Source organism: Passer domesticus, chromosome 1, assembly GCF_036417665.1.
Source record: "Passer domesticus isolate bPasDom1 chromosome 1, bPasDom1.hap1, whole genome shotgun sequence".
NCBI classification, from domain to species: domain Eukaryota; kingdom Metazoa; phylum Chordata; class Aves; order Passeriformes; family Passeridae; genus Passer; species Passer domesticus.
The window spans coordinates 78,053,609-78,603,856 of record NC_087474.1 but is presented as its reverse complement, the minus strand read 5'-3'; the positions used below and the strand labels follow the sequence as shown (position 1 = coordinate 78,603,856).

The following is a 550,248-nucleotide window of genomic DNA, read 5'->3' as shown; positions in this document are numbered from 1 at the left end:
GTTTGGCCACTCAAGAGACCTGGTGTACTTTTCTCCCTAATTTGTCACACTTGCACCACTGGCCTATTCAGTGTTGCCGTCTGGGAGCTGCACTTTAACCTTACGCCATCTAGGAGTTCATCGACTACCAAAACAGTCTGGAATCCGAATTCTTGTTTCCTGCAGAGTTAAATCAAACTTCAAGTGGGCTGGCTAGTGAAAAAATAAAGAGCGAGAGTAAAAATTGAGGAAAAGGTTACAGGGTAAAAAATCAGGAAGCAACCTCTGATGGACACCGGCCTATATTCAGTAAGCAGAAATTTTTCTGGAATTTTTCTGGCTGGTTTACCCACAGCTCTGGGTGCAGCACTTGAGACATGCACCATACTTGAGAAACAACTTTGGCTTCTTACACTGGAAGGTTCTCATTTAACACCAGCCTGTATTTGATAAACCTGAGGTTTGCAGGTGTAAGATTTAAGTGTACATCCTCCTGATGAAGCTGCAAGTTAAATCACCCAAAGGGTTCCACTCATTCCCCAGAGAGCCCAGTGCTCCTGGCTGATGTGAAACAAAGCCATCGCAATCCAGCTGGCAGAGCTTGGGGGCTGAAGGAATCAACAAGAGAACAATTTTACAGCAGCCAAGCACAGGACTTGCAGCTTTTACAGCTGCCCAAGGCAGCCCCAAGACCACCAGCCATTTCAACAGGAGCCCAGGCTGGCTGGTGAGCCCAGGCAAAACCTATGCTCCAGCATCTGTCCACAAAGGACCCGGGGGAGTTCAGTAGGTGTCTGAAAATCTTTCAGGGTGACAACCCAGGATGAGCTCCTATGCATGACAAGGCCTTACACCATTGCTCTTCATGTGCCTTTCTTGAAACTCGTTGCTGTGTTTTAGTTTACAGTGCCTTTGACCCTGGTGTAGGAGTTTTTGTCCAGAAAATATTAACATCTGTGCCTTAAAACCGATGAGGAAGACTTTGCTGTTGTACTTTGGTCCTCTCAACAGCTCCTGCTAAATGCATGCTGTTGGCAAAAATAAAATAAATGGGGCTCAGCTCCCTGTATGTGTCTGTAAAGCAGCTCAACACTTTAAAAATGCGTTCCCTAAGTTCATGTGGTTAAAAATATGTTGACTACAGGAAAAAAATTCAACAAGGGACGTTCATAATTCTTCATTAATTAATAGTCAACCCTTTTTCTCCCCCAATTATTTCAAACACCTGCTCACAGTAAATTTCCTTTGCAGTTTTTTAATGCTATTTTAATATTACCCAGAACTTGGAAACATACACTAAGCTTCTCTTATTTTTAATTATTTTCAAATTAATTTTAATTTTCTGAATATTTTCAGTGCTGCTCATTCATTCAATAAAACTGAATTTTAATTTTAATTTTTTTTTCTTTAAAGGCCTCCTAAACTTTCCAGAGAAACTTTATGGACTGTTTTAATGAAAGCTTTTGGAAAAGGGACTGGATATTTCAAAATTCCTCTCTTGAAGCCTCCTCATCCAAAAAGAAGTGGGAGGGGGGAAATCAGTTCATCTGGTGACTCACATCTCTTGCATGCAAGTAGGAATTCATCCAGGAGCAGAGCCATCTTGTATTCGGAGTGCAGGCTCTTCTGGGTGCAACAGCAGGGCCAGCACCCCCAGCAGCACCTCTCCTGTGCTGGGTGGGCTGTGTCTGTCCCCAGGCTTCCAGCTTGTGTCCATCTTCAGTGGCTGCACAGAGAACATCTGCGCTGCCACCACAGACGCCAGGCTCTCCCTGTGGCTCAACATACTGGGGGACACAGAGCTGTGACTGTGGCAGAGATGAGGAAGGGAGGGTGAAAGTTATTTTTTTCCAGAGCTACATGCATGTCCTCTCTTTGCTTTAGGTGCCCAGTCACTGTTCCATGAGCTCTGATCTTTGTCTATCTCCGTGACTTATGGAGCTGTGACATCTGACCGCTGTAAACAGATCAGGGCAAACAACCTTCAGGATGACCTTGGTCCTCCCATAACAGGAATACTCACATGGAGGGGGTACTGAGACACCCCTGCTCTGAACCTTGAATGTGTTCACCCCATTTCAGTCTGTGTGGTCTCAGGGGTCAGGGATAATTTAGAGACAGGTGGCAGGGTCTTGCCTGGCAAAAATGTGGTGGCCTCATTGTGTCAACTGAGCATTCCTGCTGCATCGCCGTGTCACCTGCTGCTTGTGCCCCTCCGCTTTGTCAGGCAGTCCATAATGGGTTTCTAATCCCTCACTGACAAAGCTCATGTCATGGGTAACACTGGGGAAACCAATCCACCAGATTGCTGAAAGGAGATATGTAACTAGCACTGACATTTGCTAAGTTTTTTCATTTTCCTTTTAGCTTTATTTTTTTGTTATGGTTCACTTGTGCAGACTTAAGAAATATCCATTGTAAGGAGCTTTCATCTACTCTGCTCTTAATCTCTGCAGATGCCCATGTTCTATGGACCAGAAGAAGCCTTCTAATATTAGGAATGTGTTGATTTTTTTAATCTTTTCCCCAGTGAAAGTGCCATCCCAGAGCTACTCAGATGGCCTGAAATGTTAGACTTAGTCACAGGCATTTGTAGTCAGAGCAAAAAGCAATAGCAGCTGCTGCAACAGCAGCAAGTTGTGTCGTGATCGTGGACACCTTCCTGAGCTGGGGCCAAAGCTGTCAGTCAGTCAGTCAGTCAGTCAGTCAGTCAGTCAGTCCCCCAGTACCACCGGGGGGAACCGGTACCACTGGGAGGGCGATGTCCCCGTAAGGGGAGCATTTCAGGGGGTGATGTGTGGGTCTGGTGCCCGTTCCCTCGGCAGCCCTGCCAGCCGGGGCTGGCGGTGCCGGGCTGGTGACCGGGCTGGTGACACCGCTGCAAAGGGCCGGCGCGGCCACCAGAGGCCAGCATTGCTGTTCGGGAGCTGCGACAGTGGCCCCTGCCTGGTCTCCGGAGGGATGCTTTGGGAAGGAGAGTTACACGCTGACTGCCGGCGCCGCTGCGTCATGCAGCACAGTGGCACTCCCAAATCCCACTCAGGGACCACCGTGCCAACCAACGCGTGTGGAGGCGGATGACCTTTAAAGTACCTCTGACTAATAAACCGCTATTTATTTGCAGGGAAAAACTGCACTAAATATAGCGTTTAACCACTCGCCATCCTTAGCGTGTCCTCAGCACACCAAGCAGAAGGACGCAGGGAAGTGCCTGAGGTGGGGTCTCGGAAAAAGGCTGGAGAGTTTGCACCATGTGAGGATGGCCGGGGCGACTGTGGCAAATGCACAGCGCAGCTGGGAGTGCTCCTTCCTTACTGCCACTTTATGTCATTCTCCCCTTGGCAATAGCACTGCTTCAGGTCGCCTGCAGAACACAAACAGAAAGTTGATGTGATTTGGGATTTGCCTGTAAATCAGCTGACAGGAGTAGAGAAACATGAAGAAACTTGCACGCTTCTGCTATAAATAGAAATTTACATAGGATATGGTTTGTATGTTGAAAAAGAAATCCTGTAAGAAGCTGAACACATCAAGTGAGACCACAGGTACTTCTCTGCTGGCTTGAATGGGGTGTGAGAGAATTAGGCTTGAATGGGGTGTGAGAGAACTACTAGGGTTAGTTCTCTGTGTACAAAAATATTAATTTCTTCTTTGGGCTGTGCACAGAAATCCTGTTTCTGTCTTGAAAAAGGAAGAATGGAGGTCCCAAGTTCCATAATGTTATCATTTCTTTATTGATATGGAAGCAGAAATATTATTCATTAATTAGAATGAGAAATTACATGCTCAGATATCTTTGTGATGGCTTCATCTGATTTTCAGTGACATAAGACCTCCCACAATAAATTTCTTCTTGCACTATGGCACATTAAAAAAAAAAAAAAAATCTGACTTCTTGTCTGATTTTGTTCACGTTCTAGCCATTGGTTCTTGCTTTACATTTGCCAGACTGAACAAATCCCTGCTAGCAGATGCCTACTCACCTAGGTACTTCTAGACTGACTGTCCAAGCCCTCATTCCACCTTCTCTTTACAAAATGTAGGGTTGCCTCTTTGTGTCTTTCACCAGAGAACATAAAATATGCTCTCACAAGTCTCTTTTTTATGTGGATGCTGGTTTTCCAAAATCATTTTTATTCTGTAGGCACTGTAATGCAACAAAGTCAACCAGAAACTGTCACCTCAGTGTCAGCTAAAATCATCTGACTTACTGGAAGCACATGATGCTGATGGGGGTATGAGCAAAGAACCCCGGTATCATGTTTGCCCTGAGAATTTAGTGGAATTTTTAGAAATAAGATCATAAAAGAACTGAGAACAAATTCATCTGCTGTCATTCGTTCTGGTCTTCCAAGCCATAGCTAAGACAGAATCCTTTGCCTATGCAGTTTATAATCCAAGTAGACAAACAAGCTAAAGGCAGCAGAAGAGCAGATGTGAAAACTTCTTGACCTGAGTGCACTCTTGCAGATTTGGTCACACATGTCCTCTCCAGTCCTCTCTCAACACGCTACATTCCCTGATGCTGACCACAACACAACCATACTGTCACAAACCCCTGGCAGTGTGCTGCTTCACCACCACTGCGAGAATTTCCCAGCCTTTTCTGAGCAGAACCTGATCTTGGGCCGTAGGTCACTGCCAACGCAGCTCATCCTGGCAGAGACCAGCATAAATCTGTGGCATGGGCAGGGAGTGAGGCCAGCTCCCTTTGAAAAAGGTGAACGTGAGCCCCAGCAACCCAGTGGGCCACGGATGAATCTGGTTGAAGATTAACAGGTAAAGGACAGCAAAAGGATGAAGATAGTTACAGATGTGCCAAACTAGATGCCGAAGGTGGAGGACACAGGTGATCCACTTACACTCTGCTTCCTGCCACAGTGATCACCACTGAAATTACAGCATCATTACTGGTGATTTGCCTCAACAGGGTCAGGGCCTTTGGCTGCATCCCTGGTTTGCAGGGGAGGATCTTACTCAGGGACAGTGAAAGATCATCCTTTGGCCTCGTTCACAGGAGAGGCCTGTGTTTGTGTCTTCCTATTTAAATGCTAAAACATCTCACACAGCATGGGCTTGCACCAGCTCTCTTGTATGTGGTGAGAGGCCATGCAAGTCTGACTAGCAAAGTTGCCAAAGCCAGCAAAGGTGAGATGGGCAGTGGTTTTTTCTCCTTGTTGCCACTTGCATCAAGAGAACACGGAACAAGTTGAAAGGGCTGGTGTAGCATATGGAATGAGTCTTTACTCCTAATTTCTTGAACAAATTTGTGCGTGGTGGCACACTCAATATAAAGGCAGCATTGTCAATTTTGAGCATCAAAGCATCACGCCTTCCAAAATCCTGAGAGTGGCTTAAAGATCCTGAGACTTCTTAAAAACAGCAAATGTCAATTTCCTTTTATTTTCCTTTGGGTTTTGGAGCCTTTTGGGGAGAATTTTCTTCCCCTTTGTTGTAAAAGTAAGGTTTACCTTCTGCTCTGAATGAATGCAAAGGGCCTTATGGACTCCCTTGGTTCCAGCTTCTGGGTCTTTAAGGGAAACACCAAAAGTCATTAAGATGTGCAATTAAATCACAACCGTGGCTAACACAGCAAATATAAATGCAAACCCTGCCCTAGAGAACAAAGACCTATTCATTCTGCTTAAATTGGTCTTGAGAGTTGCTTGCTGCTTCATTTTTTTTCCTTTTCCCCCCTGTCCATATTTCTTCAGAAGGAGGGGGAGCTTTCTTGGCTTATGCCACATCCTCAGAAAAGGCTGTGCTCAGCGGCCTGAGTCTGTCTTGCCTCCTGTCTGCAAACCCTCTAGAAAAGTGAGGTTACAGACAAGCATCAGCAATGAGTGAGCAGTAATAAAGAACCTAGATAACTGAGGTAAAGTGGCCATTATGCAACTAGGAATGATAGGTAGAAAAATAGGAGCCGGAAATGTTGAAAGGCAGCTGAGGTTACATTCCTCATTGGAAGTAAAAGGTGAAGGAAGATCAGTTGGCAGCAAGCGCTCCTGCTCTGTACATAGAGAGGGATTTGCCAGCAAAGGATATTAATGATCTGAGAGTGAATTGCAAGTCCACAAGGGAAATCTGAACTGAAAATGGAAAAGACAGAAAGCTAGGCAGGGGGATTTGTATCAGGTTAAAATGTCAACATTTGGAGATGGATGAATCAGTGGAGCTCAGACGAGGAGGAACAAAATAACCCACCCTGTCAACAAAGAAACCAAAGAAAACAGCAAAACATAACGCCAGTGGCTCCCTTTGTCCCAAAGTTAACACTCTGCCAGCCTGACCTTTTTTTGGATGGCCATATTTGTGCAAGAGGATTGGCTCAGAGGTGAAAAGTGGTGGTCTACAGAAGGGGGCAGGTTGCCTCTGCCAACTTTCAAAACCTGCGTTTTTTCCCTTTTCCCCCAGCCCTCTCCTTTTTAAACTGTCAAAAGGCACCTCTGTCTCTGTGGTATTCCGTGAGCTCTACCTGACCAAATCTCTGTTACCAGATGAAGGGCGCTCAGAAGCTAATCCATCTAAAGGGATTTTTGGCCAGGAAAGAGGAAAGGCCTACAGTGCAAGGTTTGGGGATTCGATTTTTTGGAGACCACAGTTTGTATTGGACTGCTCTGTTCTATAATCCTATCTCTGTTCCTGTCAAGAATATATTACAAGATGTGAAAAACATCTCCTATATTTTTTTACTCGGTGGAAGACCTCTTTTTAAACATGAGGACCACAAATTTGAAACTTTAAGTAAGTTCTGTGCTAGTGCTGCAATTTACAGGGTGGGTTGGGACTTTGATTGCATTTTTTCATTCCTTTTTAGGAGTCAGTTGAGCTTCAGGCATTTCCAGGGCTATTTATGCCTGTTAATCCCTTGAAACTGGCTGAGAGCCTTGGATTTGTCTTCCTCTGTCTGAAATGAGGCATGGTCCACTCGGGGTTGTAGCTTGCTAATGAAAAAAGTGGCAGGACATGAGCCAGGTGAGGGACTGGGGGGAGGACAGGGAGGTCTGTGCCCTCTCCCAATCTGCCCTAATGAGGGGCAGGTGACAGAAGAATCTCACCTGAAGAGACAATTAAATGTCAATCCAAAGAACAACATTAAATTGGCACAACATTCCTTTCAAACCACAGGATTTTTCAATCAAATATGAATTTCAGCAGCAAGATGTGATTTTTGGCTGCTCTTTAGGCTTAATTTATTAACAGTTTAATCAAAACTTTTGGGCAACTAGCCAAACTTGTTACTTTGTGTGGCCAAACTAGATATTAGGCCTTGTTTCATTGGAGAAAGAGATTCCTTGCAAGTTCCCCAGGATGTCTTGGTTTTGGATATCTGAAAAGCACAGATCCAGCAAAACCTACTCACCCACCGTGGTTTCACTCTCTCTTCTTCCACTTCTAAATGTAAAATATGCTGGTGTGTGAAAAACATTTACATGTGTTTCCCACACTTTCCCAAAGCCCAGCCTTTGTTCTAGGGGAACATATAAGCTAACTTTTCCACAAAGCCTTGGCGAAATAATATAAAAGAAGGAGCTAGGCTACTTCAGGGTCTCACAATGTGATGTTTTGATTGCCGATTTTCATATTAACTGGAAACTGCTCAAAACTTCCTTCACATTGCCTTCTTGGTGACACTTTCCCTTAAATCCTGGTGGTCTCCCAGATATATCGCCTCATGAGATTTTTCTGACAGTTTTCCTCATGTTGTGAATTACCTTATGGAGCTGGTAAAAAAATGTCTTACAGCATCAGGATTTTCAAGTGTTTAAAATAAAACAAAAAAGTTTTTACAAGGAGTAATAGTGTTCCGAAGTCCTCCTATTCATTTTTGTTGTGTTTAACCAAAAAGACTGATTAGATAAAGCACCTAAACCAGCTAGGATTGAACATGATCATTCCCTGGTTCTTACAAGAGAGGCTTAAGACATTAATAAGTCAGATCTACGATGAAGGCTCCCAGCTTTCATCACTTACCTACATGAACTGTCAATTAAATGTCCATGAACTGTCAATTAAATGTCCATGCACTGAAGGGACTCCCCTAATTGCTTATATTTTATGGCATAAAGTTAGCAGCCACTAGTGTTCCAGGAGACCCAACAAGACTGGCTCATTCTGGAGCATTTCTTCCCTCAGGACATGAGAAAGAACAGAATATTTGTGAAGGGCGGGATTCAAGAACAGGAAAATATTTATTAGCTGGCAACCACAGCAGAAGGCCAGAGGAGTGAGCAGGGAGAGGAGCTTGGCATACACTCTGAGGAAATTCACCTCTCCAATATTGCTGTGGATAACTCTGACATGGCTATTTTTTAAAATTTCCTTTTTTTTTTTTTTCATGTTGTTGCTGTTGCTGTTGTTGTTATTTAATCTGAATTCTAAAGAAGAATTGGACTTTCACTGGTCTAGAAACTGCCATGCACTAATTAAAATGCACCCAGGATTACTGGAGAGTAAATCCCAGGTTCTCACAGGCTTTGAGACATCTTGTTTAAAATGAAGTACCTGTGTATGCCTCCAGACCCGGCAGTGCAAGCCAGACATAGGAGCTGCTGCTTCTCACCAGGGACCAGACATCTCCTGCCAAAAAGTGAAGCCACACAGATGAACTTCACAGCAAATGAGAAGCCACAGGGCACAGCCAGGTGGGTAAACACTGGAACACCACACTCCTGAACTTGGAGTGAGAGTTACAAGGGAAGGAGCCCTTGCAAAGCACCTGACATAGAAGAGCCAGCAGAGCTACCACAAAAAACTGGGGCTGGCTCCTGACTTTTGGTGATACTGTCTGAGTCACTGCTGGCAAATGGTGTCCCAGGGAAGTCACTGAGACTGCCTCGTGTGAGTAATCACTTGTCAGCTCAGACCTCCCAGGCTCTCTCTCCTGTGCTCTTGGCAATGGTGCTCGGAGTGAAAACAAACAAATAATATAAAAAAAACCTCCCTCAACCCCCCCAGCAAGTGTTTTCCAACATGTTCGCAGCCTTTAACAAAACATTTGGAACCTATTTTCCAAAAAGTTCCAAAGGTTTTCCAAAGCCCAGATTTGTCTAGACTCTCCCATCCTCAGTGCAGGGAAACAGGGTGAATGGATAGGGTGTGATACGGATTTTTTTGAAAGTTTGTTTGGATTTCAGGAAGTGAACAAGATAAGCCAAATGGCCCTTTCCTGCTTTTGCTCTTTTAATACTTATTTTCCCTCAGTAAGTCCTGACAAGAAATGTTTGAACTAAAGGAAGTCAGATGAATTTGTTGAGATCCCCCTACCTCACCTCTCTGATGAAGACCCACCCATACCTGCGGGTGGGAGATAGCACCAAATCAGTCTTTACAACAGGAGCCCTTGGGCACGTGTGAGAGCTGCTCCCTTTGTCATTCCTGCAACATAGAAAACTGCTTTCCTTCTTTTTCCACCGCATTTAAAGCTTGTAGGAGGCAGCGGGAAATAATCCCTTGGGGACTTTGGGATGCACCAGAGGTACTGAGGGTCTGATCCATGGGGGAAGAAAAGAAATAATCCCCATTGCATTCAGAGCTGCAGGTGCTGATGTGTGAAAGAGGCCTTTGATGTCACATCAGTCTGGCTGCCAGAAAAGCCTGAGCACAGACAATTTGGAGAAACTGGTCTGCAACTGAGCCACACCACGCCTGGTGGAGGGGTTTGCATAATGACCAGAAATCACTTCTCCTCCTCACAGGTTTGTTCCTTAGTGCACTCCTTGGCATCAGGTCTGGTGAAGGAAGATTCCTGGTCCCTCCGTTTTTACACAGTTTGGTGTATTCATGTTTGCAAAGGTACCTGACCTGAACACAGCCCTTCATGTCTTAAGCCATACATATCTCTGAATTTTAGATGTAGGAAATCTGGATTTCATACTGACACACTTGTATCCACAAAGTGGTTTCTGTGAGCATCACCTTCTAGAATGGCACATTTGTAAGAAATAGAAAATCATGTGTCCCAATAAAAATTTCCTGACACCCAACTCCAGCACTAACATGCCACTCTCTTCCCAAGTCTCTAGCCTTGCTCCTGTACATTATTTAAAGAAAAAAAAAAGAAGAAAAAAAAGAAAACAAAAAAAGGCCCATCCAGCTTTGCAGAGAGAAGAGTTTTAATATTTAATAAGAAAAATCTTTGGAACCCTGAATATTATTGTAACTCTGAGGCTGGGGAAATAAATTCTGTTCCTCTGCTGGAACATACTGACCTTCCTACCCTGTTGTTTATTTGTATGATCTGAACTAATTTTTTGTTTGAAATCTACACTACCTACCAAAAAAGCATTTAGTAGAACTATTTTTTAAAGTAGCTTGCTAAACTGGCTCTAGATGTTGCTCAGTGGTTGCTTGGTATTTGAGAATCATTTATGTAGTAGAGACTTTCCCACCAGCAGATGCTACCACAGCATAACAGGAGGATGGAGAGTGACCACAATAGATGGGAGAATAGTGCAGCTAAAGGATGTAAAGGGTTAATGCACCAGCTGGATAACCTTTTAAAAGATACACAATAAATGGTCAGAACATTTTGAAATCTGCAGCAGCCGAGTGAGCAACTTGTTGCATAGCATCTGTAATGACAAGATGCTGTTCTGATACAGAGTTTCTCTTTGTGATGTCAGAAAATCTGTGCTATTCCTGCAAGAGTTTCTGAAGTGCTCATTTTTTACAGGTTACTAAGTCATTTGCAGGTAGTTGATGATCCCTTCTTTGAAGATACAACCCTGCTGAGAAAAATGTAAGCATTGGAAAAAATCTTAATAAAACACACATAGTATTATATACATCTGCTCTTCTGAGAGGTTTCATCTTGGTTTTGGAGGTCTCTAAAATGGAGAAGGGATACTTTATTTTCCAGTTTTCTTAAGTCCTTCCCTTTTCTAATGAGGCTGTCAGCAGTGAATTATGACAGGTGTTTATCTAGGCTCCAAAAAGACCCAGCCTTGTAGATGTCTGAGCACCTTACCACAGATGTTGGTAAGGTGCTCAGACCCAACCCTTTTATGCTAACCTGCCCCCAGTTCACCAGGTTTACTGGCTCTGAATCTCTTAACCTGAGAAAATTCCAAGTCTTTCAGGTAGAATGTGTGCTAGCCATGTGTTTTTCTCACAGGTCCCCACTGCATTCCGAGGTCCACTCCTCTGAGACTCTAACTGCATAGTTACAGACCCCTCTCTACACAGTGACTTAAAAAAAGGTTATGAGTGTGTTTCACCACTCATTCTGCTGCCAATGCTATTTTTGCCTTTTCCCTCATTTTGTTGCTTTCAACTATTCATTTGTCTCCCTGGCAGGCAGAGAGATGAGACACTAACATACAAAAACTGTAAATGGTCCCACTTCTAGGACATCTGGAACAATGACAGAGATGTTGTCATTTGGACAGATTGGTGTTGACTAAAGAAAGAAAGTCCCAAAGAAATTTCCACCAAATAGCCAAATGACTGCTGCTCCTGCCAGCTTATTAACATGTATTTTGGGCAGCCCAACTTCTAGTAGCATAGGCTTGGGTCAAAACTGTGATGATAAGTGCATAAACTACACGCACAGGATACCACAAAAGCATATTCCTTATACATTTGCATATCTCATTCTAAGTACCTCTTGCAAACAGACTATTTCTTTCAAGGTTTGACTGCTCCAACTGTACCTAAAACATCTGAGAGGCCAAGGTTGCTCTTTTCAGTGTGGGTGGCTACACAAGCCCCAAACCCTTCTGGCAGGAGTTATGCTGCAAGTCTCAATCTGTCTTGTCCAATTTCACCATTTATGGCAGCAATACATTATGTTTGGAGAGGGAGTATCAGCAGCATGCTGTGCATTAATCCAAAGGCTGCATTCCTTAATAGATTAAATAGCCTTCATCCCTGATAAGTGATTGCATTTCTGGTGCATGAATGGTGCTGGGAAGTACATAATGCTGCTAATAGCTGGGAAAGAGAACAGCATGAGAAAGCCCCTTTCCAGACTCACTTCCTCAGGATGTCGTTCGGACTCACAAATATCTGTGGGCTGCAAAGCTTCCACCCACGTTTCTAACTTCAATCTTTCCTGGATGCTTGGGTTCCCTTAGGACCAACATATCATGACATACCAAAAAACATTATATATAGCTTTGCCCTCTAGATCAGCAGTGCCCTCTGGAAGAACCCTTGGCTTTACTGGCAGCAGAAAATACATGTTTTCCAAAGCTGCAAGACCAGCAGAAATTAGGAGCTTTTCTCTTTGACAGCAGCTGTAGCTGTCTGGCCTAAAATACCTCAGATTAAAATGACACTTTACCACAAAATATTCCCATCCTGCTGAAGGAGCTTGCCCAAAACATGCCCTTTCTCTCTTTACCTTCCAATCTTGGCAATATGTGAAGGCTTATTTTCCAAGTCTATCACATAAAAAGCTCTTAAGAAAAGTTTCTTTCTCAGTCATTTCTGCTAACTCTGTAGCAGAAGGTTAAAATGCAGTGGGACAAAACTACAGAAACTACTATTTATCAAGGGAACGGGGCAAATATTGTTTCTACAACACAGAGGCAATAGAGAGCAGTCTATAACCAAAGCTTGAAGGCAAAGCTGCTTTTAGATCTGAGATAATCACCAAAATATTTAGCAGAACAGAATGCTATATTTTATGGCACGCTCTCTGCCTGAAAACTGTTACTTAATGCACTGGGGTGACAGTAAAAGAAAAGGCATGTTTCTAAGGATTTGGACAGCACAATTATACTCTGAAAAGTAAGACATGACTTTGTACACTGAAAGCTGAAATAAATGTGGAATTAAGTGTTTTGATGAACAAATAGGTAGCTAATTTGCTTTAGCTTCACCTTTAGATCTAAAAAAATCAAAGCAAGTTCTTGCTGGTTTCAGAGACACTATTGATAGAGCAGATTCTGAAAATCAAATTCTGCACTCTGTTTTCTGTTGCATCCTTCAATTCCAGAGATAACTGAAGGAGCAGTTTGGTCTTTTTGACTGAACGTGGAAATTCTGTTGGTGACGTAGGAACCAGAAGAGGTTCAGTAGGTCATGACCATAGGTCATTCTTCTGGAAGAGCATGAAATCTCAGGAATATTATCAGGAATAGAAGGTAGTTACGAATTATTGAAGACACATTAGATTAACTCTCTATGACCAAGAAGTTTAACAGCCTGTTACTGCTCATCCACAGTCTAATTTCCAGGACTCTGAACTGCCTCAGCAACATTAGGGTGCCGTTTTATCCATATATTTAACATAGGCACTCTCTTCAAGGATCTTGTGCTGGTATGAAGCCAGGAACGAAACCCTTTGCTTGCTCCTACATCTTGCTACACAGGAATGTGCTTCCATCTGGCAAATTTAGTCCCTGATACAACTTTGACTTCTGACTTTATGGATTGGTCCTGGAGGTTTGCTTGATCCTTTTTTTTCACCAACTGCAGTCTCTGGGATCATGCTCCTTGGAATTTGGTCTAAGATTTAGTTCTTTAGAGGGTGGCTAAGTAGATGAGGCTAAGTTCATGGAAAATGACCACACTTGCTGCTGCAGTCTTCTTGCTCTGAAGGTATCATAGCTAAACTAGAAGGAAATTAAGGATTCTGAGGTTGGAACTCACATCTGGTAATTAGCTCAGGGAAACCATGAACCTTTTCTGTTTGCTGAGAGCAACCTTACCAGGAACAGTGAACACAAAAGGAGCAAAAATTTTTAGGAGCAAAATTCCAAGTTAAACCCAATCCTTTAGATTTCAGTCTGTTGAAGTTCACTCAGGCTACCTTTTCCATGTGGGAATTTGTTTGTTATTTAGCATTCATCCATAAAATTATGCACAAAACATCCTTGACCTACAGGGTTTTCCTCATAATCAGGAAGCTCTATTTATATCTTCCTCTCACCAGGTGGTGCTGGATGCTCACACAAAATGGATGTGGCTGGATGTATCTACATGGGACACAATGAACTTTTGTGAGCACCTACCTGTGCATAGGCATGCACAGAAGTCCCAGACTGGGGTAACAGTGTCTCTGGGATCACACCCACAAAAGAGGAAAATTTGAAGAGGACCAGAAATGTGAATGGCTCCACCTTTCTACTTCTTCCTCTCCTATAAGAGGACCTTCCAGAAATTGTGTTTTCTTTTGTGGTCTTGGCACACCCAAAGGATCTTCCAGAAGATTTCCCTGCCATGGTGTTCAGCACAGTAAAATTTATATTTCATGCAGTCTAGAAAAGTCTGTTCCTCATGTTTGAGATTTGCAGGTGTGACCACAGCTGCCTGAGCCAGGATTTTGTTACAGCTGTAAGGGTGGCTGTACCTGCCTGCTTGCTGGGCAGTCAATGGCTGGTTACCCAGGCCATTTGTTACATGGTTTCTATGGACATACTTGAAAAAAGAAGTTGTGATCAGTGTCCCAGCCATGGTCTGGAGGTACAGATATCATCAATAAGGAGTACTGTGGGGTGTGCCAAATCTTAGATTAACTCATGCTTCTGTTTGAGGGGATCTGAATGTACCTCCCATGAAGGTGTATTTGAGTCATGAGCAGTGTCCCAGGCCCAGACTTTCCCACCAGTGAAGTTGTTTTGCTTTGTTGGTAATAACTCTTCACCAGACTGGAGAAGGTGAAGTCTAGAGGTCAGAGCATTTTTGTGGGAATACAGAGATCTGCATCATTCATCCCAAGGGGGGTCTTTGTGTGTGGCCTGTGACACTATCACTCACACTCCTTCTGGCACACTGGCTATTTATGCAGGTTCAAATTACTGCAGACAGAGGAAAGATCTGAACCAGGGACTCCCAGGTCTCCTCAGTGAGTGCTTTAACCTTTCAGCCCCTCGGGTAAGTTGGTGAAGAGGCATCACCTTCCCTGGTTGTGTTTTCTGTAGACACCAATCCAGTTGGATTGTCCAAGATCAACTTCACAAGTGGATCTTTGTGCTTGTGTGCACTTGGAGAAAGGCTGTTGTTCTGGCTAAGACGCCCACCTTTACTGGAGTGAGGGAATTTTCTGGCCATCTCTGCTGCAAGTGAAAGGAGGGGCTCCAGGCAATCCCATACCATAACGAACCTAAATCCCTGGATTAGCTTAGTCTGACCCTGGTTTCATTAGAGCCATTACCTAAGGATGATAGCTGAATAATATACAGGCCAGACAAAGAGCTCATAAGGCAGCATAGCAGGGAGCAGAAGCAGAAACAGTAAAGTATGTTTTTCCCTCCTGATGGAAACAGAGAAGGGCATTGGCTGAGGTCTGTCAGAAACTAATGTTGGTATTGAGGCTCCTGCTCTCCTGCAGAGTTTGGTGCTGGCCAAGGCATCTACTGGAGTCTGGCAAGGAGTGGTGCAAGGGAAGAGACTGAAAGGGAGTGATTATTTAGCACCAGTGGGTTTGTGAGTCTCTGTTTGCAGCAGAGGGTTAACATGTGATATGCCAGCATAATGCTGACAACTTTGGATTCAGTGAATTTTAGTTGCAGGAGTTATGCAAACATGGCTATAATCAGAGCTTTGCTGTAGCTATCTATAGAAGACCAAATTTCTCAGGGAAGCCCTGAGTGTCCCCAGTCATGGAAATGTTCTTTCTGAGTTAAAGGTCTTTGTGGGTTTTCCTTGGCAGTGGACTGTGCCATCTACAGCAAGATAGGTGGGCAGTCCCTCATCACATTCATCCCAGTGTGACTAAGCACCTCCATAAGTGACCATGAAAACTGGAATATAGCATCCACTCTGTTCTCATGTACGGAAATTCCCAGGGAAGGCAATGGGAGACTTTTGCCAAAGACTGAATTAGTACCCAAGCGTTTGGTTATTACAGCCTGTTTCTTATTTGCTCTAATAGTCTTTTCCACAGTTGTGATACCTCAAAAGAAGCTGGGACCCAGCTTATTTTGCATATGGCTGATCTATGGATATCATTCACACACACACACGTACACACACACACACACATATATATATCTATAGATATAAGTGTAAGATAAAAGATAGCATAAATGGGGATCTGTTCCTTTGCAAGTTTGGTTTTTTTTTTGTTTTTTTTTTTTTTTTTTTTTTTTTTTTTTTTTTTTTTTTCCATAGATTTAGTTAAGAAGACAGGAAAAAGAATATTCCTTCAGGGAAGTAAAAAATAATTTTAAGGGCGCTGAAGCTTTCTAAAAACATCCAAATATTAGTCAGCTCAGAAACTCAAAACTGAGATTCTGTTTAAGGAGAGAGGGCAAGATTCAAAGCAGGAATGCACAAGACAGCACGTATAAGCGCTAAATCCTGCAGGAACATAAGTGTGTCCTGCCTGGAAATGTGTAGACAGCAGACAAGCCCCATCCCGCCCCCAGCCACCACACTCTTCACTAAAGTCTCCCTGGGGAAAGTGGGAGAGGATGTGGGCAAAAGATTTAGACAGAGTTACTGAATCCCTGACCCCACTGCTGTCAGGGGACAAGACTGGACACTGGACACTCCTGTAGAACCAGATGATCCATTTATCTCCCTCTGCCCATATCCCACTCCGGGAGGAATCCCTGAACAGCAGGAACCTCCTCTGACAAGGCTGACTGAGATTGTGATGTCTTTTGCAGACAAAGGAGCAAGGCCCTGGAGGGCACAACCTTCTGGCTAGTTGGGCATGGCGGAGGAGAGCCCAGGCACCAGAGGAGGAGGTCGAGGGACGCGAGGTGGAGAGCCCAGCAGGGGCTAAGAGCCTGCAGGCTACACGAGGCAAAGGCTGAAACCCAGGGGAGAGGAGGTAGTGACGTGGGTAAGAAATGGCAGATGAGAAGGGCTGGCTCTGCAGAGCCTTCCTGCAGTCCCTGCTCCATCTGGATATTGTTAGGCCCCCTGCCCACCCACCCACCATGCCTGGAACGTGCAAGTACCTTATCTTGCATTTCTTGTAATGCAGAACACCAACTTCTTTTTATGGTTCTTGGCACAGTTTATGACCTTTTTACAACTCCTTCCCTGTCAGGATATAGGCCATAAAGATATTTTAAATGGCTTCTCTCGGTGGTGATCTATTAGTTGGAATAATGGCTCCATATGCAAAATATGAAGCCATAACCACTGTAAGCTAGCTCTCTACCTTCACATCGTTCAAATCTTGCTTAGAGAGCCACTTGTGCTTTGAAGCTATGAGAAAATATCCAGCAAATAATTAAGTAGAAGGACTGCTGAGCATAATTTATGTAACCTTTCACATTTTCAAACTGCAATTACCTGTGTAGGGACTGAATGAATAGTGGTTTTCAGTTCAGTTGCTGAACAGAATTATCAGAGAAAAAACATTTGGTTAAAACCAAAGCAGAATTTTTCAGATTTTCTTGAAATGTAAGACAGGAATTATTTATTTTCTGTTTCAAATTACTTAATCCCTTTAAAATGCTTTAGAAGCTGTAGATTGCCTGTGAAGTGAAAAACATCATTTCAGAGTGAAAAGTCATGGTGTCACTTCAGCCTTCAGAGAAGTTTAGCTGCTTTATAACACTATCAGGGCAAACTCCTTCATGAATTTAAAATCTTCCCATAAGCACATTATTTTTTTTTCCCCAGAAATGCATTTTTTTTACCCAAAATCTAGTTCAGACGAAGAAAGAAAAGACCAAAAATAGAGCACTGGGATTGCTGCCATCTATTACTCTGAACCCTCTGCCTCCTTGCTGTCTTTCTACCCTGCACCATCCACCCATTTACATCCTTTTGGGTCGTACTGGTTATGTCAGCCCAGAGCACACCCATCACTCCCTGGGTATTCCCACCACCAGTGTCTGAGCAGACAACTGTATTTCCACCAGATACTGGCACACAGCACCATGAGTCAAGACGTTACACCCATGTTCTGGGGAGGAAGAGCTGTCCTATGATATGTGGGGAGTGCACAGATAAATTAAACAAGCAGCAAGGCTTTGTGCATTCATCTGGATAACTTAATCAAACTGCAAGGAACATAAACTTGGTTGGTGTTTTTTTTTTTTTTTTTTGTTTTTTTTTTTTTTTTTTTTTTTTTTTTTACTGAATCCCTACAGTATTCTGAACTGCCAGGAGAAGAAAAGTGGCCTGACCTGGAGCCCTTTGGACAGCCCAGCATACCAGTGGTATTCTTGATCTCTCTGTTTCATCACATTTCTTCTCTGCTGCTCACATGCTTGATCTGTTGAGCACTGAACTGACTAGTGAAGAAAAGAAAACTCCAGAATATGAAAGACAAAAGCTATCAAAGGCCTATGGAACAGCCAGGGCAGAAAATGGTTGTTTCTTCAACCTTTTGTGTGTCTGACAATTAATTGCACTGCCATATTTTGGGGTGAAAGGATTTCTGCTCCTAACTGCTGCCCAAACACACTGCTACACACTCAGGAAAACAGACAATTGCAAACTGGTGTGTGTTTGTCTATATACATATACAGTGTGTGTGTGTTCATGTGTATGTGTTCAAAAATCAATACAAGAGGATTGCTCTGGGTTATCTACCTCAAAGTTCAATAAAGTGTTAAGTGTCAGACACTGATATTACATGAGAAATACCTGACAAAATCTCTCATGCACTTCAGTGGCACTGCTGAGAAAGTGAATGACTTTATAATGGGGTCAAAGACCCTTATTGCAAACAGTGGTTTGGCTGAGAAGGTATTTCAGGTATATCACACCATGGGCTGTGTTCACAGCAGATAAAATTGCTTACTAGTACAGGTATTTTAATTCACTTTGCACCAGCTCTCACCCAGTTGCCTCTAAAGTGTATGTGTCTATAAGCACGGCTCCAAAGCTGTTATTACAGTGATTTCTTCATGTGTTGAGAAACACAGAGATTACAAGATATCTTGTTCTGATAGCTGTCCATAAGGTGGGCTACATGCAGCCCTTCAGCAGCAGAGCAGTCCCTGGCAGCTGCAGTAGGGATGCAGGTTCTGCCTGAGGGGCAGGAGTGGGGGAATACCAGCAACACACAACACAAACGGCAACACATGCAGCAAAAATACACCACAACACAGAGCATCAGGAGTCCTGATGTCCTTTTGCCACCTTAAGGTGATGTTGTCATACAGCAGATTTGAGCAGGACAGAGTGATGCATGTCCAGGCACAGCCATTGTAGTGGACAATCCTAGATAGTAATTATGAATTTCCTCTGTGAGCTCATGAAATGCCTTTTATTGCTTCATTTTCAAACTCACTCCCATTGTAGGAATCCAGCCAACGTTAATGGCAGTCACATGCCTTGAACTCCTCTGTGCCTTGGAAGTTTATCTGGCAATTTGTTGGACTTCAACTGCTTACCTGGGAGATGAGGAGATGACTGGAGGGGCAGGAGTCTAAAATCAAAGACAATCTATGATGGCACATCAGGTCTCCATCACCTGCTGAACCTACCCTTACAGTATGTGGGATCCTGTGGGAATCTTGTGTCATTACAATCGGTGTCTCTTAGGAGCTACCTCCTTGCCCTCGGGGAAGCAGTTGGGAGGTTAAAATTGAAAAAGTGGTTCTCTGCAGCTAAAAAACGTGTGGTTTCACCCTAACCATAAAATATCTCAAATCATTGGGATTAGCCCTTTTCTGCTTTCCCGTGTGCCTTCAATTAGCCGCATGAAAGCGAACCCGCGGCTTTAGGACCGAAAATAGCTGGAGCGAAGTGACGCAGGCTTCGCCTGAGATGAAAGAGCGGCTTCCAGAAGCCTAATTAAAAGCAACTGAGAAACCAGTACTTGATACAGCCTCTACTCACCTGAAAAAATAAACGGAGAGCTGCAGCCAGGCTTCGGCGCGGCGTTGTGGGAAAGCGGCTGGAGGGTTTCGCCTGGGTCACGGGAAGGCCCAGCTCTGCTGGAGCACAAAATCTTTCTGTTTCTGCCTGCCCCGAGTCAGGGGGAGGTCAGCCAGCCTGCCGAGGCCACCGCAGCCCTGGCAGGCCTTCTCTGTACCTTGGGACAAACGACAGCCACATCTGCCACCGCGGCAGTCCCCAGTGCCCCTCTCCTTCCCGTGTGTCGCGCCTGCAGGTTAAGGGAGAAACAGAGCTTCAGGAAGGTTTTCCAAATTTTGCTGCAGGCTGTGCTTGCAAGCAACCTTATCAGCTCTGCAAAATGACCTATGGATATAGCTGTCATTTACAAAACAGCCAGGCAAGCTGACAGGTTACTAAAATCACCATTTCTCTTTTAAAATTCACTGTCATTGGTGTCAGCCCTGTAATGCCCTGCTCTGTCCCTCTGAGATGCCAGTGGCTTTGTAATTTTGTTCTTCAATTCAAAACATGTTTTCTTTCTTCTAATATTCCTCTTTCAACTCATAAGCACTAAAAATTATAGAGGCAGGAGTAGTGCAAAAAATCTTGCAGGATGGTTTAACCACAACTTAAAAGTACTTCTGTGTTCAAGTTCCACATCCTTGGTGTTCGGTCTGTTTCCTGATATTGGTAAAGGATCTTGACTGGGAAAAATCCAAAACCCTCTATAGAATACAAGTGAACTTTACAACACTGAATTGGCCCTCTTGAACTAAAACAGATCAATTTTTCTTTCAAAAATAAAACTATTTCACAATATATTTTACTGAAATTAAATTTCAATTGGAACAAGGCAATCCAGGAAACAAAATGCCTTGAATAAAATATTTGTTTCACAATAAATTTTTATCTTGATAAGGTGAAAAAAAACATTTTAAAATATTTTCAAAATAAGGTGAAAATGATGAAAGAAGTACCGTGTTATTACCAATGATCTGAAAAACAAAGAGCTTTATGGTTCCATGTTAATTAGGATTGCTGTATCTGAACTAACATAGGTATGAATCCAAAATTTATACCTTAATGTAAAGAAGTAAGCAGCTGTTGTAATATGCATTTATCACCCTGTGACACAGGCACAGGAATAGGACAGCATAATTTGAATAGACTTTAAATTCCAGGAGATAAAACTGGAAACAGCAGAAGAAAAAGGCTAAGACAAAACAGCATATTGTCACATGTGTTGTCACATTTTTTGCCATGAATTTTTTTCCTTCATAGATGGAGCATTCAGTTTCGGGCAGAAATGTTCATATTTTTTTGCTAATTTTCATCTTAAGGAAAAAGAGAGGCCAGCTGATCCCTACTGCATGCTTTCATGTGTTTCACAGGTAGCCTGAATGAGGAGCTCAGAAGCTGTCAGGAAATCCCACTTAGGAGCAGCAGTATGCAGCGAAGAAAAACAGGACTCATAACTTCAACCTGATTTAGACTCTGATAAAGTTGATAGAAGTCACTCCGAAGTCACAGCTGAGAGCCCTAAGACGAGCCCCAACTGCAATTAGAGATCATCATGCCCAGCACAGAGGTTTCTCAAATTATAGAGCAAGGTGAGACTTAAAGCCTTTTTATCTTGTTACTGGATAATTCAAACAGTTGGAACAAAACCTAAGCAGGCAATCGGCAGATTCTGTGGAAGGGATATTCTGTGGTGTTGCCTGTAAATGCTGCTTAAACTGTAAGTTAATGAAAAGGTACCTATTTCATTGGACTATTCTTGTTCATACCCATTGGGAACAGACGTGCATGATTTGTGACTATGGTGCCACTGATGGAACTGCAAATTCAAGCTCGAGAGAAACAGTAAATTTTTAAAAAAAACACAAACGCAAAAAGGCAAAAAAATCCCCAAACCAAGCAAAAACCAGAAAAGAAGTGTTGAGAGTTTTGAGAAACACTCTGGACGAAGATTGAGGGTGGAATAAGCAAGCACTGAAAACTCAGTAATAAAATCATAGGTACATATGTGTCTAGAGTGGCTGAAGAGACCAAAAAATACAGATAATTAATCCACACCAAAGGAAACACAGTCATATGGAGGCAAAACTTGACAGAAAGCACTGCTGTATTTTAAAGGACTCTGTGAGGAACACTTTTCCTTAGAAATCATTGGAGTAACATATTCTCCTTTCTTGAGTTTGCTGAAGTGTGAAACATTATCCTGAAAGCTGTTTATTTATGAGCCCTCCGCAAGGCACATGGAATTCTCAAGGACATAATCTCTCAATTTCTTGTAAAAATATTTGAAAAGCATTTCAGAGGCCTCACTGCACCTCTCAACCCACCACTACTGATTCGACAGCCACACTTAAGGGACAGAATCATTTTGGGGCTCCTTTGAAGACTCACACCGGAGATGAAAATTTTGCCTGCTTTTTTTCTGTGCAGCACACAACATAAAAAGGGCTCACCCTACACAGTGCAACCTTAAATTAGAAAAGAGCATTAGACGCTCAATTTTAAGGTGTAACTTTTGTGTTTACGGGTGTCATTTCTAGAAGCATGCCTAGGGAAAAAGTACAACTGGTCCTAAGTAGGACCAGACAAGGATGAGAAGCAGAAATATGAAGGAAAGTCTTAAAGATAACTCTTGAGGCAGTTACCTTTTCATCTTAGTAAAAAAAAATATATTTGCTCCTGAAAGATTTCATTTTTCAATTATTCAAACTTTAAAGAAATATTCTTTATAAAATACTAAATATCTCAGTTAGTACTCAGATGTGAAATAAGGTTTATATTTAAATGTGAATATATTAATTGCCTTTATTTCTAAAATATTAGAACATATAAATAACCAAATTTATTATATTCCTCAGCTGGAATTTTTTAAATGCTCTTTACTCTTGACATCAAGAAAAACCTGCTTTGTCATTGCTCTGTTCTCTATATCAATGTCTGAGTTACAAGTGAGGGGTTGCTTGTAGGAGACATGAGGTGTGAAAAGGAACATTTGTGTATTACTGAGAGTGAGGAAAAAATGGGTATGTGATGAGGCATATTTTAAAGGCAAAGTTTCTTAGGAAGACAAAATGGCTGGTAGTTCTGTAAGGCAGGCATTGAGAGTAGTCTTATTATTTTAAAAATATATGTAAATATTCAGCTAAGGAAAGAAGTGAATCATCTAAACTTTCTGAATTGCATTTAAAAAAATTATCATTGCCCAATCTATCATTATTACTCCAGTATTCTATTTACAAACTTGGAGAAAAATGTGTGCCTCATAGAATAATTGTCTCTTGCATGATTACTAATCCTTTGGTAGCAGTGCTAATAGAACCACATTACTTAGTTTCAGGTGCTAGTTTTATTGAGGTAATTGCAATTCTATAAGATATTTCAACAAAATTTTTTGGCACTTCAATCCTTCATCAGCTTTTTCTAAAGATGAATTTTCATTTGTTTATCATTGTATGTCTTGAAAAATAAAAATTAATATGGGAACAAAAGGTCCTATTCAATGTTGCTAACATTCTTGTGAAACAAATTTCATATTGACTTCAGCTGCCGTCAACAGATTTTTCTGTGAAAAGCACAAGGAATGGGATCTAAATTAGATCCAGAAAAGTAACTTATAACAGGATAAGTCCCCTTAAAACACTCTGTGAAAAGCAGATGGTTCTGCCGTTCTCTTGGCTAGCTCCCCCAGACCTCTGCTTGCCTCACTCAGACCCTGACTTTCAGAAACATTAAAACCCATCCACCACAGCAGAGATTAACATAAGATTTGGATGCTTCGCAGCATCTTGAGACTGGAAACTTCCAGGACATTGTGCAAAGTGAAATTTTTAACTTCAAATGACGACTGAGCAGGCCTGTCTAAAGGAACAGAATTTGTGCAAGGCTGCCCAGTTGCCTGTGGGATTTCTCTGTAGTGGTAGGGATATTGGGGGCAGGACTTCTCTGTTGGCTGCTGTGTGGAGGCTTGCTGGGGAGCTGGAAATTCCGAGAACACTGAAAGGGATGGAGGAGAGCATGTAAGGAGAGCAGGTGACAGGACCTAAAAGAAAAAGGTAAAGCTGAATAGCCCAAGGCAGCAAATTGATGTTATTCTGTATTTAGAGCTCATTGGTGTGACAGGGAGCAAGCAGATTTGCCTCTCCACCTGGACCTTCCCAGCCTCATCAGCTTCACAGGTGAAGCCAGGAAAGGGGGAAATGTGCTGCTTACGCCTCAGACTACCTAATTTAACCCTAGAAGAGTTCCAGGCTGCTGTGTTTCCCAAACTGGTAAGAGATAACCTTCACCACTTGTATTATTCCTCACAGCTTTCTTTGGGCACTAGAAGCCTGGTGGTAGCAGGAAGATCTTGCGCTTGATTACATGCTGGGGTGTCAAGATTACCCTGTATTTTTCTTAGCCTAGTCTTAATTCTATGAATTAGAGTCCAAAGATGAAAAGATTAATTTTTTTCAACTCATCTCTTACTTCCCTCCTCCATGGTGTCTTTTCCACTAAGGAGAAACGGGAAAGAAATTTACTCCTCCCAGGAGGCAACCTATTCATTACATGACTCAGCATGGGGGCAAAAACTGAAGTTAAAATTTAATTTTAATGTCACTAAATTAAGCCACCAAATTATCTTCTTAAAATGAGCCTGGTAATCCAAGAGGCAAAATCTCTCTCTCTGGGCTTAATTGGGAAAACAATTAGATCTAGATAAAGCCAGCTTTTGCCAGATGACACAGTCCAGAGCACACTGAAAGAAACCCAATCCGCAAAAGCAGAAGCAAGAGAAGATTGTTACAGAAAGGTGTCTTTTCCAGGTTTCTCTGGTATTTCTGTGGAACCTCTTGCAACTGCCATGTGGAGGTTCATGAAATGTGGATCAAATTGATGGTGCCTGTGCCACAGGCCAGGAGTTCCTGAGCAAAGCCCTGGGACAGAGGTGTCCCCTGTAGGCACTGTGCTCGCCCTGGCGTGCTGCCCACCAATCCATCCACTTCACTGGGGAAGGAGCTGGGCAGAGCAGGGAGACATTCCTATGTGGTGGTGTCTCCTAAAAATCAGTTTGAGGTCCCTCCTTTTCTGCTGGGGTCAGGATTGAGATTTGGTCCCCAGGTGTGCATGTCTTTTGGGCTATCTGAGAGTTGAAAGCGTTGAGTGAGGGCCACAGTGGAAAGCTAGTTGTGAGGCTTTTTTTTTTTTTTTTTTTTTTTTGCTAAAACCCTTCATTTATTCATGTTTCCTGTAGGTTTGCCTGGTGTTACCCAGTGGTGGAGCTCCCCAGGCCAGTCTGGGAGTGGGGAGTGTTGATCCAGCTGGGCCTGGCGGCCTGAGCAGCCATTCCCTGCAACAAGCCAGCGATTGTTCGGTGGCCCTGGGGCCCCGGGGAGCTTCTGTGCCCCGCAGGCAGGGGGTGGGTGGAGCAGGGCAGGGGGCTCCTGGAACCCCCCTTCCAAAGGCAGTGCCTTCAGTCACACCATGTTGCTGTCCTGCTTCCACTCACTTTGGTCATCCTTTTTTTTTTTTTTTCTGTTTCATCTGACAAAACTTTTTTTTTTTTAAACTTTGCATTTTGAAAACGATTTAGTTTTAATAAAATAGAATAAAATAGCAGTCTCCCTGTTTTCTTTCTGTTTATCTGTTTACTTTCTACAGCTGTAGAGACATCAGCAGGAAGTGCAGCTCCAGTGGGAATTTAATTCCCTTCTTTCTCTTTCAGTGACAAACAGAAGCATTGGTACCTTTTCGTGCAGATTTTATCTGATAAACTGGCAGCACAAAGTGTTTTTGTTGTTGTTCTTACTTTCCATACATCTCATATTTTTTGTGTGTGTGTCACTGTGATGAAGTCTTCTAGGAAACTGTGACTCCCCCCAGTCCCCTAAGAAAGTACTGCAACCAAGCAGCAACATGGCAATGATCGTTTTCTTAATGGATATGCGTGTGCAAGCGTGTGCTGGTGAGGCAGGCAGAATTTGGAGGGGATGGGGAGAGGACTAAATACCACACATGCCTACAGCAACAGGAGAGTTCTGTCTTAATGCACAGCTAGGATTTTTGGAGAACATAAGTCACTTAAATTTCAACGAAACAGAAAAATTTTGTTTACTTGCAGAGCAGATCACAAGCAGTACATGCAAGATGTCACATTGTTTATCCTTATGCTCACTAGTTAGGAAATTCTTCTTCCCAGGCTGAAGGAAGTGGTCTGCAGGGAATAAGAGACATCTCTTTCAAGCTATGCAAAGTCTAGTGCATTTTGCAAAAAAAGGTAGTTCTTCCAAAAACCACTTCATACTTTCTCACTGCTGCCTGCTGGAATGACTATCACATAGGCCAACTGGCAGCTATTCATCTGCATTCTTAATTCAGTGGAGAGTGAAACAAGGAAAACATTTTTACAAGACTGCTTAAAAATTATATGCAAGGGAAACAATTAAAAAAAATGTGCAGCCATTTTCTTGATGATGCAGAAATGCCATATCCAATGACCAATTTAAATGGGCTAATTTTTTCCAAGTGTGTTTATTGTGCAAAACCTGCCAGGCAGACAGAAAGCTAAATGGTGAAGTGTTCCATTTTAATATAACTTTAATTTAACAATAGTGCCAGAAATACCCAGACAGGTTTATAGTGCACAAATTATACCATTCCACCACTCCTCTACTGGCTGCCCCCAGATGACAGTCAGGTTTTTGTAGACTGGTTAGTTGGAATTTGGTTGGAACTGGTTTGGATTAAAAATCTACCAAACTTTCTTAGGACCCAAGTTTCCAACTTTAAACCCTCATCTGCTTTGATGTCACAGACTATTTTCACTATTGGTCTCTCTATGCTTGGATTTTGTAGCATTGCAAAAATAACAGTGTAAAGAGCTAAGAGCCATTAAAAAAAGCATCAGAAAGCATTTTTTTGTTTGAACACATAAATGGTAAGAAACTTCTCTATCTATAAATCTCTCCAGCCTGTACTGCACTTTACTCTGTGTAAGGACTTGTGAGAACAACAGCCTTTTCAATATGCTTAAATTTCTTCTGGAGGGGAGGGAGGAGTGTCCTAGGTACAATGAAAAAAAGTAGTTTCATTGTAATAACACTGCTGAATCAGGTTGTCCTGTAACATACACACAAGGTCAGGCTACAACGGCAGTGGTGCTCTGTCTGGCTTTAAATCTGGGATTTATAAATTTTCTTGTGCCCTGATTCTCAAAGTGGAGATGAGATTTTTAGACTGGAAGAGGCTGAATCCTCCATTCACCCTCTGCCTGGCATATGGAGGAGCTGCTGAAGAGCTACTGAACACTTTACAGCATGGTATTTTAAGGTAAACCCTCACCAATGCCACTTTGCCTTTCAGTGCCCCTCTAGAAATTGCATCAAGGGAGAGGTATGGTCATGCAAACATGAACCCACCCACAAACACAGGATGACAAAAACATTCTGAGATTATTTTGTTCTCACCTGCAACAGGCATACTAGCCCTACATTAATTAGAGTCCCAAGGTTGACCAGCAAAACCTTCAGATGTAGCTTACAGGGTAAATATGCAGGTTTCTCTGAATGACACACATTCCCTAATGTGGAAAAAATCTCTTACCAATACTTAGGAGCTTACTCCAGGTAAGCTGGGAGTCCTTCCAAAGAGGAAGCCTGGTTTTGGTTGGTGCTTTCATGGAATACTTCAGCACAGCTAGAATAGAGGGCATGCAAAGGACAGGGTAGGGAGAAAAATACAGACATATATATTTTTTAAATCAAAGCAACAGCAAGAATGGACTAAAGCAGGGGTCAGTGTTAGGAACTGGATAAAATTTGTCTATCTGTAGCACATCTTTTCAATGCCTTTCACAAAGAACATAGGTGAGGTTGGCATACTCTGGTTTGACTTTCACCTATGCTTCTCAGGTTGTTAAGGCTGCTCCCCTTTATGAGAAATAGTGATAAATAGTTCAGTATCTCACACAATAATTTCTGATTTAGTGTATTCTCATGGATCAATTAAATGCCTGAATAGTCTGAACAATTTTTTTACAGAGCTCTCCAGCAAAGTTAGCTATTTCTGAGCAAAAAACTAGGGGACCAAGGCTGCTAATTGGCAGTGCATCTTATCGAGTCAATGGCAAAAATCAAACATTTGTGAAAATCAGCTGGTTTGGATGAAAAAGGGATCTATACTAATAAAAGTCTCTAGAGGTGATAGGATGATATTTTCTACCGTAATCCATAAAAAAAGTACATACTGAATCACAGTCTGTGGTTATTTGAGGTCTAAGAAAATGAAATAAGAAATTAAATCAGCTGAAAGATTGTGAAATTCCTCGGACCACAAGATTGCACCATTCTTGAAGAAACAAACAAAATGCATTCTAAAATCTGTTTCTTTCCACCTTTTCTGCTCTGTTATACTTTAAAATTTGCTGACTTTTGAATAAGTGCTTTTTGTTGTAGCAGTGTTATCTAACTTAAAAATATGAAATTATTCATTGCCATTTTTCTATAGAAAGAGATGTATGGTAAACAAACAATCATATTCTGACTTTCTAGCTATCTAGTATTGTACAAAGAGATAATTTCTTCCCAAAACGCACTTCTGATTTACTTCATACCTTTTAAATATTATAAATTTCTTGAACACCAATTCTATTTCAAAAAGTAATTAAGTTTGTGTTTACCTTAAAGTTCTATTTAAAAAATGGAGTAAAATCACTGTGGAGATTTAAATTCTGTGGATTTCTGGTGATGGGGAGGGGAAAGGAATTTTTCTTAAAAAAAGGAAGTTTTTTCCACTTTGTGGAATTAAAACTACTCAAAAAACATCTTTGTAATACTACTGACATGGACTTCTCCATAGAATAAGCAAATATATTTTTCACTCTTTCTGCACTTATCATGTATCCTGCCATTTCCATTATCTTTCTGATGTTTTAAACCAGATCTTTTTCTTTTCCTGTTTTTGATTTTATTGAACAAAAAATGTGTACCTTGATTTTATTGAACAAAAAATAAAAAGTAATGTATATATATAATATATATATTCAAAATTGACAGAATTACGCACAAAAACTTGTGTGATCTATAAAAAGCAAAAGATAACAACACAATATTTTGTAGAGAGAAAACCTAGAAAACAGAACCACTAAAAAAATACTTTATTCCAACCTGTTTTGTTCAATTCTTTAGTTTTTAACATGTGTTTCTGCTGAAGTTTTTATGTACTTACTGCTTATAGGTCCTATTTGTGGATGTGATCTATTTCAACCAGTTTAAAAAAGTTGAGCTAGGGTTTTTTCCTCAGTCCTTTAAATATTTTGCCTTTGTTTTTAGACTGTGGCTGTTGGAAAATATTTGGTGGAAAGAAAGATGAGAAAAGTAATGAGGAAAAGCATACATCACTGTAAAACAGCTTACTGAAAAAACAGCAAAGTACTGAGATTTTGGTTTTTAAATGAATTCTGCCTTCTTATAAGTTAGCTGAGAAAACAGAAAGAGTTAGGAAAAATTGTTCTGAACTGATGTGAGCATTAGAATGAGAGAAGGCAGGTGACAAACAGTGGTTGGTGGAGTTGTGTCAGCTGCAGCACAAAGGCTGAATGAACCACCCCTTGTTACTCTGCTGCCGTGATCCCCAGATCCCGCAGGCGTAGGGGCACTGACTTGCTTGCAGAGCTTTATCCTTTCCTTGTCCCCTCAGCCTGCCCATGGTGACCGATGCTCTGATCTTCCCCCCAATGCTCTTCATCTGAGGACACTTGTAGCGGTGACTTGGAAGGCAAAAATCACCAAACTGGACGACTTTCCCTTTGCTCTGACTATTCCCTAAAGATCAAGCAGAGGGGCCAAGAAACACTGCTGATGCTAATTTGATGGTGACCTTGTGGTGAGCAGTCTTTGCTACCCTGTGTGAACTTTACCGGCTTAGAAAGGGCCTTGCTGTGAGCACAGCCACCTAAACAGGCCCAGTGTGGGTGGAGGGGAGCATCCCACCAGTAGAAATTAGGACTGTTTTCTTTTTTGATTTTTCCCATTCTTTTCTGTTATTCGCAGCCTAGAGAAACACCGCAAGAATGAGGAGAATTTCAATAGGTCGGGTGCAAAGGCAAGGCAGGATGTCAGAAGTGGGTGAAAGATAAGCTGCATTTGCTTAGAGTTTGGGAAAGCTGGACTGGAAGTCTGAGGAACAATTGGAAGGAGGTGTTCAGGGCAGCAAGTGTGGAGATCAGCAATCAGTTTTGTGCTATCAGTCACCAAGAATGCTGTCATGATTCTTGCCATCCTACAGATGGGAGTAAGGCCCATGCCTTACTTACTCCCGTCCACACTCCCATCCTTAGAAAATAGCATTTAGGAGGCTGAGGATCCCACAAAGATGTCAGAGTCTCCATTTGTCAAAAGCTACTGTAGGGAACCCCATAAATCCATGAAGACCACGAGAAGAGGATCTTCAGATGCTCTAAAGCACCCAAGGGGCCTAGAAGTGACTGAAGGAAACACAAATACTCCATGGCCTTCTGTCTACTTTGGCTTGCCTGGGAATATGACATTCACAGAAACAGTTCCCAAAAATAATTGGTTTGTATGGACAGAAATACTCTGGCTCTAGCATTTAGCTCCTCTGATTTCTGGCCAGTGTTCATGCCAGCATCCTTTGCTGGGAGGTCACTCACGCAGGTGGGAACAGTGAGAAATGCTCTCTCCACAGCAGCAGTCAGAACAGCAAGGTCTGATATCTACATTGCACAGCACTTCAAAAGTGAATTCCTCTCAGACCCTGAGTGCACAGATGGAGCCTGCAAATAGGGTGTTTCTTTTGGGAACCCCAAAGAGTACATTAGTGTGTTAAAAATTAGCTATTGAATATTGGAGGAAATGGGTAGTCATAGCTATTAACATTTTCTTGACCTTTCATATCAGAAAGCAGAGAGTTCCCTTATGTTATAGGTTTAGGAAAGGGGACATTCAGGTTTTTTTTCAACATGCTAACATATAGAACATTCTAAGGGAAATTCAGTAATTTTTTCCCTCAAGTAAGACACCCTTCTCTGTGAGAAAATATACAGATGCTTTATATTTTTATATTATTATAGTTTTGGAAAATATGGATAAATACTTATGAGAAATGCCAGCAGTATCCTTCTTTTATTAATTTTTTCAGACCTAGGTTAATGAGTTACTTTGATACAATTTAGGGGTAACTGTGTGAGGATTATTATTTTAGGCACTTGTTTGATTAATTTTGTTAAGGTAAGGCTATCTACCTTTAGATGGCATGACAAACATGAGTCACAAATGTAATTTGTTAATCTTCATGGCAGGTGAAACTTCTTATAAAATGAGACATAAGAGATGCCACTGCAAGGAAAAATGATTGGCAAAGCAAAGTACAACGAAAATGGAAAAAGGGGACCTGGAAAATAGATAGTAGACAAAAAAAGTGCTCAATGCTTTGTCCTAAAGGTTCCTCAAGTGGACCATAGATAAAAGCAAGGTGAAGAGTCACAGAGTGTGCTTTTATGGTGTTTTCTGCTCAGCGGGATTCCAGAGTGTTTTACAGAGCATCTCAGGTGAGCAGGAGACAGCACTGGAATGCCACAAATTTATGGGTAATAAAATGTGTTGCATGGTCAATTTAATATGTCACTGGTCTGTGTGAGGGGCCAGAAGCCTCTGAAATTTTTTCTTCTTTAGGTTTACCATAAGTCACAAAAGACACTGGCTGTGAGGATGTGATGAGGATGTACTGGGAAACAGTGTCAGAAGTGTGTGTTGTTTCAAACACATCCTGGGAGCTCATCACCCAAGTCCTGTCCTCTTGCTGGAAGTGACAGGAGGGGCAGGAGGACTCAGGATGCCCAGGTGCTGAAGAGCCATCTGTGGTTTCACTGCCTAGAAGCTGGCAAGCCTGGCATTACTACAAAGAGACGTGGAAATTATGAAAAGAGCAAAAGTAGTCTGGTTCCTCTTTCCCTCAAACAGTGACTTCAAGTGCTTTTCTAGGGAGGGTGATGGAGTTGAACAGCTCTTTGCAGCCAGGTCTTCTTGCCAGCCTGTGCTATGCCCAGGCAGAAAGGTGTGGAGAACAGGCAGCAGCCTCTCTCTGCAACTAATTTACAGGGACACAGGAGATATGTGACAAGAAGGGTTGAGAAGAGTTCACCTCCCCTCTTTCTTTCTCTTTTTTTTTTTCCTTTTTTTTTCTTTTTACATCAGAACACATGCAGAGAAATATCTGATTGCACTAATAGCTTTATTACTTTTAGCATGTACTCACTTAGCCAAACAGGTGAAACTGATTTGTGCCAGGTTTTTACGAGCCCAAGGGCCAAGCAAGCAAAACGGGAGTTTTGTGTGACAGGGCCCAGCTTCTTCTGGTTCTCATCCCAGTTTGAAATTTGTGAGAAAATTCAATTTGAGCAAAGCACCCTTTTCAACTCTGAGACAAGCTCGCGGCCACCTGAATCAAAACCAGATGTACTTATCAGGCCTAAAGATAACAAATAGCGGCTTGAAATCCTGTCAGCAGAGGACCACCAGAGCAAGGGCTACAAAACTCGCTTGCCTCATGAAATTCTAGCACGATGCATATTAATGCTCACCAGATCTGGAGTCAAGTCTCCTCAGCTCCTTTCTCCCCCCAACCCCCCCCACCTTTTAATAAATTCTGAAGAACATCGCTGCATTGTAAACTGGATATTTGAGACTGTTTAAGTAAAACCAAAAGCCCCCACATCCCTCTAATTCCTCCCCCTTCTCCCCCTCCCTTTCCCGCTTCCCCCCGGGCTGACAAAAGCAGGTCTTTTCAAGTATGCCCATAGCAGGAGATGGTTTGTTTTGGCAAGGGAGCAGGTGCCTTCCCCAGCTCGGAGATCTGGAGTGTCAGCAGTGACCCTGAGGTCTTGGGTGGCCAGCTTCACGCTTACACTTCCCCATGTCAGCCGATACACCTACCACCCACACTCTGAAAGCTTCCAGCAAGCTCAGAAATGCTTAAAAAGAGAGCTGACCTTTCCCTCCTCTCTTCCTCCCTCCTCCTCCTCCTCCTCCTCCCCAGTCCTCTTCTTCTGTCCCCTTGGAGCAGCCCAGGAACGTTATGAATGTCAGGCCCTACTTCCTATAAACAGCAAGGTAGGGGATCGTTTGAACGCTGGGATTGTGTAACCTTAGCTTCTTGTGGATGATTAAAATATGACCATGTAAACAAATGATGCCTTAAATCCCTGGAATATTCTGCCCCACTCTTATCTAAAAAGAAAGAGAAGACGGGAGGATTATGTGGATATTTTTCAGGGTAATTTTATTTGGTGCTCCTAAGCCCAGGGTGTCTGTTTCAGCACTAAGTAGACCAGTATTCTGTTACCTTTTAATTATTCTTTTCTATTTGCATCTTCCAAACAAAATCATTTTCCCACATGGTGCTTTAATGAGCTTTGGTAGTCTCCACCAAAATGCACCACTAAAAAGAAGTGTAAAGCATGACCTAAACCACTCCTTGGCTGCTCTACGCTGGCATGTAAGCAGACCCTGGAAAAGCTCTAGCTGCCCATGCTGAAGGGTTTCCTGCCCGTGCTGAGGGAATGCTATTAATTGAAAAGTACATTGACTGGAGCTGTCAATTTAACAGAAAAATCTCACTTTGGCATTCCAGCATTTAATAATACAACCATAAAATATGTCAATTATGAAAATACCATTTCATAATTTTCTCCTGACCTGTGGGACCCTGCACTGAAATGAATGTCAATAGCACTGTAAATTCTTTTTAAACACACACACAGACATAGACACACAATCCCTTGCCCAGAAATGTCTCTCTAGATAAGATTGTCTAGTTCAGGATATTTAGTGGTGATAGCACATCCCAGGACCACATTTTGCTCTCAGACAACCTTGCTGAAACCTTATCAGTGTCCAAGCAGCCATCCAGGGGAAAGAGAGGCACACTTTGACCCAATAAGGAGCTGTAAAATGGCTTTTTTTCAGGGGAAAGCCACCAAGGGCATGATGTATAAAGCAAGTTGATGTTCCTTGTATGTCCTCTCAATGCCAATTACACAAGCAGTATCAGACTAAGCTTGGTTCAGCAGTTTCCTTACCAGTTAGCTTTCCAGTTAATGCTACCAATGTGGTCACTGGAGCAGAGGCAACAAAGTTCCCATGATTATAATCAGGCCAAATAAGCCACTTCCTCTGCTAAGTGCTAATCAACATTTTCCTTTTGCCTTCCTAAGCAGTTGCAAGGGGAATATTGCCTCATCCATGCAGGCCAAAAGAATTAGGCAACTAAAATACAGCCTTACTAAAATTGGAGGTCTCCCTTGCCCTGGCCATGGCAGGCTGGATGTAACACCCAGGGTAACCTTCTGAAAAGGACCAGCGACCCTCAGGCTCCCACCAACTTCTGCTTTCTTTCTCCTATCACTCACCCTAATCAAGTCATGTCCTCCTTCCAACTGCCTATTGGTAGGGGGGGGTCACATTTCCAGAGGTTTTTGGGTCATCTGTCATGTCAAGGCTTTTCCTTTGTGTTTACATTTCCCAATTGGTTTTTATTCCCTGATGCTCCATGTGGGCTCAGTTCAGCATTGTCTACTTCTGTTTTTGCTGAAGATCTTGGAGCCTGGTGTTCCCTCTCCCTCTCCCTCTCCCTTTCCCTCTCCCTCTCCCTCTCCCTCTCCCTCTCCCTCTCCCTCTCCCTCTCCCTCTCCCTCTCCCTCTCCCTCTCCCTCTCCCTCTCCCTTTCCCTCTCCCTCTCCAAGCTCCTATTCTCATTACCTGCATCTCAACATTATTATTATTATTATTATTATTATTATTATTATTATTATTATTATTATTATTATTCCACAGCTACCTGAAAGAAGGTTGTAGCATGGAGGGGCTGATCTCTTCTCCCAGTCAGCTAGTGATGGGGTGAGAGGACAGAGATTCAAGCTGTACCAAGGGGGGTTCAGGCTGGACATCAGGAGGAATTCCTTCATGCAAAGGCTTCTTAAGCATCAGAGTGGGCTGCCCAAGGAGGTGATGGAGTCAGCATCCTTGGAGGTGTCCAAGAAATGACTGGACATGGTACTTAGTGCTGTTTCATTCACAGGGTGGTGATCTGTCATTGGACTCAATGATCTTGGAGGTCTTTTCCATCCTAAATGAATCTAAGTTTCTGTGGTTATTCAGATGTTTTTCAATAGTCCCCTGAATCGTAAATCCAACTACACCTTTAACTACAGGGTTAAAAAAAAGGTGGCTAGATTTGATTTTTCTATCTCAAGCCTATGACTACAGTAAAGAGTTGTGTTTCTTGTGTCATGTGGCACCTTCGTTTTCTAGACGAAGAAGCAGCCTTGGGCTCCCAGGAGTTTCTTTTTCCTCCTGCCCACAGTGACTTGTGCTGGCAGGACTTAGCCACAGGATGGCAATGTGTGTATGGAGTCAGACAGACATTCTGCTGTCCTGCTGGGAGGTTCAGGATGAGGGACGATGCTGGAAAAGCTAGACCCGGGAAGAGGGAGAGACCATAATTTTCCTGGGCTCTACTGTGTTTTGTAGTTGTTGTTTAAGTCAAGCACACTGTTGGCTGGAAAGTACCTCTCTCCAAGAAGAGACCCATATTTAGCTAATTATCCCAAACCAAGGCATATGTAATTACAGCTTCTGATTTCAAAGGCATTTGCCAGTTCGGGCCCGTTGCCATCTTGTGAATAATTCTTTGTCACACCAGCATGCTGGCAGGCTGATGCAAGTGGCTGCTATGCATTAAATTTGGGCTGTATGATTGGTCATATACTTTATAATGGGACATAACTCTTCTCTCTTTTAATGATGGTAATTCTTAAAAAGAACCTGTTGGAGAGGAAGAAAGACATGGTGATTAACACCCCCATATGGACTACGCGAGACCCAAGGTTCAAGACCTTGGACTGCTGTAGCCTTCCTATGCAATCTTTGGCAAACATTCAAATGATAGATCCAAAAGACTACCTAAGTGCCTGAAAGTCAACTGTGAAAAGCTCAGATTTTGGCAGAAATGAAGTCCAGAACAGTATATTAAGAACCAGTGTTACCAATCCAGTGTATGGGAACAGCATTGCCCTTTCAAACGAAGTTCATTGCCTCTTCCTCCTGCCCCCTGACAAGCAGGGCAATTCCTGTCCCTGGCTAGCAGGATCTGGGATGGAATGAGAACAGCCTTCAGCCCTGCTTCTTTCTCCTGGATGTTGGAGGTGCCTTATCTTTTCTTGGTGCTTCAGTTTGGAGCCTTCTCCTGAGGTAGGCACCATCAACATTTCTTTCTGAGTGATGCTGTTATTTCACGCTCTTATGTGGTCAAACTTGCCTCCACTGTCCTGTCTCTGGATTTTGCCGTCCATCTCCCTGTGTTTCTCTATTCTACTCTGCAACAGTATGTGGGAGTATTGTGTGAATGTTTCTCTTAAGGTTTATAGGGTTCGAGGCACTTTGGTAAGGTGGGATTGCATGAAGTCTTAAGTATTGACTGCTTTTGGAAATGCAGTTTAAACAAGTGCATAAGGCAGTGTAGAACTCTCAAGATGTCTGCTGTGCTTAAACAACTTACAGTGAGCTTTACACAAGTAAGAGATTCAAAACTGGATGCTCCAAGTGTGGGGGCAATAGTTATAGCTCCCAGAGGGAGCCCAGATCCAGGAATCAAATAAAAATACACCCAGAAGTGTTATTTCTCAGCAACCCCCCTATTAGAGACACCACTTTACAAGGAATTATTTCCATTGCTCCTGCAGTCAGGCCTTGTTCTCAGCTGGCAATCAGAGGCTGTTTTATTTTGGCTTTTGTCCTGACCTAACATAAGGGGTCTTAGGGCCTCCTGGGGAACTGGAGCCCTTCAAACAGCAGCTGAGGGGAAGGGGGAGCTGAGCAGTGTTTGGGAAAAGTGGGTTTGAGGGGCTGCGGCTCCCCTGCCCAGCTCTGTGTCCAGCTTTGGCTGCTGGGGTCTTGGGAGAGGGGCATTCACAGTTTTCCTGGGGTAAATGCCATGGGGCACCAGGGCAGCAGCAGCTGCTGTTGATCTGCTTGTCCCTCTGCTCCAACCAAGTGAAAGTTAGCTCAGCTTTAAATATTTGACACTCTGCATGGTTAGTGTGGGCATATAATTGTTGCTTGTAAATGTGACTATCACAGAAGAAAGTCTCAGTGTTTAGGGGTTTTCCCATCTTGGCTTCTCTCTAAGACTTTCCATTCTCATCAGCCAGTCATCTTCCAATGTTGAAATAATCCTCCTCTCCCCCCACCCCGCTTTTTTTCTTTTTTTTTCCCCTGAAGCCATCATTCTGTTATCACATGTCACTAGGATGGTTACAATTTTCCACCTGTTTTACTTGCTGATTCTGTGATTCCATGGGTCAGAGATGCTGGTGAAGACCAGGGTCCCTGAAGGGCTTATTGAGGATAGCCCCTGCTAGCCAGAAAATATCAGGGGAAAGAAGAGCAAAGGCTGCTGATAGGAATTAAAGGCTTCCTTGGCTTTGGAAACGAAGTATAAGTGTAACTTATTTTACTGCTTACATGTCCTGAAGGATAAATAAAACTTACATTTGAATTAATTCAGAACCTGGATTCCTTCCCAAAAGGGAAGGAGTGTGTGTGTGTGTGTGTGTGTAGGTGGACTAAAAGCTGTTTCTCAGCTGAAGAGAAAACACAGCAACTCCTCTAAAACATCACTACAACAAATATGACTACTTTTCTGTTGCTGTATTTTAAGCCATAAAATCTAAATGGGAGCTCTTTTCTCTGTTCCTCACAGGATAAGGCTCCTACACGTTTCTGTGGTCTTCCTAGGCACCAAGATCAATTGGTTATAGGCTCCTTTTATCTACAACTGTTGTCTGCCATGCCATTTGATATGCCCTACATGGTGATACTGGAGTGAAAAAATCCTAGAAATGCCGTCATGTTCAAATATTTATTTCTTGATCTAAATAACTTGCCAGGAGTATCATCTTTAGTGATAGTAGAAATACTTGCTGAGAATTACCAGTCAAATACCAGTCAAATTGATGAATTTCAGCCACCTTGTATTACCAAAGCACTGAAAATAACAGGTGTAGAATACAACAGTCCTACAAGATGTAAATTTGGCAGCTGTAATCCAAAACTTTGGGCAATATGTGCATGTTCATCATACTTGTGTGTCTTCATCTGAATGTAGTTTACAAGTTCTCCCTTAGATGACTTCCCTCAGACTGAGTAGTTGAGTCCTGAAGTCCTCTTGGACAAATCTGCATCAGAGTCAAAAGGTTTTAAGTCTGCACATACTGAAAGATTTAGTCCTGTGGAGAAAAAAAAGCGCCCATTTCAGGAAAGAAAGGCCCCTTTATATTTCTTCATCTCTTTCTCACTTCAGCTTTCACTGGTGACCTTTCTCTTCAGGAAGGGCTGAGTTTGCAGTGTCTCTGCCCATCCTGTCCTGGGGATGGGTGTTTCATGTGTGTGTCTATGTGCTTCCATGTGGTTTTCCCTTATTTTGAGCTAGTTCTTCATTAGTGACTTTTTCTGCTGCCATCCTGGTGATGCTGCCTTAGGGGAGATGCCAAACAGGAGTCTGAGGTCTGAGGAAGAAAAATTCCTTTGTGTAGGTCCTACAGCAATAGATACACAATACTAGCATGAGTTATGTGTCAGGCTATGTGTGGGTTGAAGTGAAGCCACTGAGGTTTATGAATTTAGGTCAGGATAGGGCTGAGGCTTTAAAATAAGTGTCTCTGCCTTCAGCTGCCCTATGGAGATGACTGGGCTTTGCCACCAACACAGAACAGCAGGTAAGTCTATCAGACAGGGAGAAGAAAAAGTGACATTTTAAAAAATTCTTGTTCCCATAAGACCCAAAATTAGGAAAATAAAGGATTGTGGTAAAAATTCCCATTTCTTAAGGAAAGGAGAGGAATTACATAAGAAATGCATATACATTATAAAGGAATAGACATGATCCTATTTTGAGGTATTTTTTTTCTTTTTTTTGTTTTCTTTTATTCCCCTACCCTGCACTTGGTAGGTCTGTTATGATGTAATTATAGCAATAGTTACAGCAAAATCTTTCTGCCTTTTGATGCAGCACTGCAGTGCCAATTTCTGGGATCTGGCTTTATAAGTTGAGGAATGAGTTGGGTGGGAAAAAGGTTGTATCACCTCAAAATCAGACTGTGCTCATATGTTGTGAGGTTAAAATGTTGTAAGACTTCTTCCTGATAACCAGCTTGTGTGACTCAGGATTCAATAATGTTGATGTTAAAAGGTCTGATAGGTCTGTTCTTCCAAATGAGATCTGGCTAGCCAGGCAGTCATCAGTTCGTTCCCAGTGTGTAACATAGTGACACAAAGACAAATAACTTGGTGAAGGAGCCCTGAGTGGCTGTGGAATTACCTAATTGTGGATAAATAGGAGTAAAGGTCATCACCATCCCAACTTTTACTAAATTTAGGTTGACTACTTAAGAAAGGAAATAGCTTTCAAGAAAATGTGGAGTGCTCGCCAAGGAGTTAGGTGACGGAAAAATCAAGGATCATAAATGGACTTTATATTCTGCAGAGCAAAGCTGAAGGATAGATGAAAACTTTTCTGATTGTGCAGTAGCAAATTGTTAGAATCCCTATTGTGCCACCAGAATATATGAATTTAGAGACTGAACAAAGACGTTTCTTGAAAATAGAAGTGTGAAAAATGCATATGTGCATGCCCTAAACAGAACAAGACACATAAAGTGAACAACATCTGCCTGGTTACAACTAGTTTAAAGTAGATCTTAAAAAAAAAAAAAAGAAAAAAAAAGAAATAATTTTAGAGAGAATAAATAGAATTCTTTAGAATCACATCTAAATGTTCCCCTCTCTTTTCCTTCCCACTGCTAGCACCCCTTCTTCCTTTTACCAACCTTCCCCAGACACTTTCTCCTTCCTTAGCATGTAGTCATTCAAACAACGGGCTTAACATTTGCTTCAGCTGAGAGGATGGAAGCTCTAGGGGCAAAAGAGTACGATGAGAAGGAAGACGATAAAATAAGCTGAAATAAAGGTTTGGAGGAAAAGAAACTCAAAAATGCATTAGCAACCAATTTGACATATTTCCTTACAGTAAGTCTGTTTTAAGAGACCTGACTCATTTCCTTAGGATCTTCTTGTGCAAAAGAAGAATGAAGTTGGACTCACAAGTACATGAACAACAATTCCTTTGCAGTGTAAAACAAATAATAATCCACTTATTTACTCTGATCCTGTCACATAAAGTGAGCAAAATCCACCACCTCAATAATAAGGCTGGGAAAATTTAAAGTTAAATAAATTCTATTGAATGCCATTTAGTGTTAATTTCTCTGTCACGTTGGTTCAGTGTTACATCTGGCTTTTTTTTTTTTTTTTTCAAATTGCTAAATAATTCTGTGATAAGTGGTGACTTCTCTGTTGAACAAATTGAGAAGTACCAGCCCACCTCCTGCACCATAATTAAAGGGCAGTAATTTGTGACAGACAGGAGGGCTTCCTATGCCAGTATGCATGTCTGGATAACACTTCTTGCTTACTGCAGGGACTTTGGGGTGGGTGTGTTGTGTAATTTGAGTGGTTTGAAGAGGGCTCCTTAATCCTCTGTCTCTCGTAAACAAGTGGCATAGGAAACAATGTCGAGGCCTACAGAAAATCACCAGTTTGGGGACATGTCAGTCACACCAAATTACAAACCCAGATGAGGATTTCAAGTTGCAAAAGAGATTTGATTCGGGGGAGTCAGGTTCCTCAGTGATATGTACAGAGCTGAAAAGGGTGGATTAATCTGCAGAGGTTCGAAGACAGATGGAGCTGGCAAGGCTTGTGCAAGATTAGCTTGAGAAGCACAGCAAAGCTTTGATTCAAATCCTGTTGAGAGTGTCAGTGGGAATGAACCCATGGATATTAAAGAGCTTTGGGTCAAGCTCCAGGTATGTACTGCAAATAAAGTTAGTTATTTAGTCCTAACTATGGGCCAACATGCCCAGACAATAAGAATACCTCCTGTGTGCTTAGGAATTGAAGGGTTTGGGTTTTGAGATCTGGGGTTTCTTGGGTTTCTTTGAGGTGTGGGATTTGTTTTTTCTCTTTAGTTGTTTCTGTCTGGGATTTTTTAGTTCCCAAGCATTATAGAGGCAGAATTTTGATCTTCAGCAGTCAATACCAGTATGCATTTGTATATGTGTGTTTGAGGAAACCTGAATCATAAGAGACAACATAAAGAGATGAATAAAAGAGAAAAAGAGAATTAAACTTCCAGTCAAACTTCAGCTGCTTTTTAATAACTAGCTTCTGGATGATCTGTTGTATAGCAATTTATTAAAATTTAAATTTGAAAGCAAGTATTTCACAGTCTGCTTTTCAATCAACTTTTTAAAAAATTTTTTTGAAACAGTGAGACAGTGTTGATGTGATTATGGCAATAAATTATAATGGGCTGAAACAAAAAAGGGAAGATTTACATTGCATTTTGAGAGCTGTGAATCTTACAGTAAATCTGTGGTTCCAATACCAGTAAATAGCTCTTATTATATTACAGAATAATCATTCTTTGTCTGGAGACTGAAAGCAGAAATTGAAAAATATGGTTCATATATATATAAAAAAATTTTAATGTCTCATAGGGTTATATTATGCAGTGAAACAGCTTAAACCAAAAAAAGCATTTGCAACCAACATATTCAGGGTGTGATGAGTGATGTGACAGAGCAAGCAGTATCAATGTATATTGCACCAAAACCAATGATATATGAACCAGGTGAATTCAGATCCATTGCTCCATGTGGGCTACATCACTGCCATGGCAGCAGGCCCTTGTTCATTGTAAAGCTTGGGATATGCAGCATGATCAATCCTTTAAGCTGTTACACACTGTTTTTTAGGTCTACTGAGACTTAGCAGCCATGTGCTTACTTTTGGCATCATGATGCCATTTACCATGCAGCCCAGGGTCTGGTCTCCAGGCTGTGCTGACTTGTCTCTCACTTAAACAGTTCTGTCTTGTGCTTGGACAGAGTGGTGATGAGTGCCTGGGAGGATCTAGCTCCAGTATTTCAGAGAACTGACTTTCCTCAGTGGTCAGGTGTTGGGACCATGGGGAAAGAGGTGGAAACGTTTACTGATCACTGGGTCATTTTAAGGACCTACTGAAGTACTGTTCGGGGCCTTAGAGATTGCTCAAGTGTTTGCAGGAGGGAGGTAAAGCTGGCTTGCAACCAGACTTCCTGCAGGTAATCATCCTCACCCTTGTGCAACGATGCTGCAAATGCAACCAATGCTGCAGTGCTCCACGAGTTCTCCAGGCTTGGATGTGACACTTGCCCGACAAGATCTTGGGTTTGATAAACCTTAGGCTTGGTGCCAGCCTTTTCTGGAAAGGCATAGGGAGGATGTGCTGAGGACATGGGCTTCGTGAGGAGGCAAGAGATGGATTAAGTCACTGCAGGGCACAACTAACATGGTGCTTGGCTGCCTTAGGATGGAAACTGCATGTGGGATTCAGCTCCATGAAAAAAACACAGCTTCAGGTTTCTGTATGTAGCTGTGTAAATGTGAGCTAATATCTAAAATCCTGTCATAGTGGAAAGTTCATCAATGCAGTCAGAGGAGTGTGGCTTATATAAGCTGGCTTATATGAGACAGGCACTTACTTCCTATATGAAGTGCTTTTGTGGCTCTATTGTTTGTATTCTTCATTCTGAAAAGCCTTCATCAAGGTGTCAACCCACTCTTGTGCATTAGTACAATCATCATTTGAAGTGCCTGGAATTCCAAAGGGGTATGTCACATCCTTAAAATAACTCAGCAGAGTAACCACCTGTTCCTCAGCTGAAGGAACTCTTGTAGTAAGACTGAAAGAGTGTGTAGTTACACCACTGAGGTTCTTAGATCACTGCCATTGGAAAAAGACCTGTCTGTGGTGGAGTCTGCTGAAAGAAGCTGCGTGCTGACCCTTCTAGAGGAAATATCTTATGATGAACTGCATGACTCCTGCTTGACTGGAAGGAGCTGGATTTATGTCCTTAGAAAAGAAGACTTTTTGTCTTGACAGAATGATGTGGCAGGTATGGTTGCGTATCTCTGAGAATGTTTCCACTATCATGGAAAATAAGTAGAGACTGATGCATTCTCTTCTGAAATGCCCATTGTTCCTAGTACCGTGTTCCTTTAGTGGATTTGCGCATCCTCTAGAGGTGTTTTACAGAAAGGAAGCCTTTCATAAACAGGCATCACTCTTTGTCTTGAGGAGTCACTTGAAAATGTTGCAAACACCTAAATGTTTTGAGTCTACAAAGGATGAATCACTGATAAAAGAAAATAATTCAATTTAATTTAATGTTTGGGTTTTTTTTTCTATTTAAGTCAGATTTGCATTTATTTTCCAATAGTGGTTCATCTTTTGATTAGTAGTGTAAAGTACTATGCACAGATTTGTCTCTCTGTTTAATATGTTATCTTTGTACATTGTAAGTATCTTGGTACATTAGCCTATTTAATTTAATTATAATAATTTAATAACTTAATTCTTCTTTAGTTTCCTTTTCTAACTCTTTAGGGGTGAAATTTTGGCTCTGCCAAGGTAAATATCAAAACTTGTGTTGACTAAAGTGGGATTCAAATCTCCAAGAAAATTTCACCCCTTAAGGTAAGGAGGTAGGATTAAAGGGCAGGGGAAGAGATATATTTCCAACTAAACACTTTCAGGGACAGTTTTTTCCCTGTGTGTATGGGTAATTTTAGGGTAGTTCAAATGTATAAAACAAGAAGTTTTACTTAAATATGTCTGAATAGTTTTGAAAAAAATTGCATGATGTTCATCACCTAATAATGTCTAGGGTAATGGCATCTAATAATGGCAGCCAGCCACGTAAGAAAACAATTAAATTCCTTACTGAATCAAGGCAATTATGTCTTTTGCATTGTCCTACACATTTGTGTTTAACCAGATCAGTCTCTGGAAGATGCTTAAAATACTATGTTGACAGGTCTTTCACTTTATTTTAATCCTGAAAGTTACAATTTGGTCTTAATTTCTAATATAAACTCTTGAGGGATGGACACTGGAATGTGGAAGAAGGAAAATGTTTTCAGTGAGAAACATAATACAGTTGAGGTACTGACATTGAAAAAGATGCAGAAGAGAATGGTGGCTTTCATGAGTCACATTATTCTTCTGTGATATTGTAGCAAGGAGATTAATAGAAATTGCTTCACATGAGGGATGGTTGCGAGCAAGTTGTGTTAAGAATTATTATTACCTGGTCTTTTACAGCAGCAAAATATCTGGATCACTTTATAACTTCTGACTTTCTAAATCACTTTCCCCAAAACTAAGGAATATTAGCCATGTATTTGGCATTTTGTCCCAAGGACAATCAAGTCCTTTGTCCCAAGGACAATCAATTGACGAGTTAGACAAGTCTAGAAAACAAAGAAATCTCAACAGCTATTATTCATCTAGTATTATTAGATTGAACAAGACTGAACAACAAGATTTATTATTGCCCAGATTATTTTGAGAAGTTTAATGCAAAATAACAAGAAATAACAGCAACCATGACTTAAATGGTACGGTGGAATGGAATTATGGCACTGCTAAGCAAAATCATCATTCACCAAGGTTTACACTGAGGTGGAAAGTGTATTACCATCATTAAAATACTTAAAGTATGTAGAAGTGTGAGGGAAAACCCCAAGTCCCTCACTGGAAGTATATGGTGCTAGTTTCAACCACATGAATCTAAAAATAAGGATTTGATAGCACACCTAAATTGAAATTACTGGATGTTGCGAATGTTTGGGGTTTTTCTTCTTCAAACTCGTTTTAAAATATTGCTATTTCATATAAATTATTTATTTAAAGTTACCTCCATTCTTGAGGTACTGCAGGACATGAAGTCTATGTGATGATATTTTTTTCATTTAAATACAAAAATAACAATGCCTGTCTTTTTCTTTTCAGTCATAGTCATCACAGCAATAAAGAATAGAGAGAAATCACCTGTTGGGTTGAAAACAGCTCAGCTGCTAACAAGAATTAATCAATAAAGTTAAAGTATTGTAAAGGGTTTGCTGTTGTTTAGTACCTTTTAATCTCCCTTGGAGAAACTTTAAAATGATTTTCCATCCCTGCATGGCTTTAAAAAATAGATTCTTTCAGCCTTCCAGGAGAATAGATATCCTTGCTTTCTTTAGTAATTTTAAATCTAGAGCCCAAACCTTTTTGTGTCCCCAGAGTATAGCACACTGTAGCTTTCTATGCTATGACTCCAGTCCAATGGACTCGAATGGAGCTACCTTGTCTTTTTTTTTCTTTCTGTAACTGCTGAGATTCTTCTTAATGGAACCTGAAGACCTTATGTGTTTATACAGAACATTTGTCAACCTGTGCACCTATTTGCAGCACTAATCAATGTTACCTCTCAAAAATCTTGTCTTGAGGAAAAGGAGCTCTTGGTTGTGGAGAAGTGTTTGTTTGGTTTTGAAGATGCATGACTACAAGTCTTTTCTAATATTCTTGGGTTTAGTGGCTGTCTTGCTGTTCTGCACTCCATGGTTCCTATTTCTGCTCTCCATCATATTACAATCCACATCATCAAGGGGAAAAGCTTTCCAGTGCTCTCTATTAATGTTTAACTGAAGGTAGAATGCTTAATAAATGTAGACATAACAGGGTCAAAATGTACAATTACACTTTCTTTTCTTAATTTTTAATACTTCTGTGGTAAAACCACTGCTTTGTCTATCCAAACAGTGCTCTTTAACCTTTTAAAGTGTAAAGAAGCCTTGGTAAAGGTACGGACCAAAGGTCAGAATTCCAGACTGGGAAGGATTCAAACATTTTTGTATTTCAAATAGTACCCACTTCTGACTTATTTTATTAACTGTTCAATTTCACTAGAGAAAAGGAAATGTACTCTAAGCAATTCTTCTGTTTTTCTATATTCCAGGCCAACATTTTCCATGTATTCAAGAAATGCCAAGGGGTAAAATGATGGGCATTTGGTATTAAAATCTATGTCCTATGAAAAATTTTGCTATGAATCAACTGTGTAAAATCCACATTTTTGTTCTATTATTAACTGCTATTTAGGCAGCTAGTCTGTGCACTTTTAATCTTGCTGTCATCAGTGATTGGATTTCACTACGGCAGTTTTTTGGACTGAAACTGAAAATTTCTGACAAGCTCCATAAAGACATGATTTTTGGCAAAAGGGACTTTCTTTGGCAATTGAAATATTTCTCTCTGGAATTGCCATCAGGGCCCAACTAGGGCAGACCTAGTCCATTTTTCTGTCTGACTTTTTTTTTTTAATTTAACATTCAGAGTAAAAGATCAATTATTCTGGTAAATGTTCCTCATGTGTTTAAAAAGGCATATATTTCATTGAAAGAAGAATGCCTTGCTGGAAATAAAAATGGCTCCAGGGGTAGATAAATTCATAACTGGTATAAAATCTCGTAGCTCCAGGGGATACCCTGTGATGGCTTAGCTACCTGCACTGTAATAGTGATTCCCTAATTAGGAGGCATATTCCTGGTGGTTAAGAGTGAGCTCATGAGTTTGACTGCAAAATCCAGCCTAATCCAGTGTTTATGCATTTGGTTAAACACAGATAATGTGCCAGGCTGTGATTTGGTTGCAGTGGCCAAACTCTTTGCTTCCCAGGACAGAGATGCTTTTCTGTGATGGACAAATACTTTAAACTTGACACCTCCCACTTTCACTTTCTTTCTCTCATGTTCTCAGAGCCTGAGGAACTTCTTAGATTGTGCTTTGCACAGTGCCTGCTGCTGTGAGATCAAGAGCTCTGACAGGCTTGTTTGGGTGATTCAGGGACTAGGTCACTCTAATAAGAAATGCAAAATGTGAGGCAGTGTTTCCTCAGCTGTGCTGCATAGTCAGTTTGCTCCATTCTGCAAAGGTCCCTCTTGGCCAACATTTAACACTGTGGCTGGCACAGCAGAAATTGCTCTGAAGCCTAGTTCACACACGCTTGCTCCATATGAACAGCTGGACTCCTCTTTTGTGCTGCTAATAAAAATTCTGCATGCTTAAATTGATCTTACTCTCAAAAATGATTTAAATGCTCCCTAATAAAGTGCCATTTGAAACTCATGGGGTTTTTAAATCTGCATTTATAGAGAGAGTGTGTGCAATAATGCACAGAATACCCAAAGGGAAATTTAGAGTGACATAGTTACAAGTATTTCTAGGGTTTTTCGTGATTTATGGTGTCAGTAAGACTCAGCTGTAATTATCCAGGTCTTCATACTTTACTTTTTTTTTTAAATTTACTTTGTCACATATTAATTTTGTTACAAATAAAAATTAATGAGAGTTGGCTATGGTCTAGAAGTTTGAACTTTAAATTAAGAATAAATGCTTCACATAAAGATTAACATTCTGTCTTGATATGTAAGGTTGTTTCTCACCCCTTGAAATTACGGGAGAAGAAGTGAGGTTTTGAAGTGGGACATCCCCTTCAGTTGCAGTATTGTTCCTTCTGGCTACATCCCTAGCCATTCTTCATGTTATGTTTATACATACATCTGCAGTACACATTCTGTTGTGAGCTCCTTAAGGTGCTGTTCAGTAGCCATATTCGAGGACAACCATCTGGTTGAAAACTTGCACAAGGTTGGTCCAGTAACCCTGAGAACAGTGCAGAATAAGAGCAATTATGGGGAGACACCCCAAAGTGTGAAAAGCTCTCCGTTATGAATTTGAAGTGTTGCTGCTCTCTTGTACAGGACAGCAGTGGAAAACAGTTCTCAAGGTGGGAGCTGAGGGACACCTTGGAAAGGAATCCCCTCTGGAGGTGACTGCTTACCTCCTAATGGAGAGCTTCAGGCAGGCAGCATCAGTGTGCAAATCTCTCTCCTGCAACACCTTTGTAAGTGTAGCCTTTTCCCCTGAAGTACAGTTATTTATATTAAATATTGCCTATCTTTTATTCTTGTTCTGGTGGGTTTTTTTGACTTTTTTTTTTTTTTGCAACAATTTTTTTATCTGTATTTTTTTTTCAGTCACCTGTGCATGTGGCTAAATGAATTTAAAAGGCTTTTTTTTTTTTCCATATCAGCTGTACTGAGCTATGTGCTTCTGTGCTTTGTTAAAATCTGACCCAAAACAGGCAGCACGCTGAACATTTTGGAGCAAGAGGAAAAAAAACTGGGTTGAATCAGATTTCTAAGGCACATTCTGAGTTTCAGAACAAGATAAAGAAAAATTCAGTCAAGGGTAATAAAGTAGAATGTCTCCAAGGATGCAAAACTACTTGTTCAACCATAACTGTACTATCCCTTTTACAAGAGCATATTTCCTCTTGGAGCTCTACACCCTTCTTAAATCACCTCAGAGGTCTGTCGCCAAGAATGAGAACAAAAACATGAAAAAAGCATTCTTCTATCTGCAACTGCCTGTTCTTGTCCTCTGCACCTCTTCTGTTCATCTACACATCTTCCTTCTATTTAAAAGCTGTCTTTGTAGGCTGTTCAAATGTAGCTATTATCATCAGTGAAGAGATTCCTTACCACCCTCTATGCACACTTCATTGTTCATTTCTTTTGATTCATCTTGATGATACAGCTTAATAAAGACCCAGACATATTTAAAGTGATTCCTGTTGTTTTGGAGAACCTTGGATCCAGTAAATACCTTGATTTTACATCCAAGTTTTCTTTTAAAATAATTTGGTAGAAATTTATTTCTACTCTAAGTTGTTGTCCTGAACTCTGTTTTATAAAGCATGGATGAAGATCAGTATATGAAGTGATCATGGGTGAAGGCAACAGTACAATCCCAAGAGAAGTATTGCTCACTCTGGCAGGACTCAGTGTTGGAGACAAGGAAAATATAAATAATTTGAGGTTTGAGGGGTTTGGTGTTCTGGCCAACTGGTGAAAAAGAAATAAATTATCTTGGGCTGACCTAAAAATGAATGCGCGTATTTGGAATTGTTGGCAAAACAGAAAGTGGTCTTTTGAGTGGTAATCTGTGTCCTACAGTGTGGACTATGGTTACTCATCAGGGAGTCAAGGGGAACAAAGACTATATGGTATATTTACCTGATTCAGAGCAGACATTCTTCCTTAAGGAATGCTGCATTTAATTCCAGTTTGCCTTTCCTTGTCTTGTCCTCTTGCAGCTTCTCCACATTATGAGAATTTAGATGGCTGAATCATAAAAAGAATGAGAACAGAGAACACATATTCTGGTTATGACTCTCACAATGGAGTGAGAGGGAGATGCTTTTTTCATCCAAATTGTAGTGTGTACTATAGTAAGATTTATTTATCTGTCTCTGCCTAGAAATTGTGTGTAGCCTATTTTGGTTTTGCGGCCTGTGCTGGAGTGCTTTTGGAATCCAGCTATGTTAGTTAAAGTATTTGAAAACTAGTAAAATAACATGTTAGCACTTCCAAACCCAGTTATTTTCTTCCTTATTTTTATCAATCTTCCAAGTACAACTAAGATTAAGTGGTTTTGAGTAGAGAGCCATCCTGGAAATACTAAAAATCTGCTGTCTTATCATGAGCTTTTTTGCACTAAAAAGAATTTAAGCAATGAGAAGTGAAGAAAGTTTCTCAATGTGTCCCACTGGTTTCATTGCGGCCAGAGCTGTGAGATGATTAAAGCACTACCATCCTTATGACAAATATTGCCCTCACTTTCAACCCATGCAAACTTACTGGAATTGAATGCTACAATACTTGGCCCTTTAAACCTGTCTGCTTCCTCTGCCTGCCTTTCTTTCTTACTCAAAGGAAAGAACTGAACTTGCCTGGAAAATTTGACTCTCCATGAGTTGATAACATTTTATTACCAGGAATTTTCATATGTATATATTATTTCCAAAGATTCCAAGAACATCACATGTGCCCACACTTGCAGGGGATTGGGTGCTGCTGCAATATTTCCACAAAAGCTCAACAGTAGCATGCAATAAAACCATGCAGCACTTCCATTAGCAGCACACAGCATGAAATACTTTTTCTCCTCAATAGGAGACCATGGAAAGTTGGAAGGCTCGGGTAACTGTCAGCGGATGGATCCATCGTGATTCACTTCATCACAAGAACTGGGTTCAAATCTTCTGAGAGTGGTCCCTCTGATCACCACACCAGATGTTGATTTGTAAAGCATCAGCTGAAGAAGTAGTACCATAAAAATTGGCTTTATTTCAAAATGGCCCCAGGGCATCTGCAGGAGTATCCACTGCACTGCTTTTCATTTCCTACCTCTCTTTGCTGGTAACGTGGGTAGGATTGGTATGAGCTATTGCTGAGAGGGCAATGCTAGGGCAGTACAGGCTCTCTGTGTTAGAGGAACTGGCTGAGACAGGAACAAGAAGGTAAGTAATAGATGCTTTAATAGATGCTTTAAAAGTTGGTGGTAAAAGACAGACTTTCTCAGGTGCTTTGAATGATGTGCGTCATCCAGACTTCTCCTGAGACCATTTAAAGTCATTATTTTCTGCCCCCAAATCCTCTAGAAACTATTACCTTATATGAAATGCAAAGCTACTAAATTCTTTCCTAATGACAGTCATTCAAAATGGATAGCTTAGAAGAGTTATAGCTAGCCTTATGCAGGGACTTTTTTCTAGTGAAATGAGACCTAAGTGGTACCTTTCCCAAGTATACCTTTCAATCAATGTAACAAAAACTGCCTCAGTCTAATGGGAGAGAGAACTACACAGGAGAAGGGTTATTATTTCCTTCTCTCTCTTTGCCTAGAGATGTCTATACTGACCATGCTTTGTTGAAGTAGAACAGGTTTGATACCTTTCATTTTAGTTAGAGTGGCATTTGTAATTAAATTTTTTGGGTTCTTGTCTAACTCCAACAAACTTGTGGTTAATTGATGACGCAAATCTCAATGATTGCACAAAGACTTCATTTGCATAAGTGTTTGGGCCACGACTTTTTAACTTAGGGTTGGTATGTTTGAAAAACTATTTTTGTCTGTTCACTAGTTTTTTCACTTGTTTCTTCCCTATGTTCCTGTTTAAATATGTCGACGGGACCAAACATGTTTAGTTATTCAGCAAGGAATCAGAAACATGATTATGGGGCCTAAGTGATGAATTACATAGCAGAAATGGTGCATGGAGAAAGTAGTTCCCTTGTGAACAACTTTCAAGCAAGAAATTGTTGACTCGCACTACCTGAATGCTTACAAGTAATTAATCCAGTCACAAACATCTGGATTAAGTTTTTAAAGTTGATGTAAATTTTACAACTGTTTAAGGCACCGTCCCTTTACAGATTTCTTCAGATTTATAAGGCTTTCCTCAATATGACACAGTTAACGGGAAATATGGTGTTAAACTCACAGCAGTTTGGCAGTGAGGTGGCTGCTTTTCAATACTAAAAGTTCTTATTCTGGAACCAGAGCAGGTGTCAGTTTGTCCCATTGCTGTGAGCTTATATGAGGAGACCATCCATTTCTGTGAAATGTATGTCAGGAGAGAAACCAAACTCTGATGACTTTAATTTGGGTATATATTCATGTGCAACAGAGTCCAGAAAGCCACACTGCCGGACATCCAAGATTTTGTCAGATGTCTCTGACTGGTTCATTTGCATAAAATGAAAGCTGAGGTACTTCGACAGCCAAACATAACACACACTGGTTAACAAGGATACCTATAACACACAGTTCAAAGTTTATTAGTGAACTTTTACTGAACAATCTCTGGCACTCAGATTTGTTTTCCATTGGTGGGGAAATGTGGAAGTTGCTGTCAGGCACAACTTTCACAAAACTGAATATTTCCAGGATGCTTTGCAAATAATCTCTGCATCTGGCCAAGTCCTTCTTGAGCAGCTTTGAGGCCTGAGCCTGAAACAGGCATAAGACTGGAGGGGTGAAGGCTACAAAAGTAGAGTACAGCCCCTGCATGCCCCAGAAGGTGTGCAGGTCAGCTATTTAATTCTCAAATGACTGTAAGGTGCTTCCTGTGTGTAAAGTTTGACACCATGTCTCTCATTACATTTCATGTGGGTTGTCCTAGAACTTCAAACATAGAAGAAAAGGTTTATGTTTCAATTGTTTAATCTCTCTCACTGGTAAGCAGACACAGTTGTAAGCTATCAGCCAGCCCTCCAATATGGCCAAACATATTTGCATGAAATTTGGTCACAGCAGATCTGCAGTTTTTAGAAGGTCCTAAAATGCCTGTGAATTACTCAAGGGCATGAGCTAATAGGAAAGGGTACATGGATAGGACCTATCAGTACGTGTCTCTTCTATAACTGGGGGATAGCAAAACCTCTGATAGCACAGTTGGGTGTGGAAGAAGATATATCATTTCTTGAGACATGCTGACATACTTGGTTTTCAGTGTGGGCTGATGTTGCAGCTAGAGCCCCCCAGGGTCTCCACAGGCTGATGAAATTCCACCTCTTGATTTGCGTGTTGAAATGAGTGTGTAGGGCTTCCTGCTCTTCTGAGGGCTGTGAAGAGGTGGTGTGTGCATGACTGCAACGCCAGGTAGTGAAGGCTGTGTACCACACCAGAGCAGCATTCTGGTACTGACCTGCAGCCAGACTACAGGCCAGAGCTAGCATCTTTTATTAGGCCAGATGTTTTTATTTTATGCACCTAAAATAAGGCATTACCTCTCCCTACTGGCCTTGTCTCACCTCACCTTTGATCCTAAGATTGCTGTGTTTTTAAAAAAATTACTGAAAACTCATTCCTTTCTCTACTCCTTCACAACCTTTGAAAGCAGTAGGAGTGATAAGAACCTTGAGGAACTATTGCCAGAGAGACATATATGCAGTATGTCCAAGCTTCCTCTAGCCAGCTGTGTCATTCAGCCTCATCTGCAGCAGACTTTGTTGTCAGAAGTCGATTTGAAATATATTGCAGATGATGATAAATTGTGGAGGCATTTCACAATCTGGGCCATTACTCACTGGACAATAGATTTAGAGAGCACTGAGCTCATTTATAGGTCGGATGAAATGGTAAGACATATTATCTCCACTGAGTTATGTACTGGTCTGCCAATAAATGCAGCTCAGTGATCCCTGTTAAGGTAATTGCAAGCAAGAAAAAATAAGCCAGCACAAAGCACTGATTTGACATGTCATGGTAACATAATTTATTGGCCCCTGGGATTCAGAATTACTCTATTTCTCTTCCCTTGGACAGACAGCTATGAAAAGGAGGATGGCCTTGTGGTTAAGGATTTGGATCCTAAAGATATGGTTTCAGTTTTCAGTCCTCTCTCAGGCTTCCTGTGTGGCCTCAAACAAGCCATTAATGCCTTTGTGTTTTTCTTCTCTGTCAGTGAGATGATGATTATACTAGCAGGAAAGATCTGAACTGGACTGAACCCAGTTTTTTCTTTTTCCCCTTTTTTTTTTGTCCCTTCTCATATCTGTAGTTTCCTTATAGCTTTATATTCTTTGGGTTTACACCAATTCATGGCTGACAAAGATGCCTAATCCTTTCAGTGTTTACAGAAGAACAATGGCATTTGATTTGGGTGTCTTTATTGAGTTCCTGAGGAATGTAGGCAGTCCAAACACCCTTTGAATTCAGTGCTGTGTGCCGAACTGCTCTGCATCAGAGCTTAGTATCGGTCTTGCCTTCTGGAAATGTGCACCTCTGCCTCTGCTGACTGCAGAGGGAGATCAGGATGACAGCTCTCAAAGTCTTGCTGGGAAGAATGCAAGCAACTGGCTTGTGGCTGCAGTGGACCTGCCAGGGAAGGGAGGCTCCCTTCCCTGTGAGTGCTATTGGTTTGAGATGTTTTGAGGAAAGGCTTGCTGCTCAGCAGATTTTTCTACAGCACTTTGCAACCATCTCACTATATAGAAGCACTCCAAGTGAAAGGAAAAAACATCACTAAAAGCCTGTTGAATAATCTGTTGAAAGACTTCTGTCGTGCTCTGTTTTTCTTCTCACCACAGCCTGTGGGATTTTCAGAGTTTTTGAATGGAACGTAGAACCAGCTTCCTAATAATAATTATCTTGGTTTTTTCATTATCCTATAAACAATAGTTTATTTTCTGTGCAGTATGTGAACTCAGCCCAAAGCCATAATTTTTCACAGTCCACATGAAAATTGCAAACCAGATCGGCATCTGAACTTTTTTTAGCCCCTAATTTGAGGAGCTGAACCCAGCTCTCCATCTGAAGACCCATGAACTCTGACAAGCTCAGTCTACGTCCAAGCTTTGTATTATCTCTCTGGTATCAATCAAATCAACTACAGGAACAGCTTCAAATATAAACCCTCTCTTCCCATGCCCCCTCTTCATTCTTGCAATGTCAAGGCAGTGTTAAAGATATTTTGATGTGCTGCCAGCTTTAAGACCATAAAGAATGGTTAACCCAGCCTGACTTTTGACCTCCTAACAGCAGACAAGCACTAGCCACAGAAGTGATGTGCAAGTGGTAGAGGTGGCAGCGTGCATTTATGGCCCCCCTGCCTCCTCCAAGCCTTTCCAGTCATTCTTCAGAGAGCAACTGCTTTAAAATGTGTTTTGATAACACAGAGAAGATCATGAAGAGGGCCAGGATTTTTCAGACAGCTGCTGTCTCCTAACTTCTCTTCCTTCACATGCACACACGTTTGCCTAAATACCTGCTTGCTGCACTAAGGTGCTGAAACTCCAAGCTGTTCCTGAAAGCCTTTCCTGAAGATTACAAAGATTATAAAGATGGACTTTATTTTTTCAGAATTCTTCTCTATTTCTTTTTCTTTCCCTCTTTTTTCCCCCCACATAGCAGGATGCCATCAGCTGGGTCTCCCTGTTGGCAGCAGCATGACAGATGGCCATGCACCTCGCGTTTGCAGCAAAGGCTGCTTTGGCTTGTGTCTGCCCAGAGAGCAAAACAGAGGGAGCTGCCAAAGGAACCAGTCCGGGGTATGAAAGTTAGCAGTTAGCAATAACTGCGGTGTGAAACATTCCCATGAAGTCCAGACATCAAGGATGCTGCTTGGAATTGCTTGAATGTCCTGCATTCTTTTCCAGTGAAAACAGCAGATATACACCAGCAGCGTGGGAGACAGCAGCCAAGGAGGAACACATGAGTCCCAGAGAACAGGCCATCAATTTTCTTGCTGTGGCTGACTGGAGGAAACTGAAATGTATATTGCAGCAGCTTCTGACGCCAGAATGCAAGCTGCCCTTCAAACTCAAAGCACGTTATCCTAAAAACTAAGCAAAAAAATCCCCAAGCCATTAATACAATTGCATAAAGGAATACCTTGTAGTTTTTAATCATGTACGTATGGAACCGAGAAAGCATGCATAAAATGTCAGTGTGGCTATTACACGGGTCACTGGAACAGGTTTATGTTAGCTAATATGCTGAAATAGTAGATTAGGAAGAGAGTAGTTTATAGTCTTTATTTCATTTGTTGACAGGAAGAATCAGGAGCAGATTTGTTTTATGCTTGATCCCATCACAGAACAGCTACGGACAGAGCAGAGCTCAAAATCCAGGCAACTGAAATGGGATAATGACTAGACTGTGTATACATTTTTTAGTGGGTGAATGAGATGCTTGAGAAGGGGAAGAGCTAATGAGATCACAACAATTAGCAGTGCAAAATGCTCTTGTGTGACCCGGTGAAGTGACTCAGCAAATTACTTGGCATCCTGTTGCAGATCTGGTATATAACCCAACCCCTCATGTTGCAGCACTAGAAGAGATTTCCCCAGGACCTGTAGAAAACAAGTTTATTCTTAGAAGAAAAAAGTGTTCTGTCCTATGTGGTTATACGGGTGTTCTAGCAGGTCACTAAAAATAGTGAGGACTTTAAAGCCACCCTGACACATCTGAAAACTTCATCACTTCATTCCATGCTGTGTTTGATTGCTGTGCACTGTAATTCCTGGCTCTTTGCTCCTGCCTGCTATTGCTCCTGTGTTTATTCTAGCTTTATGAGCAAGCTGTCTCTTTGTGAGAAACAGAGCATCTTTGAAAGATCCAGCCACATGTATCTACCAGGCTTTCTTAAATTTTAATCAGAACATCATGAGAATCAAATCAGTTGAGAAGACCTAGGTGACTTGTGACACAGATGTGTTGCTGAATGTAAAAAGTATTGCAAAACCTGTCAATAATTAGTCTCTTTCATCTTGTCTGGAGCCAGGCCAAAACTCAAGTCAAAATTCTCTCTGTAGTCATGACAGAGCAGACTGCAGCCTTCAAAGCCCAGCACAATGCGAGGCAGAATAGATGGGCAGTGCTCTGGCTTTTACCCATCTTACGGCACTGCCACATTTTCCTCCCATCTTCACATATATTTCGGCTTTGTGATAAATGCTGCCTGTTATTTTGGCTGTGCTGGCATCCTGTGAGCTGTGTGCAGCACTGTTTCAGGGAAGGCACCTGCAGCAGGGCTTTCCTGGTCCAGCTCAAGGAGCCAGAAGGGAACGGCTTTCTCCATTCAGCTCGGGAAGAACACCAGGCTTTTCTTTTTGTTGTGGGACATTGGAACAATTCTAAGACATCTCCAAATTGTTGGTTTTTCCCTCATATGTAGTCAAAGCTCTCAGCTCAAATTGTCAGCAAGCAAAAACAAAGGACAGTACTGGAGAGTATGGATGCTTCTGAGGAACAAACCCTGCAGTAGGACAGGTACAATTCTATACAATTCTGTGCCTAACCAAAGGCAAATTTTCTTTTTCCCCTGTCCTCCACCAAGTTTTATGTCTACTAATTTGATTTATTTCCAAACAATAGAAAGATTTCAGCTCCATCTTCAGGCTTGTATCTTGAAATCTGCCATCACCAATGAGAGTAGAACAGGGATTTGTAAAAAATTGAACCTACACTTGCATGCTTGTAACAATACATATGGATGGTAAAACATGGCATTCTGATCCACATCTTTCATAAAAATGGTGTCTATTCTGTTTTGTTCCTTTTTTTCTTTTCTTTGGAACCCAAACTTTCACAGAACTGGCAGGAGAGGAAAGTTTGCATCTAGTTTTTGTTGATTCATTTGAAAAAGGAAAACAATTAGTTTCAAATGTTTAATTTCTTTTATGATGTGATTGCTTTTCACCTCCAGCCTCAAAAAAAAACTTTCATGCATTTTACCACAGCTCAATTTCATATATATCTTCAGACCAAATTGTTTCTTTCCACATTACATCCTAATGGACTATACAGCTTGGTAATAATGCAATTCAGTCTCAGATCAGCATATCCAGCTTTCCAGCCTCAGTAAGGAGATGACAACTCAGTCCTTTCGTCTCACATTTCTTCAGTTAAGAGATTGTGACACTTTTCCCTACCACTTTCTTTTGCCTAATCTTACCCCTCATGTTGCTCATGTCTTGGTACTTTTTCTCTGCAGAAGAGCAAACATATTTTAATGACAAGCTGGGAATGGTGGCATATTCCTGAGAAACTTTGAGTTCAGGAATTTCGTTGAAGTGGGAAGGAAAGGGGAAAAGATATTTTATTTATATAACATTCTTCTCCTGCTCCTACTTTGTGTGCACTAAAACATCCTTGAAATGAACAAAATGTGAAGGGAAAAATATTTTCAATGTCTCTACATCTCAGATACAAAGTGCTCTGATAATTTGGAACTGGTTTTCCAAATAAATACTTTAATGATTCCTGCCACTTCTGCAGCAAATTTTCTGAAAACAGACCTCTTATCTTGTTCCATAATGCCGTGTAGACTGAACAAAGACCCAAAAAGTGGACCCAAAAGACAAAAAGTGACCCATCACTCTCCCTCCTGTCACTGTTAACGGCAGAGATGGAGTATACAAGGGTGTAGGCCATTTTGTCTGTAAAGCCCGAGAGATCTGCAGCCAAGGCTGTCCTTGAATGTTTTTTGTGATTCTGAAGCTAACAGTAGCTGGGACGACAGGATCTATTTTCAATAGTTCTGGATCAGAAATCTCTCACAAGTGATTTTGTTCCTGCTGAGTGGATTAGAGAGTTAATGCAACAGAGTTCTGTAGTGTGGCTGAGATTTCCAGCAGAAGGAGGCTGAGGGGGATGCTCAGTGCTCTCTCCAATGTCAGATATTTGGGCAGCTGAGCTGAACCTGGGGTGCTTCACTTCATCAGAACCAGTGAAAATGGGAAACCACACACTGGTTTTGAGGGAAGAAAGGTAATTACCTTTCTCTGCTCTTTCTAGATGGAGAAGACTCACTGAAATCAACTGAAAGAATAACTCCGTAGAGAATATGAGTAAAATGAAGAGATGTAATTTAATGATTTATTACTGCTTTTTCCAAGGAAGGTAGTGGAAAAAAGCAGTCAATGTCATGTATACTTACTAGGATGCTGCATCCTAATATTTTATTGAAAGTCTTTTCACAGTGATTACAAAAATTTCTCACTGGAGAGATTGTCTTATTTCTTTCTTGCGAAATTTTCTTCTTGTAAACCACCCAACCAACATAATTAAAGTGATAGTTTTAACTCAGGTTCTATATGACTTAGAGATGATACTTCTGTCCTACTGTAAGAATTAGGAAGAATTTTATTTTATTTTTTAGGTTTCATATTCAGGAACAGGAAGCTACAGACAGTATTTCATTCCTCTACTCTCAACCTTTAAGATAGTAAAATTTGTCAACAGAAGTATTTCTAATAGATAAGTGAGCTGTTTTATGTCTCCCTGTTCTGGGTGCTGGAAAGGGTAACCCTTCTTCCATCTTTCATATATGCTGTAATTCAAACCTGAAGCAGAACCACCAGTCCAAAAGAAAACAGGGACATTTCTGAGAGAGGTACATTTTAACTAGAGGAAGAAAAAAAGAACTATGGGGGAGGGAAAAAATCTGATTTTATGTTTCCAGCAGTCATTTCTCAAGGCATGCTTATGCATCTGCTATATATTTGGACTGTTTTACCAGCAGCTTTTTATTTAACCAGGTGAGCAACTTTACCTATGGAAGAGGAAAAGACAACAAAAGCCTATGGGGGGGCATTTCTTATGATGACAAAAATGAGAGTAAAAATAAAATTAGAGTATGAAACACTGTGGGTATTGTTAGAGACATCTCTCTTTGTTCCCCTTTTTATTGCAGAGCCCTGTGGTTTGGAGGTACTTGGCATTCTCTTAACTGGTTCTGTTCCCCTCCTACCAATTTCCCTCTAGGATTAGACAGCAGTACAAATATTATTGCACTCTGCAGGCTTTGCCTTCTGACCTACACTACAGAGACATATGTGATGGAGTCAGAGCTGCTGAATAGAAAATGTCTTTCTTAACTCTAGTGCTGGAGGGATGCCAAGGTCCAGTAGTTCATAAAGGAGATGGAGATGGCAGCATTCCTGAGGGAAGTCAGACTAAAGAAGGAGCCCCAGGTATTTAAGGAAAAGTGTCAGTTAAAAAAATAAAACATGGGGGAGGGGGAAGAGGAAGGGTTACAAAAGATGTGGGTGAGGAGAAGTTAAGGATGTTAGCTGGGGTGTCTGATCCCTTCAGGAGTGGGACGTGTGCTTCTGCAGGAGCTGTGTGATTGCAGCTCTCAGTGCACCCCGCTGGCCTTGCAGAGCAGTGATGTTAGCAGAGAGAGATTCATGAAGCACTGCTGTCTGTCTCTATGAGTGTGTTAAGTGTGTTTTGCAGGGAAAGTCTCCTTGGAAATGGGTTGGGTGAGTCAGAAGTGATAATAGGTGGGAGGGCTTTGCTGCCCAGTGCTCCTGGTTAGAGGGCATCACTCTGCACTGCCCAGCTCAGCTCCCAGCACTGGGGCCAGAACTTCCTCTGTACAAATTCCCTGTCCTTGTTAAAGGACTGGAGACCTATCTAGGAGGCCTTTGTCAAAATGCTTGTTTATGGTGAAATCTTCTGTGGCAGACTAACTGTAGTGGAAGGGAGGGGCTCACAGGCTTGCTCAAAACCAGGCAGAACATCACCTGGGACCGTGCCAGACTCCCACACAGCTCTGCTGACATGATGCCATCCTGACCAGCAGCAGCTCTGTTGCTTCAGCGCTGCAGGGAGGGGTCAAGGGCTCTCTGAACCCCTGACTTCCAAACTCACGTGGTGGAGGCTGTATTTGTGTGCATGCCAGTGGCGAGGAAAGAATTCCTCTGGGGAGTAGTTCTAGATCCTGCTGTCACTCTTTCTTTCTAACCTTGATGAGGGTTTGAGATACAGCTGCCAGGGGTGGAAATCTCTGCCAAGGCATTGGACTGTCCTGGTAGGTGTGTGTCCATGCTCTGCTGGAGACTGCAGATGCCAGGGAGGGCAATCAACCAAGGTAAAAATCAACGAGAATCTTCTCCACAAACACAACTGAATCCAAACTACTACTCATGAGTGCTGCTAAAGGCCTGTTGATCCTGCTTGGGTTTTGTTTAGTTTTTCTCAGTAACTCCTGTTACTCTCTAATCCCTGAGTCCATGAAGGGTCTGATGAAAAAATGCTAACATACCATGAGAGAAACTTGCCTGTTGTTTTATTGAGAGTCAAGAACATAGCAAAAGTAAATCTATCCAGGGTCTGGTCTGGTCCTTATCATTTTGTTAAAATTACAATTTATGTCTTTGGAAAAGGCTAGAAAAAATTTATTTCACATGTCATTGGAATCAGGAAGGACAAGAAATTTTCACAGGTGTTTGTTTTCTGTGCAATCTAATTTGTGCATCAAAATGAGTTAGTTCACTGAACAAATAATGAAATATAAGTTTTAGTCTTGTCATTGCTTAATTTTTTATGGCACTGCATTAAGTAAGGTTTTCAACTCCTCTTCAGTAGATATGGTATTTTTGGGAGGAATGTGTGGTTTATAAATGCTTTCTATTTTGCCCTGAGATAAGCAGTTGCAGTTGTCATAAGAGTCAAATCAGGTGCTGAGCGTTAACTGCCACCTTCCCAATGTGAAATCTGGATGGTAAACACTAGGAATATGTGGCTCATTCACACTGTAAACACAATGTATGCAACAAGAAAAGAATATACCTTGGGTTAAAAAAAGGGGATGATCCCATACAGCTAATTTGTACCCGTATTATTTTCAAGTTTCACAGTCAGTTTCAATTTGTAGGACATTTTGCAGACCTTAGTACCTCTTGCCATGGGGACTAACCTTTCTTTTTAATTATCAGACTTTAGGAGCTTTAGCTATAATTTTTGTGTTCGTGTTTATCTGTTGAAAGAAAAAAAAAAGGCACAGCTTATAAATCTTTCTTTTTCTAACACATTCAACAATAGTCTTTTGTGGTCTGAACTACTGTAGTTCACTGTACTTTAAGAAAAAAAGAATGCATAACTTGTGGCAAGCTTGATACCAAGCAGCAGCAGCAGCCTGAGTGGAAATTGCTCAGTGAGGTCCTGGCACAGCATAATGTATACATGAAGGACAGAGCACAGTCTAGTTGACACTGAGTGAAAAACTGCATCTCTAAAAAGCAGGGCTTCTGCTTCCCACATCAACAGACTTCATAGAGCCAATGATGGCACAGACATTCAGAAGCTTTACTGTTTTTGTTTTATTTTTTGCTTAGCTTGCCTGCTTGGTAAAAAGCTGCATTTTATTTACCATTAATATTATTTTACAGGCAAGGTTCCAATTTTATCAGTTTATAACTCTGACAAATGGGGCTCCTCATTTTCCTTCTGAGATTTCACAAGACCAGCTAACTTTCCTGGCAAGCTACATTTCCTATTGAATGCTCTCCTCTGCAGAGTTGGCTGGGCAAGTTTTTTCTGAAACTAAACAGGAACAAGCCAGGTCTGCTGAGGAATCACACAAAAGCCCTGATCCAAGGGTGTCTGTATCCAGTGCTGTGCCTGTGCTCCTGGCACAGATGATGGCTGTGGGATGTCACTGCAGCTCCACTCCTCTCACAGGGCACCCAGGCTCTGAGCACAGCTTTCGTTGCACCCAAATTTGCCTCTCACCGTGACAATTCAGTGCCCTTGTTAAAGCCTTTGTTGAGAACTCTTTTGTGAGCTGAGCTTGATAATCTCAGCGACAACTCTGATGACTCTGTGCTCTGTAATATCTCTGCTTTTCTCCTGGAACTGTGAGGAGAATGGAAAGAGGGTGGAGAAGGTGGCAGTGGAGCCAGCCTGGCAGGTTCACAGGGCCTCACCTTCCCCAACCTGGAAAACACTGCGGGATTTGATTGAAGCTCTCTCTTCATAAAAATGGATAAAAAAGCAATGCTTCAGCAGATATTTTTTAGGATTCTACAGCTTTTTTTTTATTTTCTGAAGACTCTCATGGCACTGTGATTAGGAACTCCAATGTGAATACATATGTAATAGTAGATAAAAGCTAAAGGCAGTAGAGGATAAGGAAGTGATGCCACTAAAACAAAGGTGTTGCAGTCTTGTGCATCATGAAAAAGCTTGTATCTGTTGCTTTCTGCCTGTCTTATTGCAGAAGCTGAGAAACCTCAACCTCTTAGGTTAAACTCTACATTTTAAACACTATGGCAAGAGTTAGACTGCCCTCCATTTCAGCAACTCACTTTGCTCTTGAAATATTAACCTTTAGAGCTTTGGGAGAAAAGGATGAGGGGTTAACAGGATCTAAGGGTATTTAGAGAAAAGAAAGGACTGGGTCAATTCACTGCCACCATTGTCATATGTAATTCCCCCCACCCCACACATGTCTGAAGGGTTGTAGCCAACTTGCCGTTCTCATTTCAGCTTTTAAACAATAACTGTTTGGCCTGGGACTTTAAATTTACATGGTTCCACTTTTTAGTGTGTCATCTTGAGGTGAATCCCTGTCTCTCCCAAGTCATGTTGGGGCACATCTGTCCATAGGCGAAGTTGAAGTGTGGAGGAAGAATGGCACTTTCTTAGGACATACACAAGAGAATATTGTTTCCAGCTTTGCCTGTAATTTCTGTTAGGCTGATCAAATTTGCAGTCTCTCCAACTGGGACTCAATATCCAATGGTAAGGAGGGGGTCCTTCTTTGAAGAATTGACATCAGATGCAAAGAACTTTTCACTTCATGGCCCTGGGCACAAAACACCAGCTTTAATTGACAGGACCCCAGGACTGCTAATTAGAAACTGGCAAACCTAGGACATCTGGACATCTTATCAGAGGTTTATCAAGATTACTGGTATGATCCATACAAAAGCTTAATGGGAATCAGCTGTCAAACAAGTGAAGTAATTTAGTGAAAGATTAAGACTTTTTTTGTTACAACTACAATGTGTTACAAACTGAGTTCTCAGTGGCTGTAATAACTGTGCAGATTCATAACCACTGTTTTTTTGCTCATTGTTTGATTTCCTAGCCAAAAAGTTTGGGTCAAATTCAGAAAGTGAGCGTGGCTCTAAAGAGGTCAGTGCACATCCCTGTGCCAACACTGCCTCTGAACTTGGCCTTCAGTTGAGAGGCTGTGCCCTTGGTCACTAAACCAGCTTCAAAAATCTTTTCCACAGCACTTTCAAGTATTGAGGATTCTGCCACATCATGTTGTCTGTATGTAGCCAGCTAAAAGGGTAATAAAAGGCCACAGGGAAAAGAAAGAAATAAATGGGTTTGAGATAGGTAAAACTGTGTCCTTGAAAAAGGTAAAACTGTATGATGCCACATTTTCCTCAGGAGAGATTGGAAAGAGCCTATGCTTCTTCAGATTTCACAAGCTGAGGTTTATGACCACTGTTGAGTCAATACCATTAGTTAAAGTGAAGGATAAAAGAAAGATGGCCTTGGGTCTTGCACTCTAGGAAGCCACGGGTGCTTTAATTCCACATACCCACACCTGGAGGTAGGCTGAAATCAAAATTCCCCTTTTTTATAATAATAGGGTTTTGAACCTGTGTTTCCTCTAAATCGCACTGCAGCCATAACCAAGGAAAGCAATCAGTGAAATGCGAAGAAATGGAGTTGATGTCTAACACTGGCCTGTAAACAACAGATTGGCCTGTAAACATGATCTCACCTCCTGTTAACTCTGGGATGTGCTGAGCCTAAAGAAAAGAGAAGTCTACTGTTGGGCAAAAGCGCTAAAAAGAGCTGTATCTGGAGCACAGCCTGGGTTCCTGACTACCCATTTTTGTACTTTAATCTGGTTTGAACCACTATTTTGAGGGAACTAGAAGTCAGTTTTAGCAGAAACTTGCCAGACATTATTTTTTTACATGCATCTTAAAGAAGGCTGACATTCAACTGAGCAAATCCAATCTCTCTGTGTATAAATCTTCAGACATAGTTTACATTATACAGTGATATGAATTTTTTTTCCTGGTAGCAAACTTTTCTTTTGTTACATTTTTCCAAGTGAATGATGGACGTATGAAATATTCCTCGAGACTGAAAAGCGAAAATTTCTTGTGTTGCTGAATGCCTGCTTTATTTTGGCAGGTGAGGAGGTACCTGGTGAATGAGGAGTTGGAAAGGACAACACTGAAACAACCAAGAGCTCTTCAGATCCATTGGCTGTGCATCGGGTCTCAGGTAAGACTGTTGAATCAATGGCTCCATGGGCATATCTGATCACCTGGCATCCTTTGGAAAGATGGGACACTTCATCTTGCCTTTGAAACATAATGAACAGACATGAACAAAATGCAGATGAGCTGCATTTTAAAAACTCACCTGATTCAACAATCTTCACTGGAGCAGGACTGGTACTTCAAATAGGTAGCATGTAGGAATTCCCAAGGGGCTCAGAATTATGGCACGACATGAAAAAAAAACAATTAAGTCAAAATCACTGGTCTTGACTTAGGTAGATGGGCCACATCTATTTATCTCAGGAAAGCAACATGTATAAATTATATGTGTTCAGTAAATAGACCACAGAAGAAAGCCTTTAATATGACCAGTTTAAGCTGTGCCTGCTTTCACATGCTCCATACATTTTTGGGATTTGTTGCTTTGTTTTCAGGGATTTTTTTGGTATTCTGCTTGTGATTTATTTTGGAATTTTTCTTCCTGCACATGGAAAACAAAAATCAACCCCACTTTTCTGCTTGGATTCACTTTTAGCTTCTAAAGAGACAGCATGGGAACAACAAAGGAGATAACAAGGTGTTTCTACAAGGCAGATCCACAGTGACCACCTGTAGGAGAGAAACTTGGTGAAACAATGCAGATATTACTTGATGGACAGATGTTTGCATTTCTGGAAGTTATAAAAACCATCTAAACAATTTCCCTAGAAATATCACCAGCCTAGAAGGCTTTCACACTGGTGCAAATGTTTTATTTAATTATCATATCCTTGTTGATCTTAGATTGGATCCTAATTAAATTTCAAATTTCAAAAACAATATTAGAAGAGAAAATAAATTCCCCAAAATAATCATAATACTTTCATACTTTGTAAAGCTGCTAAGTGATAACAGAAATTTAATGTATTTTTGTATATGTCCTTCTTTGTGAGCAAATCAACTGCACAAGGGTGGTTAAAACCACATCTCTACTTTAACAGTTGCCTGCAGGACCTTATAACCTACCAAAAGTCTCCAGTGCTTTGCAACCACCAGACTGCCTGTAGTTAATAGACAACCCTCACCAGTTACTTTCCTGTCTGAATAAATTCTGCAACCAATTTAAAGATTAATTTTCACATGGGGGGGATCTTCTTGCTTTAATGTAAAGGACTCTTCAACATAAGGAGCTGACCAGTATTGTCCAGATGGATACAGTTCTTGCAAACAGCTGAGTTATTCATTGATTCACACATGGATACCTCACTTTGTAAATTGTATTTTGATACATCTGCTTTGGGCAGAAATTTTAACATTGTGTGATGTTCAGAAAACTATGTCAAAATTCTTGTCTTCAGCAATAAAATAAGGCATGTTCCTATCAATGGATGGCTCCTGAAATGGGCCTCTCAGATGCCATTAATTCAATGTGTGGGAAGTCCAGGTTTGGAGATTTTCATCTAGTTCTGGCATTCAGTAAACAGTGCTTGATGCTAGTCCATGCAAGCTGACCTCAGCAGAGACATAAAACAAGCAGGACCTGCAATGTCTGAAAAGCTGCCTGAAAGAGGTAAACTTCCTTTCTATAATTTTCCTTTTCTCTTTTTTTTTTTTTTTAATTACCCTGCAGGGCTGTTACTGTCGTTAAGAGCTCTGATTTGAGCATAAATTAGAAGGAATGTCACATTACAGAGTATGCAGCAGTGGGGATTTGCTGATAGAGGAATGAGAACTACAGTTAGCTGATGTTTCGCTGACATTTCTTCTGCAGCTGTGAATGCCCTCAGTTTTACATTAAAACTGCAGGAATAAATAGTCATCTTTCTGCAATGCCAATCCCAGCTCCTAGAAATGTGCTGCTTCCTTCTGGTTTTCATATGGCTTTCATCATAAGTTATCAAGGACATATGTGGCAGTCATTTTTTCTCATGTTGACCTATCTGTTCAGATACTGCACATGTGTGTGGGTTTGCATAAACCCAGTCTACATGACCAAAATATTTAAATGCCAGGAAAAATTAGTCAACAATTCTGCTTGCTTTTTTTCATTGATACAAATAGTATTCTCATGGCACAGGCGCTTCCTACCCAAGCTAGAACTCGCAGCTCACCTTTCTTCAGTCTTCCCCAGATACTGAACCCATCATTTTGTAATTCAAATTATTGATAGAAGAGTGTTATGAATCATGGAAAATCAAGAAGAATGAGGAGGCTTGGAGGCAGTTCTGTATGTAAGCAGTTTTATAATAAAACTGTTTCAAATCTACTTTAAAACCAGAAAATAATTATATATTATAGGACAGCAGATGCCAGTGGAACACGGAATTTCTGCTGTCAAGATCGCCTGCCTTGCATTTTGTAATAACCTGTGTAGTAATCACTGTGTACCATGTGTGCCCACACTCAAGGGACCATAAATATGTAGGTAACTTGCTGTCTTCTCATAGGTTTTGGGCATTGCAGACCAGAAGAAGCATGGATTTAGTACAGGCTGGTGTGACCTATCCATATAGTTCAGGAATATCTCCTCATGCTTCCTCTAGTTCAAGGACTTCTCCCAGATTCCTCAAGTCGATGGAATGCTTCATTACTCCATTAAAATTAGCCTTAGGGCAGGAGCACCAGAGCTCATTGCTGTTACAAGTTAACATCTACCTACCAGCATGTCAGGTGCTCCCCTTTCAAGCCAATGTCTAAAAATGTTGATCCTGAGGGTGTGATGAAAAGAATAGCTCTCTAGAGAAGAGAAAAAAAAATAGGTCAAGTCATGGTGTTAATTTTTTGAGTATCTCTTTTAGGTTGTCCCAGGCAAAACAGTCTGAAAGGCTCCACACTTTCTGGAAACTGTCCTTCCAACAGACCTGTGTGAGAACTCAGTAAGGAAGGTGTCCAAATCACCAGCCAGCTGAGAAGTCTGGTTTGGGAAGGACCTCCTGAGGAGTCATCTTTGACACAGTCAGTGCAGGCAATCTTGTCACAAAATCCTTCCCATAAACAGTTCAAGTTTCACATTTCAACTGCTGCTACTGATTTACCAGAAGTTTTCTGCCCTTTCTGCTAGAAAATATGTCATAATTTCCAGTGGGAATGCATTCAGGGCCAGTCTATTGCTATTTGTTCTTCTGACAACATCTTCAGCTTAAATACCTTGTCGGCTGTCCTGGTGTCTATTGCCTTGATGTATTTATAGCAAGTGAACACATTTCAACCTTTTTTTTCCCAAACTAGACAAGACAGACTCTTTTCACCTTATCTGGAAAGATAGGGTTTTTCTTACCCAGAGCCTTAAGTCTTCCACAACTCTCCCAGTCTGAATAAACTAATTTTTAAATACGGGCAATCTGAGCTGGATAGCCTTGCCAAAAATCTTGCACAATGGCATTTTGAAAATTCAAGCCTAACCTGGGGTTTTCTCAGTTATGTATTTTGCTTTCTATGCAGCAGGAAGTACATTTTAGGTGAACAACTTATGTTTATGTGAAAAGCTTCTGGAATATTAAATAGGACACTTTTTTTTTTCCCTGACGTTTTTGAAAGAAGCCATGGGGAACTGTATTTCCTGCTTTCCATGGGAGTTTGACTCTCTTTGATGATTCCAGTGTTAATTACAAATAGGGCATATGATAGACACTTAGGCAGCAGTCCCGACATTTAAATAAAGAGCAAACAGTGTGTTTTGGTGCAGAGATGTCTTATTTCTCTTTGGTATCAGTAGTAACCTGACTCTGTCTCCACAGAAGCATGAACCAAGAGTCCCTTTCTCTTCAGATGGCACTGGTGCAAAGCAGCCATACCAAGCTGTGCATTGCTGCAGCTGAAGAGCCACCAGTCCCTAAAGCAGCCTCAGTGCCACGGCAGCATTCTCCAGTTTGCCACTGGCACAGGGCAAGCACGGCCTCACAAAAGCAAGTGGGGGAGGCACAGTGCTTCTTGGCTCTGCTGTCAGGTGTCCTTATGCATCCTTAGAAAGCACTTTTCCTGCTCCTGTCCTCGACCCAGACCTCACTCACTGTCCCTGAGGACTGAGTGACCATCCAGCTGTGCAAACAGACACAGCTGCATGTCCTGCATGTTTCCTTCGTGCATTTGCTGCAGCAGGGCTTTTCCTGGAAGGCTGTCACAGAGCTGCTACCCTGAGCACACGCCTGAGCTGCCACACACCTTGTCTCTTACCCTGCTTTGCAGGGCTGAAACTGTTTGCAGAGCCCTTCCCAAGGTCTGCAGGCGAAGCAATGGCTCATCAGTAAGATGTTGCTGGTATGACCCACCCAGAGACAAGAGGCCTCAAGCAAAGCATCCACACCCCAAAAAGGCTCACTGCTCTCCGCTTCTGGGAAAGGTTAGTACAGACATCCCAAACCCTTGGGATAACCCTCACTAATGTTACTTCATCTTCCTCATCCTTTTCTTTGTGCCCACTAGATGCCTCCTTCCTCGACTGCCACTTAAATCCCTGCTTTTACTGCTTCATGCTCTTGTCACCAGCTCCAGGGATGTGAATTTGGAAAAAAAAAAAAAGCCAAACAGCAAACCCATAAGTCAGGAAGACCTTCTTTACTTTCGGCTCTGCCCCCATTATCCAGATGGGGCAGCACAGAGACTTCTGCCTGTATTTCCCTGCTGCTGGTACTGGGAAGCCTCCCCAGTGAGAAAAGTCCGCCTTGCTGGGAACTGATGCTCTCTGCTGGAAGTCAGGAAACTTCTGAGGATGTTGAGGCCTGCCTGTAACATCTGTGTTATGCTCCCACTCCTTGGCAATGCGAACTGAGAAGCTGCTGAGGTACTCGCGGGTTTGCAGCATGCACAGCACAGGAATTGGAGTGTATGGCTGCAGTGCAGCAGAAATCACAACCAAAAGGAGAGCTTGCAGGTCTGACTGGAGGAGATAAGAGATGTTACTGAGAGTTGGAGGAGGAACCTGCTTTTTCCTCACTATATAAATAATTTCCATCCTTTCCCTCTTCTTCTAGGTATGCTGATCGTCTGTCACTCTCTTGCCCTCTTGTCCCATTTGCAAACATTTTTTGGTACATGCACCTCATTCCCTGCTTACAAGGTGTCTGTCTCCCAGTGACAACTGTTACACCAGGAAATGCTAATGGCCTACTTAACTCATTCATGAGTCTTTTAAGGAGAAGAAACATATGTGAAATAGAAAAAAATAAGGGGGGGGGGGGGTAGTATGTGAGGAGGGAAAAAACCCAACAACCAAATCTATTTTTACAGTACTTTTTCATCAAATATTCCTGCCACTGTTGTTCCAGAAAGGCCTCCCAACCTAGAAATAGTAGTTGTTGGTCATGTTTAATGTCCTGCATTTTTGACTGAAAGGAGCTGTGACTCATAAATGTGTATAACTCTCTGGCTATAAGCCACTCTAACTTAAGATGGCTGAGGTTTACTGTGAGAAAGCACATCTGACTTGTATTTCCTTCAGACTGAAAAAGTATCATCAAATAACAGTATAAGGGAAAAATTTTGACCATAAAGAATTTTACATTCTTTGGAATGATATCATAGTAGAATATACACAGTAGACTAATTAGAGTTTCATCTTTAATTTTACTCCAAAGTGGGTTGCATTTTTTGAAATATCATTCCCTTTTAGAATTTTTTTTTTTTATTTCAAAGGAATGGCGGCACTCCAATCACTTACTTACCATCATCTATATTAATTTGTGTTCTTCAAACAGCTGGATAATCTGTGGTAATTAGAATGATTTCCGCTGGCTGGGTTTTGTCATCTTGTCAGAGGGAATTAGCCGGGCAGGCTTCTCTCTACCCCGAGCAGGCAGTGGAGGGTGCTGTTGGATTGGAGGTGCTCCCTTGGCCGCTTTCACAGCGCCTTAACAGAGCTCGCAGGCACAGACTCCCACTTGTGCCTTCCCTGGGGTGACAGGGCATCCCTGCGAGGGAGCAAGACCCACAGAGAGAGCTCAGGACAAGCAGACATTGGGCTCATTTTGTTATTTGGGCACTGAAGGAAGAACAATATGGGATAACACAGGTTTGGATTTTGACTCCACGGCTGTGTGTTCCCTAGGAGTTTTACTGCCTCTTGTCCACAGATGATATCTTATACCAAATTCCTCAAGAGAAGGGGGAGGAGAGAGAAAAGAATCAGGGAAATCTGTTTTTTTGGCCAGAGGAGTTCAGACTTTGCCCATTAAGCACTTGCTTCTTTTCCAAAGTATGTTCTGAATTAGGCAGAGCACAGTATGTCTTATTCAATGTACTGGCCAGAAGTCATGAAGCTATGATAAATTCATGGATGGCAAGCCTTGCTCTCAAATTTGAGAGGTGTATTAGGACACCCAAAGTCGACACTTGTGCTCTTCATCTGAGTTTGCATTAGCCAAACATGATCTAAGAGCAGGAGCGAGCAAGTCAGTCAGCCTGCCTGCTCACAGTCTTGAACAGGATGCAGGGTACAGATATTGAATTTCCAATGCTGTATTTCACTGTCTTCAGGATACTGTGACTTTATTAGTGAATGTATCACTAACTATATGGCATATGGTCAAAGAATGTGTCATCTCAAAATCCAAGAAAATAGCACTGAATTACCAAACACACATCAAAGAAGCCCTCTGTGATTTGTAAGTATGACTTGATGCTACTGCTGTTTTGGCAGTTGTTTTCTCTTTATATTACTTTTCCTGTAAAAATTTCAAGTAGAAATTCTACTTGAGCTTCCCAGATCAAATAAAACTATTTGGTTTATGGATGAGTAACTGGAGTAGTTGAAGAAGTCAAATGATTTTCCCAGGATCCCAGAATTGAGAATGAAACAAGCCTGTGAATTAGATTCAGAAACTGAACTTCAGAATCAGCTGAAAGGGGCAGAGGCTGCAGCTCAAGATCCCTTTCCTTCCACGCTCAGCTTTTCCTCACACTCGAGACCATGGAGAAATTTTAGTTTTGCATTCTGAAGTGAATGTACTAAGCAGGAGCCCTGAAGGGTCCATGCTGCTCTTTGGGCTGCACAGCTCTTCCAACTCCTCTAACTGGCCAATATATCCTGATCATAATGTTTCCACATTGCTTTAAGACGAAAAGCAGTATGTATATCAATGATAGAAAATATTGTGCAATGTTATTTTTATCCCATAGGATGTAAACCAGCTCACTGAGGAAGTCACATGTGCTCTATAATTTCTTCTGTTCCAACCTCGAGAAGAAATTTCTCCCTAAAAACTAGTAAAAGTGTAACTGCAATAACTCCCTGGCCAATATAATTCTGATTGAAGCAAGAACTTTTCCAGAAACTGGCCCCTTTCTGAATAACCAGGATCAGAACACGGTTGAGTGCAAATAAATATGAAAAAACAGCTTTGTGCCACTCACATAGTCCTGTGGCCATGTTCCTTTCTGGTTAGTTTGCTGAGGACTGATTTGCTAAGAGGAAATGTTTCTGCCTATCTTGTGTTCTATTTACCTGGTTTTAATCATCCTAATTTGAATTAGTAAAGGAGAATATGTCTATGCCTATATTGGTAGATGGAACTAGAGATAGACCCCTTACTGGAGTACACAATGTTTATTTTATCCGAAAGTTTGTTTTCCTTTTTTCCCCTCCCACTGCAGTGTCACTGCTGCTGTATTTTATTAGACCTCTGGTTTTCATTATGCAAAAAGTCAAAACTGGAACATTGTAAATCTCCCCTCTCCTCCAAGCTTGCTGCTCTGAAGCCATTCAGTGCCTCACGGCTTCTCCTACCAAAGTGTGCTGTTTCCAGGGGCTTTGGGGAATAGGAGGTGAGAACAGGGAAAGCGGGGCAGGGGGGGACACCTCGCTCACCCAAGGCTTGTTAACCTGAGCGCACACTCTCTTTCTCAAATTTGTTTTCTCAGCTGGTGGCACAGTCGCTGCCCCAGCGCCACCAGCCCAGCAGAGAGCAGTTCCATTCGAGATCTGAAGGCAGATTTTAAAGAAGTAGTTGGGGCAGGAGGGGAGGCGAGCTTAATAGCAGCTTAGAGCCTGACTCCCTATGTTTTTTTAGTATATTGAAATATGAACTGTGTAAACACTCTGCATTCCACCTGCTCTAAAATCTGCCAGAAAGCTCACAAAAGTCCTTTGCTCCTTTGCTCTTTTTTACATCCTCCCATTTTCCTTGCCGTCCTCCCCACAAGGTCTCCCATATGACCTTGCTGTTCTGCCCCCTACAAACACATACCCTTTATTTCTGCCCTCTTTTTTTTCCTTTTTTTTTTTCCTACTGGAGACACGAATTTCCAAAGTTGCTTTGCACCTAACATGCTGTGCATTTTGACCCTCCTCTTTCAGAAAGCTGTTGACTCACTTTAGTTTCAAAGCATCACTGGTGATGCTTGTCAGGTTATTATTGTTCTTTGATATTATTTACCCTTATTGCACATAAATATGGCAGTAATCACCCAAGAGATGGAATATTTTCCACATCAAAACTCAGAACACACATGCTCTGCATTTTACCTGTCTTCCCCTGAACAGGGAGCAGTTTCCATCCAGATGGCAAACCATCAAGGGTTTTACACTTTTACACTCAGTAAAAATGCTGAACAAAGAAGTACATTTTCCATCATATTCTGAAAGAGAGCAGGCTGTGCTGGCTTCACTGTAAGAGCAGATTTCCCCTTGGCACCATCTTCTGCCAGCATGCAGGAGCAGGAGGAGGACAAGGACCAAGTTTTTGAGGCATGGTAACATTCCCAAAAGGAACTTGAAGGGAGAATCATGCCATGTGGGCAATTTAGAAATACCTGAGTAGCCTCTGGTAACCACTCCTCATTTCTCATGTCAGAGGTGATCATATCATCCCCTCATGGTGCACAGGATTTGGTGGTGTTCTTGGAAGTGAACAGGTAGTACTTGTTCAAGAACTTTGTATTTTTGATTTGGAGATTGAAAACAGCCTGCTTTTGACTGAAGCAGCCAGTAAGTTTTGCCACGATTGCATCAGACTGCAAAAGGCTGACCTAAAAATGAGTGGGGAACTCTGATTTATGTTTTAGACAAAACTGTTTTTATTTGACTGTGTAGGGAAGTCAGTGCCTCAGCTACCCAGGAATAGTGAGAGTGAGATTCAGCTGGGCTTTCTGCCGCTGCACAGCATTCAATGCACCAGAAAATGTAGTCAGCTGAGTCCTCTACCTCCATTTACATTTGATGAAGAAATGAGGGTGCTCTTCTGTCATCCCCTAGTGAGGCTGCTCTTTTACTAGCCTTTGCCCTCAAAATACTTCACACTACAAAGCATAGACCCCAGTGCTTGCATCTCAGCTCTGATTCCTTTTTGACTGTGAGTTCTGAGGGAAGTGGTTCTGCCTAGTTTGAAACGTGGTGAGGATAGGGTAGCCATGAGTCTGGAAAGGATTTGGCAGCCCTCTAACTGCGAAATGGGCTCTAGATTTCACCTCAGGGCAGCTGGTGTGAGCCCCACTGCTCCTTAGATTTTTCAGGATACATAGGTGTCTTTGCCATTCACTGGACTTTGTGGCATCAACATCTCCCTGGAGATTGGGGATTTTTCCTTTTGTTTTTCCCTGCCTTGAGCTTGGCTTCTGCCTGAAGCAGGAATCATGCAAACTATACTCACAATCCTTTCCAAGCACTTGGCATTAGAAACACCCTTCCCCTCTGCCTCTCCCAGCCAAGTGATCTGTACAGCAGAGCTGGGAGCAGGGAAGGGACGGGACAGGACGGGAAGGGAGGAGGAAGAGGAAGCCATTCACCCCACCCTTCCAACCAGAAGCAGGAGCCTGAAGCGGTCACTCCAATGGAAGAAGGTCAGGTTTAAAAGAAGGAGAAAAAAAAAAAAAAAGACAAAAGGTGTTCCCTCCCGCTGTTGGGATCATTGCAGCTGGGTGTAACCACACACAGACACCAGCCACCTTGGCCAGAAACACGGATGATGGCAGTGAAAAGCTGATATCACTGTGAGTGAAGCTGCAGTCCCTGACAGGCTCGTGGCTTGCTCTGGGAAGATGGTGTGATATCTTCCCCACTTAATTCAGTTTTCTTAAAATTGTCCCCCCCAGCTGTCAAAACTTTTATCTTCAGAAGGTAAATATAGAACTGAGTATTTCAGTTGGAACAAAGGTAATACAGTTAAAACAAAAGTTGTCCTGTTTCCAACTATTTTTGGAAGGTTATTGTGAAGGACTTGAGCAACACAAACGTGTATATTTGTTCCCTGAAAAGAGGAAGGATGACTAAATTGGAGCATCTAGTATTATTTTGAAAGAATTACATTACACCAGAAGAAGCCAGAAATAAGATATAATTTGTTAATTTTCTAATCCATTCAAAATATGTTGGGCAATTGAACTATTATTTGTAACTCTCTGTGATCTCTCTTTAGGGCGAGGAAACTATGTCCTATTGCAATAAGGTGTGGTGTGTTCTCAGAGCACATAAAGCTTTCAGCGACTTTCTCTGAGGCTGATTTGGACTTTAGGTAACAGCACATATTGAATCAGCTGGGGAAAGAAAGTCTCCAAGCAGAGGTCTACCAGTTTTAAATTATCTGGAATTTCAAATGATCAGCAGATATATTTATCATATTATCCCTGTATTTATGAATTTGTGTGTGGGAGGCCAGAGGGTGTCCAAATCTGCAAATTGTCAATTCACGTTCAATTCTTCAAACTGAGCCAAATCTGTCTCGCCTTTTATTTTAAACTGGACATAACTAGAGTAGTTGAAATGAAAGATTTTTCCTTGGATAATACTATATTGTACTGAGTACTCATGGTAAGAATAAGTTAACTGCCTTGTTCTCCATCATTACAGAAAACTAAAGAGAGGAAGTAAATGACCTGAGAAAATTATTCTTCTATTTTAATCTTATTAAACTTTTCTCCTCTGTTCCAGTTAAAACAAAAGAAAGAGCTTTGGAGACAGATTGACTGTGTAATAGAAAAGGCACAGTTTGGAGAAACTTTCAGTCTAAGACTATGCTTTGCCTGTTCTGCAGCTCTAAAATGAAAGCAGATTTCCTAGCTTTCAGCAGAATGATGCTGCATGCTGAAAATAAAAATGTGGTTCAGAAATGTATAATGAAGTTTCATTTAGGATGCTTTCTATAACACCTCATTGTCTGGCAGCAGAAATGGAAGCTAACAGCAGAAATTGTATTATAGTCATCTGATGTTACTAATTCAAGATAACAAATATTCTGACAGGGTTAAGTTTGCCTGAAAGGACAAAAAAGGATAAATAGCCTGAAAGGGAAGCAGCAACACAACTGTACACTTTTGCTGTACACAAAGCATGAACAACCAATGGTTAATATTTCTCATCTTGCTGGGAGTTCAAATTCTAAATTTAGAGCCCTAAAAAGGGGATCTGACATATGAGGAGCCTTATACTACCAATCACAGTCAATGGGACATGTTAATACCTCAGACCTTTTCAAATCAGGGCATTTAAGTTTAAAATACACAGTGAACATCCAGCTTTTACATCTTGGCTTTGGTTTCCCCACAGGGGAGGTGGGGCTGGTGGGGGACACTTGCTTACATCAAGGAATGAGCTCTCTCCATCAAAGCTGTGTCCCAGTCCTTCACTGGGTTCTTCTCATTGGGGGTCCCCATGCCTCTGCCAAGAACAATGGGCATCCATGAGGATTGGCTGAGTCCTCTGACAGAAACAGGCATGGACATCTACCCCAGGGAAACACATTTTTAGGCACTTACCTGAGAACAGTAATTGGTTTGCTCTTAGGGGAAAGACTGACTGTCTTCTGTTGAAATATTACTTCTGTCTAATGAGATGCCACTTTCCTGGATGACACATCTCCAGGCAAGAGGAATTCCTTCAGAAGTCAGTGACAGATTTTGTAGCAGAATTTTGTGACTGAGTGGAGAAATCAATAGAAGCAGCTGAACATGGGGTATAGGTACAGGCATATAGATACTGCTGCAAACCTGGGGCTGTCATCACCCCTCTGCCCCTGGCCAAGGCTGATAAGCACTGGAGATAGAACAGAATGAAGGAACACACAGGGACAGGATGAATCTCCACATCCATGGCTGTCCCACCACACATCCTACCCACTATCAGGCTGTGGCAGCTGTTCCTTAGTATGCTGTGCAGGGAAACAAAGCATTCTCTTTAAAATGGGATGTCAGCCTCTGCCTGTGCACAATGGAAATGAGACAGGGGAAACACAGAAGGCAGCCAATGCACCAGCAGGGCTGTGTGTCCCATTCTGTGGCACTCATGCACAGTCTAGTCTTTGCTCCTGTAATTCACAAAGCATCAGCAAGGGGAGGCAGCACCCAGAAACAGAGACATCCTCACCAGTAACAGCTCCATCCTAGAAGAGCTTCCCCAGAGCATGCAGGGAAAGAAGTACACCCCCATACACCCTTCATATTTAAAATGCAAAGAGTGATGTTAGCATCTTTCCTCCAGGTTTAATCTGGGCAGGTTCTGTCCAGCACAGCACCCTTCTGTGGCAAAGACTTCCCAGACACCTTGGTCTAGAGTGACTTATTTCCAACAAAACATTTACCTCAGGCTCTTACACTTCCCTTACAAGAGCTTCTGCAAATGACCAGCCTACTATGATTTACTCTGCCTCCCAGAGCAGCCTCTCAAAACACTTCCCTGAGAGAAAAGATTTGGAGCTTTCTTTACAAAAAAAAAAAATTTTTCTTTTATGGCAAATATGAATAAGGGGCAGAAAAATGGATTCACATTTTTTGCATTGCACTGCTTTTCCTGGTGCTTTGTTCTGCACTACAAGTCAGGTGCAATGTGGGATGACTCCATGCTATCACTTTGTGCTTGAAACTTCAGCATGTCACCATTTTTCTCTAGCAAGCTCATAACGAGAGGAAGCCCTGGGGCCTGTGGGGCAAGCAGTTTTGGAAGCAGTCAGCAGCAGCATCTCCTCTCCTCCTCAAAGCTGAGACTTCAGCAGGAACCAGAAGTCTCTGCCTCTCCTGGGAACAAGATAACTTCAACTGCCTGCAAAGGACAGGGCCATCTGAGGCACCTAGAACTGCATTCCCATTTTTTTCTCAAGGTGTACAATGATGACGATTTTCTGAATCATGGTATTTGCCAGTTTTTACCAATTGTCAGCTTGTTATGAATCCACTGCACATTTCCTAGGCTGTGTAGAAGAGAGGTAGGAAGCTCACAAACCTCAAGGAAACTGTAGCTGGAAGAAGAAGAACACTCTCTCTGCTCTCACACCTCACAATACAGCAGGGTAAACATTTGCTATTTACCCCTTGTTCATTTTCTGAACATTTTGTAATGACCAGTAGATAGCTGGTCAGTCAGCCTGTGCATTAACATGAACTAGCCACAATAAATGCTGTTCATCTCCAAATAGAGCTGTCACAAGAAGCTGATCACAATTTTGGGGTGATAGGCAGAAGAACAAAGACAATTCTGTAGGAGACAAGGCTTCACTAGTTCTGCCACTCGTGAAACAACTTGGTATTTTCTTAATTTTGAGCATCACCAAATGTTCAAAATACTTCTGTTCCCATTTGTACCAGAGCCTCATGGAAAAGGAAAATTATTCCAAAATGGGAATGAAAACCTGGTGTGTGTTTAAAAACTGTCAGGCAGGTGAGATAATTAAGAGCTGTGAGAATGTAATATCTAGGGGAAACAGAATAACTTTGATAGAGACATTTTGATTCCATATAAAAGGAAAATTATTTTCTCTTAAGTTTCTATGGTTTTCCTCCCCCATCTCTGCTCTTTTCAGTTATTTGCTCTAAAGGACTGGCTCTTTTTCAGGGACTAGAAATGGTCTAAGGAGTTCAAAGAGAGGGGGACATACTCAGGGCTTGAGGATAAGACTGTTACAAGTAACTTTCAAGGAAAATATTACAGCTTTAACGGCTATAAAGGGCAGACTTCCACTGTATCTAGGAGAGCGCCCTGGGATGTTGCCAGGAGCACGATGCTGATAATGGCTGCAAATATATCTGTTAATGAAATGTTAAGCTCCTTGGCAGAGTTTTTGGGTTTTCAAAGTGACAGTTTTCCATTAAAATTTATGTCATAAGAATTTGAGGTGGGGCAAAATTGGAACCATTTGTTGACTGAATCGGCAACTGGTTGAAAAAGAGCACAGGACCAAAGACTCCTTGCTTACAAATTGCAGCATTAAAATCCAACTAACTGTCATCTAATCCAACTGCAACTGGAACAAAATGTCTGGCCATGAGGATCTCCTTGTAGACTCAAAGTTTGCAAAACCACAGCGGTGGCCCCTCATGCCTGTATCTCTCAGGAACAAAACTGTATAATAGAGTACTTTGAAATAAATAAAATTCAAAAATCTAATTTGCACCAGAAGGGACAGAAATTAGACCAAAGAAAATCTTTGCTTTGCTTCCCAGGTTATGGGAATTTACCCTCTATCCCACAACCTCTTTCATCCATGTGGCCTACTGCCTTGGCTGCCAAGTCATCTGTACAGGGAAGAGAGAGGGGGAGAGGAAGGTAGGCTAAGGAGAATTACTAAAATAAAAAGGAAAAAAAAAAAAAGAAAAGCAAAAAATATGGTTTGGCAAAGCTCCTGTTGATTTCAGTGTGTGTGGACTTCATCCTCTGTTTCAGGTGCTCTCTGAAGAGCCCAGCAGGTCTGTGTGCAGACCTAAGGGTCTGGGGAGGTGTTATGAAGCTAATTGTACATGAGATAATTGTGAAAATAGCAGCTCCAGGAATTTTCCTGACCACAGCTTTGCTCATTCCCACCAAACAACTTTGTGGTCCCAAACCTGTGGAAGGCTACACACAAGGTTAACTTCAGGTTAACTTCTGTGTATAGTCTCATATCCACAAAGTCACTAGGCATGTGAATATTGGAGTAGTTGGGACTTTGGACAGTTTTGGTATCATGAATGGTGCTTGCTGCAAGATGTCTGTCTACCAGAAGGCTCTTTAGGTTCTCACTTTAAAGCAAAGATTTCAAATCACAGGCAAGGAAGACAGCAAAACTTATACTTCAGAGAACTAGGTGCATGAGAAGCTGGTCTCCTAAACTCAACTTTGCTTAGGTGTACACATTATGGCTTATTAAATACTCACACATTAAATGTGACTTCATCTTTAACAGCCTCCAAGTATTATGATTCCAAATGACAGCAACATATATATTTAACATCAGAAAGCAGCATAATACAGCTATTCTAAATGAAATCTACCTTTTATTGTAGGAGAGTTCGGCATTGCAGTTCAAATTAATGAAAATGAAAACACTCAGGCTTACCTGAAGGTTAGTGTAACTAAAACACGTGTGCATAAAATAAAACAAATATTTATGTGCTTTCCTGAATCAATATCAGAATGAATTGGTATTTCTGAATAAGCATAGAAGTACCACAAGTCTCCAAACAAATGAATTTTAACTATTTCCAGTAAATATTTTCATCTTACTTTGTGTATCTTTGTCAACTGTGATGGGCTGAAGCCAGATTCTTGCAGGTAAGAAAAATGAATGCACAACACAACTGGAAATTGATCTTTGCTGTGTTCTCTTTCCATTTGTGGTAATGAAAACAACTAAACAAGCATTTTGTCATTTTTATGTACAAAACCATGACCAGCATGTTAAAATATTATATTTTACATTTTTATACAAATTAGCAATTGAAAAGTTACACCTCAGCAGTTGTTTATGTCACATGACTGGAGTATCAATCATAATAATAATAATAAACCAGGCGATTTTTAAGCTAGCACACTTCTGAGTGTTCAACCAAACTGGAGAAAAATGGGGAAAACACATCATATATCTTAGGAGTAGTAATGTCCTGTTATTGTTAAAAAACTGCTGGGACCTCATTAGTGACTATGAAAACATCATCTGTGAATACCGTGAGGCAATAAATCTACAGTGTCCAAGGAAGAGGGGGGGAAGAGAGCAAGCACAACGTGTGTATTTGCCATTTTTTCTTACCCAGCTGTGAGTTAGTAATTTCCATCTCTGCTTGCCAAACAGCTTCCAGAAACTATTACTGATTATGTGAATTCAATAGGCTGCTAATGAACGATAAGATAATGGGTCTATGCTCAAGACTGCAGGAGACAAATAGTTGTTTACATGTCAAAAATTCCTTTTCCACTTGGGTAATTTTACACACACACACACACACACACACACACACACACACACACACACACACACAAAAGCTTTTTTATAGCACTGTAGCTCTAAGCCAGGGCTGATAATGCTGCAGGTATAGCCCTTTCATCTCCAAATGAAATACTAGTTTTTGTAGTATACCATTGATGATCAATTTTCCATAGCTTTTAGTAAAGCAAGCAGTGCTTTAAAAATAACGAATTATCAGTTTTTTTAGAGGGAAGAATGGACTGAATGAAGGACAAAAGGCAGATAACTTATGGATGGATTCTGAAATACATTTGTGCCAGTACCTGGTATTTTGAAAGACTTAGCATGAGACCCTTAAACAGACTTGTGATAGGACTTGCCTACCATAGCTACATCAGAAAAACCTTATAATGCTTTTCACCCCTGACAATTTTATCATCTGTCAGCCTCATACAGCCACAGTGCAACCAGGCACAAATCTGCTGCTGTCATAAATACATGCTCTCGTGTTGCCGTGGAATTTGGCTCTGTATTTGCAGAGCTCACGTCACCCGTCACTGAAATGTGGCTACTTCTACTGAGGAAAAACAGCACTGCCAGCAAGATTGTTTTTAGCAGGGGAAGCGAAGGGTAATACAGCCAACTAAAATCGCTGGAGAGCTTACGTAGGAAGAACACAAGGTAATGACCTTGGAGTCATTAACTGGAATTCCTTCAGGGCACTGGGTCTATCCACTCATACATGTCTGAGAAGTGATACCAGGTCCCTAATGGCCATAAGTACTGCAGGGACTGAACAAGTGGAAACTATTTGCTCCGTTGAAAATTATATATTGGTTTTTGCACAGAACCCCAAATTTTTTTGACTGTGAGCTTTCACTTTAGGCCCATTTTTTTGTGTTTGATCCCAGTGCAGAAGACCTTGGTAGGTGATAGTCTGCAACTGGATGCCTTGTTTGTACATTGCACTTTCAAAAGCACTGCGAAAGCAAACAGAAAGAGACTTACCTTCCAAGATATTGGATATCTTGTCTCTGTATGTGAAAATGAAGTGTTGGGAAGTAAATTTCACCAAAAAATCTAACATTCCCAATACCAGCCTCAGGAGTTGGCAAAGGCGGCGGCTGCCTAGCACAGTGCCCTGCCAAGGCAGTAAAACATCTGCTTGCAGTGGTTTGTTCATGCCAGGGCTTTGGACAGTGAGGCTTATGGATGTGAGACAGGCTGGGTTTATGTGATGTTGGATAACTCAAATCTCCCCCATGGTGGCAGGAAGAAAGGTAAGCCCATTCCCACACAACTATCTCCCAGGACTCCCCTTCTCAGCTCTACTTTTCTCATTTTCCAATGGAAGGAGCAGCCTGGAGACATGAGTCCTGATGTCTTGAACAGCTGAGTTTTGCTTAGTTTCAGAAAAGTCTTGAGCCAGGTCCCTGCAATCCCAGGATGAAAACTCAGAGATGGCTTGAAATACACAAATAGTTAGTTGCTGGGTTCAAAAGGCCCTTGCCTATTTGATGTAAGATATTAAATATCCTGGAACTCACTCACTATGAAACATAGTCTCCAGAGCCTGAGAACTTGTTAGACAAACTGTAAGTAACTTTCTGAAACTGATTTAATTAGGTTATTATTAGACAAATGAAAACAAAAGCAACCAACCAACCAACAACAAAAAGCCCTCAATAAATGCCCCAAACCAGAACAAGGTCAGTGTTCCCCTTGGTGTATCTGTGATGAGTCACTCTCTTGGGGTAAACATGGAGACCTTACACTCACAAGCACTCATTCTGTTTAATCCATGCATTAATAAAAAGGTTCTTATCATTATCACAACCCATAGTGGAATTCAGAATTCAGACACATTCAGTCTCTTTTCCACACTGTGTCTGCTTGTGACATTCACGAACACAGAACAATCCTTAGAGGCCTTATCACACAACGAATGTGAAGGCTTGTCTACCCAGTATTACAGTACTTCTTGGACTCTAAGGATTAGCTAAGACCTCTGCCTCTGACTACAGACTCTGAGATTTTAGAAAGTTATTTTGGGTTTGCATGCATACTATAGCAAACTAAATATATATAACAAACTATACTATAACAAACAAAATATGTCCATAGAGAAGAAAACTAGAATTGTGTACTTACTTCCAGAGAACTTGAGCACTAAGCAATGTGGGCAGAATATATGGGACTTCTGGAAGCTGGAAATCAGACAGAGTTGAAAAGCAAATGCTTGTATGGTTGGGTTGAGCCTTGTTTATCTGTTTTATCTGAAAATTACTTGCACTTTTTTCATTTGAGATGATACCCTTTTGCATAGCTTCACCTCTTGGAGGTGGGAACAGCAGCTTTTGAGGATCATGGAAGCATGAAAGAATGCATGCTCCACAGAAGCTGGCAGCAGTGTTGGCTCTTGCTCCAAACAGAGCCAACAGCAGCAGAAGTCAATCTAAACATCTGACCATGTCCAGCCAAAGGTAATCTCCACTACCACACCCCATTAGTCAAAAGTCAGAATGGGCCAGTCATGATTTACAGTAATCTGAAATAAAGCATCAGTGCTTGTCTTGGTGGGAGTTCCAGGCTTTGCAATGGATCTAGTAGAACTGTGTGTTAATGTGATCTCTATAAATTTATGTTTTCTAAATGCAAAAATGCTAATGGGAAAGCAATCAGTCCCTGCTGAGCTATATCTCTTGGAAGAAAAGTCTCAAAGGCAGTAGGGAAAAGAGCATATTGCTATTCATTGTAGCTACTTCCTTCCCCTGGGCCGGTGTGTGCACAACCACAAATGGTCACTTCAGGCATATACATGCATGTAAATTCAGCGATTTGCAACCTATTTGCATAGTACACAAGCAACAGACTTTCACAGACAAATTAATCTGGACCAAAGTTGGAATCACTAGGTGATATGTACATGTGGCCAGTCTTACAACAGGAATAAAACTTTGTGACAGAAATTTCTGTGCCCTGCACAGTGTGCGACTGCATGGAGAAATCTTGAAACATAATTTTTCAAAACTTTTGTCAAAGAAATAGCTTGTATTTTCACTCTGTCCATCCACTCTGTTTTCCTGGATGGAAAACATCCATCCAGTGATGTTTTCATCACTTGGATGAAAACATCCAAGTGATGTTTTCATTGACATCTTTGTCTACCCAAAATGGAAGAAATGGTAAATAGGGAAAAAATATATGCTGGTTCTGTGTCTCTGTATATTTATTTCAACATTTAATTTTTGATTGCCTAAATCAGAATCTTAAGTTTGGACTAGCTAGTATACAATTTGAGGTGAAAGAAGAATTTCTATGAAATTCAGAAGGACACCCCACCCCCCCACCCCCCCACCCCCAATTAGTGTTTTTGCTCCTCCTTCTTACCGACTGTATCTGTGTAGCACTACATTACCACATGAGCTGCTTGCCCTGTCCAGATAGCACAGTGCTTCGAGCAGGATTTTCAGTTCCACTGGGGGAAACTCAAACATTCAACTCTGAATAAAAGTCATAGGAATGTGCATGCACATCACTTAAGAAGCTTTTAAAAAATGCAGTTTTCTTATGTGATGTTCTGCAACAGAAGCATTAGATGAATGCATACCAGTACTAGACTTGGATTCAAATTTTCCCCTCTCCTGGCCTCACTAACTTAGTTTAATACATTGAAATTTCCTAATTGTACTTTCTGATTTCTCTTAATTATTGTTCTTTTCCTTTCACTGTCTTGAAGGTTTATTCTCTTCCCAGCACCCTGCTACTTTCAGTGCTTTATCAGCTGCTTTATTTGATTCCATCTCCTCCTTGCTGAGGAAGGAAGAGCTACCTGAGTGCTTCATACATTCTGCTGAAGTTCTGAACTGCACTGTCAGATAAGTAACTAATAGAAACTAATTTAGTAATTAATGGAGATAAAAAGAATTTATCTCTTTTTCAGATGAAATATATCTTAAATGTTGAAAATTTTTGCCAGAAGTCTGTTTGGAAAATGCAGAGTTCTGAGAGTGGAGCTAGCCCTATTCGTCCAGTAATAGGGCATATTGATTAGATCCTCATGCCAGTTAATTAATCCATCATTTATGGCTCTTGGAGTCTGGGAGCACTCCTGATTGCTGCCAGGGCTTGCAGTCCCCTCCCTGCTTACACATGGGTGCGTGCATTCTGCCAGACCTCTGACTCTGCCATTTTGGCCCCAGGTTCAAAGGCCTTCAGATGTGTCTGGCAGGTTATTCTTGGTTTATACCTCTGACAATGCTAATGGTAAGAGCAGATTTTGGCCGCACATTTTGCAAGTCAGATTCCTTTTTGCTGAAATTCATTCTAAAGGAGCAGAGGAAGGTCTGGGTGCAGGTTGATAGCCACTGTGGGAAGCCCAGATGAATTCCATGATCTCCACTCATTGCCAGAGGTGAAAAGATGGATTCACAAAAAGTGTTCATTTCCATGAATATTACCACTACAGAAACCGAAGACGTGACCCTTGAGAAATATGTGGTTTCTGTAGAGATGGGTGATAACTGTTTCCAAACCTCCTGAAAGAGCAATGTGAGCTACATTCGTAGCAGTGTGCCCTGAGCTGAAAGATTGGTGACTGCCATAACATTATTCCATACATCTCTTGTGTCTCTGGAGGTGAGGCAGTGCTTATCAGTGACTGAGATTTCATTTTATATTCTTCTCTGCCCAGGCAGCTTTGAGCTTGTGTGGAGTCTCATGCAGGCTTCTCCTCTCCTCCATCCCAGCATGAGGAGCAAGAGAGAGGCTGGCCACTGGCTACAAAGCAAAAAATATGTGCAATCCTTCAGGTTTTGACCACACTTCATTCAGTTCAAGACACTAATACAGACATGGGGGAACCCAGAGGTCAGTCATTTTTACCTATAATTAACCCCAAAGTCTTTCCTGTTGGGGGAGGCTATTCATGCTGAGCTGTGGAACATCAAACAGCATTGCCAGAGAGGAGGCAAAAGCTCCAAATAACAGGCTTAGGCATTCACATCACTAAAACTCAGGAAAATGGCATAAATACTATCCCTTTTCTATCTGCTCTCCAATTAATGTTTGCGAACATATTTGTCAGTAGAAAATTCATAGGAGGAAGGATCTCACATGAGTTTTCGGCACCATAATATGGATGCTTCAAATGCTTTTGGAAGGTCATTTTGGAAGCTCTGTGTTTGTTAGATTTAGGAGTTGTTTAACTGAATGCCTGAGCATTTCCATTAAAATGGAGTAACCATCAACGCTGTACAAACAGGTGTTTCCAAGCAGCACTCATCACAAGCAAGAAAAACATGTAGCTGCAACATATCTAATGATATCTCAAAAATTCTCAGCTCTAATTTTATCTATTATCCCCAAGTCCTCCAAATTTTACTGATGAGTATGTTATCAATAGTATCATTCTACAAACCTCAGAAAATTAAAATACTTAATGATTTCATTCTTTCTTTTCATCTCCCTCTTTGCACTACAGCAGAAGACACCTGACTGGGAGCTTACTATGAATTAATGCACTAAAGCATGGTGTGAACACTTGATATAAATTTTACAAAACTTTTCCACTTTCAGTTGCAATTCACTTTGCTCATCTAGAATGATTCATTGGTAGTTGAAGGATATGTCATTGGTCTAAGAGAACTGTATCACTATCACATAATGTACAAGTAATATTCTATTTTCTTCCTGTTTTCATTAAAAGTATACCAGCCGGGGAAAAAAAAAAAAAGCAAAATCAACCCAGTGATTTTCTCCCACTCATTTCCTGCACTCTATATTTCTGACTCAAAAAAACAGTGAAGCACCAATATGTAAAAGCACTAATATTAAGTTCATCTAAACATTTCCATTCTGAAGGCCCATTTTCAGTTATTTATTATTTTCATAAACTTTAGCCTTCTTGGCTGAACTTTTTCCAGAGTTGTTCTCTTTCCAAGCCTGACTATTTTAGGAAAGTTTGAGCATGAATCAAGCAAAACCAAAACTTAACAAAAAATACATTTTTCCCACCATTTCTCCCAAATCTTGCTGTTTCTTTGGAATAGGTATAATGGCCAGATCTTTTCAGACAAAAGGCTGGTATGTGGCAGACGACAGTCTGTAAATGACATCATACAGACAGGTACCTTCCAAAGGCCTCTTGAAAACAAATTGAGATTTACCCAAATCATACATCCTTAAAAGTTAATTTCCATTTACATGCAGCTGTCATGTGAACCTAAATATATTGTTCAGGTTTTTTTCATAAGTACTCAGAGGCAATTGTTATCATCTCTCTCCTTTTCTCAAATCAAGAAATTGAGACATGGAAGAGGGACTCAGTCTGGTTTCCTATGTCTCCCTTTGGTATTCCTTCCATTCAATTCTTCTCTAATTAGTATTATTTTCCATGATCTAAATTACATGCATTTCTTTTGGAGACAATGCTGTGCAAAGAAAAGAGAACAAGTGATGGTAAGACCCTGTACATGCAGTCTGGCTGTAAATGGAGCAACCATGCAGCAAACGCAGATATACTGGTAAAGAACAGCCACTTTACAGCCAAGTGAATACTCAAAGCGCTTGCACACAGGGGAATTTCCTTCTCTTTTAGTAAGTCATGGCAAATAAATGTCATGGCTTCCTCATTCGCTTAATAACATCAGATCTGAGCACTGAATCATAGCATACTCACATGGAATTGAAAATTCTCTCTTGGGCCTCAGCCCAGAGTTGCAGGGCTTTTTAAAAGAGTTTAGGAGTGAATTTGGGGACTCAGACGTCCAACTCCTGTTGGCTTGCAGTACAGTTCTCAGCCCTTCTCCATTGGGCTTCTTTGTCAGGAGGACAAGCCCAGGTGATGTAAGCATCATTAACTGTGAGAACCTAACAGTAACTCCACTGAAGCTTGGAGTTAAGTATGTACTTAGGTGCAATGTTGGGTGCATTCTGTTTACACTCCATAACACAAAAAAATCCAGAAGTGATAGGGAAAAAAACCAACAAAGTAGTCAACTTCCCAGCTATACTAAAATGCTTGACAAAAATATGCATATTTTCTAAAATATTTGGGAGACCAAGATGAAGATGGGAAAAAGGATTGCTTGACATGAATTCCCAATCCCTTTTAATGAAGGTGCTCAGAGCTTGGGTTTTGTGTAATCAGCTGTCTCTGATGCACTGTTTCAGAAAATTTGCCTTCCTTGTTTTTCATTCCGAAGACTTTGTGATGCAACACATTAAATGATTTTTGAACAGTCTTTGTCAGACACCACACATGTACATCAACTAAGACGTTGTCTTATAAGAGGCACTCACATGGAGAATTTTTTCCTCACTAAATTCCTCTCTCATTCTTTGCACAGGGTAACAAATAGCCCCAAATAAATACTCACTGTGCAGAAATGGAAACTTCAATTTCTGAATAAGATAGGGGTTATACCAAAGAATCAAAGACTTATTAAGGGCTGAAAAAGACCTCCAAGATCATTGAGTTCAGGGCAGGTAAAGGCTCAATCATAATCCATTCATGTGAGTTAGGGTGTGAGTGTAGGCTGCACAGAAATTTCCAATTGCTTCTTTTTAATTTCAAAAGTCAATAACATCCTTTTTGATGGTGGTGTGTGGGATAGATTTCCCCACACCTAACGGTAAGCTGTGGAAATGGCAAGCTGTAGTAGTTGTGAATAGAATCACTATGACAGGGCTGTGAGTTACTGTGATGTATGGCAGGGGTGGTGCTGCAGATCTGTATCCAAGGAGAATCTAACGGATTTTTCATGTGGGCTTCACAGATGTTTGCTGAGGAATGATCAGGAATCCTGTGTTCCAGCCAAGATTATTTAAAGATAGGATGCTTTAGAGGTCACAGCCCATTTCAGCATCTCATTCTTGTCTTTGCCTTTCCTCTAACCTCCTTTTCTAAAATCAAACTGCCTCTGGCCTGATCTTTCCAGGATGTTGCTCTTCCTGGACTTGCTTAAACAAAGGCAGAGATCTACTCAAGCCCATTTAAACTTCAAGGCTTCCAAAGACCAGACTTGCTGGCTGACTGCTTTGTCCCTTGATGAAACCCCTGTACCGACCTAAGCCCTGTTCTGCTTGGAGAAGATGTTTCACAAGATCCTCCCAGGACATCAAAGCTCTTAGCAAGAGCTCCACTGTTGCAGGTTAATCCATGTGTCACTTGGTACTTGTAGACCCCAGAAACTTCAGCCCCTGGGCAGTTTTGCGCTCGTTTGTGCCTAAAATATGGCCTGTCCTTTTCCAGTTTGTGCTCCTGTTGCTCCTTGATTCCTCTTAGCCACCACAGTCTCCTTGACAGGATTAATCAAAATGCTTTAGTCTTCTACAAAGAAAAAGGAGGGGTAATTTGTTGAACACATGCAGTGTTTTGCTTTTGGCATTGGCCACAGTTAGTGTTCTGTTGTTCTTTTTTTAGTGAAAGAAAACAAAAGGTCTGTGTATGAGGCAAACCATATACTCCTGGTCTAACCATACACAAAGATCAGATCAGTAGCCCAATGACCATAGAATCACGAAATCATAAGAATGCTTTGGGTTCAAAGGCAGCCTAAAGATCATCCGATTCCAACTCCCCTGGCATGGATAGGGACACCTTCCACTAGACCAGATTGCTCAGGGCACCATCCAACTTGACCTTGAACACTTCCAAGGATAGGGCATCCACAGTTTTTCTGGGCAACCTGTTCCTCACCCTCACAGTAGAGAATTTTTTTTCCGATATCTAACTAACTTGAACATACCCTCAGTTTGAAGCCATTCCTCCAGAGTCCTGTCCCTACACACTCATGTAAATAATTTCTGTTGCTGTTGTAAATAGTTTCTCTAATGATCTACTTACTACCATCAAAGTTGCCTTGTAAAAATTCTGGGGGAAGCTAGATGTGTTGAAAGGAATGGGGCGAGAATTAGCTTAGTGTTACTTAAATACTCTGTCAGACCACCTATCTAAGCCTGATCTGGATACACAGCTCCTGTGTCCATTCCTTCTATTCAGTGAAACTTTTTTTAGCTCAGCTCTCTCCAGGTTTGGTTGTGTAAAGTCTTGTCCAAAATATATATTCCCTCAGTGCAGGGCTTAGAAAGGAGAAAATTGGCACTTTCCATGCCACACCTGTTCAGCAGAGAGAGCACTTTGATCTCTGTGGCTACCCATCTAACAGCCCCACGGAGCAATAAACCCATACACTTTTTTTTCTTTTTTTTTTTCCTTTTTAATATCTCTGCCAAAAGAGGTGGAGGAAAAAGTGAAAGGAAAAAAGTAGCCATTCCAGGAAGGAGCTGAAGTCTATAAAGTGATCTTTCACTCTCTATTGCAAAGCTCTTGCTACTCAGCACCACCACAGATCTATCAGAATATTTTTGGCAACAAGCTTTTGAAAAGCTGAATTTAAAATAAGAAGTGGGAAGTGGGGAGGGAAGCAGGGGGGACTGTCTTCAAACCAAATGCCACGACTGCTCACAAGGCACTCTATAATTCAAAACTGGGTACCCTCAGGCATGCTATGCATACGTTTATATTTTCAAGAGAGCAGTCCCACAATGCAAACACTGTGAGTAGTTTTGCCTAAAGGATTCTGTAGGATTTATGCACATGGGGGCTCTTGTCACTTGTAAGTAGAGGTCAGGAACCTGCCTGGGTGGAGAAGGCAGAGTCAGTGCTTTCCTGAAATCCCTCCTTGTGCCAGGAAATAATTACCACACCCACAGCTACTACATTTGAGCCAAGGTGTTTCAGGGACACAGTCTGTCATATAGGGCACGCCCATGGAAAAAAGTTTTATAAACCATATTAAGTTTCTTTAATCTTCCATTCCTTGTTGCTGAAAGAAATTTTAAAAATAAATTTAAAAATCAAGGTAGTTGCTTCTGAGAGAAAAGAAAAAAAGAGTTTCTGTCCAATATCCAAAAGTAAAAGATCAAAAACAAACTTTGATTTTTCACATATTCCAGATTTCTCAAGACAGGCTTTATTTCCACTGGGTTAAATGGAAGGTAATGAAATTTTGACCACAGTGGAATAAATCAAATTTTTTGAGGGAGTGAAGGGGTAAGGAGGAGAAAAAAAAACAGGCAGAGGGGCTACAATAGCAAGTGTTTCTTGTAAAAATATAGAACTAAATTTGTTTCTGTTAGGCATCTTAATCTGTGATTTATTATCAATTCAAGAACTCCACAATTTTTTATTAGAGCTGAATGGATTTGAAACTACCATTGCTAAATAAAAAGGCTAATTGTGTTTTACCGCTCCATTTCAAGTACAATTCTCTCTTGGTGCCAAAGATCAGGCACCAAGAGAGAAAAAATGACACACTTTATTTAAAATAATTGCAGTGAAAAAATTGTGTGGTTTTCTTTTGGCTGTGGTAACTGAACATTTTATTATGAATGAAAATTCTAAATAGTTGTGTCTTGTCAATAGGACCTGTCTTGTACCATTTTGGCTAAAAAAATGTCCAGATTTGTTTTAGTTTATAGCTTATAAATTCTCCTGAATTTTTTGGACATCTTAATTTCATTTTGAAAACTCTGTCTGACAGTTTTTCATGCATGCCTAAACACGTCTCATTTCAAGTGGAGGCCAGTGATGTCTCAGAATGAGTAGGCAAAACAGACACACACAGAAGTCACCAGAGCCAGTGTGAAGCAGTGAGTGAAGAGCACACCAGCATTTCCCCAACTGCAAATGGCAAGAAAATTGACATGCTGCAACCAAAATTGTTCTCTAAAAAAACGCCCACAGGCATTTGATGAGCCAGTATATAGAACTGTGACTAGACCTTGGCTTTAAACGTATGGATTTTCCACTTTGTGCAGTGGCCACATGTGCCTGTGGGGGGCAAGAATGGGACATCTCTCATCCCCTCTACTACACAGCCATCAAGGAACAACACTGTTAATCACAGGAGCCAGTGGGCTGCACCTGGTCATGTCTAAAAAAGACTTGACCTGATAGGTCTTAGGTTCAGAGGACTAGAAGTCCTAGAGAAGCTTTGAAAAGAGACAATTTACTGTAGTGCATGGACACAATACAGATTGGCTTCCTGATGCTGGCTTTCTACTCCTGGGATCATGAGCAAACAAGGGGCATGTGAGTGTGAGTCTGGTGCTGGTTTGGGGGCACCAGAGAGCTGAGGAAGGAGGAGCTCCTGGTTTGCCAAAGGCAGAGCTGAGAAGACCTCTCAATGCTGTGGGGACAATAAAACAGATTCTGCAGCCTCTTGAGCATCAGAGCAGGGGTGCTCAACTTCCATATCGATGGGACCATGTTTTACAGATTGAGCTTATCCCAACCCCTTCCTCAGGTGCCAGGCAATGCAGCTTGAAATCTTTGCCTGGCTTTGTCCCATTGCCCTGCAGCTGTTTGTGATGCTGCTCTACAGTGCCTTACCCACAAGATATATAACCTGACAGTTACATTTAATTTCCTAAGCTGGAACAATGAAGGCTTTTATTCCAAAGCTGTCAGTCTCATAGATTTTTCTGGTAATTTTAAGGTGCTATGCACAAGCAGCTGTTTCTAGCTATAGTAGATGTCATCTGTAGTAATAGATTCTGTGAAAAGGGATACCATATAAGAAAAAGACAATAAGGCAATACCATTACAGACCCAATTTCTGGCTCTGCTTGTCAAACATGGCAAGTTGCTCAACAGAATTCACTTTCATTCTGTGGAGTGGAGGTAATAAGGGAGAATACTTCAACATCATTCTTATTTGTAAAATGTTTCAAGATCCCTGGATGACAAGATAATATATAAATAATGACATTTTACTTTAAAATGTGTTAGTTGAGATAGCAGGTTTTGTGGGTAACTTGTATTTTGCTCTGTCAAAATATAACTGTGCTAGATACCAGTAGTTTTTTAAAACAGTGCTGTAGCCATAATTCATTTATTTCTGCCTCCTTTCTTCTTGTAAAATTATGTAAGTATAGGTAAACAATGCCTTTCTTTTAAACAGATGGAAGCATTTGTCTTCTGGATAGATGCAACACTGACTATACAGTTATTCCTGGAACTAGGTAGCACCATTTCTAAGTTTTGTGAGAAATACAGTGTCGGAGCATTTGAACCTGTATCTGCAATGTTTGGTGTGAAGCACAGAGACAGCTCCAAAATCCATTTAACTTTATCTGAGTCCTTTCATTTTCTTCCCTTTCTATAGAATAAGACCTATAAAATTTAGTTTATTGTATACAGTACAATTTTAACATTTTCTGAGTTAACACTGATGGCAGTAATGGCAAACAGCTGAGGTAACTTCTCTTCTGGGGGAGCTGCTTTCCAGCTATTCCTTGAAAATAACTATCACCATTTTTCATCAGACTTTTTATGTGTATGAACAAAAGTGTTAGGGACACTTTATAGTGCCAGAATCTGGTGAACTAATTTTTTCAGGCACGGATACAGAAACATCATATGGTTTTATTTTAGTCAGTAATAAGATTATTTGGGTGAGTTAGTGTTTATGTCTTTGGCTTGCAAGATGCTGTCCATTTGACATGTCATATGAAGGAAACTAATTTGATGCTTTTCCTGTCTAAGATAATAATTTGGATGGGGGAGGGGATACATTAAAAAAAAAAAAAGGCAACAAAAACCAAAACAAATGCAACAAAACAAAAAAACTCCCCTGGTAATTACTTAGCAACTTTCTGATAAAAATCCATGCTCCTAAAATAAGGATTTGAAAATAGAGCAGTGCATGGCACACTGAAAATCCAACTTCTATAAAAGAACTGCTCCAGTTCAGACATTTCACTGCACTGTCACATTTTCCACAAGATTTATAACGAGCACTTTGTAAGACTCTGGCACCTGAGCTGAATACTGAGCTTTTACAAACTTGTCCCTGAGGATATTTTTGGTCAGCCTTAAGCGCCAGGAGTACATGAGGTCCAAACTGCAGTTCCCATGCCACAGTGAGCTCTGTGCATGGTGGCTGAACCTGAGCAGAACTGCAGTCATTGAAAAACGGGACTACAGAAATAAAACACAGGATAAAATGAAGCCTTGAATTTACAGTGCTGGCTTAAGGCTAGTTTTTTATTCTTTTCAGGATTGCACCTGTTCAGCTGTGTTGCCTTATGGAGTTACGTTGGTGCAGCCCAGATGAGATTTGGCCTTGTCTGACTATGACTTGAACTAAACTCTCACATCAGTTCCACAGGGCGGGTCCAGTGAAGTGGCAGAAATGAGGGATTATCTTGGCCACAGAGCAAAACTGCTGGATGTCTCCATATTTCAAATAGTGTTTTGCATCAGCTACACAGAATGTCTGTGCTGTGGCAAACCAATCTCCAGGAGGGTAGTGTCCCTCACCCCGACAGGGATGTTTCCAGCCAGTTCCCCACTACAATGCTAGAGATTCTACTAGCACTGCCTGAAATTAAAGCCAGATGAGATGCACAATTTATTCCACTCCTTAGGTGAGAAAAAAAATTAATGCTTAAACCTTTCAAGTTTCAGAGGCACTTGGGAGAAGGCTTAGGGTTTAGCATTATATAGACATATCAGCACATCCAGTTCAGCCAGTGTCGAATTCTGAATGAAAACAACTGTGCTCCTGCTCACAGCATGCATTAAGGACGATCCCTGACAAATTAAAAGTATTTAGCAGTCATTGCTTTCTTATGGCTCTTTTCCTAAGACTTAAAGGAATCATGGCTGGCATTGTTTTGAAGCCATCAGACTTTGAGGTGATCAAAAGCTTAGAGGAATAAAATCAGAAATACAGATAGATGAATAGTGGTCAAGCTTCTCTGCCCTGCTCTCAGACATTGCTTGGGTGAGGTAACACTAGTTCAATGTGTTAGCTTTTATAGGAGGCACCTGTCACTGCAGTGCTCTGGGCCACAGCTACTGCGTGGCACTGGCTTCCCACAGCCAGAAAACACGTGTGACATGCAGGTCGGCTGGAGACATGCAGACAGCTTCAAACACTGCAGAACCTGATGCTTTCCTTTACCACATAACCAGCTTCCTGAGTCCAAATCATTCTTCCAGGATCCAGGCAAAGTAGCTGGATTGCATTTTTGTAAGAGGTTGCCTGAGAGCACAATCTACCCTTTCTTGCCAAAAATCTGAATTAACATGGTTCAGTTAAAAGCACGATTAAAAGTACTCCTAATTTCTCTCTAACCAGGGAGTCAGTCAAACTTCTCTCATTAATTTCAGTGTGGGGTGGGTATATGCATAAAAATTTGTAGTATCTTGATTTTGGCTTCTGTCTTCTCTGGCAGAGGGGAAAAAATGAGAGAAAACTCACTGCATGCACTCGAGCCCATTTCTCTACAGAGTGAGTCAGAGCAGGAGCCTCTCTGAAATCTATGTGGCTGCCAGTGTCAGAGCTGCAACATATTTTTGCATACTCTAAGTGCAAATAAAAACTTGGTGTCTATATAATAGGACACAGCAAATTTACTATATTTGCTGTACTGGTTCTCTTTTCACATTTAGAGAGGGAAATAAATCTCACACTCAGGAGACAAAAAGCCATAGAGGTATGGAAACATTGGTTTGCTGGATGTTTAAGAGCTGAACTGCTATTCTTGTTTTTTAAAAATTGCCTGAAAAAAGCATTGCCTTGTAATATCTGGTTTTAGTAGAGACTGTTTGGTATCTTCTTAGATAAGAAAATGCTTTGTCTAACTAGTGGGAATTGCGTGAAATAACACGGCCATGATGACATGGGGTGCTATAATGCAGTTATTGATAAGAGTCTGGAACACATATCCTAATGACTCATAATGACCTTCCCAAAGACATGGGATGTGATAAGAAACAATGACTTAAACAAATGTACAAGTTAGGGGATATTCTTTGGGGGTGAGACATCTCATTTTATGCACAACCTTGCCCTGAATCTTGTGTTTCATGCTGTGTATGTGAACCACTTCAGTTGTGATGCCTCAGAGAGGCAGGATGTCTCCTGCCATTCCCTTGAGTGCAGTCCTTGGAGAAGACTCAAACAGGTCAGCTGACAGCATGCCTGGAAGGAAGCAAGACTGTATTCCTCCTTCCTCTCTGTTGTGCAGCTCAAGGAGTGCAGCCCAGGCATTCTTACAAACATGAGAAATGCACTTCTGCCCCATCCTGACATCAGCTGCTAAGTGTTGTCTGCCTGTGCCTCACTCCTGCTGGCCAAGGGCTTCACTCTGTGGCAAAGCTCCGTGCTCCACCTGAGACATTTCTACTTAAACATTTCCTCTTAAACTAGCACACATCTCGCAGGGCTTTGGCATTCTGTGTGCTAGCCTGTGCTATATCTCTTCAGATGGAGAACAGTTCAGACCTTCATTGCATTAATTAGGATTAGGTCTAGATGCAAACAGCAAAGATTAAATTTAAGTATTCATATTGCTATCAATAGTTATCTTTCATAATAGGGGCCCTTGTACTCAGGAACTTTCATGCTTGGTGCTGTCAAATATCTTTATACCAACTTCTGAGTAGCAGCCAGTCAAGCAGAAGAAATAACTCTTTCAATCAGTTTTTCACTTTTCGGCTAAGTAGCTATAGTAGGAGCTAAAAACTGAGAATGGGGTTTGGGTATCTCTATCAGGGGCTTAAGTACATGTATAAAGAATATTCAGTATTCTTTAAGCATGGTATTTTTCTCAGAGCTCTGTAAAAATGATATTTTCTTACTCAGTATTTTGTTCAAAGCATATCTTCAGTCACCCCTGGTCAACTTCCTACTGCTAAGAAAAAACACTTTTTTGTTCTGTGAGCTTTGATAGAGAAGGATTCATTTCCTTCTCTATCAAAGACACGTTGCCATATTTTGGTTCTGTTAATGTGAATTATATATAGACTTGATAGGTGACTTTTAGTCTTGCATTAAGGTGCTCTCTTTCTCTAAATAGAAATATGTATACCTCAGGACAAAAAGTCTTAATAAGGTTATTATTGTGGTTTTTACTGCCATTGTTCTGTGTCTCTGGAGTCCCCTGTGCTGCAAGGCACAGAACAGAGACTTGTCTGGACCAAAGGTATTCCAAGTTCTGCACTGATCAAAAGAAATTGGAAACAAAATAAGGGTGGGAGTGATAATGATTGGTTCATGAAATATGTGCACATTTATTACCTCAGGAAGGAGTCATTCACTTCTTGATAGAGGCTGAAAAGCAACAGCTACTTAAAACTGAGATTGCATTGGGTCAGAATTCCAAAAAAATACCTGGAACTTGCTTCATAAGTAAAAGTAGGAGGAGGTCATGTAGGAAGGAACTAAATAAAAATCTACCTTAAAAAATTACGTGAATAATGACAGAGAGCCTAAAAAGAACAAGGAGAAGTCTAATCAGCAGAGAATGCAGCATCTTAAGAGGTCAAAGTGCAGAAATTAAGTACAAATTGCCAAAAGTCAAGCTGTGTTAGATCTTTCAGAGGAAACTAAAAAAAAAAAAAAAAAAAAAAAACACAACAGAAAAAAAAATTGTCCATGTAACTTGGAATTGAGCACAAAAGAAGAATGAGACCAGCCATGCACTAGACCAGGGTGGAGATTAATAATGATTTTCCTAAAACTGACACACGGTGCCTTTTGTTTCCCTTTGTGCACAATGACACAGAAACTGGAGAGAGGCACACTATGCCCATAGGAAATTAGTCTTATGGTGCTAGAAATAGAATGCAAAGTGCCACATCAAACTTGCTTTGGAGGGGACAGGTTACTCTCCACTCTAGAAAGTTTGAGGAAACAGCACAAGAAATCATAAAATCCTTAGAAATTCCCCCTCTGGGACACTTGAGACAGAGGACATGGCTAAAGAACACCATGCCCAACTGTCAGAATGAAATAACTAGAGGAGAAGCTCATTTGGTAAGCATGGGGTCATTTATTTTTCAATCATATGCAAATCTGTAGAACAGATTTTGTAGAAAGAAGAGAGATAAGCCGGAAAATGGAAAACACCATTTTTAGTCTGGTTTGATCATAGTCTGGTCATGCCAGACTAACATAATAGCTTTCTTCAGGATGACTGCTTTTCCTAGACAAAGGAAATACAGTGTTCTGAATTCAGTAAAACAGTTGGTTTGGTGCCATGTGAGAAAGCGTCTGCATAGGTAAGGAAAAGGGGGATTAGGAGCGAAAATGTAAGATGGCTCAAAAACTGGTTAAAGAGATGACAGCACTTGTGTCAAGAGAGAAAGTACTGGGCTGGAGATAGGCTATTAATGGAGTTCCTCAAGGAGTGGTTTTGGCTCAAAATGTAGGAGTGGGCTTATGAAATATGTTGATGACACAAAGTTGGAAGGCACTGTCAATTCAGAGGAGGACTGGAATACCATGCACAGAAAGCCGGATAAGCATGAGGACAGAAGTAATAGAAATGGAATGAAAGTGAATAGCACTGCAAAATCCAGCCCTTCAGGATGAATAACCGTAATTTCTGTTGGAAACAAAGGAGAAGAGGGACGTGTGCCTGTACATTGAAATGTAGAATGATGATGATCCCCATGTTGGATGTAATTGTGATCTTAGGATGTAGCAGGTGAAATAATTTTATGGCAGTTGTAAGACAATTCCAAGGCTTCATCTGAAATGCAATATATGATTCTGATTACTTGTGTTCAAGAAAAAAGGTATTTAATCAGAAACAGGGTTTTGAAAATAGACAAAAAGCTAGAGGACCTATTTCAAAAGGATGATTGTGGACACAAACAAAAATTGTTGCAAAGTAGGTCACTAGGGCGACCTAGTTTGAGAACTGAAAGCTGTGCAGTCGCATCAATAGCATGCCCAGGCTGCTAGAATAAATTGTCAGAGCCAAATGAAACTTTATTTCTTCCAGGGCTTCAGCTAGTGGCGTTACGGTGTGGCTCTGCTGCTTAGAGGACATACCACCTTAATGACACTGATTTATTCAACCCAGTGACTCAAGTATGAGGATCAATTATATGACTTTTTTATTTGCATCAGTTAGTGGAAAACTAATGAGGGTAAAGAGACTAGCCACAAGAGACTGTGGAGATAAGATGGATATAACATCCATCAATTTACTCTGTAAATAAGGTTTCTGAGAACCAGGACAGTCAGACACTGAAGTAGCAGAAGGGGAAAAACACCCCACCTACCTATACATTCAGCCTGCTTCATAAATTGGTGAGACTGTGAAAGAGGAGCAGCAGAGTCTGGACTCACTCACCTGTAAGGATTTTCTCCATCCTGATCCCACCCAAAACAGTTCAGGCCAGAACATCATACAGCACAATTTTTTTGAAGCCAGTGGATCCATTCTACTCTACATTAACTGAGAATTTGCTTGTTTCTTTTCATGATTTAGTAGGATTTGTTATCTGGTGCTTCTCTGTGGATAAATAGTGGCACTACCAGATGAATAAACCCAAGTGTGGAATAAGCCCTCCAAACAGAAGAGGGGAAAAATTATGGGGAGATGTATCCAGCCCTTAGAAAAGCATACTAGGCTAGTAGCAAATTACAAACACAGCTAATGTAGCATAATTCACCAGGAGCATTTCTTCTGGGAGTCTGCTCTGAGACAGCCAAGGAACAGGTCACACTTCTGAGAAATCTGTCCACTCCCAGGACCTGCATCTTTCCCAAGGCATTTAGGGGGTCTCTTTCACCACAAAACCAAAATTCACTTCAAAGACCCACAATGCAAAGAGAAGGGGCTTGTGGAGAAGCGTCCACAAACTCCTGCTGCTGATACATCTCTTGGGTGCTGTTTCTTACAGATCATGTTGCTGCTATTCCTCTTGGCCACCTACCTGTTGAGGGAACTTCTAACTGGTTGGTCTTACTGAGGGGATGAACAGAGAATGGTTTCTAACAGATTCTGATTTGGCTCCCATCATCATGATAGATGGTGAAGAGGGTGATAGCCAGCAGCACCCTCAACAGCACTTAAAACATATTCATGTGCTCACTGTTGACTTTTGTGAAATCAGCTCGGCAGGGAGACTGGTCACTCCTCATTAGGGCCATCCTTTACTCAAGAATGATAAAGAGGTCAGAATCACACTCAGTGAATAGGTTAAACATGAGACAGCTCCTTCTGATCTGTATTTTTTAAATCATGACTTGAACCCTTAGACGCAAAAGGAAGGAACTGAAAGTGTTACTTTCATTGGATCTGGTGCTCATACCAGTTTTATAGGAGTGCTAGCTAGCAATCCTGCTGAATCGAAAGGTAAGAAAGTTCTGAAGAAAGGTAAGAAAGTTCTGGAAATGGCATCAGAGGACTTCAAAGTCTTCAAGATTCTTATCCACATGCCAGTGAGAAAGAAGAAAATGCCCCTTAGCAAATAAAATGAAGAAATTTTACTGATAAATGTCAAGAACAATTAAAACTCTGGGTCCAGCCTATTTATACAATCTCAAGGAGTGGGGAATTGAATCCAAGTCATGTGCTGACTGGTCCCACAGGATTATCCTTCACCCACCGAGGAAAGTTATTTCAATTTTTCTGTGAAAGCATTTCATTGTTCTCTGTGGCAAGATTCTTTCTTCACTCTACATCTGCACTGAAATCCCTGAATACAGGTTTTTCATGCCCAGTTATGTTCTCATGCTGTGACTTTAGTATAGCTTCCAAAGTGCAGCTCATGCTGGGAGAATTGGCACAAACCCCCTGCCTTTAGACAATAGGTGGATGTTAGAGTTTACAGTCAATTATACAGACTCTGTTCCATGTCTATCAATTAATGAAATGGTCACTTACAATTAAATAATGGTTGACATCAAATTACTGACCAATTATCCCAATGCTTCTTTAGATACAAGTATCTGAAATAACTAAACCAATGCATAGGGGCAGAGGAATCCCAGCTTCGGTCCACTTGAGACACAATCCTTGCTAGATAATTCAGGATCTTTCCAGAGAAATAATTATTGTTCTCTGGAGTTGTCCTAGCAATAGTTATCCAGAAGTGAGACTGTGAAGTTTGTCCTGTCATTCTATATAAATAGAAATTACAATTGTGGAAGCTCAATTCTACAAAGAAACTGGCAATCACCAGATCAGTAATGATCTGTACCTGGATTTCATGCCCTTCCTTGGAGCTCATGCCTCTATCTGATATAGATGTAGGTCTCACTTCATCTGTTTGGAAAGCAGCATTTTAGTCAGCCTAATAGTAGTACAACTGTGGTGCTACATGTCAAGACATAGAAAAAAAAGATTAAGAACTATGCAGAACCTGCAAGCCTCTAGCTGACACCTTGTTCCCATTACACAGTATTTATGTGTAGCATTTATGGTGGGAGACAGCATTTTGTCTTGGCAAAAAAACTAGGATTTGTGCCACAAAATAAATGTTTAGAGCTGATTTCCAGCTTGCCCTCTAAAATGGTGGAGATTTTACATATTGTGCACCTCTGGAGTTGTACAGTGAGTAATAGTGTTATAATATAATTTCAATTGTAAATCAACATGAGGTACATCCAAATGGCAAATGAAGTCCATTCAAAGCATTCAGACCTTGACCAGCCAGAAATTATCAGTCCAAGAAAATACCATACCACACCATATCCTCAATTTTACTTTTGTTTGGGCTGCAAATGCATGTTCTGCTTCTCATAACACTGCACTGACAGATCTTTTTTCACCTGTGTGGGTTTTCACAGAGCCTTGAGACATAGCAGGGAAAGCCATGTGCTCAACCTCTTTTCTGCCCAAGGTAAATTTCTTCAGACAGATGTCCCTTTCCTTTCAGGAGAACCTGGAGTCTAACAACAAAAGAAGGAGAAAATAAATGGGCAGGAAAAACTTAGTCTTTAGTTTAGCAATTCACTATGGACTGGTTGCATATGTAGGAAAATGAGCACTTAGTTTTAGCTGTAAAATATTTGCATATGGATGAAGTGTCAGTATGAAGAGGTTTGAATAACCTTGCTGGAGTGCTCCACTCCCCTGCCTCCTTGGCAGGGACAGGAGTCCCTTACAGTGGGGCTGTGTGGTCAGCTAGGCATTGCAGGATCTTAAATTGCCTCAGGTGCATTGACAAGAGATCTTGTCAGATTCATAGGGCAGCACTGCTGTACAAGGAACAGTGTCCCACTGAACGAAAGAGATATGACCTGTATCTTCTTATCTTGTACAAAATATCTATGCAGTATATATATAAAATTAACTTGGCAAGGAGGAAGATTTTCGCAAATCACTTTTTCTCCAGAATGTCCACTAGGCTCACTGTGTATCCCAACATAGTTCAGATGATATTTAAAGCTACCTTGGAGGTAACCTCACCCACTCATATGAACCCCATTTATAGACCCAGGAGATGAAAATCCACAAGAAGCAGCACCTTCCTCCCTGCTCCTGTCTAAGCAGAACAGCTTCCTAGAATTGTATCATTTTCAAATATGCCATTCTTGCAGCTCAAGGAGCTATGGAGATGGCTCTGTCATGTCTATCATATCTGAGGATTTCAACAATCCACCATTCTGCTTTTCGAATGTCTGCTGGAGGGGAAAACGTGGATTAAAAGAGAGGGATGCTTTGAGTGTGACAGCCAGTGAGTACAACTGATGTGAGTATAATACATATCAGTTGGTTTTATTGTGGGTCTAGTTTCTGAGCAACCCAAAGCTTGAAGGGTTTTAGGCAAGGACATTGGTTCTGATCATTCAAGCTATTGTGAAAGATTAATTTCCAAATCTGAAAACATATCATGAAAACAACCAGTGTAACCAATAAACTGAGGTGACTCTACCAATTGTTTAATTTGAAGGAAAACATTGAATTCAGGATGCCTGGGTCAGGATGAGCTTGGACTGAGGTTCAGATAAAACCAGGACTAGCATGGACACATCAGTGCTCCCTAGTCCACAGTTCATTGCAGGTGGGAAAGTTTGTTTGGATCCAAAGTCTCAGTTTCGACTGCTAAAGTAATTTATACAGTTCACAAAAACTAAGCTCAATTATTCATCACACAAGTCGCTCCAAGGTGCATTTTCCATTTTCCTCTTTGTTGTTTCATATCACCACAGAAAGTCCTTCCTTAACTGATAGGAAGGCTCTTAAAATTTGTGTGCTTTTTTCATAACCTACCATTGCTTGGTTTAATGAGTATATATTGTGGTACCGCAATATATTGCATTGTGACGTCCCTCCTGTGGAAATGGCCAAGGAGTTTGTCTCTGAAGACCATTAGCTGGTAATATATTATGAATAAATAAACATACAAACAGGTAGCTCTGCAGTTTCTCACCCTCAAAGTTGACTTTTTTAGCCTTCTTTTTCTTAAATGGCTCCTCTTAGCTGTTCCATGGGTGGGTAGACAGATGTTTGCAATTATGTCCATATATGTGGTCCACAGGTATGCCAGAGCTGAGGAATCTGGTGCTTTGTTAAATATTTTCAAGTAACCAGCTGCCGCATTTCTTCATGCAGCCAAACCACACCAAATGGAAATGTACTAAAAGAGATGGGTAAATTGAAGTACTTTTTTTAAAAGCAGAAAAATGACTCATGCTCATAAAATATAATTACTGTAGTAATTCTTTAAATATACTGACCAATGGCTGGGGGAAATTTCAATTGACCGTTCATTAGAGTAATTCCACCCCCATCCCCACCCCCTGCAAATTTCTATGCCAGTAATTGCTACAGCATACCAGAAGGCTGCAACTAGAAAGAAAGATGAAAAGGACCTTTACATCCATGAACGAGGAAAGGACAGCCTTCAGGTGCATTCTGCACATTGACACATCATGCACCAAGCTTGCCATCACTTTTGTGTAGCAGTAGACTGGGGTCAAACTCTCTTTCACTAAGTGCACCTCAGCAAGTGGTGGTGTTTGGTGTACAGTCATGAGATGCTCAGAAAGACAAATATGCCATGAAGTAAGAAAAGTGGAAATTCCCAGGTTTTATTAATGGCTACTAAGTATAAACTCATGACATGCTTTCAGTTTTGCTGGCATCACAGGAAGCTACATAATTTTTTTTCCAGTATCATGTAATGGTTCATAATTCCACAAGCTATTTTTGGGAAACTACCTCAGAAGACATGGGACATAAGTCCTGAATACTGAAATGTACCTCGGTTATTTTTTACTACGCTGGGCACCATTTGCCACTGCACTGTGCACTTTGCCTGCTCCATTTGCTTGAGTCCAGAGCACTGGAACAGGCCTCCTAGAGAGGTTGTGGAGACTCCTTCTCTGGAGATATTAAAAACTTGCCTGGACGTGGACCTGTGCAACCTGATCTACATGAACCTGCTTTAGCAGGCGGGTTAGACTGGATGCTCTCCAGAGTCCCTTCTAACCCCAACCACTCTGTGATTCTGTGATCCTGTGATAGAGCAGGTACAAAGCAAGTCAAGAAAATGCAATTAGGCAGAAATGCCAAGGAATGTAATGATGCAAGTGCAATCAATCAATAGAAGTTGGGATACTTTCATGTCTTGCATATGTGTACACATATATGAGCACACACAGGGCTGCCTGTGTTATGCCGGGCTTTTGAAAGAGCCCAGAGTCCAATAGCTGTTATTGAGCCTCCAGAGAGCAGTACATATGTGTTTGTGGTTGAAAAGAACTGCAGACAGTGTAGTGTGTGTATTTGTTATATTTCTTGCTATGAAAAAAAATGTATTTATAGAGGCCTGTCTACTCAACAAATAGTTCCAGAACCAAACTTGGCGGGCACTGGGTGGCAGATCTGTTTTCTAAGTTTTCAAAATATGTGCAGAGAAAGACATTAGGAAACTGTCTTGCTCCTGTGCTTTTAAAGTAATGCAAAGAATTTAATATCAAGAGAAGACAACCGAGAAAACAGTAGTGCCCAAGGTTGATATATCCAGATGAGGAAGACTAGTGTTCTGTACTTGGTTTCCTGTGCCTGTACACTTAGAGGCCAAGCACATAGGCATCCAGAAGACACAGCCTGCAGATTTGTACAGTCTGTACACCTAGCTGAAGCAAGATCCATTGATTTTTTTATTTCTTAAATTTTACTTAATGACTGATTTTAGTGAATGCCTAAGTTCCCAGTCCCAAGAGAAAGTTCCCTTGTTAAGCTAATTTTCATTCCTTTACTTCCATTCCCAAGCCATGACATTTTGTGTAGGGGGGTTTGAACTCTCTGTACCATGAGTGAGCTCTTTCAGGTGACTCTGAAGAGGGTCTGAGAATCAAAAGCCACCTTGTAGGAGTTTCCAAAGTGACATTCACAGCAGAGAGGATCCATTCCAATCCCACAATAGGATTTTCTCTTTTATGGCGAATAGGGTTTTGTAATTCGAGACCACATACAATGATGTTCATATTTAAATCTGGTAAGAGTATAAAGAAATCATCCAGATTTCCAAATATTTCTTATTTGAAATCTGCACCATAAATGAGCCATAGAGGGAAATAGCTAGTGAATTGATGTGTCCTCCAACCAACTCGATCTTCTGAGTAGGGAGGCAGAGTGCTCTCTTAAAATTGAGCCTTGTTACATTGTTTGGCCATTACCTGAAAATTGCTACTCTTTAAAAGCTGAGCCAAACATACCTCAACTAAAAATAAAAACCACAAGAATGATCTAATTTCTGAATGTAGGATAAATCTTTGTGAAGCAGCCTGCATTGCCTTTAAGTAATTAGTGTAATTACATAGGACATCTGAAAATGTTCGGGTTATAACAATGCAAAAATAATAGAATTATTTACTTTCAATTAAATCTTGGTAAAGTTAAAAACTCCCCCTGGATAATCCAGAATGTGCAGAAACCACATGTTTTAAATAGGACTTGAGGTAAAAGGCTTTGCAATAAAGCAATCTCAGAGTGCCAAACAACCCACCCGTGACACAGAAATATAATGAAATGACTTCACAGTGCATGCTGATGAAGACAAATTTTTGGTGCATAAGGAAAGCTTAATTCTATCCTCTCTGTTACCCTATTTTTTCTGTTGTTTGTTTGTATGTTGGGGAGAAGGTCTCTTTGGTTTTAATTTTTTTTTTCATAAACACAGAAGAACCAAGTAAAAACTACAGCTTTTTGAAAATTGCCTCAGGAAACTGGCACTGAGGTGTTACAAATACCCAGTAGACAGAGCCTGTTGTAGGATTTGCCATGTTTTCTGAGTAGTTACAAAATTGAACACATTTTGCTGCCTCTGGTAAGAACAGCCTTGCAGTCTAACATAAAAATCTCAGTGGTTTTGTCCCTTTTGGGGTTCCCTAATAAGCCTAAGCATTGACAACATTTCAACTGAAACATGAGATATATAACCAAATAACAAATAATTGCATTTTATTTTCATAATTTCATCTCCATTGATATTTTTTATAAGCTCTTAAACACACTCTGCCTAAAGCAAACAATCCAAACCTGAGTAACGGAAGCCTCATCAAAGAGTTATCCTCCAAAAGATTTCCAACTGGCAGTCCTTCTGAAAGCAGAATTGTTCTTATTTGTGGTAGTTTGAGCCTGGTTTTTCCCCACATACCATAAATGGTGCTTGAGGTTGCCTTGCTGTACTCACGTTACACCAGAGGGAAAGGTCTGATCCATGCACAACTTCTCTAAGACCAAGATGCTGTGACTAAATTTTCTTCAGCAGGTGAAATCTCTCTTTACACTGTCAAAGGCATGGGTGAATTTTGTAGAGAGGAGTTAATCACATCCCTTCCCTAGAGGCTCACTTGGGTGGAAGATCCTACTTTGGTTTTATGGGTTTCAGTTATCTCACAAAGGATCTTTCTTCTCCAGGTGGTTGCAGTAGGTGTGGGGTTTCAAACAACATTGCCTGCATATCAAGTTTTCACTTGCCTGTTTTCTTAAATGCTTGAGTCATCTGAGGGCAGCCATCTTAGAAAAAGATATTTTGTGTTGCCATTGTACATTGCAACTATACCATGGTACAGAGCAAATTCAGCTGCTGCAGTAATAAAGAAATAAAGTAGGAAGCGAATTTCAGACAGAGGGGGACAAATAAGGAGCCCAGAGACAGAGATGAGCAAAAGCCCAACTATTCAAAATTGAACCAGTGTGCTCTGTACTCTAGTCACTGCCTTTGGGAGCTGCTTACCTTCCTGGCAAATACCTCCCTGGGTGAGGAAAAACACATGCTAGGATGGTTGAGACCCCTTGCATGAGAAAAGGGGGAGGAAAACCCAAAAAACAACCAACCAACCTTCTTTTTGGACAGCTTTTTGGAAAGCCATAAAATCAAATGCAGCTCATAACACATGCTGTGTGATCAAGCAGACCTTTTCTTTGCCAGAACTCTGCCCAGGGACCAAGAGCTCTTTTAAAAACTGCCTGTGGTATTCTAATGTTTGCTTTCCTGTGCATTGAAATAGATTATTCTGAGGAAATATACCCGAAACATGAATGTATTTTAATGTATCATATTCCTGATTACTGATATTTACACTAGATTGCTAAGAATTTTCTCCTTCCTCTTTTATTTATCAGAAAATTTATGCAAAATCCTCTGCTTTTTCAATGACCCATTTCCTCAGCAAAACCTTGAAAGTCTCAAATGATTACAGCATCACAGCCTTCTCAAACAATGCTGCCTGCCAACACAGCAATTAATTAACCTTGTTGACCAGCCATGCCCTTTTTAATGTTTCTCCCATTCAAAAACTATCTTGTATATAACATAAATGGCTGATGACATATGGTGGAAATGGAAATTTGCATTATTGCCTGCTTGAGTCAGCAACTTGTAAGCCTTACTGCTTTACTCATTTGGCAAAGCTATAAAACAAATGTAAGCACATATGTAAATAAATCAATCTATCTTGTGCCTGCAAGGGAGGTAGTAGGAGTGAGGGTCAGTTGGACAACTAATTGACGCCTTTTCCACAAGGAGCACTTCCTCTGGTAGAACATCCTGTCCAGACAGCAAATACAATGGGGAAGCAGGACCACTGTCAAAGATGCAGAAGCTCAGGAAAACCAAAGCCTAATATGTTCAGGAACAAACACAGCTGACCTGTACAGGCCTGACAAGAAAGTGCTGTGATATATATAGGCCTCTCTGCTCTGGAGTCCACCAGCAATTATAATTCAGTCTGATCTATGATTGTTTACAGTGCACGTGAACCTGCTTGCTTGGGTGACCGACCTTGGAAGGCATCTCACTGTGACAGCCAGGGAAGGAGATTTAGGAGGTCATTAAAACCTTTTACACCTTCATCAAGTTGATGAATGAGCCCTTGCAGACACCCTCACGCATAAAACTTGACATATCCTGTCTAGAAATAATACCCACCATGTTTGTTTACTGAAAACTGATGTACATCCTTGTCAGATTCAAGACTAAACAATTTCATATGTGTCAGTTCCAGCAATTAACTTCAATGTCTCTAGTATTTTTTATTTAATTTTACATTTGTTAAAGAATATAGGCAGTGAAAGTTGCTGGGTTTAGAACTGACAGATTTAAAATAAAGAAAATTATTTTAAAATGCAGGGGATTTTCCCTCTAGGCTGCTTTAGCATTTCAATGGCAACTGACTTTCCAGCTCCAGATATCCATGGTAGTTATACCTATAATCCAAAAGGAAAAAACAGACATAATGATTTAGATTCACTGAAACCAAGAGAGATATGAAAATAAAAAATTCAGTCTTTAAAAATTGGTATATTTCATCTAAAACCACAACTGTAACAATTATTCCAAAAAGTCAATAAATACCTAACTTAAAGTTGTTTTGTGACCCATAACTGTGCATGCTTGTACTGTAAAGTCTGGATTTCCTTGAACCGGTAAAATTTTTCCTGGGTTTTGGCAGTTAAACGCAAAAAACCTTGTGGTTTCACTAAGAAAGGTTTGTGGTGGAATGTGCACATCCCAATATGTATTTCTTTTTCAAAGTACTGAGCTAAAAGCTTGCACAGCAGAAGAGTAGGGAAGCCAATTTTACAGCAACAGTCCATGCTCAGGGATTTTAATGTGCTTCTTTGAACAAGAGAACATTTCTTCTCTCTTTTGAAAAGGGCCAGGGATTCCCTTTCAATTGGGCCAGTACTACAGAAGTTCTGCACTGCATCAAAAACTAGTTGATGAAGCTGAGTCTCAAATTGGCATCAGGGCTAAGTTTGAAGGACATTTCTGGTTATGAAATATATATTTCCAGCAGCCTGTCTGGTTCAGAAGAAAAAGTGCTAGGAAATGAAATTGGATTGAAAGCATGACTGATTTCTCTTCATTTTCTTGCACAATAAATCCAAGTTTGGAATCAACCTTACCATGATAAATCTTGTATATATAAACATTGCTAACCAATATTTTATTAATACAGCTAGAAGGCTATCCAATTAAACAAAATATTTTGCCTTTAAGATACCTTTCATCCTGGAGCAACCCACATGCTATTCTGGTAACCTCCCTGCTCTTAGGCGGGTTCAGCAGATGTATCCCACGGCACCCAGTGAGGATGCAGAGTTGCACACACTTCACCCAAACTGGCAGACATAGACACCAATAGAGGCGAGGAAAAGTTTCTGCATGTTGAGAAGGTTGAACACTCTTATTTTGTGGGTTTTTTTTAAATGTAAATGCACGTTAGACAGTTTTGGTGGAACCATAGTACCACTTGTATTCGACCACTTAGACTGGAGCCCAAACAGAACAAAACTAATACTTCAGCAAGAAGAAGCCATGGCATCACATCATAGATGAGGGTGAGCTGATATCTCCTTTCTTGTAAAAGTGGAAATGAGAGGCTAAGTCCATGGGAGGCTGTGACATTGTACCTGCATGAGCATTGTCCCCAAAGGCACTTGCATTTTGACAAGGAGTGTGGGAGCCTGTGCACTCCTGAGAACTCCCTGCAGCATGTACGTGTCTTCAGTTCTACAGATGGCAGTGGGAAGCTAGGACGGATAGATGTCACATCCTGCTTGTAGTATTTATTCAGGACATTGGAAACAAACCCAGGACTTTGGAGGTGACATGAGCAAAGCAGCTTGCCTGTTCCATCCAATGAGTCAGTGCTGTTCCATGAGAAAAAGGTTAGAAAACGGTCATGACAAATTCCAAAGCACATCAGAAAAGCCCACACATAGTGAGTTTTAGACAGCATAGCCTGGTCAAAATATGGATCTTCACAATTCTACAGAGTTGAAGACAGCAATTAGTACAACCCCAAGGTAAAGGAGAAGGGAAGGTGTGCAGAAGCCCCACCAGCCTTTGACACTGGCTGTGAACCATGTTTATGATATGAAGGCCTTCTTTTTGCTTTTGAGGCCTTCTTTCCCAGTAAGAACCCCAGTCAGGTGATGAAAAGCACCAAGCTGCCTAAAGCTGCTGGATGAATATCCCAGGGGATTGAAACAGGGAGGCACTTCTGAAAACCCCGGTCAATGGTCTTTTGTGCATTTAGATGCTTAAATAACTTTGGAAATCTGGCTCTTAGGTGATTAATCCACCTTCCACAGGCACTTAAGTATTCTAAATGAAATAGTTTATTAAGCAGCAACAGTATGCTCTGGGTTCATGTTCATTAAGCAAAGTGTGGCTGGTTTCAGGCAAGTGGCTATTAAGGCCTCTGGAAATGTTCTTCTTGGCTGGGAGGGGAGAAGCACAGTCCAAAGGATCGGCTGTAAGTCTGAGTCGGAGCTGTGGGTTCGCTCGCTGGCTTGGCTCTGCTCACAGCACAAATCTGGGCAATCATTCCATTGCCATGTGCTTCCTGGTTGGAGCCCACAGGCACTAAGGGAACACAAATAATCATAGAGAGCCATTTATAGTAGTTACTTTTAAATTATAAACAAAAGAATAGGAGGGCTTTTTCAAATTGTGTTCCTGCTTCTCCTCTCACATTTCTAGCAATAATTTGTAATCTTTAAAGGGTTACAAAAAAGAGGAAATAAAAGAGTGAAAGCAATTTAAATACTTGGAGGGAAAATACCGTGTTTCCCTCTTGTATCTCATTACTTTTACTGCCTTTCAGACCAAAAGTGAAAAAAATCAAAATACAGAATTAATGTGTGTAACAAAAAAGAACTGTACCTAGAAAGGTGTGTGGGAGATATCCTGTATATGTTAGGATTACTTGGCAAAATTAATTTTTGCTGAGCTGAGTTTCTTTAATAAGAATTACTCATTGTCTTGCAGCTGTGACAACTGCACTAGCAAAACAGATGATTTTGAGGGAACTGGAGTAAATAATTTCCGTCTGTTCTGGGATCTTCAGTCTTTATAGCCCATATTTACATTTTCAAGTGTCTACTTGAACAAAAGAAAACAAAGTCACTGGTGGCCATTAAGTGGCCATTTAAGTAAATAAGATTGCATGCAGTCAGCATGCTGGCACTCTTTCTCAGGCAGGGTGTGCTGGTATAAGTTGTAAATGGTCCTCAGGAACAAATGAGAGTCATTGTGAAATTGTGAACCAAGAAACATAGGAATTCTAACTATCACCACATAATAATAAAAAAAAAATTCCCCACTGTTTACCTTACTTGCAGTGAGTGACAAGAGGGAGTTATTTCGAAAAAAATGATCCAAAAGGGGATTTTCATATTTTGAAGACATTGTCAGTTCTGCCTTATTACTTGTTCTATGAGAATGCAGTGATGGGATGTAAGCTGCTCCACTCACAGCAGCAAGGCATCCCAAGTTATCTCATAAGAGTAAAAAAAGAACAAATGTATCATTCTGAAGATGCATCTTTTCAACACTATGTCTTTGCTGGCACAGTTATTTCTATGTCAGTGAATCTGTAGATTCTCCAAAGGAAAACAGGAATTTCAATCTGAAAAGGGAAAGAAAAAGACGAAAAGAAATACAGAAGAGAAAAAAGAAAACAGACACAGAGAAAGGAAAAGAATCAGAAAGAAAAAGAGATAAAAAAAGGAACAAGAGAAAATTTTTAAAAGGTGAAAAAAGTGGGGAAAAGAGGAAAAAAAAGAGGAAAAAGTGGAAAAAGGATAAAACTTTCTTAGATGAAACCAGTAGGTGGGAGTGTTGACTTTTTCCCAGAGCACTCACAAACCTTAACATGAACTTTTCTTTTCTGTAAAAGGGTAATTCCCAAGAAATGAGAAAATTAATCTTATCTGTGTTTTGCTACTTTAAAAGATATACTCCTTTGTGTCACATACCAAAGTAAGCCTTCTTTCAGAAGTACTGTATTGTCCATATATTGATTTTGGCATCTTATCTTGTTTGGGAGATAGAAGGAAATTCTGATTTGTCAGGGTTTTGTTAAGCCAGCTTTGATACTCACCATTCCCAGAGATTCAGAGGAAACAACTGTTCACCCTGGCAAATGCCCTTTCTTTAAAAGAAATCAGAATGGTGGCAGAAAAAGGAAGAACATGAAAACACTTAAAAAAAGAAAGCTGGGGAGGAAAATCAGGAGCTTTAGAAGAAATTTTGAACATTAGAAATAACTATGTTCATATTGGTTTTGAGACTTAGGGACATTTCTGGAAGCTCGGGTCAATTTCAAACAAGGTAACATAATAAAACTGGGGAAGAAATATGGGAAGGAGAGCAATTTCTATTCTAGAATGAGAAAGTGGGTCTCAGTAATCTGTAATGTTAATGACTCTAGCTTGCCTTTCCTTTGGTTGCCAAGACATCTAGCACCAAGGTTTGCCACTGTGTCCATTAGTTTGTTTTGCCTCTGTATTTAGGGTGTCCATATTTAGGTAGCTGTGAGCTGCAGTGGGTTTATGTGAAAGCTGAATCCTGTGACTCTGCAAGCTGGAATTTAGCCATTACCCTGCTTTGGCAAAGCATGGCATCACCAAGCATATCCCAGCCTTGCCAAGATACCAACAGCCCTGACCAGCTCCTACCTAGGACCTGTGTACACACCCCTGCCTGTTGTACAGCACACCCATTTCTGCTCAGGTCTGTGCACCCAGATCCTGCCTGAGCAGCCTCATGGGTGTGTCAGGCTCTAATCCTCTTTCTGGATGTCTCTGGCTGCACCTCAGACTTTTGCTGTAGGCAGCTTTTCTTCTGGATGGGCCCCTCAGACCCCTGTTGTGTCTTGTCTCCAGCTCTGTCTCTGGCCCTGTCTCTTGCTGCTTTTGACTGAACCTGTATGACTGACCCAGGATCTGATCCTCTACTGCCCAATGAGATAATGTACACACCCACAGCTGCCATCACACCTTAGGATGCAGTACATACTGCCCCATGGGTGAAACCCAATTGTCACCCAATTGTCTGGTGACAATCTGAGGTTACGATCCTTCCTTTAACTGCTGAACTCCTGCTTGTCATAAATTTTAGCACTGGGCAAACCACCGCCCACAACAGAGAGGTCTGCACAAATCTGTCACATGTTGTGGCACCCCTTGAAGCTGAACAACAAAGAGAACTTCTTTCAATACCTGAGAACAACATCTCCTACGAACTCTGCATCTTTAGACAAAGAGGTACATATGTCACACCAAAGTATGAGGAGAGAGATCTTTTCTCCTGCCATGAACACAGCTCAGATGTTATCTCTGCAATGGGTCTACTTCCAAGAGCAAAGGGTCTACAGGTTGGCAGGATGGCAGCAATGAAACTCTAAACTTCTTATGTTTCCTATTTGCTGAGTGGGACATGTTCCTCCTTGGCAATTGCACTTTGCATTCTTGTCTTTCCCAGGGGTGGCAGTACCTGCAGGAGAGCAGAGAAAGATCAGAATTCCTGAAGAGCAAAAAGAGTATATTCTGTCTATTTTGCAATTTCAATGCAATTCAATTGAAATTCAATAATTTTCTAATGTTACTCTACTGGAAATTTTGAAATAACAAGATTTAGAGCGTAACATTTCCATTTGCACTAAAGGCATAAAAAGAAATAAATCCCAAGACTTGCGAGGCAAGAAGAGGAAGAGAGCACAGGGCTGAAATGAAAAGTTCTATGAGCAATGAACCATGGTGGCATTTTCTTACAGTAAACAACAGAAGCCATCAAAGGATTACCTTTTCCCTCTGCAAACCTCCCACTAGTAAGGACAAACCAGCTTCTATTTTAAATCTAACCCATCTGCCCCTTCAAAGAAGGAGATTTCAGCATTTTCACCAGGATTCAATGGTGCCAGACTTCCTAAAGAACCTGTGTATTTTATGCCCACCACCCACCACCTACCACAATTCCAAGGAAGTTGGGGGCTGGTAATACTTTTGCATACCATTAAAGAGCGACGGTTTATTCCTTAGAGCCTTGGGAAGAGAGTTGTAGGACTAGAAATCAACTCATATTCGCTTCATAAAACAGTTCAAGCCTTTATTACAAATCCCTTGAAAGAAAACATTACATATTCCACAGTCAGCCTGTCACTGTAATGGAAAGAAAATGAAGCTTGTAGTTCTTGTCTATCTTTACACAAGAATTTGTTCAGGCCTAAATCTATTTATGTTTTAAATAAGTATGCAGTGTTTTTTAAAAAGTATGTAAAAGTATGAGTTTTCCAAAAGTCATTTAGGGCTGTAAGACCACTAACTTTACAGCTGCTGGCCTCACAAGGAGCTATTTTACTGAAACACATTGAACATATGCTCCTAATTAATTTACACAATTTCAAAGATGCTTATACAAAATCCTTCTGTCTGGGGTAAGGCTTTATGCTACCTTGGTCACATCTCGGTACTTTCCAGTTTCACAGAAGTGGAGTCTTCAGATGAAGATCACCTATCCAGTCCAGCTGGACCATCCAGGGTATTTTCCAGTCTTCTTTCCAATGCAGCCTGCTTTGACTACTAAAAAAATTACTAATCCAATTTTTTATGCTTGCACCTTTGGTATTATTTCACCTTTCTGCACTATTCACTTTAACCTTTTAAAAACTATAAATGAAGGTTGTAAGGGCTGATATGGGCTGATATGGCTGGAAAATGTTTCTTAATATGCGGTGCGCATTGTGAGGAGAAAAATGTACTTACAAAGGCTTTAGTTTAACATTCTTCTGTAAGGAAATTCTGATTCAAATAGAATATATTGTCTCAGAAAAGGGCTATGCACAACAATTTATGAATTTTAAATTAAGGATAAAATGTGTTGCTACACATATATCAGAAGATATTTTGTAACATATATGGAAACTGCTACATATTTCTTCCAAATGTTATGAGTAAAAGTTTATTAAAGTTTAACAACACTGTGAGTTTGATTTTTAACAGAATATAGGTATTTTATTTTGGCTTTTTTTTTTTAGTCTCAGTTGTAATCTTGAAAATCATTTCCCTAGCTTACCCTCTGAGCTCTCTTAAAAATGAAATCATTAGTCACATGTTACTTATCCATATTGCAAATTACAGATGTATCATTTCTTGGAGACCAGTAACCCACAAACCTCAGTGATCCTCTGAGGATTCTCAAGAGCTCTGCCAAAGAACTACTGAAATTAAACTGCCACTCATTTAAATATTTAAAATATTATCAGTTGGCTTTGAAGACTGGGTATTGTCAGCAGTTTCTTGAAAATAAATACAAGTTGTGCTTCTGGAGTAAGACTGCAATTACAGTTGTCTCAAATATCTGTCAAAATTATCTGTAAAGGTAATCAGCACAGTACAAAAGGTTCACTAATAGAAAACCACACTTGGAGAGTAGTTTTCAGTGGCTATCAAAATTAGAAAGACATACTGAGTGGGTTTTGACAGAGATCCGCCCCAGAACCAGAGCTATTCAAGATGTTCCTAAGCAGTTTGTAAGATTAGAAAGTATGTTTTCAAGTGAAAGCAGTTTGGTGTCTGGGGAAGAAGATACATGCTGTTGGGGAGGCTGAATAATTCCAGCAAATGCCAGAAATGGTCTGGAAAAAATGGGATGATATTCAGGGGGTCAGGCGAAAGATGGGATATTATGCAGGGTCCATCAGACACATAGACACATACAGGATAAAGAGCAAATGACATGCTTTTCTGTAGAAAGGGGATGAAGACTACCCATGGATGATAAACCAAGTGAAAATCAACATTTTGTCCTATTGCAAAGCAGGAGAACATGGTGCTGGGTTGCAGAAATACAGGTACAATTTGTAATATGCAAAGAGCAATCTTTCTCTCTCTTTAGTGTTAAGAAAGCCTGGAGTGAGTTTCCTTTACAGTGTTAGCACATGACTACTGAGGTTGCTGCAAGGGAGACGGGAATAATCGCTTCTCTCCATCTATAGCAACTAGAAAGGGAAACACTGAGCTTAAACAGCAGCAAGGGCATTCCAGTTGGACATTAGAAACCCCTTCTCTTCTGACAGAGGCAGAGTAACACTGGAGAACACAGCACAGACCAGGATGCAAATCCTCTACATCAGGTGAGGTAGTCATGGCAGGAATGTTGTACCTGCCGTGGGCGAGGAAGATGGATTTAATGAACAATAAGAGCAGTACAGTTAAGACAGATTTTCTCACAAAGAATAGGAGGTTGGTAGTCACTTGAAAGGGGAACTGCAAAAGTAGCTATCCAACCCTGCGGGCAGACTGCAGAACAAAGCAAGTGCCTCATTCATGACATGGGAATGAGAATGCAGGAAGGGGGATGTGCCAGTTGCTGCCACAGAAGGAGGTACCAGTGCAAGAAGGAAGGAAAGATAGTCTGGAGATGAAAATTAGGGAATGGACGGATATTTCATACTTGCTGTTACTCAATATTAGCAATAAAGAAGATACTGAACTGCCTTGCACCCAGCTTTACACCCATGTAACTCAGTAATTGGTATGCTGCAGTGATGCCTTGAGAGGCTACCTAGAGCAGTGACAGTGTTAAAGTAATGAAGTAGGTATTTATTAAAAAGGCCTTCAAAGGGTATACCTTGGGCAGTACAAGAGCACAGCCATGACTCCACCCAGGATGGAAGACAGGTCATGAGTTTTCATACTTTAATAGCTTTACCTTTACATATTAGAGTTAATTGTCCAATTACAGCTTCAGCTTATGAAGTCCCATCCTCCCAGATTGCCCTGCTCAATTTGCTGTTGTTTGTACTTTTTGGGCCTGAAGCTGCAACAGTGTCCTTGGTTCTCAGGCTGGAAAAGGATTGTTTTGTCTAACTAAACTATGAGGAGAACTTGCTAACACCATGTATGAAGTTCAGAATTATATACTAATGCAGTACGGAATCTGGACAATAAGAAAGCTAAAAGTTAAGGCATCACAGTCAGGATGTAAATATCTATCCAGTCTACTAATTTTTGCAAATAGTAGAGATATCTAAGCTTCCCAAACCTCAGCCTTTCTTGTCAGCCATGGCTTCTAGTTCTTTTCCTCTATGACTTCATAGTATTACTCAGAACACTGAAAATTTTAGCGAGCCTTTAATAGTAAAAATTACAGCTGCCTTATCTCTCTGGTAGATCTTGGATGTTTTCCAATTACTCTTTTATTTCCACCTGAAACAAGGCAAGGAGCAAAGCATGATACTCTCTTTGAATCACAGGACTCAGTCCTGAAGGGAGTCCTGATAATTCTAGGGGAGATTTTTAAAACATGATCTGGCCTTGATTTTAGGATGAAGTCCACACTGAAGCAAGCACTAGGTTGCTTATGTCATCCTCAATATGCTATGGTAGTAGTTTTAACACTAAAGTTTTCAAAGTGGAGTATCCTGTAGAGACCATGTATTGGCACAAGTGGTGGATAACAAGTCTTCAAATATTTTCTTCACTTACTTGTTGCTAAGTAGGTGGAACTGCCATGAATGAACAGCCCCATAAATAAAGTATCCCATTAACTTCTGCAAAAGCTTTTTATCAGGCAAATTCTGCCTTATGGCCAAGTTAGATGCTTAATGTTTGTCACATAGTAAGTCCTTCTCAGCCCTTGAACAAAGTAATTGGAAATAAGCTTTCAAGACCTGACTAGACCCAGGTAAGATGCTGAATTCTGATGGCTGCTTAAAAATCCAAGTTCATTATTTCCAGGGTTTCTTTTCAGTCAGTTTGACCTGGAAGACACATTTGGAACTATGACAGTGTGTATTTCAATATCTGCTTTGATCTATTTCATGTTCTCTGTAGGGATCTTCTCTGTAATACCTCTCAGGTCTCACTCCTGAGTCAGCACATAAGCGATTAAGCAATTGCACAGCTGTCTGGCAAATGTTACTTGGAAATAATTATTAACTTTCTTGACTGGAGATATTGAGTCAGATTATTATACCAAAGAATTTCTGGATACATCTTGCATGTTCGTTATGTACTTTGCTCTTTGGTTATTGAATGACCCTGCAACCCTGCCCACAAAGCCAGGAATTCTGCAAGCTGAATCCTGGATTATATTTGTTTAAGCAAAAGGAAGGACAGGAAGTGGAAATTAATTCTGAGCCAATTTGTATTTGGACTGGATATCTAGCCACCTCAAAAATGAAGCCAAACACAATGCAGAAGGGCAGTCTTTTACCCAACGAAAATACAGCCATCCATCCACACCTACATGTGGCTGAAGCTAGATAGGCCCCTCCAGTCTCACCAATGCTCTAATTAAAGAGGGAAAAAAGCACCGCTTAAATTCCATTTAGGTTTGTGGAATTGGAAACCAAAAGGGACTAGATCACATGGTGTAACCTCTAAGTCACAGGCCATTAAATTTTACTTAGTTGCTCTGTTGAGCTCAATAACTTTTATTTGGCTAAAGCACAGTTTGTGTTTTGGCCTCCAGTAAGGCAAGTAATCTTTTTCTGAAAGATAAAGAGGGACAAAGCTGTTATTTTGATTTACACAATTGAGCGCATATATGTTCTTTTTTAGCACCTGGGAACTAGGTTTTAGCTTGGAGGATATGCTCAGGTGAGTGAGGAGGTAACCTGCCTAGTCACCCACTAGGCTCATATGATGATCCATATTTTACTGAGGAGAATGCACGGGGAAAGAGGAGGGAGGGGAATGCACACAGACACACCAGTCCTGGTTCAGCTCCACCTCATGCAGGCAGACTCCTTTCAAGGACTCCATTTAAAAACAAAGAAAACAGCTCTTTGTCATTAATCCCTTAATTTGCACAAATACCTCAGATGTGTAATGTTTTCCAAACCACAGTTTTAAGGGCCCACATAATTAACAGAGTAATATAAACCACTTCTATTCTAGCTGAAAAAAAGATGTGGCTGGTGTTAAAACAAGATTCAAACTCAACAGACTGAAAGAGTGAATCACTCACACTTAGACATTGTGCAAGTTGATTTGAATCCTTTGTGTTTTATTAATACAATAAATTATGTTACGTAATAATTTAACTAGAAATATATTACCTGCTGATATCCAGATTCAAAGTACAAACTTCTTTTTGGCAGGATAATTGAATGCTCTTTTAAAGAGATTTAAAATAAAGACACTCCTTTTAACAGAAATGGGATGCCTTATGCTTGATACTTTATACTTTGAATCTTTTTAGAGCTCCATCTTTAATTTGCTGTTTTAATAATATCTAATCTAGGATTCATTTTAATTTATTTTTTTTTTTAGAAATGCAGAACTTCCATGCAGAGTTACGAATCGGTACAACTGAACAGCCACTGGAGAGCAGTCTTCAAGCTACAGTGAAGCACACTGATCATACTTTGGCTATATACCGATGAGATTTTACCTTGCTGTGCTTCCATTGCCCATATTTATGTATTTTCTCCTGGTCTGGCCAGCTATTGTTTTCTAGTTTCCTTCCCCACAGTGTGGATAGACTAAAATAGCCTGCAGAACTTCTGGAGGAAATATTTTATAGTTCTATCCAGTAAAAGCTTGATACAAAGCCATTCAGCTTAGTGAATGTCTTTCCATTGACTGGAGTAGTTTGCTTCCAACCTTCTGGTTCACAGTCTCAGTGTTTAAATGACTGCACTGATGTTAGGGTTATGAAATAAAGTTACTTCTTACTTTTTATTCAGCCTGCCAAACAGTGTTTTGGTTACTGTAGCTTTCATTGATTACTCCTCTGATGAACTTAACAGAGAATCTGATTCAAAGCTCATGGAGCTCAGGAAGCGATAAATCTGGACCACTGTGTTTGCTGCTGCAGGTGGGATACGGAGTCCAGGCCTGCAATTCTTCCTCTAAGCATGTACAGCCACCAGAACCCAAAGAGCAAGCCTGGCTCTTCCAGCTGTGTTGAGGATTGAGACACTTGGAGAAGGAACCTAAAGGAAGACACCTTGCTGCCTTACAATGAAAAATATGATAAACATAACCTCATTATTTACAGCCAATAATTTGATTCCTATTTTTTAATGAGGTCTGTATTTCCCTGGGTGAAGGTTGCACCTGTCAGAAATTTGCTGAAAATAAAACATGGTAAAAAGGTGGGTGTGAAATCCTGTTTGGAAAAATGGAGACCACCAAAAAATCAAAATGGTCTTTTCTGAGTAGATCCTGTCCTTTACATTGTTACAATGTGCATTGCTAGCCATCTCATCCTAGTCAATGGGAAGTTTGGTTGGATATCATGATACGGACTTTGCTGGACAAGTAATGCAGGCTAGCACATAAAGTCCAACCACTTAGAAACACAGTAACAATTTGGTTAAAAGTTCCAGGAGTTTCCTACAGGCTTCAGACCTCTGTGGTTTCTGTTTGAAATTACAGCAGATTTTTTCCAGTGGAGCATAGCAGCCGAATGTGTGCCCCATGTGCAGAGTGGGAGGTTTCTCACATTCCCACCTTGCAGTCAAAAAGTTTTCTGGCAGCAAGAAGTGCTAATTTAACAAATATCTTTCCAGTGCCATTTTGCCAGCAGGCAACCAGAAACATCCCTAGGTGTTCAAAGCAGAGGTGGTGTTGGAAATGGAAAAAAACAAGATTTATCCAAAGAAGTTTGAGGCCACTCCTGAGGCTCTGTCCTGGGAGGCCCCACCCAATTCTGCAGAAAGCCACTACCTGACCTGATACACGTTTTATTTAAATAAATACTAGTTCAGTTGCCACCAGGGAGAATAAAGCCTGTTTGTAATTTTGGATGAGGTCCCTGTATGTGTGACAGAGAAGCCCCATCTTGGTTAATCAGTTTTCTCCTCTATATCTCTTCCTTTTCCTTCTTTCTGTCCCTCAGTTCTTGTTTTCCTAAAGCAAAAACAGTGCTCCTGAAGTGGTTACAGGAACTTTCTTGAGATCTGGTGAAATACCTTTCCTTGTTTGACTCAGTTTAAGAGCTTGGTTTGAAAGGCAAAGCATGCCTGCAAAAGCACACCCTTCTACCCCCAGCCATAGGGATTTCTGTACAATTGCTCTTTGCCTGGCCAGAAGAGACAGCTCTTCAGAAACACCCTGGAAGGAAGAGGGAACAGGCTGGATGATGAGCAGAGTGGTATTCAATGATTAACCACCAGAATAAAGCAGATGCTTCTATTAACCATCTGGCTCAGCCACACCAAGGGCTGATTTGATCCAGAAGGCAGAGACACTACCTCATAGCCCATAACACATGAGTCAGTGAAAGCAAGTAATTATAGTCTCCAAAATGGTCAGATTGGTTGGTAGAGTTGGAGGTGGGATGCAGCTGATGCTGTCACTTCCTCATACACACGGGCCAATCGTGTCACCAGGGCTATAGTCAAACACTTTAGCATGATGGCTCAAGTCCTGCCAAACAAATCTTCCCTCAATTAACCAAGAAAACCTTTTTGTAGTGACTGTAAAAAACAAATAAAATACTGAACATTTTGGGCCATATTCTTTGGGGGTCTTTTGCTGCTAGAGAGTCTGGTGGTCCTTTGCTGCTGGGCAAAGGGGCTGGTAAAATTATAAAAAGTTGTGACCACCTCAATTACACTCAGGGAGGTTATGGGCGTAGCACTGGCTTCTACAACACAGAAAATGTTTTGGAATGAGTATTGTTACTAGCAGATCTGGTCTCTTGAGCTTAGAGAAGCCAGAAATGAGGGTATCAGAAATATCACTGCTAATCTGCCCTATAAAAAACAAAACAAAACAAAACAAAATTAAACAAAAACAAATCAAAGCAAAACAAACAAGCAGACCACCAAACCAAACCAAACAACATACCCTCATTTCTTATGGCAACAGCCTTGAGAATATGAGCTGGTTAAAACTAGCCACTGAGGTTGAAAACATGTCTTGTTTTTTGGTTTTTTTTCCCTTGAACTGTGGCTTTATTGGCCTTTCTTTCATCAGTGCTTGGCTGTCCTTTAAAATGTAATATGGATCTGTCATTCTGAGTGGTGGGGAATTTGCTTTCTTGGTGCTGTGGCAAATGTTTTTGCCTGTATTGTAAAGGCACTGTCCTACCCAGCCTTTTGGTAGCTGGTCCCTGAGGCCAGCTCAGATCTGGTGCCCTTGCTTGGAACCTTGGAACTACACTGGGGAAGGAAATGGGTGAGAAAAAGCGGAGGAAGGAAGCATCTGGTCCCCTCAGCTTAGGAGGTCTGTACAAGCCAAGGCACTCACCCATGATCCCTGTGCCTGGCCATGTGCCTCACCAATTTGGACACTGGCTCTGGCTTGCAGACTTGATATTCTCGCTTGTCCTTGGCTTTGCCTCATTGCCACAGGCTTGTCTGGTGAACTAGACTTGACTAACCCTGGTTACTACCACAGGACCTGCTCTGCTCTTTGTTTCTGGGTGCTGTAGTACTGCATCCCTCATCAGGGAAATGGTTGCCCAGCCAGCCTGGCTATAGCCCTCGCCTCCCAGCCTCACCCGTGCTGCTCCCTCAAACTGGGGTTGTCACAAGTGTTTGTTCAGCTATCAAATTTATGGCTGAAAGAACAGCGTGATGTCAAGCAACAGGGAAGTTGCTTGATGACCTGTGTGAGAGAAGAGTAATCTATGGGACTCAGTCTCCCACTCTCTGATTGCCGCTCTGCTACATGTGTAACCCTGAAGAGTCCACTAAGAGCAGGAGAGCACAGTAAACCTTTGGCTGCTGTAGAATTAGCTAGTGCCATTTATGAGAGCCTGCCTGGATTTGAGGATTTGTGGAAATTCAATGGGATTCTTTGGTATTGACCCTGTGGAGCTCAAGATCCCATTCCTATCAAAATACTGTAAGGCATCCTTGAAGCATCAAGTAGAATGTCACTTGTCCAGGCCAGGGGCAACCATTGCAGGTCATTCCTGATTAATATTCATCTAGTCTGTTATCAGGGAACTAAATTTTGGAGCTGCCACAAGCTGCCTATGTGATCTATTCCAGTGTTGTAAATTCTTAACCTTAAAATTCTACTATATTTTGCCCTATCTGTGAAGAGGACAAAATAGATTACTCCCTAACTTTTTGTAGCAGCTTATGCATTTGAAGACTGTCTTGGTCCTTCCTTCCTTCCTTGACAGTATAATTCACTCCTATGTTAAAAGACCCCACTTTTTTCCCCAACTTTGCTTCCAAATTTTTTAGAATTTGGTGATTTTCATGGCTGCCCTCCATCTTCTGAACATCCTGCAACAAACACAATGCCCTGTTTGAAACCCTAACACTAAATCATGCATCAGTATTACTTCATCTACTTATAGATTATACCTAATGTCTGCACTGTGTTTTCTCATTTCAGTAACAATATGCTTTTGTTGTCTCCATTAAAAATTTTGTACTTATTTATGCATCACAGTTCCTTATTCTGTGTTTTTTAAACTGATTAGTTCCGCAACCCCCTCACCAAAATGTGCTATTTTGAATTAGTACCTGTTGAATTAATATGATTTTTCCCACAGATCATTTTATTGGAGATAATTTTTATTTCTAAGCTAACTTATTTACATTCCCACTCAGCCTCACAGAAATCCTTCTATTCCATCTTCTAGACTGTTAAAGATAACACCACCTTGGATAGACCCATTCCTTTACAATGGATCTTAACTGTCAGTCACATTTCAGCAAAAAGACATTAAATAAGCTGTCTTTCAGTGTCATTTGCTAATAATTACTCTTCCATTGAATAGTTAATTAACTGTTTTTTCCTATTATTAATGCACTGACAGAAGGATTTCACAAGCAATAGTTACCAGGACTATCATCTCACTGGCCTATCTGGTATTGCTCTTGTGTGCTGTTGAAAATAATCTTTAGTACTGTGATACAGTTTCTACTTTCTGTATAATTTCCTCCCATGTTAGGGATCAAAGGGATATAACCAAGTTGGTCACTTACTCTGCTTCCTGACCATTGCCTGCACCTGGAAAGTTTGCAGTTGCACGTTTAATATAATTTCTTTCATGGTACATGATTTCTTTTTCAAATTCCCTTTTTTCCTTAGATCAGCCTTCCAGGAAATGTTACCTAACGACTCTCTGGATAACTAAAATCTGTCCTCCTGAAATCCTGTTGACTTTTACTGTAGTGTTGCCTCTTTCTAGTCCCAAGGAAATGTGAATTCTGTCATTTCCCTGTCATTGGCACCCACATTCCTATTTGACCAGCTCCAGCACATTCTGTTTGTTGGTTCAGAGCCAGCACAGTTTGTGACAAACCAAAAGAAGGGCTACCAGAGTCTGACTCTGTCAACACCTAGCAAACAGTTAATGCATTCTAATGGGGTAATAAGGAAGTAATTTTGCATATAATTCTTCTGGGTTTGGTCACAACTAATCAGAGAACAATTCATCCCAGGCACACAAGGCTATGGGACAGCTTTTACCCACTTGAAATACGCATAACAACAGCATTAATTCTTACCTTACACTTAGCCACAAATAAAATGCAAAACGATACATAAAAAGTGTGAATAGCATATATCTAGCCAAATACATATGCTGTTACAAAACAACACAGTTCCAGAAAAGCAGAGTCCTCTCTGGTCCGTATCTTGTATCTCTCACGTTCTACTTGTGTGTTCTATGAGTGAGGAGACAATTTGGAAAAGCAACCACAGGTATTTTGACCCACCTTCAAAAAAAATTATCCAGACTACAGGACAGTTATTTCTTTTCATTTTCCTGCTAAAAATTTTTATAACTCACTTCTTTCTTTGCTCTCTGCTATAGCCCTGAGTTCAGTGACAAGGAACAGATGCTGACTTACCACCCCATTTAAGTTAATTCATTGAATAGCTAACATTTGCTTAATGGGAACTCTCTTAACAGACACCATACCACTCTGTGAGTGCATTGTTTTTTTCCCAAGGTGGTCTTTTTTATAGTGTGAGAAATACGGAGTTGTTGTTTTCTTTTCTGATTAGAAGTATTTTGGACAAGATTTATGTAAGGATTTGGGTGTATATATTAGACTATATTTAGGGATGGCCAAGAAAAGAAAGAACATGTGTAAGAAAGAACTCTTTTACTGCATTCTGATGTCTTTCCAGAGCAGCAGTCCCTGATGTCCTCATTCACATTAGTGAGTGGACTAAAGAATTCCAATGGGATTACAAACTCCCATTGGAATTCTTTAGTCCAGTCACCAATGTGAATGAGTTGAAACTTACTCCCTGTAAAGAAAATATCTGTAATAGAAAGATGAATCTTGGTACACATCAGGGCAGTGGATGGAGATACACGGGTTTGTCTGTGTATGTATATGAGTTGTGGCATTTGGGAAAAACCTGGCCTTCCAGTAGTTTCTCTTTTCTCTTTCTTTGGGCAGACTTTCAAGGCTTATCATAGAACTTGTAGTTCCTTCTCTGATACTCTGTTCAGGAAAAAAAGAAACAAAGTAAAACAAATAAGATTTTAATCAGTCACATTTTTATATTGATGGTTCTCATTCTCATCAGGCCCAGTGATTTCTGGTGGTAGCATTCATTCCGTATGGTGTATTTTCATATCACTGCCATCCTTCTGGAAGCACTGCATGTGAAGACCACCATAGGGAGGAGTTGGATATTTGGGATTCAGATTCCCTCTTTGTAAGCTTCTCTAAAATATGCAAACTTGCTTGCCAGGTCTAGCAAAATTATGCTTTTATAGTTTTCTGAACTTCAACCACTAGACTTCTCAAAGAGCTGCCAACCCTTAAAGGTTTCATTACTCCTAGTACATACTGAAATAATCATATTGGGCAAAAGTGTTTCTAATCAGTCATGCACGGAGAATTCTCCTTTTCCTTCCAGTTACAAACCTGTTTCTTCTCTCAGGTGTTTTAACTCCAGTGGCTGCATTCCAGTTAGCATCAGTTCACAAAGCTGCAAGGGACAATAGCATATGCTAACACATCACTGGGCCTGATGCTTTTTGTATTCATGACTCTTTACTCCCTGCTGGGAATGAAAAGGGACATTTATTTGGTGTTTCTTACAGAAACAATGTCCATAATTAGGTACCTCCAGTGTTGGCTGAGATACAAAGGAACATTTGTTAATTATTTCCGTGTGCTTGAGGAACACATTGCACCAAGGGCTGACTTGCTCAGGGACCACAAGCAGGGAGGTACTAGAGTGTCATTGCCATGCTCCTTTTGAACAAAACAGTATTTATTTTAGAGTCAGGGCTTGGCTTGGATCCCTGGCTGCTCTATCCAAACCCCACAGGTATCCACAGCCCTGGCTGTCCCTGCCTGCCAACAGGTTCCTCCACCTCTGCTCATGGCCCAGAATCCCATATCATCAGCCTCTGCCCAGAGATGCTACAGAAGGGCCAGGCTCCAGCTAACCATAGCCCTGCCCATGTGCCTGAGGCACCAAACATAGCCCACCATGCTGCCTAAAGCTCTGCCAGCATTCCCATTTCTTCACACCCATGCTGTTCTTGCACCAAGCACAGGAGGGACTGAGACTCGCATGCTTGGTCATGGTGCTGTTCCAGACTTGAGTGTCCCAGGCACAAACTTTTAGGATGGATATAAACAGTGGCACCAAGCTCAGCCTGGATCCTGCTCTTCCATCTGTTTTACTGAAGGGTAGCACAATTTCTCAGTAGTGCTGGAGATTGATGTGAGAGAGCAACATGGCACTGGCACTGCTTCTGCCTTTGAAACACCAGGCTGTGCAGAGTGCTGTAAAAATCACATCATGACAGCACCAGCAGAAATTGGGTCTCTGCCTTTCAAAGGATGAATCTTTGCCAAGAATTTAGCAAATCTGACCACTTACCCACTCCTTCAAAAGCAAGCAGGCAAGCCTTTGTGAAGAGGAAAAGGAGGCTGTTAGTACTTTGTGGGCTGGGCACAGGCCACAAGTGCTGAACACAAAGAGCTCCAGCTGGGAGTCAGTACCGCCAGGAATTCCCCCCCACCCTCTGAACTTTCTCCCTGACTGCAGAGTCAAAGTACTGATGACTCAACTTCATTTTCCACTGAGAAGGTCCTCTTGGGAAGAAATTCAGCCTGTTGGGAAGAAGTGCAAGATTTGTCAGGCCCAAAAGATCCACCTGAGGAGCAAGTGGTTCCCAAGTGCTGCTTATCTCCAGGCCCTGGCCTTGAGGCTCACTTTCCAGAACCATCCTTGAACCCTACTATTTCAGCTCCACCTACAAAGTCACCATGTCAGAGCACTGAAGCTGTGGATCACTCCACATGCCCTCAAATCTTAAGATAACTGTTAGAAAAACAATTATGAGACTCTCCCTCCATTCATCCTCTTGTGTCTGCCCACTCTTCACTTCTTATTTCCTCATGAGATCTGGTGCTCTTTCCCCTCACGCCAACATCTGCACTTTCTTTCACACTGTGATGGATCTCCCCTGGACTCACCCTTCCCTCCTTTTACACATGTTTTCCACAGCTCCTAGCTCTGTGAAGTCAATGAATACAACTATTTGCTGCCATTACTTTAAAACAACAAATCAGAAAAAGAAGTTATTTCTACAGCACCTTATCCTGGGCCTACCTTGCTTGCCTGCCTGTATACACCAAAAGCTCCTCAGAAAGCACAGTGCACTTGGATGAGCTACCCATCCTCCACTGGCTCCTTTTCTGCACTCCCCAGCCAGTCCTGGTGGGTTTTGAACAACCCCTAGATGCCACATGGACTTCACAGCTGGGGACAGGATCCAAAGCATTTGGTAGTTGTAGATAAGCAAAGTAAAATGCGTTGGAGTCAGCATTCTTCTGTGATCCATGGACACTGATTTAATGGAGTTCACAGCACCATAATGCACAAGCTGTTTAAACTATTGGATGAGGATAATTCAGAAAAACCCCAGAAAAAAACAAAACCAGTCAGTTTTCCCCTTTGCTGCACTGAATAATGCAGAGAAAGAGTGCTCCACTCAGTCCAATGACAATATCTAACTGCTGTTAAAAATAGGATGCAGTGGTATCGTGTCAACTTTTACCACAGCTCTAGCACGAGCGATGCTATTATTGTAATAAAATTAGGGATACCTTTGTCCTACAGTGAATAGAGCCAGCATTTAAAATCAGCTATTTCTACTCCTGAAGTAAGGCTACTTATTTCCTGCAAGAACTTAAAACTGATTCATAAGACATCTTAAATCACACATAGTTACTTTCCAAATTTCAAAAGCAATGTGGTCACATCCCCATTTAACCACTGAGATCATCAGGACTGCAATATATGTGGTATTCAAGTGTAATAAGATTTCAGTGTATAGATGTTCTCCCCCGTTTTCACTTTTCCTTAATATTTAAGCTGTTATTTTTTGCAATCTAACACACTTCAGTCCTTTTCTCCTACTACCCCTTTCTTCCTTACTCTGAATGACATTTATTTCCTCTCCAGTTTTCCCTCTCTGCTTCTTCTTTGCTCATTTTATATTATTTCCTGCCTTAGCCAGCTCAACTTCAATTAGCTGTGCTCTCCACCCTTCTTTCCCTGAGATACCTGTTTTTATCCACCAGTACCAAGTAAATTTCTTCACATCTGTCCTACCTCTTTCCCTCCAATTCTTGGTGTGGCAGCTTTTAAGGTAATGCTGCACATTCCCCCCAGATCTTGGAGTGGCACATTTAAAGGTAATGCTGTTCTTTGTGTCTCCTGAGACTTTGTCAGATCATTTACTCACTGGGCATAAAACTTTTACTGGACACCCATGCTCACACAAGCATCTTCCAGGGATCCAAGGGGGCTGGAGGTGCAGATGTGCATCAGCCTGCTGTCTCCTCTTTCCATGGGGCCTTGCCAATTTTAGAAGCCAGAGCTGGGTCCACACGGACGTGTGAGAAAGTGATTATGGGGTGGGCAGACAAAGCTCTAAGTAAGGTAGCACATGCCATGGTACAGGTGCTGGAGGCAGCAAGGAGACATCGCTGCAGCCTAGCACTCAGAGTGAATATTAATCCTGGAGTCCCTGGGGGCTGCTGGTCCAGTTTTCAGCTGCAGTCTGACATAAATTGCTGTCAACACCAGAGCAACTTAGGTAAAATCTAGTACCTGGGCCATAGTTGAGCCTTCAGTCTCTTCTGTAAATGTACTTTGGAAGACTTTGGTGACAGAACAGTCTTTGTGCATTAAACCTGGAATGTGTCTGTGCATGCCAGGGGCAGACCTAGCAGGATTATGGTAGCTGGCTAACTGTGTCTGTAACTCCTACTGCCAGACTTATAAATGGGACAGAAATTTAAACAAGTCAAAGGGGGCTTTTTTGATTTTTTTTTCCCTTTTTTTTTTCTTCTTTTTAGCTTCAGTCAGCTGGAACCTGAACTGGGCTACACCCTGTCTGATTTCACTTGCCTGTTTCTAGTATTACTAGTGACCAAAAATACAAGCATGAACCCTGGTAAAGTGTTCTCAGCTAAGCCTGGCTGGGATGCCCCCCTTACAGAAGTGACAGAGATTGCAGACTCCGCTGCTCTGAATCACTCAGGAGTTCAGCAGGAAGGAGATCTACTGGTCTGAATAGAGGAAGAGCAGGAGGTGGCTCTCACCTGGGAGTAAAGCCAAAGCTAAAGGTCATCGGTCAACTGATGCACTCGATTAATCAGGCAATTTTATGGATGGTGTGAACCAGCTTCCCCCCTCAGTGGAGTGTTTTTGGGAAAAATAGTCCAGGAAAATGCCATATGTGAAAAACAGTTCTTGTGGGACACTGGATAACTGGGGTAGGAAAAACACTGTTTGGAGAAAGTAACCAAAAAAAGGCTCTTAACTGCACACGTAGGCCCCAGGGATGGAGGCTCCTCTATTACAGCTTCAGGACTCACACTGTCAGCCTGAATCACCAGTTTTTTGAGCAGAACAAGAAAAAAGATAAGCCAATGAATGGACTGCCAAAGAAAGCTAGAAATGACACACTTATCTGGCCACACAAAGGACAATTTTTAAGGCTGTAGCTTATACACTGTACTAGGCACCTCAGACCTAACAGGAGAGTGAACAATGTACGTAAATAAGTAAAGAAAGGAAACTTGCTCCTAACTCCCTCTAATCTTTTCTAATAAGGGTTTGTGCCTTATTTCTGGTATACGGAATTCTGAAACTTTCTGAATTTTATATCCTTTTATTTTCCTGTATGATTTTAAAACTGAGAGGGCTGTGCTCATGTGTGATGCCCCTACTCTCTGAATCTGAGACTGTACATCCATAAAGCAAGCACTTAGTGGGATGAAGTCATTTTGCACAAGTAGTAGCTGATGTTGCCAACTTGAAAAAACTGCATGTCCTTGTCGATAAAAGGCTTCAGAAACAGGAAGCAGAAATGGTACAACTGGGATGACATCCTGCAACTGAGTAACCGTGATGTAATGCAAATTCTCCATGGCACCACAGACCCTCTGGCTGCAAGAAGGGAATTTAAACCAAGGGAGTGGGGAGCAGCATGCAAGAAAGTGTTGACAATTTGAGAATACAGTTCCATTTGAAGGGCAGCATGCTCCTAGACTCAAGTGGGGTTTTTTGGGTTTGCTGTTGTTTGTTGCTGTGTTTTCGTTTTGTTTTGTTTTAATAATACTTCGGGTTATCAATGACATTTGAAATTTTTTGATCATGTAGCACAATAATAGAAAAATTAGCAGCGCAACGGTCATCTGCATACGCAGAGGCCCCATCATCCAAGCATGCACTGACGGAACGGATGTGCAATCCTTCATGGAATAACAGCAAATCATGGGCAAGCACCTTCTTCCTGGTATGTACAGCGACCAGCTTGCTGCCTTGGTAAAAACCGTGCTGGTCCAGTGCCTTATCAGAAGAAGCACTTGCTGTAAACCCCTTTTTCCAGAAGCCTTTGCTCCGTTCATAACCAGGAGTGGGAAGGCCCGGCACGTCCCGCGGTGACTCCTCCGCGCCGCGGGGGGCGCTGTGCGCCCGGCCCCGCTCGCCTCACGCAGCACCGCCGGCGCATCCTGCGGCCCGACACGCGGTCAGGAAGTCGGACGACCTCACTCCCCCTCCTCTCCTTCCTCCTCCTCTTCTTCCTCCTTCTCCGTCTCCTCCTCCGGCCACGCCCCTCCCCGCCCGCTCTCAGCCAATCACCGCGCCAGCTTTCGGCCCCGGCGCATCTCCCGCCCCTTTAGGGGAGCGCCGGGGCTCCTGATTGGCTGCGGGGTCGGGCCGCGCGGCGGGAGCGGCGCCGAGCGCGGGGCGCGCTCCCGGGCAGCGCGGCGGGAGCGCGCCTGCGGGGGGCTGCACCTGCGGCCGCCGCGGGGCGGGGGCGGGCGGCGAGCGCGGAAATGCCGCGGCCGGGGCAGCGCAGGTAACCCGGGTGCCGGCAGGCATCCTCCCCTCCGTGCCCGCCCCCAGCGAGGGAGCCTCGCCCCGGCGGCCGCGCCTCCGCTCCGGGATACGTCCGCACCTGGGACGCGCCCGCCGCCAGGAGGATGGCACAGCCCGCGGTGGAGGAGACGAGTGGCTGCGCCGCTGCTGCTGCTGCTGCTGCTGCACCGGGAGACGACGGCGAGGAGATGAACGGCAGGAAGGTGGCTCTGATCACCGGCATCACCGGGCAGGTAACGGCGGGGGCTCTCCTCGTTCGCGTGCCCTGCCGGCGGCGCAGGGAGAGGGGATGGGATGGGGTGGGAAGGAGCCCGAGGCGCCCGCGGGCAGCCGTGGCTGGGGCCGTGGGGGGCTCGGCGTGGGTCTGCCCGGCGCCTTCGCTCCCGGGCCCCGGGGCACATCCCCGCGGGTGCCTTCCCAGCCCGGCGCCCGCTTCCCTTCCCCGCTGGTGCCGCCGGTTCCGCGCCCGGCTGGAGCTCCGTCCGCCAGCCCCCGGCTGGGTCAGAGGCGGCCAGACCACCTCGTGGGTAGGACTTGTCTGCCCCGCGGGTCTGTAGTGCTCTTCAGCTGGTGTGAGCGAGATGGGGTGCAGTGCTTTTTTTTGTCTCGTGTCTGGACTGTCTTGTAGTAGTCTGTAGCAGGAATTCATGAGAAGTCAGCTAAACCTGAGCAGGGATGAGGTGTGAAGTGAGCATCGCTGAAAAAGGAGCAGCACCTAGGAAAGACAGCACAAGGACCCAGTGCTGGGACTCTTCATCCCGACAATCTGCAGTGGGGAAGGTACCAGAGCAGGCCGGTGTTGGTTGCATCCTGATCAGGCTTGTCACTCACAAGGGGTGCTTGTCACTTGCCACTGTGACACACTGGGCAGCCATGCATTTACAGTCAGTACCTGCTTCTGTGTGTGTGTGATTCATACTGAAGCCTGAATGGATGACAAAAGCGTTTCCCCAGGCCACCTGTTTTGTATTTGTGTACGTTCATTGCAATCTCCAATTTTTTTGGCTATATTACTCATAGGGATAATGATCCTCTCAGAGTCCTGGTGCTTTGAGCAGAAGGTGCAGGAGAAAGATGGCATGGAAAGAGAAAGAAATCACAATCTCCCTTGGAGCAACTTCTCCATGATGAAAAAAGATATGATGGTGGTGAGTTTTAACCTGGTGAGGTGTGCAGGAGGGTTGATATGTGCACTTTGTGGCTTGTGCTGCTGCACTTCCAGTAGGCAGCTGGGATAGTTTGATGGACTGTTTGTGCACACAGAGATCTGCATTGCTCTGTCTTTGCTGGCAAGTGGGTGCTAAATGAAAAGTTGTCCTGGACATGCTTACTCATATTTGAGGAACATCTTATTTGCAATGTAGATACCTCCCACTACCTGGAAAAATTTGCTCTCCTTCCGCATTGCTTATCTCCAGGAACATGCTGGTACTGAATGACTTCTGCTTGGAGGGTGTATCTCCTGTGATTGGTATAATTTGTTAAGTAAGTAATGTACAGTAGCCATTAAGGCTCATTTTAGAATCCCAGTGGAACAGCATTTTTTCTTTATGGCTTGCATTTAGTCAGTGACAGCTTCATACATGGAAGAACTTCTTCCCCTTCAACTGTGACTTGTTCTGGTGTATTTGCAGATCCCCTGTGAGGTGCTGGTGTGGATTGCTGAGAAGTCCATGAGCACTGTGAAAAAGTACATGTCAAAACAAACATGTTGCTCTTTTACCCTGAGACAGTCAATGCTGTCTCTCTTTTTATTTTATAGTGGAAGAACCAGTGGGCTCTTTGGGAGGGAGTAAATCCAGAGACTAGCTTTTCGTCTGCAGTCTGGGAGAACCTGCACTGTGCTTTGAACATTCACCTGCTACTTGTGTTTCACCTCATTATGCCTGGTCATGTGTGTTCTTGCCACACTTTTTGGTCCACACTCTTCTCATGGGTTAGCAGCTGTCTGCCAAGAGCAGGTTGGGGAGAACCCTCCAAGGAGCTGTCTGACAAGGAGATGTAACTATGTCTGAGAAAGGCAAAAACTAGTGATCTCTGTGTACTAACATTTTTGCTTGATGTTTATTTCTAGCAAGGGCACAGTCAGAGCTTTCCCAAGGACTCCTTTGGTGCTGTGTGAAAAGTCTTCCAGGTTGTTGGCAGAAGTGCATTTCTCTTCATCAATGATAGTAAGTTAGAGGCCTGTAGCTACAATACCACAATTCTTTCAGTACTGTGTTGTCTATATTACTTTGTTTGTTTTCAAAGCAGCTCATCCTTCTTAGCTTAACTTTTGACAGGCATATTATTTATCATTGGAACATGTGGAGAACCAGAGCTAGGAAAGGCCTTTGTAGTTCTCCATAATTCTGAGACCTGCTGCCAGGATTTCTGGGCCATCTATTTTCTTAGATAAAGTTTAAAGAAAGTAATGTACTACTTGTTCCTTACCCCTCTTTGAAGAGGCTCACCCAGAAATGGGAGATTTGGATTTTGTTTCCTGTGTGAGAAAGGGAGACTTGCATCTCCCTGTCCTTGAAGAAACAGTGCTATGTGTTTTTAAACTTAGTTACCATGTGTGAAATGTACAAATATGCTGAAGTGGAAGCTGGAGCTCAGGCTTTGTCTCTCCCGGGCAATTATTTTAACAACTGTACTAAAGAGTATTGGCCTGTTTCAAATTCTTCCTTTAACTGGTGCTCTTTCAAGGTGGGAGATCAAGGCTTGGATCTCTTCAGACTGAAGGTGGTACAGAATGGAATTGGATGGCAAACTCCCCTTATTGAAACTGTGCCCTTTCTGCTACAGCAAAAAGCGAGCTGGCGCAGTTGCATTGTATAAGGAACCTGCTTTTGTTTGTGTGTGGCCACTGTACTCTGAGAGTGTTTGCTGAAGTAATGCCCTGTAGGGCCTGGCACATAAGGATAGGTGAAAGATAAGTATTGAGCTCGATGCGGACCACGACAGTTTTGGGCATGTTTTGGGAATTTGTGGGGTAGGGCTTTTGTTGTTAGAGTACAAATGGGCCAAGTGAGGTGCTGCTTGAACTGGAACAGCCCTTCCTGAGTTGAGATGATGCCACAGCAAGTGTGCTTAATCATATCAAACAGCTCATTATTTTTCAGAACTTCTGTGTAACCATGAACATGTGGATTGTTCACCTTTTCCACTGACAAAAGCTGGGGTTTTCTTTCTAGGATGGAGAAAGAGTTGAGCTCGGACAGTTATACGTTGATAATGGAGCAATTGACTGATGATGCAGCTTTTAACTGAAACATAACATAGAGATATGGCACAACTGAAACTTCTGATTAATGGACTTTTAGTGGGGTTCATGAGACTTTACAGCATGCCAGAGAAGGATGGGCTGTCTGCACAAGTTCTTCTGTTTAGTGAGACACTGGAGGCACATGCCATTTGCCAGCTTAACTTCACCTGTTAATGAAATCAGTTCAGGTGACTTGCATTTCTTCTAGATAGAAGACGTTAGAGGACAGGTAGGTGCAAGGGTGAATGTGTTACTGATAAGGAGGTGAGTTTGACCTCTGGCCAAATAACAGGAGGAATTTGCTGCATGCATGGTGAAGCCACAAAGGAGAGCACATTTCATAATTCCATGATCAGGACTTAAATGGCATTCTGGCTCCAAGGGCTGAGCCTTAGTTTCTATTAAATCAAAGCAGATGTATCAACCTCTACAAATTCTGCATTCACCCTTGGAGTTATAGTGAAATCAGTATCATTCTAGCACTTGCATTGCTGATAAGAGACTCTAAGCACGTAGGCAGTAGTGTTATATACTCCTTTTGCAGTATTGAGATTTCTCTTATCTTTCTCACACCACAGCAGTGGGACGAACCACATTTCACTGTTTTGCTAAAATGACTTCCAGAGTGAGGCAGTTGGTGTGGTTAGATGGATGAAACATTTCTGAAGTGTCATGTGGGTATTGGTCTGCTGGTAGACTACTTGTGAGTAATGCATAGCACTTTTTTCTTCATTTAAAGAGAAGTATTTTAAATGAAACAGGTCTCTTGTATATAAGTGAAAATACTTCTTTTTTTAAAAAAAATCTCAAACAGCTTGAATTTAACAGTGTTTTCACAATGCAAAATAAACGTGTTGGACTTTTCAAACCTTGGTAACTTGAAGAGTTACTCTGTAAAAATGGAAGTTTTGAATCAAATACTAGTATTGCTAACAACATAATTCTAGTTAAGCAAACGTGGCTTGTTGCTTATACCAGGAAGCTACCAAAACAGTACACTTTTAAAGCATTGTTTCCTGGAGCTTGTTACTAAATATCTGTTAAAATTGCACTTAAATATATATTCAGAATGTCTGATTGTACTGAAGTCAGTCTGATTGTCTTTCTTATACTGATACTTGTGGAAGTATTTAGATATTTGACTTCTTGGAAAAGTACCAAGAAATCATCTGTCTGAGCCTAACTATGAGGTTATATGTTGATGTTCTACGTTTCCCAATTTGCCCCTGGATTTTGAGCATCAAATTATATTTATCTTCACCTGGTGCTTTTCTAGGAGAGGCAGCAAGGTAGACCAAGGTAGTTCAGCGGGCACTTCAAAGCTCGGTTTAGTATGAAGCAATGCATTGGAGCTCAGTGTCAGTACATGCCCTGAGGCTATTGCAAACGGCGGATGAAGGGAGCAGTGGTGTCTGCCTTGTGAGAGTTCTTACAGCAGCAGTACTAGCCTCAGCCTCTGCCTTCCTTTGCCTGCAGTTCTGTCAAATACATTTGCTTCTATTTGGCAAAACTTAAGGCAGCAACCTCAGAGCTTTCAACCAAGCCTGAGGAGAGCTTAAAGAGTTGGGTCTGCCTCTGTCCTTTGTCTCGGAAGTTCAGTTGCTTAGAGCCTTTGCTGTTCCCCTAACACACCCAACCCTTACACATGTGTACTGCAAGTTTCATGCCACAGTTACAGTTCACAGTTGGAGAAAGATTAACTGTATCAAGAGGGGGAAAAAAAAGAAGATACTGAGAAAGCAAGATTTGCTGTTGTAAATTGAGGTCAAGTTGTTTGGTTTTTAAAAAATTTGTCTGTTGAGGTGAAACTGAGCAAGACAGACTCAGTGGGGCAAAGTACAGTAATAACAAAATATGAGTCATTGCTTAGTATTAAAAAAAACTGAAATGAGTAGCTGGTTTGTAGTCATATACTATAAAACTCTTTGGTACTCTGTGGCTAAAATAAAATAAATGTTACTTGGAGAAGAGGAAACAGTTAAACAATATTTATGAAAGCTTCTTTCAGTATTGTGATCAAACTGTGAAGTGGGAATCTGTGTCACTGGAGAACATGTATATACTTGAAAAACACAGGTAGAGAAACATTATAGCCTGTTGTACCAGAGACAGGATGTTGGTTTGCCAGGAGAAGGATAAAATCAGAGGGATTGGTTTTTCACAATGAAATAGGAGGAGAATCTTTGCTGAAACTGGCTAAAGGTAAATATTAGCATTGCTGCCATTTCATTAAAACAAATAGTCTTAGTTTCTGAGTAAAGCTAAATATTAGTATTGCTTCCTGTTCATTTAAACAAATATTGTCTTGTTTGAAGCCAAGTACTCAATTTCAGTTTCTAAGCAGTCAAGGGATGTCTTGAGTGAGGAGTTCATGTGCATTGAACATCCTTATCATAGTTTGAGGATGCAGAGATATAGGAACACTGAATTTGGCCACAAACTTAAATGAAAGAAACTCATTTTAAACATGGGAGGGTGTGTGGATTTTTTGGAGTGGCTTTTATTTGACTGGTTTATTTTAAATGATGTGGGTGTCAAGCGCAGAAGAAACTGACTATAGAAGGTGAGTGTCTGTCCCTGGAGGTACCCAAACCAAATTGGACATGTTGCACTTGTTGACCCTGTCTTCAGCAGGGATCTTGAACTGCACAGAGGTCCCTTTCAATATAAGGTTGTATGATATTATGACCACTACACAGGATTGGAAGTGGAACCACCTGCAGTTTGTGACAAGATGGCATAAGGGGCTTATTGAAAATAATTTGCAGCAAATGAGTAGCGGCTCTGGCAGGAAACTAAACTTTCCTAAAATATAATTCCAGGTATTTTCCCTTTACAGGATATAAATGAGAAGTGCTGCTATTGATTGTCACGCAAAACTCTTGAGAAAAAGGTATTTTTCTGAGTAATGTAGTATAACAAATACTGAAATGGCAGACTAGAATATTTTCTGAAAACAGAGACCCTATTTATGCAAAGATGCCTGACTTTTGATTGCCTTGACTCCCTTTTGGAAAGAGGAGGGCTATTAGATAGACTAACTCAAATTCTGCATTGATAGCCATCTGTAAATACACAGTTAAATGCTTTACTCTTTCATACGGTTTATACTCTACACCAGTATGTGCAGATTGACAGGGCTTTTGTCTTCTTCTAGGACTGGGAGTCCAGGACTTTGGTTCCTCTCTGTGCCTGCCTGGGGGTAGCCCATCTCTATTCCATTGCCTTTCAGAATAATGCAGTTAGTGATGGCATTTGAACATAAGTTACCTGGAAGATATTCACAACAAAAACTATTACTGGTACAGGATTAGTTCATGTGTGCCTTTATTTATTAACTTCCTTTTTTTTCTTTCCACCTTTGCACAGCTTTGCTCAGTGTTTGTGACTGCCAGTGAAGTCTGTTGTTTAGCTGCTTACAGGAGAGGGAAGTTCTGGTAGCCTGGCTCAGCCAGCAGACTTTCAATTCAAGGACCAGTGCAGGCAGTCCGATTCCTTGTGTTTGAACATTATGTATGCAGGATGTGGATCGAAAAAGATTGAGAACAACCAGTGAATCATAAGGTACTGTATGCTGTGATGTGTACCTGCTGTGAACATGTTCCAGGAAAAAGAAAATACTGAAGTTCATGTTGATGGTGCTGAGGTATGAAACAGATCTACTCATGGTGACCAAATAGGGTTTGGGAAGATGAGTTCTGCCAGGCAACATTTCTCATGACATCTGATGCTGTGGTTAGAGGGCTATTTGACATTACTGCCTGGACAGTCCAGGGGAACAGAATACCCCATTGCCAGCAGCATGCAGCTTGTTTAATCTTTAATTGTTTTGGGATTTTTAAATTTAATTTAGACTGGTGATTGCCGGCATAGACAGAACCTTTAGTTCTTTATTTTCTAAAGTTTTAAAGAGCTAGAGCCTCCTCTTCTCCATGTACCTACAGCCAATCCAATCTGAATAGTGAACTCTTGTAAAAATCTTTTCTATGTGACTTGATCTTCTACCACTAAATTTTGGTCTTTTTTTTTTCCCCTCTGATTATCTCTTTCAGATCCTTTTGTCTGTTGAGCTTTCTGCACAAGGGAGTTGCTTTCTTAGAAAATAGATAGCTATGCAGAAGGGCAAGGAAAAATGGAGTACTTGAACCTGCTGATGGCCTATGTGAGAAACACATCAAAAGCTACCACTGTGATCCCTCTAAATAATAAATAAAAGGTTGAATAAAAGGCTTTTCAGTGCAGTTGTGATACTGGTGTTCATCGTAGTGGTGCTTCCTGTTGCTCAAAACAGGACACCTTGTCTTTGACGAGTACCAAGTCTGGGTTTCTTTGGACTTGCCTATGCTTTCATTCAGTCTGGGAGGCAGGAAGTACTTTCTTTCTCTTGGCAATTCCTAGCAACCTTATCCCAACTTCTTCAGACTTCTGGGTCTGGAGTAGAGTCCTGATTAAGTGACTGTTCTTACAAGCTTGTCAGCTCGGTTTCTCCTACACTGTCGCAGCACAATTCAGGCTTATTTTGGAAAGCACCGCTTCCTTGAAGCACTGAGTGGATGACGGCACAAGAGCAAGGCGGCAGCGTGGTCGATGTCCAGCTTCCTCTTCCACAGGTGTATGTTCTCTCTTGCTCTAAATCTCTTCTTGCTACTTTGGTTGCTTTGTAGCCAAGGAAGCAAAATAAAAAGATTTTCTTTCCCTTTAATATTTTTGTCACCTCCTGCCTCTTTCATATGAATGCACTGGTTGTTTTTTCAGAACCTCAGCTAAGGAATTCCTTTGGGTCGTATGTGTGTGATCTGGAGGATGCAGTTATGTCCAAATCTTTCAGTTAAGCAAAACCATAGAAGGTGAGGTGAAAGAGTGGAATTCTCTCCAGTTTCCTGTTCCTATTACTGGCTTGTTCCTTTTGAGGGTGTTCACAGGCTTTACAACCTAAATCCACAATGAAGCTTTTGTAAAGCCTGCCAAACAAATTGATCTGAACTGGCTTATCTTTTGTCACCTGTGCTTTTCACATGTGTTAAGCAACTGAACTTCCTCATATGCAACTTGAATGTTGTAACACTTTTAATTTAGTCACAAATACCCACAAATCAGTATACCCAAGGCAGGCTTCCTTCTTCAGGAGTATTTCTTGTTAGTTTGTTTTTTTTTCTTAACGGGAAATATGATTTTTTCCTTGTAACTCAGTGTCATTTGACAGTAAGCAAAGTAAGTGTAAAAACACATCCATTGACTTTTATATGGCTGTTGTTAGTTCAGTGATAAGTGCCATTGAAGGCATTAGATACTGTGTACCCTGAGACAACTCCAGTTTGATGAATAATTTTCATAGTGCAGTCAAAGTTACTTGTGATATTATCAGCTGCTTCATTGCAATGCTCAGCTGAGCACACTGGTCCAACAGGCATGTCAGCTACAAAGAGATGCTTGCCTTGGATGTGGAATGCCATGCATCTTGAACTATTGCAAGGAGTATCCAAGTAGATAAACCAGCTTGTGCTGCATTTGCTGAGCTTGAACACCTTTGAAATAACAGGAAAATTTATGCTTGTTCTAGAAAAATCTGGCTAACCACTAAGTGTAGCAAGATATAGTAAAATTTTCTGCAGGGCTTTGCTTCAGGTGCCATTTGACCAATTTACTGCTGCTTGGAAATTCTTCTCAAAGAAGAGTTCCTGCAGCCTGTGTGGTGAATTCTAATGCAGAAGGAAAAAATTATACCATGTTAGTGTCTAGGTGAGCACTTTTGCTGTAATGAGAAGATGCCTTGTTTCTGCTGCATATCTGACACTTGCACAGCTGTTGAAGAGGTGCCTCCTGGCTCTTGATAAATGGTAACTGGCTCTCTCAGGTAAATGGTAACTGTTTCTTTGTATTCAGAGGCAGTCTGAGATAGCATGTCACCAAACTGCAAAGGAAGCCTTAAACCACCCAACCCAGAAAAAGGTAGATAGTTTTTTTTATTTGTATCCTAGGATGTCTGAAGCTGTGCCAGAAGTACACTGAAGACATTTACCACTTTATGAATGGAAATAAGCCTTTCCCAAGGTGTATAGATTGTGTTTTATTTTCTGCAAGACATATATACCAAAGTCAAGAAGGAAATACTTCTGACTGCTCCTATACATTTTTTTTTCCTTTTTTTTTCTGAGTTTTATGTTTCTGACTTGATATGCTGCAGTCCCTTCTGTTTTACTCTAAGTCTTTCTATAAACTTCTGCTGGTGCTATTCTGGAACTGGGTAGCAATATCTGACTGTTTAGGTTGCAATTTGTCAAATTATAGGCATGCTGTCAGGAATGTAGTTATTTTGTTTATTTTTTTTTCCCTAGCATTTGCTTGGTCCATGAAGAATCTCTTCAGATGCATTAGCAATGGGTGGCTTCATCAGTGATGCTGGTGATGACCCATAGCTTCCTCTAAATTGAGATTCCTCTGTTGAAAGGATAAGAAACAGACACCATATCTTTGGCTGCTGATTGTTGTCCTTGCTTTTTTTAGCACTGATACCCTCTCTAAGAGCATAAACATTACTGTGGAGCATGTTTGGTTTTGAAAGATGAAATTTCTGGGTATACTGTCTGGATTTCATACAACTAAATAATTGTGGTTTTGATGTCAGTGTAATTCTTTCCATGATTACACAGTAATAGTCTGTCAATGTATTCCTGGCAAAACTTAGCATGCTGTTTGCCTCTGAAGTTAAATACTATTAAAATACTACAAGATAAACAGTACGAAAGGGATACAGAACTCCTCAAGCCTGCATGCAAAATACTGTACTCTTCCATCTTTTAGGTATCTCTGGTGTTTTAGGTATCCATCTGCTCCATGGGAATGCTTAAAAAGGTGCAGCTGAGAAGCTTGTTTGTGGCTGTTACTGGTCAAGCATTGCCCTGCTGGAGTCCAAGCCTGGTCTTTGTGAGCAGAACTTCACAGCCTCTTGTCTGAAAAGTGGTTTTGAAATTATAATGGAAGCCGATCCAGAATCTCGCTGGTCTTTGAAAAAGCAGTGGGGACTCTGTGGCTGTAGATCTGCAGGCTCAGTAAAATATGTAATTTTATTTTTGAAGGCAAAATAAAGCTGGAGAATTATTCTGATATGTGAAGGCAAGAAAGTTATAAAGACTAAGAGCTAAACTTTGCTTTATGCCCTTGCTAGTCCATTTTAGGAAAACAGTCATATTTGCAGCTGATCTGAGACTGAAAAATTATAACTGTGTGGTTTTGCTTCATGTTTTTTATTTCTTGTGGTCATCTGGTATACATTCTATGTTCTTATTGCAGCACTTGATATAGTTGAATATATAGTGTAACTGTGTAAGTTCTTTTTCTGCATTTTTCAGTGAGATTTTTTTTTTTACTAATTTGAGAGATTTTCATTATTCAAGAATAAAATAAGAATCTTAAGACTGACTGAAAATACACTGGCTGTATTTTCATTGGTATTATCATTGTGTTTTCACACAATTGATGCTGGATCACTGTTTAATAATGTATAGAAGCCATCTTTGTAGAAATGCATTATTATGCTGCTATTTTTGATTTGTGAAGTCTGGCTGGAATTTCAAATAATTTCATTGCCTGTAGCTTTACTGGTTTAAACATTAGGAGAGATGAGATTATTCTTAAAATTAGAGAGTAACTCAAATGGGAAAATATTGATCGGTAATTCCTTTTAGAGTACAATTCCGCTTTGTCACGTGCATACTCTTGGTTTTCCTCATATTAAAGGATCTCACATCTGTCTGCTGTCTTGATCAGCTGAAAACAGGTGCCACATAGACTTGGCAAATTGAAAGCAAATTCAAGACTGCAGAAATTCCCTAATGATGCCATGGTTTTGATTTTGATAAGAGAACTGCAAAATGATGGTTTCAGTTATTTTTAGAAGACATGAAGGTGTGTAAAGCAGGAAATAAGAGTGTGCACATGCATTTGAAATACATTAACTGACGGGGAAGCTGTGTAACAAGTACCTGCAGTGGTGGACAAAGAGCTTACTCTTGATACTGGTTATGTAGGCTGAGTTTCTCAGAATTACTTAGTGTGACTTCAAAATGTGACAGTGAACTTCCACTAATTAGTCGAATCCAATTAATTTCCTTTATATATGCAGGTGTTGCTGGTGACGGATTCTGTCATCTTAGCTGGGAACCTTCTTGCTTAACTGTTTCAACACCTGAGCAGGTTGTCTAGGCAGCTGTTTCAGTGAGTGAGAGCCCAGACTTGTTTAAGCAAATGCAGGTGCCTACTTAGGCTTATAGCCAATACAATTCACAGCACCTGGCTTCCCTAGCTGCTCTCGTGAGTGTGAAAGGTGCTTAGGGTGGCTACCTGATGGGACTTACACTTTTATTGTCCTGAGTAGCACCTCATCTTGCAATGAGGAAGCATTTATTTTATACAAAGCACTTTGCAGGATAAACAAAGGCGATGGAATTTGGTTACTGAAATTGTTTTTTTCTAGTAAAAAAATCATATTGCACAGTAAATGTGTTTATATGCAATTAAAGATGTGGAGTCTAAGTACTTTTACAGGTACTGTAAGGTAGCTGCTTTGGAGTTAATCTGAAGAGGAACAGTGCTTCCAAACCCGTTTGCCTCCTGAGCATTCTCTGGACAGCCTCTCTATTTCTGATCCTCTTTGTGTTTTCAGGGATTGACCAGTGTGTTTAATTTTTCACTTTGCCTGATATCACTAATGTCTTATGTTGCTTTCATGTGTGTACCATGGCTTTGATGTTAAACCAAGTTTCTAGGCAGACATTGAGTGGTTTTGCTTCCAAAAAGTTTTGGAGAGTTGGTTATTGGCTCATGGAGAGTGTGGTACTTGGCTGTGTAAGTGACTGTCCATCTTCCCCTTGTAAAACCTCCCTGTGTTTACTCACAAATGTTGGCAGCTGCTGTATTGTCTCTGTGTGTTGAAGGGCAGGAGAGGGCCAGCTCATAGCCCTGGATGGTAAGACCACAGAAAGTGATTCTTTTGAAGGAAGTAAAAGCCCACAATCCTAGTGAGGGTCTGTGATCTTGTGAGCCATTCAGTAAGCTGAGTGAAATGTCCCCTGTTTCATCCAGACCAGTTCTTGACATTTCAGTGCTGGTGGCTTTGAAGATTTATTTTTTTTTTAGTTGCTTTCACTAAGAAATAATACTCTCACTTATGAAAGTGGCATTTGCTAGTTATTTGACTTTGTGTGTATGTGTGTTCAGCTTTCCCTCTCATATGTTCGAGATTGAGAGAAAGATGAAGAAGGGGAAAGTTTATAAATCTACACAATTTATCTTTAAGTGTTTCAAGTTCCACGTGTTCTTCTGATTGTCTCAATAAGGAGGCTTTGTTTTAATGTGGGGAAAAAGAGAAAAAAATGTAGGAAAGGTCAGGATGAAAACAACTTTGTTTCTATCTTTACAGCAGGACTGTGTTGCCTTTGTCTTTATGCTGATGGAGGAAACATAGCTCATAGTTTGTATATGAATGTGTGTGGGAATCAGACTGTTAAAATTCAGTGTTTAATTAAATTATTTTATTATTGCAATTAAGAGATATTACTACTTTTCCATACTGAGGCAGTCAAGGGTGTTAGCCTTCTAAGTTAATCTGTAATGTTTTTTTTGTAATTTAAACTTAATAGCAAAATAGAATAAAATTTGGAGTGCTGGCAGTGCCTGAAGCATCAAAACACAGTGTGAAGAAGTTTCTTTTGGGTTATGGTCACATTCTGTTTAGGGTTTAACTCTGTTTTTGTTTAAAAGAAGGTTTTATTTTATTGCAGGGCTTTGAGTAGTACATACCCTAAGATATGTTTGAAATACTGCATTTTTCCTGCTTGTTTGGGTCAGATGTGGGTCTTGTGTCAGCATAAGTGGGGCTTTTAATTTCGTGCATACACAGGGCTAATCACTGCTTATTTGGTTATGGATTGCTTGCTTGAAGAATCTCAAATGGTGCCTTTTGAAACATAAATCTGTTAATGTCATTCTGTGTTTAAGCAAAAGGTGGCCAAGTTACAAAGATCTATAGCTATGAAATGTGCATTAGCAGGCAGTTTCTTTGGAATACCTCTAATTCTTGAAGAATGTATGCCAAAACAGAACATCACAAATTCTTATTTCTCTGTTGCTTGTGCTCTACCAACTTTCTGTCTTGCAGTATTTATCAAACTGTCTTTCAAGGTGTAGTCCTGTTTGGCTGTGATTGTTTCCCAAAACAATTTGCAGATTCTGGATCTTACTATTTGAAGATCATGTATTAAAACATAGTTGACTCTTGTGTTTCACCCAGGGAAAGCAGAAACCTTGCTCTTGTGGATAGTGGTGCAATGAGCTTGTCTCTGCTGAAGGCCGTTTTTACAGCTGGGTGTTAAATTCATGAAAACCAAACTGCTGACACAGCCTTAATCACAGGGCCACAAGTAGCACTTCTTTGTTTTTGTGTGACAGTTTCATTGGTACTAATAATAGCTGGCTCCTTACAGGTGTTCGTTTATAATAATTCATTCAAGACAACACTTGGTAAGTTTTCAAGTCAATCACATTAATTCCAGGATTAATTTTTGAAGAGAGACCTTTGGACTCTTTTTCCTTTTGAGGTTTTTGGTCATAAAAATCCATATGTTGGAAATGTTCAATATTTTTGATTTTTCAAGTGCAGCCCTGTGTTTGGGAGAAAAGCAGGAAGAAACTGGCTTGCCTGTGACAGGGGACAGCCCCACTTTATCTGATGTTGTCAGTCTTGGGAAAAACATGGATCTCTGTTTTGCTGCTCTGCCCTTGCTGCTGGGCTGGCAGGACAGTGCAGGAGGTGTAGCTGCAGCGTTGCTGTCTTTGGAGAAATACCAGGTGTAGCAAAATTGTGAAGAAAAACTGGTATGTTTCTGTTTGAGACCCCAACCAGGGAAACTATGTATGGTAGTAAAGTCTTTTCCCTGTTCTTGCTGGGTGTGCATGGGGATATTGTGTGCTCTTAGCAGAGCAGATGATGGAAGACAGAATTCCCCTTGCAGGGCTTTCTGTTGCTCCCCTTTGGGTCTGGTGTGTGAGGTGGGGATGGGAGGACAAAGGAGTGACTGTACAGAAGGTGAATCTGGAACAGCTTGGGTGGCTATAGTCACTCTTCTGACAGCTTGGAGAAACACCCTTTGTGGAATGAACTGCAAAAGCTGTTGTTCCCTCGTACGGTTATCACTGAGTCTCATTTTAAAGCAGCTGAGGGCTGGCATGCTGCCTCTACCAGGTAGTGCTGGTGAATGCAATAATACACCAGGACATAATTATCTTGACCTCTGGAGAAACTGAACTGAGAGTAATTTGTTTCAGAAGTGAGCAATTTTCTGTGTGTGGCTCCTGGCGTCTATAAAGCAAACAAGTCAGTGTTCAACTCCAGTTATAACCTCTCTGGGACTGCTGTTGAAACATGGCTAGCAGACGTGGTGTGGTACTGATACACTTCTTTCTCCCTGGCCTCTACCTGAGCTTGCTGACATTTGGAAAATGCATATGAAGTTTATGTGCAATTGATAATGCTTTGATACGGATTTCAAATTTATATCGGATACTGTGTGCATGTGTATATAGCTGCATCTTTAAATGGTTTAGGTAGTGAAGAACCTGATCTGGATCTAGCTGGAAGTTCTTATTTGGTTTTTAAGAGATTTTGTAGGAGAAATGGCTTAATTAGCAAGGAGATCAGCCTTGCAGAACTAACACTCCTAATGTTGCTATCTTGTTAGTACATTTAGACACAGTTTGTTAGTTATGAGGTAAAAGGCTGACTAATCTGGTGGAAATGTTGGGGAGGTGGTGGGGGGACTGGAGACTGAGGAGGAGAAATTATAAAGGTAAAGGCTTCTGGTTCTCCTACCTCTAGTTTTGTTTGTTTCAATGGTCTGCTAGCATTGCTGCTGTCAAGTGCAACCAAATGAAATCCTCAGCTCATGAGAGGTGGTTTTGCATCATCTATGTCTAGGGCAGGAGATGGAAGATTATATGTGTTCAATGCTGAAGGTTGCTAATGAACGAAGATCTAAGAAAAGATGAGGACTCCTAAAACTTGCTCCAGCTGAAAACCTTTCAGGGCTTTTTGTTTGGCCTTCAGCTGTAGGTAACCTTGGTTGACCATGCAGGTGTACTGAGGAAAACAGCAGGAATAGATGGAATGGGTGGTGGGAGTGGAGGATAAAGGTAGGATGGCCCTTTTCAGTGGTAGAATGCGAGAGTGAAACTGTGTGTTGTTTATGAACAAAAAAAGTATTGTTCAGGAAAGCTTGTTTACAGGTTGAAGTAAGTGAATTGCTTTGTCTGGGTGTTTGCAGTATGCTGTGTATAAATTTGATACTCCTGAAGTAATGGTGAAAGGTGAAACATGACAAGCTGCCTTAAGGTAAATATTGCTGCTCTGCATCAGCAGTTCTGAATTGGTGTAATTAAATTCTGACTTGATTCCTTAGTTGCTTTGTTACCATGATTTGATCATGATTCTCAGTACCTCAGCTGTACCTGGCTGTTTTTAGGATTCCACTTTTAAGCTGTTTCCTGTGAATTCCTTGTGACAAAGTATGAACACTGGTGGCTGAGCTTTGTAGTGAGTGTTTTAGTAAGTAATGAGGTTTTGTATAGACAGAAGGTGCTTTATGTCACTTCCTTAACCACTTGCAAGAAGAGCTGGTGTGCCAGACAGCTGTGAGAGGACCTTGTTGGGTGTCCAGACCTCTTGAGAATGGAGTTTGAAGTGGAGTAAGTCAGGTCCATGCTCTTTCCTCCTTCACTGAAACTCTTAAATGCAGTGAACCATGAGATGGGCACGGAAACTTTTGTCAGTTTTCTTTGTGATGGGAAAATAAACTGTGTGTGTGAAGAATTAAGTGAGAAATTGTCATCAATGGAGAAGGCCTAATGGCATTGGGAAAAGAAGAAATTCCCAAATCTGCATGCAGAGCACTGTTTGGAACAGGACTGGGCCACAGTTTCCCATCTTTTCCTGCCAGGGACAGGAGGCTCATGACCCAAAATTCCATAATGGCTGTTTTCCATTTATTAATCTTTATTTCATGTTGGTGTGAAAATTAGCAGGGAGTACTCTCCATTTTTCTATCCTGATATTTTTTTTCCTGCAGCGTGATGCAGCACAGACACTCAGTGGAGGTTATGCTCCTGTTCCCTATAAGGCTGATGGTGCAGTAGCACTGTACTGCTCTCCCCCTTCCCCACCTGCATGCAGGGCTGTGCTGCAGTGGCACAGCAAACTTTTCTGCCTGGAGGATGGAGACAGTGGGTCTGGCTGGACCGCCCTGAAAAGGAAGATGAGCCCTTTGTGTGAAGGAGATATCAAAGGGGAAGGTTATTTTAATAAGGGAGGAAAATCTAGTAGTAACTTGATAACTTTCTTGGTGCTTTGTATCCAATAAAGCCCTAACCTTTCCTAGTCCTTAAGAGAGGATGCCATATACACAAACTCGGTCCTAACAGTCCTTATCTTTTTCTGTGACTTGAAAGAAGTCACTTGCCTAGAGTCACAGTCTTTGCTTCATTCATTCCTTGGTTTGAAAGAAGGCTTTTAAAGAGTGACTGCACACCTTAGTCTGGCTGAAGACAAGACCTGAATAAGTGCACTTCCCAACATGCTGCAAATGCATGGCTGTGCTTGCAGGAAAGATCTGGTCGTGTCTAGACCCGAACTTTTATCACGTGTGGAAGGTTGTATTTTTAAGCAACAAGAAATGTTGTCCCTCCAGTATATACGCCTTCTCCTCCTTTTTCCTTAGATCTTTTCTCCCACTGTCTTTTCTAATTTGGACCTTGTCTGGTTTTTTTGAAAATTAGCTGCCCACCTCATGTTCTGTTAGGTTTTGGTTATTAGGGAACCTGTTCCTGGAAGCACTGTCACTGAGCAGTTGTAGCTGCCACCATTTCCCTGCTCCCCCTTTCCCAATCTCTCAGAGAAACTGATGGCTAACTTCACAGCTGATGTCAGCTTTTCAGTTGAGTGGGAAGGGATGAAAACTCCTCAATGGGCAATCTTCTCTCCAGATATGAAGTTGTGAAGTGTGTGTCTTTCTAGACAGAGTTCCACTGTTTCACAGCTGGAGTGCTATGCAGTGATGTAGTGCTGGGCAATAAGCAAAGCAATTAATGATATTTCTATCTGTCCTACTCTGAGACCTGTGAAGTTGCCAGCTTATTCCCAGACTTGACTTTTTTGCGTGCTTAAAAAAGACACAAAGTTAGCCAGCAACAATTTGATTCTTTCTATTAACGATTTAGCATGTCCAGATGTGCAGAGATTTGCATACTTCTTCCACCCATGAGGAGCTGTGGGACTATTGCATCTGAGTGTAGTTTCAGGAAGTGATAAAGTTTCTGTTCCAGCAGAAAATTGTACTTATCTCCTGGAAAGAACATTTCAATGTGACCTATGTAACTTGTATATGTATCTTGTTCATTTGGATACAAAATAGGTTGTTGCAGAAGGTACTTTGGCATAATGGCAACCTTTTTAAAAGTCTTGGACTCTGATGAAGAATGGAAGCATTTCTGGTTTTTTGGCAGAAAGTATAGTTGCTGTGGTTATTGTAGAAAATGTGTTATAAATATTCAAGCTATGTTGTCTTGACAAAGAAAACCTAATTTCTTTGTTTTTTTGTTTGGTTTTTTTTTTTTTTTTTAAGAAGGAAATTATTGTGAGTAGGATGAAATCCTTGTGTTCTTACATATGCTTGGATGATTTTCAGTTTTCTTAGGTGTTCAATTTCTTCATGTTTTACAGCACTGGCATTTGGATTTTTAGATTCCTCATGTGAGATGAGCTACTTTTCTGTTCCTCCTCAGTTTCTCAGTGGGGAGGGTTTGCTTATGGATAACTGGCATGGAAACTGGGAGTGGAGAAAACAAAGTAGTATTTTATAATATGGATGGTCTAAAAGGAATGGTGGGACATCTGTGTTGTTTGTTGACAGGAGTTAATGCTTAGCTGTTGCTTTTGTGTATTCTGTTTGTTAAATACAGTTTTGCACTAAATCAGCTTGAATTGGCATTGGCTTTACACACTCTGTAAAGTATGTAGAGAAGCAAAAGGTAACTTTTGGTCTTTTAGAGGAAATTGACTGCAGGATACCGATTCTGGTATCAAAAGTGTGGAGTTTTATATTTGAAGTGAGTTAGGTTTTCTTGCAATTTGTATTTGACAGTATAAGGACACCTTGCTAGTTGTTAGTTCGAAAACAAGCCCCTCAGGTTCTGTGGATGGGTGGAATGTAGGAGAATAGAGATAGTGATGAAGGTAATCTCACCCCTAAGGAGTTGCAGCTGTGCTAATTACCAAGCATTAGGAACAGTCCTTGCCCTTAACAGGCCACAGCTGGATCTAGTTAGGATGGGTGCTATAAAAGAGCACGTTGGCTGCTTGAGCAGTTTGATGGCGTTTGTTGGCTGTGCTGTGAGGAAGAAGGAGTCAGTGCTGTGAGGAGCTGCCCGTGAGAAATCACCAAGAAGGTATGGAGTTTTTCCAATAAGATGGCAACAAAGTTCTATATAGCTTGTCACTGTGGAGACAGGTAAGTATGTCTCTATTAGGTGACTAGCCCATGTGTTTAAATTCATTCTTTAAAAATCTTTGATATGCTTGACTGACTGATGCTCTGTTTTGATTGAAATTTAAAATTGAACAGCATTCCTTCCATTAAGAAATTGCCTGGGCTGTTCTTATGACTTTTTAGTTTCTCAATAACAGCTTTGTGACAATTTTTTTAATTGTTAAAAAACAATTCCTTATTGCTATTTCTGAGCTATTTAAAAAATGAAACAGACCTTGTTTATCACAGTTCAACTATAAAGGCTCCACAAATACCACATGTGCTACAGTGGTGCTTCAGTTCTGTATAGGAGTATTGTGGTCTTTGTGCTGTACTACAATGACTGATATCTTGTATCATGGGGTTCTTAGTGCTAACCTTTTCAGTTTTGAACATAAACAGGTTGGAAATATTTGATTTCTTTTAATTGTAATAAATGGCTATTCTTTCTGAGTATCTTCTCTTGATACCTTTGAATTCTGAAATCACTGATTCTTACATAGAATTCTTGTAGACATGGAGGATAGCAAAAGTCTCAAGTCTTCAATCTGAAAGTGATTCTTAGAATGCTAGATAAGTAGAAACAGTGAGTGCCTGTTTATTAACTATTTAAAGCAACTTGTACATAATTATCAAAAGACAAATATTCTGTGCAAAATAGGATATCTATCAAGTACCTTATGCTTTATAGGCTGCTGCTTATGTGGTGTGTTAGCCAGATTCAGTCTTCTAATCACTGTCTACCCTTTGCACTAGTGAGAGAGGAAAAGGTGTCGAAGAACCACGTGAGAAGCAGGACCTGAAGCAGCCAGGAGTGCTTTGACTGTAGAGGGTGCTGGGGCCACTGTACTTGGTGCTAGTGTTGGATGAGGAGCTGAGAAGAGGACAGTGCAATTCCTATGCCTCCAAAATTTGAGGACCTATTTTCTGGTAGTCTCCAACTAAGGTACACTTCTTCCTCCGTAAGGTGGATGTTGAATCCAGCTGAGGCTTTCTCCCTCAGCTTGCCTGTCTTCATTCTCATTCACTCAGCAATGGATGAGAATACATCCATTCTCATCCATTAATGCATCTTGATCCATGCAAGATCCATTTATTATTTCTTTCATGTTTTGAATAAAGAGATTGTAGCCTTTGTCCATCTTCCTTGGAGAGCCTTGGTCAGTGAGAGTCCTGGTTTGGGGGCAGTGATCTACAGACTCTTTCTCCCTTACATGGTGTCTTCTGGGATCTGTTTCCTGTAAGGCTGTAGCATATGCTGTTATTTGGGTTGCAAGTACAATGTTTTGCTCCAGAGCACTATAAGACAAATGGCCCTCTCTGGAAACTCACCCTGACAGGAGTGGATGGAGCTGCCTTGCTCTGGGGCCAAGTGGGAGGATGGAGGGAAGCTGCAGGGATCAATCTCAATGACATGTGAGGTATGGCCCCACAAATATGTCCAACTTTCAGTTGAAGCATTGAGCTGACATCTTTGTAACAGAACAAAACCTACTTTTTTAGGTTAAAATTGACATTTGGGGTGGCCATTGCTTATTTTGCTGTAACTGTGTGCAGATGGAGATGGGGATTTGAACCCCTCTTGACAATCACTGCAAGCTGACAAATGTGAAATGGAGAACTCAAGCTAATCAAAAAGGTGTCAGTCAAAAATGATCTTATTTTAAATGGGTACAGATTTTAGCCACACAAATATTTGAGGCCTCTGGGCTGCTACAGGCATTTCTAATCTAAGTGAAATGAGGTGTGTGTGCAGGTGTCTAATCAGTTTTGATACTGTTCAGAAACTTCTTGTGGATTTATTATGTTGAACCAAGTGACTGCAATATGTTGAGTGTGAGTTAGACTTTCTGTAACCACAGAAAATGCCTTTGCTCTAAATCTTCATTCTCAGTTTAAGATTGAGATTGAAAACTCTCCACTGAACTAATAAACCTGAACAGCTTTTTCATAGGAAATGATCTCAGTGCTTTAATTGTAATTAAGATGACATCTTTAATACCAAAACTTATGCACATGTTAAAGTTACTGATTATTTTTCACTTTTAGTAGGAGTCAGAATTCTAACTATTTAGATTTATAGCAATTTTTTTTTTTTTTTTTGTGGGGTGGGAGCTTCATATAAAGGATTTCTTAATTCAGATCTTAAGTGATTCTTACACACATGGTATACACAGAATGAACTATGTATTACTTCTCCTTCAACAGTACTCCATTTTCCCCATCAATGTTACAGGATCCCTGTCAAAAGCTGATAAATGGATGAATCTGCTTAATGAACTGTGTGAAAACTCAGTTGAGTTAAAAAGGAATAAGAAGAGAAAATATTACCAAGTGGTTACCTTTTTTAATGGTAGCAATGTCTTTAGGCTAATGGAAAACCAGCTGTTTTCAGTTTCTTTCCAGTTTGAAAAACTAGTAGTTTCCAGCAGTTAAGTATGTTCCCGTTAGCATGATAACTTGCACCAGATATGCATGTGGTGCTCTAAGTACAAGAGCTCTTAGCAGAAGAGCTGCATCTGCAGTAAGGATTGTCCCTGGTCTTCCCTGACTTTCTTCAAAGTTCTTTGAACTTCTGTCTTTGTTTTGTTCTTTGCCCTTCTTTTACATCAGGTCATCTTCACTCTTCTCTTCCTTTCTTTTCTTCCATACTTCTTTGCCCCTCTCCCTTCTTTGCCCATTTTTTGCCCTTCTTTGTTCTTCTCTGCTCTTCTTCCCTGCTCTTTTCTGCCTTTTTTTTTTTGCAATATTGAGAGAATCATGAGTGTGGGTTGTTTGAGCTTTTGTGGGCTTATTTTTTTTTTTTTGCTTAACCAAGAAAGAATTCTGGCTTTATTAAAAACAACCAAAAAACTTTTAACCTTCTCTGGTGGACTTTTCTTCCAACTGTTGCTGAAACTGGCGTGCCCCCGGCTCGTTAGGCTGCTCAGCCGAGGCTGCCGCGCTCACTGGAAAGCAGGACATTTGTGATTGAGTTCCTGTTATTGACTGGCTCTAGAGAAAAATGCCAAATTCCATCAGACAATATAGTAGGTGCACTGTGGGAGACTTTTGTGAATGCTATTGTGATGCTTTTTCAGAATGGGATTTTTTTTTAATATTATTTTTTAGAGTTATTTTCTCAATTTTTTTTTTTTCCAGGCTCTTAAGCAAGTTTTGCAAGCAGTTCAGATAATGACCAGTTTTGTCTAGATGGGCCTGAGTAATGTAGCACAGGAAAAGCACTTGCAAATCTTTTTGCAACTGTATTTTGAATATGTCAGCTCTCATAGTTTTTTATGCACTGAAGATATGTGTGTCAGATGAATGGTTCTCAGTTGGTTGGGCTTGGTTTTGGTAATACTGGTGCACTTGTAAAAAGGGTGGTCTGCAGTGTAATCAAAATGGAGTGTAAAAGCAAAGTACATTTGCTGCAAGTTTGTGACATTAATTTGCTTGCCACAGTTTATAGGAATAATTTAAACACTTGAGGATGGGCAAAACCACACTTATATTAACTATAAAGATAAAATCTGTGGCTTTTCAGAAAGTGTTGAAGGCTTCCTTCACTCAAATACTTTCCCATCATGCACAGAGCATTTAATTTGTCTTTGAGCACTACTTTGGAATCCCTCGGAGCTGGAATTGTTCCTGACTGAACTAAAATATTGTTCATTCAAAGGTTTTCCATGTGAGAAAAATGTATAGTTGTGGTGAGCTAGGAGTCTTGTTATGGGCAACAGTGTCTCAGTTAATGGACATGCTTTCTTCCAAATATAAATGCAAACAGGTTTTCTGTGCTGTCTCTACCTTACTTTTTCCTTACCCACCCAGGAGTTATTTGGGAGATAAACTGGAATATCTGCTCCTTAAAACTGGGTTGCCAGGGACCCTTGGTTTTTAAGTCAGTCAACTTTTCTTGTTGGCTTCTGTTGGTATTTCTGTACACTTCAGTCCTTTAGGAAATAATTTAATTTTCAATACCTATACATTATGGAACATGCTGACTATTAAATATAGGTTAAACATATAGGTTGTGTGCACCTTTTGGTATTACTTCTCTTAACCAGGAGAACATTACTTTTTTTTGAAGTACATATATATACATATATGGTTTTATTTATTCTTCTTAGAATTGTGAATTAAGTCATTTGCTTATTTAATGCATGGTAATATTTTCCTGTGACTGGGGTCAACCTGTACTTGGTTAAAATGACTGAAGCACTAGCAGTTGGAAACCTTTCTACTTAAAGCAGTTTTAACTTTCCTGGGGGAGAGGAGTGAAGATGGGATTTTCAGCTTGGGAGCTGGGCTACAACCAAAAACAACAGAAGGGGAAGGTACCACCCATCAGGCAATCATCAGTGGTTTTAAATGAGATAAGCAGAGGCTTCTTTCATAGCTTGCTTCCTTTCGCTGCACCTTTTAAAGGTGTTCAGAGTGAAAACCTTCCTGCCATTAAGTGCAAGATTATCTCTAGTTATGTTTTATAGATGAGAAAGCTAATTTTTCTTCCAGAATTTCTATTTAGAGCTGCTTTCAGCGTTGTAAGAACTGTTATTCAATTTTACAAGTGGAATAAATTCAAGTGAAGTAAATATTCTCTGTGCACCTGCTGAAGAAGCTGCTGTTGTGGAAAGTTTCCAGTGAAATCCTAGATGACTAGCTAGCAGCTTCCTCCAGTTTTTTAGGATTCCTAGCCTTTCAAAGAATGTCCTGCTTTAATTTTTGTGAGCTTGAATCTTGTAATACAACTAATTTCCAAGGGATTTAATTACATGGAAGCACTTTGGTATATACATTTAAATTGCATTAAAATTACAATAGACAAAAAACCCCGCTAAAAATCTGTCTGCCTTGGCTAAAATGTGAGAAGTAGCACATAGGTTTTCTATTATTCAGAAATATTTTATTCTTATTCTTCTGAGAGCTAAAGTATGCATGTTTGAGGGGGAGGAATTAAGGCAGTAAATGATTTGTTTTTTCCTTTGTGCAGGTCAATTCATTTACCTTAACCAGACACTGCACTCTATTTAGCAGTGTCCTACAGCCAGCAGCAGGCAAGAGTTAGAGCAAGATAGTTATTCAAGCAGAGTAGTCTTCAAAGCGGGATATTCACACCAGAGCTGTTAAGAATATCTTTATAGGCAAAGAAGAGTATATTTGTATATTTCCCCCTCCCTTTTTTTTTTTTCTTTTTGCCCACCTCCCTTGGAAATAGTAATTTCTTACTCCTCAATAGAGGCAACCAAAACCTGGAGATAAGCTAGCCAAGTTTGAAGAGCTCCTGGTGGCATCACTACACTAACTCAAAATGAGTTTTTTTAATGGTGTCTGGTACTCTTAATGATGTTTTTGTTCTCAGTTTATTTTAATAGTTTCCAAATATGCAGCAAAGGGAAGCAAAATTAGGGCTTTGACCCCCTGTTCAGTCTTATGGGGACAGGCTGTAGGTTCAAGTGGTTGGGTAACGCTCTCCTCAAATAAGAAGAGAGGTTAAGTCATTATATTGAGCATATAATTTATAATGACACTAGTATTTTAGGGTAAAGGTTTTAATACAAATGTGCATATCTTTAAAAAAAAGTTTGCATAGCTTCTTTTTGCTTTTTTGGAAGACCTTTTTTAAATAAAAATGCTTTGATTTAAGGAACTACCTTGACTGAAGTGTTGAAAGTTACATTACCAAAACTGGGAATGTACAACACCCAAAGTTCAGTTTACTAGAGCTATGAAATCAGAAATATAATAGCAGGACTACTGAATTATTAATGACTTCACTCCCCTGGGGGAAAAAAAAGTCTGTTGAATTCCTGATTGTTATTTACAAACCTGAAAATTGTAATTGTTTTCCTAATCTTGCAATATTGCTAAAGGCAGAGAAACTTGGTATAGAAAATTTGTGAAATGTCCAGGAAAATGTCACCAATGCTAGAATGCATTTTTTAAAAAGTTAATTAAAAGTGATTTGAGGTTTGACTCTTACAGTCTTCATAAGAAGCTGGAGTTTGAAGACTTGCAAAGGTATATTTTAATGTAAATAATTATTAGTTTAGAAGTGGAAGTATTCTGAAATCTGTTCTGTTGTCTGAAATGAGCACACATTTAAAAATTAGACCTATTTCCACTTGAACCTATTGGTTTTGTCGTAGTAAAGGATTGGTGTAACAGAACAAGGGAATATTGATAAATACAGAGAAAAATATTGTTGTGTTAAAGTTGTCATAGGACACTAATAGTTTTGTTTCCCTTTGTGAGGTTCCTTGCCTCCCACAGTAGGGAACCTTTCCTGAGATTTGATTTGGGTCACAACCATTCATCAGCCTTTAATCTAGAGATTGGAAAGGGGGATTTGAGAACTTTGTTCTCTCCTTTTATTTGCTTTGATAGTAAGACTTATGAATAATTTAAGTAAGATAAAATATTATTTTTAATGGTATTAAAATAGAGCAGGTATGTAACTTGTTGGGTGTATTGTAAAGACTTGTAAATTACAGAAAGCTGGATCTAGAGAGTTAATTTAGCCACATATTTTCTGAAAGTGCTGGCTGTGTGGACTGATTTGTGAGTTGTTAGCAGGTGTTCATAGAGGAACTTCTAGTTAACTTCTAGGTGCAAAATGTATCTTATAAGAGCTCAAGAATATAACATGATGGATATTTAGAGTATGATCAAGCATCAGATGAGCAGTTTATGTTAGTTGCCTTGCCATTATTAACTTATTTTTCCAGCCTTACCTGGGGATGAAAGTCCTGCTATGCTGGTTACTGTTGCCTGATTGGTTTATATTATTATTGCTTGCAATTTATATCCTATGAATAGGTCAAGACAGCCCAGGCTGTAGCAGATAAATTCATTTATTGAAGAAGCTTTGGAGAAATGTAAATGGCAGGCTTTTAATTGGACAAAGCAGTGGATAGGATCTTAATGAATTCATACAAAATATACTTAAAAACTGGCTCAAATCTTGTAAGTTGAATTTTTTTTCTAATTTCAATTTCATACCATAATTGAGTACATCTTTGACTAGTTATGTTAGAAAGTCTTGAACCTCATTGCATAAGGTAATAAAACTAAATAAGTTTCTGTTTTATTCAAATAATATTGAATTCTTGTGTTGAAATCATGTCCTGAAAGGAGTTATTGATAGCATTTTTGTAAAATACAGTGCCGAAGGATAAAGGGTTTTGAAAAGCAGATGGTAGTTTCACAGTAAAGCTGACTTGTGTGTGTTAAAAGGAAAACAAACTTACAGAATGAAAAAGACTTCTACAGTGTAATGTTTTCTTACCATTTTTTGTATGCAAGATTTCTTTTGTGTTTGTCCCCTGATGTTTCTAACAAGTTGCATATTTTTCACTATAATGGGATGATAAATGGAGTGATGCTGCATTATTTGGTTTCTCACATCTTTTTTTCATTTTGCTTTATCCCAGAGGTCTGTTTTCAGCTTGGAAACACTTTATATTGAGTTGAGGACATACTGTGTGTACCATTTTCAGTTTTACAGATGTTGAAAGGTTCCAGTTAGCATGAAAAATGGTTGAGGGATAGAGGCTACCTTTGGAAATCCTAAAGCATCAGGTGTCTAGCCTTTTTCTTCTATGTTTTGTCTCTTCGCTTGCCTGTATGTGACAAATTATGGAATGACAACTCTGTCCTTTCCTAGTGGATGAGTCCTCTGAGCATCAGAACTGCCATGAGTGGTGAACAGCATAAGCAGTTCTCTGGATTTAACTCATTTCTTTATGTAGGTTATCACACCACTGTGTGGCATCACCTGCTTCATGCATCTTTGTGTAATAAATTGGTCTTTGAAATTCTGTCACAGTTTCAACTTTCTCTTTCACTCACTCAGTCTGGGAAAAATTAGGCATTGGGAGCATCTTCATTATCATCCTTAATTTGTTACCCTTCACAAAGCTCCACCAAAGGTGGGCGATATCTTGCTCTAAACAGTTACTGACTTGTTTAAAGCTATTTGCTCTTGTGAGTTACTAACTTGTTTAAAGCTATTTTTTTCTCTTGCTAACTGAGTAGCAGTTTCTGTGGTAACAGGTAGTCTAAAGTTAAAACAGTGAAAGTGGTGTTTTATCTTTCAAGTGTTTGAAGAGATTTGTGGTCTTTAAGTGAGAACACTTAGAATAAACCTATTGTAGTCAAATATTCTGTGCTTAACAGGCAAATGTGTTGTGATTAAAAAAAAGCTTTTTTCTCATCTGCAACAATTTTGTTTAATAGGCCTTGATCTTCAGCACTGTTACCACCTTCCATATGCTTACATTTACAGGCTTTTAAATAAAAGCTTAGCATAATAGTGGGTGTGAAAATCTAAGACTGCTGTTTATACTGTGCCTGTTGTGTTGAAAATGTGTGTTCAGCACCTTCGCTTGATTTGGCAGCATGTCCATGTGGGAATGCTTCTTCTATGAGCCTGGGAAATTCCTGTGAGCTATGGGAATGAAGAGCCTGTGTCAGGAAGGAATATTGAGGCTTCAAGTAGGTTGTGTTCCCTGGCTATCATCAGGAAGGAGGGAGCTTTTGCAAGTCTTCAAGGTCAATTTGTTCACAGATCTATGCCAAAGAAATGTATAATTACTTGAGAAGATCTGTACTGAAGGAATATAGAATTTATATTAGAGAGGCAGTACTGCAATAAATACTTTTTTTGGTGATAGTTGAGGTCTCTAGCTTGTAGTCTGAAAAGACAAGATCCTAGACCTGCATGAGTGCAGTTGTTCCATTTAGCCTTCAATTGCTGTCACAGCATCTTCCTCTGAGAACGTTCACCTAAAAAGTGCCCACCTTAAATCACAGCAATGTCTTTTAGAGTTTCTCATTAATCTGTAATTACATGTGAACTAGGGCTTGGGTTGAAACAGAGCATAACAGTTAAACCACAAAGAATGATGTGGGGAGTAGCATCCTCTCTATTTTTATGCCTAAATGTTCTTGCTTGTGTTGTGGTGTAACTTGTATGCAAAGTTAAATTTGTCAGCTTCTGGCTGCTGGAGTGGGGGCAACCCACTTTAAGGTAATGTAATCAACTTGACAGGAATAAGTTTTCTTTTTATATTTTTCCTTTATATTTCCTTTATTTTTCCTTCACAAGCATCTAAAATTGTAATGTATTTGCTTCTTGTCTGCTCAGTGAACCTTGCAATTTGGTCCTCATCTCTCTGACAAATGAATCTCTGAAACAAATTTTCAGTTAATCATCCAAATTGTTTTTCTTGCACTAGTTGCTCAGATTAAACAAGTAAATTTTGTGTTTACTGGTTGTCTGTAAAGACCATATACAAATGATCCCCCGAATTCTGGGAGTGGCTAACACCTAAAGCAAAAGCCCATGTGCTCAGCAAACCACGATGTTTGCCTTAGTAAAAATTCTTCCTGGTATATTTCCATGAAAAGTTTGATTTATCTGGAATTTTCCTTGTAAGAGCTTTTCTGAAAGTCCTAACTAGCTCAAGACTTAGGCTGTTTCTATGCCAAGTAATAATCACAGTAGTTTTAGAGAGACACCATGATGAATGGTAGTCTTTCACTGAATCAGGAGATAATTTTATAATTTTTAAAACAGGTTTCTTTTTCTGCAGGAATAGCCACTTAAACTAAATGATGGTCTCATGGTTAGAAGCTGTGGGCACTTTTGATGAAGAGAACTTTTTTGATGTGCAGTTATCTTTGTCAGAAAATGTAACTGTTTGTTGTTCTTACCTGATCTAGCTCCTATCAAATATAGGAAGTTGTTGGACAGACCTTTTTAACTGAATTTTCTAAACCGTTTTGTTGGGGGTTTTTCTGTTTTTGGTTTTTTTAACAGTAAAATGCTTCTGAAGTTAGACTATGAAAATGGCCATATTAAAAAGCACTTTTGAATAATATCTGATACATGCATGAGAACATAAACTCTGGCTAGTAAAAATAAATGCTAAAAATAAACAGAACAGGGAATAAAATAGAATAATTCTGTCTCCCATGCTGTGTAGGTGATTGATGTTCGTTGCAAGTTGAGTTTTTTGTTTATTGGTTGTATGTGAGGTTTGTTTTTTTCCTCTTGTTTTAGCTGGTTTATTGGCTTTATTTCTAGCAAAGAACATTTTAGACTGGAAGAGAAAATCTCTTCCAGAACAATCCAGATCTGTATCCAGAATTATGTTAGTCTTTGAGTATTATTTTTCATTCTTACCACAAAGATCCCCTGAAATTTGCCATTTTAACAATCCTTAGCACGTTTGTTGTGCTGTGTCTTAAAGAAACTCTTCTGGTAACCAGCAATGAAAAAGATACTGCATAATGTTTTACTCAAGTATGGTCTTAATATAAAATGGCTAGTTTACATGTCATATATAGTTTCAGAAACATTTAAGATGCTTTTAAAGTAGTTGCATTTTTTGACAGTTCCCTTATGGGTAGATTTCACTTTGCTAAAATGTATCCTGCCATTCATATTTTATAAAACAGCTTGTCTCTAGTTTGAGCTTTGTTTTATCAGATTTATTGGCAAAACAATTTTACAAAGACAAAACTGTTGTAATAAATGTGAATTACTTGCTCCTTAAATTTACCAACTTGGGACTGCACCACAGCTCCCTTGCTGAGTACTTATATGTCAGTTGTAGTTGGATAATCTGCTAAAGGGAAAACTCGTTTCTGGATTCCTGTATTCCTTACTGTAAAATAAAAATACTTTTCAGTGTTAATATGCTCCATTGAAAATAATGTGTATGCTTATAGCTGGCTTCTGGAAAATTACACTTGGAGAGCAGAAATTAAAATGTATTTCTTCTTTTCCATGAACTTTGCATGAATTCAGTAGGTACATTAAAATGAAAAATAAGTGATATAAAAAAGGAGCTTCTAAAAGCCATAATAAAATTTTCTGTGAAAGTTGATCTGCAATCATGTCATGATCTAGAACTGCTGGATTATCTTCTCTTTGATGGAGAAGTCAGTAAATTACTGTGGTTTTATAGTTAGTGTTATTTTTCTGAAGCATAAACTTGAAGCAAAAGTCGTGGTGTGTTATATTCTTACTTCTGTGCTTTCAGAAAAGCCCAAGCCACTAAATGCACAAACAGATGTGTAGCTTCCCCCTGCTCCCCTGAGTTTAGTGACTTGATTGTTCATATCTTGATGAAATTGCTTAATTTAGGGAATGCAATTATCATCTAGATTTCATTGCTGTGTGATTGTACACTTCAAGATAGTTTCAGACTGTAGGTTTCTTGTTTTTTAATTTCTGTAAAAAAGAAAAAAAAAATCTAAATTATTCTGACAATGTCAGTAGCTTTTATCTGTTAACTGTTAGCCTTGTGTTGCCTGTACTCCTCTGTGGCTTTGGAGAAGTTAGGGTTAAAAGCACAGCCATAGGAATTGCTGCTTTTCAGGTAATCCCTTGGCAAGCAATGCCTTCTTTTTTCCTTATTTAACCCTTCAAAGCTGAGAGTTCATTTTCTCAACCCAAGTGCAAATGCATGCTGGTATTAACATGTCAGCCTTGAGGTAACCCCAGCTGCTGCCAGCAGAGTGTTAAAATCCAGGCCTGTTTTAGCATTGCAGAGAATTGTCCAGTTTGAAATGCTCTTCATGAAACCATGACTTTCCATCAAAAGGGTTCTTGGAATAATCTCAGTTCTAGAACAAAATTAAAAATTTGAGACAATGTATATAAAACAGTTAACAACACACAATAAAGTTATTGGGATAAATATTTATATAACTGTGAACAGCTGAAGCCTACAATGCAGGGTTATGTCATGTTTTTACATGAAACAGGTCATTAAACTTGCTGTTGAAAGGAAAATAAATAGTTGGTTTGTACTTGCAGGTTTAGTTTCATGAGTAAACTACTGTGTGAGTTTCAAAAATTTTAGATAAAAGAAGTTTCTGGCATATGTGTTCTTTAATTGAAATCCAAAAAGCCTTCTCTCTTTTTAAATTGGCTGTCTAGACAGGGAAGGTGCATTTCCTTTTATTGAAGAGAGTTGGATATTTTCTAAATATAGATTAGGGATGTTTCAGGCAGTTGAGATTTGAATCAGCTGTTTTAGAAAAGTTTAACAGGCATTTTTGTGTTGCATACTTACTGGTGTGCAGAAACCCTGTGTGTGTATGAGCCTTTTCTTTCTGAGCAATAGTGCTAAGTTACAGATCATAAAAGAAATTTCTCACTTTGTGTGAAAGCAGCCTTCACAATGCCTGCCTGTGACTTGCTTTTTGGGAAGTGCTGATATATTTTGCATGAAGATGTTTAAACCTAATCCTATTTTTCGGTAATGGTTATATAGATGGGTGAGTATCTTTTATGGTTGTTAAGTCCTGCTCTGGGATTCAAAATCTGGCTGCTAAAGAGTTTTAATTTGGGCACTGTAGCAATGTTTCAGATTTTTTTTTGTTATTGAATATTTCTTATTTGTTTTGGCACAAGCCTCATTCAGTGCACTTCAGTGCATTATTTCAATAGTGAACTGAAGAACAGAGCATTGTTTTTAAAATGGTAATATTCTGATGATACAGTATTAGTTTAGAAAATAGTAACAGCCTAATGTTCTAACATTTTAACAATTTTTTTTTCTAAATATGTTCTATCAACATTCATTATTTTTTATTATTTTAGGAGCAATATCAATGTAGAATCCCATGCTGATATGCAGTGTTTACTTAAATTAACATGCATTGCCATTTAAAAAATATTCTTGGGTTACATAGATATAGTCTTAAATGTCAGCATAAAGCTCTTAAAGCTTTCTGCCTATGTGGGAAAAGTTAGCATATTCAGGTGGAGCTCAAACATTAAAATCCAAAGTTGACTAATCATTGTAATGCAATTTGCACCTCTGTAAAATTTGGATCTTAACAAGCATTCAACTTGTTTGCTGCTTAAAGTGTACAAATTCCTGTTTGTACAAATTTTGTGTTCTTAGCACTAAGGTTATTTAACATTTATTAAATGTGTGAAAATACTGTTATCAGCTGCAGTCTTTTTCCTGAATCACTGCAAGCAGGTAGAGATGTTTCATGGAATGCAGCAGACATTGTCTTTCAAGCCAAGTGATTGTGGTGATGTAAAATGTCAATGTTTTCTGCACAAACTCCAGAACACTTGAGGAAAGATAGAAGGGGAAGTTAATCTTAATTTCTTTTTCAAGGCTTTAGTTGTGTGGAAACTAATGGATCTTTGCTGCAAGGAAATGATGCGTCAGTTAGTGAATGTGTTAATGTTAGTGCTTGGGGAATAGATTTTTAAAACTGCACTGATTCAGGATGTTGATGGTAATGGGAATAGTCCAGACTGAAAATCTAGAAACATGTGTTTTCCAGCCGTAGGAAAAAGCAGTTCTTTAACATTGTAGTTAAAACCTGAATCCACAAACATAATACAGATGCTTTCCTCCTATTGAAACACAGCACAAAGTAGTTAAATAGCTTGGTGGTTTTTATAATGAGTGTTTTCATCCCAGGTTTCAGTATATGTATAGTAGGATGATTTGAATTTTCCAAATTAGTAACCTAAGTGAGATTTTGATGCAGAAAAGATTTTGAAGAATTCCACTAATGTTAATCAAGATTTCTGAAAGGCTTTTGGAAGCTATTGGGATAGGGCTGGATATTTTGAGATTGAAAGGTGTCTAGGACCACCCTCAAGCCCACTCAAAGACCTGTCCCTAGTTGCTGGGGTTTTTTTTAACTGTTCACTTAGCAGCTTTCAAGCCATCACTTGAGAGGAAAGCTTTTTTAGATTGAGCTGATTAAGCTGTTCTCTTCAGTTGTGGGCTTCAAGCCAATTTGTATTGCAAATTCCAATTGTGTCTTGTCTTGTTAGTACCAACCCTCATTACTTTTTGCTGCAGAAGTGGGGAAACCTGAAACTTAATAAGCTGTAGGAAGTTTTCTGGTAAGGGAGGGGAGGAAGTAGGCAAAATGAAGGTGGTGGTAGGAAACGGGTGGGAACCTGTGTTAGAGCATCTCTGTATTTGGTTATCTTCATTCCAGCTCTCTCAAGACTGTTAAGGGACTAGAAAGAAGATTAGTATTTGTGGTTTTGTGATTTCAGTAAAGGATAGAGTGGGAAACAATTAAGGCAGTAAGCAAATAAGTCACAATTTTCACTCTTCTATGAATTGCACTATGGGTGTTCCAGTGAAGTGTCTGGTGTGCCATATCCCAACAATGCTGCTTATTAGCATTTTCCTAATGTCTGTGAAAAGACTAGAAAGCTGTTTAAAGCCTTGTAAATCCTCTCCATTACTTTGAAACTTTTGGGACAGATGGAAAGACTATGGCTTCTCGGTACGGTTGTATTGTGTTGAGATTGCCTATATTATTTATATGTTTATAACTGGTGTGTTGTGTTCTGCCAGGGTCTTGTATGATGAGTTTTCCTGTGTTTTGAGGCTTGGAACTAATTTTTTTATGACTTTGTAGTTGGCATGTTGGTATTTCTTTATACCTTATATGTAGTATGTTTACAGAAACCTTTTATGGACAGTATGCCTAGTATATAGTGGTAAACAGGAATCTAAAAGGTCTTTAAGTGTGTGAGGTGTCGGGTTTGTTGTGGTTTGTTTGGGGATTGTTTAACTCTTAAACGCTACTGTCTTTCAGTAGTGCCAGAAGGGGGAGCAATGTAAAACTATAATTATTCCAAGAAGGATCTCTTGAAGTAATGGTTACAGTGGAGTGGTAAGAAGATTACATTACCACTGGTCACACAATGCTCATTTTGTATAAAAACCAGCTGTGTGTTTTGGTACTGTCTTAGGACGTAGATGTGGAAATAAATCACTGTTGAATGAAATGGGTTGTTACATGAGAGCTGAAAAAAAAGTGCAGTAAAAACTAGTGTTGCCCTGACAATATCTTTGCTAGTTATCCTGTGTGTGCAGGGAATTTGGAGAGTTCGTGTGTATGGATTCATGTCTAGGGGTCCTCTGCAGTAAAAATGCTTTTCTTTTTATCTGATGCTTCAGAAGACCCACACTTACTTTCTGTCTTTGATTCACTTAAGTTACAACAATTTAACAGTTTTGGAACAAACCTTGGGTTGTAGGACTTTGCTTTGAAGTTAGTGTGTGAAAGTGTACGAAAACTGTTGCATGTGAAAGCACTTTGCAGTCAGTCTTCAGAAAACATGCTCTTGTTCTACTTTTGGCGGGGGGGGGATGTTTCATATAGCTGAGTATTTTTTCAGCTGATATTATGGGCTACAATTGTCTCATCCATGAAGCATTACATGCGTACAGACCGAATGTGGCTTATAAGGACTTGCAAAACAGGTTGCTTTGTTGGTTGGAATAAGGCGGTGCTTAGAAAAGGGCGATTTCCAGGAGCACCTTGGACGGTCTTGTGTAGCTTACCCAGCAGAATTCACGTTTTCCTTGCTGAGGGAGAGCTGCTTCTCCCGGACGCTGCAGCTGCTGTAATGCAGTGGAGGTGCCAGCCCGGGTGCCGCTGTAATGCAGCGGAGGTGCCGCGAGGTGGCCCAGCAATACAACACCCGAGCCCTCCCGGGGAGCGCTCCCGGCTCCCGGCGGGCTTGGAACCGAGGGAAGCCCGGGTGCTTCCAGCCGCGCCGGGCTCCGAGCGACGCCCGCTTGCTTCAGAGCATCGCTGCACTGCTCGGGTGTGGAAACAGCAAGGTGCCCTGCACATATGCTCGGCTGGTGTTGTTATGGTGGATTTTGTACTTCAGTCAGGCTTTTTTGGAATTGATTCGTCTGGAGGTGATTTTTTTTTTAAACTCGCTTTTATGAAGCTTCATGCTTAAGCCCTTCAAAGTAGAGGCTGCCTTGCTCCTCGTAGGGAGACAAAGTGGAACTAATAGTATTTTTATTACACTGGAAAGTGAAGTCTTTCCAAAAAAATTAAAGTAGCCGTGCACCTGCAGAAAGAAACATGATACGTGGGATCCTTGTCTATTTAGTAAGCCTGGGACCAAAAAGTAACTATAGAAGTGTCACCTTGTTTTGAAATAAAAATGGGAAGTTCTCAGAGAATAAGATGATCCTTCAGCCCACACAATTTCCATTTTGACCTAGTAAAACTTATTATTAATTCTAGCTTAGATACCAGTAGGAATGCTAAACCTGAAGCGTCAGTGGTGCCCAAGCTAGAATGGAAGCAGATTTCATCCCCTGTTGGTAATAGCCAATGCTTCCTAATGCTGCTGGTGTGGGATGGGGGAGAAAGGAGTTTTATCACCAAGGCGGGTAAGAGAGGATTCTGAAGATTTGGGGAAAAAAATTAACATTTCCAGCACTGAAATTAAGATCTTATGGATCTTGTGAAAACAAACTCCCCTGTGGTGGGGAGTTCTGGGTATCATTATCTCTTCTGCTTCTTCATGTTGTGACCATATCTTGTCAGCACAGAAGTAGTAAGTGCATGATCATCTGACTTTCACCAGCTGCTGATATTTCTGGCACTGGCCATGCAGGCCAGAGCAAGCTGAAAAAGATGGGTATCGTACAATTACCCCCTAAATCTTGAACTGTTCTGATCTGTAGTTGGCTGTTTAGATTTCACAGCTGGTAGAAAATTAAAGTTTTTCAAGTAGCTGTGTAGAATGATGAACTGATTATAGCTTATATGGACCTAGCTTATAGTCCTTATATTAAGGACTAAACTCATGTGATTAAAATTGAGAAGAGACAAGGAACAGCAAAGGTGCCTTGGATATCAAAATGCTGTGCTGTTACTCTAGTATAAGAAGATGATGATCGCGTTTCATGAATCACACTGACATGGCATGGTCAGAAACAAGCACTTACTAATCTTTTTTAAATTCTGCTTCTGAATGCACATGGAGTATATATTTGGAGTTCATCCAGCAGTAATGAGTAGATTTTTAAAGAGAAGTCTTCCTGCTGTAGCCAGGATTTAAATATGATGACGTTCACCCAAATCTTCAGGTTTAATTTTGTGCCTCAAAATAAGTAATCCAATTTTAAAACTATGGAAATATTAATAAATACACAGCAGGCAGCAGAATTCATGCAGCCATGTACCAGCTTGCTGGCAGGACGCTGTGACACGTGCAACCTGGCAGCTCGGGGTGGGTCAGCACAGCAGTCCCTTGCAAGGTGTGGTCTTTTCTTCCATCGGTCCAGGACAGTGCCTGCACTGAAAGAATGGCTCTGGTGCCTCAGCTGAATGCAGGCTGTGCAAATTGCTTTGGCACTGGTGATGTTACAGTGGTCGAGGAACAATGGGGGCCTGAGAGGAGCTGGAAGCTGACAGCAGTTCAGTAGAGGTGGAGCTTGTTTGGTTACACATGGATGCTTGCCCTTGTAATAGACTAGTTACAAAGACCTCCTTTCTCAGGTCAGTGTTAAGGGCGGCTCTGGGGTGCTTAGTCTTACCATTTTAGGCATAGGGAAAGCTTCAGAAAGGGAAATCCGGTGAACACCAGGCTGTACCACAGCTGCTTTGTCCTGAGATCATCCTTTTTTGAACCAGCAGGGTTTTTTTTCTTTTACAGCAATGTGCTTTTTTAATCTCCTGACTAAAGGATCTTTGCTGGAAGCAGGACCATTGTAAGGGAAAGGGGAAATTCTGTGTCTAGACTAAACCACAGCTCTTCCTTCTCTGACGTGGCCAGTTCTACCCAACCCAAGCCTGTAATGAAGGTAGTGGTGGGACTGTTAAAGCTATTTTAGATGCCTACTCAAGATGCATGCAAGGAGGGTCAAGTCTCCTGCTTGCCTCAGTGTAACCATGTTTGTCCCACAGATGAATGGGTTTTGTGTGATTTACCCAGGCAAGGGAAAAATACAGCCTATAATAGGGAAGGTGACTCTCAATATAAGTTTACAAACTGGGCAAGGTGCTTCAGCTGAAACATACGAATGGTAAATAGTTTTATTTCCGAGTCTGATATGGAAGAAAGCATTTCCTTCCCCACCTTTCCAAAATGAAATCTCTTCAGCTGAAAATTGCTTGGCATTGGTAGTGCTTACACATCCAACAAGGTGACAAATATTTATTCCTTCCTGTTATAATACACAACAACAGACTCTAATATGGCTTTACTCCTTGTAACATAAGTGAAAAATTCATCCTTCTACTTCCTTCCCTCCATTTCCCACCCCCTTCTTGATTAGCAGCCACTATGACCTCTTTGTACTATCCTGTTGGTCAGGCTACCTGAAATTCATTACAGGATGGGATGAGAACGTTAATGATGTTAACGTGTCACTTCAATTTCCGCATTGGCAGTATGTCAATATATTCCTTAATCATTGCTTGGAGATTTTGGAACCAATAAAGAGACTGACTTGCTTTCAGTGAATCAGTTTTTCTAAGAAACAGTCACAGAATCAGAACCTAAAGCTTCAAACATCAAATAATTTAAAAATTCCTGACTTGTAAGCATGCCAGAATATATTTCTGAAGGCCTCTGGTATCTTCAGGAAAAAGGCAATATTGTTGTGGCAGCAGCAGACCACCACAACCAATGGAAAATAATACACCAATGAATAAATAATGACTGGAGATTTTTGTGCCATTTATAGAGAAATGCCCTGAATCTGTGAATACAGTGTTGATCTCCTTCAGTGCCTTTATTCATTGTGCTTTAATTATAAATGAAAACATGCTTTTATTCTCACATTTAAGCAAGGCACGCATCTATTTTTAGTACTACTATCAGTCTTCTTTGCGATAAGATATGTGAGTAAACGTTTGAGCATATATTTATGCATACACTATTTAACTTGCCTTTTTTAATGAAGCAAAAACTGGAATGTATTAGGGCCAGGAGGTGGTGGGGTTTATAAGGTGTGCCTAGTTTGTATGCCAACTCCTGGAATGAGAAAGGAAATGCTTGAAGTCGTCTGGCAAACGCTTTTAAATTACTTCATTTTTTTTTCCTCAGCCGCAGAGCCTTATACTTGAGTTCTGTGTTATAATTGCCTTTTTCTTTCTCTGTTTGGTAAGAGAAAAAAAAAATGCATCTCATGCACAGGCAACTGCTTAATCATACCTTCCTGCCTTGTTATGGAAACCTGAAATGTTTTGCCTCTGGTGAAATCACTTTTTTTTCCCTCCTTAGATTGAAGACCAAGAAAGGTGACAGGAATGGTTGGAATCTATTTTCTTCTAAAACTGAAATTGTTCTATTTTGGGTTTTAGTTTATTTTGTGTAAAATCTGACTGGTTTTTTGTAGCTAGAAGTTTTGATAGATTCGAATCTCATGTAAGTGTGGCATGTTTTTTTGCAACTATGTAGGAAAGAATATTTTCCAGCCTCTACTCTGTCTGCTAAAAGAAAACAAGTCTTTTGGCAAAAACAGAAAGGAAAAGCTGGCATTTAAAAGAGCCAGTATTAAAATTATGTGACTTGAAAGGATGCTGTAGGAAAAGCTGGAGTGTGGGGAGGGAATGGGGATTCCCCTTCCCCTCCTACAAGGAAACAGTCACTGTTTATTTAATGGTAAAGGTGCTTCTCATTTCAGATAAGCAGATTAACATTATAGCCCAGGTAGGAAAATTTGGCTGACTTCACATGTGTTGCTTCTGTTTTGTACAATATAAACTTGTATCACCACTATTATATGTCTATAGTCAAATAATTGATGCCTGTAATCATCTTGCTGGAGTACAAGGTTTCCCTCCAAACTAGCTTGTTTCCATGTTTCCTGAGCAGTATTTATCAGTTGATAAATATTTATGGTGTATCATCTGATATGGTAGAGTTGTGTTATATTATACCATCTTTTCCTAGCTAGATGGGTAGTGCTCTGAACTTGTGCTCTTTTGAGTGTTTAAAATACAGAAAATACTTCGCTGTTTCAAAATAATGATGCTGTAGGTGTGTAACCCTTACATAAAATATGTTTTGCTTTCCTATTAATGGTTGTAAGGTACCCAAAAAAATTAATATATGTCATGTACAGATTCCTGTGCCAAGAACAAAAGTAGCCAAACTTCAGGTTTGACAGGAGTGTGTTGGTTATCATTGTCTTGTGTTTGTTCTGGCTTGCTTTGGTTTTGGGTTTGTTTCCAGGGTTGTTTTTGTTGGTTTGTTTTTAATGAAATGTTTAAAATAACTTTTATCCATTTTCCTCCATACTCTGTGCTCACCAATTTAATTAAGCTTTGAGTCAGGCTTTACATGTTACCTGTGGTCCTGACAAATCTTGCCTGTGATACTCTACTCACAAGTACCATGTGTCTTGGAGAACAGACTCTTGGTGTTTGTGCTGTTTCATTGTGGGAAGAGAGGGTGAATAGTCTAACCTGCTTTGGGAGTAAAATATGGGAAATGCTACAGCTTTGACAGTTTACCTTGAGACCTGTAATGCTACTTGACTGACTTTAAGTAAAAAGGGAATTTTCATTTTCCAGATTTTAGGGGTTTTTTTGGTCAATGTGGACTTTGTTAGGATGATTTTTTTTGTGTGGTTGAGACATGAAACACTATCAAATGGGTTGATTTTGCTCTAAGCTGTTCCTCTACAAGGAATTCTCACATAGATATATATGTAGATAGATAGATAAACGGGTGGTTCTGGGGTCTGCTATTGATATCTGCTTAGAATTTTAAATATCCTGTACTCACACATGTTCTGACTAGGCAAGGATAGGAATTGCAGATGTGAGTGTCTGTAAAGTGGTCAAGAACACTTAGGCTTGTGGAAAGAAAGGCGAATCTTTGCTACAAATTGAGAAGTACTGTAATTACCTTTCTCTTGTGGGAACTGGATAATAGTCCTCTACCTTGCTTTAGCTAAAGCTGTAGGGAAAGGTTTTTTTTTATACTGCAGCTCAAGAGAATATTGTAATGTTGGGTGAAGTTTGATGATGCTATTTATTAACCTTGTAGCTGTCTGAAGCTGTGAATGAAGCATAAGAGTTGTGTGGATGCTTTGGAAACAAAGATGATGTTTTCCTTGCAATTGAGTTAGTGGACACCAAAGCAGATTTTTTAATTTTTTTTACAAGTTTTGTGGTCTGTGTTCTCTGGAATAAGCTGGAAGATTATTCATTCAACATTCCAAACATGGCCATAGTAATGTCAGTACTTTGTCTTACTGTCACAGGAAGAATTTGGGCAAATATATTCAGGTTAAGAACATGAGAAAATGAAAGGCAATGAGGGTTCAAGGCAGCTATTTTTATTTTTTTTTTAGGTAGGTATCAGTCTTTCCAGAGCTGGTGTTCATAATGCAATGAGCTGCAACTTGAGACAACTTGAATCTGTGACCTATGCAGCTTCTCCCATTCTTTTCATGCAGCAACATTGTTTCAGCTGCTTTGGAGCTCTCTCTTTTAGAGACAAAAATTCAGGGTGGCTTTCACTGACATTCCAAATTTCCAAGGACAGTCTTCTCCCAAAATTTTATTGCAATCGCCACCCATCTTTTGCTGGTTTCTGGCCACAATTGGCCAGCCTATGCCTTTTGGGTTTTTGACCTTTATTCTTCCCATTGCAAAGTGGGCTGGTTTCCTGGTGTTCCTCTGGATGCCCTCTGACTGTCTCAGCCCGTGCAGTTTTGTAGGGCCAACTCTTGGGCTGTGAATGCATGTGTTTTAACTCTTCTCAGAAGAAGCTTCACTTGCATTATGGCTTGCAGAAAAGAACCAACAGCACAGAATAAACTCAGCTGCTTCCATTCCTGCCAAGTGCCCACTCAGACTTTAAGATGTCTGTTTGTACCGTCACAGTTGTCTTTGCCCATTGGGGCTGGAGGAGAATTTGCAACTTTTTTAGTGTAATACCTTTGGTACACCTGTTCTTTGGAGGGGGGGGAATGTTCTTGTTTTCTAGTTTGAGTTGACAAATGTGTCTGATTCCTTCCCACCCCACCTCACCTCATTCTCTAAGGAAAAGCTAAATATTTACTTGCTGTCACAACACCGACCACCACCACTTGGGCTCCCTCTTTGCTGGTGGGTTTGAGCCTTCCCTTCATCCTGAACTGACTCATGCCCAGTCCTTATCACCCTGCAGTGTGCCACAGTGGAAACTGTCCCCTGAAAAATGAGGTGGAAAGGGTAAGCTACAGTAAAATTAAATACTGTGGAGGACTGGAAGTGGGTTTTTAAATACAGTGACTATTGTAAACCTGGTAATTAAGGCTGAGAGTAATACAGATGAATTCATGAAGTCTTTTTACCTGACAACCTTTCTGATGATTTGCTGTCTCACTTTTTAAAGCTTGTACTGATCTACCAAATCTGATACTAGTGGCTGTAAATCACTGAAGAATTGGTTGTTCCTCTTTTGGAGCATATTAATATGTTCTTGATGTTTCCTTAATCTCTGGTTGCTTAAAACTGAAGTGTTTCAGCTTTCATATTGAATATAAATACATTTAAAAGATGATCTTCATCTGCTTATGTTTTTGAGAATTGTAGTTCTGACATTACTGTTCTGTAAAGACTGTTATATAATTGTATATTCATTCTATTTTGCATTATAAGAGGGTTGTACTGTCTTCTCTCTAGCATATCCGCCTTGGTGAAAACTTAACTAGTAATATTTACATTAGTCTTTTATCAAGACATGGGATCAGTAGTTTCAGAAACAATCCCTTCCTTTGTCAAACGTGTTCTTTTATGTAGAGATAAAAAAAATTGATTTGGTACGTATGTTTCTTTAGTAAGACTTAAATTTCCTGGTTAAATGTATTTTTTTAGCCTTGCAAGACATAGCTGCATTTAAATTTCCTTCTAAAGCTGTGTCCACAATCAGAATTTAATCTTCTGGAAGCTATTTTCTGGAAGCTGCTGCTGAGTATTTTTGTTTTTAATATTCTTAGCACACACTTTCAAAGCAGTCTGATTATTTAAATAAATTTTATCAAGGCAAACTAGTAGTTTAGCAGATTGAGTTATGCCAGTGTTGGCTTCCACTTTTGATATTCAAACAATGGCTGCTATGTGAGCTGTACATTTTCTCTCCTCTCTTTTTATTCCAGTTTCAGTGGGGAGATATGCTTTATACCATTCATAGAATGGTTAGAATATTTAGTATTAGCAAGGTGGAAGTGATTTGCAAGCTTATGTTCTCAAGTGGTGCAATAGTAAATTCATTGGAAGAAAATTATTCTCATTTTGCTTTCTTCACAGGATAACTCAGCTTACTGCAGTAACTTAAAAGTGCTGAAAGTTTTGCTCTGATAAAAAAGCTTTGAAGCTGGCTGTGAAGCAAGTTCAAAAGAGGGGGGAAAAAACCACACCAGTTTTGTGAAACCTTTTGCATGGCAGCAGGCCTAAATTTATACAGAGTCTCTTTCTTGGAGTTAAACAGATACTATTAATTTCTAATGGTTAATAAATAATTATGCTAATTAGCTTTTCTCAACATCAATATTTTAGGATATATCAAGCTTTCTCTGAAGGGAAGAACAATATGGGGGAAAAAAATTGGACTGTGTGAGCAGCTTTATTATGTGAACCTTGGTATTTTGGGGAGCCTTGAAGGAAAAATAGTGAGAGATGCACTTCCTTTGGGGTGGAAGCTGAATCTCCTTTATAGGATGACTTGTGTGTGTGTTAGCTAAATTAATGCACCAGCCCAAAATCTTGTTCAGTAGACTACTCTTAATGGCCAGGAGCAGGTTGGTAAATTATAATAAATTCCTTGAGGAGGATGTGTTTTATATCCCAGGAGTAGCTGTTGCATCAGAGCATTATGCATGCTGCACTGTTGTGTGGCTAAGTCAAATCAATAATTTTTTTTTTCAAACACTGCCCAAATAAAGCAACTTTTGCCTAACAGATAAACCTTTTAGAACATATGCCTAGTAAAATCATTAGAAGTTGAGATTTAGTTGGTGTCTATAATAACAATACTAATTACTCTGAATGCAGGCTGTATTCTAAAGATGATAGTGCAGATGGTTGAAAGAACTTTAAATTTTCTTATAGGATATGAAAGAGGATGCTGCACTTTGGTGATTCTAATCAGTAATCTAAACAGAATGCTAAAAAAAAGGAGAAAAATAAGACCTGGCATCCCTAGCTTGCAGATTTCCAACTATTGTTGCCAAGAGATTGTGTGCTTGGCAACTTCTGTGTGCTAACCTTTAGTCTTATTTACAGTAAGATTAAATGGCATTATCATTATAACTACAACTTTTCCTTGGAAATTAAATCCCTAAATGCAGAAGTCTCTAATGATGCTATCTGAAGTCTATGGATGGAGACTTCTTTCATCCTGCTGCTGCTTTTTGCCTTTCCAAAGCCTGAAAGCTTTGTGGGATTAAAGTGGCTGCTGGTTTTGTGACTAGGGTGCCTGTGATGGGCTGGTCAGGGAGCTACTGACCCTGATTAACCACTCCTGCCATTGCTGCCTGTGAAAGTAAGCAGAGATCTCTACTGGAGCTTCTAGGTTGGGGAACAGGATTAGAAGTGAAATGTGGAAACGTGGAGGTTTCCTGCTTCATTGCTGTGCCTGTCTTCTGGGGAAAACTAAAAGTTTTTCAGGTATTCCTGGTACCTTAGTGTTAAAAAGGAGTAGCTGGAAATGGTTTTGGTGTCTGCTTGATTCATTTTCCGAGTTAGGATGATTATTTTGGAATTAATGATTTCAAACTACTACTGTGTTCTTCTGCACCATGTAGACTTGTTTTGAACCAAACATTGGGGAGTGGAAGTTGAAAATGTCAGAGCTTACTTGTGATTTACCTGTTGGTTTAAGAGGCCAGTGTTTGAAACCAGAGAACCCTGACATGTGAAATGATAAGAGCTTGCAAAGAAAAGGAAGATACTAGTGACTGGAGCCTGTCAGTGTTTGTCTGTCTCTTAAAAAATTACTTGTTTCCTTTAGAACTTATATTCCTGAAGTCTTAGATTCAAAGATTTTGAGACTTGATGAAACTTCTGTAAACACATCCATCTAACAAATGTCAGTGACAGTAAGGTGTGCAATTTTTGATTCCCCCTTTCCCTTCCTTTCCCTTTGTGATTTAAATCATACAGAATCTTGTTTGACTTTGTTTAAGGCTAGCAACAAAAACCCCTGAAGTACTCAGTGCGATTCAAATCTGATACAATAATAACAAGAATGCCTTTTTTTTATTGTGCTGACATACTCCACCAACACCTCATTTTTATGAAGTAAGGATTGTCCTCAATGTGGAATCTTAATTGAAAATCCAATGGTATTGCACTGGGTTTTCTTAATCAAAAAAAGCCAAGGAAACCTATGGAACAAAATTCCAAACCTGTTTACTGTCAGAGACCAGTCTCAGCTGTCAGGCTGGGTTCAGGTGGGTTGACATGTCTGTCAGTCTTCTGTAGGAATTGAGGGAACCATAGGCTTCCTTTTAAATGCTGATGAGTTGTTTGTCAGGAACATCCAGAAGGAGCTGTGGGTTCCTTCTCACTGGTTCATAACTCAAGACATCCATCCAGCTTTTAATTACTGTCAGCTACAAACTGTGCAAGTTCAGTTCTCTTTGGAATCAATAAAGTATATTTATTTCCTTGACTGATTGCCAAGTTAGTGAAAAGGTTTTGCACCAGGTTAGAGTTCCTTTGCTTCTCTGGTTTTCCTGTTCCATACTGTAATTGGAGCAGAACCATATCAACATTTTCAGACTTGCTTTTTGTGCAAGTTTGATTTCTTTATTTGTATATACATGCCAGCAGAAAAAAGTATTTAGAAAAGATACGAGTGTAATCACTTTACAGCAAAGTGACAGTGTGCAAGTTCTCCTGTAGAATCTCAATATTTCAGTTGTGGTGGGAGAGGGGGGAGTTAGTCTGGTTTCTCCAACATCTGCTGTGTATTTTATATTTGCAGGTGTGAGAAGATGTCTAAAAGAGAGTGGCTTAGCTGATGTCATTATTTTAAAGTTATTTTTTATTAAAGTGAGTGTTAATTTACAGCTGAACTTTGACCTGCTCGTTGTTTCTCTGTAATTTTGAACAGTGACTGAAAGATTGTTATATTGTGCCAAAACCAGAAGTGTCACATGAAGTTGTAGCCAAACATTTTCTGTTCTGAGGACACATTGGTGAAGAATAGCTGTTTCTCATGGTCTAGTGGTGCCTTTTCCAGCATGCAGTCTACCACTGATAAAGGAAAGAAGCTTTAAAAAAAATTATGAACTCCAAAAAAACTGAAGCAAACTAACACCCCCCAAACAACCACAGAAATGCTCTTCAGATGAGGTTATGAAAGAAGAGGTGAATGACTATCTGCAGATGAATCATCGTGTTGGTGAATTATTCAATTCATCCTGAGTATAAAGATGAGAATTAACTGTAGTACAGTATGAAGGTGACTGGTTAAATTGGAATTTTGGAGAAAGTTTCCCTGCTTTCAGAATGGAATAATGTTGCCTTCATATGCATCTTTAAAATGATAACACCTGTCTTTTAATGCAGTGGGTTATCTGGGAAGTGTTTTATAATTTCTGTGATCTGACATTGGTTCTTAAGTCTTTCTTAGTCTCCATGGTATGTGAGATAATTTTTGTCAAGTCTATTCAAGTTTTAAAACAGACTAATGACTTCAGGTGTCTTGATGAAAGCTTTGCAGGAAGGTACTTGCAGTCCCTGCTGCAGACCTGGTAAACTGTGCCATGCTCATCCCTGAATCTTGGTGATGGCCACGATAACCAAGGCTGGGCACTCGGGATGATGATATTTTACTTGTGGGTTATTTCAGAGGTGGTTCTTTGTGTCTCTATCAGTAATTTGACTTACTATGACACTGAAGGATTCAGTGTTATGCTAGCATCACATTATACATAGAAATACAAAGGAAAGACTTGATTACTTTGAAAAGATTTTTTTTTTTTTTGCTTTTACTATTAACCTCCTGTGACTAAGTCATAAGACTTCTGCTGATCTGAAGGATTGCATTCCCTTAGCTGGAAGGGAAAAGACACATATTAATTATGCTGAACTGAAATGTTTCTGAGGAAGTATTTAGTACTGTCCTTATGTTAACTATTATTGCTGGTGAGCATTAAAAAGTTACTTTTCTTTAGTCTGAACGATTGTAGTTATTATATTATACTGTGTAGCTCAAAGCTGTTCATGAGGTCTGGGGATAAAAGCCTTTTTTGTATGCTTTTAAAAAACAAAGCATAGTTCCCCTTCTTTTTGTGCAATGTATGTGAAGTAAAATTAAACTGAATAGTGGATGCCATAATATACTCCCGATGATCCACTATGGAGTATTTCCCCACTTTTTCTGTCCACACAAAATATGACACTCTGAAGCTTGAAGAATTAGAACAATTCTAAGAAGACATTCCTGTTCAGTGTCTGGCATACTTGTATTTCTCTGTTACTTGTCACCTTTTACTCATAACTTGCAGCCTTTCTATTTGTGATAAGCAAGGTCCTTAACAAATTTATTTTTACTGGCATAAGAAATGTAGTTCACCATAACATATATAGCTACAGAGATATATAAATTCTAGTTGCCTTATTTTTTTAAGTATTCCCAATTCATGGGCAAGTTGCTCAAAAGAGAGTTAAAAAGAACTTTCTTTTCTTAAGAAATAATGATGAAAACCCTCTGAAAATGTTGCAATATTTCTTTATTGGCTTGACCTCCAGATGGAGAAAAGACACGGGGAGGATTGCTTCAGACAGCAAGCTTAATTTTTTAGCCTAGTTATTGTGTGTCTGGTGATATCAAGAGGAAATAATTTTATAAGGGAGAAGGCCAGAAAAAGAAGTGATGAGATGCAATAGAATGTCTTGCCAGCTGTTCCACAATATACTTGATGATTGCTGACAGGGAAGCTGAAGGTTTCTTTTTGATCCTTTTAGCTACTATAGTACTGTTCCCTGAGTTGGTTACCCCATAGGTCTGTCTTTGTTTCCATCTCTCTCTCTATAAAGTGTTATTGATATCAGTAAAAAGTCATCCATTAAAATGATGAACTGGTTGAAAATGCTTCCACAAAGCACTGTCAAAGATCAGTTAACTGAATGAGCCATGGTCAGTGGATCTGATAGAGGCTGATGTTACCTTAATAGCTTCTCTGTTTTTCAGTCAAGCTTTTCTTCTAGATTGCAGCAAACCTTTTCAATTCAGAATGTCTTGGTGCAGCCTCCACACAGTTTCCAGTAATCTTAACATCAGTATGTTCATTCGTGTTCTGTAGAACCATATCTGAATATTCCATTTATCAATATTTCTGCAGTTCAAAAACCTTTCCCCTTTTTCTCCTTCTCACAATAGGGTAAGTTTGCATAAGAATTTTTGCTGGGACTTGTGCTTATCCATGTTTTAGTCAGTTTTCATGCCTGATATCTGTTTTCAGCACTGTTTAGATATGTTGCTATGGTGTTTTATAAGCAACATTATGCATAATCATTCATCTTATGCTTTGGCAAAAAAGGCTTCAAACCAAGTTCATGTGGATTGAGTGAGATCAAACAAAAATTATGCCAGAGGCAAAAGTCAAGGCCCCAAAGGACTGTTCTTTGCATGTTTTAAACTAGGAGGGACACTGCAACTAAACCTCTACCTCTTATAATATGGCATTTTTAGAGTTTTAGTCCTTTACTAAGGAGAATGACACAACACTTGTGGAAGCTACTTTTCACTTTAACTCCAAGCATCAATGAGAACAGTTTGTTTTATTCAGCCTTGCTATGCCTTATAGGGAAAGACAGGCAATTTCTTTCAGTGTCTTGCAGTACTAGTCTAGCTAGTTGTATTGTAGGATGCATTTTTATTAGGATTTTCCTCAAGCTGTGAATAAACACAGGCAAAGTAAAAAACTGCCTTATAGAGATGCTCTTAACCTTGTTATTAACTTCTATGACTTTACAAGAGCACAGATACATGGAGATGGAGAAGATTGTAAAATAGAGTGCATAAAACATAGATGTTCTGTTTGTTTTTCCTGTGGACAGTTGGGACAGCCGGTCCCTGTGTTCCTGGCCACCTTCTACAGAATGTCATTGGGATCATGAAGCTTCAACCTGGTGAACTTCTCCCAGTTTGATGTGAAAAGTTAAATATAATTGAAGTGAGTGTTTACAAATCACTAGCTTCCCTGAAAGGGGGAAGGAAGCAGCATGATGCTATGCAATCATTGTGATTCTATATCAATGAAGCATAGAACAATTAAGCCATCGAGGGCATGGGGTGAGCCAGTGAGGCCACACACTTTTTTCTGTATGTCCTTAAATCGTCATAGGTCTGAAAGATATTTGAGTTCACACATGAAATGTTTGCACTCAAATGATTCCAGATGCTATTCAAGAGCTAATGGTGAGCCTAGCTACTGCTTTTATCTTTAAAAAAATACTAAGAAGACTGTTTTTTGCAAGGTGACATAAAATGCTCTTTACTTGATGAGATATGGCCATCTTCAATGTACCATATATATGTTAGCAAGGGTGCATGGAGAGGAAAAGTAAAGCTTGACATTCTTGTAGTATGAAATTCATTTAAAATAGATAAAATAGGTAAATAGGTATCTGACACCTGCATCTTTGGCGAAATAGTTTTGAAAAGAGTTGTGGGAAGACAGCATTCATTATCTGAATAGCTCAGCACAACAACTTTGACTACAACTGATAATTTTGCCTTTCCTGCATGCCACCGGGAGGGTAACAAGCTCAGTCTTCTGGTCCCATCCCAGCAATTTTTGAGAAATTTTTGTTACACTTCAGCAGGATGAGTACCTCTCCATTCACTCCCTCCCTGGGACCCCTGCTGATCACCTTCTGGTATAAACTTCAGTCACTTGATGGCTGAATGGCAGATTGAGGTTGTTCTACAGAAGTACGTGAGAAAACTCAGAAGTGTTTTCTTTGGAGTTGAACATTCCTTCATGTAAACCTTTGTCTTGAGTAAAACAAATATCTGGAGGTGCGGGTGGGGGGCGGGGGAATGGAATGTTCTCCACTTGTATATAAAACTGTTGTATGGTTTAGAAACAAACTTTCTAGGATATCTAGAAAAGTTTGTTTCCCTCACAGGTCATCCAGATACATGTGGAAAGTTTGAATTACAGTGAGTGGGTATCTGCTAAAAGGAGCAGCTTTGCACTAGCAAGCATCCTTTGAGCCGATTGGTTTGCCAGGTTCTTGGAGAAACAAAGCAATATTGACAAACAAGATGTGTAAACATGAAGCCACAGTTTTTCTTTGGAAGTTTGCCATGAGAGCAGTGTGTGTGTGGCTGGAAAACTGCCTGTGCCCGTGGATGGTCTGTAGACAGCAGATGGCACAGATTATCACAGCTCTGAGTGAATGGGACATAGTGCTGTGTGTCAGCCAGCACGACTGACCTCTGGGAGACAGGGAGAGAAGGGATGTACCTATGATGCCTTAGACCATACAGGGGGAGTGGGTTTGCCATTATCTCAAAGCAGTTTGTTGTAGACTTCTTTGTGGGTGGCGATAAGTCACATAGCTTCCTCCAAGGTGCCTCCTGGTGCGATGTCATCTGGGCAGTTTTCTGTGAGGATAGAGTAGAGTAGTTAAGCTTTTGGTTGTATGCATCTACTGCTTGCCAACATGTTGGCTAGTACAAACAGGCATACTTTGGAGGCCTTGTTCAGTGCATTTTCTGATGCCCCAAATAAATGCATTCAGTTGCTGAAGAGTAAAGATGCTCATTTGTACTGTATAGTTTGATCAGGGCACATGTTTTAAAATCAGGTAACAAAAGTCCTGTTATGATGCCTCTTCAAGCTTTCTAATTAGCAGATAACCCTTAAGGGGAAGAACGTGAGGGAAATAGATGATGCCTCTTCTCTTGGAGTGAGGCAGAGGGACAAGACAAATGGTTTGGTGCAGAGTAGCTTACTTGGTGATACAGAACTCCTTAAGCACTGCTCAAATATAATATAATCCAGTATGGAATCTTCTTTTTCTGTTGACTTGGAGCATATTGTTAGTGATTCAGTGATAAGCAGGAAAGAAGATTGATATGGTATCAGATGCCATTTGTTGTCCTTATTTGATGGAGGTGTTGCCTCACTCAGGCGAAAGCCAGATGGGAGGTGTTTCCTCACTCAGGCAAAAGCCAGATGGGAGGTGCAGATATGAAACCTGAAGCTGTATGATGGTGTTGGTTTGCATTTCTTAACAGCATTAAAAGGAGGACCTGTGTACTTAGTGGTAAGGAAATTGATTATGTATTTACATCTGATCTTCTCCTAGTGTGTTCTTCAAAGAAATGGGATGGTTTGGGTCCCTGTGTTTCTGAAAATGAGCCCCCCCCCCTACATTTTGATGTCATGTTTACGTGCCACTTTTAAGCAAAATCAAGACTTCTCTTACTGTGCCCAGTATGAAAATTTTAAGTGTTTCTTAAAAAAAGATAGGGTGTTGCCGTTTTAAGTGGTAGTGACTTTGTAAATAAAAAAATTAAATACTATTTTCCTCACATTGGCCTTTTTTGCAAAACCTGCCATATTTGTTCAGTTAAAACGTATCCTTATGTCCCTTGGCAATTAAAGAATTTATGATTTTCAAAGAAGTAACACTGTGATCCTGTGGTGTTTGGCTTTTGGTAAGAGTAAATGTAACAGAGCAGTTTACAAAGTTAGTAAGACAGGGAGGTTTCCCTAGAGTTTCCTGTAGTTCCTAGGGTGCAAAGCCATTCAAATGAACTGCAAGGAAACCTTGCGATTAGAGGAAATCACTATGAATACAGACAAAAATTATTAAAATGTGTCCCATGTACTCCACTTCTCCACAGTCTGCAAAGATAGTTAAATTTAACTAGGATTTTTTGTGCAATAGTGAAATAAAAGAAGCTTGTTTGTGTCAAGGTCTTGAAAATAATCTGTTTAGATGCTTCTTGAAAGCTCCTTCATGAAGTTTTAAATAGTTTTTTTCTTTTTGGAGATCTCTGCAAAACTTTATAATTCATTGGAACAAGACTGATGTGGAAATATTTAAACTATTGTGTAAAATGTGGAAATGTTTAAACTATTTAAAGAGTTGCTTTACCTTGATCTTGCTCTATCCTTACCTTAATTAGGAAGCTGTTCATGAAAACTACCTTGATGAAAGAATTCTTTTGATTACTGCACTTGAAGATGATGCAAAGGGTTTTTGCTAACTCAGTCTGCAGGTGATTTTTAATACTGTATGAATTGAAGGAATTGGTATTTTTCTGATGGTTTCGTGGTAGTTGTCTATTCCAAATCCTGCTCCTGACAGATGGGATAAGCAAATGTGATTGCTTACTTTCCCTTTTCTAGTTCCCTTAGACAAGAACTTTGGCAATTAATGAAACTGGGTGGTTTTTTTCCCCCTTTTGAAGCTGATAAGGGAAAGCTGTGAAGTTGGGTACACAAGGCATTGTATGGTATCTGTCAATATAAGGACGACCTTCTGCAACCTTCTCTGAAAAAACACTGCATCCTTTTGCTATCGCCCAGATAATCCTTATCCTGCTTGGCTTCTCGCCACCAGGAAGCTCAGTCCATGTGGCATCAGAGCCCTTGATTAGCAAGAGCAGCCATGTGGAACAGAGGTATCAGGTCTGCTGTCGAATTTGTCAATTTATATTTCAGTGTTTTGAACATGAGTGCAGCTTTTACATAGTTAAACATCTTCACTAAGAGTTCTCTTTGCTTAGAGAGGAAGGCAGTCACTATCTGAATAAATACTTCTGTTAATTTAAGGATGTTTTACTACAGAGTTAGTGTTTATTTACAGTTGTAGTATAGAATATACATCGTGTATGAAACAAAACCTCAAAACCCAAGTAATTTGTAAACTGTAAAAAACCCAAACCCCCAAAAACTTAGAAGTATATTTACTCTTGCTTAAAAATATCCAACAAATATGAAACTGCTCCTTGGCATAATAAAAAGATTTTGCAAAACACGGAATTCTGGCAAATGTTACCTTCGGGAAAAAAAAGTATTCAAATCTTTATAGACCATGTGCCTTTGACTTCCTAATCATTTTTCTACATGTATTTTTTTGGTAGAACAATGCTTTGGAAGGCATAAGAAGAACTTGTTGTCTTAAGAGTCTTATAATTTTTATTTTTGCCTTTTTTTTCAGTGAACTAAAGTGTGGATTTATGTAAGGAGGACTCAAAATGCATAACATTCCTTTTGTGAGGGGGAAGTGCATGTGGGCACAGTAAACTCTGGGGAACAACTATTAAGGGGAGAAATTTAGCAGGAGAACTCTTTTACTGTTTCTTCCATTTCTCCTGAACAAAATGTGTTACAAATAGTTAAGTAATGCTAGTAAATGAATATGTAGCATTTTGGTCCAAATATTTATCCTTTTCACAAGAATCTAGCTTTGGCATTTCTGTAGGGTTTTTCTTGTCTGTTTGTTTTGAAATATCAATCACATTTTCCCCTTCCTATTCTGTTGAAGAACTATTAGGAACTTTACTGCTGTGATAGCTCTTTGGGTTCTTTTGGTTCTTATTTTATCCCTGCTGGTGTAAAGAGAAATCTGAACTGCCCAGAGCTCAGGGTGCTGATGACCACAATTAGGCTGTCTGGTCTCTTGTCCACTCTGAATCCACAACTCTGAAAAGTATTAGAGGCTATCTTTTAAAGAGCTCTGTTGAAAATTGGGAAGTTTGGGAAGCTTCAAGTAAAAAAGTGGAAATTGCATAAACAGAGTTCCTGAAAAAATTTATTTATGCTTCAGAAGATGGCAGAACTGTAAAAACTGGGCTCAGGCCATGCAGAATGGGAGAGGCAATACCAAAGAGAGTTATGACCAACTGTAAGGCAAGCTGTTTACTCCTAGAACTTGAAATCTCCAGAAACAGAGTATTTGCTCCCAAGATTTGCAGATCATATCACTTCAGGATCAGCACCTTTCTTCCACCCAAGCAAATACTGCAATTCTGAGAGCTGTTGAACTTATAACAAACAGGCCTTCCTGTCTGGATTTTCAAATTTCTCACTATGCAAACTTCTAAGAAAATAAGAGTTGGGTTACTGTGCACTGCTCCTCTCCTCCAACTGGAATATGATTTCTTGTTTTGTGTTTTCCTGTAAATAAACCATATTTCAGGCAAAACTATGGTATCCATCTGTAAAACGGAGTACAGAATAATTAATTAAAAACATTTTCCTGGTCTACGCTCAATTACCTCTCCTTTATTAGGCTTTGATCTCATGCAAACAAAATAGCAAGTGAGGTATTTATTTTGTTTTGTCTCAAATAACTGACCTTGCACTCTGTCAGGAAACATCTTGGGCTAAACTTAAGGTAACAAACTCAGGAGGTGAGCAGGAGTGGATAAAGCCTGCTTGATCCATCAGCCTGAGAGGCTGGTGCTACAATGCTGAAAACAGCTTTAACCTCAGCAGCTGCATTAGGCTGCTGCAGAAAGAATAAAAAGAGAGAAAGAAAAAAAAAAGTGGCTCTGTCTAGAAGTGAGATGAGTCCAATATTTCTGGTAGGATGTGTGTTGAGCTGTGGTCATAAGTTCAGGTGACCTCCCCAAATTACAGAGACAGCCATGTTACTGCTGCTGTTATTGGTTTTCCACTGTAGGATGTTAAAGGTGGCATGCCAAGATGTCATATTTTTTCTCCTGGTGTCACTTCACAGAGTTACTAATTTCCTTTAAACATAAAAGGCACAGAATTCCTTCTGAACCCAAAATTTCAGGACTATGGATTTTTGCTGTGACAATTTTGAATTTTGATGTCAAAGTTATTCTTTTGAGGGCATAGCCTGCAGCTTAGTCTTGGGTTTCTTGGTCTCTTTGCCCTCTGCAGGAGGTTTTGTGTGTTCGGGTTTCCACTGGGTAGTGTTTGGGATGAGTTTGCATTTTTTGCATATTGAGGGATTTCCCCCTGAGTCAATTAATGGGGCTGTTGTCTTAGTGTGGGTACTCCAGGATAAGGCGGGTCAAAAAAACTCATAGCTGCTTCTCATTGGAGCTGCTCTTGCTCTTTTGGAAAGGTGAAAGACCATCTGATACCAGTACCTTTCTGAAAGCAGGAGGAAATGGGGATAGGCAAGACAACAATCCTGTGGCTTTTAAAACTGTTACGGGTTTCCCATTACATACACTAGAAATAGAAATTTTAATTTTGAACTGGAGTGTTGCCCATATGATTTGCATTTCCATGTTTATAGACACAATCTTCTAATCCCTGTGCTTTCACTAGTGAGACAGAAAAGTACAACTAGTTTTCTTTCAAATTCAGGGTTCCTACTTGGTTTGGTTTATATTAGTGTACTAATATATTAGTATACAATTCTAGACATTCATATTTGAAGAAAAAAAAGTTTTATGGCTCATAACTTTTGTAAGCTTTAGAAGGCTCTCTACTGAGATGACTCTTCTTTTTAGTAATAATTCTTTGGATGGGTATGAGAGCTAGCAGTTATTTTGAGTACTGTGATGCCTGAAAGTTTAGGGGCATGATTTTTAGGTTTTTTTCTAAAAAGCTTTCAAGCACCTGACTGTCATGACTGGGGAATTTGCGTGCTTGGAAATAACACACTATGGGCCACAGGTTCCTGCAATCAGGATAAAAACTTATATGCTCAGTTTGTTGGTGTAATTTGTTTTTCCCAAGATGAGATGTTGGAGGAAGATTTGTGTGATAGATACACAAAGCTGTTTGATTATTGTAGAATATCATATGGGTTTAGACTAGAGGTTTTACGTATTTAAATACCAACACTTAAAAAAAACTCAGCAACATTTAGCTTGCTGTTGTTAAGTTAAACTGAGCGGGTTGGTACAGAGCAAATTTGAATTACAGAGGTTTATTCTGTTCATGTCAGCCTTAGAGTGGTGCAAGGATTGCTCTTTAAATGAGGAGTCTGTGTTGAGGTTCACAGTAGAATAGCTGTAAATATTGATGATGTGAATAGTGTTGCTTTAGATAAAGACAACTGGAGGGAGGGAGAGAGGAAGAGTGTGTTGATCTTTTCTGCAACTTCAGTTGCAACTCTTAATATAACTTAATAGTTTACCAGTGGAATAGTGTGTGAGGTCAGATGGAGCCCAGACTAGGAAATAACACAGTGATTCATTTTGGCAAAGCAACTTTGCTTTTCTTTTGCCTTTAAACAAATCTTAATTGAAAAAGAAAAGAGTAGTGTAAGTAGAATGCTTTCCTTGCTGCTAACTTTTTCTCCTACTTAATTTTTTTTTGTTGCACTGCAGTCAATGAATTAGAAAAACCTTTGATTAAGTGGGCAATCTTTTAAAAAACAAAGATTATTTTTTTACATGTACTGCCTTTTGACTTTTTATTTTGACAGTAGGAACAAAAGGACACTTGTTTTTATATTCTTACTTGGCCAGAATGCAAATCAAAATAGTAAAATAACTACTGCATTTAGAGGGTGGCAGCTTTAATAAATCAGTTAAATACTTCAGAGTTCATAGTTCTTCCTGTTTTCAGTATGGGGAATTTTTTATGGATGCTTTAATGCTTTACCTCGATTATCTCCTTGAAGATTTGAGAAAAAGTGTAGCACTGTTCTTTTTATAGTATCTGCAAAAAATTACAGATTTCCTCTGTAAATCACTGGAAATTATTATAACTATGCATTTTTCAACAAAAATAACTTTTCACTTTATTACTCTCATTGATTTTTCATTTTTAAGGAAGACTGCTCTAGAGTGCTATGAACAAATGAATAGTTGTTACTGACTACTATTAAAATTAGTTGGATGTTGCTTTAGAGTGGTGTGTATCTCCTGCCCCAAAGGATCTGTCACCATACTCCAGTTCAATAAGTCTCTGAAATAGCATTAGCTTCTAGCTGTGCAAAAGTTTAAAAGTTGATGAACCAACAATTTATTGTGCAAGGCCACCAGTGGCACTGCTGGTGTAGATTTTAATGGGGAGATGGATTATTCATTCCAACAAGGCTAGATAAAAATGGCGACTCTGCATTGTTGCTTGTATTGTTGCAGAAAGATGCTTTTCAGAAATAAACCCCATGTCCTATGTATGAAAGTATGCCTTCTTTTTCCATGCACTTTCCCACAAATTAATTAATTGAGATTAATTGAACCCACAAAAATTTAACTTCAGCAGAGCACAACTATAGCCTGTAGCTCAAAAGGAGTTGAGAACTGCTAAGAATGGCCTTGATAATTGACATTTAGTTTGAACTTCCACAAACTCATCTTTGTAGTTATTCCTAAGAGCATGGCACTAGCCTCAATTAATTTTGAATTGTATAAATATGAGAATCTTTGATCTCGTCTGTGGTATGTGGAAAACCATTACACTTTTTTTTTCAAAGGTGTAATGAAATCTGAATACTTGATACACTGCGGGGTATTTATTTTCAAATGTTTATATTTATCCCCCCCAGCTGAGAGCCCTTCCTTCTCAATGATACGGTCATAATACACTTGCATCATTTATGTTAGGTCTTAAATTCTTTTTCCCTCCATATACTTCTCCTGGAACTCTAGGAGTAGTAGTAAAAGAACTTCATACCTCCTCCTCCTCTTGATCTTTTTCCCTTGATCTCTTTTCCCTTGTTTCTTCATCTACCTAGTATTTCCACTCCTCTTTGTTAGCAGAGAGGAGCTGTGGAGAAGAGAGAGTCCTCTGGATTAAGAATGCTCAGGCAGGGCATTATCTAATTCTTGAATCCAGGAGCTCTGTGGAAGGGTGCTGGAACTGGCCAAATCAGAGAAAGAGGATGGTGATGGCTTGCATGTCAGGGTGCTTCTACAGCTTTCCCTGGATGTGTCATTATAAATCCCAGATTACTTCATTGCAAATGGAACTTGCCTGTGTAAAACAGTGCAAAATAAAGGAGGTCAGATTGCTAAACAGACTATTGAGTTACACTTGTTTTCAGTTTTCTGTATAAATTATCCAGTTATTTGCTCATGGATCAAGTCAAACTTGATACTGTTTTTATTCCAGATGATTTTGGCAAAGCACTGTCTAACTCGTTTGTCTCAATTTCTACACCATGTTTTTCTTTGATAGTGTGTCAAAGCTTATTGAAGTTTTTGACATTAACTACTGTATTAAATATAAAATATTGTATCCTAAAGTTGTCTCATGCTAGTTTATATGGCTGTTTTCTTTTGTCTGGGAATTTTACAGACATGTTGTAAGGCAGCTGCAGTTGGAAACCTGCTGCTGTGTCTTGGAAGTCTGCTGAAGTATCATTCTTTGTATGAGCTTTCAAACTAGTATTTGGCTGAAGACAGCACAGAAATTCATGTCTGAAGTGCCAGAGTATGCTGATGAGGAACTGTTTTAACTGAGGTGGTTTATTTAGTCAGTCTTGTTAAACTGTTTTGATTGTTCAAGCTGGCCTGACATATCTGTACGGAGCCAGGCCTCATTGTAATCCTACTTAAAGGCAGCCTGTAGGCAATTTTCTTTCAAAACTGTTTGTCCACAGACAGAGACCTGCTTCTGTCTTCTGATATTTTGTTGATTTGTTATAAACTGAATATCATTAGCTGGGTACTTTACATTAGCAAAGCCAAGCTCTCAAATGAAGTATAATAGCACCTATATTATATAATAATTTAACACCTAGTTTCTTTAATATCCCTTTTCTGGCTTAGGGATTCCTGTATCTTGAAGACTGCAGTATAAATGCAAATCAATAGCTTTGTTTATAGAATTTATACATGCAATATAAGTGTCTCCTATGGCTAAAGGTTTAAATCATTTTAGAAACCTTACTTATTATTTGCTCCCTGACCTCATTAGGAGAAGATGGAAACTGTGCTGTCCTTACCAGCTGCAAACTCTTTGAGGCTTTGATGGCTGTTGTGATTGCCATTCCCACTGACAGGCTGCTGCACTGAAAAGAAAAGGAAGGGAAACGTGACCCCTGGGGCCGCGTGCGATAGGGTATCGCAGCGCGGGACAGCGCGGATCTGCGCTCTGTGCGATTACCCGACACGAAATCAGCTGTGCTGTGCCAGAGCCACAAAGCAGGAGCTTTCACACTTGCTGCCTGTTTCCCACTCATTGTAAAGCCCTGCCCTATCACTTGATAGACCTGGAAAGGAAGTGCAGAGGAAGCAAGTGCCACTGCTGGTTCAAAATGTTCCAGGGTGACTGGAAACTTTGAGCAATGGCCTGGGTGAGAAGAACAAGACCTTATTGACAGGGTTCAATCCTAGTTAAGTCTGTTTCCCATCAACTTCCTAAGTAATCACAGCCTTTCTTTTTGCTCTTCTTTGCACTCTCTGGGTCCCCCACTTTCACCTCCTTTTTTTATTTATAATTTTATGTTGTAGTGGACTGAGCAGCCAAGGAGAACTTGGAAGTTTTACCCTCTCTGCTAAATGCTGGAGGAATTGCTAATGAAAAAGATGACAAAAGCATTAAAGGTAGCTGTCATCTCCCCCTTTGCACCCATGTTTTTTTTCAGATTTTCCATCAAATATTCTTTGAATTTCTCCTTTCAGTAGGGCCTTGTTCTTATCATTTGATGTACATATTTTTCCAGTGAAGCCATGGCACGTGTGGTTTGTTATTTTCCTGATTAACTGGTGTCACAGACTGCTATTACAGGGCTCTAGCCCTGTGAAGATCTGTGCACACACATGTACGTGTAGTGCGAGGAAGATGGAAGCTGAAACTTTCTTGGTTTCAAGGCCTTTTAGACTGTGGAAGACTTTATGAAGCATTTATACCATGAAGCAATTCCTTTTCTAATGCTGCACTTTTCAACACAGAGCAATGTGCCCCTTGTGCACTGTACTGTGCCATTTTGCCATCAATACAGTAAGCAATTTCCCTTGGCAGTCCTGCTCCTGTAGGGCCTCCTAGTGTATCTAAAATTTCTTACTTTAGTGTGTTATTCTTCTTAGGCTCTCTATGAGGCAAAAAAAAAAAAAATCACTTAATATGAAGTAAAAAGAAGGTTTTTCTCTGGAGCAACATGTTTTTAAAGGATGATCAGAAAGAGATGTCTGTTTAGTTTTGCCCTTAAATGTCTCTGGCCATGATTATGACAGAGCAGATCCACATGACAGAGTTGAAACCTGTAAGCATAGGTGTCATCTCATTGTTTTTATGGTCTTTTTGTAGTACTACCCAAGTAGTTTGGGTCTGCTGAAATGCATTCATATATTGAAGGAACAAGCAATTCAAGAAGTGAGTGAAAGCTGCAGACTTTGAGCATGGGTAATCATTGAATTTGTTAGTGAGAACGCTTTTGGAGGGGTAAACTTTGCTGGATATGTGATGGTGTGTACACATTTATAAAGGTGACATGACTTACTGGTTTTGGAAATCATGACAATATCCATGCCAGGAGAATCTCCTTATTTCAGGAAAATGTGTGCTAGCACACGTTTTAAAGTATTTGCTTTTCAGGAATTTAATAATTTAAGTTTGACAAGGATTTCACAGGAGAAAAAAGATAAAGAAAAACCACTGAAATTAAATGACCCAAATTCTCAACCTTCAATGATATATATATAAGATCTGAAAATGGCTTTTATTGTGTAGTTTAAATATAAGGAGTGCTAGGGATTTTTTTGAAAACTCTGTAGGTCAGGCAAGGCAGAATTATTGCTGCCTTCAGAAGCCTTGACGAAAGAGTGTCTGGGCAAGGGAGACGCCAGTGTGACAAGGTGCTATAGAGGCATGTTAGTTTGCAGAGAATGCCAAGCTTGTACTATTTTTTTACGTGTTTTTCCTTCCCTATCTCCAAAATAGTTCAAATTAAATGACCGTGGTTAGGATATTTTAGAAAGATAGTCCCCAGGCACTTCATAATGGAACTTGGGAAGAGATTCAAGAGATGGGAATTCTCAACCAGCGTTTGTAAGCAAGTAATCTTAAAATATAATGTTTCGTAGTCTAAAATTAACTAAAGAGAGACTGTGGTATTTTTAGGTCTGTGTATGAATCTGGAGAAATCAAAGTATAGGCTTGTTACCCGGTCTACTCGCTGCAAGTTTTTTTCTTCCCTCTTTTGAGATCTTAACCAGTCCAAATCTCCCAGGCCTATTCACCGTGTTTCTAACATTTTCCTATATCTTGCTCTTCCCAGGATGGATCGTACTTGGCTGAGTTCCTGTTGGAAAAAGGCTATGAGGTGAGTGACTCGGTGACGGGCTGCAGGCTGATGGAGTCATTTGGATGCTGCAGCTCCAGCCCGCTTCCTCTGCTTCTGTCCTTCTCTGTGTATGTTTTCCACTCCAGTCCTAGATAACAAATCAAAACTCCGGAGGGGAATGTGCAACATGGCCTGTAATCATGCCAGGTTATTGTACTATTTATCATCTAATGTCCACTGGTGGATTCCCTCTTGTCCTCGGGGTATAGCTGATTTGCATGTTTCCCGCCAGCTCAGATAAGCAGTGACCTGTGTGAGCCAAAACTGTAAGGAATTAGGGAATAATTTATGATGCAATGTACCACATAAAGGAATAAGATTCTCTTGTTTGTTCTCTTTCCCCACCTCTCTCTCCACAGTAAAGGCCCCTTTTTTGGCAGCTATATTTCAGCAATTTTGCTTTCTCTGTTCAAAAAGGAAAAAAACAAACCCTAAAACAAATTCCAAACAACAAACCCCAAACAAGTTGTACTTTTGTACAGTTACTTTCTAAACCTTTTCTCTTGGATTAATTAGTTATTGCTTAGCATGTGATTTTTCTTTTCCTTGAAATAAAGGGAGTCTGATTCCTTCTTGCATAATTTTCCCTGGCAAAAATCACATTTCTTGTGGTCCAGCAAAGCAGCAATCACATTGTTGCTATTGTTATGGTATGATTTGAGGGGTTTGAACTGATGTGGGCATAAATGTAAGAAAATTTGCCTTCTTGATCATACAAAATGCTTCTAAAATGTATGATAATGGAAGGAAATGGGATGATCAAATTAATCTCCCCATAATGTAGTATTTTTTGGGGTTTAATAAAAGTTAGTGCTTGTTTTAATATTGAATTTTATTACTTCAGTTGTAATACTGCTTCATAGCTTAGTCAAAAGTCTCTTCTCAGCCAGTCTGTGCTTCCCATACTTTTGTACCAGTACAGGTTAATCTTGTCTTGCTTATTCTGTATTTTCTTTTGCTTTGTTGATTGATTTGGTTATTGAAGTTGGGTTTTAAGTGTTGTAAATTCATTGTTTTTTACTATTTCTCCATTCCATTTGGGGATGAGGGATGTGGTTTCTTTTGCTACTTTGAAGGCAAAAACACATATTCTCTCACAGCCCACAATGAAGTGACAACAGCAAATGAAACATAAACCTTTCAACAATACAAACGTTGCTATAGTTGGGTAGAGTTCTTTCCTTCTGTTCTTCAGCTCTCCATCAATTTTTTGGACTTCTTTCCTGTGCTCCCATTTAGAAACCTCTGTTCCTAAATAACTGAATGCAAGCATGCATATGACAACTGATTGCCTCCCTAATTGAGATGCTTCATTCAACTTCCTTTTCTTTTTAAAATTTCAGTGTATTTGAAGATCTGGTTCTTTTGAGAAAAATCCACTGATACATTCTTAACTAGATTAACCAGTCTGCACACATTTTGGCCTGTCACAGAGTTTGCATTTCACTTGCAATTCTCTGTCCCATGCAGACAAAGGTACCTTTCATCTGTTTTCTTACGGTAATGTTGCTGTCACGGATTAAGCATTTGGCAGGTTTTCTTGCTCTTGTATGTGCATACCAGAATAAGGAGTGGGAGAAAAAGAAAAAAAAAGAAAGAAAGCAACAAAAAAAGCAGGGTTCACATGTGTGTTTTTGTTATCACTGGATGTAAGAGGCTCTCTGGGTTTGTCTGTTTATTGACTCTTTGAAGTCCTGGGGTGGGTGCATTTAGCACATCTCGTTGGTCAAAGGTTTATATCACAGTCATGGGCAGACACAAAGCTCTTACAAGCCCAGTCTTTCATCAAGCTTTTGAGCTGGCAAGATTTGACTTATTGGTCAACCGTTCAGATGAACATGAATTTCAGCATGACTTAATTCAGAGATAGATAACTGAATGCTCGAGAAGTCTCTCATCAGAACTTTAAGACAAAATATTTAATTTTGCTACAAAAATCACAGAATAATTCAGGTTGGAAATGACCTCCAAGATCATCCAGTCCAATGGTTAACCCAACACTGCCAAGTCCACCACTAAACTATCTTCCTAAATTCTAGATCTACTTGTCTCTTAAATGCCTACAGGATGGGTGACAACCACTTCTCTGGGCAGCCTGTTCCAGTTCTTGACAACCCTTTCTGTGTATAATTTTTTCCCTAATATTTAATCTAAACCTCCTCTGTTGTTGAGCTCCTCAATTTGCTTCCTTCAGAATAATTAGTTACATTAAAACTGAAAAGTCCAATATTTTACTCAACAAAGTAATAGTTTGAGTACTCAAAATATTTTCACTATCATTTGTGAAAGTGAAGTCATTGTGAAAGTGAAGTTATTATGAAGGTGTCTTTTTTTTAAAGTGTATCTCTGTAAACTTGATGTGCCTATAAATTATTCACACAATCTATAAAGAATTCTTTTGGTAGGGCTTTTAATTACATGTTTTTTATAATGTATCTTCATAAAACCATCATTTGATGGAAAGTTCTTTTAGGGGGCACATTTCTCAGTGCCTCATTGATCCTGAAAGTGCAAATGTTTTATTCCGTTGTGGAAAGTTTAGTTTGAGTTGTAGAACATGGTATGTTGTGAGCAATATGACAAGACTCACAAGTGATTTTCTGCAAGGAAATTGGCATAATAAATTTGGCCTGTAATTGTAAAAATGAGATAACTGAGCTGTTTTAAATCTTGCCCCCAAAATGTCATTCTTAAATCAGCAAACTGATCTCAATCTGCAGTTGTGTGCACTTCTTTACTTGGTTAAATTTTGGACTTAAGATGAAATTAAAAACATTTTCTTTGTCAATAACCATAGCTTGTGTTATATGTAAAACAAAACTCCCCAGACTAAACCAAAACTCTTAACTCTTAACACTCCTACTTCTATATTCTTGCAAGTTAACATCAAGTGGAAGAGTAAAGAGATGGCCTCAACAAATCGAGTCTAGGATGCCTCAAAGTCCAAGGGATCACTTTCAGAAATAAAAGTCAGGGAGAGGTGGAAGACAGGCAGATGCTTAAGCTTGATTTCACTTTGCAAGCACAACTTCTGTAGCTGGTAACCAAAGCTAACATGAATTTTGGCAGCAGGCATCATGGGGCAGTCTTACAGGACAGGAGGAAACAGGGTCAATGTTTGAAAAATTTCTGTAATGTATTAGTCACAAAGGGTCTTTTCTTAGTGTTACTAAGAACCAGTGTAGCTTTTTCTTCACCAGCTTATTTATCGTGGCAGGTTAAAGGAAATTCCCAACCTGGGTTTCAGCTTTAGGCTTGTCTGTGTCTCTTGCAACCCACTGGAGAACAGTGACTCATGAGGTCTACAAAAGAGCACTGACTGTTCTGGCTGTTCTTCCAGCACCTCAGAAAGTGAATGACAGCTCATTTTTAAAATACATTTGGGCCTTGCAGCTGCTGCTCCTCCTCTCCCCTTGTCTCTCCCTTCTTTCTCCCCTTCTCTCCTCTCTGCTCACTGTCTTTTCCATGGCCCTATCTCCTACTGTTGCTTTTTCTATGCCAGTCTCTGCCTCCAGAAAGACTTCTGTGCAACCAAGGAACAATGGTTTTCTTGGCATTCACATATTGCTTCTCCAACTCCAGTCATGTTGTCAAGTCTCACTCACTAGGAGATGGTGCTCTGGGGCAATTCAGTGTCTTCTGTACTGTGTGTGGTGTTTGGGCTGCTAGTGGTGTCAGCAAGGGAGAAGGAGAAACCACTTGATGGTGCTAAAGTAAATATGACAGCACCTGACCTCGTCTCCCAGTATCATGTTTGGGAATCAGATAACTGTCCATCTTTAGGAGCAGAGACGAGCTCTGATTACCTGATGAAAGGGTTATTCTGAATTCTCACATACATGAGAATTCTGAATGATGGTAATGAACTCTTTCCACTTAATGCTTACCACTTTTCCATTTTCCCTTGTTCAATCCCCAGGTGCATGGCATCGTTCGTCGGTCCAGTTCTTTTAATACAGGCCGGATTGAACATCTCTATAAGAACCCACAGGCTCACATTGAAGGAAGTAAGGCTTTGTTTTTATATTTAAGGTTGTATATTTTATATTTAATCTGGGCTGTTTGTTTGGTGGAGAAGATCCCTGGATACAGTAAGGGAATTGAGTTTTCTTTTGCTAGTGTTAGCTTGCTGCTCTGTCTCAGAAAGAAAATTGACCATTTTTCTCTGAAGATGATGTGGCGTGAAATATGGGTACTCTTGTGTGTGTGAGTTTTTAAAAATGGAAATTATAAGAGGGACCCAGGAAAGCACTTTATGTTGTGTAGAAATGCTGCAATGGTTCAGAAATAGCTGGCACTAGCAGTTAGCATTTTCCAGGTCCAGCCATTTTCTATGTGAGGTTAAAAATATGAGATTTCAGAATAGTTAAACATGAGGGTTTTTTCAGGTAGTAGTCTTAAGTACTCCACTTGTGTTTCCTCATGAGTTACATAGTGTCTGATGGAGGTGAAGGTTTGGCAACAGCCTGTATGAGAGAGTGAATAAGATATGATCAGTTCTTACTGATAAGAAGAATGAATCTTTGGACCTCTGAATTTCTGCACCCAAGGAAGGGAGTATCTGCTTTACCAGAAGGAAAGGCATTGCTCTTGGAAATGTGCTGACAATTTACTGTATTCTATTATCAATGATAATCTGGAAAGTTGAAATTATTGCCTTTAGTGTACACATGGCAAAAAAATTGTTTTACCTCAAAGGAAGTTAACTTATCTCTTAATGAGAAACAGCTCAAATGTTGGGTGACTCCAGTTCAGCAGAAGGATTGAGTACTTTAACAAGGACAGTTCTCCATGCTGTGTCTATTTTGTAGAGTTGTGAAAGCTTTCCTAATATTCCAGGATAGTATTGTCCAGTTTAAGGTATTGTTAACAACCAGTATCTCCATGGTGTAAAAAAATCACATCTTTGAAGTTTGTTTCACACCACAGTTAAACACAGCCTAATTTTGTCAGGTTTAATATATAATGCAACTTACAGATTTCCTTTGGTCTTTGCTTGTAATTTTTATTTTAAAAATGCTTTATTTTTGACATGGTATTGCCCCTGATTAGTTGCTACTTACTGTGCACTGCTCATTAAAGTATCTTATTAAGAGATGGGTAGAATGGAACAAAATATCTTTATGAAAAATACTGAAGCCTATTTTTCTGTCAAGAATAGTATAAGAACTGTTTCCCGTGACTTGCTTTCTTGGCTCACAAGATAGAATGAAGAAAATAAATTAGACTGTATGTTGAGAGGATCATCTTTGTGAAAAGTGATTTGAGAAGACAATGTAGATCACAATAAATATATATACATAAACATTTAAGGAAAGGGATGGAAGGAAGAAAAAAGAAAGTAGATGTTAATTTTTCCCCCACTTATCTCATTTTCCTTTAACTGAAGAATGTAGCCATATGAATGGGAGGAGGAGGAATTGGACTTGGAATCTCAGGAAAGGCTGCTCCATGGAAACTGTTTGAAAACAATGGGTTTCCAGGCAGTACTGGAGGAAGCAAAGAAGCAATAGTGGTTGATGTGAGCAAATCCTAATTTTATTTTTGCCATGTGTGTTTTTCCTGTGAGGAATCAATTGCATGGTGCAAGATGGTGCTCTTCATAGACAGTGAACCTCTTTGCATAAAAAAAGTAGAGAGCAAAGGAAGGAAGACAAGGTGCATCCTAGAGCAACCCCTCCAGCTGTTGCTTGCCAGGGCGGTTTTTAGATTGGATAATATTACTAAAGCCCAACGGTTCTGACATTTGATCTGTGTTTATGAATCTGCACACCAAATAAACTCCATTTCTAGTAAGTCTTTCCGCTTAGCCTTTCACTCTTGAAAGACCCTCTTTTTTTATGGGTCAGGAGGGAGCATAGCTTCGTTCCCTGCTCTCCTTCCGAAAGGCCTTTAGACCAGATGCTTTGAAGGCTTGATGGTGGACCAAAATAAGCACTCTCCTTGAAAGCATTAAATGTTTGGTAATAGAGGGTTGGTGTCCCTGTTTCCTGGGTCAGCCCAGCTGGCAGCCCACCTTCCCCTGGGAAGCTCTGAAGCTGCTCTCTGGCCTAGGGGTTATGGCAGGACTGCATGTCTTTGGTGTAGGAAGAGGAGCACAGGCTCTGGCATCTCTTTCCTGCCTAGCATTAGCTGTTAGCCACAGCTTCAGCTGGGTCTGAAGCCTCTTCAGGATGTCCTTTTCAACTGATGTTGATGTGAAAACAAATTTCAAGAATGTACCATGGCTGTATTACTTTATCAACCTGAAGAAACTCATGCACATGTTAAATATGAATGTACAGGGCTGAACATCTGAGAACCGTGTGATCTGTTAACTTCCTTGCTGTTTTATATTGTTTAAAAGAAAAAAAAAAAAGAAAAAAAAAGCCTAAACCAGCACAAATAATAACAAAGTTCACATATCTCAACAGCAGTTAAAAATGGACTGTGGATTCACATCTCTTGTAATAAGCCTGGTATCTCAGGACTAAAAAAAAAAAATTAATTAAAAATATTAAACAAAAATCTGTATAAATATGGCAAGTAAACATAAACAGCTAATTCATCAATACTTACAGTTTTTTATTGGAAAGATCTGTGAATAGCAGTGTGGTTGTTTGATTTTTCAGTTTTGTTTTAAATAAGAGAAAAAAGATTATTTGTTTTGTGAATTTCACTTTTGCAATATCTTGTTGACAGGTCAGGGTCTGAAAACAAGGACAACTTGATAAACCGTTGCAACTTGCACTTTAAATTTTGACAGGAGGTGGTTTCATGCTCTTATGTTCTTTCTTACACACAAATTAGAAACTGAAGTCTGGAAAGGATAAATAACATCTGTATCTAAGCAATTTTCAGATTTTGGCATATAGCATCACAAACCATGTTTTGTTGACAGTTAAATTGTTCTCTTAAATTCCCTTCCAGTGTGCATCTGTATTTTTGTAATGGAAAAACAATATTAACAAATACAGCAGGTTGTACTGAAATGTTGTCTAGATGTTCACCTAGTAGATACCTTACACTTTTTGTTCTGTTGTGGAATTACAGTGAGAAACTAAAACATGTGCAACATTTTGGGAAGGAGAGAAAAGCCACTGATGGATGCTTAAGAAGTTATTAAGACATTTTTGAGTGAAAGATTGGAAGCCCAAACTAAAAATTGCCCTATTTTTGTGACGGAATTTCTGTATCTGACATGGAACTTATTAATACAACCTGGGAAAATTAAGCATAAGCTACTAAGCAAATGATATAAATGTTGATAGATAAATAAGATTATTGAAAAAAAAATGAAATGCTATTCATGACTCCTGTGTGGAAATGTATTTTGTGGTTAAGCAGGGGAGAAAAAAAACAAGCAAAACCAAGTTTAGCTGGTCATCTCTTTTGACTTTTTCCAGTAAATGTTTACTCAGACCTTAACCTGAAATAGGATGTGGACCGAAAATGCATTATTGTTCAGAGATGAAAGTGTATTAACTCTGTATTCTTAAACTCTGAAGACATGAAGCTGCACTATGGGGATCTCACAGACAGCACCTGCCTGGTGAAGATCATTAATGAAGTCAAACCCTCTGAGATTTACAACCTGGGGGCTCAGAGCCATGTCAAGGTGAGTAACCTTCTCTAGCACTGAGAATTGTGAATGTGTGGTGGTGGTGTCGGTATATTACCTTGATTACTTTAGACTGCAGCATTTATAGCAGTTGTAACAACTGTTAATTTCATCAGGTAAACACTGCCTTCAGTCAAGGCAGTCATGTTTGCTGTGGTGCTAAATTACTGCATGAGTTTGCTACTCAGTATATATTAAGATGTTAGAGTTTAAATTGTCATTGTCAACAAAATCTGCATGTTTAAAAATCTGTTTTTTTCTGCCACGTGAAACAACTTTTGCTGTAGACCTTGCTGCTGATCAGTCCTAGCTGAGAAATTAAACAGTGTACTTAGGCCAAGCAGTACTTAAAACAATATTATTTGGTTTTTAAAAAATCAATACATATATCAGAATGCATCACTTCTATAAAGGCTTCTCCTATACCAGTCTTCACACAGGTGATACTCTTTGAAATATTGATCTACAAACAGTAGGTTACTATCTGCAGTATTACAACATTTTTTTTCACAAAAATTCAAGTTAGAGAAAGTGGAATAAAAGGAGTAATTAAAAACTAGTAGTTTGACCCTGGCAAGTACTGCTGCAGCAAAAGGATGGAAAATTAATAGCAGAGGCAATAACTTTGTGGTTTACATTTATTAAGCTACACTGCCATAAAAGCTCAGTTTACTAACAAGTGACCACTATTTACTTGCAAAATCCTCATTGATACTTCACAATTACAAACTGAAGCTGGTGTCCAGGTAGAAAGTTGTCACTAAAATAAATTGTGCTTCAGTCATAAGTCCTCTCCCTATTGTGTGCAATGTGTAAGCATTCTAAAGTAATATTTCCTGGCTTCTCTTGAGGCGAGAAGTGAAGGAGTATTTAAGCAACCTGAAAATCAGTTTGGCTTTAATTTTCTGAGTAAGCCTTCCCACAAGAAGCAATGTGTTGTTCCTATCACTGTAAGCCTTGAAACGCAGCAAGAGGAAATCACACGGAAAGACTGCAGTTATTGACAACACACACAGCAGAATATGTTATGAAATGAGAATAAATCTGCTTTTAATTTGCTTGCATGATTGAATTAACTGTGTTAACATGGGTCTGGTTTATTAACTCACGTACAGCAGGGCTGTATTAGTCCAAGGGCAGAAGATGGCCCAGAAGATAACTGAACTGCTGCTTTGCAGGGTGAAATCTGAGCCAGCAAATTATGCTGGTTATTTGCAGTCCACAGCTAGGTGTCCCAGCATCCCTTCTCTTGAACTGGTTCACTGTATAGCAGTCTCTGTGGGAATTACCTGTCCCATTTAATTTGTGACTAGAATGCTAGTACCATGCTAACATCTACTCCATGAGCCTGTTGCAGCTACAACAGTTTGGTCACAGCACTGGGAGGGCACAAAGGGTGGTGTGGTAATAGTGGTGCTTGTGCTGCTGCTATAGGTTCGTGGATGATTCTGTCATGGGTTATGGGAAGGATTATTCTGCAAATGTCTCACTGCATGATTATCTCAGTTAGTTAGAGCATGGGGCTAATAATGCCAAGATTGTGGGTTTCATTCCCATATGGGCCATTCACTAAAGAGTTGGACTTGATGATCCTTCTAGGTTACTTCCAGCTCAGACTATTCTGTGACTCTGAGCCAAGGCAGATCTGGCGCTGACTCTTGGCTTTTGGGCGTCTAATGTCCTATGTCCTGGAGGACAATGAAAATGGTTCTATTAGAAACTGACCTGGGTACAGCAGGCTGATACTTAGGCAATGTTAGTGGTCCTATGGGAAGTGTAGATGAACTTCTTCAAGGTGTGCTTGCTTCCTAGCATCTCCAGTAGTACTTCTAGTATTGCACTTAAGGAGAGAAGATAAGCACCCCGAGTCTGTTGACTGAGGTGTTCGGGAGAACTTGACTCAGTTATTGGTAGGAGTTAAAAACAGTCCAACAGTGTTTAGCATTTTAAAACAATTCCCAGTGTTGAGAGGGGGAGTAGAACTTGGCCATATTTTCAGGTGAATGTCTTCACTAAACAGCTGTTAGCATTAGGCTGTGGTTGTATGAACTTAAAGGGCTTGCTTGTATGCATCATGTTTGGGGAAGGAGGCAAAAGAACTTCTAATCTTAGCTTGCTTCACATTCTGGTCACTTTGAACCAGTGACGTCTTCAGGATTTTTTTGGTGGTGTTTGTATTGGCTTGTGTTTATGCAGAATAAAGTTTTCTATCACTCTCACTTCCAGTTAGTTTATGTGAGCCATGCTGAAATGAAGGAAAATAAAATCATAGGAAGTTGGTCTGGTTTCCTGTAGGAAACCAATGAAGATGAAATTGGTTCTTGGAATGAACCCACAGTAGTCTGGGAAATACTGTCAGAGAAGACGTTTTTCTGAATCATAAATAGTGAGGACTGTGACTCATAAAGTAGGTCACCAGGAGGCTGATCTGATCTTGTACATGGGAGAAAGTGAGAGAAGACTGAAATTTGTTCCTTATTAAAAACAGTAAACTCCACAGAATGATATCATCAGTAGGAACAAATTATCCAGTGTGCATTACTGTCTGTTTTGGTGAGAAACAGGGATTAGCTCTCTGTACTGTGGCTTCACCATGGGATGTTCAGAAAACAGTAGCACATTCACTTCATGGCTACTAATTAAACAGCTTGGCCTCATTTTCTCTATCCAGTCTTTATATGTCCTCCTGCTTTGAATTGTAGTTCTTTGGGAATCTGGTGAACTGACCATGTTTTTCATTTAATTTGTTTTATTTGAGTTTACAATATATTTATTCTAAATAATTATCTGTTACTGGGTGTAGTAGCATGCAGATGGCTTAATCTAAATTCTGTTATCCATAACTCCATATTCCTCTGTTGAATGCCTTCAAAATCAATTATCCAAATGTAGGTTGTCTAAAGTGATGTAAATGTCTCTTTTTGCACATCTTTCAGAGGAGGCACACACACAGATATCAAGTTGTAACTATTTTTCTTGAAGAACAAATGACCACATCAGTGTTTGACTGCACAGTAAAATTTTGTTTGCTTTGAGCTGTACTGAACTAGTGAAGCTGACAAGTATTTTTTAACAAATTTCTGAATCCAAAAGGTAGTGTAACCTCAGTAAAAGCTATCTTGCTTTTAGCACTTGAAACTTTTTCAGTGTATCTGAGCAGTTAAATGTGGGCTGGTTTCATGGCTTGCTGTCCCAGTAGTATTAAATAGCCTGGTCAGCGCATAGGTCTTCAGAGGCCAGGGAGGAAAATCCCAACTTACGCAAAAGTCTGTGCTCACCCACGTCTCTTACTGCATCCTGAATCTGTAGTTGGATGCTGATTGGTGGGAAAGTGGGATATCCACAGAGCGGGGAAACTCGAAGTACACATGCAAAAGTTTGCATCATATGATTTCAACAGAGTTGCAGAATGGCTGAAGGTTGGAAGGGACCTCTGGAGACAACCCAGTCCAGCCCCTTTACTCAAAGGGCAGTTATCTAGAGCAGGTTACAAAGAACTTTTTCCTGTCAAGTGTGTAGTAGGATGGAGACTCCACAACCTCCCTGAGCAACCTGTTTCCTCACCTGTTCAGTTCCTTCACTCTTACAGTAAAAAATTAGCACACACCACCACAAATTTTCTTATTTTTAAATGGCATGTTCCCTGTACTTCAATTTCTGACCATTGCCTCACGTCCTGTCGCTGTATACTGCTGAGAGGAGTCTGTCTCAGTCATCCTTTCCCATCATTGGGGAGATCACCCTCTGAGCCTTCTCCAGGCTAAACAAACCCAGCTCTTTCAGCTTCTCCTCATATGACAGATGCTCCAGTCCTTCAGCCTTTTGTAGGCTAAGGCTATCCTGACCAGTTCTTCCTTGACTGTAAGAATTGTCTGTTCATAGCATTTGCCCTTGCGAGCTGTTCAGTCACCCACGTCAGGTTATCAATGCCCTCCAGAAACCTTCTGGCTTGTGCCTGCTCTGTTGTCCCCGTAACAGATATCAGGATGGTAAAAATCACCCATGAGTACCAGAATATATGGAGGATGAACTTTCTTAGCATACCTGAAGAGAGCCTTATCTACTACTACATCACATCCTAAAGCCTGTTTGCATCCCCAGACTCCTTGTGGTCAGAGGAATGTGAACCATATGGGAAACAGAACATCTTTTTCATTTCCTATCAGTCTTTTATGGGATGCTTCTTCTTGCAGTTGTAATTGTGGTTGTGATAATTACTGGGGGGATATGGTGCTATGCAACTTTATAGTGAAGGAGGTAGTGTTCGGGTCATGGCATGGAAGCTGGCATCCTCCTGTTTAGTACACAAGTGAATCTGATAATTAAAACTATATATAGCTGGCTTTCTCCTGCAGGTTTTATCAGTGATGTTGTAGGGCAGTACTCTTCCCCCATGCAGTTAGTAGAGCTGAAAATCACCTATGACAAAGTCTGTGTCACAGAGGATGGTGTCACTCTGAGGCAGTCTCACACGAGGAAGGCACTTCCATGGCACATCCACAGTTAGCTGTGAGGAAGGTCAAGGCACTAAATAACTTAGCATGGAGCTAAGTACTGAAGTCTCCTGATTGCAGAGTTCTGGCAATGTTTCAAAGTCTCATGCTGCTCAATAGCCAGGTTTGGGAATGTGCCCTCCTTACAGAGGAGCTCTATTCAAGCTCCTTATGTTGGAAACTCTTCAGTTTGGTTTGTCTTAGTTTTAAATATCTCAGTAACACTGAACAAAATGGCTCTTTCTGATTGCTGTCATTGTCTATTTGATGGATTAATTCTGAAAATAATTTTTTTGCACTGGAGATGTGTTTTTGTAGTATGGTTCATTAAACAGGAATACTCTCTAATTTGTTGGGTGATTTTTTTAATCACACATAAATATCATTAACACGTAAATCTTAATGATGCTACTTCTGTTTTTATGTGCTAACTGTACGTACACAGTTTAGTTCTGATCCTGTAATGCTTTCTCATGGCAAAAAATAGTTTGTTGTTGTTGGGCACTTGGACTTTTAGAATTTCTTTTTTCATTAATACAATAATACTTATATTAAACTGTTAATTAAAATAATTAATTAATTGTAAAACTTAGCCAGTATTTCATTACTAGCAAGGCTAGTAATTGTTTATAATTCCTTCATTCAGGGTTTATGTACTGTACCTTGTGGTTCTTATCATTCAGTATGCTGTTTTATTATTGCATGGGTTTTAAGCTTCTTATGAAGGTCACAGAAGCTCACAGCTTCTGAGAAAATGAATGAATTTTTTGTATGTTTTATAGAAGAAAAATGTTGGCTGTTCAGTGTAACAAGATCTAGTCTAGTTAATTTTAAAGAATATTAGCAATACTCTGTAGAGATGTAGTACAACTTATTCACAGGAAAAAATATGCTTAACCTTAATTTTATGTCGTTAGGGAATTTTATAGCTGTGCTGTATAGAATATGTTATCTCAATATAATATCAAATTCCCTCTAGCACGTGTGGCTGTTCAATTTGTTAGCCAAAAGCTGAGTTTCCAAATCTGATTTATGCTATCAGGCTGTGAATATAGAGCCTTCTGCCCTAGGGGTATCTCTGATTAGTGTAGGACCCCTGTGTGGGGCTGACAGGTACCTGCCAGTCTCCTGTCATCTGTTTACTGGTGGTGGCAGCTTGTAACACCAGCCTTGGGAACACAACCTTGCTGGAAAATAATTGTGTTAACCAGCAAACACTGTGTTTGCACAGAGCTTTAGATGGTGTGGTCTTGGTCCTTAGCCAGGACAATTGGGCTCTCTGCTGTAAATACAAAGGAATAAAAACTAGCTGGGTTACCTTCTATCCTGCAGAGTGTCTTAGTGCTTTTGCTCATGCTGGTATTACCCAGGGTGTGATCTTGCAGGGTGCTGAACTATCTTAATTTAGTTCAGCACACCCTTTAAACTGCTTTAACTTCAGACTGTTGCAGGTGTTTGGATGCTCTCCTGAGTTTTGTGCGGGATGCTGTGTCCTTGTGGGATGGAGTGCACCAGAGGGCAGAGTAAGCCTCTCAAGTGATTCTTTGAAATGCAACAATGTGTTGTTTTGCTGCGTACCTTAAATTCTTTAAGTAATCTAATTCCTTTTGAGTGGTCAGAGTTTAGGTAGCTTTACACTTGAAATATTTTAGGCAATGCTTTTAGTGTAAAATGTGCAGTACCTGTTCAAACAGATTCTGTGCAGCCTGGAAGGAAAGGTAATTCCAGTAATAGTTAACAATTGGAATTATATGTCTCTTCACTTGGTTCACTAAGTATTTATGGCAACTTTACACAATCCTGTAATTGCAGCTTATGTTGTCAGACTAAATAGATTTAAACCCAAGTGTTAGCAAAGAACTTAGTGCAACTATTAATTTTATTAAACAGATTAACTTTAATAGTTAACTATACGTGTTATAGCTGTAAATGCTATGAATACATAAAAAGAACAATGGAATAATGCACTCAGTGGTACTAGTATTTATTAACAAATACAAGCTTTAACAAATTGCTCCCCAAACCAAGTACTATTTATGTTAATACCAATTAGAAAATTAAGGCATTATGTTTATGGGTATATTTTAACTACGAAAGAGCTTTCATGACCTCTGCTGCAGGCTGGTATTGCCTCTGTGCCCTCCTATTCCACATCTCTCATTTTCTCCTTACCTGCACCCTCCAGCAGAGCTCCTCCTTTTCTCCCTACTCTTGCTCTGAACTAAGGTGTTCTTTCCCTTTCTGTAGAAGAATACGCAAGAGTTCAAATGCTTTTTGTATCACAGTGGCATTATTTATAATTCTGCTAAAAGCTTGCACTTTTCTAGTCTTTCATTTTGCTGTTTTATCTTATGAATCATTTCCAGGGTAGACGCTGAAGCACATTCCTACAAATATGTTACTTAAGTGTATTGGGAAAGCAGCCATGTAAAAAAAAAGTAGTACTTAATCAGGGATGCAAAAAGGACCAGACTGAGCCCTGAGACAGGACTTTTCCATATGGTATAGTAATTAAAGGGCAGAATGTACTGCTGTCGTGGATCTGTAACTGAAGATTAGAAATTCCTTCAAGAGTTTTTTTGCGGCTTCAGTGGGTGTCTCTCGCATGATATTTTACAAATGCAAGATGGGGACTTGTTTCAGCTGCTGTTCTTGTTTTGTGCAGTCACATACAAAGCAGGCTGAATGCTGTGATGAATGAAGTGGTGTTTATCTTTGTGACCCTGATGACGGGTAAAGTACCACCTCCTTCATCTCGTGCTTTGTGTGTGGTTTCTACTTGGAGGCTCTGTGATTTGACTTCCTAACTGACTTCTGAATTTTAAGTCTGGTGTAGTGAAGGGGGACAGCTGGTGAATCCATGTTTGTTCAGTGCTGTGGCCCCAGTTATGTCTGGATACCTGCTGAAATCAAACCCTCAATGAGCTCTGCTACTGCATAATGAAATTGCAAATTTTAAAATAATTGCTTTAAAGCATATTTTATGTAGAGCTGGCTGATGAATAGAAGTTTAACTTGGATTCCCTTTTCAGAAAAGAGTGGTATATCATATAATTCTACTTTTGTTTGCAGTAATCATATCTCTGCAGTTACTGTAGCTATTTTTTTTTTTACTACAAAAGTAATTGCTGAAGTGGTTTCTGCTTCTGGGCATGAGCAGGGAGGAGTGATCAAAAACGTCCCTGAGAGTTTTCTTCTAACAGCTGCTGCAGGGGAAGAGAAAGGTGGGGGAAAGGGAAGGCAAAACCAGCTGTGGCGTTCACAGCGTTGTATTTCTTGTGTCAAATAGATGGCAGCAGAGCGTTGTACACAATGGAGCAGCTCCATCCTGGAATGGGAATGGGGGGGAATGACACTTCAAGCTGACTTATATCAACTGCAGCCTTGAAAGACTTGTCGTTTGGCATAAAATAGGGAAGAAAGCTACTATTGATAGTGCAGGCGCATAGAGGATGAAGAAGGGTATGAGATGCTAAAAGTACTGAATTTCTGGAGTAGTCCCAGGTGGCAAAACTTAATCTTTTAAGGTATGTCATCCACTGATGCAACATGATTGAAATCGGCTAACATAATATGCATGTCAAAATAAAGAGACAGAAAGAAAAAGAAAGTATTCACAAGTTGCAACTGAAAGTGATATACAGCTGCCTTGGGGTACTGTAGGAGTTGGCCAGAAAGCCTATATTTTATTTAAGTGAGTTAGAGAAAGGAAATGTCAGTCCTCAATCAGGCAAGCATTCTTTGGTAAGGTTTACTTAAATGTCAGCATTCTTAGGAAAAGAGCTGCAGTCTGTTCTGCTCTGATCCCCAAAATTAGATTTGCTATTAAAATGGGTCAAGCTGCAGATCTGTCTCTAGAAGTGTTTGATTAATAAAACTAGTCCAGGGTTTGGCTTAGTATTTATTAAGCACAAAATTAATGGCTGCAAAATAGCTGCAGTCATCGTAGGCATTAACATATTTTGTTTTATGCTCATCTACATCTAAAATTTTGGAGTAGGGCGATCCCAAAATAAAAGGTGGAATTGAAGGCTTTGATGTCAATGATTGCTCAAGCCCTTAGATTTTAAGGTATCGTGGTAGAAAGATGTAAAAGAAGCTGAGAAATTATTATTAGTAGTATAGCATGAAGGGTCAAGAATTTGTGTCAAGGCTAGAAAATTCAATATGGGGTGCTATTTTATTTTGTAATATATTTTATTTCTCTTACAGCTCTGAATGCAACCATCCTGGCTGAGCATTAGCTTTAGTGGTTATATTTCTGATAGACCTCTTTATGCGTTTACTTTGTGTAAATATGCTTTTTAACCCAGCTGCCTGAAAAACTGTTGGAGCAGCTTGGGGATATCTGGCAGGTTTCTATTTTGATAAGAATTTTTTCTCATATAATTATGTTTCTTTTCCTCTGTTTTGATATTTCAGTGATCCATCCACCCTCTTCATCAAGCTATTAAGAAACCCAAACCACTATGTAATTTATTTTTTACAGGTATAAAGAAAATTATCTTTGACTCACTTTGAAGTGTTGCAAATTGTGCTAGCTGCTGCAGTTTACTGGGATTGGAGGGTAACACAGGTCTGCCAGGGTGTAGGTGATTTTCAGTATTGTTCATCATACCCCATGGAAAGTGTTAATATAATGGCTCTGACTTTTGGAGCTTTTTCATTGTGCTTAAATTACTGCTCGTGCAGAAGAAGGAACATGTCTCTGTGTGTTTTGGTTTTTATTATTTTGCTTATTTTATTATTTAATTTCTTAAAGTGGCAGTTTTAAGAAAAATCTGGGCATAACAATTATATACAATATCTGCTATATGAATATGGGTCAAGCTATGAAACTAAGGAAATGCTTGTGATTTTTTTGGATGAGTAATAATTTGAAGCTATTTTAATACTTTTTTTCTTTTGCTAAATGTTAAGTCTGTTATATCATTTAAATGTTGTTTTTTTTTTTCACTGTGTTTCTGAATACACTTCCATAAGAGACGTATTAAAGTTCTTGGAAGAAATAACATAGTTGTGTTTTCATATTTTTACAAACCATTTACTAAATTGCTATTCTGAACATTACAAATGGAAGCTATGAAAAATCTGTGACTATGCAATAATACATGCATTGCACTGATTGTCTTGATGAACTAGGTTGGCAGAAAAAATGCAAACTTTTTAAAATAAGCAGTTCCAAAACTCTCTTGGTAATTCTTCTTGAGGCTAAATGCTACAGACTGCTATTGAAGCCAAACCTCATTGAAATATTTGCGAGGGGGTTGCTGGGGAGGGAGGGTTGTTGTTGTCTGTTGCCACTTTTCCATTGAGGCAAGGATATTAGCTTGAATGACATCATTTAATTTTCTCAATTTTGAAATTGTGCATTTGCATAACAAAGCAGTATTTCTTTTTTTCCTTCAGTTTCATTAGAACTGTCGGGTGTGTGTGTGTGTGCATGTTTCCAGTCTTCTTGCTGAGTAACGCTACATTTGTTCTTTGTTCTGTGTAAGTTTGGCTTTGTGGTTTATGCAACTTTAAAAATGTATGTATATCCTCTCAACTTCCTTCATCTGTGGATGAAATAGACTGTGTGTCTTAAAGCTTCTTGGTGTTTTACAGGCATGCAAAACAAGAGAAATGAAGTATTTTCTGCGGTAAAAAATGGTTTAATTTATTTTCTTAGTGCATAAAACAGCATTGAGAAAACCTAAATCACATAAAACATTTCTGTAAAAGAACTGTTGCAGTGAGTTGTGCACAGTCAAACTCACCCCTATGATTTAGAATGGCTGTGTGGACAGGAGTGACAGAACAGAGATAAATTCCACTGTTACAAAAAGCCATGGACACAAGTTTCTATTTTTCCTTGAGCATTTTAGCAATTGAAGGAAGAGGAAACATTATTTGTTTATAAGTTCCAGAACTGCGTTGAGACTCTTTGTTTTTTGGCTACTTCATTATTGTCAATGAATGTAGCTGTTAGGAAAAAGTGAAAGTTGTCGTTTTGGGATGTTTAGGATCTCTTGATGTGGTGTCCATTTTTGTTTTTGCAGTAAAAATCATAAGAGAATCTGTACAGAATATTGTATCTGAGTGTCTTTTGTGAATGAGATTATTGTTTGCTCTATAAACAGTGTACATCTGGTATTTATTGATAATCCATCAGAATTAGGAATCAGAATGGTTTAAATTTTGCTGCTGCAGTTTAATCTTATTGTGATGATGCTGTGCTACATTTTATTAGGTAAAAAGCAGCTATTCAGGAAATTTCTTCATTTTCTATAGATATTAAAGAACTGTAACATAGGAACTTTGCCCTGCTTGTGCAAAACACTCAGGTCTGGAGAGAAAGAACATCTTGATATGTGTTTGTGCTCTAACATGCAACTTGTTTCGTAGAGGTTAGGTATGTTTTATGTGATAGCTGATTATTTGGAAAAAGCTCAATTAAAAAAAAATCTAATACAGTGGTTTTTTACATTAAGAACTCCCCAATTTCAACTTATTTTTATCACTCCAACTTTTTGAAATGGAGCTGTACTAAGCATCTTTGGTGATAGACTTGGACTCCGTAAGACTGGCTAGAGCAACAGGATTAGTCTAGTGGTTTATTTTCCTATACAACTGTGCATACTAGCTTTCCATTACCCTATTTTTCATTAAGTATTTACCAAATATATTGGCTAGCATAATTGAATTGTGAATGTCTGAACTGCATTTTTCCTGTAAGTATGTGATGCTGAGAAATAGCATTTTAATTTTAGCCAGACATTCTTGCATAATGTTGCTTCATGGTGATGCAATTTCACTGGCATAGCATCAGAACAAAGACTACAGCATCAAACAAGGATGTAAAACAAATTAAAGGATGCTAGAAGCTTTAAGCACTGCTTTAAAGATTTTAATATGCTTAATATTCCTGAATTTTTTCAGCTCTGTGTGTGTTTGTGTAACAAGCTGTGAGTTCTGTGGAGCTTTTCTAATTTTATATTGGTGTAATATTTTTCCTTTGACTTGTTTCTAAAACTCCACTGTGGCAAAGAACATCCACCAGAAATGATGTATTTTAATTACAAGGCATATGCAACCTATGTATTTAGTTAGCTGGGCAGTAAAATTTAATTGCAAGGCTCTAAAAAATGCTCCTGAAAACATTGCATACATTCAGCATAGCTAAGTCTTTGGAGCTAGTAAAAGATTCAGTTAGTTTACTAAATCTACATTATCTAAAATCCCAATTCCACTGGAATAAAAAAGTAAAATAAAATTTGCATTGAGTAAAGGATTATATAAGATGCTTTTTTTATGATACTGATCTATACTGTTATCTCTTCCACGTCTAAACTTGAATTACGTAGCAGTCTTTGCAAATTTACCTGAAATAAAAAGGCATATAATTCTTTCTGCAGATTCCAAAAGTTACAACTTAATTGAAACACTGCAGTATGTATATAGCTGATAAATGAGAATTATTTTCAGAAGTACTATGCAAGGAGTTCTGTAAAATATTTCATGTGTGTTTTGTTTGGTTTTGGTTTTTGTTTGTTTGTTTGTTTTTTGGGTTTTTTTGAGTGTACTAGATGTTCCTAAAAATGGTTGCAATACTTTGCTGAAAAAAAAAACCAAAACCATGAGACTGATTGACTTGTCATGAGGAGTGATCTGAAGGTGAGACACATCACTGGCAGAGATTCTTTATAGTGCTTGGGAGCATTTCATGCTTGCAGGTTTTTGTTACTGGCTATCAGTATCTCTAGGTGTTGTTCATTTTCATTTTGTCACATTTAGATGTACCATCACTGAATGCTGCAAATTCCAGGGAATGGCTGCATTTCACAATGCTACTGTACGTGTTTCTGCATTATATATATTTTAATAGCTTATAATGATAAGGAATACCTATTAGAAATTTGGACTGTAAGTGCTGAATGCTAATTAGGTTTTAAAAGAACATCATACAAGTCATTTGAAGACAAACTTCAGGTGGTTTTTGGAGAATTGCATACTATTAAATGTGTTTAAATTGTGTAAAGTAGTTTATTTCTTATAATTCACTGCTTTGGATTTGTGGTTAAGGTACTGAACTAGAACTCCTCTATAAATATTAGTGCAGGGTATTCTTTATTTTTACTGAATAAGTCAAAGCCAATGATTTGAACTTTCTCTCCAATGCTTCAGTTTAAAAGAAATAATTGAAAATCTGACAATTAGCATCAAGTCATACTGAAGTCAAAATTTCCCAGCAATGACATGCAACTGATCAATAGAAATTATTTTTGATAGTATCAGTGTAGATTTAGCAATCTATGAACAGTAATACTGTTGCAATTTAATGGTTGAAAAATCCATGTAATGGTATCTAGTATGAAAAACTGTCCTCATTCACAGGGAAGTTTTTCCATTGCTTCGATGGTTTCCTTAATAAAACTGAAACATTTTTAATCCATGAATAGTTTGCCTTAAAACAAAAGAGTAGGGGGGAGAGGAAGCAAAAGAAAGTTTAATATAATAAGACCCATTGATAAAACAGAATTGCCTGCAATATATTATCCTTTCTGTCAGCAAGTATAGATTAAAGTTGACTTTTATTTTGTAAGCAAATGCTAATATTTTTATAGGAGAGGTATCTTTCTTAATGATATGTTACATATGCATATTTACTGTTAGATGTTAACATATTTACAAAGTGCAGTGTTAACAAAGTGAAACGCGAGTTCCATGGCTCCAAATGTGCCATGGAGTGTAAATTATTTGAAGATTTAAAGGTTGCAAGGACAATATATTGAAATTCAATTACATTTCAAGGCAAGGAAGCAATTGAAACTTAATTAAATGTAGTTTAACTTTTAATTTATGGTTAGATTTATATTATTTTATATAAGCCGGCACTTTTGGTTTTGTGGGGTGTGGAAAGATGAACACTTTGCCTTTAATATTTGAAGAGGAACTTTTTCCATAGTGTCATTAAATGTTATAAATAAAAACGTCACAAGTAATTTTTAATCTTTTTGAAGTAGCTTTCGTTCATATGCTTATGAGTTTGAAAAGAGCATCCCAAAGTGCACATGGATGTGAGTAAATTTGGCTGTCACTGCACACCTTTGCTGAGGTTCCCTTGGGTTTGTTTGTGTGTTAATCTCTACCTGCTGTGTTGGGTATGTGGCAGCACCTGCAGCACAGAGGATGCTTCTCCACGTATATTCCAAACCCCAAGTGGGCTCTGCTGTGGTTGTAGCACCTCTTCTGGGTGGCAGTATCATGCTGTAATGTCAGACCATAGCTTAAATGAAGCAGTTGAATGGAAATACATATTTGATTCACTTCCACTAATACACAGTTAGGGGCCTTACTTCAGACTAAGCATTCTGATGTGCTTTTTCTTGGCTTTAATTGGACTCGTATTTGCAAAGTAATGGTGGTGGCTCATATAGGTTCTTGATCTTTATTAATTAGTGCTCATTTTTCTTTAGCTTTTAGCCTACATGATGTGATCTGTACAACCTGATTAGATTTGCATAAAATCAGAAAATGCATACTCACTTAATTAAATCTTATCATCTAAAATATAATTTTTGTCAATATATTATAAGATTGTAGTTTAAAATGTTTGCTATAAATGATGGTGGATTAATTCTAAGAACTTAAGCGTGGATGAGGTTTTTTTTGTAAGCATAGCCTATAAATAAAGGAAAGGTTTTTTCCTTATTGTCTAGCGTTTTTTCTCCAGACAGTCTGTGGTGGCCTGTTCACATTTTCTTCCCTTTACTGAAATTGTTATTACTACATTTATTACTGTATTTGAACATCCTTTCACATAACTAGAGCTAGTTTTAAAAACCTTTGCTTTAGAAACTGTGGTTGAAAATAAGAGGGCAATAAGGAAATAGTTATTTTTGGCAATGACTGTAATTTAAAGAATCTTCATGAAATGGTAATTATCCCACAGATTTCCAATTATTGTATTTCTCTTAACTTGGAAACATATAGTAATCATTTTTAAAATGCTGTGTTTTAAAAGAAAAATTGCTTGCCTGACAGGCGATGAGACCTGGAGGCGACTACATGATCTGCACTCTTGTTTTTTACTATTAATCACATGTATTTTACCTACTAATTTTTTTGTTTTTCTTTTGCCTGGTTTGTTCCCTTATAGCACCGTGTGAGAAACTGTTATACAAAAGATGTGACAAATTATTAGAGGGAGAATAACAGAAAAGAGTGCTCTGTTAACTGTTTATTAAATTGTTATTATTAGATACCACATTTCATTCATGTTGAACTGCATCATTATAAGACTTCGTTGCACTGTGTGGCAACAGATTAATTACTTGGAATATCATCAAAGGTATTATCTGTATGTTAGTAATGCTAAAGATTTTCACTATTTGTCATGTCATGTGCTAAATGTAATGATAATAATACAACTGCAGTAGATTGGGTGTTTTATTACGTACTAAAACTTACCAAATTGAAGTATAAAAGCCAGACCAAAGGAATTAATCTGTTCCCTTTTTTTTCTCCTTTTCTGTCACTTTTTGATTTTTATTTTTATTTTTCGGATGGGTGGTAAGCATGGGGAGTGTGTGAAAATATTACACTTTGGAACTGATTTAAAGGGCTTTGACTAGAACCATCTGTTCCCACCTCCTAATCTTCAAGTTGCTCTTGAAAACTAGGCCAAACCTTATCCCAGGGGGGCTAGTGGATAGAACTATCTACAACAATAATAAGATGTAGAAATACAAAATATAGAGATACTGAAAGCTTAGTGATCTGCAGCAACTCTTGCTTCTGAATAGTTTTGCAGGTCCTTAAATTGTGGGTCAACTGAATTCCTTAGTGGGAAGGGGGATACAAGATACACATGGAAAAGAAGTCACCTCTTTAATGTGTAACAGTATAAAGCCAGTAGGATGGCATTTGGAATCTTCATTATCCCTGTCCATAGGTGGGGGGTTTGGAACTAGGTGACCTACAACGTTCCTTCCATCCCAAACCATTTTGTGTTTCTACTTTGACAGAGAGATGTTCTACGTATTCCCTGCTCTCAGAGCAAGTTAGGAAAGCATTCCATTATCTCATGTTTGCATATAAGAGCGGGCATCTGAACATCAAATTTTTTAAAAATAAAAAGTAATAAATGCTCTTCAAGCATCAAAACAAGACTCAGTGTAGGGATAAGGCTTTCTGAGAGGCGGTTTCATGCACAAACCCCCCATCAATATCCGATACACCTTTTCCATGATATGTCTGATCACTAAATAACTCTGTTGCCAACAAGGTGATTTTAACTGTAAATGGAGGCTTCTTGGAGCCAATGTTTTGTGTCAATCTCCTTGAATCGAGCAGTACTTTAACTGCCATAGGTACTTGTATGTACAGTCCTCCACAGCTTAGATTTCTGTATTTGTCATTTGGAATCCTTCTGAATATAGTTACAGGGACCAATGAGATAATGCAGGTAGAAACACTAGCCCATATCCAAAAAAACCCCAAAACACCACCAAATGTAAAAAAAAAAAAAAAAACCCAAACCAAAACAATGACATTAAGTCCCAACAAAAACACTACCAAATAATAAGGGCAAATGTAAACAGCACCATTCTGCAGGTTTATCTGTGTTGTCAACATCGGCTTTCAGATAAAGCAGTTGGCAGGATCAGTGTAGTTAAAAGATGATGGAGAATGGAAAATACTTTTCCAGGGTGTTTGTCTTCTGTTAGATATCTTAAAAAAACTGAAGTTGCATCAGAAAATTGTGCAGCATGTCAGAGTTGCATACTCTGTTACTGTGGTTTGCAACCTCAACTCACAATAACTATGCAAGCACAGAATATGTAAAAGCTGAAGCTGCCATAATTTTCACAGCTATGTGAAGAGCTTCTTCACCCTGAACTAGATATTCTTTTTTTTGTGCCAAGTCAACTCTGAGAGTATTTGTGTTGTTTACTAAAGGCATTTCTGGGCTTCATCCCAGGAGAGATGTGATCCACAGATCATCAGTGCAGAGCTACAGTACTTAGGAAGAGACAAATCCTGGGCTCTATTTGCTCCTGGGAGGTAAAAATTATCCAGGCAACTTTGAGAAAAAAAAAATTAATTAAATTCAATTTTTAAAATGAAAAAACACGCACATCTCTGTCAAACTGAAGTACAGGCTAGCTGTAGGCTTATATAGTCTCCTGGTCAGCAATGTTCAATTGTATTTGTATGTATGTAGATATGAGGGGAAGAAAACCATGGAGATGCTGATGGTTGTGTATTAAATAAAATTATGGAATCAGAGTAGTTTGGGTTGGACCTTTACATATCATCCAGTCCAACCCCTCTGCAATAAGCAGGATGTTCTTCAAATACTCCAGATTTGGCTAAATACTACAAGTGCCACAAGATTTTTTTTTTCTGCATGTCTGCTTACTGTCACAGAAGATTGTGGAATTATTTTTTCCTGTGTGTTTCTCAGGTGTTGCTCAGAAGAGAAAGATCCCAAGCATGCAGAAACTTGTGTGCTGTGCAACTGGTGTTGGTACCCAAGCAAAGTATTGTTTCAGCTCCTTCTTACAGCTTTTAACATAGCCTGTTTGCTGTAATGCTGCTATAATTTTGGCTTTCTGTTTAAAACAAACCAAAACAGAAACTGCAACCTCCTGTGCAATAATACAGGAATTATACTATTCTCATTAGGCTTTTGTTTGGTAGGTTGTTTTGTTTGGGGTTTGTTGTTTTTGGTGGTGTTTAGGTTTTTTAAATAAAAAGTTACATGTAAAGTTAGTATTCTTCATTTTTTCATTGTTTTAAATTTGATTCTAAAGTTTTGTATTTAACTTGATAGTAATATTTGTAAATGGGAAGATCTACTGCACTGGATTTGGAGTTGCTTTCCCCCTTGCTCTTCATTATTTGCCTATAAATTATAAAAATTTTAATTTAAGGAAAAAAGTTACAGTATGTTTCTCAAAGCTGAAAACAAAGCTGGATGTAATTTGTTGACTTGCCCTCAGGCTGTTTCACCGCCTAGTTAACCAGCATCCTGCTTCACTGTGATGACATAAGATCTTTAGTGAGCAGCTGACAGTGGGTACAAACTACTTTTCTACTCCTTTACACCAACCGAGGAGTGTCTTTGCACATAATATTTAAAACCAAAACCTCCGCTCTTCTCATGTAAATGTCTAATATTTTTCAAATCCCTCCTGTAGAGACCCACAGTTCTGAGGCATGTTCCAACATATCTATTGCTAAAAGGCTGCTCTTCCCTGAGCTAGCTCATTGGAAACAAACTTGTGCAGAGCAGAGCATCCACCTGTTTCTAAGAAATGGCTTTGTTTCATAGTGAAAAGCATCAGCATTTAACTGCATCACCAAGGTAGGATGATGTGTTGCTGTGGCCCGTTGGGCTGTGCTGATAGCACAGATCTGTTGTTCCATGTGACAAGAGCTGTAGCTCCTCCGTGTCACTTTTGCTGCCTTTCCTGTGAGATCTGTTGTTGTGGTATCCGAGGTGGATTTTGTCAAGACTTTTCATCTTGTATGTGAAGTGAAGAAAGCAACAACTTCCATTTATGGTTTCCTACTTCAAAGCATAAGCTACAATGAAGAGGTTCAAAGGTAGGCTGGGCTCAGAAGTGCATATGCTTCCCTACCAGAATATGTGTGCTACTGCCTCTTAGTCTTCAAAGGTATTGCATGGGTCACTTTAGAAAGTATGCTTGCATATTCTAATGACTAGGTTATGTTTTTAAAACTGTTCTGGAAAAACAAATGCTTTAGACTTTTTGAGTGTTGAATTCTGTGGGAATAATTCAGACTTTGCAATGTGATAACTGTTTTTACTGTGTCAGACACTATTAATAGCATGTTCGTGATGTGGTTGTACCCCAAGCTCAAGGGATTGATTTTTTTTTTTTTATTTTTTTTTTTTTGTTCTTCAAAAGGAGCCCTGGTTTAGTTTTTATTGCTTTGACTTCTACATTGAGGTACTTGTTTTGGTTGTTTTTTTTTCCTTGGGAGAATAGTGCACATCTGGGTTTGTGCTACAGGTTTGATGCATGCAGTACTTGCTGCATCGGGTTAGATCCATGCTCTACTTGGTGTGTTCCTGATCATGGTCAAAGTCTAATCCATTCAAAGGAGGAAAGAAGGATGGTTTCTCCCTCCTCTTCTTGCAGCAGCGTCAGTAGGAGATCTGGTATTTTCCTCTTGAAGAGTAAGCAAATCAATTGTTGTTTTATTAGGTGGTGACATGGTTTTGTTTAATGTACCAGTAGTAATTGCTAATTCAAGCAGTCAAGATGATAGTGACTCTTCTCAGAAGCACAGACATAAAAATAACACTTTTGCTGTAACCATCTCTAGTGCAGAGTGAGCATGAGCTTGTTTAAGTCCTCTTGGCACAGAGAGCTGTCATTTCCATTTTACTTTTGAGTAATGTGCAAATACTTTGTTATGGTTTGTGTTTTGATTATTGGCTGTTTGTGAATCACGCATGTCAAACCCACAAGTTACTGCCATTAAGGCTTTGTTGGTTGTTGTTTTTGTATAACATTGATATGGCAAACCTTTTGAGTTGATATATTGTTAAGAAGCTCATCTAGTAGACTGTGCTAGGGTGCAGGAAGCCTCTGTTGCTCAGTTTATCACAATTAAACTTGGAGTTTTAATGCATTTCTGTTTCTTATTTGATGTATGAATAGAGAAATTTTAAAACCAAAATTATCATTTTAATATAACTTCATTTAAATAAATTAACGTGCTCTTTATGATATCCAGTTAGAGAAATAGTCCCTTTTCCAGAGGGAAAATTGTGCAAGTGTTAATAAAGTATTGTTGTATTCTAGCCAAGGCTGCAGAGTAGTTCTTGCAAACTGAAATTTAAAAGGTACCTTCTGAATTAAGTGGCACTACCCTTTCTTAAGTCAGCAAAGCATTTGATAACCATAAAAACATAAATTTGAGGTTCTTACTATGAAAATGAAGCAACTCTAATAGCTCCTAATTCTTTAATATTAATAAAAATTTAGGCATAAAATTTAGGTGTAAAAACAAAGTATTTGGGGACTTTTTGTGACCCTATGGACTTCCTACAGTAAAACAACAACAGATATATTAGATGCCTTAGGTAATTTGATCAGTATGCATTAAAAGCAGATAGTGGCTGCTAAACTTTTCTTGGTCTTCTGTACAATAAAACAGGAAACAATTTGGTTGGCGACATAGAGGTGGAATGCAGTACAAAAATGAAATAAGATAAAACTCCCTGTGGAGAAGCAGTCTGCATGTTACACCCTGAAGGGATGAATGCTGATACTGTGCACGAAAGGCTTCTTTAGAGAGTCTTGGAATTTCTAAATATTTATTATGGCACTATATAATGGTTGTATTACATAATGTGTTGCTGTTTCCTGCTTTCTATATCCTGAAAATACTTGATAATTCAACCTTAAGTACTCCTTGTAGTTTCATTAGAGTTCTGCAGATAGGAGCCTTGGAGCAATCAACATTATTGAAAAAAGTATTTAGGAACAAAAAGGAGATTAGTAAAGAACATATTCTAATGGCTAAAATACTAGACTTAAAAGTAGCAGTCCTGAGTTTTAACCCTTCCCTTGCCATTGTCTGTTGGGAGCTGAAAACCAGCTGAAGTTCTGATACTCACTGTAGTGCAATGCTCACTTGTTAAGATATTTGAAATTCATTGTATAAAGTCCTGTCTTTCTGTTAGGATTTTTTTTCACTGATTTTTGATGTATACAAATAGACTGAAAATTATTTTCATTGGCTCTTATGTTTGCAATATGCAACCAATTCCTGTACATCTGCAAAAGCTGATTCAGACTTTGAAGAGCAATTCCTCTGATTTTCAGGTTTTTAAAACTTTGTTTCTCATAACATCTCTTAAGAGGAGATTATTGGAGAATCTTTGTATGTTCCTTTCCTTGTTATTTGTCAGTAGGAATGGCATGGTAAAATACACATGGTGAGCTATTAATAATAGAACAACATGTAGGCAGCTCTTGGTTTATGAAAGCAATATATTATGCTGGTCTTACCTAAATGTTAACATGCTTTCTTAAACCTTAAAATATTTTGGAGGTGATTTTATCATCAGAAAATAAAGGAAAAAAATATCCTTTTTCATTAATAATGAGGGTTCTCCTGAATAATTAAAGGAGAAAACCAAACCTTGATGATTGTTCCTAGAGTTGGAAAAGCTGTCACTTCCTAAAGATATGCACTGACAGATAAAAAATGTTGGAGGTGTTGTTTAAAATAAGCTGTTTTTTTCATTCATAGTTTTCATGAGTCCAGTCCATGCCATCTTGAAGTGCAAGGAGTGTTTCTGAAGTTCCTGGATATGCTTACTATGTCATTCCAGCTGCGTGAGAGAAGACGTAGCTGAGGCAGGAGTTGTGCCACCTCTGCACTCACTACTGATCTGGCAAAGAACAAACTTATCTTTAGCAAGGCCTAACTTGGTTTCTTGGTGTGCCACTGCCACCAAAACTCCCTTTGTCCTCCTGTTGGAAGTTCTAAAGCCATGAGAGCAAAAGTGTTTTAGGAACCTTCTCTCAGCCCATCGGGGACTTAGAGGATTTTCCTGAGAAGATGCTGTCTGCTGTTGCTGCTGCTGTTGTTATTCCTGTGGGGAGTGTAGAGAGCAGTGTGACTGTGGGCTGAGGTTTGGAATAGGTAGCTGCCAAATGCCGTGACTGAATTCAACAAATGTATAGAAAAATACATGCATAGATCCCACAGGAGGACTGACCAAGCAGGATAAGGGAGTCTGGTTTCCATTCTTCTACCCTCCAGAGAAGCTACTGTGACATCAAGCTTCCACAGATTAATTAACACATTTTGATTAATACTTTGGAAGGACCATAGCTAAGTGGAAAGTCTGTGGCTAGAAAAACCCTTGAATACACTTCTGGTTGTAGGATTTGTCTTGTTTTGTCTAGTAATAAGATTCTTATTGCTCAAAAGATCAGTAGAACAGTTTGGCACTTGGAAGCTCATTGCCTGGAACCTTAAGGAAGAAAACTCAAATTTCTTTTAAATGTAAAGACAGATTTTAATTGAGCAATAGAGAGCTTTGCAGGATTACAATAGGGAATTGCAGGATTACAGAGTTATAGTACTGTAGGAGCGTTCCTTTGCTTTTGTGGGTTTTGGAAATGTGTTGGTTTATTTTTAAGTGATGAAAAGAAAAGCTTAACTCCTGCAAAAAATCACAGCTCCTGATTTACTCAATTTACCCTTGTTCTAGCTACTCATAGGAAACTGGACTGCATCTTCACTATCTGGTCCAGTGACAATTCTGTCTTTCTGTGGACTTTCAAAAGAATGAGTTGTTGTTCCATGATGTTGATCTCCATGAATGAGGAGGAGTTTGTTAAAGGTTTTCCCTGGGTATTACACCAAGGTAAAGGTCTGTGAACACAGCAGAGAAAATGTTCCTAAACAAGTCATCTGAGATGGATTTAGTAAAACGATGAACAAGCATTTTTCTATTTTATATCTGTGTGGGCAAACTGTTTTAAATTAATACCCTAAATCCCTTGGGTATGTTCTTATTCAAAAAACTTATGATGAACTGTCAGCTGGAGCTTGCTGGATGGTGATTCATTTTTCTCTGATTGAATGTTGGTGTGCTTGCTGCAAAGCAAGCCTGAGGGACTGGGACTTTCTCTAAGTGGGCATCCTTAGTCTCGTGAGCTGTTTTTGTGGAGTCTAGTAATGAACAGAACAACTTTTCCCACATACTTGGCTTGTTACTGATCCCACCTTCCACTGGACCTGAAGAATCATTGACAGTGTCCAATGATTATGAGACAATTGTCTGTTACTATTATTAAGGTGGTTTGGAAAAGCAGTTTCTAGATATCTGCTATAAAGCCCAACCCTTCCTTGAAGTTCATGTGACTGAGATCCTGATGCCGGTCTACCTGGTGAAATTTGTACTCGTATTTATTTTTCCATGGAACCCTTTGATGTCATGCTGAGAGTGGTTCCCGTGGTGGTTGTACCAATGCGCACTGTTTACCCTTTGCCTATTCCTTGTGTATTTCTGCTGTTCTGTGTATTTCTGCTGAGCTTCTCATTAAAAACACTTAAATGAGATCTGGTCCTGTAGACCATTAGCTTTGAGCTTGTGGATCATCAGAGGCCTATAAACCAGGGTGTGAAAATCAAAGTGCTAAAGAATTAGTTCAATATAGCCAAGCAACTAGATATAATAAGCAGCAGCAACGGCTTTGTCACTTGGCTTCATTTCATGAAGATGTAATTAGGAGCTTTTTCCACCCCACTGATCCCTCTTTTAACTGTAACACACTCATATTATATGGCTATCTGAAATGCAAAGCATTAAAACTTACATTTTTCACTACTAAATGTGAAAGCTTAATTAAAAATTTTGTATAGTCCTTTGTCTTCAATCAAGTATAATGATCTGTTATAATCCCTTAAGATATAAACTACCAATTAATTTTGATTATATAAATTAGGACTTCAATTCCTCCCCTGAGCTTTCTATTTTGGCAGAAGCAATTAATACAGTTCACTCAGCTGCAAAAATCAAAACAAAGCATTACTTACTGTTTAAGGAGTTGGTATGAATAAAATGGTTCTGTGGGAGTAGATGAGCACCTTCCTTTCATTAGAAAAATGCTTTTTTTAGGTCTTCTGATATTACTCAGTTTGTGAGGTTACTTTTTTCCCCCTACAAAAAATCAGTAAGTTTGTAACAGTATTAATGATCTGCTCCACAATTTACTTGAATGTTTGGAGATTTTAGTAAAACCACAACAGATGCATGGGAAAAGTAAAAACCAACCAGCCAACCAAAAAAATAAAAAAATCCAAACAAACACTCCCCTCCCTCTCTTGCCAAATTATATATATGAGAAGAGGGAGTAAAGAGAACCTCTGTGTATATAAAGGGAGATGTGGGAAATTTAAAACAATTTTATGCTTGTGATTTAAAAACAAAACATCACCTTGAAATGTACTGGCGAGTTCATTCATGAAAAAATATGGCCAAGAGAAGAAGAAAAGTTTCTGGCAGGTATTTTGGATCGTGGCAGATGAACAAGCACATATAAACTTAACAGGACAAAATGATACAGAGGCATCAGCCAAAACTGTTGTGTTTAGACAAGCATGATTTTACTATTAATACAGCGGATGGAATGCTGCATTAAAGCTGCCTTTAATGTGCAAAGTGAAAGTTATACGTGTTTAAAGATATTGTAAAGAGATTTCCATTTTAACATCTGGCAAAGAGTAAATTTGCCATATGACAAAGTGTGTTTCTTGATGGTGCTTGGAAGGAGCTGTCATCCTGCCTCAGCCATACAAGCACAATTAATGCTCATCTGATTAGGTAAATATGGTGCTCCACATGATATCTCCTCACTGCACGGATGAGTGACTATTTCATTCCCTTGCCTGTCTTTACTTTTCCCCTAAGCAGTAACTTCTCTTAGCAATAATTTTCTTCCTTTTCCATGCCTTTTGTTTGGGAGGATAGAGGGTATAGAACAGGGCACAGCAAGGAGAAAACCAACGTTTTCATAGCATTTATATGGTCCTAGCCTGTCACTCCAGTTCACATCTCATTGAGATAGAATAAGAATGTTGAAGCACATATTTAGATGGTACTAAAATGTGTGGGACGAGGTGGATTCCACTTTGCGGTATCCATAGGCTGTAGCCTCAAGGATGGTTAAAAGGTGTCAGTGCCATATCTGCAGAACAGCTACAAAATAGGCAGTTACCTATTCTGGGGTGTTACATTTTCAGGAGGTGTTCTGTCCACTGCAGAAAAGAAGCTTTCTGCCTGAGAACATGGGTTAGCATCAGTTAAATGCAATGCAAGATATTTCCATGTTTTAGAGGTATTTTTTATATATCCATTCAGGTGCACACTGCCTGCTAGCATACACATCTTGCTCCTGCCATGCTTGGGTGGCACTGCTTGTGCTGCAGGAGTCTTTCCCCATACCACACTTTCTTTAAAATGGAAAATATAATGAACAGTGTTTTTCTAAGCCAGTGTTCACATCAGGGAAGTGTCCCAATTCTGCTTTATAAGTACTCTTGCTGGGGCTGCTAGAATTCAGCCTGTTATGCATACTTTGAACTAGCCTTTCTGGTATTAGCAATCCAGCTACTCAAATTCATGTGGTTTTAGCCATTGTTGTGTTTTGTCTTTTGGTATTTAAGACCTTATTGTGTGTTGTGTTCTTTCTTAGAAAGCCTCTCTGCATTCTTGATGGGTAGATGTGAAATTTTTTCTGTTTTTTTAAAAATAGGATTCCAAGCATAGGGTGTTTAAAAAGCTATAATCTGTCTCTCAGTTCTCATGCATTTATCCCCTTATTTACTCAAGTGAGTTTTTTTTATGTCATGCACTAATATTGAGTAAGGATGACAAATGGTCTTCTTGTTCTGAGGTGCTTCAGTAATGCTCTTCTGAAGACTATCATAGATAACTCCCCTGTTTTTTGCCAGATTGAGGTGATATTCTGCTCACTGTAATGTTAGGGAGAAATAATGTTTTGGAATGATCTGCTAAACTCTTAACAGTTGCTCTGCATACAGTATAACTCATTTCTCTGCTTACCGGAGCACATTTTTTTCCCATACATTATTGTACCATCTTTTAAATTTGCTGCCCTGTTCACAGGTACATGGTGAGTATGTTTAATTTGTTGCCAAAAATGCTAAGAATTACATTTTAATCTCTTGAGGTATGTTTTTCTTACCTTTTCTATGCAAAGAACACCTGTCAAGTTTCTGAAAAAAAGCTGAGACCGACTGAAAAGGTGTGTCCTTGTCAGAAAAATTTTGAGAGCTTTTATTGACATGAAAACATTACCTGTAGTGGCAGCTGTAGTCCTAATTAAACTTTATCAAACAGCAATTTGTATTACAAGTAAAGTAACTTTTAAAAAAATGAATTTTCATTTGACTGTATTAAGATATGCCTGTCAGCTGACTTCCATTAGCTTGCTCAGATTGTTGTTTGAGTTTTCCAGTTATAAATTTAATCCTACATGCACAGTGTGAACGAGTGTGCAGTCTCAGAATCCTGACATAGGGAGCATTAACCAAGGGGAAAAAAAGACAGACATGTACTTGTTCTGACAGTCACAGCCACTAAGTCATGAAATTCTTTATTTAATGAAAATAGATGCCTTGACATCTTCAATGTTATAATACGTGTTTAACTGAAACATGTTTCATTTTTCTTAATTCACTTTCAAGGAAGAAAGCAAGATAACTTAATAGAAAAGTTACATAAAACTTGTCATGGACTGGTTAGCTGCTTCCATTTTCTGATCCTTTATACAAGTTAGCCTTTAAGTGTTTGGACACTATGGACAGTCTCATGCAGTTGAATATTATGAATCTGACTTAAAAATCAAATACAAACTTTGAACATACAAGATTGGGGGTCGTGAGAGAAATCATAACTATAACTGACTAGGACTTTGAAGAATCTTAGCAGTTGTTCTAATGAGTTTTTTGGATCTCTGCCATAAATTGTAATTTTAAGAAAAGGCATAAAACTCAGGGGGATCTGATAGTATATAACTCTTCCTGAGTTAATAAATAGAATGATGTTCAGAAACCAGGTAAGATCAGTCTCATCTGTTCCTGTTGTAATATAAATGTTCCTGAATTTTTTTGGGACCTTTGATTGCCTCTGAGGACTTAAAGGTAAATTGTCCTACCATAGATAGTGCAAAATTTCTGCATGGTGTAGCAGAAATTAATTTATTGACACAGATAGGAATGGGAGATGGCTTTCTCTCTTGCTGGAGCCAGGAAAGGCTGCTGCCTGATCCAGAGCTCTCCCTTCTGGACTGTAGCAACCCCCTTGGCTCTCCAGCCACCTGACAACATGTATGTGCATGGATACCCTCATGGAGAGATTTTTTTTTTGCTACTCCCCACCAATCTGCAACTTTAGACTGCTGCTGCCTGTGCCTAAAGCCAGCACTGTTTCTGCCCCACTGGGATACCACAGAGGCTGAATGTAGCTGGAGATGTTTGGAGAGAGGCCTCCCAGGGAACCCAGGGATGCAGCAGAGGTTTTTTTCACGAATCCTGAGCACGTGTGCCATGTGCATAAGTTAATAGCAGGAGCTGCAGGTGGGAGCTGTATTCATTTTCTTTGTGCACTGACAGCCTAGTATAAACATTGTGGTGTAAAACCACAACTGTTAGCTTGTATTCCAAGATCAGTGAGCCTCTGATAGTAAAAGTATATGAAGAGAACCAATAAAAACTTGGAAAGGCTCATATAAAATATTAAAAAGACAGCTAGTGAACAGTTTGGTTTTTCACCTACATGAGGTAGTTTGGTGTTCACTTGCCAGCATTTCTCATTGTCTTGTAGAGGTTCTTTGTGAGATGAGGGAAAGTAGATTCAACTTGGTGGTGAGAGAGAAGCAAAGTGAAAATTCTGTTCTCTTCAGCAATTTTTTCCCAGATATTTCAATCTGTTTTCATTTGCAAAATCCTGATGGAATGATCTTGAAAGAATTATGCCTGTTGTTCTTGGCATTTTGCAATCTTTACTCCATGCGGTGTGAAGAACCTGCTGCTTCTCCCAAAAAATACGAAATAGAATGGAGATTTATCTTGGATGTGTTCCAGTGTCATTCCTTAAACCTAACATTTTATGAGCTCTCCCATTTTCCCTCTGATTTCTCTCCCTTCCCTCCCACCATGCTCCTTTGCAACAACCTTTCCAGGGCCAGGGATTTCACTTTCTCACTCCTTTCTGCATGCAGTGAATATGTGACTGTATAGATATAGAAAGATTAACATGCTTCAAAATGGCAGTTCAAAAGTATTTTTACGCTATACTAGCAACTACTCTGCTTTTGACTCAGCCAGAAGTCTCAGTGTGTTATTGCTATTTGGGGTTTTGTTTGTCTTTTTTTGAGAAGTATGGTCTCCTGTGTTGAAACAATTTGGTTCTATTAGGATCCTTCTAATTAATGAGCATGTGCTTACATAAGATAAAGTATACATATAAATATTTGACAGCTTATTAAAAATCCCAATTTTTTACCCAATTTGAATGTGTATTATCATAGAAGTTTCTTCTGATTTGAGGTCTCAGTTGCAGAGCAGTCAACTATCCTTCTGGTTGAGACCTGATGTGAGATTAATTTCACAGAGGCTGCCCTTCTGGACATGAAGTACGTTTTTTATCAGTCTGTCATATGTTCTAAATCTTTGCAGTTTTCTTTTGGAATAGCATATATATTTTGACTCCCCTTATGAGACAATTGATGATCTCTTTCATTCCTAACACCTTTCATCTAGTTCTGTGGTATGAATTAGTTACCTATTAACCTTAAATAACAATAATAAAAAAATTAAACAGCTACAAGTTTTACTGCTATGGAGCAACGACAAAGAGCTTTGGCTTTGCTTTTGAGCCTGACTTCTCAATTAATTAATGTAGAGCATTTTTTTACCCCTTAAAATAGATAAAAGCATCTTGAATAACCATTTGGTGGCTGCCAGTGTCGCTGTCTTCTTGACTTCCCCATGCCTCCTTTTCATGGGAAATAAAGTCATACCAGGTATTTGTTGCTGAATTGTTTCCGTAAGTGCTTCTATGGTCACCAATATTCTGAAAATATTCTAGGCAAAACATCCAGCTTAAAGATGGATACGTAATCTACTGTGTAATATCATGCTTCTTGCATGATATTATATAGTAGATTATGAGTTGTGTTTCACAGTTTCCAGTGTCCACATATAGCTGCTTTAAGAACTTGCCAAAGCTGCATCCAATTACTTTGCAAGGTGTGAGAATTGTTTTGTATTTCTCTTCAGTTGACATTTTTCTGGGGGTGGCTATTTTCTCAGTTAGAGGACCTAGCATTCTGTCGTCTTTTAATGCATTTTTGTCTAGAACAGGGAATTTGAGGCAATATTAAATGCTGTCTTTTCTCAGTTTTCTGTTGACTGAAGTCAGTACCCCACAATTAATTTTTTAGGGATTTTTAATGTTTTGATTTCCACAATTAAAAGCATGATATTTTTTTTCTGAATCTCACGCTCTGAATCTCACACTCTGAATCAGCCAAAAGTGATTCAAACAGCAGTAGGAAATATTATCTAAAATTCCTACAGTAATCTTTGAGAGAAGAGATTCAATATAAGAGTTAAGGTAGGTGTCTAGAAAGATTATTGATTTGATCATGCCTATTAGTGTGTTTATTAAGCTGCTTAGTGCCTACCATCTTGCTAGGTAAGATTCCAGATAATGTTTCCATGAAAAATGTACAGAATTGGTAAACCAGGTTAATGGCAATTTAAGGCAGCTACTTCAAAGGTGACAGTTGTTCCTGTCATTACTTGAGCTGTTCTGCAGACCTGCAAATCTTACACTGCACATTTTTGGAGTCTTACATGCAGCACGTCCTCTGTAACTGAGCAAGGGCTTCTTTGGGTCTTGCAGAATCTGCTTGGATGGGGCAGATTCTAGGCTCAGCTGAAGATGAAAACTCCCTGAGACTCGTGGGGAAACCTATGGCTGAGACAAAGGAGTTAGAAGAACCCCAGAATTCTTAGTTGATCAAAGATAACCTAAGTTTAGTAAAATTTAGTTAACTTAAAATCCTTTCTTGTAATTATAAAATTACGTTTGATACTGTGGTTATGGGTTTTTTTTTTCCTTTATTGTAAACTAATACAATGAATCGGGGCTGCTTCTGTTTTCATATTAGGAATGACTATCATCATTAAATATCACTTGTCTTCCATGATGAAGCTTATAATTCACATCTGGAAAGTTCTTTGGTGTCCGGGGACAGAATGATGAAGTATTGCCATCCATCTTTCCATTTACATTTTCCATCTCTGATTTTTCTTGTCCCCTGAACCAAGTAGTCTGACAGCCTGTGCTCTGGAATAAAGCAATTATTGTCACTTCTCAGAGAGTATAATAACCAAAGGGTTTTGAAACCAGTGACAGATTGCCAGCTTCCTTAGTAAGGTATGTCTTATATTGAGGAAAAAGTGATCTGTTCTGTCCCCATCCAAATTATTTGTTCACATTTAAAATAAATGGAGCAGGTTATTTATGCTAAAGCAAAAATTAAAAATCAGTTTGTATTGTGAAATTATATTAAGTAATAAAAAGGCAGCAACAATTCCTGTTGTCAATTTTCTTTCTGCTCTTCCCCTGTTTCTTGATTATAGGAAAATTATAAATCAGCACACAAAAAGAATCCTGGAAAAATGGAAAACAAGGCACCAACAAGCATTTCTGTTTGGATCTCATTTGTAAATTGAAGTTAATTTTTTTAAGTTGCAGGGCATGTTCCACCCTGTGTTATCTTCTATGCATCAGTGATGTCTAAATTTGTTCATTATGTGTGTTTGTAACTATATTTGTACCATCTGGCTGACCAAAATGCTATTTTTGAACATAAGCACAAAGGTGGTAAGCATGATTGTTATTTATCGGTTGGCTTTTTTTAACCTCTCTGAACTGTCTCTACTCTCTAAAAGCTTTTCTCTTTTTTTTCCCCCCCCACTTTTGCTCAGAGCACATTTGACACACAAACAAAAGTGACTTTTGTCTTGTAATGGAAACAAGCCAAGCTGTTTGACATACTGACAGGTGGGATATTATTTAGTGCTGCTGAAATTTGGGTTGTATGGGGTGCTTTGTTCCTCCCAGATTGTGTTTTGACTTGCATGTTTCTCACTGCTATTGTAGCATTAACCTTCTTTATTGGACTTGGAACATGCCTGCAAGAGTTAGCTGTATAAATGACATCAAGGGTTTTTTTTTCCTGCATTGTTAACATGTTTCTAAAACAAATTATACAACAGGAGTTAAAAAGTTTTCCTTTTGTATGGTTTTTTAATTGCCCATTATATTTAAGTGTATTTTTCCCCCCTTTCACACTTAGTGTGGAATATACAGCCAAAAATAAAATATTTGCATTGTGTTTTCTTCAGCAGTGTTTGTTAAAACTGTGCCTCTAAAACTGAAGAGTAGGGAGTACTCTGAGGGTAGGGAAAGGATCAGTACTTGTTTGCTAAGTATTTGGAGTTTTCTTGTCTGTTTGTTGGAGTCGAGCAGTTGGTTTTGATTTTGGTACTGGCAGAGTACACGTTCGTTATCTCTGTGCAAGAGTCCCCCAGCAGGAAACAAGACATGATGGCATATTTATAACAGTGTAAGTAGGAAAGAGATGATGGCCAGTAGATGACTAAGGAAATGCTGTTGTTGGTTTTATGCTATGTGGTTCTTTAGGCTGTTGCTGTCGGTACATTTGTTGTTGCATATCATGGTTGTAAAGGCACGTGAAAGGTAAGGTCTTCTCTAAGTCAGAAATGCTCAAGGTAAGGGACCAGTTTATTTAGTTTTCCTGGAGTTTTGAGTTGGGTGCACTTCCAGTGGACTCCAGCACAGCCAAAAGTTCTGCATGAGACTGCCAACTGACATACTTTTAGGCTTCCCAGGTGCCCAGCATGCATTATGGACTGCAGTCCCTACCTGGCTGCCATGGGGGGACAGCACATCCATCAGAAGTTCTCTAGGAACTTCTGCTGAACCTCCATTTCATGGGAATAAAAATCTGTTGGCCCATGCTAGGGATGGGCTCCTGTGTTCCTTGTTTTATTATTCCATTAACCATTGTCCTCATTTTTTTAATAGCCTTTAGTTTTCAAGCAGAGAAAACACATAGAAATCATAGTGTGGACTGAAAAAGACCTTAAAGATCAAGGAGTTACAGCCTCCTTGCCATGGGCAGGGACACCTTTCACTCTGCCAGGTTGCTCAAGGCCCCATCTAACCTGGCCTTGAACACTTCCAGGGAAGGAGCATTCCCAACCTCTCAAAATGGCCTAAACCAAATTTTATTAGTATTTTGCAATTTGGGAGAGTTTTCTGTGAAAATGAAAAAAGATGAATTTTTAGTTTGGTGATGGTAGTGAGATGCAAATGATCTACTCAGGACCCCTTGTGTTCAGGTTATGTTAGGCTTTGTATGTTAAAAGAAGTGCTCAAATGTTGAAACAGACTGGGCAGCACAGGGCAGTCTGAAGATTTGGGTGGATGTTGAACTCCTCTAGAGTAGAGGATTTCTGGTTGAAGAATGCCTCTTCAACTTCTTTAGCTTCTTCAGATTCTGAGTTATGAAGCAAAAGAAGGTAAGGCTTAAAATTTGACAGCAAGAACCCAGTTTTCTGAGAGTTAAATATAAGTCTTGAGTAGGTAAGGCAAACCAGAAACTTTGATTTGTGATACAGAAAGCAGACAGGAAGAGAGAAAGAGGAAACCTGCTCTCTTTTGCATCTGTGAATGTTACAACCAAATATTGTGTAATGTTGATACTGTGGATTAATCCAGAGTTTTCAGTTACTACTGTATCTGCATCTTGAAATAAATGAATACATTTTTGAGCTAGCAAGGAACTGGAAAGAGCTCTCAGGAAGTCAGGTCTCTGAATTAAGAAGAGATTGGTAGGAAGTGAATTGGTGATTTCACAAAATGTGATTTCCAGACTCTCTTCATTTAAGTTGCCATTAACAATTTTGGCTTCTGAGAAATTGTCTAATCCCATTATAATGTAGTTTTGCTCTTGTCTTAGCTATCTGTTGTGTAGCTTGTTTTCTGCAGTTGCAGTCTCAAATATGTCTTGATTACCTTCACCTTATGTACGTTCTTTAGTAGGTCTTCCTTCCTTACAGTGAGGTAGGCAGATGAATGAATTGTAACAAGCCAGTGCTTGAATTTAAGATGCAGTTCTTAACTGCTGTGTGCTCCTCTAGTGTGATGGTAAGTTATGTGAATTGGTGTGGCATGGAAGAAATTGGAAGGTAGCAATTGGTGTATACAGTGACCCATGAAAACTGATGCTGCAGAAGTTTGTACTTGGTTTATGCCATTGTAATTTGCTTTTTTTTTTTTTAAATGTGCTTTGTAAGATGGTGAAAATCTCAGCATTTGCTGCCATAACAAGTCTTTTCTGGCTTTCATTGAAATAAATTCAATAAAAGAAGCAGATAAGTACAATTTTTAATGTAAAACAGAATCAAGTGGGGAAAAAATGGCCACTGAAGCTGAATTCAAATGAAATTATTGTGTTTACAAATAAAGTGGTGGAATGAAGCAGCTAGGATACCTGTTTGCTCCTCCATGTGATCTACATTAAGGGTATGGTACATATGCTGTATAATTATATAAGTGTTACATATGTTAGCAACTCAAAGAACATTTAAAGTTGCCATGCTAATACGATGATCACTAAGCAGAAAGAGCAACATACAAAATGATCATATACATCTGAAAAGTAAATTACTTCCCTGTGTCCACAAACGTGTCCGAAGATTTTGTGCAAAGTGTACAATGCTGATAAATAATAACCTGGAGTTAAAAGGCATGAGAGCTAGAACTTCGGGGTTCATATTTCAAAATGTATAAACCTTTGCAACTCTGTTGAATGCAAGAGAAGCTACTGACTTAGAGCTATGGTAATGTATTGAAAGCAAAGCAGAAAGCATTCCATAAAATCTGAGTTCATATATGTTTTCTAAGACTTATTTTACAAATTATTTCAATGAGGACTATGTATGAATTTCATTTATTGTAGCATGTTTTGAGCAGGAGAGTTGACTTGGAAAGGCCATCAGAACAATGGAATGGGTGGAGAGACCTATTGAGAGTAATTTTTTTTGTTATATTATTTTAATATTTAGATTGAAAACAAGAAAGTTGCAGGCAATCAAATAACCAGTTTCTTTTACACTTATTAGATGATATAAATTTTTTTGTAAAACAGTTTAATAAATTGCATATAGGTATTACTATGGGGTAAAAGGGTAATGAAAATGAAATTTCCTAGTCCAACATGCTTGGTGGCAAATTTCATATTGATTTAAAATTGGTGAATTTCTCCAAGGTAAGAGAATTGTGTTTAATATGTATGTAGCACTTTATAAGTTGAACCTGATTATCTTCTCAGCAAAAGACTTTCTAAAGAATATCTAATATTGTGTCTGTATTACCCAAAAATATCAATGCAAGGCTGAGAGAGTGACCCTGTTATGTTCATGATGTTTTCATGAGACAGCTATGAAAAATGAGACTTCCAGATCAAACATAATAGCAAAATTAGTAGTTTTAGAAGCCTGACATCTCAAAATTAAAGGCCGCATTTTGAAGATAGAGGCATTCAACCATAGAGACCTTTACAGTATTGAATAAGACAACTATGTGACTTAATAAAATAATTGCAATCCTAAATCCTGGACAACAGAATAGCTGGAATCGAAACAGAATGTGTACTGTGGTCTTTTTGGTTTAGGTGACCTGAAATGAACTCCAGCAGTGATAACGGCAAGCAGGAGATATTGATAAATGTCTTGTTGAAAAATCAAACATGAAATCTCTTTGAGTGTTTGAAATGAAATATTCCCACTCATACTTTTGAGTAAAAGAAAGGGAAAATCCCACTCAGTTAAATAGAACTGCTCTAGTAGGAGTATGATTACTTTCAAAATTAGGTTTCAATCTTTCAGGTGATTAAATTCTGTAGAAAACTCATCCCCACTTTTTTTTATCTTGCAGCTGCACTGCAAGCATTACTTGAGAATTTTCTGGTGTGGGAAGCAGACCTGTTTGTTTGTTATGATTGTATAGCTTGACAGAGAATCAAAATATGTGCTGTAGGTAACAAGGCTTGAAATATACTTAGTGAAGAGGCTAAAACACCTGCTGGGGAATGAGAGGGAATTTGGGGTGTCTAAACTTAAAAGACATAGGCAATTCCATCTAGATGGTGGAAGCACCATCTTGTTGGAGAGCCTCAGCCTACCCGTGGTGAATGTGGTTCCCCTAATTTTTGTCTGAGGAAGCATGAACCATTTCTTGGTCTGTATCATAGTTTTGACTACATTGGGCTGTGGATTATGCTTTCTTTGTATTTGTTGATTTATTTGTATTTCTCTAATAAATTGACCAATTTCCAAAAGAAGATGTACCTTTGGAAATCTTAACAATGAATAGACTTCCTTGCTGAAGGGAATGAACATCCTGCTGCTAATGGAAAATATGCAAGGACTCTTAATACACAAACTTTTTTTGTCTACAATCTTTTCTCTTGTCACGTCTCTGAAAAAACATTTATCATACCTTATTGCCTACTTTTTTCCCCTTATTCAAAAAAAACCAACAAATTGCAGTGTTGTGTGATGAAGTACAGTATGCATGGCAAATCCCCTGGCTTATTTTGTTCAGGCAAAAGTCAAACTGAGAGTTATGCTTTCAAGATCTTGGAATTTCACTCTGGAATTTTTTTCTGTTAGAAATCAATATTTGAAGTTAATGAAACTATTTTTTTTTTCCTTCTGATTAGGCTTTTTTCTCTCTGGAGTAGTTCAATTGCTAACAGAAACAGGCAACTTCTACTACCATCCAAGATTTTCAGCCCATAGTGGTTTAGGAAAAAATAAACTTAGGAATCACTTTCAGTGTTTGATTCATACTTTATCACCATTATTCATGAAATCTTTTGAAGGAAAGGTTTGGAAGCTGACCTGATTCCTGAACCTCAAACTGACATTTACTAAATGTACTTATGTAGGAAAATGTTTTATGTAAAACAGTGTTTATTCATAGTTCAAACTTAAATAAGTTTATCATTCTTCTGCACTAGTATAGTAATGATAGTGCTTTAACTAATCTACTGCCACTTCTACAGCAGGAATTTGGCTAAATGTAAATCAGGACCATGAACTTCCTCAAAAAACTTCTTGGTTTGTTCAGCGTATTTTTATGGCTAATTGATTACCTGCAATTTTCTGTTGCTCTTGGATTAAAAAAATATATGCTTTGATAATAGCTTTAAAAGGAATTTTGTTTCATATTAACCATCCAAAATGTTAGCTGTTCTGTATTTTTCTTAGAAATATTTTTTTGTCCTGTTTGCCTTGGATTTTTTTTTCCCTTGTCTGGTGTGTCTTGTCATTAAATTCTGGAGCTTAAACCAACAGAGAAACAAAGTCTGAATAGGAAACAGCCCAATCAGAAAAAGCTAAAACCACCTGGTGGCCTATTGCTTCTAAACATAAAACATACCTTTCAAATTATTCCCAAAAGAATTTCAGGAAAACGTTTTAGAAATGATGACTAGAAGCACATTTTAATGTAATATTTTAAGTGACTGGCTTTTCACCGAGTCTGGCCCTGTAAATGTGATGGATCAGTTCTGAAACACCTGCATTGAAGTGAACCAGTGATTCCTTTCAACACCTTAAACCACTGACCAGGTCCTGCATCTCAGACAGCAAATGTAAGTAAAGGTCATGATGTCATCACTCTGCTGTGAGGGTGCCTGGATTAAAATGTTCTGCTATCCAGGGAGGGGGACCCAAGGAAAGAGGAAGGTGGGGGTGGATCTGTCATCCCTGAAGCAGGATTTTGCAGTGAAAATACCACAGCCGTCATACCCAGACATGACAGCATGCAGCAAGATTGCTACACAAAATCAGACTTACAATGCACAGTGGGCCAAGTGACAATAGGGTAATTGTTGTGCACCAAGAGGCTTAGAAATAGACTTCTTATGCTTAATACCTGCAAAAGTTCCTTTGAGTGGGGCATGTATAAAGGCAACATTATGCACTAGGTTATAGGTTATTGCACTCAAAGTGCTGTGAATTTATTTTTTTTTTGCTAACGTGCCAGAATGCAGGTCTGTTGCACTCCCCACATCCTTTTTGGAATCGTGTGTCAACTGAATTTCACTGATAGCCCTTTGGTGATCTTTTGCCCAAATTCTGACTAGGGCAGATGTATAGTTTTGCAGCTACTGGCTCTGAATAGGATGTCCTTTGGTAACATGTGCAACACGGATTTGCTGTTAACCTGCATGTGTCTCTCTGGGGAGACTTGCACATTACTGAGGTGACAGAAACTGTTGGCCTTTAAGGGAAGCAGGTTGGGAAGGGCAAGAAGGTGTTGTTCAGGTAATTATTGAATTTTAAAGTTGCTCATGATATGCAGAGACAAAAGAAAACAGCATGTTTTATTGAATTGGTTTTGCTCCACATTATACCATGTTATACTTAGGATTATGTTTTTGTAGATATTATGTGCAGTTATTGTTGTTGTTATCACCACCACCAATAATAATAATAGTAATAATTTTACTTCCTGTCAGGTGTCCTAGCAGATAAGTATTTGTTCCACCTGGTTTAATTCTAAACTGTACCATTCATGCTTATGAACTGTGTAAAAGGCTTGATGTTTTGGTGATATGGAGGTACATATTTGCACATGTCTAACATACATATGTTCTGAAACTCAAAGTACATTTTGCCTGATATTTGTTAAATAGTTTGACTACATTCCTTATTATTTTAACTCAGACTGGTACTATTTTGTGACACATAACCTCACAAATTATTTTCCATTTCTTCTTACTCAAATTAGGTTTTTAGCATCCCATCTTGAAAATGCAGAATGCAATTTTTAAGTAACGGAGTAAATATTGAAGGATTAGATAGAAAGTAAAATATAATACCTGTTTTAATAACACCATTAGGATATTTTAGGAGCAAAAGTAGTCTATTTGTGGCCTTCCTCACCACTGGGGTTTAGTAGCAATAATTGTGAATGGCTTGACAGAGCATAGCCTGCTGGTTTTGGTTAGCCTGTGTGTCATTCTCGTGCGTAGAATCACTTCTTGTTTCAGCTACTTCAGCATAATTTAAGAGTGACCAAATAAAATTAATTTCTGTGAAATGACACTTATCTATCAGTACTTCAAATTTTGCACTGTTTTTTCCTCTGTCTGAAGAGGCTCTGAAGTATCAGTACCATTGTGTTGAAAATGTTTTCATTAGAGAAGCTTTCTTTTTCAATGCATTGCTATGCTATGAATCATTAATGCTAGAAGTCTGCTATTAACTTTACCTATTTTTTTCACTCTTAACCTGTGCTAAGGGTTGTCTAGTTTGTTAGACTGTCAGTGTTTGAAAAGCAATGCTGTCAATTCTAATCCATAAAGTATATGTTACAGAGATCTAAGTGAAACAAACATAAATTTAGCTGTGATATGGGCCCTTCTCATTTAAATTTGCCAGCCCCCAAAAGTACATTTGGTAAGAGCATATTCCTTGCCCTTTCTAAGAAGTGCATTGAGGACAGAGTGAAGTTGGAGATTATTTTCTTTTTAATGTAGCAAACAAACACAGCTGTCCTCCTGCCACGAGAAAGATTCTCCACCAACTGGTGACCTCTGATCTTTGATGTCATTGTATTTGACCTTTTTTTGGTATGTGGCTTTGTAAACATTTTATTGTATGACTGCTGTGTTTTTTTATCAACAAGGTATAATCACAAATATGAATATCACCATAAATATCCTAAGTAACTTGTTTATAGAAGTGTTGTTCTTCTCTGGTCTCCTCCATGCAGGAGGAGCAGGAAGAGAAGTGCTGGAAGTGACTCTTGTGTCTTTCTTGCCTGGCATTGGATGTTCACATATTTAAAACTCTGGGCCCTAAGTTGTTTATATTTCCCAAGGAAGTTTAAAAAAAATCTGTTTATTTCTCCAAGGAAACCCATATTAGTAAATTTTTTACTTTCCAATAAAAATCATGGTTCCCATGAGTATGATTTTTTAGGATGAATAAAAATGTTGTTGGATATTGCCTTTGATGCGTAACATGCTCAGAAATAATTTTGCTTTTTTCTGTGGAAATTCATTTTTCCAGCATATAAACACACAGTAAGTTTGCAAACAATAGTCAGTTACATAGATTACTCTGAATTAATAGCTATTAACTATACCCACTGTTAGTTTAGGTAGTAGTAAACTCTCACCCAAAGGAAAAAGATACCAAATGTGCAGGCTTAATCTTCTATTTACGGCTCAGCGTTTTTACATTTAATTTACATTTGTAATAAGAGATTCCGTAATTTGAAAAGTAAGTGTGATTTTAAAAGCTGCATCATAAACATAGCTGCCAGACAAATGGTACTGCTTTTTGCAAATACTCCATTAAAACAAAGTAGAATAAATTGGTGTTCTCGTCATCTTTTCAATTTGTACTTATAATCATTTTACTAGTCCTATAGCAGGTTTGTAATTTAATACTATCTTTTTTGGGCTGAAAAGGGAGGATAGGTTTGCAAATATAGTGTATTGAGTTTCTGCAGAGGTATTCTCACTGTGGTATGATAATCTTGCTCTGGCTTTAAGAATAAAAGCAGAGATTTGAAATGGGATAGTGTAAATTTCAGAGCAGGAAGCCAAAAGATGTATGTTTTTATATGGACTCTGGCCAATGTCAATTGCATAAGAACAGTAATCTGGGGCGTGACTTGGGTATCAGTTTTGTTACACATTCAAACTGTTTCTAAATCTTATTTATTTTTTTAATTGTTGGAATTTTCCCAAATGTAACAAAGCCAAGCAATTCATACTCTCATATTCTTTGCCAGTAACTGAAACATGTATCATAATTAAAGGCTGGAATAAGGCTGATTTGTTTTATAATTTTGTTGGGTGTTTTTTTTTTATCACTTTAAAAAGGATTCTGACTGGGATTTCCCTTAGAAAGGGAGGAGAAAAATACATTATTGGCATTCCATGTTATTGTTTGCTGGAAAAGCATCTCCCTGCAGCGAGGTAAAGTTAGTTTTAAACTGCACAGGGATTGGGGTCAATATAAACTGGCCACCTAATACTGTCATATCCTGCAAATATTTTCTTTTCATGACTGAAAATGATAATTTCAGGGCTGTGACTTATTTATTTGTATGTATCTTTCCAACAGGAAATTAGATTATCTTAATTGAGATAAATACTTTTTATTCATAAGTACAGGATTCTGCTTTTTACAGGCATATAATTTAAATTGGAGGATTTTAATTACTGAAGAAGGTTAAGCATAGTAAAATGTAAGCAAGGATATTCCTTAGTTTTCAATAATTTTAAACTTTCACAAAGTTGGTTCATTCTTCTCCATGCTGCTGTTTTCTATATAATAGTAATTTTGGGGGGAAGTTTAAATGAACTACTGTATGGATAATAAAAGGAAATGGCAAAGGAACCTGTAATGCCATTTATCAAAAAAAAGGTTGGGAAAAACTTAACTAATCCCTTTCCTAGCAGTCCTAAATTTGTCTTGTGGAGCATCTGAGTTCCAACTGTGTTCCTGACAGCCCACCCAGGGCAATAATGTTCTCCACATTTTTCTTTCTCCTGCTGAGTCTTACATTGTCCCTTGGTGATTTGAGGAAGAAGGGAGCAAGGGGGATGATGGCAATTCTGGAATTCCTGGAAAAGAGTGACAACCAGCTACTGGGAAGCTGAAGGAAGAATGTAAATTTTAATGGAGTACAGGATGAAGGCACCTGCATCATGGGGAGGATGGAAATTGTGTGCAGGCATGCTGTGCTCTGAAGACCAGCCCTGTGTGTTCAGCTGGTCAGCAGCAGGGATCAGGGGAAGAGAACAATGTCTGTGCAGGGAGGTGATGATGCTGTGCCTGGTGCTCTGGTTATATCCAACTCACCTGTTTGATTCCTCAAAATCATGCCAAGGTGTGCTGGCCTGGTGGGATGCTGAGAGACATCACTTCTGCTAATAAACTTCCATTAATCCTAAGGAAGAGTCCCCATCTCTTGGTGGTTTGAATGCTTCACGAACAGTGGTTCAAATAGTTGGAATTAGGAACAGGAAGAGTGGGTCAGCAGTTGTCTTCCAAGAGAAAAGATGTTCACAAACATTAATCTGGTTTAGGTGGACTAACAAAAGATATTCTTCCTTTAATCTGTTCACTCTGCAGGCTTCAACAGACACATTGGTTTGCAGATACTGTCACCTTTTACCTAGGTCTGCCTGAGTTTGGTCTTGGTTTGATGAGATTTTGGAAACTATTTTTATGGGCCAAAGCAATACTCAAGCTTGTTAATTATAAGCAAGTCCTAGCATTTGGAAAGTTTTAAAACTCAGCAAGGATAGATTTTTGGTAAGATCAGCAAATCCATGTTCCTGGCCTGTAACCCACACAGTCATAACTTTTTGCTGCTACTTGAAATTCTGTAGGCAATACAGCTTTTCCAAAATTGTTGTAGTTTAAAATGTTTAAAACATTGGGGGAAAGTTTTCCTAGCTTCAATTTTGCAAAAGCCCTGAGCCGTATCTTAAGATAAACTTGAGAAAAACAAAACAAAAACCTCCACAGCCTTAAGCAGAATGCAAATATGGAAAATACTGGTTTCACAAATGGTTAATGTCTGGCAAAAACTGGCTGAAGACAAAACCTGACAGTAGAGCATATGAAGCAAGGCTGTGTCTTTGTGTGAGTGAGAGCACACTGGTGGTGTGATAAGAGGAGGTGTGATTTCAAATTAGTTTCTGAGTTTTAGCAGCTGAAGCTCTGTTTCAGGAGAAAACTTCCTTCCCTGTGGTCAGATTTGGTGAAAGTAATTGTATTTCCATGAAACTTAGGTGTGTGAGCACCCTGGAGAATTTAGAATCTAGACTTGAATAATGAAGTAGGTAATTATGATATGCTGCAACAGCATTATTAATCTTCAAGTTTATTTTCCTCATGAGTAATAAAAGTAAGTTAGTAGGCTTAAGATTTTTTCCCATGCTTCTTGGCAGACATTTATTGTGTGAAAAATGGCTTAAAATATCTGCTTTGATAGCATCTTTAACTCAGATTGAGTTCAATGTGTTTATTAGACTCAATTGTGAAGATTCAGATAAATTTCTGACAAGCTCATGTTTTCAGAAGACCAAAAGTGTTGCTGCTTGAGAAACTACAAAGACAGTATTCATTATCTTGGAACTGATCTGGCATCACTGAAAGAAGCATTATTTTTGCTTTTTGTAGGTGAATATTTCCTTTTTTTTTTTTTGTGCAGCTTACTTTGCATCTTTCTCCAATTCCTGTAAAGAATGAAATAAGATTTATCTTTATTACACAGATACTCTGTCCTTGGAGATATTCAGAACATGCCTGTGGTTGCCCTGAGAGAAACTGGTCTTGCTTTCAGAATATTACAGGTCTTTTCCAACCTCTATTATTCTATCACTGATGCAGTGGAAATTTTATACATGAACATGCATAGACCCTTGGTTCTACATGAAGGATTGAAAGTGTAACAAAGAGCTTAATCATTAATTGTTTGGCTTAAGAAATAGAAAGAATGTGGGCAGTGGAGTTACTCTATAGAGCGTACATGAATCAAACACACTTGATGGGAAGAGCTATCATTTTGCCAATGTCATAATTTTTTTCTAATTTGTCCAAAAAGGACAAATTTATATGAAGTTCAATGCATAAAATTAAATTAAAAATAAGTCAAAATCAGAAATGAAGTGTGAAAAAAATAAGTGTAATATATATCTTGTCAGAGTATGCTGTGTAAGCAGTTCAGTAGAAGATAGAATGAATACATTTAGTTAATTTTGTGTCTGCTTTGTGGACTGAATGAGCTTTCTATTGCTCCTTTTGCATTGTCTGCTTCCTTTGCATAAGATCAAGAAGAGATAACTAGGAAAGATAATTTTTCAAAGGGAGAATTACAGTTATTTAATTTTACTGAAAATTTAATTATATGTAGCTGTGTATTTCATGCTGCATTTCCCACATAACTCAGCTGATTATATGTGGTCATTAAAAGCATACGATTTTTTTTTTCTCTAACTCTTAATTCCAGAAGTCCCATTAGACTACGCAATAGTTCTGTCACAGACCTGGCACATTATTTGTTAGAAGTGGCTCTAGGTACGTCTTTAGAGCTTTTAAAATCCTTATTCTATAATTTTTGAGCTTGGTTTACTACTTATTTCTTCTGTAGTTACTGCAGTAGTAAAAACTATTATTGTCAGAATAAGCAGGCAAGTAGCTTGTCTTTGTCAGAGAAAAAAGCTGGGTTTGAGTGTAGGGAGGCTTGATGATGATGTGTAGAGGGCAGGTTTCACACCCAAGCATAATATTGTCATCAATGAAAGCTTTAAACTTCAGAACTAGCAGCTGAAAGGTGTGTGTTCCACTAGCATGATGGAAAACCTGCTTCGTAGCATGCCTTGCTTTTTTGTGTAACACAATATAGGCTTAGATAGCTGTCAAAATACTTTTTTACAGAAATATGTAGCCTTCTTGAAAGCTGAATTTTTGCTTACTTCATTGGTTTATCCCTTAAAATATATTAAATAGTGAGATGGCAAAATATTTGAAGATTTATTTTCTTCTTAACCCCTTCCCATGGAATTTTATTGTGTGTTAGGAGTTATGTTGAGAAGAGGACAGACAGTGCAGTTGTGTGGGGTGTGTTTTCTGTTATGTTTTTTTTTGGTTGTTGTTTTTCAAAATCTCTGTTGGCACAGCACTTAGGAAATTAGAGAACTACAGAAAACTACAGAGTTTTCTGTAGTTCTCTAATTCTGAGTTATTAAATTTTCAATTTTTTTTTTTTATAGTAATGTGAGCATTTATATTTCATGTTGAAGAAAGAGTATGCCTGGATGGGGTCACTTTTTTCCTGCAGCACACACAACTCCTAACTCTGTGGAGGGAGCTGAATAAGTTTGATTGCAAAATGGCTGGTTGACCAAAAAAACAAATCTCACAAGAAAGCTCTCTAATAGGAACAAGACAAATCTGGTCAAGTGCATTGCTGGTCCCCCTCTTTGTCTTAGGTTACAGGACTAGCTTTTAAATCTGTGAGGGACCTCTGCTTTGTTCCAGTGTTGATGTGTTCTCAGGGCTGTGTTTCTCACAGAATCTAATCCTTGGAGATTCAAGCCATGCTTTCTGTGCTGCTCTTAGGGTGCCTGAACTACTCTCTGTGAGCTGGATACCAGAATACTCCCCTGAATTATTGTGTGCTGTGACTAATGAGTAAATCTAAGTCCAGTCCACTGTCTTGGTCTTCAAACTGTGATGACTCAAAAAAATTTCTACTTTGGGTTTTCTAGGCCTGTTCTAGATATTTAACATGTTTGTATCTGTAAGAAAAGAGGGAAATGGTCTGTCTTCTGTTTTGGCCCTGTAATAACTATTTTATGTTAAAAGCTGATATTTTCATGATCACAGATCATTTGACATGAGTTCTTTAGAAGGACACAAGCATAACTAGTTCACAGTGGCCAGAGGACAAAGTTCCTGGAAAAAAGAACATCTATTTGAAGTAGGACCTTAATGTCATTCTCCTGCTCCATCTTTTCCATCCTACCTCAGTGATATAAGTGCTGCATGGAAGCAAGAATTTTCTTCTCTCAGTAGCATAATTTTGGTGGTCCTTCCCATCTGGTCTGCCCACCTCAGAAGCTTCAAGAACAGCACAGCATCCTGCCTGCTAATATGATCAGTCCTATAAGCAGCTGGTGAGGCCCTTCATTACTTGTTCTACAGTAACATGTATGACATCTTGTTAGGCCTCATTCCTGACATATAAAAAGCATTTTTCCTGAGGTAGAATTTAAAATCTAAGTTAAAACAAGTAACAGGTGGCACTTGACAAGAAGCCAGAGCACAGTTTAGGGTCTGGAGACGGGGGCATCACCCTTCATAGGTGATCAGAGTATTCAGAACCTTCAGTATACATACTGCTGGCTGTACAGCAAGATCTCTCTTACTCTGTGCAATATGAAATCGATTCTATTAGTTGTCTGGCTTTAATAACTATAATCACTTCAGAGGGGATTTATTTTGACTAAATAAACACAGTAGTTTTCAATTAGGCCTTTACACAATCAGATTTCTGTTCTTCTAGTCTGGTGTAAAAAGAAAAAATAAATCATCAACCACTTTTTGGTTTTGCTGTACCAAGTTTTTAATGAAGGTGATTAAGAAAGCTTAGGAAGTAAAATGGTTGAACACTCTTTTCTTGCTAAGAACACAATAAAACAAACACTGTAAATTTTCTGAATATTAGCACAATATGCTTTTAGTTAAAATATAAGGAGCACTGCTACTATTCTGCTCTTCACTTGCACTTCCACCTAGCTTTTCTTAAAAATTAACATGCTTTATGCTAAAAAAAACGTCTGGCTAGCTACTAATTGTGAAGAGGGTGTCTGGTAGGATTTTTCCTTTAAGTAATTCCTAACCAGCTTTTCAGAATTCTACCTGTATTTCTGTGTTCCCTGTGTAGTAATCTTTTGATGCCTCTGCTAATGTTCTAAATGTGGATATTTAGAAATTACTTGTTTGAATAAATGCAGGCAGAAAAATTACTTCTGATCAGTTTGGTCAGACAGTGGTATGTGAAAAGGCTAAGCAAAAATACTTAAATTTATTAAAGACGTGCATCCATCATACTATTAAAATTTACTGAAATAATTCCTGCTGATTTTTGTATTACTGTTATCTTTGTACAATTGTCAGCATTAGCAGCACAAAATGTGATGTTAATAAAAATGATTTTGTGAGAACATACATTTGGAGACGCTTTAGGTTTCATCTAGGAATATGTCTTACTCCCCATGTAGGCTAACATCCATGTCGATGCAAACACACATGAATAAGTGTATGTTAAAGTAATAGTGTGATTCCTTTGGGTCAAGCAACAGTGGTTAGGCAATTTATTTCTTCAGTTGTCAAAGGGTTTGAGAGCTGTAGAGATGCCAAGTCCAGGACATTGTGGAAGAAAAATACTCGGTATGGCATTGTATATCTCTAGTTTAGCAATCTTTCAGCCTTATTATGTAGGTAATGATTTATTTATATATATCTGCCTACTTCTAACTAAACTGAAATTTTTTGTTAGTTTATTGGAAGGAGAGAAATCTTATATTTATTTGTATGTGTGTAGGAACTGTTTAGATAAATTAGATGACATGCTAAGAGAAAGATACCTTTTATTAGTGGATATTTTTTGTACTAAGCACTGCTTAAGAACATATTTATAAAAGGTAAGATTTGTGAAAAGGGGAATAGGTGCTTTTTTTACATCTGCATGACATTTATACTTAATTAATGATTTTATTTCTAAAAGTGCTTAGCTGAAGATCAGAAATTAATACCAAGAAATCTTTAATTTACTTTCTGTTATTAAAAAAAAGAAAAAATTATGCCCACGTGTTTCTTGCTTGTGGTTAGTCCAGACATGCTTTTTCCAATACAGACCTTTTTTAATGCTACACCACTACTAATATTTTGAATTCCAGAAAATATTTTCATAAAACATTAAAGTGAGGGAGACTTTTTAGCAGTTTTCTGGTTTTATTTCCCATATGTACAGGATATTGCTTTGGCTTATCGAAGAATTGGTTCTGCTGCAATTGGAAGGAGTGTGTACTAAAAGTAACTGGGAATGGGTTGGTAAAATACAACTGGAGGGGGCTGTGCAAGAGATTTAGGTTGCTTGCACGAAACAAGTCTTACATTCATTCCTGAAAGTCTCAGTCCTGGCTCTTTTGCTAGCTTTCACCAGCGCAGCCTGCTTATCAAAGCACTTTATCAGTGGGGAAGGGATGTGGGTTAACCACTTCACTCAACTCGAACTTCCCAGCTAGCAGTCTGTCACCCAACAGCTGTTTTTCAATACATACACTATGTGCTGTGGTGCTGATTCAGAACTCATGACAAGAACAGCATTGTACTATGGGGTTTGTTCACATTTGGGCTTTGCTTCCTATGAGCTTCAAGGGAAAAGAATCCAAGCACAACTTCAAGGTTCTGCTTTTTCCTTTTTTTTTCTCTAATAAAAAAAAGCTGTTTTCCCCATTACAGCTAAGCGTGTGTCTATGTGTACACATTTAATATATGCAAAATCCACAGAATGGACTTCAGAGCACTAGTGTGGGGATTTTTGCTCACTGGTAAACCCCTAGCCCTTGCCATCAACACTTTCTTGGCAGCATCAGAATCTCTGTTTCAAGAGCTAATATAGCAGACCAGATCAATCTGTATTTTTTTGAGTGGTATATCCTTAACATAGATATAGGCTGCGAATGCGTGTGCTTACATTTCTATTTTTTCCTATTCCATTCTTTAATGTGATTATGTAGGAAATAGAGATAGACTGAGTTTGAACAATCTTTGAATCTATTTTTAGAGGCACACGTTCAGTGCACATTTAGAGTGGGGAAACTAATTTCTGTCAATGGTGGCTTTCTTACTTAAGCACAAGTTAAAAATCTAGCCTTCATAGGGTTGAACCTAACCCTCTGGAAATGCACTGAATTTGGGGGAGAAAGACTTAAAACTCTGCCTGCTCTTGAGAATTTGAGTGCAATGGTGAAAATGCTGACCTTCCCACAAGCCACTCCTGGCCATGGAGACACCAGAAAACAGAGGTCCAGTGTGCAGAATGTGGGAGACCAGCACAGCAAACCAAAACCCAAGTGTCTGGAAACCTGTGGGGTGGCAGGGTAGATTAAGAGACCACCCAGTAGTTAAGAGGGTCTTGGGTGGATTAAAAACCAGAGGAATAGCAAAGGGTTTCTTTAGTTTTGTGCTAGAGTGAGGCGTGAGGGATGGAAGTGGGCATTGGGTATTTATTAATCACCTCCTGTATTAGCCACAGGTTAATACAGAAGGATAGTTTCCAAGCAAAGTTAATGTTACTTGCTGAAAACCTTTTTCATTCTCAGCAGGTGCCCACAGCACTGGGGGTCTTCACCAGAGTAAGGGCTGGTGTGTTGCCCTGGCCCCTGCTGCTCCACTCCTCATTCCTCCCCACTATCTTGTACAGTAGCCTTGAGCTTGTAAATGCTCTGAAAAGCTTCCAAGCTGCCCCAGTCCTCAGGAGATTAATAATTGCAGAAGGCAAGTGGCAGGAGTGGAATGCCGTTCTGCCAGGACAAATCCCACCAGGGCGCTGATGATGCCAGGTTTGGCCTCAGTGTCCCTCTGAAGCTTGTCAGGCTTTTATGTCTCTCTGCTGGGTGAAGTTTGCTGACTGTGACTGCTGATTTTTGGCACGCTACAGTGCAATGCTTCACCTTGCAGACCACAGGCAGCCCAAGAGAAGATTATCCCTGCACCATTTGAATCTCGTGGTGCTGCAGTTTTATGAACGTCTTCTGTTCGGTCACCTTGATAGCAAAGCTAAGTCTCAGGTTGTGGTTCATGATTCCTCCTAGCACAATTTTATGATGACTTTCCAAAACTGCTTTTCTACATGAGAAAAGTTTGTCATCAGAAGCGTTTTCCTGGGGAGAGAAGAAGAGAAGGGCATGTTAAATGTTCAACTTGTTCAGAATTTCAGCATTTGCATGGGATAGAAATGAAGTCTAAAACAATTTACTTTGGTTTACTTTGACAGAAGTATGAGAAATCCTGTTAATTCGTTATGTATCAGTCTTTAAACATGTGCAAATGAATTCTGTTACCAGACAGCGTTTTCATTCCTTTCCTGTAACATAGCAAATTAATAGGAGATGTGGAAGAGTGGAGAACTTTTAATTTTAGTACTGATTATTTGATCTGTTATAAGTTTACTAAATAACATTTTTTTAATGCCGTGGTTCTGGAAGACTTCCAAAGAAATACCTAAAATGCTGATTTTGTATTAATCCAAAGAGCTAATCTAAACTATTTGATGTGACTCTTTATTAAGCTTGTATTCTACAAGATGGAGAAGAATGTGCAAATATGCTTACACCAGTTTGAAACAATGATTGAGGCTATCAGAGACTAAATCTAGATGGGACAGATTTACAAAGTGACAACAGAAATAGTTTTCAAGGGTTTTACCTAGCATGTGGTGCTATACAACCAGTACTCAAAAAGGTCCCAGGCACCTCTGGCTGTTGAGGGACTTCCTACCTGAAAGATGTTATATCTGCTGGCAACTTGCTACCTAGATACTTCCTGAAATAGTGCTTCAATACAGATAATTTTTCCCAGTGTAACTTCTCAGAGTTTTTTGTGGAATATCCCCCACAATCTCCCCCATCCAGGTACTGGTGTGGCATAACTGCTGTACTCGATGTGACTGGACAGCTCTTGCCAGGAAGTGGTCTAAGCACTACCTGAAATCAGCTGTGCTATAGTAATTTTTGCTATCTCTGGCTGATTTCAAGGGCTTCACATATTTACCAACAATATATATTAATTTAGTATGCTTTTAAATTGATGGAGGTGTTCAATTTAATTCTTATCAGTTGTATGGACCAGGAGAATTAGTTACCCAGGGTGAGTTGTTAGCAGAGCTCATGCCAAAGAGAGATCATTTTCTGTGGTTTGCTTCAGTGTCTTTATTTCAGATGCTCAAACACATTTTACAGGTGTGTGTCATACCTTGAAAGCAGGATGAGATAAACAATGAGGCAGATGAATATTGTCAGTTGAGGGGAACAGTGTCAAAAGGTTAGGAAAAGAGGAAAGAACAAATAATTACTTTTTTTTTATGTTCTAATCCAGATGGTTTGATGTTCAAGGCAGGTGTAGTGGTTTGAATGTGGAGATTTCCTTTCTCCATTGCACTCTGAAATTTGTGTCTGATTTGGCGATCCATGTTTTTCATGAGTTTGATGCACATATAACTAGCTAATGATTTCATAAAAGTTTAGTTAGACTAGATGCACTCATAATGTAAATAAAACTGACAGGTATCCTAAACTTTGAAATAGAACCATAAAGGAAAATGTCCCAGTTGATCACTAAATGGGGAGTCTAGATGAAAGGGAGTTGACAGGACCACCTTCAGGTGCGTCACAGCAGTCTTTCCTTCCTACGGTTAGTTCCAGACAGAAAACTGGAAGCAACAGGAGCAAGGAAGAAGGATTAGCGATCAGCACACACCTCTGTAGCCAAACACACTTTTTAAGTTAATTACAGTTTTTTAATAATGTGAGGAAACAACAGGAGACTTGCCACAGTGGAGATTGAGTAGGATTTTTCTACTGAGTTTCAGACTGACACAACTCCATCAGAAATTTCAGAGGATTAGAGACTGTGTTGGGAACACTGTGTTGGGACTGTGCTTTTAAGTAGCTATACCTTGAAGGATAAGGGCAACTCCCAATGAGTAAGAGTTTTGAGTATTTGGTGTGCCAGGTGACAGACTTGGGAAGTCAGTGGGATTATAGCAGGTTGGTACGCCTTGAGTCATGGCCACTCCAAGAATGTACAGTGATGCCACTTGATTTAGGTAAGTGACCTTTGGATCGAGAAAATCACCTCTTCTACCTCCCTGCCCAGCAGATTGTAGAGAATTTAGTCATTCACTCATTGTAAGATCTAAATGTAACTTTTTTGTGCCTGATAATGGATATATATTAAAAATAAAACTATAGCCCGCCATTTTTTAGTCCCATGTTACCATCGCCTCTTTTATGACATGTGATGTGTAGTAATTGGAAAGGTCCAAATCTGACCATAAATCTTTTTGCATGATAGATTAATTCATCTAATTTTGAAACTAATCTAAATCCTACATCTTTGAACAGTAGTTGTGAGCTATATACACCATGCAGGAGGCTGCTCTCAAGAGTACTTAAAGCACAGTAGAAGTTTTCAGGAGAGTCTGATGTCCATGATTCTCCATGCTGTATAAAGATGGCTGTGAGTGGTGGTAGATTCCTTTGGGCACAAGGGCTTGGATATTGCATCAATACACCTAGAGTTTTATTAACACCTTGTTAACTTGAGAGCTGTCCAGAAAAGATTAATATGTTTTTTCAGAAGGGAAAATTTATTATTTAATTTTGCCCTGCTGATTTTTATTATTGACAAGTTGTGAGAGGTGAAGGTTAAACTGAAACTTTTTTATACCCCAGAGCATAACCATTAATTTCTTTTTAAAAAGCTTGTCAAAACACAACAATCTCATCTTTCTTTTTGCAGGGAAAATACATTAATAAAGTGATGTATTCCCCAATGCATCACCAGATGTAATTTATTATAAAATATGAGCTATTTTAGCTGCTAAAATACTACCCTGCAATATAAAGAAACTGCTAAAAAATTGAATTAAAATAGAGGCAAAATTCTTTTTCATATTCTGTTGAATGTCAAAGGTCAGATCTGAGTGCTGTAGAAGGAAGTAGAGATTGAGTACAGAATTTCCTTTGTATCTGGAGCAGTGAACAAGCGATGATTTGCCCAGGCCTATTGTTTCAATAATTATTGTTAAGACATAAAGGGTTGCAAAGTGACCTTTGGAGAATCTCATTCACTTTGTTACTCCTGCAGATATGAAAGAAATTCTTTATTCAGCAGGTTACTTTCTGAAAAAGGCAGCACTACAAGCTTCACCACCTTCCCTTTAGGAAGTGCTCTCCAAACAGCCAAAGGGAAACAGAAGAACATTTTTGCTGCTGTGACTAAATGTAGGTCTTGTTCAAGTATTTGGCTTGCTGCAATATCTATGCCCTCCTCACCCAACTTAAAGGTTTACCTGGGCTGTAGGTCAAAAATAACACAGAATTCCTTGTGAACCACTGCAGCCTTTCTTTTTAGCTGCCTGCTTCTTCTTCTTCTGGAAGCAGGGGCTCTGAGACTCCATCACCTGTGCTCCTTCCAAGCACCTTTCCCTGCTACAGTCTGTCTTTTTGTTGTTTCTGGTCATGTCTGCTCCTTCGTTTCCTGTTAAATACAGTTGTTGAATCATTCATCCAGCCAGTCACAAACACACTGTTCTGTAATTTGGTTAATTGTAATTAGGATTTGCCAGTAATGTTATGACTGGACTGTGTTGTTTCTCTGTGAGATAAGGGAGTGTTGCATGTTTTTGCATTCCTGACATCAGATCCTAATGATTTTGTATCATAAAATAAGCAGGACTGCTTCTGTGTTTAAAATGTCCCCAGAAAATGCATGTCCAAATAAATGGTGAGCTATTTGAGTACTTCTCAGACTTAATTTTGGGATTATACTTGAACTCACTATCTTTTCTCATTCTTCAATTAGGTCTCACAATTTAACAGACTTCTGGTAGAGACAAAGGTTTCTCTGCAGAATCTCAAATTCTACAGGCATCTTGTTCTGCTTTGGTGGGGGTTTTTTTGTTTGTTTTTTATTTTCCCTCTTGTTTGTGATCCTTTTATGTCCTTTCATCTTTCCTTTTTTGCCTTTCCCATCGCTTCTTCCCTTCTGGGTTGTTTCATTGTTCCTTCCTCCTTGGTGCTGTCTGCACAATCCCTGTCCATTATCTCTCCTTCCCAAACAGTGGGTTTGCATTTACCAACATCGTCAGGTTAATTCTCACACTTTTGGTCTGTGCTTTCCTCCTAGCTTTACTCATGTTCTTCATCCAAAGCTGAAAGGTAAGGATGAGGAAATCAGACAGTCCAGAGAGGAGTATCCTGAGACATGGTCAGGAAAACTGCTTATTAACATGGCATCCCACTAAATGCAGATAACTTGAGTGTGACAGCCTTTAGAACCCTAAAAGGGTGCAATATCTGTAGTTGCTTCTTGTATGCACATTTCAGTAGCTTTCACTTTCTTTGTCTGAATGGGTTTCATTTCTGACAAATATTTCAAAGAATTGTCTGGAAACATGTTCAGGAGGGAGAAAACCCCCCTCATACTTAGTAACTTCTTTGTTTTTTCTTGTTCATTGGTTCCCAATAAACATCTAAATATATGCAATATTTATGGGCATCTGTATTCATCCTTCAGTCAGTGTTTAAGTGTATTGCTTATTTAGTTAAACATGTATTTTGCTTCTTTAAATGTATTATTTATCTGACAAATCCTATTGGTTTATTTGGAACTTTTACAGCCTGAAGAGCAAACACATATTTTGGCATGGCTATAGTTTAGAAAACATGTATTATTTACCCATCGGGAAGTAATGGGTCCTGAGGAGCCATTATGGTCCAGCTTGTAAATCCTTCTCAATTTGCATATTATTGACCCAACAGACACTAACAACTCTTGGGACCTGTTGTGGTCTATCCATATTCATTTGGTTGCCATACATGTGTGTAAAGTCTGCTAGCTGGAAATCCTTATAAATACTTGATTGAAAAAAATATATACAGAAAGTTATAAATATAAGAGAAATTGCTTGGTCAGTTTTAATTTCCCTCTTTCCTTCTCTCCCATAAATACCTGGAGACACTTTCAAGGAAAATTGTTTGTTTTGGAATTACACAAGCACCCAGAAGAGCTTTATCCTCATAATTATTTATTTTTTAAAAAACCAAACACTTATGTAATATAACACACAGTCTGACTTTTGCTGAATTTTTTTTAAATGCTTTTATGTCAAGTTTCAGGCTAACAGCAAACTTTTACAACTGAATAATAAAGATTAAACACGAGCGTATAATGAAAATGTTGACACCTCCAATGCTGGTGGAACAAATGATTTCTGTGTAATGAGACTTTTTAATTTTAGAGCTAGGTATTTTCAAGTCTTATTCAAACCAGAATCGCTTCAGATGACATGGGAGTGCTGTGTGTGATTCTGGCACCATGGCTAGAACTGTCAGGCTCTGGCACCTGAGAAAAAAAAGCTTGTGGTATTCCTGAGTTTTAGTATTCAGTGTGTGTCTGAGCCTGTGCTCCTGATTTTGTTACACTTGTTTCTGCAACCTGGTGGAAGAAGATAAATAAGGATTATGGCCACTCTAGTGTGCAGTTGTTCATAACTCCATGCCACGACAGATTCCCCAGGCAGCTTACTAATGTTTTGAAGACTGGATGGGAAATATGTCTTAAAAGCGTGAAAAAGGGCAATGAAAAAAAGAGAAAGAGGCTGATCTTTGTGGTGTAAAGAGTGTAAGCCTGGTTCTTGCCACTTACACAGAGGTGAATTTCCATTGAAATGTCCATTGATGTTTATCTTGGAAGCAGTGCATGGCATTTGTTAAGGAGCTCTTTGCCTGGATGTGCCAAGTGGCTTGCAGGAAGAGAGGGAGCAGCACCAGGAGCAGGGCCCAGCTAGGTGTGATGGTCCAAGCTGCACGGGGAGCAAGGCTGCCTGCTTCTCTCAACCAGCTGTAAGCCAGCACTGGGCTGTGCCTGCTCAGAGCTTGGAAGGATGCCCACTTCTGCATGGCTATCCAAGCCAGAATTTGTGGTCAGCCTAAGGACTCCAGAGGGGGCAGGGAAAAAATCATTCTTTGGAACTCAAAATGTTTTATGATGTAATAAGAATAATGAATGGCAACACCGAGTCCTGTCACTGCTGAACGCAGATAGGAAACTTCATTTTTTTTGCATTAAATGCTATTTCTTTTTAAAGGGCAGTGACATCACCCTTCTACCTGAATCTGAATGTGCATATAAAGAGATTTACATATTTATTTAAAGAATGTGTGTATGCGTGTGTGTATGTATACTTTAAACCAGTTACATTGATATTAAAGCTTTCTGTTCATTGTTACTCATGGCCTTTTTCAGTCTTAAAGCAATTTTTCTGGAACTATAAGTATTATACGCATTCTCTCAATCCTCAGTGGTCAAGTAATATGCACTCACAGAACAGTGAAATGAGAGTATAGCAAAACATTCTATACCTTCTATTTTTATTTAAAATTTGTGGTCAGATAGTCAATCCTTGCTGCAAAACAGAATCAATTTTTTAGTACATGTTTGAACAAATGATAGATTTTTAATGGAAAATAATAATCACTTTTTGATGGTTTATTAAACTTGAAGAGAGAAATTTGCAAATCCTTAGAAGACCTTAAGCCTGGCTAGTCTCTCTGGCTGTGAAGTTTAGCTAGAAAAAATATTACAACCACTAATTCTTGCTGCCCCAAACCACTGCTGTCGTCTCTGGCCTACATGTAAAATCATCAGTCTGTAATTATATCTCTTGCCACAGAGTATAGTAATCAGTGTGTGTTAATCCCCATTATACATACATAAATCAGTTTAAAAAAGAGGTTGAGGACATTTATTTGCAGTCTGTTTATTTTAAAGTTCTTTACAGGTAATCCACAAGAAGATGACTCCTGCCAAAGCTGCAGCGGTCTATTGCTTTTTCTGTAGACTTTGCTTATCATTAATAGAAAGCAGCATGTGTACATCCTGCAAACTCATTTCCTTATTTAAAGTGGGCATCCTTCCTTTACTGAGATATGCTTCCTCTTTTAATACAGGACTGAGGATGGAGCCTTTGTAAGTCCTTAAAGGCACATCCCTTCCAAATGACCTTTTGTCCCATGCTAGTAAGTTGTATTGTTTAGTTGACTCCCTGTTCAGTGCAGCTACATGAGCTGTCTTTGGAAATGAAGAAAAAAAAATTTTTTTGCTAATTAAATTGGGAAACATGTCATATTTTCCCATTATAAAGCATAAATAAAAGTCCAGTTGAGTGTGGTGTGCCTTTTGATGGCCTGTGGGGAACTGAATTGCAGGGAGGGCTTATTCGCGCAGCTATCTAAGGACAGTTGCTACATTTGTACAGAACATTTCCCTGTGGATTTCTAAATTCTTCATAAAAATAAAATACTCTGTTTATTTTCCTTTGACCCATATAACCAGCAATTGTCCCAATATATTCAATTACATATAGAATTTTGTCCCTATGCCTTTTCTGTATGTAAGTACCAACATATAGTCAGGTACTACTACAACATTTCTCTTGAAAATTCAGATGTACCTTCCAGTACACATGTTTATTGTCATAGATTTATTTTTTCCTAATTTCTGTCCTTTTATTTGATTTAACAGAAAATTATTATTTCGGTGGACTACTTGTGCTTGATTTTTCTGACTATGGCAGATCAGTTAATGTGGAGGAGATTAATTTCACAGGCACTGGATTCATAGCATTGTTAAATTAATTGGACAGAAGCTAGGTTGTAGCTCTTTCATGACCTATACAGTATTTCACTAATCAGAGATGAATGAAAGTTAAATGAAAACTTCTTAACCACATTTTCCATAAATTTACCAGGCTGCTTCTGGTGATTTTGTTTGACAGTTTCTTACAGGGGGTGTTTTTTTTAGGTTTCCATTCCTTTTTTTAGTCCTATGGAACATATCTGTAGGCAATTAATAAATATTTTCTTTTAAAAGCCTTTTAAGGGGTCTCTCCTCAGTGGGGAGGAGATGTGTGGGACCTCAGTGTCTGTGCTCAGACCAGGTTCTCTGGAGTTGCCTGGGACTCCCAGACCTTCCAAGGTGAGGTGAGGATTCTTCCTGGCCCAGATTTGTTGAGATGCACATGTGGGCCTCTCATGAGTGATACCATCAACTGGACTGTTCACACCTGTGAAAAATTAGAGGGTGGTAACACAAGTTGATAAATACTCTACCCTCTCCTGGCTTTTGCCCAGGGAGGAGATCTCCACAGGTGCCTTATTAGTTACTGGAGAGAGGGACTCTGTCCTAGGGGGTGAATCTGAGAAAATGCTTAATTGCCACTTACTGAAGTTTTCTTTTGTAGATTATATAGTACTATCCATTTCTATTCAGAACCCTAGCTGAAGTAGTATCCTACTTTTTTTCTGTATAAAGTCTGGTACTTTCTCCAGAGGTGTGAAACCAGCATGGTAAAATTTCCTCATCCTAGAGGACTTCCATTCTCCACTTACTTGTGAGAATACACCAAGATGGGAGCCACACCATCAGCCAAGAATTTGGGATGTTTGTTACAGGGACAAAGATGCTACAAGTGATATGGGTGAGGTATGAAAGAAGAAAAAAATGAAATATGACATGGTTTCAATAGGCAGTATAAAGAGATGTTGAAAGAAAATAAATTTTTTCATATTCTTCAGGGAGTAGTGAGAAGCTAATGGGATTGAGGCAAAGCCTTATACCCATTGGAATCAACTGAAATGTTATAACCGAGAGCAAAGCTCTTAACCTGTTGCTTTTAGTGACTTTCCCAAACCTGTGGTAGAAGTCCATAGCACAGCTGGGTCCTGGTGCCAGCATTCCAGGACTATCTTTAAAAAATTGAACAATGAGAATGAAAAAACATGTGCCTCCATGAATTTCATGCAGGTTTCTCTGACCCCTGCTGGAAAAGGATGCCGTTTGGAAATGTGCATTGCAATGGCATTGGTGCCATAAGTTCGCTGGAATTGTTTTGTGATCAACCTGTACATGACAGAGTACATGGCAGCCTTCTTGAATGACAGCAATGCAGCTTTTGAAACAGCTGCCCTCTGCACGTGGGGTTTGGAGGAGACTTTTCTGATTAGGTGTTGGTGGGTGATAAAGTTGTGGGTGAGATCCTGACTTGACTGCAGGTAGTGCAAGTTTGCTGTTGAAGCGGGGCTGTTCCTTTAACAGGTTTGAGTAAATGTTCTGGAATCAATTAAGATTCTGGTAGCAAAGGAAGTCCATGTGCCCTTCTGTCCCTTCTTCACCCCCAAGATGGTGAGACATATCTTATTAGATCCTCTGACTAATGAGTGTGCATGTGTAAGGCACAAACTGACTGGCTATTGACCTTAATAATTATGTCACACACGTCTTTCTTCACATGTTTAAGGGAAAAATGCTTGGAATGTTTTAATCAAAAAAAATTAGTATTATTTCTGAGGTCATATTGCAATAATTTTATTTGCTAGATTTAATGTGGGAAATATTGTTATTTTTGCTTTCTTGTCCTGATCCTAAGTGCAGGGGCTAGTTCAGACCAGCTGGTAGCTTGCATGAGTAAAGAATATTAAATTTGACTTAGGGCTTTATTTATTGTAGGCAGTTCTTTCAGTGTGAAGAAAAACTAGAGTGTGCAATGATATTGTATTTGGATCTTATGCTGTGTGTATGTATAAAAGTAGTATTGATTCACTCAACAATGTAACATTACCATATGGACCTGGCTGTAAGCATGTGAAGGTTTCAGAGGAACTCCCCACAAATTTAAAGATAAGAAAATGTATGTTTTTAGAATATATATCCTTCAGAATACAAGTCCAAATTATTTGAGCTAGGCTTGCCAGTGTTGCAAGACAAATTTCAGTTTTTACAGTCTTGTTCTACAGCCCGCAGAGGTCACGTCAGTGGATCAGAAAAGAAGGAAGCTTTTCCCATTTAGATGAGGACAGCAGGGAGTAGTGCTGCTGCTGTTTCAAGAACAGGAGCCTTGCTGTAGACTGTATAGGATGTTGCACTCATACACAGGACTTGAATTTGACCTACACTGATGAAAATCAATGCTTTTCATTCTAAATGCTTCCAGGGTTCATGTGAAGGATTACCTTAATGGTCTGGGATGTAAAAATGTAGCCAGCCAGCCAATATCTTGGCTTACAGAGGCTGTTCATTCTGACAGGAAAAGAGATTTATAAAAATAAGGTACATTTATGAAATAATGTATTTATTTACCAAGTGTATTGTGCTGGCTCTGAAGAAAATATTCCCTTTGATATGTTTCAGTAAGTATTTTAATGATTCATTTAATCATGTAAAGCCTTGTGGACATTTTTATCTGAAGAAATACATACATGGTCTGATGGTTAAATTAGGCATTTGTTAAAACAAAACAAAAAAAGCCACCCAACCTCTAAATATACCTTTTTTGACAGGAAAGAGGCCTCAAAAAATTAAATTTAATATAATAAGGCTGATAATACACTTTAATTGCAATTTGTACTGCCATGTTAAAAAGGATATAGAGTAGCAAATGCTTCTCAAATTTCCTCTGTTTCAGCCTTCTTGGAAATGCTAAGGACATTACTGCCTCCCTCCTGTTCTTGAGGCTCTACTCTAACTGAAAAAGCCCAAACTCCTGCAGCTCTCCCCTCTCCTTGTGGTTTTGAGGTTTTTTTCTATTTCACTGGGAACTTCAGAGTGAAAAAAAAACCAAAACCAAAACCAACCAAAAACCAGCAAGCCCCAAACATCAAAATTGTCCTAATGTCTGGCACATTTTGAAAGTGAACAGGAATTTGCAATTAAGCTTGATTTTGATATGCACAACAGGACAAGAGTAATTTTTATGACTAAGCTTTAAATATAGTCTGGATGTTATTTTTTTGTCAGTTGACTGAAATCAGTTATAGAAATGATGAAATATTAGTCTTGGAAAAAAGGAAAAATACCAAAATTAAACACCTACTTTATATAATGAAGATGTACCAGAAACAACTTAGTTCAAATTCAAAGTAAATAAAATTAATGTGCAGTTCTGCTACTGACCAGCCCTATATCTGAGATGAATAAATAGGGGTTTTTTTTAATGATTAAATGGCAGTAAGTAGCTGCTTGGTTTTCACTGAGATACAGGTGGGGATAAAACTTGTTGTTTTATTTTGAAATTATGTTACTCAGTTCCTTTGAAGTCAAGTTTTTAAAGTTTACATACAGTGGTTCTGCACTTTGGTTTCATAAAATATCTGTGTACATGTTTTTCTTGATTGCAGACTGGTAGCACTGGCAACCAACCTTGCTTCTAATAGTTATTCCCTAAACAAAATAGAGAGAGGGGTTGGATGCATTTTCTACCAGTTATCTCTATTTTTCTGTAATTTGTGTTCTCACTGTTCCTAAAATCTGTTTTCTTCAACTCTGATTTATCAATAAGGGTGGATGGAGCCCTGGCAGATTTTTTTTTCCTGTACCTTGTTTGTCCCTGTATCTGAAATGTGGGGGACAGACATGATCCGGAAAATTGTTTTAGCTTCTCTTTGAAGGACTGCATCACACTGCTTTCTTCATTGCCCCATGGCAAACTTAGAGCCTTTTTAAACATGAAGGACCCAGCTGAGAGTGCAGGTCAGGAGCTGGAAAATTTTTCTTCTACTGGTTGTAATTGTTTCTGTGTTGCAGCTGCTTTTTATCAGAAGAGGCCTGCAGCTAAGAGGTCTTAATCTCACTTTTCCTCTGAGGGGTCCTAGATTGTCAGGTGTTGACCACTTGGCTACACCAGACATATCTTCTATTTGGGAGCTGCCTTCTTAGGAGCAACTGTTGGTTTGTTGAGGGGTAGATGTAAGTCCTTTCATCTATTTTTTTGTTGTACAGAATAGCATTTCATGATTGAGATCTAGTTAGCAAACACAAGAGTGAAACTTCTGAGTGGCAGACAAGATTCTGAATCATTACAGATATGAAACACATGATTTATGATAAAATTGGGCAGCAGCTTGTAATGAGGAGATGATAAAAACTTAAAGCCTCAATGCCCCAAAGAATTTTAGTAACATATAAACTAGACCTTTCCAGCAACAGTTTGCTTTGTAATGAGTGCAAACTGATTGGTGTACAAGTCAGACTTTGATATTTGTATTTTTCAGACTGTTCTTAATAAATGTGGGTGCTCCCTTGGAGAAAGATCCCTCTATAAACTGTAAAGTTAATATTGCAAGTTTATTCTTCAGTCGAATACACTTCCATTTTAGTCAGTGTCTTATACTTTTATATTTTTAAAATGTGAGAATGCAAAGCCAAATGAAAGAAGGAAGAGGAAATCCTGTGCATGGGCAGGGTGGAGTGTCATCCCTTCTTTGACTGACTTCTCTCAAACGGGGAGGGAGGGGGAAAGAAAAGTGAAAAGGAGTAGAAGTAAAACATTTGTCCTTTTGGCATTTTAATTTTCAGTGCTGAAGGAGGGAAAATACCTTTAATGGTCATGTTATTTGTCTTCTATGCACCTTTTCTAAGTGTATATTTGACTGTGTTGTCAGAGAAGCTATTATCTTACCTTGGACAGAAAATACTTTTTTTTTTTTTTAATCACTCCTGTGCTATCTTTAACTGTATCAACTAATTCTGTGACTATCCTCAGTAGTTATAGAGTTGCAGAATTGCTACTGCTAACAGTGTGGGAAGGCAGGCTTTGCTCAGCTCTATTATGGCTGCAAAATCTTGGTATGAAAGGAGTAAAATGCAAGGACAGAGGAAAAGCTTAAATTGCTTTAATGTTCCATCTGACATTATTTCAGAATGGACATTGAAGGGAACATCATTAACCTCAATGATGCAGCTTCTGATCACCTTTCTGTTTGTTTTTATGAGCATGTTGCCACTGATGGTTCTTTCTGGCTGTTAAGGAGTAGAAACTGCCGTGTGCTTAAACTCCTTAGAGCTGCAGTTATAAATAGACTTGGAAGCAGCAGCAAGCTGGGTCCACTGCCTCTGTAATGGCCCTTTCCAAATACTTTAAAACAAATGATTCATCAAATAAGGAACACTAAAAGAAGAAATCTGCCAATTTGTAGAATTTGACTCCTCCTAATCAGAGCAAGGCAACAGGATGTTGAGTTCCTGCCCTGCACCTGATTAAAGCCAAATGCACTAGGAACAGCTGGGAGTAAGAGGAAGCATCAAGCTCTTCTCAGTTGGGGGTAGGACAGCAAAAGAATTTTTTTAAATCCCTTCCACCTTTGTTGTTCTGTTTTCCTGACTCTTTGACAGATAAGCACTTATTTCCTCTGGTATTTGGACCCCTTAGAAACCACGTAGGATGTACAGAATATAGGAAAAAGCTGCACATGTATGTGCCTGACCTAGGCAGTTGATTTTGGTCACAATGCCATTCAACATTCCTCATCATCAGTGCAGCCAAATTGCTAACTTTACAGACTCTGGCCATGCAGGTGCCAAATTCTCCAAGTTCTGCCCACCCACCTTCAGCAAGTCAAAACCTGTAAGAGCAGCATGGAGACTGAGATGTATTTTCCATCTGGATCACTCTGGTAGTTCTCACTGCTGCAGGCTCACACAGAGCCCCTCAATGAAAGTGGTTCTCTTTCTTTCCTTTTTTTTTTTTTTTTTTTTTTTTTTTTTTTTTTTTTTTTATGGAAACACTGAAAAAAATGTGAAACCTTTGTCAGTGCTTTCTTCCTGTTCTCTAGAAACCATAAAAAGCACAGCTTTTTAAAGCTTTGGAGTACACACATGCCCTCAAATAAGTGTTAAGCAGTTATTTTTCCCCATGCAGTTGTAGAATGTGTTGCAGATTAGAGCCAAGCACAGAAAAAGAGCTGTCTTGTAGATTGTGCTGTAGATACAGTAACAGCTAAACAGTGCTTTATTGCTTGAAATACAGCAGTTACTTCAGTGTCAGAAATCTTCCCAGAACCTCAAGACAAAGCTCCTTCTTTACCATTTCTTGAAGTAACTTGTTATGTGATTATTCCTGGGCTTTTTGCAGCCATATCACAGCACTGCTTTATGTGTGTGCAGCTTCCCCTCCGTGCCTGGAGCCAATGGAACAGGCTGTTCACTCGTGCACTCCCTGGGCCTGATCCAACAAGCCATGAGGTCGGGAGCAAGACTTCTCTTGGCTTCCCCAGACTTTGGATCAAGCCTCCTTCTGCAAAGCATTTTGTACTGTGGCATCCATGCCTCGCCTCCTTTCTCTGTGAGCATCAGCCCTGCCAGAGAGTCAGAGTAATAACCTTCACTTTAATGCTTCAGAAAAGCAGGCAGTTCAGGGAAAAAAATAAAAAAAAATTAAAGATGTCTCTGAAATACTTTTTTCTCATCTTGAAATAAATAAAAATATGCCTGTAAATCTCTCAGTCAGCATACACTTTTCTTCTCTCCTCTACTAAAGTTTGCCAGATATTCCATTTCTGTGCCTTCCTTTTTTCTTCAGATTTTCAGGTTAGCCTTGGAACTGTTTTGTGAGAAATGGTGTTAACAGTACCTGACATATGAGTGCTGAGGCTTGCCATAACACTGTGAGAATAGCTGCTGCCAAATTTTATGACCTCCAGGGCTGTATATTTAAAATCTTGGTATATGTCAACCAAAACAGTGTGCCTTTATATCAAGCAAAGCAAAGTGATACTTATATACACAGTTGAAAAGCCAAGGGACTCTGCAGATATTGAGAGAACAAAAGGACGCTTCCATGAACTTGTGCTATAAAATACAAACCTCAGGTACTTTATGTTCCTCTTTTGACTTCTCTGTGGGGTGCAGGATTTTGGGTGAGGCTTGGATGACCTTCACATGGTTTTGGGAGGGAAGAACAGGTCAGCAGGCGTCTGTACTGGACTGCTACACTGCTTTCTCATCTCACAACGGGAGGCTTTGCCTCTTGGGAGAGCTGGGGTGGGTTCTTTGGGAAAACAGGTATTGTTGAGGAAAATGGACATGTTTCAGAGCACAGCAGGTATCATTCTGTTGTTTGCCTTTTAGCACCTGTTGGAAAGTGACAAATTACTCTCTTTTTCTCTTTGATATGTATAGCCTAGCTTGCCTATTAATGTGTAACGTGCTTTCCTAATATAGCTTAGGAAACTCTTTATAAATTATTGTTCACACTGTATATGACAATACAAGTTGTATTTATACAGATCTAGTCAAAGCACTGGAGCAATTAAACACCTACTCATCACATAATGTGTTTTTCCTGTCTTGTGGTGCCAAAAAAAGGTGTTTGAATTTATGTAGAGATGCTCTTATTTTCTCTGAGCTAATGGAACTTGCCTCCTGCTATTTTGGAACATGTTTTTTATGTATTCTTAGATATCTCTATATTTAAAGCCCAAAGCAGATATTGGATGTTGTTAGAACTTGTGGAAACTTGTATGTTAAGTCTGATTCTCCCTGATCCCTTTGGTTTATTTGTGGAAAGAGATTGTTTCCAAAAGAAAATGCTCTAATAGTTAGAGGCTAATTGCCATTAATTCAAATAGTGTTTTTAAGAATGACGTGAAAAAATACTGTGAATAAGTTTATTAAAGTTTCCCATTAGATGGTGTAGTTTTAATGGTTCAGTAGGTATTCTATATTTTCAATGCTTATTATGGTTTGAACAAATTACTGTTAACATATTTGTTTTCCTATTTAACCTGGGAAAAGATTGTGAAAAATCTTAACAACAATTTTTACCAGATTCACACAGATTAATTCTTTGGCTCATGCAGGTATCAGAATATGACAAATTGGATGTGTTTGTGGGATGCTAGTGTGCTCACATGTAAATGCAAATATGTGTGTGTGTCTCTGCACATTCTCCCTAGGGTTTATTCTACCATGTACCCTAAAGGTGGTGTGCTGTTGCTTTCTGTAAATTAGAATGAAGGCCCTGTGTGTATATACATCTATAAAACAACTGCATTAATGCTTTTTGGCCACATTACAGGCATTCCAAAGTTTACTTCATTTGTGTTCTCCAGATCCCTTCATGCCAGAGAAGAAAAGCCAAGAAAGAGAAAACAATTTTTTTTATTATTTCACTCCTACAATGCTTGATCGCCAAAGGAGCATTTCTTATGACTTATTTTCCTGTTCCTGGCAAACTGAGATGGATGTCTCTGTTTAGGAGAGCTCTTTCCTCTCATTAGCTCAGAAAATAAGTGCATCTCATGATGCTTTCAAACACTTTTCTTTTTTTCCTTTTTGTTTTTTTTTTCTTTTCTTTTTGTCTTTTGTGGGATGTGGTAAATCACTGAACTAGTATAATGAAGTTAAGCAAAAAGCATATCCTATGACGTTGACAGAGGCACGGAAGCAATGAAATTAATGCAAATGAAAGGAGGAACTCATCAGTGTAAGACAGAGGTGTCCTGTGCTTGGGAAGACCTTTCATTTGCTTTTAAATAATCTAATGTCTGCCTTGCAATGTAAAAAAAAAATCTACTTCCAGTGTGTTCCTCTCTGCACATGAAATTGGAATAGACACAGAAGACTTGACATGAGCTGTAGTAAAAACCTGACTTTCTTAAGCAGGATTTTGTGTAGATTTAGTGAACATTTTGGTCTTATAAGACATTGTGACAAATTTAATGAAGTTTAGGAGCTTCAGGGCTGTTAATCTCCTTTTTCCTTTTGGCCTTAGATGGAGGAGTATTGTGCTGTGACTCAGGAGATAAATACAGTAGAGAAACTTTGTGAAAAAAGCCTGGGAGGGAGGGTTGGGTTGTGTGCTTCATCTCAGAGATTTTTTCCCCCCTGCATTCATTTTGGATCAATCCAAGTGAGGTCACTAATTCAATAAAGATGTTGATGAAGTAAACCCTCTTCATCGTTGCAGCTGAATCTGACAAATCAGCTCCAAAGGTTTGAAAGCACTTCTGCTGGTGAATGGATGATTATTTGATGCCAGCAGAGCCAGAAAGAGAGGTTAGTCTTAGGAAGCTGTTTTTGCTGGGGTCTTATTTCTGTCAAATTTGCCTTTTTTGGGAGCCACAGCAAGGACTTAGTTCTCTTTCACAGCTTTTGTGTGGCACTTTAGGAAAGCAAGCTTAGGTGGCTACAGCAATGTTCCTTTGACTTCTGCTCAAGATCTGTGCCATGAGCAGGGTCATGACCACCTGGAAACTGGACTTTCCATCTGCAGCTGTGTCTCTGCTGCTGTGTGGTACATCCTGAAGCTCAAGGTCCATTTTCTGACAGTTTCCAGGTACCAGTGTACACCTGTCTTTAATGCAAAGTTACAGTCTAGGAACTACCTTTTCAAAAGATCTGCTCAGGTTAGAAATTTAAATTAACAATGCAGTTTCCCAACATATGACTTGATTAAATAAAACAGAAGGATGCACTGCTTCAAGTTACTCAGCTTCCCTCATGAAAACCCTAGAGAAACAACACTTCTAGGTGCATTAACCAGACTTTCCCACTCCCCATACCCACAACTGGAAAGCCTTATAACTATTTTTTTAAGATGTGCGCTGAAGAATCATTATCCATCGGTCTGAAAATTTTCTGGTGTCTTCAAAGAAACTTATTTCAAATAAGGCTGAATTATAACATATTACTGAGATACTTCCTATTTCTTCATTCTCACATACTCTGAGATGTGAGATACCCTGTTTTTATCTCTTTCTTTTTAAACAGGGTATCAGTCTTCCAAATAGATTGGTCACTCACAAACCTAGTGGGTTTTTCCTTGGTAACTTACTATAAACTTTTGAGTTGCTTTTCAGCTTGCAGATAGAATCAATTGCTTTTTCTAAGTTCTTAAATTTAAAAAAAGGTTTAATCAAACTAGTTTAATGCCTCTTGTGACTTGGGTTGGGAAAGGTAAGTGCCCTGAGTAAGATAGAATTTTTAGTCTAGAAAAATGTTTTGGGAATGTGCTCCCAAGGTGTATCTGTGAGGAGTTCATTAGGGTCCAGTGCTAGCCAAGCTCCCTCCTCTGCAGGACTGGGTATTTCTGTCTCTGAAAGCAGTTGAGTCACATCAAAGGAGGTGAAAAACTTTGTTTGCTGGACAGTAGGATCTGCAGAAGAATTCAGAGGTTGCAGTGAGTACTGGACTATACACAGGGCAGTGTTGTGCCAGAAAAGCAGTGAAGCTGATACCTTGACAGGATGCTACTGAGTGGAAATAAGGAGTCAATATTGCTTATATCACCTAATATGAGAACATCTCAGGTCTTCTGCTTTCCAGAATATGCTGAGAATAGGAAACAATTCAGAGCAAAGACAAAAGTGATTCTGGGCCTGGAATAGAGTCTTGCTGGTAAATGACATTAGGAGGCCACTAGAGTTACCTCATTAAAGCAAATGTGAAGCAGCTATTTGATCCTGCTCACACAGGGAGTAAGATGTTTGGTATTACTGGGTGCTTAACCTCACAGGCAATTACTTGGAGATCCAGTGCTGAAAACTGAAGTTAAACAAACTCAAACTAGAGAAGAGGTGCAAATTTTTTAAAGTGAGGACAATTAGCATTTGAGCGGCTTACCAAAGGAAGTGAAAGATTCTCCATTTCTTGCAGTCCTTAAATCAAGATTGGATGCTTGCCTAAGAGATATAAATAACTACTAGCTATTTATACAGCTTGGTATAAGAATCGCTGAGTGAAGTCATATGGCCTGTGTTATATGGCACTGGGTTATACAAGAAAAAGGAGAATTCTAGGTAATATTAACTATATGTGTATGATTGTTGCTTCTGAAGTTAGTAAATACAGCAACAAAAATGTGGTACTTCTTCAGTAGTCATTTTTTCCTTGGATTTATGCATGTGTCAGTCAAAATAGCTGATGCTTCTTTCAGTTTTTCATCCACAAGCTTCAATAATTCCAGCTATTTTTTTATGTTTTACTCTGTATGAAATTAGGCTGTTATTGGTGTTTCTGGTTTAGCTTCCAGATTCTTACACTAGCACACGTCATACTAAAGCATTTGAGCTATAAACACTGAAGTGTTTAACAAAAAAACCCAAACAAACAATCTTGTTTCCTTCAGAAATTAAATTAAAAATTAAAATTATATCTCCAAGTTTTATATGGAAATTCAAAACACAAAACTGATTTTATATTTCCTATGATTATTTGGAGTACCTGAATTAACTGTAGTGTGTATGTGTAGTATCTTAGCCTACAGATTTCACATATACATATATGTCTACATAAAGAGAAAAACACATCTTAAAATGTCTCACCTGGAAAGACAAGGTGGTGATCACCTGGTTGATTTCCAGGTAATGGTATTAGAAATAAAATTCTTCTGAAACTGTAAAAACAGAAGGCCTACAGAGGTCTCACTGGTTTTAAAAGTTTATCCTAATAATCTCAGAATTACCAAGACAGCTATGATAAAAGAACTAGTCTTGCATTTAAGTTGCAGGCAAAGTAATTCCATTTGAAATTTATAAAAACTAACTCTTAACTTCTGTAAAGACAGCCTTTCCAAAAGTACTTTGCCAAGGCTTAGGTGTCTTCAGCCATCTGTAATGGATTATTTCTCTTACTGTATTTCAGCAAGCAGGGTGCTGGGAAAGCCTTGGTGACAACGACACTAATGCAATAGGGATAATTTTTTTTCCCCCCTTTCAATTTATTTTGGCAATCTTGCAAGAGCTGGGAAGCAGATCTAAATCAGCTACTGCAGCCTCGAGTGTGCTGAGTGCTCTTTGATATCCTCTCTGTGTTGTGTCTCCTATAAGGTAATAATCGCGTGGGTAATACAAAGACGATTAGGATCATGCCCAGCCTTTTGATGTGCTTTATTTTCCGAAATTACTCCATTAGAGGTGGTGGACACAGGGGAAGTTGGCAGGAACTTCGTGTGGGCAGTGGAGCCCCAGAAGGGCTGAATCTCTGGCGGGTGGCTGTGCTTGCAGGGCCGCGAGGCGGGCGCTGGTGCTGGACAGATGATTTGAAGCAGCGGCGGCTGCTCAGCTCGCAACCAAACACTGCAGCTAATCCATCACGGGGCTCTCGGGCGCTCCGCTTGTGCAAACTTGAAAGGTTAAGGCAGTAAATAGTTTATTGCCACCGAGGCCTGTGGAGCATTGATCACTGTTGAATTCCCTCTGTTTAGATGTAACTTCTTTTGAAATATGCTCGGTAGGTTTAGTCTGAGAGCAGGATAATTGCTGCGAGGGCTTAGGGGTTGAAAGCAGACACTTCTACAGCCAGAGCGCAATAGGCTGCCAAGACAGACTGGTCTGAAATATTACAGCGTTATATTTTCTAAATTCTCAGGACTTGAATGAAGCAATAGGAAAGACTGTTTTTTGAGGCATGGGGAGGGTAAAGGCATGTGGAGTTTGCCCATTTCATAACTATTAATAAAATCCTTGCTATTGTCCTATTTCCAACCTCTCTGGGGCACATGCTGCAATTCAAGGCATCTGGTGGTTCTCCTTAGCCTAGTGTGGAGGAACTCCTTAATTGCTGTGCAATTAAAATTTTTTTCAGTGTGTGAATTGATTTGGTAAGGTTACACTCCAGCAAGTACTGCTCGTGTAGCTGTATGCATTTTTCATAGCCCAATTATGTGTAGGATTCTTATTCTCACCGCTGAGTTCCTGAAACATGGCTGGCAGTATCCTGTCAATGCATAGTGCTGGTTGTATGCTCATCCAGCTTTTTGAGTGTCAAGTTCTGACCGAATGTAATCTAATGACTCCAGGCTTTGGATCCAGATTGACTAATTTCTCTAATTTGAGGGAGGATTATGGGTTTGGGAGGGCAGATTACAGCAGCAGTTTAAAAATATACAACACCAATTGCATGTGCTTAAGCTTTTATGATCGTATGTGATGATATGACAGTGTACACCATGTTTTTGGTGATGGTATTTTCCTTAGAAAGGTGAATTCTCAAGAACTTAGACCCTTACCCAACCATCAGCTCCCCCAGGATGAAACCCTGTGTACATAGGGAACTTCTCAACTTTGCTCAATCTGTGTATGCACTTGAGGCTCAAAATTAGCTCTGGTTAAGCTGAGGTTATTTATATTTGCATCATTTATTTGTTTTTCAGTAAAAGCCTGGAGATAAAGACATATAAAGAATAAGACAGATAATAAATTTTTCAGAAATTTGAGCTTGTTGAACTATTGTTCCCTAGCATATTACATATGAATATAGACTTTTAAAGAGGAGTTGCAGTCTAGACAACATGCTGACAGATTTGGAGCTGTTTATCAAAGATAATATCTGCAGTCTTTTGTTCCAAAACCAGAAATTTTACCTGAGATTGTAAAGAAAGGGAGATGAAAGACATTTTCATACGTCATAACTGGAATTTTGTAATAAGTTCAAATTGATTCTTTTTTCACACTATACTAGAATATAGTAAGTTACTCCAAACCCTAATTTTAAATGTATGAATTGGTATGACTCTTGGGGATGTGCAGGGCTGGGAGTTGGACTCGATGATCCTTATGGGTCCCTTCCAACTCAGCTTGATAAGTGATTCTGTGGGTATTTTGATACAATTTTGAAGAAAAAGAAAAAAAATCAAATAATAAAAGTTGAATTCCTGTATTTAACACGTTTCCATAAAGTCCAAGACTGAGGTAGTAAAGTGAGAAGGGGAAAAAAAAAAACCTGGTGAGCAGTCAATCAGTTTCTCTGTATGTGGCCTCAGTCTTTACTGAGAAAACAATACCTCAGGCTTGCCAGCTGTGAAATTTTTAGTTCATCTTTACCACAGAGCACATCACATTTTTTCCTCATTAAGACAGGGCTGTGAATGGATGATGGATGAACTGTAGACTCATTGTGTTAGAAATACCTATTTCGTTTTAAAAGCTCAGCCCCTCCTTGTCAAGGCAGTCATTCCCTCTTGTAACAATAGAAGAAACATCATGAAGTCATAGTTCAGTTACAGTGAAAGACTTCATTCAAGCATTTGATGAATAGCAAAGGGAAATGTGAGAAAAATAATGTGACAGCTAAAAACTTTTTGTTATCCCCTCCTTTGCAGTCTTGAACTGTAAAATTTTCTATATTTTTAAAGTTAGGTGAGATTTCCTAATGTAGGTGGAATAATTTTCAGTTGAGGAAGATTTTGAGGATGAATTTGCACATTTTAAAGAGACAAAATCTGAACTAAACCTTATGCTGTTAAGGATGTGCATTTTAGAGCAACTGTTACATCATATCTGCTTCTGAAACAGTTTCAGTTTTATGATTTCTAGGGAAGAAGAAAATATTTGAAAATATTTGAAACAGAAATCTGAGATGCGGCTTGTATTGTCTGTACTGCATGCTAAAATGTCTTTACATACAATTTCAAGAGCATGCTAATTTTCCAGGTACTGAATTTCATACAAATACATTAATTGGATGGAGTTTGAATTTGGAATTTTTGTGGGAAGGTATAATTTCAAAAGTGGTGGTGGTTGTTAAATGTTAAAGGGAACTAAAGTCTTGGGGCAGAGTTTGGGATAACAAGACTCCTAGGATCAGACTGCTGTAATTTTGGCGTGGTATCTAATTCGATCCCATACCTGTCTATGGTAAATTCCTCTGATGATAAATTGCACGGTATTTACTCGTGTGCAGAGAGCCAATAGTATCAGTTCAGTAAAGGGAATTGAATATCTGTGTGTTCTCTCACCTCAGGAAGAAAATTCATTGTTTACTTCCTCTTTCTGCAGGATAAAAATGCCCCGTAAATATATTACTAGACTGACATCACTACACTTTACAAGCATAGGAGCTTAGTTTTCTTCATAAATTCAGCAATCTTGTAGCATAAAAAAATGCCTCCTCATTTCCATACAGCAAAGATGTAAGTAGATACCACTTAATTTGAGTTGGATATATATTGGCCAAGTCTGTTTACCTGAATCTGAGGATTGTCTGTATGGCCAGTATAAGCTAAGAAATCTAAGTTGGTTTGATTCTCACTTTTTTCCTCAATAAAACACTTCCCAACATTATCCCCATAATTTTAAGGAAGAGTTCAGACTTTTACAAGATAATATGGAGAGTATGACTTCAGTGCTCTCTAATTGTGTCTTCTAGAACCAGAAAGAGAAAATGAAAGTTGTAGGTGTGTGCCGGTGGGATTGTCAAGCCATGTTGCTGGTTTAGGGATAACACAGTTAATTTGAATTTTCTGAGTAATAGTCTTTGCAGAATGAGGTTTAATCACATTTTGTTTGTTATGTTTATTAATCCCATTACTGTGTTAACTGCAAGCTACTAACAAGTTTGGTATATGCATATATGTGGAAATTGTTTATGTGTATTTGCCTTATTGGCTTCTTTACCTGTTTTTTTTTTTTTTTTCTATTTTCATACTGACATGAGATGTGCTGCCTCTTTACTTATGGTGTTAACTAGCAAAAATCAAAAATTAAGAAATCTTAGTAGCTTTATTTTAAAGTGTGCACTAATGTAAACTATCAATCTTTCATTTTTCTTACTCAGAAATGTACCTCTTTCCCTTTCCTTTTCCTCCCACCCAACAGAGGAGCAAAGGAGACAGTTCTTGAGGGTGTGGTTATCATGAGTTAATTGCAACCCTGAGGGATTTGAGACACTTGGGTGCATTTCATACCTTTTAGCTGTCCAAGGATGAGATTTTCACACGAAGGCTCCACCCCATGGTATTTTACTTTTTATTACATAAATCAGTCTGTGTGCCTAGGGATCATTTATCATTTCCCTAATATTCACCAGGGTACAAACAGTACTGTTCCAGTTCCATTTAACCTCCTTATTTCTCCCTCCTATTCCTGCTCAAAAAAAAAAGAAAAAAAAAGTTGGCAAGATGCTAAAATTGTATAATAGTGGTTCTGTATTTAATGCAGAAATCATACATTATCATAAGAAACTTTCACCCTTGAGTACTCTTTGTACTTCTGAGAACATGATATATGGCTGACTAGTGCACTTAGCAACGATGACTTCATTTAAATCTTACAGTTTCTGAGAAAAGGATTACTGCCTAGAACCTAACTAGTATGAAAAATACATACTTTCAGATGCAACTGCAGTTAATATCAGCTCAAATTTGTGTGTGGAGAGAGTACCCTTGCAACATAAGAGGTGTTAAAATCTATAGGAGTGGAAAGTTAAACACTTGCTGAGGTTTTGCTTTCATGTCAAAACTTTTTAATTTTTTACCAATTATAGAATTTTTCATCACCATTAGCTATTTACATTTTTCAGCCTTCCCAGCCCAGCTTCCTTGGTATACTAGTGACAAAGGATTAAAAGTTAACTAATGTTTCCAAACTCCCATATGACACTTTAGAAGTTTCCTCTGTTTCTCTGGCAAGCAGGTAGCACCAGTTTGTTTCTCCCGGTGTTTTGTGGTTCCTTGACAGAACTTTTTGCATCCCAGATGAGGATGCTCAAAGCCCCAGAGCATCTTGGGGTCAGCACACTGGAAATTAGCTAAAACTCCTACTGCAACCATGAGACATAGCGTTCCTAGCTGATGTCAGGGTTGTGTGCAATCACGGATCTTAACTTTCAGTATTTTTTCATCCAGCCGTACTTCACAGCTATTCAGCACGTTTCCCTCATGGATAATCACTGCCTGTGCAGCAGGGCTACCTCAAGTGGTCTGTAGAAGCTCTAAACATTTCCCCTTTTTGTATGCGCTTTTTGTGGGCAAGTTAGTATCATGACTTCTTTGGCTTAATACTATGTGATAAAACTTACAGACTGAACTTGGTTTTTTTCCTTGCCTGATGGACAAGCTCTGGAAACACAATTTTTTTTTTTTAGTTTCAATTAAACACTTGTGAATACTGGCTTGCTTGAAAGGACATGGAAACTGAGTATGCTGTTTTATAGAAGCTTGAAGGCATGTAGAGAAAATGTGTTTGGAAGGGAAGACAGGTTGAAAAAAATCCTGAGATAGATTTACATGACTCCTTCCATATTTATCTCTTCTTGAGATAAATGCACCCTGTTGGCATGTGCTTGTGATCCTGCCATTTCTTGACTGAGATATCCATGAGTCATTCAGAAAAGAAAAAGCATGATTGAAAAGTGCTAATTGAAATAAAATATTTGCATACAATAGGGACATGGCATCTGCCTGAGCCATGCATTCTTTTAAAACTAAAGTGCAATTGTTCACAATTTTACAGACTTCACCTTATTTGTCAAATTTGATGTTTCCACTGATCGTGTCCAATGACTTGTTCAGTACATTTTGGCAAGTTGGTCTTGTCTTGCACAGTGGTTTTCCAAGATGCCTCATCATGAGGCTGCCAAGTTCACTTTGAAAGCTGACAAAGCTTTTTATACATTAGTCAAGTCTTACTCAAAGCTGCTCTGAGAGGACTTTTTCTGGCACCTCGAGTGCCGCTCTACGGTATAGATAAAGAGAAGCACTGCATTGTAGAGGCCAGTATGGTCTTTTGTCCCTTCTAGCACTGCTAGAGACAAAAACTGCAATGCTGTTTTAGAGCACAGTCAGAGGCAATAAAGAAATAAAGTGTTTGTTCTTAGGGGCGAGAGGGAAAACTCATAAACTTGTTGAGTTTTTGTGATTAGTTGACTACCATATTCCCTTTTCATGAATGGTTTACCTTAATGTTCAAGTGAAGAGCAGCTTTTATTCCTAGTTCTTTTCTCTGTGTCAGAGTCCAAGAGATAGGTGAAAAACAGGGCTGAGGTTAGGGTTGTGGGTTACAGTATACAAATCAGTTGCAATGTTCTGCTTTGATTTACGATCACCATGGCTCATGAGTGCCTAAGCTGCCTTTTAAAATTTATGCCTATAGATTGTTTTCTAAGAGTTGTAGTGAAGAGGCTTTAGTAGTCTATAATAAATGGAAGAATAAAGTAGGGCAAAGGGAATACTAGCAGAAAAAATAACAGGCTGATTTATTCTCTGAGAGTATCATCCTGCTTGTTCAATAAAGTTTAACCAGAGGGTCTCATCCCTTTAAGCTCTCTGCCCCTTGGCCTTTTCCCCCTTACCTCCACATACGTGTTGAGACACGTTTTTCTCAGGTTTCATCCCATAGGTTTCTTCCTAGCCAGCCACCCACATCCTTTTAAGACAGATCAGTTGATTAAGTAGAACATTTTATGTGGGGGATCACCTTGGAGTTCAGAGTGCTCAATGTCACACAGAAAACAGCAGTATTCTCCCTGAAAGGATGCAACTGGAGAAGACATAAGCCTTGTGGTTTCCAAAGTACTGTAACCACATTAAAATCTGAGCACTAAAAATAGGAATAATAGGGTATTCCACTCCAGTAGCTTCCTAGACAGGATGAAGAACTATCACAGTCCACTTGGAGGTATGTAATTACATACTGAGTTTACTGAAAGCAGTTTCTACAGGTTTATTACATCATTCACAACAAAGCCATCATCAGCTACTGTATTTGTGGATGCTATTAATACCCATATTTTAAAATTAGTCATATGTAGTGCCTGTACATGCACTACAGGTATGAGAGCATTAGTGCTCCTCTGCTAGGGTTTACCCACTTTAGCATTTCAAGGGGTGTGGGTGGTTTTGTTTGGTTTGTTGGTTGCAATTTTAATAAATTTGAAGGATTCAGTGGTTTTGTTTCAGGGCTGGTGTAAACCTCAGACTCTTTTATTTAGTTAAAGAATGTTTTTAAGTATCTTTAAGTAGCTGTTCCCAAGAACGAGTAAAAGGAGAAGAATGCTGCTGGGTTTTGGAATTGTTGTCCTTTCTTTGAGTTAGATTTCAGAGGGAAATTTCACAGAAGATGACCTTATGCATTGGAAGAAAAGGCAATTATTTGCCCTGTTCAAAAAAAGAAAACTGAAAAAGCCAAACCCTGGTGACTTATTTCTTGACATGCTGTTGCATGTTTATTAATTTTCCCAGTCATTCCTGATGAAGTACTGGAGCGGGGAAGGTGGCAGCTGTGGGAGCATGACTTTTGTCAGTACATACCTATCCATCCAAATTTGCACCATGCAATTAGCCATTCCAATTGAATTCTTAAAGCACATGCAGTAAAATTGAAAAAAGACAAGGCTTGGGCATTTATTGCATAGAAGTCTGAGGTGTGCTGAAAGAATTCTAGCTAAAGAACTGTTGTGTTGTTTTTAATTGATTTATGGCAAATCAGAAAGTAGAACTGGGTCCGTGGACATGTAACTAAGAAGCATTGTGAGTGACGGCAAATAAGGGGAGAATATGGACTTTTGAGGAAGGTGAGTGGACAAGAATAGGACGGAAGTAGTGTTTATTTAGAAAATGTGTTTCTGTGTACCTTGACTATTTTTAGAGTAAACTGAGTGCACAAATGTGGAAGACATCATTTGCCTTCTGAGACTGAGTACTTGGAATTCTTTTGCCACACAGATGCAGGTGTTGGACTCTGAGCTCTGAACTCCCCTCCCTGGGTCTTTCAAGGCAGAGGTTGTTACCTAGATGGAATCACAGCACCGTCAAGGCTGGAAAAGACATCTAAGATTGAGTTGAAGCACTAATCTAACACTGCCATCTTCACCACTAAAATGTGTCCCCAGATGCCAGCCACATCTACACATTTTTTAAATGTGTGATTCCACCATTTCCCTCTTGTGCTGCCTGAGACAAGAAGTCATCACTTTTTCCTCTGTGTGTGTACGCACACGATTATTCATTTCCTCAAAAGCTCATGTTCTCATTTGTCTCCCTGAAGTCCTGTTCTGAAAGCTCCTCCTCAGCTGAAGCACCACAAGCTGTGGTCAGAGCTGAGGTACCTCTCTGGCCTTAGCCTGTGATGATGATGGTTTTTGAGTAGTTGACAATAAGAGAGAGCTAAGATAAGTTGCTTTATCTTGCATGGTTCCAGACAGTATTATCTCAGCTCCACAGTGGAATGGCAACTTATTTTCTGGCACTGACTTGGTGGCTGTGTCTTAGCCCCTGTTTGGGCCCTTATCCGTGGGCAGTCTCTCTGATTGGGTTTATGGTCTCATTAATGAGTAATACATGCACACTGATGTAATTAATTTTCTTTTCTTAGAGCGTCCCTGTGAAGCAGGGACACTCCTTCAACCCTTAGTTAGCTGTTCGGAAGCAGGTATCAATTCCTGTTCAGAGGAGGAGAAAATTCCTTTAATTTAGAAAAATTAAAAATCACAGATATTTCCATAAAGTGAAAGGTAAAAGCTTTTGTTAATCATTATAGAAAGAAGGGATTTTTTTAATAAAGTATATGTCATATCTCTACAGATGCTTCATTCAAAGTGTACACAGCTTGTTCAGAATTAATTATAGGACTTTAACAGCAGTCAGTGGTTTTTTCCATCATTTTATCTTAAGCTGTGCTGCATTGGGTACCAACTGGATGTAGCACAGAAAGCCATCCCAAAATAATGAAAAGCATAACTTGGAGAACTGTGCAGATAATTGGTACTGTAGATAATGGGTGGACAGGGGGGAAGTTAATAATTTTTTTTTCTTAAAAGTTTCTTGATTTTTAGCAAGTTTTCTCAAGTTTTTCAAGATCAATTTAAGCGATTCTACACAGGATCTGCATAGCTTCAGTACATTTTTTCCAGATTAAATGCCCTTAAGGTAAGAAGACCCTACTTCATAATAAAATATGTCAACTCCACTTTTGAAATATTATTTTATTTTGTCATGAAGGGAGAAGTATTTTTGATACATTATAGGTATCCGAGAAGCTGAATTTTGAACTGCTTTTAAGGTTTCTTTAACAGTGCCATTTGGAATAAAGAACTGCAGTCTGGGAAATAATCTTCAGTAATAATAAATGCTGAAAACATAAGTTTTTTTCTGGTTGAAAAGGCAGAACTTCTGACCAACCCCATAAACCTAGGGATGTTTTATCTTATGCATTCGTAGGAGGTATAAGAGAGTCAGGCAAGGTCATCATTTGCAAAGTTTTGGGTTAATTCTGGCTCCTAGGCAATACAGAATTCTGTCAATATTTGGGAGGGTCCATTGTGTTAAGCTGTGTTTTGTAGTCTTGTTGGCCAGGAAAGCAAAAAGAGACTGCTGGGAACAAAGCTTTGCCATTCTAAATTATTGCTTTATTTAACGTCTGTCTAGTCATCCATTGAAAGTCTACCAGAATCATAAAGCAGATAGATGGTGATGGTCTGATTGCTCTTTCTAGGGATTGGGTTTTTTTTTCTTTCTTTCTTTCTTTTTTGCTTGTGATGGTGCTTTTATCACTACTGTGAAAAGCATCTTTCAATGTGTTCTGAAAGCATCAAGGAAGCGAGAATGAAAGTTTTTAAAAATGCTCCAGAAGTAAAAAAAATCCCCAAAACTATAATATAGTTGTCATGTTAGAGTTTTAAATAACCTGTATGTTTTAAGTTAATGTATTTATATGTGAAAGTGAGTAAGAATGGTGCTAGTACTTTGGAAGTGACTGCATTCCCTGCATGGATGTTATTCATAGCTCTGTATTCCCCATGTACATATAAAGCAAAATGAATTGGCTATCTTTTTACATCTCCCTTTGAATGTTCTCTAGTGACTCTGCAAGTTGCCCCTTTTTGTCTTTCTATTAAATAGCATTTAAGGCTTCTGGCACAGCTGGACTTCAGTATGTAAGAAAGCTTTTAGGGTATTACAATGTCATTAGCTATTGAAGCTACAATATTTGAAATATCAAAACCCATCCTGACTTTGCTGCATGTGGCATGTGTTTAAAAGTTTGGGTGTATATGTATATTGTTGAAGCTATCCCTGAACAAAATCATGCTGACAGTGAATAAAGAATCAATCCTGCTTCTTTTCTAATCTCTGTAATTTGAAACTGAAGACTTAGAACAGTGGGTCAGAGATTGTTCTGCAAGATAAATCCCTTGCATCACATAACCCTGACAACTCCCCAGTTCCATCAAATTAATAACAAATGGATGAGAAGATAAGCAAAACTAATGGGGAGGTTACATTTTTGTGACAAAGGTTTATGGCCATACTGAATCTCATGTACTGTGATATCCCTCCTCCTTTTCCTCCTCCACTTTGGTATTTTTTTTATTATCAGATCTGAGCATTCCTCTATCTGAAGCTCTTCTGTGGAGGAGATATGATCAATAGCAAACTGAACTGCATGTCTCCAAAAAGCTGCTGTGAATAACTCTCTACTTTTCTAGTAGAAATCACTGGTTTTTTACAAGGCCAGGCCTCATTCTTGCACACTGTACATCCATGTTCGGCTCCTTGGATGCTGCTACATGTTTGAAATACACTGCTGTAATTCTATCCCTCTCTTCTTAAAACTGTGCAATAATGGAGTTTGGCAGCAGTGACTGAATGTCATCTGGACTGGATCTTTTCACAAAGCAGGACCAGCTTACAGCAGGTGGCTCAGGGTGATGTCTGATTGAGTTCTGAGTATCTCCAAGAGTGGAGATGCTACAGATGGAGATGTCAAATCCTCCCTGCACAACCTGTTTCAGTGTGAGACCAGCCATGTTGTGAACTCTTCTTTTTCCTAATATCTAATTGTAATTTCACATGTTCCAACTTGTGCCCATTGCCTTTTGACCTGTCTCTGTGCAACTTGCTTTTAATCCAATCTGTTAAATTCTCTTGATTCACTACAGTAGATAGGTAATGAGCAGAAGAGTAAACACTTGGCAAATTACTTCTATTGGAGATCTGGTCCAAACACACCTTTGATTCCAATGGTCGAGACAACTGTACAAGATGTAGGAGACTGGTTTTTTTAAAATGGAGAATAGGTATTCCAATTGAAGGGCTATGGCATCAAATTTTGAAAATAATAGGGACCTGCTAGTTCTTCTATAGCTCTTAGTTGGTCACACATAAAGCAGGAGGCTGCTTTAGAGACAAAAGTGAACATGATGACCTCGAGAGTTCAATTTACAACTGCACATGCAGTTTGCCAGGGAGGAATCACTTGCTCAGGAAACTGAATAATGAATCCAACTTTCAACCCCTACTGGTAGGGGAGCCAGATAAATATGAAGCTTTTCTTACTCAAGGAGTATTTCTCCATGCTTATTCTCTTTGGGTTTATTTCATTTTTTCTCTTTTCCACCCAACAAAAAGCAAGTAGCAGTTTTTGCTCCTAAGAACGGAAATGGGAACTGATATTAATGAAGCCAAGTTATTTCTCTTTAAAGATTATTTCAGTAGGTTTGCATCAAGAACTTGAAATTAATCTGGAGGAGAGTTATAAGGATGATTTACACAAGATGAACATGAGAAATTGCTGTATGAACATACACTGTGGAATATGTTAGGGGGCCTCTTGATCATTGAGTATTTCAGCTGCACAAAGGAAGTTTTTACAGAACCTGAAGATCATCAAGGATCATTTCAATCCCCAAACAGTAAAAGGGTTATTTTTGTGCTTTGGTTTGGGCCTCCACAGTTAGAGGTGAAGGTGAAATGCTGGCTCACTGATGTCAAAGCCAAACTTTTACCATTTCAAGAAGTCCCTCCAGTCACACAGCCTGCAGCATGTAGTGGGACAGAGTCACAGTGAAACTCCACCATAGGAGCAAAATGTAAGCACTGCTAGGAAAGTAGAAGAATAAGCACTGGCTTTATCAACTGCACTGCTTATTCCTTTGCATCACAAATAACTTGAAAATCCATATTACCCAAGCTCTCTTGCTGTAGCAATATTGTGAATATCTTAGGCTAATGTGAATTTTAGGAAACAGTGTTGACTTCTGCTTCCACATATAAAATCTTTTCTTTGCTAGTTCTCCACTTGTAATCATGTTGTCCAAATACTCTAATTTTATACAGATAACTTCTTTTTTGTTTGTTTGTTTTGCTAATGAGATAACAAGGACATAAATGGGAAAGAAGATAGATCTACAAAGGCTGTGGTTGTTTTATCCAGAATTTCAGTCACTACTTTTTTTAGTCTGTTTCTGTTTAGCTAAGAAATTGAATAGGGCTTTAAGATATCAAGAGTAACAAGCAGTTACTTAGTAACAAGCAGTTCAGAACTATTGAATTGATTCTTTTTCTGTGTAGCAAAATATGTAATTGTTTGGGGGATTTTGTATCTTTCAATTTGTTTTTTATTGGGGGAGAGGACAAGCATTCATTGAGTTAAAAGGCTGGGGTGGGGAGGAATTGTCACATTCTCTGAGAAGCTTACCTGACATTTTCTTTCCCATCCCCTTAACACAGCTCAACTCCCTCAGATACTTTATATTTCCTAAAATCCCTAAGATTTTATTTCAGTATGTTAGGACTTTACAGGAATTCTTGGCCTATAGTCTGTATTAGATTTAGCAACTGGAATCTTATGCTTTACATTCCTGTTCCTAGGGATTGTTTACTAAGATGATGTAAGTGATCCCAGTGGTTTTTATTGGCAGTGGAAGGCACACTGAATATTCAAAGCAAACAGAATTGATTTTAAAGAAGGCAAAAAAAGTAACCACTGTGAAACTTGTGAGAGTTGAAACTTTTCTGAGCAGTTTTTCTGCTTTGTGGTTTGCTTTTCTGGTGTAAACCATTTTTAATAATATGATACACATCTTCTCCTTTGATAAACCCAAAGAATCTACCACAGGCTTTTTTCAAAAGAGCAGTGATGCTTAAATTCTTGTTATAGTAAGGTTAGCCACCTCTCCTTTTACAATGACAGAATAATAATTTACGTTTATACTACCCTGTTTCCTCCTGGGACTTCACATAAGCTTCCCTCTTGTTACACCAGCCTTCCAGAAATCCCATCTTCTGAAACTGAGAAGACTGTAAGGAAGAGATAAAATTTCAAATCATTATTTATATTCCTTAAGTAGAGCATTGAAGCACATTCTGCTAGCATATGCCTTTTTTTTAATAGGAAACTAATAATTAATGTGATCACAGCTTGTCTGTTGGAGTCTTCTGAATGACAAAGCAGAGAAGAGTCCCACAAAGTCAAAACGATGTGTGCACTAAATTGATAACTTTCAGAGTGTCACCATTGTTGACAACAACATATTTGTCAGAAGCAAATATTATTAAGTCTACGGTCTTATATATAGTGTTTATAGACATGATAGGAATGTGGTCTTGTGGAGGGTAGGACCCATATGTTTTCATTTAGATACTTTTCAGTAAGCTTTTAAATCTTGTTGAAGACCTTACTAAGTTTGGTTTTGAGTGATCAGTTGGGAAACACTGTATTTAAAGTATTGCTCTATTAAATTAATATCTCCTGTAGAGATTGAATCTGTTGATTATGAAGACAAATAAATGGGAGAGGGGAACACAAGAGTTCAAATTCAAAAGGTAGAAACCAGTTCACAAAACTCATTCTGATTGTAGCCACATGAAAGAAGAGACATAATGTGGTACAGTGTTTTCATATTGTGTCCTGTGCCTGCAGAAATATTATAACTTATGAAGCCATGCTTTTTTTGTGAAAATTTTATCGTCCTATGGTAAGCCTTGCTGTGGAAGTTTTTTCTTGGCTGTATTCAAAATGTACTATATTAGGGATGAATCCAGCAAAGAAGATACTCAATATGTAGAATACCCACGTATATAAGGAATCCATTTGCTTTTTAGTATTTGAGGAAATTCTGCAGGATGTTCAGAACCTGGAAACCTGGAACTTGAAGTACTTTTGTTAAATGTCTCCTTATTTTTCTTTGTCCTCTTGTAATGACTCACTTATCGCTATGCACTGAATGGAATAAATAGATATATCTGAAAAATATACTTTTATAGTATCTCCAGAGATCAGCAATGACAGCTGCAAAAGCATGGTGTCCCCTTTGTACATGGGAAGTACAAAGTGCCAAGGTCACTCAGACTCATATGTTTTGAGAAGACAATTTCTGTTTGGTTGGTATGCCATGATTTCCCTTTGGCACTAAATCTGTCCAAAGAGGCCAAAGTATTGGATCCATTACTTCAATACCTGCTGAGAAAACTTTCAGGTTTAAAGTTTCTGCCAGGTAAAGAAGCTTCTTTTGCTTAGTCCAGTCATTACAAAAACTCCATATTTCCTTCAAAACAAGTTTTAGTTGCAGGTCTTACTCTTTTGTTGAGAGTAAGAGATATATTTGGATTTTTGGAGAAAGAATGGAACATCTGTCTTAAGTAGCTCAATTAAAAAATTGGTGTGTGTAGTTAGGTTCTCCAAAGCATGATCAAGAGCATCTCTGTTATGTTTTCTGCTCTGACTCACTGCTGTCTTTACTGTTGTAGAGGAAGACAATCTTCCTAATTCAGGCACTTAAGAAAGTTGTCATAAATTAGGCACTTTGAAAAGTCTCATCTGTAGGTATTAGCTCAGCTCTTTTTTCCCACTGGATAAATGTTTAATCTTTCATAAAGTATGACTTGGTTTTAGCCTTTATACACCTGCCTTTACAGTAATATCCATGAAGTTTTTACTCTTTCAAGTAGTCCCACAGAGATCAGTGAAGATTATTTGTAAGAGTAACATCTATGGAATCTGCTTCTATATTTGGTTTCTATAACTCAGTTGTTGTTTTTTTTGTGTTATGCATGCATGTTGTTTTCTCTTGCACATCCCTTTTAATGCAGTTGGAGGGTGTTTTTTGTTTTTGTTTTTTTCCCCTTTTTTCCCCCCCTTTTTTTCTGGTATTTCTGCTAGTCTTGCACAAATTAAACTGTATAAGGAGAGGGGAATTATGTTGTAAGGGATAAGTGATCACCCATTCTTGCTCTACCCTGATTTATTTATAACTACTTAATTGATTTAGTATTTTTAAACCCTTTTTTATTTTTAACTTTGAACTAGAATCAAATTAAAATTTGGGTTGCTTTTGTCTGTATTTGTAGTATAACTGCCCTTACTTTCCACAGGGTCTCTTAACAATCCAGAGTTTTTTGTGTTGAATGTTTTAGTGGATAATTTTTTTTTTATTTTTTTAAATTTTCCTGAATACCATTTTTGTCTAACCTGAACATTAAAATGAAATGTATTTAGTGGTCTAAGTCCTGACCCTGGTGAACAGCAGTCTGCATTACAAAACACAGAACTGGTGGTTTCTGCTTGGGGACACTCAGACCCAGTCAGCATGGGGGCACAGTTACCTCACACCCCAGGGAGTGTTTTCTGAAGGTGAAGACTGAGGTCATTCATCAGGCAATAGGGAAAACCATCTCTTGTGAAACTGGTCTCTACACCAGCCAGAGAGAGCATTTCCCAGGGCTGCTGCTGCTGTGGCCTCATTGCTCCCTTTGGTTAAGAGGTTTTATAGTCTGGAATCTCCTAGACTCCCTCAGTTCCATGTGCTATTTTCTTTGTAGTGGAATATGGAAGCAATGATTTGTGTTTCAGGGTGATGTTTTTAGCGGGTTATAAATACCTTAATATAAGTAAATTCCTCATTCTGCAACGGCTATTATATGTTTTGCTTTCATTGGATAGCTGGGACATGCGATTAATACACCAATTTATGTTGGTTAGTACATTATTGACTGTACCCTCTACTCATTACAATGCTTTCCTAAGAGTTACTCTGACATTGAAGTTGAGAGACTTAAGTGGCTGTCATCTTTATGCCAAATGGATTAAAACAAAAAATGTACAGCCCTTCTTAGTAGATCAGTCCTCAATTTCAGCTGGGTCATACCAGGTTAATAAGACAAAGTATCAAGTTGCCTTTTGTGTGTTTTTTTCTCTTTCAGTTAAAAAAAAAAAAAAAGGAAAAGGAAGGTTTGGTTTTGTTTCATATCTTTCCTCTTTCAGCTCAAAACTGTGCGTGAACCTTTTTATTTCGGAGCACAGTAACACAATTTAGATAGTTTCACACTTGTATTAAATTTACCATAAGTGAAAATGCAAATTAATAATTTTTTTTTTCCATCTGCTGTGTAAATAAGCCTTAAATCTCCAGTGGTTACTGAATAGGGGAAGTGGCTTAACAGGAGGAATGAATACAGGGCTATCAGTCTGAATTAGCCAGAGGGGACATAGGTAGAATAATTCTTTGGGTCAGGGCCATGAAGGAGACTGCTCTAAAAGCCCATTCACCTTTAGTTTTTATAACATTGGCAGTATAAACAGGGAACATTTTTTCAGAAACTGGCATAAGCAAAATCCCCGAGTTGGGGAGAGGATGTAGAAGGAAGGAGGAATGTGCTGCTGGGATGGGCACTGGTGGGAAAAAATTCTTCAGAGTCCAGGGACTTTGTTGGAACCTCCAGAAAAACATCCTGTACCGCCAAATAAAAAGAGTGAGCTCCCTTCTGAGTATGTTTTCTCCTGTCTTCAGGTTGGGGTGGTCACAACGCACCTCTTACCTTCAGCTTACTTTTTCCAGGTGTTTTTTTCTCTTGTTCTGTAACTTCAAAGAAAATAATATATTTTTGAAACACTCTGGAAGCTTAAACTTGAGCACTGATTGTGGCATAGGCCACAAGACAAACTCATTGTAAAGGTAACTATAAATACTGGAGTGGGGAGAGAAAAAGGAATCTTGGCTCACCAGTGGGCATGACTTTATTACCATATGTTGAAAAATATGTCAGCTGGAGATGTCAGAGTATTTTTGCATACCTCAAACCCTTTGCAGTCACTCTTTATGATCTCTCTAAGCTCTGTGCAAAAGCCACAGCTCTGGTACACCTTGGTCAGATAGTGTTGGGAGTCTCATTTGATAGCAGGTATTTCTACTCTTCTCTGAACTTTGATGTCTGTTTAAATTGCAAAACGCTGGACCTTGTTTAAAGTTTGGGAGGAGGGTGGGGTTTAAACATGTTGGTGCTGTCATGTTCTCTGTCCTATTACTTTTTAAAAATATATTTTGGGCAATTATAACCAAATTCAAGTGTGTCAAAGATATTGAGCCCAAGTGACTGTTGTGGAAACTGGCAGCTGTGGAGATAAGAGAGTGCCTGATAATGTTCCCATAATGGGGAGGCTTACCCCTTACTTCACGTGGGAAAATAATCCCAGGGAACACCAGTCATTTGGTTTGGCTATTTATGGAACTACTTATTTATTCTTAGAAATCCTTTGAGGGTACTTTTGTAAACTGAGTATCTACTCTGTACAGAAATGTCTAGATGGCTGTGGCAAGTGACATTTTGCTTTGGTTGGTTGTAGATGATTTTGGCATGTTCTGGTGCCCTACTAACATCGGTGGTTTTTTATTTCTTTCTCTTCCCAAGATTTCTTTCGACCTAGCCGAATATACTGCTGACGTTGATGGGGTTGGCACTTTACGGCTCCTAGATGCTATTAAGACCTGTGGCCTTATCAACTCTGTGAAGTTTTACCAAGCCTCCACCAGTGAACTTTTTGGAAAAGTGCAAGAAATCCCGCAAAAGGAGACCACCCCTTTTTACCCAAGATCGCCTTACGGTGAGGAGCGCTGATGGTGTGTGTGTAGTGTCTGTCTGTCTGTTCTCCCTGCTCATGTCTCAGGGCTGAAGTCATTGGGATGTGAGATTAGAATGATGATAGAGCTAAAGTGACTAGACATGTTGAGAGGCATACCTTTATGAATTACTATATAAAAAGTATTTGCTGCCATTGCCTGGGGGTTGGAAATTAGCATCTCACTTGGCCTTGTTCATTCAGCTCAGAGGTGAAGAGCTCTTGAAGGAGGAGGGGTAGGGGGTGACTCTTCCTTCACAAAGGGTTGTGAGGCCACTGAAGTGATAAAGTTTCATTTCTTTTTTTTTTTTTTTTCCCCTAAATGAAAGACTCCCAAGAGCTCACTTCTTCCTTCGTGAACTCATATGAAATTTGAAACACTTATTAAAGCAATAGGCATGGAGGATTTTAGTGATAAAGTTTCAAATCAGTTTGAGTGTTAAGGCACCAGATTTTCACTTTTGTTCCTCCAAAGTAATTTTGGTTTTGTTTTGGGTTTTTTTTTAATTAACAGAGGTCACTACAGTGGCATATTTCACACGCTCTGACCGTGCTAATTATACTGTAAAAGAAAAAATGCTGTGCTTGAGTGTGTATAAGAAAACAAGTAAGAAAGTGCCCTGATGTTTCCTGGCCAGTTCAGAGGCAGCTCAGAATATGAGTATTTTCCCATTCAGCTCCTGTTTATTAGAATAATTTTTTTTTTTAATATAAAATTCAGCACATGTAGGGAACTAATCAAATATTAAAGCACTTTGCTGTTGAAATGTGGACTTCACCTTGCATGTGACAGAAATGTGTGTGTGTCTGAGCTGTGTATGAGCTGTGCATTTATACAATAATGCTTCAAAATTATTTTTACAGGGGCAGCAAAACTGTATGCCTACTGGATTGTGGTGAACTTCAGAGAAGCCTACAATCTCTTTGCTGTGAATGGCATCCTCTTCAATCATGAAAGCCCCAGAAGAGGTTAGAAAATCCATGTGAAACTGTTTCCAACCTTGCGTATATCTGATTGGAAAAATGGAACATTGCATCCACAGGTTTCATTTCAACTTGCCAGAATTCTGTAGGGAAGGTGTCATGACTTGCAGCCTACCCATGGCATTTGGTGCAGCCCTCCTGGCAGTCTCAGAGCCTCAGAGCTCAAGAACAGCAGCTTTCCCTTTCAAGCATCGTGTTCCATTTTGCAGTTCACAAACGCTGAAGGGAAGTTTGGGTATCTAATATTGTGTCCCTCTTGATAATAAGTGAAGGCAAAAATGTTAACATGACACATTAAAAAAGGCAGGTTTTCTAAACATTTATTTGGGCAACTACATAATTTCAGGTGTGACATACTGAAGATTTTAATTTGTGTATAAATGTTAAATTAAGAGGCAAAAATAATAGATGCTCTAAGTTCATAAGACTACTTGGTACAGCCTGGTATATTTTGAAAACATTTTGAATTATGATCCATACTGTTTTACAAGATGGCTTTTAACACATGGCTTTAAAATGCCTTTCAATTTAATCCTTAATAGCAATGCAGCTTATATTCCACTTAATCATCCCTTTTCCACTCGCAGTACTTTATGAACAATTAATGCTGGTATTTATTTTGAGTCAGACTCCATGGTTGATTAGAAGTCTCTTTTACAATGACAGTTTTCCTCTGCCCTTTAAGTACTGTGACTGGAGAAAACACTCTAAAATTAAACTTTAAATTAACACCGAAAACTGAATTCTGTGTGCAGAAGCCTTTTATTGTGGTCTGTATCTAAATGAAAAATAAATTCAAGTTTTACAGGAATGCAATTGTATAAATTATAGCCTGGCACCAAACATAAGATTTTTAATCATACTTATATGATACTTATATAAAACAGACCATAATTTTAATTTCAACTCTGCTTAAAAGGAAAAAAAAAAGAGGAGAAAAAAGGAATCCATGTCAATAGGATTTAAATATTCATTTCAATCTTTGGAAGTCAGCTGTGAAACCTCATCATACAGTGGGTAGGCATTTACAGTAATTGGTGGTAGAAGCTGGTGTATCACTTCACTGGAGCAAATAAAGCACAAGTTCAAAATTAAAGGGGAGTCATATTCACTAGCTTATTTAATTTAGACACCCTAATAGTTTGCTTTCTATTAAAGGGTTTACTGAGGTGTATTCATAGTGTGCTGTAAACTAATGCTCAAATTGCTCTGAGTTATCTCTATGCAATCAAAACATTCTGACCATTGTAAAAAATGTGGGAATATGCAATAAAAAATATTAGCTTGGCATGATTTCTAATAACGTTAAGGAACGAGATTAAAGTTTTATGAAAATGTACTGTTTCTGATGGTCTGGTATAGAAGGAGGAAAACTTCAGTACTCATTGGTATTTTGATCCCTCTGATGCTCCTGCTTTAACGCTACTGCAATAGGTTTTGGAATCTGAGGTCTCTTTTCAACACATTTAATGTCCCCATAGAGCACTCAAGTCTGATTTGAAGTCTCAGGCTGTACTTTTCATTGTGTGTGTGTTTGCTGAGTGTAGATTTGGGCCCTTTATGCCATGAACAGGAATCTTGTCCTAGAAATGGTTTCAGTTGACTCTTTTTGCCTTAGCAGGAGTACTTGCCATGAAAGTAACTGTAACTACAGACCAGTGTTATTTGAATGGTGTTTTTGTGGGAAAAGGTTTGGAAGACTGTACAGATAAGATGTACTGTACACAATATAAAAGTAGTTTTGAGATTGCTTCTTGATAGCCATTCATCACTCTCTTAATATTTCTGAAGATTGCAAAGGCACTTCAGGAGGAAAAGAGGATTTAACTGGAATTTCAAACTCCTGTGCAAAGCTGGTAATATCCATTGAAGTTTTAGAATGCTTTATGGTTTAGTCTTTTTTTATACTGATTTCAAAGATTGGGAATACCTAAATAAATCAATACATATTTTCTTTTCATAGTACATACCATTATTTCAGTTAGTTTAGGGTTACAATGAATGCATCAAATGCAACATCCCATTGATGGTGGTATTATTTGCATCTTGTCCGCACAAAACCTAATGCCCAGGAATCAGAGAAGAGCAGAAGGTTGCAGAAGTGCCACTTGCTGAAGTGCAGAATTGATCACTCCTGGTGGACAGTGCATACCTAAATTTTAAATCATACTTTTGAAATTTTCTGTAAGTTTCTTTCGCAAAATGTATTTATGGGAAAAAACTGTGAAGAGACAAACTCTAGTATTCCTTGTAGCCAGAGATCCATGAAATATGCTACACTGGAAGGCAATGGTAAGGATGAATACAATGTGTTTTTCATGCCTTGGAGTCTACATTGTAGGCTGTGATCAAATACAGAAGTATTTGTATTTGAAGTATGAGTACTCATGTTGAAAGATGGTGCATTGCAGTTGTCTGCCCAGTTGGTCACTGATGTTGAATCAAGGAAACAATTATAAATAGTTTGCTTCATGATCTGTATTGTAAATAAGTGTTTGGGGTTGCTCAAAAAATCACCCACGATGATTTTAGCAAAAATGGATTTAATATGAATTTATAAAAATTCATCGTTTCAATTTATAAAAACATTATAAAGTATAAAAACATTATTTAAGAGTAGTAAGTAACTCTGTTACTTACTACATGGATGAAACATACAAATGAATACTGAGTTAGAATCAATTTGCAATGATTTGCACAGAGACTAAAAGCACTAAAGTGTAAGGGAGACCCATTGAGTCAAGTTTATAAACTCCTGATGCAGCTTAGATGCAGCTAGTTCAGTCTTTAGTTTCAGACCTTTACAATGGTTTATGTCTAAAAAAAATAATTTTTTCATTCATTTATTAATTTAGCATGCTATTAGCAACTTACTGAGCATCTGTTGTGAATAAGGGGTCTCTCCACTGTGATACCTCAGTCTTCGGTCAAGAATCTCAAACCTTGAGATAAGTCCCAGATCAAGGGGAAAGGCACTGCAAAGCAGTGCCCTTGCAATTTAAACGGAACTAAAACTGCATTTATCCAAAGTTTTGGTAGAAAAGTCTCTCTGGCTCAAGGAACAACTTTGAGAGGTGTCCTGACTCAAGAGGGGATCACTGCCACACAGCCATGCTGCCTTGCAGAGAGAGATCAAAGAAGGCTCAATTAAACTGTCATATTTATGGGATGAAGTGGTTGGCTTGTAGTTGAATTACATGTGATGGGGAAAGTATGTATGAGAAGGTATGTTTGGACCCTCAGCTGTCTTTGTACTTCACTTATCGAAAAACTTGGAAAAACCACACACTATTCATGTGTTCCAAGTATCAATGCACCCTGGGTTAGCCTGCCCTTTTGTGGGTTTCCTGGAGGAGTTCTTGGCGCACCTGCAGCTCAGGCGTTTACATCCTTTGGAGCCTGTACTGCTAGTTTGGATAAGGGGGCCAAGTGCATCTGCCACGATCCCTCTTTATATTATGTTCTGATATTGTAGTGCTGGGGCAGCAGTGCACGAGCCTAGTGAAAATGAGAACTGTCTAATCTCAAGAGCTGCTTCCCTACAAAAGGAGTTCAGGAATCTACACCTCTTCTTTCAGAATGCAAATTCTTCTTCTGAGCCTTTCCAGCTTAAACTCGGAAAGGAGCACCAGTAGTTAATCTCATGTAGCCTGTAAAATAATAGGGAAATCTGCACAGGGTTCATAAGGGTAAAGAGTGCTCAAGTCTAATGTGAAAGGTTTCATATTTCTCAAAATTACAAAGGCTTGAGAGAAGTGCTGGCTTTGGGAACATTTGGTTTTCTACTTTTATCTTGCTCTCTAAGAGAAAGACAGTAACAGGAGTAGTTCTAAGATGTGACACCATAGTGCACTTAAGTTCGCTGTGTGGGCTTCCTTTTAAGTATGATGTTTCATGTTCTGACAATCAGAGTGACTTTACAAAAACACCAGTGATAAATTCAAGATTGGCTGAACCCACTGCCTGAGCCTTATATCTTAATTTGGGAATAGTACAGCATTATTAAATTGCACAAGTACTTGGGTCTATACTCAAGAGATACATGTGTATGTAACAGCAGAAAATATTATCTAAAACTTCATATGAAGTAAAATTAGTGGCTGTGTTAGACTAATCTTAATAAAATATACATCTACTTTGAGCCTTTCTGTAGTACTTTCTATTATTTTCTTTATATTATACGTACTGCCTCTCATTTCACTTAGTCACTTTTACTGTTTTGTAAAATGAAATAGTCACTTTTTGACCGGTACATACTTTTCAGCTCACATAAATCAACACAGCTGCACTGAAGTGAGTAGGGTTGTGTTGATTTATGCCAGCTGAGGGTCTGGCATACTACTTCCAGTAATAGTCTGGTAATGTAAGATAAGCATGACTTGCTTCCTTTGGGGAAAAGACCTGTATTAGCAGTATATTTGCTAAAGCTAATTTCTTCAGTTACTTTCATCCATTTTATCCAGGTATAGCTCAAGAGTGTCATGATTTATGGTCATGCCAAGGTGAATGGGATCTTCCATTTCTGAAGCTTATTTATTTTCTAAGTATGACACGAGCTGAAAAGCAATATGCTCTACAGTAGCTACAGGCAGTCTCTGTATTCAAAAATGAACAAAAGAAAACCTAAAAAACTTTTCCAGGCTAATGTTTGGTTTTTTGCCCTCCCCCTCAAAACAACGTGATGGGATACCCAGTGGGGGAGGTGATGGCTGTCAAGTTGCTGGTGGTAGTTGAACATGTCTCCCAGATTACCAGTGTGGAAATGTTTGCCCTGTAGCAGCATTGGAAAGATATTTCTGTTCCGTGAGATGACGGTTTTGACAGTGGAAGAGTGAGGCAATTAGCAAGTCTAGTTTTCAGGAAAGCTGGGGCTTGATCCAAACCTTTTTTTTACTTCATTGGAAAGATTCCTGTTCTTTTGTTGGGCTCTGGATCTCGCTAATACCTGCTTTTCTGAGTGGGAAAGCAAACTGCTTGTTGACAGCGTCATTTGTTTCGTCCCAGACAAGCCCTTACTGTTGTCTCTCTTCAGTTCTGTGTAAGAAGTTGTCTCAGGTTTACAAGATGTGCCTTTGGATGTCTGAGATAACTTTCTGATTTGGTTAACCACTTCATTGCTTGCCTCATCTGATCTTAATCTGCCAAGATGTACAAACATGTACAGCATGTTTCCTGACACAATGCAACAAAAGTTTTGTTTGGTTTTTGTTGGGTTTTTTTTTTCCGCTAAGTAATACTTTGCCTCCACACATGACATCACTGTGTAGATCATTCAGTAGGGAATTTTTGTGTGTCTGATACCAGCTCTGGTAAAGCAGTTGTCATCAGACCATTGCTGTATAGCCAGAGGGAAAGGATGCAACTGCTCATTTCTGTGATCTCTTTCAGCCAGGGTGGAAATGGCTAGGTATTAGATTGCAGGCTGAATGTTGTCAAAGTACATGTAGTAAGATTAAAATGAAAATAAATAATATCTTAAATAGAATGGGGAGTGTTCTTTGATTTTATTGTGCATCTGGGTCTCAGGTTTGCCAGAGAGAACGGGGTAAGAGTTTCCCCTACTCACTGTAAATACTGCATGCCTTTTGATGTTATGGTTTTTGTTGGGTTTTTTGGGGGGTTTTTGGGGTGTGGTGTTTTTTTTGGTTTTTTTGTTTGTTTTTTTTTTTGTAATCAACTTTTAGTCTCCCTTTTGCCTCTATTTCTTAGAGAAGGCAGAAGCAGATGGTGACATCTGCTACTGGCTTTCACAAGAAAACTGCAATTCCTACTGTAGCAGCTGCTCTTCTGCATCTAGTGTATACAGATGTAGTTAACATCTGCCAGATTTCCCTTTCTCATGTCTGTATTTGGAGACTAATCTCTTAAAACACTTTCAATGCAAGAGAAGCTTGGTCAACCTAGTACCACTGGAAGTACTAAAGGCTTTTCTGGTGCTTTTTTGGTAAGTTGAGGCCTGTGAAAGACATAAGTGTGTAAAATTTTAGTGCAAAGCTACATTCATTGAAAGCAAAATTTCCAAACCCATGAGTATATCTCAATAGAAAAAATCAGCAGAGTATTGCTTGTGACTCTCCTGCTCCTTGCTGTGTGAGAAGCACACAGGCTGGCTGGTGTCATCAGGATCATCTGCCTTGCACATTGAATACTTGATGGCAAGGTACCATGGCCAATGTAAAAGGACTTACTCAGACATTTGTGTGCTATAGAGCAGCCAAGATCATTTCATGCTTTTTAGTTTGCGTGTTTCAACAGAGAAAGCATGCAGTGTCCTGGAGACATGCATTCTTACTGGCTTTTTCTCCCTGCTGCGAGACTGATCCTGCTAAGTGATCCATGCAGGTGTTCCCTTATCTACACATGCAGTCAGACATCACTGGGGATAAATGTGGGCATTACAGTCTACTTGCACAAATGCATTTGCAGCAATATTGACTGTAATAACAGAAAATTTTCAGGTAATACCTTTCCTTTGTTTTAGTTAAGTACATGTTTTCCCCTTGAAAAAGAGCTGGTGTTACAAGATAAGCAAATTCAGATAATTATGATGATGTTGAACATGCTACTGACCAATTAATACAGATCAGAGCACATGAAAATATGTGGAGATTTTTTATCTGGTTCTTATGGTGCTAATAAGCCATATTAACCTTATATTTTTAGTGCCGCTTCCATAGTGCTTGCCAGCACTAAGGTATGAAGGTAGTGCAACCACACCAAAATATGAGTGGCTTTCCCTTCATTAAATTGTGTTTTGAAAGCAGTACCAGACATCTGAAATAAAAACTGGAGAGTGAGAGTATTTCTGCATGCTCTTAGTTTTGAGCATCCAGATAATCCAGGTCAATACTGTGCAACTTGTCACATCTGGGAATGAAATAATCATGTATATGAACTGAATCAGGATATAAAAGGATATTTTTCTAAAGTGACTCATTGAAGAAGTAAGACACTGTGTTGAACAATTTGACTACTGAAATCTTTTTGATTCAGTCTTTGAAACAATAGTTTGTGGGAATCTTTACCACCTCTTTTTTTTTTTTCCTTTTCAATCTCAAAGTAGCCCTAATTATTCACTTCTGTATCTGATGTACTTTTCTGGGGTTTGCCACCAGTTTACCTAAGTAGTTATGGATCTAGCTTGTACAAAAAATAAGTAATTTCTTGCCTGTGGGTTTAGATTTTTTGGAACAGCTGCATTCACAACTCAGATCTCTCCTTGAGTGAAGTATTATCTTATCAGAAGTATCTTTTCATCATTAAATCATATGCTCTCTTGTGGCTTATACTGTGCTGAGAAGAAAGTAGATTACAAGTTTTGCTATCTTCCATGATTGATTTCAACTTTTTTTTAATCTAAAAAAAAAAAAGGGCAGAGTATCCCCACAATTTACAAAATGTCAAAGCTGTTAAATTTAGAAAGCTTTACCAAGTAATTCTTAATATTTCTTAAGTTATATTAACATATATCAGTGTTACTTTCTCAAACTAATACTTGCAGATTTTTTTTCTCTAATTAAATATCAACCAAAAACTTTAAAATAAAGTGCTATGAAATTTATGAAAGTCCAAAATGGGAAATGGGGTGGCAGACTGTGTATCTCACCTGTAGTGTTCTTATGCCTTCATTAATAAACAAACTTGTAGCAGGATTTTGAGAAATAATGTTTTATATGCCTACTCCTCATTTTTTTCCCCCTTTGTTACATTTATTTTTCCCCAGGCAAAGCACAATGGAAAATGTGACTATTGTGCTGTTCTTGTGTTTGTATAAATGAGAACATGAAGTGCAATACAAGCAAGAACTATGAGATTTACACCTTGCATTTTACAAACTAGCTTAAAGTGAACGTGGAGTTTGCAGAAGGTCAGCAGAACAGAACTGGTTTCATCCAGAAGTCCATTTAGCCAACTTACCCCATTGCTGGAACATGAGGGGAGAGTTCAGGAGACAGTACAGATGCAGTGTGGTCACCTCAGATCTCGGTAGCTGATGGGTAGGAGACCATGCCCAAAAGATGCAATCCCGGTCCACTGCCGGTCCATTCCAGGGCTCTGTGGGAATGCAGTCCAAGCTGAGATCCTCTCTGAAGGAAACCACTTCATCTGGGGAAGAACACCTCCTTTGAATGCATGGTGAAGTCATAGTTCAGTGGTACCCAGAGCCTCAGACAGAAGAGCATACTGCAGGATAGTTTTCCCAGATGTGGGGACTCAGCCACGGCCAACCTCTTCTGTATTTCTTCCTTTTCTCAAGAAATTCCTTGAGCCATTTTTGCTCACAATTGCATCTACATGATTATTTTGTTCTGTTGCAGTTCATTAAATATCATTGTATTCTGAAATATAGGCAAGAGAGGAAGAGAAAAAAAATCACACAAAGAACAAAGGTCCCATCATTATTGCAAGAGATGTTGCATAAATAAATCTATCTTATATTGTTGCTATAAGTAACGAGTGTTTAATATTTTAGTCATTATTGCCATATTAATGATATGTTAAGTTTCTGAAGATGTGTCTTACTATTATTAAAATTCTGCCAATATATAAATTTTTCATGTGATATATTAGTGTACTGCTTTGCCTTCTTCCTGCTGTGTAATCCAACATCAGTTGGAGACTATGAAGTAAAAACCAGTAGAAATTGCTTACAGCTCATCTTCAGAGTCCTGGATATCCCTGCAAAGATGTGACGATGTAGGCCTCAATCCACAACCTTCAAATTTTGGACATCATCTATCAGGTGCAGAAACTTGAAAGCCTGGTTATACTCACAGTTTATAGGCATGGAGCAACTGACCCATCTTAGTATCTGAAACATTTTTCTCAATAGCGTGCATCCTGTTTTCCCTAAAATGGCTTTCCAAAAAGTTGACAATTCCCTCTACTCAGTCAGGCATAATTAAAAAGAATTAAGTAAAAGTAAATCTGTTGAAAGTGCATGTTGTTTCAGAAAGTTATTTGAAATCAACCCACTGAGGCACTTCAGATACAGAAGACTGAACAGGAGAGACTAATTCACAATAAAACAATTTCAGCATTAGGGGTTCAAAAAACACTACAGAAGGAAATGTCAACTGATTATTCCTCTACAAAGTTAGCAGGATTCATTAAAAACAAGTGAGAAATGCAATGTCATTGGATGTCACCTCTGATAAGATTCACCATGCAATGGGATTTTATAGCAATTGTAGGAAGGTAAGCTGCTTTGTGTGAGAGAAAATTAGTGCATTTGGTCAGAGCTTGGTTTGAACTTAGAAACAGTTTTTTTCCTCTGTCTTGATTTCACTAAGTGTTTCACTTGCTGTTCCTAGAAATGTGTTTAAAAGTAAGAAACACAACTGCACAGACAAACATTGCATGTGTATGTTTGACTTCAGACCATTACATGCATTATGTACTTTCTGGGGATGCACAGAAGTTTTACATTTGTAAGCATATCCTGTTGTCACTGAAATAGCTGAAAATCCCAACAGCTGGCAGATTGCTGATTTCTGCCAGTTTTATTCATCTAATTGCAAGTATTTTTGAACAGATTTTAACTGCTGTTATAAGGAGTTATAGTAGTGTATGTACTGTCAGCTACATGTGTTTCCCACACGGTTGATGTTTGCACACCTTGCCAACCGTGTTGTAATATTTCCTTTTCAAGGATTTACCTTTCTTAGACTCTTAAAATTTAATTATGTTCTACTTAATTAGTAGGCAATGATTGGCAAATGAAAGCTATGGCTCAAAGCATTGTAATAAAACCAGATACCTGATGCTATTTAGATGTTGCAATATCAGTTGCATATTTTGATCTGTATTGTATCTCACCCCGATAGAATGATGGCTGTTAAGACAGAGACTTAGCAGGTTTCCCATGAAACCCTTCAGGGTTGCTCTTTGGTACAGGAAAACAAACCAAACCCAAGCCAAGAGAGGGAATGCAGTATCACGTATTCTCTGCTTTCTCTGAATTTTTTGCCCTAGGACATGTGAGTTTGAGCAACACTGCTGTAGAAATGTTGCAGGAATACTGATGGATTTTTATTTTTCAAGTCAAGTCCTTGATTTCCTTACATCATCTGTGAATAGACTTCTAGATAGTAAAGAATTATCCAGTAAAGGAACTCAAACCTTCAGTTTACATCCTTTTTTTCCTCCTCATTTATATTACAATCCTCACATTAAAAGAAATGTAAGGTTTTTATTCATGGCATCAATATCCACCAATAGGTGGACTGAAAACTTTACAAAATCCTATAGTAATCCCAGGTGTGGGCAATGTGAATCTGCAAAAATCTAGAACTCATTTTGGATTTAAGACAAATCCAGAAGTGAGAAAAACATCAGTAACACCCAGAAATATTTTACGTTCAATTTCCTTTTTAAATATTTTGAAACAGTTGCCTTTTTAAGTTATAAATCTTATTTGTGCTTTCTTGCTGACACTTTTCTCTCCTCAGCCCCACCTCATGCCCACATTCTGAGTCATTGGTAGGCAAGTGTGCATCCATTAGGGATACTTGTGTTGTACGCTCTGTGCTCTCACACTGAGTTTCTACTTCTGCAGACTGTAAAAATAACCACCAAGATCATTTGTTACCATTACTGCACAGCTTCAAGATAAATGGAGACACTGTGTACTTCCCAAGGTCAGGAAAAGTTCTTACTTCCCAAATTTTATCCAATTCTTAAAAACAGAGTAAATTGGAAATTATCCATGGTCTTAAAAACTTTGTTGGTTTGGGATGGCACCGGTATTGTAATTAATTTTAAATATTTATACTGAAGTGCCACTGAATTTAAAGTCAGTCCTGTGACCATAACAGGCATCATGCAAATATTCCTTTTTTATTCCCTGCTGTTTGTTTTCATAAGTATTGCATGTATCTGCCGTTGAAAGTCAGGCAAGTGGTTGCTAATTTTCACATGTGTTTTTCAGCCGGAATGAAAAACTCCTCTTCTCAAACCCTGACCCTTTAGGGAAAATGGGGATATACTGGTGTTAGTAGTGTGGCTTGTGCTCATGCTCTAGGGGGCTAAAGCATCCCAACTCCTGTGTTATGGACAAATCTCTCCCTTTTGTATGATCTAAAACTAGATAGTGGGTGTGCTTCTCCTTTTCTGAATAGATGCTCTGTGCCCTGAGCCATAACCTGTCCAGATGTGCTGCAGCTTCCAGGTAGTGATTTGAATCATCTGAATTTTGCTGAAAACTATATGCGCTGTTTGAGATTTGCACAAAAATAAGCTTTAAAAAAGAGTGTAGCACATATACAGTTGTTTTATTTTTAGCATATTTCATGGTGCCAGCAGATCTTGCAATAATTACGAAAAACAGGGCAAGATTGGTGTAACAGTAACTAAGACTGAGAACTTGAAAGCTTGACTTCATGTAACAGCAGTAGGAAAATGCTACCTTTGCTACCTAGTTCTGAAAGTGCTGGTGTTACTAAAGAACTGGAAACAATTTTTGTTGTGCTGATGAATCCAAGATCTATTGCCAAAATGGTGTCAGAAAAGTGTAAGCCAGTGAATAACAGGTCATTATTAAATTTTCGTTATGTCTCATGATGATGCTTTTCTTGAGAAAAGCATCATAATGTTAAATTGCACTTAAAGAAGCTCTTTGTTTTGAAATCATGGCATGAAGCAATTCTGGGTTTGATTTCATTAGTGTGCTGCAGTTATTGCACAACTCTGGTCTACTTGCAAGTAAGTTAAGTGTCTCCTGTCGCTTTGGTTCTGCAGGTTCATTGTGGGTTTGGTGGTGTGGTGATATCATCTAGTTTACCATCACATTTGTAGACAGTGATAACCAGGCATCAACACCCATGAAGAAACCCACAGAGTCATCAGGGAATGTTCATTCATTTTTTCCAAAATTATGTATGTGTGTGTGAGTGTGTGGATGATGCTTGAAAATGGCTGCCTGTACGCGAAAGTCTGGTGAAAGAATTTGTGTGTTCTGTAAAATTTTCTGTAAAAGAATAAATCAAAATTTTCCTAACTGATAATGTATGTGAGGGTTCAGTCAATCTCAATGTTGTTTCTACTGGTTAAAATCCGATAGTTTAATATTTAAAACAAAAGGCCTGGGATTCAGTAAACAAAACCTGAGAGATTTAACACTTTTTAAAATATGTTTTTCCTTGAGACTACTAAAATGCAAAAAATTAGAAATCCTCAAGGATTAACAGAAATACTATTTTTCTGTAGCCTGTAAGGAAAGAAATACTTATGCAGCTACATGATGAAGTAAGTTATTTTTAATAAAATCTCTGTTGCCTTTATCTGATTTTCAAACCTGCTCTTTAGTGACAAGACCATTCAGATTTTTCAAAGCCCTGGGAATCTTATATATTTTAAAGATGCCTCACTGAGAGCTTTCAAGACATGAATATAATATTAATAATTTTAAGAGTGCCTTACAATTCTCTACTTCTAAAGCAGAACTTCACAACTATTGATTGATGTAGATGGCAGCTATCTTGAAATGTTAGTTTAGCCTCATTTCCATTTTAATCTACAATAATGTTTGTGGGAGGCACTGCTAAGATGAATATAATTCATTTTAAAAATGAGAGAAAAAGTCGTGTTTCTTGTAGAGAATTGTGTTTCCTGGACTTGTGGTGCTTGAAAAATACCAACAGCTTAAAAAAACCCAAGTAAAGCAGCATGAAAATTGTTTGGTTTGGATTTGATTTTTCTTAGACTCTGACAAGTCTGTTCAGTTTTGCCAGATCAATAATAATTTATCTGCCTTGGTATTCTGAATTAATTCAAGCTGAAAATTTTTTAAATATAAATTTGTGTGGTTAAAGAACTTATTTTGAAAATTCTCTGTTAATTATTCTGATCCAATACTCAGGTATTTTCTTGGTTCAGTTCTGCATTAGGGTAAACAAAGAATTTGGTTCAGGTAACAGCTGTGGTTCAGTTGCCATTTTATATGGAAATGCTCTGTATTGAATTGGTGTTAGGCTGAAGCAGTTTGGAGAGGGCTTATGTTTGTGTCTAGATCTGCATGACTGTCTTTGAGGAAATCAAGGAAACAGGTTAAAAAGAAATAAAAGGGAATGATATAAAATCTGAATTTTGAATCTGCATTTTTATAATCAAATAGATAAAGACAGTACTTTGTCTTGAGTCAAATACTGTTTACTGAATTCCATTGAAACTCTTAAAAATAACTTAAAAATTTAACTTTATTTTCATACACCAGTATGTTTATAGCTCTGGCTACTTTGAAATTCCTTAGATTTTTTTTTCATGCTTAAGTTTATTATTTCTGTATAATTACTCAGAATTTTATTAGTTTTTCTATTTCAGGAACTTGTTTTGGGTTCTCTTTTAAGTTGGCAGAGAGATTAGAGGACACTAGTCATTTCTTTACCACCCTCTTCTATGCTGCACAGAAAAATTATTAAGAAGCTGGGGTTTTTTTCCTGACATGCTAAATTGTAACTATTTTAAGAGAAACCAATAGGTTGAGTGTTTAAAGTTTTAATATAATTTTATCCATATGCACTTTTAAAGTGTGGATTAGTATTAATTGATATGTCGGAGTTCAGTTGCATTAGACATCTGCACAGTTGTGACGTTCAGCAGCTCAAGAGATGGTTACAGAGTTTATTCCACTCCTTTTCCAGAATGCTGCCACTACCACTGCCAGTGCTGTGTGTGGACATAGGAAGAACAAAAACAGAGCAGGCTGAACCATGCCACAGAGATTGCAAAAGGACATGATATCCCTTTTTTTTGTTAGAAAGTCCTTTCTGAAACCCTACCTCAACACCTTGCATGTTAATTCACATCTCTGTCCTTCAGGCTCAGTTCTGCTTGTTCTTGACTCTGTGAGCTTTAACATATGTGTGTCTCAGGAGGAAAGTCCCTGCTTTTTCAGGGGACTTGGAAAAAACTTCATGAGAATATCATTTACCCTTGGCTCATTATTTCTTTAGGTTACTTCCGTAGGAGATGAGGTTAAATCTATTGTTGTTGACTTGCCAGTCACATGACAGCAGACAGATGTGCAGCTGCTTAAATTTGAATTGAAATAACCCTGGAAAAGATGGGGCTCCCTCTCAGATGAAATAACATGTATGTCCAAGAAAATCATAAATAAGCTGTTGGGGGTTTTTTAGTAGATCTATCTCTCATCATAATAATTACCAAAGTGTTTACTCACAGGTGCAAAATACTTAGAGAGTCTCCTTAATCTCCAATTATTGTTGCCCTCTCATCTTGACCTCTCTTGAAGTGTTTTATAAACAATTTAAAGAATAAATGAAGTATTAGAAACAGTTATTATAGAGCAGGCAAAGTTATTTGCTTTCTTTGAGTGAAGGGATATAATTTATAAAGGACTGATTACACTCATCTGTTTTCTGGGTAGCCTGTAAGTTTACTTTACCGTGGCAAGGCAGAATAACAGAGAAATTGTGTCATGGGAGCAAAGTAAGATATTGTAGCAGTAGGAAATCCAATTGCCTTGTTTTACAACCATTTGTCTCGTCCGTTGTTTCTGTCAAATGATCATTTGAATCAAAAGCATTTAAAGAGATTTTCTTCCTCTGCAGTAATGAGAACAACAGAGACTTTTGTGCTGCAGGACATTCCTACTAGGTCTTTCCTCCTCTAACATGGCTACCTGCCAGTCCTTGTTATTATTGAAAGTTGCTTCATTTAATGCATTTTATAAAGTGTCCCTGCCCAGCTTCGTGGCTGTCACTGAGGTTATGAGTCAAGAGGGAGAGTGGGAGTGGGAGCGGGAGCTCTGATTCAGCAGGGCTTTGCAGCAGAGAAGTTAAAACTGAGAATGTTAGTAGGCAGCTTATTACTTCAAACCTTCTCTTTTTCAAGATATGTGTTTGAATCAAAAGAAAAATACAGTGGAAAGCATGTTAGATCTCTTTGCCTTACTCATTTTACCACATTGCTCCTGTCTTGCTTACTAATCGGATGTTGGTGTCAAGGTTTTTTGGCTCCAGCTCTCAGGAAGAAGGGCTCTGTCTTGGGAGGGAAGAGCCTACGGGTTTCAGAAGCTCCCTCTGTAAGTCTGCAAGCCATTCCTACCTCTGCTGTGCACTTCTGTCAAGCAGGGATCAAATGAGATGTGAGTGTCCTGGAATCATCAAAACAACAGAGCCTGTTGGCTCTAACACAGCTGGAACTGGGGAAAAGATGCCTGTTCCTCTTCTCTTACATGGCTTTTTTCTGTCTCTTTCCTGATCTCCCTGTGAGGCAGACAGAGTGGAGGCAGTAGAGCAGCAGGGAAGAAGACAGGGTGACAGTGATTGTCTATTCCACACCAGAGGACAATTTTGTCGTGTCTCTTTGCAGTTAGAAGAACATTTGTCAACCCTGATGTCTGCCAACCATAGCTCTGCAGCCCCTGGAGAAGCTTATCTTATCAAAGTGCTTTTTTTTTCTAAACAGATAAAAGAGAAGACACTATCATTTCCAAGATCAGCTATTTGAATGAAGAAACAAGGCAGGATGTTGTTGTAGAACACATATATAGAATTACATCTTTATTTCTAATATTTCTGGCAGAAGCAGGGAGGATGAGGGAGAGAGCTACATTAATAACAGGTGGTTGCTGTCAAAAATCCTACAGTAACTTTCTTATAGGTCCAACACCCTTAAAAATATACCTTAGCAGTTCTAAGATGCTTCAAAAATATTCCTTACCTTTTAGAGTCATCCTTTTGAAAGTCAGAAAATGTCTGTGTACACTTTTGATATTTAATCACTGGGAGGGTTGGGGGCCCTTCTGAAGAAGAGCGTGGTCAGAGGAAATCAGTTTGAGAGCTGATTCTTTGCCTGCTGCATCTGGAGCCTAGTGGGGGTGCTCTGGGGAGCAAATGTAGATTTGGCTTTGGCTCAAGGGAGGTCCCCTGTCATGAGATGACATATGAAGGTTATGCATATAAGCACCAAACCCTTACACTCCCATACTGTGCAGCATTTCACAGCCAAGAGATAAACACTGTAACTTTTAAAATAACAGCTATGGTTTTTTTCTCTGTATGCTGGGCTATTAGGTTCCTTTTGTTTACTCCTGCCTCGAGTCATCTCCCAGTAGGTGTGTCCTGTACATTTGGTATGATACTTTCTGCCAGATATCACTAGTACCTGAAATGCTGGGCACTGCAGACTTCCTTTTAAAACTCTCATGAGTAATTGCCAAAAGGTCGTAGCTACAGTGCCCCAAACAAATGCAGGTTATGAATGGTCCTCCTTTTTAGCCTACTTTTCCTTTAAACAGGCCTGTTGGGTTTTGAGTACCTGCAGTTAAATGGTGTTGCTTTTGGCAGGGCTTGGTGAGCAAATGAGGCATAATCTCTCTGATCTCAGTAGTCTGGTCAGTCAGCCATGACATTCTCAGTGTCTTTTCTTTCTACACCCTGTCTGAACAGAGCCATAGCCCAGGCAGCTCTCAGTGGGTTGCCAAAGATTACCATGTGCAGTGAAGCAGCAGATGGCAGGACAGTGGAAAATATGCAGCCCCAATCCCTGGGTTCATGTGGGGTTCAGGGTTAAATTTCAGTGATTTCCCTCTCTGCTCCTCAAGCCTGTCAATAAACTGCCCTTTCAGAGATGAACTCTTTAGTGTGCTTTGGGAAACTATTTAAAGTTCAGGTTTGGAAGTGTGTTCTAGACTGAAGCAGAAAATGTAAGTGTTCTGTGGCTACAGCTGTTGATGTCTTCCTCACCTTAGTGTGGGCATAAAAAATGAGGCACATATGAATATGTCCTGAAAACTATGAAAGGAGGGTAAAAGGAGCTTTGCAAACTTGATTGGCTCATAAGCTGTGTAATGACTGAATGAGGGGTGCCTCCACAAACTTAAATTTGTGCCTATATGTTTTGATAAAGCCGGTTTTTGCACTTTTGGGTTTTCTCCCCACAGGTTCCCCCTTCCTTATTCCTTGCATGGGTCAGAGAGTTTTCATTGGAATGGCTAGGTGTTCAGTCTTGGGGTGGGGGAAGGTGGAATGGTGGGCAGAGAACAAGAAAAACATTCTTTCACAGCATATTTATTTACTCTATTGAGTGATTTCATCCCTTTTTGACTCTTCCAGGGTCTCATTGTTTCACAAATATCAAGATACTTAACTTTCTCAAATTCTTGTAAAATTTTGGCATTACCTTCATTGGGGGTGGGGAGGTGACATTAAGGCATTAAAAACCAGAAGAAGTCTACATTGTTTGATTGATTAGTTCATGTTCAGAATAAAATTCTCATCTATTTCCACCTTGAGCCTCAGTAACAAGTTCATAGAGGAATTTGTGTCAGTGACTAAATGAGAACCTGGATTTAAGTGACTTTCTGAGCTCCCTTTCAGAATTTGCACAAGAACCAGGCTTTTGTTCATTTTCCTGGTACAGCATTAATCAGACTGAACTGTGCATCTATCACTTCTTTCTCTGAAGTTCTTTACCTTTGGTTAACTTCAGGCTCCATAGGACCCTTGCCTACTTCATTTCTCACAAGACAGCAGTTTTTACTCTCAGGGCAAGTCTGTTCTCCATGGGCTATCTATTAGGAAAAAGGTTACAGTACAATATCTAGAGATGTTCTGTAAAACTATCATTGTGCATTCAGAAACAAGTGTAAAACATGTAATCCTAATTTTTGGTGCTAGAATTTAGGGCTTTGTCCAGACTATGTACAGAGCATGTGTGTTTTTCTGAGTTCATGCACAGCTACCTATGGGGATATAAAAATGATGTGAAAGGTCCCACTAAAAACACAAAGCCAGGAAATTCAGAATTGGGCTAACTTTCTGTCCTGGTTTCACCCCATTGTGTTCAAGTATTGTAGACATCTCAGAACAGCAGGTGATCCGACTGCCTCTTGTGTTCCTAGAGGAAGTATAAACTAACTTAAATGGGAAATATCACAAAAACAGGATAACAATGAATTTCAGGAGTCCACAAAGGAAGAAGTGTTCTTAAAAATACTGTTATTAAAACAGTAGTGAGCATTACAAGCTGAATGGTGGTAAATGGATGTATTATGTAGACACTCTGGGTTTTTTACCATTGAATCACGTTCCAAATGTTTTGTTTAATATTTTCTTGTGCAAAACTTCTGTGGTGATTGGACATATTAATGGTGGTATGTTTAAGTTTGTCCTTTTCTTTGTAAATTGAAGTAATCTGACTTCAGCCAAACTGCACCAATTTATCTTGCCAGAAAGCTGAGTTCTCTGTGTTTATAGTGGTGTATTTATTTATATTATTAATTACACTAGAGAAACTCTATTCCCACAGAGAAAGAATTCAGGAGTGGGGTTCAGTTTCAGTGGCAACATTAGTAGAAAGGAATATTCATTGAAATGTGTGAACATTTTAAAAATCTGTTAGAATTTTACTCAATGATTATGTTAAAAATATTTTCTCACTAAATAAGGGTCCATTTCTTTTTTCGGTCCCGTATTCATTTTAGAGTGAAAATTAGCAACATGCCCAGGCTTTGTCCCAGAGGGGAGTTCGCTCTCAGCAATGGTTTTTATGCAACCTCCTGACATACCCTTTCTGCCTGTGGGAGAGCTGCCTCTCTGTCTGGTGGCATTTCCAGTTCGGAGCTTGGGTGTGGAAGCCGTAGCACCCTTGCTTAACTTCAGGGTCCTCTGAGAGTGATCACATCCTGTGCTGCAGCAAGGACATAGATTTTATGGGAAGTTTAAGCAACCAGCAGTAACTACAGCTAGGTGAAATAATGTTTTTATTGGCTTTCTGAATAGAGGAGGTCAACACAGCTAGAGCAAACATGGCCAAGTCCTTTGGACCAGAAGGGACATGCTGTCTTTGTTGGCTTGCAGTCTTCCTGGTGTACTGTCATTGTGCCTCTGCCTTTTCACCCCATTCTCTTCTTAAACTGTTAGGCCTTGGGGGCTTACTTTAGGGTTGGGCTCCCCCTGCTCCACACAATCAATCAAAGCTTTTTTTACAGGGGTCTGTTGTTAAAATACTACATTTCAGGGTTGTTACTTTGGTTTTATCCAAGATAATGACTTCCAGCATTGTCCTGCTTGGTCTTCAGCAGAACCACTTGTCCCTGTGCAGAAGCAGAGCTTGGGAAATGGGGACATCAGGGACAGGGAGAGTAGGCTGAGAGCGCCATCAGCTGATCTCATACCCTGGGTTGCACACCAGCTTTTCTGCATGCCACAGCACACACTGTGGAGATTATTTTTGGCTCTTAATGTCTGAGCCAGGTGTTTACTTGATTAGTTTGTTATGAGTCTGAGAGGGTATCTGTAGCTGGAAGATTTCATCCTTGTACTTGAAACTGTAGAACTTTGCAAGTGGTGAATTGTACATTGACTTGTTTGGATTATCAGTGGTGTTGGAGATGTATTTCTCACTGCACCCTAGCTGAGAATCCAAATATTCATAACATGGAAGATGAAAGGAAATGTAGCACCTTGCATTTTATGTACCTTGTACTAGAAAAAATGTGCCTCCTGTATTTGTAGAAACTGAGCATTTTTTGCTTCCCTCCAGTTCTCACTGGCCCTCACCTTGTTACTTCTTGATAACCTCTTTCCCCTCGGCGGTTTCCAGCTCCCTGAAAAAATAATTCAGCTGTGTTTTAGAACCCCCTCTTGGTGATTCCAGGACTTCTGTAGCAAATGGTGATTTAGTAAACGAAACACATTTATCAAATGATGTATTGAGGACCTAAAGGGTGCCTCAAGGACTACCACTGTTGCAAAGCTAACCAGAAGGAAGTCCTAGGAGAAAAACTGTTGAGCAACAAAGCTCCAAAGGGAGGCACATGGATTAGGAACATCTTGAGTTATGCTGTATAAGTGTCAAACCCGTCTAGCACTGCTTTATTAGTTTGTGTGGGAGGCAAAGTTTCAAATAAGCTGCTTGGCTGTAGCCAGACCATTTCTCTTGCTCCAAGAAAATACATCAGCACTGACTCAGCAAATTTGCCACTGTGACTGGTTTCAAGGCTAGCTCTTGTTACAGTCTTTAACCTACAGTAAAAATAAAGGAAAATTCTTTTTCCCCCTGGCTTGAAGTGAAATGATACGTTTTATACTCAAGAAATTTGCACGTTAAAAGTTAGGACAATTATGGGTGCATAGAAAGTAAGGGAAAACCTGTGCAAAACTTTATTTACATCATGACCCACCGCAAACTGATGTCCCAGCCACCTGGAGAGGCTGAGACATCAGCCAGATTTAGTCCCTCAGAGGTCAGAAGGTCCAAGAAACTGTATTAGTCAGTCATGTGTCACCAGGTAAGATTAAAAGCCTTGCCTGCTTCATCTCAAGAGAATGCGAGGGTAAAGGCTGAACGTCTCAGCTTGAACCATCAAACAGAAATTTTTTGATGTGCTACTGGTTGCTGAGGGGATGGAGGAGGGGAAAAACAGGGAGAAAAGGAAAGGAGTGTTAAATTTAAGAGCACAGATGTCTGAACTGTGATAGCCATTAAACAAGTTAAAATCACGGGGTTTTGTGCAAGTTGCCTAAGACTCCAGGATAATTCCATTTCGTACAAGTGCTGGATTTTCCTTTTGGTTGCATACAGTTCTAGCTATTGTAGCACAAATTAAGCAAAGCATGTACTTAACTACAATTGTTTACACAAGCTTTAACGATGTATAGAGTCTGTACTGATGGGCAAGCCCACTCATGTTTACCCACAGCTCACACAAGCAAGGGCTTGTGTAATTCTGTGACAGCTGAAATGAGAGGTTTAATTCAATAACCTTAGTTGTACAATTTTAAAAACACAGCTTAAATGAATGTTAGAAAATCAGAGTGGCTAAAGACATTTACCTTTGTTTTACAATGTAGTGTATATGAACTGTGATTAAAAAAACCAAAGTGAATAGTTTGGAGCAAAAGGTTAAGTTTTCTGTAAGCAAAACGCTGCTCTGTTTATGTAAGCACCATTAGCAACATAAACTTGGGAACAGGAATAACACTTTTACATATTGTTTTCAGTATTAATGTTTGGGTTTTCCTTTATAAGAATCTTTGATGCCTCACCTTTTCCTGTTCAGTGTACAGTTCCTGAGGGGAAAATATTTTAATTTAAGAAAAATTATATGGAGGAAATATACTAAAATAGCACATTTTGGCCAACCATTATTGCTGCTATATCACCCTGTCCTTTTAACAACCCCATGTGATCAATCCAAGAAGTGTAATTATTCCCAAACAGTGATATTTTAATTGTGAAATCTAATAGCTTTTTGTTACACCCTACACATGCAGATTGTCTGCTAAGGAAACATCATACTTTCACAGTCACTTTACAGAACTACTGCTGTGTAGTCACAGAAACGATCCTGTCATGGTTTTTTTGAGAGGTGGAAAGCTATATCTGTTTGTATGCAGAACAGTCATGAACAGTCTAAAGCCCTGATGACAGATGCCCGGTGGAGGGTTAGCCCTGCTGAGTCACGGGGCAACCTGCCTTGGGCTGTGGCAAACACCACCTCAGGTTCTCATCCTTTGGTGGTGGTTGGTAGGTCTCTTCCCCTACTTCTGTGTCCCCTGCTTTTTACAGAGCTTACTAGTTGTCCCCTGAAGTAGTCTTTGTGCTGTCTTTTCACCCACTGGGAAAAATACAAATTTTCCTACTCTCTGTGTTCCCTCCACATTTCTGTACCTTGTTGTTCCTCACAAGACTGTCTCTTGCTCTCATTCTCCACTGAGATTATAAAAGGCAATAATTTGTGTTCCTGCCACGTGTAGTTCAATGACCTCCTGTTGCCTTCAGCTGTCCAAATGTTCTATGCGCAAGTGGATGGCAGGGGCAGAGGTGTTCTGGGGTTGAAGAACATCAGCCCCTCCACTGTGCTGCCCTCCCCTGCTGATTCCCACCTCTCAATGCCTTTCTCTTTCTGCCTTAACCTCCTCATTTTTGAAATATAGAAGTATTTTAATAGTGCATCTTCCATTATCTGAACAATGGGCACCCAGAGAGTCGGTACCACATTTGTGTTGAAAACTGACGTGTTAATGGAAAATAGAACCAAGGAGAAGTAATGCATTTTGGCATTGTAACAGTTATAATGTGTATCAATATATTATTAAACAAAATAATTCAGTTTATATGCTGATTGATGTCTTTGTTAGCAGTATTTGAACAAATTACTACCACATCATTTTATTTAAATCATACACTTCAAAGTAGTTCTAAATGAAGATGACTTGATAAAGAGGGGCAGTTTTATCCTCATGTTACTGGACCACTGCTTTCAGTCTAGAATCTGTGGATTTTTTTGTTACCTAATTGTTTCCCAGGGGATTGATGAAGAACAACCACTTTGAAAAGAATATTATCAATAAACTTTCCTGTTTAGAGAAAGATACATGTCCATTGGAAAATAGTTTGGGATATGTAAACTGAAAATATTTCAAAACCATTGAAAATATATTAAAAATCTGAGAAAGCCACTCCCATAAGCTACTTCTAAAATTTTAAAGAACAGAGAAAAAGATTAAGAGAAAAAACATATTATGATGAAACAAAGTATTTCCAGCCATGCTATACAGGATTAAAAGGAAAGGATTAAAGCACTATATCTCATGTTTCAGGAAATAAAATGATTTATTGCCCCAGTCAGGAAGATGTTTCCCATGCATGACTTTACAAGGAATTACTTATGAATCATATCACCCTTATTTCATATATATTTCATTTTGCAAAAATCTGATTGTGGACTTTATGGCAAGCTCATCCAAAGGTTATTTGCTGAGTAAAATGTGTATGGTGACAAACAGAAGGAAAAAAAGACACTTTTAGCCATGATTTTCTCTTTATTTCCAAACAGTGATGTTTCTACTTTGTGTAATTATTGTTGTGAGAACAATTTATTATTTTAAATTGTGCATGGATTCACAATTTAAATGCAAGACTGTTTAAAATATATTAAGTAACTGCTCTACTAGTTTTACCAAAATGCATTACTGTATCAGTGGTTTTGATCAAGACACAGTTTAAAATTAAAACTCAAAATATGGAAGGTTAATTTAAAGATATATAACTTGATTTTTCATTTGGTTTACAATGACAATAAATCCATTTGCTTTGAAATAATTGTTATTGATTTTCATCAGTGTGAAGAGATTTAAGTCTTGTTTTCTTAGAAGATCTGGATGTTGCTGTGTTTTTTCATTACAGCTTGTTTGAAAGTTTTCCATTTACAAAAAATGGAAAAGGTTCTCATAGAATGGAAATGATGAGCAATGTGAATTTTCAGGCAATCAAAACATTTTAATGATCTCATTAAATGCATAATTTACAACACATATATGTTAAAAGAAATATGTTTCTCTGGGTTAGTAGAAGCGCTGGGTACACAATCTGTTTGAACATGTTAAGCTTCCACTAGAATCTATGCCAGAACTGCAGAAACTTGGAGGAAAAGAAATGCAAAACTTCAACCTTTTTCTTGTCAGTGTCTTCAGAGACAGAAATCTTTTAATCATATTTTATGCAAAATGAAGAAAAAAGGTGTTATGAGAACTTGATAGATTTTACTAGGACTGCATCTCAGTTGATAGATAAGGACTGCTATTGAATTCTATAAGATTGGTTGTCATTCCATGATATTGCTAGGATTAATAATGGATTTTCTTAGGCATGCAACGAGTAGTGTTTTACATGGAGAGCAGTCTTCCTAAGACCACAGTTTTATCCATAGTTACGTTTTGTATGTAGTCTTGAGAGTTTGGAAAATGAGGGTTCTTGAAAAGAAACAGATGCTACAATAGTGACTTTTAAAGTTGCTTCATCCATTTGGTTGCCTCTTCTAAACCATAGTATGTAGAGAAAAACTCCTATGTAAAACAGGCAGTTCCCTGGTGATTTCCAAAGGGTGACACCCCAGTGCTGATAAAAGGAATGGGGTGCTGATGTGGAGGCTAAGATTTTTTTTTTTCCTGTCTTGGGGCAATCCAGCATTGGAACTGTAGGTGCATTAAGACCATGCCTCCTAAACAATGAGAGATGTATCCAGCTTTCAAAACTGCATCTTTGCCAGATATAGCCAGCATCCTTCTCGAAGGGATGAGCTGTTTTCCACCCTGAGCCAGGCAGCACAATGGGTGACAGGCCTGGGCTGGAGAGCAAAGTCTATTGCATTATACCTCTGCTATTTCTTTTCATTGTAGTATTGTTCCTGCAATGGTTTGCTGACAAGTTATATGTTTTGCAGATCAGGTCTGTTTGATGAGGAATCCTTCCTTGCTTTAAATTCTGTCTAGGATAAATCGGGTTCATAAATCAGACCTTATGATTCCTATTGGAATGCTAACAATCTCAAAGGGAGGACTTGGGTTTTGGAAGCAAATCTAAGCTAATGCCCAGGGTTACTAAAAGAGCTGTTAATATCATGAAGACTCTTGTTAAAGGCCCCTTTTAAATTGTAAGAACTTGTTAGATCCTGCTTAAGCTAGGGCTGTTCAGAACCACTGAAATGTCACACCAAAGCATCTTTTGATAGATCTGGCCATATCGCTTCTGCCTGGCCACATCTTTAATGCTTCATTGCAGCGATTCCAGTGCTGCCAATCACAATTCAAACCATAGCATAATGTGGCCCATCATGGTTTTGATGTATTTGCTGCATAGATAACTATGCAAGGCAGCTAGCCCAGCATGTTTGGCCCTACCAACAGCAAGAATGACTCTTCTCGGGGTTACTGTAGGAAAGTGAGCTCCCACACATTTGCCACCCACACACATTTTGAAAAGGCGTTCAAATAAGTCAAAATTCATCAACCATGTAACTGTTTTTTTAACAGCCCACATGTATTTGTACTAGGTGTGTGTAATGAGTTGTGTTTTACAAAACCTCTCTGAACGGGGGAAGCAGTGCAGAGCCAGGAGACTCTGACATCTCTCTTTCCCACCAGTCTAAGGTGGCTTCTGTCACTACCACCAACACATTTCCAGGTGAATTAGTAAGGTTAATAGCTTAACAAATTAGGCCTTATTCGCCTGTGATAACTGGTGGCATTTTAGCTGCTGCATCATCTTGATTTGATGAAAATCAACATAAAGGTTAACACACCAGCAGCTCTGATGATACTCTTCCTGGCACTGAGTGGCTATTTTGTGGAGAAAAATACTCTTGTGTGTTCAGCATTAACAAGTCTTCACTACCTCCTGATGAAGAAGGAAGCTAACCATTTCTGTGCCTCAAAAGGTCCTTTGTATTCAGTTATACAAAGATATGTGTAGCATATTGCCTAGACCTTTTAGATAGAATCAGTTCTGAGGAAAAAGACATTACTTCTGCTAAATTTCAGACCAAAGCAATGTCATAGCCAAATTGCAAACCTCTAGGACAGGGCTTTTTAGTGGAAATGCTGACATAGTCTTAACTACTTTGTATGACTCCAGCGGGCACCAGCTTAAATTCTAGTTATGATGTGCATTTAATGGCATGGGATCAAACACAGAGTGTAATGGGATATTTTAAGATACTGTGTTTGTAGGGAATAAGTACTTAAACATTATTTATGAACCATATCATTTAAATGCTTCTGAAATGTGCCATTCAGACCTTGGGTGCATGAAAAAATTTTCTAATCACATTTCTCAGAGTGAACAGCAGCGTAGTTTTCTTCCACAGCTTTGATGCTGAGGCACTTCTAAGAAGAGGGTTGGTATTATTTAGTAGAACCCTTACTGGAATATCTCTGGAAAATAAAGGTTTTCATTTTTTCATTGCGGTGCCCTCTAGTTTTTCAGTTCAACCTTTTGAGGAATATTCCAATTTTGCTTGGAGAATATCTTTGAAGATTGTTTCTCTCCAGTTAACGGTGGCTCTGCAAGAAGACAGCAGTAACTAGTATTTGTTGTGCTGTGCTAGACAAATCAGCTCTCTATTGTGTGGTATCTTTTATACAATTAAAGTTAAATAGGTAGCATAAGAGCATAAAAGTTATTCTCTCAGAAAAGCTAATAAGCTGCCTTTTTTTTTTTAAATATGCTGAGGAAGCATTTGCTCCAAAAGGGGAGTTGACATTCATTAGTTGTGCAGGTTGACAGTAAAACTTGCTTTAATGCAGATGGTGACTAGAACTCTCATTGCTTTTGCTGCAAATGGGAATGTAGTGTTGAAAGCAGTCAGTTTTCCTTATTACTCCATGGCAGCCTGGAACTTTAAAACATCTACTTTATCCTAGAAAGAAACCTGTTCCTTTAACTGTTATTTGCTGAATAAAAATGCTAACTGGAATCATTTTGGTGCAGAATAGGAAGTTTCAGAGCTAGTCCTAGTAAGTTTTTGCCATAGGTTGAATCTGTTTTTAATTAATTAGCAATAATCTGTGTGAATATCCCAAAGCACTTTGATAAGTTAAAAATGGAAACAGTCTTTGGAGAGGTACCAGTCTGACTAAGCCAAAAAGACTCTGTCACTGGTTTCTGTTAAGCCAGAACTCCACTCCTGCTGCAAGCCTGTCCAGCCAGGAGCAGGAGAACCACAGTACTTTGCTTTCAGAAGTTCAAATAGCAGAGTCACAGTGCTGGTACTGTCCAAATTCTGAGAAATTTGCTTTGAAAAAGACTCTGGAGTATATTTTGTTTCTGAAAGTTTGCAAATCACATTGTTTAGGAAGCTTCCTTTATATACAAACACCTTTTCAGGGGATATGGAAATTATATTATTTTCATCTTTTAAAGAACAAGTGTGAATTGACGATATATCCTAAATGGCTAATAACTGGAATTGCAATTAGTTCAGCAGTTGATGAGAATTTAAAATTCTATCTTAATCCTGTGGTAAGGTCTGACTTTAATTTAAGTTCTTCATTCCACATGATTCTTACAGGTGTGCTATTTTTTTTAAACTTTTAGTAGAGTCAAATGACTCAGAAAAGTACTGTAGTGCTCTTGGCCTTACAGGAAAAACTAGTAGTCTGAAAAAGACACTTCACATTATTTAATAATGTTGCTGAAACCTACTGTTTGTTTGACAGGAAACAGGACATATTGAGATGCATATCTAAAGAGCAGAGTTCCATAATGAAAAAAAACTATGTATTGAATGTATAAGTTACACTTTTAAGACTTTTGAAATTTTCCAAAAGCATTTTACAACTACAGTCATTTTCACTAACTCTCCTGTTTTTCATTTGGAGGAGGTATCATCTGTCACCATTTAATCATATCTGGTTTTAACTATTAAAAAGGCATGTAATTTTAATTTTTGTGGCTCATTAGTGTGCAAATGCCTATGGGCCTAAACTCCTGGTCTAAATTCAAATCCCTCTGCTTTTGAGGAGACTGTGACCACCTTTTAGAAACACAGCCATCATAATCTGAAAATCAAGATCTGAAAATAAGTAACAAAAAATATTGTTTAAAGCAACTCCACTGGAAACAGAAATGGGTACCATAATTTTCCAGAGTAATACAGTGAACAACATACTGAAATATGGTAAAATAAAATACAGTCTTCTACTGAAAAAGTTGAATTCACAATTTCATGATCTAACTGAATCTGAAGGACAAAGAATCCCAAACAACTAGAAAAGTAGAATGCATTAAGCCATTGTAGTTCTTTGGAGAATATGCAGTATTTGCATAGTCTCATTTTATTTTTTTTAATTAATAAACACATTTATTTAGATATATGCATTCTGTGAAAAAATAAATTAAAAAGGAAAAAAGAAACTGAAACAGAAAACTTGAGGGTGGTCTAAGATGCCTGTCTTCTTTATGTAACCTTTTGCATTTTGTGTTTAAGAACTGACATTCCAAATGATTTTCTTTGGCTTAATGCCTGGAGTGAATACTGAGGCAGCAAATTAGGAATGCTTAAGAAGTCCCACAAAGAAAGATGTTTGCTGTGAAAGTGCAACTAATGTGACACTTGCCCTGGAAGCTTCTTAGCTTGCTCAAATGATAAAAGATGGTGTGGGTCTAGGTGGTGCAAGGCGAGTGAGTGAAAGCTGGAATTGCCAAAAGCTGAGCTGTACGAGGTGTCCCCTGTGCCCAGCTATCACTGTGAGGATGCTGACACTACCCTTTATTTCCCTTCCAGGGGCTAACTTTGTCACTCGGAAGATTAGCCGATCGGTAGCAAAGATTCACCTTGGGCAGCTGGATTGTTTCAGCCTGGGCAATCTGGATGCTAAGAGAGACTGGGGCCATGCCAGGGACTACGTTGAGGTAAGCTGTGGGATTTTTTATGAATCATCTTTGTGGAGGGGATAATGCTTATTGCTGTAACTTCTGGTTATCGTCCACAGAGGGCTATCTCAAGATTTTTTTTTTTCCTATTGAGGTCTGTTAACTTTGTCTTGCTCTTGACTTCAGATTAGGGAATTTAGTAACACAGCAGTCTACTCCAGGCATGACCTGAACAGAAAAATAAATCTTTGGGTTTACATTCCTTGCCTGAATTCCTGGGGAAGGGGTCTGACTACAATGTGGATCTATTTTAGAGTGTTTCTTCGATTCTTTCTGACAAATTTTATGACTGATACTAAGATTTCAACAAGAAGCAGTATGGCCTGAAGTGAAAGATCCTGCTGGAGGTTGGTGACCTTTATTTAATAAGGCAAAAATTAGGTCTGTATCAATGATCAAAGCCCTCTTTGGTTATACATTATAAAGAAGCATCACAAGATAGTTGTGATGGCAGGTATTGGAAAACATAAGCCTGCACTTAGTGTTTGAAATGTTTGTGTAGTCAGGATTTGTTTCTAATTTTATTCTACCCATCTACTTAAGCAGACAAACAAACAATAGCCCTGTATTGTATTACAAGGAGACATGAATGACCATGTAGGAAATATTGTCTTTTCCCCAGGAGATTTTTGTCCCCATTTTGGTGCTTAAAGATTTCCTGTGGTCATTGGACTATTTCTGTCTTTTAATAATTCCTTGCTGGGAAACCGGATTTGACTTCACCGTTCATTGATGTAGTTTAAAAAGATGACGACTGTTTGTTTTGGTTTTTTATAATACAAAGTAAGAAGTATCTCAGTGGGCAAAAGTCTTTATTTTTATCATAAATAGATACTTTAAAGGTAGAGTAAAAGCTGAGCTCTCATATCTTCTTTATGATCAAAAAGAGCAAGAAAACAAAATCATAATGACTCTATAAACTGATGTCCTGGATGGCATTAAAAAGGGTAAAGAGCCATACTGCCTTGGTATCAAAAGGGTTACATCAAGTGAATGAAGAAGGTGGTTTTTGGCAGCCAGATGAAGTTTGGTTCTCTGCTGCATTTGCATGCAAGATGTTAAAAGCATCATGAGTGCAATGACTATGCCTCCATGACTATGGTTTTATGTTTGTGGCTACAGCATTGGTTGAAGCAGTTAAACCAATAATCCATCCCAGTCATCTTTTTAATGCATAAAAATATGGTCATGAGTGATCATAAAATCAGTCACCATCAAGTCTCAACTGAAAAGAAGTAAAAGGTAAGTCAAGCAAAACGATCAGTTGCATGAACATAATGAATATGATTTGTTAACAGGCATTGGATATTTCATAAAACTTCAGCTATGACACTCCAACAGAAATGGCACTAGGTCATAAATCTTGGGATGAATCCTGAATTCTTCTCTAAGGGAAATCCTAAATAACTCTTGTGCCTTCTGGGTTAGACCCTTGTCCTGTGTTCACAGAATCACAGAATGGGTCAGGTTGGAAGGTACCACAGCAGTTCATCTGGTCCAGCTTTCCTGCTCAGGCAGGATCATCCTAGAGATCATTGAACAGAATTGTGCCCAGACAGTTCTTGCATATCTCCAGTGAGGGGAACTCCACAATCTCTCTGGGCAATCTGTTGCAGTGCTCAGTCACCTGCACTGTAAAGAATTTCTTCCTCATATTTGGGTGGAACTTCCTGTGTGTCAGTTGCTTCTCTTTGCCTCTTGTCCTGTTGCTTGGCACCACCAAGAGCCTGGATCTGTCCTCTTGACACTCCCATCAGATACTGATAGGCATTGATGGCATTCATCCCCTCTCTTCTCAAGGCTAAATAGGCCCAGGTCCCTCTGCCTATTGAGGCTATCATTCAACCCTTAAAAATCAACAAGTAAATCCAGAAGGATGACTAGCTTTCAAGGCCTTTGGCCTCCAGAAGGAATGTAGTTGTCTGAGGTCTATGGCACAAACACACGTTTTTGTGCAAGTAGCATTGCAGGCCTTTCAGCTACACATCTTGGACCTGTCCCAAAATCTTCTGGAAAGAATTCTTAGCTAAAATATAGTTCATCTTGAGTATTTCCCATCCCAGAGAGGTATCATCCCTTCAGATGATGGGAGAGTTATTATCAATTCTCTAATTCCCTGAGTATTGTGGAAATATGGTTATAGGCAGCCTTCTAATGGGTAAAAAAATAGGGTAACTTTAAACTGGAAATAAACTATTATTTGAGGCTTTAATGGACTGGAAAGTAGGGCTTAGAGATTTAACGTTGTTCAAATAAATGCATAATATGTTAGAAAGCATGATCATATTTACAAGTATTTTGGGAGCTTCCTTAAGCATATGGCTGAACACATAGGGATATATCTTATCCTCTCCATATGTAGCTTTAAATCCCAGCGATATTAATGCAAGTAACACATGTGCATATAGACTAGACCATGTTCTGTGTTTCCTTTCTTCTTATTTCCTTATTAGGGATAATAATAAAACCATAAATACATTCCTTTTTGTTATTTCATGAAATATTATGGGTCAATTCCTGATCTCACGAAAGTTTATGAGCCAACTCCCATTGACTTCATGGAGAAACAGTATGTCTTGGACTTGAGAACGTCTGATGGTCACAAGCACAAGCAGAATTCACGACTCTTGAGCTTTTATTACATGAGTTCATTTGACTGCCACTGTGATTTTGGGCAAACTCCTTTGTATACAGTAAAGCATGGAAGCGTGTGCCTGCAACTGAAGCATGTAGGTGCCCACTGAGGGATAGGTTAAGGGTAGTTTAGTAGCAGATGATTCAGAAATGTGAGGTTTAAACATGGTTTAAACATATCAGTGGAGAATAGTTGGAAAATGTGTTTGATTACAATTTTGACCTGGCACTTGAACTGCCAGCTGCAGCAACAGGGTACAGCAGCATTGTGCTGGTGAGTGAAAACTGGGAAGTCCAACTCACTGTAAAGAGAGGATTCCATTCAGTGTTTGAAGAGAACAGAATAGAAAAATGTAAACATTGAAATTTTTTGGTGTGGTATTATATGTTTTAACCTAAAATTAGTAACTCTTAACAGATTGGCAGAAATTGTTGCTGCCGCCTGCTCTCCCTTTCTCCATTATTTACTTTGCTGTGATCCAGCACCAGTCTCATGAGATTGTATTAGAGATGATGATCAATGCCACCGAGTTGGAAGAGGGAAAAACAATACATCAGTGCTGTTGACATATGAATCTTCCGTGTACTGTTTTGCTTTGTGAGGATAACGTACCCTTTATTTGTTGCAGACTATCTGCCAGGTATTTTCAATTACTAGCACAACAGCAAGTCTTAAGAATACTGAGTACAGTGCTGAGTACAGGGGAAAGATCATCCTGCTGGCCACATTATTGCTGGCACAGGCCAGGATGCCATTGGCCTTTTTGGCCACCTGGACATGTGAGCCTCCATTAAACAGCTGAGGTTTTTCCTGCCTTTCCTTCAGTTTGCTCTTTATCACCTGCTGATGCTCAGGTTCCTGTCTGCAATTGCACTGCCCATGCCTCAGTGTTGGACAAACAGTAGAAATACTGCATTGAAGAAAGCTGTGGAAAAGTCCCTCAATCTTTGTCTTACAAAACTAAAAGAATGAATCAAAGGTAACAGTTTTAGTAGTCTTTAGGTATTCATGGAGATCAGAAATATTTTCTCTTGCCTTCAATAGAAATCTAGCAAGTACGTCAAGCAATAATTACAGAGGACTCATAATTGGGTCATAATTGGCTCCAATTCAATTAATTACATGTCTAGTCAAAAGTTTAAAATTAGGTGTGTGCCTATATTCATGGTGAAGTCGGGGTGCATTTGATATTTAGAATATGTGGGAATCGGCTTCCATTAATTTATATTTAAATAATGTAAAAGAAAACAATCAAAGCAAAAAAAAATCTGTTTATAAATAAGTAATATAGTAAGTTATTGTGCAGGCCAATCAAGCATATTAAAAAACTGTGAAACTGCTTAAAGAGAAAATTTCCATCTTATTTTCTTTTTAATTGGTACTGATGCATATGTTAATCTGTGATTAAAAACCCAAGAAAATACACAGACATTTTTATTGTCTTGGACCATTTTGCACATGTTGAAATTTAGATAATAAAATCTAATCTTTGTTTAAATCTCTAGTCAGTATTGCCTGGTCTTTTATTCATTATTTTTCTACTTACCATTCTAATAGGCAGAAACTGACCCTTGGAAATAACTGCTACCACTGCTGTTGTGGGAAATCCCTTTTGTATGTTTGTGTGTATGTTTAAACATAAAAACTCTTGCCAGACAGAATTATTTACAATTTTACCTTACTCTTGTGCATAAGAAAAGGAGCCAGCCAGCAAGATTATTAGCCAAGGCATTTCTACTTTTGTTTTGTTATTTTCTTGTAGCATTAAGGATATGTTGTCTTTTGAGATAGATTTTACCTTAGACTGCTAAGACGTGAAGTTTTTTCTGAATAATTCTTTCACCATCCCAGCTGAGTTCTTGTTTGTGAGAGTCTTGCTTTGTTAAGGACTGTTGGTTATAAAAGGCAAGTCAGTTATGTCTGTCTGTGTAACTATCAACACCTCATATAGTTATGAGATTGGCTCATGAACTTAAGGCGTGTTTCTAAATGCAGATTATCCTTTTGGTATGGACTGAAGTGAAAAAATGCTTTTCCTTTCTTACTGCTTAGTTTTTATGTTTAAAGTCAATATCTTCTAATAAAAGTGAAGAAATAATTTTAAACCCTCAGTGATGGGCTTGTTTCAGTATTAGTGTACAGACACCCAGTAAAGTGTGTTTTGTGTATTTCCAAATACGTTAAACTTTTTCTTTCCATCAGCTTGTCTGCAGTAGCATAACTAATGTCTCTTTAGGCCAAACTGATCTTCAAATTAAATAAAATCTGCTCCAGTTGAGGTGATGATGCACTGAACTGCTTCCATCTAGGTGAAGTCATTGTGGGAGTATCAGAACTTGTAAAAACCTTCAGGAGGAAAGTTTGAGAGATTGTGCTCCTTTGGAACAACTACTGAACATTTATAAAACTCTTGACAGGTGCTTGCTGAAGCAGTACCTTTTCTAGAAGCATGTGTATCAAAGACAATGAGACAATGATTCTTTCTAATAGTTTAAAAATCTTTAATGTAGAACTAAGTCTCACACTGAAATATTTTTCAGAAAGCAATGTCTTCCCACAGGACTTATGCTCTTGCCAAGGGCAGAATATTTTTTGATTTCCTCATGTAAATATTTAGGACTTGTGGAGATAGGTGTCCAAGATCAAGGAAGTGACATTTGACCACAGTAATAAGTTCAATCATCTACCCAAATAATGACCCAGTTCTCAGGGTATAATACAGCCAAAAATGGTCACAGCAGAGTCTCAGCTACTTTCAAATCGAAGACATGAAGCTCACCCAGAGCTGACCCACAGGCACTTCTTGACACAAAAGAGTGCTGGAGGAGTAGATTCAGAAATAATGATTGTCTTCCCTAAGATTGAGTCTATAAGGAAAAGACACAGATGAGTGGATTTCCAAGGTCAATTCATGTTATTGTTATTTTAGTTAATTATTTGTATGTGTTGCACCTCAACTGAAATATTCCAACCCTACAAAAGAGCTTGTCTTGATATGAAGTGGTAGATGGTGTCACACTGTTTAGTGTCACCAAACAGGTGTGTCCCCACCACGTCTCTCATACAGAATGAAAATACAATTCTGTGACACACCGATGTAATTCCTCTCTCTTTATTGCTGTCCAGGTAGGCTCCACCAGGCTCCCTCAGCTCTATAGGGCACCCATGGCCCCACCTGACTTCTGGCTTCAGGAATCGCTCTTTTATTTCTCTGCTTTTAGTTACAAACTTCAGAGTGGGACTGAAGACCAAACATTTTCCCCAAGGCTATATCTGTGCAGTGCCAAAATGAGCTGCCACAAATTATAGGCCTATAGTGAAGCTCTCCTCAGTGAACATTTCTTCCCCATTCTCCCATACAAGCAGAGAAAAACTTGAAATTTAAATAATCATGTTTTCATTAGAGCATGATTTAGTGCCAGCAAAATGTATATATAATTCTCAAACATCTTCTTGCAGATTTTGAAAATATGGGCAAAGCTTCTCTTATGAAGAGAGAGCATGTTTTAGAATAACTGTGACAGTGAAAGATTTCTTTTTTAATGCTAAATAAAGGCTTACATTTTGGTAAATAAGACTGCACTCTAAAAGACCATATAAGCATTTCTTTCAGTGCATGTAATTTAGATTAGACTTCTTTACTATTAGCAATAGTTGCAGTTCTCAGCAGAGCAGCACACTATCATCTTAATTTTACTCATGTGGATGATGTCTACAATAAAGAAAAACAAACCCAAACCAAGTCCTTTGTGGTTTTTGAAATGCTGAAGTCTGCAAATAATATGATTCTAAATAACTACAGCATAAACTACAAAATCTGAACACCCTTTATTCATGTGTGCATGCCCACTTATGTGAGGCCTGTATAAAAGTGTGCATGTGAATGTATGTTTCTGTGCATGCATGATTTTTGTGGAAATTACTTTCATTTTCATGTCCTTTGTGCTATTTTTTCTATAAGTTGGAGGTGATTGATCAAACAAGAAAGTAAGTAGTTTGTTGCAATAGACATGAATGGTCTCCATAGTAAAAACACAAAAATGAGGCAAGAAAAAGTTCTTAATTACAATATGTAGGTGTTCTGTCTAATACACATTATATGGCATTGATTTTCAGCAGTGGTGCATTGTAAGTCCAGCTGTAAATGTTGTTGTTGTTAGACCTTTCAGAAAACTATCCTGATCTATTTCAGAACTGTAGCATCATGTTTCTCTTTTTATTTTCTTGCAGACATATTTTCAGTGAGAGAAACACATATGTAAATAAATTTTTTTCTTATTTACAGAGATCTTCCTTTAACTTTCTTTTTCAGCACTTTCATGTTTGACCTATTAGTGTTTTTAGGCTTTACAAAGCCAGAAAAAAAGTGCTTTCCTCAGCAAAACCATCTGGTTTAGTTTCCTGTGCCTCAACAATGATACATGTATTATCAAGGCCACCCCGGTGGTTTTCTAAGTGGTCTTGTTACAGTGGTGGTCTTACAATTCAGTTGGAGTGATGGAAAGGTTAGACTAAGGCTTCATTCAAGTATAAGGTTTCCAAGCTGATAAATTATGTATTGTTGTCATATTTCTGACACTGACCTATTTTGCCATTGTGGCTTGAATGAAGTATCTCTTCCATCAAATAACAAAATTACAAGAAACCTCCTCACAAATTCCATTTTTGCAGCCTGCTCTTCTTGAGAATACCAATTTAAGGCACTTTGCATAAATAACTGTAAATGTGTGCTGTGTTCTTATGATTTTAGTTTACTGCTCTGGCTGTCAACGTGTGAAAACCCAGGTAAAATTATGACAGGGTCCATATGTAGAAGCTATCCTTTCACTTGTTCTAAGGTCTGTAGAAAGCAGATGGGTGCTAGGAGAGAGACTATATAATGCAGATAATGCACCATCATTGCAATCCACCTCAGCGCATGCTGCAGAACGATGTCAGCTCATTAGCTGGTGGCAATATAGCACCAGGGTGAAAACAAGCCAGACTTTAAAAAAAAAAAAAAATGGACTGTTCCACCTTCCAGTCAGCCTTGTGGTGATTTTAACCTGGGATAACTCCAGATGAGACTGTGGGAAAGAGATGAATCTCATGAGGGAGATGGGATTGTCTGCAGCTAGGAGTGAATGCACCAGACAGCCTGCTCAGGGCTGCAGCTGTGCCTGGAGGGAAACCACTGCCCCATCACGCGATGGAGCGTGTTCACCATAGAGTGAATCTTCGCAAAATTTAACAGCAAAGGGCTCACAAGTCTCTCTTCAGTGCTTGTAAATCAGGATTTTGCCTTATTTTAATTATTTTTCCCACTGTAGTCCACCTAAAACTTATGAATTGGGCAAGTTTAAGGCAAATGTGAAGGAAAGGTTCTTGTAAACATTCTCTAGGCTTCTGCATGAATTTCAAATACTGACTCTACAAGAGTCATGTTCCTAGTTCATGGAAAAAAATATTGACGTTTAATACAAATGAAATGTATTTTTTAATTAGCTGAATCAGTTCAACTGATATTTTTCCTTCTTTTCTTTGCTTTTTTTCCCATCATTAGTGGGGGAAAAAAAGGAAGAAAAAACCCCAACCAGATGTGGCCACATTTGAACTCAGATATTTTTTTCAGTCTGTTGGTATTTGGCAACGTTTTAAAGAATGGGAAGCAGCGTATTTTATTGGTAAATGTTAGGCAACATTAATAACAGGTATTGCTACCAGCCTCACCTGTAATAACCCAGGTAGTTTCTCTTTATTAACTAATCTATGATTTACAGATTTATTTGAAGCTGAGAATAGTGTACCACATTCTGAGAAACGTCTATAGTATAGTTGGTTTGAATTTTAATAAGGGGGAAAAAATCCCTTAAAACAGATCATTAAAATTTAATGACGACATTTTTAAAACCCTATAATGGTTCAATTTACACTGGAAGTCAAAAATAGTTAATGGTGTTGTTATGTTTGTGTGGTAACATCCTCACTATGGAATAATTGTTTTCATTTGAAATCAAGCCAATAAAATATCATAGGCAATGCATTCCCAGAAACAAAGTTTTTTGTCCTCCAACTTCAAGTCATTGCATCAACAGAAGAAACGTTTCAGATAAATCAAAATGTCAGAATTCACTTTTATAGTACTCTAGCTGTTAATATTCTGTGCATTATTAAGAAGATTGGTTATCAGCAGAGTGACTGTTCTTTTCTGGCCTGGGTATGGAAAAAGAAATGCCTTTTTTGTTTTGGTTTGGTTTTTTGAATAGGAAACATTCCCCAAACCCAGAGGGTGCACTTAATATGCCACATTTAGTTATAGCAGAAATACTTGAATTTTAGCTGTAGGTGTTTTTGGATGGAGCCTTGACCTAACAACCAACACTAATGATCCAAAGATAGAGCAGCTGAACTTTCCAGTTGGCCTCCTTTGGCCCATTTTAAGCTTTCCCTGGAGATGGCTGACTTGGTGACCAGGTTAAGGATGTGAAGAAAGCTTATTGCTGTCTTGTGCTTGATTTCTTTCTCTCTTCCTCTCAAATCCACATGATTTCTGCAGCGAGAGCATTGTGTGTTTCCTCAGGAGTGACAAACATTGCATTTGCAAGGTAGGTGAGCGACGTTGGTGTTTTCTTGTCCCCTCTTCCCAGTCAGCTTGGCAGTGTGGCTGCGATGGATTTGCCTGCAGCCATCAATGAGGAGACTAAGATAGAAGTAGGGCCCTGGCATGGTGGTTCCTTCAAACCTTCCCAGGGCTTCCTGCTCTGGAGGAGGGTCAAGGCTGATGGGAGCAAGGGAGACAGGAAGTTATCTTTCCTCACACACCCCGCAGATCCACAGCTCAGCTCCTGGTGTGAGCAGCCTTGGCAGCCATTCCATTGCTTCTAGTGGCATAAGGATTTCAGTGGTGCTTCTGAAGTGAGTAGGCCCAGATATCTGCTTCCAAATTTTCTGTTTGGCAATGAGATTAAAAGGATCTCTGGTACTGGACTTGAGGAAGAAAATTAAGGGATCCGTAACTATTCATGTGAAATGTCGCCTCTCTGCGAGGACGACTTACTGGGATCTTTTTGTAGAATTGAATGCAGCCCAACTACATTTGCTTACTCTTTAGCTTTGTTCCTAATAACAAGCTCTGAACACTTCAGAAGCTGATATTTTTTAGTGCAAGCTGTGCATCATTATTTCTTGATCTGCAAATGGGTTGGAGTTTTGTTTTTTTATTAATATCAAGTGGTTTTCTTTCTTCCAAGTGCACTTTACAGATTTCTTTAAGGAGCAGTAAATTGCATTAGTAGAGCAGGAACTCCTGCTTCTGCCTTAACCTCTACCAAGTGAGATGTTACTCTACACAGTAATAGTTTATCAAGATAGCCCTAATGGTCTGATACAAGGCACACATATTGCTTTTGACATAATGAAAAGTTGGTACAAATCATACGATCTTGTTGCACCGTGGTTTATTTTACAAGAAAAAGTAATGCTTTGTGTTGCTAATGCAGTATATTTCCTATGCAATACAGGCACATTTCCCCCTTCCTATTAATTTATTATGCTGCGTTTATTTCCTGACCAACATTACTTTTCCATGTCTGGTGGGAATTTCTCTCTTCGTCTGAGGTGTTTTAAATTCAACAAGTATAAGATTTTTAATATATCATGTTCATTTTAAAGGGAAAATAATTGACAAGGGAAAAATATTTTGTATAGCTTTTCATTTTACTGCCAGTATTATTACTGATATCCAAGGTAGATACATACTAAAAGCACTGCATGTTTAAACCTGTTCATCTGCCAAATTACAAGCAGATCTTGGACTATTAGAGAGGTATCAGGAGGCATGAGAGAGAATGGTTGCCCCATTGCGCTGATAGGTGCATGTTCTATGTTTATGTTTATTTGATGTTTTATTTTGGCTCATAACAGCTTGTGATCCACATGCGCTGTTCATGGTGTGCACTGCTGGAATGTGTCTTTCTGAGTTGATAGTACTGGTAGCAGAAGTAATACCGGGTTGCAGGGAGGAGCCTGCCATAGAGCAGGGCTCTGCTGTGTTCTGTTTTCAGGAAATGCTACGGTGCAGCACCAAGGAGCTTCCCTTCCCTTCCCTTTTCCAGGCTAACTAGTGCCTCATCTCTAGGAGAACCTTTTTTTTTTTTTTTTTTAAGTATTTTAAGAGCAAGTAGTAGCAATTTAGAACTGGTGTTGGTTGGTGGTTTGTGCAAGTTCTTATGGTCTGAGCACACTTAATGTAACACTTTATGTATGGCGTTTTAATGGCATCTTAAAAGTATATGTGTGCTATTTTAGAAAATGTATACTTTATCCAGGTAGCCATAAAGGGCAGGGACATGTATGAAGTGCTCAAGCCCCAAGAGGACTGTAGGACTGTGTGTCTCCTCATTGACCCCTTGGAAACCCTGAGGAATGACATTGCTGAAAACCAACTGCAGGAACTGGTTTGGAGTGAAATCTTCGAGTAATAATATGATTATTGGCTTTGGTGGGACTTCATTCACTGTGTCTTACATCTGTGCACAGGGAGGCCAGCAGAAGAGAAAGAGGCTCTGTGCCTGCCCAGAGTTACACAGTACACCTGTGACAGGACAGCCACAATTTGGCTCTAAAAGTGACCTCAGAAGACATTAAAATGCCATTTAACACATTACAAATAAAACCAGGAAGCATAATAAAGAGTTTTCACCTGGCCTGCCCGGTGCCAGTTTTCAGTCTCAATTTTGACAGACTAATGGAATTGGTGCACAACTGCCCGCTCATTGTAATTAAGTAAATTAGACTCTCCTTAAAGAAGGCTTTTTTGTTGCTAGCGTTCATAAGGTCGCATCTAAAGAAAGGCAGTGTAAAATCAACAGGCACACGTGTAAAAATATAGCTTGCAAAAGAAGTTTCAGTAAAAAGTCCGCCTAAACTGAAAGTAAATTTGTCATCATTGTTACCACAATAATTTTGGAGTTATGACATAAAATACTGTTGAATAATAGCAGAATCATACACATTTTACATTTACTTTTAGAATACACTTAAATCAAGAGAAACAATGCTCAGTTCACTTGGCTTAATTTATTCATGTGAGGTTTGGAAACAAATTGTCATGGAATTGCATACTGATGATAGGCATTTAGTTCTGCTGATTTGTAGCTGTCTGATCATTTAAATACAATGTGTCATAAATATTTCAAGTCAGGGGACAAAAAAAATCCAAATTCTGAAATCATTATCTTTAAAATGTCTTGGATAGTTGTTTATGTTCTGGAGCTGCTTGCAAAACAGTTGACTCGTAATCAGGCTGATAGTTTTATTAGAAGTATCATAAAGTGATCTTTTTTGCTTAGATATGGACTTTTGCAGGGATACTGATTCATATAAAGTCTCTTTAAATGAAACAGTCCAACTTGTCACTGCAAACTTTGTGTTGGTTTTAGAAATTACTGCTGGAGCTTACAGTGTTACTACACTTTCTTAGAAGGAAAAATCACACACATTTTTATATTTCATGAAGGCAGATAAAGCTGGAAAATAAAACTGCCTTTAAGCAAGGACAAACTGGTGGTGCTCAGGATGAAAACTCAAATCTGATGTCCCACCCAGAACTAACTCCCTAGCAGCTAAAAGGAGCACTGTCTGGCAGAAAAAAGCAAATTTATACTCAGGAGTACTACAGCTGACAGAACAGTGCATCCTCATGTTGGGGGAAATGTGAGAGTAATACAAGATGGGGAATAAGACCCCAGTTTTTAGGGAAGTGCTGTACTCTCATCACCTGCTCTCAGGCCAAAGTGAACCACCAGCTGCCATTGGGCTTGACTGTGCCCTTGAAAGGAGACTGCAATTCTTTAGCCTGAGTGGGTCAAGAAAACACGCATAGAAAGCAGCAAGTATATGCATTAGATATCGATGATTTGTTTTCTTACAAACAGTGATGAGGGAAGGATGTGCTCAGTAGACAAGTTTGACTTGAGAATTGTCCTTAACAATAATTAGACTTCTTCTCTTGAAACTAAAAGGGGCAGGATCCCATTTCCTGTGTTATGAATATTCTGCATTTCTGTAGAATTAATAATTTTGTATTGGACACACAGAGCCAGCTCAGCCTGCCCACCTGGTTAGGGAAGAGGACAGCAAATGCGGGTTCCCCATGTAATCTCCCAGCACAAATAGGCATGTCAGTTTAGGCTGCTAAAATAGTCATTTTACAGATGATAAAACTAGTCTCTAGTGATGCAGATTAGTTTGAGAACACCTCTGCAGTTGTTTCTAATTAGCAGAAGACCCAACTAATCTTAAACTTTGAATCCTACTGCTTACCTGCATGGTGGAAAAGCACACAGCTGGACTGTGGCCGTAACTTACACAGGCATCAGATCAACCATGTACAGCAGAACTTTCTTCCAGATTTCACCCTGAAACTTAAAAACTGACACATAGATGTTTTTTATTAATGTCTTCAGTCCCTTGGTTGCAATCTTTTTTAAGATGATGCATGTTTTCATACCAAATTTGTGTACTTTCCTGCTTTGTGACAGCAGAGATGCCTTGAAACAAGCCTACATGTGCATGCATGGATTGCTGCTCCTTCTGTCTTGTGTCACTGGGAATAACAGGAGTGCAAAGAATAGTCCAGCAGGGCTGTGTGTAGGGACTGTTGAGGTAGCATCTGAGGTGTTGCTGAAATTTTAAGACTGGTGCCCAGTCTTTCCAAAAACATCCTTTTCTGCTAGATGTTTGTTAGGCACCAAAGCCTGATAGGTGTCTGCAAATATAAAGTACCAGGGTTTTTTACACTAAAACTTTTTTTTCTTTTCAGTTGCTGGAATTTAATTTTTTCTTCTCTTTTGATAGAGCTGTAAATCCATAAATAGAAAAGATACAACAAGAAAGAGTGAATTTCGGTTGGTGAGAAGAAAATACAAGAGGGAGATGCATAAGGGTATTTGAATTTTTAACAAAAATACTTAAAGGAAAACAATAAAATTACTTGTTTCCATTAGAATTTTCAAGATACAGTTCCTTTTACAATGTACACACAGCAGGAATTAATTGGAAGTAGCTACAATAATATTCAGAAAAAACTTGCCAAGTTGTCTGTTCAACAGAATTTGAATTAAAACAGAACAAGAAAAGGACCTAAGAGAGCAGGCTTACCCACAGAAGCAAGAAAGATTTATACCTTGAGCAGATTGGATTTGTTATTCAGTGGCTCCTATTACAGTGATGTTTGTTGCTTTATTTAGATGAACAGTTTGGCTCTGGCTGCCTTTGTTCCTGCTGTCCAGAAGACTTGGCACGTTTCACGTTGTGCACAGTGCAGTTTGAGAGGGAGACCTACAAAAGGACATCCACCCAAGGCGAGCTGGCAGACAATAGCAGAACATCCTTTTCTTTGGAAGCGACTCATCAGGAAAGCATTGGTCCTGCCTCTCTGTATTTAGCTGAATGCAGATGAGAGGCGTGATTAACACTAATGAGTGACCAGGGATTTATTGTTTACTTAGAGATAAGGCATGAGCTTCCTTCGTTGGCACATTCTGGCAAATCGTTTGATCTTAGTTCACTAAGTCTTTTATTATTTGTTGTTGCTCATTTTGATAGTGGTAGTTGTTGCTTTAAGTGATTTCTTTCACCAGAATCTTTTCATCAGTGATGCTTATTTTATTTAATTTTATTATAAATTGTCTGAGCTGCTTGTCATTTGGTCCACAGTACTCTGGAGGTCCTTTACGTACATCACATGTTCTGCATCCAACAGTGCTTTTTCTGTTCAGTTCTTGCCCTCCTCCCCAAAGCTGAAATAAATCAAAGTAGGTTGAGACTCAGTCGCAATAAATCAAGACCTGTCCAAAACTGGAGCCTGCCCAGTCAAAATGTCATAGCTTGGCTTTCACTGAGGATTAATTAAAGGCCTGATATAAAGCCCAGATGTGCTTCAGGAGAGTAACAAACTGCCTGGTGGTGGCTATGCTAAAAACCAAGTCTCCCCATGAATCTGCCCACCCAAGAACATGGAGGAGGATAAGGCTGAGGAAAAGGGAAGAAGGGAGGGGAGGGGAGGAAAGGAGTAAACTGAAACAAGCATGATTTTATAGCATCTATGTTGGCAGAAAACAAGACAAGCTCTATACTAGAGCACTTCTGAAAAAAATGCAAAGCCTGCATGTGTAGGTCTCTAACAGCCGCAGAGAACATAATTGTTAAAATGTTCAGCATTAATCGGGAGTGGGATAAAACTAACACAGTGAGTGAACTTTTGCACTTTTTACGGTCAAATATACATATATATATACGTGGCCTGCCCAGTGACTGAGCTTGCTCTGTGCCTGTTTTACATTAAATTCCTGAAACTCATCTTTACTAAAATAGTTTAGCTGAAGATTCCTGTGGCTCTGATAGTGACAGATATGGAAATATGCATGTTTCTAAATTCAGTATATTTAAATATAAATATATAAAATACACTTAACTTACATACTGCTTGCATTATGGCCTTTGCAAAACGCCAACTTTGGTTCCAGAGGTACAGTGATTTAATTGAACCATGTGCATGGAGTGACCCCTTTTAAAAAGACAAGTACTTAAGGAGTGTTGCAGATCAGTTGTGGGACACAATAAATGGTTATTCTCACTCTCTTTTGCAGGCATAGAAATACAATTTCCTGGGGGAGAAAAGGAATTAAAAGAATAGTACCTCATTGTTTGTATTGAATTAAATTATTTCCTGAATAAGATTAGTCCAACATTTAATGTCATAATTGGTTTCATTTTCTTTGAATTTGCTGTATGTGAGTAAGGAGTACAGAGTACAGACATGCTATGATGAGATGCAGTGTTACATTTTCATAGACCTGGGTGAGGGTTCTGGGATGGCAGGAGAGGTCTGCCAAGCAGCACTGCCCTCTGCTCTTCAGTCTGATGTAGTGAGACGCAGTTTATGCAGAGGTCAGTTTTTATGCCCTGGATATTCCTAAGTATGGGATGTTTCTATGCACATGTATGTGATAGATTTGTGTATTCATTTACTTACATATCTTCTTGGAGGCATGACATCTTTTCTAGTCTTGCCCCTGCTCAGATTGAATTAGTGTCACCTTGCAAAACAGGCAGGAAAGCAGGAGATAAGGAGCTGGACAAGAGGCATGGATTAATGTTTTAATTCTGCAGAATGTGAGCCAAGAGTATATCAGTTCCTTGTTAAGGCCCCAGGAAGGTCTGATGAAAGCCAGGGCCTGAGGGAAGTTTGGTGTCAGGCTTCCCAGTCCTGCTGCCTCTGTGGCTTGTCCTTTCTGCACATGGTGGATACGTGTTCATGCCACCTTGGCAAAGCAGAACCATGGCAAACCTTGGCTGTGACATGTATGTCAGATGGCTGGAGAGTAGCAGGTTTTGCTCTTCAGCAGTCCCTCCTCCTGTGCAGTGCGGAAAAACCTACTGAACCTGATACTTTCCTCTGCTGAGTCATTGTGCCTCAGAGAAACTTGCAATGCCGGGCGGGTACACACTCCTCCATAGGTCACCAAAGGACAGCTTATGCTGCATTGCCTCGTGCATGGTCCTGTCTCTAAAGGAGCCCTCAAAATTATTTGAGAAGCCTTCAGTCTCCCTGCTCATTTCCCAAGACTTAGCTACAGCCCCTTCGTGTTTTCTGCAGTCTTGATTTTCACATGCTGTCCATTTGGTTCACCAGGCTTCACCTACACTGTCCTCCTGCTTCCAGTAGTACTTCCATTGTAATTCTGGTCTCTTCCATGCTCCTAGATGATGTGTTCACCATACCTGTTTCACATGGCAGACCCTTCATGGATCCCACTCTCAATTATTGCCACTAGTTGCATGTGCTGAAAGAGTAAATATGCCATGAGTCTTCATTGGTGGTTTGCTGAGGAGAAGGTCCCTGTCAAGTTGCAGTGGTTGTTAGTTTCAGGGAGCAGCAGGAACGGAGCTGCACCATGAGGGCAACAGGCTGTGTGCTCATGGTGACCCCAGCACAAGCAGTGCCCTCACCCACCAGGGCACAGCCCTGCAATGTCTGAGCTAGATGGTCTGAGACAAGTGGAGGTAACAAGGTCCCATCAGCAGCCCCAGGCAAGGCAAGGGGATGAATCAAGTTTGGAGCTCATCCAGTGTTCCAGTCAGGAGCAACTGAAGGGACCATCCAGGGGAGACAGTAAATGAACCAGTATATCAGAGAACAGGATGAGGCCAAGGTATGCCTACAGCACAGCTCAGGCAAGATTTGGGAGTCTGGGTCTGGTTTGAAATGGAGCCCCTGGACCCAGGGGTAGAGTGAACCCTGACAGTATGCTGTAAGAGCAAGAAGGGAGAAGGGGAAACTTCTTGTGGAGGACTTGTGCAGTGAAGGAAGTGAAGGAACCACCACCACAGTACATTTGGTTTAGCTAAGAAATAATAAAATGTAACTGGAGGTAGAACGGGAAAGGTCTGGAGTTTCATTTTAATTAAAGTAGAGGGTTGACCCAATTAACACCAAATTACAGTGTTTCTGTGCCCCAGCCTATTGGGCAGTGGAGAGAAGTCCTGTGCCTGTGTTCCCTCTGGAGACAGGGAGTCAGTGTGCCTTGTGGGGCTGCTTGCCTCTGGGAACAATGGTTGGCTTTCAGGCTGCCAGGCTGGCCCTGGTGCTCCAGTTCCCTTCTGCTCTCAGGGGCTGCTGTAAAGTCATGTTTGGGAATGCATTACTGTGTGTGGGAAAGCCTGGACCAGAAAACACCAGAGAAAAGAAACATAGGGCTTGCACAGGGAGTTAGGTTTTGTGATACCTATCCTGCAGAGCTTTACAGGAGAGAAACAAGTATGAGAAGCTCTGCTATGGTCTCTCCTCATGACTGCATCATTTTAAGTCTGTAATTTCCTATAAAATTTCACTGTGGGTTTAAATTTAGCAAAGCCCATCAAAGTCTGGGAACGTCTTAAGATTCTTGTTTGTAACAAATTTTAACAAAGTTCAACCTTTGAGCCAGGATTAGAAAACACTGAGAAAGCTCTGCTAAATTTAAAAATCTGCTTTAGTTTTAAATGTCTTTGCAAGCTGTTACTTCTGAACATGAACTATGCCTTTGCTTTGTGTGAGTGTAAAGGAAAGGGGGGGAAAAGAGATTTTAAAGGCTAAATGGTTAAAATTTAACAATTAGCTACTGTACATGCTCAGGAGCTTCCCCAGCTTTCCCCTCAACCCATGTTTTCTTTATCTCCTGGGTGGTCCCTACCATCCCTGTCCATTCTTCTGAGATCCCATCCCCCCTTTTCCTCATTTCACCCTCCCTGTAAAGGAGGCCCTCTCATCACAGTCAGCGTCCTTCCTGCTGGGAAGGCTGAGACCCCTTTGGGAGGCAGCCAGGGATGTTCTTTATTTCATACTTGCAGAACTAAGGAGAGATGAGCGGTACAGAAGGAAAGATGACAGCTTTCTAGTGTGAGAAGTAATGCTGAACCTTGAATCTCCCAATGCTGAGGCCAGATGAACAGCAAAAGGAGTGCCTCCTGGCTGTCAGGGGTGCTGGAGAGTTTGTCCTTAGCACTTTCGGAAATAAATCTTTTCTTCCTTCCTTTGAGAATTGGCAATCCAGTTTGAGAACTGACAATCCAGTTTATGGAAGTCAGTCCCATTCAAAGCAGTAGAATTATGCTAATTTATGATGGCTGCACAGCTCTCTGCAGTAAAGTAGATGCAGAACCACTAACCTATAGGTGGACAGTTTCCATATCCTTCTTGAACTAGCCTGGATGGTGTGTCTCTGTGAGGCAGACAGACAGACAAGTAAGTTGTGTGTACCGTGCAGCTACTTTATCTTCCTGGTGGGACTCTGAAAGCAACTGGAGTTTTACATAAAGCTGTATCTGCTTGATGTTATAGTAATACAGTAATATAATTCTTCCCATTTCCCCTGCTGCCTTTAGGCAGCTAGTTCTGGGTAAAGACATGGTAGCTGGCCTTGTCCTGGGCATACCCAGGCCAAACTTCTTGGGACATGCATAATTGACTTCTGTTGCAGCCACTGAGGAAGAATTTTGCAGGGCTGAAAGCAGAAACAAACTCTTCTCATTCTCTCATCAGGGTCTCGGTGACATTAAGGCCAGCTGTTCCTGTTGACTTGAAAACCCATGGGAAGGCTTTGCCTGAGGGCTTTTTTTTGCCAGGAAGGGTAGTAATAATGTGATTTTTGGAAGGTGTGAGTAGTGCCTACAGTATGGAAATTGCTTGGTGTAGCTTACACTCGTCTTGAAACCACAGGGGGTGTGTGGGTGTGTGTGGGTGTGTGTGTGTCTCAGCTCTGTCAGGTAAGTAAGAGTGTTTAAAGGCAATCTATTATCTTTGCTTCAGACTTTATTGTGTATAACTTATAAAATCTTGAACATCTTAAATATATGCACGATGAGACCTTAGGTTGAAAATGCGCATATTAAAAAAAAAATTTACTTGAAATGAAAATATCTCACGATGCTGTTTCGCCATTTCCTTGCCATTGAACACAATAGTATTGGTGTCAAAAGCTTATAACTGTAGTAATTATGGAATTAATGGCTTACAGGACTTCAGTGTAATGTGATCAGTCAATCACTTGGCCTATGGTGTCTCTGAACTTTTCACTGTGTAAGATATTATACTGTATTTGCTTAATGCAATTATGGAATAATCCTTGGTCCAGTTTCCTGGAACAATACAAACAGCCTTTTCTTCTCTCCATGTGTTCCTGGTTTGCAGCCTAATTTGGAAAGGAGCTGTGTTTGGGAACTTTTGTTTCACTTCACACTGGGGTCCAATTCCAGTGTATTTCTTATTTGATTTTTGTTTTGAAAATGTGCTCCATTGTCAGCCCAATGTGTATTTTATTGAAATTTCATCCTGTAGTTTTATCTGACTGGATAAAGATTGAAAGCAATATTAATTTCATTATATAAAAGTGTTAATCGTGTTGTAATTGTCTTCCCCATTTTACTTTTAAGCTCTTTGTGGAGGTAATGGATTTCGTGTTATCTTCAGTCTCAAATTCTTACATTTTTGTTAGAATTTGGGCAAAACCAAAATCCTGCATCTGACTCGGCCTGTCTTCAAAGCAGATGAGGGTGGAGCAACTTTTTGTATTCAGTGCATATGTCCTATTTAAGAAGACAGAGTTAAATTTCTATCCAACATGTCAGGGTACAAGTCTGGGTCTTACCCCTCATTATTGTCTCTTCCTTTGCAACCTCTTAAACTCTGTAAGAGAGGGTGAAGGGGATTGTCTGAATTATTATGGATTATGTTTTTTGAACAACAATTTGAACTGAAATATATTTTAAAGGGGGTTTTTTAATATTTGAAAAGTACTGCTTCTATTAAAGTTCAAGGACTCTTCTAATATTTTTATGGTCTGGATATATTTTAAAAAAACAAAGTAATTGGAAAATGTTGGAGGTGCTGTAACCACCATCTGCCCCTGCCTTAAAAAATGTGCATCGTTCCATACACACATTTTAAATGATCCATCATATATCATCACTTACTACAGTACTTCATTCATGTAGGTGTTAGTTTTTGTGTGCAAAAGGTCAAATCTTTTCAAACTTAATTCTGAATGCCTCTGTTTTATAACAACTAGCTTTTCTTTGAAGTTGGAATATATATTTTAATATAATAATTCATCATTAGCTGGTGGAAAGAAAGAAAAAAAAAATCCCATTTCTGCTTCAAATGAAGTTGACTGAGGTCTTTTGGTCGATTGCTCTTATTTCTAATGTCAGAATTCCATAATAAGTATGATATGTGTTAAAAGATGTAGAAATGAGGTTACTCCACAGCCCTAGAACACTTATTTTCTTAAAAAGAAGAGCATTTTAAATGTCAAAGTTGGGAAGGATGGAAAAAAGTAGTTAATTGTCCTAGATGCCATGTTTTAAAAAATTAGTATAAGCTTGAAGTTAGCTCTTGGTATTGCTTGAGCTAATTCTTTACAAATCCATTAAAAATGCATGCTGGACCTGGAACATTTTTTTGGGTCCAAAGAGTATCAGTGTCAAATTAGAAAAACAATATCACTAAGTTTTTTCCCTTGGCTTCTGGGAGCTGAGTGGGTGGTGAGTCCCTTCCTTGTAATAATGTTTTCACTAGGAGAAATTTAGCAACAGTTTAGAGAAGGTAATTCAGATGGAGAAAGAGAAGCATGTCAGTGCATTTCATTTGATTGTAATGCATTTTATATATATTTAAAAAATTCTTTCAAAACAGAGAAGTGATGAAAATTATCACGGGCAAAATAATGAAATATGTAGGGATTAGAAAAATATACAAGTAGATCTGTTAACTTTGTTTAAATTTAGTAACTTGGCTTTTTAAATTTGTTTCAGAATTTTTACATGATGTTGCCTGTTCATATCATTATTATTATTAAGAGTCCCTTGGTACTTGCATTACCAGGGAATTTTTAACCTAACACAGAAGATAGGAAAAAAATGTAAAAATACCCCACTCACTTTTTGACAAGTGATGTTGGAGCTCCAGTGTAAAGTTTTACACAGAATTTAGCCTGAGTTAATATTCTGTTTGCAATGTGTGATGTAATTTTTCAACATGTAAGTTATTAGCTCAGGTAGTTAGTGTTCAATATTCAATCAAACTCCTTGGCTGTGCCCAGAATTTGCCCCGTTGTGTCATAAGGAAAGGGTAACAGCATCTTTGTGTTTGCAGTGATGCTTTCAGGCTGGCTGCAGTCTGCACTACTCCCAAGTTGCTTTAGGCCCCTGGACTCATTTCCAATAGCCAGGTGATACAGGCATCAGGTATGGACTACTTCCCCCTCCTTCCCTCCCTCCAGGCACTATGTGTCTTCCAGGGGAGGATGGTGATGCTGCTCAGAGGTCTCTGTGATGCCAGGAAAGTCTCCTTCTGTGTTTTAGATTTGCTAAGCAGTTTTTGTTTGAAGTGAAGGTTCAAACTTATATGCAGGGCTGTGGAAGTTGACCCTCTATATGCTTGTTGTGTTGTGGTTGTTTTTTTTTTTTATTTATTTTGGGTTGTTTTTTTGGTTTTTGGGGTTTTTTTAAGCTACAGAAAGTGGTTAGAATAAAACACTAATTTACCATTGGCACAGAAGATCTGGCAGTTAGCTCAGTCAAGCTACCAGATAGGGGTTCCTTGCTGCATAAAACTGACTGGCTCAGCTGTTCTCTGTTGGAAAGCAGTGCAGTCCTTTCCAAAAACCAGAAAGGTGAGCCAGTCCAAACATTTCTCCACTGTTCTTTGGGCCATGGCACACACTAATGGGCCTGCATATGGAGGTTCCAGTTTTGGAAAAAATTGTATTTGGCTCAAGTTATTATGAATTCCCTTTCTTTTAACTGGATTTTACTCGGGGAAAGAAAAATTGAAATTCACAGCGTGAAAACATGGAGAAACTGAAGCTGGAGTTACTGCAAGCTCCCAGTGCAGATTGATACAGTCCTGCACCTGAGTTTTCAGTCCCACAGCCCTCACAACACAGGATCTACATGGAAAGCCTGTTGGGAAGAAACACAGAGTGTGCCTATTTGGGCTCTTTGCACTGTGATGCACTGATTAGGGGTTCATTTAGGATGCTATAGCCACAAAATCTGGAGCATCACACCAAGCTGTCCTGGGGAAAGGCTTTCTTCTCAGCTGCATCCTTGTCATCTCAGAACAGGGATCTGTACTCTTCAGAACACAATGAAAAATGCCTGGTAGCCTCTTCCTAGACATATTCAATTGAGAGCTAGGTATAGAAAAGTTTCAATCAAGGGATCCTCAAATATACAAAAGCCTGTCTGGAATATTCTGTTCTTCTAGGAAATGTGTGTGAAAACTTCAAAACTGAATTGGAGGCAGGGGGAGTTGTAAAGTTTAGAAGCACTTATTGCCACCTTCAGGCAGCTAACAGTGACCATAGGAGCCAATCAATATATCAAATATAAGTGTCTGCAGAGACCCTAAGAAATAATTTTCTTTTTCCTTCCTGCCCACAGTTAAAACTCATGCAAGAACTCAATGTGTACATGATACTTTTCCATTGAGAAACAAAATAAAATGAAAACATTTTAAGTTTTGCCCATTCTTAACTGCAATGTGTCTTGCATGCATAGTATGACCCAATTTATTTGATTAAATTACAATTCCAGATTACAGCCTGCTGCAATATCTCTAGAGAATCCATTCCATACTTAAGGCATTACAATATCTGATGTGATGGCATCTTGCAGGGAGTTTGCTGAGCTGCTGATACAGCTCATGATACCTGCAACTCACTCATTCCCTGTGTCCCAAATTTTCAGCTAGTGTACCAGGAAAGATGTCACTAAACAGATACATAAATTATGATTCTATTTCCAGATATACTGTAGGTATCTCTGTTGAGACTGGCTTTGTAGAAACAGACTGTCCTGTGGCTGGAACTTGGGTTAGGAGGATGATGAATAATACCAAGGTAAAGACTACTGTGGAGTGATGGAAAATTTGATTTCTCCCATCATCAAGTTCATAATATTATGACTCACAGTTGGAAGGGGCAGGGGTGGGGAGGAGGAGGAAAGTGGCAACTTTTGGCAAGAAGAGAAGAGAAACTGGCAAACCATTGCCCCACCCTAAAAAGCTCTCACACTTGGGCAAAAAATGGCAAAAAATACTGGTTTGTCTGGAAATTTGCCTCAACAAATGTGACAGAGAATATCTGATTTCTGAACGTATTTTTCAGGAGAGTTTGTCTACTTTTCTGTGGCCACCAAAGGGAGTGCTGTGGATCAGGTGTAAGAAATGTCTGAGCAAGATATAATTCAGTCTTCATTCTTGTTTTTCATGTCTGTAAAATGGACACAATCTGGGTGCTTTACAGAGGTGTTAGAAAGCTAAGCTTACTAGCAATGCTAGTTAGGATGTAAAGTGTCACATCAGTAGGCATTATTATAGCTAATTACAAGTACTGTTATTCTGGAGGCATGTGTACAGATTTGCAGGATTTCAAAAACAGCACTAGCCCTTGTAATAGAAAGAAAAGTTAGATGTAATGTGGATTACAATTCAGAGGAAAACTCTTAAAGCCAAGTGGCTTTTACAGCAGATTTAATTATGTCGGTGAAGTAGCTCCAGCTTTTCAGGAATATGTAGTTTCACTATTTCATTCAATAAGAATTAGGGGGGAAAAAAACCAAAAAAACCCCATAACCAAACAAACAACATAAACTAAAAACTAAACCAAAACAAAAAAAACACAAATAAACCAAATCCTCCCAAAGAAATTTAGCATTCCAGTTGTGGAATCAACCACTTTGTAATAATCTTGTAGTATTTCTTTAATTGCAAAGGGTTCCAGACTAGAGAGTGTAAGTAAAATTAATTTGAATTAATTATGATATCAATATTTACAAAGTTAATCAGTAATCTCTTCAAAAATAGCGTAGTCCAAGATTTCTTTGTATTTCAGTGAAGAAAATATTGGCAAGAAAAATAAAAGGGCACATTTATTTTTCCCTAGCTATCTGCTGATTAGTTAATTAAACATTTTCATTAGCTGAAATGACCTCTGTATTTGGGCTGCATATTGTTTTACACTGGATTTCCCATAGCAGTGACTTTGTCCTGCATTGACTTCATGTTACAGAAATAAAACCTGCCCCATCTATAAGCCTGGCCTTTTATCAGGTGGAGTAGCTGTACATCCTCTGACATCTGTACCTTTGGCAGGGAAATAAAGCTGAGCTGAACTGGTTGTGCTAGCCCAAAGTTCCTGCTTTGTTAAAAGGTTCATAGCGGGTCAGGTATTTTTCAGTATATTTTTAAAAGCCTGGTTCAGCTAATTTAATTTCTGTTCATTAATGCCTCCCCCCATGCCCCCCTTCAGAATAAATGGCCCTTCACAGGAATCCAATTTAGCTTCAATATACCTTATTCACACTGCCTTTTATTGCAAGCCACAGTTCAGCCAGCTGTAAGATTGCCCAGCTGCCTCAGGTTTCCCAATTTAGCCCTGGAAACGATTTCAACATGGCTAAAACTTTTCACTGGCCAATTTGGAAACAGGATTCAACTTGTGAAAAATGCCCCCAGAATGGCCACTGAAAGCAAAATAAAAAACAGCAAAACCAAAGAACAAAACCTGTACAAACACACACACACAAAAAAAAAAAAAAAAAAAAAAAAAAAAAAAGGTGGGTTGTGAGGAGATCTGGGTGAGGATTTTTTTTTTCCTAGGGTTGAAAGGATGTGTATGGGCTACGTTGCAGAAGTTGAAAATCAATTCTTAGCCTTGCACTTCTGCTACCCTCTGAGGGACTTCTCTTCTTGGCCTGGGCTTAATTGCAGCACTGATATAAACAAGGGGCTTAGTGTGAAACTCTGTACAGGCAGCTGGAGGTGAACTGGCAGGGAAGACCAGGATTGAGTTTAGTATTGAGGCAAAATCGCTGGGTTTTATCTGGGAGCAATAGTAGGAAGGAAAAAAAAATGTTTGCAGCTGTGTGGTGAGAATGCATGTCTAATCAAAGAAGTCCAAGGCATCAAATGTTCATGTTTACATGGCTCAGGGTAAAAAATAGTAACACTTCCAGGTCTTAAACACCACTGAACTTGAAGCTATGAACAGAGGTCCTGCCATTAGATCTGAGTTGTATTTTACAGAGTCCATGTGTGTGCAGCTCAACAAAGGATTGATTAAGCATGGATTTATTGTTGCACTTTTATAGAAAACATTAGCATGTCTTGGAGTTTATAGAGACAGACATGTAATGAAAGCCCTTTGGTAAGCCCAGAATTCCAAAAGAGGCAACACTCACAGTCTGGTCTTGCAACTAAGAAAGTATGCAATTACACTGTGATTATGTAAATATTTTTTGATCCTGTATATGGATCACAATAATTAGGGACCAGAGTGTGAGACTTATTTGCCCACACAACGCTTTGTCCAGTGAACCATATTTGTATTTAAAAAAATTGGCTTATTTCCATTGTTTGTAGAAAAATTCGGGAAAAAATACCCCGAAAACCAAGAGTCTTTTAAAATTTATTATTATTTGTAAATAACTAATTTACAGCTTAGTGAAAGTAAGAAGAGATGTATGTTTTTTAAGGTTAGTGAAAGTCACAAAGATACCACCAGGAACAAGAAGAAGAAAAGCAGTTTTTCATATGACTATCCTCAGCTACATTCATACATTTTTTGAGTGTGTGGGCGGAATTTTTTTCCTCAATACTTTACAAATATGAGAAGGATTAGAATGCAGCTCTGAAAGGAAAATCTGGTCCATTGGATATTTTTAGTTAGGAAGTCTTATTTAATTTCCAAAGGAGGGGAAAGAGAAATCTTTTTCTCCTTTCTGGTAGTGACAATTTAACTAATAACTTCAAATGTATGCATGTATGCATCATTACCTTCACCACATGTACATTTTTTCTCCTTCTTTGCTTTCCAAAGCTTATGTTCCCTCTAAAATCTTGTTCATCATCATCATTTTAGAAGGGCTCAGATATGAAAAGTGAAGTTCAGGATCATGACAATTACATGTCAGTGTCTGTATATGGGTAAAAACATTCAAAAAATATTATAATCTTGTACTGTTAGGTAGATGAGCATTTTAATGAAGTGGATTTATGCTTTTGTTTACTGGTGAACACTTGCATAAGGGTTTTTTTTTCCTTAAAGAAAGAAAAAAGAGTCTTTCTTGTCGTAAATGTAGAAATTCATGGTAAAAGATGATAGTAAGTTAAATCACTATATCAAAATAATGCAGAATTAGAAAATAAAATTCATTGTCCCTTGTGTTTAGCTTTAAACAAATTAGCCTAGGAATGTATGATATGTTAAAGTAAAAAACCTCAAATATTTCTGTAGGTTTATTTCTTTTAAGTTTTATAGGGAACTATTATGTGGGTAAACTGTTTATTCTGGTTATTGCACTTGGGGAGAAGAGGCTCTGGCTATTGTTATTGTACTGTGTTAATTCTTACTTTTATTAAAGGATTTTGGCAACTCTCTCCACCAGCGAAAAAATGTAATTTAGGAAAAATGTCTAGTGTGATAGTCTCAGAGTTTTTTCCATGTAATCTCAATTATATGGACATCTAGCACGTTGTTGCAAAAGTGCTGGGGCAATTGACACTTGGGAACAGCTGACTCATGCTAGTTGTTCAGTGTCAGCTTTGAGAAGCTGACCCGTACTACTGCACTGTGGGAATCAGCACCTTTAAAATCATGCACAGATAGTCTGCACTTTTTCAGGGACGTAAAAGCACTGAGGACAGGTTTTCAAAAGTGCTCATCATCCAATTATGTTCCCAGATGTTTTAGAGATCTCCTTGTCACTCAACAAGCTCTCAGTGCAAGCTGCCTACTACTGAGTTGTTTCTGAAGTATGTCTCTGTCTGAGAAGCAATTACTGATTGAGCAAACCTTTTAGATCATGAAATAGATGTTTTATTTTACACATTGCCTGTTCTCTAGGCCCAGACCAAGATCACGGTCCCAATTCTGCAGGAACACCTGAAAAAGACCATGGCAAGTCCTTTCTTTTCTTCATGCAGCTGGACTGAGTAGCATGAGGATGTGACACATTTAAATAGACATGGAAAGTAGGAGGGAGTGCAAAGAGAACAGGGCACGAAAATACTACATGAGAAAGTAGAATATAGCAGACACATGGAATAAGGCTGCTGTGTAGGGACTTAGGGAGGAGTGGGAGGGGACCTCTGGAAACAGCTATTTATCATGGAGAAAAAATGTGAGAGCTCGTTTAAAAAAAAAAAAAACCAAAACGTTGGACACTGATGACGACAGTGTTATCCCAAGGTCCCACATTCGGCTGCCTGTCATGGATCTTGCCAGCTGAGTTTTTGGTTTCTTTCTCTCAGCATCTTTTCTTCCTCTTTTTCACATGCCCAAAGGAAATGAGGAGACTGCTTCACCTCTGGTGCTTCTGAAATGGGTTCTCCAATGAACTTTTCTCAGTAAAAATGCATTGTGCAATGCGTTGTTGAATACTAGTGATATTTTGATCCAGAAACAACATTGCAGCTGTAACAAATAGTTGGATATTGTATGCTTTTAGATTAAACGAAAGTAGTAGCACACTGCAAAACATTCTGAAAGAGGCAGTATGAGGATAGAATAAAATACTATTAAACTGAAAACTCACTTATTTTTTAAATGCTGGTGCAAAAAGAAGATTCTTAATCTTTCTTCTGAATTTTTTTTAAAGCAAAGAGGTAGCTGTATCTTTTATATCCTGAATTTGTGGCTTTATAGTCTTCGACGCAGCCTTGGTTGCATTTTATTGATGTTTTAATTTTGTTAATGTTATTATGCATGTTTTTGCCCTTGAATACCTTGAGTTTCTATTACGGGTCACTTAAATTACCTGTGATAAAAGGTGCTGGCCACAAAAGTATTTCAAAAATTCAATACAGAATATTTAATTTTTTTTTAATCTACATCTTAAAACTGTCTAAAACTCCAGACTTTTTCCTTTTAGTGTGCTTTTAAAAACAGAGAATTTAGATTTCCTGAGGGATTAATGTCTGTTTTCCCATTTGCCCTCTTTCTTGGAAGCTAACATTTTCTTCTAGCTGTGATATGTGGCAGAGAAATGAGGGAAGTGGAAATGCAAGATTTTTTAAGTTCTGTGGGCACATACCTTTTACTCTCTCCCTTAGAAAGTGAAAAAATATTGGCATTAAAATACAGCTATACTCTTTTTCTTTCTCTCTCTCTCTCTCTCTCTCTCTCTCTCTCTCTCCCCCCTGAGGCACATGTACCCTTTTTTCTTATCTATGAAAGATGGTTCTGTTATTCTAGAAATGTTTTGAATAGTGTCTTGGAGCCTAAAAGAAATGAGAAAAGCAGTTGCAAAGTCTGTATACAAAACGCATGTGGTCATTTGATTCAATTTCTTATGCATTAAGCAAAGTTTCTTAAAAAATAATTGCTAACATAGATTAGGAAGATAAATTCGACTAAGCAAATTAGCATATTTGATGGGAAAGTAAGTCATACTTGCTTTTAATCCAAAGAGAAAGGGGGATGTTATGCAAATAATCATTTATTAAAATTGAAGCCTGGTTTAGACTGTGACAACCAAGTTTACACAGACTATTGAGGCATTCAAATCTAATCTCTCAATTAAGATATCAAGCGAGTTACCTTTTCCATGGGAATGTTATTTTCTGCTTTTTAATGAATGTGATGTTCTCATTTTCAAATAATTTCTAGGAATTTAAGGAGGGGGGAGGAAGAAGGGAATGGTTGAGTACTACTCAAGTAAATAATTCTTGAGCAAGAACTTCTTCAGTAAATTGAGTTAAACTGCAGGTGTGTGAAAAAATAGAAACACATTTCTCCTATCAGATCCAATAAACTATTGACTTAATATAAGGATGCTTAGATTTTTTTTTAATCTAGCTTTACAAAAATCTCTAGGATTTTTTATTAAAACATTATTAAGTGTGAAAGTATACCCAGATCACTTTTTTTTTAAACAATTCTTTTTTAATGCCTGTTCAAATACTTTTGCTTCACATAACAGTGGTATTTCTGTACCAAAAGTTATGGTTTTATCTGCATAGTGCCATCTGATGGAGCTGCCTGATATAGATGAATCCAAGTCATTGCTAGCATTTGCAGCTTACTTGGAAATTCAACTGAAATTTGTTGAAATGTTGCTTTTGGGAAAATACAGCAGCAGTAATTTCAGGACACCTTTCACATTTGAGCTTTTTCATTCAGCATCGCATTCACTAAAAATTGTAGAGAGTATTTGAGCCCAAAAGAGCTCTGTTGTCTTTACAGACATCCAGACACAATGACCTTTTTTCTTTTAAGTCATTAGATGTCCATAGAAGTTGTGACAACCCCTTTGTTGAGCTTGGAATGGGACATAATTTTGCAACACAGATGTTAATGTACAGTGATCTTAAGACAGAGCAGTCGGAATATGCTTGGTTTGTCTACTCAGAACATAAATGTAACAATTTCCTAAATTTTATTTATATTAATTAAAGGTATTAGTGCTCTAAATCTTGAATGCTGCAATTTTGGTGCACAAACTGCCTGTTCAAAATTTAAGAACCATTCAGTTCAGGAAATCAAGTCCTTTTTCAGAATCTGAAGTTGGAGCATTCAGGAACTGAGGTACCTAGAGTAACAGGCTGCTCTTGAAAAATTCTTTCTTTTTTAACTTACTTTTAAATGAAATTAGGGGAAAAGACATAACCCAAACATTTTCCAGGCAGACTCTGGTTTTCTAACATCCAGTGGAACATCTTTAAAGACTGATGTGCCTGATGATTTAAATGCTAGCTTCAGGATTTTCAGTTTTTCTTTGGTTCAGGTGCTCTGGGGAATAGCATAGGAAATAATTGGGTTTAGCACATGGCACATACCTGGAAAAAAAATGAGTTTTTTTCTCAGGCAAAACTTTTTTTGTTGGTCCTGGAAAATGTGCCCTTGTACCTCTTTTGGGTATGGAGGTCTGCCCTAGTTGTTAAGCTCTGCAGGGAGCACTGGCTCAGGAAATATATCAAACTATGAAGATATTTATAATCTTTGGGCTCTTCAGGCATAGTTCAGCTAAGGTGCTCTGCCATGGGCTGGGCTTTAATGCTGTCCTTCTGGTTAATGCTCCACATGACTGGATTATGGCAGAGAGAGCTCAGGCTGGTGTGGAGGTTGTTTCATCAGAGTTCAGTGTCTGCCGCTTTACTTGCATTTTGTCTTCGTATTCATCACTTATTGGCCTCAATAAGAAAGAAATAAAGTCAGCTGTGAAGAGTATTAGAGGAATAATTTGGTGGTCTCTCGGGCATATCTTCAGGATACAGTCCAGCAAAGTGCTGAGTCTTCCTGCAGCTGCTCACTCTCCATAAAAATATAATGTTGGAGAAAGCACAACAGGTTTTCAGTAATGTCACTGTCATTTTATACTTTTTTTTCCGCCAATAAAAAAATACCCTGATGACAACTACAGAGCCTGTTGAAATCCATGTTTTGGGTGCTATTCATGGGATGCTTTTTTGCTGCTTATCTTCCTGTTTCTTATATCTGCCTGAATGCAGACTTAAACTAAAAGTTGCAATTCTTTGCTGGGATGTGTGGACGCATAAAACTGATATATGTGCTAGATAAAGGTGTAGTTAAAAGTGTGGGAGGACTTCATTTTTCCCTGTGGTGACTTTTCTTGTTTCTCTTTAAAATGAGAAGTAATTGCATTTATCTCTGTAGTGTAAAACTTATCTCCACCATAATTTAATTTTTGTTTAGTATATTCTAATAAATTATAGACCCTTATTATTTTTCCAACACAGATGCCCATTATGACATTTCTAGGTTAGGCGACTTTAGATCACAGACTGTTCCTTAAAAGTTATTATGCTATCCTACTTTATCCATTAAGTATTCAGAGCATCCTTTTAGCTTTGCAGAGGAGAGGTGCCAAATAATTTAAGTATTTAGTCTTTTATCTCGTATTTGCATTCATTTATCATTGGCTTCAGCAAAGCTTCCCCACACTTTACAGTTAAACCAGTATTTTGAAAGTTAACATTTGGCAGGGAGTTTAAGGACAAATGATGAAACCTTGTAGCCTGTAAAGATAAATCTTGAGTAGCTGCCAGTAGGTAAATGACTAACGTCAATTCAAGCAATTTAACAGCAATCAGTTTGAGGTCAAGTAACTCTGGACAGTGTAGTTTAATGTATCATCTTTTTTTCCCTTCCCTGCAAGTAAACCACCACCGACTTCTGGTCTCGTAATTTAACTTCTTTTTAGTATGTTTCCTGTAGATTGCTCCCCTCAGAAGTCAAATAAGGTACTGCCAGGATTTGGAGGGGACTGGGAACGTCAACAAATGGAAATTACTCTAATGTGAACCAGTGGATTATTTGCATTCCAATGCTTAAGTTATCACTTAATAGTTATAGGCTCTGGTGGCAAGACTGGACTGTGTTATGTTAGACTCAGGAACAAATGCTAATATCTTCAATGTTTTCAAATTCCCAACCATATTTGGTCAATCGTGCTAGTGTCGACCCTTGAAGGCTGCCAAGAGTCTTGCTGGCAAAAATGCCACTTTGGTGAAGAAATAACTTCTACCACAGCTTTATTTGAAGGCTGTCCTTATTTAAAGGGGTATCATCTCACTTCTTCATGACTCAGGTTTTGTCTTGTCTTTTTTTTTTTAATTAAATGTGTTCATCTCCTTAATAATGGGTTTAGTGTAAATTACCCTCATGTATTATATGCTTTTCTCTACTGTGAATGTTTTAATCTTTATATAATCCTTTCAACAGGGACAAATCTAGTTAATCTGCTCTGCAAACTGCTGTAAAGTGTGGTACAAATTCTGCTGACCCGCATGCGCGTGCTCACGTTCTTTAAAGACAGAGCAAAATTAAAAGTTTCTTTGCATTGCTGAGTACAGCAGGTCTGACCCAGACTACTGAAGGGAAAAACACTTGTACATTTAAATATAGGATTTGCTGTAGCAGCCCAACCCAGCCGTTCCTCAGTCCAGGGCTGCCAGCTCACTGTGCCTACCAAGGATAAGAAACTTGGAGTGGGCAGTTGTGGAATAAATGCGTCATGGAGGAAATTTCTTCCTCTTTCCCTATTTTAGAGTTTCATTTATGTCCTGAACACAAGAAGTCGAACTTAAGGTTTTATGGAAGGTTGGCTTTGTTGTTTTTTTTTTTTAAATTTGTGTGGTTTTTAAATACAGCTGAAGCTGATCAGGCAATATAAGGGAAATTGGCTGTTCTTTGTGGACAGATTTACCATACATTAAAAAATTCAGTGTTGAAAGCCTAGGTTTGAATAGGGTTGATTTGATAGAGCTAAATAACCTCTCTCTAAATAACCCATTCTGCTCTACATAATTTTGCATGCACACGCTTAGACACACACAAACACCGCAGATTCTTTTATTAAGAAGGCAAGCAGGGAAGCAAACAAGCAAAACAATATTTGCTAGTTCTGTTCTGTTTCCGTTCCCACTAGAGCACTCGCTGCGCCAATACTTGCTGCTGATTCTTTTTTCAAATCTTGAATGATGATTCTTGCCTCGTCCCTGCTGTGCCTGAGATGAAAGCAGATGCTCTTGATCATATGTGTAATATGAATCCTCAGATTTCAGTTTGACCTGGCAGGATTTCTTATGAAGATAATATTCTCCCTTCTACCCAGAGCCGTTGAAGAAGAAAAAAACCCCAAAACCTAACAATGCAGGAGTGTTGCATATGGGTTCTGTTTGCCTTTTAAGTTTGTTGGTGATTTCTGTGTGTTTTGATTTTGGGCAGTGGTTGTTCTTGCTGGGCTGCTAGAACAAAACACTTGGAAGTTTCTTTAGCAACTTCTCGCAGTGTTCCCTGGAAGCCTGTCTGCAACACCCATTCAAAATCCAGATTACTCTGTGAAGCATTGCATTTCAGCAATGACTTCTGGTAAGCAGGGTGTCCTTCTGACAGCAGACAGCTGCATTCACCAAGAATTCTCCTCACAAATGAGATGGAGACTCTGTGCTATCTGGGCCAATAAACTCCTGTGCAGGCACTCAACATTATTCTACTGTAGTTTAGGCTGACTGGTTTCTGCACAGCATTGAGGCAGCAGAGCTAATGATTTCTGAGGCTGACTATCCTGAAATATTTGGAAGAAGGTAGTAAAGCAACCATATCTGATGGGAGAGAGAACACGGCTCTATGATGCATTTAGCTAGAAGTTAGCTGACCCATTCAAATGTGGGCCATCTGCCTAACCACAGACCTTGTTTGGCCTGCAAGCTGTCTGTGTCGAGCAGAGTGGCTAATATTTTGCCCTTTTTAATTTGCTGAATTGCTGTCTATCACTGCAACATAGGAGACTTGCTTCTCAGGTAGTGCTAAGGATTTTGAGGTTCTCAGGATTCATTCATGAAGTTGAATGAGCTATGAATTTGACCAAATACTATCCTTAGCATCATTTAACAATGCTTTCCACATGCCTTTTGTGGTTTTTTACCCCAATCTTCAAGATTTGTGTGTTCTTTATGCACATAGCATCTTGCTACGGCAAATATCCAATGAACATACCAGTGTGGTAATTTGAGACAGGCTAAGAAATATAGCAGTGTGGAAAGGAGATCAGTAGGCATTAAATTAAGACATTGCACTTCAGGAACGTGTGGAACGAAGAATATCCAGAGATAAAGATGAAGACTCAATCTGATCTGAATAATGGAGCTGAGTAGGAACAAACAGATGGGGATTTGTGAGATGCTGTTAGCAGTCAGAACCAGCCATTTTTTAAAACATGCCTGAGGGAAAATGGAATGAAGTACATGGTGGAGTGGGGGAAAGAAGAAATTTACTTTAGGAAAAAAATCCTGGTCAGAGGAAAGACAACAATATAAGTAACAAAGAACTAATTGTGTTCAAGAGAGGGTGATGAGTTTTGATAGGATAGAGAGAGGATATAGACATGTCTATAAGGCTTATTCTTTGATTCAAAGGTGGAAGGTGTAGTCACTTGGTGCATGAGGGAGAGCTCACTGACTACAGCAAGTGATTCTGCTTAAAGCACTACTGGCAAAACGGAACATCTTAATTGCAGAGAGAAGACCTTAACCTGTTCTTGTTCATGTATTAATTGGGCAATGTGCCCTTTATAACATCTGGTGAAAGCTTATTTCAGAAGATAAAGACTCCACCAAACTGAAGGCACAATTTGCTCAAATTCCAGTGGCTTTTAGTTGCCAGTTGTAAATCCCAAAGCTAAGGCTATCATCACTGAAAACCTGCCCCCTGCACCTTGGCTAAAAGGCTTCAGTCAGTCTCATTTAGTGACAGGTTTTAATCTGTACCCTAAATATTAGTTCAGAGGATAAACCTGTGTTACACGTGCTAATAAATCACCGTGGACACAGTCTTATGTCTGCAAAATAGAAATGGCAAAATATAAAGGGTAAAATAAGAATGTAGTGATTATCTATGTAGAATATAATCTCTTCTACCTGGCCATCTACCCTTCCATTCAAATCCTGGGATTTTTAGCTCACTTTTCTATAATTACTATGTTTTGCTTTTAAAGTATGAGCATCTTAAAGGCAAAGTTCAGAGGTTAACTTTGCTCACCTCAGAAATGCACTTTACAGGCATTTGCCAAAGTTGGGGCTCTTTGTAAGAAAACAGAGAGCCTGAAGGATTTCTGCCTTAGTGCTTAGTGTTTGAATAATATTTTGACTGTTACTGAATAGGAACCATTGTACTATTAGTCCTTTTCTCCACAGATTAGAAATGGATTGCAAAAGGAGGCTGTTTGTTTTCCTTGATTACTAGGAGATCAGATGTTGGGAAAAGGCAGTCATGATGATTCAAGAGAAGGTATTTAAAAATATGACTAAATTTTGTGACTCTCTCTGGAAATTGTTGTCCTGATGAAAAGTACCTGTGAGGAGCATGAGGTTACCCACTATATTATGATTTGTTACATTCACCATGGATTCCTCCCCAGTGTTTAAATAAATAAATAAATGGAAAGGGAAGTGGATCTTCAAAATGAAAGGATTAAAACAAAGCCTCATTATTTATTTAACCTAAAAAGAGTAAGTGTTGATTTATTTGCCTTTTTGGGTTTTGGCACTTTCAGGGAATACTCAAGTTATGCTTCTAAATTTTCCCTTGAAACTAGAGAGACTTTCATAATTTTTTGTTTTATTTTTGTTTCTTTTAAAAAGAAAGCTGAGAGGCCTCTGCAATCTCATGACCCTGGGAGGAATAGCTTTAAGGAAAGCACCAAAAATCCCAAGAGTGACAACAAAAATCATATCTCAATTCATGTCCTGCAGCATATGAAATCTATATTCTGCCACTAGTGGCTTTTGTCCAGACAGTCAAATTGATAACTCATCAGTTCTAAAAGTGCCACTTCAACAAACACTCTCTTACCTCTTTTCTACTTAACTGTTCTACTGCCTGATATAAGCTGGAGCCTCCCCCCTACCCAAACGTAGTTTGTCTAGAAATACTTTTCCCTCAGAGTATAACAGTTTTTATAAGTTAGAATAACAAAATAAGTAATACCTCCATATTTGAAATTTGATTTATGAGTTATAGCATTAGTGCAGTAAAATGATCTTCATCACTGTGTGCAGATCGTTCTACTTTGTAACTTCTGAAAAGCTCAGCAGTGTGGCATAGATGCATGGGTTGAAAAGAAAAACCTGACAAAGACTAATTGATACCAAAATTAAAAAAAAAAAAGACAAGGTTCCAAAAGAATGATGAAATGTCAGGTAGTTAAGGACTCTAGTAAACATTGGCCAAAAAAAACCCCTCAACCAAAACCAATCCTCCTTTCATATCATTTACAACTTGTTATATTGTTATATTATTATATGAAGATTTAAGAAGATATAAATGTGTTGCTTTTTCTTCCTAAGTTGCTGGGAAACACAGGTACTTTTGGAAAATGCATTCTTATGCTACTTTATTCATAAAAGTTTTCCTGTCAATATACAAATTCAGGAATTCAGGATTTTGGAAATATAAAACTTTTCTGGTGGACAAAACATTTCCTTATGTTTTTAGAGTTGCATTGTCCCTGATAAATACTTTGCTGATTTCTGTACGAAGAGGATGTCAACACTTTTGCCTGGTATACTAAATTAGGCTTTTGCACTGAAAGGCTGATGTTATGTCAAAAGTACAAGTTAAATCTCATGGATGATGTCACCATGCAATTAAAGGCAGAGGTTAACACTCCTCTGTGCAGGTACTTTCCCCTCGAGCTATCTGGAATAGCAGAGTTGCTATAATACAGCTGTGGCTGCTGAGGAATGCTAAAGCACAGTCAATGACGCTTTGCATTTTTAGAAGGAATGTGTGTGGTAGAGGGAGTTTTAATTGCTCCTGCTACATGTCTCGTGTGGGGGAGGCTGTGCTTGGATGGCTTGGAGTGACTGCTTTTGAAAGCGGGTCTGACATCTGCTTTTTTTACCCTCTGAAACAGGACAGTCACATCCAACTGTGGCAGCATGTTGTGTTTTCTCACAGTCACCCATTCACTCCCACTGAATAATTATTGTCTTTCACCAGGCACTGCTTTGTCATGCTCTCGTCATTGCAGGTACAATATTTAGGGTAACAGTGACTTCTGTTTGGGGTAACAGTGACTTCAAGCTGTATCTTTCTCCTCTCCAACCTTTGTTTTATCACATAGGGTTTCTGCAAAGTAATAATTTCATTGCCCCCTTCCTGAGTTCCCTTTTTCACCTCTCCTTAACTTCCACTCTTCAACGTGGAGTATCTGCTGATCATCACCACATTTTTTACCCTGATGTTGCCAGATTATTTTTCATTCCTACGTTCCTCGTACACTGTCACTGAGTTTATACAAACAGGGGCACCCAGAATAGATTTATCCTGTGAGATCTTTGATTCAGCCTTTGTCCATAACTCACCAAGGTGCCTCCAGCCGGGAAGCTGCTTAACTGAGTGGCACTAGAAATACCAGAGGGGGCTCAGTAGAAAGAGTTTTTAAGTCAGGTGCAAAGAAGAAATGCAAGATAATTACCAGTTATTGTAATGCAATACAGAAAGCCAAGAACTAAGCTTGAGAAACTGGTCTGAGCTCTAAATCTTGGATCTTTCCCAGTTTTTGAGTGAATGCAAAGTGATAATTTTTACTTTCACAGAATGGTTGAAGTTGGAAGATCTGGAGGTCATCTTGTTCAGATGTCCCACAAATGCCCTTGTTTGGTTTACTATAAAGCATGATTATTACAAAAAGTAATCCCAGCTAACTCGAAAAGGATCCCAACTTCTGTTAAGTTCAGTTTATTCCAGTAGTGAGCTGGAAATTATGTGCAACCAGCAAATTTTACCAGCAGTGTTTCTCCCAGCCATCCAGCTCTCTGAGCTTCCTGTGGACCTGAGGATGTACCCACAGAGCAGCCTTGAACAGCTCTTGCTCTGTTGTAAAGGAACACAATGCCTCCCCCTCCATGTTTCCAGCATGGACAACTTGCAGGACAGAAGTGTAAACTGCAAACATGTAAACAGCTGTTGGGGAAAGGGGAAGAAGCTTCAAGGAACAGAATTGGCTGCCAATTTCATCGCTGCCGTGTGTGCTGTGTATTGCTTGTCATATCAAGTGAGTCATTAAGGGGTTCCCCCCCTAATGGCACTTTGAAGTGCTGTGACAGCTTGAGAGCATCTATAAATTGCCACGAGCAGCCCTCATAGTGCGTTAGCTAATTGCTTGCTCTTTGACTTATTAGGAGTCACTGAGTTAAATAGTTTGTCACATGTGTGGCTCATAATAAATAATGTGACTAGCCAGTTTGTGAGCTGTTTCGGTGATATATAGTGCCCCTTTTGAATGTTGTCACAAGCAGCCAACAAATATGACCCCACGATTGTCAGATCTTTGTGAAAATAATAAGGCCTGACAGGGCAGCAGGTAACAAAAAGAAAAAAAAACCCTACATCTCACCTCCTGTAATATAATAAAAATGGTAATAATTTCTTCTTTATAAAACAAGATTGTAACTTTATTCTTCAATAGTACTGAGTTAAACTTTATAGTAGAATGTCTTTATTTCAATTTGTGTAGGATTAGTTGTGAAGAAAAAAAGGTAACTCTTTGCTAGTTACTGAAAATATTGTGTGTCCTCTAATGAAGTCTGGAGTATCCTCTCAGAAAACTCTGTGTGGCTTCTGAAGTATCGTTGCGGGGTTTTTTAAATAAATTGGATTGCTCGCTCTACAGTTTATCCAGATATGTAGGGCATTTGTTTTCTGACCCTCTATCTTACTTCTGATTGTGTGTTTCAGGCAGTGCATTTCCATACCCGTGCCTGTCGGGAGCTGGGCTTCTTAATATATAGGCACAAGCTTGGTGCTGCTACAAGTGGTTGTGCACATGTAATGTTAGAGGTGCCTTTAGAAAGAATGTAGAGAGCAGTGACATATTTTTTATACATATATGTATATAGAGGGAGAGAGAGATTCTTGGCATCTTCAGTTAAATAGGAGTCCTGTCTGACTTCTGTGTGGGAGGAGAGTCACCAGTATTTTGCCAAAGAAGCAAATGTGGTTTCTCTCACAGCTACAGGGTGATTTCTTTCCAAGAGACAGGACTTGTCTTGCACATTGAATTCTGATGTAGACTGGATCACTGTGCTATAAAATCTTCTTTTCCCACAATTGTGCAAAACGAAGAGTGATGAATAGTGTTTAATAAACCTTACCAGTCCCTTACAAGCCTGTTCCTGCAGTGACCCTTGCTATTGCATTCCTCCTATTTGAACTTCGAGGTGCTGGTGCTGTTAAACTGGTTCCCAGCTTGGCAGTCACTTAGGTTTAGGGTCATGTTAATTCAGCAGGGCCCACTGCAGTTGCTTCATGAGAAAGAAGACTCTCCTTCAGCTGAAACTGCTGAACAACCTGGTGGTTCTCATGGCTCCTTCTAAATGTGTTGTGCTTTCTCCCAAAGCCAATTGGCAAAAGCTTTCCAAGCTGGGGGCTTGCCTACAGTTCTTTATCTTTTCACATCTCCTATCACGTAGGTGTTTTCTGGATGGTTGGGTGAGAAATTAATCTGATGTTCTTTCATCAAAAGGAAAAGGTGTTGGTGGGTTGTGCCTATCAGTCTTGACAAGAATAAGAATTATAATCAGTGTGCAAAAGAGGCCAATGCTCATCAGGCTCTGGCTTGATTAATGAGCTGGTGTTTGTGCTGTCACTGCATATCACCAAGTCAGAGGTTCTATCCTCTAGTCTCAATCAAATGCCACAGGCACTTGCGCCTGTCTTTGGCATTCCTGGGAAAGCTGCTGAGCCTGCTGGACTGCTGGCTGCTTCACTGTGCCTTTTATCTCTTTCCTGTGGAAAATTGGGAAAGGTGTTTTGTTTGGTTTTATGCACAAGGGCTCAGAGAATCTATCTGAAGATCTTTTTTCGCTGCTTTTATCTAGTTTTTGACAGCTTTGGGAGCTTAAAGCTATTTTGAGATAAGGCTCTAGGCAGCTCTGATGACACCTAAAGAGTATTTTACAGTGACTGCCTTACTTGTGTTTTTACCTTGGGCCTGGCAGTATTTGACTGAGGGACACATGACAACTTCTGCTTAAAGAAACTGAGGCTGTCTTTCAGATAATTCAGATTGAATTGAGGAGAATAGTGAAAACAGCTTTTTTCTCGCTGTCAGTAAACTCGTGTAAGAGTGAAATGCAGGGACACAGAAGTCAGTGAGAACAAAAATTCTTCCCATGTGGTCTGGGTTTATTTAAAGCTTCACTTTATTGTTGTTGTTGTTATTATTATTATTATTATTATTATTATTATTATTATTATTATTATTATTATTTTGGCCCACTTTCAAACATTCCAAACTTGCTTCTGTTTACAAAATAATTTTCCATAATTTAATTAGCTGTGCAAGTAAATAAACACAACCATGGTGAATATTCTAGCTGGTCCACCTTTGCAAAGCAATACATCCAAATCCTGTAATTTTGTCAGGAAACTGGTCTGTCCTTGTTGCATGAAAATTTGTGAGATTGATGGTAAGACCTGGTTCTAAAGGAGAGACACTTTTAACCAAACCCTATCATTTTCAGCTTTTTTAATTTTTCTCAGCAGTTTGGGGAATGTTTGGATTTTCTTGTTTTTCTGAAAACCTCAGCCCTGGAGTCAAATGTTTTCATGAAAATCCAAATTGCCATTTGGAAGATAAGAGGGGCAGATTTTTTCCCCTGGGGGTTATGGAGTAAAACTTGAAAGCACAAAAACCAGAAGAAAAATTTAAAATACATAATGTATATTCATTCTTTCAAATTAGCAGGGTAGAGTAGCTTAAAGCACCAATTTTTGAATGCTTGCTCTTACTGATATTAGACTTTCCCTTTAGACTTTCCATCAGAATATTGTCTTAACAGTTTATTTGCTTACATATAAACTTCTAGAAACTTTTAGCTAATTAGAAAATTACTGATACAAATATCAGCTACTACAATTCTGCTCCTTTCTGTGTGGCCCCTATTTTGCCCCCCTTCTCAATTTAATCTATTTGCATGCTTACATATTACCAGTGGGATAACGGGCAGTAAAAATGCCAGAAAGTCTAAAAGAGTGAAACAAGAAAGTCACAAACAGCTCTCAGCTGCTACAGACTTGACTCGTTCACATGTTTGGAGGCTTTGGGTTGTTGCTTTTCTCCCCCCTTAAGAGCACATTTTCCCTCACTGCTGTTTGGATGGCTGCAGTAATTAAATGCCTGTTCAAATTACCTCTCTAGTGTGAAGAGTGCTTTCTCTGTTTAAACCTCAGGTTTCTGCTTAATCCAGTGTAGCTGACTGCAGATGAGGCAAGATAGCAGGCATTTGCCTAGGGTGGAGAAGATGAATGTACCTAGTAATGCAGAGATAGCTGTTTGATTTAATATTTTCTGTCATTTTTTTTCAGCTTAACAGGACTAGGTTGGTTGGTCCCTTCATGTCCTCTGTGCCCTGGCAAACAGTAGCACCAAGTGAATTAATGGGGAATTTAGCATGGGATGGATTTCAGTGTCCTTTTATGCTGTGCCTTGTGTGTTCCCTTTAAAATTAAATCTCAGTAGTTCAATAGGTAGAGACATTTCTAATAAGCTATATGCTCCAGTTCTGAATTATGTGTTCTACAACTGAATTTTTTGTATTTTTACAAGACTTATAAAGTCAACATGACTGGTTGCTAGTCACATATTCCACCCTAAGACACATACATGTGTAGTTCTCACCTGTGTGCCTGAGTTTGATATGTTATGCTATGGAAAATAAAATCTCTCTGAGGCTGAAGAATTAAATTAGAAATACTTTTCTGTAGGAAAGCACAGCTCTGGCATCCAAATGTATCCAAAATGAAGAACTTTGGAGACTTTTTCATGTGCATTCTCTATTTACATCTGCCTCTGCTGTACATACCTCATACTATGATGTGCTCTAGTGACAAACTCACTGGAACTAATTCTTTATTTAGGCTTTGTATTTCCACAGTCCTACTACCAGAGACAAAACAAACAAAAAACAAACCAAAACCCCAAACAAAACAAATCCTCCCACTAATTCCATACAAACTAATTGCATCAAACACAATTTAGAGAGCTAACAAGTTTTGCTAAAATAAGCAAAATGTCTTTGCCTGTCTGTTTCAGTGTGGAAACGGAGTACAGTGTAACCCTACAGTTCTGTTTTCTGTGAAGATATCTAGTGGTGCTTGTCCAGAATAATATTTGAATAACAAGATTATTCAGATAAAATGTTTTTACCAAGACATTGGATTAACTTTGAAGTTTTTCTGCTTTGAGCAGAGTCCTGGACCAGATGACCTCAAGAGGTCCCTTGAAACCAAACCTGAGATTCTGTGGACTGAAAACTTTATGTGAGGCTTGAATCTGAAGCACCTTTTGTTTGTGTCCAGTTACTGATTTTCTGTGCTGTTCTAAGCACATTAGAACACCCAAGAATGGGTTAGGACTTCTGTCATATATAATTCCTTTCTGTTTGCTTTCCCTTCTGCCTGCTGCATTGTGGAAGTGATGAAAGGAGACTCTTCATTTCAGAAGTCAGGAACATTAAATAATTCTGCTGTTTGGATTTTAATTTGTGGTTTTGTGTCTTGCATTTAATGATTTTTATTCTCACATTTAGCTTTATGGTTCCAAGAAGGACCACTATACTTGGCTGTGCACACTGCCTACAAAGTGTATACCACTACAGTTTGGGGTGCATTTTCTTAAAGCTGAGAATGGTTCTATTTTTTTTCTTTTTTTCTGAGAAAGGGGTCAAGATTGCCAGTCAGAAATTTGTGCCATTGCACATAGGAGGCAGTTTGAGTACTTACAGTAATGCTTTAGCAAACTTGTTGTTTTTGAATGTGTGCACTCACACATATTGTCCTCTTTCTGAGTTGAACATGTCACCTAGGAAATGCTAGACAAAGCAAGGTGTATAGAGCTTCTGTGAAAACAACTGCATCAGTATGTTAGGCATCAGCAGGTATATATAAAAAAAAAATTAAAAAAGAGACTTGGAAGACCTTTGCTATGTGTGAGTTGTCCAGAGCCTTTCCTGTGCTGCTGGCTGTGAGTGGGCTAAGGGCCCTTTGCTGGAGATTGTTCTTCAGCCAGTGCATGTCTTGCCTCATTCCCCATTGAGGTGTACGGAGCTTTCTGCCCCTAGTAAAACAGAGCAGGGTTGAGTCATGCAGCGAGTAAAAGCTTCAAAAAAGTTGATACTGGCTGAACCCTCCTTCTTAAAAAAGACTGGAAATGTTACCAGTGCAAAAGAGAATCCAGCACAGAGCATGCATTAAATAGACTGATAATTTCATTGAAATATATTCTTTAAGTCTTGTATAAGAGGTCTTGATTGAACCTTAAGAACATCATAAGCTGTTGTTCTGATTTGGAGCTACAAATAATAAAACAACCTGAAATATATTTTAATGATGCATTCTTTAGCAGTGGTTTCGTTTCAGCACAGCAAGCATACTAGTTTGCCAGCTTTGTAGGTTTAATGGAGCACCATGACATCCCAAATGATGCAATTAAAATCTTCGACTATTCAGGTGCCTCTGTTTATAAACCTATGAACTTTGTAAGAAGCAGAGTTAAGTAAATTGTATTTGATTACCTCAAGTAATTGAAATTATAGAATTAGCATAATTGGTATGAATTCAGCAGACAGACATGATTCAGCTATTCCCATGGTCCTCTATGACTGTAAAGATGTTGCTTCCAACCCACACAGTATACTACACAGCAAGTTTGGAATCAGGAAAACATCTCTTTTTCAAAAGAACCATATGAGAGGTATGTGTAGATCTTCCCTTAAAATGTAACAAGATGCTAGCAGAGCATCTCCATTCTCTTATGCATTAAAAAACAAAAATAGGTGAGATTCATTATGCTACATCTATTTATTAAACTGGACATTTTAAAAGGAAGAGTCTGTTTCAAACATTGTAAAAGTACTGCTTTGACGATGCATCCACTGAGGTCTCATTTTATGTATATTTTTGCATATGGAAAGCTTATTACAGAGTTCCTAATTTATATGTGTGTACATATATATAATTTGTCTCTGTGTATATACATATGAAGAATATTTTCGTCTGTAGCTATATATATATGTATATATATTTATAAATACAAATACATATTATCTATCTATATATATGTACATATATATAAATAAAATATTTTGGGGCACTTCATCCTAATACATTTTATTACAGGTTCAGCAAGTCTAAATCATGCAAACATCATCACATATGCCTTCAGTTGTGTTTGCTGCAGAGTAGCAATGAACCATAACTGTCTCTGCAAATAGCCATAATTATGAGCCATACAAATAAATAGTGACCTGTCTCTAAGCTGTCTTTGGTAATTCTTCCAACTGACTTAGTCTTAGCATCTTTTACCAATTTATATATTGTAATTTATAGCACAGCCTGAATGTGACACGGCTTAGGCTTTTTAAAAATGCATGTTTTAGTACCCTGAAGTAGCCCAGTACAGTCAAATCTTTGTTCCTTGCAGAATGCAAGTGTGTGTACAGTATATATTTATCTGGTCTGGAATAAGCATTAATCTTTAATTACTGAATAAACATATTAAACAGGTGTGGAATAACTGAACTTTCAACTGTGCAGTGTTTATCCACTAGAGCAGCGGATACCTTGGCTCTGCAGCTTGAAGGTTTCACCTTGACGTGCCCAGGGCTGAGTGAAGGAGGGAAGGTTGGGAGGGTGGGCACACAAATGCCCCAAATCCCACATAAATCAGAAATTTCCAGTTATAAATTATGCACCATCATAACATCCCGCTAGCGCCATTGGCGAGCCAGGGCTTGGAGCATGGGTTAGTTTATAGCGGAAAAATGGCTTTTCAATGGATAGCACACCCTCAGACTCCTTCTCCTCCTAGGCTATGTGTGCTGGGCTTGTGGTGTGAGGAGATATAAAGCAGCATTTTTCTAGCTGCCTGGTGAAACAATGAGGGCTCTGTTAGCAGGAGCCCAAACTTCTGTAGTCCCTGCCTCACAAGGTTGGAATGACTGCTTAAACCCAGGTTCAAAGCTCTTGGCCTCCAAGTGCTTTAATTTAGCACTATTTTTGCTGCGCTAGCCTCTGTTTTTTCTGCTTAAACCATCTAAGGTCTCCTTGTTTTGCAGGGAACTAAGCAGCTCCTTTTTATAATTAGATTAAAGATAATCAAATGAAGACTTGGATATTTTTTAATGTCATTTAATCTTGTTCCTTTTTTTTTAACTTCTGCAAAATAACTTTTTATCACTGTTGCCTACCTTCTTGTAAATTTACACCTCTTTTTTTTTTCTTCTCTGCATTTCAAGCATTTCAAGCTTCTGGTTTACTAGTTTTAAAAAAAAATCGTTTGACAGGTATTTTTCAGCATTTTTATTTGATGCCATAAAATAAACCTTTACCAGGTGTTTTTAGGTATGATTCACAACACTTTCATTCATTCACTGTCAGTTCTCCCAAAGCTGACTGGCGCGAAAATAAAAGAGAATGCAAAAAAGAAGCCTGCAAAACGTGCAGAAAGGATACAGATGAAGTGGGAAAAAACCACATATGTGGACTAGCGGGGTAAGAAGCAGCACAGAACTGCACCTAAAACAGGGCTGTACATTAATAAAAGTAACAAGTAAGTGCTAGTGTGATTTGCTTCAAGTTTTAAAACATGAAAAAACAGTCCTAAATGTAGGCATTATTCAAATAATAATCACTCAAAAGTTTGTTAAAACCACAGCTTAGTATGAAAGCTGTGAAAAAGCATGCAACAGCTGATGTCAAGTTTCTGAAGGAAAAGTTGTTTCAAACTTAACTTTCCTATTCCTCCATAATGTACAATCAATACAAACAGATTTGAAACAGGACCAAAAAAAAATCTGATCTTGTACCAAGGATCAAATCACATTTATAGCAAAACCCAGAGAAATTGTACATGAACAATCATATTTAAAACAGGGGGAAAGACGGTGAAAGATCATCTGAATTTACAGCGTATAAAATATCTCTGTGCTCTTTGTCCAGTCAAAAGGCAAGATGCTAGAAAAGTCAACAGGAGATCCACTACCTGGGTCTTGACAGGAATCTCTTCTACAGACATTACAGTGGAGGCCAAGGTGGAGATCAAATTTCCAATCTGTTAGGTTAGTGAGTATCCAAGGAATACTGGCTGATAAGCCTTTTTCTCATTTTAAAGGTAGTGCTAAAAGTCCCAAGATTTGCCCTTCTTCTTTTTCCTTAGGAAGATCATCACCACTTTTTGGTTCTGTTTCTTGACTTCCACTCTTTTGAGTAAATTTTGTATGATTATAATTGTGTAACATGCCATTATATTTACTTGTTTTAGATTTTTTTTTCCCGCTCTTATGTGTGGTAAAAAGATTGAAATTGTAGAATATCTCAGGTCTGAAGGGACTCATAAGGATGATTGAGCCCAGCTCCCATGAGCTTTTAGAAGCATAGCCCTTCAGATCTGAGATGCACTAGGCAATATAAAAATAGGATACTGAAGGTTGAAGCCTCCATTATTCTGTGCTCACATGAACAGTCCCTGTAACTTCAGTGGGACTGTGGGTGAATGTGCCTGATGGAGATTTGCAGGGCCAGATCTTGCAAATCTCTATGATTTATTCTGAGTGCATCACAGAATATTGAGCTTATTATTTGTAATACAACACTAGATATGTTTTCCTTTCCTGCTCTGAAGCCATGTTAATTTTTTTCACACAAGGCACCTAGTACTAAGTTTCATAGGCATGAAATGTGCATAAAAATTTATGGATGCACATGTGTCTTTTGACCATGGTCATGATTTCTTAAGGCTCTCTGTAGCTGTTAAAAATAAATATAGCTGTTAAAAAATAAATTTATATGATTCCCAGCACAAGTAGGTATACTAAAATCCATCTTTAAATTTATTTATAACGTAGAAAAAATATTCAAAATGTGTCATATTAATCAACACTTACTCATTCCTAAATTATTTCCAAATATTATTTTCAATATATTTTTAATAAACATATCTTTAAAAAACAGAAGTAAGGACAAAGCTAGTTCACTGTGGTGATATGATTTCATCTTGCCTTTTGAGTTCCAGGTGGAGCATATCTTTCTTACAAGATTTGGTTATTACAAATCAAATTTTTTAGTCATTATTAGTGTTTTAAAAGCTCTGAAAGGTTTGTTGTTTTTTTTTTTCTTTTGAAGACTCATTGAAATGTTAGACTCCTCCAAATATGCTTAATTCAGATTTTTTTCTGCTAGCATATTGTAACAAAATAAAAAAAGAAGAGTCATGACAACATTTGTTCTGTGCATATAACTCCTTAAGAACAAAAAAGCCTGCAATGATTTGAAATATCTGATTGCAAAACCAGTTATCACAGGCTGCTCCATTGAAATTTAGAAAAGGTAAATGTATTTTGACCAATAAATTCTTGAATAAAGTGCCAAATTAAAGACATGAACAGATGTTCAAGGTGTTTTCCTATCATGGGAGTAATTTATGTAACTGGAGGTTGCAGTCACAGTTCCTATTGCCAAGGAGCCCTTTAGATTTTAATAGTGGATGTGTGTGCTTAAGATAGTCTATTTCATACTGATAAATGTACTCCAAAAATGGGAGAGGAAAATGAGCAGTTATTAGAATTATGTATTTTTTAAATGTTATTTACCTAAATTACTCTGAAAGATAACATGGTAGAAATGGTTGGATACTAGAAACAGAGGTGTACACTGGGAAGTGGAGTACAGATTTTTAGCTGTGTATATTTGCAATTAAAAATAACAGCAATTCAGATGTATCTTAACATATTCTAAAATTCCAGAAAACTTATACAACTGTGTCTTGAGTGAAAAATAAAGTGAATGTTATCTTAAAGAAATTGATTAAGTATTCCTGATTTCTGAGATCACAAGGAATCTTCAGCCAGCTGAAGCCTTCAGGTTCTTCAGTGATTCTAAGTAGAAATATAGATGACTAATGAAATAAATAGTTGTCTTCCTCTTAATTTTTCATTTATAGGGCCAACAGTTCTTACATTTCCTGAGGCACTCTGCATATATTATTGAGGTAGTATGTTAAAATGATCTCGCCTCATTTATCCTCCCCCACAAAATAGTTGAGATGTAACTTTCCAAAGAAAACATCTGAAACATTTAATTTTACCTGTCACTTTTTTTTCATTTTCCCTGTTAAGAGTAAAACATTGGGCTGTACATTTTTAACAGCAGTTTTTCATGTGAAGGTTAGAATAAACAAAAGTATGATTTAGCATTCAGAGACCAGAAAATGACTAATGGGTAACTCTAATTCATTTTCCAGGTCGTAGGTAGGCATAGTTGAAAGCTATAAAGGTAACAAAGGTTATCAAGACCTAAAGATAAGAAATAGAAATTGTGTAAGTTTAGTGTCTAAAATTGGAGTTTCCTCATTTTTCTTTCTACTATGTGAAGTAGTAATTCCTTCGATCAATGCTATTCTCATTCTCAAGTTAATCACACTACATTGTGATTTGTCTATTCAAGGAATAGATATTTATTTTCTTTTATTGGGTTCATCTAGGTGCATTTTATTTTGTTAGCCATGCAGATACTGTGCATGCATGCTTGTGGTTTTTTGCAGAACTCTGAATATCTTCTTCATCACCTTGATAAACTTTATTTCTTACAGATTTAGATGTTTTGTACTAATTTCTCTATCAAAATCTTTTCTGCTCAAGAGCATTCAAATTGATCTATGATCTATGACTTAATATTATTGACTACAACAGTCACTGTGTTTTTTGCTGTAGGCAAATGCTGTTCTATCAAGATTTGTCCAACTCAACTTTTCTGTTAGAAACATTCACATTAGACATGACCCCTCAACAGATTAACTTTTCTAATGTTGCACAAGCAGAAGTAGTGATTGAACTCTGCTACTCACACAGTGAGTTACTTTAAGTCCCAGGAGAAACTGGTGTAGGTATTTTAAATTAAAAGCTATTATAACTAACTGGAGAAAAATGCTCTTGGATCAAGTTTTTGGAATGATTAATTTGTAAATAAATGCAACTGCACATATCATACTTCTTCTGTACAAATATTAAAAAGTACTTATGATAGAACATTTTGGTTGCTATTTGGTTGTAGCTAGGTTCAAGATGAGCAAACTGGATTCAGTGTTTTCTGATTTCACAGATAATATTGACCAAGCTTTAAGGAGTATTATGCATCTCTAAAGTCTATTTTGAAACTGTTTGGTCTATCTCTTCCCACTACTTTTTGTTTATATTTGTTACAAACAATAGAAGCCACTGTAGTAAGAATTTTTTTTCCTAACATATTGAAGTAATATCAATAATGTTACATTAGTTTGACCTTGTTTAATGAAAGGATCATCATTTCAGAGATCAGATGGAACACTTGTCACTGGTTTAACTTATAGAGAAGGAGTATTCTGTAGGATTGCAACTCTTTCCTCTTGTCGTCACTATCTTCCTCCTCATCAGTGAAGTCCTGGTCCAGCTCCTGCTGAAATTGGTTGGAAATTGTCTACTGTATACAGAAAAATTTCTGCTGCATCTTGTCTAGAATGAAATAGTTTTTATATTTGAAAATGTAATGACATTTTTTATCCTTTGTAGAGAAATTCTGCCTCTAGGAAGAGGTAGGCAGAGGAAGATATTTTAAAAATTCTCTTGTGCTTCACTCTGTTCATACATCAGCAAGCATATGGCAAAAAAGGAGCCTGTCCCATGTCTGGCTGAGCACAGGGAACACAACTTCTGCAAAACAGATCTCTTATGCTGGGGTCTTGGTACATTCCTGTCCTCTATATCCATTTGTCTATTTTGTGTAGGTTGGGTTTCATGGTTACTTTTATTGCAGAAAGGGCAGGATCCATCCCCCCCAGAACTGCACAGGTCCTCATCAAGGTCTCCCTTTGTTTTTCCACCCCAGCCATGACATGCAGGGGCAGCCTAACACCAGGGAGATAGGCAAGAGCACAGCAACTAACCAAAAACAGCCTAGGCTATTCATTACTGCCTATTACATTCAGTACTGCCATAATGAGACAATTTATTTGTTATGCATTGGAAAAATTGAAAAATGCCAATTCCTTATTAAAGAACCTTGTAACTTTCTTCTACACACTGCTTTTCACACTACACGCCTAAATAAGCTGGGGGATAGCCAGTGAAATCCCCAAAATACAACAAATTGCAACATGCATGAGATATTTACAACATGTAAAAAATTTCCATAAATTACTTTTTTTTTTTTTATTAGCTACTGCTTAAGCACAGAGTTCTCACACATTTATATGCCTGCACAGTAGCCCTCAACAGGGATTTCACTGGCTCTGCAGTATTGCCCTTCTTGATTAAATTTTGTCCAATGTCTTCTAATCCTAGTTTGATTTCTAATCATTGTGAAGTTCAGTTTCAAAAGACAGGATGTTTTTTATTTAAAGAAGAATTTTCATCATAAAATTAAACGAGTTATGTTTGGCTTTGCAAATTTTATAGACTGGGTTAATTGTTTGGCCTTCTTTTATAGTTGTTTATACTCCATATCGATCTCCTTCCTCCAGATCAATCTCCTTCCTCTACACATCACAGAGGTGACTTTCAATCTATGTATAATACAGAAGTGGTATAATGTTAGAAGTAAAGCCAATAATCTCCTTAGAGGGAACTGTAAGTCCTCAGATTTGTGTTTTGCCTCAGTCTGGGCTCCATAAGCTCCTGCTCCAGTGACCTCAGTGCCTGCTTGTGGATTCAGATTTTCTGTGATAGACATAGTGTGCTTACAGGATGGCTGAATATGTGCCTGTTCTCTTCTTTTATTTTTGGTTTCTAGTTTGAGACAAACAGGATTTGTATAATTTTTTTGTGTTGTATATGAATTTTGCTTTTCGTTAATGAAAATTATGACTACAGTTTGGGATAGTTCTATCTTTTCTTCTAGGAGGTGCTTTAAATCTAGTTTCATGGACTGGCATATATGTTTTCAACTCTAAAAATGTGCAATTATCCTATTAGAGCTCCACCAGAGTCAAGGCTAGTCAGAGAGCAGCAATTTCATTTTAAGGGAGGGGAGAGGAGCTTTGGGACTTGTGTTCATTTTGATGCTGAACTCTTTCTCACACCCACTAGAAATTCCATCCTGAATGTTTTCACTGAAACAGATACATTTCCATGAAATATTGCTATTTAAAAGAAAAGGTATTCTAAAGAAAATAAGTTTTTTCTATCCATAGGCTTTTATTAAGCAATGATTCTAGGCGGAAAATGGTTTCTGGACCATAGGAATACATTTTTGTATGACTACAGCACTGAAAAGTGCAAGAGTAAGAACAAGGAAAGTAGGTAATCAGCATTTCCAGTGAAGCTGATTCAGTTTTAACGAAGAACAAAGGAAAATGATCAGTGTTCCCAGAAGCCTCTCTCTGTAGTACCTGAGGTCTGTTGTCTGTTTGTTGCTATGTGGGCTTTGTTAACCCTAAAAATAAATAAATAAATAAGTACTAAGTACTTCACAGAGCCAATCATGGAATAGTTACAATGTAAAGAACCAACACACAGAACTTTGAGGTTAGGAGCAGCCCTGAGCTAAACTGTTAATGCTAATGCAAATGTTGCCCTCCTTATTTACCTGTAAACTGCTTATCAAGTCAGTGCACATCTGAGAAGCACCTTCTTTGTGCTAGTGGCCCTCGGCTAATCTGATTGCAAGCCTGATCCTACCTCAAGGCCAGGCACTGAACATTATGGTAGCTGCTCCTACCGCTTGTTTTCACATAGGAAAACTTGGAATAGTTGCATTTATTTCATCATTCCTTCATCTGGTGCCATTCCACAGCAGTGTTTACTTAGTGACAGGATGCCTTGTTGTGACTTAATGTTGTCCTCTCCTTCACTTCTCTGCCAACAGCATGCTGAGAATTTGGTCACCAACAGGACTGGGTAGATGATTGGTCTTGTACATGAAACATGCAGAATTACTTTTTAACAAATATGTGTATCTTATGGGAATATTTTTAAAGGCTTCTAATAAGATCAAGCTCAAGCACTAATAGTATATCTAAACTTGTTGAACTTATTTTTTTAAATTCTGGTTTTAATCGGGGTTCTTCTTGAATAAGTAAGCTATCTCTACAATGAAAAATGGGTCTACTGTAATGTAAGAAAATAAATTTTCTTCTGTGCTTTAATGAAGTACAGAAGTTGACCAATGATTTTAAAAGCATCTCATTTGAACCTAGCCAGAAGTTGCTTGTCTATATTTGTCTAGGTGTCTTGTGAGCTTTGGAAATGTATGAATTTGGGGGGGGGAAGGCAACCATAATTTGGTTTTTTTTTAGTGGTCAAAAGTGATACAATTTTTCAAACCATATTGAGGAAAGCATTTTCCCCTGGCTGCATTGTTGATAGCAGTTATCTTTCTAATTTGCATTCAGTCTGCTATTTTACTGAGTCTGTTTTTCTTAAAGATATTTCAGCTTGACACAGTTTTTCCTTATTGCGCTGACCACATGGATTTTTTTTTATTATTATTATTATCCAGCCTGAGATCCATTTTTAAGTAATTATTTCATTGATGGCCATTCATCCTATCTGAGGCTTCAAGAGAAGCCATTTTCTGCCAGTAAAGCCCAAAATAGCTTTAAAGGGTTTGTGGTGCTAAGTTTGGCCATGCAGTATCAATATCCACTTGGCGATTTCCTAGGTGAGGTCTGGTCTAGATGTCAGAATGGATCATGTGAAACTATGCCGGTCAATTAATCACTGCCAATGAGCCATGGCGTGCCAAAGCTCCTTCTCATAACGGCCTCCTTGTTAACTTCACAAAACCCAAATCCACAAGCCAGACCTCCTCCTTTAAGACCTCCAATGCAGGCTACAGAAGCATTTGCAGGAAAACACATTTACTGCAAGAAAGAAATGTTGTGGGCTTATAGGGTTGATCTATCAAAATGAAAAAAAAAAAAAACAAACAAGAAAAATGTGGGAATTATCTAGATAACTGGTTTGTGGAATTGTTTATGCTGGATGGTTCTAGGGAAAGACTTCAAATATGAATATAAAATCGATCCACATTCAGCAGTACATTTAGCAATGTAATTGCTAATTGAAAATTAGTCAAGACACGACTTTTATGTTTCATAGCAGTGACTGCTGTAAGGGAAAAATTGTCATTCATATTTAGTACTTCTCCTACCTTATCTGTCCCTTCATCTGGACTTTACCAGTTGCAAAAACCTGGGGTGAGAGAGGTAGGGAAAGTCAGAATTAAATAGTAGCCTGATGAACTACTGAAATAAATTAAATTCCTTTGACAAGTAAGTCATTGTTGTGGGGGATGGGAGGGAAGGGTGTAAGGGGGGAAGGGAGAGCATCTTATACTTCACTGGCCCATTTAGGAAGTTTGGTCACTGGTATGAAGCCGTACAGCTGCACACAATATAAAGTAAGTTTAGCAGCATGTTTGGTGAGTTTATAACTTCCCCAGGGCATTTTAACATTAAAAATAGTGATTGTTAACCTGGTCCATCTGAACTTAAATATGAGCTTGCTTTGCAAGAAATGAGGGGTAACATCTCAAGTACGTTTCTTTGTTTTTTATTATTGCTTAAGGGCTTACATTGCTTTATAACTGCATTTTGTCTGGCTTTGCATTTTGCACTCAACAGAGATATTCAAATTCGTGGTCTCAGTAAGGATGGCAATCCCAGTACTGGCTTAGAAATACGTTCTTTTATAGTTATACACAGATATTAAAAAATAAACAGTATATGATAAAGTGGCAGTTGTATATGATTTTGAATTTAGCAGCAAGTCCATTACATGTGTGTTGTCTGTCTGCTGACTAAAGGTTTTTTCACTACCAGCAAAAACTTTTTTTAGATCATTAGTGTCTCAGACTGGCAGCCAAAATAACACTGACAAGTATCAAAAGGCACATGAGTAATCATGCTGAAAAGAATTATTATTGCATTATAGAGTAAAGTAGATTTCAGGATATTAGAATGAAGTTCCATTTATAAATGTGTATTTCTGTAAGTTTATCATACTCTCTTTTAAAGCAAAATTCTGTTTTCAGGTGAATATGCAGCTGGAAACACCCAAATTTTCAAAGCTATGAGTCTGAATAGAAAAAAATCACTATATTGCCTACAAAAATTAGGAGATTTAAGAGAATAATATTGGCTAAGGGTCCTCTTGTTGTTTCATAAGTCTTTAGAATTTATAGTGTCAGGCATTTTTATGCAAATGCAAAACCTTGATGATTATGTATTCTCTTTGAAAATGAATTCTCATGTACTTGCTCCTGGAATTAGGTATTGGATGAAAACTTAAGCCCCCAAATATTGCAATTATTGCTAGAATTTGGTGGTGTTGTGGAAGCGTAGAAACAAGCCCAACTCTTATGTCACATGTGCTTCTGTGTAGCACTGGCAGAAAAAGTCCTTCTCCATCAGTGCTGCTCTCCCAAGACAGTTCCCATCCATAGTGAACAGTCATGGCACACTCTGTAAAGGTGAGCCCTGGAGCTCACTGTCCCCTTTCATAGTGCAATCACTGCTCCTGGTTTTGTTTTCACACTCTACTATTTTGTTATGTCATGGAAAAAAGTTTTTTTTTAAATATATGTGTGTGTGAACCGTAAATTAATTTTTCCCCCTTCTTCACAAGATTCCTTAGCCTCTCTGTTAAATGAAAATTAAATCACTCAGGACTGGCTTGCAGATGGGTTTAAGGGCCATTTTAACCTGTTTACAAGCCCTGCTTCTGGTGCTCTTACACAGTAGCCTGTCATATCCCTGCTTCTCATGGTAAGCAATGTTAAGAGGATCTTCATTCTTCAGACCACAGCAGCTCCTTGAGAACCTCTTCTCTCTTCACTGGATTAGTGTGACTTCCATACACAGGCACTGGAGGTGGAATTCACATCCCTTTGTAAAGCCCAGTGAAACTAGTTCTGCCCAGGGCACTGGTGCCAGGCCAAGAGGGAGCAGAACACCCCCTTGGAAGCTTTCCTCAGGGCGCACCCCAGGTGTTTCCACCACCCCACAGATCCTGCAACACCCTCTGGTGAAAAGTTCCTTGCCAGCTTGTCCCAAACAGTTGACAAATTCCCTGGCTGGCTTTCTGTTACTACTGCAGCTGTCTTCAAGGGAATCTTCTCACCTCTCTCCCCCTGTGGGACACTCATGTGTGTTTTCTCAGCTTCTCACCTACTTTACAGTGCAGAAGGGGAGAGTGCCTTGTTAGACCCTGTGGCCTCACCTTCCATGGAGGCCTAACATGTAATTCTAACTGCTGAGCACTTAAGTGGCGCAATAGTAGCAGAGTTAACCCATCCACACCCCTGTTATGGAACTTGGTTGCAGTCCATCCTCAGGTTATCAAAACCCAGTAATAGGGTGCACGCCTGCTGCATGAAAATCCCAGTCCCCTATAAAGGCCTTTGAATAGCAATTATGAATTTTAGAGGGTATATATGCATACAAACACGTTATGGCTTGTAATTTATGTTCGCAATTCAGAATTGGTTTGTATGAAAAGCATGCAATTTGTCAAAGTAACAATCCTTGGCTTTGTTTTAAACTGGCTGTTAAACCACAGATCTGAGAGTTGAGATGTCATTCCTTAAAAGTTGCGTGTTTAAAAAGAATATCTATTCTGTGTTCTATCCCTTGTGAATGGTAAGAAAAGAAAAAACATATATGTGCATCTTGACTCTGTTCCAACAAAGAGAAATATAGTCCTAGACCTCAGTTAAAGTAAGAGCAAGTTTTGATAGAATGTTTAGGTTATAGATTCTTTTCGGAGAAAGCCCTTCTAATGTTGGAAGAAGGACAAATACTAATTCATCTGAAAAAATTAAGTAGAATTGTAGGTTTATGGTAAGAATTATCAACTACCTAATTCCACTTGGTATAAACGAATGGCTTAATGATTTAACCATTTCTGATTGGTTTAATTTTATGGAATACACAAACAGTTTGAACTTCATTATGGTTTGGTTTTTATCTTCGCTTCCCTAATCTCTTGTAGCTGAGATGAACACTGCCAAAGCCACATATTTTTTGTAGAATCCATGAAAACCAGTTGGAAGACACCTCAAGGATCATCTGTTGCAAATTTCCTTGCTAATGCAAGGTCTAGATGTCCCAGCACCCTGTCCAGCTGAATTTTAAAAGTGCCCAGCCTTGGGAAATCCATCACTTCTCTGGGGAGATTACTCCAATAGCTGATTCTCACTGTGAAAATTTTCCCTCCGGTGTCAAATCAGAATCTCCCCAAGAGTAACTTGTGCCCATTACCTTCTGCCTTTTTCTTGTGACTCCCTGTAAAAAGGGGGAGGGACGTCTTCATCTTTTTGTAGAAATCTTTTAAATACTGTGACACTGTGGAAAGGTCACCCCTAATTATTTTTTTCTCAAGGCTGAACAAATCCATTTCTCAGCCATGTCAGACTACCCAGGACTTGGATAATCTTCATGGCCCTTCTCTGGACTCTCCCCAGCCTGTTCACACCCTTTTTTTTGCATTGTGGGGATCAAAACTGACACATGTTTAGTAAGTGGGATAGTGGCTTCTTTATCCAGTCTTTGAATGAGCTCATAAGAAGCTTTCTGGCCAAAAAAGTGGACAAAGTCAGATGCACCAGTTTCAGGCTACATCAGCTGAGTCTTTGTGCATCACGTTTTAAGAGATACTTAAAGAGATAAGAGATACTTTTAAGAGATACTAATTTTAAGAGATACTAATTTTTGTAAATCTGCTTACCACATTACCATACCAGGCTGAAATAATTTCATGTATTAAAAAAGGCAGCAGCATTTTCTGTGGGCTTGGTGAACACGATATATCAAATTGTGTACATCCACTCAGAATGTTTCTGGGAAGATCATTTCCTTCAGTTGCTGCTTTCAGCATGTCACACATGCCTTTGTTTGCTCCTTTCTTCTATCGCATCAGACCAGTGTTACTTGTCTGCACTTCAAGGGCCTTTCATGTCTTATATTCACCTTGTCATCTCTCCACTGTTGACTGGCTTATTCCTGCCTGCAGCCAACTTCTGACACCTGTGTTCAGCACCCACTTGTTAATTTTCAGACAAGCATCTCTCTCTTTCTTCTCATGCTACTGGTCAAGTTTGGGAGGTGCCTGCTGTAAACAGTCTCAAAGCTATTTCATCATTTCAAATCTCAGTCTGTGATGCCAACAGGAGTCTTCACAGCTGATGTGCTGCAAGCATTGCCTGCCATGAAAGTCAAACTTGTTTTCTTGTATCCTCCATGAAGAAAATTCTGTCTATATTGTTTTCATCTCTCTGAGTCCTTTTGCTTTAAGTGTGTACTACTGCTGCATGAGCTACAATGGCAAAGGTTGTAACCTGCTGAGGCCAGGTCATGCCACAGTAAAGCAACTGAGTAATTCTGTGGTTGCATCAGGGTGTTCAGTCTCAGCCTGGAGAAATGCTGCACTGAATACTCCTACCACGCAGGTGCTCGCTGGCAAATATGCCTGTTGCCTCATTGTCCATTGCCTCATGCCACTCCAAAGTTTCCTTGTGAAACTGTCTGGGTGCCAACATTGCCTGCAGGGCTCTCAGAGTTCAAAAGGCTGAAATATATATCCCTAACTGGATAGAGCAGATAGGAGAGACACATACCCATGTGTGAAACTGCTACCTGTGTAAGCACTGATTTGTGGGACAACAAGGATAAAGACTTGCACGTGGTTCACAGCACTCAGCCTAATTTGGCAAGGTCCCTCTGTCCATCTATTTTCTCTCCTTGGTTGATGGAAAGACAGATCATTATCCACAAAGTAATTTAAAAACACTAAATCGGGCACTTGATATAATTAACTTATTTGACAGTAGAGGAAAATAGGAGACCAAGCTGAAGTGTTTAAAGTAGGGATGACAAATAATCTTTCGTTTTCACTACTGAGTGTTGTATTTCCATGTCAAGGGCCTATGTTAACAAGGGAGTAGACCATGATAGCTCTAGCATTTTGTCTGCCACCTTGCAGCACATTAGAGAGGATGATCAGACAGTCTACAGAGAAGGGTGAAAGGAGAATGAGAAAGATGAGTTCATGAACCAAAGATTCCCAACCTGGATTTGTCCATTATCTGGGTCAGGATGGTGAAGTCCCAGTCTCACCAGTGTATTTCAGAGTGGAGTTAGAGGATCATTTAAATTGAAAGGCAGCTCTAGAGGCCTTAATCCAGCCAGGGATCCAACCAGTCCTTAATCCAATCCAGCTCAGGGCAGGGCCAACACTGACTTAACTCCAGTCACTGAGGACTTAATTTAGAATGGGTCTTAAAAGCCTCAAGTACAGAGATTGTGAAATCTCCCTCTTTAACCTGTTCTACTGCTTGTATCACCTCATCACAAAATTTTTCCCCTGCTCCAGCTGACCATCTTGGCAGTCCTTCATTGGACTCACACCAGTTTTTCAACATTTTTCTTGCTCTATTGGGCCCAAAACTGGACATAGCATTCCAGATGCAATATAACAAGTGCTAAGTAAAGGGGAATTATCGCTTCCTTTGATCTATTGGCTATAGGACTTTTGATATGGCCCTGGATACTGTTAGCCTCCAGTACTGGCAGAGCACAGAGCTGGCTCATGTTCAACTACTGGCCACAAGGACATGGGGTCTGTTTCAGCAGGGCTTCTACGTAGCCGTGCTGTATTTCAACAGCCAATTAATCTGTTCCATTTGCATCTGATCTACTTGAATTTTACAAGGTTCTTCTTGGCCTGCTCCTCCTTCTTGTCAAGATACCTACGAATGGCAAGAAAAGTATCAACTTATTCCTCCAGGCTGGTGTCATCTCCAAATTTTCTGAGAGAGCACCCCATCTCTTCCTCCAGGTCATTGATAAGGATACTAAGCCAAGATTTCAGTGTCAAGAATTTCATGTAGTGTTGGCTCATCTCCATAGCCCTGTTTACAAATTTCGATAAGTTCCATAAATTTTGCATTTTAAAAAGCCACATCATAGGAGTCAAAAAGCAGAGGTAGATAGTATGAATTCTTTGATCAAGTAAGGTCACATTGCCATGAACTGTCCTAGTCCTGGACATGTACCTTACGATTTTCCATTCAAACTGAGTGTCTGAATGTTAAAAGAGAGGAAAGAGAATTTCGCTTGAAGCTAAGAGCATCCTGCAATCACAAATATGGTCTCTGTGTAGCTACGCACGACATACATACATAAATATATATATATATATATACACACACACACAGATATACATGCACATGAAAGAATGTATCTCATGGCAGGAACCCTCTGCGACAGGTTTCTGAGTGGAGTGAGTTTTCCAGAAGAGTTAGTGGCCTCTGGAACAGGGTTTCTATCATGAAAATGCTGACATAACCTTTAACTGTAGAGCCACAAACAGCTTTGTTATATTACTTGTTCCTAGCTTATGTCCTTGCCCTGGAAACAGTGGTGGCATTGTCTGCTGCTAATTGTGTTAAGGGGTCGGGGAGAGTTGGCACTGATATCAGAAGGGGAAAATAATTTAAAATTAAAAATTCCCCTTATGTGAGTCATACAAACTTGGGGGAATTTTAAATGAATGGCTTTAGTTTTAGATCCATGTATATGATACCCTATTTTTTTTTTCGCATTGTAGATATATTGGATAAAGCAAATACTCTTTATCAATGTAATATATTTTGGTTATTTTAAGCTCCCTTACATTTATAAATCTGACGGGTGGATCTAATCACCTTTTTTTACGCGCTGGTTTTTCTCAGTACTTTATATAAAGAGAAACCAAAGCCTCACACAGCGTTTCCAGCTCTCATGATTTTAATGTGGGTCTTGCAATATCTAGTGTTTTCTTTAAGCCTCAGCTCATGGAGCTCAGTGATTATTTCAAGATCTTACTCAGCTTTTTTGTTTTGCAGCCCTTGAGTTTCCAGGAAAATACTGAAAATCTGAATGCTAAGAGATGAAAACTAACAATTAAACAAAAAAAATATCTAGAAATGTCAGTTCTCAATGTTATTTGGACTTTTACAAAGGCCTTTTAAAAGCTTGTAATGGAAATTCTTTGACTTTAATAAATTTGGATAGATCTGCTTGGAATGCAAATTGCCACCAGGACTCCCATCATAAATGCTGTCTCCTAGAGGTGTATAAAGCAAAGTCCTAGGGCTAGTTGTTTCTGACTTTTACAGATAAAAATCCTGCTTCGGAAATTATATTTTCTAGAGTGTCCCAGCCTAAAATCCCAGAGCTAGGCCGTCTTCTTTAAAGCATTATGAAGAGCCCTTGGTCTTCTGCTGCAGATAAAATATCGTAGTGGCTGACACCGTAATGGCCTTGCAATCAGTTCTGCAAATGGATACCAAATCTGAAAGATACGCAACACTCCCGTGCTAAAGGCTTCTGTCGAGCTGCCTGTTACTTTTGTTTTCTTTCCAGAGGTGCTAATTTCCAGAGATAAAGAACTGACTGCTCCCAGTGAGAAATGCAAAGGACCTTGCAAAAGCTATTAAGTGTGGGAAATTAACAAACATGGGAAGCAAATGGCTGAATATATGAGTTTCACTCAATTAACTTTTTAACAAACAAAACCTTTAGTAGCTCCCCACTATTCCAGCTGTTCTGTGTTTGGTGTCAAGCTAAGTGTTACTTAGCCCGGGGAAGGGCTAAGTTTTAGCTTGGAGAAGGCAGGAGGAACCTTTAAGTTTTGTAGCAGTTACCTTTTTTGTGACAGATTAGACTTTCCTTCTCTTTCAGCATGAGAACATTATTGGCCACGCCGTGTGGAAAGTGCAAGTTAAGGCAGGTGTCTAACAGAGGGACTTTACCTCACTGTGAAATCTGTGCCGTTCAGTACAGAAGCAAGAGCAGGCAAACGTGTGGTGTCATCTATAAATGCAGCCCTTTATGCGCCATGTTCTCTCTCCATGAAGCAGGGGTGGGCTGTGATTGTCTCTTTGTCAAGTCCTGTCCAACTTCAGAGACTGCCCAAGCACAGAGCAAGAGCTGCAGGGGCTTGTGGTCCATTTCATCTTAGATCCCCTGCCAGCATACCCAGAAGGGTGGGTTTTGTCTTTGGGATGGGAAGACAGGTGGTTAAAAGTAGTCTTGAGTGTGTGACCTTGCCCAATTTCCGAGGACTGAAGAAAGTCCCCAATAAGCAAAGGTTTATGTTTTCCATGTGCTTCACAGTCCCCACACTTTCTGTCTGTACAGTGCAGTTTTAATGTGTTCTGAAATCTTGTGTAACCTGATCACTGAATTAAATTATATTCTTAAGGATATCAATAGCCAGCTACTGGAAAGTTTGCCATCATAAAAAGGCTCCTTTTTGTTCTTGCTTAGTAAACACATTAATCATAATTCAGCAGGGGAGAAAAAAAAGCCAATCTTTTACAGTAAAACCATCAGCCCTTTGTTTCTTTTGTTCAAAGAAAAAGACATAAAATTTAAGTTCCTTTAAAAGTTTCCATGATAAGTGTTTCTCCAATTTCTTTTTCAGCTTTCTCTAATTTGTACGAAGGAGACTTTGATTGATTGAAACCCCCTAGTAAACCTCTAAGTCCTTAACCACTTACTGCTTGCTTGATATAGCATTTGCTGTTGTTTATAGTCTGCTATCCATAGGATTGGTTTGCGGCATAATAAAGTACTAAAAATCTCATAGAGTTGTATCAACTTGGGTGTTCTGCGGTTAGCATGGTGGTTGTTATGCCTAATTCCCACAGCAGAGAGGGGGAGTTAGGGGGAGCATCATAAAGAACAAAAGTTAGTGGATTGCCAGCTGAGTAAAGCCCTCACTGTGAACAGGTTTGGGTAATAGCAATATTTCTAAAGGGGAGGGTAATGACACTTAAGTGAGGTTGGTCTTAGTAAGCGGTTGCAGGTCTGGATCCAATAATGTATCATTTACTGCGTCTGGAATAGATCGCTTGAATAAATTAAGTGAACTCTTACCCTGCTGTGAGCTTTCTTGCTGTGTGCTCTGTGCTTATTAGCCTCCTAGCCCCTAGTTTGACCCTGTTCCTTTCTTAAATTAATGCATCTCCAATTCCCTAATCTAGCCCTTTCTCTTTTTTTTTTTTAAATTTCATGTTTCTTTGTTTCCACCCAACTTGAGGAAATAGCTGAGGAGTTTTCAACTGTTTACCCAGAGGCAAAATTAACAGGTGCATTCGGGGTTATTGTGAGGCTCATCAGATGCACAGAGGGCTTGGCTCATCTCCAACACTGATAAACAGAACAGTATTGTAAATTAATTGAAAAGCGACCAAGATGAAAGTATTAACACAGAGGTATAGTTTTTAATTTTTAAAAAATTATTTTTATGGTGACAGAGGGACATTTTTAAAAGGGCATTTCAGCATGCCAGGAACTTATTATCTATGCTAAAGACAGAAAACATCATGATCCAGATTTGGTGAGGGGGTAGTACCAAAAATGAAAAAGCATAACTTTTTAGTGAGTCATAGCATTTTAAGCCATTATTACATGACAATATGACACAAAGACAGGACTTTTCCACTTGAGAGTGGTTTGTTCTTTGTTTAAAATGGAAAATGCTTTTAATGCAGAAATATCCTTACCACTGTACATACTGATTTTTGACAGAAAGTCTTCAATCATGGTACAATCAAGAATGCATGAAAGCGCATTTTCTGTCATTTCCCTGATTTAGTTTGGAAGGATTTTGCAAGCATGGAGCAGAGGGTGTAAAGGTTAAGAAGAAATGCATTATATGTTATATCTTCATCCAGGGATCACTTACAGGAGATTCTAGTTAGCTCCACATTATACTGAAAGGCTTTTCAGTAAGAACAAAAACTCTTTAAGATTTACCTTCGTCATTGTGAAAAACTAAACCTCATATTTTTTCAGAGAACTCTGTCTTACTCTAAGCACTTCTAGTATTAAAGACAAAAGGCCTTGAAACGTTCTTTGTTGCAAGAAGTTTTGCAATCCTTCATGTGTCACAATATGTGAAGGCAGCCTAGTTTATAAAATATCAGGAAGTTCACGACGAGCTGTTTAGTGACCTTGTAATAATCTGTCATTTCAGGCAGATTCTGTGGCATCTGAGCCTTTTAATGGTCATTTAGAAAACTGAATTCAATAAGACCGGAAAATAATTACTGCTCTGTTTGGCAGATAAGGATATGCTGGAAGATGCAAGAATTCTTTGGGTATTTCCTTATGATGTTTTTGGGACAACAGATTTTGCAATGAATTATAGAATAATCAGAATGTAACAGCAGCATCAATTGCAAAAACTATTTTTCTGTGCTGTACTTGTGAGTGTTGACTGACATTGTTTTGGGGAATCACAGAATGGGTAGGACAGCTGTCTGGTGTCTGAAACTCTGGAGTCATTTGCAGTGTGGAGAACAGAAGAGGATGGAAACATCAAGATAGCAGAAATACCTTCATGGTGAAAAGCTGAATGGTGTTGTAATGTATTGCATTTAGGATGCGATGTTGAACTCCACACCTGTACTCTGCATAACCTCTTCCAAGCTGCAGTTAGGTGTTCCAGATACCAGTGGAAGTTTGTAAAACTCCTCATTAGAAGGTGGGGCTCTAGATGGTGCCCCCAGAGCTTTTGTAGTTTTCATACATCAAGCAACTTTGGAGGCTAAACAGGGAGAAGGATGTTTTTTGAAACTGCAGTGTCTTTAAGGTCCTTTCCAACCCAAGCCATCCTATGATTCAGCTTTGTTGGCTAATATACAGTATCTGTACTGATGATGATCACAAGACAGTCTGAGCTCTTTGACAGCTGTGTACACTTTCTCCCCTTCTTAGTTTCTCAATCAATGCTAATTAACGCAGGGCTGAAATTATTTTTATATCTGTGCTTCCTCTGCAGGATCCTACAGCAGCATAGGTTGCACTGAAAGTTGTCAGAAAACAAACTGGATTATGTTGGTTGAAGACAAATAGGCGGTTTCATTGCTCATGGTTTCTCTGTTCTTTATATCTACACAGACAGGTTTCTCACATAATCCTATCTGTTCTTTTGCTTCATTTTTTTGTAAATTTTTCATCCTTAAGACTACTCTGGTTAAAGTCTTGTTTAGACCATTCCAGAGATTATCTCAGTATCCTACAATGTTCCTATTAAAGAAGAGAAAGGACATACAGAGAAGCACAGCCTCTACTCTGATTTTGAAGCACAGGTGATCAGCAAAGAACAAATGGTGTTTTGGAACTGATGAACCAATTAAGAGGCATAGGCAATAGCTGAGGGATTCAGATGTACCTACAAAAGATAGGATAGGATTTTTCCTTATGGATCAGGTCAGAGCGGAGGTGGAGAAGGATTAGGTGTGCATTGGTTTTTGTAACCCAGGAATGAGAGGTTGCTTCTGTCTCCAAGTTAATCAGTTCTGTAGTTTTTGCAACACAGCTGCATGTTTTCACCAGGTTTGCAGATCTTGGTTTGCCATTAATGCTCTTATTCTTAATGAAGGTGAGTAGATCTGTGTGTTTCTCTTGGCATCCCTGTGCCACTCCAGACGCTGCGTAGGTTGTGATTGCTTCAGAGCTGGCCTCATCTTTAAGATATGTGAGAGTTAAGAGCTTCTCAGTTGCCAATCTCCTTAACATTAGAATGAATTGCTATTCAAAGTGTTATCTCTGTTGGAGACCCTATGCTCTCTTTCATGCTTTTGATCTCCATGAAGTAATTAATTTAGATGTCAGAAGGATTAATTAATATATCACTGAAATTAACATGGATGCTGTTCAGTTGCAAAGCTATTGCTCTGTGTACTATCCAGACTCAAGCCGTGCTATAATGTTTACTTTTTGCTCTCAGTCAAGAATTTCTTCCAGCTGTAAAGGGGAAAACATGATATGGTTTACATTTCTATAATTAAAGTTTGAACACACAAATATAGATATGGGGACTTAAGGACATCATGGAACATCAGGAATTTATGGACTTTATATTTTAACTCTTTAATCCTTTCTGCCATATCCTGGAGAATTATTTATGTTCCATCTATTAATGCACTCTCTTACTGTAGAAATGCAAAACACTTTGCAGAACCAGTGAATTTTACCTGTCTTTTAGGCAAGGGTAAGGCAAAGCAAACCAAACTTGATAACAATTTTTGCTGCCTTTGGTAAGGAGCCTTCTTTTGTGTGTGCTTTCAGCAGTGGGTCAATTAGGCACTTCAAATGCTTTGTAAATTATCAAATTGCTGCCAAAGTCTGATGCAGAAGAATAATGGGGTGGAGATTACTGGATGAACACCTATGTTACCTCAGTAATGTCTGTGCTATAGCATGTTGAGAGTCACTACAATCTTGGCAAAGGAAAGTCATATATTCTGGGAGCTATCCTTGCGTAAGATGGTTGCCAATAATTCATTCTTCTACTGTAATAAATTAGACTGTGTCCACGTTGGGTGGGGGGGAGGAGAGGGGAGCAGGGAAGAAGCATTGGAACGTGTTTTTGAATACGAGTGGCTCCATAAATAAATTTGTATACAGAATTCATAAACTGCAGGAAAAAAACAGCGTACATTGTCAGAAGCTGGGTTCTTGCAGTTGGGGAATCTCTTGGATTTCCAGAAAGACATAAAACCCATTATAAATTATCCCGCAAAGTGTGAAATGCCAGGCAGAGGATTCATGTAGTGAGTGGTTTCAAGAGAACAGACAGAAACCAGAAGAAAGGAGGAAGTAGTGAAAATGCCTGTATAGAAAATATGACTAGATCAGTTGGAATTAAATGTGTCCAGAGGGGCATTACAATTATTCTATAATTATTCTATAATTCTCTGATCATTATGTAAGTTGGATGTGGCTTCTTTCTTAAAATTGCGTCAGATATTTTAAGATTCAGCTTCTCATACTGCTCTGCCTTTAAAAAGGCAGTTCTATACCAGATTCATTAGTCATCTTCTTGGTTATTAACATGCTCAGTTTGGGTATAGAACTGTGATATATTTACTTTGGTATACTTCTTACTTCTCCTCTCTGGCACAGTTAATAATCTCATAGATATCATTTCCCACTTATAAGTTTAGATGCTGGTAATAAGGACTGAATTGCCTTTTTTCTTTTTTTTTTCTTTTTTTTTTTTTTTTGGCCATTGTTAAGTGCTTTATTACTCATGCTAATAAAAATGCATTGGATTGACACACACTGTACAAATTGAGAGGTTTTTTGGGGGTTTTTTTGTTTTTTTTTGGTTTTTTTTTTGTGTGTGTTTGTTCATTTGTTTGGGTCTTTGGGGGTTTTTTTGTTTGTTCTTATCTCAAGAGAAGGCTGTATTTTTTGTTAAAATCAGAGAAGTCTAGAAGAAATAAATGTGGGGTTTCTTGTTTGGGTTTTTATTTTAGTTTTACCAAGAGATCTGAAGCATCATTCATATGGTGAATGCTCATATAATGATAATTGTGTGAATTGAACCCGAAGTTGTGTATATTTTCTGAAGTTGGGAAGTGCACAGTGCAATGGTAATTTTAATGACCCTTGTCTTACAGGGCACTTATTCTGTAGATGGAGAGAGTAGGCAGATTTCCTTGAGTCATGCTGCACTACTCTAGAAGGATCTGGGTTTTTTCTGCTGATCTCATTGGAACAACTACCATTGAAATGAATGAAAAGAATTCCTTGGGAAAATGAAATACAATATTTTTTTCCTAGCATTTTCATGCCTTTGTCTGAGTCTCCATCCTATGACTTCTTGCTCTGGGAGTGGGGCTTACATAAGCATTTGCAGGAAGTCTGATTCAACAGAAAGACTTGAGCCTATAAATATTTGCAGTTCCATAGCTATGTCTGTGATACCAGCATGTCGTTTCCTACTTCTCAAAATATTGCATTCATGAACAGATTCATGAACAATTCTTTAAATTACTTCTGAAAAAGTACACACACAAGATACCTTTTATCAGAGTCCTAATATTTGTGTTCTGCATCTCTGAAACCACGTTTTCAAATACACTGGAATTCCTTGATGCCATATATTAAGAAGGGAAATTATACTAATTGAGTAGGATAAGAGACATCTTGCTCTACTGTTTTTTAAACTTCATTGTGGTTTTTAGAAACAGCTGAAGGAAAGAATGAATAGTCACTCTCAACAGAGAATATCTGAGCTTGAATCCTCTGGAATATTCCAGTGCTGTTGAATAATCATTTTTGTTTTCTTTTGCATGTGAGGTAAGTATGTATGTCTGGTATGTATGTCTGTTTGAGGGTCATGAGGCATTTCATTTGCCTTTAGAAGTAAGCTTTATATATTTATTTGTAAGAGAAGAAAAACTATTTTAGAATGCTTTTTTTTCCCCCATAGGTAATGCATAGGAATATGCAACTTTTAAAGGCAGCTAGACTACCATGCTCATTTGCAATACATTATATAGAGTGCAAATTACCTCTAAATTAAACACTTCTAGAAGCAAGATAACTATGCACAAATAAATAATTAACTTGAAAACTTCTTAATATGTGTTTTGTGCAGTGGCTTGGATTTTGGAGGAGAAGCAGTGTGGTTAGGTTACACACTTTTGAGCCAGGTTGCTGATTAACTGTGTTAGAGGAATATTCCAAAGCTGAACACGACTTATAAATCCCCTTATGTGTGTCAGTGGCTCTGCCACTACACAGACTTGCATATATGCTCAGCGCTGTGCCATGGGAGCATTCCCCTAGAGGTGACAACTCATGCTGAGTGAAATCAAGGGTAATTGTAAATATTTTCAGGCTTCTGAGTATGTACATATACATGTGCAAACACTGTCACATGTTGCTCTTTGAAAATGATTGTAGCTAACCAGTGTTTTTTGTGCTTTTTGCCAGGCTTTTCACATTTAAATTTGTCTATAGCAACACTGGCAGTGGAAAGTTTGTGTATCTTAAACTAGGCTGGCTGCTAATAATGGAATTTTTTAGATTATCTAGTAACCTGATATCCCTATCAGCTAAAATCATCTTGTACTAGCTCTCAATAGCCTTTTGAGGAAGGCAAAACATACCCAGGCCATTGCACAAGATTTTATTCATCTGAATTCTCTCTCCAGCTCTGCACAGAACTGGGAAGCTGCAATGGCCATGGAAAGACCCTGGGTATCTGCTCCAAACTCTGCTTCCAGACCTGGAGGCCTTGCAGATAGATTTTGCCTCTGGGAGGATGAATGTTACCCTTTCCCTCCTGCACTGATGGCTCTTTTAGGGCCATCAGCTGCTTCTTCTAGAGAAGCAGAGCATCTGGAGAGTTTTTTACAACTTGGAGAACATTAACTCTCAGAAGTTATTTGTGTTGTTTGAAGTACGGCTACTCCCTGGTACTGTCATCTTCTCACCCATGGGAACATGACCTCATGGAAAAGCGTGTGTGGGCTCAGTGTCATCATTTAAGCATGTCAGAGAATTGTTGTTTTTCACCCTGCACTCCACTCCTGTTACCGGAGAGGAGCACTGAGCTCATAATCAGTAACAGAAATCTTGTTTGATGCTTCTGTTAATAAACATTGCACTGAGCGAAGTTTATTGTCCCTCTGATGCAAGGCATCCTCTAGCACAGTAGAAGTGCAGTTAGCAGATGCTGGCAACACCACACAATTCCTTACAAATGTATCTTTTAATGTTTCTTTTATTTTTTTCATGTTTTAGAGTGGAAACCTAGCATTCCCCTTTCATTGGAAGGAAGAAGATGTATCTGATTTAGAGTGACTGGAGTAGAAAGTCAAGGGCAGAATGATGGATCTGAGATATACTTGAAGGGATAATTGTACACAACCAGTAAAGCTGGTAAATATTTAAGGGTCATGGGTTAAATGTCAGAGCCACAGTACTTGAGCTCAACTCCATAAAGTATCAAGAATGACTGGTAATTAAATCCAGGGTATAATTCACCAAAGGGAAATAAATTTGACAGCTAACAACCAATACTGGATTACCACCTCTCAGAGGTTAGGGATCATGCTAGTAATTGTAGGTGGTTTGCAGTTGTTAACATAATAGTAATAGGTAGAATGATTGCTTACTCATAGACATCACAATATCAAGCAAGACTGTATCTTCTGTCAAAGAGGAAAAGAAGTCCCCCCAATCATTACGGTGGCTTCGTTTTATTTCACTCAGCATTTTGCTGTTTAAAATAAACATCCTTAGGCTATTCCTGTTCAAATCTCAAAAGTGAAGGTGATCATGGTACAACGTCCTCAACTCTTTCCTGAAGTTGAATGTAAGAAATATTTAAAGTTGTAATAGAAAAGTGGCTTTGTAATTTTCTGAGTTGTTTTACTTTTAGAAACCAACGTGGACAAATATGTCTGCATTTAATGATTGTGACAAACTCCTTTCTTTCCCTGCTCCCCCTCCGAAGATGGTTTTTACCACTGAATAACCCTGTCTGATGAGAGGATTATTCAGTGGTAAAATTAATTGAGCTCTCCTTGGTGGTCTGCTAAGGTCTTACTTTAATGGAACACTTTAGCCAAAATTTTTAAGATACACTTAAAACCATGGTTGATAATTAACATGGTTTTGCATACTTGAAAGAGATGGACAGACCTGTTGCAGCATTTATTAATTGCAAAATCTCCTATGTTGTGCTTCAGGTGATCACCTAACCTAGACATCAATTTCTTTTAAAAAGGACTCAGTAGTTTTTATGTTTCTCAGAAGAAGGAGGTGCAGAAGGAGATGTTTAGCATAAGCTCTGGCTAGAGAAAAGATTCATTTGCCAGATTTGACAGCAGATGTGGGGACATTATTTAATATTGGAACTGAGCACAGACCTTTAAAAATGTTTGATCAAATGGTCTCATTATTTTGAGAAGCTTGTAAGAGAAAATTCTCTGTTCCTGCCTGCTCTCACTGTGACCCCAGTACATTTGGAATTTTGCATCACCAAGGGTTTCTTGTAATCATGTAATCATACAGAGAATGGTATATTTGGGTACAAGAAGCATAATTTTTCACAAGTATGACGAATAGGACTTCAAGTCTGAGAGGAGGAATGCAAACTGGGTCAAATTTATGTAATCATAAGTAATTTTCATGAATAAAAAGCTAACCAAAGATATCTGCATCTAGTGTTGAAAAAGTTCCCAACTCTTTTCAACAGTACAAGTATAGTTCTTCATACCCAAGGTGACCAACAATGGCAGAGACTGGGGTGTGACTTGAAATCTTGACTGCTTGTACCTGAGGAGGACGTGTTGGTGTTTGACACTGCAGTTCCTCCTGGCAACTTGTGCTGCATTGCAGGTCTGCAGCTCCAACTTTGATTAATTTACCTGGAGTGGTAATCATGTAAGTGGCAATGAAGACAAAGAAACTTACTGTCACCATGAAGAAATTTAAATAAATCTCTGTGTGCTTGCAGGTGTCTATAGTTCTTGTCAGAATCCTCCTACATGTGGTAATAAAAAGGACACAGTTTGCATTTGCTTGCCTCACAGAACTAAAACTCTTTGAGAACAACCTTGACTCAGCTGTGCAAAATGAGGTGATGTGTAACAAACTTGAGCAATTTTTTTATTTATTAAAGGGAATTTTGTTTGGTTTGAGGGTTCTTGGATTTTTTAATACTTTCCTGTACCAGTAAGCTTCCTGCTGGGACAGAAAGTTTCTCCAGGCTCCTCAGGGGACAAGTCGGTTTGTTTGAGTGGTCTCCAAGTCACGGCTACCTGTCGCTGACATCTGCACTGCTGTTGTTCACTTGTTGCCTTCTTCTCTTCCTCTTCCTCGCTGTTTCTCTCTCTGCTCACCCCCTCCCCCTTGCCTTTTTCTCCTCTGTGGCCATTCAGCTGTGGGCAGTCATAATGCCTGGCACAGCCCTTCGTTTGTCTTTCAGGTCCTCCTGTTTCCTTCATGTGAGGCCCAGAGGTTTCCAATGTCTGCAGTCATTTCAGGTCTTCCTTTCAGAAAGGCAAAAGCTGCTGTGGAGATCCTGTCCAGACTTGTGGGAAAGTGCAGCCCAGCAATAGCTATTAATACTGTTCCTTTCCCAGTCCTTCTGAAAGGAACTCCCAACAGGAAGGTTTCAGCGCTCTGCACAACTTTGCAGCTTCGCTTTAACTCTTTGGCTCCTACATCATTAGGCTGCCCCAACAAAGCTGCCTTGGCTTTTTTTTTTTTGCCAAATACTCATTGTCTCTTGAAGTAATTGCTAGCAGAGGTTTGCCATTAAAATCTCTACAACAGCATTTTTCCCACTCCTCCCCAGGGAGATGCTAGTACTACTTGATTCAGAGATTATTGATGTCGGCTTGAGTATTTGGAAATACGTCTTTAGTGTCACCATGGTTTATAAAAGTGCTTTAAAGGGTGATATCAACAGGTTAGCTTGGCTTACCAGTAAATGGCTGTGCTGTGTGAAGGGGCTTGCATGCTAAATATCTTGGAGTGTAGTTGCTCTGCTCCTTGAGGCTTTGCACTTCTTCAGCCTATGTATTTAACATTAATGGCATACTGCATATGCTCTGCAAGGAAATAAGGGAGCTTCTCATTGCTCTGGCAATCACAGTCAGCTTGTGTCATTTTTGACATAGGATAGGCATCTGCCTCTTCTGGCCTCTCTTGTAGGAGCATTAATTATTTAACAAAACTGGGGGAAGGTATTTATCATTGCTACATGGGGTAAGCAGTTTGCAGAGATGATTAATTTTAGACATATTTAAATGTGCTAAGTATTCATGATATAGCCACTGAAATACTAACACTGCAAGTTCTCTCCAGGGGCATTTTTTTGCAGTTTTTCATGGTTTTCCCCTCTAGGAAACAAAAATAATTTAGTCAGTTTCACTTTTGTTTCTAGACTGATTCTAATCAAGGTCATCCTTGTTTTTTTGGTGGCCAGGCAGCACATTACTGCCTTTGCACCTTAACATTAAAGTATTTCCTCTGTAAAACTGAAAATCCTTCTTATCAGTGTTTAACATCTGTGCTTATTTGTCATACATAGTTTTAAAAATTACTTCTATGGTTCTGTGGAAAAAATTGGTTTATGAATGTAGTCATCAACACAGTTATTGGTAAAATGTCTGCCATCAAGATGTTCCCAGTGGTTGTTGCCTAAACAGCAAAAAGAAAGAAATATAATAATAGCAGTTTACTAACCAATTCCTGGCATTCTTTAATTTAGAATTTTTTTTTTAAATTTTAATGGAAGATACAGGATGGTAGCAGCGCCACTGTGTTGTTATGATGAGAATATCCCCAAAGCATAAGTGTGATGGAGTTTTTGTGTTACTCCATTCTTAGACAATCCTTTCCTTTAGAGGTCCCAAGAAAAATAAGATTGCTGCCTAAAAACCTGTATCTAAAATGCACCACTTGAAACACTTCTTCCCTTTTTATTATTAAAAAAAAGAGGCACAAATACATGTTCTTTGTGGAAAACTAAATTATGTAAGAAAATAAATGCTACTTAAGAGGAAATGTAACACATGAAGTATAAAGAGTTTTACTTCCTGTATTTTGATTTTAACCTTTCCCAAACTTTCTCTATTGTAAAGTTAAAACAAAGTCTTATCAGTGAGTGCCATATAGCAGCAGCTGGATAGCATTAGAGCCCTCTGTACAAGCTATTCTTCTTCATTACCTTTTTCATGACAGCTCTTACGTTGTACACAAAATGTTACTTTGTATTGGAGATTTATGTAATTTTGGTGTCTTCCATTCTGAATCAAAGCATGACTGTGGTGGAAATGGCAGGGTTTACAGGTAGAGTCATTAGAAATTTTTGGGAGAAAAAGCAATTAAATTAAAATGTTCCGTGCAAAAAACATGCATTTATACAAGGACTTTAATGACTCCCCTTTCCCTGGCCCCACCTCGAATCATCCCTTCTCCCTTCATTTCATGTCAGTGAAAGAAGATAATTACTTTGGTTGGTTCAGGGAGGGTGTTTAATGGCAAATCTGTTTCTGGTTTCTGTGTGTATCTGTTGGGTGCATTCCTGTTAAAGCAAAAATTGGACACAGTCTTGTTCATTACCTGATAAACTGATGTGATTAATCTTTAACTTCTAATGTTTATTTAAAATGTCTCTAATTTATTTAAATAGTCATTTAAATTTGGAGCCAGCAGAGTAATCTGCTACTAGAACAGCATTCAGACCAGGAGGAATCAAATTACACCTTAGACTTCTCCTCTAACAGTGCCACAAGGAGCATGGGAATGCTGGAGAGGTGTTACCCTTATTCCCTGGGGTGAGAAGGCATTGGTTTTTATTACAGTTTCATATTACTAGATGAGTTCAGGATTTTTCTGATAAAATATGCTATCATAGAAAAAAATGTTGGTTTGTTTCAATCAAACATTTGCAGGAATATGCAAATTCCGATGGCAGACAGTAAAATAGGTTCAAATCTTCATTACTTCTACCAGTACTGGTTTTTACAGACCAATGATCCACATATTCAATCTCACATTACAGCAGTACATTTTACCATTTTACTGAACATTCTAAATTGGGTATTTACAGGTCTATTCACAGATTTATTCAAAGGTGTCATAACTCCAACAAAAACGATGCATGGGTACAGCCAGAAAATAATCCCCAAGGAGTTTAAACAACACATCTGAAGGGCTAGGCTTCAAATCCCTGATGTGTTTTCAGTGAACTAGGGATTTATTTACAGACTCTCTAAGTATTGAACACTGTGTGGTTCTGGATAAATCGGTTCAGGGCATGCTGTTTTGGTTTGCCTTCCTTCTCTCAACTTCAAAGGTTTGTGTTCATGCAGGTGTAAGGTGGAAAAGTTTTAGCATTGCAGAAAGGTTATTAGTAACAGGACAGTGATTTCTCACCCAGATCTGCCAGTTAGCCTTACAGCTCTTTTGAGTGTGTTTAGAGTTGTCTAATTTTAAACATGCTCTAAGCAAGACCTGTTTGCAGCATGTGTTGATGCTGCTGTTAGCCAAAGAGGCCAAGAACAGTAGTGGTGTCTTAAGGGGATAACCTTCTTTATACTCTCCTCTGTTTCCATGCAAGTATTCATGTTTGCTTTAAGGGACCAGGCCAGAGGAAGCCTGTAGTTGGTGTTTCTCATTTGAATGTGCATTTAGGCTGGTTTCCTAAGGAAACAAGGCTTAGGCAATCACACTCTTTTTTTCTGTGCCTTCCCTGTCCCTGGGGGCTTTTGAACTTGCTAGACAATTTCAAATGAGAGTCTCACAGAAAATGAATTTTCTGCAAGTCTGAAATTCAGTGGCCAGGGAAGGAAGGGGAACTGAAATTTTTGCCCCCACTGAGGGAATGGTGAGTACAAGTTAGGTGCTGTCCCTTCTGTTTAACAGGAGTTGCTCAGTCAGATGGCACACACCTGTGCTCTCCCCTGGATCTAGCAGAGGCTGTCCTTGCCTGGACAGCCACTATAGTGACAATGAGAAGAACAGGACCTTTTGGAGGAGGGAGGAATCAAACAGCTGAGATTGTGAAGGACATTAAAAATTATAAATCTGTGAGAAGACAGGCATCATTAATTCTGTTGCTCACAGGAAATATTGTTGCAAGGGTGAACTTCACATTAGTGAATTGTGGAGAACAGCCTGTCTTCTTCATGCTTCATGGAAATACTCCTGCCAGCTGTGAGACTATCACACCTTTCAAGTCTATGACAAACTAGCCCATACCTGCCACTTGCCTAATAATTTCTGACTGTAACCTTGCATGGGAATGTGGACAATACCAGGCAGAGCGGTTGCGTTTCCTGTCACTACATTCTCTCAAGGGTAGCCAAAACCCATTTTTTTTTAAGACTTTTCCTCGAGTTTTGTATTTCTGTGATCTACTTTCTAGAGTACGCCTGTACTTTTAATTTCTGGTTGTTGTGTCATATTACTTGCATCATCTCAGTTTTATCATTAGTTGCATTATCTAGTTTAGGCAAAATGACTGACAGCTGTCTGTGTCTGCCTGTGCTGGCACTTGTTAATTCAGAAAACCAGGCCCTCCAGCACTGAGCACCTGCAAACAATAAACTGTCACCATCACAGTGTAATTTTATTTTTTAGCATGTTCTAAAATATGTAATAGTATTTGTATGGCTCATAAAATTAAAGTACATAATACTGTCATCATGTAGGGGTCAAATGATCAGTATTGTGTTAGCTTTGCCTTTTTTACACACTACCATTTTTACATTATTCATTTGAAAACTTTCTTCAACAGATGTAGCATGTGTTATGTTCTGATGGCTGCCAAACTCCAGCTGCAGACTTCTTGAGGCCAAGAACCTCTTCTGAAACTCTTTGTCATTTTCAGTTCAGACATATATTTGAGGACAGTTCTCCGGCCTTTAAAGGTCTTCAGGGACAAAATCCATAAAGTTAGTAAAGAGTAATCACACCCAAAGAGAGACTTTGAAGTGTGAAAATGTTTCAGTGCAATTCTGTCCTGGTCGCATTTTAAAAAGAATTAAGCAATTTTAAAATTGCTTGTTCCCTGATGATTGATGTCAATCCTGTGATCCACATCACTTCTGTCTCTCTTTGAATTGTCTCCATTTTGTTAAAATTCCTGTCTCAGTCTTTCCCTGTGTTCCATTCCTCGTTGCTGTTCAAGGGTGCTTAATTCCTGTTTAGAAGTGGGATGAAAACTCTGTCAGCTACGTCTGGGTCTTTTTAGTTGCTGGGAACAGGTTTTCGACTTTAAGACAGTCCTAAATCACCCAAAGCAGCTTTTTCTTTCTTTGGGAGTTTAGTTGGGGCCCATAAATATTTACTCATCAGCAAGGTTTCTTTTGTTTGTCCTGCCATCTCTTCTTGGTCCTGGCAACACAGCAAGTGACAGCTTGAAAAGTTTGGAATGTTAAAAAAAGTTAAGTGGAAACAGGAAGGAAACAGAAGGAGCCAAGAGAGAGCTTGTTTTCTGCTGGGAGGTAGGAGCAAGACTCATTGCAGTCAAAGAAAGTCATTTGGCTTCCAGAACATTCTTCTGGAAGCTTGCTTGAATGAAGACAGCAGAATGACAGACATAAGTGACAGTGCTTTCCTACCCAGTGGGGAAATACAGAGAGATGAACTCAAACAGTCAGCAAAAGCTTTGTGTGCAAGTCAGTTTATATATATGCTAAAGCAACATCAGACCAGGGATGTATCAGGTTAAGACTCCAGCTGGTCTACAGATGGAGTGAGAAGGATTAGAGAAATGTCCCATCACAGAGAATTGCAAGAAAATCTTGAGAGTAGCTACTATGAAAATACTGAACTTTCAACAGTGTATTAACTATTATTAGGAACTGCCATGCTGGATCAAACCAGAATTTCATCTTGCTAAACATACCCTGTCACTGTCAGAGTCCAATAAGGAAAGCTTGGGAAAAGGGCATAGGAACAGTACAAGCCTAGAAGTGATCCTTCCCAATGTCCACACCAAGTAAGGTGTGCAGTGTCTGTGGATTTTTCAGAGACTTTATTTCAGCACTTAGTATGGAATTATATTTCTGAATCTCTGTGAGATTACTGAAAAAAATTGATGTAATTGTTTGCAGCCAAGTCCTTGGAAGACTATTTGAGCAGGGAAAACAGATGTAGGAGCATCTCATGTAAAAGAGGATACTCTTTTTGTCTGAGTGAGATGTTATTAAAGCCAATACTAGATAATACACATATCTTGAAGAACATTGCACACATGTGACAAATGTTGAATATGAGCTGCTTCTTTTTTTTTTCTTTTTTTTTTTTTGTGGAGGTAGTTATTTTTGAGTTTTTGTTGGTGTTGTTGTTTTAACTGAGCACTCCAGAGCACCCAAAGTTATTCTGCAGCTCGATGAATGGTATGATTCAGTTCTACTCCTCACTAGTTCTAAAAGCACTATTCTCTCATCAATGAAACATTCCTGCTTATACTAAAGTCAAAGTGGTGTCTCAGCACATTTTAGCTTTGCGTTTTAAGTGGGAGCTAGGTCTGGCTTTATGGTAAATTTTTTTAGATTTGGACAAGACCGAATTTTTTGACGTTGGAATTGCTTGGACAGCAGAAGTAAGAAATAGTCCTGAATTTGCTGCTGGAAAAGGGAACATGTTCAGGTCACAAAAAAATACTTTTTTCCTTCTCTGGTTCTCCTGTTTTTCTGGGAAAATTTAGTGCTCTAATTGTGTAATTTGTCATTTTGTGATGATTTCCTATGATTTTTAGCTGTCATTAAATGACTGAAATGCTGAACGAATAGAATGTTTATGTGAAATATGAATGTTATTATTGGCTCATCAGGTCTTGTCAGGCAGATGTATTTCTGCTTTTACCCATTACATTTTGAGTAATCCTATTGGAAATCTTAACATTATTAGAACCTTAAAAAAAAAGCGCCAATTGCCATATATTTGTAAAGAGCTAGTATACCACCACAGTTATATTTTATTGTTTATAAAATCTAAATAATTTCACTTTCTCAGAACTCTGTAATTACCAAGGGTTCAGTTATTGGCCCTTTTTTTTTCCAGGAGACATGAAGAAAATACTACTATGTTTGCTTGATTCCGTCTTGTTTGTTAACTTCCTTAATAATTACAAGGTGGTTATTCATGGGCAGCAGTTTGCAGCATACTTTTCCTGTTCGTGTCTTTTGGATTCCTTCTTAAAGAGTACAGATCAACAAAAATGCATGTGAGTACCTTTCATAAAGCAGGTGTGTCAGGAGCATAGTTTGAGCTTTCATTTCAAGAAATTTACAGTTTAATTACAACACACTCAGCTCTCTCAGTTGTTGGTTGGTAATTTTTTTCCTGAGAAAAGACAAAAAGGCTTTGTAATCTTGAGCTGCTCCATTCAGGATTTAGATCTCACCTTGTAAAAGTTTTTATTGCAGCCTCCTCCTCCACTTGTGCCATGAAACAGTGAATCACTCCTTCATGTCTCTAAGTACAACTGCAGCTCTCATGTTTTATCCTGACACCTCCTAGATGAGCTTTCCATACCAGGGAAAGGGAGGACATTTGATGCTTCTAATATTATTCTGACGCCTCCCCTTCTCCAAGGAGTCAACCTTGCTGGCTGCCTTGGCTGTGAATCCCAGCATGAGACCACATTCAGGGTGATTAATGTGTGCAGGGGCTCAAATCACCCCTGGGCTTCTTCCAGGGCATTCATTCTCAGGGCATAACGTTTCATGTGTTCAGCTGTAGGATGACCTGGGCTGAGGCCCAGTGGTGCTGATAATTTTCCATGCTTTGTATGAGTATGCAGAGAAACTGGTCCAAAGCCACTGACAGTGGCCTCCCTGGCTGCTGCTAATGATCTTCAGTAGCTGAAGACTTCCTTCCTTGTGTGGCCCTCACACCTTACTGTGCAAATAGGTAATCTGTAATTGTGGCTGTGAAGACAGAAAATGTTAGCTCTTCTTCTTTAGAAAGTAATAGCCTCTTCCCTCTTCTGGGTTTTTTGGGGGGGAAATGGCTTTGGGGGGCTTTATTTTTGGAGAAGTGGCAGCTGGGGGGCACATAATATTTTTCCAGAATGTTTTTTTTCCTGAAAAGCTCATCAAATTATGCTGTTACAGGAGTTGTTTAGCAGGTTTTACATTAGCTTTCCCTTTGGTGCTCCACTGTGTTTTACTTTGGCTAAATACAAAAAATCTAATTTAGAAATCTTTTTTTTTCTTCTCCTTCCTTTGAGTATTTATGTGTGAGAGCCAATACTGTAGTTAAAAAGTTTTTCTTTTAATAACCTGTTTTAAGAAAAAGTACTGAATTTCATTTGAACAAGAACATTTCTGTAATTACATAATAGTCAGCCTGGATAATGTGAACACAATTGTGCCCATAGGATGAGGACATGACTGAGGGAGATTTCCCTTGTTACTTTGCACGTGGCTGTTTCAAATTACCTTAATAACAGGGCAATGCACACAGAGAGAAATGCACAATGAGAAGGTATCTTATCCAAAGCAAATAATGGCTGCATATTCCTCAGTAGCTGAAAAAAAGGGAAATGTATAAAGACATGCAGGAGAAAGCGTGAGGGAATGCCTTGTTATGTAAAATACTAACTTAAGTTTAGATAAGTTCTGCATGTAGAGATAAGATTTTCTGAGGCGAGCTAGTATAGTTGGAAGCAGCAGCAAAGGTTTTGGTCTAGTTTCAAGGTTTCTTCTTACTTCCCTGTTCTGTAGGTACAAAAAAGGCAATTGTGAATAGTAATTTAGCCTTGAAACTCTAAATACGATGTTTGTGGCATCTAGAAGAAAATCTGGTCCTGAAAATCTCTATAAAAATCATGATTAGTCATTGGTATAGCATACTTCTCCAGGCAGATAAACCATGGATCACCTGGGTTGTGCTGAGGGATGTGGTGAACCCTCCAAGCAACCAGGGAGCATTTGGAGTGCTCACAACTGTCTCTGGTACCTGTGCCAGAGTGTGATTGCAGTCCCTGAAAGAAACCAGTAAAGGTCTTGAGATTTCCTGAACTGATGAGACCAATGGAAGAAAAATGTAAGTCCCTTGATTTCCTTACCCCAATTGCAGGCAGGCAGATGAACTGAGACTGTGCTGGAAAATGGGATGTACATTGTTGATGTACACAAACTCATTCCCAAAGGCATGAAAGACTGCATTTGGTTTCCCATTTTCCATCAGTGCTATACCCTGTTTTAATTTTGATAAAGATGTGTTCTTAAGAGAAGTGCTAAAGATCACTGATGTTGTGCGTAATATATTTTTTAGATTTTTTTCTACACCATACCCAGGCATAGAAATGACAGTTAATCTCTTGCTTGAAATGTATCTTGAAAGGGGAAATTGGAAGATGTTGCTCTGTTTCTGGATAGACATTTGCATGTAGCTGAACTCTCTGTAGTGCAGAATTCCTCAGGCTCTATTAACTTTTGTAGGCTTACTTTCAGCAAAACTAGGGACATGGTGAACATTCCCAGGAAAGAAAAAGCTGCCTGCATTTCTGTTCCCCAAGGAACAGCACCCCACAGCTAGAATTTGTGGCCCAGAGAGCCCATGGGAAAACTGTGCAGGAAGATGTTTTATGTAGAGCCAGGTGCTTCAAGCCCTTAAGCAAGTGGCCTTTGATTTTACTAGGAGCATTGTGATTTTACACAATCAGCTCCGGAGAGCATAACTTGTATCTAAGAAACAGGGGAGGTACACCATAAAATGCTCACCACAGAAAGATTAGCACAGATTTAGCAGAATTGCTATATCAGATGTAGAGTCCTTAGAAAAACTTTTCTCAGGCCAGTTTATTGGAGTAGATTTAAAACTTCAGTATGTGTTTTGGGGTTTTTAAAGTTCGCTTTTCAAGGATGGTGAAGCTAACATAGATAGTGCATCACATCCGTGCACTAGACTTGAATCCATAAATTAGAGTAAAAATTAAAAAATTAGGGAAACAGAGCATATACGGTAGGAAAAGACAGAAAAACCAGATAACTTCTTACCTATTAAGCTTTCTCTGTCTTTAAAAGACAGACTGCCTATAAATTTTGAAGGTCTGAAGGAAAGTTTATATACATTTTTGTGAGTATGTGAGGACAAGTCTGTACTTGGGCCAACTGAGGTTCACCAATGTGTGCAGCTAATGCATAAACAAACACAAAGACTTGTTAATGAGCATACAGCATTTAAAAAGACCTCTCTTCTCCTTGTGTAACTTCTGTTTGGTCCTGCTTTTAGAGCTGTTTGAATAATACTCACTAAATTCAAGGTAGCCTGTAGAACACTGACAATATGTTAGACTAGCATTTACTTTGTTTTGCCATTTTAGTGCTAAGTTAGCAAATGAGTTCTTAAATTACTGCTTATTCAGAAACAGACACATGATTGCACATTGCCTTATGAGAATCAAACCATTTTTATGTGTTAAACAATTAGTTGGTCTTTAATAAAAGACTGTGGCCATTAATACTGATGTATTTAAAGCCAGTTTAAAGAGCAATTGCTTTAATAGGGTATATTCTAGAGAATAAAGTTTGCCTTGTAAACCACAGAAATTCCAACCAATAAATAAGTATTTGCAGTAACTGTTTGCTGTTACACTTTGAGCATTGATGCATTGAACTTAGAAGTATTTGCACATGTAAAGTAGTTCCCACTCCAGTTCTTGAAATGATTCATACTTATCAAAGTATTCAGGTAACATTACTTACAAGATTCGGACCTTTGCTGATTTTTTTTAACCCCAGGCTGTTTTTATTCCATTGTGTGTTCTCATTCTTTCGTCTTTGTCTTTCTAATGCTCTAAAATGAACATTTCTATTGTCTGCATTTTAGGAACCTTTCTTTGTGTGTGTAAGAACAATTTGTGTGTATTATTTTGCCTTGATTTTTTTTTAACTTTCTGGAGAAGGGGGATTCTTTTCACAAACTCAATGTGCTATTCTGAAGCTGGTAAAAACTGAACCAAATGATCTATGAAAAGTACAGTTTTGGTGCAATTTTTAAAGTATTTTTCTACCTTTAAGTAATTTAAATTTTTTAATTAAAGGCCTTCATAAACAGATACAGTGTTACCAATGTTTAATTTAGGAAATATTTCCATATTAAAAGGTTTCCTTTAATTAAGTACTCTAAGTATAAATTAATTGTTGTGTTTCATATGAAAATAGAGTACTGTGTGCAGTTTTAGGTTCCTCAGTACAAGAAAGACGAGGAACTACTGGAGAGGGTCCATCAGAGGCCACAAAGATGGTGAGGGGCCTGAAGCATCTCTTCTATGAGGAGAGACTCATGGAGCTGAGCCTGTTTGGTCTGGAGAAGGAAAGACCGGGAGGGAATCTCATCAGTACATATAAATACCTCAAAGGCAGGTGCCAAGAGAATGGTGCCAAACTCACGGTGTCCAGCAACAGAATGAGAAGCAATTGCCAAAAACTAAACCACAAGAAATTCCACCTCAACGCAAGGAAGAATTTCTTTATGTTGAGGGTGGCAGAGCACTGGAACAGGCTGCCCAGGGAGACACTCAAAACCCACCTGGATGTGTTCCTGTGTCACCTGCTCTAGGTCACCCTGCCTTGGCAGGGGGGCTGAATGGGATGATCTCCAGAGGTTCCTTTTAACCCTAACAATTCTGTGATTCTGTGACATAAAAATGTTCCTGTGTATATGACTGTAGTGCAGCAGATGCAAGTGATGTGTAGATCAAAGTGCATGTAACTAAAAGACAAAGCACTAAAACATCTCCAGGAACATGAGCAATTTTATCATTGTCAGAAATGTAAAAGTTTGTTTTCTCAATTCTGTTAGTAGCTAAAATTATTCTGTTCATTTTAGTTTCACTAGCCAAAACATTTTCCTTGCATCTGTCTTACTACTGTAGGGATTTTGAGTGCCTCATTGAATTTTAAACTCTTGTGATGAATGAAATACAGAATCAGACTGTTCAGTTCTGTAGAAGCTAATGGCTGCTGCTGTTATTGCATCAATTAAAAAGAACAAGTAAGAAAGAAGTAGGTTTTGGAACCGTCTGCTTTATGGTAGTTCACACAGCTGAACAGAAATCTGAGAACAAGACCTGAAGGAAAACAAAGAGCTTTACAGTATTTTTTTTTTCTTTTCAGGAAAACACACAGAAGCTAATTTTAGCTTCTTGATCAAATTGACCTAGTCTTTAACCCTGGCAAACGTTACCACAACACACTTCCAATAGACAATAGTTTGCATACCAGCATCACACTGGAAACAGATGTGCGTGCAGGACTGGCTTTTTCTGGGAGACTCTCTGAGAATTCCACTAGAGTAAAAGTCTGAAAGTGCTTTCTTCCTAACTGGGTTATAAACTGGGTCTTCTTTCAGACTCAGGTCTCTTCAGAGTCACTTGCACTCTTTAAAAACTTATTATGTCACAGCTATGTTTTGAACAGGCTTTCAAAATATTATTCACTTTGAGAAAAGTTCCTTGGCATGAAGCCTGATTATTTTCTTGGAGGGAAAAATTGTTAACAGCTGAGCTATTCATGGGCGATGGTTGTGTAGTTTGTATATCAAAATGTTTGGAATGTGAACAATTACCTCTTTTAGTTTCTCACAAAATCTCTTAGAGTCTATAAAGTCAGGGTTTTTTTGCCTTTTTTTTTTAAATATGTTGATCTTTTCCTGCTACATCTGTTCCATATTCACCCTTCTCTCCTGCCTGCTGTCCTATCCATTCTCCTGGTTTGATCATCAAGTTTTCCCCACGACTATGGCTGTTACTAAGGTCATCACCATCATCTCTGATCCACTGCATTAGGACTACTTGTAAAGTTTGGCTCTAGCAGGAACAACGTAATATTAATGTTCCCCTGGAACATACATTTTTGAAAAATAGCACTGTTCTTTGAAAGGCCCTTCTTATTCAGATTTTTTATTTTTTCTATAAATTGCAGAATTTTTTATTTTCAAAGTATTCAGTCTGGATTTTTCCTGCATAACCTGCACAGTCTCTCATATTTCAGAGACTTCAGAAAGCTAAGAGCTTTATTTTTTTTTTCAGAAGGTAGAGGAATAAATTACTTTGAAGAATGATAAGATAACACATGCTACCTCATTTTGCATTATATCTGATGGGCCACATCCTAAACATGCAGATAACTTTATTCAGATCAGTATTCTAGTCAGTCAGCCTAATTTATTATTTGTTTCATAATAGTGTTGGGAACCCGTTCCTGGAGCAGGATTCCATTAACTTGCACTGTTAAACTAAGTACAAAAGGACAAAACACTCAAGAAAGTTTTCAAGCACAGAATAGAAACACAAGTAGATACAGACAAATAATAAATGAAGGAGACAAGAACAGAGTTGCACCTTCAGGACAATCATCAAAAGTATTTGTAACATGTCTGCAAAGAAGGGATTTTCCTGGATGGTCACAAAATGCTCTCTTCATTCACTATGAACAAGGTGGGGAAAAAAATAAAAGTTCTTGTGCACTTTGATCTGAACATACTTTCTTTTTCCATTCTTTGTTGGTAAATGAAAACCAAGTGTCTTGCATTTTTATTTGTGCTAACCTGGTTCATGTCTCTGCCTGCGCTCAAGGATATAATTTAAATTTTTAAGTCACAGGTACTTTTTCTTTCTGGCACTGTTGCATTTTGTAGAACAGTTACATGCTAGCATATGTGCATGAAATATTTTTTTTCAAAGCCACTATTATCTACTGCAGTTCTTAATGACCTGTATGACTGTATGATAGCACCATGCTTGCTCTCTGGGGCATAAGGGGAGGCTCTTAATTCCACCTTAAGTTTTATTAATACCAACAGAATAGCAGAAAATATGTTTCAAGTTTCTCTATTCATTCAATATGGTTTGCAAATAGTTTTTGAGGAGTTAAAACTCCATGGAAGTGTTATGCAAGGGATATTTGCTAGAGGCAACTGATAAAGCCCTAGCTTGGGTGTTGATAGTGCAGCTCCTGACCAATAAAGCTGCGCAGGTTACAATACCTGGACTGGAAGTAGCTGGAGGGGTACCAGGGTACTGTAGCCATTTAAATATACTTTTTAATGTGAACACTTACTAGGATTAATGCCAAGCCTTTCAAAGCCTGAATTTTGGAGAAAGCAAGACAACCTGAATTAATTTGATAATCAGTTGATTGTGTGTTCTGATGCTGACTCTCATGTGTTAATGTTGTCTGCTAGTCACTGTGAAGTTGTTCTTCTCTGTCTTTGGAGATTAGTCTGTCATAAAACACAGGGAAAAAGTAGCACTGAATATAATCACTATTAAACACAAAATTGAGCCAGCAATGCCATGATTAGGAACTAGAAATATATACAACTTCAGAAGATATCACATTCAGGAAAACCGTGTAGAGCAATCATTTAATTTAGGAAAACCATGTGAACAGACAGCATTAAGATGCTATATCTTGACAAATTAATTATGTTATTTCCAAGTATGCCTTAGTTTCTCTTCTAGGTAAAGAGTGACTGTTGTTGATTGTTAAATTTGATCAGAAGTTTGGTTCTATTGGAAGGCCTTTTTTAGCTTTAAGGGAAAGAATGCTTGCTAGTCATTTAGTCATCCCCTGTCCTCCCAGCATTTTTTAAAAGGTCAGAGAAGCTTGCATCACAGAATTGGCATGCTAGTCTTGTCTTACATCTGGAATGCATGATACCAACATTTGTACACTTAAGGGTACAATGGTTAACACGAAGGTGAATTCTGCCTTGGAGACAAATGTCTGAGAAGTGTTTGGTACTCTGTCTTCCAGCTTTACCACAAACATGACTTTAAACTTCCTTGGTCGTGCCTCCTCTAGAGTCTGGTGTATGTGTTGGCCGAGGGTTTGTCAGCATTATTCTAAACAACTTCAAGCATGCCTGTCTCACACAACTGTCTCATACCAGACTTAAATGTGCTGTAAAACTTTGGAAGCATCAACTGATGGTAAGGTCATCCTCTTCAGACACTAATATGGTGGCACAGCTGAGTATTAGGGCCCATTTGGCTGTTGGGACTGTTGGTGAATTTTGGCTTGTAAAAACTTTATTCATAACGGGGCAGAAGTCATGCAGTTATACTACAAATAGAATGTCTGCAACAAAGTTTCATTTGTAATTACAATTTTTTTTTTTAGATATTGTTTTGGTTGCCAGTGCTAGAGAAACTTGTAACTTGTCTCTGAAACACAAAGCCTCTTGAAGTCTTCAGGCAATATGCGTGGAACAGCATTCAAATGCATTTATTTTGTGAGAAACTTGAAAGGGTATATCTCTTGAAATATTTTGTTGATTTAAATTTGGAAATTAAATGAGAAAAATAATTGTTACAAGGGTATTAGAATCAGTGATTTGTTTTCAATCCCTGGAAGGCCCACTTGCAGCTTTACTCAAAAGATTTGCGTAGCAAGTCATCATCCTAGGCAGGAGAGTTTTCCTTTGGTCAAGCTGTGTTGTGCTTTTTTTGGTGAGAGAGAAAAAAACAAGTTTTGAGGAAAGAAAGCTGTTTTGGTTGAAGCTATTAGACATTGCAAAGAAGCAGATTTTTTCCAAACCCTCTGTATCTGAAGAAGTCCAGACCTAGCTGAACTAAGCAGTGAGGTGTATTCCAGATGACTGATTTAGGGGACTTCTTCGGATCCTGTAACGAAGTTAATTATAACTATTTATATTGTCATTACTACTTGTCAGGAAGATATTAAAAAGAATGTGTGGCTAATGAATTTCTACCTTGTAATTGTCCCAGGAACAGAGTAACTCTTGCAAGCAATAGCTGCTGTAGTTGTTTTGTCTATAAATAGCCTGTGCTTTTCTGTAGCACAGGCTGTCCTTGTGGCTGCATCCCTAAACCTTCAAACTTCCTTATGACGGTCAACCTGGTCATCTGTTTTTGAAGACATGGCTGGATTAGAGGTCCAGATACCCAGCTTCTGTAGTTACAGTGGTGTGGATCAGGGCAAATGCTTCTAATTTTGGGCAATGCAGTTTACTCATTTCTCATGGGGTAGCCTACTCCTTTCCTATTTACAAAAACATCTGTGCTTGCACTTAACTGCACGTTTGAAGACTTACTTGAACCAGAGCCAGGGCAGGTCACACTGGAACGGTTTTCTCACATGAACTATACTAATTTATTTTTTTCCCCATTAATTGCAGCTTCTTAGTACTGCTCTGAAATTCGCAGTAGAATTTGCATTAGTAAGGGTCTGAAAATAGCACTGAATATTTATATTTCTGTGTTCAGATAAGAAGACCTACTCCAGCTTGTCAAATAAGTTACAGGAAATAAAAAAACAATTGAATAAAGATCGTTACAAGCATGCATAGTGCTGATTTTCCAGTATTTAATATCATGTTTTTATTAAAAGTTTTCCCATTAGAATGCCAATGTAACTTATATTTTATAAGTTGAATGCTTGCCTGGATTAATTTGAAAAATTGTTTCTGTGTTAATATGTGAAACTGAATTGAGTTTTATGTGCTAAAGAAAAGCAATCAAATTTGCTCTTTTTATCTTTTATCCATATAAGTAAGAGGAAAACTTTCCAAGTACAAGATGAATTTTTCTAGTTATTAGTACATGTCAAATATAAAAAAACCCAGTCTTTCTGGCCATTTTACCTCATGAAAAAGGAAAACAGGCAGAGCATTCTTCTCTTTTTGTTTTTAGTTTGAGAGGAAAACATGGCAACTGTTGAACTTAAGGATACTTCTGGGCTCTGATCCTTCAGACAGTGAATTCAAAGGATATTATGACTCATGTGACATTATTTCTGAGCATAAAATTACTCACATATGAAAGTAATGGAATGTGTTTGAAGTTTTGGGCCAGCATTTTGGTCACTCAGCAGGTGGTTAACTTGTAACCTGGAAAAACTTTGTTGTTGGTGGATGTTATGAGGAGCATAATTATAGAAGATAGCAGAAAGGTGTGCCCATCTAATGAATCGGCCAGTGACTTACCAGTGGTGTGCATGGGGAGGGGTGGCAGATAATTTACTGCCAGAAGTGAGGCAAGGTCCTTGTCCCATGGTGTGCCTTGCTCTGTGAGCAGCCCTGTCAGCTCAGTGGGACCATTTGCCAGGTTTAAGTCCTGCTTAAATGAGTAAGACCCTGGCGCTGTGTGCGCATTTAATGTCTCTTTTGTAAATCTCGCCACCACAAGGGAGTTGTGAGGGGATTTCTGCTCATTTTGAATGATCAAGGCTTGTTGCAGATGAAATCATTCGCATCAATTTCAGCTGTTAAGCTTAAGGAAGTCTGTCATTTTGCAATACATGGGAATCTCTCTGGTCTGAATTCTCTGGTATGCTCCAGTGGCAGAAGGGGCTGATGGTAGCACCTTCCTCCTGCTCTCTCTGGCCTCCCATCTCAAATTCTGATGCAATCAGAGAAGCAGAAGCAAACTGAATTCACACCACTGGTGTCATGTCTGTGGCAAAACACTCAGAAGTGCAGAGTCATATGTGAAAGAGTGCTGATGCAGCACAGCTCGTCGAGCCTGTGCTTCTCTCCTCTGGCCCCTGCACCAGCTGTTTCATTTTGGTCTTTGCTTTAGGCACGTGGTGAATGAACTCATATTTTAGAAACAATTTAAGTAGAAGCAGATTTAGGCATAAATCTTCTCTTTAAATATTTGCTTTAATATCAGCCCAATTTCTGTCGAGTGATGAATATTAGAGTTCTACTAAATGTACATGCAAACAGCTTGAGTACAAGCATAGACATTCCCACATCTCCGTTTCAAGCTGTGGGGAAGTATCTCCAAAGCAGCCACACTCATTTGTTATTCTAAGATTTCATTCCATAACACACCTTTTAGGAATTTGGATTCTAGGAGTTTGGCTCCTTTTCTGCTGTGTCTCTTTCCAACCTGGGAGATTTTCTGCCAAAGCATTTTTGGAAAAAGAGATCCGAGCAAAAAAATAACATTCTGACAGCAGTATAAGGTGTAGTGTGAGTAGTAACCAATTAATCACTTAAAACTGTAGCCCTTAAAATTAGCTGCTCATCTTCTGACTCCCTTATGACTTCTCATGTTGGTAGGGATGACCAGGGCTCCATATAATGCAATGCCAGCAGCCAAGCTATACTTACACTCCTGCAGCCCTTGGAGGATCATATCAGTGCAGAGCTGATGCTGTTCCAGCTGGTGTTCAGCAAAGCATTTAAGCCCAAGAATAGTTTGCTGAGTTCAAGGGACCTATATTAGACTTTTAAAGAGAAGTGCAAGCAGAAACGCTTTGCTGGGTCTGGCCCTAAATGGGTGGAGGGGGAATATGTTGCCAAATAGGTTTAAAGCTCCTCAGCTCACACGGCCACAATGATCTTATTTAAAATAGTATAGGACCTAGTATAAATTTAGAAAAAGACCACTTGAGTCAGCCATTGGAGCTTCCCACCCTCACACAGACAGCTGTGTTTGATTGATAGGTGCACCTCCCTTCCACGTATGTGTGGTGAGGGTGTGAGGTTTTCCCAGTTATTCTTGCTCTTAGGTTGAAGCAGATGTGCTGCCTTGCTCCCTTCAAAGAGAAAAAGGTTCATTTATTTGGCCTGAAAAAATCCAATTGCTGGGACAACAGGTCCTCTAATTCTTTTTGCAATTTATCATCTGTCCGTTCCTCCGGCTGCACAGCCCTTGGTCCGCAGAGGGAAAGTGATGACAAGGCCAGCTGGCAGCAAGCACTCATTGCAGTTTAACCCAGGTGGCCACAGCGCTTAATGGACAACTCAGCCCGCAAAATGCACTGCTGGTGGTGAGGACTTCTAATTTTCATTTTTGCCTGCGCAGTCAGTTCTGGAATTCAGCTAATTGTCTAGTTAATGTACTGTCTTCTGCTCCGCTGTAAGACCCTTTGCCAAAAAGTGAGTTAACATGAAGAAGAGGAATTGTGGACCGCCAAAGCTTTTGGCTCCTTGTACGAAAACTGTGACAAGCAGATATTAGCTGAAGTTGGATGCAGCTCCCTCCCTGCTGAACAGCAAATTAGGCCATAAGTCTAAAGGAACATGTGGGGAAGCATCCTTCTCAAATGGATTCACATCTCAGAGATTTTTCCTTCAGTGTTCATACACATACACAAGTTTCTTTTTCCAGGCTACAGCAAATGTCTTCTGATACCTAGAAGAAATGTGAGTCAATAGTTGGTGGATTTTTTTTTTACTTTGTTTTCTATTCTCTTCTGCAAAATCCAGAAACTAAAGTTTTAAAAGTCGACAAAAAATTAAAAGGGAAGCTGAAATCACCTGTTTTACTTTCCTTCAGATTTTTCTCTGCTACAAAAAAACTTACAAACAGAAAAGTAGTTCTTGCACAGAGATAAAATCTTGCTCTCTGGCCTTCTCAAACTCTATTAAGAGTTTGTTTACATAAACTGATTGATGGGATGAATTCTGCATTCAGTGCTTCTGGCCTTTATCTTGTGACTGCTCCAATGCAGGTTGATCTGAGGATCCTTGGGGACTCCCATTGTGAAGACTCCTCCCTTCCAAATGTCTTCAGAAGGGGACCATCGTTGCTTTTTAAAATAAACCAGAAGCAGCTCTGCAAAGAACTCATCATTTTTTGCCTTGAAATTACAATAGCCAGCATTGCTACATTAAGAGGAAAAAAAAAAAGCAGTTTTAAAAACTTTTCTTAGGACGCTTGCAGTACTTCCAAACCAGTTGTAATGAGCAAATATTCCAGCAAGTTTCTAAACCTGAAAATCATGGGAGCTTTCAAACAAAATCGTTGTTTGAAAGAGGATGCTGTAGGTATTTCATCCTTAGAAACTTGGTCCTAATTCCCTACACAAGAACTTTCTCAAATGGACAGGCATACGTGAAAAAGATAGAATGGATAGGAGAAGAAATTGCATGTTGACAGTAGATGTCGATTATTCAATAAAAGAGAGGACAGAATTGGTTTGAAGAATAAAATTAACATTTTCTTCTCACTGGATCCTCTCCTTTTTACCAGAAAGCCAGCACAAGCCTTTGTGCTTTGTCTGCCTGATGTTGCCATGTGCACAGGGACTAACTTCATTCATAGACAGCTGAAACCTCAGAGGAAAGTTTTAAAGCAATGATGTCTAGACCACTGATATGACTCATGAATGCACAGCCTATAACCAATTCCACCCTGTCTTTTTGGGTCTGCAAACTGCCTGAAACTATAGCTCAAAAAGACACATGTGTATGTGTGTATTTCATTTGGGATTTGTTGTATAACTGTTGATTTGGTAATCAACCCTTACTTGCTTTATTACCAATCATTTTAGATGGTGGAAGACAGTTATTGAGAGCCTAGGCTACGAGGAGAGTAAAGGAAGGAGCAGAAAGATAAAAAGGGTGAGGAAGCCTCAGGTGAATCAAAAGGGAAGGTGGATAAGTGGAATAACAGAAGGGGGCAGGAAGAACTTGGAAGCAGTCATGAAAGCAGACTTGGTGTGGTACTCAGTTACATATAACTGTTTTTTTATTTTTTAATTACCATGTTGACAGAAAGACTTCTTCTGTAGACTATTCCGTGGCACTAAAAAAGAGTAAATCCTTCAGAAAATACTTGATGAAAAAATAATTGTCAGTGAAATCCTTAACAGGACAACCAGCAAGCTAGCAATGCTCCAAAGGAGTAGCAGGACTGAGTGTTTGGGCTTACGTCAGAGCACAATGTGGCTTCTGCCATAGCTGGAGAGAAGAGGGATGAGCTCATAAAAACAGTGTGCATTTGCATACAAGGGAAACCAAGCCACCACACTGACTGGTGAAACAGCCAGGCCATGCTCCCAAGGGAACAGCAGCTTAACCAACAGATGTTTGCTCAAACAGCAAACATGTGGAATCATCCGGTGATGGATTTATTCAAATCCAGGTGGCCAGGAGCCAGGAATATGAAAAAGAGGCAGGGTAAAAGTTATATTTATAGCCCTTTACTGGCCCAGCAGATTACGCTTTTCATGAATGAGAGAGACATCAGTTAACAAGTTCTACAAGGCCCTGATTTTTTGAGGTCTTAGAGCGACAGGACCCAATTCATTCAAACATGGAAAAAAGCAAATTAGCTGACTAAGAGGTTGCAAAATTCTTCCCTCAGAAATGCCCTTACTGCTGCACTTGTCTCAGTTGGGATTCATGGCATGTGTGCAAGCATAGGAAATGTCCCAGCTCACACTAGATATCTTTCCAGGGTTTTTTTTCCTTAGAATAAATCCGTCGTACATTCCCCATGGTCTCCTTTGTCAGGTATCTTGGACTTTCTTGACTTCTGTAGATAACCACTGTATGTCTTAGGGAATTCAAATGCTTCAAATGTTTTCAGATGACACAAATCTAGCTCCCCTATCACAAGTGTATGAACAAGAATGGTGGTTAGTATTTCACTGAATTTTTCATAACCTGTTGACTTTTCTTTTATATGTTGAGGTGATACTTTGGGGCCTGTCTCCCAGTCCAGGGTCTTGGGTGTCTGGGTGCAGTATGTGTACAACAGCAGGATAGTCACTTCTCAGATTAGATCTAAGAGACAACATATGAAGAGAACCATCAACAAATTATAATGTAAGACTGGAGCTAGACTGCTCAAATAGAAAAAGACCCAATAAATCCCATTTCCAGAGTTCCATGATGCAAATTTATAAGCAATAAAAATATTCTGAGAAAGACTCACATTTATTCTACCACAAACTTGGTTTGTTTTCACTTAAAGAGCATAGAAAAATGGCTGCTGGTGGAGTGTTCAGAGAGTTTTAATGGCAGCCTTCAGAATCAGGCAAAAGCCATATTTTGCAAAACAAACCAGCTTCTCCTTTTCAGACAGACCAGTTGCAGCAGTGAGTTAGCTTGTGTCTTTCATCTGTTTGATGTATCTCTCTGTTGTCCCTTGGCTGAGATTGCAAGGTCCCAGAGGAAGAAGCTGCGTTTTCAGTTACGTGTTTGCACAGTGCTAAAAGCAGGTTGGGATTCCTTTGTGTTAGGCACTACACAAATATGTAGGAAGAGAGTAGACTCTGCCCCAAAGGACTGTCAATCTGTTGTAGACAGGCCAGATAAAGGATGAAAGACAGAATGGTTGGAGAGGTACCAAAGGTCAAATCATGGTAGGGCTACACATGGAACAAAGTCTCCTGACATTCAGCCTGTTGTTCTGCCACTGGACTACTCTGCTGCTGCAACTGCACTGGCAATGTGTTTCCTGGGCCTTGTTGATTTGTCTTTTTTTTTTTTTTTTCAGATTGAATCATTTGGCTTCATAAAATCTATAGCTTCTCCTTAAAAGCTTTATCTTGCTTTATTCTCATTCCACTACAGCTGTAATGATATAAGTTGGTGAAGTCTTTTATTTTGAATGAAGTTGTCAAAATATCTTCCAGTTTTTCACCATGGTTTTTGTCCAAAAGAATTGCCACGTTTCAGAAGAGAGATACTTATTAGATACTGTCCAAGCAGTGAAATACATATACCAAAGTATTTGGGCTCACATTTTTTGCATAGCATTGAGGACATGGAGCAATTTGAACAGAAAATGCCAACTTCAGCCCTAGCAAAGAGGGCTTTAATACTGTACATGTAGAGAAAAAAAACCCTTTTTTTTTCTTTCTGAAAGTCTCTCTGAGAAGCATGGGAGACAATAGAGTTGATTCTCTGGGAAGTTTTGCATTTCAGTAATTCAATTTAATATCCAGTAAGAACTAAATACACAAACCTCCGTGCTTGGCTTGACTTGGGTGCCTTGATGTTGTGGTGAGACCTATTCCTGTTGAACCTTATGGACATGACCCTTATGGATGCCCCTTCTGACTGACCTTTGTTAAGGTGTGAGAAAATGAGCACAGGCTCAGGATTTCATCCAGGGAGCTGGGGCAATTCTAGCCCGTGAAAAGCACCCAGAATTTTGCAAGATTGCAAGAACTGCTGTGCAGTATTCTCTGGATATTATTGTCACTCAGGGAGACTGAAATGTGCTCTGAAAGAAAAGCTTCTTTGCCTGATTTCCAAATGTTAAAAGGAAATACTGTGATGGGTCCTGTAAGCCTGTGTTGGGGAGTCTCAAAGTATTTCTTCATGGGTTGACTAAGTATATAAATACATAATAATATAATCATTATTATGAGTGTCTTTAAATAAATTAGATCTTATATTTAAAAGGAAACAAGAAACTTCTTTAATTTTCTGGGAACATTGTCCAGTGAAACAACTATCTTCCCTATGGACCAGTAAAATTATTGTAGAGCTGCCAAAACTCATCTTGAAAAGTAAATAGAAAATCCTGCAATTTTGTCTCATGTGAGATGACCATTGCATAAAGCTTCTCCAGGTTTAATTAATCTTACTTTGGACATTAAAGTTACTTGAAGTGGGTTTGATTTTAAGACTTTTGTATACTATCAGGCGCAGCTAACTTACCTGTCTTCAGCAGAGAGGTCTGTTGGTGTTTTTTCCATTAGTGTAAAACTCTTTTTGCTGCAGTTAATCCTTATCCCTCTGTCTTTATGATTTCAGTATTGTTTCATGTAGTCCTACACTTTGCCTGAGCTCTTAATTTACACATTTGGTTTGGCTGAGTCCCTTTCACCCTGCCTACAGATTTATCCCATGTCATCTCCTCATAGCAATTTATAACCTCTATAAAATGTCATGTAGAGTTGCTTTTTATATGTTTCTGAGTAATGGTTAGAGAGAATTGCATAGGGAATCAAAAATCTAATGAGCTGTACATTATTTTACTATTTATAACCAGAGAGCAATCACTGACAATATTTGGCAATTTTACAGCTAAGAGCCTGGACTATTGTGCTTTTGAATGTAATTTATTAAGCAAATAAAACTCTTATTGGTAGCGGGTCCTGTTAAACCTGTGGCACCGCATGAGTTCCAGGCACATACAGCTGTGGAAGTTTCGTAGTACCTGCATACATCTTGCATGTCTGGACACTAATATTTTACACTTACTTCATAGTTTTATTTATTCAATTGCTTTTATGCACTCGATTGAGCTGTTACCAGCCATTTATAGTAGAAACCTTGGGTGGGGAAGAACGGGGCAGGGTGAGAAATAAAATGCATTTACTCTGGGAAGATTTAAATCCTCATTTTATGAGGCATGGCTTTTAGTAGGTCTATGCAGTGCAGAAAATGGCCAAAATATTAGTGGCTTAAAAAAATATTGGAAAATAACATTGAGGGGGGGAAGAAACTACTACAGCAAAATCACCCTGTGATAAGCGAGAAGGAATTCAGCACTGTTCCTGAACTGATTGTGGAAGTTTAATTCCTTTCTCACCTTGACTACATTCTCATAATGGAGTTGTTTGACTCACTAGAAAGAAGTCTTGCAACACTATAGGGAATTAATATAATCTCATTGTATGAGCTCATAGCTGTGTGTGTAGGTAAATAAGTTTGGCTTCATGCTTCATTTCTTTCACAGTGATTTGTATCTATCAGGAAAAACTTTTCTGTTTTTTTTTTTTGTTGTTGTTGTTTTTGTTGGTTTTTTTTTTTTTTTTGTGTGTATTTTGTTTTTTTTTTTTAATAATGTCTAAATGATTGTGGTTGACTCACATGGATATAAATCAGGATTATTTCCCCTTCAATTAGTGAGATTGTACACAATACAAAACAAGTATAACCAAAGCCCCCCTGCATCATCTGTGTTAAAGAGGAGTAAGACCAAAAGCTGCTTGGTTATTCATGTGGCTAACAAGTTTGTCACTTGATTAGATCTTGCTATTTGCATAATGCCTTTAAATGAATTAAAATAACAAGGTGTTGTGCTACTGGCATAAACATTAGCTTTGGGAAATAAAGGCAGTTATTAAAAACCTTATCTCCTCAACATCTGTGTTAATTGATGGCAATTTAACAGAAGCGAGGAAACAAGATAGTGGATATTGAAACGGTGAGGTATGTGTTTGCATGTGTTAAAATGGATTGTTTGCACTGGTTTGTACCACTGACTTTTCTTTGTATGGATTGGTTTTTCTTAAGAGTCCAATTCTGTGCATGTGAGAAATAGCAGAGGGTCTAGAAGATGTCTTACCATTTCTATGGCTTGTTTTTGTGCATGGTTTTTTGGCAGGTTTTGGAGTTTTGGGGTTTTTTTGTCACCCACATTTGCAGGGTGTTTGGTTGCTTCTCCACGTTCTGCAGCCAGATATTGGAACATCTTCTGTTGTTATGGCTGCTGTTACTACTTTCAGCAATATTTTCCTTAAAATGCAGTTCTGTCCAGAAGTGGTACAGGCTCTGAGAGCGCAGCTCATAGAAACATACAATCAAAGAATCATGCAATCATGGAATGCCTCGGGTAAGAAGGGACCCTAAAGATCCTCTAGTTCCAACTCTGCTGCCATGAGTAGGGAATCTTTCACTAGACAAGGCTAATCAGAGCCCCATTCTAGCCTGGCCTTCAGCACTTTCAGGGAGAGGGCACCATACCAATACGTATGGGTCTTAGAAAACAGGCAGCACTCGCAATGTGTCTCCTTGCTGCCATTAAATATGGTGTGCTCCTGTCACATAGCATGGGTTTGCAGTGCCATTCCACCTTGTCACATGGCAGATTTAGCTTTTAAAATAATCTTTGCCTCCCCGCCCCTTTTTTTTCCTTCCCAGAGACAAAAAAGCAAGGCATGCCTTAGGCTGATTCAGAAGGCACCAGTGGGTTGAAAAGTCTGTGAGAATGAGCAAACCTTCTTCCTGCATTAGTATTAACCAGGATATCCTGTTCCTTGATCATCGCCTCAAGGATGAGGGAATTCTTATATACAGTATACCTTGGTTTGTGGCTGAGAAAAGAAGAGACTTCATCCATTTGAGGAATCTTGAAGGGGGGTGGCCGTGGCAGGGGGGAGGAAAAGTTAATAGGAAACAGATTTAGAAAAATATTGTTTCTATTCTTCTGGGTGAATAAATCAGTGACTGAAACAGCTTGATAGCTGTAACCATAACCTACTACACCGCACAGAAATAAATATTCCCTTTAGGTCACTGTCTACATACCGTATCATATCTGTTGGCTTGGCAACAAGTTCCTGCCATGTGCAGTAAACAATTGTGAGAGAGCAGACGGGGCAAGGTAGAGCTGGGTTTTTTAACCAAAAATTATTGGAAAAATATCATTCCTGGATATTTGTAACGCACCACTTAGATTTCACTACACCATGTTTATGTCCTGTGTGCACTCTTTATAATTTTATTGCCTATGCAAACATGCAATTAAACCACACCTGAAAGATCAGGTAGCTGTGCTCTCAGTAACAGGAGCAATTTCATGCTGGACCATGAAATTGCTCTTCTTCTCTTCTCCATTGCATTTGTTTCTTAATACTTGCACCAGCATAAACAGCAGGAGAAAATAGCTGATGCAACATCCTTTGCATTGCTAGCTTTAATTAATTTTGGTTTTCTACACACAAAGTCAAACTCACATCTTGGGGAAATACCTTCAAGTCCATTTAAAAACAAAGTTGGCAAAGATCTGCAGATTATTTTTTAATTTAAATTACTAGTTCCTGCTTATTTTCAATATTGCCCTATAAACCAACATATATCTGCTTGGCATTTCACACCTCACAACACGCTCCATTAACGTCTTCCCCTGCTCCCCAAGCCCGTGTTCCTAAGGTGCCACAGCAAATGGAGCACTGAGCGACTTTGTTAACTTCTCGTTTTCATTCAGATTTACTGACGCAAGCCTGTGACAGAGGGGGGGAGTGTTGGCCATCGGCTTTACAGAGTTTCTCTAATTATTGAACTAGGACCTCTAGGGCCCAGTAAAGCTTTGCACTGTTAGTTAATAATAAAGTAACCGAACTACTCCTTTTCTGTTTTCTTTTTTTTTTTTTTCTTTTGACTTCTTTGGTACCTTCTGGCCTTTCTAAAGGAGCCCCCACCTACTGCAGTAAATTGTAAATTGTAGCTGTAGCCTTGATAATACAGTACTTTGACAATAAGGTCTCAAGGGGTACTTACTGAAAGAGATTAAACTGTAATTAAACTGCCCTATGAGTAAGAAGGAAAAGGGAAAAAAAAAGATTTGTGGTTTTCATAAAGCAGAAAAAAATACATTCACTGGTGTTTACAGCTCAGAGACTTTTTTTTCCCCTCCATCTTGACTACAAAACAATCTTATTTTTAGCTGGACAGGGTTTTGCTGTAGTGCCATATCAGTCCCACAATCCTGTTCTTTGCAATAATTGCCCCGAGTTAGTCCCCAGTCTGCACTAACTGACTGAAAAGCAGGAAAGAAACATTCAACACACATGCATAGAAGTGGATGAAATTTACAATAAAAGTATGAATTTATGCAAGCAGTCTGCAGTTCTATGTGTATATGTGTATATATATGTATATTTATAATGGGGCCTTAATTGAATATGCATCTATATAATATGCTTTTGTTTCGGCTTAAAATTTTGTTGGGGGTGTTGGGGCTTGCTTTTTTTTTTTTTTTTTTTTTTTTTTTTTTTTTTTTTTTTTTTTTGGTTAACCCCTCCACTTATCAGCTCAGCTATTAAATATTGTGATTGTGGCTTTCCAGCTATCAGTCTCTGATCAGCACAGTTAGTGCATTTTACCTTCCAAGGAAGTGCACTTTGAGCCAGCTGGAGCACGAAAAATGTAGGAGCTGGAGAAAGTCATAATTGAAACAGGCGACTGCTCCAGTACAGACAGGAAATAAAAGGAAGACGGGGCCCTTCAATGTATTAAATTAGATGTTTCAAATTCAGACAGTATCAGGAAAAAGAAGACTTATGCTAGAAAAAAAAAGGTAACAGTAAGTTCATTCAGCTGAACACCCAGCCCTCCCTTCTTCCCCCCTTAACATGTGTTTTTGCTGGAATCTTACTCTGATGCACTGAAGGGTAGAAAGAACACAGGCCCCTCTGGTTGCCAAACAGCAGAGTAGCAGGTCCTGTGCTGTTATGCTGCCCATGATTTCTCTCCCTTCAGACAGTCATTGGGTATTCTGTTCCTGTAAATTAAGCGTGAAATTATGTTGGGCTGAGGAAATAAGATTTCAGCTGCTCAGTAATTAGAGAGAAAACTATGTTGTATCTATAGCAAAAACATAAATTGTTTGCATTTTCTGCATGCTAATTTGAGATATTTCACGTCTCTGTACATAGTGTGTGCTTGTGTACATAAATTATATGTCCATTTCCATGCAAACTAATTTCTTCTTGCCATACAGCCACCACCTAATGTTGCTGAGTTGCACAGTTTTATCATGCTTGAAGTTTTCTCCTTAGTCACATGTATGTAATGCATGATGACAAAATATGAAGATTTTTATTATTTCAGAGTTTAAAATGGCCCTACTGTTCATGAGTAGCTACACATGAGCTCTTATGGATCACTCCAAGCCAGTGCCATGGAAAACCTTATGTTATCCTATTCCATTGTGTAGTCACTGAATCTGCAACATGCATTTATTGGTTTAGTTTTGGGGTTTTTTTGCTTTACAACTTAATAGCAAAGTACAAGATTTAATATTTGTATTCTTTCATCTTTGCCTCTAAAATGACCTCAGGGAAATTACTTAACATTGGGGCTGGTCAAGATTTTTGTGAATTCAAAATATAATTTTCATTTTGATGAAAAGCATTTTTCAGTCAGTAATTGAAAATATTGGGGTTTTTTTCCCCAACCATGAAATGTCAGTATTTTGAATTAAGAAGCACAGCACACACACACACAGATAGGCCAGAATCTATTAAAGTCTGACCTACTGGATACATCTTGCTGTACACCTTGAATCCTACTAAACTTGGCACTTAAGGAAAAAAGAAATCTGGCTCAGAACAATTAGAGTTTACAAAGTGTATAAATTACAGCAGGAATGCCTCTAATCACTCATTTACCTTCTAAAATGCCTCAAGGGTTTTGGATTAGAAAAGAACCATTACAACGATTAAGATGAAATATCTCAGAAGCAAGTGGATATCGGGGAGAGTATTTTTTTTTCTGTTAGTAATTATTTTGCATGTCATAAGAAAAGGTTTTGAAGCATACAGTATGTAAATGGAAAGCTGTTTTTGGGACAACAGGAGTTTTTAAAAGTGAAACAGGCTTCCTGGTAAGGAAGCTGGAGGAGTAAAAAAATATATGAATCATGAGATGAAGAAAATTCCTTAGCTGTTTTAGGGTTCTGTACAGGTCTTGGTTGTCTCAAAAATTCTAGAGGTGCTCAAAAGTAGAGCATTGATTTTTCATATTATCTTCATTTGAGCTGTTTAGGTTGTCCCCCCACCTTTTAAAAACAAGGTCATTCTTTTTTCTGACTGTTGCCATCTTATGTGCATGCTACCCTTTTGATGCACACACAAGGGCTAATTAGATCCTAGAATAATCAGATGGCAAGGAGGTAAAGCTTGGTGGAATGATGTTTTGCATCCTTCTGCCTGGTCAGTGGAGGAGGTGTTGAAACTGTTTTGACTAGAGGAAGTTATTTGAAATGAGGGATCAGCTGGCTAAGCAAAAGTACCTGTATATAGAGTGTGCAAAATTCTCTAACTATTTTCTGGATTCCTGGAGTACTGTCATTCTTTCTCAGGTTTTTTGTAAGCTTTTCAATTTTTTTAAAGACAGCACTGCAGCACCGTTTTTGTGAAGGAATCTGTCATTGCAACTGCCTTTGTATTTTGTGCAAAAAACATCAAGGAGGAATCATGTAAGTAGCTCAAAGGAATGCAACCTAGATAGAACTTAGAAGTTTCCCCTTATTGCCCAGACATGGAAGAAACCAGAGCATTTGGTTGAATTCTTCCTGCTGAACCATGGGGGAAAAAAAATTACTCAAAGTTAGGTTCTTCTTGGTGAAATCTGTGGGCTGCAGGGGTTTGAGGGGTGATTATCTTAAGTAGTTTCAGTTATTTGGTTGTGGATTTGGTCAGGTTTTTTCCTATCTTTGAGATAGATGGGAGGTGAAAAAAATGTATCTTTACTTTCTGCAGCTAAATTTTATGTAGGTGTGATTCAGTAAATATGCATGCTTGTAAAATTATTAAATGCAAGAGACTTCTGTGTTATGTGGCTTTGTATCAGGAAAACCTATTTTTCATCTTGAAAGTGATGGACATCACACCAGCTTGCTTTTGCTGTTTAAATTTGTTTCAGAAAGCATCCCTAAAACTGGTCTTGAAAACATGTGACTGTGTTAAAAGAAGTATTTTTAAAGTAAGCAATTCAGAAGATGTCTTCCATGATTCAGCTCACATCTGACTCTTTGCAGGAAAAAAATATATTGCATTGTGCCTAGGGCAAAGTGTCCTTCTGGGAAATTATTAGAGCAAAATCTGTGAATAAATTACATGTGTTTTCTTTACATTTTGAGCAAAATGGTACTGTGGAGTGAGAGCTGTCCTTATGTAGTGTGAAATGTAGAGGTCATATTCAGTTCTCCACCTGGCCACAGAGATCTGTGTTTCTCCAGGCCCCAGCCTGGGTCTCTGAAAAGGGAGTGCTCCATTTTAATGGCAACCTTCTCAAGAATGTCCCTACAAAGCCAAGCCAAGGCTGGGATTTCCAAAGACTTAGGGAATGTTTGTAGCTTTGTGTGGGAGTAACTAAGCTTTGAGGAAACAAAATGTGCCTCTTAGGCAGCATGGGTTTCAGGCACAAAGTATTTCCTTGAAGAGGCAGACCTTCAATAGCTACAGCCACAAAAGGCTTGTGTAGGTGTGAGAGTGAGGAATCAATACAACTTTTTCACCTTAGGTTTTTTAATTGTGCTGTGGGATAGTGGCATTTAGGTACTCTGCCAAACAGACCATTTTCATGTGTAGCTGCAACCTACACAGAGACTGGGGCAGTTTTCAAGTCAAGCTGTCAGTGGTAGGTCTAGACTTGAATTCAGAGCTGCTTCCAAGCCAGGGTGCTGTGGCACTCCAGGAGTGAGAAGCTGGTGGGGCAGCACAGGAAATGCAAGCAAACCAGCCTGTTCAAAGCCACGCTGGGTTGCTGTTTCCATCTGGGACTGGAGATCCCTCATGTGGAGAAATCCTCAGTGTCATCACTTACTGACAGATGAGAGGTGTGACCTTCTGTGCTGTTGACAGATGAATGACTGCAGGGGGATGATAAGGCCTTGTAATCAAAGAGAGTGCTTTGATGAGATGTGCAGCCCCAGTCCACCAAGAAGGAAGGGGTCTGAGTACAGCTCCCCAAGCTGCTCTGCTCAAAGAATTGGAGGATTTGCTGCATTCTCTCTCTGTCTGATATTCCTGCATTACCTTTGAAAAAAGGCTGGGAGGGAAAGTTAGGTTCAGTCTGGTCAGCTTGCTTAAAAGATTAATCCGATGAGGGTGTTCTTGAAAACAAGCTTTTTTCCCCATTGATTTGATTTAATTCAAATTCAGAATTCTAAACTTAAAAAAAAATTAGCAAAAAAATTGTGTGCTCTTTTCTGTCAGATGTAAGGCATGTTTGCGCCTCATGGGCTTACATCATTTTGAATAATTTATTTCTGCCATAGTCAGCGCAAATGGTTTCTGCCTGATTAACAGAAACCAGAATTTGGGCCCACAGCTTGCACAAACATTTGTGCAATTTTTTAATAGTTTCTTATTCGCCTACAGCGGAAGAATGAATCAGGAATTAATTAGCACATCAGAAGATTCTCACCTCAGCTTCCTGTCTTTCTTTTGTATTTCATTATTTCCCCACCTTTCAAGTTGGTGTTTCTAGGCATGTAACAATATGCAGCTCTGGCCTGCAGAGTCTGATAGGAAATATTCCTTCCTACTTTTCCTGTCTTGCACTTTACGTTGGGCTTGTGGGTTTGGTGCCAAACTGCCAGCAGTTGCCTGGCTTTGGGAAGAAACAGCAACCACGTATTTTTCTTGTGGCTTTTACCTGAAGCCATAATTTCAGCTAAGTCTGCAGAAGATACGTGGATTTCTGCAGATGTTTTGGCAAACTTGGCTTGAAATTCGTATTTTTAATGAAGCTGAAATCCATAGGATATTTGGGAGTTCACTGAAAAAGTTTCTCACAGATCCGTGGGCATATTGGCTGCAGCAGGTGCCAGCTGGATTGCCTGTTCTCCAGCCTCCTTTTCACAGGCACTTACAAAGCCAGTTTGGGGAGATGTTCAACAGCACACGTAGGAGCCAGGTGCTGGTGGTAGTCAGTGAAAACCAGACACCTGCTCATCTTTTTACTTTAGAAAACTTCTCTCATAAATTTTGAGTCATGAAGTCATGAAATCTTGTAAGGAAGACCTATTAAATTCAGCGAGCTTGGATGAAGAAAGAGAAAGAAACCCCTGACTAGTTTGAGTGAAAACATATTTTCTTGTCTGAGCTTGCTGACACAAGGAAAAACTGTTTGTGGAAAGCACCAGTCTTGAATATAGAGTGCATTACCAGAAGATACCCACGGCATTTCAGCTGCTCTGTGGTAAATGCCTCCACGTAGGGGTTTTTTATTGTGATAACTGCAACACTGTGTTTTCTGTGTGGCTTTGTGTGTCTGCTGTTGCCAGGGTGCCACTGGCAGGTCATGGAGCCATGCCCTTGTTTGTGCTGGGGTGATTTGTTCCAGCACCTGCGTCCCCATCTATTAAGAACATTGCCAGTCTGAGTGCATTGTTCTCTCAGGTCTCTCCTGCACATCTGTGGTCAGCTGTGTCCTCCAAGAGACAGCTTCAGTAGTAGCTGAGTCCTGCATTCAGCTAGGTGCCATCTTCTGTAGCATCTGATCTTCTGGTACCAGTTCCTTCTTAATCAGCACACCAACTCTGGTTCAGGGGAACAGCATTCCTAGAGTTGCTTCTTTTTTGTTGGTGGTGTTGTTATTTGTTTTCTGTGATGTTTAAATAGCATTTTTTGAGTGCTCACAATCTGATGACTTTTTGTAAAATGTCAGGCCAGTTTTGTTTCTGCAGCTGTACTTGGAGTTATGTGTGACTTGCCATGCTTTATGTTCTTTTGTTGGTCTTCCCCGTGTATCTGAGATGTCCCCTTATTTCTCTCTTCTGGTCATAACATGCCCTCTGACATCAATTTTGCCATCTTAAACCTGGCTGTGCTCATTTAAGGCACAGTTGCATTTCAGCAGTGCTCTGTGTGGTCCCAAATCTTTCATTACATATTCTTGTGTACAAACCCTTCCTGGGATGAAAATTCTCATTTTTCTCAATACATTGGGTTATTAATATCAACAGTTGATCTGAAAAATGAGGAGGAGAAAAGGGTCTGTGGCAGACTCTGCTTTCTCAAGGGTAAAGTAAGTAAAAGGCACTAAGGAGCTGCAAACTGATGCCAAATTATTTGATAACCTTGTCAAAGTTAATTTTCTTTTATAGCTATTTCATAGCCAAAGCAAGACATCTTATTTAAAAATAATTTTTAAAAATAGCTATATAAAGGAATAGAGTTTTTCCCCACTTAAAATTATTACTCCTCTCCTCCTGAGCTAGAGTGATTCTTCAGTATCTGGTTACAGTCTGCTTAAACTCAGCAGCGCTTAAATCAAAGTGATATTTAGATTCTATGAGCCAGGGTCTCCTTTCAGGCCAATAAACATCTAAAGTAACCACAGATTTACACCTAGGTAAACCCATGACTTCTAGGGGGCTATTTTGGACTTGTACCACTCTAAGTGCGAAAAGAATGTGGCAATAAATGATGACAATAAAAATGCTTTATTAAGCTGTTGTGAGTGCACTAAAGTCATAATAAGCACATCTATTTACATTAGCATCCATTAAAGTGTAGCACAAGCATTAACTAATAAAAAATAAAGTTTAATGTGGATGCCAGGCTATGACACTGTTGAACTCTTGAATTTTATCAGCTCTGTGAAGCAGGTCCCATTTAACAGAGCTCTGCCTCATGTTTTGGTAGTAAGCAGGAACTAACAAGTTTATCTCTCCTATTTTCCTGTTCTAAGACATACTAAGAAACATTCAGTCCATACAAAGGCTATGATAGCAAGACCCACAGTCTTCTTATGATGCACTGGCACAGGAAGCCTGTCATAGTCACAGAAGCCAGCCTTTTAATTTCTAGTCCTCTGTATTTGTTATGGCCTGAACACACTGTCAGTGCTTGATTAATCATGATGAAACTGCATGAATGAGTAAGGTGATTGGGATTTGGAATTTATATGTGTCGCCCTGGATGGTTTGAGTTTAGACATGCAATATCAAACCTCAATTTACTCTTCTGTTTCCAGTATATGAATTTAACCAAAGTTCTCACTTAGTATAATCACCATTTTATATCATTGCACAGTAATAACTGTCTAATATACTGTAAATTATTGTGGGTCTCTTCCTCTAATTTGTTCACTGAGAGGAAACAGAGCGTTTTTATGGGAGAGAAATGAAGCAGCATTTCTCAGAATGCAAAGCGTGCAGATGACCATCTTATTATTAGAAAAGAGGAAACATCAAAAGATGCAGAGCCGTTTGTATAATCATCCCAAACTACTGTGGTCACCCTTTCAGCAAGCCTCCTTCAGTTTTCCCACCCTTTCCCTGCATGACTCTGCACCAGGTCACTGCATGGTCTGCAGTTGCTTGCTGTGCAGACCCTGGAAAAAATGAAAAAAAGAGCATTGTGCCTAATAAAAATGTCCCATGCTCAGGGATGCTGAGAACATTGAGTGGAGGCTGCACCTGAGTGAAAACTGTGTTCCCTGGCTGCTGACTCCAGAGGCAGAAGGGCTGCAGCTGGAGCTTAACTCAGCTTGCAGCAGAGAAATATGAATTTGGAACAGCACCTGGGGTTTATTTTATTTTATTTTATTTTATTTTATTTTATTTTATTTTATTTTATTTTATTTTATTTTATTTTAATACAAATACCTGGGACGAGTGTTTTTGATGGTTTAGTTCATGCCTGCATGTTTAGTGTGCTTCATTTAGCTGGCTACAGATGAATCTTCAGGTTTGAATTTCTTTGTGACCCTATGGCCACTGGTCATGGGTGTCTTCCCCACCTTCCCAGGCTGTCACAGTCTTTCTTGACAAGTTGCACTTCCAATGTTTTTTAAAGCTTGCCATTAATACATATGGGTTTTTTTTAAACACTGAAGCTGTAATGATTTCCAAGTTTTTACTTTTTAAAGAGTGAATTTCACACAGTGGATATTATTAAATGTAGTTTCAGCTTGTGTTACAGATATTTCATGTAGGTCTCCAGAGGAAGGCTTGTAGACTGTGTGAGAAATAATTAAGTTTTCCTTTAAAAGAAACATTGCAAAGAGATTAAAAATGTTAAAGTGAAAAAATACTACATAGCACTTTCATATACAGCACTGTCTGTACTTGTTAGGAGTAAAACAAGATGTGGCATTTATTTTATACTTTTACTTTGTTCTGAAAGAAGCATCCACTAATAGTAAGTATTTAATTTCTGGTTTTTTTACAACTAAATATTTTATATAATAGTTCTTCTGTCATCAGAATTGTGCTTTTTTACATACATTTTTTATGGGGAAAAATGTAACTAAAACTACATTACTACTTTTATCTTCCAAAACCTCCACTATAAAACAGGAAGTATCTCATTTTCCCAGCTGTAAATATTTTATTTCCAACTATCAAAGAGTACAAAAACTACACATAGAAGAAGGAAAAACAGACCACTGAAGAGACAAAAATAAAAGCACTCTTTTTTAGGGCAAAAAAGTAGCAATTTTTTGCTAATCAGTCAGCATCTGCATTGTTTCTAATTCCCCATTCCTGTTTAATTCATGCACCTATCAGTCACACAGTGTCAGAGCAGGACAGGAATGTCCCATGTGGACCTTCCAGTCCTCCTTCTCCTCCTCCTCCTTGCACAGGAAAATACTTGTTTGGATGACAGAACCTACCACCACTTGACACTGCCACAGGAGTTACAGAACAGCTGTGCAGTTTGCCCAAAAACTGAAAGTATCTTTTGCTTTGTAAAATGGACAGAAAAAGCTGAAAGTTTAGGGCCCTCAGCATTTTGCAAAGTACTGAATGCTTAATACAGATTGAAGAGTTATGTATTAAGCAGCAGGATAGCTGGAACAGAGTGAAAAAAGAGAATGGGGGAAGGAGCAAGAGGAGTAAAAGACAGAAATTATGAATAATCTTTTAATCTCAGTCTTCTTCTTCTTCCTGTGTGCATTTTCTTTCCCTTTTTTCCCCGTCTTTGTTTTAAGAAAGTGCCATCACTGCATTAAAGCACTGAGAAAATTGCTGTGCCGTCAAACCCCAGAATTATTACCATACCACATATAGGGTTACATAAAATGAGGTGGTTTTTTTCCTTAAATCCTAAGATTGTTCATTCACACAGCTCACACATTATAATCAAATGTGAACACAGGAAAACGGTCCATGGGATCAGCCCTCAGTACGACTGTAATTCCCAGTGAGGTGGGTGGAAGTCTGGATCACAGTGTGGCAGGAGAATAGAAGCCCTTCTGTTCTGAGATGGACTTATCACATGGTTAGCAGCTGGAATTTATGTGAAGTCTTATTAAATAAAACAGCAGTAACCAGTCACCTACTGCTGCAATATACTTGGAGGTACAGTACCTGAATATTTTCAGAAGCACTTGACCTTTCTCCTGCTTCTGCATCTCTGTATTTTCTTTCGCTTATACTTGACAGTTTTTGACCTTCTAGTAAATTTTTATTCTTGTTTTTATTACAATTTAGGATTGTGAAAATTTAAGGGTTTGAATTATATGATGGCAAGTTTGTTAAAAGAAGATTAAGACATACCCAAAGAACTTCTTTCAAATGCAAAACCATTTAATTTTAGGTTTTATTTTATTATGTTGATTTTTATGCACATATATATTTATGTATACCATACATATTTAAATATGAATGTATGTGTATATACTTTTTTTTTCCATCTCTAGTTGGTGGGTAGAACATCTGGAATAGTTGTGAAGAACAGAAGTGTGAATGGAAACAATACTGTACTTACATAATAGCACAGGATATTTCATTAAAACAATTCCAGTATATTAAGAGTTGGCAGATTACAACACTTAAAGAACTGATCTCCATATGGGAGCACTTAGTCCTTTGAAATATTATATTATTTTTAATTGTGTCTCATTCAGTGAAAGGATTATAATCTTGAAGGCAGTGGGTCACAGCACACCAAGCCACTACACAGCCAACTGTGAAATCCCTGGATTATTGATGTATCCCCTGGTAATAGTGATTTTTGATATTTTATAGAGTTTATTCATCTTGTACAGGAGGTGCAAAGACCAAGCTGTTTATCAAAGCAGACACAAGAGCTCTACAGAGTGTCTGCCCTTGCTCTGAACAGAGCCTTTTGCTGCAGGACCTCCAAGGGCTTTTGAGATTAATTTCTCTAAAAGAAAAGGGGGTGGGTTTTTTTGGTATTTTGGTTTTGGTTTTTTTGGTTTTTTTTTTTCTTTTTTTGGGGAGTGTGGTTTTGGTTTGGGTTGGATTTTTTTTCGGTTTGTTTCATCATGTTTTGTTTTATTTTGTGGGCTTTTTTGTTGTTGTTGCTGCTGTTGTTGTTGCATTGGTTTGGTTGGGTTTTTTTTAATTTAAGGCCAATGCAACTAAAAACTGCATGGCCAACCCCTTCTTAATTGCTCTGCCAGAATTTCAACCCAGGAATTTTTTCCAAGACACCTTCAAGAAGTGTCAACCATGAAGAGAGTTTGGCTTCTCAGAACGTGGAGACCGATCCAGAATGATGCCTCAAACATAGGGGTATATAGGCCAGCTAGAAAGGAAAATTATAATTAAAGCTGCCAACCTGGCTCAGATCATGGTACAAAACAAAGACAGGCACACCAGACAGCTCACATAGCACAGAGTTGATCTGTGACATGTTCCCAGTGGCTGGTGGCAGCTGGAGCTGCTGGAGGTGGGACACTGCCACTGCCTCGCTGCTGCCTGCCATTCCTGCTGGACACAGGCAGGCACGGAGGGCAGCTCCTCCAGGGCAGGCTGACCACGTCAGCAGGTTTTCATGTGCAGACAAATACAGAGCAACTGAGCCAAGCTGTTTTGCTTGCCCCAAGAGTTCACTGAACTTGATCACTGCTATGAAGTCTGCAGGAGAGGGTGAGTTAGAGGTGAGCGAATGGAAAGTGATGAAAGAACAGAGTGGCACAAAATACTGGTTTCTTGTTCCTGGCTTCTGCTGGTTTTATCTCTGTGCATTTTATTGAGTGAATGGATTAAAAGTCCATTGGAAGAATATGTCACACCTCAGTGAGTGGCTGGTAAAATTCCGAGACAGGATGCCCAGCCCATGGCCAGGATTTTCCCTGCAGGAGCCAGTTGACACGCACATAGTTTCAGTCTGTCTCACTTTTGCTATAAATGGGCCAAGTCTCTCGCAGCTATGCCGAGTAAAGTTGAAGAAAGAAAAGTTGAAGAAACTTACAGAAAGTAATTTGTGCTTTGCTTTATGTTGTCAGATTTCAAGGCAGTAGAGTTGGTAAAAGTGTATTGTTTGCAGCCTGGACTGGGCTCGCAGCAGGCAGCTCTGATAAGCTACGCCTGCCCTGAAGAGAATGTTATCTAAACAGCAAGCAGTTTATTTCTCTGTAAATAAGGAAAGGGATTGATACAGACCTGTTGAAATAAATGACTATTGTTTAAATAAATATTTTTACTCCTAGAGGAAAACTGAAGATCCATTTTCTGGTATAGCAGATTAAGCTACATGTGAAGTATAAATTAGTATGTCACTGCCAACCTTGTCCCTCTTGGTTTTAAAATGGCTCGTTGCATGGCTGGGGAACCCATGCCGACCACTTTCAAGTTTCCTGTCCATTTTAGATATTTCAATGGAGACCGTGTAATAGCCACATCTCAGATGTTACAATATCCTATTAATTATAGAAACCATTTAAAGATACTGTTTTGAAAAAGATAGACAAAACCAGCCCTGATCTTTTCTCAGTGAAAATTTAAGCCTATCCTTCAGAATGTTTTTCTATTGCTGTCACTTCATTACTAATTCATTTTTCCCTCTCCTGCACATTCTCAGAATTTGCATGACACATCCCAGCAGGAGCAAGTCACCATTCTTAAAATTTCTGTGAATATTAACCTTATGGAGAACAGAGGAAAGATGTCTTCTCTGTAATCTCTATTTTAAAAACTTGAAAGTCTCAAGCACTCACTATACCTGCTAATTAACGTTTCTTCTTGTAAGTCTCCCTTTAATCAGAGTGTTTGCCTATTGATGTTCATTTTAATTCTTCCTCTGAAATGTAATGTTTCATGCTCCTTCCTTCTTCCTCTCCTAATCACCATAGCCCCTCAACCCATAAGATGTCACAAAAGAACAGAAAATTTGGGTTCAGGAGTTATCTTCTGCAGCATGTCACATTCAAGTTTATTCTCTTGACATCTCAACCATAGCAAGGCAAACCCTCCTTTCTAGGTCACACTTGTCCATCCTTACTTCTAGGTTCCTTGTTGATGCAAGGATCACAGAAGGCAGGCTGGGAAGAAGACAGAGAGCTGTGAGGGTAGGGGGTGTATAGTTTTAAGACTCAGAATGAGAAGGGAAATCTCCCATGTAAAACAAGCCTGGGGACAGTAGTGATGACAGAGAGTAGGTGCAGTGGCCAATCTAAATTGGGATGCTGTTTGCTGTTCCAGACGTTATTCTTTATTAACATATCTGGGGTTTTTGTGATGAAGATTTAGAGAGCTGTTGGTGTACATTTGCAGTGGTGTCAACTGAGAATTCTCACGGTGGAATGCAGCCTGCAGTTGGCGTTTTGGTTTCACATAAGGGATGGGAGGGTGTCTTTGAGAATCATTTGAGTCAGTCATGTATCTGTTCTCTGTCATTATTATCACGGTTTTGTTAGTTAAGCGTAACAACAGCATCAATCTGTTCACAAAGAAAAAGACAAAAAATGTAGAATATTCATAGTGATTCTAAAAACAGTCTGGATACTGCTTTGACTTTAGTCCTTTCTAATAAATACAGAATGGGGTTTTTTTTAGGAATCTGCTTGTAAATTTGTTTTTAATCACATAGACTGTGAAGCTTCAGTTATGTCTTCAATAACGTTGATGCTGCTTGCATAACTGTTCATTCCAGGAGAAAAATTGCCAGTGACAAAAACTACAGGAAAAAATAAAAGGTTTTTCAACCATGATTTTTCATTTTCTTGTACATAATCTGATCAGCTTTTAGCTTCTTCTAGGTTCCTTCCAGTAAGTTTACTTTGGAGTTCAGATTAATTACTGGAACATCCTTTTTGACTTTAACAGTGAACATGTTTCTGTTCATTGAAATGAGAATGAGACAACTCAAATAAGAAATGGAAAAAGCAAGGAACCAAACAAAACAACAAAGCAAAAACCCCAAGCTTCTGCCACCATTACATATTCATATTACAATGAAGCCAAACATCATCCAAATAATTATTGGGAAGGAATTTTCCCAAGCCATTACCAAAGAAAAAAGCCTCTTTCACTTTTCTATAATTCTGCAAAGTCTTCTCTAAAAATACCCTAATCAATTGTCTCGGGCAGTATACTCAGCAAACCCCAAAATTTGAAACTACTTAAAGTTATATCTAGTGAGTGAAGTTCTCATGAGTGATCTTAAGAATTCCGTCATCTTACAGAGTAGATTTATCAATTTCTTTATTGATAAAGATCTGCTTGATTTTGATTTATTTCCATCTTTCAAGCAATGTAAGTTAGCTGAAGATGGGATAAGGTTAGGTATTTGCAGAAAGTGTATTGTTTCTTCCTGCTGTTTTTTTCAGCACTTGGTCTGCCTTAGTTGCATTGGCTGTTACCAAAGATATGTTTCCTATCAACCTCTTCCAAAGTTACTCACTTGAGCTGTATCTTGTATACAACAGATCAAGTTTATCTTTCATTCTTAATTAAAGGGCAAGTATTCTTCTCCATTTGAAACACTCAATTCATTTGCCTCCCCAACTGTCCATACATTAGGTTTCTAGTTTAATGTCATTCCAGATTTCCTTTCCTTTGCTCTGGAGGGCCTTTTCCTCTATTGAATCTCTTTAAAGGCATCTTCAGGGCTTTGGTTTTTTCCCTGTTAATGTGGAAAAGGTTTTCAACATTTGGACTAGATGAGATTTCCTCCTATGGCAGGGAACTTGTGGCCATCTGTTAAGAAGCAAAGAGCCCAGAGGTCCAAGCTTGCTCAGGTTGCTGAGGCTTGTGCTGTGCGAGCAGACTGACATTAGCCAGTGGCTCATTTGTAACATCTGTACCATGCAAAGGAGCTGTTGATCAAAGAATAAATATCAGCCAAAATGCCACACCTGGAGGCAGCTCCTGTGGCCCCAGATCCCTGTTACAGAGGCCCTCAGCATAAGGAGCATCCCCTTTAAGTAAGTCAGATAGTAACTGGGAAATAAGAAGGCAGAATCTAACATCCCAAAACATAAAGAGGGGAATCAGGTATTAGCTCTGAGAGAACCATTGACATTTATGGTTTTGCAAACTACCTGCACATCCTGCTTCTCCAGGACAGTGGCCTTTTAGAGCAGGATGGGAGGTAGCCTGGCTATTTAAAACAGAGCAACACCAAATCAGAGTACTGCCAGCCCTCTCATAATGTGCAAAATCACTGCTGGTCTCTTTTGGGGCTAAGCTATTTCTCTCACTTTTGCAGGGAAGTTTGCTTTGCAATTTGTGGAGTTGGGCTAATGAATCAGTTGGCTTCACACCTCATTCTCTAGCCATTCAGCAGCAGCATTTCTTTCAAGAGACAGATGTAATGTCACTTTCCAGTTTTACCTGGTGGATGTTACACAGTAGCCAAGCAGAGCTGCTCTTGGAGACTTGATTATGTTGTACCAGTAACCACAGAACAAGAATGCCCTGTGGGACTTTTACAGAACAAAACATAATGGTGCTTTCCACAGGGCCCTGTGCTGTTTTGGTGTGGTAATCAATTCCTGTAATTTCTGAGAATTCTGGTCCATGTTTAACAGTTAGCACAGTTTATGGAAATTTGAAATATCCAGCATGGTTCTTCGCAATTATTTTCAGGAACAAGTTTTGTTTGTGGATTCTTTATTAGGATAGCCTAAGTAGCAACATGAGTGCCCCACATATAGGTGAGAAGGAAGAAGGGGCCTTGCCTTGTACTTTTTGGGTCTCCATGAAGTTTGCAGTGTCTGTCTTTTCTAGATGCCTCTCAGAGTGCCAGCACCCAAGTGTGGGACAAAAAACCAAAAAGTACAGTATTTGCATGGGAACTGGAAACATCATGGGATTTATTTCTTTAACTGTGTGTCCCTTTCTATAAGCTCAACTTGTAGAGGTTTGGGTTTGTTTCGATTTTACTGCTACAAGAACTTTTACATAGCAAAAGCACAGAGGTAGGAAATTTTCCAGGAAGATAAATAGCTTTGAGAGTAAAATGAGAGACATTTCTGAGCTGTGGAACATTTGAGGGATATGCTCCCTGCAGAAGCTGAATGCAGTGGAATAGAAAATACATCACATTTGAAATAAGAGCTAGCTTATCCCCACAGTGGAAGATATTTCAACAATCTTTTAAGCCTTGAAGACTTCAATTCATTTCAGAAATCTCTCATCACTGCCGGATGGACTTTTGTCATGCAGGAAAATCATGAGGGGTTTGGCAGCTGAAGGAAAAGGATGCCTTCTCTTTCTGTCAGCCGGCATGCAATGATTCATCTCATCTGAGGGAAAGGAAAACCAAAGCAGTGGGGTTCTAGTCAGAAATTAGTCACTGTGAGACAGTGTTTGATCGGTAGCCCAGGGTTGGGATTTTTTTGTTTTGTTTTCTTACACGAAGTCATGTGACTTACTCTCCATACTTGTTGTTCCTACTAGGGGTATTTCTAGCAGGACACTTGCCTTGTTATGAAGTTGATTACTCTTCATCCTTTACCTTATAGAAAGGGGAGTTTCATTGTGGATTTGAAATTCCTGGTCCTCTCATGATCTGGTCATTCATCTTTTCCCAGCTTACATTATGAGTATAAATGAAACATAAGAGTGCAATATGCCAGTTGGAGCGACAGAGGGAGAAATTAATTTGCTACCACATTATAGCCACTGCATTATAGCTGGATTTTTTTTTTTTAAGATGGATTTATGCTAAAATGCAGGATTACAAGTTGGGAAGGTTAACATTTCTGTAACAACCAAAGGAATAATCGTCTTTAACAGAAAGGCCCAGGGCAGCAATGACTCACACTGTTGCAGCCAAACTGGGTAATGTCCCTATCTCTATACTCATGCAGCAGTCACCTTCAAGTTCCCTTGAGAGTGCTATAGTTTCATATATTCACTTTCTTGGCAGCCTGCTATATTGTAATGTATTCTGTTGACAGTGTCACAGAGATCTAGACATGCTTATTCCTGCCCTTTCCAAGATCCCCGTTCACACAGACGCTGAGGAGAAAAAGCAGGCACAGTCCTCTCATGGCACTGTGGAAGAACACTGGGACAGGCTTACATTGAGCTGTGGGTTTATTGCAGGATATCTCCTGAGTCCTTTTCATCTCACTTGAGTGAAATATTTTCCAAATAACACTTTTTGCTGTGGCATACTTTTGAGACATGAATATTTACATTAGAGCATTTTATCAGAGCTCCACTGTTCATGGAGATGTGTTTCTTATTGCTCATTCATCTCATGCTAAGAGAAGATGGACATTTCAAATGATCTGGAAACACTTCTTGCACATCAAGCTGGGCTTTCTAGGAGTCTGGACACTCTCTGTCTGCTTACTCTAATCATTAAGGTTGGAAACAATTTCCAAGATCATCAAGTCCAGCCTTCAACCTAATAACACCATGCCCACTAAACCATACTGCAAAGTGCCACATCTACTCATTTTTTAACACTTCCAGGGATGGTGGCTCCACCACTTCCCCAAGAAACCTGTTACAATTCTTAACCACTCTTTCAGTGAAAAAACATTTCCCAATATCCAACCTGAACCTTACCTGGCCATTTCCTCTCATCCTGTCATTTGTAGCCTGGAAGAAGAGATTGACCCTCACATTGCCACCACCTCCCTATAGGTAGTTGTAGAGAGTGAAAGTCTCCTTTTAGCCTCCTTTTCTCCAGACAAAAAAAAAAAACACTGGAGAGAATTGTAACTGACTTCTAATTGGACTGTAACCCTAAAGAGGGGTGGTGCCCTTGAAGATGTTTTTTTTCCAACCCTATACCATCATGATGTGTAGAAGAGGAAAGAAGGATCTTTGTTTTTGGTGAGACACAGGAAACAGGAAGAAGACCAAAGTGAGGAACAAGCATTCCAAGAGTCATACCATGCAAAAGCAATGTCTAACAACACAACCAAGACTGTCACATGCACAGAAGTTTCAAAGCATTTTATTGAGAAAATTCAGTTTTTAAAAAATTCTTTGAACCACAGTGGCTCGCTGTAGTAACGGCCTGAATGGTGTTTCCCCTTTGGTTGGATTTAGAAATACAAACGCCAAACCTGCTTTTCTTTAATTGTGGGAATGGAAGAAAGTTCACTCAGGAGAGAGAAGAAAGAATAACTCTGAGATGTGTGGCACAGACAAGGGTTATAATGGAAATTAATTGTGTAGCATGTTAAATAATATTAACTTTATCCTGCAGCTTTGGGCAGTGGCGCTGAATTTCTACTTTATGGCACGTTATTCAAACTAAAATACTTTAAAGCTTGGAAACTGCTTGGCTGAAGTAGTTCAGCTCAGGAAATGTGCTTCCCTGCTATCAAATGCAGCAGTTTGTACTCTGCATTATTAGCCATGGCATGGTGCATGCAGACAGTTCTTGTTTGCTACCTCTGCTGAACCTTTCACATCAGCTCATTTATCTTTCAGGTGTTATAATAATTGACCCTCAATCAGTATTCCATTATCCTAAACAGGCAATTATCCACATTGTCACTTTTGCATTTGCTCTTTTGACCCAGGGGTCAGGGAGGCCTAGTGTAACTGAATCCAACAAAATTATTCCCTTACCTGTCATATAAATAGTCATCCTAGCAAAATGAGACCCATGGGGGCTTTTGCTGAGGTGTTGAGAAGGCCAGTCTAACTCGTTCCTTTATTCTGCTCTTTAAGGAATGCAGTACTGTTTTGGCACTCTATCAAAATAAAACAAAGTTCCATTTTTTAGCCTTCTTTTTTTACCCCCTTTTTTAAGTGAGCACCCCTGCACTTACAAATGCTTCTTTGTGGCCTACTTTATTGAAATTTCCATTCAGCTCTTCCATCTGTTAGCTGTGTTTACCACTATTCCTGGGGAAAGAATTCTGCGTTTCACCTTCATTTGGGGGTGTAAGGTAATAAAACTGTCTGGATTATTTCAGCTATATTTATACTTAAGTTAATATTCCTCCTTTAACAGGTTTAAAGCTTTTAATTCCCCAGTTCGTTATTCATGGTGAGTGAACTAAAGTGAACGAAGTTTTTGTATTATAAAGAGGAAAGCTTTTGGTATTCAAAAAGTGTTCTGTAAATGTGGATTGTAACCCTTTTCACCCCAGCTCCCCAATTCCGATTAGGCTCATGTTTCACACCCTCCCTCTCTCCACTGCTCACAGCCAGCAAATGCCATGTTTTATTTAACTAGCTCCTGTGAATAGTTTGTGTGGATATGCATTTGTGTTTACAAATGTGGTGGTCGTGCACATCTTGCAGAAGCTGGCAGAGTGGCAGGGCCCACTGACACCAAATGCACAGGAGCAAATTGTGGAGCCCCCTCATTTCCATGGTCCTGAAATATTAGTGATAGAGCCCTTGTTATACAGCTGCATCCTAGGAAAAGGGGATTATTCCTGTTGCACTAGGGAAAAGCTACATCTGAGAATGGTGGAGGGGTTTTTCTGAGGTTGCAGGTGGCAAAGAAGAAAGGCAAATCTTGCTTTTACTGACAGTGCCTGAACTGCAGCAGCACAAGCTGCAATGCATGAGCCAAATGTGTCATAGCTGCTGTGTTTAGATGTCCATATTCTGAAATCTAAGGTACTCAAAGTAGAGAGGGTAAAGGGAGGAAAGAGCCTTACTCTGATACAAAACTTATGTGCATTTGCATTTAGCTGCAGGGTCCCAGCCTAGCTCTGCCCCATCTGTTCTGTTCTGCTGTAAGGAGATAGTCAGCACCTTGAAACACTGTCCTGGCTCCTCTCCACCAAGAATCTGGGAGTTGAAGTGAGAACACAAATGCAATTTATTTTTCTTTGTTGAAATATTCATATTTTCCCAGTGGCAACACGACTCAATAGTTGAAATAATGTTATTGAGAGAAAAGAGCAGAATCCCAGTGTGAATACTCTGCATGCAGGCCCTTTAAGCTTAAGCCAGGAAATGTCTGAACAATATGTAACTTACTCTTTCTTTTTTAAGAAAAAGTAACGACCCACAAGAAACTTCGGATTAGTTTGGGCCTTTCTCTTCCTTCTTATTTATGAAAACAATTTTTCATTCATCTATTATTGTATTGCTCTGTAGCAACACACATTTCCGGCTCAAAAAGTGCTTGGACTTTTCTGGTCATCTTTGTAACATCCCTTCCTGATCCCTTTGGTGGAGGCAGTGCTTTGTTTTCTGTTAGATGCAAAAGTCTGATCCATGAATAAGAAAGAGGACAGGATTGACCTACCTTCTACAGTATGTGCAGACCAAAAGAAGGTGTAAGTGGCTGAGATACGTTGTGGAAAAAATAATTGTGTCCCTATTGTTCCAAAAAAAAGGATTTTAAAAAAAAGAAAGAGAAAAGAAAATCTTTCTTAGGTCCCAAGACAAATGTGAAAGTCCCCATCATATCTGGTGCATATCAAACTCCATATTTGTCCTAAGAAATATCTATCTTGAATTTTACCCACTCTTCAATTTTTAGGCAATTGGCAGCAGCTTAAAGCCATAAAACATATTTTGACCAAGAAGACTTCTTAAAAATAAAAAGCCAACTTGGCAAAACAAGTCATGACCAGGAGAGTATTTCAGAGGCAAGGTGAAAAGCAATCCAAATAATTATAAGGCTTAGCTAAAAACCCCTAAGTAATTAAGAAACTTGTCTCAAAAGATGTAATTTCTCAATTTTCTTCTTGTGATGGTTTCAGCTGGGGTACCTTGGTTGCTGGCTGGGGTTAAATGACACCTCTAAACATCAGAATGACTTTGCTGGCTTTTAGGAAAGAACAAGCTCTAGTTTATTGTGGCACATGTTGACCTCTGTACTGCAGTTCATGAAGTCCCAAGCAAGAGAGCCACCATGAGGGGGAAAAATTATCCCCTACTTTTAATCCCCATCTGCTCTCACTGGCAGCAGTAAGCTGAAGTGAAATTGAGGTGGCCTTTGAGTGGCTGGTTTTACCTCAGAAATTGTATTTGCCTGATGCAGGGAGTATTTAATGTTCACTGAGATCCTTGCAGTGACAGCTGATGCACAGGTCTGTGTGTCATTGCTGGGCATGTTGTTGCCTGAAGGCAGCAAGCAAAAAGATTCTTCTGCTCATCAGCCAGGCTCCATTCCCAGCCTTTTTCGTATTAAAAGCCTTTACCCTGGCCTTCCTGTTTTTAAATGTTGGGATAGTAAACAAGAATTATAAGACAATAAGAATTATAAGATTATAAGATAATAAGAATTATCCTCAATACACAATTAAAGTTCTGTTGTTCATTAGCTCATCCTTCTGAATGAGAGGATAAGGTCTCATACCCTCCTGCAACTATTCTGAATGGCAGCAGTCAAACAGCAGATAATCCTGGGCTAGATCTCCAATGCCTCACACAGAACTTTCTCTTTAGGAAAAAAGGCTAATTTTGTATCTACACCAGTGAACATTAATTTTTCCTATCATTCTAAAGCAGATTATGTTTGGGTTAACACAGACTTTTGTGTGACTATGTTGCTTTGGGAGCAGACTTGTGTATGAACCCTGAAGAGTCAGTGTGGGCCTCACCTGTTGACTGACTTTGAAGAGACATCTTCTGTTTCTTTCTCACATTTTCACCATGAAATAAACCCAACAAATATTGCTTTTCCTTGAGCCATTTCAATATATACCAGGGGAATAATTTCAGAAATTGAGGGCATTTTTGTATTGCTTATTACAGCTAGAAATGCATATGAACTTGAATTGAGAGAGGTGATGATACCAGAAATCTTGACTGGGGGAACTGAAACTGTCCCCAGTGTTTTGATACCAAATTTGATAAATGCATAAAAATTTCAATAGCTCTCCACCATCTTTACAGCACTCTAACTTAATTACTTTACCTATCATAATGTCTTTCTCTCTGGGCTTTAAAAAAATTACACATATGCTACCAAGATGTGGTCTCTTCTTGTGCAGAAATATGCTGAGTTAGTGAAGTTAGGCTCTGCATATGCTAGCATAATGGAGGGGAAGAGTCAGGCTTAGCTTTTTGAAGTTTCTCCTATCTGCATTTTATACGTAAAAAGTCATCTTCATCCACACAGTTGTGTAAGGGCAACAAAATCCTTACCTCATGCACCTCATGCATAGTAGGCAGATTTTACAACTTCATAGATGCTCTGTGTGGGACTCTTAAATGCTCACTATCCTCTTTAATAGCAGAGAGAGGGATTTTTGTAGTAGCTCATCTTACAAAACGTGAAACCTGTCAGCAGCTGTGATGTCATGGCCTGCATACGTTATGGGACCTTTCTTCCACCTTTCCACTCTCCTGCTCTGACTGGGTCTTTTCTGTGCAGTGCATCCACTTGCTGTGTGTCCTTTAGGAGGATGGAAGAACAGCCGGAGAATGTGTGCTGAAGCAAAGAGGCAGGGCAAGGAATGCAGGCTCCACTCAGTAACACACAAATAGCAAGTGCAGAAGTTAAGAAAGTAATCCCATGTATCCCTTCGTTATAAATGCAGGATGGCATCCACATAACAACATTTAAAATTTAAAATAACCAAACCAGCACAATACACCAAAACACTGTGTGCACACACACGTGCACACAGAGCTCTTCCCTTGGAGAGAGGATGAGAGAGAGAACGGAGAAACCACAAATGAGGGAGGTTAGTCATGTTGCTTAATGAACTACTGGAAGCTTTTCAGATACTGTGGTGATGAGGGAAATGTGCATAGAACTGTATAATGTTCCTCATCTGATATTATCTAGGAGTTCAAAAGAAGCAGCAGCAGCAACACAATAAAGCAGCTGTCTTGTATGTTATTAAAAAGTATTTCCAGCTTTCCTGCTTGACAGATATTTCTTGTTTCATGTTACACTTCTACTTCCAATATTTAGACCCAAGACAACAAAGTAATAATTGAGCTACTGACTAGCTAACACAATGCATTTATGCAAACTAGTTATTTTACAGTAGAAACAGCTTGCTAATGTTATATCTCTGGTAATTAAAGTCCTCAAAAATTGCAGTATTCTGTATTTGCGTGCCCTCTGTTTTAATTCTTTTTTCTGTAATTTCCCACCAGTTTGTTCAACAAATAACCAGTCATCTCATATTGCAAAGGCACAATGGGAAGAAAAATCTACATTGCTACTTTTAGAGGCTAAGAGAGAAAATTATAATATTTACTCCTGTTCCTGATGCAGTGTAACGAAAGTTTGCGTTTTGCATCATGCTGACTAAAACTAATGGGAATAGTCTATGTCATCTCAGAAGTAGTTGTTCTAGTTTGCTGTTTTCTACTGTTTTGTTGGTTAGGTTGCTGGTAAGCACCCAGCAACACCAGCCCTCCAAAATATGGATGAAGCCTCATTTATATCTAAATTTAGTATCTTTCTGTAGGGTGGTCTGTTATGTAAAGAGAAGTACAAAATTCTGGTCAGTCTTCCCCTTTCAGAGTACAAACGCTCCATGATTGCTCATAGCAGGCTATCAATATTGGAGGCATGGTCTTCTTGAAGTGCCACACAAAGTGGCACTGGAAAGTCATGGTATTAAATCCTTTCTTCTGTAAAACCACCCTGAAATTTTGGAAAAGTTTTGGTACCCATGCCTTGCTAGTTCAATAACTTAGTGTCTTACATTGATACATGTAATTGAAGATACCTATGAATCACACGTCCTGTTATGAAAAATCTTGAAAACTAGAGGGGCTGTGAGCTGAATTTTGAGGCATGGCTGCAGTATTACACAAAGCTATCATCAGAGAGTGAAATACATGTGATGCAGTCAGAAGTGTGAGGAGGATGGGGACAAGTGTGGCTGCAGGAGTGGATGGCACAGTAGGGGACTACACGCAGTGGGTCCTGTGCACTCTAATGCCTGAGGTATCCAATTCAGAGTTAACTCATATACTTCAGAGCCCCTTGGTGACTTGTGACTAAAATCAGTAGGGTTTTTTTAAGAATTTACTCTCTCATTTTGATGAGTGCATTAGTGAACTTACGTGAGATCATCAGCTATTTTATGGAGTTAAGTTTGAGAGTCACTCAAGAGGCAAGAATATCTGATTCTACAATCTGGCTTTGTGATTCATCTCTGACTTTTCACTCTCACACTCTCCATGCTAGCTTGCCAGTTATTTAACCCAGGTGGTACTTGAGCAGGATCCTGATAGCTCTGTATTCATTAAAAGTATGATGGGATCTCTGATGACTTCCCATGCTCAGGCATGGAGGTTTTGTTCCCTTCTGGAGCGCTGCTTCTCCAATGACACACAGCTTCGAGGCTGATGCTCTGCAGAAGCCCTCACTCAAATAGTGGGATAGCAGGAATCTGGCAGAGGCTCCTATGCCAAATAAATTGTTTCTGTTATCACTAAGTTCTTTCTTTGTATTTTCTTGTCTTTCCTAGGATTTAGGAGTTACCTGTGTGAATTTTGTGATATCTGTTACATGATGTTGTTTTGTTTTTTTTTTACTGTAACCCACCTCTGGCTACTTTTACTGGAGAAAAATCATTGTGTGTGATCTTTTTACCCCTCCATTCTCCTACTCAGAAATATATCCCAATTTAAGCATTAGCAAAATCAAATATTAACATGGGAGTTAATGTTTTAAAATAATGATCTCCTCCCGGAAGCCTGTTGGTCCTGACATGCTGCCAACTACAAAATCTAAATGAAGTTAGAACCAGAAGAAAATAAACTTACTCTATTTTCATTCTCTACTAACATCTTTTGTGCTATCTGAAAACTTGATCACTATATTTTATGGTACTAAGTTCTTTCAGTAATGGATTGCAGGTGCCACATTTCTGCTAAACAATATTTAGGCTACTTAATTTTATTGTTTGGTTTAATTTCTTGAGTGAGTGATTTCACCAGGTCATCAAAGTTTCTAATTCCCATTCTTGCAAGCAACGGTGAAGGGAATTGAGACCACTGAATATGAGCTTTGGAGAGATTGTAGGTATTATAAGTATGTGTAAAAGAAAAGTTAGCAGAAAACTATATAAAATGTAAGCATGCGTCCATGAAGACATTGTCCAGAAATGTCATGACAAGTGATTGCAGTGATAACTTTTACAGAATTAAGAGACACTTTTTATTTCTGTAGTACTATGTAGAGTGTAGGTGCTGTTGGCATTATATAGAATACAATATTCAAAAGTGAATTAGAGGGCTTGTGGTAAAACAAACCTGGGAATTAGCAGCAGGTGATTCTGGGGCACGGAGTATCCCAGAGTCTGACCACCACATAGACATACAATGATGACCCTGAGCATGATTTTTAAGACTGAGTGGGTGATATTTGGCCTCTGGAGCAGAACTTGGACAGCCTATAGCGTGTAGTGGTGCACATAGCGCAGCAGTGGGTTGTTCTATTCTGGAGAGCGCTTTGTAATGATGTAAGAGGCAATAAGCAGGATTATGAATGCAACAGGGAGACATAACTGTGAATTTTAATTTTGGGTTTACTTGGCCTTTGGCACATGATTTCATTTCCCACAGACAATCTAAACACACTGTAAAGACTACCATGGGACCTGGATGCATTCACTAATGTAGGGTGCGGCGATTTCCTGTCTGTCTGATTTCAAATTATGATTAGTATCTAGTTCTCTTATGGAAGTTACTTCACTGATCATTATTTAGAAAGTAGTTTTAAAAGAAATTTTTAAGGTACTTAATACAGTATGTTCTTATAAAAAATACCACCAAACCTTTTAAAATAGATTAATGTGTTCATCAAGACATTGTCCTGAAATGCCACAAGTAATTGCCAAGGAAACATATGATTATTTTATCTATAAAAGCCTTCCTGTATCCTCTCCTAGAACTAATTCACAAGGAAATGTATTTGATTTTTTTGTACTTTGATTTGCTATTTATGAGGCTTGATATAAGTGTGAGATTTTTTACAAGGGAGTTGGATAACATTAAATGAATTAAAAGTATTTACTGTCTTCCTTATGGATGATGGCATATGGTTTACATAGCTAATGCATACAGAATATGAAAAATATAAAGTATTATTTCATATTCAAATGATAATCTGAATAATCTCTCTTAGTTTTCATTCAGTACTTCCTCTTTCAAAACACCGTACTTCACAGGCCTCAGTTCAGGGAAGAACTTCAGTCTGGGCATAAATCTAATTAAAGTCCACAGATTTAATCCCCTTCAAGCAACAAGCATATATTCAAGTCTTTTGCTTAATTGTGGTAGAGTAAAGGTATGTTTGAAATTAAGCACAAGCACAGCTATTTTGATGAACTGGAGATTTATCTTGGAGCATCAAACCTACTATGGAAAATTCATAAAGTAAGCATTGCCTCCTAATTACTGTACTCATTTTAGCAAGTGCTGTAATCATAGGAACAAATTTACATAGTATTTACCAAGAGACAAGAACCTCTCTTTGCCTCTGATGATGTGGAGCTGCAAACTGAACACACACAGACAACATCTAAAGAAAAAAACTTACGAAAAAAATCCTTCATGTGAAATTATTATGGAAAGATGATGGCTTAATGCTTTTTATAAGACACTAATAAAATTTACTCTTTCAAATAGCTATGAATACTTTCTCTTTGCATTGTTGATGTATGGAAAAATGCTATATAGTATCTAGTTGTAAAATTTTTCTAAGGCATTTGGTATATGCCACAATATAATAAAAGACCTGCTAGCTTTCTCTTACCTCAAAGACAGGATACACTCTCCAGTGTACCTCTAACTGCCTGCCCAATAGCCCACAGTAATCTGGCTGGATTGGCAAGGGTTTTTGCTGCAGTACATCCTTCCTCTTCCTCAGTGGCATTCCCAGGTCTGAGTCATGACAGAAGGTGTGCTTAGAAAGGCTTAGTATGTTGGGATTGCACAAGGAAAGAATGGCTTCCTTTTGAGACTCAGCTATATGGACTTTTTCACTTCAATTAAGAGATGAAATGTCTTGGCACATGTACAAAGAATTTGTGTTCCAGTTGAGCAGCCATGCCTGCTGGTGAGATCAGGGCTGATCCAGGTGCCTTAATGACAGCTTATACAGCTCTTTAGCAGATATTTGTTCTTCCCTTATGGTTGCAGGATGTTGTAGACTCCCCACTGTCCAGCCTCTACACACAGATCCATGGGTACAACCTCTAGGGGTGTTACACTGAAAGCTTTCTGGGCTGAGTTGGGGAGGACAAGGGAAATAAGGAATCTCTCACAACTAATTTTGTTGCAGAACACTAGGAAATGAAAGCCAACATTTTCTCGTTTGCATTTTCTCCTCTGCTTGATCAAAATAACCTCTATATATCAATCCATTTAAAACAGGAGGGTAGTGGGCACCCCCTTTGGTGTCATATTTACACCGTATGCCTAGAATTCGGAGTGAGCAAGCAGATGCTATCAGCAGAGCTGGGAATGCACTGCAGTGATAAGACAGGAGATGATGTTTCCTAGCTTAACCCTTTCAGGAAGCAATGTTCAATTGTTGTGGCCCTCCAGACCAGTCATGGTCTGCCCTCAGCCTCTCCCAGGCCTCTTTGTCTGCTCTTGGGGACACTGAAATATCCAGCTGTCTGGAATGAGCAAAGGGTTTCCATGACAGCATCCCATGCACTTCCCTTGGTAGAATAGGAGCAGTTGGTAGGGAAATTTACACAAAATTTCATACTACTGGTCAGGTGTGTTGAGCAAGGTATGTTCAGTCTGTCGGTTTGCAATTATTATGTGTTAGTTGTTATGCAAAGCCAGCAGTGTTTAAAAGGGAAAAAAACTAAAAAAACCCCAGACACTGTGGTTCTGCACAATCTTTCTCCAAAGCTGGCAAGTCCAAACTTCATTTTTTGAAGATGTTGTTCTGTAAACAAACCATTTGTTTTATAACACATGGTTGGGTGTCTCAAATGAACTGCAACCTCTGCCTGAAGTTTCCCATACATTCTGGCCCTTTGTAATAGCTCCTTCCTGTGTGCATTCCCTGGTTACATTCAGATTTGGCCATTTCCTTAGCCATCCAACAGGGTATCTTTCCGTTTGTCAACTCCTATTTTGGCCAGACTTGCAGCAATTAAACATTTTTTTTGTCCTCCTGTACGTTTGCCAAATTTTGATGGAAATAAGGCAGTAGGAAATCAGGAGTTATTGGGCATACAACCAAGTGCATGTGAAGTCCATAAGCCTTAGTAAACAAGACAAAAAAGTTGTGTCTGTCTGTTTTACACTAAATATATAAGAGGAGGGGAAAAGTTTTCTGTTGTGAACTTGGTTGGCTGTACAGTAGAGGGGATTGGGGGGAAATGCAATTTGAAGTATTTATCCTCTTTCTTTCAAAACTGGAGTCCTTATAAATGACATAATTGGGAAGCCTTAAATGTGGTCTTGATGATAAAAAAGCTCATTACTTTTACCAGAAAATAAAAAATTGGACTTTTCATTATAATATACTGTCTTAAGTGTGACTTTAGAACTGGTTGAGTTTTAGTGGCTGCTATTTTGATTTTTGTGGAAGTACTACTGGGATGCTGTTAAACTGGACACATTAACCTATGCTAATTTACTAATTAACTACAGGAGTTTTTCAATATATATATATCCAGTTGTTGAGCTCTACATTTTTGTAGGTAACATTTAACAGGATAAAGCAATAAAATTCTTGACTTATACACCTGATAGACAGAGAAATCACTTTGAACCTAGTGTGTTTGTAATGTATGGCCACAATCTTATCACTATTGTTATTATTATTACTATTGCTACTACTACTATTACCCCTACTACTATTAGAAATTTTCTGATCAGTCTGTGTTTCATTTACTGATTAAATCATTCATTTTGTGGTTTTATTAAAACTTTTGCACAGTTAGGATATAAGTATTTCTTCATCAGTGATGGAAATAATGGTCTTGGCTCTGCTTTTTGTTACAGTAGTGCAAATCTTGAATAATTTAATTGTCAATGTAACGGTGCCAAGGAAACAGCAAATTTAGGTCCAATGTGTCTTTGCTATTGTCCTTAAGAATTAGTTTACTCTCTTCTAAGTACTTCCATTCATAAATGATGTGTCATTTTAGCAACTATAATTGCCTTCTGAAACAATGTTTTTGTTGTTTTTCTAAGGATTTCCCAAAGTTGGAGGAGTGTTTTGGTTTTGTTTTAGAAAATGAAACATAGTTTTAAACCTGGGTCAGATGCCAGAAAATGTTCTCTCCTCCCTCTTCATCTTCCTTTTTCTCTTAGCCCCATATCAACTCTTTATTGCAGAGCCTAAATTACTTCATTAAAAGTCTGTGCTTGATGAAACTGCTTGATTGTCCTGGATTTTGGGCTGGGGGAAAAAAAAAAAGAAAATCCAAGCAACAAAAATAAAGAGAAAAAGAAAGCAGAACAAGAACAGGCACTTAAGGCAGAGTTGATGTTGCTTTGTGTAGCTGATCCAAGATAGCAGATGCACTGGGTGCACTTAACCCATCACAAGTGTGAGTGCTTTCACTTAATGCTCTTCATACCCAGTCTTAAGACAATACATTTACTTTGGCTTCACAACAGGGAAAACAAAAAGAAACCTTAACTGACCAGCAGTCATGTTTCAGTGTCGTGTGGTATCTCTGTGTGGTGTTGGTACTGGAACGTGGCTGTCTTTCCCCCTCATATATGTGCAGAAGTCCCCTTTGATGCATAAGGTTTAATCTATGTAATAAAATATTCAGGATCAAGATGTCAACTGTGTTCTAATTTCCCTGACATTCTCACACTTTTAATCTTAAAAAATAAAAATTCCCCTCACCATATTTATTTGTTTTGCTTTCTGTTCTTTTAATAAGTTCATTTTCTCAATGGTAGAGGCAATAAGTTGTTGCTGAACTTCATTGCAATAAACAGCTAGAAATGTTCAAAGGTACCTTTAAATCTAGGATTACGAAAGTCAGCACTTTCCTTTTGTGTGAATTTTTCCCTACTTATGAGACCTAGGTTTGTTTCACGTCTGCCAAGTTTAAATCTTTTTTAGAAGCATAAACATTTTTTGACGTTTGAATTCAGAGAGAAATAACATTAATATGGCAAGAGACAAAGTGTTCAAGAAAGTAGAAATGATACATAAATCATTCCTTAAACAAAGTTATGCTTTGCTTGCTCAATACAACAATTATATTGTTTTGTTTTTGTATGGATAATTGGAAACTTTAACTTTGTGACTTCTTCGTCCAGTCTAATAACAAGTTGACTCCTGAGGTTTCTGAAAGTTCTCTCTTGCTCTTCCATTTGTATAATTTAGAGATAGAAGATGTCAAAAATAGGGAAGGAAAGAGAGAGGGGAGGAAGAGCGAGAAAGGCTTAAAGGCTGCTTCCAGCAGTAGGTACGAGAGTCCATCAGCAGTACTACTCCTGCTGAGCTGGCAGCTGCTTCCCTAAGTTCAGAGAGGTCACCATGGTTTCTTTCCTGTTTCTCCTCCAGGCGTTGAATTGCTGGGGGAGTTGGAAAAAAAGGCATCTTCCTTTCTTGCCCTGCGACATAAAGACAAAATCCTTCCTCCCTATCTAAGTGTGTTGTGGTGAGGCATATAAAAGTTCAGATGTGGGGAAAATTATTTGGGTTACTGTGATACTTTTACCCAGAAATAGCTGAAAGACATTACAAACTAATTGACATACCAGGATATGCATATGATATCTGAGGATGTGCCCTCCTGTGCATGATGAATTTGAAAATGCAAGGATTTTCTTTGCTATGGACTTGCTGCTTTCTCAGGAGATAAAACAGATTATTTGGTAAATTCTTCAAAATATTGTTGCTGATAATTTAGGACAATGCAGACTAATGTATCCAGTTAAAACTCAAGAAGGAGAAAATATGTTTTTAAGGAAACATAGAACACAAGCTGAGCCCTCTGTAGATAAAGAAAAAAAAAGTAAGAAAATTCAATGTTTATAATAAGAACTGCAACCTGATGGGTCCGGATGAAATAGTACAGCAAATCAATTCCGTTTCTTTAAACCCCCATGTGGGCTTGTCCACAGGACCAGAGACTTCTGAATTTAGGTCGATGAAAAGGAGAACTCTAATTGTGACAGAGTTTTTAAATTGTGTTTAATGCATGTAAAAGTAGATTTGTTGACATCACACCTTTATTCTCTTTGGGTTAATTTTCCTATTTGCACCTTCCCAGGAAGTCCTACAATAAAGACAAAAGCCTTTAGCTCTTAAGTCTCCTTCCTTGTGGTTCTGGTTCAAATATTTGAAGTTAGGTTGATTATTTTTTGGACACAAACATAAATTTTTATCCTTTGTTTTGGCATTTAAAAGGGGTTAGAATCTTATTTAGCACTCTTTCGTTGCCAGCTAATCATATATTTCACATGCTTATTTTTCCCTAATTATGCACTTACCAGACTGTAGCAACTTTGAACTGTTTATATATAAAGTCTGGTGTTTGAAAGAGAGTGAGTTATATTTAAAATTTCCCTCTGTTTTTTAAGTACATAAGTACATAAACTCACATGCAGTGCCAAATATGCCTTTCCAGTACATAATAATAGGGATCTAATTGCACCAGTTTCCCAAGGGGCACAAAAGTAGAAAAGCAGAGCCTGCGTGGAAAACACCCTTTCTTTTTCGCCTTTGGCCGTGACAGGCTCCTACACAGGGAATGAAATTCCATCCTCACAGAAGTCTATAGGGAAGATTTGTCTGACTCCAGGGGGGCTGGATTTGGGCCCACATGCCTGATTTCAGGGTGTGATTTTGGTGATGAAGCAAGCTGTAAGGAGTGGGTAAGAATATTCACTGTGGAAGGAAGTTATTTTGATGTGTTTTCTCCAGTCTCTCTCCCATGCTGTAATAACTTTCTCCTTTGGATTATGATTTCGTCTTTCTGAGGAAGACTAGGAAAAGCACTTACTAAACAGACACTCAGCTTCTGGAAAAGCTCAGTGGGAAAATTTGCTTTTAAACTGCACATGTACAAACTCAGTGGCACCCATGGCAAAGCAGCGGTCCTTCTGTGAAAAAGAGAAAATTATGGCAGGAGTAAGAACCCTGGTTTAGCCTGCTGGTGCCCCAAGATCTGCAGACTTGAAATCATGTTTCCCAGCAGATCACTGCCCTCAGAGTATAGCTGAGGGGCCATGCTAATATTTCCTTCCTGAAGGGAGAGAGCGCATTGGGTTGTCCTTAATGTGAACTGCATGAACTTTTGTACCTTTTCCTTTTCTTCTTGTCTTCTCAGAAGGAGGAGGATTTGTCCCAATATAGCCAAAGCATGCTGCTATGCAGGACTGGTTTATAAACAGCATTTAATAAAGATTTCCCTCTCTAATCTCATGTTTTCAGGAATAATGTGGTTTTCATTCATATTGTACTGAGTTAGGTAGTCTCACTTTATTATTACCAATATATTGAACAATATTTTGAAGTGTGAATTCCTGGGTCTCACCAGCTCAGTTTTTCCCATAGATGAAGCTCAGGCAATGAGGTGTTTTGGGCACATTTTTGTTTTATCTCCTGTTTCCCTAGTGTGAGCTGTAACAACCTCAGCCCAAGTAAAAAAAAAATTCTGATTTGCTCCCCGTCCTGTTTGTATACAGAAAATCAAATCCTTGTTTTGGAGCTATCTGCTGTGGTGGTTTCTGGGATTCCTACACTGCTGGAAGATGAGGTGGGATATTGCTGGCTCTGTTGGTCTACCTTTCTGTCTTACCCTTCCATTGAGTTGCATGGGAAACATTATTGCAGAACAGCGTGCAGATGTTGCCATTCCCTCTACTCCAACTTGTCTTTTTTTCCATCACACATTGAAGGAACACAAATAAAACTCTGTGTACACAAGTCATGAAAAAAACCCCAAAATGCAAGTTTGGGACTTGGTTGTATTTGCTAAGCCTACATATATATGCATTATAGTACAGTTGCATGTTAAAAAATTAATGTTTCTTGATTAAAGAGCTCATCTAAAGAATAAAGTACATCAGCGCTTATCTTTTACCATTCTCTCAGTGTCCTACGTAGCCACGCACATACAGGCAAAACAGTAACTAATCAGACCTTTTAGAGCTGCCTAACCCACTTTTTGTCTTTATTATGAAACTAAGATTTGGTCAACTGAGGTCAAGTTGTGCACTTAACACAGCTTCCATTATAGTCAGTGAACTCTGTAACAGAGAGTAAAGTCAAAATATAAACAGAGAACATTTCTGCAGCAGCTCTGGGCTGGGATTAACTTGGATCACCTAGTCCTCTGCTTTTAATGAAATTCTCTCCCTTGTATTTTCTTGTTTGGAAGAGAGTCCAAAGTTATCTCATGCTAATTTAGTTAGGCAGTGCCCTCCAGGGATGTCACAGGCCTCCATGACCTCTCCAGAGAGACTCAGCAAAAGGATGAGGAGAATTAAACATTCCTGAGAAATTGCAAAGCAGGAGCCCCCAGAGATTTCACATAGAAATGAGCTCCAGACTAGCTGCCAGAGACCCAAGTCACCTTTTCAGCACTTCCTTGACATGTCTCTGCCAGTCCCATCTGGCTTGATTCAGGGGGTCAGCGTGGGGACTGAGAGGTGGCAGCTAGAGAGGGCAGGATTCGAGGGAGGTCTGAATACAGTAGTCTCAGGCTTTAGATGCTTCTCCAAGAAGTGCAGCAGGATGGTTTTATTCCCTTTCCTTCCCACACGGTCTCATGCTTTGCTATTTGTGCTGAAAAGGGGAAGAATTCTGTGTGAGGAGGTTAGATAGTAAGTTTAGTTGTTATTTTGCCATGTGATGCAACAGTTTGTTTCAAACCTGATTTTACAACTACCTCTTGGGTCAAATGCAGAAAAGACTGTGGCATCAGAGAGCTACTTAGAGTGCATGAACTACACGCCCCACTTTCCTCTCTTAGGTTGTAGAAATTAATGAAATTGATTTCACATGAAGCCAGAATTAGGTATGGTTTGCAGGATAGACTATTTCTCTGGGAGAATATTCAAAGAACTAATTTGCAAGTTTCCTTCAATTATTTTGCAAAAAGGAAAAAATAAATTTTCTGAAGTATAGGCAAGAGAGCAAAAGACACCAGTGTTGCTTGGTTATTAGTATCTTGATCACCTGAGTAGTTATCTCACTTATTTCTTGCATCACAACAAAAAATGTGCACTATCTCAAGAAATATCTATTATGCTGAATTTTGGAGAATGTAACCTAACAGTGATTGCTGTGTGATTTCATCCTTACATTTCCTTGCTACTTTGTTTTTAATTAGTCCAGAGCTAATCAGTATTAAGGGAGAATATTTGAATTCCCACCTTTTACTATGAAAGTGCCAAGTCAAATTTAATTATATAACAAATAATGCACTTCATGATGAAATGTCTGTGCTACCCTTAACTTTCTTAAAGCACTCTAGTTGCATAAATATTATGACTCCAGCTTCATAGACAGCAGAATTTGGGCTGTAAGATTAAATACTTTAGTGAAGTCCCCAAAGAGAGTCATTAACACTGCTGAGATTGGAACACTGCTCATCATTTTGCTAGACCAAACTGAAACCAATAAGCAGGCTGGACCTAAAGCTGGATCCTTGTGATTAGAATATGGTCTATGGTATAGCTACTACAAAAAATATACAGAAGAGAGAGTTGTGTTCATGTGAAACATGTTTCAGCAGTTGAGTTATAAATCTCTGAGAAGAAGAATAAAAAAAATTGAATGAGACTTGCATATGGAAACCAGCATATAAGGGATGATGGTGTCATTGTGGTGATGAATCCATTGCATTCTGCAGTGACTCATGCCTGTGCCACTGTTATTTGCCTGAGAACAGACCTCTGGCCCTTGCCAAGTAATGCGTGTGGGAACGCTGTTCCCGGTGTCTGACCTGCGGGAGTTATTCCAGCCTTAATGGCAGGATACCTAGTGTGTGGAGTCTCGTTCTTGTCCACTGGGGAAGGAGGGCTCTTAATTTGTCTGGATGTGATATGAGCAGTGACTTCTGACATGCATGTAGCAGAGATTTATTGCACGCAAAAGTTGAAGTGTGATAATGCTACTGGGGTATTCTGTAATAATATGGTAAAACACTTGTCGTCACTTCATCTCAGGCAGTGAAAGTCAATTGTATATGCTACACAGAGACAGATAAAAAACATAAGTATACTTAAAACTTCATATGGTTTGCATTTTTCGTAACAGCTCTCCTGACTCTAATATAAGACAGGTTTTAATTTTGTTTTGGGTAAGTGGATGTGCTTACAGTCTCACACCCACAATTCCATGGCTTTAAATAGAATCGCTCCCAGGGTGCATAAAAGAACACATGCTGTTATGTGAAGGATTTATCCAGGATGCCAGGATTGTATTTATTGCTGGGAACAAACTGAATAAAATTTTCTATCCCATTCTGACACTAGCCCATGGAGAGCAGCCGTATCTATGGTTTCAGTGCAGATCCTTCTCTTTCCCTGACGCAGGGTTTGGTGCGACTGACTGCTGTCGCAGGAACAGTAATTACTAATGATGGTAGAATCAGAATGGCCAGAGCAAGCCAAGGGAAGGTCAATGCAAAATGCCCTCCAAATGTATTTTTGAGCATGCTTGAAAGTAATCTTCACATTGCTTTTTCACATCTTTCTGTGTACAGCACAGCCAGACATCTAAAACACATCCTTTGGTTTCTGGGACCATTTTGCTGTTGCCTTTTTTTTAGCTGAGATTTCCATGCCCCTGTTTGGGATGGCAGAGACCACGAGCTGGTACCCACCTCTGAGCACAGGGGAACTTGATCAGAGCAAATGTAGTGTTAACACTGAGGCACCAAGTCTGCCAGGCAGATTCCTCTGTCCCAGGGCTTGGGTTAAAACTGCCAGACTTTTTGCATAAGCTGCTGTATCACATGGTGGCCGTTTTGGGTACTGTTGGCCTAAAATTGAACTTGTGACATGAGGTAAAAATAAAAAAGAAAATAAATCCCTCTGTGTTGCATTACCGTATCCCTGAGGCATCAAAGTCGTGCGCTTGTCTCAGTCTGTAGTCAGCCAAGACAATTTAGCATCAAATTCCAAAATGTTGTCACCTGAAGTGTTCTGGTAAAGGAAAAGAAAAAAAATTCCAGGAATGACATTACTTTAGCATCCTTTTTCTCTTTTTTCAGGTGACTTCTTTCTTTTTATAGTTAGTAAAACAGTGCCTGATTTTATCACTGGCAGTTTTATCACTGTCTCATAAGTAATGATCACTTAATGGTGGAAACCTTTCTTACTTTCAACTCCAGTGCACTGAAAACTGCAATAAAATCAAAAAGTGAAGTTCAGTGATGTGTTTAAGATAGCAGGCTCTTTATTTACACAGATTATTCAGACAAGGGTTCTAATTTTTAAGAACCCAATCAATATAAATATTTTTCTCAAGAGGAGTCAATTAACATTTCAATTCAGTTATTTTAGATTAATATTCAGGACTGTAACATCTTTGAAAACGCATAGTAGTCTGAGGAGAATATGCATGATTTTCAAAAGTGTGAAGCAAGAACTCTGGAAATTCGAGGGGGAAATATAAATAATGAAATAAATTTCATGTTAATTTTATGTTAATGACTCACTCTTTCTTCCTGCGTTTTTTTTCAATAACACTGTTCATAAATTTTGTCTCAGTCCTCTTGCTTTGTTACTCTTACTGTCCTAAAAGATTGCTCTTCTTCCTTCTCAGTTATACCCTCAAACATGTATAAACATTATGAAGTGCTGCTTTATTATCTCTGAGCCTATCTGCCTGCGCTCCAGCAGTTCTCTGCTGCTCTTAGCAATTTTTTTAGAGTACAAGTAGTGATTTAACCTGAGTCAGGGCCCACTACTGGATAGGCACTGGGCAGACCTACAAACCTGGAGTAGAGAAGCTAGCAAGATGCAGAGGCAGTTTTGACAGATAGGAGGAAAGGAAAGGAAGATTTGGAGAGAGAAAATAATTTTCTGAGTCGTGGTATGGATAACAGCATTTTTGTTTCTGTGGAAATCTGTAGTACTTTGGCCCGTAGATCATGCTGTCCCTCTGACCCCCATCAAAAGGAACACAAGTCAGCTTGTGCTTAGCTGTAAGTGCTTAAGCAATCCCGGAAAGAAACAGGAGGTAAACAGGTGTTGGAAGCAGGAACCAGGATCTTTTTATAGTCAAATGTTGCACTGTAAACATTTTGTGATCAATATCTACATTGTGATCATTATTTTGAGGCTGATAGTTTTGCTCCAGTGAACATGCCAGTACTTGACTTGAAAGCCTCATCTATTTTCCTGTGGTTAGATCATGGCCCCAACCAGCCTTTCCTGGCATGAGTCCCTAAGACTTCTCTGCCCTCACCGCAACCTGGGTACAACCCTTTACTTTAGCAGTGAGTAATCCTGTCAAATGGGAGTCTGCCTCTTTGTGAAGAGATATTTTGTCTTACATTCATATAAAAATAGCAGGGAAAATTAATTCTGGAAGGGTAAAAAGGGAGGGGAAAGCGGGTCAAATATCTTTCCGAATTGTCTGCTAGGTGGAGCCTGGGAAACATGTATTTGTTCTATAGTCTTGTCTATGTAATTCAAATCTGAGTAGTTAAAACTCTCACATACTTTCTGTAATCCAGATTTTTCTTTTTTTTCTCTCTCTCTTTTTAGCTTTGAATTTCTTTCCCTTTTCTCTTAAACAGAATTTAAGGAAGCTCTTTGTTAGCAATTGCGACAATATCCTCCCAAATTAAAATGAAAGAAACAGAGCATATGTGCATCCTTTCTGTATTTTTTCATTAATTTACTTTGTGTCACACATGTCACTTCCAATATAACCATTTGAAGAATAAACAAACCATTGTGGACCTAAAAATCTGTTCAAAACTTTTTGGCAGGAAAAAAGGACTATATTAATTTTCATTGTTGGTTGAGGTTTCCCAACAAGCAGCTTTACTGTTTCTTTTTTGCCTCCAGCTAGCAGCTAAAGATCAGTTATAAAACTGTATACAAATACTTCCACATATTGAAAGAACAATATTTTGACATTGAGTGACACAAGGGGGAAAAAAAAAGGAGTAATCTAGTTTTTGATAACACAATGAGAACTTTGTGTTCACCCGAGGTCCATGTGAGAAACATCGTGTTGCGTTAACAGGGAAGGTTGACCTTTAAGGTTTATCTGGATTATAATTCTTGTGGTTTTTATTAATAGAACTGCCTACTAAAGTTTCACGAGTCCTCCCTGAGATCTGTAAAACAATTGGCCTATCTACTTACAAGAGAGAAGTTAGACAGTATTTCCTAGTATTTCCCACAGATGTGAGGGCTTTTGTTTCAGAAGACATTGATATTGTTTTCATTTGAGATGGTCCACAAAGATTATCAGGTATTTTATTATTTTAGTAACTTTGTAATTGTTGGATTATTATCTTTGAATGTATCAACTATACTCTTTCAACTTGAAAGAAAATATCATGGACTTGAACACAGTTGTGCTCTGAGCAAGTTCACCTCTAGAGCCAAATGACAGGATTTGACTAAATCAGCAAGCATGCTTCGAATTGCTTCCGTGGAAGTTTCTCAATGAAACTTCAAAAATTTCTGAGAAAGTTTATAAAATTAGTCCCTATCTCATACTATCTCTTGAGAGACTTGCTGTTTGCTTACTTTCTTGGGATTCTTGAGGTAACTTGTCCATTGTTTCTTATCAAATGATGTGTTTTTTCTCTCAGAGGAAATTGTTTTCATCTCAAATCTGTTCCCATTTTATATTTTTTGTGTCAGTGATGTCTATGGTTTGCAAATGTCACTCTTCTGAATGGAAGCAGCTGCCATGTCATAAGTACTCAATGTCTCCTCTGCATGAGCAGAAAAGACACAGCTGAAGGAAAAACTTTGTACACAGACTTTGGAGTCCTTATGTTCAGCATTACACAGTTAAGGAAGAAGCATATCAAAATGTATTTAGACTGATGAGATCTGATAGATACTCAAATGGTGTACAGAAGGGTTTTTCCATGAATGATGGTTCCTTGAGCAACAGATCTTGCACCAACACTGTGATTTTTGGTAATCTGAGAAAACAGGATGATGACTCTTTAGAGGAAAGGAAGAGGCATGTGTCCTACCCTTTTTGGGAAGTACCTTTGTTGCTGGAGGTTTTGAGAAAGGGTTGAGCATGTGAAAAGTCACCAATTGCAATGACAGACAATGAGTTTAATCCTGAACTTATGTTTGCCTTTCAAATACAAGCTATGACAGCCCAGGAAGGTTCTGACTTACTGGGCGTGCACCCTTGCTTTTTAAGTAGCTGAGCAAGAAGGGCTGTAATTTAGGGGGGAAAAGCCTAGTAATACATTGATTATGCATACTCCCATATTCCTGCTGTCACTGGCTTCTTGGGAGTATTGGCGTGCCTGGCAGCACATCCCTGTCGTTTTCTTTGGCAAGAGTCTCCCTGCCATGCTTGCCTTGACCTATAACATTGTCAGAAACAAGTACTAAAGCAATAGTCATTACTCTAGACTGAACTCCCATTGTGGCAGGGAGCATGGGATCATGCCCAACACTTTTGTATGTTGGCTGTCAGGCAGGGGCAGCTTACAATTTACTGTGATCACAGCCCTTTTGTGCTGCACTTCAGCTTCGCTGGTGTTTTTCAGCCATGTGTGCTGTGCCTCTGTTGTGTGCAAAACATGTGTAAGGAGATTTTTTTTTCCCTGTCTCTGCTGTGTATTATATGTAAGTCTCACTGTGTCTTTACATAATCTCCTTATATAACACACTCTGATGCCTACGGGGTACACCCAGGACACACCTACTCTTTTAACAGTCGCAGAAGTCAATCAGATGTGGGTGACTCAGCCACCAGTGTAGCACCTTTTCTTCCTTCTCTGCCCCTCCAAGAGTGAGTAAACAGATAAACTGGGAGTCGGTTTGGGTACAGAGCTCTGAGTCAATGCCCCGTCTCACTTTTCTGAGGCACGACCATCAATTGTGGTCAGTTCTGTAGCAGCTTGAGAAACCACAGCCAGTCGGCTGGGTTGTGTCAGGAGGAGCCGGGTGATGGCATCTGGAACTGCTTCGCATCCCAGGCAGGCAGGAAATGCGTGGGCATGACATCTCCACACGTCGCTCGGCACGGGACATGCCAAGCAGCCTCTATCAATGCCTGTGCAGTTGAGTTGGGACAATGCAGAGAGGGAGGTGGTACAATAGCCCTCTCTTTTGTGGCACAAATGGAACAGTCCCTCATGATGCACACAGAAACAGCAGTCATGCCAGGCCTTTGTGCTCACCATATGGGGAGAAGGCTCTCCTTTGCTCCCACATCCCTGCAAAGGCTCATCATGCTTTGGCCCAAAGTGCTCAATTCTCTTTCTCAGTGGTGACCCCAGCAGGATAGCTATGTTTGGGATCACTAGACTACCATATCCAACCCACTGAATGCCTCTGCCCACTTCTAGACAATAGAGTATGGAATACCATAAAGACAGAATTTCTATAAATGGTGATAATGTACTGTTGGGTCTCTCCAGGTGGTGATGGTTTCTGACTTAGTCAGAAATTGCTCCCTGATTGTTGACAGCCTTGAGGTAACCCATCCCTTCCACAGTGATAAGTGAGTAGAGCTAGACATTCACCAGCCTCTGCTTCTTTGCCTCTGAAACTACAGACAATGCATCATGCATCAGGCTGCAACTATCTGTACTATCTGTTTCATCTCCTAAAGTAAACATTACTAATTTGGTTTGATTTTTTTTTCTCCATGTGTGGCAAATACAAAGTCAGAATTTCTCTGCATAACACCTAGATATACATATGAAAGTGGTTTTTTTGCAGTGTAGGTCTTGGAAAAAAACTGCTATGTAGCAGTGCAAGGCAATAGTAATTAGTACCAACAGGAACATTTCCTATTTATCCCATTGTGGGACCTGTTCAGTCATATCTGTTTTGGGTCTTGAATTGGATGTGACATATAAAAAGGCTTTATACTTACTCTTTTGAAAAAAAAAACAAACTCTTTTATTTCTAGAGCAGAGATTATCAACTGATTTTAAATCTTAAAAGTTGAATTTATTTTTGCTCTTGAATAGGATAATACCTGATTATGAGCCCATTTTAACTATACATGGAGAGAGCAGACAGTGAAACAAAAGTCTCAAATATATGGAGTTAAACATAACCTCAACTACCGGATCTTTGTTATCCATGGATGACAGCCCAGTTAATGAATGTTTTCTTACTGGGATGCTAGACTGGAAGTTAATGGTGAAACACATCTACAACATACTCCAGATTCTCGAGACAAGCAGACACATCACAACCGTAGTGACAGTGGCATGCACAAAATGTATCTGTCTGGGGGTTGTGTTAGTCAAACTCAGGTTTTCCCACTTAATAGCCCACATGCAAACACTGCATAAGGAAAGAAATTTGGGCAGGGAGAAGACTGGTTCATGTTTTGGATATGTTGCTTGAAAATGGTGCTTACTACTGGCAGGGGTTTATGTAGAGAAAGGGGTAGAGGGGAAAGATGAAAGAGGAAAGATTTTGGCAGAGGCTGGAGTTCAGGCATGCAGAACAGATATCCTAGTCCACATAATCATAAAAGTGTGTCTGCTTGCTAGACTAGTTAAGTATCTCCTTTTAGGTTTCTGTCTTTGAAAGTAAATGACATAGAAGTGCCTTTAGACTTTGTGACTCATTAGACCAGAGCCAAAAAGAATTCAAATATGAGAAATATGTTTTGTCACTTTTGCCATTAAGGGAAGAGTCTTGCTCTAAGAGACTTGAAGCCTGAATTGTTTCCATGGTAATTTTCTCCTCCTTTTAAACATCTACCCATATTTTGTTATCTGGACTGAACAAAATATTAGGGAGAGGGTGGTAGAACTGAAAACAAGTAATTTCTCTACTTGCTGTCAGCCCATCCACAAAAGCCTTTACAAAGAAATACAGGAAAATCCTCAGTTCTCAGTTCCTGCAGCAGAAAAATTCCTAAAATATATGACCTTGTGATGGTTAAAAGATATCCAAGAGCCAAAGCTGGGCAATGTTTTTATCCCAGTTCAGCCATGTCATGGGTCAGGTGGTTCAGCATGTGAACAGGAAGGTGAGAATGGGTGAACTTTTGCCTCGGTTGTGCAGTCCATCAGAGAATAAATGGAGCAAATCACTCTGCAGCTGGATCAGGAGGTGAACGGCTGAATACCTCTCACACAGAGGCCTTTGTGTTCTGGACATGATCTAGCATTATGATGGGACGCACTAGTCTGAGGCTTTGTAGCAATTACTAACCCATTATCACGCTAGAACATGAGATCATTTATCTTCTAATTCAGAGTGTCACCTGTTCTTCATTTGCCAGTCAATAACCATTAATTACTTTCAGTGGAAATTTAAACAAAGCTTTTCCCCTCTGTTAAAACCAGTAAGCCATTCAGTAATGACAAATAAACCTGGAGCTGTATCACCCCCCTTCCTCTCATTCTCAGCCTCGAGTCTGGTACAATATGAATTCTTAAAGGAAATGCCTAGAAATTCATAGGTCAAGGACCTTTATTAGTCTGATGTGAGGAGAATTGCATTCCTGGCACTTGATGTAGGGAAAGGATACAGCTACTGCCTGTACATGGATGTTTTATTGGTTGTCGTGGGCTGTACCTGAGGAAATATAATTTTGACTGTGGAACTTCTTCAATGTTTTTTCTCTCTTCTGGCTTGCCTTGACATTTTTTTACAGACTGTTCATGCAGACCCATTCAAAGCAACATCATTTGGTCACCTTCCTCAAAGCAAAACAGAGCTATCACTCACTTTGTAATTTTTAGCATGTTAATTTCTTTCCTACCTGATTGGATTGAGGTGACTCTAAGTGCCAACAATTGTGAATGCCAGAAAAAATAAAAGAACCCGCAGTGATAGACTCTGAAGTAACCATTAATCTAAACATTCTTTCCTGGTAGGATTTGAAGCAAAAATCACTTTTAGCAACTCTTTCTGCATTGTTTGATCATTTCTAAGCTGATCCTGTTGAAATTTACTGCAATTTAAGTTGCATTGCTGAGACAGTGATTGCTTGCTTTTTGAAATGGTTGACAAGAGTTGATAAATCCAAATGCATAAAACCTCATTGAGCCCACTGTCAAAGGCTGTTTTTTTGTAAGGAAAACAAAAGGAGCTGCCTCCTTCAGTGTAGGGTATGGTTTAGAGTAAAGGGAAACTTCCAACTCTATTTCATATTAATACAAAAAGTAATGTGTCAATATTTTAAATACTTGCTGGATTGTTGAATGTCTTGGCATAAGTGCCTGCATTGAAACTGTGTCAAAGGAATTACAATACAGAGGTGTTTAAAAGATGAGGGGTGGCAAAAATTGTTGGAAGTCTGATCCTGCTTCTGCTTAGACATATTAATATTATTTTAGCAATAATATTAAAAAATAATTTAAAAAATAGCAGGTGCTTAGGCTAATTGCATATTCAGTCAACCAGTGTAGCATTTTTGGGTAAGGGGGAATTTTTACCAATAAATGATATTTTGTTATTGCATCTCACTCCAATGTAACTGACACTACAGTGTCAGGGCAAGAAAAGGAGTTCATTATGTACAGCAAACATCCACCAAAGTTGGGAGGAGAACCACTGCCCCTGACTGGCTGATTTTCTACTGTTGGAAATCCTTATTTGCCCAAGTAGTGCCCTCTCATACAAGGAAGAGTGTTGTTTTCAGCTAGTCTGTCTGCTTAAGGAAGCCTGAAGGTCTGTGAAATCAGGGACTAGGCTGGGAGAACCAAAACTCTCAAGCGCTTATCTTAGATACTCCTGTTACCTTTCTGTGCAGCTGCTGCTACTGTGAATCTTGCAGGCTTGTCCAGTCACGGAGAAACAGAAGTTGGTGATTTACGGTGACCTCTCAAATCAGCAGGGAAAGCCCAGTGTTCCAAAAAAGCTCATATGAGAGATACAAGTTAAGACATCTCCTCCCCACAAGATGAGTTTCATCAGCCATTTGGGTATTTCTGCGTCATTGGCTAGGATGTTCAATCCTAGAAAGGAAAAACAAAGTTGCTGCCATTGTCCTGCCCAGCAGGTCATCTCCCTGAAGCACAATTTATAATTTATGTCAAGGACTTACACAGCAGTTGCCCGAAACCGAGCTTTCCGTGCACATTCAAGAAGTAAAATGGTTCAAAAGGAGCATGTTAATAAAATCTTGTCAAAACTTTGGAAGATGCATAAAATAATAACTGTAAAGAAAAATGTCTCCCACCTCTAACCATTTAAGTGGAATATATTGCCTTGCTATGCAGGACACTGATTTATTAAGAATGGAGAGGAAAAATTGAATATTTCAGGTGGTATTTACCAAAAGAAACTGGGCTATCCCAAAGCTTTTATTAATCTGATTTGCAGAGTATCCACTGCCATCAAGGGACCTACTAAGGTTGTTTTCTTTAAAGGTGATGTGAAGAGGTCAATGAAAATAGCATCGTGGATTACAATGTGAGAGGATGACAGTACTTTTTACCATATGGAGAGAGAGTTGATTTATTTTGTTTCCCTTTTCTGGTTATTTATTAAACAAGGATCGTGCCATACATGTATTCCCTTTTCCTCTCCAAAGGAAATGAAGCATTTGCATCATTTTGATTGATCTAAAGTAATAATTATTCTGTACACCTACAGCTCCTATGCAGTCAAACAGTCCAGTCACTAGAGAACTGCCTTGCACATCAGAAAATTGAAATGTACCTGCGGTGGTATCTCAGACAAGTCACACATGTCTTTCTTTGAATATGTCTTTCCCATCTGCTTTCCAGCTTTCATGCTGACTTAGCTGGCCAGCCCTCTGAGATGGCGCCCACCCATCATTAATTGTTTCTGGGAGAGGACTCTGTGAAAGACATTGCTGTGGAAATTAAAAGCTGGTCCCCTGAAATGCAAATATGTTGGCAGTCAGATGAAGTTTTCCTTCAAAAGATACTGCGAAACTCTTGCTGCATGAACAGTCCTCTGAAACTGATGTTAATGGTTGTGTCTCTTTTCTACCAGGGTTTTCTCATTCCTGTGTCAAAAGTTTCTTCTACAGTACTTTAATATGTAACATTCAACACATATTCAGTAGGGAAGCCAGATTAACTTGGTTAAATACCTTTTTAAATACACACTTTTAATTAAAATCTCAGCTTAGGCAAAACAAATGTGGCAGAAGAAGCAGCCAAAGGATCCATATTTTCATGCTTCAGTGTGTTTGACATCATTCTGTAGTAGACGGACAGCAGCACTCTGGACTGAAACATTACAAAATTTTGATCTTTTCCCCATATCAATGTCAATTCATGCAGTGCTTTAAACAAGTGAATCCATGCTCATGAGCACTAAACCAAGTCTCAGTGTTCAAAAGTAAACATATTAAAATCTCCCCTGCAGAAACTCCTGCTGTGAAACAAATTGAAAATCAAATACAGCACTGTTTTCTGTAATAAGAAATAATTGAACTCTTTTCAGAGTTGCACTGAACTGGTTAATAGCCACTGTGTAAAGAAAGTGCTAATTTCCCCAGCTTGGGGTATGTGTGTGTACATGTAGTTATTTCCAAATCAAAAATGCAGTAATACAATATCATGTACCAAAGAGGCCACTTACATGTGCACTGAATCTGACTTTGTTTATCTTTCTGCAGGCCATGTGGTTGATGCTGCAAACGGATGAGCCTGAGGACTTTGTCATAGCCACTGGGGAGGTCCACAGTGTCCGTGAATTTGTGGAGAAGTCATTTAAGCACATTGGGAAAACCATTGTGTAAGTATGAGGATGAGAGAGTAGCTACAGGCTGAACATTTCTAGCCTTTCACATTTGATGTAACAAAACAGAGTATTTTTTGTCTATATTTTTCTTTTTTTTTTTCCCCCTCACTTTCTACTGGTAACCTTTCATGCATAAATGACTGCCGCAGCAGATATGTCTAGTGTTGCCCTCTAGATCCTAAGTAAAAAAGTTAACCTGATTTTTTTTTTTATCAAAGTCTTCATTCTTTGTTCTCCCTGTCTTGGAGTAGGGAAGCTGTTCCAAAGATGTTAGTACTAGGGTGCTGATTAGCACCTTCCTGCAAGAGGGGTTTTTCTGCCCAATTCTCTGTTTTGTGCCCCAGATCCCCACGGTCCTGCTCCCACCCTCTGCGATCTGAAGAGGTGACACCTACCAGCCCTGCTCTTTCCAGGTGACAGCCCATCAGCCACACTGCATGGCTCATGTAGCAAACCGCTCCACATTTTATCAGCTCTTCTCCTACTAAGCCGTAGAAATGTTGAGCAGTGGGTGCAGAATGTTTACAATGCATATTCCACATAGTTTGATTGAAAATACAAAATTCCTTCCCAAGGCCGTATAATAAAACCAGGATGGCTTGGTGAGCGCTTTCTGTAATTTATATTTTTATTGTTTATTATTTTTTCAATTTCCCTCCTTCTGTATCTTCTCTGGGCCCCATGCATCAACATACCAATCTCAGCTGGAAAAGGGAGAGGAAAGCCACAGGCTCTTCCATGACGCTAGCGCCAGGGCTGTTCCTCAGGCCATCAAAGTCACTTGTGCAGCTGGTGAACTTTTGACAGGGCCAATAAGTTTTACTTGGGAACAAAAACTTGACAAATTCAATAAATATGCAGAAGTGCACAGATATATACAATATTATTTGAACAGCCAGTGGGTGGCTGGGGAGGTAATAACATTTTCTCCTCAATGAGTTTTTAGTCTGGTTTCAATTTTTGGCATCAACTTCGAGAAAAAAAATTCTGATGAGGGAGGGAGAGACCATATAAATAGTATTTCTAACCCAAAAGCTCAGTTTGGGGAATAAGCTTCTCTCCATGTTTTTAACATTTCTTGATTGCTAGATGTCCTAGTAATCACACATTGTCCCATATACCTTTAGAGTACTGAGCTTTGAGAGGCTAAAGGGGAGATGGTAGGAGCTCTAATAGTTGCTTTGTCTTTCTTAATTCTTCTTCTGTTTTTATAGTTTTGTTTCTTGTGTTTATAATCTAATTCTGCCTAGTAAGAATGGATAGGAAAATGTTGCAAATTCAACTGCTCCATATGAGTAAGAATTCTAGCAATCTGGAGAACTACCATTTCCCTGTCTAATATTATTGTCAAAGCAACAATGAATGTTTGGTGAACAACTCTTTCAATTTTTAAATTTTGATTACCTACAATTAGAGGCTGATATGTAAAGGTCAGTACCTAGCTGAATGTCTTTATTTGCAAATGTTCCCCATATCACTGTTTCTTTTGATGCCACTAAATTTATCCCTTAGTTTAAAACTGAACTCCCTGCTTTCGAGTTGGTCTAAGAAGTCTCAGCATTTCCTAAGAGTGACAAATCAACATGCATTTTTCAGAAAGCAAATTAAGTCCTCAAGAAAACCTAAAGAAAATAACAAGGCCAGAAATAAAAGTGAAAGTACTTCTATTAATAGCTTCTGCTATAGAGGTGATATTAAAGGATTACTTTAGATTAGAAGTTTAGAAGTTGTACTAACACTCAAAATTTTGCGTCCTGTTTGCTTAAATTTTTTGCGCACATATGGCTCCATATGGTAGACTGTATATCATTTATGTTGATGTTTAATGAAGTCAGTATTTCAACCAAATCAGTCACAATCCAGTCTCTCAGAAAAACTTTACAATATAACTCCAAATGTGAAGTAGAGCAGGTATTTTGTGTGTATGAAGGCATAGTTGCCATTTTTTATTACTAATCAATAACAGCAATTTGCAAAAATTGTATAAGAACTCACATGACACCTACTGACACAGATTTTTAAGAACATAAATTGCTTTAGAAATGGGGGCTTGGTTTTCTATTCCCCTTGGCTCTTCTAAGTTTTTTTCTTTCCTGTGAATAAATTTTTAATTCCTGAAGTCATTTACAGGTGATATATAAATAACTATACATATGGGGACTGAGGTGACATTTTAAGTGCTAGTGATAATTTTGTTGCTGATCATTTTGACAGTGATGTAACTCTGAACATTTTGCATGTAGCCTGTTCAGATAAACCAGCCATTCTTTCCCCCTGCTCCCAAGGCGAGAATAACATGACAACGCACCCACTACTCATCCTGTAGCCATTGCTCATCTTTCAAATTGCACTAAATTTAAAATATTCCTCAGGATTTGGGAAGTTTTTTCCATAGTTTTTCCAGTTGTCAGCCTGACCCTGGTTTTTGCAGCACACACACATGGTCCTTGGCCAGCTGTCTGGCAACCTTTCTTTGAAAGCCCCAAAGAGTTTCTACTCCCACCTCCTCCAGTTTGAATGTATCTCCTTCAGGGAGTAGCCTGGCAGAAAAATCCTCCATTTTTAGCATTGTGAGACCCCACTGGTGAGTCCCCTTGATCTGTTACTTTTCAGTTTAGGAGGCACCTAAGAACCAGCGCACCAGAGTGCAATAGCTAAACAAGTTCTCACAAAGATGTCTCCTTTCTTCCTATTATGTTCCTCAAACAATGTTTCGTTGATTTATCTGAGGTTTCTGGGGTTTTTGTTGCAGGATTGCAGGCATTCTGAAATTTTTGAACCTCAAAAATTTATGTGGGAGATTTCCAGCAGCCTTTCCACTGCTACAAGCAGTGGCACAGCTGCCCAGTACTGCTGTACAACCCACCTTTCAAAACTGATGAAATGATGGAGTAAATGTCCAGGATAGATGTCATGGCAAACAAAAGCTGGCAGAGCTCATACCACATCTGAGAAAACTGGGCACATGTGCAGGGGCTCTTAACTACCCCTACTTTGTGCTTTGTCAAGAAAAGTTGCAAATGTAAAATCTTAGCTGTCACATCATGATACTGCAGAAGAGAACAGGAAAAAAGAAATCCTGGCTGCCTCATCAACCAACTAAAAATATTTATTTTATTTTTTTAGGATTTTTGTCTTCCTAACAATGCATATTAACTTGTACAGCTGAAAATCCAGGACAGCCTAAAAAGTCTTTCCAAGAACATAACATAATATTCTGTCCTAGCCAGTCATTAGCACATGTCAGGACTATGTCTTCTAGCCAAAACAAGAGAGAGAGAAACTTTACTACATTTTTGTAACTAATGAAATGTACAGCTGCAATGAGACTGATTCTCTCTCTGGAATGGAGTGCAAAGTGTTCATGGAAGTTTATCTACCTTGGGTGGTTTTTTTCCTCTTACATTTCTTTTTCAAGGGAGAAATTTCAAATTATATTTATATAGTCCTCTGAATCATTCAAATTCAGTCCTTTGTACTAACAGGAAAGCCTCAGAGCTACAAATATTTTTCCCCTGTAAGGATTACATTTTTTTTTTCTTTTGCTTTCCCTTCTGCCTATTACTAATTAAGTGGTACTTGGGGGAAACACTTCCCGCCTATAATTTGAACTTCAGCAGGGTAAACGAAAGAGGCAAACGCTTGTCTTGACTAATTTTCTGCCATTAATCTTATTAAATTAGAACAGGATTGCAAAGATAGCCTGAAACCACTACAGCACTCAGAGTTCTTTGCAGACTGCTACAAAGACTCCTTCTGCAAATGTGGAAGCAAAAAAAAAAAAAAAAAAAAAAAGAAAACAGAAAAAGAAATAAAAAACAACTGTTCAAGCTACAGAAAGATTTATTGTGGTTTCATTAACATAAAAATGCATGCACATTTGTTACAGAAATATTCATTGCTTCCAGGATCAGAATTAATTCAGAAAAAATATTTTACTCTAGTCATTTGGTTCCACATACAAATTTTATCCTAACTAACATACTAGTTGGTCTTAGAAAAGATCAGCCTAAAATGGGGAAGTTTGCAGATAAGCTATAAGGTCTTCTGAGGTGAACTCCTCTGGCCTCTTCAGTGACAGTGAAGGTTGAACTGAGATTGAACTGAGGGAGTAGAGTTCTTCTGGTTTGTTTGTTGGGGGGGGTTTTTTTGTTTGTTTTTTTCTTTTTATCTTAAAATGGAAGGCTAGGTTACAGAAACACATGAGATTTGAAGGATTGCTGTAAGAATGGAAAGCATGTGGGACATGGAGGAGGAGCCATCAGCAGTCATCAGCAAAACAGCTGCTATTTCCAGATCTGGCTTTTGCCCACCAAAAATTGCTGGCTGGCCAGTGCTGTGTGTTATATTTAAATCAGAAAAGAAAATGAAAAGCTTTCAGATGAAGAGGAAGGGAACAGAATCTCATACAGCAGCTGGAGGCATTTTGAAGAGAGGTAGTGGAAAGGAACCCAGCCATGTCAGTGAAGAATGATGGCCTGGGTGAACCTTCACAAAAAAGAGTCCTCATTTAGGACTTCACCAGCTTTGTCGTCATTCTCAAAAAAGAGGATATATTTCAGGGGGCATTTAACCCACCTCAACTGGAGAATTAATTCTTTTTGTTGAGCATGCCCTCATTACTTTCTCATTGATACAAGGCTTTATCTGCAGGCAGATGCAATATCTGTTTCAGAACTGAGATTAAGCCTTGAAGGCTATAAGTCTAATTATCTGACTACATAAGAGATATGAGAGTTTCTCCAATACAAAGACTAGGTAAGAATGAAATATGGTGTTTCATGGGAAATTCCATGTATCCCACCGCTGAAATTAAAGTAAAATATTTGTCACAAATGCAATTTGGAAAAATACCTGATTTCAGGTCAGTTGGACTTCTTTGGTTTTTTCCTAACCTCCACTTAAAGACAGACTAATTTAAGTTAGAATTTTTTAAGCCATTCTAAAGAAAGACAAGAAAAAAATCAATTTTGAAAATGTAAAAGCCTCTCTTTTAGATATTATTAGTATAATTATGTATCAGGCTAACACTAATGGAACTTACTTGAAGCTTTTCTAAAACTTTTCTGTCCATAATGCTTTGATTTTCACTGAAGCATTACTATTCTTTGAGAAAACATTTTCTACCCAACACCACCTTTCACAAATTGGAGTAAGCGACAGGGCTTCAAAAGGTTTCAAATTAACTGGAAAGAAGGAAAACAAAAAAAGAAAAAAATAGGAAGCGTAGTAGGTATTTTTTTATTCGTCTTGTAATATGGGGAGTTGCAATTATTATGCAATATATTATTGGACTAGTAAAAAAAAAATTTACTACCTGATTCATCAGAGCTTTTGAAAACTAAAAGAATACATTCCTTTATGGTAGCATGCTTTTGATTTAAACACAAGGTCGTGGTTAAGCAATCCCTGTATCTATGATTACTTTGATGTTTCAGTGTTGCTGGCAAGGTTGGTGGTAGAGGTGGTGGCAAAGGAACATATGAAGAGTCATATTTAAAGTTTCCCAACAAAAAACTACCCTCAAAAAGATATGAATGCTCTGTTATATGGTGTCAGTTTTGCTATTTTTAATGTGCCAGGACAGAATGAAGTGCTTTGGCTTAATTTTGTGTGTAGCAGAAATCGGGTCACAGATCTGAGAAATCTACACAAACAGTATATTATATTAGTTGTTGAGGAAAAGTAAAATCATCCTACAATTTTATTTTTATTTAATTTACTGTTCAGTTTCAAATGTTAAAATATTTTCTATTAGTATTTATTTCATTATAAACGTGATCATGATAGTTTTATTTTCATAAAGAAGCTGAGCAGCTGTAGCCTTTAGTGGTTTTGATTTTTTTTTTTAATGCTATGAATTATGTTTCTATGGAAAGATCAACCAAGGAGATGAAAAACATATACTTGTTCAGTTTATCTGTGCTTCTGTGAAAATTTTCATTTTTATTTGATTTCTTCACCACCTCAAAAATATACGTACTTTCACTTGTTTCCTTCTCAGTTACAGCCAGACCATTTGGTCCACTTGCAGTGCTATTCCCACCCCTCCTCAATTATCCTGGCTCCCCTGTTTCCTTTCCTGCCCACCTCACACCCTCCCAGGTGGATACCCCAGCTTTTCACCCTCATAAAATCTTCTGTACCTCTGGGAGTTTTCATTGCTTGAAGCTTGCTCTCTCACTGAACAGTATGAGGAAATGAAAAATAATTGGAGCTTTCAAAAATAAAAAAGCCAAAGCATTAATCATCACTGATAATAAGTATTGTAACAACAGTGATATGTTAATGATAGTAGATACGAAATTAGCCATAAATTAAATGCAATCCATCCCACTGTAAATCCAGAGTTTAAAAGCTCTTGATATGAAGAACTTTTCAAGCAAGTAAATCCGGTTATGCATTTGAATCTTAGTTTTATGGAAAATTGTGAGGTCACTGATAGCAGTGGAATCCACCATGGCTGACCATTGACTATCACCCCGAGCAATCCCAAAGCACCCATCTCCTTCGGCGAGGCACTCGGCATGGAAGTGTAGATGCAAAAGGCATCAACCTGCTTTGTCAGGACCAGGTCTCACCCATCCTTCTCCAGGTGCAGGACATGCTGGCACATGGCTGAGGCCATCAGCTGTGACAGGAAAGCCATCTCTTGCTTCAGTGGGAGGGTGGAGCTAGGCAGCGTGGGGCAGGCAGTGGCCCCGCTGCAGAGGCCAGTGGCTGCCTGCATGGGAGCTCTGGGCTTTGGCACCAGCTAGGCTTGCAGGGATCCACTCCCCATCATCTATAAATTTAGCCCAGTCCTGATGAGCCAAACTTTCTCCAGCCAGGGATCCGTTGTGTTTTCTCCAATTTACACAAGGCTGTTTTGGTGCCTGTGTGGGCATCTGCACTGCAGAGCTGAAAGCTGGGTAGTCTTTGTGGCTGGAGCTAGCTGAAACCACATAAGGGTTCCCCATGCCCCTTTCCACCATGCTCATGCTTCAGGATAATTTGGCATGACATTTTCCAGTTAAAAGTTCTGACTGCAATTTGGCTATAAATTAAGGACGGTATTGGTGCGGTTTTTTTCTCTTGCCTTGTGGTTTGAGGGAGAGGGAAGGGGGAGTTGGTTGGCAAAATGGATGTCTTGGTCCTGGTGTCAGGCTGGCCCCCACACAGCCCCTTTTATCAGCTGGATGATGATCCCAGCTGTGAGCATCGAGGTGCCAGGAGTAATTAGAAGCGCAGCTATCAAGTGTTACTTTGTTCACAATGAGAAGCACTTCTTTTTTTTTTTTCCTCCTTGTGAACTTTTCACATTACTGGGCTGAACAAAACGGGTGGAGATTTCTTCTTAAGCTATTTCTATTGTTATATAACTTTGATAGCGACATTAAGTGAGTCTTTACTGGCTGGCTGAGCCTTCTGGAGCCTTTTGGGTGTTAAATGGGGTTCTCTGCTCAGTGACCTCCAACAACAACTGACGTCTCCTGATCTAAGCGCTTCCTGTTGTTTTACTGGTGACGGTTGGTTTTCTATTAAGCTCATTTGAGTCCTGCACATTTTTACCCTCTGCCCTTTAAAGGGAGGGACTGATGTTAGTTTTGGCTTCTGAATGAAAACTTTGCAGTTCAGGCTCACAACAGAGCAACTGCAAAAAAAAAAAAGAAAGAAAAAAAATTTAAATTATAAATCGTCTTTGGCATCATGGCATACCCATTAACAGCTGACTTTACTGTCACTATTATCTGTAGGACATTATTTCAATGTGAAATGTTCCCAATATCAAGAATCCTACAGGTTTTGCTAGTCATTCAAAAGTCATGAGCTGTGCTTAAAAATTTGTGAGATTTAAGAACTTGCAATAATGCATATTGGTATTTCCTTCTGCCTTGCAGTGTTTAAACCTTCATGGGTACACAGAGGTCACATTTTCTGACTTTTCTCCTTAGCCCTCAGGGCTAGAAACTCCACAATGAAGGCTGAGATTGTCAAAGAATTAAATTCTTCTAGGAGCTTGAGGGGGCGGGGGAGCAAGGAGAAATCATATCTGTGACAAAACCCCAAGAGTTGGGAGAAAAATTAGTAAGTGGGACGCTAGGGGTGCTTTTATTTCCTTGCTGGTGACTGAGGCTAAATAGCCTAAATCACAGTGCTGATTTAATTTATACAGATTTTACTTAAACATAAAAAAGCTAGAGGATTTCATCATCACATTCTTAAGCCAAGCTGCTTCAGAGCCCCATGGTGTATATATATATATATGTACTTAAAAGCAAAACGCAAAGAGAGGATAGAATTTCAATCATAACTCTGGATTTTGTGTATTCAGTAGATGACGTTTGATGCACTGATGTACATTCCTACACTTGTCATCTGAAGCATTTATTTGGAGTGGGAGCATTATCCCCAGGTTTCCAGGCTGCAGCCTCACCTCCCCAAAGGCAGAGCCAGTCACCCACCAAACCATTCCTCTTCTGCTGCTCCTGAAACCAGGACAGTCCCTCAGAAAATAGTTCACAGCACAACCAGATCATATGAATTGCAGCAAACTGCAGGTTGTTCAACACATATGAAACTAATTTGGACTGAGGGAGCTGGCTTTCAGCTCACAGGTAGCAAGTAGAGTTTACAATACATGTATGTGGAGTGCCATGTCGAGGTAGGACCGAAAACCCAAGATTTGTTTTTGTTTTGTTTTTTTTCTAGTTAAGCACAAATTAAATTATGCAGTTTAATGCTATTCAAACAGAGCTTCACGTCTATAAAATTAACAGATTAAAGAGTTCCTGAAAGTATTGGCCAAAATACAAGAATTAAAAATATTTTAAGAAAACAGCTTTGAACCATTCCACAAATGAAAAACCTCACTGTCATATTTATTTACAGATACATGAGACATTCTGAAATCAGGGCATTTTATTTTCCCTTTGCATTATGTGTTTAATTTGGAAGTCCTGTATTTTAGACCTTCCACTGAATCAAAAACCAAAACAAAGACTTCAAAAGCCATTGTTACTCTATTCAAGTCTAAACTCTCCCTTTGTTCCTTTAGCTAATGAGTTTATACTGTCCTGCAGGGAGAATTGACACCGGCCTCAAGTAAATGAAAGCAGGCCAAATGTTGGTAAGATCAGAGCACTAAAGTAATTATGGGTTGATTAAATGTTTATCTTCTTTACAGGTGGGAAGGGAAGAATGAGAATGAAGTGGGACGATGCAAAGAGACTGGCAAGATTCATGTGACAGTCAATCACAAGTACTACAGGCCAACTGAAGTGGTAAGAAAGTGCCCTCTCTTAGCTTTGCAAATGAATAATCCAATCACTCAGCCAATAAATTGCTGCATTTGGCCAGCAGTCTGTGCAAACGGGTTAATTGCACTCCTGCTGCCAGCTTTTAGAGCTCTAAATGAGCCTGCTTGTTGGCCCCTCACAGCCAGCTACCCGGGAAGAAACAAGGAGCAGGCAGGAGAAGCTGGTGGCCCTCTCACAGAGACGCTGCTCCTCTTTGGTCACCCTCCCGAGTGGGAGACACGGTGCTGAGTGGCCTAAAACATCATATGGAAAACAAGACAAAGCATAAAACAGCTCCTTGTGAATGGGAATACCGTCATCTCTTGGACAGCTGCAAGCAGGGAGAGCAGAAGAAGGGGACTGATGGTTTGAAGTACCACCCTCTGTGTTTCCACGGCAGTGTTTCAGCTCCAGCCACTGAGTGTCCCCTGTCCAGCTTACACGTGGGTGGGTAACTGTGGGTGCTGTAAAATGCTGGTTTAGATGTGCTCGTGTGCTTTGGAGGGTCCCACTCAGCAAATGCCCATTTGGAGAACGTATCTTTAGTCCTAGGAATGCCTCAGTGAAATCTGCCAGGGGTGCTAAACCAGCACATGCTGCTGGCAGGACTAAATCCCTAACCCCTGTGCTTTAATCACCTAGTGAGGATTCTGGGAAAAGGAAAAAACCAGCAGTGTTTCCAGGCCAGGCGGGATGGTGGCCTGGATGGTACAGGATGAAGCCAGGTTTCAGGACACAGAGAACAATAGCCCCAACTGTGCTATGTGGGAGTGGGTGTACCCAGGAGAGGATTTCTCCTCTCCTGGGGAAAGTGAGACAAGCCCCACTGGCTGCTGACACAGCATCATCTGTCAGTGTGCCCATTCAGAAGAGCTGTGTGATTCAAGCAAGGGGGTGACAAGAGCACCTTTGTGTTGTTGACAGAGATTGCAGGGTGGGAATAGGGGGCTGCTGTTTGGAAGTGGGCATGGGTTCTACAACTGAAATTCAGAGGGCAATAGAGACTTTCATGTTTGTTAAAAAGGGCTGGACCTGTGTATCAGAATCAAATGCTAGGAAGTCATTAAGAGCTGTCTGTCATTCTGTGCTGTGGTAAGGTGTCAGGATGATAAGGAGGACAGAGACAAAAGGACTTGCGAAACAGGAAAAGGACACTTGACCCAACAAGTCTGTGCTTTGTGAGACCCACTTTCCTGCTTTGTCATACCTCTTACTAGCAAGTACATATTCACTCCTCAAAATTCATGATTAGTATGTAGCTCTTTGGAAGTCCTCTTCATGTGCTCAGATGTTTTCTGCTGAAATAGTGCTGCCCATGGTCCTCTTCCTCTCTGTCCCCATTGGTGTCCCTCTGAGAACACAGTTTCTGGATTTTAAATTCAGCTCATTATACTTACTGTTTTGGGACAGTGCATAAGCACACATCCCTCAGGAATACTCAGCATTTCTAGTGGCTCCATACTTGAGAATAGGGAGGAATTCAAATACAGAGTGGAATGTGGGCTTGAAACAGGACTGTGTATAACCACAGGAGATGTCTGACGTTTATCTGAAATTGCCTGGTTTCTCATAGGCTGTCTTCCCTTGAATGAGGGCTTCATCTCTACCTTCCAGTATCCTCATCTTGCCTTGCTTTTAGTGCAGTCCTGACTTGGTTCCTGTGGAACCCAAGAAGGCTGTGAAGCTGCTCAAGCATGATCAAGGTAGAAGCACAAAGTGAAGTACCTTTGTCCTAAGGAGAATGCAGAGGAACTGTGAGGGAACTCTTCTATGAAGAGATGTGATATCCTTTTTCTGCAATCAGTTTCCTTTTTAGATCATCTCAGGATTGATAACCAGAATCACTTTCTACTTTTTTTTTAATTCTAAATTTGATTTCCATTCTTTGTCAAAGGCTGGCAAACTGCTGTTTGTCTCATTCAGGGAATCACATCTGTGCAATTCAAAATACTAGACCAAAACCCAATCCATCACAAGAAAGCAAAGAAAAGCAATGAAATAACTAAAATGGACTGACAGCACGTGTCCCCTGCTGCCACTTGTACCAATACTGCTGAAGGAAAGAAAGCCTCAAGTTGACATTTTGGGAGGAGGCTTAGTTCAGTTAACAGCAATTCTGCTGTTTAATCACAGCTGACACAGAAAATCTGATGCTCAGATTCTCATGTCATATTTGGAAACATTTCTGTCTGTCTGTCTCTCTAAAATTTAACATGGTATTCTGGAAATTGAAAATAAACATAATTTAATCTTGTGTACAGTCAGTTCTGACAGTGCCAATACATTCATTTGAAAACACATTTGTTTTCTTCAGTTAGTGATCCTGGGGTCAAGGCCTCCCATTGAAAAGCTTAGCTGTACTGAAGAAGAAACCTTGAAATGTGAGACAGTCTTCTGGTCAAACTAAGTAGACCCTTTGAATGTCTTGGCTCTAAATCTCTTCACTCTGCTTTTGACTGCTGTGGGGCCCCTTGATATTTACTGGCCTTGGGAATTGTTCCTGCTAATGCTGCTAATGCCTGTCTCTCTCCTTCCTTCCTTGTGTCTTGCCAAATGCAAACCTATCAGTATCGCTTCTTTCAGCTTTTATCGAATTCCTATCAGTATATTTTCTGACCCTTTCTAAATGCTTTTGGAGGCTAACCTGCTGCAAGGATTGGGGAAAAAAATTGTTCCTTTTTTAAAATCAACAATTTTCACAGGAGTTTCATGGCAAGTTTGCTTTCTATACTGAACTTGATACACTATGAAAGGTGCTTTCACTCACTTTGCAAGCTTTTTAAGCATATGGCTAGAAAAGTCGTGCTTTACATTCACCTTTTGCTCTAGGCATGTAAAGATCAGTTTCCAGTACAGTTTACTCACCTGTGAAATGTAGGTACTTCAGAAATTATCTCACTAGTCTTTCCTACTTACAATCAGAATGTTCATATTGCACATAGGCAATTTAGTGTATACTTGTACTTAAATAATCTACTTGGCATTCACAAAAATAGTGTTAAAGTAGTTTTAATTTTTTTTTTCAAAAGTTAAAACTGAAATTCAGTAAGCTGCTTGGTGAGCTGGAAACAAGCAGCCCTGCAGCACATAATGTCATAAGCATCAGGTCTCTCAACCCCAGAAGCTGGGTAATTTTTACAGAGTTAGGGTCTATCTTTAATTTTCTTATCTTTCAGCAGGACAATTACTATTAATTTGTATGCTTGAATTTCTGCCTAAGAATTGCATAATTGCTTCTAACTAAATTTTTCTCATTACGGTGTTTGAATTAAAGTGTTTCTATTATTTTTGCATGGCAGAAATTAAGCTAACAGTTTTATAGGAGCTTGCTTCATTTCATTGCATTTTCCTGCAACAGTGAAGATTAACTCCAGGTCTCACTGGTCTGTCTTGTCATCACAGAACTTAGATGTATGTATCTCTCAGTTAGGAGTCCATGTCATTGTTTGGAAGGGGAAAATAAAGGAAGCCTTTCAACCGTGTGCAGCTGCTGTTTTTTCTCCCAATCTAATATTCTGCATGTGTTACAGGGAATTCTTCCCCTTTTCTCCCACCTGCTTCTGCAGTTCTCCTACAGCTTGTCTGGCATAGGAACTGCAGGTTGAATCCATGCATCACATTTGCTATGGGCTGGCATGGCTGTACTCTGAGGATGTGCACACATCATCAATGCAAATTTCCTTCCTTTAAGCAAGCCTGGAAACTCTGTCACAATGTGATGCTTATATTTAAGTAGTCATCTGGCCTCTTATTATTCTTCTTCAAAGGAAAAAAGGGCTTGCTAACTTCTTCCTTTTATTATACACATGAAGCAATTTTTCTCCCAGTTCTTTCTAGTATTGATATAAATTACATATATATGTGTATATATATATAATATATATATATATATATATATATATATATGTGACTTCTCAAGTCCTATGTGTGCCACTTATTCTAAATTTTGCACTTTTGCTTAACTGTGTTTGGCCTCAGTTACCCTTTTGCTTCCTTGGAATTAAGCAGGACGGCTTTAAATTTCAGTCTCTTCAGATGTTTTTTAAAAATTCAGCTCTATGTTTCCCATGTTTCATAGGATTCCAGTAAAAATTCCTTGGGGCATATCACATTCTCCCAAAGTCAGCTTTCTTAAAGTCAAAAACATTTCTGAACTTCTCTAAGTGCTCCTGCCCTGAAGAGCATTTAGAGTCTAATGAAACCATGATCACAAACCTCTAAATGCCCCACACTTCCACTTCAGTTTTCATACAAGCTTCATTTCCTACTCTTCAGTTCAGAGCTGCCTGTAACTGTAAACTGTTCAGATATCTGCATGAGGAAACACGTGCTTCCCCTCCTCAAGGATCTTTTTGCTCATCAATGTCAATATGTGGCCTTTATTAATACTCATGAAAATGAAATGGGAGCATTCAAGGAAGAATAATCTTCAGATTATTTTCCTGTCTATTTTCCTCTAGCAGTCAGGTAAAGAAGTTGTGAACTGTCATAAAACTGACAATCTTATCTGTTTTCTTTCCTCCTTGTTCTGAAAATGTATGTCAACATCTGAAAACTATCGCCTCTGCTGTCCTTAAATCTCCTCCAAGCTGACTTTGCTTCTGTCTCAGCCAAAGTGTTTATATTGTTCCTTACTTTAATCTCAACATTATCTCTGCATTGTTTTGCCATCCTTTTCCTTTTATTTGTCCCTGCTAATAAAACCTGCAGTAGATTGTTTGTTTGTTTTAGTTAAGGCCTTACATATCAGGCAGTTTAGAGATATCTCTGAAAATATACATGTCAAATTCAGCCAAGTAAAATAATGATTAGTAGTAACTTGTCTCTGTAGCATCTAAGAGGCACTTAACATATTTTAAATATTTCTCAGCAAGCATGTGAGAAAGAGTTTGTAGAAAAATAGCATCACTGTCTTTCTGCTCTGAAACGTGTATGGCAGAGTAGACTGCACAGCCTGAGTGATACCATTAAGCAGCAGCAAAGCTGGGGGAGAGCCTGATGGCATTGTTGTTCCTAGGGGATGCCACCATCCTTCAACAGGTAGTTTTCTGCTTTTTTTATCTCATCCTGATTTTGTTCATTGTGGTTCTTCCTTAGAAGAAAGGAAGATCCTTATTGCTATCAAATTTTCTTCTCAATACATCACCAAACTGGAGAACATTCAGCAGGTTCATGTCCAGTCTTGCTCTGTATCTTGTTTAACCCTCTTAATAGACTCTTAGCAGGAGACCTAGCTTACCTCCTTTTTGTAGAAGCAGATACCTAGTATGTGCCCCTCCAGCCCTCCCACACAGATTCTGACTTTTTGCTCATTAATTAGCTCATTACATCAGTATTAGACCGGCACATCCAGTATAGGAATCCCTCTGGACACCACTGCTCATACACTGTGCTTTACTCAGTTGCTTCTCTTTGCGTCATCCTGCTCCTCCTCTGCTGTGCCTCTAACAAAACATTTCTCTGGCAACTTCTACAGCTGGCTCTGTTGCCCTTCTTCTTTCACCACCTCTTTCTTTGCTGTCATTCCTGAGGGTTTGAAACCAGCCATGTGTCATCTGTGACCTTCACATCTTCATTGATCATCCGGAGACTCTCTGAGTCTGCTTTGCCATGGCCTGATGCCACAGCTGTCTGACAGACTAGCCAGAGGAAGAGGGTGTCCTTACCTCCTGGGGTCTAGATTGGAGTGCTTTCACATCATATGTTCCTCTATGAGATGAGTAGTTCTCCTTTGGAAGTGTTCAGACTGGCTGAAGAAATCTCTGACTGATTTTGGGCAATGCAATTTTCCATTCTGGGTGGGTAAAGAGATTGCAACCCCATGGAAAAGCTGGTGTGTAAAGATAAAGCTGTCATCCAGGCAGAAGGGTTGGTGGTTTTGATTCATTGCTCATTTTTCTAAATGCTGTTGACACATAGCAATTAGTGGCAATCTTGGATGTGACGGATCTGGGCTCAACTCCTGAAAACAGATTTTTAAATTAAACTTAGGTGACTGGAGGATTAAGGCTGAGGTGAATGAGGATAGAAGGCTGTCTACCTCCTTAATTAGACCCTACCTGATTCAGCCGGGCATCCAAGCAAGTGCTTCACTTCAAGGGCCTGAATAGTTAATAGGGACAGTTTCCATACTAGTAGCCAAGAGTGTGCTTACGTGCATTGCTGCATCTTAATATGAAGGAGAGCAATTTATCTGTAATGAGAATTGAAAAGGCCAGCCCAAACATTGTGGGAGCTCAGGAGCTGCCAGCAGATTATTCTCGTTTGCCTGCCCCATTGTACAGTGCCTGGGAGCAGAGATGCTGAAATAGCTCAAGACACTTTCTTTAGTCAGGTTCTCTTAGGGTAGCTTCACAGGCAAGAAGGAATTATACCAAGTTCATGCAGTTTGTGGTTTTAATTAACTCCTCCAGCCCATAATTCTTCTCTGCCTTCCTAGCTCTGGGGGGTCTTACTGCCACCTCTTCACATATTCAAGTTTATTCATGCGCAGCAAGTCTCTTTTTATCTCACCTCTTATGCCCTTGCCTCCCCCTTCTCTTAGCCTGCCATTTGGCCTCCTCCTCCCCCTTGTTATCTCTCTCTGTTGTTTCACCCTCATTTGGACCCTTGTTTTCTTACCACTGCCTGTCCTGTGCCTGTCCCATGCAAACACTCCAGCAGATGTGGTGGGAAACGCAAAGCCTCTGAAGGGAAGTCACGAGGGTGGGAGAGAGCCTGGAGCAAGCAAAAGCCACGACAGAAGTCCAGGCTCAGGCAGCACCAAGGCACATTTGTCACAACTGCTAAGTGTTCCCTCCTGACAGCAGTCTCCACCACCTACAGCCTATTCCCCATTTTCTGCAAGAGATCAGACATTCAAAAGAGCCAAATTGTGGTTCAGACCACATTTTGGAGTTTCCAGTGAGAGTGGCAGAGCAGCTCAGCACAAATCTGTTCCCATCATGGTTTTCTGAAGATCTTGGTGTCAGAGGTGCTTGAGGTCACTTACGCACCTGATTACTGTTCAGATTTAAAAGTGGGAGAGTGTCTGAAGATCTGTCTTGCTTTCAGATGCTGTTTATTTTATTTTACAATGGGTTTTTAAAAGTCAAGCAGTATGTTAACAATACTATTCTCATTTTTACTGCATTTCCCACATCATTGTAACCTTTTCTTTTGAGTGTGCTGTGCCAACTCAGCCCTTGCAAAGGTTTTAGAATGGCAGCAGAGAACGGTAAATGACATGATTTATATGACAATTAAAATGGCTTATGATTACAAAGGATGTGAGACAGAGGTAAGGTTTCCTTCAGTAAATCTGGAATTAAGGGCTAGTCTCATGTCTAAGTTCTCCAGCCTTAGCCAGAGCTTGCTTGCCTTCAGCTGTTTGTACTTTATTTTATGAGTGAGTGGGTGTACAAAGGAAGATGACAGCCCAGAGTGTTCATGTGTTTCATCTGAGAACCCATGAGATGGTTGAAGTGTTGGCAATAGCAGTTTCTGCTGTGTTTGGGTCAGCAGAGGCCTTGACATCAACCTTATTCAGCGTGGAGTCCTCTAGTCAGGGGTTTTCTGGGGAAATAGGAGGCTCCAGCTTGGGTATGCCATGGCACCTCACGTTTTTCTTCTTGAAAGATAGTAATTTAAGCCACTGATTCTCAAAATCCTGTGCCACCTCTTGCAAAATACTTATCATTGTTACTTTGGTGCTGCTGGAGATGTTATAAGAGTGAGTGCAGTTGTCCCTCTGAGGGACAGTCCAGAGCAGTGTGAAAGGGTCATTTGGAACAGGTTAGGAGAAATGCATAAAGGCATAGCAAGTTCTTAGGAATGAGCAGGGTGTGGGGATTTGTCTCCAAAAGCTTTCATTTCATGATTTTTCAGGTGTTTCACAGTCCAAAAATGACAGTAGACATCTATAAATTTCTTTTATTTCTTTAGTTATATGAAGTTTATTCCCCTAGAAAATGTAGGATGTTTTAACTTCACCTCTGGGAGGAAAAACAAAGTAAAAAATGTTCTGCTAACGAAAAAAAAAAAAAAAGAAAAAAAAAAGTCAAAATTGTCCCTTCAGTTTTTCTAAGGAAAGCCTAATTTGGAGGGGAGGGAGATACTTTTCTAGGGGAGTCAAGACTTATTTTTCATTTAGTCCTAGAGGTCTTCTGTCTCCCAAAAAAGGTCAACAAGGAGTTTTTGTTCAGACTCATCCCTGTCCTTCAACATTTGCTATTTCTCTAAAAAGGGAAAATAATTGAAAGGAGGTGAAAGTTTGGAAGTGGTTGTTTAAGAAAATAAACCTTCACCTTTCCTCTCTTTCACCTTTTGAGTCATCATTTGCAAATTAACAACTTCATGAGGGAGGCATGAATAGGTGCGACCTTTGCTATTATTGCTACTCTGTGATGATGATGATGAGGTTGAGGAGTGCTTGTTGAGTGATGTTGAGGATTAGCTTCTGTATCTTCTTGTCTCATATTTGTATTCCAGAAGAAACTCATAACGATGACTGGGATTGTATCAGAACTTAAAAACCTTTTGCACCATTAATTGTTTTTTAGTATCCTTAATACTTCCCTTGTGTTTAAGAAGAGCTTGTATGGTTGAATAGGAGGGGAAATTGAGCCTTGTAGATATAAACAACTTTTTAAAAATGAGAGAGGGTGGGGGAGGAGAAGTGTTGTTGCTGAATGAAACCTGAGAAGAATTATCTCTGTGTCAAAAACATCGACAGTATTTGTCATGAATCAGGAAATGGCTCTTCATGCCCATCTTGGATGTTCCCCAAATTGTCTGATGTCCCAGCTGAATGGGTGAAAGAGAAGACAGTGATTATCTGCAGGGCAGGAGAGACTTAAACATTAAGAGTTTTATGCCTTGGATCAGCTGGAATTTTTGCTCATTCCTCACATATAGTCTCTGAGCTCACCAAAGCAGACAATATGAAAAATATTAACTGGATTCAAGAAGACATTAGTAATAGATTAAGAGTGCATGCCTCTCTAGTGAGACTTTTTCTTTCTTGATTTTTTTTTTCCTTTCAGTCAGAAAATTCTAAAGGTGAGTAGGTGAAGTCAATTTTAATAATTCACAGACGATAATACATCTATTTCTTGTTTGACAGAGCTAGTGTTTAAACTATTAGCATTGTCTGGCATAACATGAAACGGGATCAGTCACTCATCCCTTTGAAACCTCTAACCTGGCCTCATTTGAATTTCTGCCTTCCAGCTTTGCCAGTACATTTTAACAGTCTCGCAGAGCTCTCAGCTGCCTTGTGACTTCAGAATTTATCTACCAGGTTGTGGTTAGGAGTAGAGTAAGACAGCACCATCCCTCATCATATTTTCTGTATGCAATGACACAGAAACCTCAGTGCTACAGATAGCCATTGAAATTTGAAACGGACCACTCAACTGCTGCACAGAAATGGGTTTTTAAATCAGATTTCCTTTTTGGAACACTGTTCTGTAATTTTTGAAAGCACTCTTTACTTTTTTTTACTTCCTCCAAATTGCTGAACTGGTACTACTTTGTATCATGCTTTGTATTGATTACTGTAAGGGGAACAGTGGAATGACAATAATGAAACCAAAAAAATATGTTTTAAAAGAGGACACCTGCTTGTTTGGTTTTTGTTGGGTTTTTTTTGTTTGTGGGTTTTTTTTGTTGTTGTTGTTGTTTTGTTTTGTTTTGTTTGGTTTGGTTGGTTTTTTTTTACAGTGGTCTGTGACAAGTTCATGTTTATAATTACCTACATCTCTTACCGAGTTAGTGGTTGCAGAACTTAATTTTAAAAATTTCTAGATTGGGTAACTAGGAGTGGAATTGCTTTTGTTCTTGCTTTTAATTCTGTTTGTCTGATAAAATACTATGCTTCTACCTTCTGATTTTGGAAGCAAAATCATATATTGAAGCTTCTTTACAATAACAAAAACTTCGGACTAAAGTAATTGGCTGCCACTGTAGTTTTTCCTCAGATAACAGTTGTAAATTTCCAAACCTCTAATCTTTGGCAGCATTTTCCTCTTGATCCAAGTTTCTGTTTCCATGTGTTGGCGGAGATTAAAAAGTGGGTTATGAAGGTGAAATTGGAAACAGAGGAAATGTGAGGTTTTAGGAAAAGCTCAGGTAGGGCCAAGTTTGCTCTGTCCACTGTTTTTATAGCTATGAAACAAAGCCTGTTGGGGCCTCTTCTTATACTACAGTGTCACCACTGATCACATATTGTGACGTTTGCTCCTCACTCAAAACAATTCTTCTGTAGTGCTAATCCTATAAAATTACCACAGTCTTTTATCCTGCATGTAGTTGGCTGAAAGGGCCTGCAGAGGAGTACCCAAGGTGTATATTTAGGTGTGTATTCCTGACCTTCCTTTCTCTGTCTCCTCCTCCAGGGTGCTTATTGGTATTATCTTTGTATTTTTCATATTTGTTAGATGCCTTCTGGATGGCTTCTGGGCTTAAAATAAAGGCCACAATTAATCTTGGCTGATGAAGTGAATCCCAAGAGTGAGATAGCTCATGTATTATAAACAAAAAGTTGTCATGAGTAGAATATGACTGGCCCTATAGATAAGCCACCCACCTCTATAGTAATTCAATACCTGTGTTGCATAAATAAATGCAAGGGGAAGGGGGACAAAAGAGTGAAAACAAAAGGACAGGAAGGTGTGTTATTCACCACAATAGAGATCCACAGCAGTGAAGCCTTATGAGCACTTGAAGAATAGCCACTGGGAGTTGGAGATGGATGACAGGCCATTTGTGTGCTGGAAAGCTCATGAGGAGTATTCTTATTTTTGCTTTCTGGTATTAGCAACTACAATTAATTCTGCTTTGACTTAACTGCTGAATGGAATTAAGGAAAAAAATTATTTACTTCATTAATGTCTCAAATATGGCTTTGAGAAGGATTTCCTTCTTCAGAGTAATGCCGGGTATCTTTGATACCTTTGATAACACAGCTTGCTCTAACTGAGAATACCATGGATGCAAACATCTATATCCAGCAGCCATGTCAGCTGGGATATACTTCCAGAGAAAGCAGGATTTGGAGCCGTGCTTGTTGGGTGAAAAACTTCTGGGGAAAACCCTTAATATGTGCAGGTACACAGCTTGTGTACTTGCTGTGGGTTTTGTAAGGATCAGCATTATATACCAGGGTTCATCAAATGGCCATTTTGTACATTGGCATGCAGACAACTTACAACTTACCAGGACTGGAGCTGGGAGGGACTGTTTAGAAATGTGACAAAGTGGTTGGAGTCGTTGTTGCTTTTGGCTGGGACTACCAAGTATTGTCCTATTTATCACAGAAAGAGGAAAGGGCCTGCTGAAGTGGTCAGAGGAATGTAATCAATAACTCTTTTTCCACACACCAACCAAAGGATGCCAATGGCAGCTAGAGACAGAAACTAACACATTAGATGTGAATTCCTCCTTGGTTTTTATACCAATTTTTCCCTTGTTGCTGACTACATTTTCTCCTGTAAAGGCTGCAGAATCTGGGTTGTCCCTCAATGTCTTTTTTAACTGCCAAGAACTCAGAGAGACACTGTTTGAAGAGCAAAACCTCAAAACCTCTAGACTGTCCTCAAACACTGGGTAATACAAAGGCTTTCTCAAGGTTCCTGTGTAACCTGTCAAAGACAGCTCAGGAGATTGCCATTCTCCAGTAGAGGTATCACACCTGTGTGTCAATTCCAAAAGCCATAAGGAGATTCTTAAGGCACAGAAATTAACTTTATATCAAGTTCCTCTACAGGAAAATGTTCACTTTGGATCAAGATTCAAAGTGAATGAATATCCAGTTAGAATTTTTTTTGTATTTCCCTTTTATTCATTGCTATAAATTCAGCATATTTTTATCTTCTATAAAAATTACCATCTAACCAATTACAATGATCTTTGTAGAAATGCACCTTGAAGAAAAGCATTCTGTTGATGTAAATTATTTTAACTTGGACTTTAGCTATTAGATAAATTCCTGAATAATAAGGAAAGGGAGAGTTAGACATCTCTGTAAGGTTACCAATTTAAACTGTAATGCTCATGGGAAGAGATGACTTGACAATGCAGTGGTGGAGGTAAGCAGACTCATTTCTGTAAAAAGGGTGTTGACAAGCAGTGATTTTTGGGAAGCCTCCAGACAGAGTCCAGGATACTCCAGACTCTGACTTTAGGGATTTAGACAATATGAAAATTATTATTAAAAAAAAAAGGCAACTCAAGCATTTACATCAGCTGTGCCTGCAGCTTTTTTGTTTTTCTCTTTTTTCACATACTTTTGTTCTATTAAACATTTCCAGAAACATTGTACAGTTAAGCCTAACATTGTGAAAAGGACTAATATCCTCTTCTGATAAACTCTTCCTGTGTTGCTGTTGTGTCAAATCGAGTATATGTCAGCTTCACATTAGGCTTCTTCAAAAGAATAGAATATGTAGGGTCTTCAGCCTGACAGACCTCACGTGGCTGAAACTGAAATAATCCCATTGAGTATCATGTTGTTGAGTATGAAGTGGCCTTGAATATTCTCATGGCCTTAGGCATAGATACAGAGATGGCTTCCTCCAAAACCAAGTTCCAGGCAGGCTGACAAAATCATTTCCTCATGTCCCATACAGTGTTTTCTTTGGTTTGTTCATATAACCCAAATTAATTTTTATTTTGCCTAAAAAGGTGCTTTGTGGAGAGGCAGCTTACAAGCATCCTGTTTTGTTGCTTCTGGTTTTCCCCCTCTGCAAAACACCACACTGACTGCTGCTGCAAAGAAAGATTCCTCTTTCTGTACCCTCAGATCCCTCCTAAAAACTCTCTTGTTGCCTTCAAAAATCACTTCATACCAGTGATGTGCTGTGACTTTTTGAGCACCTTGTTGACCACTGTTTTTTGTTGTTGTTTTCTCACACTGTGTCTCTACTTATTTGTGCTCCATTTCCTGTACTGTGGGCATGGGAATGCAACTTGACCTAATGATTCAGGCTTAGCAAAGGAGAAAAATCTAGTCACAAAAGTGTGAAATGCTTCAGTGCAGCAGAAACAGGTAAATTATCCCATATAAAAGCCTGTTTGTCATGGTAGCCGTATGACTTCATGTTGTTAGCCGGTTCAGTATGTGCAGCATGGCCTTGGATTATGAACATTTTATGCAGGAAAACCAACATTTTGGTTCTGATTTGCAGCACAGCCAGAGCAGGAAGATCCTGGGTGATGGCAGAGTTTTTCAGACACAGGCTGTAATAATCACCATTTCTTTGTAAGGATTTTAAGGAAACATGTGTGGGAAACTATTTATTACATCTGTTAAGATTCTGCCCCATAAATGCTGACTTTCACCTGCATGCAAAAGCTGAAGGAAGCATACCAAGCCTAAACTGGTGTCTGGATAACAAGACAGCTTTTCAGTGCCCTGAGACCAAGGAGCTCGTCCTCTTGCTGGAAATTCTTTGGATACCATCTTTAAATGTTTTACAGTATTTTTATTAGTACTTTCCACTCTTTGGTGGATCAATGGAAGTCTGTTCTGAAATTTTAGTCACTTCTTTCTTTGCAGTAGCATTTCAAATTAATGGTCTGCAACTGTAAACTTACATATTTGTACTGACACATTTTTTAAATATAAAGCTCTCATGTTCCTGCAGTAAAGGAAGATCCAAAGAAAATGAGAATATCTGGCACTCCAGTCTCCACTATCAGCTCATTAGCCAATTCTGCAAATTTATTCTTCATGTGGAAAAAATGTTGTGACGTAGTGGCTTGTTGGCTGTATCATACAAGTGTTACACTGGTAACTCTGTTACTATAAATTTCAAACCAGTGCGTATTGTCAGCTGTTGCAAGGTATCTTCATTAACAGTTCTTGTGGTGTACTTTAGTAACATATATTTTAGATGCAAAATTCTGGAAATGCTGTAGGCAGTAACTGTGATTTCATTCAGCCCTTATATGGATTGTTTAGTACCTGGCTTTTTCCTCTTTCAGAAATATGCAGTTAGAATCATAGAATAGAATCATTGGGTATCCTGAGTTAGGCAGGACCCACAAGGATCATCAAAGTCCAACTCTCAGCCCTGCACAGGACACCCCAATAGTCACACCATGTGCCTGAGGGCATTTTCCAAACACTCCTTGAACTCTGTCAGGCTCCGTGCTGTGACCCTGGGGAGCCTGTTCCGGTGCCCAGCCATGCTCTGAGCGAAGAACCTTTTCCTCATATCCAACCTAAACCTCCCCCAGTTCAGCTTCAGGTCATTCCCTTGGGTCCTGTCACTGGTCACAAGAATGAAGAGATCAGTGCCTGCCCCTCCTCTTCCCCTCATGAGGAAGTTGTAACTACAGTGGGATCTCCCCTCAGTCTCCTCTTCTCCAGGCTGAACAGACCAAGTGACCTCAGTCACTCCTCATACAGCTTCCCCTCAAGGCCCTTCACCATCCTCATGGCCCTCTTAGGATGCTCTCTAGTAGCTTTATATCCTTCTTATATTGTGGCACCCAAAACTGCCCCCAGCACAGGAGGTGAGGCTGCCCCAGCCCAGAGCAGAGCAGGACAATCCCCTCCCTTGCCCGCTGGCCATGCTGTGCCTGATGCCCCCAGGACAGGGTTGGCCCTCCTGGCTGCCAGGGCACTGCTGGCTCATGTTCAGCTTGCCATCGACCAGGACCCCCAGGTCCCTTTCCATGGTGCTACTCTCCAGACTCTGGTTCCTCACTTTGCACATGAGGTACCTAATAGATCCAAATACAGCTACCTTGTTTTCTACTAAAACATGCAAATTTATATTAAGGATCAGTTTGTCATTGATTTGCTGTGACGCTTGGGGAGTTTTATATGATTTCTGAGGCTACAGACTCAGAAAGTTTTGTTCACGGAGCTGGGAACTCATTTTCATTTAAACTGTGACATTCCCATATTTCTACAAGAAAATGGGCTTTACAGAGGAAGTTTATTATTACCAAACTACTTGAATGAAGGCTTAGATATCAGATTATTTCTGCTAATGGCAGTGTCATGTGGAGACTGTACAGGGCTGAGGCTTGTCTCCTATCCTTCTTCTTTTCAGTATATGCTGGTGCACTGGATGACTTACACCCCTCTATTGAGATACACTGTCTTCATACTTTATTATTCTCCCTAGCCTTACACTTAATTCTCTGCATTTTGGTTATCTAATCATCCATTTCCCAATAACATCATTAGTCATTCCACTATTTCCTTCCTCTTTCCCCTCAATTGTCTATTATCACTCCTTCTTAAATGTATTTAGACATTGCATTTTTACTGTTACATCTCTTCGGAGCTAAAATACTTCTGTTTTACTTAATGGGTTTTTTTTTCTCAAAAGAAATATGAGACTCTTGCCCCAGAACACTAACTCCCCACTTCTGTTAATCCCCAGCACCTACACTGCTCTCTGTTTTTGCTGCCCAGCTAGCTGAACATGCAAGTGTCTTCTCAATCTTTTTGCACAACCAGAACTTCAGGTTTTATTCTAGGAGACGCCTTTTAAAAACATCTCCAAGAATCCAAGAACAAAAACAAAAAAAGCACATGCCTGGAAATATTCTACTGGTGAAAAGAAGGAAAAGAACTCAGCTTCTTGGTGTAGGTTGTTGTCAGGAGTGGGGTTTTTTTCCCAGATATTGGTAAGTAAGTGAAACAGAACTTGATTTGGTGCTCATTCTTGATGAAATGCATGTGTTGTGCACATACATGTGCTTTCTCTTTCTTCTCTGTTTAAATCCCATTTAAACAGTGCTCAGTGACTGCTGGGAGTTGTAATCCATGTGCAACTCTGTCATGAGGCAAACACCAGCTGGAGGGACGGCTCTACAGTCTGCAACCAGTTGAGTTGCTGAGGAGTCATAAAAGAGGGAAAAAGAGGTTCATGAGAACTCAAACAGTGCCTTTTGGAAAGTGTTTCTTACACTCCCTTAGAAGCTACAAAGTCTGTATCTTGTACAGTTTCTTGTGCTTAGCCAGGGACAAGATTACAAAACAGAAAATGACAGAACTTCACAGCCAAATTGGTACTTTCTCAGATTTGTTTGACAAGATATTTCACACAGCCTCAGAGTAGACTGAAAGCACCTATAAAACCTGCTGTTTACTACAGAGAAAGAAAAACTTTTTTTTTTTTTTTAAGGAAACATTTTTTCCCCTGACAGAATTACAAACAGTTGTGAATATTTCTATTTGGTCCTTTACTCCTGATAGATGTTTTCATTAGCCATCTCTAAAGTCCCAGTTTGGGTGTATTTGTAGAAGCTTATCTGGAGAAACACAGCTGTTTGGAAGTTTACCATTCTTTTAATTAAATAACGTGTTAGAGTATATTTATAGCTTTGCTGATTCAGAGCCATAGGTTAACAACTCTTGTACTCCAATACTATTGAGTAATTGCCCAGAGCTGTATCCTAACACTTCTGTAAAACAAAGCACTAGGGACTGTTAGTGTAGAAAACTGTGGAATTTTATAAGGGATTTTGACCAGTGAGCACTATTAAAAATAAATACCTCTATTTATGGGTATTGGCTAATGAGCGGAACATTAGAAAAAGATGCAAAGTAGTGATGGCTTCAGCAATAAAATTACAAATGACAACAGATATTCATGAGTGGTGAAGATATCATAATTGCTATTGCTGAGCTTCCTGCCTGCTTTCCTTGGTGTTATGCTCAAAAATAGCAAAGTAATTTATACCCGTGCTGTAGAAGAGCAGATCTTGAGAATGTTTGATGATAGCATTATTATTTAGAACAAATATTCTGGCTACAAGGATATTTGAACTTGAGGATCTTCAAATTAAGTACATCCCACCCTTCCTGCTTGTAATTGTCAGCCAAGGCAGCAAAGGTTACTGAAATGAGGACCTTAGGAACTGTTGTTAATGCAGAATGGGAAGGTAGCCTTACAAACAGCATACATCCTCTTACAAAAATATGATGAATTGAAGTGGTTGTAAGTTGTGGGCTGTGAAACAGATCTCTTACCACTTGACATACACTACAAATGGAGCCATTCATTCTTCAGGTGAAATTGATTTAAATGTACTGGGGTGCTGGAGCCTGTTGTAGAGCCTCTAGCAGCATACAGTGGTCAGAGAGGTAAAGTGTGGAAATGATCAGTCAGGTGGAGGCTGAAATCCTGACCACAGCTTACAGCGCACTCCAGGTCTCATTTGCATGGTGTGTTTCCACAATAGGGATCCTTCTTCCTGGAGAGTGCATGCATTCAATAAAATGCTTTAAGCCCCTCAACGAGAGTTTTTGATGGTATGACTGCAAGGAGAGGGAATGGTAATTCCACCCTAAGTCTGGGCAGCATGAGAATGGGAATTGCAGTTACACTTATTTTTGTTGTTGTTTTGGTAATTTAAAGAAACACACAAACACTCTGTCCTGTCCCATGAGTTTGGAAACCTTTGACTCCTTCTCACTGCTTTTTCTCTGATTAAATGCTGCAATTAGAAGGCCTCGTCCTGCAGCTCCATGGCCACTCAGATGCTTTCACTTACTTCCTGTAATTGTGAAGAAAGTCAGCTTTGAAGGAAAAAAAAACAGTGACACCATGCTTAATTCACTCCCAAACTCAGTCCCACAGTTAGCTGACAGTAATCACACTACTGTTAGATAGAGGGACACTGTAGGCAGTTCCCTGGGATCTTGAGCCCTGCTTCAGGGTAGAATTTGTGAGTGAGGCATCCCCTCCAGGGTTACTCACAGAGGAAGGAAGGGATGGCCGGTGTCTTGGCCCGTAGGCTTGAAATTCTTGCCAGCAAAGCTGGAGCTCTATGAAAAGGTCTGCAGTTCAGCAGCGTTGTGGTATAAATACACCTCTGCAGCCAGGAGCAGTGGAAAGACAGAGACACCAAGGGAAGGCTTACTTTAGCTGTAACTGTTCATCCTTTGGAAAACAAGTATTTCATTTCACCAGTCATACCCAGTTCAAAGTTTCTTAATATAAGCATCTCAGAAGTGACCTCAGTTCTCCAAATCAGCTAACACTGACTGACAGGCATTGTTGACATGATAAAGAAAAGTAGTATATTTACTGCAAGTAACCTTGCCCAAGCATAATTGTCTTCAGTAATGGCTGAGGTGGCAACTAAGTGGTGTTTTCTGTTGATTTCCATATTCAGTTTCCTTCAGATAAAATGCTGGTCTTTTATTTGGAAGCACTATGAGCTGAGAATAACAAATTTTACTTAGCTAGCACAAAATAGTACAAATACAAAATTTTGCATGTATTCAGTGGCAGTTCTGACCATAGGCTGGAGAACATGTGTTCTCCTGCACCTGTGCAGACAAGCAGAAGAGCCATTGTACACTATAAGATTAAATTGAAGACTTTTAATGTCCAAGTTGCTTGCATTTTGAGGTTAAAGGATTAACAGTTCTCCAAAATAAAAGTTTCAAAATAAAAGTTTTTCTTTGGAAAAACAAAACTATAATCATTGCTTCAGCAAGATTTTCAACTTGAGAAGCTTTTTGTGACTTTAAATTCTCTCTGTGTTTTCAGTCCTAAGCTCTTGATCTAGGATCGGTGTAATATAACACACATTATTCTTGGCTTCCTAAACGAGTTTTTATTAAGTTACTGTGCTCTTTGCAATCTTGGAAACTTTTTAATTCTCACTTTACACTTCAAAGTTCACAGCTATCTCCGTGTGCGATGCAAACACTGGCTGTAAAATGAGCAAGTGAAACACCTCCCTGCAATTAAGAAAGGAGGTGGTTTCCTCAGTGGAAATAATCTGCATTGGCCATAGCAAGAGCTACAACTCAGCATCTCATTTAACACTTCAGATTGTCTTTGCATATGTGGGCTAGAGTCCAACAGCTTTAGGAAATCCTTGGTGGATATTAATCTGGAACACAAAAAGCAGAAGTCCTACTTCAACACAATTGATAGCCTCTACTTACTAGCAGACTTTGGGCTCAATTATTGTGGAGATGCAATTAACTGTCTTTCACGGAGAGGGTGGGTCCTTCCAGATCCAGGAGGAGAGGTCACAGATGGGGCGGTGTGGTTATGTGGTTAAGGGTAATTTGGCTTGCTCAGAAAAAGGTCCAGACTCCGGGCACTCAGGCTGAACACATGCAAAGCCAGACAGCAAGAAATGCCATGTACCACCAGCCCACCACATCTGCCACCAGGCGTGACCCATCCAGACTGCAAATTCAGGCTTTTTTTTTTTTTTTCTTCCTGTGTTTTCTGTCAAGCAAGTAACTTTGACTTGCATCTCTGACTCGCCCTGAGGAAAGGGACACAATCAAGTGGGCAGTTTCAGTCTTGTTGACTCTGTGGAAAGGAAATAGATTATAATCTTTCCTGCAGGTATTTGTTGTGCTGAATTCCTTCAATGAGCTCACAAGTATTTTATTATGTGTTTCATGGGGCTCCTCAAGCTATAAGCTACAAAGTGGGAGGGAGTTTCATTATCAAAGTTGTGATTAGTGCCATGTCCAAAATGTGAAATAGTTGAATTAATAACTTGTTTACATGTCTGAGACAAAGCAAATAGAGACAGTCACTTCTTGTTGAGAAAACATGCTTTCTTGGCAGAGTTTAACATGGATGTTTCCAGCAGAATCTTCTCTCTTTTGAATCTGTCTAGTGTAGGAAAAGTGTTAGCTTCTCAGTTCAGTTTGAGATTTGACAATGCCCAAGGGAAGGGATGCGTCAGTTTTAAGGAATCCCCCACGCCCCACAAAACTTGGAAATTTTACATTTATAACATCATGTCTGCCTTGAGGAGGCAAAATGTTGTTATCAGTATTAACCTTTAGCTAGTTCTTTGTATTATTTTCAGATGGGCATATTTAATTCAAAAGCCAGCCTGGCTACTACTCTGCATCAATTTTCAGCATTATATGAACATCAGCATTTAAGTATCTCCTTATGTATAAATAAGCAAGGTACAATCAATGTTTGAAGAGGTCTGAGAGTCTTTAACTGGTATTAATGGCTGCACCTTATTTGATTTGTTTTTTTAATGCAGTTTTAAAGGCAGGCACAAGGATTTGGGACAGTTTTGTTGACACAGCCCATTCAGAGCTTCTCTTCCTAGAAAATATCCACAAACTGAGTGAGCTTTATGAGCCTTGTCTTTAAACACTTTAAGCCTACTCCCAATTGCACAAATGTCACTTGGTCGTATTGGATGTTCTATCCTTGCAATTTCAGACATCAGTTTCTTCCACATTTCTCACTATTTTTTTTCACTTCTTGTATGATGTAGGAAAATCAGGCTAGTGTATTTGGGATCCAGAGTAGCCATGGGATGACAGAGATTGCCACAGCTACAGTCACAGGCATTTTCTTTTCATACTTTCTGAAGTGAGAACTCAGTCTGTCCCCCTGTTATTCAGTGTGTTGTGTTGCATCCCCCTTGTCCTTCAGGTCCTGTGGGTGCTTGTCTTGAAGTCGTGGCCTGCAGAGGCGCATGCTGAGCTGCACCCTCCCACTGCATGTTTTCATTTCTCCCTGCTGCAAAGCAGTGACACAAAACCTCAGGCAGGACTCAGATGGAGTCTTCATGAAATTGCAGTGCTCCTATTCTGTGAGGACAATACCTTTCCAATGCTGGATTTAGCACCAAGTAGAACTGGATTAGTGGGTAAAAATTGAATAATTTTACCTCCTCTTTTCTTCTTCAAAATCCGCAGTATTCTGAGCGGTACAGGCATTGTAGACATGCAGAAATGTAAAGTAATTTTGAAAGCAAGGAGGAGAGCAGTATAGCTGTTACTTCATTTTGGAGGAGCATGTTCTCAGCATTTCTAGATGTAGAAAATTCCTTGAAAAATCCCAGCAGATTAATATTTTCCTGTCTGGTGGATCTGGCATAGAAACTAAGATCTGGGAATTAGGATCAGTTTTAAAATTTTACAGATCATGAGAAATCAAACCAGAGGAATGTCACTAATTCATTTCATGAGGTGTTCATCTCTGCACTGCCAGGAGAATAGCTGCTATATTTAACTGTGCAACAGCTCTTCAGCCAAAAACAGCGGATAGTCCCAACTCATTAGTTAGCTAAGCTTCATTTCTCCCTCCCACTCCCTTCTATCATATCTCTGGTGGCACAAAGCCCATTGTAAAATTGAAAGTTGCCTTTCATATGGCTAGGCTGCACTGAAGGAGTAGCATTAAATGTTTTTCACACATTTTTCTTTTGTCACTAAGATGTATTTAAAGGATAGATAATTTCCATCCCTGCTGGCCCCTGCTACTTTAATCCAATTATTTCTCTAAATGTGCTAATAGGCTCAGATTTCGAGTTTACAGAATGCATTTTCAGCCTGAAGTGCTGTTCAAGAAGCAACACAAATTTAAAGAATTAAAATTAAGGCTGTGCTTTACTGGAACTGCAGTGTGCTGTTAAATTCAGATCTGACTGCAGCAGGGAACTCTAACTGTGAGGGCTGGCTGTGTTTGACACCACCAGTATTCAGAAGGTGCAACCAAACACATTTGCTTCTGAGTGCCATGCTTGCCATTCAGTTTCCATGTATGTAAGCCATTCATCTCTCCCACATCTCTGCTGTGATACTCAATGCAATGTGGCCTTTCCTTGGCAGCTTCCCTTTATCACTTGAAGTACCAGAATCTTAAAGAAACCCTGTGAAAATCAGTGTAAAAGATGACTTCATAAACTAACTTGGCAGTACTTCTGTATTTGAGCAGCCTTGCTGAACTCAAATCAGGTTGTGGACATCCATAAGGATGCAAGAGCTGTGGGGCTTGTAAGCAGCAAGGCTGACTAGAACTGAGACTTATAGGTAAGGGATTTCCTTTTCCAGAACCATTTCCCAGCCATCTGGAGGTGGTATCATGGGCACACTGAAAAATTATGAGTTGCAAAATTTTGCAGTTGCAGACTAATGGAGAGAATCTGTTTTATGACAAGGTGGAAGAAAACAAATCCAGCCAGTGGATGAGGGGAAGGCGTCTCTGCTGGTGCTTATCATAGAAAGTGATTTTAGTTAAGGAGCTGCTTAGGTTGCAGCCTCAGAAAGTCTGTCCTGAATGTCCCAGCTAAGTAGAACCATAGAATCATTTAAGTTGGACAGGACCCTTAAGATCATCCAGTTCAACCATTAGCCTAATACTACTAAGTCCACCACAGAAAACTAGATCTTAAATATATACATTCTGTTGAAAAATATTTTGGAATCAGGAACTTTTGTGACTGGTGAGGACCACTGTAGAAACAGAGGTTTCATTCCAAGAATGCATTCTAAGCAGTGGACTTTGGTCTGTGCTTAAGCCAGGACATATCCATGGGAGTGCACATATTATTGCTAGGATGAAATGGTTGTTTGAGTAAAATGATGTTTCACTTACAAGCTGAGCTTAGGGAAACATCTGAAGAGAGTGGGAGCAGAGTGACTGTCTGCTGAGACTGACAGACTTGAGCTCAAGGTTCTCCCTCCTGTCCTTTTTCTGTTCTATACCAGCGCATCTCATGCTGTTCATGTTAAATGTTCTCAGACTATGTGGCTGCTTCTTGACAAAATACATAATGTATGTATATATGTATGGCATATGTAGGTATTTCACCTACCAAAATTTTTTACTATTTTTGATAGCAGTGATTGATGTGCAGATATCTATCCCCAAGGAATTCTTGTTGCATATGGTGTTATAAAGTCAGAGCTTTACCCCAGCTGTGTTATAGACTTGGATTGCATTTGTTGATGGTAAAGAGCAGTTGTTTGCCATAATCTCTTTTTATCTGTACCTCTCTACTGTGTTTCCTTTTGGGGTATGTGTCCTTTACAACTTTCCAATTTTGCTGATCCTAGCATAGAAGTACTATTACTGTATGCTGCTTCTTTCCAGCAGACATGTTAGCATGGTTTCTTTGGCTTAATACTTTACAGGTCTGAATCTTGGCCTTGGAATTTCAGGCACTTAAAGGCTTTAATTCCCTTCTTATATCCCATTTATATCCACCTGAAACAGGGTATGATCAAACTTCACATATTTCCCTCTCGCTTTCTGACTCACTGGTTTATATTTATACCTGAGTTTCTCAGCAGATTTAAAATAACAGCTTTTATTTATGGACATCCTGTCCTCTTTTTTTTTTTTTTTCCCCAAAATGATGCAATAGTAAGTATTGGCAGGTTAGCATTTCACTTGTATGAAGGTTGCTTCATGCTTATTTGTATCTTCTAAGCACCAGCATGCATGCATTGTACAGATCCATTTAGTTTTTAGAGTAAATTAATTTACTCTGATAATGAAGAAATGTCACATAAATCTGAATTACAAACCCTTAATTTCTGGCAATCATATGTGTACAGGCATATATGCCTATATTTTTACACTCCTATTAAGCTATCTTTTGCTAGCCAAGATGTTTTATACTTTACTTCAGAAACATCATTGTTGTTTTGCCCTGGAGTAAGTAAGCACTGTTTATGTCCCAGTAAATCTTCTACTGGTCACAGTCCACAAAAATGTTTGTTTATGGTCCACAAAATTTGGATCACTTTCTCTTGTCTTTTCCCTTGCTAAGTATGTCTGCCCATACTAATTTAAACTTACAGAGGATCATCAAGTGAACCGCATTTACCAATATGACTGTTCCCATGGGGAAATCTGGTAAGTGTTGCAATGCCTCAAGAAATGCTGAACAAACTAGTCAGTAAGCAACATCTTCAGGGTCTGTCCTGCTTACTTCAGGCACATTTGCTCAATGATTCCACAAAAACATGGTCTGGTGCTTTGGTTGTCATAGGTCTCTGAGACTTTGGGCTTTATGACAATTTTGATACAGTTCATATGAGGTGGAGGAACAACACTGCTGGTGACTGGCTAGGTTTGAGCCACAGCTCTGTAGCAAGAGTGGACCCCAGCATTCCTTGGGGAAACGAGACAGAGGTTTCTGAGAGTGACTTTATCCACTGAGGTGCAGAGGAGCAGGGGGCAGCTGCTGAAGTCAAGAGTCATCCTTGCTTGGGCTCACATCTACAAGTGTTTTTCCATCCGGGGATTATTTCCTCCCTGCAAAAGATGTCCTACATATCATATTTATAAATGTGTATAAACACAATATGTGTATCAGTAGAGGGAGAGAGAGACATAAATATATACATATGTGTGTGCGTCTATATATGTAAATATATGTATGTATTATACACACAAAACTTAAGTATACATTAACCAAGATAAGCTGTGTTTGCCAGTGCTTTAATCTCAGTGGGAGACTGTTATTGCTGGAGTCAGGCTCTTGAGCACCAGCTGAGGATAGGAAACGAGATTCTGGCATGTGGGGTGTGGGAGGAATCTCCCTTTGTCTATTCCCCTTATTTTGTTTCAGAGTACATACACAAATAACATTCACATGTGGCCACGAGTGATGTAGTGCATGCAACTGACTCCAAAAGAAGTTTCTCTTGTGAGTGTAGCCCCTTCTGAGCATGTATCACTTTATGCTGCTATTAAACAATGTGTTGCCACGCCACAAGGTAATATGAATCATTTCAGAATGCATTTTTTCTTCTGTGAGAAGTTGGAAATCTATTTGTATCTTTATCATCCTATTAGTTTAAATATATAGAGAAGAGGCTAATCCTGTCTGTATGTGGCTGTACATGTGCATATATAGACAGAGGCATGAGACAAATTTCTTCTGACTTACCAGATTTTTTTGTGTTTTAATCTGTTTTTGTTGCTTTTGCTTTTTACTTGGAATACAGAAGTCTGTGGCACATCGGGGCTGCTGTCTGTAGCCTGATCATCAGGTTCATGCTGTGATTTCCTGTCTCAGGAGTCTGTGGCTGCAGGGCACAGAAAGCACTGTAAAGCCTGTTTTCTTGCAAACATGTTTGTGCTCCAGCACAATCCACATAGCGCAGACCCATTTCCAGTTGTTTAAATTAAATACTACAAAGGCAAAATTTGCCTAAATTGCTAGTGTACTGGGTAGGAAGCAGAATAAAAGAAAATTGCAAATTTCTTCAGGCCTCAGGGAAAATATAAAGCTGGTGTTTAGAAAGTAATCACAAAACTCTGCAGCATCTATTATTAAATATATATATATATAAAGTCACATACGGTTTGTTCACATTGATTCAGGAAACAATGGTTCACATCTCCCCTCTGGCTCACAGAGAGTCTCTGGGAGAAGATTCTGCATGAAGTGCAACTGTACTGAAGAAAACAGTTACATCAGTGTGAAACGGGGTATGTGAAATCAGATTCAGAGCCAGCATGAAAACCTTCTTAGCAAGGGCTGTTTTCACACACATGGAAGGTATTAGCACAATCCCTCCCCAGATAACACAGATAGTGTCAGGAAAAAAACTGTCTTTCCTGGATCAAGTATAGATTGCCAGGGCTTAAATTGCATGATAATGAGCCTGTATTACTGCTATTTATTTTCAGTACAGGCAACATATTTGGCACCATACAAGGCAAAAATAAATAATGTCTTCACCCTAAAGAACCTGTGGTGTAAAAGCAGACAAAGGTAAAGTGACATATGAAGGGGCATACGGGAGGTGTTGTAGTCAAATGTAAATTATTTTCCTTAAGGGTAAAATGACAATCTGTGTGCATAAATTCTCTATGGCCCCAGATAGGCCTCATCTCCCAGTAATTTAATTCTATAATGCATTCTACTTGGTTTGAAAATAGAAATTCAGTACTTTAACTCAATCCACCCATCCCCACCAAATATTTGAAAGGGGCTAGATGTCAGAGAAAACCCTAGAAGGTCCTGCCGCAGACTGATCAACCTAAGGAAAAAAATCCAACACACTCTTTTAATTTCTTTTCTATGACTTTAAACAAGTCAAATAACAGGTCTCCATTACCTCTAATTTCCAATTAATTAAATAATTATAAAGAGTACTGGAAACTATAAAACCCCAAGGATCCTCATGATGTTTTGCTGGTAGAAAGCAGCTTGTGCTTGGATTTTCCTCCTTTTCCTTTGCAATTTACTCTTTCTAATTGCTACAAGTAGAGTTCAAGCTGGTCTTTAACACACCAGTCTTATTTCTATTTGGATCGCAATGTAAAAACAGAAGCTATCTTTACAGGGCCCTGTGAACTTCTCTGTCCAGTGAACCGTGTCATTATCTGCAATGGGTATGGAAAGAGGTCTTCAACACTCAACACATTATTTTCTCATTTTCCTAGAAGTGTGTCTCATGTACAGCAGGCAGGGTGTACCTTTTAGGAGAGCAAAGAGAGACACTTGTCCCAAAGGAAGTGATGGTGGCAAGAGAAGGTCTGTGGAGCACTCCCTGTTCATGTGCTGCCCTGAAAGATGGGGTGCATGAATGGTGCCTGTACCTCCTTGGGCTTGGCTGGGAGCCACATCCAGCAGGCAGTTTCCAAGAATCACACCCTGGTGTCAATTGTCTGCATAAAAAGGAGAGTTGTGGGCAAGAGCTGGGCCTTTGTACTATTTTGTTGACTTAGCTTTCTACCCTGCATAGGAATGTTCTCCATCCAGAGAAAATAAATCCTGTCTCTTGGCTAGAATCTGTTTTTTTGATTGACTAAGTGGTATCCTGACTCATTTGTGATTAGGGAAGGGTGTAGGTTGGAAGAGGATTTACTGAAGAAGTTGTATTATCTTAAAATAAATCTTTACAAAGAAGTATTTGAGCAATTACTCTGCCTTTGTGCAGAGTATCAGCCTACAAACAAGTCTCAAATGGAGCTTTACAAAAGTCACTCCAGTATTTTCAGAGTGATGGGACAGGCAGCATATTTGTTGAATCTGAACAGCATTAGATGAGATTATCTTAACATTGAAGGACAGAAAGCCACCTGATAGTGAGGTGGGAGGAAAGGCTCAGAGTTCAAAGTGATTTTGACTATTGGAGAAATAGTCTGACATGAATAGGGTATGACTCAATGAGAACACATGCAGAGTACTGCATGTAAGGAGGAGACTACAAATCCACCATATGGGATGAAAAACAAGACGTATAAAGCCATTTTCTAGAAAGTAGTTTAGAGAGATCATAAGGGATCACCATCTAAAACCTGTCCCTGTTGTCAGGATTGTGGAAAAGCAGATATCCTACTGAAACTGATGAACAGGAACACTGTGGCTAAAACATGAAGCTTCTCTTGTAACTCAGTGCTGGCAAGACCCAGGATGGTGTCTGGTTTTGCAGCAATGGGATGGTGCCTGGTTTTGCAAACCACATGGCAGAAGCTTGTAGGTTTTGACTCAGGGAAAAGCAAGAAAACCAACTGAAAGTTTAGAAAACAGAGGTTTTAAAGACAGATGTGGCTAGTGATATGTTTAGTACAGAAAGAAATTAATCCTTCAAGAGGTAGACGCATGCTGCAGGGGAGAAAGAGTGGCCTATTCTCTGTACTGATTGGATGGGCCAAAAATAAAAGCCTAAATTGCAGAAAAAATTGTATAAATTAGATATTTAAAAAATGTTGCCTACCACAAAGCTGACTGGGAAACTAAGGGAACTGAACCCAGTTTTCCCATGTGTTCTAATGTATGTTGTAACTGTTGCACAAAATCTGGCTATCAACTCTTGTGGCCACAGTACCTGCTGTGTGTTGGTTTCAAGCTGGGCAGCGTGTGCCCACAGTGTGCATAAGCCATAGGGCATAAGGGTCTTTGTATTTAGGCATTTACCTGTCTTGAAATGGAGTTTCATTGTGGATTGGATGTGTTCCAGCCCACAGAATTGCAACTGGGCTCATGCACATCTGCAGTGGCCCAGATTAATTTAGAACTCTGGAAAACAGACATCCTGAATCACTGCTTGAGGTATTACTGCCTACAACAAACAGTCTGAATCTTGTCGTCAACAGAGGCGGCAAAGTACCCAAACAGTGAGGTATTCATAAAGCTGTGCTGTTACTTAATAGTCTTAGGCCTCTGAATTTCCTGGGAGAGGTCATCAGAAAATTAGATACTAATAAATAGGCAGTCTGCAAGACAGAGTCATGGATAATAATGCATTTAAGCACAAACTTAACTTTGCACTACTTTTTGTATGTTGGGAAGATTTGGATCAAAAACTCTTGGTTTTTTAAGTTGTGTTACCATAGTATTTTTTTTACGTATTCTAGATTGATACTAAGTTACTGAGATATCACTAGAACTTCAGAGGAAATTGATTTATAACTGAAACAAGAAAAAGTAATCTAGTTTGGAAAAAAAAATGTGTTCCCCAAATATGAGAAACTCTAGGCCAGTTAAGGTGAACTATTTCCACCCATTCTCCCCACCCTTTTTTTTTCCTTAAGAGAGATAGAATATGAATTAAGAAGCACAAAGCTCTTAGGCACTTTAGATTAAAGCTAAAACATAGTAATGATAGCTTGATGATTGAATGGCATCTGCCAAACTTCCTCAGGGACTCCAATAATATGAGGGTAATAGATCATTAGAAGTGTTGAACACTGCGTCTGACATGTTTAAATTTATGTATCACATTCCTCCGAAATAATAACTAGTAATGGGTTAAGAGCTTTGGAGGGATGTGGGATATGCAAAACAACAGAATAGGTGATAGTCTGAACTGGTGGTACCAGTTAAGTAACCCAAGATTGCCTGCCTAGTATATTTTAAATATGTTAAAAGGGAACTTAATTATACCAACCTTAAAAATGTTTCCTTTGAAATTCCTTTGTAGAATGCAGAAGTTGTTTAGGTGGATGTATTTCAGTTCAGCTACTGATAGGGGTTAGGATCCATTATTCATAATCACTGCACAACTTAGTTAATGGCACTCCATTAACTACTCTAAATCCATCAGTTTGGATCATGTCTTCAGATCTGTACAGTCAAAAATTATATAATAGCTTGGTTGGTTTATGTCAGCTGAAAGAAAATCAGTGGTCTTGGTATTGGTGCCAAGAATGTTACAATTCATCCTCTGATTGAGTCCTTTGAAGGAGAAGACACTTCAAGGTAAAATACGGTTTTGTTTCCAATAAGGTGACCACCTTGCCTTTAGATGCAGCAGATCTCTCAGCAGCAGTGCTCTGCTTTTGGATACCCTGAGTTAAAAAGAATATTAAAAGTTAAAAAGATATCCCTTGTTCAAAACATGGAAGAGAAGCTCTTGCAGCTTTCCCTCACTAAACTGGGAAAACCAACTATGAAGTTATGAGTACTTTGTGGAGCAAGGTTTAAAATAAGCCAAATAGCAGAGATCTGCAAAGTAACCCAGCTGACATATATGTCATAGTTTGTGGAAAGGAATTAAGGAATATCTGTGCCAGACTGTTGATGTTTTTGATTAACTGTTTTAAAATGTTGTTCATACTTGATACAGTGGGTGATGGACTTGAAATATGAGGACTACAGCCAAAAAAAGTCAAATAAGTGCAATAACTTATACTGAGGTGAGGCCACTCAAGTGCTCTGTCCATGCCCTTGCATTGTATTGTCACGTTATGATAATATGACAATGGCCAATGGCCCTAAAGTATGACAGAGTTGATCCAAGGATCTGGCTGTAGTTTTGGTAGATTGATAACAGGCGAAGCCTGATCTGTTCTGCACAGAGGAATCCCTTTCCTCTCCTTCCCAAACATAACAAATCCCCTCTGTCCTTCTTGTGACAGAGATCTCTCTGGATCATTGTCAGGGGCTGTTGCATGGCATACCCCAGCCTCAGCATGGCTCTGCCATACATCTCTTGCTGGGAGGAAACAGCAGTAGGCCTGACTGTCTGTCCTGGATTGTGGGGTTTTCCTGGGAATGCCACTTGCTTTGGACTCTAGGCTCACTAGAAAGCCTTTGTGAATCCCAGAATTTCTGCTCTTCATGAAGTGGAAGGGTGGATGTTACCTAGGCTTGAGGTCATATTTCATATGAAGTATGTGGTATGAACCCTCCTCAGGTTACTTTTTGGCCATGGAAATACACAGTAATAAGATGTGATGCTGCACATTATTCTAACAAATGTAGCTAAACTTGGAATTTTCTCTCTGTCAGACTGCTTTCATAGTGTAGTGTCATGTAACTTCTCTTCATGCAACATCTAAAGATCAGAAAGTATAAGTTACTTAGCTTATTTTTTACTGTAACTTTCATCAGTGACAGCAATCATTATACTGGAAAATAATACTGAGAGACAGAGGACAGATGGAGAAGTAATAATGGTTTTGAGAAAATAAGGATTTCAGGAATAACACAGACATATTTGCTACAATTCATACTTGAAATGTGGTGATTAGCTTCAGTGTGATCAGCTTTGAAACCCTGAGATTAAATAAAGTTAGGCAGCTCACTTTTATTTTAAAAAGACTCTTAAGACATGCATTCTTACTAAAGCCCTTTTTTATTTTCTCTTTCTTCTTTTTTCTTCCTTTTTTCTTTCTTTTCTTCTTATTTTCTTTTTTTTTTTTTTCCCTCCTTTTCCTGATTCATTTGACTTCATGGTGGAGCCCAGTGGTGGCCTGGCTCTCCTTGCTTGTCCCCTCCCTGGTCCCTGTGCCTGGGGAGCCATGCACACCCCTGGCAGCAGCCGCCACCCCAGTGTGTAATTGCGGCCGCGGAGCAGGGAGCGCCGGGCGGCCGCATACCGTGGGGGAGCTGTCTGGCAAGAGGCCTCCTCCTGCTTCACTCAGACGTGTCAGGACAGCAGCTTGAAATGCTGGGTGGAAATACAAAGTGAAATGGAAAGCTTCCCCTGCTGCTACCCAGAGGCTGCAGGAGAGGTGTCTCCAGAAGGTGATGCCAGGAGTTCTCCAGTGCTGTTCAAAAGTTCAAGGGACACAGGCATGCTCCACTTCCATATTCTGGAGGTCCACATCATAAAATGAAGGAAAAGTAATATCTCAGTAGGTTTTCTACCGCACTGAAAGTCAACACAGAAGTTAGGAATGCCAAGTTGAAGAAGGAAGAAGGACTTTCTTACTCCTGAAGGTTTTCTCAAAAATCCTCTTGCTGTATTGTAAAGGTGAATGAAAGCCTGTGAAGCACTGCAAGAAGAATTCATGAGATAACCTTTTTAACATAGATAATCATTGTTCCAACAGAGATTGAGTTGTCCATGACATAAGCTGAACTTCTCCAGAGACAATCACAAAATTGCTGAATTCTCCTTTCTTTCCCTCACATAAGAAAGTCACCAAAGTCAACAATACTTCATTGCACGCACACACACACACACAAAAAAAAAAAAAAAAAAAAAAAAAAAAAAAAAAAAAGAGAGAGCAGAATTTTAGCATCTGTTGTAAAAACAGAAAATGGAAAATATGAGCCCCATAGTCTTATACAGCATTGGCTTTCTTGTTAAAGTTGTTATTTTACTCCTTTTTTCAATCTAGTTTTACTCCTTTTTTCAATCTAGTTTTTATGTAATAAATACTGTAAGTTAATTAGCAGGATACACATTTATTTTTTTGCTTCTTCTTTTAAATTGAAAATAAAGCTATTTTATATTTCCCAGGTATTTTCCCTTTCACTCCTTCTGAGCTGCAATTCCCATCCTTGGGTTCAGAACACAATGTAGCATCATCTCAGGCTATGAAATTACCGGATGGAAAAGCAGGTGTTTACATTCTCAAATGAAAGGGGATATTTTCAATGATATTCATTAGTTCAGCTGATTAAAATTATTATTGAGATTATGTTTAATGTTTATTAAATGAGAGTAGAGTTATTTAAAAGTGTAATTATTTTGCAAATCTCTGTTACAAAACAGACCTGCAGATTTAAAGGCATCCTGATGAAGGTTTGCATTTCTAAACCTCATATGAATTTGAGGCATGACTAGTAGGATGTCAGATGAGTGAAAATTTTCTCTTATGTCGATGGCTGGCAAGAGACAGGATTCTATCTGCATATTTTAGGACTAATGAGAAGTTGTGTATTTTCTTTCAGCCAGTTCTCTAAAAAGTCTATGGATAAGAAGACCTTTTCACAGCATTAAAAACAGTGCTGTAAAAAAATTTAGTCAGCATCTTCTTTTGGAGGCAACATATGACATCATAAATAAAGTGAAAAGGTTAATTTAAAATGGGTAAGCAGGTTCATAGTATATGAAGGAAGCTATGAGACAGGTTAGATGCTGTCTCTAGGAGGAAGACAAGCATTGTGCTTTTAGCCTCATTTATGTCTTCTTCATATGCCACAAAATATTGCAGTCATGTCTGCTTTCTTTTGAGGTTTGGACATATTTAGTCATAACAGCGGTTGTGGCTTGCTTGAGAATCTTGCTGAGAATCTGTCTGCTGAGTGTTTTACTTCTCTGTCTCACTAACCCCAGGACAATCCATTGTAGCATAAACTGTCAGTTCAGTTTTGGTTATGTATTTGCAGTTTCACACTTTGAGGAGAATTATTGTATCACCGTTTTGATTGTAGTGATTTAGGGATCTGTTTGATGTTGTAAAGCTGGAAAGAAATCTCAGAGGCATATTGAATACAGGGAGCTGTTCATACATACATACCAAATCTGGGAAGCTGTATCAGTAGGTCTCACCTATGTAAGTGAAGAGATGTGTGTTCTTCTAGTCCAGTTTCCAGCTTTGAGACACAACATGAAAGTGCCTTTTTCCATCTCCTGTGTGGCTTTGTGAATACTCTCTTACTTCCCAGCTCCAAAGTGGTTGCTTCAGGAGACCTTATCCAGAGAGATCTCTCTCTTATTTCCTCTACTCTGGCCTTTGTATGTGTCAAAAAAAGCAGCTGCTAGACACTGCGCACTCAAGACTATGTGTACATGGGGAGAGAGGAGGAACATCTTCTTCTCACATGACTACTTAAATGCCCCTTACTCTTTTGAAATTGCAAGGGCTCAAAAAAGTTTTGGAGTGGCCACCTTCACAAGGATGAATTTCATCCACACAAATCTCTAGCAGTTCAGGAGTTAAACTCTGTGCTTTCCCAGAGAGTAGAATTTCCTCCTCTCTCATGTCTAATTGAAGGGTACATATCTCCGATCTACTTTGAACAGATTTTGCATTTGCTGCGCCCAATGTAATATGTCAGATTAAAGCCTAATTGATATTAATTGTCAGTTTGACAGGTATTTACGTAATACACCTGTGATTTGTCCGTGCTGCAAGATCAAAGAACAATGTAGTCCATTGTCAATCTTGTAAATTTTTTTTCCCTTCTTGAAGACCAGATTATTGTTCAAGAGTAAATATGAAGTATGTTTCAGGAGGTTTGCATTGGCATGTTTCCTCCCCAGTTGTGATTTGACTAACAATAGAACAAACCTATGCTGATTTTGTAATCTCAATTCCAAAATGATCAGGAATCACTTTGAAGCGTGTGTTTTCTGATAAGCAAGTTCCAAATTCTCATCATCCTGCTATGAAACGGTCTCCTACATTTTGTAGCATGTGGGTTCTGACTCATCTTTGCATTATGCTCTTCAGTTTTATCTTGATGTAAGTCCCATTGACTTAATTACACTGGCATAAAGATGGAATGGGGAAATGGTGAACCACGCCCACTAACAAGTCCATGGTGAAAATATGGGAGCTGTTCTTTTGTCTTCAGGGAGGTTTTGCCAGAATGGGGTGTCTCTTCTAGACAGACTCTTTGCTATTTTTAGCAACTTGCACGGAAACTGAAGTGTATCCTCCAAATCATGCCACAGTGCAAAAAGCAGATATGCATCAGAAGGCTGTAACTAGAAATGGGAAATTGCAAATAGGGACTTGATGTCTTTGATAAGGCAGGACATGGTGCTTCAATCAAAGACAGTACTGAATATAATTCTGACATTGTGTTTATTTTTAGCTAGTGTGCAGTGTACAGTTACCATATGCAGTGTACAATTACCTAAAGAAGAGACAAGGAAGAGAGAAAATAAGTCAGGATGGTAACTTAGAGCCACACTGAAATACAATGGAGGAAATTAAAAAAATAAATGTTATTTACACATCAAAGTATTAGGGGACGTTATGGTCCCTGTACTACAAAGGACATGAGATCTTGAGGCTTTGGAAAGATTTGGATTGTGGTATTGTTGAAACAAGGACTGCAGCATGAATTCAGACAGAAAGTGCAGCAGAGAATGTGAGTTTCCCTCACCAGCCCTGGCATCTCTGCGGGCTGTTTGGGCTGGTTGTTTTCTCTGAGACATGTAACATGATTCTCCAAACCCCAAGTTATGTCTAGCAGGCAGGATTTAACTTTTAACTGGCATGATTTCAGTTATATCAACAAAAGATCTCGATCTCTTGCCACAAACAAACAACTCTAAATTAACTGGCCTGAATAATTGAACAAGGGGTTGTTTGTTTGTTTACTTCAATTACTGTTTGTGGTAGCAGTGGGTGGAAATGAAATCTTGCCACTGCTTTCTAACATCTATCAGATTTGGAACTCTTTTCCTCTCTGAACCTTTGTATTGCGTGCAATTCTTCATGATATTTTTCCACTACTACTTGCATCTGCCTTTATTTTTCATTCCTGAGATTATAATGTATTACACTGGGCGTTGTAATACTCTTGATCCAAGAACAGTATTGCCTTTTCAAATCTGTGAAACCAGGTGGGTTGTTGGTTTTTTTGTTTTGTTGTTTTTTTTTTCTGGTTCTTCCTCTATCTTTTTATTCTTTTTTTCTGTTTTGAATCCTCTGTTTATCTCTGATTTTTTTCAGGCAATATCTTTTCATTTTATCATACTCCAGTCTCCTGAACTCTGTAACAAAATTGGCATAGTTTTGTTTTTTAAAATGTCCTTTGTTAAAAGTCCCCTGCTTTTTTCAATGCACTACATTGCATGGACAGTTGTAACTACAACTGTCTTTTATTTTAAATGTCATTGTCACCATTCAAAAGCTATTATATAAAACATCATAAAAACCTAGCTTTTCTTCAGTTTATCTTGCCTTGCAATTTTTACATACAATGATATCATGTTTGTTCCCATGATATCAGCATCAAGTATTTGTTCTTTTGCTTTGCCCTCTCGCTTTTCATAATATAGTAATTCCTTTGCTTTGTATTCTTAACTCCTGCACTATTTCAGTGAGCAGTCCAGCCTACTCTGCTCCATGCTTCTGTTCCTGCTTTACCCCACAAGTTCAATATGCCGTTCCCTATTCTGCTGGTTGTTGAACCGATGGAAACACAGTCTTTCCACCTTCTTCCTCATTCCCAAGTAATAAATGCAGCCCTAGTTTGCATAGGTAACAACTCACCTTAAAACCTCTGTTCCACTTTCCATTCTTAATTTGGTTTCTGTGACCTAGTATTTGTCCCATACTCAGCCATCACCCCGCAGCTCTGGAGCTGAGTCACGGTCCAGCTCGACTCTGGAGCTTTTCTAGTGTTCAGTACTGGTGCTGAGGTTATATTTTGGATGCTGTTTCATTGGTTCAATGCAGGAATCTGCAAGTGTTTCTGCAGCCACCCAAAGCCCTGAAGGAGTTGGGGAGCCTGCGAAATACCTGCCCAGGTGATTTCTCTGGGTCAGAGATGCTCTCTGACACTGCCTCATCCAGGCTCGTGCTGTGTGTTTAACAACTGGCACCGTATGTGTGCCTGTGTATCTGAGGAGGCAGAAACAGACTGTTGAACACTGTTTCATCGACTCTTGTGGGCTGAAAGTGTGAATAAGCTGTGTTTAATATGGTTGTCTCAGCTGTTTACATTGGCTTTTTGAACCACAGCCAAGTTAAATTTCTGAGGAGGCTGCTATTGCTTTCTAAAGATGTAACCCCCTATCTTTGTTCATCAGCCCAAAGTTATTTACCAATCATTACCTGTGTTTGGCAGAAGAACAGCAAATAAATCAGGTGCTTTGTGTTTTACATGGTCTTGGTAAATGTGTGTTAAAATACAACATCCTTTTATTTGAACAATATTCATAAGAGAGAATATTAATTATTATTAATATTAGAATATTACTGCTTTGCTTTATGCCTTAGGAGATGACAGTCTCTGTGGTAACATTAATTAATGTGTAGCTTGGCTGTGTAGGCAGAAAGCAAACGATCTCCCAGCAGGTTATTCAACATTAGCATACGGCCTTCCATCTCGTACAGTACTTTCAAAGCAATTCTCATCCACTGCACTGCAACCTTGCACTAACCTTATGTTAACAAATTTATAACTTGGAAATTATTCTGCTGACATCAACGCTGTTACACCACGCAAAACCTGTTTAAAATTAGGTCCAAGGTATTTCAGTTTTAATTTTTAAAATGTATTCTAAATAGTGTTCACATGCTTCAGTAATTGATGGCTTGGGATTACTTTTCAATTTCTAGTTCAAAATGAAGGTTTTGTAAAGGTTTTTAGTCTGGTTTTCCCCTCTCTTCTTTTCATATTTAAGTTGCTCCCTTAGGCAAAATCACTGATTTCCTATCTTGCCTATGCAATATTATGAACCAACAAACACTGTTGTCTGCCAGTTCATTCTTGAATATAGATTCTTTTTAACGCCAGCAAAGCATGCAGGAATCTCCTGCTTTACAAAGAGAAACTACCTGTCTGTCTATCTGTCTGTGTACACAGAGAAACAAAAATGAACTAGAAAAGACCTTAGAAAAACATTTAAAAAATGGAAACCACACATGAGTTAAAGGAACCTTATTAAGATACAAAGTCAAGCATCTTGAACCTTGGTAATGCAAGAATTACAAGATCTTATTTTTTCAGGGATTGCTTGCTCAGTCTAGGCAATACCCAGAGCATGTGAGATGTTTCAGGGATGTTGGACTGCCCAGAAATTTAAGCTATCCACCCCTAGTAGATCAGTGCTGGGCACGTGCAGACTGCCATGTTTTTGGTTTTTTCAAAGGCACATGAATTGACCAGGCTGGGGTGAACTTTGACCAGAATGGCAGAACATATCCACCCGGCAAAGGTGAAAAAACCTACTTGTTTTGAGTACCAGCTATAAAATAGTAGGGTTAGAGCTTTCTAAACTGTCCACAGTTTTCTTTTGGAAGTAGCTGAGACATGATGGGGAAATAACACCCAGGAGAGACACCCAGGGGCCAGGGATGGAGCCTCCAGATTCCAATCTTCCTCCATTCCACCCAGGCTCATACAAAAAGGGACTGGGGGCAAGAGGGACCTCTCCAACATGCAAAGTTGCATGATACAGCTTTTCAGCACTGTCCTGAGATGAAGAGAAAAAGAGGGTGCAGATGGACACACATGGTCCAGGGCTGCTGGAACACCCCTGGGAAGCCTTCATGAAAGGCTCAATAAGGCCCATGCAGCTCAGTAATGGGAGAAAGCTGAGCCCACCCCCAGCCCAAAACAAGCAAGCATTTTTCTTGTGAGACATTTTCTTGGTAATCTCAGTGACACAGTGGTTGGGACCATCCTTATTGGTCTCCTATGAACTATTCGTGCTTAGAAGGAAGCCCTTGTTGGATAGTTCAGGTAAGCCAGTGGCCTAAAGTCATGTCAGGAATGTATGTTCACTGGAAGGAGAGCCTCCTGGCAAGGAGTGAGCTTGTCTAAAAGTCCCCCAAGATCCACAGCAGTTCCGTGACAGCCAGGCAGCTGAGCCCGGGTAGCCTTGGGAACACAGGAGCCAGGAGGAGGAAGTGGATGGGAGCTTGAGGTGACAACTCAGAGCTCAGATAGCAACTGCCCATGCAAATTCAACAGGGGTTGTGTGTGTTGCTGGTGTGAAGATACATTTTTAGAAAATGTTTAAGTAGCACCAGAGGCGGTGGTATGACCTGTAGATGACTTCTACGTTTGTAACTATGGAATGTAGAAGAAAGGGAAAAAAAAAAAAGAAAAAAGCCGTGCAAGAGACACCTCTATGACTAATTCAGCTCTTCTGTAGAGAAAATTTCATTCCTTACAATTAAAGGGGAATTACTTAGTTTGAGTTATTTTTAAAAAGTTATTTCCAGGCTTGACACAACATTGATATCTCCTTACCTGAATTTCAGATTGCTCTGAACATTTAAGTATGCTGCATTTTTACCAAAAATCCTTCAAGATGAGCTCTTTTTGCAGCTCTTAGAGCAGCATACCTTGAGCCTGTGATAAGTAGTAATTTACTTGTTGGTCAGGTGTTGCCAGTAACAATATTCGTCTCTCTTCAGTTTCTATATGTTACTCCTGCTTTACAGCTGTAGGGAATCACAATTGCACTGTGAATTCTTTTCACAAAAAAACTGACTTTAATACATCTATTTTCACTTATATATGATAATGGGATGACCAGTGTACTCTCCTGATTGTTTTCAAAAGCCAAACAGAACCTGATGGTGACAAGTTTTAACTCTACACTGGTGCCCTTATAAGCTTACACATTTCTTTGCAGTCACTTTTGGTGAAAGACAGCCACAGGACAGTCCTTAAAAGGCATGGCTATATTTTTCACAGTGTGATTATATGTCATGCCTTCAGTGGGGAAAAAAAGAGAAAGATTTCTCAGTTTTTATTAAAACAGGCAAATCAAAACAATCCCAAAATCAAGGTAGAAGGAACATAGCATCATAACATCATTCTACTCATAAACCAGTATCATGTTTTTTGAAGGTTTGGGTTTGGCAGCTGGTCACCTCTGTATGTAGCCTGCAAATGTCCATTCTGATTTTTTGGGTTTTCATGCATTGCAGAGAAGGTAGCCTGAACTTGTCCCACCCATTGATAGATCCTGCACAAGCATATTTCAGTATCCACCTTGATTTAGAGGGATTAGTTTGAACAAGCCCTAATGAAACTCCCAAGATAATATCCCCTGAGGAAGGCAGGAAACCCTTTAAAATAAGAATGTAGTGATGACTTTGCAACATTACGCATAGCAAATTTATTTTCAGGGGTATTAGAAGCATGAACAGGAGAAATAGTTTTGCCTTCATTATACAAGGATTGCTGCACCTTGGTCCCTCCATGACATCAACAGCAGAGCTCCTGCCTGAAGAAGAAAATAGGAAATACAGAGCACTTACATTTTTCCAGTGAAAATACTTTCTCCCCCAAAAGACCACTTTGGTCTTCCTATTATAAAATGTAAACACTTTTTTATAGTTTGAGGATAACCACGTTTTAAACAGCTGTTGCCTCTCACCTGTGCTGCAGCTCTGTTTCTGCAGTGAATTAAGCCTTCTCTTCACAGACTGCCATCAATTGCAATTTTTTAAGTGCTTTGGGATCCTTTGGGTTGAAAAGCATGATATAAATTTAAGACATTAAATTGTTAAGAAGAGTAAGAGCATTACCAGATGCTGATGCTCATGTTATAGCCATGCTGTTAGCAGCAAGTTGGGAGATACTTACACTTTGTCTCTGCAGCAAGTATCACATCGCAAAACCCTTTTCATTAACTGCGCATTGAAAGTCATGAGGATGCTTAGCCCCAGATAATCCCACTGTACAGCAGTCCAGAACCTGCCTGATGTTATAGCTGGGAATTTTCTTCTAACATCCCACTGTACTGGCATTTTTAGCATGCTTATATACCTCTGTTCTTATACCACTGTCCTTCACTTAAATAGTTTTTTCCTTTGATGGTGCTGTAACATCTTCTCCCAAGTGATGGTATAGCACATAGTTGTTTCATCTCTCAAGTTTTACTATGGTTGACTAAAGAAACAAAGTTTGTCCTTGTGTTGTTATGCTTCTACGCCCCTTGACCATCCTTACAGCTTTTCTCTTTAATCTGCCCCAAATCCAGTTTGTTTTCTTTTAACAACACTACCAAGAGTAGTTTTTGAATACTAAACAGGATTTGAAATAAAAGACACATCAATTAGTGTCTCATATTCTAGCAGTAATACTCCCCTACTTGTGCTGGAAATAGCTCATCCTGCACATACTAAGATTATGTTTGCCTTCATGGTTGCATCACACTCCTGATTCACAGTCACCTCTGGTGAACTCATACCTCCAGGTTCTTTACACCAGTTGTTTCAGAATACAGTGAGCTTTTTGTTTTCAGTCTCTAAGTGAATTATCTCAAGTTTTTTCCTCTTGATTCTCAAATCTTCCATAGTGACAGACTTCAAGCTGAGCCAGATTTTTCTTTCTAACCTGAGCCTCCCCTGTACTGATGTTCCTCAAATTTAAATTATCACCAATCTTCTTTAGCTTGTTTGTAATATTTTTGACTTAATAGAAAGTGCCTGTAATGATTTGTAAGGCTGATAGTGACAAACCCAACCAACAACTTTATGCCAGCTAAAGATTTTCCTTTTTCTGACCTGTTGCCACCCCTTTATATATGTTATTATTCCCCTGCTGTACCTCATCTTCTCCAGCTTAGCTGTTACTGCCGTTACTAGAAGGATGAATCATAGAATCATGGAATAGTTTAGGTTAGAAATACCTCTAAGATCACTGAGTCCAGGCACTAAACCATCACTGCCATGGTGACCACTAAACCATATACCAAAGTGCCCTGTCTACTCATTTTCTGAACACTTCCAGGGATGGTGACCCCCCTACTTCCCTGGGTAACCAATGCCTGACCACCCCTCGAGTGAAGACATTTTTCCTGATATCTGATCTAAACCTCCCCTTGGTGCAACTTGAGGCCATTTTCTCTCACCCTGTCACTTGTTGCTAGAGAGAAGAGACCAAGCTCCACTTTGCTGCACCCTCCTTTCAGGTAATTGTGGAGAAAGTAAGGTCTTCCCTGAGCCTCCTTTTCTCCAGGCTAAACTCCCCAGCTCCCTCAGGTACTTCTCCTCAGACTTATGCTGCAGACCTTTCACCAGCTCTGTTGCCCTTCTCTGGACAGGCTCCAGCCCCTCAATGTCCTTCTTGCTGTGAGGATCCCAGAGCTGGACACAGGATTCAAGGTGCAGCTTCAGCAGTCCTGGGTACAGGGGGACAATCCCTGCCCTGCTCCTGCTGGTCATGCAAGTTCTGATACAGGCCAGGACGGCCCCTGGGCAAGAAGGTCACCTGGGCACACACTGTCTCGTGTTCAGTGGCTGTCAAACAGCACTCCCACATCATTTTGCCCTGATCAGCTTTCCAGCCACTCTTGCCTCAGCCTGTCACTCTGCATTGGGTTGTTGTGATCCAAGGGCAGGACTCGGCACTTATTGAACCTTGTACAATTGGCCTTGGCCCATCAGTCCAGCCTGTCTGTGTCCCTCTGCAGTCTTCCTACCCTCCAGTAGATAAACACCCCCACCCAAGCTGGTGTCACCTGCAAACTGGCTGAGGGTGCACTCGATCCCCTCATCCAGATCATCAATAAAGATGTTAAACAGGACTGGCCCGAAACACTGACCCCTGGGGAACACCACTTGTGGCCAGCTGCCAGCTGGATTTAACTGCACACTCTGGGCTCAGCCATCCAGTCAGATTTTTTTCCCAGCATCCATCAACTCCATGATTAGCCAAATTAGTCTGTATTGTTCCCTGTCACGCCACAGCTAAATCACTCAGCAAATGTAGGGTAAAAGCTACTTGGATGCTTCCATATTGTGCTTTAAGCTATGAGACAGAAATACCTTTTGTAATGACAGGGCATGGCTAGTTAAATCAACATTAGTTTAGAAAGTTTGAAGTAAGTAGCAGACACCTTTTTTTTCTTTTTTTCCTCTCTGAATTCATAGTCAGGGTCATTGGGCTTGCTCTATCTCATCTGATCCCAAAAGGAGAGAAACAGAGATTGTCTCTGCAAGGCAAGCAATTTGTGCAAGTCTTCTTTTAATATCGAGTTTAAGTTGTCATTTAAATGGGTACTTTGCTTATTTGCAAAGAAGGACCCTGCTTTAATTTGAACACAAAAGAACTCTACATTATGTTCTAGATTGTTTTCTGCATCTGTATTATGTAAATTTGTGCACCAGGTTATTTATTTTCCTTACCTGCATTTCCTTCCTCCAGTGGCATTTGTTTAACAAAAGTTGGATGCTGCTGCTTCTAAGAGTAACCAAGTTAGAGACTCATGTAAATCAGTTCTTAAATAAGCTTCTCCATAATTATTTAAATAACAGCAGTTGTTGGTTGGATTGAGTTTTTATGTTAGTTTTGGAGGAATTTTTTGTTGTCTGAATTTTTTTCACATGCATATTCTTGTTCTATTAGATTTCAAAATAGTAAAGCAATATAGTAACCGTAGAAGCATGTTCTCTGTAAGCATAGAACTATCACATTTTGCTTAATGTGCTACTGCTTCTTTGTACTTCTAGCAGCAGTTCTACTGTCTGATTTGTTACATTACTATAATCAACAGAAAGCACAAAACATCTGTTTTAAAATTAGTCATGTCACTCCTAGATATTTCTTTAATTTTTTTCCAATTCTGGATCAGAGGTTTAGTCTTGCAGAGCTTTGACTAATTCTATACTTCTGCTAAAATTGTCAGGAATCTGCTCAACTTCAAGTGTGTTTTTCTGCATCAGTGCCAGAGCTCTTTCAACCTACTGAGGTGAAGATTCGTGTTCTATTGGTTTATCTCCCATTGTTTTACCAACATTTGCATTACCAAACCACTGATTTAGCACCCACAGAAGACAATACAGCTGAGTCAAGCATGATGTTGCTTTCATTCTTATCCTTACAGTTATAAGCATGTCCCCCTTTATTGAGCATAGCCAAGCTTTGTTGGCCATATGCTGTACCATATGCTATAGCTCATGTGCTGCTACATAGAAACTTTTGATAGGATTATCTGAATTATCTTCAATGTGAAATAGACCAAACTTTATTAAAGATAAATTTCATGTGCCAGAGTAAAGATGCTCATATTTTATGGGAGATCTCACATAGGTGATTTATCTGGAAGAGCTTTGGTTTGTGAAGGCTGGGGAGGAATTCTTTTTAATAGAGGGTGAATTCAATTTGAGATTTTTTTCATTTGTTTTGTTTTTTAACTCTAACTTTCAGTATTCAGGAACAACGGTGTGAAACAAACACAAATCTATTGTATTTTTAAAAGCTATTTTAGTCCTGTTTCCAACTCCTCTTGTGCTGACATTCTGCAAACTGATTTTCTAAAAGGACTGTCACCATCAATTTTGCTTTTTTAAAGGACTTTAATTCTTTCAGCATGTTCATATGGTTTTATAAAGCCCCAGATACATGGCAAATCCCCTTGGTGTTGTAAGACAAGATTGCTGTTAAAAAATGTTTAGGCTTAGTCAGCTTCTTCTCACTACTGAAGTCATGAGGGACTCTGGGAAATGGTGTTTATACTAAGCTTAAATTGATAGGGCAAGTTTAATGCAATCAGGTCAAAGGTACAACTGCTTAGCTAGTCTCATCAACCACTCGGGTTTCAGCATCAGTTTATAAGAAAAGGCCTGTAATGATAACATCTGGCTGCGAGCGCATGGGCTGCATTCTCCGTGCGGTGATTGAATGTAATTTAATGGTGGGGAGGAGCAAACTGAAGGGCAGCTCCATTCCTGAATTATGATCCCCAACAGATAAGGTACAACTGCCAGACTTTGATCACCGCTGTTATCAATTCACTTGATGAAGAGCCTTTCTCCAATATAACCTGGATGGAGATGTCTTCCTTGGAGGAAGGAGCGCAGTCCATTGAACAGGCTTGGGAGGGGGATGTCAAGTCCAGGACAGAGCTTGGTGGTTTCCAAGTGCATACGTGTGTGGCTGATTGCTGGCCAGGCGTTACTTTGAGCGAGTGCTGAGTGACCCGGGACAGCGCTGAGGAAATGTGCCAGACAGAATAACGGATTGGGCTGCCCTCCTAACGTGAGAAAGCATCATGCTCAATTACATATTTCCTGCCTTGCACTGTCCGAGCTGGTGTGTGGCAATTTAAATATTCAAGATTACTGCCAGGCAGACCCCAAAATGTATACTCATTAGGAGAACGTAGATACCCAAGACATCCTGAGGGATTTTTAATCATAGGCAAGTCTGGTCTGCTGATGCTAATTCAGACCCTAAGAGGGGCTTTTTCATACGGACTATGTCTGGGTTTGCTGGCCAAATAGGGTATTCAACAAATTGCCCTCTTTCCCTTATCTGTACTATATTTAAAATTTCCTATCATATAATTTAAATTTCTTTTGTGAAAAAATTTTTACATTTTCTCCACCCTGGCTGGAATTCTGTTAAATATCTGTCCCCAGCGGGCAAGTATGGGAAATTTCAGTCAAAATAATTTCCAATCATCCTTACAGAAAAAGAAATTTAAATGTCTTGTTGCCAATTGACATTGGTAACATTCTGCTTTGAGGCAGGGACTTTAAATGGGATGATGCTGTGATTTGTATGTCACTGGTATACTTCTTTTTTTCCTGTGAAAATCACTGCATGTTATGAGATTTAGAAAAAATAAAAAAAAAACCAGAATTTGCACGCAGCAAAAAGTTTTTCATTTTTCCAGGTAAAAAGTCAGGGTATTTAGTCCATATTCAACATATCCAGCCTTCTGATGGTGCTAAATGGGATGTGTTATTTCTGAGAACCAGCAAGCATGCTCCCTCCATCCTCCATCCCATCTTCAAGTTGAATCAAACAAATCTGAGCCAACACATGGAATTTTTTGTGGTTAGAGGAACCACTGGGTACAGAAGATCAACATTGTCTCTCTCCCCAAGTTTGCTTATACTGTATTGCTTACACTGAGGCAACACAGACCTCAAAGCCTGCAAGGTTAGTGATTATCTGACCTAACTGTTTTCAGCAAAGGTCCCATTAAATTTCCTTGGTTTGCAAACAAAACGGGGAAGCAGGTTCTCGGTTACATCTGTCTCCCAAGAAAGAAGTTTACTCTCCTTTGTCTCGAGGAGCATGTGTGGGTGGGCTGTCTGTGACTGACAAGATTAAGAAGATCCATAACAGCCAATGTGGGACCCAAATGTTGGGTATACCCAGCCTCGATTCAGCCTACAAGTCTTTGTAATCACATGTGGCACAAGCTTTACTCTAGATGGGGACGTGCATTTTTTCCATTTTCTCTGCACATTAACTGTTTCCATAAGGATGTTCCTTATGATGTGTTTACATTGGGTTTGCTGATACTCAGGTGGGGATGCCTGTCACTCATGTCAAACAAATATAGGACCATTCTTGGCAGTCAGTAAATCTCTGTATTTATCTTACATTATTTAGGTAAGAAAATTCAACATACAGCTTAGGTTGGCAAGATTTGCCACTCCTTTTGAGGAACCAAAACCCAGGGAGATCATTCAACTTGCCACAGATCAGTGGCAGGACAGACCATGGCATCTGCTCTCTAATCATGAGAACGCATAGTCCTGCTCCTGGGCCAAGGCACACCCTATTGTAAGATCAGCTCTTGTACATGATAAAGGGTAGCATTTTGCACTCTTTTGTCCTGATAAGTATATCGTACTGTGGGTAATTATAAATCAGGTAGTAAACCACTTTCTAATGGCACAGAAAACAGTTAGCCAAAGCATGACTCACAATTCTTCCACAGCTTTGAGTTGTCTCAGTAGGTTTCAGTGCTCAGCTTAGCACATGTAACGCATCTTCTCATAGAGATGGGATGAGGCCCTACTTAAAGTGGTAATGATTATATACACCATACTTCTAAATGTATAAACTGCTTTTGAACAGACTGTAAAAGCTAAAATACCAACTGCTATACCAATGAATCATACTTTGTAAGGGAGTGTTTTTATATGTAATATATAAGATCCAACTGTATATGTATAGGCAGAGTGAGTACTTACACATCACATGTGTAAGATATAAATGATCCTGATGAACGTGACTGAAGTAAATTATGTTAATGCTCCAGTTAGAACTATTTCTACATTAATTTCAAAATGTTTTTGTTATAGTGTAGATTCAATGTCAGGAAGATGAAGGAATCTGGGCTTTTAACTGCAACCTCCACATTGCAGTGTGACTCTATGGGGATGTTGAAAATTAAACATTTGGTTTAAGCATTAAACACTTAAATTTTCTTTTTAAGTCCTAGGCCTGTGTAAAAGCAGATTGGGAAATGGTTTACAGTACTTCCTATTGGGGTCTTCCATACAGACAATGTCAGAAATGACATCACTTTTCTGCTAGTTACTTTTATTACTTTTCAAGAAAGTCTTTAAAATGCCAGAACGCAATTTTCCTGGTGACAAGTGATAACCTTGATGAAAGTTCTGGTTTTCTTTTAAGAGAAAGATGCTTTCAGCCCATCTCCAAGTCAGTGGACTTTATCAAGGGAAGTCATCATTCGTCCCCAAGTCTTGCTAGCCCTGAAGGGTGTGGAAGGATTAATCACGAGAGGCAGTTGTTGTGCTCTTGGCTACCCTTCTCCCTATGCAGAGTTTGTTATGAATGGTCTTGCAGTTGGTCTCACAGTGAACAGACCTATCTGCTGGAAGGGTGATCTAACCCATGGTGTCACCTCCAAGTAAGGAGACTTTTTGATTCTTATTCATGCTCCAAGTATCTCTTCCCAGGTGAAGGCTCAAGGAGAGAAGACATCCTTCGTGCTCCCTCTGCCACCACTGGCATTAGACTCCGTCTGCACTTCACGGGGGGAGTACCTAGCACACAGTCCTCAAGGGTGGTGGGACAGAAAACAGAGTGGGAGGAGAAGTTCTGATGGACAAGTGTGAACAAAAAAACCCTTCAGAGAAGTGGGGAAGGGAAGAAACAGCAAAAGTCTGAAAAGAGTCTGAAAAAAGTCTGAAAAAGTAGGAGAAATGGAATATATGTTAAAGAAAGGTGTATGAGAGAGAGAGGTAGATAAATGGAGGTGATTTAGATGGGAATATGGCAAGTGGAAAAGAAGTGTTCAGTGAAAGAAGCAGAAACAGCCAAGGGTAAATGAAGAAAGAACATGACTTCTTAAAAGGGAAGAGGTATGCCAAGATTAGGGAGGGTATAGGGAACATTTTTAAGAGTATTTGTAGCACTGAAACACATAGTTGTATAACAAAAAAATTTTCACTTTCCGTCAGTGATAACTGGAGTGCCATATTTACATCAGCTTTATTTAGCAAATTGAGGAATGCAATAATTGGGAACAATATGGAGTTTGGAGGACCAGTTTGAAAATGTGACAGACAAATGAAACAATATGTCAGACAATTTGTTTAGATTTTGTATCATGTTTACAGCAGACTCAGCCTTCCCCTGGGTAGAGCAACCAGTATCCCCATCTGTGGCTGCATATATAGCAATATCTGCAATATCAGCTTTATGTTCCCTCATTCTGAGCTGGGCAGTTGACTAAGCCAACTGTAATACACAGTTCTTTTCTCCTCAGAGTGGCATGAGCTCTGTGAGGTTCAGGGTTGCTTTATCTCCTTGTGTCAGGTCCTTCTGTGGTCTCCAGGCTCTTGGAAAGGTACCCATGTTGCAGGACACTCCTCCAATTTTCTTCTACTTAAGTGCACTGAAACCTATAATCTCAGATAATCTGCTGTAGTGTTTCTGTGCATAAATTGTATGGGAAATAAACAAAAGCATGTGGGTTTGGTACAGGCTAATTCTTATTTTTAAATAGAATGTAATTTGCTATTGGCAAATTAATCTCATTTATCCCAGTTCCATTTGTTTAAACAATGTGAGTAGAGTTATTCATGTGCAAAAGAGTTGGCAAATGCTGCCAAATCCACTAATAAATCTGGCTGCTGAACATAGCATTTGGAATGGAGTTATTTGCTATTCTCATTTTGTAGTATGCTAATTTCCACAAAAACCCACTATGATATTAGAGAAAATTATGGCTTCTCCTGGAGAAAAAGCATTAAGAAATTATTAATCTGCCAATATTGTACAAGAACTAGCAGAAAACTGTAGTGAGCAAGATAGATTTGCAGGACTCCTCTTTTGTCAGCGATGGAAACAGTCTCACTGACCTGTTGCAGAGTAAATTTAAAATCCAATTCTGTGTATTGTATTAATCTCATTTTTAGAGCTTTCAGTTAGAAGTTATTGACAGTAACTCCAGCTGCAGATCTTTTGTGCATCCATGCATGTGGCTACAATAACTATATAAATCTTTACCGTATTTAAGAATTCTGCGTTAGGGGATCCCACGTGCTTGAAGTGTCTGCAGCATTTTAATTGATCTCTGTAGAATATCACAGTGGTATCATCTTCATAAGAGAGCTGTGGGCTGCCCTGGCAACCTGCCAGGAGCCCAAGGGCTGTCTCACATTTACATTAAATGGACCATATTGCCACCCTTGGCATCAACACAAAGGCTGTGTGTCCTACAGACCGTGCAGGTCCCAACACGCAGTGAAGCCACCTCACTCTAAGCAGACACACCAGGAGCTTTGTGTTTTCTGCAGCCAAGGTACCTGTCTGCGTACTGGGGTGACAGTGAGCAGCATTCCAGCTGCATCACTTGTATGCTAAGCAAGCAGTTAAAAAAAACCCCAAGAGTGCAGCCAGTATAATTATCTTTCATCTCACCTGAGTTCAAAAGCAGGCTTTCCCACTGCCACTCTGTTTTCTTAGCTGTCTGCTCCAGAACCACTTTGACTGTTGGTGGTTTCTGTGGAAAATTAAAGGGGGAATGACTGTCACAGCTTCCTAATAACATCTAGGGATTCTTTTATATGCTAAGTCATTTATATCTTTTACAATTTAAAAGCATGATGACATCATATACATAATAGCCATACAGGACTGCCTGCATGTTTGCAAATAAATGTTAGAATTCATGACAATCTTTTTTTTCTCAAGCCAAAGATGACTGAATAATTCAGGTCCATTTTTTCCAAGAACTTTCCCTGTAAATAGAAATGCCTCTGCCTCTATCTATTAATTGCTAATAGAGAAAAGTCCACAGATACCTGCACGTTGCAAGCTTTTATTTATTAATTATTTACAAATTACAATATAAAAAGCATAAAAAGAATTATTATGGAAAATTATTTTCTATCAACTCTATACATTTGCAAATGAAAAGTTAACATTTCAGCTCTGCCTAGGGACTTCTTATAAGAATAGTATTGAGCTATTACAACTTCAGATCAATTACATATCTTTTCTTGCTCACACACATACTGCATAAATGTTGCCTAGTTATTACTTCCTGTATGGATGCTGTGGCTTTTTGGCTTATTGATACAGATACTACAAAGTATCTGTATTTCACACATTCCAACAACTTTGTATCACTTTAGCACACTTCATTAGCTAACCAAGACTGAAGCCAGGCAATTCATTTTCATTACATATGGAGCTGATGTTAAGTAAACATGAAAAGTGAAACAGAAATATGTTAAAACATGCTTGTGTCGTTTTATTGCTTTGATTACATCTCTGTGCACGACTGTATCCTCACCTGACGCTGACACAGAGTGTATTTCTTCTTTCACTCGTAAATGTACATGTAGTCTGCTGAATTGAAGATTTGCTGGTTTGTCAGTTGGGTTCTTTTTAAGGCTAACAAAAATTACGTCAGTTTAAACACGTTTAGGACTTCAAAAAGGCAATTTGTACCATGAAGTGGCTCTCTATATAATTTTGTTTCAGTTTTAGGGAAGGAATTTAGTGTATCCATTCACTGCTAACAATAATGAATTTGTATATTGTATAAGATCAGTGTACAATATCCCTGAAATACCTGAAAATGCACTAAGCTTTGTATTTGAAATTAAGCCAGCATCCTGACCTGATAAACTCATGGTGTTCAGCTCTAGTTCTGTGGACCATTATGTCAGACCTACATGGTTGCATAAAGGTGACACAGTAAAATCCACAAGTCCTGTAGGCATTGACTTTGGACAAAAACTCCAACCTGCACCTCTTGGAAGTCCAGTGATGTCAGCACAACAAGGCTAGCTCACCACATTCTTGAAAGCCTGATTGAAAAATCACACTTAAACAGACATCCCAGCGTTTGCTTTTATTATGTGTACTTATGCTGTTTGGTGAAACATTATTCCCTGTCCATGACTGGTTGCATCATGGCTTGCTGTATCCAATAACAGAGATATTCACTGTCCTGGGGCCTTCGTGCTGTGTGTGCCTCTCAAAGTGTGCAGCAGTGGACACACATGATGAAGCAGGAGTTTACTTCCCTGCTCATAGGCAATATTCTGCTTGCAGGGTGAGTGATGTCAGTAATGATTTCGGCAAACATAAGGCATGGTCAGAGTTGTCTTTGTAGAAGAATGGGGAACACAATCCTCAGTTTCTAGCAGGTGAAATACAACCCTCTTAATCAAGGGAATCCATGACATATCCATTTAAAATTTGACATAATTTAAACTTGTGCACCTCCTGTTTCTGATTACGGTGCTATTCTGAGTTTTTGGATTTCAACGCAGTAAAATGGCTGCAGTTGAAAGGGAGGCATTTCTTTTTTACCTCCCGTGAGGCAGTGGTCCCAGGGATGTACTTCAGCCTACTAGAAAACAGGCCCTATTTATCTGAAACAACCCAAGATGAAATACAGCCAGTTGGCATCCCATGTCTCATCTTCTGTAGCACATTATGTTTTAAAGCAAATAGGCCAAATTGCTGCCCAGCATAGCTTTATAGAAACCCACAGGTTTCATTCAGCAGGTAGTCAAATATAAACACTGTTATAGAAAAGGTTCACTTGGAATCAAACGTGGAAAGCTTTTGAGCTAGAATGATACCTGAAAATATTTGCTCAGTAAGATGAAGACATTGAAATACTTGGGTAGATTCACCTTAGAGTTTATACTAGCTCTTGTGCAAACTTTGTGGTGGATCAGAGCCACAGATACCCACAGGACCCACAGCAATGCAGGAAAACAGTCACCAAAGTCCACTTAGCTTCAGCAAGTTGTCAGAAGATGGCCCTCAAAATGGGACATGCTCATTGGGAAGATAAAATGGCTGTAAAGTGAGCAATTACCTAATGCCTTTCCTTCGGGAGATGGCACTGTTTTGAATATACATGAAACTCAGGTGGGAATTAAACCTGCAGAAATCAAAGTCCTGTCTCCACCAGCTTCCATCTGCTAATAATTCCTCTCTTAAAATAGGTTTCTTTAAAGGTCTAAGGTTTCTTTTTTCCAGTTCATATTTAAATGATGCAATGACAGGAGACACCCTAGGGTGTTACCACACTTCAAGAGGTGACTTCAAGGCCAGCAACACTCCCTGCATGCAACACTATCTTGCAATATTGTCTCATACCATTGTTCTTTGTTGCTTAAATATTTGGAGAGGTGTGTCATGCTTTGTTATTGCCCTTCAGCCTTTTGGAGAGCACAGAAGACAGATCTCTAGTGGAATAGTTCAGCACTTGACAGTGACTTCAAAATTCTTCACCCAAGATTTGTCCAGACTAAAGCATTTAGCAGGACATACCAAATACCTTTCACATTTCCAGTAATTTGTTCATTTTATATACCATTTACTTTTATTCATTGTTGCTTCAAATTGCATTTTAGGAAGAGTGACAAGACTGAACTCATGGCAAGTGATCCTAATTTTTAGACCAATATAAACCACTAGGAGCTCTGTTAAATTTTTGGCAGAGCTGCCAAAAATCAAAATCAGGTTTCTATGGTTCTTGGCACAGGGGAAGCTGCTCAAGTTTGGTTCCCATTAGTTATTTAGCACTTCTAGTATTTTTGTTGCTTCTGTTGCTTCATTCAGCTAATTGCCAGGATCTTGAAGAATTTTATTCCATGGAGACAGATGCTGTATTATTTTTTTCCAAGCACTGTTAAATCAGCAGGAGTTACTTCTATGCAATATTACAATAGCATTTGTAGAAATACGATATGTGTTTATTACTCAGTTAAAGCTATGTCTGTGGCCAAGCTATGTCAAAATGATACTGTGATTCTTCAATTTGCAATGAAAAAGTAACCATAAAGCTCCAATTTGTGTGAGCATTGTTCCCACACACCTACTCGGCCACTCACAGGTCCTACTCATTACATTCTGCCTTCTCTTTGGCTGCCAGCAATGAAAGTAGAAATGCCTCCTTACATTAGTGTCCATTTTAGACACCTACTTGGCAGAAGCATTTCTCATCTCCATTTGCAGGTGTTTGTGAGCATTGCCCATCATGATGCTCAAGGACAGAAATGATCTCTGTGACAGCCAAAGCACACTTTCAGGTCCAGGCCTTAGCAAGTTGTAAAAATGTGACCTTTGAGCATCATGAACAAGAGCGAGTGGGCTATGAGGCAGAGTAGCAGCAGCCATGTGTTCACTACCTTTGACTTTACAAAGTTTGGCAGAGATGTGTCAAGTGTCTCATTCAGCTCTTCACTGCTGTGCAAACTTCTGTGCTAAAATTTAAATTTCCCTCATACAGAATTTAAAGAGAAAACAGCATTCTCTCAAAAGAGGACTGAAATCTCAGCGATCTGGCATAAAAATGGAATTTAAGGTTCAGAGTGACCCCCGAGTCATACGGCAGATGGATCCAGTTAGGCTCAATTAAAATATGAGAACATTGGGCTGGTTTGGCAGAGAGATACTGTGGAAGGGGTGGGGACAGAGCCTTCAAGGAAAAAGTGTCCTAGGAAGCCTTAGTGCAGAATCTTGCAAAGCTGAAATGTATGGGTTTTTACTGAAATTAGCTATAATGAAGGAGATATTTTGAATTTTGTACTTAAAGGTGCTGGATGAACCCTTCCAGATGCAAGCAGTATCAGATAATACACCACAAAATATGCAAATTTCTTTCCCTTTTCTTGGGCTTCATCAGAGTGTATCCAAACTTTTATTGTATCAACAATTGAAAACATAAGCAGATAAATGGAGGCTAGCTCCTTATAGAAAAAGCATCAGATTCCAGTTTGATTATCTTGCAAAAGAAATTTCTCCTTACAAAACAGAAGCTTCTGTCTTCCCACGTGTGAGGACACTTCTTACATACTGTAGAGAACAACTGGAATAAAATAAATTATTAACCATATGGAAGAAAAAGGCTGATTTTTTTTCTTTTTTTTTGTTCTTCTGATAGCTGGTGCTTGCAGTAACAGAAGCATCTAAAACCAGTGTATTGGTTCCAATGTATTTCTTGATTTTGTAGATATAGGCCTGTTTTTCAGAGGTCTTATATTTTTACAATGAAACATGAGTTTTTAAATAGAAATAATTCCTAACTTGAAATAACAGTGTCTCCTCTGCAGAGTGAAATAACAGTCCTCTTAGCTAATTTGAATATTGTAGAAACAGTGGCAACACTTGCATGCATCTGGCTTACTTTCTGTGGATACAGGCAAGACACTCATTGCTTGTTTTAAACTCCCAGTTTCTAATTACACCCCTTAGCTTAAATTTGGTAATTATGATAAAAAACGAGAGTAAGAAAATGTATTGTTTGCTGTCTCGTTTCTATTCTGTAATTCAGGCCCCACCAGTACATGTGTTTCCACCCCATTAGTACTTTATTACATGCAGTATGATCTGGGTCTTGAAGAGGCATTGTTTGCACACAAACAAGCAGGTGTTAAAGCTCCTTTCATCATCTTAATGACACCTAAGCATCTCTAGAGACTTCAATAAAGATACCTACTTCTCAACAGAGAGACAGCCCATGTATTTTCTAAGTGTGCTCCCTATTCCTGCCCATTTTGTCCTTATGGATATTGAGCACTTTCCTCCACCATGTAATCTTTGTTTCTCTTCATCCATGCTGTTCCCCAACATCTGTAGGGAATAGCAAAGTAAAAAAGATAAGGTGAAAAGGATAGCAAAGTAAAAACATAAGGTCAGTCCCTTCATCTCTGTTTCTTGCTACCCAGCACATGTAGCTCAGTGATTTGGCAGACACAGAGGTCCAGCTAGCTTTGCTGACAGATATCTGCCACTCAGAGACCCCTTAGGATCCAGCAGGATCTCTACAGGAGGTATTGCAGAAGGAAAATGCATTTGTGTGACTGGGCAAAACACAGTGGGAGGGTTTGGTGCCTAGCTCAGGGTGTATGGGTTCATTTCATGGAGGGACAGCTTGGGTTCCCCATCAGCTGGGGCAGAAACAAGGTTATAGATGCAGGAATGTCTGTGCCCACTTGAAGCAAGGCTGAGATTTCAGGTGAAGGGGTGCTCAGACCAAGACAATTTCAGTGGAAGAGGTCTGGACTGTACAATAAGAGGCTTAAGGGACTCATGGTCCATTAAGAAAGTAGGAGCTTGATAAGGTCTGTTGAGCTGGCAAAAAATGTGTTCCTTTTCAACACCCCTACCCCAGGCTGGTACAGTCACAATTTTCCAAAACAATTGTTGTTTATGCTGAAGTTTTCCACATTTGGTCTTTCTCCAACACCAGATTTCATTGTCAGGTTTTAGCAGAAGGCCTGCTGTTGCTGCTTGGGTGGGCACATGTAGGGAAGGATATTTTTGAAACATCTGAATTTTATCATGCAGCCAGAAAAAAAAAATTACTGAAGTCTGGTACTTGGAATGAATGAAATTATTTGCTAATACCAAGTACAGATGAGCTTTTGCAGGGCAGTATGAAACATTTATTGATTTAACCCATTTGGTTAAGGTCAAGAATGAAGTGACTCAATGTCCTGGATTGTTACAGACATGCTATTCCTGCATGGAGAACTGATTTGAATATTCAGCTCTGGTTCAATGTTGGTGATTTCAACATTTGATGGATCAACCCCACAATTTCAGAGCAACCTCAATTTTCCAGAGAACTTGCAAGCCCTCCTGGTAGAGTTATGCAAGATCAGAGGATTAGTTTGTTTTGTTTTGTTTAATGGAGCTGTAACCTTGCCAAGCAAAGAGACAGACTGCACATCAGTAAGGACAACTTTTTGTCCAATTTTTACGCTCTGCTGAGATCACAACAATCTCCAAGAGCAAATCTTTAATTTTTCGCAAAAATTGTTTTTGGTAACATGTCTCTTTGGGGTGTTTGCTTGCAACACAGCTCACATTTCTACTACATACTCTTAGATAAATCAGAAATTTGATTTGTGGCTTACTCTGTAACTCTGGAATAGTAGTTTCATCTTTTTTTCTGCCTGAAAGGGGGCAAGAATTAGAAATTATCTAACAAATACTGTGTAAAGATAAGAAATTATTGCTGTTATTATAGAAATACGGAACTAGGTGAGTTCTACAAATACTCGCTTCATTACTATCGTTACTGTTATTGAATTAGCAGTTATGGGAAAGATTTATAATGCAAGAGGAAATAGACAACTGAAAGGAATAGTTTGTGTACACTGAAAAGGAAGAAAAAAGTGTTAGACAATTAAGAATCCTCTTTATGGCCAGTCCAAAAAGAATATTCAATAAAATCATAGTGGTAGTAATAAAGTGATCTTCCTGGTAGCAATCATCCTTATTCCTCCTTATTCTGCTATCATTCCTCCTTATTCTTACCATCTACTGCCATGTAAGTAGCAAGACACTAAGTTTTCTGAGTCAGTTTGTACCCAAAGCAAACATCAGCATCTTTCTTGAAAGCATTCCAGATGTAACCAGGGTCATAAAACAAAACAGAAGGTTGATGGTTTTACTGTGATGCACGTTGCAATCAAGTACTTATCTGATGGATCATCTACTTTTTATGATCCATGATGAGAAATATAGCTGTCATGTGAGGAATAGATTTCTCATTGTAAAACTTACCTCTGTAATTTCAGCACCTGAATAAGTGCTGCCTCAGGTGCTGATTGTGCTAGTAAACACTGTCTGAAGAGTGATTTCCCCATCTGTTTCTCCTCCTTCCAACTAAACACACAGTTTGGCAACAAGTGTGTTTCTGCAGTTCCCTCTCGTTCAGCAGCTACTGCTATTAAAGATCTCCCATGAGGAGGTTCCTGTCGGGTAGCTGCTGATGCAAGGGTTCACCTGGGGAAAGAAAAGCCTTGTATATAGGTCAGTGTTTCCATCGATAGCTAGTGAAGCAATTTTTTCTGGGAATATTAACTCCCTTGCGGCACAGATCGCTTCGAGTCACTGCTGCCACTGCAAGGGGCTGAACTCACCTTGTTTAACTCAGTGTAACAGGTGAGAGAAAAGCTCCTGGTTTATGTAGGGTTTTTTATCTCTGCACTGGTAAGGCAATTAACTTGACATTTGGGGCAGATGTCTAAAATCAGAGCTCTTGAACCTCTTGTACCATATTTATGTACAGCACATTCTCAATGGGAGCAAACAAGATACACATTGAGGATGTAGATCAAAACATGCAGAAAGTTGCAATGATTTCATCACTATCCATAGGACTTCTGGTATAAATCAAATGGATGTTAAAAGCGAGGAAACCTCTTCATCTAAATGTGATGACTGAACCACAGGAACAAATTTGCCTCTCAGATTTGTGTTGTGGACCCCCTGTGTTAGGGAGAGGTTATATGTTTCAGCGTGCTGACAGACACTATTACATACTGGGCTTTATTCACCCCTGTTCCACCAGCCCCCAATAGCCCTTTGCACCTCTGAATCCTTCTGCCTTTGGCTCTTCTGCTGGTGAGACTCCCAGATGGGGGTGTGGTTTAGCTAAAATGGGTGCTTTTCACCAGAAGAATAAATTATTCTTATACTACTGTCTGAAAAGGGTGGATCTGGAGCCAATTTAGTGAGCATAAGTTACAATTGACTTTGGAAGTAATAACTTATGCTTTGAGCTTCCTTAGATGTATAGCCAAGGAGCTGTCTGGCTGCATGTGTTTTTACACATCTTTCAGCTAAATTAGAAATCCAAGTGCAAAATCTAATTTGTGGAGATATCTTGAAGATTTGTGACCTTCCCAGAAATACTTTGAGTCCATAAATGAGCCACAGGGTCTCCTCTGGTTTCATCTACCTTTTTTTTTTAATTGCCACGTATGGCACATTGCTAAGTAGCACATGAAGTTTATTATATCTTAATTAATGAATTTGAGTGTAATTTTCCCCAGTCTTGGCAAGCAAACTCTGCTGAAAAGCTGATTAGTGAAGGGAGCCAACTTAACTGAACACCCTCTTCAGAGATGTGACCAAAGCCTGAAGTGTATTCATATGTGTCAAAGGGAGAAAGGAAAGCATAAGATGGGGATTGCACTGAGCTGAGACACAGGAAGACAGTGGATGGAGTCTTTAAGGAGATGGGGAGGAAGATAATGGTGAAATGGAAGAAAAGTGCAGTAGAAAACCATCAAATGGAAGATTAAAATAACCACAATTGGAGATACTGGGAATATCCAACAATACTTGATTCAAGGAGCAAGCAAGTTCGATGTGCCTCCTATTTTATCTCTTGATACTGAGAAAGAAAGAGCTTAAAGCAAGACCTGAAGCCAAGGAGAGAATCTGCTGTTGAGTTTAGTGGTCTTTACGTCACATTAGTGGAAAAAGGACTAAATCAAGCAGACATATAAAGAGCAAGAATAATGGCACATGGGGACAGTTCATTTCTTGCTACTGTCAAATTTATGAATTTAGCCTGGTGGGATGCTACCAGCAGTGATGATGAACATTACAAACCTGGGCTGTATTTAGCCCACTCAGTCACTTCTTGGCCAGGCTCCTGATGATTTCAGTGGGAGATTGCATGAGAATGTGCAAGTCTCTCCTCCACAGAAATAGCAATTCTCCCAAAACTTTTGTTAGATAGCATGAGCAGGTATATTGAATTGCTGGCATACTTTTAGTAAGCTAGTTAGCACCTCTGATGAGGTCAGTTAAACAATTTCAGCCTTGAATATAGAAGCTGAAGCAGTTAGAGTTTGTAGGAAGATGAGCTTTATTTCAGAGAGATGCTGAAATTTGTATGAAAATACATAATGAGGCACACAGATGAGCAAAAGTTACCTAATGAGAACAACAACCATCTCTAAATGTTCTTTTAATATGTGGAATGTGTTCAACATAATGTATGTGGCTACACTTATTTTTCTTCTTATGTAGACAGGCACGAGTCTTCCGTACGTTGTACTTTGTCTAATTCATACCCATGCAAAACACAGACCAAGTGGGAGTAAATCGAGTTGGTTGCACCTTCTAGTTAAAGATGTGAATAACTATTCTGGATGTAAAGCAGCTGAAAACAGCACTGCTCTTACATAGCATTTGCATGTCTGCTATCATGAAGGATCACACGTTTCCCAGAGTTCCTACACAGAAAGAATTGCAGATGACAAATGTCCCGTTACTCATGTAGCTGGTCATTTTTGTACGCAATTACCAGAATTGCATGCTCAGTTCCAGTAACCATGTGCACAAAAATAGGCTACAACAGCCTGCTTAGGGTTGTTAATAACATGGTCCTAAGTCTCAGTCTTTATTGTTTTGTTGTTTTATGCTGGTTTTGTACGAGAACTGAGCTAGGAATTCGATTGGTTGCTGACTATTCAAGCAAAAGGCAGTCTACATCTACATGTACTGCCGAGGCTGCAGGACTGCAGAATTTCTTCATTGACCTCCATATGGCTTAAATCCTGAACTTGGTATAAGGAGCTGATGGGCCAGAAGGTAGATACTGCACCAGGTGACCATCTATAGTGCATGGCTCAAACAAGGAACAAGCAGCTCCTGAAATTCTGCATTTAAAATCCTTAAAAATCCATGCATCTCAAACTATCAGTTCCATTGTGAGGCATAAGTCCTTGCCATAAGCTATTCAGAGTCAGCCTGCAGTAGTTGAGGAATACTTAATTGGCATTTCTCTTTTTGGCATATCGCTGTTCTCATCGGTTCTAGTACGTGTGTTTTTTCCCGCCTGTACAAACTTCTTTGCCTTAAAGGACTCACGAAGGAAATAATTAAAAACTACACAGAGGAAAACTGTCTGAACAGAAGGGGCAGAAATCCAAGGTGCTGTAGGGAGTTGCCCCAAACACTTTTTTGGATGATTATTAATTTTTTTCTGACTATTATTTTATGACGCTGTTTATGTTTAATTACTCATGTTTTCCTAACCTGTGTGACAGGCATAATTTGAAGAGCAGTAGTAATGATCAAGCTGTGGAAGTGCCAGCTGCTGCCTACGTGCTCTAGCAAGCATAGAGCAGGCAGTGTCAGGAGACAACTGTGTCTTGATTAGATCTGAACTTCTTTTTTTCTCATGTTGATGAAAATGATCCTGACTGTTATTATTTAAATATAAATGATGCCAAAAGCTGCTATGAAAAGCAAGCGCTCTCTCAGGTCACTGCCTGTATGCAATAGTAAGTCTGTGGGCCTTTACTGCAGTTAAAATGTATACTGTTGTACTTATAAAAGATAGAGTTGGACTGTTTGGGTGATTTTCATCTGAAAGTTAAGTCATTAGAGCAGAAAAGACAACCCAATAAACTCAAAGTTCTGTTACTGTCAAGTCAATCGTTGCAGCCTGGGGTGGAAAAGTTGAGGAAGCAATAGTAATTTTTTATTATTGCTAGGGTGAGTATTTGATTTTTATGTGAAAGACACTATAAAAGAAAATCCGGGGAAGAAATAGAACTGAAACTGTACACAAATGAGAAACATGTGGTTAAATAAGCCACCTGCTGCATCAAGGTGCTGTATGATCACTCATCCTTGGAGCAGTTTGCTTCTGGGGGCTTGCTCACTACAAATCAATGGCAAGGAATTACACAGGGCAAATTGTGCTAGATGCAGTGCGGTGTGAATGCTTGGCTTCTTCATCTGTAGTAAGCTATACCTCAGAGGGAAATGGGTGGATACAGCCTGAGTTCTCTACTTATTCCTCCCTCTCATTCCAAGGTGTTGGTCAAGTCCCTAAATCATCCTGCCTCCTAGCTTCATAAAATGGGGATGACAGTGCTTTCTTCTCACTGCAATGTCATTTCCTAATTACATAAAATCTGTATCTTCTCTGGTGGTCCTTCATTGTCACTGCTGCGCTGCTGTGAAGCAGTTCTGTATTGTCTAAGTGATAATACATCTAGTTGAAGTCTTGCTCAGGTTACAAATGGAATGAAGCTGCCAAGATCTTTATCTAGCTTTCTTCATCTGCTATTGAGATTCTTGGTAGACACATGTAAGTTCTGTAATTCATGGCTTTGTGTGTTCATATGTATTGCCATTACACCAGAATACGCCAAAGAAAGTAAATCAAACCAGAAGGTTTCACTGGTGACCTGCACTGAAAAGGAGCTGTAGATGAATTCTAACAGAATATTCCAGGAGGTGATATTTGACTTTGATAAATATTCGGAGAAAGGGCTGCCATTTCTGTGTTTGTGCAATGCATAATGGGACCCTTACCTGGCATCTCTGCCCTGCCAAAACATGAATGAAAAATAGGATTGCTTGTCTGAGGAACAGCTCTGTCTTTCACATTGAAACTTGGCAAGAAATGATTCCTGTGTGAGTGGTCTCAAGAGACACTTTCCTTGTAAAGGAGTCAAGTGATTGATGAGGCATCTCACATTTTAAACATTATACAGGTGAAAACATTGGAGTATTCTGATCCCATGCCTGCTGCTGTGTATGCCTGAACAGTTTTCTTGCTTTTTAATTGTGGAACTAGAGGACGTTTGGTAAGTAGGGCAGGACTAGTAGAAAATGTTTTCCTGTTTTCCTTCTGTAATTAAGTTTTTCATGTTTGACCGCTGCAGGGTGAAGTGATGAAGAAGTTTTTGGTAACAGATCCAAAATTCCTTTCTTCTTTAATTGAAAGTATTTAAGAGAAGAAGGTCATTGAGAGGACAGATTTCAAGAAGTGGTATACACATTTGGTGATGTTTTGGAAAGAAGGAAAGCATATTAGCCATGCTTTTAAAGTGTATATGGCTAATGCACTGCCAAATCTGTGGAATTTTATAGGCAGCCACTGTGAATAGTAATAGCAGTCAATGAATCTGCTTTTTACCCCTACTTACACTGGCACTGTGAGCTTTAGGATATCTTATTGCTTCTTTAAAACTTATTTCAACATGGTTTCAGCCTTGTCAGCAAATCTCTGCTGTGTTACTGGTAATATGAATTGTCTCCCAGAACTCTGCAATATTCCACACAAAATCCTGAGGGAAGAGAAAGCAGGTGTGTGATGGAGTACCACTGGAAAAGAAAAAGGAACAAATCTATGATGGTACAGAGAGAAAATAATTTGAAAAAATGTTCAAGTGAAAAGAACACTGGTAGAAATGAGGAGAAGAGAACAAAATCTCAGCGTGAGGGAACTTGTTTTGACAATGAAGGAGAGATAGGAAAGTAAGGCCAGGTTTACGATGAAGTTTGTGAGCAGGAGATTGATGCTCCAAAGAGAAATGGGACAAGCTTGAATGAAAGAGAAAGACTGGGAGACACATCAAATTAGGAAAGAAATATGTCTTACAATAAAAAGAGGTAAATGGGATTTTACAGGAAAATAACCACCAAAACATGGGAAAGATTTAAACAAGAAAAAACAAAGTGAGAGAAATTAAATACCAGGGTAATGGAAGGATAGAAGAAAACAAAATACTAATCTTTAAAAAGAAAATAAGATAGTTTTTTTTCATTTTATTGATTTATTGGAAGATTGTGTGGTGAGTTTAACGTCTGCTCTGAAAGTGAAAGATGTCATAGGAAAAACCTTTTTTTTTTTCCAAGCTTTCCTGTGCAGGAAATGTAATAGGAAGTTATTTTTATTAATGAAGATCAGAGAATATGCAACAACAAACTACCAAGGATGGTGTGGAAAATCCGGTTATTTTTCCAGTCAGACCAGAAGAACCTGTGGCCACTGACCAGCAGGAGCCTAAGGGTCAGATTATTAAACAGCAGGATCAGTGAACTGCATGGCAACTGGAATCTGTGCATCTTTAAATACACACCAACAAACTTCCATTACAGTCAAAAAGAAATCTTGAACACCATGCAGCTGGTATTTGTAGCCATTCATGCTTTTTTAATTAATTGCTTTGTGCTCTGTTTTGTCTGCCTAATCAACACAAACAGCAGACTTGTTCGATTTCATTTGCAAAGGTGAAACCAATTGATTTTACGGCAATATACTGCTTGCTGTGCAGTACTTTTCCATCAAGACAGTCAGGTTACACAAGTCACCAAAAACTGATGAGGCAGAACAGTGAGAGCCTTGGACAGAGAGACAAGGTCTTTGGCAGAATGTTTTGGAATTTGTTAGGGGGAGTGCACCCCTCGGTTCAGCGTAGCTGTGATGCTGAGTGTGCTGGAAGGACTTTATCCTTTCCAAAGCTATGACAAGCTGTGGCAATACTCAGCCCTCATCCATAACACACTTGCAAGGGACTATGAGATGAGGGAATGGGGAGCACAGTGCTTTTATTTGCAGCAATAGCATGTGTTTCATCTGTAAAAGAGATTTTCAGCTGTCTACCTTGTCTGGAGTTAACCAGTGACCAGTGTTTTATCTTAACAGGTTTGGTTGAACACAAATGCAGAGAAAAAAGATGTTTGTTTATGGACAGGAAATGCATAAGCTTTCTAATGAATGAAGTGTGAGTTTGAAGCATTAAATGTGACATGCATTGTTGTGTGCTACTACCTGCAAAGTGTTCTTCTTTGTAGTGTCCTACTTGGACTAAAGTACTAAATCTTTCATCAAAGCAAGTCTGATTATCTTGCACATGGTTTTCCTGAAAGGATGTTATGATTTTCTAGATGTTTGGTGGCTGGTGATAAATTAGGCTTTTATGATGTCATGTGAAAGGCCATTGCTTGGACTTCCTTCTCTATGAAGTGCACAGGAGAATACATTTGGGACATACTCAGCATCAGAAATTATCCTACCTTGTTTTATTTTAACCCTTTTGTGGACTCTTGCTTGTCTTGTAACCGTGTTCATGCAAAGATAACTTCATTTTTGCAGACAGGGGGCCCACAGTACCATGTTCTGAGTCCCCTCCATATGGGGACTTCAATTTTTTTTCCCCTCTTGGGTAAAAAGATCTCAGTTCTTGAGCTCCCTTTAAGCTTTCCACAGCTTAAACTCTCCCCAGATATTTTGTCTTGAAAAGGGTTTTCAAATCAGATGGGGTTTTTACTGAGAAATTGGAATGCAGTGAGGGGTGGGGGATAAGGTGATGCATCCCATAAATTAGATCGGGTTTATGACTGTGTAGAGGGAGGCTGCTTCTAAAAAAAACAGCCAGCAGTAAAAGGCAGATTGTGACTTTGTCCAGAGAAGTGGCAGCTCCCTTCTTCATCCCCCATACTGTAGGGAGGGAGTCTTTTACAAGTTCTTTTCGAACAATGAGAAATGACTGAACATCCTCCATGCTAATTCTTATGTACCAGTTAATCCATGGCAGGGAGGAAGACAGGAAGAGAGAAATATCCACCTCCTCTCTGTCCCCTTCCCCCAGGTCTTACCACAACTTCAGAAGGACAGAGGTTTGTATAACACTGTAAGAGTTAAGGAAGGGGCTGACATCTCTCCCGCCCAACTTCAATTGGTGAGGTGAAAAAAGGGCAAACACAGCAACTGCTGTTACAGGTGATTTAATTAGATGTTTCAATTACATGCTCTTTAGATGAAAAAGTATATTTTGAATAAATGATTTTTTTTAAAATTAAGGCAAACATAACAGCATGCCATTCAAAAAAATATTTTAGTATCATTTTGATGTTAACATAACAAATTCCATTATTTTTTTCAGAGATGTGAATGTCCATGGGGCAGCAAAACCACCACAAACAATGCATCCTGTAAAAGAAAAATAATAACTCTATGAAAAAGTAATAGTCTGAGTTCATAGATCTGCATTTATTAAATCGCTGCTTAATGCTCCAAAAGTAGATAGATAGTAGTAATGAAAGTAGAATACAAGATAGCTGTCCTAATGTTTACTGTTTTGTTACTTATCATTTGGTATTTGACCAGAGATAACTGAATTTGTTTATATTTCCAATATAAGTTGCTATAAAGGAAGTATCTTTTAGTGGAAGAAGAGAAGAAATTAAGTAGGATTGCAGCATGGATCGCTGGGGTTATCAGTTTTCCTATTCACCTTGACATGTCAGTCAGCAAAGACAGCTGAAAAAGACATTCATTCCTGCACAAAAACCCAGCTGAAGTCAAACAACTTCACAAAGTGATTTCCTGGTCTTTGCAGAAGATGTGAAGAGTAGGGAGTGATAAGAAAACTAATCAGAGAAGATTTTTTTAAAAAGGTGAAAATTACACATAAAAAATTTAAAGGTATCCTGCCCTCACCTAAGTATACATAATGTAGCAATAAAACCACATATGATGAGGATATTATTATCTTATTCTCCATCCCCAAAATAGTTGTCAGAGTGGAGAACAGGTAAACCAAGAGGAAAACACATTGAATAGCGAGCAAAAGCAGGACTTGAAGGTACCAATGAAAAGATAAGAAACCTGTTCTTTTTCCATACTACTGCTGATCTCCATCTGTATGTAAGAGGTTCATTTCTCACAGGGTCTTTGTTTTCAGTGATGTGCAGATGACACATTTGTCCAGGGAGCCTGAAGAAACATGCTCTTACACAACCTCCTCCAAATCTCTGCTGTAAAATTCAAAAATGCTTCTCACCCATGCCATGCAAAATCCACGTTATTCAGACACCTCCTAATGCCCAGGTTAGTTAGAAACTTGGAATTGTTAGCTCACACATCAGCAGCCAGGCTACAGGGCAGTGGATGCCAGTGGGAGTGGTACCACCTGTAATCAGCATTTGCAAAGAGCATTTCTATTTTGTTACAAAACTAGGAAAATCTTACTTTGATAATTATTAGTTTGCATTTTAGCAAACATGCTAAAAATTTTAGCTGTGATGTGTGTGCTTGGACAACCTGGTACAACATATTGGAAAGGAAGGGTTTCTTTCTGATGGAGCAAGGCCAGAGGAGGACTGCAAAGGTGGTCAGAGGGCTGGAGCACAACTCCTGTGAATACAGACTAAAAGTCTTGAGGTTGTTCAGCCTAGAAAAAAGAAAACAGAAAGAGAGCATCCTTCCAGCATCTATGGGGAACCTACTAGAGACCTGGAGAGGGACTTTATATAAAAGCACGTAGTGAGAGGACAAGGGGGAATTACTTTGAACTAAACCCTATAAGGGTTCAAATTAGGCATTAGGAAGAAGTTCTGTACTGTGAGGGTTGTGAGGCACTGGAACAGGTTGCCCAGAGAAGCTGTGGATGCCCCATCCCTGAAGTGTTCAAGGCCAGGCTGGATGGGGCTTGGAGCAACCATGTCTAGTGGAAGGTGTCCCTGCCCATGGCAAGGGAGTTGGAACTAGATGATCTTTACTGTCCCTTCCAACCCAAACCTTTCTCTGATTCTGGGATTCTGTCCAGCCCTCATGCCTGAACTATCATAATTATGGTCTGTATATGGCAAATAGAGTGGGTTTGATTTTCTTCCTCTCCTCCAGAAGTCCCTGCTTATTTAGGATAAGGATTCCTGTGAACTAGAAATGATCTTGCTATTCGGAAGCCTTTTTGGCACTTTCAGGGCCATGAGCTGAGGTTACAATTGCACTTACATCCAGGCTGGGGAACACTTTCCAGGTCTTCCCAGGCATGCAGAACTGGGCCTCAGGGCAAACTGCGAGGGAGGGAAGCAGCCGCCTCCCTGCAGCCAGCTGCAGGAATTTCGCTGTTTGCGGCAGCAGGGCTTTCCCTGCTGCAGGGGGAACACTCGCATGGCACCGAAAAGCAGCCATGGTCCCTCCTGCAGCGGGATGCCCCGGCACAGAGCAGTGCGGGACGGCTCCTGACGAGTGAGCTCAGCTCCGGATCCAAAGCGAGTGAAATTCAGCACTGGCTTCGGGGATATCGGGCTGTAATTCGGGAGGAATTTTATCTGGCTCGAGGGACGGCTCTGGCCAAGATGTTTTCTCAGGCTTCGCTTGGCAAATGGACAGATCTGAGCAACGCTCGGCCCTGTGAGGGGCTCTTGTGCCTGCAGCCCGCCCCGGGCCCGCGGTCTCCCCTCCCCGGCAGCGGCCCCGCGGCCGTGAGGGGGCACGGCCTCCGGCTCGGCGATTCGGGCCCGGAGGCACCTGGGGCCGGCCCCTCCTGCCCCACAGCTTTATCTGTGCCGGCGGTGGGGCTGCCAGGACCGGCGCTGAGTGAGCCCATTTCCCCAGAGCGGAGCATTGTTCCCGGCCTCCGGCCGCCGCGTGGCCCCGCTGATGGACAATACCACCCGTCCCCGACTTCCTGAGCAGACCAGACAGCTTGCTGTTTTCTTCGAGTCTCTTATCACCCCCTGTCATTGAAAGAGAGGTCTGGCTTCGGCTTCGGCTGGGGCTGATAGGCAGCAGCGAAGTGGAAAAGGCGCAGGGGAGGGAGGGGAAGAGGAGGAGGAGGAGGGAGAGGAGCTCCATTACTGTTATTATCGCCCTAATGTTTATTGCTGTTCCGAGTTCATTTGCCTTAACCCTTTGGAAGCTGGTCAAATTAAAGATTATCAAACTGATAAGATAAAGCCGCTGTTCTAACGCCCCTGGTTCCTGGCGGAAAAGCCAAGGTTGTGCTCAGGTTTTGTTGACTGTGGGGTTTGTGTTGATGCCTTATTGCTGGAGTACAGGGGGGTCCCGAGATAAAACCTTACCCTTAAGATGCCCAGCACTCGCAGCCTGCCAAGATCCGTCGGATGTACTGGGGCTCAGCGCCGTGCAGAATCAGTCCTTTCCTCAAGTCATTCTTTCCCCTTCCCTTCCTCCTCAACATGGTTTAGTAAAGATTAAACTTTCTGAATAGGGAGGGGATTTGCATAGGAAAACATGCTAGGGGGGAAAAAAACAACATTATGCCTCTTATTTTCAATGGCATTTAGTTATATGTGAGTTTCAGCCTGTTGGTTGCTTTTGCCTTTTCCTGTGGTTCTTTGCGAACAATACTGTCTTTCTGCAAAAGACTGCTGACCCAAGAGTGGAAGGCAGTCTGTTCATGCTGCATTAAAACAAATTTAGATCAGGAACCAAATTCACTGGCATTCTTCTATTCCCTTGGTACCCCAACTGCTCCACAACTTTGCTTTTCTAAGAACAGTGGAAAGAAAAAATGAAAACTGAGCGACAACACATTTTGGCTCATCTTAAATTCCTGGAGATGTTTATTGTGCTCCTTGTTAGGCTTGGGCTTCGCTCTTCAATATGTTTTATCTTCAGTCTACTCACATTTACTATGGAGATAAGAGTCTCTTACTTTATTATTATACAGAGTTTTCATCCCTGTTACTATAGATATTATAACAAATACTGCCCTTTGTAAAGAAGCCAGGTTGGTGTTCTCTGTCCCGTGGATCTCCAGAAGAACATGCAGAGCAGCGCACAGGAGACACAGTGCTCATTACTGTGACTCCTTCTGGGGTTTGATCCAAGCTCGGCTGAGCCGTGCATTGAATTTTGCACCAATAAGGGCCATGTTTACAGGCCCTACAGCTCTGGTTTAGTCAGATATTTCTACTTTTCTTAACAGAGTGCTCAAAAGAAGTCACCATAACTGTTTTCCAATGTTGCATCTGGGTTAAAACACAACGTGCCTGGGCCTGGTGGCAAGTGTGGCAGAACACTAGGGAATGGGGGATAAGGTTGATGGTGAAAGGACTGCCTAGTGAGCAATGCATGCAGTCTCCTGACATGTTTGCAACACTTCAGCAAGGCTGTTCTCCAAGCAATAACTACAGCAGATGCACCTATGTACTGTGGGGCTGGTGTTACTACAGAGATTTGCTACTTGAACCCTCTTTAAAAAATGCTATGTAAAATGTTTCAGGAAGTACACAAGGGGGAGATTATTTCATAAGATAAACCTTAGTTTATCTTATGAAATAATATATACATGTGATATAAATTTTTAATGGAGCCGGTTGTGATAGGACAAATGGTAATAGGGTAATAGTTTTAAACTTAAAGAGGGTAGATTTAAACAAAATATAAGGCAGAAACTTTTTATTATGAGAGTGGTGAAACACTGAAGCATCTGGAGCAGATTGCCCAGACAGGTGGAAGATGCCCCATCCTTGGAAACCTTCAAGGATGGTTGGATGGCGCTCTGAGTAACTGATCTAGTTGAAGATGTCCCTGCTCAGTGCAGAAAGTTTGGACTATATGAACTTAAAGGTGCCTTCCAACTCAAACCATTCTAGGATTCTATGATAATGATGAAAACACAAAACTGCAGTCTAGTCAAGTATGGGGTTTTTTTTCTTTTAATGGGATAAGTTAAAGCTAAAAGGTGATGGTTTTAAGAAGAAAATAAGGAAAATAGAACACTAATGGAGTTTGCAGGAAACTTTGGCCCCTCTGTTCTTTAAATCCTTTCTGAAAAAACATATTGAGCAAAAAAATGCAAGACTAAACACTGAAGCCAGAGCCTCCACCAAGCTGGGTCAGTGCTCTTTGCTTATGGGAGCTCTGATGTAACAAATCATCTTCCAAGCAGTGGTGCTGATTGTGAACATAACCCTGGCTGCTTTTCAGATGCAGTTACAGTGTTATGTGCTTAGATCAAGTTTGTTTATTTTTAGAGGTAAAGCCTTGTCTGTGCTTCAGCAAGCAGAGCTGGGCACAATTCCATCACAGGTGTTTTACCGAGGATTTGATCTCAGTTTTATTCTAGTGTAAGAGAAAGCAAAAACTGGCACTGGGTGCTGGCTTCAATGAAGGCACATTTGAAAGGGAATCATCCGAGCTGTAGTAATAAAGGAAGCCTTGGCCTTCTTTCAGGCCACACTATCTCCTTTTTCTTACATTGTCTTGAGGCTTTAAATTTTCAGTTAAAGTTAATTGAATGAGACAGTGATACAATGCACAGTGAAACCAGATCAATCACTGCTCAAGACAAAATAGGAGTCGCAATGACACTCAGAACAAGAGCTTAGGAAATGTGATATTTACATTAAAATATTTTACATTTTTGTCTCATGGTTTAAAAGCCAAATTTAAAAATGCCTTACCACATTGCATAACAAATTTCTTGCTGCTTATCTGTATGCATTTGTGTGTGTGCATTTGTACAACAAAATTGAATAATCACAAAAGCAAATTTAGTAATAATGGGGTATTTTCTACACAGTTACACAGCCTCAATTGCAGAAAATGTAAAACAGAAAAACTCACATCATAGGAACTTATTCTGTTCTCTAAGAGGCAGTCATATGACAGTGAGCTGCATATAAAGCCGTAGGAAAATTTACTTGTTCATATTAAGTGGCAACTGGGAATTTGACTGCTGTCTTTCCATCTTCCTTCCCTTTAAATATTTACCTGGATATTGTTTCTGACTCTTAGTGTGCCATTAAAACTTGTCATTACTAGGCACTTATGTTAACTGCTTGTGTGGAAAATAAGGAGTTGTTCCTTACACAATGGATAAGTAAAAGCAAAGGCTTGATTTTATGTTCATGATCTGAGTGCTGTAAAAACAACAGAAAGCCTTAGTCAGTGTTTTTAGGGTTATAGACTCTAAGCTCAGTCTCTAAACCCTCAGGAGTTTTCAGGGAGTCAAAGGGCTTTGTTTTCCTGTCAGTATGTAAAGTACAATGGCACAGAAAAAGTAATCCTGCAGGAATACAAAACACGAAGTGGTGTCATTTCATCAGGTCCTTTTCCATCAGGAGCAGGGATATGGGGCAGTTTGTATCCAGGAGCAGATGTTTTTCAAGAACCACCCCCCATTTTCCCAAACTACCTCCCCACCCCCCAAAAAATAAAAATTCAGGTTTTCTCCAGTGGAATCTGATCTCTTCTTTCTTCTCTTTCTGATACGGTTGTAGTTCCAGAAAGTGATGCCCTGCTATTGAAAACTTAATACACTTTAATGATGAATATACCAGAGGAATTTTTCTGGATGGTGGGATTGTTTGTGGATTTTTTTTTTTTCTTTTGGAAGCCTGACAGATGCATCTCTGGTTTCAGTGAAAGACTTAAACACTATAAACAAGCAATCATTTTGTTCCAAGAGAAGCTTTTTTTTTTTAATATTCATTTTATTGTAATTACCTTATTGTTTTTCATATTATGAGCTACTTGTAGAAAAATACAGGAAACATGACTGCAATACAATCCTTTAATCAGGAATAGCTTTGTTCCAGTCATCATTTCCACTCAGTGTTGAAACCTTGGCTAATAAGAATACAATCAAACCTTGAGTTTAGGTGTAATATAGCATTAATATTGTGGTTTCATTTGGCCTCTGTACCCAATATCTTCTGTAAGTGAACCTTTTTGAAAGTGCCTAGGAGATATTTTGTCTGTAATGCTGTTTTCAAGTAAATTATCAAAGTTGTCTTTCTCAAAAGGACACAAACTTCTTCAGGAGAGCCACTTAAAATCTTTTGACTCAAGTCAGCTGGAGAATTTGTATTATCATATATATTAAATCTTCCATTATTTCCCCCTATTTCTTTTTTTTTTTTCTCACAGATTATACCCTAACACATTTACTACATTATTGTTAAAGCTTGTGAATTTTTAAAGGAAAAATATGAGGGTTTTTATACCTAGATGGCTTCAACATACTAGTTGTTTGTGTGATCTCTGTGTATAATCCACCACTGCAAATACTTCTCTTATACTGATTTGCAGCCTACCCCCAACCTTATTTTGGCCTACTCAGCAGATGACTGTTTATGTTTTTTAATAAAGGGCTGGAATTAGGTAAAGTATTCTTTTAGATGATCTGTTTTAAGAAAAAGCATTTGTCCAAGACAGTTAAAAGACTGCTCCCAAGCTGTTCAAAAGCAGAATGCAGCCACATACAGCTAGCCATGGCAAGTCATTTTGTGCTTCCTAGTCATTTTTTCTTTAAAATGGGAAGCCAAGTGTCTTAGATAAGGATTCGTTTCAAAGTATGTTTTTGATACAAAGATTGTGGATGTAAAATTTTTACTTACACAGCATTTATAAAAATGAAAATCTAAGTTTTATTATATAGCTTGTATGACATAAAACTAGGTGATATTTAAACACTTCACTTCTAGCTAATGGCTTGAATTAGGGCTGAATAAAAGGCAATTGTTTTTATACTGAAATTATTATTTTATGAAGGATTTCCTTGTTTCTAGACACATATATATACACACGTATGTAAATTAAACTGAACTCCAGATAAAAGACGTACCTCCATGAGCACATTAGAGTCTGATCCAAATTTTATCAAGGCTAATGGGCGTCTTTCCATTTCAAATCAGATTTTGCAATCCATATTCACACGACCCTCCAGGGGATCCCTCAAGTTGATGCAGTTTTGCATGACTTGGCCTTAAATGTCTGCTGCAGTTTCAAAAAGCCCATTATAGGGTTACAGTAGGAAATCATTTAGTCTAATTTAAGGAAATCATAGCATTTTTTTTATTTTCATATCATTTTGTTCTGATCCATCTGTTTACTCTCTTCTGGAGGCAGGATGAAATGCTTTTTAGCCTAAAGACTGAGCTAGTAAAACTGCTGCCTGGAATAAGTCTCGGCAGACGTGTTTGTTCCACATCCCCTACTTCAGTGCCATATTTCCTTTGGTGGATTTCCTCTGCTCCTGGAAGCAAGTTGTCTAGCTTTCTTGTGCATGATTATAAAGAAGAATTTCCTACATTTTACTGCACCGGATGAGGTGATTTTGGAAGTTAACATGACCTGAACCACATAAGATAACAGAGAGCATCTGAAAAATGTAGCATGCAGCATTACAAGTTCAAAAAAAAAAAAAAACTACATTCACAAAATGCTCCTTAGCTCCACTGCTGGTCAGAGGGTGGAAGAGGGAGAGAAAAAGCAGCCCTCCCATTTTTCTGAAAAGCCTGCTGTGTTGCCACCATAGTGAAATGAAAGAGGATAATTCAGCCTTAGCTTTGTTGTTCTGTAACCAAGCTGGATTTTTTTTGGGTTTCTTTAAACCTAGACAGATATAATTTTAGTATTTATTGCTACAAAGATACAGAGCTTATGAGAAGAGATTATATATTTTATTCAATCAACACATGCATTTAGAAAAAGCGTACTGGTTAAACACTGTCTTCCAATTTTAAAGAAATATACAGTCAGTTTTTGTATTCAATTAGAAATGCAGTTAAAGGAAATTTTGTCATTGTTTAATTTTATTACATTATGTTTGATGACTGGTTGTGGAATTGTTTTGGTGTGGTAGCTCTTATAAGGATACTTGAACAGTAAGGTGAACACGACCAAAGTCTTGGTTTCTGTAATTATTTCAAGGAAAATTCTTTTCATTTATGAGATATTTAGACTTTTATTTGCATGTGGATACTCAAAATACTCTAGGAAAAAAATTGTACACATTCAAAAGCTGGGTGTTTACTGCTGTTGCATATGATTATCCATACCCATAACAGTCTTTCAGCACCATTTGTCTGTGATCATGTTTTTATTTGAAAGAGACTAGTTGTCATGTTTGCTCTATGATTTATATTTCCTAAACAAATTGGGGGAAAATGATTTGAATCAGTTCATTCACTAGCATGACTAATATGTACAATAACTTCTTGTAAAATGTTCACCATTATATGGCTGTAAGGCTGGAGTTCAAGCCCTCTGTGTACACACAAAGAATAACTCTTTCCTTCTGAAATAGCCTGGTAAAAGGATGCTGCCTCCTGGTGATTTAATAGGCATATGAGCTTCCACTAAAATTGCATCTTCAAGAAAAATAATTTGTCCTTGGAAGAGTCCAGTAGTGGGCCCGGCATGGCATGAGCATGGGCTCAGCTCACAGGAAAGCAGGACCAATGGGGAGGCCATCGGAGTTGGGAAGGTGGCAGTCCTTGCAGCACCTCTGTCTTCTTTTCCACAGGATTTTCTGCAAGGGGACTGCACCAAAGCCAGGCAAAAGCTGAACTGGAAGCCGAGAGTCACGTTTGATGTGAGTGGCCTTTCTGGCGTACTTTGTACCTGCTGGGTTTTCGTGTCCTCTAAAGATAATTCCCAGGGAGGGGAAAGGAGGGGGGACATCTCTGTGTGGGGTGACCTGGGCACCCTGAGAAACCCTATTTTCAGTGCCTCTGCATGGATTGGATGGATCCTTGCTTTGAAGAAAGCAGGTGTGTCAGTGCACTAACACACCAGGGCCTGGGCCATGGCTGCTGTGGGAAGGGCCCAACAAAGCCCCAAACTCTCCTGGTTCTGCTATGGGGGGCTTGTCATGCCCTGGGGCATTCCTGACATGCTGCCCATTTTTCCCTGCACTGGGGCCTCATCTGTCTCTCTCCTTCCTGCAGGAGCTGGTGAGGGAGATGGTGGACGCTGACGTGGAGCTCATGAGGAACAATCCCAACGCCTGAGCCCTGGCTGGGCCCGGCAGGCACCCCAGGACCCGTGCCACAGATGCAACCCATGGCCAGCACTGCCATGAGCCACCAGGGTGGGCAGCTGGCCCTCCCTGTGATGGTTTTAATGTTGGCCTGCCTGTGTCTAAAAGACCAGTTTTATTCCCGCCTCCACCCTCCACATCCTCCCAGTGCCTCTTGCCCCATACATCATCCCAGGGTCAGCTCTGCCTGGGCTAAATCTATCTTCTGCCACTAGCTGGGGAAGGATCATACTGTACCTGAAAAATTGATCAGCCAAACCCATTGATTTCATTTTTAATTGAGACTCATCTTTCTATTCTTTAGGACCTCCAGCACATTTTTAGTACTTAAGCCCATTTGAGAAAAAAAGGATTCCCTGCCCCCCACTCCTCCCCTCACCACATCAGCAGACCTTTGGTGCAAACATGGGCTCACCATGCCTCCAGACCTTGTTCCACAGCTTGCCCTTTCTGCCTTTCCTGAACACTCCTTGTTTTTCTTTCCTGCAGCCTTACCTCCACCCCAGCAGCCCATTTCCAGCACCTGAACTCTGTAAAAGTTTGGATAACTTGATATAACTCGCAGTGAAATCGCCTTTTGACCATGCTGAATTAATTCCTAATTGCTGGAATCGCTTTCAAACCAGTCAAGCTGGGGCTTGTATATGTTTTTCAGATCTTCATTTCAGAGTGTGCATGAGTCACAGAAAGCCTTTTTGTCCAGCACCCTCTCAATCTGGGGAGAATCGGGTGTTTTGGTTTTTGACCTCCTCCCCCAAGAATCAAACCATTCCCCTTCCACCCTCTTCCTGCTTACTATAATTAAACCTCAGACAGGAGCGTGAATCATTTCAAAAGATGACTTAAGAAATAAAAACAAAATAAATAAAAAAGCTTTAAAAAAAATAGAAACTTCAAGGTGAGTAAATATTTTTTTGCTTTTTGTGCCAAGGTACCTGGGTTATTCAGAGGTCGTCAAGCCCATACATTTCCCGTTGGTTTAGGATCTTCCACCCACCAATTACTCCCATCATTTTAACTTTATGCCTGGAAGTGAGCAAAGAGCAAGATTCACAGGAGCGGGACACACAGGAGATACACTTTCTTGAAGTGCATCTCCTCCTTTTTAACTTCGTGTAGGGGACACCCCCATGTTAAAAGGAGGCAATCGCGGGATGGAGCGGGGTCGCTATGCCCGGGAGCGGTCCCATGATGGAAGTGATGCAGGTGACAGGAGGGAGCTCGAGAGCAGCCTAGGGGGAGCCGGGAGGGTGCTCCGTGCGCCGGTCTCCAAGGGCGGCATTTGCCGGAGGTGCCGCGGGAATTGCGCGGCGCGGAGTGGAGCGCGCCCGGGCAGCCGGAGCAGCGGCTTCCTTTGGGGCTGTTCCTTCGAAAGCGCGAATGGGGAAAGGGAAACGTGGGAGCCCGGCCGCTCCTTGAGACCCTGCCTACAGGTGCACAGCGTACGAGACCTAAGGCGGAGAGGAGAGGGAGCTGCGGAGACAGAAGGATGTCCCTGCTGCTCTCCCTGCAAGCATCTCCCCACGCGTGTGATGCTCTCCAGCCCGCACGCAGTTTCCGCGGCACCCTCGGGCTCTTCCCGCACAGACCAACGCCGAGCAGGTCGCGGACACTCAGTCCGGAGGCCTGGACCTCCCTACGGCATCACGCACACATTGCCACTACCTCCCGTGGGTATATTTATAAAAAGCCTCCTTGGGTGTTTTTCTCCTCGAACGGGTGCGACTCCACGGCTGCCCCCTCCCCTTTTTTTTTTTAAGAGTAAAACAACACTAATTCCCCTTCCCGTGGGTGCACATCCGCGCTCTTCCGCAGCGTTCACAGCGCGTGGATGTGCTGCACAGCCCCCGCAGGACGCGCTCGCCCCTGTGCCCTGGGCACCCACGGGCAGTGCTCTGCGGCTGCCTCCCACGCCTGCCACGGCCGAGCGGGTCTCCCGTGGCCAGCGCTGCCCCCCTGCCATGGGGCCACGGCGGAGGGGAGGGGAGGGCAGGGGGCGAGCTCCGCCTGCCCGGCCGCACCGAAGGCTGCCCCTCCTCGGCGCCCCGGCCAGGCGGTCACAGGCTGCGGGTGGCGGGTCTTTGGCGGCGAACGGAATAATTTTTAGAAGTATTCCAGCGCTTTTATGGCAAGGCATTTTTGTATTGCAGCGAACTATTTTTTTTTTCTTACAGTGATTCACTAGCAGGCTTGCTGGTACGTCTGAATATTAATTTAGTCGGCTCTGCCGAGGACTAGGAGCTTCGACTTCAGGGTCTTTTCTTTGGCATCTCTCACTGTAGCACACTCCAGAGAAGCATTTTCATTCTCTGGTTTATCTGTCTATATTGGAGAAAAAGTTTGGAAAAGGATGGGAAGGTGAAAACTGATTCTAGACCAAGCAGTTCCTCGCGGTGGCCTGGTGCTGGGTGTCTTTCTGCTGCCTTTGTAGGGACAAAAAAAAAGGTACTGGTCATGACAGGACAAAATGCACACTGCCCCGCTGCTTTTTACCATTTGGCAAAGGTCAGAACTTTCTTTTCGGTTCCCCTAACACTACCTTCCTGCCTGATTCTTAATTGCTCCTAAAGTACTGCTCTTTGACCACGGGATCACGTCTTGAAAACGAAACAAATAATAACTTGTAAGCAAAACGAAAACAAACCATTAACAAGCTTCGACTTAGAGAGATGGTGTATGTAGCTGATACACCAGCTACAGACTTATGTTCTCTACATCAGTTTCGTGTGCACGTCGAAAGATACATTCCCCTCTGCCCGTCTCTGGTCTCATATGGAGACACTGCAGCTTCGTTCATGGAAAGGAGCAGCCTCAGTAGTAAATAACCGAGCAGACCTCCAGTCCTTCGCATCTTTCGCAAGCTTCCAACCATCCGCAGAAGCAGCACCGAACAAAGCGAAAGACAAAGTGGGTTTAACCTTTCCCGGAACCGCTGCGGCACCGGCCGGGAAAGGCCGATTGGTGGCCAGGGCCAGACTATTGACACTCTGCACTCCCCGGGGCCGGGAATACGGGCCCGGGACTCTTTCGGGGGTCCCCGCCAGGGCAGCCTTTTCCACTGCGTCGTGGGAAGCGGAGAGTTCACCCTGCGCCTCTGCCACGGGGAGAAGCAGGATAGCAATGGCAGCGCTGGGTGGTGCGGGTGCTCGCGAGTGCGCCCCGTCAGGAAGAGGGGACTCGGGTGGGCAGAGAGAGGATAGAGAGCCCAGTTCCTGCTCAGCGAGCTGCACAGGGCTGGGGCCCGGTGGGGAAGGCCGGCCTGGCCCTGCCTGCGGCTCCCTGCCCGGCAGCGCCAGGAATTACGAGCAGCGACGGCCGGGCTCGCTCCCCCGCGCCCGCCGCCTGTCAGCGCCGCCGCCGCCGCACCGCATCTCTTAGCCATAACTCAGCCCCTCGCCTCCACCATACGGGCCGCTGCCCTTCCCCAGAACCTGTCTTGACAATGGTAAAAGTACCACCAGAGCCTCTTTTTACTCTTTTTCTCCCTTCTCTTGAGGCCTTTCAGGGGCCCCCGGCCACTCGTGGGCTCGCAGACAGCAAGGAGCTCGGCGGCGGCCTGAGGTGGGGTGGCCCCACGGGAGCACAAGCCCTTGCCACTTCTGCCAGCGGGCCGGGCCGGGGGTCGGAGCTGCCCCCGGGCCCGCCGGCGACACAGCGGGCCCGCCCGCCGGCCTCCTCCCCGGCCCCGGTGCGGAAGGCCGGCGAGACAAAGCGACGGGGTTTTCCTCGGGGTCGCGGAGCAAAACCGCCAGCGCCATCTAAAAATACACCTCGAAGCTTGGAGCGCAAGCCCGAAGGGCAAAAGCAAACGGGGGCTGAAGGCAGCGCAGCCCCGCTCCTCGGGCACGAACACGCCGGCCTAGGGGGGTGGTGGTGGGAAAAGGCTCTGCGGCCGGCTCTGGTCGCTCTCGGAGACGCATCAAGTGCTGCAAGGGTATTTAAAAAAAATAAAATTTAAGTGTAAATTGGGAGAATGGAAGAGTCTCCCTCCGCCACCACCTCCCCCCGACGCCTTGCACATAAAGCAGCCACGTCCCCCCGGGCGGACATGAGGGTCACATCCTCTTCCCGCTACTCTCCCGGCCGGGAAGGCGTGCTGGGGGCTGCCCCGGAGCGGCGCAGGGAGAGGGGCACCGGGCGGGGGTCGCCGCCCCTCCCGCCTGTGGGTGGCACGTTTGCAGGGGTGGGCGGCAAGGGGAGGCCCCCGTGGGCTCGCAGGGCCGCGCTCCTGCCTCCCCTTGTGACCCCCCTTCACCTCTGATGGTTCGCTGGCGGAGCATTGTCTCCAGACACAACAAAACCAGGACGGAGCCCTGGAGCAGGCAGGGCTCCAACGTTTTGACGGGTGGAAGAAAAACATCAACAGATACTTTGCAATTATTTGGTGATGGGGGCTAAAGGAGAGGCGGGCGGGGGAGAGGTCGCTTCGCAGCAGCAGACGCTAATTGCAACCTTTGCTTTGCTAATGAGCTCGCACCGGTGCATTCCGCGCTCCATCACCGTCCCACCCCCCCGGCGGAGCGCTTGGGGGGTGGGAAATGGCGTCGGGGGAAAGTCGTAATTTTTCTGCAATTCGTTATTCGGTTTTAAATCCATCCCATCCCTGAGAGGCGAGGCTAGAAGCGCTGGCCGCCAGCGCTTTCATAAATCCTCGCTCGGGGAAAACGGCGAGCAGCTCCTCGCCGGTAGGGGCGAGGTGTGTGCGAGCGCCCGGCCCCGTCCCACGGCGCGGGTAGCCGGGCATGCCCGGCCCGGGGCCGCGGGGCTGGCAGGGCGACGTGTCCTCCGCCAGCTTACGGCTTTAGCCTCCGCACCATCGCACCGGTGGAAATGCACGCACAGAACACATGCAGAAAATAGTGTTTCTCTCGAAACTCGCATCAAAACGGCGCTGAGAATGTATTTATACTGCGCAGTCTTGCAAGCACCGACATTGTTTAAACAATTCTCTTCTGCTACGGACGATATTATCAGTATTTTTACATTATCGTTCAATGGAAAACATTCTTCTTTTTCCTTATTTTAAATATTTATTTTTTTTAAAAGGGGGGGGAAAGGGGGAACAAAAAGGAAAAAGTTAAACTCGGCAGCTTAAATGTTCTGGCAAGTAAATAAATTCCAGGAACGTTTTGGGAAAAACGTTTATGGCTTTTTTTTTTCTGATCTGAGCACTTGCCTTCCGAAGGATGATGGTTGTAGTGATATGACCTGTTTATTCATCGATTCATATAATATATAAATATCCTGAACTCATGAGTGTAATAATTTGCGTTTTTTTCTGCTGGAGGAAATTCAGCTATTTTAAGAGTTAATGGTTCTAAATGTGTTGGTTTTCCTGGATTCTCCCCAGAGGTGATGGGGGCTGGAAAGGAGGGGGGATTCCAGTTTGGGGTTTTCACTGTTGTTGTTTTAATTCTGCTGAACGCGATCTAAAGCAGCTGACCTGAACGTGGGGTGATACACGGCACAACCAAGCCCCCTGACACCTAAAGGTCAGGTGAAAGTCTCCAGCAGGTAAGTTGTGGGCCGGCTGCCTGCCCATCTCACTTGCTCTCTGGCTCACAAATTGTTCCCTTCTGCCCACCCAAGTCGTTTCAAGCTGTGTTTGTTTAGGGGGCAAAAAAAAAAAAAAAAAAAATTGCCGAACACCCACTTCTCTTTCAGACGGAGAGCTTGAGAGCCCTCACCGGTAGCTTGGGCTGCCTTCCCTTCACTCTCCGTCCCAGTGCTTTTTAACAGCCATTATTTTGTTGCACACGCATGCTAAGCAAGGCGCAAGTTACGGGCCTAGAAAGTCGCAGAGGTGTGTGCAACAGATGCGTTCGCTTGGGGGGCGAAGAAGAAACCCCCCCCCCCCCACCTCCCAAAGACCCTGCCTGCTGAACGGAGGGAGGGAGCCTGTGCCGGCTGCTTCCCAGGCCCGCGCAGCACAAAACACTGGCGTAGCAGGCCAGGACAAAAAATTGTCCCTCGGACCGCAGGGGCTTCCCCTAAGTGCTGTGCTGCTGTCTCTGCCCTGAACACCGCGACCCTCCGACCGGCCTGTTCCTCCTAGCCCGGCACCCCCCTGCCGTCGGGGGTCCGGCGAAAACCACCTCGCAGCCGATTGCCAAATTGCTGGGCGCCAGCACCGCCCTACACTCAAGGAATTCGTTCCAAATGGCACGGAGGGCTCCCGCTCCGGCCGGACCAGCCGGAGTTACCCTCGGGAGGTCTGGGGCTTACTTCTCTGGCCGTCCAAGCAGGCCTTTTAGGACGCCTCGTTAGGAAATGAGGGGTACTCCTAGCGTGGTCCCCCAGGCACCCGATCGTTTGCTAACGCTGCCTGCACTGCCAGCGCCGGCCGAGGACAAGGCCTGCCCGCTGCCCCAGGTGCGTGTGTATCATTTTAAGGGGGAATGTGGGGCGCAGCAGTGCTGCGAGGGGTCCCCGGTGCCTCCACCAGGGTACGGGGCTGCCGCCCGGCCCCGCAACTACCGGGTAAGGAGCCGGCCCTCTACCTCTCCCCCCGCTCCATGCGGCTATTGTTTCGTTCAATTAGGCTCCGCTTGATAAAAAACAATCGCTCGTTAACCCTCGCCCTCCTCCCTCCCGGCTGGTGTGTTGTGAATGGCGACATCGTCTCCCTTGACCCCCGTCTCCTTTTCTGTCTTTCTGTCCCCTGAAAAATGATTCCGCGAGCTCTGATTGAATTTTATTCCTTCCTGACCTGGCCCGTTTTTATTGCATGGACACCATCAATCTTGACCTAACGCGACGTTTGTTTATTACTTTGGAAAGAAGCGAATGGCTTTATGAGCCCCAGCGTAATTAAACCAGGAGGGCTACGCTCACCGTGGCACCGCACCACCTTTGGGGCGGATTCACAACAGACACGACGCCGGGGAGGCGAGGCAGAAGGGAAAAGGAAAAAAAAGGTGGGGGGGGACCTATACGGGAATGATGACTGGTGCCCTCCCAGCCCGTTAGCTTGTGACAGAAATACCGGACCGAAACCCGCACGCATTCCCGGGGAGCTCCGAGCAGTTCCCTTACAGCACAGCCCAGGCTCGCCAGCCTCTTGCGCAGCTTGCCGCGCAAACCTGAGCTCGCCCTCCGCGCTGCCCCGGCTGCGCGCTACCTGCGCCCCCGAGCAGCGACAGCTCCGCCTCGGGCGCCCTGACAGCGCCCACCACCGTGCTCCTTATCTCCCTCCTAGCCTAAAAAACCCCACCAACATCCACAAAACAAAAACCACCCCAAGCAGCCTGCCCCACTCCCCCCCCAAAAAAAGAAAAAGTTCCAAAAAAAACAAATCAAAAGATAGCTCATCTCAAAGTGCAGATGAATTTAGCCCGGTCCCAGCGCAGGGAGACGGGGGAAAATGGACTGAGTGTGGGAAGGACTTTAAATTACTTTACGAGTGAAATTAATTGAAAGCTAATGTTCAATTAGCCGTCGCTGTTGAAATGGTTTATTTCGGGAAGTGGACGGGGGAGAGCTTCCAGGGGCCGCACCGCAGCTCTCCTGGGCTGTGCGGTGCAGCCATGTGCGCGCCTCGGCGCCACACGCTTTTGCCTACGCAATCAAACGACGTAATAAAGACTGCGCACTCTTACCTCACGCTCCTCTCTACGTGGGCGCGGACAGGCGCGCAGCCCCCGACCGTGCCCACCGCTCCTTCCCGCGCAGCGGCACGGCCGCAAAACCCGCAAAACCCTCAAGACCCGCAAAATCCGCACCGACTTTCGCGTGCGCCGAGCGCCACTCGCCCGAAACGCCCAAGCCAAGTCTCAAGAGAACGGGGCTAAACTCTAAGCTCGTCCTGCTCCAGCGGCGTATTTTTGGGGAGGTGAGAGCAGCGTACAGGCAGCTGGTCCAAACGCTGCAGCCCCAGGGTTACCAACAGTGTTACGAAGTTGAACCCGGCTATGAAAATAGCCGCTAACTTCGAAACGCCTTTCCCGAACTTCTTGGCTATCAGAAAGGGCCCCAGATATCACAAAACGCCGATTTGGAACCACTCCCTTAAATGTCTCCATCCACAAAACAGTCCCACCATGTTCTCCATCTGACCTGGCCTGTGGCAGTAGGGAAGGGGTTTTAATCCATGCCCTCTCGACTATTTGCATGCATTTCTCTGCTATTTTTGATTATGACCTTTGCAGAACGTAATAGGAACTGTAATTACTTTAAGAAGAAATTCTAAGGAGGAAACTTAGAAAGGAGAATATTCCTCCTCTCTACGTTTTCCACAGTTTAAGTGACAGATGAGCGAGTACAAGTGAGAAACCACCAGAACCACCATGTAAATGGAAGGGTTTCTCAAATCTATTAAAAAAAAAAAGTTTTGTTTTGGCTTTTTTTTTTTTTTTAATAGACGAAAAGCAAAGCAACAGTTTGGAAAAATTAAAAATCAGTTTGAGCTAAAAAAAAATAAAAACCACAAAGCGCCGTGCTAACCTGGCGCTTAAATGACCTCTCCGCAGGCATGGCTGGGGCCAAGTGTCCCCGTTTGCTGTAGGGGCTGCCACCACAGATGTCGAAGCCTTACGGGGACACCTCTCAGCTGCTGCCCGGACGCATGTCCCGTGCCCACCGCTGCACAAGGTCGCACCGCATCTCTTTTGGCGTTCAGGGCAGGCCCAGTTCTGCTGGGAGACAATCGCAGGTCAGAAGGGACGCTCGGGTTTGCCTCCTGCGCGCAAGAGGAGGGAAGCGCGAGAGGAACAAGGGTTCGTGCCCCACGCTGGGCCCCACCGCCCGCAGTTCATGGTGGTCCGCGGGCAGATGTCCCGCTCCGTGCCTCCCAGTTGCGCTGCCCCCGCCCGGGAAGGTTTCTAGCGAGCCCGCTCGGCCTTTCCCCGTCCCAGCAGCAGCCGCAATGCCTCACGACGAAGGCTCCGGCCCGGCAGAGCCCAGAGTTGCCGACCCCCGTCCGAGCAATGTCGCGCAGGGACCCACGGGCTGAGCGCCCGTCGGGCCGCCTCCCGCGGCCAGCCCGCACTTTTCTCTGCCTACCGCCGGGACACCAGCACTGCTAATCTCATTTTCGTTGTGATCAATTTCTGTGGGGAGGGGGAGAAAAAAAAGATTGATTATGATTATGATTGTGATGATAATATAAATAAAACAGTGTTTTTAAAACTGAAGACGAAGCACGCGTGTGCGGCGAGCCAGCCCGCCGCACTGAGAAGCAGGAGGTGACCTCCGCCGCCACCACGCACGTCACTTCAGGAAAGGGATCCCCTCCGGGGGCAGAAGATCCCGGCACGACCTACCTGCGAGAGGGAAGTTTCCCTTTGCCCCCTCCCTGACTGCGAGCCGCCCTCCCGGCCCGCCGAGCCCACACCACCGCCCCTTTGCAGCCAGGGCCACGGGGAGCGCAAGTTGCGCGGCCGCCCCGCTGCAGAGGGCCGCGGACCGCCCCGAGCGTTAGCAGTAATTACACGCGGCACTTGTTCAAGCTACGCACGGCCCCCCAGCTTCCCCAGCCGAGCAGCACCACTGACAATGCAACGGGTTATTAAACAAGCCGGGCTGACAACTGCGTTCCCCCCTATTTATTTTCGCCACAAACACCCTACCGCTGCAGACCGCTGAGAAAACCCAAACTACAGGAAAGCCGGCGCCTGATCGCAACAAAAATAACAGGCAAATAGCAAACTCAATCGCCTCTACCCTCTGCCTTCCTTAAATTTTATTTTTAATACATGACGGGGGGCAGGAATGGTGTTATTATGCTGCCACCCCGCTGGCAAACCCATCTGCCAAGGCAGAGGGAGCTGCCCCGCCGAGGGTCCCCTCTCCAGCGAGGGGAGCGGGGGCGAAAGGCAGTGAGAGCCCCGCCGTGCCTCTGGCCCCGCAGTGCCTCTCCCCGGGAGGCGGCGGTGGGCGGGAGCCGCCAGTTCAGCTGCTCCCCGCTCTGTACCGGGAGAGGGACGATGGGGAGCAGAAAGTGAGCCCGGCCGAGAATAGGTAACATTTTATTTTCCTTTACTGGTGAAAAACGGGGAGCAGAAATTAAAATATGTCCCCGGAGCGAAGGCGCTCAACTTTGCTCGTCCTCCTCTTCAGCTTTACCACAACTGAGCAATGGAACGTTTAAGGTTCTCTTACCAACTCAGCAAACAAATAAATGTAAATAAGGCGCCCGGTAATCTTCGTAGAGGTACTAGCACGAAAAAGCAAGACTATGCCACACTTAAATAAAGGTATTCTAAGCCAACGCGTTCTAAGATGACACACTCTCCCCAGTTCATTCCATCTGCTGAAGGTGTTTTCTAAACATTGGACTATTGCTTTGGAAGGGAAGCACAGCTCAAAAGCGAGGTAATAAGGTTGAACTGTAAATACCTTTGTATTTATTTACAGCGTAACCCTTAACAATGCAACAGCAATTACTGCTAAGTGTTGCCTTTAGATAAGAGATTCTGATAGGAAACTGTATTATCTTGAAAGCAGATTTTAGGCCTTAAATATCTGTAATCAAATAAACTTATTTCCAAGTCTGACTGACAAGGCCGCTTCTTTTAAGTTAATGGATTTATTGCATTTTGGTGGTTACTTACAAAAGGGGAAGGTGATCCCCATTGACTGTAGGTTCTTAATAGTAAATTGTCCAGAAGGTAGATTCTTGATATGACAAGATGCCAGTCTGTGCAGCACTCATTTGCTACCCTGGTAATAGATATTTTTCTTCCGATTTGAGAAAAAAAATAAAGGAGGTAAGGAGAGGGAAAAAAAAAAAGGAAAGGAAAGAAAACCCAAACCAAAACAGCACCCAAGCAACTATATAAGAAAAATTAGCCCACACAAAATATTTTTAAAATAATCTGAGCAATTGAGACACAGACCAGTGAAGTCCCTGAAGGACGGGAGTAATGCAGAGCTGTAAAGGTGTAAGGGTAGAGTGTACCCTCTAACACAACTACTCTTTTTCCTCCCCCCCACCCCCGAAATAAAATAGTACTTTATGTGCTACACAAGCGGCTTCACTGATGTGATTGCACGCTTTGCTATCAGTTCTAAGAAGCAGTAATTTATATGCTGGTATTATATTTAAGAGTACACGTACTACAGATTATTTGGCATCTGCTATACACTGAAGTTTAGAAAAATATGCAATACGTATATGAAACTATAAATAAATACGTAATCCTTCTTTAAATATAGGTACATATGTAAATCCTAGATATAAATACATTTGAAAGACACACAGAGGGATCGATAGCTCGACATATATAGTTACACATGGTCTGGAATCTAGTGCATGCACTTCTACCTCGGAGTTATCACTTAATATATCCTTACATAGGCATATTATTTAAAACAACCTAATGTCGCCATACTACTGTGTATGGTCAAATGTTTCCAGGTCTTGCCATTAATTGCTAAGAAAACGTGTTTGTTTATTTGCCAACTCAGAGCTGCCATGGGAAAGTATTTTTTTCCTAGCGGATAAGGCGAGCTGACTAAGTGGAACATATTGCAGAAGAGACTGAAAAGGGATTTTTCGACCTGGCAGTTCCTAAATGGTCTTTGGAATTTGTGCGGAGGGGAACAAGCTGTTCCAGCGACAAAGTTAGTTATGAAATCCCTTTTCCCTCTCTTTCTTTCTCTCTCTCTCTAAATGAAAGCATTAAAATATACAGACGTGTAAAGGATCATTCCAACTGAATGGTAATTTATTAATAAACAAACAATGCAATACCTTCAGAATATTTTCAACAAAAAAAGAAAAAATATTGATAGAATAAGATTAATACAGTTTCCCTTTTTATATATAGTGAAAAAATCAGCGTTTCAGTCAATTATAACGTCACTTTTCAGGAAAGGGGGAAACACTTTCTGGCGTTTGGTCCGCAACATCCAACTACAAATTAAAAATAAATTACTATGTCGCAATTTACATTTTAAAACAAGTCCTTGTAGAAGAGGAAGGGGAGGGGGAAAAAAGCTGGTACTCTACGCTGGACTTTTCGCTCCCTTTTAAACATGGGGCATGGCAATACCTTAAGGGACGGGGAAGAGCGCGAGATGGGGGGCGGGAAAAAAAAGTATTTCTCAAAGCAATTAGGAAAAAAAAAAAACAAACTTACGTGTTATTGGAGTAACACTGTCCTTTAACAAACCAAGACATGCTTTGGGGCTGTCTCTGTACAAAAGCTTTTCGCGATGCGCTCGCTTCCCTCCGCGGGCGCTGCGAGGGCCGGCGGCGCGGTGCGGAGCGGAGCGGAGCTGAGTTCCCGCGGTGTCCCCGCGACGGGGCGCGCTCAGAACTTGCCGCAGTCGTAGACGAAGGCCCCGGAGGTGCGGTAGAGCGGCTGGCTGCCGGGGAAGGCCATCTGACAGCTCCCGCCGCCCCCCGCCCCGCCGCCGCCGCTGCCCCCTGCCCCGCTGCCTCCTCCGCCGCCGCCGCCGCCGCCCGGCGAGGCGCTGAGCCCCAGCCGCGGCGCCTCGAAGACCTCTCGCGGGGCGGCGGCGAAGCCCTGCTGCGGCCCCGCGTAGCCCGCCGCGCCCGCCAGCGGGCCCAGCTCCCCCGCCGCCGCCGCCGCGGCCGCCGCCGCCGCCGCCGCCTGGTTGAGGTACCAGGAGGCCAGGCGGCCCTGGTGCGGGTGCGGGTGGTGCCCCTCCTGGTGGCCGCCCGCCGCGCCGCCCAGCCCGCCGTGCCCCAGCGCCCCGCCGCCGCCGCCCCCCGCCCCGCCGCCGCCGCCGCCGCCGCCCGAGGGCATCGCGTACTCGGGCAGCGGGTCCTCGGCGGGGCTGGCGGCCGCGGAGGGCAGGTGGCCGGGCCGGTCGGCGCCGCCCGCCGCCGCGTAGAGGCTCATGGCCTGCATGTTGCAGTGGTAGGTGCCGGCGGCGCTGCCGGCGGCCGCCTGGCCGCAGGGCGAGCCGTAGACGGAGCTGTGTCCCGGCGAGTATCCCCCGAGGGACAGGGCGGGCGGGATGCCGGTGCGCGGGGCGGCGGCGGCGGGGGCCAGGAGGCCGGCGCCCAGCTCGGCGGCGGCCTGCGGCGAGCCCCGCAGCGAGGTCATGATGTTGTCCACGCTGAAGCCCGGGCCGTGGTGGTGCGGCGGCGGCGGGGGCGGCGGCGGGGGCGGCGGGGGCTCGGGGGCCTCCAGGCTGAGGGAGCGGCTGGAGGGGAGCGTGCTGCGGGGGCTGCCGCCGCTGGAGAGGCTGCTGCTGCTGTCGGGGCTCTCGATCTTGGGCACGGCGCCGAGCGGCGGCGCGGCGCCCGGGGGGGACACGGCCTGCGGCGGCGAGGCCGTGCCGTTCTCCGTCTTGATGTCCTGGATGCGGACGGGCGGCGGCGGCGGCGCGGCGCTGCCCCCGGCGGGGCCGCCCTCGGGCTCGGCGGCGGCGGCGGGCGGCGGCGGGCGCGGCGGGGCATGGTCCTTGAGGTGCAGGCGGTCCTTCTCCTCCTTGTCCTTGACGGCGTCCTTCTTTTTGAAGCGGCGGCGGCGGCGGAGGAAGCTGCCGTTCTCGAACATGTTGTAGGAGTCGGGGTCGAGGGTCCAGTAGCTGCCCTTGCCGGGCTTCTTGTCGTCGCGGGGCACCTTGACGAAGCACTCGTTGAGGGAGAGGTTGTGGCGGATGCTGTTCTGCCAGCCCTGCTTGTTGTCCCGGTAGAAAGGGAACCGCTCCATGATGAACTGGTAGATCCCGTTCAAGGTGATCTTCTTATCGGGAGCGTTCTGGATGGCCATGGTGATGAGGGCGATGTAGCTGTAGGGCGGCTTCACCATATCCTTGGGCTGCGGCGGTGGCGTGTAGGGCCCGTAGGCTCGGGCCATGCCGGCTGGGTACTGCTCGTGGGCCGGGTGGGAGTACATGCTCATCGGGGCCGGCATGGCCGTGTAGCCCCCGCCGGCCGCCGCCGCAGCGGCACGGTAGTAGCTCTGCTCTCCGCCGAGGTACGGCACCACTCCTAGGGAGTTGGGACTGGACACGGAGTAGCGAGCCTGCATGTCCTCCCGTCAGCTTTCCCCCACCCTCCCCGCCGGACCAAACAGCGCGTCCCTTCCCCCTCCACCCCTCCGCCGCTCCGCGGACCGAGCTGGACCGGGCGGCCGGGCAACCCCCACCCCCCCACCCCCCCGGCGGAGCGCGGAAAAAGGGAGGAAGAATAACGACGGCAGCGCCGAAAGCCTCCTCTTCTTCGCCCAGGAAAGCCCACCGGCGAGCTCCCGCGCTCCACGCGGAGGGGGGAAAAAAAAAATCAAAAAA

At 39.7% G+C, this 550,248-nt stretch overlaps 2 protein-coding genes and 1 long non-coding RNA gene across 6 annotated transcripts in view; 1 reads left to right on the top strand and 2 right to left on the bottom strand.

Annotated features, from left to right (window-relative positions):
- The first annotated feature begins 130,440 nt into the window (after positions 1-130,440).
- Positions 130,441-536,931, top strand: GMDS (GDP-mannose 4,6-dehydratase). Of its 4 annotated transcripts, none has more exons than XM_064426280.1 (11): positions 130,441-130,731; positions 190,208-190,252; positions 194,193-194,280; positions 197,761-197,870; positions 282,390-282,582; positions 283,462-283,566; positions 311,615-311,742; positions 453,730-453,848; positions 463,021-463,117; positions 535,525-535,593; positions 535,949-536,931. In XM_064426280.1, the coding sequence occupies exons 1-11, from the start codon at positions 130,603-130,605 to the stop codon at positions 536,009-536,011; spliced, it is 1,146 nt and encodes a 381-aa protein (XP_064282350.1). In that variant the 5' UTR covers positions 130,441-130,602; the 3' UTR covers positions 536,012-536,931. The 4 variants fall into 4 exon arrangements, with proteins under 4 accessions (XP_064282350.1, XP_064282360.1, XP_064282367.1 ...); XM_064426290.1 differs by lacking the exon at positions 130,441-130,731 and adding an exon at positions 131,519-131,646; XM_064426297.1 differs by lacking the exon at positions 130,441-130,731 and adding an exon at positions 132,649-132,669.
- On the bottom strand, positions 243,458-251,269 carry LOC135288363 (uncharacterized). Its single transcript, XR_010351514.1, has 3 exons — positions 251,081-251,269; positions 248,724-248,911; positions 243,458-245,532 (listed from the first exon to the last, which is right to left on the bottom strand). It is a non-coding gene; the product is annotated as an uncharacterized LOC135288363 (long non-coding RNA).
- Positions 536,932-547,688: 10,757 nt separating the features above from the next.
- Positions 547,689-550,248, bottom strand: part of FOXC1 (forkhead box C1) — a 3,024-nt gene continuing 464 nt past the window's right edge. Inside the window, exon 2 of the mRNA XM_064426273.1 lies at positions 547,689-550,248. This exon is cut by the window's right edge and continues 195 nt beyond it. Coding sequence (XP_064282343.1) covers positions 548,295-549,989 — 1,695 coding nt within the window. The 5' untranslated portion in view covers positions 549,990-550,248 and the 3' untranslated portion in view covers positions 547,689-548,294.

What these genes read in the sequence shown, in the direction of transcription:
- GMDS (XM_064426280.1), top strand. Translation starts at nt 130,603, where the DNA reads ATGGCACAGCCCGCGGTGGAGGAGACGAGTGGCTGCGCCGCTGCTGCT. An exon ending in GGGCTCAGAGCCATGTCAAG is followed by an intron (nt 197,871 to 282,389) that starts GTGAGTAACCTT and finishes TCTCTTCCCAAG; the next exon opens with ATTTCTTTCGACCTAGCCGA. An exon ending in TTACCCAAGATCGCCTTACG is followed by an intron (nt 282,583 to 283,461) that starts GTGAGGAGCGCT and finishes TTATTTTTACAG; the next exon opens with GGGCAGCAAAACTGTATGCC.